The sequence below is a fragment of the Nomascus leucogenys genome, chromosome 18, assembly GCF_006542625.1.
Source record: "Nomascus leucogenys isolate Asia chromosome 18, Asia_NLE_v1, whole genome shotgun sequence".
NCBI lineage: Eukaryota > Metazoa > Chordata > Mammalia > Primates > Hylobatidae > Nomascus > Nomascus leucogenys.
The window spans coordinates 52,043,449-52,620,164 of NC_044398.1; the positions used below are offsets into that span (position 1 = coordinate 52,043,449).

The 576,716-nt window shown below is 43.3% G+C and overlaps 1 protein-coding gene, 1 long non-coding RNA gene, 1 other non-coding gene and 2 pseudogenes across 4 annotated transcripts; 2 read left to right on the forward strand and 3 right to left on the reverse strand.

The window, feature by feature from the left end:
* The first annotated feature begins 183,520 nt into the window (after nt 1–183,520).
* SVIL (supervillin) lies at nt 183,521–459,588 on the forward strand. The gene is made up of 40 exons (XM_030797621.1): nt 183,521–183,772; nt 230,819–230,917; nt 259,380–259,480; nt 348,230–348,287; nt 354,152–354,243; nt 362,348–362,405; nt 362,522–362,673; nt 366,491–367,157; nt 380,609–380,689; nt 383,208–384,143; nt 384,499–384,669; nt 385,384–385,418; nt 386,003–386,064; nt 386,820–386,959; nt 389,619–389,714; nt 391,950–392,193; nt 392,643–393,219; nt 394,036–394,261; nt 403,754–403,880; nt 417,648–417,795; nt 421,760–421,849; nt 421,935–422,021; nt 423,651–423,828; nt 426,256–426,428; nt 428,509–428,664; nt 429,966–430,102; nt 430,705–430,852; nt 430,981–431,126; nt 432,375–432,550; nt 435,472–435,616; nt 436,349–436,625; nt 443,160–443,311; nt 445,897–446,002; nt 446,659–446,866; nt 449,267–449,400; nt 451,199–451,354; nt 453,314–453,457; nt 454,540–454,664; nt 458,351–458,506; nt 458,607–459,588. The coding sequence occupies exons 6-40, from the start codon at nt 362,398–362,400 to the stop codon at nt 458,691–458,693; spliced, it is 6,651 nt and encodes a 2,216-aa protein (XP_030653481.1). The 5' UTR covers nt 183,521–183,772; nt 230,819–230,917; nt 259,380–259,480; nt 348,230–348,287; nt 354,152–354,243; nt 362,348–362,397; the 3' UTR covers nt 458,694–459,588.
* Nucleotides 208,175–208,283, reverse strand: LOC115831313. Its single transcript, XR_004026836.1, has one exon. It is a non-coding gene; the product is annotated as a U6 spliceosomal RNA (small nuclear RNA).
* On the reverse strand, nt 342,217–342,292 carry LOC115831350 (annotated as a pseudogene).
* Nucleotides 459,589–461,497: 1,909 nt separating the features above from the next.
* Nucleotides 461,498–462,003, forward strand: LOC105739146. Its single transcript, XR_001115021.2, has 2 exons — nt 461,498–461,616; nt 461,699–462,003. It is a non-coding gene; the product is annotated as an uncharacterized LOC105739146 (long non-coding RNA).
* A 28,071-nt stretch (nt 462,004–490,074) lies between these two features.
* LOC101177275 lies at nt 490,075–504,053 on the reverse strand (annotated as a pseudogene). Its single transcript, XR_001115020.2, has 4 exons — nt 503,904–504,053; nt 498,195–498,250; nt 495,314–495,436; nt 490,075–493,122 (listed from the first exon to the last, which is right to left on the reverse strand). The product of XR_001115020.2 is annotated as an uncharacterized LOC101177275 (transcript).
* Nucleotides 504,054–576,716: the final 72,663 nt, after the last annotated feature.

Here is a 576,716-nt window from a genome sequence, read left to right on the forward strand (position 1 = left end):
GGACACAGTAGGGCAGCGCTGGCTGTGACCCGTGAGAAGTTCTCTCCAGGAACCCTCAGCCAGGGCTATGCTCCAATGAATGATGGTGTGGAGCTAGAACTCAAATATGGCTCTGGGTCAATGATGGGCCCTGAACAGGGGTGATGTATTAACCTTTGTACTACCAGCTCTCAAATGCAGCCACATTCTTTAATATTTAGCTCTCCAAAGGCACAGTGTCTTCCTGAAACTAATGTCCATTTGCACATATCCTTTACCCCCAGGTCATTCCCAATCTCACCCACCATCTTCTCAAAACAGGTGAAAAGTAATTTCGGTAACTTCCCTAAGTAGATAGAAGAGGAATTAAGCCCAGGGAGGCAAGTCCAATTAAAGATCTGATTCATGTTACAATTCTGTCCTGTGGGTAAGAAATCGATTCTCTGCTCTCTGGTTGCCTCTCAGTTGCACATCAGTGAGGTTAGTGCTTTGCACAGCCATGGGCTCTGGGCGTTAAGGGTTGAGACCAAAAGAAATGCACAGATCAGAAAAGGCGACTCAGCTCCTAGGGGGTGAAGAATGAAGGAGATAAAACAGCTTAAAGTCCTGGAGTGGCACCCTCCATCTGGAGAAGAAGACAAAAAGGAGAGGAGGTGTGTGGAGTGAGAGGCAGAGAGAGAAAGAGGAGAGGTGCTGGGAAAATGAAGGGGGCAGGAGAGGCAGGGAGGAGGGAGAGGAGGAGGGAGAGGAGGAGGAAGAGGAGGAGGAGAAAGAGAAGAGGAGGAGAGAGAAAGGGGAGGAGGAGGAGAAAGAGAAGAGGAGAGAGAAAGAGGTGGAGAAAGAGAAGAGGAAAGAGAAGGGGAGGAAAAGAAAGAGGAAGAGGCCGGGCGTGGTGGCTCATGCCTGTAATCCCAGCACTTTGGGAGGCTGAGGTGAGTGGATCACCAGAGGTCAGGAGTTTGAGACCAGTCTGGCCAACATGGTGAAACCCTGTCTCTACTAAAAATACAAAAATTAGCCAGGAGTGGTGGTGAGCGCCTGTAATCCCAGCTACTCAGGAGGCTGAGGCAGGAGAGTCACTTGAACTTGGGAGGCAGAGGTTGCAGTGAGCCAAGATCACGCCACTGCACTCCAGCCTGGGCAGCAGAGTGAGATTCCATCTCAAAAAATAAGAAGGAGGAAGAGAGAATAGGAAGAGAGAGGAGGTGAAGAGGAGGAGAAAAGGGAAGAAGGAGGAGAAAAGAAAGAAGGTAAACAGGAGGAGGGGAGAAAGGAGGAAGAAAAAAGAGGAGGGAAGAAGAAGAAAAAAAGAAGGTAACAGAGGAGGGAGAAGGGGAGAAAAAAGAGGAGGAAGAGAAAAAAGAGGAGGGAAGGGGGAAGAAGAGGCAAAGAGGAGGAGGAGAGTGTAAGGAAGCAGGGGAGAGAGGAGGTAAGAAGGAGGAAGAGGAGGAGAGAGAAGAAAGGAGTAGAGAGAAGGTGAAGATGAGAGGAGAGAGAAGGGGAGGAAGAAAGAAGAGCAGGCTGGGGGAAAGAAGGAGGAAGAAGAGGAGGAGAGAGGAGGGAGGAGGAAAAGAAGAAAGGAGTGAGAGAGAGCAGGTGAAGAGGTGGAGGAGAGGGGAGGAAGAGGAAGAGAGGATAAGAAGAGGATGAAGCAGAAGAGAGGGGAGGAAGAAGGAGGTGGGGAGGAGGAGGAGGAATAGGAGGCGGGAGGAGATGAGGAAGAAAAGGACAAGGAGAAGTGAAAGGAGGGGAGGGAAGGGAAGGAGAGATTGATCTGTGCTCCAGAAACCACTTGTTCTCAGCATTCCAAGAAGAGGGCCTTTCCCAGCCAGCAGGAGGAGTTCAACTTTTACAAGGCGGGAGGAGAATGTGGGCAGCACTAGCACCTGGAGGCTATTTGTTCAGGTGGCTGCTGCCTCTCCGCAGCCAATGCCCGGGTCACACATGATTATCAGCTGGCTGAGGGATTTGCTCTGTGAAAGGTGGCAGCTGGTCCTGATTGGGCTTTGCTTGAGTCTTGGAGGGCAAGAAAGCTAGATGTTAACTTGAATGAAAGTCTTTCTGGCTCACCAGTTAAGACAGAAAATGTTGTGCTCTTTTTCTGAGGAACTGCCAATATGCTTGTGAGGGGGGCGCGGAGGAAACTGATCAAAGCAAATCACCGTCTTTTTTTTTTTTTTTTTTCTGAGACGGAGTCCCACTCTGTTACCCATGCTGGAGTGAAGTGGCATGATCTCAGCTCACTGCAACCTCTGCCTCCTGGGTTCAAGCAATTCAGCCTCCCAAGTAGCTGGGACTACAGGCACGTGCCACCACACCCAGCTAATTTTTGTATTTTTAGTAGAGACGGGGTTTCACCATGTTGGCCAGGATGGTCTTGATCTCCTGACCTCATGATCTGCCCGCCTCGACCTCCCAAAGTGCTGGGATTACAGGCATGAGCTACAGTGCCCGGACGCCTCATTTCTTTACGGAAGGCATCAGCCGAAGGGATGGCCCTGCTGTCTGGGTGAAAAGCAAACCTGCTTACTCCAATCTGGGCACTAAGCTTTGACCCCCTTGGGGTGTGACAAGGTCAGATATTTAGCCATGACACAGTCCACCTGATTTGCTGAAATGTGGTGATGTGCATCAAAAAGCACTAAGACTGGCCAGGTGCAGTGGCTCACATGTGTAATCCCAGCACTTTGGAAGGCCGAGGTAGGTGAATCACCTGAGGTAGGAGTTCGAGACCAGCCTGGCCAACATGGCAAAACCCTGTCTCTACTAAAAATACAAAAATTAGCTGGGGGTGGTGGTGTGTGCCTATAATCCCAGCTACTCAGGAGGCTGAGGTGTGAGAATTGCTTGAGTCCAGGGTCTTCAACAGTGATTCTGACACGACGGTGTCTTGTAATATATTCTTAGAAGTTTAAAATTTTCTGGGCAATGAAAGAAAGGCCCTGCTTAAAAAATATTCCAAATATGGCTGTAAATCTGTGATATGAAGACTGATATCACAAAAGTATGAAGAAAATAAGATTGCCTTATCTAAAGCTTTGCTGCTTCCTTTCCAAGCCATTGTACTAAGACCACAAATGAAACCAACTCCCAGTTACTTTAGCTGTCAACGTGTAAACTTGGCCAATCTGTCAAGTAAATAACACGTAGTTACTGTGTGCCTTTGGCTGAGTGTTACTGGGCAAAATACCACAGAAATATGATATTTGCTCCTGTGACAAAGGACTTTCCTTGCTAAAATCAAGATAGTCCAGGGCAAAGAGATGGTCAGTCACCCTAAGTATGACACGCAAATGGCCCAGCACAGGCATCCCTCTCCTGTCCACCTGATTAGCTATGAAGACTTGAGTTTAAGTTTTTCTATCCTCAACACCTGGATCTCAGGGATATTTGTTTTTCCTCTGAGAATCTCCATGGAACTTGATCTAGCTGGATGCCAGGCACACAAGGACAGTACCATGGTGTTTGGTTAAGGGATATGTGGATATTTGCCATTTTTCCTGGCAACTTTGTATCTAAGCCCCTTCCTGTGGGAAGCAAATCCCTCATCTTGAGTCTTGGTGGGAGGCAGATGATTCTATATTTCTATTTTCATTCATGCACCATACTTTGGGCAGTAACAACCTAGAAAAGAGCATGTCCCCAGGGGCTGATGAAGAGAGTAGGCATGCGCCCTTGGCTTCACCCTTGAGAGGATCTCCACAACCCTTGAAGATAGAGCTGGCTGTGCAGAGAAACAGGGGCCCAGGCAACCAGTCTTGTTGGCAGTAGGGGTGGGTGAGCAAGAGTTCAGGGGCAGAGGAGGAATGAAGCCAGCCAACCGGGTTGGCAGAGCAACATGTAGGCTCCAGACCACAGCAAGAGAGATGGTGGCCTCCTCCCTGGGCTCGTCCATGATGAGGTGCTTTTTGCGTGTGTGGTAATGAAGTCTCTGAACTTGGTTCTTTGGTTCCCAATTCTGTGAGCTACTCAACATACTTTCAGCAAATTCCATTTCTGCTTATGAGCTTTTTTTTTTTTTTTTTTTGAGACGGAGTCTCACTTTGTCGCCCAGGCTGGAGCACAGTGGCGCCGTCTCGGCTCACTGCAAGCTCCGCCTCCCAGGTTCACGCCATTCTCCTGCCTCAGCCTCCGGAGTAGCTGGGACTACAGGCGCCCGCCACCAAGCCCGGCTAATTTTTTGTATTTTTTAGTAGAGACGTGGTTTCACCGTGTGACCTGACCTTGTGATCCGCCCACCTCGGCCTCCCAAAGTGCTGGGATTACAGGTGTGAGCCACCGTGCCCGGCCGCTTATGAGCTTATTTTAAGACCATTGATGTGGCCGGGGGTAGTGGCTCGTGCCTGTAATCCCAGCACTTTGGGAGGGGTGGTGGAAGGATCACTTGAGGCCAGGAGTTCAAGACCAGCCTGGGCAACACAATGAAACCTCGTCTCTACAAAAAATTTAAAAATAGCCAGGCATGGTGGCATGTGCCTGTAGTCCCAGCTACTTGGGAGGCTGAGGTGGAAGGATCCGTTGAGCCCAGCAGTTCAAAGCTGCAGTGAGCTCTGATCTTGCCACTGCACTCCAACCTAGGGAACAGACGGAGACCCTGTCTCAAAAATTTTTTAAAACCTACTTACAAGGGGAGATAGGTGTCTATTTGTGAAGATAAGGACCTTCCCTTCTAGACGAAGTGGGCTACAGGTACCCAAAAGGCAGGAGAACCCATGGGATTTAGGGATACTAAATAGGGCCTGAGAGTCTAATGGAAAAGGTGATATATTCTGATTTCCCACTACATTTTCGAAGTGTGGACCAATCAAACATTCCACTGCACTGGAAGATATTCAGGCAAGTCCCAGGGACCTGTGGAGCAACGTACACACTGTACATTTTAGCACAGGAAAAGAAAAAGTCATAATTTTTTTTTTGCTTTGGAAATTGCTTGATCTGGCACAATGAAACTCAGCCAATCCATCAAAAAGCTATTTATTGAATACCTACCATATGTAGACTTGGCTAAAACTTTGCCCAGTCTGCTTGGCAGAGAATATCCAAGCCTAGACTCACATCGTCCTACAACTGGAATCAGTTAGAGTGATTTGTAGTCTGCTTTAGAAAATTTTGAAAAACTAAATGTCTTGGAAAACCTTCCATTCACCCTGTAGTTCTTTTTCCTTCTTGTTGGGTGATGTGAGAAAGAGAAGGAAGAAAATAGTGTCCTCCAATGGGTTTATTGGTGGTGACCAGAGCTTCATTGTTAGAAACAAAACCAAAACCACAGAAAGAGGAAGACAAAATGATTCTCTCTTGTCCAGGAATCTGCTACCATCAGCTTTTCCAGTGGGAACCTGATCCTCATTTCTTAGAAGTATCTTACTTGTAAAGCCCACAATAGGAGAAATTCCCTCAGGGGAGCAGTGAATAAAGTGGTTCTCAAGCTTCTCTTGTTCAGGCCTGGAGCACACTTGGAAAAGCTCATGGGAACAAAATCAGCTAGTGCATGGAACAGATACCATGGCGGAAACTTAAAGGAGGTCAGTAGGACAACATCTGTTCCACAGTGGAATCAAAGGACAGCTGGAGATCTGACAACAAAATGGGACTGCTTCACTCCTTCCTGGATATAAACATGTCAGCTCAACTCCACAGACACATTCTGAGTACATTCTTTATACCCAGTTGAATGCTTCCATAAGCAGTGCAAGAGGTACGTTCTTGTGTCTTTTTTACAATGGGGATTGGCTGTTCACAGAGTTCACATCTCAGTGCTACTGAGATACTAGTTACTCATGGAGTGGTAAAATTTGATCTATCAGAATGATTCTTTCTTGGGCGAACCCATGGGTAAGACAGAACTCATACATAATTTGAAAAGTTTTGCCAACCCTTGTATTTGCCGATAGTTGAAAAGCACCCCATGCTTTTTAGTCATCTTTGGAACATATTCAATTTGGGGCTGCTTTGGTTTCCTGCATAGAAATTCTACTGTCATGTTTGAAGAACTAGCAGCCATGTCATAGCCTTGAGGATGGAAGCCACGCGCTCAGGATGGCGGAGGAGGAAGGTAGAAGGGGATGGTGTTTCCAGTGACTTCATAGTGCTGTCCCCATCTAGAGTTCCTTTACAGAAGAGAATAAACCCTGTATGTTTAAGCTTCTGTAACCAGGTGATATGGTTTGGCTGTGTCCCCACCCAAATCTCATCCTGAATTGTAGCTCCCATAATTCCTGTGTGTTGCGGGAGGGACCCGGTGGGATATAATTGACTCATGGAGGCAGTTTCCGCCATACTGTTCTCGTGGTAGTGAATAAGTCTCACAAGATCTGATGGTTTTATAACGAGAAACCACTTTTGCTTGGTTCTCATTCTCTCTTGCCTGTTGCCATGTAAGCCATGCCTTTTGCCTTCCACCATGATTGTGAGGCCTCCCCAGCCACGCGGAACTGAGAGTCCATTAAACCCCTTTTTCTTTATAAATTACCCAGTCTCAGCTATGTCTTTATAGGCAGCATAAACACAGACTAATACACCAGGTTTTTAGCTAAGTGTAATTCCTGATAAAGGTGGTTCCTGACAGTGTCATTCAAAGGAGATGAAAGAAAGATACTTAAATATCTAACAATAAAAGATGGACCAAATAAATTATTGTACCATATTGTTGGCTACCAGTTGGTTCTTTACTCCACACTCATTCATTCATTTATATGTTACTTATTAAGTTCTTACTATGTACCAGGCACAGTGTCAGACTTTGGGGATATAGTAACAAACAAGCAGATATGGTTCGTACCCTCAAGGAATTGTACAAGAAAGTGCACGGCACCGAAATCTATTCCACTGTAGGCTGTGATCATGTTAGATCGTGCTTCCAAGGCCAGTCCTTTGGGTAGGCAATGTTGAGTGGCTATCCTGGAGCCTGAAGTGTGTGCATGTTTCATACCATTCATTTTTTTCAAACCTCATTAAAATTCAGTTTTGGGCCTGGACGCGTGAATCACGCCCATAATCCCAGCACTTTGGGAGGCCGAGGTGGGCGGATCACCTGAGGTTGGGAGTTCAAGACCAGCCTGACCAACATGGTGAAACCCGGTCTCTACTAAAAGTAACAAAAATTAGCCGGGCATGGTGGAGCATGCCTGTAATCCCAGCTATTCAGGAGGCCGAGGCAGGAGAATCACTTGAACCCAGGAGGCAGATGTTGCAGTGAGCCAAGATTGTGCCACTGCACTCCAGCCTGGGCAACAGAGCGAGACTCTGTCTCAAAAAAAACCCAAAAAATTAGTTTTGGAATTTGTCTCTGAGTCTATCCCATGGCATCTGTGAAAGAGGCTGTCCATTCAGTGTCATCTTTCAGCTATGATCATCTGGGGTACGTCCCACACTGGCTGAGCTGCACAGAGACCAGATCCTTCTAGAAACAGTGCCTCTATTGTGGTTTAAAAACATAGAAAAGAGGCTAAAAGGAAATACGTGAACAATGTTAATAATGAGTATGGACTGCAGAGTTCAGATGATCTTTTTTTTCCATTTATTTATATTTTGTAAAATTTTATAAACATGCATTTCTTTGAAAAAAACTTTTCACTGTGGTATGATATATTAGGCTGTTCTCACATTGCTGTAAAGGAATACCTGAGACTGGGTAATTTATACAGAAAAGAGGTTTAATTGGCTCACAGTTCCACAGGCTGTACAAGAAGCATGATAGCTTCTGGGGAGTCCTCAGGAAACTTTCGATCATGGCGGGAGATGAAGGAAAGCAGCCATGTCTTAAGTGGGTGGAGCAGGAGGAAGGGGCTGGGGGGAGGTGTCACACACTTTTAAACAACCAGATCCCATGAAAACTCTCTCAGTTCTCATGAAGAGCACCAAGGGGGGATCTCTGCCCCCATGACCCAATCACCTCCCACCAGGCCCCACCTCCAACACTGGGGATTACAATTCCACATGAGATTTGGGTGGGGTGCAAATCCAAACCATATTTGTATGATATACACATCTGTATAATATAAGATGTGTATCACAAGCATATACAGACATGTATCATAAGCATATAGAACAATGAATTTTCACAAATTATGCACTTATGTATCCAGCATCTAGATCAAGAGGGAGAACGTTAACAGCTCCCAGAGACCTTGTACCTCCTTCACTATTCACACCGAGAGTAATTACTCTCCTGACTTCTAACAAGCGTGTATTAATTGTACTAATTTTTGTAGTGCCATGGATAGAATCTTACTATTTTGTGTCTAGTCTTTTTTGTTCAACATTTGCTTGTGAGATTCATCCATGCTGTTGAACATAGTTCCATGTCATTCATTTCCATCATTGCATAGTACATTGGGTGATTAAACCACAACTAATTTATCCATTCTACTCTTTGTGGACTTTTAAAAAGATTCCCCCTTTAAGATATTACAAATAGAGTTTCTATGAACATCCTTGTGCGTGTCTTTTAGTGAACATTCTTATGCATTCCTGTTGGGTGTATGCCTAGGAACGGAATAGCCAAGCCATAGGACAAACATGTTTAGTTTTATTTAGTAGGACTGAGAGTTTTCCAAAGTAGTTATGAGATGTATTATTGTTAAAATTTAAAAAAAGTGTTTACAAAGCATCCTGGCACAATGCTGTATTACCAGAACATTTTCCACATATATTTAAATCCTTTCATGATAGAATTCTTTGAGGTCTTTTTTCTTGATAGAAGTCTTTCAAGTCTCTTTCTTTTTTCTCAACCAATCATTACATGCAGCTCACTTTCCTGGACACTATAGAGGGTAAAAAGATGCTCCAAATAGAGCCCCAGGCTTCAAGGAGCTAAGAATCTAGTGAGGGACGGTGAAACTATGGGAAATGCTAATGCATGCCCAGCATGACAGGTGACCTCCCCACCCTACCCTGAGGAGCACAGAAAATGATACAGAGGACAGAAGCTGGAGAAATTACTAGCACACGGCAGGAAAAGTCAAGAAAAGCTTCTTCTAGATGATGATGTTTGGGGTAGGTATAGAGAGATGGGCAGATTTTAACTAGAAATGTGGAGGCTTCAGAAAAACTTTTTTTTTTTTTTTTGAGACAGAGTTTCGCTCTTGTTGCCCAGGCTGGAGTGCAGTGGTGCGATCTCAGCTCACTGCAACCTCTGCCTCTTGAGTTCAAGCGATTCTCTTGCCTCAGCCTCCCGAGTAGCTGGGACTACGGGTGCCTGCCACCATGCCTGGCTAATTTTTTTTTATTTTTGGTACAGATGAGGTTTCACCACGTCGGCCAGGCTGGTCTTGAACTCCTGACCTCAAGTGATCTGCCCACCTCGGCCTCCCAAAGTGCTGGGATTACAGGTTTGAGCCACCACGCCCAGCCAGGAAAAACATTTTAGGAAGAGGGCATCGTGCAAGCAGAGGCATGGAGGTGGAGTCTCAGGGAACGGTGACCAGCCCAAGTGAGGTGAGGTGCAGAGTGTGGAAGGGGACAGCCCAGGACAGCAGGCAGGAAAGGCAGATGGAGATCAAGATTCTTCAGTGCTGGGTTGAAGTGTTTGACCTTGAGCCTCAGGATAACTGGCAGTCTTTGAAGCCTTTGGGTAGGGGTGTTTTGGTCAGGATGAGCCATATTATGCTACAGTAACAAACAATCACAAAATCCCAGTGGATGAGAACCTCAAGATTGACTTGTTGCATCTGTTACATTCACAAGTCAGCTATAAAGGTGATTCACAGTATCCTCACTCCAGAACTCAGGCTGATGGAGTTGACACCATCTGGGGCATACCGGTCACTGTGGAAGAAGGGAAAGAGAGCTCTGAATGGTCTCATCCCAGCTATTCAGTGTGTGGGTCCAGAAGTGACAGACACATGATATTTCCAACAATACGGCAGTCCAAAAGTGCACCCTGACCACGTTCCTGAGAGCTAGGGTGCTGGGTGCTCTTTGTGAACTGTACAAATGCCTTCCACAGGGTAAGCAACGGCCAGAGCTGAACTCTAGGACAATTACTTTAGCACAGTGCATAGGGTGGAATGAATTGGAAGGAAAATGGGGACTCAGCAGCCATCTAGAAGGCAGCTGAAATCATCTGGGTGAAAAATGATTCCCTGATACACTGGCAATGGGAACAAAGAGGAGGGAACAGATGCACAAAATGTTACAGAAAAGGAATTTATAGAATGCATAGACCTCTTGGATGCAGGTGGCAAGATAAAGAGAAGATTCGAAGATGGCTCCAGATCTCCAACCAGGAAGACGCCGACGACAGCAGTGCCAGGAGTTGGAACAGGAAATGGAAGGTAAGGAATATTTCTATGGGATGAAGATGAATTACCCAGGGAGAAAGAAAGGTAGTTTTCCTTTTTTTGTTGTTGTGTGAATGCAAAACAAAACAAAACCGATTCACTTGGCAAGCACCTGTGAGCATCTGTTCTGAGCTCAGTGTGGCATATTTTATAACCCCACGCTGTTGAGAATTCAGCAGTCTACACACAGACACCCCTCTACAAGTGATGGTTTTTATTTTCTTTTCGGGTTATTGAAACTTTGCTCATCTTAACTTCTTTTTTTCTTTTCTTTTCTTTTTTTTTTTGAGACAGAGCCTCACTCTGTTGCCCAGGCTGGAGTGCAGTGGCACAATCTTGGCTCACTGCAACCTCCGCCTCCCAGGTTCAAGCTATTCTCCTACCTCAGCATCCTGAGTAGCTGAGATTACAGGTGCATGCCATCACACCCGGCTAATTTTTGTATTTTTAGTAGAGACGGGGTTTCTTCATGTTGGCCAGGCTAGTCTCAAACTCCTGACCTCAGGCGATCCACCCGCTTCAGCCTCCCAAAGTGCTGGGATTACAGGCGTGAGCCACCACACCTGGCCTCATTTTAACTATTTTGGATAGAAAATTTCCAAATTGCCTTATAGACTAACTTGTTGCAGCTCTGTTTAAAACGACTGCCTTATTCATCTGTATGATTTCCATATCTGTACAATCCCCATATCTTTCATAAAGCTTTGAATATGGAAGGGGTTCAGATTGAATGAAGGAATTTAGCCTTTTCATACCAATGCAGGGCCACTGTTACGCACAGTGACCATGACCCTATGCTGTAAGCCATCACCACGCATGCACAGTCTATTCTGTAGATACGTGTCTGCTCTGTTGTCACTTCTTCCTTTTGTTGGTCTTGCGGCAAGCATTTATGACTCCTAGAGACTCTTCCTATGATAATCTTCACATCCTTACCTTAGTAAGCCAAAGGCAAACAAGCAAAGTGATTAAAAATCTCATTCTGATGGCGAGTCAGCAGACTCGGAGTGAGTAAATAAGAACCTATCTTTTGAGAAAAGCTGAGCTCTAGCACCCGACAAGCAGCACCTGCTCCCACTCGCTTCACCAGCAGGTAACACAGACTGGCCCGCCCACTGCGCCAGGCCGCGTGCCAAGCGCTTCCTGTATGTTTCATCCAGTCCCCTGCTAGAGTGGGCCCTGCCCATTTTGCACAGGAGGAAACAGGGCCTCAGCGAGGTCCCATACTTCACAAGTGCCGGGATCAAGATTCAAACCTCAGTTGTCTCCTAAGCACATACTTTCCAATAGGGTTTCACAGAGGGTTTTTGCTTTGCCTCTGCCTCTTTTCTCTGTCCTTCTCCTCTTCTTCCTCCTCCTCCTCCTTTTTCTTTTTCCCTTCTTTCTCTCTGTCTCTCTCCTCACTTTCAGTTTCACTCATTTTGGCATTTAAAGTTTCATTCCAGAGAGATAATGCTGCCCGGAGTCCAACCTTTCAATAAGGTATTTTATTTATGTATTTATTTTGAGATGGAGTCTCACTGTATTGCCCAGGGCTGGAGTACAGCGGCACAATCTCAGCTCCCTGCAATTCCTGCTTCCCGGGTTCAGGCGATTCTTCTGCCTCAGAGTAGCAGGGATTACAGGTGCACGCCACCATACCCAGCTAATTTTTGTATTTTTAGTAGAGACAGGGTTTCACCATGCTGGCCAGGCTGGTCTCAAACTCCTGACCTCAGGTGATCCACCTGCCTCAGCCTCCCAAAGTGCTGGGATTACAGGTGGAGCCACCACGCCCAGCCATTTCTGTATGTTTTTATAGTTGCCCTCAAGGAGTTAAAAAGTTTGCAGAGGACCTGGGGCGTGAGATACAATGTGAGAACTCTAGAAGGTAATTGATAATTCAGCGATCAGTTGGATGTAATAGCATGTTGATAAATCTCTAATTCCCATCACAATCTGATTTCATCCTCATTGCTCATCACTTTATATCCAGTCTCTCTCAGTTTCCAGGCTGGTTCTTTTTCTCCCCTGGAATGCCTTTCCCTTACCTTCTGGTCTATCAGAAATTATATTTAGTCTATAAGACACAATTCAAGTGGTACAGCTATTATGAAATACAGTATAGAGGCTTGTCAAAAAATTCACCATAGAACTACCAAGTGATCCAGTAATCCCACTTCTGCATGTATCCAAAGGACGTGAAATCACTATCACAAAGCGATGCCTGCACTGCCATGTTCATTGCAGCACAATTTGCAATAGCCAAAATATAGAATCAACCTAAGGGTTCATCAGTGGACCCTTAGTGTAAAGTTTTATACATATGTATATATCATATATAGCATATGTAACTTATATATGATATATATAAATGTCATATATACACATATATATATAATGGAATATTATTCAGCAATAAAAAAGGAGGCTGGGCGCAGTGGCTCACACCTGTAATCCCAGCACTTTGAGAGGCTGAAGCAAGCAGACTGCTTGAGCCCAGGAGTTTGAGACCAGTCTGAGCAACATGGCAAAATCCCATCTTTACAAAAATACAAAAATTAGCCTGGCATGCAGGTACGCCTATGGTCCCAGCTCCTCTGGAGGCTGAGGCAGGAGAGTCACCTGAGCCTGGGGTGGTTGAGGCTGCAGTGAGCCGTGATCACACCACTGCACTCAGCCTGGGCAACAGAGCCAGACCCTGTCCCCTCCCCACTCCAAAAAAGAAACGAAAAGAAAAGAAAGGAAAAGAAAGGGAAAGAAAGGAAGGAAGGAAGGAAGGAAGGAAGGAAGGAAAGAAGGAAGGAAGGGAAGGAAGGAAGGAAGGAAGGAAGGAAGGAAGGAAGGAAGGAAGGGCCGGGCACGGTGGCTCACGCCTGTAATCCCAGCACTTTGGGAGGCCGAGGAAGGTGGATCACGAGGTCAGGAGATCGAGACCACAGTGAAACCCCGTCTCTATTAAAAATACAAAAAAAAATTAGCCGGGCGCAGTGGCGGGCACCTGTAGTCCCAGCTACTCAGGAGGCTGAGGTAGGAGAATGGCGTGAACCCAGGAGGTGGAGCTTGCAGTGAGCCGAGATGGTGCCACTGCACTCTAGCCTGGGCGACAGAGCAAGACTCCGTCTCACAAAAAAAAAAAAAAAAAAAGAAAGAGAGAGAGAAAGAGGGAAATCCTAGGTGAACATGGAAGGCATTATGTCAAGTGAATTAAGAAAGACAATTGCTATATGTAACAAACCTGCACATTGTGCACATGTACCCTAAAACCTAAAGTATAATAATAAAAATAAATAAATAAATAAATAAATAAATAAATAAATAAATAAATAAAAGAAAGACAATTGCTGCGTGGTGTCACTTATATGTGGAATCTTAAAAAAAGAAAAAGAAAAAAAAATTGAAATCATAGAAACAGAGAGTAGAATGGTGGTTTCCAGGAGATGGAGGTTGGGGAATGTGGAAAAGTGCAAACTTTCAATTATAAGATGACTAAGTTCTCGGGATCCAGTTATGGTGCTGACAGTTAATGATATTGCAGCATATACTTGGAATTTGATATGGGAATAGATCTTAAGTGTTCTCACCAAGAAAGAAAAAAGGTAACCATGTGGGGTGATGGATGTGTCAATTAACTCGATTGTGGTAATCATTTCATAATGCATGCATGTATCAAATCATCATGTTGTATGCCTTAAATATATACAATTTTATTTGTCAATTATACCTTAATAAATCTAAGGGGGAAAAAAACGCAATTCAGGTGACACCTTCTCCGAGGTGGCTTCCTGAGCTCTGGTGACAATCAGCAGCTTCGTCTTCTGTGTTCTGTCTCTACTGGATTGGATCTCTCCACGTGGCTCTCTTCTCTGTTCATCTTCTTTGGAGTTGGTGATGGTAGGTTTCTCTCCTGCTAGACTATGCCTGAAAGGTGAGAGCAATGTCCCCAAACCTTCGGTGAGTCTAGAAGGTGCTCGTGCTTCTGTTGTTGTCTGTGAGCTGAAATTTTCATAGAGAAAGAGACTGTGTATTTTAGTAGATCATGCATAACATCCAACACACTCAATGCAGCCTTGGAAGGGTGGGGGTTGACTCTTGCTCTCCAATGTCGCTACCAGTGGGAAATGGCTTCTTCCACCATAAGCCCTGAGATGTGCTAAACCACCTAGAATTTCTTTGTCCTGTTTATGCTACCATTGGAACTCAGAAACCAACACTCCAAGATGAAACCCTCAGAAACAAAATTTGTCTCTGACCTTCTCTTGCCCTCCCATCTGTCAGTCCTATTCTCCTCCCTTGGGAGCCAAAGAAACTAGAATCCCTCTTCCCCAAGGCAAGTCAGAGAAACCAGACCCCCTTTTCCCCAAAGCCAGCCATAAAACCAAAGACCCTCATTGCAGGCAGGGTCGTTCCCCAGAAGGAAGGGATGCATGCTCAGAGAGGCCAAGAAGAACCTAGACAGATAGGCCTTGCTGGGTTTTCCCCACTCTGTCTACTAGCTTTAGATCTCTGGGTCTTCATTCTGAAGGCTCTTGCACACACGTTAATAAATTTGTATGCCTTTTTGCTAATGAGTCCACCTCTTGTGAGTGATTTTCAGTGAACCTTCAGAGGGCAAAGGAGAAGGTTTCCCTTGGCTTCTACACTACAACACGCAAAAAAAAAAATGCTGTGACATTTTGATTTTTCTTAATAGGTTCAAGACATCTTGCCATTTAAATCAATGATCCTTCAAAAATCATTTTATTATGACTTTATGAAGCTTGCTTTAATCTAATACAATAGCCGATGTAAGTGACTTTTTAGCTTATATTCTTAAGAATATGACCCACTTCAACAATTACAAGAAAGGGCCGGTGCGGTGACTCACACCTGTAATCCCAGCACTTTGGGAGGTCGAGGCGGTTGGATTACCTGATGTCAGGAGTTCAAGACCAGCCTGATCAACATGGTGAAATCCCTTCTCTACTAAAATACAAAAATTATCTGGGTGTGGTGGCAGACACCTGTAGTCCCAATTACTGGGGGAGCTGAGGCAGGAGAATCACTTGAACAAGGGAGGTGAGGCTGCGGTGAGCCGAGGTCCACCGCTGCACTCCAGCCTGAGTGACACAGCGAGATTCTGTCTCAAAAAAAAGAAAAAAAAAGTTACCAGAAAGGTCATCAAAATAAATTGTTGGCTCTACGTAAAGGTCTGTGGGACATTGCCCAAAAAAACCTCCTTAGTAATGGTGTTGATATTTTCATGGCTTCCCAATTCATATAGAAAAGGTCAACAAGCAGCTCTTTCATAATTTACACTGAACTAATCCTCACTTATTCCCTCTCACAAATGACTATGTCCTATGGACTGAAAATATGCATCAAAGGCTTGGTGTCTGCTATTTACTTAGTTAATTTAACAAATATTTATTAAATGCTTACTATATGCAAAAGACAATTCCAGGCATTTGGGATGTAGTAGTATATAAAACAGGCAAAAATCCTGCTCCACGGAGCTCTTTGTAATACATTATCTAATCACTGTGCTAGGCATGTTCACAATCCTGTGAGAGGATTTTCTGGTGTTTTTTATCGGTGAGAAACTAAAGCTCAGGCAGAATAGGTGGCTAGATCAAGATAAAATGGCTCACCAACAAACACGTGCGAATTCACATCAGTTCTCCTGCTTGCAAGTTTTGTTCTACTGGAGTGCATTTTCAAAACTGGTGTTTTGAAATACTTTTCCAAGAGGCAGATGTTTTCTTAAAATTACATTTCATATTTCAATCTGGGAAAGACTTTTTGCCACAGGTTGGGTTCTAGAACTAGATGCTAAGATGCATTTTTGCATGAAGAGGTTCTTAGGGCATGCTCTTAAGATCAACACCTGGGGAAGGGAAGGGAAGGGAAGGGAAGAGAAGGGAAGGGAAGGGAAGGGAAGGGAAGTAAGCGGGATTAGACAGAGGGAAAATTGAGTGGCAATGCAGTCTTAGGGCAAGCCTTAACTGACACTGCAGGGAGTTCTGATGATCAGATGACCCTTCAAGGATGTCCTGAGTTGGGTCAAGATGACCATGCCTTTATGTCTCCAAGCCAATCGGTTACTGGATGTGATCCATCCCAGGAAGTGGGCATGACCTTGGGCAAGGTAGCTCTTTTCAGCTGAGCAAATCTCCAAAGGAGAGGTAAGGAGAGGTTTCCATGGGTACTGCCAGCAGCTGGGGCAACAGATCCTTCATTCCTAAAGGGGTGTCTGGGACGTACATCCTAGCATCCACCAGACTGTGGTATTTGTAAGCACTAGATCAAATGAAATGAAACAGGCTTCTTTACTCCTATCCATTTAAAGCTTTTAACGAGCAGGTTTGTACTGTGAAGCTTCAAGAGGAAAATTTGCTTTGCAGATTTTTCCCAAATTTATTTAAGCTCAGAATATTTTTGAGGGTCTGTATTTATTAACATTATCTGAAAAAATATACTTAGGATGCATGTGTACCAGAAATTATAGTGCAACTGGACAAGTGCAAAAATATGGAGATGCAAAATGCAGTCAGATACAAAAATGAATTCAAAATGGTTCATAGACCTAAAACTATACAGCCCTTAGAAGAAAGTATGGGTATAAGTCTTTGTATTGTGGATGAGGCAATGGGTCCTTAGACAAAGCACCAAGAGGATAAGTGACAAAAGAAAAATAGCTAAATTGGTCTGCATCAAAATTAAAGACTTTTGTGCTTCAAGGAACACAGTAAAGTAAAAAAAAAAAAAAAAAAAACCTTACAGAAAAGAAAAAACATATCTGAAAACCATATATCTGATAAGAGACTTGTATCCAGAATGATATATGAAGAACTCTCACAACCCAACAATAAAAGGAAAAATAACCCAACTTAAAGACAAGCAGAGAGTTAAAATAGACGTTTCTCAAAAAAGACTTACAAATGGACAATAAGCACATGAAGGGGTGCTTGACATCATTAGCCATCAGGAAAATGCAAATCAAAACCACAGTGAGAGACCACTTTATGCCACTTCAAATGGCATAATCAAAAAGACAGATAATGAGAAGTGATGGTGAGGATGTGAAAAAATGGGAACGTTCATATATTCCTGGTGGGAATGTGAAATGGTGCACCCAACTTTGGAAGAGAGTCTGGCAGTTCCTGAAAAGGTGAAACACAGTTATCACATGATCCAGCAATTCCACTCCCAGGTATGGACCCAGAAGAACTGAAAACATGCCCACACAAAAACTTGTACACAAATGTTTGTTGCAGCATTATTGAAAATAGTCAAAAACTGCAAACAATGCTAATGTCCATCAATTGATGAACAGATAAGCAAAATGAGGAATAAGTGGGCATAAAAAGAAATGATGAAATAATACACACTTGTTGTAGTTAATATTAGGTGTCAACTTGATTGGATTGAGAGATTCGTAGACAGCTGGTAAAGTATTGTTTCTGGGTGTTTCTATGAGGGGGTTGCCAGAGGAGATTAACATTTCAGTCAGTGGACTGGGAGAGGAAGACCTACTCTCACCGTGGGTGGGCACCATCCAATCAGCTGCCAGTGCGGCTAGAACAAAGCATGTAGGAGAAGGTGGGATGAGCTTGCCTGCTGAGTCTTCTCACTTTCATCTTTATCCTTTGCTGGAGTCTTCCTTCTGCCCTTGGACATTAGACTCCAGGTTCTTTGGCCCTTGGACTCTCGGACTTACACCAGTGGTTTGCCAGAGGCTCTCAGGCCACAGACCGAAGGCTGCACTGTCGGTTTCCCTACTTTGAGCCTTTTGAACTTGGACTGAGCCACTACTGGCTTCCTACCTCCTCAGCTTGCGGATGGCATATTGGGGACTTTGCCTTGTGATCACGTGAGCCAGTTCCCCTTAATAATCTCCCTTTCATATATATATCCTATTGGTTCTTTCCCTCTAGAGAACCCTGACTAACATACAATGCTACGTGGATGAGCCTGGAAAGCACTGTGCTAAATGGAAGAAGCCGGACACAAAGGTCACATGTATAATTCCATTTCTACGAAATGTCCAGAATAGGCAAATCCATAGAGAAATGCAGATTGCCAGGGGAGTGAGGACTGACTGCTAACAGGTATGGATATGCTTTTGGGGATAATAAAATTTAAAAAAAATAAATAATGGTAATGGTTGCACAGTTCTGTGAAAGTATTAAAACCACTAAATTGTACTTAAAGGATGAAGCACGCAGTTTGTGAATGACACCTCAATATAGTAGTGGAGGCATCAATGCGAGGACCATTAACTTTGGAATAGGGAAGCTTTTCAGACTTCTTTTGCTCACAAGTAAAAAGAAAAACCTCAAGTTATTTTGAGAAAATGTAAAAAGGAGGGGACGAAGAAATTTATTGGCTAACATAACCAGGAAATCGAGAGATAGCATTGGCTTCAAAGTCTTACCAAGGGGACATAATGGCACCAAGCAACCACAGACTCTTTTCTCTCAATGTATAACAAGTCTAGCAGAAAGACAGCTGATATCCTTCAGCCTCCTTAGAGCCATCAAAGGGAAGGATTTGATTGGTGCTGCTTGGAACACAAACTTATTCCTGAACCAATCACTGGGTGGGTACAACAGGGCTGGGGTATTTTCACTGGCTGTCCAATTAATAGTTTGTTAATTGTTCATGTGCCTATCCCTGTGGGATAAGTATTTTGGGGAAGCTTTAGTGATTTATAGTTCCCCAAGGATGCTAGAATGCAAGCTGAATCTAAAGGGAGGAGTGAGTTTGCAGATGAAAAGAAAATAGAAAAAATGTAAAGGAAGAAGATGCCAGGTAGAAGAATTAGGATGGCACCCTTTCTTTATCTGTCATTTTTAATGTCACTTTCTGCTACCATCAGGACTCCTTCCTAGGGGATTAAGAGCAAAGAACTGACAATGCTTTAACAGTGTCACAGTAATTTTTTTTTTGACAGGATCTCACTCTGTCTCTCAAGCTGGAGGGCAGTGGTGCTATCATGGCTCACTGCAGCCTCAATCTCCCCAGCTCAAGTGATCTCCCCTCACCTCAGCCTTTGGAGTAACTGGGATTAAAGCATGTGCCATCACACCAAGCTAATTTTTATAGAAGTACTTTTATGTTCTATAGTGAAGATTTAGCAACTCTATTTTAATGGGCTGTTGCTATTTGTATGAAAAAACATAATAGACCTCAAAATACAATAGATTACAATAGACTTTTAGGACTTACACCTTACTCAGAATTTCCTCCCTTCTGGATGTTTTGGTTTTGTTAACCTAGTCCAAACCCATCCCACAATCTTTTTTTCTACCTTGATTCTCATAGTCCCACCTTTTGGCCACCAAAGAGATAGACACGTTTCCCTACAAATCTGTTCTTTCCCATCTCAGTGCATGGAATTAAAATTCTCCTAGTCACCCAAGCCAGAAGCATGAGAGCACCTGTGATTCCTCCCTCCCTCTCCCATCTCAACAGCCAATCTATCATCAGCTCTTAGAAATGGTGCATTTTAATTGTCTTGAATGCAGCTCTCTCATCTCTGTTCCCCATGCCAATGGAGTAATTTAGCTCTTCATGAATTCTTTCATGCTTGGATTATTGTAATAGCCTCTTCTGGTCTCCAACTGACATCCTCTCAGTCCATCCTTAATCCAGTGACCTCAGTAAACTTTTAAATATGCAAATCTGATTTTGGCTTCACTCAGGCTTAAAATTCTGCCCTCTACATGGAACCCAGTATCAGTCCCCTCAGATGCACATTCCCCAGTTGTCTGGACTAAGGAAGTCACCCTGACCTTTAGTATGCAAATAAAAATGTCTCAAGCTGCCATCTCCCAGTGATGGAAAGCCAGTGTCCATCACCAGCTGACCCCACATTCTTCTCTCCAGAGCTTCCCAGAAGGCTGATATCTCTCCTGGTCCCCAAGTGTTCTGGTTTCCTGCTTCAACTGAGTCTCTATCTCATTTGTGTCTCTGTAGATATCTCTCTTATCCCCTCTGTAGCTATCTCTCTTATCCCCATGGCCCTAGAGATTGGTGGGGAGATTGGTGGGGAGAGAACAGTGCCTAAGAATTTGACCCAGATACAGAAAAGATAATTAATTTCAAGGTTTATATCTGTGCTGTTACTAAAATTTAGAGTCTCAAGTCAGAGACAGTTTACATAGAGAGCCTCTTCTTGCATTTTGGGGCACCCAAAGTCAGACCTAAAGTAATTTGGGGAAGGGGTAGAGAGAAAACCCTCTATGTATCTATAAAAGATACACAAAATGTTATTATTGAAAGCCCTCTTCTAGTAAAAAGAACAAGAGTTCCAATAAAATCATGGGAAAATGGAGACCAGGGATAAACACAACTCAGGAACAATTCCCTTGGTGGGAATGGTGGGGACTTTTAAGTGCAGACACGTTCCAAGTACAGCCTGAAGTCATTGCTGAGTATAAAACACACCCCCACTCTTTGACTACTAGGTATCTCTGGCACAAGGCATTAGTGTGTAGTAGAATTTTCCTGAAGGTCTGGGACAATGGAGGAAGATTGCATTACTCTTAAAGCAATGACTTCAGTGATTCTTGTTCCTTCCCACAGTGTGGTGAATAACTCCTAATGCACCATTTCAGTCTTACTTCTCCACAGTGTTTTAAGGTCAGTTCAAATCCTCAAAGGGCGAAGTGCAGAAGCTAACGTTTTAACAGCTTTGAGTTTTCAAGTTCCTGTTACTGAAGTTGGCAGTGTGTGTTGATGTCCAAATTGCTGTGATAGACATACAAACACAGAATGATTTCTTGGATTTTATTTATTTATTTTTTTTAGACAAAGTTTGCTCTGCTAGAGTGCAGTGGTGCTATCTCACTGCAACCTCTGCCTCCTTGGCTCATGTGATCCTTCCACCTCAGCTTCTCCAGGAGCTGGGACTACAGGCACATGCAGCCACACTCAGCTAATTGTTTTTGTATTTTTTGTAGAGATGGGGTTTCACTATGTTGCCTAGACGAGTCTCAAACTCCTGGGCTCCAGAGATCCACCCACCTTGGCCTTCCAAGTGCTGAGATTACAGGCATGAGCTGTTAAAGTGCTGGGATTACAGGCATGAGCCACCATGCCCAACCTAGGATGATTTATATCATTCACTTTTATTTAAAAAACTAGGCATTTGAGCTGACAACATTTCACACAACATGGAAATTTTCCTATTATATGTGTTTGAAAATGAAAAGTGAGAGCACTTTATACAATGTGGTTTTGACATACTTCAATGGAAGGCTCCATGTCCATTCTAAAAGCCTGGAAACATTTCTATTTTCCAGGCTTTTGTCATCCATGATCCTCCTGGATGGTTCCTTCGCTATTCCGGGAGCAGCTTGAGGACAAGTAGAACGTCCTGGTCAGCTCTGGACTCTGTAGATAGTAAATTCCCTTCCCTGTCAGTGCCTCTCAACCTACGCGTCTAGATTTTCCAGAAATCTCCACCAACTTCTGAGCTTCAAACTCCAAATATCTTGTTCTTTATTTCCCTTATATACCTCCTCTTCTTTCTTTGGTTCATCTTCTTCATCCTAGAAACATAACTCAGACCTGTATTCAACCTCACCTTACATAACTTATTTTTTCTTTGGTCCAGATGCCTTTGGTCTAATTGTATATTATGTTAAATTGGAAGTTTTGACTGAGGTGCCCAGTTACAATCGAGATTAAGTTCTGAGTGAAATAGACAACGTGGGAAGACTTGCAAAAATCATGAACCAAACTGACTACAGGACTCTCAAGTCCCTTCCTCACACCAAAGCCATAAAATAAGTCAGAAGTGGATTTGGTGAGGAAGGATTTGTGAGACCAGTTTCTCTGGAGAGAGCTGTTTTAGGAGGACCTCCCCACCAGGCAGGAAAATGGGAGATGTACTTGCATCAACTTGAGTCAAGAGAAGGTGGCCTCAGGTGACCCCTTGGAGGCTTTAAAAGGTGTCCCTGGATGTAGGAGGGTGGCAGACATAGCCGATTAAACTAGTGTTTGACTCTCTATTGAGAAATCTAAATGGGAGCGACAGTCTGGCCAGCTACAGTTGGACAGATCGAAACAGAGGAAGAGGCCCTGGGACCTGCCTGCTTGTCTAGAGTTTGTTGGGGCAGATGAAACGACACACTTGCCAGGGCTCTAAGCCAGTGAAGTCACCTTAGAACATGTGAATCAAGCTGCCAGAGGGGTGCGCTGGCCTCGCTTTAGAGGCTATGGAAGGAGTAAATGACCAGTTAAGCCAGAGGACGACCCACCCCCAGGTGAGAGATCTCTGGAACTTGGGGAGGTGGGGAAACAGGGCCTCCAAATAACTCACAAAAGTGTGCCACAAGATAAAGAGCTTTGAACAACTGCCCAAATTCAGAAATCCCAAAGCTGTATGATGACCATTGTCGGTAAAGTAATAACTTTCTTGCTTCTCTGACCTGTCCTCCACACTCCCACCCCTGACCCCACACCAACCCCAGAATGACAAAAACCAGAGTTAGCAAGCTGGGGAAGAAAGACAGAAGAAACCATTTCCCAAGAGGCAGGAAACAAGCAGGCCCTAGTTTTCAGGGGAGAAAGGAATTACGACTTGGAATGAAGTTGAAATTTTTTGCTATTACGTGAGTTTGGACTTCTAGAATGGAGACCATATTTTATAACTTATAGTGAATATAGGAATTTTATTATTTAAGGATAATCTTTAAAAAGTCATGAGATAGCTCAAGTTTTAATCAAGCAATTGAACATATTTTAAAATTCTATGGTGGTTATATGCCATAATCCTATTTGTTTTATATCTAGTTACATAATATGCCCATTACATAATCCTTCTCATAGAACCTCCCCCTAGAATAGGGGTTGGCAAAGTTTTTTGGTAAGAGGCCAAATCAAAAATACGTTAGACTTTGGGGACCATAGACTGTCTTTTGCTACTACTCAACTCTGCCATTTTAGTGCAAACACAGCCACAGACAGTACGTCAGTGAATGGGTGTGGCTGTGTTCTAATAAAACTTTATTTACAAAAACAGGTAGAGGGCCAGATGAGCCACAGCTTGCTGACATCTTCTCTAGACTCTAGGCTTCTGGAAGGCAGGAGCTCTGTACTGTATCTGAAACACTCTACACATTGTAAAATAATGACTAGACAAAATAGAATAGCTTCGCCCTCACCCATAGTGCAAATTCAGTTCATTTCAAAAAATGCTTTTCGTTGTCTTGTCATAAACTCCCAAGAGAAAAGAACTGGTATCCTTAGGGAGAATAACCTGAACAAAAAGGCATTTGATTGAAGTTAGAGGAGCTTATTTCTACATGAGTGAGCTGCGGAGAACAGTAGCACCTCAGAGCATCTAAGCTTATATAGGTTGCAAAGAAGGTATATTCCAGTACATTAAATTCTATGTATATGCATTTGCAACTAGATCATTAAAATGCAAGTTTTGATTGGATATGCCTTCTCTTCTTTATCATTTTATGATTGATTTCATATGATGTCCTGGACATAGGGGATATAGTTAAATGTTTCTTAAATAAAGGAAGGGCAATTTTATTCAGTAAACAGCTAAGGGGATACTCAAAAATGCATATTTAATGGAAGACACATCTTTACTCACAAGGTTCTGTTAATTAGATGATATACGATAGGGGGCCAAGGGATACAGAAGTTGTGATCAAACTAGGAGAAAGAAACCCCTGATGCTCAAAAAGCAGTTTTATCTTTGATAGTTTGTTGTGAATTTATTTTCATCCAGGTGTGACAGCATGACGTTTTGTCAATGTTGTATACATTTTATTGCAATTTTGTTGAATGACCATCTTAACAGCACAGATATTACCGGTATTGAGCTACTAAGGCCTCAGGGCTATGCAGAAATGCTGGGTTTGCACTTGAATTGGACAGATCCGGTGAAAACTAATCAAATACCTACTATGTGCCAAGCATTGTGTCAGATGCTCTCGCATGCATTATCTTGGAAGAGAGTATATGATAGTGAATTGGAGCACAGTCCTGAAGCCACACTGCCCAGATCTGGCCATTGGTTCCATCACTCGCTAACTGTGAGACCTTGAGCAAGAAACTTAACCTCTCTATGCCTCAGTCTCTGTATCTGTAAGATGATGAAGAGTAATAGTTCCTACATTAGAGGATTGCTGTGAGGATTAAATGCTAGAATATATTTTAAGCCCTCAACACAGTGCCTAGCACATACTAAGCTCTCAAAAAATATTAGCTATTATTATAATCTTATCAAATGTATCCTTACAGCACTGTGGTGAGTTTGGCCTGATTACCTTCTCCTACCAAAGAGGAAACTCATGTCGTAACTTCCCCCAGGTCACTCAGGGCCAGAACTCAAGTGAGCCAAGCTCCTGACTGTAAATCCAACGTTCTGTTCATCTCACCATGAGGCCTTCTCAAGGAGGACTGCTGGATCGAGGTGCCTTCCTTCATGCACTTACTCGTAGCTTTAGCTCCAAATTTGCTTTAGACAAAAAAAAAAAAATCTAATCCTCAGACTGCACCATTTCCATTTCCAAAAGCTAAAATTATGTTTATGATGAGAACCTCTGAGTAGAGTTTCCATAAAAATATTACATTCTTCTTCATCATAAAAAAGGTGTTTTTTAAAAATAGTATTACTTTGTTAGGAAGTATAATAATAGCTGTCTTTTTGTGTAGTGTCCCTGGCTATTATTCAAAGCCAAGCCCACGATCCCTTCATTGTTTTTGTTTTTTTTTCTTTAAATCAGGAAAGACCTAAAATTTGGCTCTGAAAGTTTCCTTAACTTGGAAGAAGAAATTATCCCCTGGAAGTCCAGTTGGTATGACCAGAGGAAAAACAAAGCTCTAACAAGAAATGAGCAGAGTTGAAACCACGGGGTTTTCAGAATTAAATTGTTGAATTTATGTCACATCCTTTCTTGGCCGTCCTCTAGATACATCTGCCAAAAGTAACAAATATTGTTGCTGCAAGCAGAAATCTTCTTAGGTAGTGACACTGATCATCCCTCCCCCTGCGGAGCCTCGGGGAAGCATCTGGAGGGAGCTTAGGGGCAGGCATGTACTGAGTCATTCCCCGGGGGAGCAGGATTTCTTTAAAGCCATTTCAGACAGAAGAATGGTCACTCTCTGACTGCTGGACAGCTTTCTCTGGCAATTTCCAGAAAATCTGCTTCCAGAAACAATTTTTTCTTTGTTTCATCTCCACCACCAAGCATTTATAGGACACCTACTCACCTCTGGGGAGGCATCCAAGATGCGTGGGGAAAAATAATACATAAGATACCTATAGGCTTGAGCACTTATAATCTAAGATGCGGACATGCAGAAAAGGTGCACAGGGCCCTGCGTGGTGGCTTAAGCCTGTAATCCCAGCACTTTGGGAGGCCGAGGCAGGGAATCAGGAGTTTGAGACCAGCCTGGCCAATATGGTGAAACCCTGTCTCTACTAAAAGTACAAAAATTAGCTGGGTGTGGTGGCATGACCTATAATCCCAGCTACTCAGGAGACTGAGGTAAGAGAATCACTTGAACCCAGGAGGCAGAGGTTGCAGTGAGCCAAGATTGCATCACTGCACTCCAGCCTGGGCAACACAGTGAGACTCTGTCTCAAAAATAAATAAATGAATAAAAAATAAATAAATAAAAATAAAAAAAGAAAAGGTACATAGATAGGAATAAGCATTATGTCAATACATGGCCAGATGTTAAGTGACAATATTTATATCATCGATGCCTGAACCATTTACACTCTTCCAGCCTCAGTCTCCTCTTTATTACTGAGCAGAAATAAATAAAATAGAAACTAAAAAAAATACAAAAGATAGACAAAACTAAGAATTGTTTTAAAATCTAAATAAAATGGACAAACCCTTAGCTAGACTAACAAGAAAAACAGATGACTCAAATAAATAAAATCAAAACCAAAAGAGGAGACATTACAGCTGACAGCACAAAATACGATACCATGAACAACTATATGCTAACAAATTGAACAACCTAGAAAAAGTAAATAAATTCCTAGACACATACCACCTACCAAGACTGAATCAGGAAGAAATCAAAAATCTAAGCAGACCAAAAATGAGTTAAGGAGATTGAATCAGCAATAAGAAGTCTCCCATCAAGGAAAAGTCCAAGACCAGATGAATTCACTGCTGAATTCTATCAAACACTTAAGGAAGAACAAATACCAATTCTTCTAAAACTCTTCTAAAAATGTGAAGGGGAGGAAATACTTTCAAACTCATTTTATGAGGCTGGCATTACCCTGATGCCAAAGCAAGACAATGACACTACAAGATAAGAAAATTACAAGCCAATATTCCTAATGAACATAGGCACAAAAGTCCTCAACAAAACACTAGCAAATTTTATTGAAAAATACATTAAAAGGATCATTCACTATGATCAAGTTGGATTTATTCTAACTCAAGGATGATTCAACACATGTAAATCAATAAATGTGATACACCACATTAACAGAATGAAAGACAAAAACTATATGATCATCTCAATAAATGCAGAAAAAGCACTTGACAAAATTCAACATTCTTTCATGATAAAAACTTCAACAAATTAGGAATAGAAGAAATGATTCCCCAACACAACAACATCCATGTGTGACAAGTCCATAGCTAACATTACACTCAACAGTCAGCAAAAAGTTGAAGATCCTTCCTCTAAGATCAGGAATAAGATAAGAATCCCCACTCTCACCATTTCTATTCAATATTATACAGGAAGTCCTGTCCAAAGCAATTAGAGCAGAAAAAGAAATAAAAGACACTCAGATAGGAAAGGAAGAAGTGAAATTTTCTCTGCTTCCTGAAAACATGATCTTACATATAGAAAACCCCAAAGATTTTACCCAAAATTGTTCTGAATTTATAAATAAATTCAGTACAATTATAGCATACAAAATTAACACAAAAATTATAGTATATCTATACACTAGCACCAAACTATCTGAAAAAGAAATTAAGGAAACAATACCTTTTACAAAAACATTTTAAAAGTAGGATAAATTTAATCTCTTTATAACCAAGGAAGATGGGGATTCCACTGAGCTCTAAGTTTGTATGAGAGGAGGCTGAGTGAATCTTGAAATTGCTGCAAGCCGCATAAATTCATGTTTTCTCTGTCCAGGCAGGTAAAGGAAATCTACTGATCATGGAAGAGGCAAGGCTGTCCAAATTGTCAAAATGATGTGGGAAGAAGATGACCTCTAGACTTGAAATAAGAGACAGAGAAAAATTTTTTTCAAAATATCACAGTAAATGGCCAGGTGCAGTAGCCCACACCTGTAATCCCAGCACTTTGGGAGGCTGAGGCAGAAGGATTGCTTGACCCCAGGACTTTGAGACCAGCCTAAGGAACACAGCAAGACCCCATATCTACCAAAAGACTTTAAAAATTAGCCAGGTGTGGTGGCATACGCCTGTAGTCTCAGCTACTCAGGAGGCTGAGGTAGGAGGATTGCTTGAGTCCAGGGGGTTGATGTTGCAGTGAGCTGTGATAGCACCACTGAATTCCAGGCTGGGCGACAGAGCAAGGCCCTGTCTCAAGAACAAAATAAATTTACAATAAACATATGTCAAAGCTTTGCTTAACTCATTAATGAGGGAACCAATAAGAAAGTAAAAGCTAGTTCAAGTAATATTTAAGGAACTCAGTATAGAACTGAAGGAAGAAGTTTGGAATCGGATTACTTAGATTAGATTCAAAAGTGGTTTTTCCTATAAGGCAATCAAATTATGACATTTAGACTTATTTTTCCTATTGTATAAAAATAATTTACACCTTTATCAAGCAAAAATCTGCAAGTTAACACTTTAGAATTTAGGCCCAAATCAATAATAAATAGTGAATCAAACATAGGGAAACCCCACAGGAAATGGATCTTGTGAGTGATGTCTTAGTCTGTTTGGGCAGCTGTAACAGAATGCCATAGACTAGATGGCTTTGAGATACCATAGATCTCAAAGTTCAGGAGGCTGGAAAGTCCAAAATCATGCTGCTGGCAGATTCAGCGTCTGGTGAGGACCCACTTTCTGGTTTCATGGAAAGCCATCTTCCTCACATGGCGGAAGAGGAAACGAAGGTCCCCAGGGCTTCTTATGAGCAGTCATCCCATCCATGAGGGCTTTGCCCTCATGACCTAATCATCTCCCAGTGGCCCCATCTCCAAATACCATCCCACTGGGGATTAGGATTTCAACATATGAATCTTGGAGGGTTGCAATGGAAGCACATGTGGCCTTTCTTTGCTCATTCCCAAGTTTTGGCTAGAGCTGGTAATCACAAATAATCTATAAGGGTGATTTTTGATCACCCTTACCAAAAAACCCCAAAACCTTCCGTCCTTATATTTTTGGTTTGATTAATTTACATAAGTGCAATAAGAGATGTCAATTAAATTTATTGAGTATGGTCAGCAAATATAGAGTATTGAGCAATTACTACAGACAAAAATTAGCATATGTCTAGCAATGGCATACAGAAGCTAGAATTGCATTGTGAATAGCCTCTAGTATTCCAGTAATTTTCTTTTGTTCTTTTTCTTCTTATGGGCTATTCTATTCCAAGCTAGGAAATCAAACCTAAGAAATTGATCTCTGCCAGTTTCACATGCAGTGCCTCCATGTTTGGGTGAAATCCTCACTCTAGATCCATCAAATCTCTTGATTTAAGTTTCTGGCTGCCATGCAGTGACTTTCTTCACAGGTGACGACCTTGCAGGCTGTAGTACGGGTACCAGCGAGTGTCCTAGAAAGGTATTGTGTGGGATCTCCTGACTGGAGGCTAGCTGGTTACGGTGTCAGGAAGAGCCTAAAGATTAGATTGTAAGAAAGAAAATAGAGGCCAGGCGTGGTGGCTCATGCCTGTAATCCCAGCACTTTGGGAGGCTAAGGTGGGTGGATCATTTAAGATCAGGAATTCGAGACCAGCCTGGCCAACATGGTGAAACCCCATCTCTACTGAAAATACAAAAATTAGTCAGGCATGGTGGTGCACGCCAGTAGTCCCAGCTACGCTACTCGGGAGGCTGAGGCAGGAGAATCGCTTGAACCAAGAGGCGGAGGTTGCAGTGAGCTGAGATCATGCCACTGCGCTCCAAGCCTGGGCGACAGAGCAAGACTCTGTCTCCAAAAAAAAAAAGAAGAAGAAGAAGAAGAAAAGAAAATAGAAGCCATTTTCAAAGACCTACAGGTTTGGAAGACCTGGGTCTGAAACACCTAGCAGTTTGGTTCTTGAAAGATCCCTGAATCATGTGCAGTTTTACTTGGGCGAGTGGGTCAGGACTCTGTTATGAGGCAGGTGAAGGGAAAAAATCCATTCACAATATTTTCTTTAGCAACAAACCAGATATGGCAATCAGGGGACTGTAAAGTTTACCAAATGGGGGATGTCAGTCAAAAGACAACATGGCATAGATTATCAGTATTCTGGCCAGGCCTCAGAGATGTGGCATAGCAGTATGTGAAAAAGGGATCTTGAGTTTTTGTGGAAGGGCAAGTAGACTATGGTGAATACATGGATAAAAATAATGTGAGGTGGCAAGCAATGATTATCACAGCTGATAATATTATACTTCTAAGAGACCAGGCAAAAGAGAAGGCGTGGAATGGATGATTCTTCTTTGGCCATCATTTGGTACAGCCTCATTTCCAAATCATATATAATCTTTATAGTTCCCAAGGACAAGAATTAAAATACTCTTATACATTAAAAAAAAAGGTTTGTGTGCATTAGACCCCACATGAGAAGCACAATCCTTATTCCTTAATGGTGAATTTGGCATACTTGATTAAATGACATTTATTTTTAAAGATGATAGTCCAAGTATGACTTTAGTTGTATAATTATTTTGTCTGATTATATTCTGTTTAAAAAAAAAGAGGTCAGATTCTTATTGAACCTATGTAAACCAAACAAGCTCAATATAGGGGTAACTAATTGAAAACTCTGTCATATCCAGATATTTTAGCAGGTCAGGTCAGCAAACCTTGTAAGCACAAATAGTAGAATCCCCTAGAGACACATACATCCCTCTCACAATCTTATAAACAGCAGAAAGTGAACATGTTTGATAGCAAAACCCAAAGGAATGGCTTCTCTATAACGTATAATAATAAGCAAAGATATGTCTACACATACACATACATTTAGGACTGGCTACATAGTTTGCAGGACTCAGTGCAAAATAAAAATGCTAGCCCCTTGCTTAAAAGTTACATATATATATGATTAAATAAAATGTATTTTTAAAAATGACATTCCATGTATAACCTTGGCTAAATAATTATTTTGTCTCATTATATCCTAGTAAAAAAGAAGTCCTTCTAAAATATAGTTGGATGAATATTTCAGCAGTCTACTTTTTTTATCTAAAAATTGTTGAGGTATCTGAAAATTGTCCATTAATTACCATGATTTAATATTAATTTTAAGTGAACTCAAATTTTGGGAAATTATATTTAAGCTGATACACTACAAAGAATTATTGTTGATATAAAATTTATCAGAACTATATAGAATACAAAATAGTTGAAGACATATTTTACATTTTATTAATTTTAAACATTACATAGAAGTAATGTTATTTTGTCTGATTAGTAAATGAGTAAAAAATATATATAGCTTGGAAAGTTTAGATTATAATTAGTCTCTTTAAGAGAAAACAAATTCTAGTCTTCAAATAAGGTAAAATGTATGTTTGTATTATAATGTACTCCACTGTTATAAAATCTGGGAAAAGACATGTAGCTGTTTTTTTTAGACCGGTTTGATTTGTTAAACAAATCTTGCTTACATGACTTGGATTCTTGTTTGTTTGTTTTTTGAGACAGAGTCTTGCTCTGTTGCCCAGGCTGGAATGCAGTGGTGTAATCATGGCTCACTGCAATCTCCGCCTCCCAGGCTCAAGCAACCCTTCCACATCAGCCTCCTGAGTAGCTGGAATTATAGGCATGCACCACCACACCTGGCTAATTTTTGTATTTTTAGTAGAGACAGGGTTTCACCATGTTGGCCAAGCTGGTCTCGAACTCGAGGCCTTAAGCCATCTGCCCAGTGTGGCCTCCCGAAGTGCTGGGATTACAGGTGTGAGCCACTGCCCAGCCTGAAATTGGATTCTTAATTAAAGACTTCTGAACTTGCAGTTTCTGTAAGATGGCCTTTTCATTTCTTTTTTATGCTTTGATTTAACTTTTCTTTTTTTATGTATATAAATTTATGGAGTGCAAGTACGATTTTGTTACATGTGCTGTGGTCAATTCAGGGCTTTTCGGAAGTCAATCACCTGAATAACGTACATTGTAGCCATTAAGTAATTTTTCATCGTCCTTCCCCCCAACCCCTTCACCCTTCCCGATTTCCATTGTTCTTTTCCTTAGAAGACAAGCAAAGTATTAAAATTTCCATTTATTTATTTTCTAGAATTTCAGGGAATGTTAGGTATAGCTAAGCACTTAAAATTCTCTATAAACCCAGCAGAATAAATTCTGTAAGATAATTTGTCATCTAAATTATTCATATCCTCCAGAATACATTTCACACGGACACAATGAAAGAGGTTGGTCTCGTTTCCAGACTCACAGACCCACTGAGATCTTTTAATTGCTATTCTGCAGTCTGAGCTGAAGGTCCTAAGTAAGCACAGAAATAATAAAACTCAGTCTTTGAGATTTCAAAGAGCTGTTCTCCTCTCTAGCAGGCATGAAATGCTTTCTTAATCTATGTGACTCCAAATAAATAAACAAAAAAGACTAACAATCAGATTCTCGCCTCATCCACCAAGTAGTTAAACCATAAAGCCAGACTCCCAGTCCCTGCTATCAGTGAGGGGCATTCACTCAGCAAGCTGTGCACAAACTAGATTCACAGCTAGTTTACATACGGGGCTCCCCTAACTGTGCAGTAGAGACCAGACCAGTGGCCAGATACCTATTCTTCCTGGACACAGCATGGCCCCGCACCACGAGTTTCTGATACACAGGAGGAATCTCAACTCTCAGTCAAGCCGGCTTTCCATCCAAGATGAGAAACAGACCCTTCAATCCCTGGAACCAGCTGCAGAAAGAGACTGTGAGTTATATGGACTGATGGACTTGGCCAAGGACCAGAAACAAGAGCAAAAACACAGCATCAGAATTCGAAACAGACCAACCCACAAAAAACCCAGAGAAACCAAGAGACAGCAAAGGTAGTATTCTGTTAGTGCTTGGGACTCATTTTGGAACCAGGAAAGGTTGTACCTGGATATCTGTAGCACGTGGGGCTGTTCTTGGGCAACACAATTTAATCAGCTCCGACAGGTGAGCCTGTTTGGATCTTTCTGTGAGACGACAAGTTTCCGAAGTGTTAAAAACATGAATGCAGAAAAACAGAGAATAAGCATCTGCCAAAGATTTATTTAACCCATTAATGAGGGAACAGCAGACGGAAAAGCTCAGTCAGGAGCACTGAAAGTGCAAGTATTTGCAGCCTTTGAGGAAAGAATATAGAATGAGACAGCTACCAGGTTACATGTGAAAAGTTGGTTTATGTCCTGCCATAATCATACCTTTTGAAGTTATCTTTTTCTCCCAAACAGAAGTATTGTGCATCTCTCTCTCCAGCACAAATTTCCAAGTAACTTCTGACTCTAGGTCTTTTTCTTGTTATTTTCATTATTTTTTTTAATTGACACATAATAATTGTACGTATTTACAGGGCACAATGTGATATTTTGAAATGTATTGCATTCAGGACTACCTGAAGCTGGGCAATTTGTAAAGAAAAGAGGTTTATTTGGCTTATGCTTCTTCTGGCTGTATAAGAACCATGGGGTCAGCATCTGCTTCTGGGGAGGCCTCAGGAAGCTTCCATTCGTGGTGGAAGGTGAAGGGGAGCAGGCATCACACAGCAACCCAGAAAGGAAGCGAGAGCAAGAAGGAGGTGCAAAGCTCTTCTCAACAACCAGTTCTTGCGGGACTGCATGAGAACTCACTCACTCCCACGAGAATGGCACCGAACCATTCATAAGGGATCTGCCCCCACGACCCAAACACCTCCACCAGGCCCCATCTCCAACATAGGGATCAAATTTCGCCATGATATTTGGAGGGGACAGACATCCAAACCGCATCACATGTATACAACGTGTAATGATCAAATCAGGATCCTTAGCACATCCAGAACCTCAAAACATGTATCATATTTTTGTGCTGGGAACATTCAGATCAGCTCTTCTAGCTATTTGAAAATATGCAATATGTTGTTAACCCCACTATGTAGTGCTGTAGAACACTAGAACTTATTACTCCAGGTCCTGATCAGTAGTAAATGGTGGGTCAAGCAAAGGCACAGGTAATGGAAGAATCCTTGGATGAGCGTTTTAGATCAAACTCCAGCATGACATTGAAGGGACATACATTTCTCCTTTTGCCTTGTTTTTGCGTTTTTGGATAGCTACTCTTAGCAACATAGGCAGATGGTACAATTGGGGAAACGGGGGATTTGAGCAGGTGAGTCCCTTATGGGAAGCAAGATGGCCGAGAAGGTACAGAAAGAATACTGGTGTCCTCATGTGAGTTCACATGGAAAAGGGGATCTGCACGGCCAAGAGCAATGCGGATTCCTTGAAGAGGAGTTGGGCTGTCAGGACTGGTGGAAAAGGTCGTAGCTGATTGGCACAGGGTTCCTCAATCAGGTCATTCTGAACTGCCTGTGGAGTTTTCCTACCCCCATCTCCTTCCTCTCTGGTCTGAGCCGTTGGTGCAGCTCCCCGCTCTTGGTGGAGACCCTGTGAGCCTTTCCACCTTCGAGGAGTGCTGTCCCCAGGCTCTTTTCCCTGTGCATCTCTGCTTCCTGATTCTGTCCACACCCCTACCCTCACCGCAGTACCTGGCCTCACCAACACAAGGTGACCATTCTGCAGTTCAAATTCACCAGCTCTGCAATGGAGAGGCGACTCCCTCTCCTCCCTGACCCCATACCAGCTCACCCCCTGGCCTCTGCTATGCTATCTGCCTGCCTGTCTAACACTTTCTGTCTCAACACAGGCCACAGCTCCCCATAAGGCTGTCTTTCTAACAATGCAAGGTCTGTTTCTTCCTCTTCCAAGCAAGGCCAGCTGCATTCCTCCACCGGCTGAGGCCTCTGGGCTGTGGGTACCTCCCCTTTCAATAACTCCCCACATGGTGTGACCTTGTCCCATCTCTTCTCAGCTGCATCCCACTGCCCTGAAGTAATTTGCTTCCAGCTTCCTTGGGTTCTAAATCTTCCTTGGCTCTAAGCCTTGAGGCTGCCCCTCCACTCTGCTTTAAGACCACATCCCACTTTCTCAGAGCATTCAGACACATCTCAGGTGGCCTGTGGATTAGACCCCTTTTTCCCTGGGGTTATCTAGGACTTTGGACCAGAGTGAGACTATCTTTGCAGCTGTAGCCTCCCCAGGTTTACTTCAAGGCCCCCCATGGCCCAAAGCCGGGGTGAGATTAAATGTAGAACACCCCCCTCCATGGGCCCCACATCCACCTGCATCTCAGGGCCCTCTGTCTCGATCCCTGGAATCAGCTCCTCCTTGGAGGTTCTCCAAATCCCAGAACAGCCCCGCATGAGCCTCAAAACAGCCTTAAAATAAATCCAGGGTTTTTTCAATTTGCCTTTCCGATTTTTGGAATAGCCTGAGATATAATTAGCGGAGGTATTTGTGCCTATCCTTCAAAGCCTTTAGAAGAACCTATGTGAGCCAGAGCTCTGTTACCTGCTTTAACTCGCTTAGCAGGAACCTAAGAGGCAAATGTGAGAAGGAGATGCCCTCTGGTTCCCTTCTGCCCTCCCAGTCATCCCCAGCTCTGCGGGCTCCTAGGGGCACTCTCAAGGACTGAGCTCTCACCAGCCTCATTAGCTCTAGCTCTGGGCAACATGGAAAGCCCAAGTGCCTAGTCAAGGGCCTGTGAGTCTTTCCTCTGACCTTTCCCTAAAGAATCCAGAGGCGCTGACCCTCTTCTTCGACATAGAACCATGGAGCTGCTGCCTCCTCCTAAAGATAGAGCCACTGCCTCCTCCTAAAGACAGAGCCAAAGACATAGAGCCAGGTACCCAGGGTTTGAGTCTGGGGCCCGTTATCTACTGGTTGTAGGAATTTGAGCAATTCACTCTCTTAGCTTTTTATCTCATCTACAGTTGTTAATACTACTATTCACTAGCAAAGACATGGAATCAACCTAAATGCCCATCAGTGATAGACTGGATAAAGAAAATGTGGTACATACACATCATGGAATACTGTGCACCCATAAAAAAGAACAAGATCATGTCCTTTGCAGGGACATGGGTGGAGCTGGAGGCCATTATCCTTAGCAAACTAATACAGGAACAGAAAACCAAATACCGCATGTTCTCACTTATAAGTGGGAGCTAAATGATGAGAACACATGGACACATAGAGGAGAACAACACACACTGGGGTTTACTGGAGGGTGGAGGGCAGGAGGAGGGAGAGAATCAGGAAAAATAGCTAATGGGTACTAGGCTTAATACCTGGGTGAGGAAATAATCTATACAACAAACCCCCATGGCACAAGTTTACCCATGCAACAAACCTGCACATGTACCCCTGAACTTAAAATAAAAGTCAAAAAAGACCCGTCATCTCACAGAGCTTTTCCGAGGACCAAAGGAGATCTAAATAATTTTCCCAACAATGAAACATCAAATAAATGAATAAATGTTGCTGTTACCATCTATAGTAATAATATAGCAAAAAGTAATAGTAAAATTTCAGATGTGTGATTAATACACCTAACCGTAATAACACCTGTCATCATACACCTATCATAATAATAGATCTTTCTTAATGGCGTTTCCCAGTCTCCCTATAGACTATCTTTTCTTAATCTCATAGAGTAGGACACCATTTCCCCCATTTCTCTTGCCCAGGCAACACATACATTACTACCCAAGGATTTTTTTTTTTACCCGGTGTTTTTCACCTTCTTCCAAAATTTCCTCCCAAGACTCACACCTTGAATTGCAGGGCAGTGTTGTGTACAATGGAGGCACATTTCACCCTCTGTCCATCCGTTCTGTCCAGCAAGGGGCAGACTAGCTAATCCTGCAGCTTTGATAGCTCCTTCCTAAGCCAGCTGGGCATTAATTCAGTTCCATAAACACCAGTGGCACATCCGGGGACACAGGCATTCTATGAGCAGTGGTTTCTGTGACATTTGCTAAGTGCTTGACAAAATTAAAATGATTTTGTTTCCCTTTTTCTTTTTTTTTTTTTTTTTTGACAGGGTCTCGTTCTGCCACCCAGGCTGGAGTGCTGTGGTGCCATCTCGGCTCATTGCAACCTCTGCCTCCTGGGTTCAAGCAATTGTTGTGCCTCAGCCTCCCTAATAGCTGGGATTACAGGTGCCCACCACCACGCCTGGCTCATTTTTTTTGTATTTTTAGTAAAGACAGGGTTTCACCATGTTGGCCAGGCTGGTCTCCAATTCCTGACCTCAAATGATCTGCCTGCCTCTGCCTCCCAAAGTGCTGGGATTACAGGAGTGAGCCACCATGCCCAGCCAGTTCCCTTTTTCAAGTGTAAGACTTTTCAGACTTTATTCCTCTAACATGCATTATACATTTCCAAGTGGCGGATGTAGCATGCTGTTTCCCAAATTTAGCTGGCCATGGAACCCTTATTCCCCACATGACACCTCCTTGGGTTAGTGCCCTGTAGAGCGCCTTGTCTTCACCTAGCATGTGGAATCCGCACACAAAAACCCTTTCTCAAGGCATCCCAGCCCTGGGACAAGAGAAGAGCCCTTCCTGAAGCTTCTGTTATGGACAGCTCCTTCACTCCCTTCTTGGCCTTCTCCACATCAATCTGAAGCACTTTTCTGATCTTCTACTGGACAGCATTTCATCCCATAGAGGTTTCCTTCCACATACTGACTCCCTAGAGCCACTCGACGTGGTGGTGCTGTTAGCTCATAGAACCAAGGCCTTTGTCTTTCTCCCTCTCAGCATGGAACATACCTGGTCTACACGAAAGAGTGAGGGACTCAGCATGGGAGAGGCCTTCTTGGCCAATTTCAGCAAAACAGCCAGGGACGATGTGGCTAGAGCAGATGAATGGCCATGATTAAACCTGGCTGGGTGTGGTGGCTCACGCCTGTCATCTCAGCATTTGGGAGGCTGAGGCTGGAGAATTGCTTGAGGGCAGGAGTGTGAAACCAGCTGGGCAGTGTAGCAAGACCTTGTCTCTACTTTCAAAAAAAAAAGAAGAAATATTAAGTCTACAAGTCTCTTCAGTACAAACTTCTCTAGAGAGAAAGAGTCCAGGCCTCCAGGCCAGAGGCCCCCAAGTAACTCCCAAGACCAATCCAGAGGGACCCCTCTTTGTTGACAAAAAAGGAGTGACTTATTATTCCTACTCCAGGCAAGGCAGGAATATACTCATGTCCTAGGTACAGGAAGGGAATTCCCCCTTGCCTTTGAGCCCACTTTAGGAATTTCAGATTCACTTGGTGATTTGTTTTTTGCCTTCAGTTTCATTCTTCACTTCAGCATTCATTTCAGCATGGTCTGGCTGTGGGCCAGGAGCTTCACCAGAACCTGAGGAAGGCAAGGCTGCAAGGAAAACATCCCTGGGGGAGCATGGTCGCGTGCTTGGAGGACCATGCTTGGAGGACTGTTGGAGAACATGGGACACATGCCTTCTTTGTTTTGTTCCCTGTAGCACACGTTCTAGGAGGACTGTTAGCTGGTGGGGGAACCAAAGCCCACTCAGGCCACCAAGGGCCGTTGTCCCTGCCTGAAGTATGCTAGGACCCACATGCCCAAAGGGCAAGCTTGCTGTGAACAGCCTGACTACCCTCTGCTGATAACCTATGGTGGGGACAGAGACAATTCACTACCATGAAGTTAAAAGAGCTTAAGTTTCAAGGCCTCTGCCCTGCACAGCCTCCTTCCTGTGCAGGGCCCTGTCCCTGATTTCGCACTTGTAATTTAGTATTCTTTTCCGGATTCTCAAGTGGAATAAGGTTTGGCCCCAGAAATCCTGGATCCAGCCTTGGTGGATAAGAGGCACATGCCTCTCCAATGACATCACCATCCGTGGAAATTTACAGGACCAGAAGTGGGTTCTGAACTCAATGGAGTGCAAGAAAAGCACCTAAAGCCAGCTCTCAGGCTTGGTGCATTTGCAGAGAAAATGGCTTCCTGGGCAGATGCTGGAGTTTCTGGATCTGAATTGCTGAGATGGCCTCAGAGCAACTCCTGTAGACACCTGACAATGCCCAGAGCCCAGGGGCCTTGAACCAAGCTGGGGGACGAGCCATTCTTTTTCTACTATGGTTCATTTTCAGGAAAACTCTAGGGAACAGCACGAGGCTTCTAGCCTTCTCAGTTTGTTACTAGATTGGCTATCTCCCCACCACGCTTGATTAATTTTTGTCTTTAAATCAGAGCAACTCCTCATGGAGCTACTACATCAAGGCAAGTAGTAGATCGAGATGGAAGTCATAACCAATGTTCCCAACAAGACTTCCCAGCCCAGCAGCTGCTCTGTCTCATGGCCGACTCATGCCCTTCGGTTCCAACATTCCCATCAGTTTCAGGACCCCTTCTGTGTCCTGAAACTTCAAAGCAAAATGCTTCCTTTTCTCAGGACTGTCAGAAGTCACTGGATTCGCTTTAAAGTCCCCTAGAATCCCATTCCCCCACTTATTGCTTCTGAGATGAAACAGAGTGTTCCATTCTTTTGCTGTAAAGCATGTTGGATAAGAAAATCCGACTGAAGGCTTCACGGCTGTAATTTATTTGTGCTTTTTTTCTATCCCCTTGAGAAAAAAAAAAAAAAAAAAGCACAGGCATTGCCCAACAGTGGACACAGCCTCGTAAGAGTGCGATGTGTGTGCAGAGTAACTGTGCCCAGGAGACAGGCTGCTCACAGATAAGCCAAGCCAACACCCATAAAATAAAAGGGAGCCCTAATAAAAGGGCAGGCTTTGAAAGAGAAATCCTGAGGCCAAGCCCACTTGGTGGGAAACAGATGTGCCTATGACCTAAGATGAGATTTGTGAGCCTGACTTTCTCCCCCGCAGTTGCTGGCCACGTTCAAGGTAAGCCCCTTGTGGAGCCAGACAGCCGTGGGCTCCCTGCAACGGAGGGCTGTTCAGTCCAGCTTTCAGTCATCACTGGGTTGATCAGAAATTCCCTGCACTTGAGACACTAATACAAATGTTCTTCATTAAAAAAAATACTAAACAAGGAACATAGAAGTGACCTCAGAGCCAGAACTTTGAGGGAACATTAAGATAAAGTATCTTACAAATGGGTCCTCCTCTGCTTTGGAGGAAAAGGAATTGATAGTGTTCTCGTTACCGTTCAAGTTCTCTCCTTACAGAAAAGTCCGAGGTTCATTTTATGACTTCTTCCCACACCCATCTGTCTCCTGTCCACTCCTTATCTAAGCAATGGGCCACATTCATCCCTCAGCCGTTCTCAGGCCACTAAGAGATGTAGGCTTCTTACTAAGTCGGTCCTGAAGGGTCTGGGACCTCCCTGCACACTGGTGAATGCGTGCCACTGCTGGCAGCTGTGACTGTATTTGAAAAGCGTAATTCTGGTTCACGTTCTCTTGATTTTGTTTCCTTTTTTGTTCCTTTTTTTTAGAGATAAGGTCTCATTCGGTCACCTAAGCTGAAGTGCAGTGGCACAATCACAGCTCACTGCAGCCTCGAACTCCTGGGCTCCATTGATCCTCTTGCCTCAGCCTCCCAAGTAGCTGAGACTACAGGCATGAGTCACAATGCCCAGTTAATTTTTTCATTTTTTGTAGAGATGGGGTCTCACTATGTTGTCCAGGCTGACCTTGAACTTCTGAGCTCAAGCAACCCTCCCATGTCAGCGAAAGTGCTGGGATTACAGGCAAGAGACACCGCACTGGGCCCAAATTATCTTTTGATAAGAATGTTGACATTCGCCTTGCTTTCTCCTGATATTGCATCGCTGAGATGAAGTCTGGGTCTCCATCTTGTCTCTATCCACGAGACAACAACATGTATGCTGAGTCTGCTGAAGTGGGGCTTGGTACATAGTCTGGGGTTGGCCTAAGCCCCCTTCCCTTTTTGCCTACTTTTTACCTTTGACCTTTTGTTTTCTTTGGACTAACATATTGTGGGTGCATGCTGTGAGGCAAGCACTGTGCTAAGTATTTCACATGCATTAGCTCATTGGATGCTTCCACTGCCTTCCATGAGAGAAGCAGCCTTCTGAGGTCAGAGAGGGCCGAAGATGTGCAGTCTGGCTTCTCACCCAGGTCTTTCCAAAGTCTAGGGCAAAGCTCTCAGTACTTCCTACTCCTTGCTCAGCAATCGCCCTGCTTACAGCAGAAGAGAATAGAGTGTCTAGAAAGCATCACACAAGTCTCTTCTCTGGAGAGAATCTCACCATGTGAGTCCTGGAAGAGATTGCCAAGCCCCCAGAAGAGCACCACCCTCATTACACAACTGGAAAGAGGGAACGCCAAATTGTCTCACTCAAGGTCAGCCAACTCATTAATTGAAGACAGAAAGATAATGTGGAAGTCAAACAATATTACAATTTCGTGACGGCTTCAGACAAAGATTTTACGAGGAAGATGTTGGAAACCGTGAGTGAAGTTTGGGACTGGGCATTATATATGAATTGAGTTTTTCCCTGCATTCGACAGGGTGGAACACTTGACCGGTGACTATGAGTAAGCGAGAAATACCAAGAATAAAATAATTTACACATTTGGGATGCAAGAGGCTTTATAAAGGGACCACAGAACATCATCCATTCCAGACCTTTGGGATGAAGTGGAGCCAGCCACTGTGTGGGAGGCTTTGGAGTGGGGGTGTAGACATAGATGTCACCTTTCAGGTCCAGGCTGAGGACATAAAGAGACTCGTACTTTGTGTCTTAAAATATAATCAACAGGCCTAGTAGGAGGAAGCAGGGCTCTTGGAAGGAATGGCTACTTCCAAATCTAGGTGATTCCTGCCGTGACGGTGAATCAGGAGGGAAGGCTGCTATTTGTTAGCCTGGTGGCTTTTCCTATCTTGTCTTCTGTCCCACCTTGTGAACAGCTGAGGTGACAGTAGTCCCATCTTAACTCAAGGTTTGGATGCTGATTCACAGGACCTGACCTTTGACTTCTGGGTAACCCCATAGCATGGGTGACTGTGGCCAGAAACCAAAGGTATGTGTTGAGACCAGAATCAGCCTGGATCCTTTCTGTGGCATCATCAGATGGGGGCACTCAGATCCCGTCTTCTGTAATCCTGGCACCTCACAGCAAGGTTGCTTAAAGCCAAAGGAAGTTCTCTAGACACCCACAGGAGAAATCCATCAAGTCTAGAAGCCAGTTAGGTCACGGTCCTAATTCTCAGTATGGTGTCTTGATTTGAATCAGGACTCCTCTCCTCCGTAGCTGATCCCTGGATGGATCATTCCTTAAGGTCAAGCTCAAGTTCTTCCCATCCTGGCTCCTGGACCCTTTGCTGATAAGCCAGCCACATACATCTGCCAGTCTTCAACTCCTACAACAAACACTGTCTCCCTGAATTGCACTGGCCTCTAGCCTGAGCTAGCTGAAAACGTTACTTACTTATTTATTTATTTTCATTATTATTATTATTATTTTATTATTATTTTTATTTTTATTTTTGCCGATCCCATTCCTCTGCTTAAACTTGGAGCTCCCTGAGGACTGGGACTTGATGCACGTAATTCCCGGTGTGTCTTACATTAATACCTAGGAATGCTGTGAAAGGTCCCTGAGGATGATTTGTCAATGATAACGAAGCCATCTGTGCCGTGGTTCCTGCGTCTTGCAAGAGGAAGCTCATGAAACGGGTTGTAAAGTGTCTGTCTCTCCCTAGAACATTAGCACCTGCAAGGCAAAGAAGGCTTTTTATAGATGATACGGCATCTGTGAGAAGAGCCACGCCTTGGTGGCAGTGCTGTTTGGGGCTGGCGAGTGGGGCCCGGGCTAAGGGAGGAACAGGAAGCGCTTTGACTCTACCGCAGGTCCCGAAATTCCTCTTGTCCTTCTTGCCTGTGGTTAGGAGAAGTCATTTACAGCCATGTCAGGCCACCTCCTTCTGGCTTCCGACTGGAACACGCAGGCCGACTGTCCCCAGGCGAAACCGAGATCGCTGCTGGGGCTGTCAGGGCAAAGCTTTTGTTCCTTTAATAAACCATGTGGTGGATCTCAATCCCGCTGACATTTGTCGGGAAAACATTTCATAAAAAGTCCCAGTCGAGAAGGAATGCCGGCTGGACTCAAGCCACTTCTGAAAACATAAGCATCTACACAAAGCCCTTGTGTTGTTCCTGTCCTGTGACCTCATGGGTCGGTCACAGGCTGGTCCGGGGAGACCAGGCGCTGAGGGAATGGACTGGGCAGGTCACCAGTGGCCTCTGGCCTTGAAGGATGGCCTAAGTGGGTGCTCCAGTTCGGGAGTAAAAACATCTGAGATGTTCCCAGTACAGCTACATTAACATTATTTGGGTTTGTGGATGTGCAGTGAGCTCAGCGCTACGTTAGGTGACACAACTAAAAAAAATACTGATTAGTGCCAGGATAAGTATTTACGTGGCAGGGTTCCTTGGAGCATTCCTATGGAAAGAGACAGATGTAACCAAACATGGTCAAAAAAGGCTTGCGGAGTGTGTGAAGTCCACTAGGATAGTAAACTAAGTACAGGTGTGTGTGTGGTGGGGGAGAGGATGCATCCTAGGACCTGGGGATGGCATGAAATGTACAGGAGAAAATAGAGGCACTGTGTTGGGAGGACTGAGTCCTGTAAGAAGGTTTCACCAGCTGGGAACAGATGTGAGACCGGTAGCAGGTGGGACTAGGAAGGCAGATTGTCTTCATAATGGGGCCTTGAATGCTAAGCCAAAGAGTGTGGTTCATAATCCCACAACCAAAAATGAACCACTAGAGGTTTTGGCAAGTGGGATGGAATGACAAGATTGGGGTTTTGGAGAGCTGACCCCCATGGAGGGGCCAGAGTTTCACAGCAGAGGGTTAGGGGCCTGCTGCCGTGGTTCAGGCAGGACATCGGGAGAGCAGAGACACGCTGCCAGCCATGAGGAGGCTTAGCAAGGGAGAGAGACAGTAGAGGGGATCCATCTCGTAGTGGCCCTTCCTGCCTGGTGAATGTGTTTGCTCCTCATTCCAGGCAACTACACACCCCATCGCCAAATGAATTATCAGAAGAATGGTTCTAACAAAGCGTCACTTTAGTCTTGTTACTTTTCCATCAGGATCTGCCCCCACCCCCGGCTTCCCCGCTGCTGGCCGTAGAAAGCTCATACGCCTCAGCTTGCCTTCAAGGCCCACACGACAATGCTCATGCTTTGATAAAGCAGCAGAATTCTTGCTTCAAAGGAGATCTCACAGGGAAACCCGAGATGCGGAGCAGATCGCAGGAGAGTCGCTATGCTCGCCTCTAAACACAGCCCGGCGATCCTCCTGCTCCAATCAGCCCACCCTGCACGCTTTGGTCTCCAATCCTTCACCCACCCTACCTCAGCCCCACCCGAGTAGTCTTAGAGACCCGTTAAAGAAAACCCCATGGCCTTAAGGAGCACAGTTTGAACCATTTCCCTCCAGGGTCAGTTTCAGTCAGCCTTCTCTCCTGCTATTTTTCATCCCCATCAGAGCTCTCAACCCTCCACCCCAAACACACCTTGAACCTTGGCCTTCTGTTGTTATTGCTTGTCCTGAAGCCCTGACAAGATGTCGTGATAGCATCTCAAGGGCTTCCAGATGTCACTGGTCACCAGGCCAGCCCATGCCTCTCCCCTGCCACCATGTGCAGCAGCAGCAACCATGATTTCCTGAACACTTAATATATCCATTTTATAGAGATCATCTCATTTAATCCTCAAATCAACACACCCAGATAAGTATTATTATTTTCTCACTTTACAGAGCAAGAACTTAAGTGTCAAGAGTTTAAGTAACATACTCCAGGTCACGCAGGTAGGAAGGTGCTGAACCAAGATCCAAACCCAGGCAGTCCGATTCAAGAAGCTCCACTCTCAGTCAGTTCCCTTTACAGCCTCCCCAAACATATACGTGTAGATTGGCTGTTGGATTCATGAACTTTATGCCTGAGGGAATGTGGGTAACGAAAGAGAACGTTCACCCATTTATGCAGCATACACGTGTTGCATTCTTAGTATGCGACAAGCCCTGGGCCAGGCCCTGCAGAGATGGTGGTTGAGAGAGGTGGACACTACCCCTGTTCCTTTGGACCTTGAAGTTCAGGAAAAGAGGTCAAAGATGACTCTGAGTTTGCCAGTGTGAGTAATTCAGAGATGAAATGATAGCGCCATGGGGACAGAAGTCAGGAAAGGGAGTCAACGTGGAGGCAGGAAATTGATCTTGACAGGTGGTCTGCGGAGCTTCAGGTGCCAGGCTGAAGCAAATTTAACAAGTGGAATTGTTCAGAAGGTGATGGAAATACTGGCTGGGAACTGAGAGAGAGAGAGACAGTGTGGGAGATGTGGACTGGGGAATTGCATAAATAATGTTGACAGCTGAAGATAGGAGAATAAGCCAAGATTAACATGGAGAATATTAAGTCTAGAGACAAGAGCCAAGCCTTGGAGAACACCCCAGAGAGAATGGACCCCCCTCGAGAGAAGACATGGCCACAGGGAGTGCAGGAAGCCCAGGCACTCGGGGGTCTGAAGGAGAGAAGGTGCTAACAGGGTCAGGGGTCTTGGGGAGAGCAACGAAAAAGAATACTGGAGGTTTCTTCGGTTGGCCTAAAGGAAGTTCTTGTGATTTCCAAGAGCACAGTTTCAGTAGAGGGGTGAGGGTAAATGACAGATTATAGGAGATTTAGGGAGAAAACGGGTGATGAGGAAAAGCCTTCACTAAATACACCTCACATGGAAAAGCTGGCATGACTAGGGAGCGAGAATGCGCGGTTAACGGAAAAAAATGCTGAACAAAACCAGTTTTACGGATTATGTGACCTGGACCAAATATAAATATGTTCAAATGCGACAGTCCCTGGACTTAAAATAGAGTGGTAAAGCCAAACCAGCTGAAAGAAGACCTCCAGAGCTGACCTCCCTGAATCCCAGAAGATCCACCCCAAGTGAATGGTGGTCTCGTCTCTCTGTTTCCTGTGTGGGATCACGACTTCATTTGGTTCAGCAGATTCTTTCTTATTTTTATAATTAAAATTTTTTGAAATAAAAGAAACTACCCAGTTAATCCCCCAAATGTATTTTTTTCCTTGGGGAAACATTTACATTCTTAGGACCCTAAATGCTAAGCCAATAAAAGCAGCAGCAGAAACCATTTTTCATTATTATCCACAAAAAAGCAGAAGGAAATGAAAGCCTCAAAGAATTTCAATGTTTCGGGGGGGAGAAAAATGACTTTTTTGCCTTTGGATTTTTATCTTTTCTGCCACCATAATTTAGATAGACAAAGAACAGGCCTGGCAGTGAGGCCAGTCTCCATAAGGCCAAATAGCTGATTTCCCAGAGGACTTGAAGAAAAGATTATCAAGAGAATCTTTGTAAAAGCACAGCGAGCTCAGATCTGAGATCATGGGAGATCATAGGAGTGAGCTGTTTCTTGTTGAAAGCAATTGTTAAATTCAGCACCAGAGCACATTAATTTGTGAATCATAGAGATACCATTCTTCCTAGAAAACTCATCACCTACTGACCTCGGGTGCAATTCAAGCCCAAATACTAAAGCAAAGGGCAAATCAGAAGGAGTGAAATAAGAAAATCCTCAGGTCACAGCTACCCTGAGGAGAGGCTAAGGCAACTGGGTCACGCTGGCTTGAGAAAGAGGAAATGGAGAAAAGATAGGAATCACAGGAGTTAATTGCCAGTTCTTTGTGTTAGGAACAAGACAAGAAGGAATGGTTTAAACTCCCACATGAGGACTTCAGTTTGAGAATAAGAAAGAACTGTTGACCAACTGGTTTGTAAAACATGAAGTGTGTTCCTAAGGATCGTTGAGATCATTTAGTTCAAATCCTACATCCTCCTACCTGAGCTTCAGCAAGTTACTTAACTTTTCTGTGCCTCTGGGTTGGCTCATGTCTATAATCCCAGCATTTTGGGAGGCAGAGGCAGGAAGATCACTTGAGCCTAGGAGTTCAAGTCTAGCCAGGGCAACATAGTGAGATCCCATCTCTACCAAAAATATAAAAAATTAGCAAGCATAGTAGTGCATGCCTGTGGTCCCAGCTACTCAGGAAGCTGAGGTGGGAGGATTACTTGAGCCCGGGAAGTTGAAGATGCAATGAGCTTTGATCATGCTACTGCACTCCAGCCTGGGTGACAGAGCAAGACCCTTTCTTAAAAAAAAAAAAAAAAAAAAAAAAAGAGATTTAGTAGTATCTCTCTGTTGTAAGAATTTTGAGTTTGTTCATATAAAGTGCTTAGCAGAGAAGCAGACATGACAAATGCTCAATGAATGTGAGCTCTCATCATCTGCATTGTGGTCACTGGTGGCATCATTACACCCAGAAGCACTCACCTCAACCCACACAGACAAGTGTGAAAGAAATGTCACATATTTATTCTAAAACTGCATTCATTGTCTGTTTTGAGCCCCCCATTTGGAGGCATATTTATCCCAAGCAATTCAGAGTCACTTCCTTTCCTTGAGTGGGGGAGAGTTGGCTTCTGTAAGCCAAGGTGGTGGAGATGAGGAGACTGGGGAGGTCTGGTCCTGGGGACATTGTCAGTCCATGTCAGCATCCTCTAAGAGCTGAATGCAGCCTCAGGCCTCAGTCTGCACAGATAGCTACCACTCCCCAGGGCTCCTCAGCCAAGCTCTCTCTCCCCTGCTTTCAGAGCCAGCTTGGGTTATGGCCATAGGACCCCTGGGAGGCTGGATAAACCCTGATGCGACTCAGGGCCTGAGCAGCCATTTCTGTCCAGGGATCTTGTCACTGCCCAGAGCTGGGCCCAGGAGTGGGAGACTCAGGATTCCTCTGTTGATTAATTTCTCCAGAACGTTTATCCCCCTACCGGAGGCTTTGGCACAGAGAGAGCAACACATGGGACCTCCCTTGGTTGAATCCGCAAAATCTACGTATACTCCTGATTTCTTTTCTGACTGTCTATCCACTGTGGATTACAAGGACAGATGGGGGACTAAATGTTTGGTTAGTTCACAACATTATCCCACTGCAGCCCGAAGAAGTTACTCTTCCACTTCAGCCCCCGATGGAAGGCTCCTATTGGGCATGGTGGTCTTGCTGCTTCTCTCAAATAACTTCCTTCTGCCCACACAGAAAAGCTGCAAGAGCTCCTCAAAAGACCCCGTGGCTGTCATCTGTATCCTTCTGCAAGGGCCCACGCAAAGGTTTGTGAAGCCAGCCATTTACCTTTGAGAGAGGGAATTTTGAGAGGCTTCCACAGGCAAACAAGCAAAGCATTACACCCCCATCAAGTCTTACGACTAGGGTAACTTAGGGCCCAAAACATAGCTTAGTTTCATTCTATTAATATGTGTAAATAGCTTACAGAAAATACGGGTAGGAAAATAAGACGAAGCAGGAGGAGTTTACTCCACATGCCAGGGATCCATACTTGCTACAGGACAACTCCAAAGGGGACCCACCTTTCTAATAGCCCAGGCAAAGGAAGTCACATCTCTCCCCAGCAGGGAGAGAAATTCCCACCATGGGTCTCAGGAGGGGGACACTGTGTAAGATAGTGAATGAAATTTCAACCATATCCTTCCAGGAACTGATATAGTGAACTTCCCACATATAACACCCTGGGGGGAGTTGGACAGCGGGGGGAGGGGGTTAAAAAACCACCCTGGGTACAGACTGAGAGCATCTTGACAAAGGGAATTCCAGTAAAAATCATTCCGCAAGGGTCGGTATTGTCAATCCTGGCACATATCTCGCTGCTACTTAAATACATAATAAATAATCTGAATACACCTAAAAGAAAGTTTAGTAGATAGAGAAGAGAATAGACTACACATTATTCGAGCAGTTCTTCCCAGATTGTTCCTTTCCAGTATCCAGTGACAGTAAGTTCAGGTCAGGGTGACCAACTGTCCTGTTGGACTGAGGACTTTCCCAGAATGTGGAATTTTCAGAGTTAAAGCCAGGATAGTCCCAGGAACACCAGGATGGTTGTTCACCCTAATTCAAGATGACAATGCATGGTACTGGATCATAGCTCTTCTGTGTTGCTGGGTTTCTGTTGGTTTTGTTTGTTTGTTTGTTTGTTTTTAAGAGACTGGTGTAACTCTGTAGCCCAGGCTGGAGTGCAGTGGTACGATCACAGCTCACTGCAGCCTCCAACTCCTGGGCTCAAGCGTTCCTCCCACCTCAGCCTCCTGAGTAGCTGGGACCACAGGCATGCACCACCACACCCAGTAGAGAAGGAGTCTTGCTATATTGCCCAGGCTGGTCTTGAACTCCTGGCTTCAATTGATCCTCCTGCCTCCTCCTGAAGTGCTGGGATTACAGGGGTAAATCATCATGGCCAGCCCTGTGTTACTGACTTTAAAAGTCGGACAAACCGAGGTAGGGAGGAACCCAAGAGGAAGTAGAGAGCTGCCAGATCTGTGCAGGGAAGGGGACTGAGAGAGTACATGGCAAGGCCTGGATTCTCCTCCTGAAGTCTTCTCTCCTATAATGCACAGGTCAAGACCCACAATATGCCTGACCTGGTGCTTTGTCTGTTCCAGGTGCTCAGTCAATGTGAGGGTTCAAGCTGAATGGAAGTGACTTAGGGGAAAGTGTTCCTCAGCCTGTCCCAGCTCCTTTTGCTTCATCTTCCCTTGAATCTTCAGCCTCTGTTCAGGGCTGAGCTGTGTGTCCTGGAGGCTGGGCCCCTAGAGATGGAGAAACACAGTCCTCTTCTACAGGGACTGATGCTTTTCACCTGGCTGCCCAGATACTGAACTAAGTAACCTGCCCCCCCGGATCCTGCTCTGGGAAATGTTCTCACTGGGGCTCCCCTTTCCTGAGAAGAGACTGTGACCGGCATCTGGGGCTCTTTTCTTCTTAACATTATCACCTATTTCTCATCTCAGCCACCTCAAGGACCCGGGGTGCCAGACTTATGGCACTGGGATTTTAGACCAAAATAAAATCATCTTTGACCATGGAGGTCTTGTGATGTCATTGATCAAACAAATAGGTAAATTAGGAAATGTAGTCTTGTCAACTTTATTTTAGAGGCTTTAGAACTGATATACAAATTAAAGCAAAAATAAACAAACAAATCCACTCCCAGAACTCAGCTCTTAGACCAAAATTAAATCAAAATAATTTAGGCCTCTGAAAATTACCTCCCACTTCCTACCTCTGGCTCTCCTCCTTCACTTTCTGGGAAAGAGAAGCAAGCAATCAAAGAAATAGATTCTCTAACTCCTGATTTATTTATCCCAAATCTGTAGGTGGATCACTTATCTTTTCTGGGGCTGAGTTACTTTATCAATAAATACAAATAATAATAACAACAGCAACCATATGAATCATGTTAGTTATGTGCCAGGTACCATTCTGTTCACTTTGTTTATATTAATTTACTTATTATCCACAGTAATATTGTGAGGTACATGCTATCGTGATCTTCATTTTACAGATGAAAAAATCAGGGTGCAGCGAATTGAAATAACTTGCTCCAGGTCACATAGCTGGCCAGTGAGAGAGCCGAGATTCAATCCAATCTGGCTTCAGAATGCATGAACTTTAACCATTAACTTAATGTTGGATGGATGGATGGATGGATGGATGGATGGATGGATGAATGGTGGATGGATGGATGAATAGATGGATGGATAGTGACTGGATAGTGGATGGTGGATGATGGATGGTAGATGGATGGTGAAAAAATGGATGAATTTATGGATGCATGGGTGAATGCATGGTGAATGGATGCATGAATGAATGTATGGATGCATGGATGAATGGTAAGTGAAGATGGATGGATGGATGGATGGGAGGATGGTAGATGGGTGGATAGGTAGTGGATGGATGGATGAATGAATGAATGGATGAATGAGTGGTAGATGGATTGATGAATGGATGGATGGGTGGTGGATGGATGAATGATAATAGATAAATGGATGGATGGTAGATGGGTGGATGGATGGTGGTAGATGGATGGATAAATAAATGGATGAATGGTAGGTGGATAGATGGTTATGGATGGATGTGTGGTGAATGGATGATTGGATAGTAGATGAATGGATGGATGGTAGATGGGTGGATAGATGAATGGATGGATGATGAATGAATGAATAGATGGAAGGATGGGTGGTAGACGGATGGGTGGTGAATGGGTGATAGATGAATGGGTGGATGGTAAATGGGAGGATAGATGTGAATGGATGAATGATAGACAGATGGATGAATGGGTGATGGATGGTGGATGGTAGATGGATGGACGATGGATGGATTGGTGGTGGATGGTAATTGGGTAGATAGATGGTTGGATGGGTGGTGGGTGGATGTGGATGGTAGATGAATGGATTGACGGTAGATGGGTGGTGGATGGATGAATGATGGACAGATGGATGAATGAGTGGATGGTAGATGGATGGACAGATGGAAGGATGGGTGATGGATGGTAATTGGGTAGATAAATGGTGTTGGATGGGTGGTGGATGGGTGTAGATGGTAGATGAATGGATGGATGGGAGATGGGTGGATGGATAGTGGATTGATGATGAATAGAGGTATGAATGGGTGGTGGGTGGATGATGGATGGATGGATGGATGGTGGATGGTAGATGGTTAGATAGATGGTGGTTGGATGGGTGGTGGATAGATGAATGGGTGGTGGATGATCAGATGAAGACACTGGGCCCAGCTATTACTCGGATACCTCTCTGAGGTAGATACAGCACTAACATTTAAAATGCATGCTATTGGCATAAATTGTGGTTGCTATTCTTCCAAATTAAACAGAGGGGTATCCACTGGGAGCAAAACAGACAAAAAAATGAGTCCTCCAGGACCCATTTAAATATCTGTGGAATGGAAGCAATGAAGTTATGTTTCTCCAAAATGAATTAATCTGTGAAGAGTTCCTTGAGAATCTTGGATTAAAATTGCTCTTTTAGAGCCAAGACTAACACATATCTTACATAAAAGTGAAAAGAATCTTTTCAGCTCCCCCCTCCCCAAATAGATTACTGTATCCAGTCAACAAAATCTTATCTTAAACCTCCAAAGAATTACATGAGCTTTCCTTAAATTTTACTCTTTAATTAAGAGACCAGTTTGAGGTTAGCCAGATCTGGGGCTTTGACGTAGCAGTCGCCAAACCTCAGCGACAGGCCTGGTTTCCATCTCTGTGATATTAATCTTTTGACGGCCAAACATTTTCCTTAATAAAAGTATTTCATGTGCCTTACTCTTAGCAGATGCCTAACGACTGCTTAGAGAAGGAAAGAAGGAAAACCCAATGAATCTAAAGAATCGAGATAGACTGAGTTCCCTGCACCAGATGGCTCACATACGAAAAGAACCATTGTCTTCTAAAAACTGACCCTTGGTAAGATTTTGAAAGACTTGGGTTTTTCTTGTGATTTTGCTCAGGAGATGACTGTCTTATTTTCTTTTTAGTTGTTCAATTGGTAGGTCTAATTAATGCCATTCACTTTTTCCATGAGATCTGGAATTTAAATGTGCCTATGTGAATTTCATCCTTATGCCTCCATTTGAGTTAGTTCATATAGTTGGGAATTCTGCAAAGTGAAAATCCCTGGACAGGAGATTGATATATTACTTGGGCCCTGCTATTCTGAGCCATGAAACTCTATGCAAGATACTGAACTCTTCTTGGTCTCAGTTTCTCAGCCTCATCTCCCTTACCTGTAAAACGGAGATAATTCTATCCACCATACCATCTAGGCATTGTAAAGAATGCATCTTGACCAAAGTTAGTCACAAGTGTAGCAGTCAATATAGTTGGGGAAACAATAAGAAAAGGTATCCTGTTAAGTAGAAGAAATCATGATAAAGTAACATTTGCATTATTATATGAACATGGCTTTGAATGTCCAAGGTTAGTTTATAACCAAACTTCCCGTACTTAACAAATCTCTCTGATATTACCAGTGAGGCAAACAACAAGATAACTTACCCTCAAATAAATAATAAGACCAAAGCGGGGATAGAGAGTTTGATAGAGAGTTTGTCTAAGGGGTGGACTCAGAGACCTTTGAGGTCCTTTTGAATGGGGACACTGAGATTCCAAGTTTTTTTGTTTTGTTTTGTTTTGTTTTTTGAGACAGAGTCTTGCTGTCTCCCAGGCTGGAGTTCAGTGGTGCAATCTCAGCTCACTGCAAGTTCCACCTCCCGGGTTCTCGCCATTCTCCTGCCTCAGCCTCTTGGGTAGCTGGGACTACAGGCACCCGCCACCACGCCTGGCTAATTTTTTGTATTTTTAGTAGAGACGGGGTTTCACCATGTTAGCCAGGATGGTCTTGATCTCCTGACCTCGTGATATGCCCGCCTCGGCCTCCCAAAGTGCTAGGATTACAGGCATGAGCCACTGCACATGGCCTGAGATTCCAAGTTTATTAGTGAGTTTCCTCAGATCTGGGAATTCCTCATAATTTTTCGGGGCCCTACCTCTCCCTTTGGTCTTTGGCATTTTTAGCATTATTTATATTATAAATTTAGCATTATTTTTGTTATAAATAATGCTAAAAGTATAAGTTTCCAGTAATATAAATGCTAGGGTTGCATTAGTGGTCTTTTCTCAATTTCAGTTCTTTACAAAATATAGGGAAAAAAATAATTTATGACAATGAGTGAACTAAGATTTGTGGTGGTTGTTTTCATGAGAGTTGGGAGTATTAAAGAATCCATAAGCTTTGCAGCAGGAATGGTGGCTCACACCTGTAATCTCAGCACACTGGGAGGCCAAGGTGGGAGGATCATTTGAGGCCAGGAGTTTGAGGTCAGTTTGGGCAACATAGTGAGATCCTATCTCTACAAAAAAAAAAAGAAAAGAAAAGAAAAGGAAAAAAAATTTACATAGCTTCCAAAAAACAAGCTACTTTTGGGGAACATGAATGGAGCTGGAGGCCATTATCCTTAAGAAGCTAAATGCAGAAACAGAAAACCAAATCGCACATGTTCTCATTTATAAGTGGGAGCTGAATGATGAGAACTCATGAACACAAAGAAGGGAACAGCAGAAACTGGGGCCTACTTGAGGGTAGAGGATGGGAGGAAGGAGAGGAGCAGAAAAAAATAACTACTGGGTACTACACTTTAGTACCTGTACCTGGGAAATGAAATAATCTGTACAGCAAATCCCAGTGACACGAGTTTACCTATATAACAAACTTCACATGTCCCCTGAACCTAAAATAAAAGCTGAAAATAAAATAAATTAATTAATAAAATAAAACAAAATAAAATGAAAAGGGAGCTTGCTGCTTTGAAAAAACACCATGATAACCTTGAAGTCTATGTTCAAATTTAGAAGTCTTAACTGTCTGGAATTCCACAGCGGAGTATGGTGGTGTGGGGAGAGCAGGCCCTGGCTCCAGGCCTCTGTACCATAGTTCACCCTCTGTTCTTTCATTCCTTCCATGCTGCAGGGAGACTAATACTCACTTATGTGGACATCCCAGCACACACATCCAAACTCCACTCACCAGCACATGCAGGGGTGTGATCCAGAAAGAGGAAAGCTATGGCCCCTTAGCTCTGGGGACATCTTGTCCCAGGGGGAGGCACAAAATTGGATAAAGAGGCTTGGTGCAGTGGCTCACACCTATAATCCCAGCACTCTGGGAGGCTGAGGCAGGTGGATCGTTTGAGGTCAGGAGTTTGAGACCAGCCTGGCCAACATGGTGAAACCCCGTCTCTACTAAAAATACAAAAATTAGCTGGGCGTGGTGGTGGCTGCCTGTAATCCCAGCTACTCAGGAGGCTGAGGCAGGAGAATCACTTGAACCCGAGAAGTGGAGGTTGCAGTGAGCTGAGATCATGACAGTGCACTCCAGCCTGGGTGATAGAGCAAGACTCCATATCAAAAAAAAAATCAAAAAAAACACCTCGATAAAGAGTCAGAGTTTATTTCCCTAGAGTGAGGGGCTGTAACAAGAGTTTAGCAAACTGCAAAGTCTAATGGAACAGTCCCTTACTTCAGACAATAGTTGCAAGTTTGGGGGTCTTCAGGATCACCCCCAGATTCCATAAATCAGCCAGGCATGGTGGTGTGCACCTGTAGTTTCAGCTACTCGGGAGGCTAAGGTGGGAGGATCACTTGAGCCTGGGAGGTCGAGGCTTCAGTGAGCCGTGATTGCACCACTGCACTCCAGCCTGGGCAACACAGCAAAACTCTGTCTCAAATAAAAAAAAATGAAATTCCCCCCAGAGATGGCTGTGTACATTGCCTAGGTCAAGCATGCTACTTAGAGCAATTATATTTGCTTCCCGGATACTTCTTCAGACACTGCAGCCTGGCCTTAAAAAGCCTGTTCTGAGTGTCACAAGCACTATGTAGGGACTCAAATACCAGCCAGATGATCCCTGACCCCAGAAACCTCTTCCATTCCAAAGACGCTTTGTCCACATCCTAATGGCCATAGGAGAGGCCCCAGCCCCTCTTTCAAAGCTTCTTGTTACTTCAGTGTGTGTTTATTAATAATGGCTCCTCTGAGCAAGCCTCCAGTGTGTCCAGCTCATTCATTCACAGTTCTCCTTGCTCCAGCTAGGATAGTAAAGCATTTGGAATCATGACATGTGAGGGAAGCTGAAGGAGCAAGACAAGAAAGTCTTAGTGGAAACAAGGTTTCCGATTTTAGAGTTGAATGCTCCTATGAAAGAAGTACCAGATTTATTGTTCATGACTTATTATTCCTGATCGGATTAGTATTCATGACATCCAAGAACTGATCTGGGACCCACGAGTGGATATAGAGGTAGATTCTTGGCTTGGTATGAGGAAGAACAGTCTGTTTAGCACCAGAATGGGCTGCCTCATGAGAGAGAGAGTTCCCCAGCATTCAAAGTGTGTGCAGGCAGAAGTAGTCTGTTTAACAAATTAACGTTTCTTAATAGGGCATCTTGCTTCCAATAGAGAGCTTGTCTAAGGGATGGACTCAGAGACATCCGAGGCCTTTTCAAATGGGGGCACTAGGATTCCAAGTTTATTAACGAGTTTTCTCAGCTCTGGGAATTCCCCATCATTTTTCAGGCCCTATCTCTCCCTTTGGTCTTTGCAGAAAGCCTGTAGAAAAACACTTCACATTCCCCAGATATCATTCTCCCCACCCAGTTGAAAAGGTGAAAGTGACATACTTCAACCTGAGAGACTGCATTCTTATCTACACTGCTCAGGGCAGAAGTGTGTGAAGCCAGTGAAGTCTGAAGTTCACATTTCCCTCTTTTCTCAGAAGCCCCTGCTTTTACAGAAACTTCTTTCTTCTCTTAGAACAAAGGAGTTTATTGAGCTCATGACATCTTCATCAATACACGAGAATATATAAAGATTAAATAGGGCCTGGGACATAATAAGTGCTCAATAAATCTTTGTTGAAAGAATCAATAAATACATTTTAAAAGCAAGAGAAGAAAGAGGACAATGCTGGACCCAAAAGGCAACTATCTTAGCTGTTCCAGGCCCATCAGTGTGATAGGATGAATATACTAATGGTGCTTTGCTCTTGGGTTAGTCTGTGGATTGGATAATATAATGAATGTAACATGCTTAGCAGAGTGTCTGGCACATATTCAAGGCTTGCCAAATGCTGAGGCTGGGTGTGGTGGCTCACGCCTGTAATCCCAGCACTTTGGGAGGCCGAGGCAGGCACATAGCTTGAGCCTAGGCAGGCACATAGCTTGAGCTCAGGAGTTCAAGACCAGCATGGGCAACCTGGCGAAACTCTGTCTTTACAAAAAAATTTTTAAAAATTAGCCAGGTGTGGTGGCAGATGCCTGTGGTCCCAGCTACTCAGGAGGCTAAGGTGGGAGGATCACCTGAGCCCAGGAGGAAGAGGTTGCAGTGAGCTATGATCACATCACTACATTCCAGCCGGGGTGACAGAGCAAGATACTGTCTTAGAAAAAATAAAATAAAAGTAAATTCATGCAAGTTCTCTTCTCTGTTGTTATAATTATTATTGTTACTGTTGCTTTAAACAATGTGATCTGAAACAGGGTGGACAAGGGAAAGAGCTGTTCGGGATTAGAATAGGGCTTCTTCCTGGCTATCCCCCCTGCCTTTTATTTTTTTGAAATGGAGTTTTTCTCTTGTTGCCCAGGCTGGAGTACAATGGGGTAATCTCGGCTCACTGCAACCTCCACCTCCCAGGTTCAAGTGATTCTCCTGCCTCAGCCTCCCAGGTAGCTGGGATTACAGGTGGCCGCCACCATGCCCAGCTAATATTTGTATTTTTGCTAGACACGAGTTTTCACCATGTTGGGCAGGCTGGCCTTGAACTCTTGACCTCAGGTAATCCGCCTGCCTCGGCCTCCCAAAGTGCTGGTTACCCCTTTTATCACATCACACCACGTCTTATCACATCATCTGGGATTGGCAAACTATTTCATGCAGATTTTAAGGAGAAAACACCAGACCCTCACTTGGCAGAGGGGTGCATTTTCTTGCTTCAGAGGGTTGGATTGCCGAGAGAACCAGGGACTTGTGCTCATTGCCTTGGTAATTACAGAACCCTCTGTAAGACGGTAGATGTCAGAATTACAGATGGAAATGAGCCCTGGGCTTCAGAGGAAATTAAGGGTAGTCTGAGAAGATTTTATATAGGGAACGTCTGTTGGAAAATGTCATAAAAGAATGAGTCTATGATTTAAGTTTTCAAAAGTACTTACCAACAGGTGGGAGAATTTGTGAAAACCAAAACATACATGTTTTTTAAAATCTTGTCGATTCAGGCTGTTGTGCTGCCAGTCACTCCTGGGCGCGGGGGCAGACCAGGCCCACTGCTACCTCTCATCTTCCTTCTAGCCTGAGCTTCTGTTGATGTCATCCCTGTTGGACCCTGGATGAGAAAGCAAATGGGAACAACACGAGGAAGACGAGACATCTTCCTCAGTGAGAAATCTGCAAGTGTGCCATTTTAGAGTTCGTGGTAACATCTTTTCTTTGTTCTTTGTTTTAATTAATTAATTTTTTTTTTTTTTTTTTTTTTGAGATGGAGTCTCACTCTTGTCGCCCAGACTGGAGTGCAATGGCACGATCTTGGCTCATTGCAACCTCCACCTCCCGGGTTCAAGCGATTCTCCTTCCTCAGCCTCCCAAGTAGCTGGAATTATAGGCACGTGCCACCATGCCTGGCTACATAGTCACCTTTTATTAAGTGTAGGCAGTCATAACATTATTGTTCCAGAAGACAGAAGTTGTCTTTTTTTTACCTGAATTTCCCAAAGATTGCTTCTCGAAATAACTGCTTTAATAGTCCCCAATTGGTGTGAATGGAATAGTTAATTAAAATTCTATGATGAAGTGCATTAGAATTTGCAATAAGCCTCTTGCCTTTTATTCACTCCAGATGACTGCCCTCTGACATCATTGTTTTTTTTCTTCTAGATGTTGGGTGTAATGCCAGCCATTGTTACAATAGGACATTGCATTTTATACCTGAGATCACTGACTGGTTGTCATCAGATAGAATCACGTAGTCCTCTGTTGTACAAACAGAACATTCTGATGACTATTCATTAAGTGAAATATAATGGAACACTTAAAGTGACCCCAAGATTAAACTCTTATTTGGGGTTTGTCTAATGACTAATGGTCACTACCACCAGTTTGGAGACATTACAACAAAACTCTGCTGCTGACAAAAATATTAACCATAAATGATGAGAAATTTTCAGTTGGGACCAAAAGAACATCTGGAGGCCATTAAATAATTTTCCCTTTATGTCCTGATTGCCAGACTCAGAACCAACCACCCAGAAACTGTGGCCCTCATGCTAACTCAATGTTTATATTTCATTAAAAAAGATTTCAAGGGTTTACGTCCTGCACTTCATGGCCCAACTTCCATGCATACAGCTTTTCATCTCACTGGGCATGTCCTGGAGCAGACAAGCATTCCTCACCTCTTGGTTTCAGAAGAAGGAGCTTCTTGGGGAGTAATTCCAGGTTCTTTTTTTGCATCTAGAATCTAATCAAGAATCTGTAGGTCCTGCTATCCTAGGATAAATGAGGAGAAGAAAACAAGGATGCAAGACCCAACAATAAAAATATTAGAATTTTAAAAATACTGTACTGGGGTTTGCTTTTAAATACCTAGTAAAGCTACAGTAAGTCATGAAATTGATGAATGGAAAGTTATATAATTTTAGCTGTGTATTAGTTGCTTTTTGCTGCTATAACAAATCACCACAAACTTTGTGACTTAAGACAGAGGTAGCCAGGCACGGTGGCTCATGCCTGTAATCCCAGCACTTTAGGAGGCTGAGGCAGGTGGATCACCTGAGGTCAGGCATTCAAGACCAGCCTGGCCAACATGGTGAAACCCCATCTCTACTATAAATACAAAAATTAGCTGGGCATGGTGGCACGCACCTGTAATTCCAGCTACTCAGGAGGCTAAGGCAGGAGATTCAGTGAGCCGAGATCACACCACTGCACTCCAGCCTGGGCAATAGAGCAAAACTCCATCTCAAAAAAGAAAAAAAAAAAAAACAAGACGGGTATATTACCTTACAGTTCTTGAAGTTAGAAGTCCAACACAGGTTGCACAGGACTAAAATCAGGGCATCAGCTGGGCTGCATTCCTTTCTGGAGGTTCTAGGGGGACATCTGTTTCTTTGTCTTTTAGCTTCTTGCAGCTGCTCCATTCCTTTGTTTATGGCCTATTCTCCATTTTCAAAGCCAGCAAAGTTGCATCTTTCTAACTTTTCTTCTGCAGGAATATCGCCTTCCAACTATGGCAAGAAAAGGTTGTCTGATTTTAAAGATTTGTGTGATTCATTTAGGCCCACTAAAATAATCCAAGATAATCTTCCCATCTCAAGATTCTAAATTCAGTCATGTCTGCAAAGTTCCTTACAAAAGCAACATATTCACAAATTGCAGGGATTAGGACGTGGACATCTTTGGGGGATCCATATTCTGCCTATTGCGAGCTATTTCCAGACTCCAAGTAGTAAAGAGAGTTGAAACTCAAAAGCTCATCAATCACCCTTTTTCATTGTCATTCCTTTTAGCATTGAGTTTTACCTTAGGAAATAGGACAGATGTTTTCAATACCTAAAACCTTAAACATAGAACAATTTCACAAATGTCATGAAACCAGAATGAACCTCTTGGCTGAAAGTTTTTCGATTTTCAAAGAACTAATTTTAATTTTACTAGTAAGTTTGAAATGGATCCAGCTTGACTGTCATACTTTTATATGAGACACTAAATCACGGTTCTTTGGAAATGGCAACATTGAAAGCATAAACTCTCATTTTCCCAGAATGTGTGGAAGGGCGGATGTGGTTGATATAATGTGTTTCTTAACACATCTTTTCACCCTGAACTCACTCCCACGATGTGTTTATATGCATTGCAGGGCATACAGCAGCCTTGGTCGGTGCACGTGTTCACAAGTAGTTTCGCCTATTTCTCAAGCATATATTCCTACGGGTGCCTGGCAAATGCCTTAGCTGAGGACAAGGTGTCCAAGGAATAAGTACTTGCTGCTGTTTTCCAACACACACCACCATTCCGGCTGATTCTCAGCAAAGGGCATTTCTTCTACTCCGGGATCTGTGAATGTGCTCATGGTTTTTAACAACCTGCAGCCTGGCTCAAGTCATAGCCTGGATCCCAATTTGAAATTAGCTATATTTTATTAGTAAGTGTCCAGAAATGGCTTGGCGGGTCATTTTCTGTCTTGTAAAATGTGGTTCTTATTGGCAGTAACATGCTTTTTGGGCACTGACTCATGTTCTCTCTTCAAGCAAATGATTCCTTCAGGAGGCACACGCTATATCTAGGTTTGCTGTGTGCAACACATCAGATCCTGGCCATAGGATGACTTAGCAAAGGTACAGGCAGTTTATTGCACACCTATGAACACTTCAGATCCTATGCTAAGAGTTTTAAGGGCATTATCTCATTTAACTTCACAAAACCCTGTAAGATAGAATCTATTAATCATCCCATTTTCAGACGATGAAAGCAAGATTTAAAGTGACTTGCACAACCTCATGAAACTGACATGCTTGGGCTGGACTATATTGAGACTAGGTGAGGTGAGTGAGCACTCGGTTTGGTGCAAAATGTAACGGAAAGCCAAAAGGCTCAGTAAGCAAGGTAGAGGATATTTCAGTGCAATTTTTTAAAAATGCAAAATTCGTGAAAACATTCCATAGCAAAATATTAAAATGTGAAAAAAAGACAGACCCTGACCTTATACTTGTAGGACCCATCCTTAATCACCTGACTCTAATCCTGGCCCTGCTGAATCCTGCCCCTTCTCTGGCTGGAATGTGAACCCAAGGCTGGCTGAGACTGAAGCCCATGTTTGTACCCACTACTCTATAGGATGCATCTGCCTCCTCTGCCAGTGGGGCAGCTGGGAGGTACTTAAATTGCTTTTCAGCAATGATGACAGGCTGGGTGCAGTGGTTCGTGCCTGTAATCCCAGCACTTTGGGAGGCTGAGGTGGGAGGATTATTTCAGGCCAGAAGTTTGAGACCAGCCTGGGCAACATAGCAAGACCCAGTTTCTAAAAAAATAAAAAAAAAAGTAATTAGCCAGGTATGGTGACATGCACCAGTAGTCCCAGCTACTCAGGAGGCTGAGGTGGGAGGATACTTGGAGCTCAAGAGCTAGAGGCTCCAGTGAGCTCCACTGCACTCCAGCAGTGATTGCTCCACTGCACTCCAGCCTGGGCAACATAGCAAGATCCTGTTTCTAAAAGAAAACAAACAAACAAAAAAACAAAACAAAACCAAAAAAATAAGGATGAAAACAGAGCTGATCCTCTCTGCTACCCATCCCTGTGAAAGTTACATTGCAGCAGGACTAAGAGTGGCATCAGTGATGGTGAGAAGTCATGTGAAGTAGCCTCTGATCCTTATATCAGCCAAGGAAACTCTTGGTAGAGTGAGTCCTAGTTTAAGGAGAGGGACTTTTCCCTGAGCAAATCAGTAGTAATCAGTCTGTGAGTAGATTTGCTTTAGTGCAAGTGCCGTGACTCAGTTCAGATGGACCCAGGGCCGCCTAGCAACTAATCTATTCCCGAGTGATTTTGTGACCTCTTCCTCCCTGCCCAGCCGGCCCCCTGCAGGTGGCACTGTGGACTCAAGGCCTCTGTTCCTCCTAAAATAGAAATTCCTTTGCACAAGTCAATTGGAAAGCCAGCGTCCTCTTTAACTTCTTGTCTCCTGCAATTTGAGCAGCTGTCAAGCCGCTGCCAAACAATGCCCACAGCTCTTTTGAGTGCATCCCTCACTGCAGCCCCGCCTGTCCAGCTTCCACGGCTGTGGAGGGGACGCATGAACCACACTTCTGTCAAAGAGGGTACTGCATAAAATTGTCATTCCTCCTGACTTTTTCTCCTTTCCCAGCCAGATCTGAACTTCATATTACATTACTTCTGGTAGCATCTTCTTGTATATCTCAGTTTAAACTTTTGGCCATAACTTCAGTACCCAAGCTTTAAAAAACATGTTGCTTTCTTTAAATGTCATCATGAAATTGAGCAGGATGCTTTGCTCAGAGGAAGCCGTCCTTTTCCTGGGATCCACAGTGATATCTCTCTACCCTCTGAGCTCTCCCTGGGCTCAGGGTACTTGCTCTACTTCATGTTCAACTCCAAGTCACTTTCTCTGTTGGACACTTTAGTTGTTCCAGTTCATAAATGGATTGTGCAATTTTTTTTTAATTTTTTAAGAATTCCTGCTCTTTCTTCCTCTACTTTTTAAAAATTTTCTGTAGGGACTAGGCCTTGCTATATTGCCCAGGCTGGTCTTGAACTCCTGGCCTCAAGCGATCCTCCCACCTTAGCCTCCCAAAGTGCTGGGGTTACAGGTGTGAGCCACTGAGCCTGGCCTTCCTCTTTCTTCTTAAGACACAAACATAATTTTCTCTATGTTTTCTTCTGCTAAGAGTATTAACAAATGTATTCTTCCTTCATTGACAACAAATACATGTCTGTCACAGGCCAGGCTCAATATCATCTCATGGATTTTCGTTACTCTCTGAGAGTTCGGCTGAGGCTCTTCCCAAAAATTCCTCTGAACTTAGCTATTTGCTCTAGTCAAGGGGGATCTGGGTAGTTGAAAAAAAGAATGACTTAATTTGTCCTGGAGACAGCTGAGTTTAATAACAACAATCAAAAAGGAGAATATTCTTCTCTGAAGACAGCTGAACAATTGTTCCAGCAAATACCATTATATTTTATTAAAAAATAAGACATGAAAGGTAGGTAAGGAATGGAGGTACTCATATTTCCAGACTGCATTTTCAATTAGCGTTTTCTTTTTTTCTTTTTTCTTTTTTTTTGAGACAGAGTCTTGCTCTGTCACCCAGGCTGGAGTGCAGTGGCACAATCTCAGTTCACTGCAACCTCTGCCTTCCAGGTTCAAGCAATTCTCCTGTTTCAGCCTCCCAAGTAGCTGGGACTATAGGTGCATGCCACCACGTCCAGTTAAGTTTTATATTTTTAGTAGAGATGGAGTTTCACCATATTAGTCAGGCTGGTCTTGAACTCCTGCCTTGGCCTCCCACAGTGCTGGGATTATAGGCATGAACCACGGTGCCTGGCCTCAATTAGCATTTTCTGAAGACTACTTTATTGTTGTTTCTAATCAATCAATAATAATACTCAAACAGAATATTTGAAAAACTCAGAAGAGCATTTTAAAAAACCAGTTACAAAACCAACCATCCAAGGTAACAACTGACAACATATGTTTTTTGGTGTTTTTTTTTTTTTGAGACGGAGTCTTGCTCTGTCGCCGAGGCAGTGGTGCGATCTCGGCTCACTGTAAGCTCCGCCTCCCACGTTTAAGCAATTCTCCTGCCTCAGCCTCCTGAGTAGCTGAAACTACAGGCACGTGCCACCACACCCGGCTAATTTTTGTATTTTTAGTAGAGACTGGGTTTCACCATGTTGGCCAGGATGGTCTCAATCTCTTGACCTCGTGATCCACCTGCCTTGGCCTCCTGAAGTGCTGGGATTATAGGCATGAGCCACCGCACCCAGCCGACAACATATGTTTTAAAGTAAACTCTTTCAGTATTTTTCCCTACACATCTGAAAAATGTATGTATTTTTAATCTGAAATTAGCTCTTACTATTCCTACTACAGTATTTTCTGTGCTGGTTAACATGAACCTAAATGTAAGTTAATGATTACATTCTCTCATATGAATACACTTTCTCAAATATTTGCCAAGTTGCCTCCAAATTTTGCTGTCGTAAGCAATGCTTTCACAAACTTCCATATACACATCTTTGAGCACAGTTTTTAATTCCTCTGGAATAAAGTCCTAAGAATCAAAATGCTGGCCAAATAAATATGCAGTTTATAAAGTTTTTAATAATATAGTAACGAGTTGTCCTAAAAAGAAAATTATGCTAATCAACACTTTCACACTATGGTGTAAAATCATCAGAGAAATGAGCCTTCCACCAAAGGAACCTCAGTTAAGAATGAGAAAATTTGGCCAGGCACAGTGGTTCATGACTATAATCCTAGCACTTTGAGAGACCAAGGTGGGCAGACTACTTGAGCTCAGGAGTTTGAGACCAGCCTGGGCAACATGGTGAAACCCAGTCTCTACAAAAAATACAAAAAATTAGCCGAGTGTGGTGGCATGCACCTGTAGTCCCAGCTACTCAGGAGGCTGAGGCAGGAGAATCGCTTGAACCTGGGAGGTGGAGGTTGCAGTGAGCTGAGATTGTGCCACTGCACTCCAGCCTGGGTGACAGATTGAGACTCAGTCTCAAAAAAAAAAAAATTATCCAGGCATGGGGCACACGCCTGTGGTCCCAGCTACTTGGGAGGCTGAGGTGGGAGGATCACTTGAGCCCAGCAAAAGGTGGAGGCTTCAGTGAGCCATGATCACACCACTGCACTCCAGCCTGGGCAATAGAGTGAGACCTTGCCTCAAAAAAAAAAAAAAAAAAAATCCAGGCGCAGTGGCTCATGTTTGCAATCCCAGTACTTTAGGAGGCCAAGGCAGGAGGATCACCTGAAGTCAGGAGTTTGAGAACAGCCTTGCCAACATGGTGAAACCCCATCTCTACTAAAAATACAGAAACATTAGCCAGGTGTGGTGGTGCACACCTGTAGTCTCAGCTACTCAGAAGGCTGAGACATGAGAATCACTTGAATCCAAGCGACAGAGGTTTCAGTGAGCTGAGATCATGCCACTGCACTCCAGCCTGAGTGACAGAGCAAGACTGTGTCTCAATTAAAAAAAAAAAAAAGAGAGAGAGAGGGAAATTTTTTTCTGAGAGTATCGGAAGAAATTCATCAGTGAAAAGGATTATTGAGAAAGGCCATCTAATCTTTATCTTTATCTAGCCTCAGTGATTTTACACCAGGATCCTCTGGTGAGCTTTTAAAACCCCCCACCCCTGGAGATTCTGATTTTATTAGTCTTGGGTGTGGCCTGAGCATGGTACTATCTTAGAGCTTCCCAGGTAGTTTTAATGTCAGCCAAGGTTGAAAGCCACCAAGCAAAAGCATGTTTTAAGTGGAAGAAATTTCCGGAAGTTTGGTGAGGTTCAGGTGTGTGTCTGCTCAGGGGATGACGTGAACAAGTTCTTGTTTTTTCCCTTAATTCTTTGACTTTGTGAAAAATGTTTCTGAGAAAACTGTGACAATTTATAAACCTCTGAAAATACATCATAAAAATGTCCAAGATAGGTTCTTTTCGTGGTGTTCAGGTGACCAAAAAATGATAGTCTTAGAGGCATCAGTAAGTTTGCAGTCAGAGAGAAGAAAGTCACACTGCAGTGATGGCTTCGAAGCTGTAACTTGGCCAAAGGTGGAGAAAGTCCCTTTCTGGACACAGACTATCTTTGAAGACAGGGCAGTGTGGAAGAAGGAGAAAGAGCGTGGCTTTGGGGTCACCCAGACCTATGGTTGAATTCAAGTTCTGTTATTTATTAATGTGTGGCCTAGAGCAAATTCTTAACTTTTCTGGGTCTCAGTATTTTATTTTTTTTAATCTATAAAATAGCAACTATATAGCAACTTTCTCATAGGGTGGTCACGAAGGTTATAGTGGGATAATGTATGTATGATTCCTAAACACTGGTCAAGAAAACTGCATTTTTTAACACTGATACCAGCAGTTCTTCGTACATGGCCTTTGCAGCATACTTACTTCTTGATTTGCTTTCACTATAAGGGACTCACCTGTCCTAACTATACTCCAAGTTAGGGCAGGTGGATTCTAAGACCAGCCCTGCACTCCCCAGAGGCCTGACTTTGGGCAAGTCACAGCTTTGCAGAGCCACAATTTAAGCCTTGTTTAAATGCTTGGAAGCCTCTCCTAACTTCAAAAATCTCTAAAGGAGATCTTTTTCCTTGCTTGGAATTTTTGATATTCAAATTAAATACATCACGAGAACATCTCATGTCATGATTTTTAAGAGCCGTAATGTATAGTGCCTATTATGTGCATGTGCATGTGATAGCATTTAAAGTTCCCAACAACTATGGGTAGTACAGGGTAGTCGATATTCCTATCCTCAGTAATGCTTGAGGGAACAGATTCAAAGGAAAATAATTTATCCAAAGGTACACAGTTGATACATTGCACAACTGAAATTTGAACTTGATTCCAAAGCTCTTGGTCTCAACATGCCTGACACTGCTGGTTGTTAAAACAGCCCCGATGATGCAAAGGTAAACCCTTCCATTTGAGGACTATTCAGGCTTTTTCATTTTCCTCTTCTTTCCTGCTTCCCAAATTCTCACGATTGTTTTGACTCAGTAACTCCCCAACCAGAGTTTTGGCAGGAATGGGAAAATCCTACACTCTTAATTTTCTAGAGTCCTTTGAGTGAACCACATCAATATAAGCTACTAAACCCAAAGTAAATGCATCCCCAACTCATCTTTTATTAACTGGATCTTATAAACACCCACGATCACCCCAACACTACCCAGAGAATGGGAAACGTGAATGAAAGGAGATGGCAATCGTAACAGATTACAGCTACAATAAGGTACTTTTGAAGATTATGAAATATAAAAGTCCATCCCAGGCCCTTGGAAGGGGCACATTCTTGAGGGATACCAAAGTGTTAACTTCATCAGTTACAGGTAAATTCACCTCTAGCCCTGCCTCGCTCAATGATATTTTTTTAAATGAGACTTGTTTACAAATAGCTACAGAGGCATTATGAGTTTTAAAGAAAAATAATGAAGGCTGTTAAATATGGTCTATTTTTTCTATTGCTATCATACATGATGGATTTCCCTTTTTAACCTTAAAATAGAGAATTATTTGATTCTAATTATTTTCATCCATCACATAATCACAGAACTTCAGAGCTAGAAAGAACAGAGTTAGAAAGATACAGAGCTCTATCCACAGATATCTGGGTTTTCAGGATGAGAAAACAGGCCTGCAAAGGCTGCATGACCCAGGCAAACTCTACAAACAGAGACAGGCTCTTGTTCATAAAACAGCAGTGACAATCACTCCAGCCTGCACCTGTTGAGAGTTTATTCTGCCCAAGACGGGTAGAAGCACAAGGCACGCTCTCTGTTCCCAGAGAATTTTGCTCTAGTTGGGAAATTTATATATAATTAATAATGAGATAGTAGCTGATAATAATAATAAATAATGATAGTATTATTAATATCATAAATAATAATCATAGTATCCGATAAAGTGAGATTATTGCCAGAGGGAAGAAGTGTGATCTCAACCCATTTAACACTTTTAATGCTCAATATGAGAAGTTTAGCAACTTCGATCAAATGTGGGGTTCTATCACCTTGCCAGTCAGCCTCTCCTGAGCCAATGGGGTTGTCAATTCTATTAAGAAGCCCCTTGGGGGCTGGGGATTCTACGGCCGAAAGAAACCACCAAAGACTCCATTTTTATCCAAATTTTATTGGTTTTGGCTAGATGCACCATAAAACTCTCTGCAATAGACAGGTACAGTGTATTCTATAAAGTACAAATGTGTGTGGGTGGGTGTGGGTGTGGTGTGTATGTTTCAATGGAAAAGAATACAATGTTTCTGGGAATATAAATACAAAATAGTTGAGTTAATCCTAAACCTAATATACTATGTTTCAAATTAACTGCTTCCTCTGAAATAATATTTGGATCAAGTTTTTGAAGAAATCTTCACAAATACAGAAACTCCAGATGGTAAGTCCAGGTCAATATTGAAGTACAAATGACTTCTTGCTTCTAGTTGTGGTCTTAAGTGAGAAGGAATCTTGTCCAAATGACTTCCAGGAGATGTGCTTCCCTCACCCCCCCATGTTTTTGTTCCTGCAGCCCCTAAAGTACAGGTAATCCCTAGGAGCCCCTAAAGTACAGTTTTTAAAACCTAGCTAATGAGTACAGCAAGTAAGTACAAGTTCCAGAACTAAAAGGGTCCAGTAATACCCACCTGCACTCATAGCCATGGCCAAGATGTGGGACAATATTTTGCAAAAGCTTATTTAAAATTAGGAAAGGACCCAAGCATGGTGGCTCATACCTGTAATCCAACACTTTGGGAGGCTAAGGCAGGAGGGTTGCTTGAGGCCAGGAGTTCAAGATCAGGATTGGCAACCAATCAAGACCACATCTCAAAAAAAAAAAAAAAATTAATCAGCTAGATGTGGTGGTGCATACCTGTAGTCCCAGCTACTCAGGAGACTGAGGTGGGAGGATTCCTTGAGCCTAGGAGCTCAAGGCTGCAGCTAAAGTCTGATCACACCACTGCACTCCAGCCTGGGCAACAGAGCAAGACCCAAATGCTAAAAAAAAAAAAAAATTAGGAAAGATCAAAGACTACAGCAGCACTATCTAATAGAACTTTTTTTTAAGGGTGGGAATTCCCTATATCTGGGCTGCTCAATGCATTAGCCACTCACCTTATTGGCTATGGAGCCCTTGAAAAGTGGCTGGTGAGACTGGGAACTGAATTTTTAATTTGAAATAGTTTTGATTCCTCATATGGCTACTGGCACCTTTCTAGAGCATTTTGCTTCTGCAGGTAAAAATACAAGTACAGAATCTGCAATGAAATGGATGTCTACACTTTTGGTGGAAACATCTAAGGAAGGAAACCATCCCCTCCTCTTACTCTTATCCCTCTTCCACCGAAAGGAAAGTTCAAACAAGAATGCTTTTGTATTAACTTCCTGTTCCTGCTGTAACAAATTACCATAGACTCAGTGACCTAAAACAATACACGTGTATTATCTGACAGTTCCGAAGCTCTGAAGTCAAGAATAGGTCAGCCGGGCTGCGTTACTTCTGGTGATTCTCAGGGTGGTTCTGTGGTCTTGACTTTTCCAGCTTCTAGGGCTTGGTTCAAGGCCCCTTCCTCCATCTAACTCCTGTCTCTCTTTTATAAAAATCCTTTCTGATTAACTGGAGCCCGACTGGATAATCCAGGTTAATATTCTACCTCAAGATACTTAATCACATCTGCAAAGCCCCTTTTGTCATGTAAGGTCACATAGTCAAAGGTTTCTGGAATTAGGACATGGATATTGTTGGGGCGTGGGGGATCATTCTGCCTACAGTACCTTTGCTATGGATTAACTTGAAGTAAGGCCATTATCTTTCAGTGGATTCACGAAAACTCAGCTTCTAGATTCTAGAAGGTAGCCCTGGCTGGTAAGGCTTCACTACAAGTGAGTTGAGGTTTTCTTACTGTTCTTTTGTCCAACCTGGTTGTTCTCCAACTTTAGCCAGCACCCAGATCACCCAGGGGGTTTGTGAACACAAATTGATGGACCCAGCCCCACAGTGTCTGATTCAGTAGGTCTGGAGTGTGGCCCAAGAAAGTGCATTTCTTGGCCAGGTGTGTTATTTTTAGAATATGTCCACAAACTTTTTGACATTCCTGCCTTCAAAAGGTGGAGTCTTCTTTTCCTCCCCTTAAGTGTGATCTAGATTAAATGACTTGTTTCTAACCATGTTCGATGTTAATAGATGGCCATGTGATTTTAAGACAAGGCTCTAAAAGGCACAGCAGTTTCCACGCCCTCTCTCTTGGATCACACCCTCTGGGAAAGGCCGACCCTCGTGTCTGGAGGACATGTGAGCAACCTAGGGAGGAAATGAGGCATCTCACCAACCCCTGGCACAAATTTGCCAGCCGCCTGTGTGTGCCACCTTGGAAATTGATTTCATAGAACCTTCAGATGAGACCACAGCTCTGGGTAACATCTTGTCTGTAATCTCATGGGACCCCAGCCCGTTAAGCTAAATTCCTGACCCACAGAAACTGTGAGAAATAATAAATGTTGACTGGTGTTTAACACCCCTGAGTTTTGGGATACATGCGATGCAGCAATAGATAACAATATGCCAGGTGCCACTGATGCCACTGTCTAAGGATTGCATTTTGAGAACCGCTGGTCTAGCCTTTATACTGTGTAAGGCAAAGGATATTTCCCTGCCACCTGCACTATATACTCCAGGAAGCCAGAGGACGGAAAAAGTTCTCATATTGAAATGTACTGCATATTTATTTTTTTTCTGCAGACATATTCAGTTACCACCAGTTGCTCTTTTGTGGAAGTGTTTTTACTGGGAAGAATAACAACAATATGTCAAATGATAGCTGGGCTCCAGAAGCCCATTTCTGTCTACTCAGTCATAAAAAATGTTCTGCATGTGGATGAAGAACCAGACAGGTTTAGCGAGAAGAGGAAATGATGAAAAGACTAGACCATCATTCTCTCTCACACTTTCTTAAATCTGAAGGTGAACGAGATGAAGAAAGAAAACAAAACCCCTGACAAAAGAGAGAAAGATAGCCCTAGGATCCAAGAGAGCAAGGGGGTGTCCAACTGTTAAATAATGAGAAACTGAAGCTTCCATCATTGTGTCAGAGAGGCCAATTCCTGAGCCAGCTGTACAGGAAGTGGGGAGTTTACATTATCTGGGATGTCAGTGAGAACTGAGGGGACACGCTTCCTGTCTGGTTCTCCACAAAGATTAGCAGACTCTCCAGCAAAGATGCCTTTCCAGGGGTTTCATTTTTTGTTTTCTTTTCCAGTTGGTAGATGTGGGCCAAGAAGGGAAAGGCGGCTCCAAAAGCGAGGGAGAAATGGCCATGAGTACAGTGTGCCACAGAGAGAAGCCCGAGCTAGAGTGTGGTGGGACCGTGAGCCAGGGAAGAGCAAGAGCTGTGCCTATAGGATAGTCTGTCTCCAATTTGAGCAGTGCCAAGAAAAACTGGCCAAGCAGATCCAGATCCACACTAGTAGACCCCATTCCAATGGATGGAGTTTCTCTGGCTTTTCCATTTGTTTTATAGAAGCTTAAAATATGACATATGATTCCATTTATAGGAAATTCTTGAAAAGGCAAAACTAATCTGGAGTGACAGAAAACAGAAAAGTGGTTGCCTGGGGCCAATAAATATGGGTGGGGGAGGTGATTGCAGAGGGACACGTGAGTGTTCTGCTTTATTTATTTATTTATTTATTTATTTATTTATTTATTTTTTGAGACAGAGTTTTTCTCTTGTTGCCCAGGCTGGAGTGCAATGGTGTGATCTCAGCTCACTGCAACCTCCACCTCCCAGGTTCAAACAATTCTCCTGCCTCAGCCTCCCAAGTAGCAGGGATTACAGGCACCAGCCACCACATCTGCCTTTTTTTTTTTTTTTTTTCAAGATGGAGTTTCACTCTTGTTGCCCAGACTGGAGTGCAATGGCTCAATCTCAGCTCACCGCAACCTCCGCCTCCTGGGTTCAAATGATTCTCCTGCCTCAGCCTCCTGAGTACCTGGGATTACAGGCATGTGCCACCACATCCAGGTAAATTTTTTTTGTATTTTTTTTTTTTAGTAGAGACAGGGTTTCTCCATGTTGGTCAGGCTGGTCTTGAACTGCTGACCTCAGGTGATCAGCCCGTGTCCACCTCCCAAGGTTCTGGGATTACAGGTGTGAGCCACTTCACCTGGCCTAATTTTTGTATTTTTAGTAGAGACAGGGTTTTGCCATGTTGGCTGGGCTGGTCTCGAACTCCTGACCTCAGGTGATCCGCCCACCTCGGCCTCCCAAAGTGCTGGGATTACAGGCATGAGCCACCGTGCCCATCCATGTTCTGCATTTCGATTGTGGTAGTGGTTACACAAGTGGAGATGTTTGCCAAGATTCATTGAACTGTACACTTATAATGGGTACATGTTATTATATATGAATTACATCTCAGTGCAGTTGATCTTCAGAAAATATACATGACACATGAGGAGCCCTTCGATGGGGTTGTCAATGACTGGTTTGCAAAAAAACCAAGAGTCATCTGGTGGAAGAAGGATCCGACTTATTCACTGCAGCCCAAGAAGTGGAACTAGAACAAATGCACATACACTATAGGAAGTGGATTTCTACTCAATGGATTTTTTTATGAATAGTCTTGCTCTGTCTGCCCTTGAATTTGTTTCGAGCCAGTGATCTGAAGGTTTTTTGTCTTTGTTTTTGTTTTTCTGCTGTCCTGGAAATTTTGCAAAGGTGTAGCCTTCAGCCTGATAGCAGCAGGAACTCTGCTTCCATGTGAGCTCCTTGGTGAATTACAATATCTCAAACAATTAAGAGAGGAAAGTGATCTTATTCCGAGTGTCTTTTACCAATGAAGAGACTAAGGTTAAAAAGTTGATAGTTTTGACTATTCCTGAAACGTAGATGGGGTATATCAGGTACCAATTAGGATGCTTTAGGTTGGAAATAATAGACATTCTAACTCAAAATTGGCCTAAAATGGGAGGCTGAGGCAGGAGGATCACTTGATGCCAGGAGTTCGAGAACAGCCTGGGCAACATAGCAAGACTCTGTCCCTGCAGATAATAAAAAAAATAGCCAGGCATGGTGGTTTGCACCTGTAGGCTGAAGCAGGAGGATCGTTTGAGCCGAGGAGTTCAAGCCTGCAGTGAGCTATGATCACATCACAGGACTCCAGCCTGGGTGACAGAGGAAGATCCTAACTCTATTTTTTTTTTTAAATGTTTGAGAAAATGAAAGAGCTTATCAAGCTCGGAGGTCCAGTGGGCTACCAGTTTGTACTGATCAGGGCTCTGGCCCCATTTTTCTGCAATTCTCTGGTCCTCTTCTCTTCCATATGTTGCCTTATCCCTTAGGTTGGTTTCCTTTCTGGTAGCAAATGGCTGCAGTTAACCTAAGTCTCATATCCTTATGCTTACCATACCACACAGAAGAAATCTTTTTTTACCCCAAGAACTAGAAAGGAGTTCTGAGTTGCAGTCTGATTGGAACAATTCAAGCCATATGTCTTCCCCTGAACTGATTGGTAGGATTATCCTGACTGGCATTAGATCAGTTAAGGCCCACTCTGGAGCACAGATGGGGTGCAACCACCAAAACAAATGTGGCTCCACCCAACAGGGGAGAGTTGGAATTTTTGCAGTGGAGGCCACCATGTCTCACTACTACCCCCTCAACCAAAGCAGCCGATGTTCCTCCTTGGTGAGAATTTCTTCCTCTACATGTGCATGAGTATTTTTACTATCTTCAAAGGTATGAAGGGAAAATAAATATTGGGCCCCCAAATCACAAAGCTAAAGGGAAAAGTCAAGCTGGGAACTGCTTAGGGCAAACGTGCCTCCCGTTCTTCAAAGTCACCCCTCTGCTCACTGAGATAAACCTATATCTGATTGCCTCCTTTGGAAAGGCTAATCAGAAACTCAGAAGAATGCAACCATTTGTCTCTTATCTACCTATGGCCTGGAAGCTCCCTCCCTCTTGGAGTCTTCCTGCCTTTGCTACCAGTTGTCCCACCTTTCCAGACAGAAAGAGTGTTCATCTTGCATATGTTGATTGATGTCTCATGTCTCCCTAGAACGTGTAAAAGCAAACTGTGCTCTGACCACCTTGGCCCCATGTCATCAGGACCTCCTGGGACTGTGTCATTGGGCACATGTCCTCAACTTTGGCCAAATAAACTTTCTAAATTAACTGAGATGTGTCCCAGATTTTTGGGGTTCATAATGGATATTTACTTAAGGTGTCTACATGAAAATTACATGGTCACACAATAAATGTCATAAGAATTTACTGTTGAAATTTTTTTAAATTACATGATCCAATAACCTGTGATCCTTTCAAAATTACTTTCCTCTGATCTGTGGCACAGAACAAGGAAGTCCCAGAGCCTCAGGGTGTTTAAGAACATCCTTTTGGTTTCTGTGAATTTTGCCCATAAGAGTAAACATCTTGCTAAAGTTGCCTGTAAGAGGTAGTAAGGTGAAAGAACAACACAAAATTAAACAAAATGAAAATTAACCCAGTGGGAAAAACTGAGGCTCAGAGGAATTAGGTTGGCTGATGATGATGTTAGTGGCAGTAGCTGGATTGAAATGCAAGTCTCTTTATTCTCTAGTTTGGTTCTCTCTTCAAAAATCACATACTGACTTCTGGGTGAAATCAAAGAAAACCTATTTTCTGCCAATGGATGGTGTGAAGGTTAATTTTATGTCAACTTGGCTGGGCCGCAGTGCCCAGGTATGTAGTCCAAACATTGTTCTAGATGCTTCTCTGAGGGGTGTTTTTGGATGAGATTTGCATTTAAATCTGTGAACTTTTAGTAACGTGCATTGTCCACACTATGGGTGGGCCTCCTCCTATCAATTAAAGTCTAGAACAAAAGGCTGACCTCCAGAGTTTGAGACCAGCCTGGGCAACAAAGCAAGACCCCATCTCTACAAAAAAAAAGAAAAAAAATTTAAAATTAGCCGAGTAGCACAAGCCTATATTCTCAGATACTTGGGAGGCAGAGGCAGGAGGGTCACTTGAGTCCAGGAGTTTAATTGCACCACTGCACTCCAACCTGGGCAACAGACGAGACCCTGTCTCAAAAAAAAAAATGCTGAACTCTCCCAAGCAAGAGGGAATTCCCCATCAGACTGCCTGCCTTCAGACTTCGTTTGCGACACTGGCCCTTCCTAGTGTTTCACCAGACTGCCCTTGGACTCAAACTGTAATTTTTTTCCTGAACCCCCAGCCTGATGGCCTCCCCCATCAGATGTTGGACTCACCAAGCCTCCACAATTATATGAGCCCATTCTCTAAAATAAGTATCTTTTATACACACACACATTCTATTGTTTCTCTTTCTCTGGAAAACTCAGACTTATACAGATGGTCATATATGCAAATGTCCACGTTAGAGGTGAAGCTACAATATTTGTCCTGAGAACCGGGTTGTTTTGGTCATAACAAACTACACCAAAACTCAGTGACTTAAAATAACAATTCTGTTACTATTTCTTGTAATTCTTCCATTGTGGCTGGGCTTAGTGGAATGGTTGTTCTGCTGATCTTACCAGAGGTCACTTGTATCGGTGCATTCAGCTGAACAGTCTGCTAGGGCCTGGGCTCCGTTGGGGTGCTGGGATGGTTGGTTTTTTTATCCATTTTGTCTCAGGGCCTCTCCCTTCCTTCTGACCTCCCTGAGTGCCCCTCTAAGGGTCTCTCCATGTGATCCCTTCATCAGGGTAGGTGAACTTCTTACATAGAAGCTCAGAGTATCAAAGTGCAAAAGCAGAAGTTGCAAGGCTTTCTTAAGGTTAAAGCCCAGAATTGGTATAGTGTAACTTCCATCACAGTTTATTGGTTAAAACAAATTACAGAACCAGCCCAGATTCAGTATGCATCCAACAACATGCATACTGCAAGGCATGGTTTATCGAGGGCCATGGCCTTATTTAACAACACTACAGCCTGAGTGTACCCTTATGCAATGGCATCCTTCAGTTCTATCACCATAGAAGATAAATTGAGGTCCACTGAGTTTAAAATGATGCCATATGGTAGCCAATGGAAAACCAGTGTGGTGAGATGGATTTCCTCACTGGACCACAGACTCAGTCTCACAAAATCCTAGTGGCATTGCAAATGGTGTTTTCTCATTAGCTCTCATCAGCACCTAGCATCTGTATATTTATCATTTTACTCTCCCTGCTCAGATTGGTCTGTTGACTCTTATTTCATGATTGACAATAACCAGATTCTCACCAATAATGGGGCATAGAGGATTAAAGCAATTAACCTGATAGTTCATTCCAACAGGGTATTTCCTATAGTATGTATTAATGTCTTCATTTTAGCACTCAAATAATCAAGTGCAAGTTGTAACTCTGGATAACTTATCCTAAGACAGCCTTGATGCTCCATTGGCTTTAGTAACCAGGCTCCCTTGCCTGGTGTTGTCTGTGGAACCCCGTGTACTTTGCAATTTCCAAAAAGGTGAAGCACTTTTGAGCCACTGTGAATGTCATCAGTAGTCCCTAAGAAGAGCATCTGGTTGCTGCTGAAGGCAAGAACAGGGCAGGACAGCCAGGCGGGGAAGCACATAGCGTGGAGCATCCCAGGCCAGGCTGTGGGATGTTTCGGGCACTAGACCCTCTGGGTAGCTGGCTTGGCAAGGCAAGAAACATGGCAACCAGAACCTTCTCCAAGACTCCAAGCCAAAACCTGCCCCAGACTTGGCTACTTGGTTGTACCTGTAAGAGCCCAGGAGTACATTTGATGTGGTTTGGATTTGTGTCCCCACCCAAACCTCATGTTGAGATATAATCCCCAGTGTTGGTGGTGGGGCCTGGTGGGAGGTGACTGGATCATGGGGGCAAATTTTCCCCTTTGGTGCTATTCTCATAACAGAGTTCTTACAAGATCCAGTTGTTTAGAACGTGTGTGAGACCTGCCCCCTCACTCCCTTCCTCCTGCTCCAGCCATATGATGTGCGTGTGCTTCCCCTTCACATTCCACCATGATTGTAAGTTTCCTGGGGCCTCCCTAGAAGCAGAAGCCATCGTGCTTCCCGTAAAGCCTGTGGAACCATTTGCCAATTAAACCTCTTTTTTTATTACCCAGTCTCAAGTATTTCTTTATTGCAGTGTGAGAACTGACTAATACAACATCTCTCTCTTTTTTTTTTTTTTTTAATTTGAGACAGGATCTTGCTGTCCACTCCAGGCTGGAGTGCAGTGGTGCAATCTCAGCTTACTATGACCTCCACCTCCTGGGCTCAAGCAATCCTCCCACCTCAGCCTCCTGAGTAGCTGAGACTACAGACATGTCCTGCCATATCCAGCTTTTTTTTTTTTTTTTTTTTTTTCATTTTTTTGTAGGGACAGGATCTTGCTTTGTTTCCCAAACTTGTCTAGAACACCTGGGCTGAAGCATCCTCCCTCCTCAGCCTCCCAAAGCACTTGGATTACAGGCTTGAGCCACTGTGCTTGGCCAGGAATAAATTTCTAACCCATCCCATGACTCCCAGCAGAAGGAAAGTCTAAATTTAGCCATAGTTTCAGAAATAATGCCCTTACATGACATGAAATAAACAGGTCTTCAAGAGAGAGGTGCCAGCTCCTTGTTCACGGATGCATTTGTCCACCTAGGAATAGACACACGCTGCACATTTCCTGCATGCTGGGCTCTATAAAGAGGAAAGGAGAGGCCCCTGCTTGGAGAAGCTTTCCATTCAACAGATGTGGTTGCTACCTATGCCACCAGTGCCAAACATAACTTCAGGATCACAGAAGAGGCCGAGTGTGCTAAAAGGTCACACTGGAATGAACCATACAAGGTAATATTAAGAGAAGTAGTGAGAGTCGGTGCTAGGGTCTGAATGTCTGTGTCTCCCCTGAAATTCAGACATTGAAACCTAATCCCCAAGGTGATGGTATTAGGAAGTGGGGAATTTGGGAGGTGATTAGGTCATGAGGGGTCTTGTGAATGGGATGAGCATCCTTATAAAAGAGACCCCAGAGAGCTGCCTGGCCCCTTCCGCCAGGTGAGAACATAGCAAGAAGCTACCATCTGTGCACCAGGAAATGGGCCCTCACAAGACATCAAATCTGCCAGCCACCTCAATGGTGGGCTTTCCAGCCTCAAGAACTGTGAGAAATAAATTTCTGTTGTTTATAAGCCACCTGGTTTATGGTATTTTGTTATAGCAACCTAAACAAAGACAATTGGAAAGATCAGATGTATTTGGCAAAGATTTGCACAGACTAGAGTCCCGCTGTGTGGCTGGAGCAAGGGCAGCTCGCATTGTGTCTCACGTTGATCCATTCCTTACCTTGTGGCCTTGCCCCATCCTCACAGCACCCCTCGATGGTGAGAATGATTATCTCCGTTCTATGGATGAGGATATGGATAACCAGAGAGGTTAAGTGACCAGCCTCAGGTCACACAGCCAATTCATGTCAGGGTTGCTGCAGAGAGCCTGAAACAGGAGGATCCTGGGAGGGAAGGAAGAGCATGCATCCTCTCACCCAAAACAGACGTCCGGCTGAGTCCCAAAAGCAAAAGTATTCTGAGTGGGTGCCACCCCTGATGGGGAAGGCAGCCCCCCCTGGCCACCAGCCTGGGGAGGCCACACAGTTGCTGCTGTCCCATGGGCAGCTGGCCCCTTCCTCCCACAGACAGCAGCACCTGCTCACCAGATCACCAGGCAGAGGCAAGACGAATGTTTGCAGCACCACGTCCTGCTGAAGCTCTGCACAAACGCAGCACCCATGGCAACCAAACAGAGGGCAAACACAGGAGCAGGAATGCCGCTGTGAGAACAAGGCCCAAGAGTGACAGCCACGAGCCACCCACTTTATGGGCACTTACTAAGTGCCAGGTGCCACATCAACGATTAAATACCTTATTTAATCATCAACGCAGCCTGATGAGGAATGTGCCACTGCTGCCCCCTTTAACAATGAGGAAACAGACATGAGCAGAGTTGATGGAAGCTGTGTAAGGAGAGAACCAAAGGCTCTGTCTGAGCCCAAGTGTCTGATGCCACAACCCAGCCGCAATCTCCATGCTACCATTTCCCCTGACAGACACCCAAGTAACACAGCCCCTCTGGACAGCTGGGCCCCCAAGTTAGGGACAAGTAAATGACAACACAGAATATAATCTCCTCCAAGACAGGAATTTTGTGTTTTGCTTATTGATGGGAAGCAAGCTTCTACAACAGCGCCAGGCAGGCGGATGACTTAATAAGTATTTGTTGGCCAAGGGCGGTGGCTCACACTTGAAATCCTAGCACTTTGGGAGGCTGAGGCAGGTGGGTTGCTTGAGCCCAGGGGTTTGAGACCAGCCTGCGCAGCATGGTGAAACCCCGTCTCTACAAAAAATACACACAAAAAAATTAGCCAAGCATGATAGCGGTTGCCTGCAGTTCCAGCTGCTTGGGAGTCTGAGGTGGGAGATCTCCTGAGCCCGGGAGTTAATGGATGTGGTGAGCCATGATCACGTCACTGCACTCCAGCCTAGGTGACAGAGTGAGACCCTGTCTTAAAAAAAAAAGTTGTATTTGATGAGGAAAATCAAGAACCAGAAAGCCACCCTGAAATGTAAATGCTGAATTGGTCAAGTGACTGGATCTCACACATTAGCCTCGCAGTTTGAAATTCAGATTTTTCCTTACTAAGGCCTAATAGCAAAGTCCCTTAAAAATGTCATTTTAAATATAGTATAATTGGTCAAGGAACCACATCTTTAGCTCTGTTCTTGTTCCACATGGGAGAAGGTTAGGGGAGGAAAGTGACACATTTATTGTCCTAGAAAGCTGCTGGCCCAAGAAGGACTTTGACCCCAGCACCTTCCTCAGCCAGCCACGCAGGCTCACCCTGGGTCATCTCATTTAATCTTCAATAATGCAACCCCTGCTTTCATGACATGGAATTTTGGGTTCTCATATGATGGTGGGATTTTCCATGTCGTCATGTGTTGCAGATGTTTCGTTTCCATGTAAACAATCACCCACGCATTGCATCTACTCATGACAAAGCCAGTGGCCCTCAGAGGCTTTCCGTGGTTTCTGCCTACAGCCCCAGGGGTCAGCCCTGACCTCCCCTGCTCAGGTATGTCCTGGTGACAACAAGTGTAGAATCTGCTGGAAATAACAAATACCATCGAGCAGCAGAGAGGGTTTCTGCCACACTGGCGTTTTATTAGACCTGCAGGATCTGTCAAGTGCGTCTGTTTTGCTCTCTAGATAAATGTGGAGCCAAAGGGTGTTTTTCTGACCATGAATTCTTGGCATTTGTTCAGGCTTCTAAATAAGCAAAGTGAACACTGCCAGTCTCCTCTGGCACTGCTTGGGACCGTTTAATGAATAATAGGATCACGGATGGGACCTGATGCAGGGGTTTCCAAACTTTGCAGGCAGTGGAACCCTTCTTTCCCTTACCCTGAAGTCCATCATTGTATTATAGTATCACATTATATGTATTATATCATCTTATAGAGCTGGCCGTTCTGTGGATAAAGCCAGGTGGCATCTGGAGACTGTCCGTCTGAGCCCTCCTTAGCCTTCCTCTAGCCCTGGGCCACGTCTTCTCTGTAATATCCGGGGCCTCAGTGAGCACATTTCCAGAAAACTGGTCTAATCCAACCCCTTCATTACAATGGTGGTAAACAAAGGGCCCCAGAGGCCAAGAACCTCAGCTAGGATCACACAGTGAATTCATGACCAAGCTGGGGCCAGCACCACGTCCCCGACTCAGGAGACAGTGCCCTCTGTGTAGTCCATCACCAGTCCAAACCTGCTTTGTTTCTAACCTGCGGTGCTGGGAAACACACCTGCCTGGGACAAGTGCCTGGAAAGAATGCAGCTCACCCTGGCCAGAAGGCTCCCGGCAGGTCTTGCGCAAGTGGTTACATGCAAATGATCGCACCTGGCTTACTTGTGAAATGTGTAGATTGTCAGAAAGACAGCTTCCGTGTAAAATCTGAACTCCAGGGTTGACTGCCCCGCCTCCAAACCCATCCTGGTTTAGATGTAAGAACCTCTCACAGGCGACAAAGCTCTCCCTGGTTGGCCTGACTTCCCACCTCTCAGTGAACATTTTTTCTTCGAAATGTGTTCTTTAATGCTCTCCTTCCTTTCCTCCACAAAAAACAAACTCAAAACCTGTTTCAGCCGTTTATTTACTGGAGGCAGATCAGAGACGCACCTCGCAAAAATGACACCATGAAAGTCGAGTTAGAACCAGGAAGGGCTTATTCAGTACCAGGGCCTGTGTTCACCAGGGCAGCCCCTCATGGAGGGCCTGGCATCCTCATCATCTCGAAGCTCCCTCCCAGCTTCAGCATGCTAACAGCCTAAAAGAAATTGGAAACAGACCAGTTGCCCTCTGTCCAGGTGGAGGAGTCCCTCTCTGGCCAGGAAACAGGTGCCACCCATGAGCCCCCAGCCCTGCTGCAGGGGCAAATGAGCTCTTGGAAGAATAAGTGCTGTGACCAATACAAAAACACGACAGAAATGCCTCCAATCCCCACCGAGTTTGTGGTTTATCCTCTGCCTCCTACACTAAAATGTCAACTCTTTGAGAAGGCATTGTGTCCCACAGAGCACACCTATTTCGGTAGTCTTTTATTTTCTTCACCTTCTCAGTTACCTTTCTCCTTAGCTTTAACTACTTTAGGAAAGCTAAACAGATACAGCTGGGCCCTAGCATTTGTTCTGATCCCCCTCTCCTGTCCACCTTGTCTCAGCTGATAGCCTGGTGCCAAGGCCTGAAATGGGAAGCTCCTTCTCCCTCCCTACACCCTTCTTCTCCCTCCCTCCCACACCCCTCCCCTTCTCTCCCTGCACTGCTTCTCTTCCCTTTTGCAATCTTCTCCTCCCTCCTGCATGCCTCTCCCTCCCTCCCTCACCCCTACACCCTCCCCATTCCTCCAGCACCATTACGTCTCCCCCTTCCTCCTTGCACCCTTCTTCTCCCTCCAGCAACCCTCTCCTCCTCCCTCCTGCACTCCTCCCCATCTCTGTATCTCCCTCCTCCCTCCCCCTTCCCCCTTCACCCCTCTCCCTCTCTTCCTTCCTGCACCCCTCACCCATGCTTGGAGGAAAGTCACATGGGGTCTTTGGCTGGAACACTCAGTGGCACTCAGAAATCCTAAACACTGTGGGCTCTGCAGTGCCTGCCAGAGAGAACAGGGAGTCCTCTCAGAGGCCAGACTCAAAGCAGGCAAGATGGAAGAAGCCTTATTAGGTCATCCAGCTAGAGCAAGGGGTGAGCCTCTTTCTTCTGCTCCCCAGCCCACAAGAAACGCCTGATCTGGCCATCCCTGTCCCTTTGAGAATGTGCCCTCCTTCCAGTGACCCACAGTCCTTCTCTGGCTGCATCATGTCCTTCTCCAGATCTGGAAAGGAAACCCAGGGAATGACTTCTGCCCCAGAGCCTGAATCCCCTTTGTTCCCATCCTCCTGACCTCCCTTGCATTATCTCCAGCACTTAGCACTGTTTACCTTCCATGTGGCTGCTTTATTTGTTAGGTTTGTGGTTTATCCCCTGCCTCCTATTCTAAAAAGTAAACCCCTTGAGGAAGGCATTGTGTCCATTTGGGTCAGGCGTATATCTTAAGTGCAGTTGCCATAAATATTTATTGAATGAACTTCTTAGGCACTAAGATAACCTTCAGTGCATATTCTCTCACCCCCTACCCTGTGCTGCTGCTTCTCAGCTCTTCCTGCACATAGAGCCATTTATATCACACGCCGTGTGGAAGGACGGTATCCTTGTCATTTCCTAACTCATTCTACCTGGAGGGCAACAGCTCCCTACATCTTCTTGGAGCAGGTGAACTGATCTGAGCAAACCCTGCACTCAATTTCCCCATGCCATGAGCAGTGAATTTCCAAAGGCTACAAACAAACAACTGTCAGAACTCAAGGGGCTAAGAAAGCATCAGCAAGCCAGCAATGAACAATACAGCCCAGAAACCCTGACAGCCCCCATGCCGCTTGACCCTGGCCTTGCCTTGACCTCTACACCCAGCTTCCTTGACCCATCACTTCCCATCTGCTGTAATTGCTCCCAAGGAAGAATTTTACAACCTCTGCCACGCTCATGCATGAACACTCAGTTAGACTTGGCATGCTCCCTCTGCGAGAGCAGTTGTACTTTCCACAGTCAAGCTCAAGGTCAAGAATGGACCCCTGCCAGTAAAATGTGAACATCTATAGGTGGGCTGGATATGGCTCATCGGACAGTTTAGATTTTTGGTCCTCGAGTCCACAAACCTCCAGTGTTGAACCCACTCTTTCAAAATATTAATTTGTGATTTCTTATTATGAAAATAATATATCCTTATTGAAAGTGTTGTTACAATTTTTTTTTAAATTTAGAGTCTCTGCCATAACTATTCATCGATAACCCTGTGTATTAGTTTGTTTTCATGCTGCTGATAAAGACATACTTGAGACTGGGCAATTTGCAAAAGAAAGAGGCTTAATGACTCACAGTTCCACGTGGCTGGGGAGGCCTCACAATCATGGCGGAAGGTGAAAGGAAAGGCACATCTCACATGGTAGAAGACAAGAGAAGAGAACTTGTATGGGGAAACTCCCCATTATAAAACGATCAGATCTCATGAGACTTATTCACTGTCATGAGAATAGCACGAGAAAGACCCGCCCCCGTGATTCAATTATCTCTCACTGGGTCCCTCCCACGACATGTGGGAATTATGGGAGCTACAATTCAAAATGAGATTGGGATGGGGACACAGCCAAACCATATCACCCTGTAACATTTTATAATTTTTTTTTCTCCCTGTGGCACAATCATTACCATTTTTCTTGTTTTTCCTTCAGGGAAAAAGAAATTTTTTAGCCTGTCGTTTTTAATGGTGGTGGCTCACAGCTAACTCTGATTCCTAGGAAGTGTGGAAGAGCTTATAATGGTAGAATAGCCTGAAGGCTAGCATGAACCCCTAAGGACAGGGCCTTGATGTAGCTTCCTTAATGACACAGAACAGGCCCTAAATCAATGCTGTGGAGTAAACACAGCTTTGGGCAAGTCCACAGCAAAGTGCAGCAGCATGGGTCACTCTGTATGATTTCAAGGGTTATGAAAGTTATCTTCCTTGGGTTAGAATTCCTCCTCTACCCATTTGCTAATACCTACAATTCCACTGTGAGAACCATATTTTGGAAAGACCAACTCTATTTACAAGTGATAAGACTGAAATCCCAGAAAGGTTAAGTGACTTGATAAGCTTTGACATATGTTTAAATATCCAGGGAAGGGAAGTACTTGAAGCTGTCATTCATTAGTCAACACACAGTAGTCACAATGATGGTGAATGGGTCTTTCTTAAACACTAAAGGGCAATGGGAAGAGAAGGAAACTGGAGGGCTCAGCACTGGAAGATTAGGGTGGGAGTGGGAATTCAACCAAAGAAGTAAATGTGGATGAGTGGAAAGGCAAGTGACACCAACAACTGACTTTATCCTCTTCCCTTCTGGGTTAGTTGTATTTAAAAAGGACACACCTGAAGATTCTACCTCCAATTTGGCCCTAGTTAACTAGTTGACCTCAATATGTAAGATAAAGGGATTGGACCAGAGCAGTGATTCTTTGATCTTAATGTACAACAGCATTACCTGGGTAGCTTAGAAAATACAGATGCATGGACCCTACTCCCAGAAATTCATATTCAAATGGTCTGGTTTACAGCTCAGGTATTGGTTTTTGTTTGTTTTTTGTAATGCTCCCCAGCAGATTCTGACATGCAACAAGGTCATTTCTGAAGTTGCTTTTTAATTCTAAATTCAGATGACATAGAATTTGAGAATCAACAAGCCTTGTGTTTGGTTAATTTGCACTGCCAGGGGGGCCACCCAGTCCACCTACACACATCTCTAGCCTTCACAGATGCACACATGTACACACACACGTATCTGCACACAGTGGGGCTGTGCTCATAGACAGCTGGAAGTCAAATTTGTAATGCCACATCACAAGACAACTTCCAGTGGCAATACCTGCATGCTATCCTTATTCTCTCTTCATCTAAGGTTTGAACAAACAAAGTGGAGACAAGGGAGTCCCTCATGGGTAAACTCTTGATTGACCTTTTGAGAAGATAGAGTACATTTCCCTACTAGTACCCACCAAGAGTTCATTGATTTAGTAAAACACTCTATGTGTCATCTATGAGGTTGTCTCTTTCTCAGACTACTAGAAATTTGTAAAACATTGAAAGGACATTTTTAAATGTAAAAAACAAAACAAAAAAAGAGTTGGAGGGGGTGATAACAGTAAATGCAATCATAATTTATCATATTGCCAAACACCATAAACCTCATTTTGATGCAGTAATGTCAGCTAATGAAGACAGCAGGCTCTGTCTTCATCTGAGTTTGGAAACAGCATTATCAGCACGAGCATAATCTACTGATTTTTCTGTTAACCTCTGAGGATTTTCTGTGCATATGTCTACCAGAACCCTAACAGAGCACATGCATTTACACAGTTAGGGATAAATGAGTGGCATTCTCAGAGAAGTCAGCCTTGTAAGTATTTGGGAAATACTTTATCCATCCCTGCAGGCCCTAAAACACCCAAGAGCTTTCTTAAGTTTATGCAAATTTATATATTCTCATGTTGCCTCTGAAAGTGTCCATTTCACAATAATTAGCTTCTTAGCCTGAAGGCACAGGCATCTATTGTTATTTTCCCATCTCTTAAGTAAAACTCTATTGGCAAACTACCATTTATGACCTCAAACTCCATCTGATTCTCATCAAATGTACTCTTTGCAGTGAAAAGAAAAGCCAAGTTGAACTTTTACAAGGTCAGCACAGATATATCTTTGCAGGTGCCACATTTTGTATATGGAAAATAATAGAGGCACAATTTTTAGAAAATAGCTGGTTTTTATAGCTGCTGTGAGTTTTATAGAGGAATGAGTAAAAGAAGGCAGCCCCTGGGCCATCTCAACGTCTCATCAGCCACAAATAGGAGACCATGAGCAGTGCAGATGTTTGAAACATACAAAAAAATTCCAATCCAGGAAAAAGGAAGAAGGACGTGGGCTTTCTGCACACCTGACCATATGGAAAGTGAGTTAATTTTATTCCAATTGCATTACCGTCAAATGAAGAGTGTGTTTTTGCCAACGTGAAAAGCCAGAATCTCAGTCCGGGTGCAACAAAGCTATTGATTTATTACAAACCTTTAAGGCTAAAGGGAAAAAGTAATCTAGTTCTGGGACCAGAGCCATCCCTTCGTTACTGCAGCGGCAGCTGACAGCTGCCTTTGTGGTCTAGTTTGATGAGCACTGCAGCCTGCCACCATGCTTGAAGCTTCCACCATTAGGAATCCTCCATTGTCTTCAGATATTGTACCTCCCTGGATTCCAAAAACCTTCTCTGCAATATCCCTGGTGGACACTTCCAGGGATGGGAAGCTAACTGCTATATAAGGCATGAATTTTGGAAACTTCTTCCTTGTATTGAGTTGAGCTCTTCCTGTAATCTTCATTCATACATCCTAATCTTGCCACTCCAGAGTTCCATAGAAGAAATCTACTACCCTCTCCCTGTGACAGCCCTTCAAATATTACAGGGCAGCCCGCAGGTCCCCTCTAAGCCTCCTCTTTCCAGACTCAAAACTTTGAGCTTTTTCAGTCCTAAATGATGCCATTTCCAAAGTCATTATCATTTGGACCACCTCTCTCTGGACCTGATGGTTAAAATACAAAGCCAAAATGCTAGTCTTCCAGAAGGTGTCTGACTATAGCAGGACTGCTAGTACTTTCATTGATTTATTGGCTTTATTTCTCTCAATGCATTCTAAGGTCCTGTTTATAGTTTGGAGTAATTATATTGTGGGTTCACACAGAGCTTAAAGTTAACTAAAAACCCCTCAAATTTCTTCACACGAATTCCTATTAAGCCAGGTCTCCCTGCTTGCATGTATAACCTAAACTTGTATGTACATAACATATATATAGTTTATGCAAATTTATATATTCTCATGTTGCCTCTGAAAGTGTCCATTTCACAATAATTAACATCTTATTTTAAAATCCATTTTAAATTAGCCATCTGAATTTAGAATTTTATATATATATGTATATATATATACACACATACACTAATGACAATTAAATTCCTTTGTTGTTGTGTTACATTCTGCCAAGATCCATTTCCTTTTTCCTTTTTTGAGATGGGGATCTCACTCTATCACCCAGGCTGGAGTGCAGTGGTATATGCCATCACAGCTCACTGCAGCCTCCAATTCCTAGGCTCAAGAGATTCTCTCACCTCAGCCTCCCAAGTAGCTGGGACTACAATTGCATGCCAACACACCTGGCTAAATTTTTAAAATTTTTTGTAGAAATGGGGTCTTGCTATGTTGCCCAGGTTAGTCTCAAACTCTTGGGCTCAAGTGATCTGCCCACCTCAGCCTTCCAAATTGCTGGAGTTCCAGGTATGAGCCACTGAACTCAGCCTATGATCTTCTTGTATCTTGATTCTTCTCCCTGGGTATCAGTGATCCTTCCCAGCTTCATGTCATCTGTGCAGTGATAAGGATAGTTTCAATTTCTTGATCCAAGTTGACAATAAAATAAGGAATTTAAACAACCAACGGAGGAGCCCTCTGGGTGGACACCTTTGAGCATGGTGCTCTACAACCAGATGTGACTCTCCTGCCAATTCTGTCTCCTACTTTACGTTTCTCCGTCTTACTCTGAAAAGATGCAATAAGGGAGCTTTGCAGATTCCCAGCCAAAGTCAGATGGGCTGCAAACATTTGACTTTCCCTCCTTAGCCTCTTGCTCTCTTTGGCTCTAATTTTCTCATAGCTTTGTTGCTTTTCTAACTGGGTAAGTGAACAGATACCTCTACTTCATGGAGCTTTCTGGGGCAAGAGAGCCAATTTCCCACACTGTTGCATCACACCATCACCCAGAGAAGACCTTTCCTGGTGTTTCTTCTTGTAATGTTGCTAAAAAGCCCATTTTGGGCCAGGCCTGGTGGCTCACACCTGTAATCCCAGCACTCGGGGAGGCCAAGGCAAGAGGATCGCTTGAGTCCAGGAGTTCGAGACCAACCTAGACAACATAGCAAGACCCCATCTGCACAAAAATTAAAATTTAAAAAATTAGCTGGGCATGGTGACATGCACTTGTAATCCCAGCTTGTAGTCCCAGTTACTCAGGAGGCTGAGGTAGGAGGATCGCTTGAGCCTGGGAAGTTGAGGCTGCAGTGAGCCATGATCATGCGACTGCACTCTAGCCTGGGTGACAGAGCCAGACACTGTCTTTCCCCTTCCCCCTAAAAAAGCCCATTTGGGCTGGTGCTTTTCACAAGCCTTAGCTCATTCTGACCTTCCCAATATTTTTCCTGATAAGCACTGCCATTTTTTGCATCTCTTCTTGGACCGGGGTTCTCCTTCCATTTCTTCCATCTATTTAAATGTAGAGTCCTTGGAGAGTTCAATATGCAGCCACATCATTTCTTCTGCTGTCTTGCTCCCTTTGTGTTTATGTCACTCATTGAGAGTATTTCTGATCAATATCATTCCAGAGCTAGGCAGGAGGGGCCCAACCCTGGGCCCTGGGGAAGTGAAGGATTAGCCCTCCTGAAAGAGAAGTTTGGCCTTTGCTCTCGGCCGCTGAGTGGTGATCTCCAGGCCCCTGGAATGTCCTGCCCAATAAGAGGGTCTTTGTTTGCCTGGGGACTTTAGCCACTGGATAGTCTAATGATATGATTTATGATGGGGTTTTGGAGACACATCATATCAGTTCCAACCTCCAGAATTATTAGCCTGAGCCTCTTAAAAGGGGCTGCAGACTGAAGGTCACCCACATGAGCAGTATGTGATAGACCCCAAGCAAAAACTGTGGACAGCCAAGGCTCAGGTAAGCATCCCTGGTTGGCTGTACCCTGTGTACATTGTCATGGCCAGGAGGAGGCAATGCCATCTGATATGATGTGGAGCTACCCAATTACAATTCATGTCAAATTGTAATTCCCAGTGTTGGAGTTGAGGCATGGTGGGAGGTGATTGGATCATAGGGGTGGTTTCTCATAGTTTAACGCCATGCTCCTTGGTGTTATTGTGGCAATAGTGAGTGAGTTCCTGTGAGCTCTGGTTGTTTAAAAGTGTGTTGCACCTCTCCTCTCTCTCTTCCTCCTGCTCTGGCCATATGAAGTGCTGGCTCCTTCTTTGCCTTCTGCCATGGCTGTAAGTTTCCTGAGGCCTTCTCAGAAGCCAAGCAGATGCCACCATCATGCTTCCTGTACAGCCTGCAGAACTGTGAGCGAATTAAACCTCTTGCCCTTATAAATTACCCAGTCTCAGGTATTTCTTTATAGCAATGTGAGAATGGACCAATACACTGATCATAAATGCATGGGAAGAGAACCAAAGGATCTTCTTCCTTTGGATCCAAACTGGACTTCGTCCTGTGTGTCTCTTCCCTTGATTGATTTCTTGTGTAACTTTCAACTGTTAAAACAAACACACACACACACTCTCATGCTATGTACAGTGCTTTCTTGGGTTCTCTGAACCATTCTAGCAGATTATTGAACTTGAGGGTGGTCCTGGGAACCCCTAAACTTGCGACTATTGTCTGAAGTAAGGGACTGTTCCATCAGACTTTGCAGTTTGCTAAACTGTACTACAGCCCCTAACTCTAGGGAAATAAATGCTGACTCTTATCCAGTTTTGTGCCTCCCTCCGGGACAAGGCATCCCCAGAGCTAAGGGGACATAGCTTTCCTCTTTCGGGATCACACCCCTGCATGTGCTGGTGAGTGGAGTTTGGATACGTGTGCTGGGATGTCCACGTGGGTGAGAATGAGTCTCCCCGCAGCATGGAAGGAATGAGAGAACAGAGGGTGAGCTATGGAACAAAGGCCTGGAGCGAGGGCCAGCTCTCCCACACCACCATATTCCACTGCGGAATTCCAGACAGTTGAGAATTCTAAATTTGAACTTGAACTTCAAGGTCATCATGACAGTATTTTTTTCAAAGCAGCAAGCTACAGCATATTTTATTTAATAGGTTGTTAGCTTGATTTACAGCCTTTAAGTACCTAAACATGTGGTATGTAGGTCTCTATTTGCACTCTTGCCTCAGCCCCCAAAGTGTCAGGAGCCAGCCTGTTGCTGATTGTAAATATTCTGTTTTTAAAGGCTTCTGCTCGATGATAGTGTCTTTTAAGACAGGCTGCTAAAGGTTAACAAAGCATCACATCTACATTTTCACAGATGATCTTGAAATGTATGTAACAGGATGTTAAAATGGGATTTTACTTGTCTCATTTTCTGCTGAGGTTTCAAAAGGCTAAGAATAAAACAGTAAACTAAGTACTCCCACATTCCAAAATGAAGTGCTAGGCCACTGCTCTAGGTTATCTATTGCTGCATAACAGGATGCACCAAAACTTCACAGTATAAAATAGATCTTTTATTTTCTCAAAATTCTTTGGCTCAGAAATTTGTACAGGGCACAGAGGGAATGGCTCACCTCCGTGACTAAAGTCTGGGACCTTACCTGGAATACCTCATAGCAGGGAACCAGCAAAGGTGGCTTAACTGGGTCATATGGCTGGGGACCTGATGCTTTTGTTGGTTTGGTTCCTCAGCTCTCCTTTGTGTGCCCTTTCCATGTGGCTAGCTTGGGCTTCCTCATAGTATGGTGGTCTGATTCATCAGCCTTCTTACATGCCTGCCGCATTCTCTCCTGAGAGAGACCCGGCGATGAGGAAGAGCAGGAATCACCTCTACTTCTTGATGAATGGAGCCAGTAGAGCAGGAAATCACATAAAGGGAGAGAAGGAAATGATGGTGGCCACCTTTGGAGATAATATACAACTAGCCACACAGACTTGCAAAGGAGGGAAGTGATGATGTTTTCCCACCCTTAGCTCTATGCCTATCAAAGCTTTAAAAGGTTTAAAGTTGGACATGAGAAAGAGGGCTTCTTTGGAAAAAGTTGTTGGAGCACTGAGGCACTTTTCTTCCTGTGCTTCTCCTTCACCTCAAGCCTAGTAGGAGGGGCTTCAGGGAGACATCACGCTTTGATCCATCTTTCCAGTTTTGACTTTACTGTTTCTCATAATGCAGCTTTTGGCATTTTCCCTCCAGCTACATACACCATGGTTGAGGAGAATTAGCCTTTTGTACACCCATGTTTGTAGCAGCGTTGATGTTATCCACAACATCCTAAAGGTGGAAGCAATCCAAGTGTCTGTCAATGGGTGAATGGATAAATCAGTTATGATAGGAATCTCTCCAGCCCATGTGAAGAGTGTGAACCTTGAAAGGCCGGCTCTCTCAAGGTTCACACTCTGGCTAATGAGGCCTAAATTCAATTTGGAGCCAAGCGGCAACTTGCTGACTAGAAGTCACACATGTTTTTGAGTTCCCGGAAAACCCACATCTGCTTAACTTTGGGACTTTCATAGCTTCCTCTTCCTGTCTATGTTGCCAGAACCAACCAATAGACTATGACCTGTGTCAACAAATCAGAACTCAGCAAGCATCAACCAATCAGATTAAGCAAGTTTGAATCCTTTATTTGCATAAGTGGACCTGAGTGGGAACAGGGCAGGAACTTTCTCTATAAAAGCCCAGCCCCTCCTTTGTTGTCTGGAAAGCACCTTCATTTTACACTGAAAGCTGCATTCCCCTGGTTTGAAAACTGTTTACAGGAATAAAGTCTCTTTCCTCCAAATACCTTTTCAGAGAACTATTGTTCTTAAGGGTTATCCACCAAATCAGAGGATCCCAGAGCTGTGTGCTCGGAGCCTTCAATACTAACAAGGTTGGGAGCTGGGGCACTCCCCTACACACTCCAGGTCTTATTTATGTAACATGAATTTCCTGCTGGACCTCAGTTCTCTACTTGTGTTTTTATTTCTTGTTGCACAATTAGGCTTCTGGGAAATATCAGTGTGAAAATTTGGGTTTTTCCTGAGGGTTCTGAGTCAGACAGCAGTAGGAAGTGGGGAAGAGGGACAAAGGAGAGAAAGGACCCGTCCTCCCCCATTTCACTTTTGGCCCAGGCCCAGCACCGTCTGGATCCCTTCCCACTGGGGCTCCCCCAGGCACTGGAGAGCACAGAATGGCATCCTTCGTTAGGTTACGATACTTATCAAGTCCAACAAGGTATGGGTGACCCAGCATCGCAATCTCGAGAACACTGCATTCTGCCTTGGCTGGCTGCAAGGAAACACAAGGCAGTCTTTGTTTTTGTTTGTTTGTTTTGTTTTTTGTTTTGTTTTTTTGAGATGGAGTCTTACTCTGTCACCCAGGCTGGAATGCAGTGGTGGTGATCTCTGCTGACTGCAACCTTTGTCTCCTGGGTTCAAGCAATTCTCCTGCCTCAGCCTCCCAAGTAGCTGGGATTACAGATGTGCGCCACCACACCCAGCTAATTTTTCTACTTTTAGTAGAGACGGGTTTTCACCATTTTTGCCAGGCTGGTCTTGAACTCCTGACCTCAGCTGATCCATCCACCTCAGCCTCCCAAAGTGCTAGGATTATAGGTATGAGCCACTGTGCCCAGCCTCATGAAGAGCAGTCATCTGAGAGCTGTATTTGAAACCCAGATGATAGATCCATTTGTGATGAACGCTTAGAATGACTGAATCTGGGCTTCTCCAAGACTCTGCTCCTGCCTTCACCCATAAATCTCGCAGAAAGCCATTCACTAGCCTGTCATGGTTTTAAATGTGGCCCACAGTTCCTTGTTACTGACCCCACCTTGGGAGGTGAGGTCTATACCTCTCCCTTGAATCTGGGACAGCTAGGGATTGCTCCCTCCAATAACATACAGCAGAAAGTAAGTCAAGGTAATGGTAGGGATAGGGTCTATAAGGCAGGCAGTGGGCATCGCCTCCCCCAAGGACTGCCCCTCTGGGTTTTTTAGTTGTCAGTTTGAGCTTGGCCCTCTGGCTGTCCCTGTTCCTGCCCAGTGCATAACCACGTGCATGAACAAGCCATCTGGAAGTGTGTCCTCCTTCCTCCACTGTCTCAGCCCCCAGCCCTTTGAGTTGTCCAAGAACCATAGAGCAGGGACAAGCCACCCTTGCTTTGGCCCTTCCGAATTCCCCAGCCCCGATCAGCCGGTATCTTAAGATAGTTGTTTCACCTAGGACCTTCTGGGGTGCTTTCTCACACAGCATTAGCAACTAGAACAATGTCTCTGCATCTCCCCTTCAACTAGAATTAATAGAGCGCTTTGTTGGTTAAATAAATGTTTAAAATCGAGAACAAGGACTTACCCCTAGTGAAGATCCAGGTATAAGTATTCTCCTGAGAGAGAGCTGAAGATGCCAGGCCTCTCAAAGGCCAGGCTAAGCACCGGCACAGTATCACTTCCTCCATGTCCAGTTGGTCAAAGCAAATCACAGGGCTGGCCCAAGTTCAAAGAGGAAGAGCAGGAATCGCCTCTACTTCTTGATGAATGGAGCCAATAGAGAAGGAAATCACATATAGGGAGAGAAGGAAATGATGGTGGCCACCTTTGGAGATAATATACCACCTTTGGAGACAGGCCAGGTACAAAGGCAGCATCTCTTGTTTTGTTTTGGGGTTTGTTTGCATGAGAACACGTGTTTCTCCAGTCCTTACATAGCTTCCACAAAGGCAGCCTGGCCCTGGAAAATTTCCTGAGCCTGGTTTGGATGGGGGTAATGGCAGCAGATTCCCCTCCCCGCCCCTTTTTTTTGTTGCTTCCTGGAGCTGACGGGAGATGAAAGAGTCAGCAAAGAGTCGAGTCCGACAGGCTTCCTGCTACTAGGACACGGATCACAGCCCATCATTTTTTTCAAAGGCATGGGGCGGGAGAGGGGGAAGGAAAGCAACAATATGAGGAAATTTACATGGCAGCCTTGGGATTCACCTCGGATTTCCTTTACAGGAAGGAGGTGACAATATTATTACTGATCCATTGATTTTTCCAATGGGAGACAGTTGAAGACACACGGGCAGGAGCTGATGGTGCCCGTCAGCATTCATTCTGCAGTTGGAATTGATTCTTTATACAACATACATCTTTAAGGAGTCTCCAGAGAGTGTGTGAAGCAGCGTAAACTCAATCCGTATTGCTCACCAGATTGGGGATTTCATATTTGCCAATTTGTGTGATCAACTCCATAGGACAGGTTGTGTCCTGTTTGTTTTAGGGTTGAGTGAAGTGACTTGTTCAAGACCACTCAGCTATGGCATGGCAGCCCCAGGGTTTAGGCTTCAAGTTCTTTGATGGCAAGTAATAGACAGAGAGTCTAGCTAAGTTAACCACAAAGTCACAGGGGAATTTATTGGAAGAGTTTGAGGGGACTCCTAGGATTTTAGAACCAGGCTTACAGAGGACAGGGACCGGGTGCTTTCTCGGGGTTTTAGGATTTGGGGGCAGTCTTATCCAAGAACCACCACTCAAATGAATGAACTCTGATAGCTTTATGTCTTTTCATCACTCTGTTTCTTGTCTTCCTCCGCACAAGGAGGGATCGTGATTCAAATCCCGGAGAGGCTCCTGGGTTAGGAAGAGCTCACTTGGTCTTGCTTATGTCAAGTGAATATCCCTTAACCAGAGGAAGACATGGAGCCTTGAGTAACCATCTCCCCCAAACTCATCTCATAAGAGAGGAGTAATTCTATCCTCCCTCCCCCAAATTGGACTGCAACTACCAAAGAAGGAGGAGTGGATGCTGAATGACCACAAGAACAAAACCTGCCCACTCCGTCAGCACTACCCAATGCCCAGTCCAGAGTCTTCTCACTGCCTTAGCTCCACAGGGGACTTTGTACTCCTACAGAGCTCTGTACCTAAGATGATATTACCCTGCCCCTCCATGAAAGGTATTCCAAGAGGGAAGAATGCCTAAGGGAACAAACAGAGGGGCTTCTCCTCTGGGTTACATGTGGACTCAGCTGGAATAAACTTTCGAACCCCGGGCAGATTAGAAGTGTATCTTATTTATTACCTTCTAGGCTGCTCTGTATAATGCCTGAGCCACAGGCTTGATAACAAATGCAGTAAAAGTGGGCAAAATGCTGATTTAATGTAACAATATGGGATGGTGATGTCATCTATGTAGTAAACAAGAGTAGCTATTGAGTTATAAATAATCAGTCTATAGCAATCTTGAATATCTCTGATACCAGATGTGTAGTAAATACAATCACTTTATAGAAATTCCTTTCCTTTGAAAAGATGAGGAAACGATTTATAATATAAAGTTACATGTGTGCCATGTGCCGCTCACATGGGCTTTATTTTGTGCTTTTGGTTGGATTTGTTTAACTCTTCTTTGATCACCCCAGTAGAATAGGCCTGGTTAAGTGTTCTCTGGTTTTGTGTCCCTAAACCATGGTATAGAACATTGGGGTCGTTTTGCTACATCTAGTCAGTCCCAAAGCTGGCCTGTTGCTTTAGTAATCTAAGTTGCATATCCACTGAATAAAGCATCACCCCAAAACCTAGCTTTGTGAATCTAGATTGCATACTCACTGAATGAAGTATATGAAGCATATTGTCCGAAAAGTTCATTGTTCTTTTTTTTTTTTTTTGAGACAGTCTTGCCTTATCACCCTGGCTGGAGAGCAGTGGTGCCATCTCGGCTCACTGCAATTTCCACCTCCCAGGTTCAAACGATTCTCCTGCCTCAGCCTCCCAAGTAGCTGAGATTACAGGCATGCACCACAGCCCCCAGCTAATTTTTGTATTTTTAGTAGAGACAGGGTTTCACCATGTTGGCCAGGCTGGTCTCGAACACCTGACCTCAGGTGATCTGCCCGCCTTGGCCTCCCAAAGTGCTGGGATTACAGGCATGAGCCACTGCGCCTGGCCTCATTGTCTTTTCTTAGACCTGTGATTTTTGAAGAGCTCAAGAATTTTCTCTCACCTGGGCTTTAAGTCTTTTAGAGGAAGCCTTCATCGAATTTTGAAGGCAGAATTTCTAACAGATTTTGATTCATGACACCCTCTAAAAGGCTAAATCCTGGACAATCCCTCTAGCTCTGTGATCCTTTTTTGTTTCCTTGCTTTTCCACTCAACGTAACCACCATCCTGAAGTCTGTGTTCAGGATTCTCTTACTTTCCTTTTTATGTATTGTCATTTCATCAGTATGCCTTCTAGGAATTTTTTTTTTTTTTGAGACAGGGTCTCACTCTGCTGCCCAGGCTGGAGTGCAGTGGAGCGATCTATCATGGCTCACTGCAGCCTCCACCTCCTGAGTGCAAGCCATCTTCCCACCTCAGCCTCCCGACTAGCTGGGACTACAGGTGTGTGCCACCACACCTGGCAACTTCTAAATTTTTTGTAGAGATGGGGTCTCCCTATGTCACCTGCTGGTCTTGAACTCCTGGACTCAAGTGATCTGCCTGCCTCGGCCTCCTAAAGTGTTGGGATTACAGGCATAAACCACCTCGCCCAGCCTGAAAAATATTTTTATATATATATTTTTTTAACCCTATAAAATTAAACTGGTTAACAGCTACGTGGGTGTATTCATCATATTATTTTGGCTCCTTTTGAGTATCTTAAATATTTGAAACATTTTTATGATTTGCATATTTCTAAAAAAATTGTTTCTAAAAATTCTTCTAAATATTTCTATGGTATAAGAAAGAGAAACAGTGGTTTTGAAAGTTGATGTCCAGGAATATCTGTGGACATATGTTTTTCAAGATAGCATCACATGGTGAAAATTTGGCTCCTTATAAAACTGGGATTTCCACTGAGATCATTTAGAAAATCTTTATAAAGTATAATGGCCAGTGTGGGAAGAGATTCCACTATTAATGTATCAGGTTTATCATCCACCAAATAAATGGCATGACATCAGAGAGAGAAGCCACGCCAATTTTCCGAGGCCTATGCCTCGCTTTTCTGACTTGTCTTTCCCCATCTCCTCTCTCATCCGTCAGCATTTTATCCCCAGCCCCGCTCAGTCTTCTCAGGAAGTCAGGCACTTCCAGGGATTAGAAAAGCACATCCCAGACATGCATCCCTCTGTGGCGCCAGGAACTCAGCATTCTTTTTCTCCTAGGAGAATTAGCACTTCTGAAAACAGACCTAATTCCATTAGGGAGGTTAGTGCTCGTAGCCATGATTTTCACAAAGCTGGATAAAGATTTGGGAAAGCATGTCTCATTACCCGGCTTGAGGCACTTGGGAAGTTGGGAGGACAGTTAGGTAGGTTTAAAAAAAAAGTCATTGCGAAGGGCCGGGCGCAGTAGCTCACACCTGTAATCCTAGTACTGTGGGAGGCGGAGGCGGGCGGATCACTTGAGGTCAGGAGTTCGAGACCAGCCTGCCCAACATGGTGAAACTCTGTCTCTACCAAAAAATACAAAAAAAAAGTTAGCTGGGAGTGGTGGCGTGCACCTGTAATCCCAGCTACTCGGGAGGCTGAGGCATGGGAATCACTTGAACCCTGGAGGTGGAGGTTGCAGCGAGCCGAAATTGGGCCATTGCACTCCAGCCTGGGTGACAGAGTAAGATCTTGTCTCAAAAAAAATGGAGAAGCCCCTCTTTCTCTTGCACATCTCCAGGGAGAATCTTTGATGCCAATAAAGAGAGAATACTTGCCAGCACCCAACACCATGGCAGGCACAGAATTAGGAGCTTTTCGGATGTTCCCATATGAAATCAACAAACTTTTGCAGTGGACTTCGCTATTTCCATTTTACAACTATAGAGGCTGGGACTCAGAAAGGATAGCTTCCTTACCCAGTCTCACAGCTTGCAGGTGGCAGCATTAAAATACCCTGTCTCCCAAGCCCATGTCCCTGCCAGCATGCTGGGACATACTGCATTTCCTTTGTCCAGAGGTTGTGTGAAAAACACCTTGCTTCTGCTTCCAAAATAAAGACAGAGATGCTTATTGCTTCTGGCCAGAATAGCCTTCTTAACAGTGAGGGGCAGAGTAATCTTTGCTTTGCCCTTTAGAGAACCATCGAGTTCAGTTTTTGCCAATTATCAAGGTTCTGCCAGCAGGTGAGTGAATGACAGGTAGCAAGTTGAAATACTTAGCGGCTCAAGCCAGTAGCTTCTGGGCCCATTAATCCATCTTGGTCTGGACATGGAATGATGTGTCCACACTTTGTAGGACCCTTTCTTCAAGAAAGCAGCTAGAGGCCAGGTGCAGTGGCTCACACCTGTAATCCCAGCACTTTGGGAGGCTGAGGCGGGTGGATCACTTGAGGTGAGGAGTTCGAGACCAGCCTGGCTAACATGGTGAAACCCTGTCTCTACTAAAAAATACAAAAATCACCCAGACATGGTGGCGTGTGCCTATAGTCTCAGGTACTTGGGAGGCTGAGGCATAAGAACTGCTAGAACCAGGGAGGCAGAGGTTGCAGTGAATTGAGATCATGCCACTGCACTCCAGCCTGGGCTACAGAGCAAAAGAAAAGAGACAGAGCAAAAGAAAGAAAGATGGAGGGGGGAGACAGAGAGAAAGAGAGAGAGAGAGAGAGAGAGAGAGAGACAGAAAGCTAGAACTTGCCTATGATTCATTTAGAATACACCTCTGAACCTCCGGAAATGTTTCCCTCGTTGCAATAGTATTTTACCTCTTCATCAAATCCAACTTCATTCAACAACCTTGGATACAATTAAAATTGGATGACACCAAAGGAGTTCAGGAAATGCCACCCCAAAACGTGATGCTTTGGTATGCTGAGTACTTTGAACTGAGGGCTTCTGGGGAACAGCAGATGCCGGCAGATGTTTCCCTGAGCTCCCCTGCCAAGAGACAGATCCTCCAAAAGGAACTCGAAGGTCATGAATCCCCTCCGGGAATCTTACCAACCAGAGAAGAAGAACTCAGATCATAAGAAAGGAGAATGAAGGTTGTGTTACCACCACCCTTAAGAAGCCCCAAGCCCCTATTCCTTTCAGTCGCTCAGGATGCTAAATAAAAGCTTCAATCAGGCCAGGCGCGGTGGCTCACGCTTGTAATCCCAGCACTTTGGGAGGCCGAGGCGGGCGGATCACAAGTTCAGAAGATCGAGACCACAGTGAAACCCCGTCTCTACTAAAAATAGAAAAAAATTAGCCGGGCGTGGTGGCGGGCGCCTGTAGTCCCAGCTACTTGGAGAGGCTGAGGCAGGAGAATGGCGTGAACCCGGGAGGCGGAGTTTGCAGTGAGCCGAGATTGCGCCACTGCACTCTAGCCTGGGCGACAGAGCGAGACTCCGTCTCAAAAAAAAAAAAAAGCTTCAATCATATGACCCTTTTTGGAAGCTCCTAATTTGTGGGACTCCATGCATAATTAACTATGGTTTTTCCCTGTTCATCTGTATTATGTCAATCGAACTCATAGCCCAGCCAGGGAACCTAGACGGGTAGAGAAAGGCATTTTCTGCTGTCCTACAATACTTACCTCGGTTATTTCAGACAGACTGGCAGAAGTCTGTTGGATAAATTTAAGGTGCTGGAGAGGGTGTATCCTTGGAAGCTTTATCTTGACAGCACTGTTTGTCCCAGTCACAGAGTCAAGTTTCTGCAGCTCAAGACAGACACACTGCAGCCCAGCTCGGCCCTGCTTCAGACTAGATGGGATGAGGACTGCAGAAGTAGGGGGTGGAGAGGCAAGGAGAGCAGAGCTACACCCTGAGCTCTTCAAGTGACAGAGCTGTCGCGCCCCTATGACTCAGTGTGGCCCTGCCTCCCTGTGGGCATTGGGGGCACCACCCCAAGGAGACACTGCCCTGGGCCCTGCCCGGGAAGGTTGGCCCAGCTCAAAACCCTGGCCGAGGACAGTGTGCATTCGCACTCCACTGGAAAGCGGCAAGGAGCTTACAAGCATGACTTGGGCTTGGAATCGAGGCCTTGTTTTCCACTCCTCCCTGCCAGGGCCCCTCAATCATGATCCTGGACACCCCTGCAGAGCCCGTCCCAGCCCGTCTGTGAAGAGCTGGCAGGCAGCGGCTGATTTCATGGGGCTCTAGGAGTGTGGCCAGCAGAGAGGAGGGAGAGACGGCAGGCTTCTTTGTCCCTGGAAGCCAAACTGGGCTCTAAGCTACTTCCCAAATGGAAAACACGCCCAACCAGGTGGCTTCTCAGGGCCACCCAGCCTTGCTCAGGTGCAGGGTATGAAGGGTTAACAGCCTAAAGAGGGGGCCTTCTTGCATTAATCCTGACCATCCCAGTAGAGGCTGAAACCAGGCAAAGCAAAAGGAGAAAACGGAGGATCAGATGAAAACTCAGATATTTTATCCTTGATTTAAAAAAAAAAAAAAAAAAAGACAGCAAAAACTCTCCAAAAAATCTCTCCTTGCCGGCAAAATTTTGCTGTTGCTCAGAACATCCTCTGCTGGTCCATTCTCAAGCAAAACCTCGAAATCCTGTAATTAGGTACCAAAGAGGTAGAAAAAAGCATTAAACCCAGAATTTAAAAAAAAAAAAATAGCAAGGCCGGGCACAGTGGCTCACTCCTGTAATCCCAGCACTTTGGGAGGCCAAGGCGGGCAGATCACTTGAGGTCAGGAGTTCGAGACCAGCCTGGCCAACATGGTGAAACCCCATCTCTACTAAAAATACAAAAATTAGCCAAGTGTGGTGGCGTGTGCCTGTAATCCCAGCTACTTGGGAGACTGAGGCAGGAGAATCGCTTGAATCTGGGAAGTGGAGGTTGCAGCAAGCCGAGATCACACAACTGCACTCCAGCCTGGGCAACAAAGTGAGACTCCACTAAAAAAAAAAAAAATGGCAGCCAAGTCCTTCCCTCTGAAGCAGTGCTTCTCACACTTTCCCATGCATAAGAATTCCTGGGGGTCAGAGACAAGTACTGATCTGATTCAGCAGCTGGGGCTGAGGGTGACATGGGTACAGTCATAACAAGATCCTGCCTTTCTAAGGAGCTCTTGCATGAAACAATTGCTGCTGGTCCTCAGACCACACTTGGATAGAAGGGTCTAACATATGATGGTTTTGAATGCAGAACATTTTAGCAAACACAAATGTTTCGAAAGATGTATGGATATTTACTCATTAGTTCATTCATCCATTCATCCAATATTTACTGACTATGTGCAACATGCCTTCTGCACTAAGCACCAAGGAAATAGATGACCCAAATATAGACCTCAAGATGCCCAGAGTTCTGCTGTGAACCCTTCCAGTAATTTACCTTGAGCACTCAGGTGTCTTAAGCTCTCCTAATTAATAGGTAAAGCGGGCACAGAACAAGTGCTGTTAATCAAACAAATGGAGCAGTCCAAAGCAGGTGTGTTAGCAAGCATCGTTGAAGCAACTTCTCAGTCAGTTGACTGCTATTTGATACTTACTCCACTCTTGATGTTATGCTGGGAATTCTGCAGGATGAAGAATACCTATGGGGCAGGCACAATGGCTCACGTCTGTAATCCCAGCACTTTGGGAGGCCAAGGTGGGAGGATCATTTGAGGCCAGGAGTTTGAGACCAGCCTGGGCAATGGAGCAAGACTCCATCTCTATAAAAAATAAAAAATTAGCTAAGCATGGTGGTATATGCATGTAGTCCTAGCTACTTGGGAGGCTGAGGCAGGAGGTCTCTTAATTTTAATTAAATGAAATTTTATTTTACATTTTTATTTATTTTATGACTATAAAAATAAAGTATATTCAGTGCAAAATAACTTAAATAATGGCACATAGAAAATAAAAGTAAAAGCCCCCCAAAATCCCATATACCAAAGAACAGTAAGTTTTGTGTATATTATTCTATAATTTTTATATACATATGTGTGTATATGTGTATATTATAGATGCTAAATACATAATGAGTGAACTTACTTTATTCTCTAAACAAGATACAGTAGACTTTTTCAAAGTCAATTCTTTTGCTTCTTATATTTTAGTCCATTTGTGCTTCTTTAACAAAATGCCTGAACTTGGTAATTTGTAAATAATAAAAATGTATTTATCACAGTTCTGGAGGCTGGGAAGTTCAAGGTCAATGGCCAATAGGTTTGGTGTCTGGCGAGGGCTGCTCTCCACTTCCAAGATGGCACCTTGAATGCTGTGTGTTCTCACCTGGTGGAAGGGACAGAAAGACAAAGGGGCCTATCTGGTTCTCTCCAGCCATTTATAAGTGACCAATCCCATCCCGAGGACAGAGTCCTCATGGTCTAACCACCTCCTAAAGGCTGTACCTCTTAATACTATCACACTGGCCATTATGTTCCAATATATGAATTTCAGGCACACATTCAGACACACAGCAGTCTCAATATGTTTAACATTTTGCATTGAGTTTCATTTTGTAGTTCATATAATTTATCACCAGTGCCTTATTGGTGGACATTTGGACAGTTTCCTTTTTTCTATAATAAAGAATGTGATGACAAAACCTTTGAATGTATATCTTTGCATGTTTCATTTCCATTAAATATATTTTAAAGAGGAATTATTGGGTAAATGGAGATGACCTCAAATATTGCCAAATTGCTCATTACAAAAGCTATAGCAGTTTTAGCCAGGCATGGCGGTGGGCACCTGTAGTCCCAGCTATTCAGGAGGCTGAGGCAGGAGAATCGCTTGAACCCGGGAGGCAGAGGTTTCAGTGAGCAAAGATCAGATCGTGCCATTGCACTCCAGCCTGGGCAACAGAGCAAGACCCAGTCAGAAAAAAAAAAAAAGGTGTACCAATTTAAACTCTGACAAAATGTATAACAGCAGCAACTCTCAGTACGTTTTTAATCTTCAGGAATCAAATAGGATTTTATTATTTTTGTAATTTGCATTTCTTACATCCTAGTGATGCTGAGAATCATAGTTTTAGCCATTTGTATTTCCTTCTTTAGCGCCTTCCCTGTTTGTAGCTTCTTGCTTATTTTTCTGTTAGGTTCTTCTTTTTCTTATTGATTTATAGGAGCTTTTAATAATCCCTGCATATTCAGTCTTTTAAAGTTGCCATGTATGTTGTAAATATTCTTTCCAAGTTGGAAGAAGCATTATAACTTAGTTAAAAACATGAACTTTAAAGTTCAAATCTTGTACCTATAGTAAAGTACTATACAGAGGATTAAATCAAAATAGTGCTTATAAATTTCTTACTGCAGGGCTTGAACTTAGTAAGTGCTTTAAAAAGTCATTTATAAAATAAGTGTTTGCTTGCAATTTCCTTACAGTATCTTTGGCATGTGTGTGCATATACACACACATTACAGTATCTTTGGTGTGTGTGCATATACATATATATATATTTAGTTTAGCTGAATAGCTCTCTTAATACTTCCTCCCACTGTGACTTAGTTAAGAAAGGTTTTGTTTGCCCAAAAATTATAATTATACTCCGGTATGTTTACATCGGACTTTTCCCTTTTTTGTTTTGTTTTGTTTGTTTTTGTTTTTAAGAGTCTGTGCCCTTTGCTCTAATTATTTCCCTACATATTCCATGCAGTCCCTTGCCTTCTGGGCCTCCTTTCTAGTTGGGTCAGCTCTGTGTCTGCAGCTGCAGGTGGTTGGGGACACAGGCCACCCTGCAGTGGCTGCAGATCTGCAGAGAGCCTGCACCAGGCCGCACAATCCCACATTTCACTTCCCACTCTATAGATCACTACGTCATCCTTTCTCTTCTTTCCCACCTCACGCTTCCCACTCTCAACTAATAACCTGGCTCTACAAGAGGCAAGTGGTGGAGAGCCACTCCCGTCCCACCATTCACCAGCCTCCTGGCCGGTGACCCTCTCCCCCTCCTTCCTGGCAACTCGGCACCTGGGATCTGCCTCCCTACTGAGCCATCGATTTCTCCCTCACTACTGGATCATTTCCGCATATAAGAAGCTGTATCTTTTTAAAGATTGCCTGTCCCAACCAGGGACAGCTAACCCAGACCCACCTCCTCCTTTTCTCTCTTACCCTTTTGATCCCAACATCTGAAAATGGCTGCCTCTGTTTTCTTCTCTCTCCCCAGCCCTCTCTGCTCAGCCATCCCCTCCGTTTTCAGCACCCTGCGCCTCAGCATCTCTGTCTTCCCAAAGGTTCTGCGCATCCTCATCTTACTCCAACTCTCACCAACATCCCACGGAGCCCATCTCTACTGCTTACCACATTTTCTCCACTGATTTCCAGGTTGTTACTTTCCAGGTTATCCTCCTATTTCACCAACAGCTCTTTCTGGGTCTCTGTAGCATTTTCTGCCTCCTCCTACTTACTAAATAGCGAAGTGTCCCAAGCTTCATTGTCAGCCCCCCATGCTTCCTCATCCACACTCACACAAAGAGCACCTCGGCCGGGCGCGGTGGCTCGCGCCTTTAATTCCAGCACTTTGGGAGGCCGAGGCTGGAGGATCATGAGGTCAGGAGATCAAGACCATCCTGGCCAACATGGTGAAACCCTGTCTCTACTAAAAATACAAAAATTAGCCTGGCATGGTGGCTTGGGCCTGTAGTCCCAGCTACTCAGGAGGCTGAGGCAGGAGAATCACTTGAACTCAGGAGGCAGCGGCTGCAGTGAGCCAAGATTAGACCACTACACTCTAACCTGGGTGACAGAGCAAGACTCTGTCTCAAAAACAAACAAACAAACAAACAAAAAACAAAGAATACCTCATCTGGTCACCTATGTTAAGCACCACATGCTGTTAGGATTCCTAAATTTATATCTCTAGCCCTATTTCTCCCTGACATCCAGACCCATATACTCAGCTATCTAATTAACATCCTCACATGGATGCCGAGTAGGCGTCTCAGACTTAACATAGCCCAGACCAGGAGCACCATGTTTTGTTGTCCAACCTGTGCACTGCCTAAAGGCAGCCATCCATGGAAGGAACAGGGGCTGAGATCCAGCCCATATTAGGTTTGCAAAGCCATGAGCTCTGGTGTAGGGCTTTATCCACACTGTGGAAAAGGTACCTTTTGATATAGGGAGTGCCTTCTCTAATTTTCAGGAAGGTGCCATAGAGGCTTGCTGTAGTCCTGGCCAAAATACATCTTTTGATTTTCTTTTTTCCCTACTCTGTATCTGCTACGGTCAGAATATGGCACCATTCCATTGTGAGGAGGAAAAGAGACAGAAAAGGAGAAGAAAGGGGAAAGAAAGCAGAGGGGCAGGGGGACATGGGGGAAGAGGAGAAGGAAGAAGGGAAGGGAAGGGGAGGGAGGGGTGGAAGAAGGGACAGGAAGGAAATTTAGCTTCTTTATTTTCATTACATCCAATGTGATTCTCAAGGGTAGACTGGGTCTGACCCCTTCTCCCCCCATCTTCTGCTACACTAATGGTTTAAGCCACCCTCACCTCTCCCCTGCAAAGTCTCCCTCTCTGCAATTCTTCTTCCACTACACAGACAGATGCTTGCCATTTTTTTTTTTTTTTTTTTCTGAGATGGTGTCTTGCTCTGTCGCCCAGGCTGGAATGCAGTGGCATGATCTTGGCTCACTGCAACCTCCACTTCTTGAGTTCAAGTGATTCTCCTTCCTCAGTCTCCCAGGTAGCTGGGTTTACAGGCATGTGCCACCACACCTAGCTAATTTTTCACAATGTTGGCCAGGCTGGACTCAAACTCCTGACCTCAGGTGATCCACCCACCTCAGCCTCCCAAAGTGCTGGGATTACAAGTGTTAGCCACGGCACCTGGCCTTTTTCTTTCTTTCTTTTTGAAACAGGGGTCTGCTGTGTCACCCAGGCTGGAGTGCAGTGGTGTAATCATAGCTCACTGCAGCCTCAACCTTCTGGGCTCAAGCAATCTTCCCATCTCAGCCTCTCTAACAGCTGGAATTATAGGTGCTTGCCACCGTGCCCTGCTAATTTTTAAATATTTTTTGTAGAGACAGGGTCTCTTGGTTGCACAGGCTGTTGGCCTCAAGCAGTCCTCTCACCTTGGCCTCCCAAAGTGCTGGGATGACAGGCGTGAACTGCCATGTCTGTCTCACATGCTTTCTCAGACGCAGATAATAGCTTACCATTCATCTGCTTGAAACCCCCCAATGTCTTCCATTTAAACCAAACCAAACCCAAGCCCTTTCCTACAAATTATAACTTATCCAACTGAATCTTCTACCACTGTGCCCTAGGCCAGCTGAGCTCCAGCCACACCAGCCTCCTTCCTGTCTCAAATGTGACAAGCCATCACTGTCTCAGGACCTTTGCACTTGCCACACTCTCCCACATCTTCACAGCCACCTTCTTTTCAATATTCAAGTCTGAAGTTAAAAATAAACGCTTTGGCCGGGCACGATGGCTCACGCCTGTAATCCCAGCACTTTGGGAGGCCGAGGCGGGTGGATTGTCTGAGGTCAGGAGTTCGAGACCAGTCTGGCCAACATGGTGAAACCCCGTATCTACTAAAAATACAAAAAAATTTAGCTGGGCGTGGTGGCATGTGCCTATAATCCCAGCTGCTCGGTAGGTTGAGGCAGAGGAATTGCTTGAACTAGGGAAGTGGAGGTTGCAGTGAGCCGAGATCGCACTGCTGCACTCCAGCCTGGGTGACAGAGCAAGACTCCGTCAAAAAAAAAAAAAATCCTTATTGACCAAACTGGCTAAAACAGTGACTCCCTCTCCACCATCACTTTCTGCCTCATTTCTCCATTTTATCTTCCCTACTGCACTACCCAGCTCTGAAATTACTGTATCTACCTCTTTGCCTCCTTATGAGCAGTCTGTCCCAACATCTCACCACATCAGCGGAAGTCCAGGATCTCTTTGCCCTGTTCCCATCCCGTCCTCCAATGTTGTGAACAGGGTCTGGAGCTAGGTGAGTTGATTGAGTCAGTGGCCTGGGAGGCAGAAATGGTGCCGGCTGGAATGATCCCAGGTACACAAAGGGAAGGAGGAAAGAGAAGGGGAAGGGAAGGAGACAGGAAAATGAAGACATGGAGCAGGTTGCAAGGAGAAGCAGCCTGAGGTGGAGCAGGACCGGAAGACAGAAAACACAAGCAGAGGAAATGAGCTTGCACCTTGGCACCAGACGGTGAGATCCACTGAGCCCACATCTGATGCCCTTCTGCCAAGGCCCTGCCACCCACGTTTACAGAGCTAGGGGCTCTCAGCTCTACTGCTATGGGGTACAGTCTTAAAGCCCTGGAAGGCACGTGGTTGGAGGCACCTGTGATCACTAATTCTTTTATTTATTTATTTATTTATTTATTTATTTATTTATTTATTTATTTTTGAGATGGAGCCTCACTCTGTCGCCTAGGCTAGAGTGCAGTGGCACGATCTCGGCTCACTGCAACCCCCATCTCCTGGGTTCAAGCAATTCTTGTGCCTCAGCCGCCCAAGTAGCTGAGATTACGTGCGCATGCCACCACACTCGGCTACTTTTTATATTTTTAGTAGAGACGGGGTTTCACTATATTGGCCAGGCTGCTCTCGAATTCCTGACCTCAGGTGATCCGCCCACCTCGGCCTCCCAAAGTGCTGGGATTACAGGCGTGAGTCACTGCACCCAGCCCTATGACCACTAATCCTTAATGCTGCCTCCAGTCCAGGTGAGGGGCTGCTAACAAGCTCAATGAAGTCAGCAGAAAGCAAGCTGTGAAGGGCTGAGTTTCTGCTGGGCCTCATGATCTCACCCTGCCTGATACTCTAGGGGTGTTGGAAGGAAGCCTCAGTTTCTCCTTCCTTTCATGTTTCCCTGGGCCCCTGAGACCTACCAAGAGCTTGGATAATAGACGTCAATGGCAATTTGAGCATTTGCGATGCAAGACGATTGTGAAGGCTGCCACAGCTAGAGCTTGCCTCTTGCAGGAGGACAAAAGTAGGGCAAAAAGTCTAACTGTGAAGTCTCCTGACAGCTGTTTTTCTCAATATTTTCATACCTTCTTCTTATCAGTTCAGGAGTGGAGGCTTTTTGCCGGCTGAATGTGCGTCTTCTGCTTTCAAAACAAAAACCCTTTCCCAGTAATCTTCAAAAGTATTATATTCCTGACTGGACAAAGGAGGGGATGGGGCCTCTCCCTAAAGAGACCCCCAAGGCCTGGCGTGGTGGCTCATGCCTGTAATCCCAGCACTTTGGGAAGCCAAGGCAGGTGGATCACCTGAGGTCAGGAGTTTGAGATCAGCCTGACCAATATGATGAAACTCCGTCTCTACTAAAAAAAATTTTTTAAATAAAAAAATAAAAAAATTAGCTGTGCGTGGTGTCATGTGCCTATAATTGCAGCTACTCAGGAGGCTGAGACAGGAGAACTGCTTGAACCCAGGAGGCACAGGTTGCAGTGAGCTGAGATCGCACCATTGCACTCCAGTCTGGGCAACAAGAGAAAAACTCCGTCTCAAAAAACAAAACAAGATACCCCCGAGGTAAGGTCTGTGCCACCCTGGCTATCTCTGCTATCTCTGCAGTGACTTCAGCTCTGACATTTGACCAGTAATAACTTATTCCACCCTGCCAGTGCTCACATTTGGGAATTTATTTTGATGAAGGGGGACCCAGAAGAGAAGGAGAAAAGAGACAGATACAGGTCACCGAAACAAAACTGCTCTCGTGATGCTGGAAATTCATCCTACCCACACCCAGGCAACTTTTCTAGGTGCTGTTTTCTCCTTGGGTTTCCACACACCCTTCCCCATCTCTGTGGCATTATGATCACACACACACTGCTTGCAAGTCAGCACGCCCTGAGTGTGCTTATCTTCAAAGCCATCTCAGACTTGTTTTTGCACCCTCAGAAGATAGATGGTTGTGGCAGGTGTAAAATGACATCAGCAGCACAGTCATTCAGGGAGGCTCTCAGCCAACTTTCTGTCTGTTTAAAATATCGGGGCTTGGCCTGAACACAGGATTTCGGAGCAAAGCATGTTGTAAAGCCCACCTGGGTAAACTCACAGAGATTCTCACTGTTTGTCTCTTCTGCACGTCAACCAGGGGTTTTATTTCCCCACATTTCTTCTCCTGGGAATATCAGAACTCTGGGTTCCTTTGAATTGTCTGTGAAATCCTGCAGCAATAAGTTAGCTGAACCTTGAAAAGAAGTAGACAAAACTCTAACCTTGTATGGTCTTAAGCAAGAGGAATGACTTGCAGAACACTGAGCAGTGACAGCCCATATAAAAATTATTTTGTTGGCAGAGACTTAAACAAACTGTGCAGTCAACCACATGGTTTACAAAGGAAAGATCTGCTAATTGAACAGCATTGCTCAGCACATGGACGACAGCCCAGAGCTTAAATTTAGCTAGATGCTCAATCCTCAGTCTACACTAGTACCCAGCTGCATAGTGGAGGATTCTTTCCATCCCAGTGGGAAGATGAGGAGAGGAAGAGGTGAAAGTTGCGTGAAAGGTAATCCGCTGTGCTGAATGAGGGTCTGAACGGTGAAATCAAACCTTCATCTTCCGTTACCCATCTAGAAAGTTCATGTCACATCTCAGAAGAGCTCTGCTTCCCTGGATTCCTAGTATTCATTGATTCAAAAACTCCATTGGCAATTGGTTTATTGACACTTATAGTTTGTACGGATTTCTCCCTGCTCACATTCAGGGGAACTTGGCGTAAACATTTCCTGGTTCATTCATTGAACCAGTTCATCTGTCTTTCCAAAGGGCAGGAGATTGAAGTCACAGACATCAGGGGACCTGTCTGTGGTGTCTGTCCCCACATTGATGGTGTGGGTGTTCTCAGCTGATCTTAGCCAGGGGTTCCCCTCCTCTCTGCTGAGAATCCTTCTAGAAGCTGTGTTCTCCTCTAAGAGGGTGACATTCCCAGAGAAAGGGGGACAGTCTGTCAGGGCTGACACCCACATTTTGATCCTTGCCCGTGAGTCTCACTGCTCCTTGGCCTCCATGCCCTGTGAGCTTGCACTCCCGCATCTCTCTGACTAGCTCATGCCTTGGTTTACGTCTCATTGCATCTGTCAGTTCTCAGACTCACAGCTGTGTTAGGGAAATACTAAGAATAAAATAATTTACACATTTGGAATGCAAGAGGCTTTATAAGGGGACCACAGAACCTCATCCATTCCAGACCTTTGGGATGAAGTGGAGACAGCCACCATGTAAGAGGATTTGGAGTGGAGTTGTAGACATAGGTGTCACCTTTCAGGTCCAGGCTGATGCACATAAAGAGACACGTACTTCGTATTTTAAAATATAATCAACAGGCCTAGTAAGGCTGTTGGGAGGAATGGCTGCTTTCAAGTCTAGGAAAAAAAATACAAGAGGAGCTGAGACATCTTGTTGGGCCATGAAACAAGGAAGCCGTTGGAGACTGATGGGTCATGTGAAACCGACACAGACACCAACATGAAAGGACCCCCATGGGTCAAAGAAGGAACACTGTAAGCATGAAAAGGATTGTGAATGCAATTGACTGAAACACAATGAGGACATAAAAACCATGAGTTCATCATTGTATTAGTCTGTTCTCACATTGCTATCAGGAAATACCCGAGACTGGGTAATTCATAAAGGAAAGAGGTTTAATTGACTCACAGTTTAGCATGGCTGGGGAGGCCTCAGGAAACTTACAATCATAGTGGAAGGAGAAGGGGAAGCAAGGTGCCTTCTTCACAAGGTGACAGGAAGAAGAAGTGCTGAGAAAAGCAGGGGAAGTCCCTTATAAAACCATCAGATCTCGTGAGAACTCACTCACTATCACGAGAAGAGCATGGGAGAAACCACCCCTATGATCCAATTACCTTCACCTGGTCTCTCCCTTGACACTTGGGGATTACAATTATAATTCAAGGGTTATAACTCAAGATGAGATTTGGGTGGAGGCATAAAGCCTAACCATATCAACCATCATCATCATCATCATTTGAGAGATAGTCTTTATCCCCCACCAAAAGAAAGCAAAAAAAAAAAAAAGCAAATAAACAAGAAACCTCTCTGGACACTACTGCAATTAACTAGGGCCCGAATCCCTACTCTGAAAATGAGCAGTTAAGAGGAAAGAATTAAGCACCTTCCTGGCCTTTCCTGGATGAACTGTATTTGAGAGTATCCAAATAGCCCTCACTGATGCGGACACATTCACTGTATGGGAGGCATCTAACCTAATCAATGTGAAAGGGTAATGAATTTCTAAAAGCAACCTTTTACAACCTCTAATAAAATAATTGGTTCGAGCCACATCATCAACAATAGACAGGTGAGGAATTTTACAACAGAAGACTCAGGCTGTCACTACCCGTCTCTGAAGCTTGTTTGAGCTTCGAGCTTTGTGGGCGACAGGACTTCGTGCACGTGTTCATGGAACGGCATAGGAAGGATTCTGCACCACCCGTGAAATCTCTTTGATAAAACAGTTGAATCTAAACTAAATCAAGCATCTAGAGCTAACTTCTGTGGACAGGAAAGACAGAGGGAAAGGAGAACCTAAATGTCACGGCAAAGAAGAAAATAGACCAGTTAAGAATGTGGGACATTCTCTAGAGCAAATGACCCAGTTTCTGCTATCAATCAAAGGCGTAGGGGAGATATGGGGCTTCTCTAGTTTGAATGAGAATTAAGAGACACAACAACCAAAAGCAATTTGTAGACCTTATTTGGATCCTACTTAGAACAAACCAACTTCAAAAAAATTTTTTAACAAAATTGAGCAAATTTTATAACAGACTGGGTATCAAAGGACAACAAGCCCCACACGTATAGTTTTTAGAGCATCACACAGCTAGTAAGTGGCACAGCTGGGATTCATACTCAGGAAGTCTGGCTTCAGAGCCTGAGCTCTGACCTCCGCTACATCGTCTCTCCTCCTGGCTGAAAAATGGAAAGAAAAATAGTACCAGAGAGGGCTGCTGTGAGAATTAAATTATTATTATTAGTCCTCCGGAGTAGGGTAATCATTTTCTGACCAGTAAGCTGTGTAGAGAGTACATTTTGCAAAGTAAGTTCCAGACATGATCCTCAAGCTGAAACAAGCATTTCCATTTATTTCAATACATTCGAAGTGAAGATCTACATACACAGAATGCCCTAATAATGCATTTCAGTGGAAAGAAGCTCTCTTAACGTGGTTACATTTAATGAAACACAAGAAGGGTCACTCTGACCTCATTTCCATAGCTGACTCCTAAATGGGACCTACAGGCTCTCACCAAAGCTTACCTGATAGCATTTGGAATAGGTTTATGCACTCGAATGTGTGTGTACCTTGTTCCAAGTGCCCTTCATCCTTCTTTAGTGGTGTCAGTATTAGCCAACACAACTTGGCTGGCTGATTGTTATCTAAGGCGTGTTGGTCTGCCATGTTCCATCTCAACTCAGTAGGCTGCATGTGGGAGAGAAGAAATCTAGGGGAACCAATTCACTGCAATAAGCAATGTTCTCCTACACAATGCCAGGAGCATGGAGCTATCAGAAGAGCTGCAATAAGTTCCAGCCATCTTGTTTTATGGGAATCGATACTGCCCAAATAAACATTCTACTCACTCACACAAAAAGATGACAACAGAAATTATTATGTGTGATAACAGCATTGTGGCTATGTAAGAAAATATCCATGCTTTTTAGAGATGGATAAAGAAGAATGCAGCAGTGAAATATCAAGTCTTCATAGAAAGGGATTTCACTGTACTATCATCTCTGCTTTTCAGTATGTTTGACATATTCATTCTGTTAAAAAATTTAAAGCTGCTCCTGTTGGCTAACACCTGTAACCTAGCACTTTGGGAGGCTGAGGTAGGAGGATTGCTTGAGCACAGAAATTCGAGAACAGCCTTGGCAACATGGAAGACCTTATCCCTACTAAAAATAATTTAAAAATTAACCAGGATTGGTGGTGGCCACCTGTAGTTCTAGCTACTTGGGAGGGTGAGACAGGAGGATTGCTTGAGCTCAGGAAGTTGAGGCTGCAGTGAGCTATGATCACTTCGCTGCATTTCAGTTTGGGTGAGAGAGCAAGACCCAAGTCTAAAGACTAGAGAGCAAGTCTAAAAAAAAAATGAAAAAATAAAAATTGAGGGGATTTAAGATGAATCTTAAAAGGTAAAAATTAGCGAGCCCTGGTTATTAGAGTGCCTAGCTTTTCATTTGCTTTAAATGTTGCATTAGAAAATGTTGATCAACTCCTCAGCATTTCTTCTATGAATTCTAATGGTGAGGACCTCATTGCAGTCAAAATTACAGCAAAAAATTAGAATTCAAGAATATCACCAAACATACTGCTTATTGAACAGTATTACTGTATAGTCATCAGTAACTTAAAAAAAAAATCTTCCAAAACCACCCAGATTACAGGCAGGACAGAAAATAGGGATGGCCCTGAGAGATCATTAGTAGAGGGTGTGTCCTTCATCTAAGGGGGAGACTCACTTCTCACTTATGTGCTGAGACGCGAAAATTGCCTGAGGAAATTCCAGAGAGGTTGATCTGTGTTTCTGGGTGTGTGCTTCTCATTGTTACTGTCCAATGTCTGATTCCCATACTTCCAGGCAAAGGGTGAATCTCATATCCCCACTTCCCTGAAGTTTGACATGACCATATGACTTGTTCTGGCTGGTGTGCTATGAACAGAAGCAATGTGTTTTACCACCTCCTTTTTCCTCTCTGCAACTGTGGCTGGAGAAGATAACCAGTGTCCACCCAGCAATGTGTGCTTGACATGGTTTATGAAGGAGAAATCTCTCTCTCTCTCTCATTCTCTCTCTCTGTCTCTATCTCTTCTCCTTTCTCTCTCTCTCTCCATCTCTTTTCTATCTCTTCTCCTTTCTCTTTCTCTCTTCTCTCTCTCTCTATCTCTTTATCTCTCCACCCTTCTATCTCTTCTCTTTTCTCTCTCTTCTCCTCTCTCTCTCTTTCTTCCTCTCTCTCTTTCTTTCTCTTTCTCTCTATAACTCTTCTCCTTTCTCTCTCTCTCTCTCTCTTTCTCTCTCTCTCTCTATGTCTCTGTCTCACATAAGCCTCTGAGATTTGGAGGGTTTTGTAAGTGAAGCATAGCCTACCTAATAGTTTCTACTGTAGGGTGCAAATGAAGTGAGCACTGTGTGTGTGTGTGTATGTGTGTGTGTGCGTGCACATGCTTTCTTTATCATACCTTATATTTTACTCTGCATTCTGTGTATTACTATATTGTACTAATTAATGAGGGCTTGCTGTGACTTTACCTACATTATCTGCTTCCAGTCTCACCATAAGTCATGTGTAAAGTTCTAGTATTACCATCTCCATTTCATATTTGAGACAAACAGAGGCTAGGAGAGGTTAAGTAACTTGCCCAAGATCACACAGCTGGTGTGAGGCAGAGCTAGGACCAGAACCCAGGTAGTTGGATTCTGGTGAACACAGTTAACTATTAAGCTAGGCTATCTTTGTACTGCAGGAGTGTCCCACCTCTGACATTTCAGGAGTTCTATTCCCACTTAAATTGGTTTACTAAACGTTGCTTAAAAATAACCTTTGTTTCAGAGCGCTGTTCAACAAAACAGGAATTTCAAGGCTGAGTCTGTGAGGTTTACAAATTAGTGTGTTGATTCAGAGTATGGGTCATTGTTTCTCTGTAGCATTAATAACAATATTGATGTTTTAGAGTTTTTTCCCCAGAACCAAAAACCCTCCACAAATTGCTCTGTTTATTAGAGCAAAATTTGCCTTCTGAATCACTTCTAATTGGCTAAACAATTACATAGAACCATCTGAGAGCTTCCCAGAATGTTTCTGTTTGAGGCTGAACCCATGAGCAGCTCTCTTCCAATGAAGTTGGCTCCGTGGGGAAGGGACTGGCCTTGTCTCAACCCCCAGACTCAGCTGATCCTTCCTTCTTGCTCCCATTCTTGCAGCCACAGCTCCTGAGTGCAGTGCGGGTCAGGCCCTCTTCAAGGGATTCACGTGAGTTCATCCTGGCAGGAGCCCTCTGAGGTCGGTACTATCAATCCTAATTTATCAGATGGGGAAACTGAGGCATGGAACAATTAAGGAACTTTCCCACAGCTGCAGAGCTCCTGGGCAGCAAGGCCAGGGGTTGACTTAGTGGTCTGGCCTGGGATCCAGGGCTCCCCGCCTGCCTCACCCCTCTCCCCTGCCCCTGTTTCCAGGGACCTGCTGGAGGCCTCCTGGGATAAGGTGATATTGCATCTCCCTTCCATGGCCCCTGATCGTCTTCCCTCTTGTGTTTTGCATGGACCTTCCTCCCCTGAGGCTGAATATGGGATTCCTGTGAGATTTTCTCAGCATGAGGGCCTCAGAGAAGATATGGACCATGAAAAGTGTGGACAGTAAACTGATGTCCCTGCAGAATGCACCCAGCAAGCTTCTTCCCTTTCTGGACTGTTCAGAGAGTCCCAAAATGTTTCTTTTGGCATTATGCTTAATTTGGGTCAAAATTGAAAGACACTAGGGTAAAAGTGGCTTTCTCTGATTATCATGGTTAGGCAATGCCTAAGGCATTGACAGTAGGGTGATTTTTTATCCTGCCCCTCAAATCCTGGCATACTGTAGAACTCTGATGAAATTTAATATCAAGGGAAGCCTTGAAGCAGAAAACTAGGTTATTAAAGGGCAGCCTTGGGGTGGTGTGGCAGACACTGTGACATGCCTTTATATCCTCCTTCATGGACAGACTTATTGCCCCCACCACTGGGCATGCTGGTGGCTGGGCGTCAGCTGTCAGCTGCCCCAACTCAGGACTCATCTTAGCTACAGAGCAGCTTTACCCCTAAACCACAGGAGGATACAGGCCTGACCAGCTTGGTCCAACTCTGGAGGACTTTCTAGCTCCAGGGCTCCCCACGGGGCTACCCAAGGCCATCATCAGATTTCATCACAGTTTGACATCTCCCTTGCACTCTCCTGCCTCCTCTCTCCTGGCCATGGGAGTTGATCTCAAGCACACGCCTCAGACACATGCTACACACTAAACTCTGCTTCAGAGGCCACCACTCCGAGGTCATGAGGCATTGGGACAGCCCCAATGGTGACAGGCAGTGTATTAGTCCGTTTTCACGCTGCTGATAAAGACATACCTGAGAGTGGGTAATTTATAAAGAAAAAGAGGTTTAATGGACTTGTAGCTCCACATGGCTGGGGAGGCCTCACGATCATGGCAGAAAGTGAAAGGCACGTCTTACATGGTGGCAGACAAGGGAGAAAATGAGACCCAAGCAAAAGGGGAAACCCCTTATAAAAACATCAGATCTCAAGAGACTTACTCATTACCACAGGAACAGTATGGGGGAAACCGCCCCCATATTCAATTATCTCCCACTGGGTCCCTCCCACAACACATGAGAATTATGGGAGTTACAATTCAAGGTGAGATTTGGGTGTGGACGCAGCCAAACCTTATCAGGCAGGATGTGTGAAGTAGGTAGCAACCAGTGCTACCACAGGTGGGTGTGTGGGTTATTCTCTCTGCAGGGATGCTCTGCTGAGAGGGAGGATGGGGACCTAAATCCAGCCTGTTCTCCACTAACCACATGCTGAGCCCTGTGTGGGGGCTGCATCTGCCAGGAGAAAGCATGCCTTTTGCAATTGCACCACAATACTGTACAAACTCTCACTGTCCTGGCAGCAGCCCTCCTGTCTTTGCTGTGGAGAAATAGTGAGAAGCTTAAGAGAAGCGAATTTTCTCAGATTCCCTGTGGCCTTTCTGTTTCCAGCCCCTGCAGCACAGGGAAGTGCAGCTGTAGCCTAGTTGTTTTTGCTTCACTGGATACCCTGGGCCCCAGGGCAAAGAGCCAACATATTATGCCCTCTGAGTCACAGAATCAAAACAGGATTCTCTGTTTCCAGAACTTACTCATGGTGGCAATGAGGACATTTAAGGAAGACAAACATTAAGCGTCACATTGTATATCCTCAAAAGCTGTCTGCTTCTTGCATTTTTCTTTGACTCCAGAGTATTTCCTCACTTTTCTGTACCCAACTGTACCCTCTGGCACCAACCAGAGACTTTGAAACCCTCAGTTTCAGCCATCATCAGTGAGGACAGAGGAGGTCTGAAACCCAGACCATTTCCTGAGCTGCAATCACAAAGTTCTTTATATAATTACATATGTGGCACTGACTTCAGTTTCTGTCATTGAGAGCTTCTTCCATGAGACACAAACCACTGGTCACAGGTAAGCAAAAAGAAATGCATTTCCTTTGCCAACAACAGCTGCCTATGCCCACCTAATAATCACTTCTAGTTGAAGATTACCTTCTGGTAACTCTCCAGACAGACCCCAGGAAGCAGTTGGTTGGAGAGGAACCCTTCAAGTTGAACCTGGGTTTCAGCGCGTCCAGAAGACTCATGTAAATACACAAGCTCTGAGGCATCTCCCAGACCCTGAACAAAAATCTCCTCAATCACTCAGTTTGCTTTCCACTCATTTCCTGCCCCTTCCCTTCCTTTACTTCCTCTTTTTCTACTTCTTTCATCTTCTTTCCCCATTCTGACAGAGGAAGACTGATCAAAGCTTTGTTTGTTATTTATTTATACACAGTCGTGTTCTAGAAAGGCTTCTTGAAAGAGTGCATAAAACTCAACTAGATTGCATAAGGGTAAAGTGGGTCAAAAGGAAAAGGACAAACACGGGCTATAAAAAATGCATGGCCCAGGAATAAGACAAAGAATGACCAATACAAGCCAAGCCAAGCTCTTGTGCTCCATGTTTCTGTGAGCCAGAGGCATGTTACAGCTGTGGATGTGTACTTCTGTGATTGGTTTCCCTTCCTCTGCCAACCACATCATCGTCCAATGCCATGGCTGTAAATACTGTTTGCACTGATGACTCTTATAGCCAAGACTGTACCCATTATCTAGAAATCTAATGAGAGATGTTATTAAGGGCTGCAAGGCACCCTATGGAAAGGCTACACTCACCACATTCCCTTGCAACCATATAATTAAGTTCTGAACAATGACATGTCAGACAGGATGTAAAGAAGGCTCCTCACTCACACTTGTAAGCCCTGCACTTTGGGAGGCCAAGGCAGGCAAATCGCTTGAGCTCAGGAGTTCGAGACCAGCCTGGGCAACATAGCCAAACCTCATCTCTACAAAAAATACAAGAATTAGCCAGGTGTGGTGGTGTGCACCTGTAGTCTTGGCTACTTAGGGGGCTGAGGCAGCAGGATCACTTGAGCCCACGAGGTCAAGGCTGCAGTGAGGTGTGTTCACAACACTGCACTCCAGCCTGGGCAACAGAGCAAAACCTTGTCTTCAAAAAAAAAAGAAAAAAAAAGAAATCTCCTCAAAGGGACCTGCAGCTGCAGCTTTGATCCTTTTCACAGTCTTCCTACTACCCGGGATGTGGGAATTAATGGTAAAAGCTCCATAGTCCCTACTGGACCATGGGTGACCTTAAGGGTGGCAGAAACATGCTGAGGATGATAAAGCTAAAAGACAAGTGCCTGCTTCCTTGCCAATACTGGACCCCCCATATCAGCCCCTACTTGCCTAGCTCCAGATTTTTATTAAATGGAAAAGAAGAAAAATCTGGGCTTATGTAAATCACTGATATTTAGGATTGTTTGTTATGTGTAGCCATCTGTATTAATCTGTTTTCACCCTGCTGATAAAGACATACCCGAGACTGGGAAGAAAAAGAAGTTTAATTGGACTTACAGTTCCACATGGCTGGGGAGGCCTCAGAATCATGATGGGAGGCAAAAGGCACTTCTTACATGGCAGTGGTAAGAGAAAATGAGGACACAAAAGCAGAAAGCCCTGATAAACCCATCAGATCTCATGAGACTTATGCACTATTCTGAGAATAGCATGGGAAAGACTGGCCCCCACGATTTAATTGCCTCCCCCGGGCCCCTACCAAAACACATGAGAATTTAGACACACTACAATTCAAGTTGAGATTTGGGTAGGGACACAGCCAAACCATGTCACCATCTAATTCTAAATCATTCTTTCTCAAATTTTCATCTGTAGCAATAACCTTTTCAGCTACATATTTGAAGTTTCTACTTGAGTGTTGAATTGGAGTCTTAAACTGAACAGGATCCAGACAGAACACTTGATCTTTTTCTCCCCTTTCTTCCCCAAACTTGGTCCTTCCAGAGTCTTCCCCCTGTGAACTAAATGGTACCCCCATATGCCCAGTTGCTCAGGACAAACACCAAGGAGTCATTCTTGATTCTGTTTTACTTCATTCCCACACATCAGCAAGTCCTATGGGCTCCACCTCCAAAACATACCCCACATCCATCACTTCTCACCATTTCCCAGGTTCTCACCATTGTAGCCACTGTCATCTTTCACCTGGAGTATCTCAGCAGCCTTCCAGCTGCTCTGATTACACTCATCTCACTGAAGTCCTCCCTCCACAGTGGCCAGAGTGACCTTCTAGAAAATGTAAATCAGATCATATCACTCGTCTGCTTAAATCCTCCAATGCCTCCCACTGAAGTGAGGATAAAATCCAAACTACTATGGCTCACAAAACTCCAAGTGAGCCAGTCCCTACTACTCTTTACCCTACTTTTTCATGAGCTAGACTCCTAGCCCTTCTTGCCTTCCTTACTTGATATAGTTTGGATGTTTGTCCCCTCCAAATCTCATGTTGAAATGTAATCCCTGGCCACATGTGGTGGCTCATGCCTGTAATCCTAGCACTTTGGGAGGCAGGAGTGGAAGGATCCCTTGAGCCCAGGATCCTAGTTTGAGACCAGCCTGGACAACATGGCAAAACCCCATATCTACAAAAAAAAAAAAAAAGTATCCAGGTGTGGTGATGCATGCCTATAGTCCCAGTAACTCAAGAGGCTAAGTTGGGAGGATTGCTTGAGCCCAGGAGTTCCAGGCTACAGTGAGCTTTGATTGCACCATTGCACTCCAGCATGGGTGACAGATTAAGACCTATCTCAAAAAAAGAAAAAAAAATGTAATCCCCCGCTTGGAGGTGGGGCCTAGTGGGAGGTTTTGGGGGAAGATGCTTCATGAATGTCTTGGTGTTGGTGCTGTCCTCATGATAGTGAGTGAGTTCTCATGAGATCTGGTTATCTAAAATGGTGTGGCACCTTCTGCTCTCTCTTGCTCCTGCTCTTGCCATGTGATGTTCCTGCTCCAGTTTCACCTTCTGCCATGATTGTAAGCTTCCTGAGGGCCTCCCCAGAAGCTAAGCAGTTGCTGGTGCCATGCTAGCACAGCCTGCAAAACCACAAGCCAGTGAAACCTCCTTTCTTCACGAATTACCCAGCCTCAGGTATTTCTTTTTAGCAATGCAAAATGACCTAACAAAGAAAATTGGTACCAAGAAGTGGGGCATTGCTAGAAAAATACCTGGAAATGTCGAAGCAACTTTGGAACTGGGTAATGATCAGAGGCTAGAAGAGTTTGGAGGGCTCAGGAAAAGATAGGAAGATGAGGGAAAGTTTGGAACCTCTTAGAGACTAGTTAAAATGGTTGTGACCAAAATACTGATAGAAATATGGCCAGCAAAGGCCAGGCTGACAAGGCCTCAGATGGAAATGGGAAACTGGAATAAAGGTCCCCCACATATGGACATTTACGCTATTTCTATTATTTTGTAATTAAAAAAAAATTACAATACATCCTTTTACATGTATTTGGTGCATACTTGCGAGCATATCAGTTGGGCAAATTCCTTGGAGTTGAATTGCTGCACCAAGGCTGCGTGCATTTTACATGTTGATAGATATGATGGAATTACCCTTTGGTCCATTTCCCATGGGGTCACCCCATAGTACAGTTGAGATGGATCATCTAGTGACACAAGCAAAGACTTCCCACGCAGGGAGCTGTTCACCTCCTATCAGGCCAGGACCTTCCAGAGAGTCCTTAAAATCACACTTTACACTCCTGGTAAGCGAGGCTTCTAATTTCTGCCTTATCTCACCTGGAGCAGGTATCTTCTTGCCTTTTCTGCCCATTTGTATATAATTCATTTCTAATTCTTTTCAACACTTCCATTGTAACAAGAGACTTAAACCTATGCTATTCGGGTCTAGCACGAACATTCTTTACCTACCTTGCATCTATTTTCAAATTTCATCCTTCCCAACCAACTTTATGCTGTATTTATTTGGCCAGTTTTCTATGATTTATAAGGCTTAGAGAGCTGTCATCTTTTTTCATCAATGGATGATTTAAAAAACAAACAAACAAACAAAACCATGATTTAAATTAGTGTTCCAAAAAGTCCATGTAAGAGTTTTTTTGTTTTTTGAAAAAAAGTCTTGCTCTATCACCCAGGCTGGACTGCAGTGGCATGATCTCCACTCACTGCAACCTCTGCCTCCCGGCTTCAAGTGCTTCTCTCCTGCCTCAGCCTCCCGAGTAGCTGGGATTACAGGCACGTTCCACCATGCCCAGTTAATGTTTTTCTTTTTTTTTTTTTTTTTTTTTTTTCAGTAGAAACGGAGCTTCACTGTGTTGGCCAGGCTGGTCTTGAGCTCCCAACCTCAGGTGATCCAACAGTCTCAGCCTCCTAAAGTGCTGGGATTACAGGTGTGAGCCACCATATCCAGCCAAGAGTTAGTTATTTATTTATTTTTAGCTCTTGTGCGCTCCCATTCCTGGCTTCACTTCTGTGCCTCTTCCTCTCCATTTCCTGCCATTCAACAACGCACATGCTTATAAAGTAGATTTATTATCTAGGATATTTTTTGACAAAGAATCTCCATAGTGTAGGAGTTTTCCTAAACCAATGATTTCCTTCAAAGTCACAGTAAACAAGCAGAGCTATTCTGCGAGGCCATGGCACTGTGAGCAGGCCCACTGGACTGGGCCCTGGGAAACCTGGATGGGATCCCCCACTCTGCCTGCATCTGGCATCTCCTCTGCAAGACCCCTGAGAGGTCTCAGTTTCCTCATCTGAAACGGTCAGACCAGACCATCAACCCCTGTCAGGACAAAAAGTCCATGATTCTTAAACACTTTTCCAGATGGACTCTATCTGCCAGTAATATTCTTGACTATTCTTTAGGAAAAAAAAAAAAAGTCCCTTTCCAGAAACATACAGAAACAATTACGAAAATATTTAAAACACACATTGGATTTGCTCATCTCTTCTCCTCCAGGACTGTATCTTTTGAAGTAATTGAGAAATAAATAAATGGGCCACAGAGTCATTTCCACCTAAAAGCAACAGCAACAACAAACTCCCACCCAAATTTTGAGACCATCTCTGGGGAGTGAGGGGTTTCTTTTATTTTTTGTTTTTTTTTTTGAGACGGAGTCTCGCTCTGACGCCCAGGCTGGAGTGCAGTGGCGCAATCTCGGCTCACTGCAAGCTCCGCCTCCTGGGTTCACGCCATTCTCCTGCCTCAGCCTCTCCGAGTAGCTGGGACTACAGGCGCCCGCCACCACGCCCGGCTAATTTTTTGTATTTTTTTTAGTAGAGACGGGGTTTCATCGTGGTCTTGATCTCCTGACCTCGTGATTCGCCCGCCTCGGCCTCCCAAAGTGCTGGGATTACAAGCGTGAGCCACCGCGCCCGGCCGAGTGAGGGGTTTCTAAGGAGTAATAGATTAAGTTTGGGCCCTATAAGAAAATCTTACTCTGAAGTCTCCTTTTAAATGACATTAAGTGGAAAATAAGAATTACTTTAAATAAATTTTTAAGCCCTTAAAAAAAGAAAATAAGGAACCTATTATTGTTTAAACATTTCCTCTGTGGTTTTGCCTAACTTTTCAAGATTTTTATCTGTAGATTGTGAAAAGTTTTTTTTCATGGCCAGAAATCTCAACACCTTGCATTCTGTAGAACTATTTGAAAGTAACTGGACAAACAGACAATAAAGAAAGTATGTTTATCTTTGTAGACTGTTGGAAGCATTTTCTTTCTTGACATTTTTTTCTTTTTTTTTTTTTTTTGGAGATGAGGTCTTGCTATGTTGCCCAGCCTGGTCTCGAAATACCACACCCGGCTATCTTTCTTGAAATTTAGCAGAAAAAATAGTCAATGGCATGAATGCATCAAAGTGGTTTTGGCTTAATGTAAACAGTACAACCTCAAGAGGAGAATAAAATTTGGAGACAGATTTCTCATTGCATAAAACATCAATTAATACTACATTCATAAAGTCTCTTCTCCTAATCTAAAGGACAGTATTCCAGCCTGGCACGGTGGCTCCCACCGGTAATCCCAGCACTTTGAGAGGCTGAGGCAGGTGGATCACGAGGTCAGGCGTTCAAGACCACCCTGGCCAAGATGGTGAAACCCTATCTCTACTAAAAATACAAGAATTAGCTGGGCGTGATGGCAGGCGCCTGTAATCCCAGCTACTCAGGAGGCTGAGGCAGAGAATTGCTTGAACCCAAGAGGCGGAGGTTGCAGTGAGCCGAGATCGTGCCACTGCACTCCAGCCTGGGTGAAAAAGCAAGACCCTGTCTCAAAAAAACAAAAGACAATATTCCTTGTGCAACATTTTAGTTGCTCTTTGTTCCTGAAACAATGTCTTCATTTTTCACTATCCACCATTTCAAGCTCATTGGTTACCTCTGTAGATATTATCCCCCAAATTGGGTGTTTCTCCTGATAACTGGATCAAAGTTTCCTTTTTACTTATTTTATGTCAAAGCCTTTCCAGAAAGTACTTGTTTATTTACTCAACCACCTAACAAATATTTACTTAGCATCAGCAGTGCTCCCAGCTCTAGGACTTGTACTGTAGAGGATTTATGTTTGCCTTCCAAGGATTTATGATCTAAAATTTGCCTTGGGAAGGCATGTAAATCCAAGACTACATAGCAATATAATTCAATTTGGCAAATAATTATTGAAAGCCCACTATGCTCAAGACACTGGGAAGACAAAAATATGTAAGATTCAGTGCAGCTCCTAGTCCAGTGGGGAAACAGATAGGACACAGGCAGGCAGTTCTAGTGCTATGAGGTCAGACCTGTAACAGAGAGGTGGTTGAATGGAGAGAATGTGGGGAAACATGGGAAGAGGTGCTTCCTTCTGCCTGGAAGAATCCGAAAAGTCTACCTAGAAGGGTGTCTGGCTCCATTCCTGCTGCTATAGCAAAATACCACCAACTGGATAATTTATAAATAATGGAAATTTATTTCTCACAGTTCTGAAAGCTGAGAAGTCCAAGATGAAGACACTGACAGATTTGGTGTCTGGTAAGGGCTCATTCTGTGTTTCCAAGATGGTGCTTTATTGCTGTGTCCCCCAGAGGGGACAAATGCTATGTCTTCACACACCGAAATGGAAAAAATGCAAAATGACAAAAAGGGGTTAAACTCTCTTCCTCAAGCCCCAGTATAAGGGCACTAATCCTTCCCATGAGGGCAGAGCTCTCGTGGTTTAATCACCTCCAAGGGCCCCACCGCTTATACCATGACCTTGGGAGTTAATTTCCAACATGCAAATTTGGAGGGACACATGCATTCAAACCATAGCAAAGACCTGTGCAGGACCCAAAGACTGAGCAGGAATTTGCCAGATGCACATGGAGGTGGGTTGGTTGGTTACTAGGCAAGAAAAACAGGGCAGGGAGGGAGCATGATCCACTCAGAGGGTGCTCCTTACCAAAGGGTTGGCTTTTATCTTTTAATCGAGGTGACGTGGAGCCACTGAAGAGTTGAAGCAGAGATGCAATACAAGACAACAAAAAGAGATGTCACAAAGTAGTATAAAAAAGGAATGGTGTTGACTGCAACTGCTTGATGGAGAGCAAATTACAGCCCCACAGCTGAAAAGCTGCCTGACCTAACTCAAGTTACCCAAGCTTTTTATGTCTTGATGTCTTCATCTGCAAAACTGAAGACAAAAGTTTCAGAGGGGATAAATGACTTAATACCTGTAAAGTGCTTAGAAAGGGGCTCATCACATAGTAAGTGTTCATCAAGTGTTATCTATGGTTATCAGTAGTAATACCATCATCATCACCATCATTATTATCACCATCATTTTAATAGTTACATCACTTCAGCATGGCATTGCTAAGCAAGTGGGATAGGGGTTGGATCTCACACCACAGAACAAGAGCCTGTCTCTTCCATCTGGGCTTTCAATGCAAAAGTCAAAGCCAAGGCTGCTATTGAGCCTTGACCTCCTGCAGCATCAGTTGGGTTTCATGATGTTTGGAAGAACCTCAATGTCTCCCATTTCAAAGCAGTGGGACGTGGTCCTTGAGCAGGATTCTGGGAGGAACAGCACCTACCTTTTGCTGGGCTGGGTCTTCACCATGACCAGAGTCATGGAATGTGGATTCAAGAAGAATCCTAGATCGTTGGGTACAATCCCCTCATTTTACTGGTGGAGAAACTGAGTTACGGAGTCCTCAAATGATTTTTCTGTGGCCACACCACCAGTTTATCTCAAAACTCAACTCTCAGTGGTCCCCATGCCCAAGTTAGTTTCCTTCGTGACATTCCATGCTGACCAGATCACAGAGATTTCTTAGTCTCTGTTATCAAGTTTATTACTTCCTTCTGGGAGATCTTCCACCTGGCCTAACAAATGAATATTATTTGTGTGATTGAGAATTAGCAAAAGACTTTATTGCCAGACCAAAGTCTTCCTAAGACACCTATCTCTTTTAAGGAAAAGAAAGACAGATGTATTCTTTGCCCAGTGTCTTTGGATCTGAAAAATCTCTCTCAAATCTTTCCAGTAACTCCTACGGAGAGACATTCCCTGCCTGCTGCATTAATCTCTTTGCTTTTCTCTCTTTCTATCCACAACTACTTGCCCCCTCTTTTGCTTCCTGAGTTCTCCAAGAGAGTTGTCCCTTGAGAATTCATCAAACTGCATCACCAAAGCACCTCTCTCCACTCGGAGAATGCAGGGAAGGAAAGGGATGGATTTGCAGCCTTAAACAACTCCTGGTTTTCATACATATCAACAATGACTCTGGCTTTTTCTTTCTCCTCCAGAAAGACTTTTGACTATAACACTGCAATATATTACCAGCAGGCCCAGCCTCAGTTTTACTGTCAAGCAAGACGGGTTCTGTTTGTACTGGAGTGCATTCCATACTCAATTTAGTTTGCGACAAACCAGAAAGAGAATGCACCTCGAACATAATAAAATGCCACTCGAAGGAGAAAAGAGATTTCGTTCCAGGCCCCTGGCCAGAATAAACTCATTCTTCTGCTACCACCACCTCCAGATGAATGCCTCGCTCATTAACTATTTGTTATCTTCAGCTTTAAAATGGCAAAAATAGGCACATTTGGAAAGCGTGCTATAACTTCAGACAGCATTGGTGGTAACTTTTGAGTTCCCATGTTCGGTTGGGAGAAATTCAGGCCAGGATCATTACCAAGAGCAGAGCCTTTTTTTTTTTGTAAGATGTAAGAGAAGTGACTGAATAGTAGATAAACATTGTTATCACTAAACATATAAATAGATGTTTGTCATCTTGGTGTCGGGCATTCTGTGGCATAGAGAACTTGAATAGCTGCACAGCATTATGTGGCTAATTCTGTCTGAGAGTGTGGACAGCCTTATTAGGAAAAGATAGTGCATTGTTGTGGAAGGATAATTTCAGAGGAGTGCAGACCTCTCTCTCTCTGTCTCCCTCTCTCTCTCTCTCCTCTCTCTCTGCCAGAAGAACTGTGGTCAGTTAAAAGGATATTGTTCAGTGAACTGTTTCTAACAATCCAGTGTGGGAGTAGGCTATCACCTATTTTATGGTTTCTTTTATTTATTTTTTTTTTTGAGACGGAGTCTCACTCTGTCGCCCAGGCTGGCGTGCAGTGGCACGATCTCGGCCCACTGCAACCTCTGCCTCCCAGGTCCAAGAGATTCTACTGCCTCAGCCTCCCAAGTAGCTGGGACTACAGGCCTGTGCCACCATGCCTGGGTAATTTTTGTATTTTTAGTAGAGACGGGGTTTCACCATATTGGCCAGGCTGGTCTCGAACTCCTGACCTCATGATCCACCCGCCTCAGCCTCCCAAAGTGCTGGGATTACAGACGTGAGCCACCACGCCTGGCCTATTTTATGGTTTCTAAACCAGGCCCTGGTTTGAAATAACTAACCAGGTTTCCCGACTCCCAGCTCTAAAGGAAGACCATGACTGTGAGAGTCACAGGCAGAGATCCAGGAAACCCTCACTCACCTTTCTTGAGGGAAGATTCCCTTGGCTCTCATAGGTGCTCTTTGAAATTGCTCTCATATCCACAATTGCTGGAATTCCCTGGGAGCATAATATCTTACCCTCTTACTTACTGTGTAATGCACAGTGGAACCATCATTAACCATCACGGAGCTCATCATCGCTATGACTAAGAATGATCTTTACAGAAAATGTACTAAATAATAATGCATCTTATTTAAGAAAATGCATTTTGTAACCAGAAACTTATTCCCTAGATTTACTTTGATTATTTGGTTAGGCATTTTTCCATATGAAGATATTTTGATGCCTAGCATTTCTAAAATTCCTAGGGGCTTCTTTACCCGCTATCTTACAATAAAAGGTACAACATTGATACTTTTCTTGTTTTACCAATATCATTAGTTTCTAGGAAGACTCAATGTCTGCCTTTAGAGGTTCTAACATTGGGTTTGATCATTTCCAGAAAATCTTAAATAAATTGGTAGAACTGGGTGAGCACAGTGGCTCATGCTTGTAATCCCAATATTTTGGGAGGCTGAGGTGGAGGATCACTTGAAGCCAGGGGTTTGACATCAGCCTGGACAACATAGCAAGACTTTGTCTCTATAAAAATAAAAAATAATTGGCCTGGCACAGTGGTGTGCACCTGTAGTCCCAGCTACTCAAGAGACTGAAGCAGGAGGATCACTTGAGCTCAGTAAGTTGAAGCTGCAGTGAGCTGTGATTGCACCACTGCACTCCAGCCTGGGCAACAGAGTGAGACCCTGTCTCAAAAAAAAGGAAGAAATTTGCGCATTTTTTTACTTACATGTTTCTCCTATCCCCAGCCCACTTTGAGTATTCTACTCCATAATGTAACCAATGTATACAATATATCTTTATCTATAAGTCAACATGTGTATGTATAAAATATCCCAGAGGACCTAGAAAGACACCAACACCTGCTACAAGATATAATGGCCATACAGACACAATTTCAACCATAATTTCAAATATCATGCTTTCTTTTTGAATCATGTTCCAGCTTTTCCCCTCCAAAAATGTAATTTTAAACATGTAAGAAGGGTGAAGGACATGTGAGATTCTCCTTTATTAGGGAGCTATGGAGGTAGTTAAATAGAAAACTGAACAAGTAGGGACCATTGTGGGACAAGCAGTCATGAAGAAAAGGAGTATGAACCGACCAGTGAAACCTGATCAGACTAGGAACAGCGCGGCCTGCGGGGCAGGAAGAGTTCATAGAAACAGAGCCCAATCCAGAAGGAGACACCACATAGTCAGAGCTGGTCAAGCTGAAGTTGCAAAGAGAATAGCCACGGGCATCCTCTGGGTCCAGGTGGAACTCGGCTAGATTTCTGGCTGAGGCTTCTGCTGACTTTTGTTTTTTCTTCCCTGATTTTTTGTCCCCAAACACACATACACATGCACATGTTAAAGGTATATCTTCAAAAATAAAATATCCTGTGCTTAGGGGAAGAAGAGAAAAGTTTATTTATTTATTTATTTATTTATTCATTGAGACAGGGTCTCGCTCTGTGGCCCAGGCTGGAGTGCAGTGGTGCAATCATGGCTCACTGCAGCCTCAACCTCCCTGGCCCAATGGATCTTCCCACCTCAGCCTCCTGAGTAGCTGGGACTACAGGCACACACCATCACACATGGTTACATTTTTGTATTTTTTATAGAGACAAGGTCTCACCATGTTGCCCAGGCTGGTCTGGAACTCCTGAGCTCAGGTGATCCACCTGCCTTGGCCTCCCAAAATGCTGAGATTACAGGCGTGAACCATTTCACCCTGCCAGAAAATGTCATTTTTTATTTCTTTTCTTCTTTTTTTTTTGTTTTTTGTTTTTTATTCAGGATCTTGCTCTGTTGCCCAGGCTGGAGTGCAATGGCACCATCTCGGCTCACTGCAACCTCTGCCTCTCAAGTTCAAGCGATTCTCTTGCCTCAGCCTCCTGAGTAGCTGGGATTACAGGCATCCACCACCATGCCCAGATAATTTTTTGTATTTTTAGTACAGACAAGTTTTCACCATGTTGGCCTCAAACTCCTGACCTCAGATCACCTCAGGTGATCTGCCTGCCTCGGCCTCCCAAAAGGCTGGGATTACAGGCGTGAGCCACCATGCCCAGCCTTTTATTTCTTGTTGACTAAGCAGTGAGGCCAACCAAACTAGAGTCAAGGGAAACACAAATCACAGGGCCATTGAAGCGTTGTGGATGATTATCTCACATGGAAGGGACTGTCTGTCTAGCTCCTTACAGCCAAAGGGGGAATCTGAAGTTTTGTAACCTTGAGTGCAGTTATTATTAAAGGAGATCAAAGTCAGATACGAGGGGAGGGACAACATGGGAAGTGCCTGCCGGTACAGATAAGCACCTCTTTATAGGATTTTGAGAAGAACCCTGAGGTACCTTGGCTTGGACTCTATTGGTAGCTCAAGATAATATCATCAGACTAGCCTAACTCCTCTGGAGGAAGTAAGAGTTTGTTTAGTTCAGGTCAATAGACACATTGTAAGTGGAGCGCCTGTTAAGTGCCAGGCATTGTACTAAGCCAGTGGTTCTTAAACCTGAATGTGCACTAGAATCACCTGGAAGGCTAGACCCTACCTCGAGAATCCCTAGTTTAGGAGGTATGGGTAAAGAACTTTCAGTAAGTTCCCACATGATACTAAAGCTGTGGTCTGGGGAACACACTTCGACAACCACAGCTAGAAACATGGTAGCTGCTCTGTGGTCTTAAAGGAAGAGACCTTTAAGCAGTCACTGCACTGCAGTGTGACACACACAGCAAGCAAGGTTAAATTCTGGCACCATCGTGGCAAGAGGAAGAGGACTCAACTTTGCTTGAGTAAATCAAGGGTAGTTTTATAAAGAAGAACATGATTGAGTTGACTAGTGAAGAAGTAAGAGTGTGTCAGCCATTCTGAGAAGAAGAGCCTGGAGGATGAGTGAAATGGATGGGCTTGGAACCTCAGAAGAGTTCAGTTCAGTTCAGTACAGCTGGAGTGAGAAATGTACCTGGGAGAGTGACCAGGGAAGGAGGGTGGAGACCAGGTCATGGAAGGCCTTGTCTGTCATACCAATGGGTTAGACTCTGTCCTATGGGCTCTGGAAAGTCACTGCAAAGTTTTACTAGTGGTGGAGGTATCACTTATTTTGTGGTTTCTGAGCCAGGCCCTGGTTTGAAATATCTAAACAGGTTTCCCGACTCTCAGCCCTAAAGGAAGGCCATGCCTGTGAGAGTCCCAGGAGACCCTCACTCACCTCCTATAGAGGGAAGATTCCCTTGGCTCTCTGAAATTGCTTCCATATCCACAATTGCTGGAATTCCCTGGGAGCATAATTTGTCACCCTGTTACTTAGTATGTCATATAGAATGGAAGCATCCTTCATCATCATGGAGCTTATCATCACTATGACTAAGAATGATCTTTACAGAAAATGTATTAAATAATAATCCATCTTATTTAGCAAAATACATTTTGAAACCAGAACATTAAATTCTGAGCAATGACTTGGTTCAACATGCCTAAATGTCTAGGGTACTTTTGTGGAGAAAGAGACTAGAAATCTGTTTTGGAAAATTATGATTTAAACAAGCAGAGATACATCTATCTTCTTCCCTACTGTTTCCCAAGTGTTCATCCCAAGGTCTGGCACATAATAAATATGTGTCAAATGAATGAATGAGTGAGTGAAGCAATGAATGAATGGGCTGCAGTCGTTTTTCAAAGGCAAAGCACAGTGGGAAAAACCACTGGATTGTAAATTAGGAGACCTGGATCCAATCAATAACTAGCTATGTGATGGAGAGGAAGTCTCTCTGTCTCTCCAAATCTCTGCTTCCTGAGCTTTAACCTGTGGGCTTGGATTAGGATTAGGATAATAGATTTCAACCATGAGTGTATATTAGAGTCACTTGAGGAGATTTTAAAATGTCACTGCTGAAGAACAAGTTCAACAGCCTCGTGGAAGCAGTAAGGCAAATTTAGAAGATGGAATATTCTATAAACAAATGACCTGATTTCTTCCACAAATGAATGGGAAAAATACAAGGAGGGACTGGCACAGATTAAAAGAGCTTTAGAGGGCTCTCATCCAAATAAAATGTGTGGATCTTGTTTGAATCATGGTTCTAACTCAATCAGTCAAACAATCCAATTGTAAAAAGGCATTTTTGAGCCAGTCAGGGACATCTGAACATGCAGTTGGGTTATCAGATATTATTAAGACATTATTCTCCAGCCTGGGCAACAGAGCGAGACTCAGTCTCAAAAAATAAAAAAAAGAAATTATTGTTCATTTCTTTAGGTGTGATAACAGCATTATATGCGTGCATATACATGCATGCACACACAGGCGTAGTCCTTATCTGTTCAGAGACGCATACTGAAGTATTAGAGTCAAAATTATAATCATGTCTGAGATTTGCTTTAAAATCCTAAAACTCTAACAACCACCACCAAAAAAGCTGGAGGGAGTAATCAACATAATGGATTGGAGAAATGTTGATAATGATTGAGGCTGAATGATGGGTGGCTACGCAGAGATTCATCACGTGTTTCTCTTTACCTCTGTGTATTTTTGAAATTTGATTTTTAAAATTACTTTAAAGATACTGACACTTGGGTTCACAGCAGACTAAATAAATTAATATTCTGATTGAGGAAGAGAGAATAAAGACCTTGGTGTCAGTATTCTTTAACCTTTTTCCCCCCACTTCTGGTGATTCTAATATTGCAGCTAGGATTGAGAACAACTAGATTATTACAGAATACCTTTGATTCTACCAGAATAATTCATCAATGATAAATCTGGCATCCATATATTTTATCTTGGGCACTTAAAAAGACTGCCTGAAGAAAGGGACAGATTCCTGGATCTCAGATCTCAGTACCCCATGAGGTTTATTTCCCCCTTGATCTATCTATTTATTTATCTATCTATCTATCTATGTAAATCTATCTATTTACACTCATATTAGCTAGATATATGTTCATATATATTATATTTTCCAAAACTGATATATTGTCCAATATGCTTATATCCATCCAATATAAATAGATATATATTTGATGGATATATATATATATATATATCTGTTTGGAAAATATAACATATATGGATTTATATATCCACCCAATATAAATATAAATATATATATACATATGTTTATATTGGATGGATAAATATATCTGTTCTGGAAAATGTAACATATATGGATACCTATATATCCATCCAATATAAATGTAAATAGATAGGATATATTAGATGGATACATATATCTGTTTTGGCAAATATAATATAAACATATATATATGTTTATATATTAATATATAATATATATATGTTTAGAGAAAGGATCTTGCTTTGTTGCCCAGGCTGGAGTGCAGTGGATATTCACAGGCATGATCATATGACACTACAGTTTCGAACTCCTGGGCTCCAGTGATCCTCCTGCTCAGCCTCCCAGTACCTGGGACTATAGGAGCATGGCATATTTTCAAAAATTAAACTTGTTATTTTGAGATAATTTTAGATTCACATGTGATTGTAAAAAATGATAGAGAGATTCCCTATACTCTCTAGCCAGATTCCCCTGATAAAAACATCTTGCAAAACTATAGTAGAATATCATGTGATATAGTATAATGTCATAGCTGGCATATTGACATTGATACCATCGAGATACAGAGCATTTTTACCACCACATGAAAATTTCATGTTGTACTTTGATAGCCATGCTCACTTCTCTTCCACTGCCACCCCCTCATTAGCCTCTGGTAACCACTAATTTGTTCTTCATCTCTATAATTTTGTCCTTTTCAGGAACATTATATAAATGGAGTCATAAAGCATGAAACCTTTCAAGATTGGCTTTTTCACTCAACATAATTCCCTGGAAATTCATCCAGGTGTTTGCAAGTGTCAAGAGTTCAGTACTTTTTGTTGTTGAATAATATTCCATAGTATGGATGTACCACAGTTTCTTTCACCATTTGCCTGTGGAAAAACAGAGCAATATCCAAAGTGAGTATAACGTTTCAAAATTTGTGGGACACAATTAAAGCACTCCTGAGAGGGAAATGTTTAGATCTAAATTTTACCTTTAAAAGAGGAAATGTCTCAAGTCACTAATCTAAGCTCTTATGTTAAGAGCTTCTTGTTGAGGAAGGAGTATTGAAGACTCCAACTATATTTATGGATTTATCTACCTTCATTTCACTTCTATCCATTATATCACATATTTTGCAGTACTGTTGTGTGTATACATGAAGGATTGCTATGTCTTCTTTGTGGATTGACCCTTTTATTATAATTTTCTTCAGTGTGAAGTCTTTTTAATATGAAGTTAATATAGTCACTCATGCTTTCTCTTGAATAATATTTGCATGATATATCTTTTTATATCTTTTAAAGTCTGCCTATATCTTTATGATTGAAGTAAGTTTCTTATCAACAACATACAGTTAGTTCATGCTTTTTGATTCACTCTGCCAATTTCTGTATTTTAATTACTGTATTTAGACCATGGGCATTTAATATAATTATTGGCTTATTAAAATTAAGTCTACCAGTTTATTTTTTGGTTTTTGTTTGTTCTCTGTTTTTCCTTTATCTATTTTCTTTTTTCTTTCTTCTTATGGGTTCCTTCAACACTTTTTAGAATTCCATTTTGATTTTGATTTATGTAAGGTGTTTTGGGTATATCTCTTTTGATAGTTTTAAGTGGTTGCTCTAGGTATTATGTTCTATACATATTTATATCTATATAAAATAAATTGCCAGTCTACTAGTGTCATCATTTTACCTGTTTGAATGAAATGTAGAATCCTAACTTCCCTTGACGCCCCTTTTACCTTCTCTTTTTGCAATTGTCTGGTTTTATTTTGTTTTGTTTTTCTCTAGAGACAGAGTTTTGCTCTGTCACTCAGGCTGGAATGCAGTGGCACAATCATAACTCACTGTAGCCTCGAACTCCTGGGTTCAAGTAATCTCTCGCCTCAGCCTCCTAAGGAGCTAGGACTATAAGTGTGTGCATCACCACCCCTAGCTTTTTTTTTTTTTTTTCTCTAGAGACAGGAGCCTTCCTATGTTGCCTAGGCTGGTCTTTAACTCTTGGCCTCAAGCGATTTTCCTGCCTTGGCTTCCCAAAGCAATGGGATTATAGGCATGAGCCACTGCACCTGGCACGTATAATTGTCTTAAATATTTCCTCTACCTACCAAATCAGCCAACTATAATTTTTGCTTCAACCATCAAAAATAATTTAGAAAACTCAAGAGGAGAAGGAAAACCTATATAATTACTCATATATTTGCTTACCGTGTTCTTTCTTCCTTCCCCCGCTCTAAGATTCTTTCTTGTATTATTGCCTTTCTGTTTAGAGCATTTCCTTCAGCCATTCTTTTCGCGTACCTCTGCTTGTAACAAATTCTCTTGACTTTCCTTCATCTGATTTGTCTTGATTTCCCTTTTATTTATAAAAATATAAAATATAAAAATATAAAATATTTTTGCTGGATTTAGGATCCTGAGTTGACCAGTATTTTCTTTCAACATTTGAAAAATGTGCTATTTTCTTCTGGCTTTGACGGTTTCTTATGAGAAATCTATCACTCAGTTGTCTTCCGCTATAGGTAAACTGTTGTTTTTTTCTCATTGCTTTCAAGAGTTTTCCATTGTCTTCAATTTTCAGAAGTTTAATTATGATGTGACTTGTTCATTTCTTTGAATTTTCCCTATTTGGAGTCATTCAGCATCTTACATCTGACGCTTTATGTCTCTTGCCAAATTCAGGACATTTTCAGTCATTATTTCTTCAAGTATATTTTCAGCTCTTCCCTCCTGATATGAAACAGATGCTAGATCTTTTGCTGTAGACCCACAGGCCTCTATGACTCTGTTCATATTTTTCAGTGGATTTTTTCTCTTTTGCTCAGATTGTATAGTTTCTATTGCTCTGTCTACAAATTCACCAGTTCTTTTTCTCCTCCATTCTGCCATTGAACTCATCCATTGAATTTTTTTTTTTAATTTTGGTTATTTTATTTTTTCATGCAACATTTTTCATTTGGTTTTTCTTTATATCTTCTATTTCTTTGCCAAGATTTTGTATTTCTTTGCTAGACTTTCTATTGGTTCACTTGCTTCGGGTGTGTTTGTAATTGCCCATTGAAACACTTTTATGATGGCTGCTTTACAGTCTTTGTAGATCATCCTAACATTTCTCTCTTCTTGGTGTTGCATCTATAGATTGTTGATTGTCTTTTTTTTTTTTTTTTTCATTCAGCTTGCTGTCTTCCTGGTTCTTGATATGACAAGTGATTTTCTGTTGAAACTTGGATTTTCAGGAGTATCATGTGATGAGTCTCTGAATCTTACTTAACCCTCTGCATTAGACGACTTCTCTGACGTCTTGTGGCAGAGAAAGGGGAGGATGCCACCTCATTATTGACAGGTAGGAGAAGTCCACACTTCCCATTCAGCTCCCATTGACACCCAAGGTGGGGGAAGTCCTCATTATTACCTGGTAGGTGGGAGAGTCCGGGATCCTCACTGGCCCTCCACTGATTCCTCCCTGGCTAGAGGGTGTAGGAGCCCCTCATTACTCCTCTCCATGTAACCTCTACTGATACCACAGGGTGGTGGCTTTGTGACCTCTGGGCAGAAGTGACAGTCCTGATTTTCCATTAGGCCTCCTCTGATGTCTCCTCAGTGGGGTGTGGAAGGGGCACCTCATTGCTGCCAGGTGGGGGGTGGGGTGGAAATTCAGGCCTCCCATTTGATCTTTGCTAGCATGGGCATGGGTGGCAGTAGGAACATAGTCTTTCCTGAAGTGTTTGACTGGAGCAAAAAGTAGTTATTGTCTAAAGGGCTTCTGCCTCTTTCTTGGTCCTTTGGCTAGTGAGAGTAAACTTCTGTTGGTTTATTTATTAATATTTATTTATTTTTATTCTTTTAAATAGAGACAAGAGTCTTGCTATGTTACCCAGGCTAGTCTTGAACTCCTGGCCTCAAGCAATCCTCCCACCGCAGCCTCCTTAAGTGCTGGGATTACAGCCATAAGCCATTGCACCCATCTATTTATTTTAATTTTCTTATTTTTGTCTGTGCCCTTTGGCATTTTCAGGTTGCCAGGTTCTTTAGCTCCAAGTCTGGGACATATGAGATCAACAGAAAACCCAGACAGCTCATCACTGTGTTATTCCTTGGGTCCTGAAATCCCTAACCTGTCCACTTTCTACCACCTTTAAGGTTTTTCTTATGTTTGTTTTATATGTAGTGTCCAGGATTTTTAACTGGACTTCGAAGAACAGGGAAAAGTATGGCTACTTTAACTTCTCAGAGCACATAATATTTTTTATATATTTGATACACACCAAAGAATATATGTAAGTATATATGTGTATTATAAAGTAATAGCACTAGCATTAAGCCTTTTAAAATGGCAAATATATAATAGACTTTTTCCTAACAAAAAAATGAAAACTACACTACTCAATCCCACACTAAACCACTTGAGCTATCAATCTAAGTTTGGCCTTCTAGGACTCTGAAATAAACATCCTTTGCCTCAAGAACCTGCCAATGAATGAGTCTTGATCCCATGACTGGGTTAGCATATCACTGTTGGTGGTTGTTGTTATTTAAAAGCCACTTTTCCTGTATTCTGAAGTTTCCTGCCTCCGGGCTACTTGTCAACATCAGGAATGACACAGCCTTGCAGCTGGCAAGACTGTGAAGCCGGTGACTCAGGATAACGAAAATAAACACTCTCATTGCTGAGGAGTCCCACAGTCTCTGGCTACTCTGCCCTATTTTCTGCCCCCATCCTGTGCCTTCTTTCCTTTTGTCCTTCTCCTGGATGCTTTCTGCATCTCTTTTGCTGCGTGATGTAGTGGCCATCCCCATTTTTTGCGATTTTAATGAACATCAGCTGTCTGGGAGAAGACTCCCAACATCTGTCTTTTTTTTTTTTTTTTTGAGACTGGGTCCAGGCTAGAGTGCAGTGCTGTGCCCTACAACCTCTGCCTCCTGGGTTCAAGTGATTTTCCTGCCTCAGCCTCCTGAGTAGCTGGGATTACAGGCACCCACCACGACACCCAGCTAATTTTTGTATTTTTAATAGAGACGGGGTTTCACCATGTTGACCAGGCTGCTCTTAAACTCCTGACATCCAGTGATCCACCCACTTCGGCCTCCCAAAGTGCTGGGATTGCAGCCATGAGCCACCATGCCCGTACCCCAACATCTGTCTTGTTCAAAAAAGAGCCAGCATGTAGACAGGGATGGACCACACCAGGCAGGGCTGGGGATGCTGGCCAGGAGATGGGATCTGATCATCAACTGAAACGTTACCTGGGAGGTCTTCAGATTGGCTACTTCATCTCCTTTCTCTCCAGGGGACGTTTGCTAGCACATGGATCTTACTTCACCTTTTCTAGACAGTTTCCCTTCCCCCTGGCAGCCTTCGCCAGGCTTCTAGGAAGTGAGGGGACATAGGAAATGGACTTCACACTATTATTGAACACATGAGAGTCCCTGAGGTCACGGATTCATTTCCTCCCTGATTAGCCTTGTCACCATGGTTGTTTCTCTCCCCAAGTTTCAAGTTGCCCTAGCCTGAAGGATGAGATGGCTTCAGAGAGGCTGGGCAGCCCGGGTTGTATGTTCTGTCTACAACATGCTGTTTGGGTTGGTTCTGGGAAAAGATCTAAGCAAGTCTCACAAAGAACAAAGGATTGCAGCTCAGTTACCTGCTGAGAAGCACCCCAACTGGATCTTGCCTCTAAGGCTCATTGACTTTGCTCTCCATTTCTTCTGCTTCTCCAGCATCAGAGTGACGGTGGAAAGTACCTTGGGCTTTGCGGTCAGAAGAGCCCAGCTCCAGGGCAGCAGGGCAGTGTGCTTCCTGAAGCCATGTGACCTTGAGCAAATCGCTTTTGCCTTTGACCTTCTGTTTTCTTCTGGGTTAACGGAAATAGGGTAATGATACCTTTTCCACAATCGACTATTTATTAAATGATATGAGGAAATGAATTATGACATTGCTGGAGACGATAATAGCATTGTGGAAACCATATGTTATCTAGGGCTTGCTTTAGAATATCCTAGCAAAAAATAAAAAGGAGGAAGAGACAGGATAAATGAAACAGGCTTGGCAAAATGTTGATAACTATTGAAGGAGGATGCTAGGTTTGGGGGGTCTAGTCTAGTATGCTATTTTTGCATCTGTTTGAAATTTTCCATAATAAAGATATTTTTAAATTAATCATTTTATATCCCAATAGGATCAATAAAATAATTGATAGAAATACCCTTTATAAATATGAATACCCTACAGAAAAACAGTGTCTTGCTGTAGGAAAGATTGTCACACACTGGTTCTCTAACTAAATAACTGCAAGGATGCACCTCTCTCATTGACCGAATTTGTCTGTAATCACTGTAATGCATCCGACCGGTGAATACATGGAGAAGCCCATCCTCTCTGCCCTAATCCCCAGCTCTCCAAATACAGGGAAGATCCAGAGCCTCTTGTGGGGCAGAAGGTGGAGTTGCATGATCGCCCCAGATGGTTTGAATTGCCTCTCCCTCTTTTTCAGGGCGATGCTTCTTTGCCACAGGTTCATGACTGCCTGCCACTTCCTCTCGGTTCTCTTGCCTCCTCTGTCTGGAGGACATGCCTCAGTTTCCTCCACTCCTGGATTCTCCTTGCTTTTGTCCTCAGACCATCAGATTCAAGAGAGGCAGTGCAGGTGGATGGCGAAGGGACCCGGATACAAAGAGCTGAGTCAGGCCCCGGGCCAGGGCTAACCACGTGCAGGGCAGAGTCCCTGGGGCTGCAGTTGGTCAGCATTACTGTTTTCTTTTTCTTTTTCTTTCTTTTTTTTTTGAGACGGACTTTCCCTCTGTCGCCCAGGCTGGAGTGCTGTGGCACGATCTCTGCTCACTGCAAGCTCCGCCTCCCAGGTTCACGCCATTCTCCTGCCTCAGCCTCCCGAGTAGCTGGGACTACAGGCGCCCACCACCACGCCCGGCTAATTTTTTGTATTTTTAGTAGAGATGGGGTTTCACTGTGTTAGCCAGGAAGGTCTCGATCTCCTGACCTCATGATCTGCCCGCCTCTCAGCCTCCCAAAGTGCTGGGATTACAGGTGTGAGCCACAGCGCCCGGCCTTCATTTTTGTTTTTAAAGACAGTGTCTCACTCTGTCACCCAGGCTGGAGCATAGTGCTGCGATCACAGTGAGACAGGAAAATAGGGTCTGAAGGCAGGGAACATAAGGCCGATTCACACTTCAGCTATAACAGGAAATATCCTCTCCATAGGGCGTACGAGGTAAATGACTTTGTAACTTTACTTCATCGTCTCCGGTTTACATAGGACATACCCGAAGTAAGCAATGGAGTCTTCTAGGGGGTAGTTAAACTCCCAAAAAATCTGTAAAGGGGCCTCTGAGCCCCTATGCTCAGGCCCGCTCCCACACTGGAGTGTGCTTTCATTTTCAATGAAACCCTTCATTCCTTCCTTGCTTTGTTCATGCGTTTTGTCCAATTCTTTGTTCAAGACGCCAAGAACCTGGACACCCTCCACTGTTTAATAATAGTTCACTGCAGCCTCAAACTCCTGGGCTCAAGTGACATTCCTGCCTCAGCCTCCCAAGTAGCCGGTACTACAAGCGCCTGCCGCCATGCCCAGCTCATTTTTTAGTTTTTGTACAGAGTCTCGCTATGTTGCCCAGGCTGGTTTCAAACTCCTGGGCTTGAGCCATCCTCCTTCCTAGGCCTCCCAAAGTGCTGGGATGACCGATGTGAGCCACTGTACCTGGCTAGCCCACCATTACTGTTTTTGATCTCTGGGAGAAGTGGATGTTAGGTACTGGTTCTGCAAATATGACAAACACCGATTGCTGTCCCAAGGAACTCACTTGTGTCTGGTAGTAGAGAAATGCAGATAAACAAAGAGTTGTGAAATGAATTAAGTTCCAGGGATAGACACATGTAGAGAAAATGAATAGAATCTCAGCCAGTGCAGTGGCCCACACCTGTAATCCCAGCACTTTGGGAAACTGAGGCAGGCATATCACTTGAGATCAACGTGGTGAAACTCCATCTCTACTAAAAGTACAAAAATTAGCCAGGTTTGGTGGCTCATAGCTGTGATCCCAGCTACTCAGGAGGCTGAGGCAGGAGAATCTCTTGAACTCAGTGGAGGTTGCAGGCAGAGATTGCTCCACTGCACTGCAGCCTGGGTGACGGAGTGAGACCCTGTAAGAAAGAAAGAGAGGAAGAGAGAAATTGAGAAGGAGAAAAAGAGAGAGAGGGAGGGAGGAAGAGAGAGAGGGAGGAAGAGCGGGAGGGAGGAAGGGAAGGTAATGGAAGGGAAGGGAAGGGAGAAAGAAAAGAGAGAGGAAAGAGAGAGGAGGAAAGAGGGAAAGGAAAGAAAAAGAAAAGAAAGAAAGAAAGAAGAAAGAAAGAAAGAAAGAAAGAAAGAAAAGAAAGAAAGAAAAGAAAAAAAGAAAGAAAGAAAAAAAAAGAAAAGAAAAGAAGGAAAGAAATTAGGACCTCAGAGGAGATGCCCCACCCTGCCTCTGGGTATTTAAATTGTGGATAGAGTGAAGGCCGTGTCTCAGTCACAGAGTGACCTGAACTCCTGAACTCAGCATTAAAAGATGAGTAGGTGGCATGAAAAAGGAATTGCAAGTCTGTGCCACAGCACAGAGAGGTGAGGGAGTGGAAGGATAGACACATGCCCTTCTTTCTCCTCTGTTTGTGAAATCCTTCTCTTGGAAGAATTCTAAGATAGAATCGTGAATCCCTACGTCAGAGAACAAGAGGACTAACTCACTTGCTTCCTCCAGATGAAACACTTAATAAGAGCTTATTAGCAAGTGACAAATGATTGTGGAACCACAAAGGGACCTGGGTAGATTTGCAGAAAGAGGAAAGAATACTTTTTTCCTATGCTGATCAGGAAAGAACCAAACAGCCCTGGGACCATACCCTGGCTGTCATCCAGGAGAAAGGATATTTTTCCAACATTGAGAAGTTCTTTTTGTTACTGTCTTCCATTAACAGGAAACTCTGTTTGTTTTCTAGGTCAAATTTAGTGCCTGCTCCTCATGTTTCCTGTGTTGAGTTTGGGTGATTAAGGCTAATGTTTCTCCTCGTTCTAATGATCTATTTTTCATTGTGGAGTCTATATTGTCCATATTAGTTTATTTTGCATTTTGCATAAGCTTTTTTTTTTTTTGAGACGAGTTTTGCTCTTGTCTCCCAGGCTGGAGTGCAATGGCGCAATCTTGGCTTAGTGCAACCTCTGCCTCCCAAGTTCAAGCGATTCTCCTCCCTCAGCCTCACAAACAGTTGGGATTACAGGTGACTGCCACCACACCTGGTTAATTTTTTTTGTATTTTTAGTACAGATGAGGTTTCACCATGTTGGCCATGCTGGTCTCGAACTCCTGACCTCAGGTGATCCAACCGCCTCGGCCTCCCAAAGGGCTGGGATGACAGGCGTGAGCGACTGCACCCGGCCTGCATAAGCTTTTTAAGAGACAAATAGAACAGCGTCATTACAAATATTAACACTTAATACCAAAAGATGGCACCTCTCTAAAGAATCGTAAGCATTTTAAACGTGCTTTTTGTCATGCAGCAGAATGCAACGTGATCACAGCTAATGACTTCACTTTCACTCCTCTTCCCAAGAGGTCTGTCTGTGGACCTCTTTCTTTCTATGTTCAACGGGGGTGGCCTCATCCACCCTCCTGCCTTCATGTTCACTAATGTCTCCCAATGATGTGTCCTTGGCTTTTACCTCTCTCCTGAGCAGCAGACCTTTCTGTCCAACCAATACTGGGCATCTCCATTGGAATGTTCTGTGGGATCCCCAAACTTAGGTTTTCCACCTCCAACTTGCTCCATTTCTTACATTTTCCAGCACCAGGGGCTCAGCCCCATATAAGAGACCAGAGCTATACTGAGCTGTGCCTGTGGCTTTCTACTCTCTCTACCCCTACCCAATTCTTCACCAATGCTGTCCAGTATTTCAGAGGGAAGCAGCTTTCCCTCAGGCCCTTCTATCACTTGCACTTTCAGACACACCCCTTACTTCTTGAGTCAAGCACTGCCACTGTTTCCAAAGCAATTCCTTTAACATTTCATAAAATTCTTTTGCTTTAAATAAACCCATTGGCTTTCCACTGCCTCAGAATCCAACCAAATTCTTTTTTTTTTTTTTTTTTTTTTTTTTTTGAGACGGAGTCTTTCTCTGCCACCAGGCTGGAGTGCAGTGGCGCCATCTCGGCTCACTGCAACCTCTGCCTCCCGGCTTCAAGCAATTCTCCTGCCTCAGCCTTCCGAGTAGGAGTAGCTAGGACTACAGGCATGCGCCACCATGCCCAGCTAATTTTTGTATTTTTAGTAGAGGCGGGGTTTCAACATGTTGGCTGGGATTGTCTCAATCTCTTGACCTCGTCATCCGCCACCTCGGCCTCCTAAAGTGCTGGGATTACAGGCGTGAGCCACCGCACCCAGCCCCAACCGAATTCTTCACCAATACACAAGGCCTCTCACACTCAGGCCTGAATGCATTATTCCAGATTCACATTCTTCCTTCCCACCCCAGGCAGCAAATGCCGCCATCTGCCATCGTCCCAAGAGCTTTCCTCTTTGTGACTCTTGGCCTTTGCACACCTTTGTTGGTTCCTCTCCTTGGAACGCCCTCATCTTTCCTCTCAGTTTTGTCCCTTCTAAGAAAAGTTATATGAGACAATCCCCAGAACTCCTGCCTATTTCATTCTTTCATTTATTCCTAAATTCAAAAAATATTTACTGAGCATCTACTATACATATGCCAGGCATCATTCTAGGCAGCAGAATGCAGCAGTGAGCAGGACAGAAAGTCCCTGCCCTCATGGAGCTTACATTCTAGCAGGAGGAGAGACAGAAAACAAGCAAAAGGAAAAAGAATTCATGTTTGATTATGATTGTGATGAATTCTATGCAGGAAGTTAAAGCAGAGGAGACCTACACAGAGTGAAGGAGGGCAGGAGTGTTCCTCACTTCTCCCCTTTCCATAAAGTGCAGACAGGTTGTATTTTCCTGTCTCTATCAGTTTTCTGGGGCTGCCATCACAGAGTACTACAAACTGGGTGGCTTACAACAAAAGAGATTTATTCTCTCACGGTTCTAGAGGCCAGAGTACAAAATCAAAGTGTCAGTGGACCCTGCTCCTTCTGAAGGCTCTAGAGTAGGTTATTTCCTTGCTGCTTTCAGCTTCTGATGGCCCTGGGTGTCCCTTGATGTGTGTCGGCATAACTACAATCTCTGCTTCCATCTTCACAGCTCCTTCTTCCCTCTGCGTCCCTCTGTGTCTTCTCCTTGTCTTGTAAGGATCCCACTCATTGGATTTAGGGATGACTCTAAAATACAGGATGATTGTATCTCAGAATCCTTAACTAATTACATCTGCAATTACCTTATGTCCTACTAAGATCACATCCTGAGGCTCCAGGTGAATGTGAATTTGGCAGAACACTAACCAGTCCACAAGAGTAAACAGTAAATGGAGAGTGGCTTGCTCTTACCTATGTAAAGCACATCCTTTTTTTTTTTTTTTTTAAACAGAGTCTCACTCTGTTGTCCAAGATGGAGTGCGTGGCATGACCTTGGCTCACTGCAACCTCCACCTCCAGGGTTCAAGCGATTCTCCCATCCCAGCCTCCTGAGTAGCTGGGATTATAGGTGCCTGCCACCACACCCAGCTAACTTTTGTATTTTTACTAGAGATGGGGTTTCACCCTGTTGGCCAGGCTGATCTCAAACTCCTGACCTCAAGGGATCCGCCTACCTTGGCCTCCCAAAGTACTGAGATTACAGGCATGAGCCACCGCACCTGGCCTGTAAAGCAGATCTTAACTTTAAAACTAAATAAAGCATAGAGATTGTGAAGTGAAACTCATTTCTGCCTCTATGTTGATCTTTTTATTTCTAGAGGTCAAAGGGAGAAGAGAGAATCAGCTCAACAGCAAGAATGGCTGGTGGGCATCATCATTGCACGGCCCCAGAAAGGCTCTGAGTTCTCTGGTTTCTTTCAGTATCACCAGAAAGAGCACATCTGTCCCGACATCAGCACTTTCCAGAGCAGTTGGAGCAGAGGGTTTATGGTGACTTGAAGCTCATTTTTTAAAACATCTCTTCGATTTTTCTTGGCTCACACCTGTAACCCCAACACTTTGGGAGGTGAGGTAAGAGGATCACTTAAGCCCAGGAGTTTGAAACCAGCCTGGGAAACACATTGAGACCTCGTCTCTACATAAATTTTTTAAAAAATTAGCCAAATGTGGTGGTGCATGCCTGAAGTTCCAGCTACTCAGGAGGCCAAAGGAGGAGGATCGCTTGAGTACAGGAGTTCAAAGCTACAGTGAGCCATGATTGTGCCACTGCACTCCAGCCTGGTAACAGAGCAAGAGTGAGAAGGAAGGAAGGAAGGAAGGAACAAAGGAAGGAAGGAAGGAACAAAGGAAGGAAGGAACAAAGGAAGGAAGGAAGGAAGGAAGGAAGGAGAGAGAGAGAAAGAAAGAAGAAAGAAAGAAAGAAGAAAGAAAGAAAGAAAGAAAGAAAGAAAGAAAGAAGGAAAGAAAGGAAGAAAAATTTTATTTCAAACAAGAGTAAAATATCTTACACAATAATAGTTAGCTGATTGAGCACACTGACTGATCACAGTGCCAAGAGTTTTTATACACATTATCTTATTTAATCCCCACAACACACTTATGAGGGAGGTACTATTAATATTTCTATTTTATAGATGTAAAAATATACTGAGACTCAGACAAGAGGTCGTGTGATCACCCTTACCAATGAATATGCAAGTATCCAGGGACCATCATGGCTGCTAATTTACAAACTGCTGACACGTGGGTAATAATTCTTTAGAGGAATTGCATATATGGCAAGGCATTTGTTTATTTCATCTTCTTAAAATTAAGTTTAAAATTTCTACAACACCTATTTTCAACATAAGGAGGCTCATGAAAATGTTTATAAGACTTTTACTTGTTTCTGAGCACTTAATTACTTCATTGATGACTTTTACACATTTTTCCAGTAGTTGTTGGCTTAAAGGTTTAAAAGTTTTTAAAAAACATTAACATGACTAAATGAAGTGTAAGACTTTGAAGAACCATAGAGGAAATGTTTATGAAATAATAGCAAAGCAATAAATAGAGACCCAAACCAACAGAGAACACTGAAGAATGAAAAGAAAAACCAGAAATGAAGGAAGAAGAACAGAACGAGGTGACACTTGTCACAGAGAAGTTCCAGCCAGTAAGGAAGAAGCAGGCAGGAAAAGCTCATACTCAGGTAATATGGATTCTACATGTGAGACCGCAGCGTGATACATTAAGGTTAGGAGATCAAGACCATCCTGGCTAACATGGTGAAATCCTGTCTCTACTAAAACTACAAAAAATTAGCCGGGCATGGTGGCGGGTGCCTGTAGTCCTAGTTACTTGGGAGGCTGAGGCAGGAGAATGGCATGAACCCGGGAGGTGGAGCTTGAAGTGAGCCGAGATCGTGCCACTGCACTCCAGCCTGGGCGACACAACAAGACTCTGTCTCAAAAAAAAAACAAAAAAAACAAAAAAAAACAGAAGTCAAATCTGGCCAGGTGGAGTGACTCCTGCCTATGATCCCAGCACTTTAGGAGAATGGGGCAGGAGTATTTCTTGAGGCTAGGAGTTCTAGACCAGCCTGGGCAACACAGTGAGATCCCATATCTACAGAAAAATTGGAAAATCAGGTGGGCATGGCGCTGTGCACCTGTAGTCCTAGCCACCTGAGAGCCACCTGGGAGGATTGCTTGCACCCAGGAGTTTGAGGCTGCAGTGAGCCGTGATTGTGCTACTGCACTCCAGCCTGGGCTACAGAGCAAGAGCCTATCTCTGAATAAATATATAAGTAAGTAAATAAATAAATACATGTTTTAAAAAAAAACAGGAGTCAACTCCGTTGCAGACACTCATTAGAGTGTCATGATGGAAAGGTTTAGCCCAATCCCAGTGTGACAACTCCCACGAGAGCTGTGTAAGCAACAAAACTGCAGCATTCTGTGGGAGAGTCCACTGAGCACTGGCTTCTGCACCAAAGACAGCACTTTTGGTCCCTGTAGTATTTCAGTGTTTCATTTGAGAAAAACATAACTGCTTACTGTGCTTGCAATTAAAACAGGAACATAAGGCCGGGCGCGGTGGCTGACGCTTGTAATCCCAGCACTTTGGGAGGCCGAGGCAGGTGGATCATGAGGTCAGGAGATCGAGACCACGGTGAAACCCCGTCTCTACTAAAAAATACAAAAAATTAGCCGGGCGTGGTGGTGGGCACCTGTAGTCCCAGCTACTTGGAGAGGCTGAGGCAGGAGAATGGCGTGAACCTGGGAGACGGAGCTTGTAGTGAGCCGAGATTGCGCCACTGCACTCCAGCCTGACTCCGTCTCAAAAAAAAAAAAAAAAAAAAAAAAACGAACATAAATAAGAGCACTGATACCTTTTTTTTGAGACAGGGTCTTGTTCTCTTGCCCAGGCTGGAGTGCAGTAGTGCAGTCATGGCTCACTGGAGCCTCTAACTCCTGGGCTCAAGCGATCCTCCCACCTTAGCCTCCTAAGTAGCTGGAACTACAGACATGCACCATCACACCCAGCTATTTTGAATTTTTTTTTTATAGAGATGAGGTCTCACTATGTTGCCCAGGGACTGGTCTGAAACTCCTAGCCTCAAGTGTTCCTGCCACCTCAGCCTCCCAAAGCTCTGGTATTACAGGCATAAGCCATGGTGCCCAGCTGGCATTAATGCTTTATTAATACCTGCTCCACCTTCCTATGCTAATGTAGAGTGGCTAAGAGTTTCCATTTGCCTTTGACCAGGATGCCTTGAACATTTGGGGTGACGTCTGCTGACACTGAAGCTGGGAATCCTCTGTTGCTGTGTCTATTTTTGATGTTCTGTTAAGTCTGTTTCCCTTCCTAGTTAAATGCAGTCAGCTTGATTAAATAATCTCCCACCTCCACGATTCAGATAACTGGCAAGATTTTCTTAACTCCTGAAAGTATTTAAGTTTTTTTTAGGAGTGTTTCTGTGGCAGAATTAAAAAAAAGAAAAGAAAAGAAAGAAAAAGAAAATGCACAAATTTCCCCAGAGTGAAGCTTCCTGATTTTAGCTACCTGCGCTAATCTACTTATTTTTTTCTTTTTTCTTTTTTTGAGACAAAATCTTGCTCTGTTTTTTACCCAGGCTGGAGTGCAATAATGCAATCTTGGCTCACTGCAACCTCTGCCTCCCGGGTTCAAGCGATTCTCCTGCCTCAGCCTCCTGAGTAGCTGGGATTATAGGTGCCCACCACCATGCTCGGTTAATTTTTATATTTTTAGTAGAGACGGGATTTCACCGTGTTGGCCAGACTGATCTTGAACTCCTGACCTCAAGTGATCTGGCCACCTCGGGCTCCCAAAGTGCTGAGATTACAAGGGTGAGCCACCGTGCCTGGCCAGTAATCTATTTTTTAAGTTTCATTTTGCAAAGAAGAAAGCATTCTACATGATAGGTCATATTAGAATGCATCCAAAGCTATATAAAATAAAGCATCCACTTACTACAAGAAGAAAGGAATACTGAGTCAGCAATATCAAACGTTTTTTAAAATTTCACACTATCATAATATCATAATATTTGAAGGATTCTGCTGAGTCACTTCATTCTGAGAGGAGACAGGGTAGCAGAAGACATACATGTAGTCTACATTCTCTGTTCTGCCCATACCTCCCTTCTAGTGCACAGGCTTAAGTTTCAGTTGGAAGCATCTGCTTCACTTTGCCTGAGGGCTTCTCTGACAGCTGGAGCCCTCGCTATCCATCTACAAAGCAGCTGGAAGTTCTGGAGACTTAACACTCCCTGGTACCAGCTCTCACCCAACCACTGTTAGGAATGTGGGTATAAATACCCCAGCTCCCTTGCCCCTTGGGTGCAATTAATCTGAGGAGTGTGTCTTATGTTGCTCCCAGAGCCCCAGCAGTGTTATGTCCAGGTATCCATAGTGATAATTTGCCCAATAACATACCCTTTCCTGCCTTCTCTCATTCCTTATTCTCCACTGGTCTCTTATTCGCCTTGTAAATAAACTACTTGCACTCAAATCCTTGTATTATGGTCAGCTTCTGGAGAGATCCAAAACTAAGACAATGTAAATGTCACTGATGATTCATATTTAAGCTTGAATCCAAAAAAGCTTAATTCCTTTAGATCTGTAAACCTAAGTAATTTTCAGTATCCTCAACCTTTGGCAAAATTCTCAACTTAAAACAGTCACTTGTGGCTCTTACTAAAATTTAACTGTGTCTGTGATGGAAGTGTAAAGATTTCCATGTTGTCTTGCTGACCGATTCCTTCACTAAGCATCTCTGGGTGCTGGAAATTATAATCATGCTACCTGATGTTTTAACTGGCACTGCACAAACCAATAGGACAAAATCTTGCAGTTCAGAAAGTGGTTTAGTAATAACCAGGAAATGAGAGTTAATGATTGTTTGGGACACAAACTTCTTGAGATTTACTCACTTCTCTCTCTCTCTTTCTCCCAAGCACCTCTACGTACTTTTAGACTTAGACAAAATACCACAACACAGGCCCTGGAATCTGACTTCTTGAGTAGCCACCAACACATGGGAAAAGTGGGAAAGTAAGCTCCCTGGAGGGTGAAACCGTCCAATAGGAGGGAGGGGATAGAAGTGAGCCAGCCCTCCTCTGCCTTTCTTCCATGGACCCCTTGGAGATGTGGCTTCTCTGCAGAACACTTCCCCTGGAGTCCCCTGTGCCCTGCGAAATGGCTCCCGAGCCACCTCTGTATCCTGGGAGTGTTGTGAAGCCAGCTTCGCCATGCATCACATCTCTTTGTACTGTACGTTTCCTGTCTCACTTCCCTTTCATCCCCCCTTGAAACATTTCCGTTTGCACCTCTAAAAAAGTATGAACACTTTATTAACCGTGCCTCAGGCTCTGCTTTCTACAGCAAGGGTCTCCAACCTCCCGGTACCAGTAGCGGTCCATGGCCTGTTAGGAACCAGGCTGCACAGCAGGAGGCAAGTGAGCATTGCCTCCTGAGCTCTGCCACCTGTCATATCAGTGGCAGCATTAGTTAGATTCTCACAGGAACACGGACCCTACTGTGAACTGCACATGCGAGGGATCTAGGTTGAGTGCTCCTTATGAGAATCTAATGCCTGAAGATCTGAGGTGGAACAGTTTCATCCCAAAACTGGTCCCCCACCCCAGTCCATGATGCCAAAAAGGTTGGGGACTGCCCTTTTAGAGGTTTCAGACAGGCTCTGAGGATGACCCAATCCTTTTGTATGGCTGTTTCATGTCTGTTTTAGGCATGTATTGTCTCCAGAATTAACTTGCAGCAGGCCCACTTTTTCTTCTGGAATATTTCCTTTGGAACACATGTTTACTTGGTTTGATGTATGGTTGGAAGGTCCTTTAGACACTTTAAGAAGGTTAGTAGTAATTCCGATTTTTTTTTTTTTTTTTGAGACGGAGCCTTACTCTGTCACCCAGCCTGGAGTGCAGTGGCACCATCTCGGCTCACTGCAACCTCCACGTCCCAGGTTCAAGCAACTCTCCTGCCTTAGCCTCCCAAGTAGCTGGGACTACAGGCACGTGCCACCACATCCAGCTAATTTTTGTATTTTTAGAAGAGATGGGGTTTCATCACGTTGGCCAGGATGGTCTCGATTTCTTGACCATGTGATCCGCCCGCCTTAGCCTCCCAAAGTGCTGGGATTACAGGCAAGAGCCACTGCACCTGGCCTCGATTCTGATTTTTAAATGTGACTTCCCTTGCTCAAGTGTTGCCTAGGAGGTTCGGATTGGGACTGATTTCTTAACGGACTCTATTGACAATGGTTTGGATTTTTGCTGAGTCAGCAGGAATCCAGTAGCAGCTTCCGTTTCAGATGTAAAGTGAGAAAGGGGATGATCAAATGTATTGCGGCAACCTCATGTGGTGAAGTTTAAATAAAGTGAGTTACCAAACAGCAATTTCAAAAACATAAAATGACTTACGCCTCCCTCCACACCCGGGGTGTTATTGGCATCATGAAATGGACAGCATAATTTTTTTCTAACGCAGAGTAAATCTTTACACTTTATTATTAAATCTCATCAACCTAAGATTTAGAAACGTTCGTATCATTACCTTGATAATAGCTAATCTTCTCCTCCTGCATCCTTTAGATGCTGTTTTCCTCTGCTCTGCCCTGCTGATGCAGTTCTCACTGGAAAGCTAACACTTGCACCTCCCTGCCCTGTGTGATCATTCTGCAGCCCCAAGCCCTCTCTGTCCCATGGCCCAGCAGTTTTTACCTTCCAATCATGCCCTTACTACTTGCTTGGAATTAAAGTGTACCATATTTCATAAAATGATAAGAATAGCAGATAATAGGTTTTTTTCCTTTCTTTCTTTAATAAAAATTAAGTTAGTCCAGGCAAGGTGCCTCAGACCTATAATCCCAACACTTTGGGAGGACGAAGTGAGAGGATTGCTTGAAGCCAGGAGTTTAAAACCAGCCTGGGCAACCACAGTGAGACCCCCTGTCTATAAAAATGTTTCTTAAAAAATTAGCCAGGCATGGTGGCATGTGTTTGTAGTCCTAGCTACTTGGGAGGCTGAGGCTGAAGGATCACTTCAGCCCAGGAGTTTCAGGCTGCAGTGAGCTATGATTATGCCACTGCACTGCAGCCTGGGTGAGAGAGCAAGACTGTGTCTCAAAATTAAAAGTTACCAACCCTACTCTGTCTTCTTCTTCTTTTTTTTTTCTTTTTTTTTTTTTTTTTTTTGAGATGGGGCCTCACTTTGTTGTGCAGGCTGGAGTGTAGTGGTGTGATCCTGGCTCACTGCAACCTCTGCCTCCCAGGTTCAAGTGCTTTTCCTGCCTCAGCTTCCTGAGTAGCTGGGATTACAGGCACACGCCACCATGCCCAGCTATTTTTTTTGTATTTTTAGTAGAGATGGGGTTTTGCCATGTTGTCCAGGCTGGTCTCAAACTCCTGATCTCAAGTGATCTGTCCACCTCAGCCTCCCAAAGTGCTGGGATTACAGGCGTGAGCCACTGTGCCCAGTTTGTCTTCCTTTTTTAAATGAACATTTTATGAGACATTAAAGTCTGACAATCGCACTTCTCACTTTCTTCTTCAAACGATGTCTCAGGCATGGGTTTCCACTGCTGTGAACATGCTGGGCTGCCTGTACCCACTGAAGGTTGTTAACTTTGTGACAAGCAGGCTTCCTACAGCTGGTTCAAAATTTATCTTTTGGTGAGAGGCACAGTGTGAATCCCTGTCACTCAGAATGGTTTTCTGCCTCTCATCAAGGAAGGTGTACGTGAGTTTGAAAACTGAATTATTCTGCTAAAAGATCTTCTCACCCAAAAGGTTGTAGAAATATTGCTGCTGTGAATCTACTCATCTGACAAAGGGCTAATATCCACAATCTATAAAGAACTCAAACAAATTTACAAGAAAAAAACAAACAACCCCACCAAAAAGTGGGTGAAGGATATGAACAGACACTTCTCAAAAGAAGACATTTATGCAGCCAAAAGACGCATGAACAAGTGCTCATCATCACTGGCCATCAGAGAAATGCAAATCAAAACCACAATGAGATACCATCTCACACCAGTTAGAATGGCCATCATTAAAAAGTCAGGAAACAACAGATGCTGGAGAGGATGTGGAGGAATAGGAACACTTTTACTCTGTTGGTGGGACTGTAAACTAGTTCAAACATTGTGGAAGACAGTGTGGTGATTCCTCAAGGATCTAGAACTAGAAATACCATTTGACCCAGCCATCCCATTACTGGGTATATACCCAAAGGTATATACATCATGCTGCTATGAAGACACATGCACACGTATGTTTATTGTGGCACTACTCACAATAGCAAAGACTTGGAATCAACCCAACTGTCCAACAATGATAGACTGGATTAAGAAAATGTGGCACATATACACCATGGAATACTATGCAGCCATAAAAAATGGTGAGTTCATGTCTTTTGTAGGGACATGGATGAAGCTGGAAACCATCATTCTCAGCAAACTATCCCGAGGACAAAAAACCAAACACTGAATGTTCTCACTCATAAGTGGGAATTGAACAATGAGAACACTTGGACACAGGAAGGGGAACATCACACACCAGGGCCTGTTGTGGGGTGGGGGGAGGGGGGGATAGCATTAGGAGATATACCTAATGTAAATGACAAGTTAATGGGTGCAGCACACCAACATGGCACATGTATACATATGTAACAAACCTGCACATTGTGCATATGTACCCTAGAACTTAAAGTATAATAAAAATTTTTTTAAAAAAGAAATATTGCTGCTGTGCCTAAAAGACATGCTATTAGAGAATTCTCCCTTACAATTAAATTATACTATTAGATACAACAGCAATATGGTATTCAATCTACCTCTTAAAAATTTGAGATGAACTTGAACTTTGAATGATGGCCATAACATGAGCAAAACATATGACAACTGAGCAATTACAAAAAGGTTTTACATTGTAAGTAAACAAAATTTGACATTTAATTCTTGCAAAATCGTATTTTCTACATGGCAGTGGAGAAAGAAGAATAGACACTAGTCTTGTATTTTGTACCGTCAACCTAAATAACAGACAGAGAGAGGCTCTCTAAAAGAAAATTATATTTATTTGGGAATGGGCATTGCAACAGGGATATACATGCTACAATAAACTTTGTGTGTATTCAGGGAAGTGAAAGAAGACAAAGTTGTTTTCTGTTTTTTTTTTTTTTATTTTTTGTTTTGTTTTCTGTTTTGTTTGAGACAGAGTCTCACTCTATCATCCAGGCTGGAGTGCAGTGGCACGATCTCGGCTCACTGCAACCTCCGCCTCCTGATTTCAAGTGATTCTCCTGACTCAGCCTCCTGAGTAGCTGGGATTACAGGTGCACACCACCATGCCCGGCTAATTTTTTGCATATTTAGTAAAGATGGGGTTTCACCATGCTGGCCAGGCTGGTCTCAAACTCCTGACCTCATGATCTGCCTGCCTCGGCCTCCCAAAGTGCTGGGATTACAGGCGAACACAAAGTTTTTTAAAGAAAAAGTAAGAATGATTACACAATTGTTTTGAGGTAATTATCCTTGGCCACCAGGGTTTATAGCAAGGGTGGCGCCAGTCTGAGGCTGGACAGGCAGTTGCTGGGCAGATGTCCTTGCAGAAGTATTTTTTTGTGTGAGGTTGGCCTTTGTGTGAAGTTGTGGTTCTTGCTATCTTTTCTGAGAGTTCTTATTATCAGCCATTCATGCATGAGTACCCTCCCTTTATGATCGTCCCAGGCTCTATCTGTCAGGGTTTTTAGCACACATCACTCCATTTTGATTCTGACAACTTTCACAGCAGCCGGCAAGGATGGAAGGATGAAAGAGTGCTATCAAGGGAAGCAATCCTGGCCAGACTCTTGGACTTCTACAGGATGGTGGACTTCAGACCACTTGGGCTTGGAGATGCTGGGGACTCAGGAAGGTGTCCTCTTGGTCCAGCCTCAGGGGATAGGTCACCCACAGCAGGACAGTCCTCAAATCAAGGAGGACAGGATATCAAGAGACTTCCAAAAGGCACCAAAGACTCACACGAGTTCCCAGGTTCATCAACTCTCCTTTCTCCTTACTTCTTACTTTGCAAATTTTCAAACTTAAAAGTTGAAAAACGTACTACAATTAATACTCATAAACCCTCTACCTAGATTCAACTTAGAGCCATCACCTACTCCTATAATAAATCTCCATCTAGATTCAACGATTGCTAACAGGTTCACCACATTTACTTTCTCTCTCAGGCTTGTTCTCCCTTTCTCTGTCTCTCTCACACATTATTGGAAAATTAGTTGCATGCATCATAATATTGGACTTCTAGTTACTTCAGCAAACATCCCCTAAGAAAAAGAACATTCTCTTGATAACTACAATGGCATTATCATGCCCAGAAGAATTAACAATAATTATATTATGCTACCTAAGAATCACTCCATACTTCAATATTCCAATAATCCCCAAATGTCTTTTATGGCTGTGTCTCTTTTCCATTTTTGAACAAGGATCTGATGGAAGTTAGCACCTTGCTTCTGGGTTTTGTGTCTTCTTAGTCTCTTTTTATTTAAGACAGCCTCCCATTTTTGCCTATAAATGTTGACTTTTTGAAGAATCTAGGCCGGTTTTCTTGCAGAATGCTTCATCTCCAGGAAGTATCTATTGATATATCTTGGTGTAATTTAACTTCTCTGTTCCCTGTGTTTCCTGTAAACTGTAAATGAGGTCTGAGGCATAGGCTCTGCTTACCCTTCAAGGATATTGAATCTGCTCTCTCTGTAGAACAGTCTCCCACAGTTGCATTCCCAAATTACACAACTCTTTTGAATTTATGATTTGTTATCTAAACAGCACACATTTAGTTCTCTCTTTGTCATTCCCTGTCTCTGTGAGTGGATTAACTGCATACACTGTGTTGCAAGTCAGGAACACTTTAGGAATCACTGGAAAACATCATTGATCTTTGCCTCCTCTCACACATTCCACTAACACAAATTAACATGTGGGACTTGGAAGCAAAGGGGAAGATGAGATCCTAGAGAAGTGCTTCTCTGGTTCTTTGTCTTTTTTGATCTGATCCTGCCCAGTGAGCAGAGAACTTTCCCCACGCTTAGGTCCCACATCTGACACCATCAAGTCCAAGCTCCTTCATGGGCATGGTTGTCCTGAGTCCACAGCCACTTTTGGTGGGCAACGTAGAAGCAACTGCAGCTGCACGTACTGTGTATAGCTCTATGACACTGCTAAACCAAGCCTGGGCACCTTGCTTCAAGCCCTGATGCTGAAAGAGTGAGTCTTCCCATGAAAAACCAATAAGGCAGTAAGTCAGATTAACTAGGTCAAGCACGGTGACAAAAAGAGCTGATTTCAGATGAATCCTGGAGTTAGTAATTCACTGTCACTCAGATGTGGAAGTGAAATACGGATTTTCCACACTAGTATAGCTGGTATGTCACATGCCAGTTGCAGTAACACCAGCCCAGTATTGATTGAATACGTGCTATAGGCCAAGCACTGGTCTAGTACATTATGGTCCCACATGAAGCCTCATCGCCTGTGAGTTAGGTATGATGATCATTTCTAAAACTGAGGAGCAGAGAGGTTATGTAGCTTTCTCTAGGCCACACAGCAACTAATGGAATCGGCTGAGATTCAAACCCCAGAATATCAGATTATAAGCCTGAGGATTAACCAGTATGTTACATGGTGCCTTTTCCATGTGGCCCAAGGAAAAATATCTGGGAAGGAAGAGGCTGCCACTGAGCTTCTCTGGGTCCAGCCCCTTGCAGGTGCAAGACTCCCAACCTGCCTGTTGTCTAGTGGCCTGATGTGATGCTCTCTGAGATCCCCAATGGCCACCTTTAAACTCCAGGTAGAGCTGGAGGTATGGGGTTGAGAAGTCATTTGCCTGGGAATTTCCGCCATGTGAAAGGAAGCAAATGAGGCCTCTAAAGATGACTAAGGCATGTGGTGAGCAGCTGGAAATCTGTGCATGGATTGACAGATCCACTGCTCTTCCCTCTTCATCCTGTGCCCTAGATCTGCTGCTAATTCTATACCTGCTGTGATACCCAATAGGATCATTTAAGGGGCAGATGCGCTGAGATAAAGAGAATGAGCCGACTCTTAATCCATGCCTTAATTATAAATCTCTAAATAGCTGTTAACCCTGCCAACCCCAAAAAAGTGAAAACAAAATGCTGCTTTAGGAGGTTGCTCCTCACATGAGCCTGGCTTTGCTCAGGTTGCAATGCCAGGTTAGCATAGGGATGGCAGAGTGTCCCTGCTGTCACCACATCTATGTAATCAGTGTTCTGTGGACAGAGCCAGCAAGAGCAGTGAGAGTCTGAGCTGTGTCTGGATGCCAACATCAATGCTTTTTCATGAGCACGCTCGTTTATAAATAAGCCATCTTCTGGACTACCCTGTTGGATTTTCTCCAGAGCCACCTGGTTCGTGAAACTACCTTGATGGTGGAAATGGTGAGATCGAGGGACACTTCAATCCACAAAATGTTGCTGAATTCCAGTCCTCTTTTTGTAGTTGCAGGTATCTTTACACAATGTGATTTGCATTATTTTTGCAAAAAGACTGAGATGGGAACGCTTATGGAAGAAATGCATATTGAAACAAAAAAGGGCCGGGCGCAGTGGCTCATGCCTATAATCCCAGCACTTTGGGAAGCTAAGGCGAGCAGATCACTTGAGGTCAGGAGTTTGAGAGCAGCCTGACCAACATGGTGAAACCTCGTCTCTACTAAAAATACAAAAATTAGCTGGGCATGGTGGCGCGTGCCTGTAATCCCAGCTACCTGGGAGGCTGAGGCATGACAGTTGCTTGAATCCAGGAGGCGGAGGTTGCAGTGAGCCAAGATCATGCCACTACAATCCAGCCTGGGCAACAAGAGCAAAATTCTGTCTCGAAAAAAAAAAAAAGACAGAAAGAAACAAAAAAGACTTTTCTAAACATAACAATTGTCGAAGACTTAAAAATTTAATAAAACCTCAGGTACATGAGGATGTAGAGAAATCGTCCCTTTGCACAGATTGCTGATAAAATATAAAAACCTCTATGAGGCTGAGCCTGGTGATTGGCACCTGTAATCTCAGCTCTTTGGGAGGCAAAGGTGGGTGGATTGCTTGAATCCAAGAGTTCAAGGTCAGCCTGGGCGACACGGTGAAACCCCATCTGTACAAACAATACAAAAATTAGCCAGGCATGGTGGCATGTGCCTGTAGTCCCAACTACTTGGGAGGCTGACTTGAGAGGATCACTTGATCCTGGGGAGGTTAAGGCTGCAGTGAACCATGATCATGCCACTGCACTCCGGCATGGGGACAGAGTGAGACCCTGCCTCAGAAAACCTCTACGAAAAGCATTAGGAAATATCTATTATTTGCATAAGTGTGCAAAAATATATGCATCAAGAATTTTTACTGCAACACTGGCAATTTTTAAAAATCTGGATATAACTTGAATATCTATCTATAGAGACTTATACATAAAGTACATCTATAAAGACAATACTGAGATTGCGCCACTGCACTCCAGCCTGGGCGACAGAGCGAGACTCCGTCTCAAAAAAAAAAAAAAAAAAAAGACGATACTATGCAGCTATTAAAAAGAATCAAGCTGGCTGGGTGCCATGGCTCACAGCTATAATCCCAGCACTTTGGGAGGCCTGGAGGGGGGTGGATCACTTAGGTCAGGAGTTTGAGACCAGCATGGCCAACATGGTGAAGCCCCGTCCCTACTAAAAATACAAAAATTAGAAGGGGGTGGTGGTGGACGCCTGTATTCCAAGCTACTCGGGAGGCTGAGGCAGGAGAATCACTTGAACTCAGGAGGCAGAGGTTGCAGTGAGCCAAGATCATGCCACTGCACTCCAGCCTGGATGACAGAGCGAGACTCCATCTCAAAAACTAATAATAAAAAAAAGAATAAAGCTAATCTATACATGTTGAAATAAAATATGCCAAGATATGTTACTAAATACTAAATGATTATTTAAAGGAACATATAATAGTGAATACATATATAAGGTTATGTTGAAGTATGTATTTTCAACATTTGTGTACATGGAAAACTCTAGAAGGATATGCAGCAAACTATTAACAGTGGTTATTTAGGTCACGGGAGGTATAAGAGAAAAAACTTTTATTTTTTATCTTTTGCATCCTTCTATTTGAAGTGTTTACACGGGCATGTACTTCATTTATAATTTTTTAAAACTGACTTCAATTTTTTAGAAAGAGGAACAGTGACAATTCCTGGGTCATACTCAGAATTTCCACACATCTCTTTTCTAGAGAACAAACCACAAATGGTTCCCAAGGCTGAAGACAAACAGTTGCACAGAAGAGGAAGGAACTTAAGCCATGCTATCCACTAGGGCTTGTTTTCCTACTGTCCTCAAAAGTCCTTCTAGTCTTTTTCATTTGTTGCAGAAAGTTTTATCATGCATTTATAATTGCCGGTTTCCACGGAATTTCTCACGTGTCAAGGGAATCTAATTGGGAGTTCCATTCCGCCGTGGCCCTGGCTCAGCTCCAAGCACCATCAATAATGGGTGGTGGAGGTTGGGGCTGCTGGGCCTCCCTGGACCTCCCCTTTGAAAGGGTTGAAGAACTCTGACACTCAGAAAAGAAGCCCCACTAGTCCCCAAATTGTGCTTCCTGGAGGCCTGTTCACATTGGTTCAAAGGAAAAGCAAATTTACAGCTGAATGTGTCTGAGAGACAGCAGAGCATGGTGCAGTGGCCCGAAACATCTCCTGGTTTCCTCTCTGTGAGCTGGTGATTGCCTGATTATGTGGCCTGGATGTGCACGGCTCAGTGCATGGCTCAGAGCAGAACATACCATGGTGTGCGAGTGATGTGTTCTCAACCTCTCTGCAAAAAAACTCTAGGCCGGGCACGGTAGCTCACACCTGTAATCCCAGCACTTTGGGAGGCCAAGGCGGGCGGATCACCTGAGGTCAGGAGTTCAAGACCAGCCTGGCCAACGTGGGGAAACCCCATCTCTACTAAAAATACAAAAATTAGCTGGGCATGGTGGCGGGCGCCTGTAATCCCAGCTACTCGGGAGGCTTAGGCAAGAGAATTGCTTGAACCCAGGAGGCAGAGGTTGCAGTGACCCAAGATCACACCACCGCACTCCAGCCTGGGCAACAAGAGCGAAACTATGTCTTGAAAACAAACAAACAAACAAACAAACAAAAGTCTAGCAGGAGAAATCACTTTTGCATTAAATTTTGCACTTCAAATATATTCTCTAGTGACCATTGAAACAATTACATATCTTTTTTTTTTTTTTTTTTTTTTTTTTGAGACGGCATCTTGCTCTATTGCCCAGGCTGGGCGCGATCTCGACTCACTGCAACATCCACCTCCCAGGTTCAAGCAATTCTTCTGCCTGCTTCAGTTTCCCAAGTAGCTGAGACTACAGGTGCATGCCATCATGCCCAGCTAATTTTTGTATTATTAGTAGAGACAGGGTTTCACCATATTGGCCAGGCTGGTCTTGAACGCCTGATCTCACGATCCACCTGCCTCAGCCTACCAAAGTGCTGGAATTACAGGCATGAGCCACCGCACCAGGCCTGAAACTATTACATTTCTAAGAGAGGGTTTAATGTTTGCCTTTTCATAGGATTTAACATAATAGTTGTAAGTACTAGACAGCGTAACCACATCAGACCAATCTGGTTCAATTTTTATGTAACAAAGTTGTTTTTCAGTTGCCATGGCTCCCAGGTGAAAGGTCACATAACCTGAGCATGCCCAGATGAACGAATTGTGCAACCACAGGAGGAACCTAAGTGCTCAGACAGAGGAGCGGAGACTGAATTAAGAAGCGAACACCAAATGGTGGGATCCACAATCCAATCAGATAGAGCTCTAATGTCACCGCCTGCCAGGATCCCGTCAGATTGTGCCTCCTGGCATCAACACATTGCAAAATCCAATCAGATTGCACCTCCTCACCCTATGTTTATAAAACCTGACCCAGCCACCAGCTGGAGAGACAGATTTGGGAGTTTCCTCCTGTCTCCTTGCCAGTCAACTTTCTTTTCTCAAAAGCCAGTGCTGTGGTATTGGTCTCTATGCACATTGGGCAGAGAACCCATTGATTGTCCAGCAATAATAGCATTTATGTATGTATGTATATATATATATATATATATATATATATATATATATATATATGTATTTATTGTTTTTGAGACAGAGTCTTGCCCTGTAACCCAGGCAAGAGTGCAGTGGCAGGATCTTGGTTCACTGCAACCTCTGCCTCCTGGGTTCAAGTGATTCTCATGCCTCAGCCTCCCTAGTAACTGGGATTACAGGTGCACGCCACCATGCACTGCTGATTTTTTGTATTTTTATTTGAGATGGGGTTTCACCATGTTGTGCCGGCTGGTCTCGAACTCACGGATTCAAATGATCCACCCATCTCGGCCTCTCAAAGTGCTGCGATTACAGGTATGAGGCACTATGCCTGGCCAATAATAGTATTTATATAAGTGATAAGTCACCTAGTTGACTTTCCAACTCAGGAAAAGGACCAGTTGGAGAAAACAAGGTAATGAGACCAGAGATCTTCAGCCAGGGAAGGGGGACCCTCTGTCAGTAGGAAATCTCCTTAACCAGGTCCAACACCCTTCCTGCCTACTTCTTCCTGTCCAGCCCTCACCTACCCACCCATGGACGGTAGATGTGGGAGAATCAGAATTGAGGTGGGGTTGGGGAGGTGAGTTTTAAAAGCTCTAGGCCAGGTGTGGCAGTTCAAGCCTATAATCCCAGCACTTTGGGAGGCCAAGGAAGGCGGATCACTTGAGGTCAGGAGTTCGAGACTAGCCTGGCCAACATGGTGAAACCCTATCTCTACCAAAAATACAAAAATTAGCCCAGCATTGTGGCAGGCACCTGTGATCCCAGCTATTCAGGAGGCTGAGGCAGGAGAATCGCTTGAACCCGGGAGGCAGAGGTTGCAGTGAGCTGAGATCATGCCACTGTACTCCAGCCTGGGTGACAGAGCAAGACTAGGTCTCAAAAAATATTAGCCCGGCGTGGTGGTGGGCACCTGTAATCCTGGCCACTTGAGAGGCTGAGGCAGAAGAATCACTTGAATCTGGGAGGCAGAGGTTGCAGTGAGCTGAGATCGCACCACTGCATTCCAGCCTGGGCCACAAGAGGGAAACTCCATCTCAATAAATAAATAAATAAACAAATAAATAAATAAAAGCTCCTGAGGGACTCATCCTGGTATTCCTTCCCCTCCTCAGAGCCTGCAGTGAAAGCAACTGACAAAACCACTCTCTGTGGGGCTTGGCACTCTGCTTCCCTTTCTTCATCATAAATATCTCAAAGACTATTCTTTTCCCCGAACATAGACAGACCAGACAATGTCTCTAAATTCATAGAGCTGGAAGAGAAACCAGGTGACCCTTTCCCCTTCTTTTTGCAAAGCTGTATATGCATTTATGATATTCCAATTTTACTTTGCATGAAACTACCCAGGTATTACTATGAAAAATGTAAATCCCTGAGAATTTTTCTCAGAGCTGCTGACTCCATCGACACTGTGAAGGGTTCAGAAGTCCATATTTAAAATAAGCAGTTCAGGGTATTCAGGAGCACACTCAGGAAAACGCTGACCTCAGCACAAAGGAGGTGCTTAAACAACAACAAATTCATGAATCAACTGATAAACTAATATGGATGCTCATGTTGTTAATATTCTTTAATTTGTACACTTATTTTACATATACTTTTTAAATAAATGATACAGTTCACAATTTTTAAAAGCTTTGCAAAAGTTTTTTTTTTTTTTTTGACTCAGAGTTATGCTCTGTCACCAGGCTGGAGTGCAGTGGCCTTATCTCAGCTCACGGCAACCTCTGCCTCCAGGTTTAAGCAATTCTCCTGCCTCAGCTCCTGAGTAGCTGGGACTACAGTCACCTACCACCACACCTGGCTAATTTTTTTTTTTTTTTTTTTGTATTTTAGTAGAGACATGGTTTCACCATGTTGCCCAGGGTGGTCTCAAACTCCTAAGCTTCGGCAGTCCGCCTGCCTTGGCCTCCAAAGTGCTAGGATTAGCACTTTCCTGTGTGACCCACCGCGCCCGGCCATTTGTAAAAGTTCTTAAGAGTGGTAGATCACAGTGGATAACCTTATAAAACCATCTAACATCAGAATTTCTGGCACTCCCTAGCATGTTACCCTGAGCAAACATTAAGCTCTCTGCATTTCCATTTATTTGTGTGTAAAATGGGGATGATTATTGCATCTAGTTGTGATGTATATTAAATCAGGTTATGCACGCAGAGTGGGTTAGTGTTCGCCCCAAATTCATGTCCTTCCAGAAACTCGAACTATTACCTTATTTGGAAATAAGGTCTTGATAGACATACTTATTTAAGATGTGATCCTATCAGATTAGGGTTGGCCCTAAACTGAATGACTGGTGTCCTCATAAGAAGAGGGGAGGACACACACGGAAATGTCCACATACACAAAGAAGAAGGTCATGTGATGAAGGAGGCAGCAGACTGGAGTGAAGCAGCCACAAGCTAAAGAATACCAAGCAGGGTGGCCACCACCAGAAGCCGGAAGAGACGAGAAAGGATTCTTCTCTAGAGCCCTCAGAAGGGCCATGGCTCTGCCGACACCTGGATTTAATTTGGTTTTCACTGATTTTTATTTATTGATTAATTGATTGATACAGGGTCTTGCTCTATCACCCAGGCTGGAGTGCAGTGACATGATCACAGCTCACGGTAGCTTTGAACTTGGGCTCAGGTAATCCTCCCATCTCAGCCTCCTGAGTAGCTGGGACTACAGGTGCATACCATCATGCCTGGCTCATTTTTTATTTTTAATTTTTATTTATTTATTTATTTATTTTGAGATGGAGTCTCGCTCTGTCGCCAGGCTGGAGTGCAGTGGCACGATCTCGGCTCACTGCAACCTCCGCCTCCCGGGTTCAAGCGATTCCCCTGCCTCAGCCTCCCCAGTAGCTGGGATTACATGCGTGTGCCACCACGCCGAGCTAATTTTTGTATTTTTAGTAGAGATGGGTTTTCACCATGTTTGCCAGGATGATCTCGATCTCTTGATCTTGTGATCCGCCTGCCTCAGCCTCCCAAAGTGCTGGGATTACAGGCGTGAAAAAGGTTCTCTCTCTGTTGACCAGGCTGGTCTTGAACTCCCAGCCTCAAGCAATCGTCCCACATTGGCCTCCCAAAGTGCTGGGATTACAGGTGTGAGCCACTGTGCCTGGCCTGACACCTTGACTTTATATTCTAGCGTCCAGAACTACAAAAGAACAAATTTCTGTTGTTTAAAGTCACCTAATTTGTGACACTTTCTTACAGCACTCACAGGGAACTATTATAGCAGGTAAATATTTAACCTGGTCCTAAAAGCAAAAAAAAAAATGTTTAACCTGGTCCTTGGCACAGAGAAAACACTCACTAATAATTAGCAATTTTGTTAGGTAAATGCAAACTTCTGCCCCAGTTATTCTAACTTGACTCTTTCTCCCTTGCAGTTATAGTTCTACCCAAAATTCAAACTAGTGCCTCCTACATCCCATTTTACCTTGCAGTACAGTTATGTGAGTGTTTAGCTCTTCTTCTGGCCTGCAAGTTCCAGGCGATGGAAACACGAAGCCTTATTCAGTTTCTGTGTTTATGACAGCCCCAAGCACTGCAGTAAGAAATATTTGAGTGCTTACTACGGATTGAGAGTAGCGCTAGGCATGGGAGTTATAAAAGATGAGTATGATGCTGTCTCTGCCCTTCAGAAGCTGGAAGGTTTGGGGGGAGGGTGATGGACAAATGAGTCACTGTGGGACTCCGGTAAATACTGTAACAGCCAGGTTGAGAGCCGGGGGAGCAGAGCTGACTCACCCTCAGGTGGGTGCACAGGTGAGACTTCACCCAGGAGGCCACTTTTCAGCTGAGGCTTCAAGTGTTACAAGCAGAGTCCCCTTGGTGGAGAAACAAGAGATCACCAGAGTTCCAGGCATGTGCAAAGACCAGAGTGTGATGGCCCAGTGGGCACCACTGAGGAATTTCAACTCTGTTCTGCAGAAATAAGAAGAAACCACAAGTGTAATCACATTTAAATAGATTCTTTTGGGGCAAGGCCAACTGTCATTCCTTGAAGGAAGCGCTCGCTGAAAAGCCTCAACACACCAGGCATTGTCTGGTTGGCTGCTGGTTCGTTTGGGGTCATCCCCTCTTTCCTGAGTGCTTGGGTCACTCTGAAATCAAAGGGTAGCTCCTGAAACTTCTCATGAGATGTGCCACGGTGACATTAGGGCAGGAATTGGAGGTGGAAGTGAAGAACTGAGTGGGCAGGAAGGTTCTGGAAGAGCCCAGCAGAAATAGGACATGATTTGGGGGCCTAGACAGAAAATGTAGTGAGGAGAAGAGAAAAAGAGGGCAAATGAAGGTAAAAGTTCACTTCTGTCTCTGGGAACTTGGAAAAGACCTGGCCCTCTGGTGAGAAGTGGGCTAGGCAAGAATGAGCTGCTCAAATCCCTAGGAGTTCTGGAAAGGTGGGGAAATAAGAGATGACAGCCTGAGAAATCAAACCAGGGCTGAGAAGAGGGGGGAAAGTCTCTCAACTAAGAGCTGAAACAGAGCTCCTAGTTTGTCTCATGACTTAGCACTAACAATGAGGTCTCAAGATGGGTGAGAGAGGGGACACCGGCCAGGTCTCCCACCAAGTCCGCAGGGCATCGGCAGAGGAAAGCCTGTTTTGCAGACTGAGATTTCCCATAAATTGTTACTCTTTATATGTATTTTACTCACAGTTTGACTAATCAACTTTATCAAAGTAAAATTTTAATGCAATAAAATACCACCATTTAAAATGTATGCTTGTAATCCCAGCACTTTGGGAGACTGAGGTAGGGGGATCGCTTGCAGCCAGGAGTTCGAGACCAACTTGGGCAACATAGCGAGACCCCCGTCTCTACAAACAAAAAAAAAAATTGTTTTAAATTATCCCTGCATGGTGGTGCACCCCTGTAGTCTTAGCTACTCAGGAGGCTGAGACAGGAGGCTCCCTTGAGCCAAACAGTTCAAGGTTGCAGTAAGCCACGCGTGACAAAGTGAGACTCTGTCTCAAAAAAAAAAAAGTATATTTGATGAGTTCTGACAAATGTATACACCGCTACAGTCAAGATGCAGAACAGTTCCTTCACCCCAGAAAATTCCCTAGTGTTGCTTCCCAGCCAGTTCCCCTCCCACTCCCAGCTCCAGGCAACCCCTGATCTGCTTTCTGTCCATGTAGATTAGATTTGTCTTTTCGGGAATTTCATGTAAATGAAATCATACATTACGTAGTCTTTCGTCGGCTTGGCTTCTTTCACTCAGCATAATGTTTTCGAGATCCACTCATGTCACTGTGTACATCAGTAGTTTGTTCTGTTTTTCAAGGCTAACATTTCATTGTATGAATATAGCTCAGTTTGTTTATTCACCTGCTGATGAAATTAGGGTTGTTTCCACTTTTTGGCTATTATGAATTAAGCTTCTATGAACACTTGTCTACGTGTCTCTCTGTGGACATGTTTTCATTTCTCTTTGGTAAATATCAGGAGTAGAATTGCTGGATGTATTTCTTAAAGTGTATCATTAACTTTTCCATAGTATTTCACAATGTGAGTTTCCCACCACCAACATCCACGAGGTCCATTACTCTACATTCTTGCCAACACTGGATTTGAACTTGATATGTCCTTTTAATTTTAAACATTTTAATGGGATGTATCGATGAAAAGAGTCAAACTCTGTAAAATATTTAAAGAGATTTATTCTGAGCCAAATATGAGTGACCATGGCCCCTGACCCAGCCCTCAGCAGGTCCTGAGAACATGTGCTCAAGGTGGCCAGGGTACAGCTTGGTTTTATATATTTTAGGGAGGCATGAGACATCGATCAAATAATTCAGAAATAACGTTGGTTTGGTTCAGAAAGGCGGGACAACTCAAAGCAGGGGGCGGCTTCCAGGCCATAGGTAAATTTAAACCTTTTCTGATTGACAATTGGTTGAGTTTGTCTGAAGACCTGGGATCAATAGAAAGGAAATGTTCAGGGTAAGATAAAAGAGACCAAGGTTCCTCTGAAGTCTCATAGTGGCTGCCCTTAAAGACAATAGATGACAAGTGCTTCCTATTCAGATCTTTAAAAGGTGCTCGACATTTAGTTAATATCTTCAGGATTGGGAGGGCCTGGAAGAAAAAGATCTAGCTATGTTAATAGAGATTCTTTACAGATGCAGATTTTCCCCTACAAAGGACGGCTTTGCAAGGGCCATTTCAAGACATGGCAAAAAAACATGGTTTGGGATTAAATATTTTGATTTTTTTCCCTGTCTTATAACGTTATGCCAGAGTCAGATTGGAAAATAAGTCACTATGTACAGGGTCAAATAAAACCCATCTGATGAGAATTATGGCTTGTGGGGGCTGACTCTCCAGACCCCTTAGATAGGAATTTGGGCAAGATAAAAACATCAGAGCTTAGTCCTCAGATATAATGTGTACTGGTTTCTCTTGTACTTTTAATTTGCGTTTTCCTGAAGATAATATTGAGCGTCTTCTCATGTGCTAATTCGTCATTCACATAGCATCTTGCATGGAGTATCTGTTCAAATCTTTTGCTTTTTTTTTTTTTTTTTGAGACGTCTTGCTGTCACCCAGCCTAGAGTGCAGTGGTGCAATCTTGGCTCACTGCAATCTCTGCCTCCCAGGTTCAAGCGATTCACCTGCCTCAGCCTCCTGAGTAGCTGGGATTACAGGCACCCGCCACCACGCCCAGCTAATTTTTGTATCTTTAGTAGAAATGGGGTTTCACCATCTTGGCCAGGCTGGTCTTGAACTCCTGAGCTCGTGATCCACCCGCCTCGGCCTCCCAAAGTGCTGGGATTACAGGCATGAGCCACTGCACCAGGCCTCTTTTGCTAATTTTTATTGGATTGTTTGCTATTATTAAATTCCACAAGTTCTTAAATATTCTAGATACAAGTACTTTTGTCATACCTATTACAAATACATCCATATGACCAGCACCATGAAAAGACTATCATTTCCCCAATTACCTTGGCATCTTTATAAAAACTCAATTATCTTCATATGTGTGGGTCTATTTCTGGGCTCTCTAATCTGTTTCTTTGATCTGTATATCTAGTTATACATCAATACCAGATATCTTAATCCCTATAGCTTTATACTAAGTCTTATAATTAGGTAGTATAAATCCTCCAACTTTGCTCTTTCTTTTCAAAATTGTTTCTCTCAGCAACATCTTGTAGTTTTCATTGTTTGAGTGTTGCATAAATCTTTATCTTGTTTAATTTGGCCCAGACTACTTCATGGATTTTAATGCTACTGTAAATGGTGCTGTTTATTGTAATTTCAATTACAACTGCTTCTTGGGAGTTCATTAAATGTTTTAATATGACTTTGTCTCATTTTTTAGTCATCAGCAAAAGTGCTGGGCAAAAGGCATATGCTATCCAGAAGTTCTCTTGAAACTACGTAGAAAAATTCAAGAAAAGTAGGCGTCAATGGAAATGCTACCTAAGAAATGGCTTCCTCTAAGAGGGAGCCCTCAAAGAGATCTTGGCTAAAATCAGAGAAGACCCTACCTGGTAATTTAGTTGAGTTAAGAGACCCAAAGTCAGTTAGTGTAGCTCTTTGGAAGAGGAATTAAGGGTCTTGGAATAGTGGTTCCCAAAGCTGGGGAGTGAGGAAAGAAAGAAAGAAGAAAGAGAAAAAAGAAAGAAAGAAGTCTGACCCTGACCCCTAAGCTTCTCAGAACCCGCTGTGTGATTTCTTGACTCTCCAGAGATTCTGATACTCAATCCTCAGGCATTTATCCTCCCTCCTTAATCTGCTCTGATGACCACTGTGATCCAGAGCCAACTTTTTGATGGGAGAACAGTGTATTTCTCAGCGTGTGAGGGTGGAAAACAGTTCTGAATGACATGAGCTCATTTGAAAGATGAGTACTTAGTATCGAGCCCTGAAGAAAAGTCAGTCTAAACCTGTAATTCCTGCCCCAAAGCCATCGTTCTACAATTTGCAACTGGTTCTGGTGGGAATACTTCATTTCCTCATTTAAATGGAAATGCTCCAGAGGTGGTGCTCTAAGTAAGTCATTATGAAATAGTTACCTCATGAAACAACAAGTAATTTTTGAAAGAGCCATCACCTTAGACACAGCTTACAGTGCCCTTGTGAATATGATTTGGGGACTTTTGATAGGAGGGGAAGTAAAGAAGAGGGAGATGAAGGTAAACTCTGGAGTATTCATGCAACCCTGATAAGGCTGAGAATATTCCCAATAGGGAACAAAGCACAGAAAGACCAGTTGGAGAACTGAAAACACACTGCCTCCTTCCCACGCATGGTGGCATTGACGCCGACCTTGTATGACCCAGAGCTTACATAGGTGGCTAAGAGCTCCCACCTGTTAGCTGGATCTGTGAGGCTGGACCTGCCTACCAACTAATGAGATAAAGGAATATTCAAGCAGACTCTCTGAAGATTCCTCCACATTAGCCTAATGAGAAAGAAAAGAAACTTTTTTATTTGAGGAAGGGGAGCCCCCTTTAATAATCAGGACCTGAGAGGCGTTAAAACAAGATAGCTGGCTACAGCATGGTGGCTCATGCCTGTAATCCCAGCACTTGGCCCAGGTGGAAAGACTGCTTGAGGCCAGGAGTTTGAGACCAACATGAGCAACATAGCAAGATCCTGTCTCTACAAAAAGTGTTTTTTGTTTCTTTGTTTTTTGTGTTTTTTGTTTTGTTTTGTTTTGTTTTTCTGAGATAGCAATAACATCTTACTCCCCACTTTGAGCTAAGTTCAAAACCACCTGCTGTATGGACTCTAGACTAAGTTTTGCCACCAAGTAGCCATAAATTACCCTAACAATGCCATATGTTGGACACCATATCTCTTACCTGATAGTTAAACAATGTGTAGCCTATCACTTGTCAATATTATTTCTTAAACCAATGAGAATTCCTCACAACTTTTGTAATCATCTTATCCCCTGATTTGTCCTTTTTTTAAAAAAAAAAATTAAGCCTCTTTATTTTTAGAAAAGTGTTTAATGTTTTCTAGGTGAGTAGATTATCCTTATCAGTTATCCTGTTATTGCTAATTTTTAATACCATAAAGTTGGAAATATCAATATGTTCTCTATTATTATACCTCAGCAGATGTTTGAAATTTTCATAGATGCCCTTTAGGACATTGAGGAAGTTGTTTCTATTTCTAGATTTCTGGAAGATTTATCATGAATGAGTGTTCAATTTTGTCAAATGCTTTTGCATGTCAATTGAAATAATCATCGTTTTGTCCTTATTCTATTAATATGTATTACATTGATTGATTTTTGATTGTTAAAAGACATTTGCATTTACAAGATTTTAAAAAATTAAGCCTCTCTTTTGTTTTCTGGAGCACTTCCCAGTATTTTCAGGGCTGCAGTCCTCAATCTTGGCCCAAATAAACTCTCTGTATTAATTGTGCTTTAGTTTCCTTCTTCAGATGGACACTAACAAACTTCTACCCGTCCTTCTAAGCTCATCTCAAACAGCACTTCCTCTGTGAAATCCATTCTCAGCTACCTACATTCATAGCTACTCCTCCTCTCTGCTTACACAGAACTTTATTTGTAACTCAAGTTTTGTATTTTCCAGGATAAATCATAATTATTTAGTTTACGTGTCTTTCTTTCCCCCTCGCTCCGGAGGCAATTTGTTACAATAATCAATTTTCATTTCTACTTTGAGCTTTGCCTCTGAGCTTCATTCTCCTAAAATCCACCTGCCTTTTCTGCCACTGCTATTATTTGAATCCATCAAAGGGAACTCGAACTCAAAGTATCCAAGGCTGAACTTGAAACACCTCTCCCTTTTCCGGTGTTGGTTCTCTCTCAGTGAATAGCTTCTGTTTCTCTAGTCGGGTAAGCCAGAAATGTATAGTCATCCTCGGCACCCATGCCCCACCATTCTCCATGCCCACGTCACTCAATAATTGTACTTCCTAAATACAGAATGTCTAGAATCTCTCCATGCCCATCCATTCTCCCTTTCATCACCCTACACCACGCTTGCAACTTCCTCTCTCCTGTGCTGTTGCAATATCCTCTCACTGATCTCCCCACATGTATTCCAGACTACCTCCAATGCATTCCCCCACTGCAGCCAGCATTATCTCTGGAAAACGCAGATCTGATCTGTTGCTGCCCCATCTATAACCCTTCAATGTCTTCCTTTACTCTTGGGATAAGGACCCAAGGCTCCAGCATCCCTTACAAATCCCCGCATGGTCACCAGCTGCCCACCTGACCTGCCTCTTTTCTTCTCTGTACTCTGTAATTGTCCCTTTTCTTTTTCTTCCTTCTTTCTTTAACTTATTTTGAAATAGCTTTAGACATACAAAACAATTGCAAAAATAGCGCAAAGATTTCTCATATACCCTTTGTCCAGCTTCCCTAAATGTGAACATCTTACATAACCATAGTACTATGACCAAAACCAGGAAATTAATAGGAATATGCAATACTGTTAACTAATCTACAGACTTATTTGAATTGCTCCAGTTGGCTCAGGATCCAGTCTATGACTTCTCATTGCATGTGGGTGTCATGTCTCTTTAAAGTCTTCTCCAACCTGAAGCAGTTCCTGTCTCCTTGACCATCGCTGTTTATCCAGTTGGTCTGATTTGGGTTGGTCTGATGTTTTCTCACATTTAAGTTCAGGCTACACAATCTAGGGCAAGAATATCACCAAAGTAATGTTGTGTTCTCTCATGCATCATATCAGGAAGCACAGGATATTAATGTGTCTCATTACTGGTGATGTTAAATTAACTTTGAGCCCTTGGTTAGGATGGTGTCTGTAAATTTCTCCACTGTAACAGTTACTCTTTTGTGTGTGTGTTGGGGTTGGAGGGTGAGACAGATATTTTGAATCTACGTAATTATTCTGTTTCTCATTATACTTTTGCCTACTAATTTTAGCATCAACTGATGATTTTCTCATGAAATAAGTATTACTGGTGCTTGCCAAATGGTGATTTTCTATTTTTATCATTTCTTCTACATTTATTTACTAGAATTCTACTGTAATGAATAGCTGTCCTTCTCCATTAATTCATTTATTCAAGTGTCTAATATCACTGTGGACTCATGGATATTTATTTTAGTCTATGATTTATAATCTATTCCTATCATTATATATTTTGTTCCTCAGTCCTTCCCAAATTTTGGACTTGTCCCTTTCTACTGTCCTAAAAGCAATTTGCCACATGGCCTTTGAACATGCTGTTCTTGTAGCCTGAAGTAACTAACTTTCCCCATCGCCCTCATTCTACCCCCAACTTCTTTGTGCAGTGAATCCCTTCACAGTTTTGAGATTTCAGCTCCAGTGCCGAATTTTCAGGGAATCCTTCCCTGAGCCTCCTAGAGGTGGTTAGGGACTCTATTATATGCTTTCACAGCATTATTTACTTTTTCTTCATACCACTTAAGATATTTTGAAATTAAACACTTCACTTTTAAGGGTAGGGATTACATCTGTTTTAGATTAGCACATTAATAAGAATCCAATAAATTTTTCAAATTGAATTAATGAATAGATAAACAACACTTAAAAGTGGATGGGCTGAGATCTTTGCAGAATCATGTCACACTGACAATTCATTTTTTCTCCAAGAGAAGGTTTTCCCCCACGCATCTCTTAAATTCAGATAATATATGGTTGACAGGCAGTTGAACATGATGAAGACTCATTTTTAAAAATTCACTGATGTCTCATTCAATGACCTGGACTGGTCTAATGATTATTTCCTGGATGGTCTCAATTCCATGCAGGTTGTTTTAATTTGCCTTTGTTTCTTGCAAGGGGAAAAAAAATTGCACCCATATCTCATGAATGACTTCTTATAACTCCACAGTGTTTTATACAAAATGATTTAAACATCTGATACTGAACTATGTGGGAAAATGTGTAACTCCTCGCAAAGAGCTCTGCAAACACCCTTGTTCTCTAATCTCTGATTGTCTGCAATGTTTTCTTCTTTCAGAACCTGGCAGGTGAAATATTTAGAAGTTAGATGTTAAAGCTTATCCTAAACTCCTAGGATCAATTCCATGCTCTGTTAGAATAGGATTCTCACTGAGCAGATTTCATTTTCAATTTGGAAACTTTGAGTGCCAAGATTTTTTGATATTTGAAGACAGGAAGGAGGGACCACAAGGACAGCAAACCTTCATTGAGGCAGTTTGAAAATCATGCCCCCTGGGTAGCATTCTGATTTATGCTCTCTAACTGGTCACTAGGATTCTCAGGTGGATGTGAAGATTCCAAAGAAAACTTCTCCTTCTGGGTGAGAGTGGCCCAGCATGTCTGCAACCCAGGACAAAGGCCATGCCTGATCTTCAGGTTTTCAATCATCTGAGTGTGCCAGAGTTAAGAAAGAAGTATAAGAAATAGATGACTTGGAAAAAGATAGTTTTCTCTGGGAAAAGTCCTGACATAAGCACAATTTCTCAACCTCCTCTCTCTCAACTGTATTTGGAACGTGACCTCTCCGTAAACAACCACATGTGTTACAAATTATGAAGGGTCTGAGATTTTACCCTTCTTGCAAGCTAACAAGGTAGCCTGCCACAGTTTCATGTAGCTGGCAGGAGACACAAAACTCCTGGGTTAGAGTCAAAGAACAGTTTATTACTCACAGCAATGGAAGTAGTAAAAGTATCGGAACTTTTGCACCACAAGCATCAATTCCTACAGGGCAATGACAGCCGCACACACAGTGGATTGCATTACAGGAGAGCTACCCTGGCTTAATAAGGGACCCAAATATTTTATAATGGGCACTGAGCATGCCTGCTTTGCTCTGGAGAGAGACGTTGTCTTTATTACACTGGACAGTTAGTATGCCTGCCTTTGCCTCAGAGACAGGTACTATGTACACCTTCTAAAGTGGTGGGCATACCTGCTCTTAGCTGTGGAAGACAAACTATCTCTATCCTCCAAGGCTATCTGCTATATAAACATCTTAGAAAAGATAGTTTGGCACAAAAGACAGTTGGTGTGGTGATCACAAGATGTGCAGAAACATATGAGAACCATGGGGAATCTCATTCTCAAAGCATGCTTTTCCCTTTCTCCTTTTACCGAAGTCACACTGCATGTGTACACTTGAATGTTCCTGTATGATTTCTGATACCCCCTACATACACACCCACACAGACACACACCCCAAAACTCACTTGGTTGCTGCTCCAAAATCCTTAGGACATTTATCTCTTGTGTCATTGGGCAATCTGCACTTAGATATATCCTTAGGCAAACTAATTGGTACAAATTACCAGGAATAAAGCCATTCTGTGGCTGTGGGTAGATGAGAGGAGCCTCTACCGCTTTTGGTTTCTCATATCTATAGGGAATCGTGATAATGTGTGACCACGTGCCTGGAGCACAGCAAACACTCAACAGATGTTAGCTATTGTGTCAGTCAAAAGATACTAGGCTTTCACTACAGCAACAGATTATCAAAACATCAAAGTGTATTGTTTCTTTACCATGCTACTCGCTCATTATTCTTCATTGTCTCCCCTCCAGAGCCCAGGATGACAGGGAGAATTGCTGGCCCCGTGATAGGGGAAAGAAACTCTCTGAAGAAACTAGCACAGGTTATTAAATGCTCTGGCTCAGAAGTCACATACATCGCTTCTGTTCACAGCCCATTGGCCAGATCCAGTGATAGGGCTCCACAAGGGAGCCAAGAAGTACAATGCCACCACGTGCCAGAGAGGCAGAAAATGTGGGGAACAGCATAAAGACAGCCATAGCTCTTGTGATTATCATTAAAAATTATAATAGAGGCTTGCACCTGTAATCCCAGCATTTTGGGAGGCCGAGGCAAGAGGATTGCTTGAGCTCAGGAGTTTAGGACCAGCTGGGGCAAAATGGTGAAACTCCATCTCTACAAAAACCACAAACATTTGCTGGGCATGGTTGCATGTGCCTGTAGTTCCAGATACTCGGGAGGCTAAGGTGGGAGGCTGGCTTGAGCCCCACAGGTCGAGCCTGCAGTGAGTCGTGATCATGTCATTGCACTCCAGCCTGGGTGATGAAGTGAGACTCTCTCTCTCAAAAAAAAAAATACATATATATATATATATATAATAGTATATATATAAAATAGTATATATATGTAAAATAGTATATATATAAAATAGTATATAATATACTATTATATATAAAATAGTATATAATATACTATTATATATAAAATAGTATATATATAATAGTATATATATATAATAGTGTATAATATACTATTATATATATAAAAAAAATAGTGATATGTCCTGTGGACATATCAAGAGGACATCACAACTGCCTCCTTTGCCGACTTTCTATCTTCTTTTCTTTCTTTTTTCTTTGGTAACAGAACCCCAATTTTGCTCATGTGTTCCCTTTCCCCACTCCCTTGCCTCGTCCCCCTGACCAATTCCCCACCACCACCACCCTCATGGGCCTCAGTAGAACACAATCAATGTCCTCAACTCCAGGGTGGGGCTGACTGGTCAAGAGGTACTGCCCCCTGCCTTTCTAGTGATTCATTTAGGGAGCAACACATGTAACTAAAGCTAATGGCACACACACACACACACACACACACACACACACGAGCTCTAAGTTCCTGAGGGCTTAGGGGAAAGTTATTTTTCTGTCTCCTTTAAGCAAAACTTCCAGGCTGGGCGCGGTGGCTCACACCTGTAATCCCAGCACTTTGGGAGGCAGAGGCAGGTGGATCACCTGAGGTCAGGAGTTCAAGACCAGCCTGGCCAACATGGTGAAACCCCCATCTCTACTAAAAATAAAAAATAAAAAAAAATTAGCTGGGCATGGTGGCAGGAGCCTGTAATCCTAGCTACTTGGGAGGTCAAGGCAGGAGAATTGCTTGAACCTGGGAGGCGGAGGTTGCAGTGAGCTGAGATTGCACCACTGCACTCCAGCCTGGGCCACAGAGTGAGACTCTGTCTCAAAAAAAAAAAAAAAAAAAAAAAAGAAGTGACTTTTTCTTTCTTCTTGTGGACATTCTCAAGCACAGACAGGAGGCCGAGGACCAGTAGCCACCAGCCTGGGGGTGAAGCTCACAAAAACAACCCATAGGGAAACAGACCAAGCATCACCGGACTAAGACTATCCTAAAAGGCTCTGGACTTCCCATTAGCTGAAAGGAACCTAACTAATCCTACTGTGTTGCTGTTAACTTTGGGAAGAAGAGCAGACTGCAGTGGAGGAGGGGCTGAGTTGGGGACGACAAGGGAGTGGCAAGAACACAGCAGTAGCAATGATCAGAAAGTGCACATGGTGTCTAAGATTCACTGCCAAACCTGCCCACCACCCTGGAAAACTGAGCCTGCAGCCCTGGCAACACAGGCATTTTGCTGGCCAGCTCAGCAGCTGTAGTCTTAATCTCTTAGGAAAGAGCTATTAGACTGTCTGGAGGAAAGCACTATTCTTAAGACCTATGATTACCCCCAGATTTTGATCTTCGGCACAGATTTCCTGCTGATTCTCTTTGAGCCCTCTTGAAGGATGTGCCTGTAGGGTTTAAGTGCAACTTTTAGGTCAAGGTCATAAGATATTCCTGTAACTTGTCTGCAAATCTCCTGGTTGTATCAACTGAGCTATTGCAGATAGACTTCCTCCAAGCATGACGTGCCAGCCCTGTTGATTTTTATAGGATTCCCTTGGATGGATTCTGATGAGCTTTATGTCATGGCTAAGCAAGTCCTTTGGCTTTAATTTTCTGGAGTTAGTTTTCTTTAAGCCTTTTCTTATGTCATCCACTCCAAAGCATATCAGGTTAGAGTCAGAAGGCACGTCTTGGATCAGTATCTGCAGCTGGAAAAAACTCAGCCAGCCTCTGACTGTTTGCTGGCCTTTTATTTCCTGTGTTATTCTAGTTTCTACTGAAAGGGAGAATGACTTACCTTTTTATCCTACTACATTAAATAAAATCCTGGTTTATAGTTAGGCAAGTTTTTATATGGAAGATAAAAGGGCTGTTTTTAATAAACAGGGGTGAACTGATAAGAAAAGTCTTCTCTCTGCGGTAGCTGAGGGACACAAGAGAAGCAGGAGCATCCTCAGCTCCATGAAGGATTATTAGCCTTGGTGTGATCAACAAGCAGCGGTTTGCTGTCTCACCCAGGAACAGAGGAGGAAACAGGCTTCAATTGCTGCATGTGGCTTTAACTTACATGAGTCTTTAAAGAATGTCAGGAAACTTTCAAAACAGCATGGATTGTTGTCTGGTAGAAATATGTTCACCACTGTTTGTAGTGAGTGCCAAGGAAGGGGAGTGTACTATTCGACGGGTCACTAGAAGGGGATAAAGCTGGCTCTCATCTGTCCTGTGAAAACAGGGATAAACTTACTGGACCGATGCTGCAGCAGGTAGGGGTGGTACTTTCAAGGTCACTCAGGTTGCTGAGTGCTGGCATAAAAATGAATGTCTGCTATGTGAAGCAAATAATGAGTAGAACAAGACACTTGACATGCTAGGAGAACTTCTTCCTGGAGTTTTTTCTTTTTCTTTTCTTTCTTTCTTTTTTTTTTTTTTTTTTTTTTTTTTTTTTTTGAGGCAGAGTCTCACTCTGTCACCCAGGCTGGAATGCAGTGGTGCAATCTCGGCTCACTGCAACCTCTGCCTTGCGGGTTCAAGCGATTCTCCTGCCTCAGCCTCCGGAGTAGCTTGGACTACAGGTGCACACCACCACGCCTGGCTAATTTTTGTATTTTTAGTAGAGATGGGGTTTCACCTTATTGGCCAGGCTGACCTTGAGCTCCTGTGCGCGGGTGACCCGCCTGCCTGGGCCTCCCAAAGTGCTGGGATTACAGGTGTGAGCCACTGCACCCGGCCAGGAGTTTTCTTTCTACCTTTCCAACTTTCTTCACCAGCTCACTTCTACTCAGCTGTCACAACTGAGCTCTTTGCAGGTGTCCCCAGACATGTCTCTGCTTGAACTCTTGGCACAAGATCCTGAAGGTCACCTTTGAGGAGCACTCCTGAGGCATTCTGCTGATGGTGTGTGGCAGAATATTAGCTAAGAAACTCTGGGGATTTTGGACACTGCTTAGAAAGGAAATCCAGGGGCTGGGCACAGTGGGTCATGCCTGTAATCCCAGCACTTTGGGAGGCTGAGGCGGGCGGTTCACCTGAGGTCAGGAGTTCTAGACCAGACTGACCAACATGGTGAAACCCCATCTCTACTGAAAATACAAATATTAGCTGGGCATGGTGATGGGCATCTGTAATCCCAGCTACTCAGGAGGCTGAGGCAGGAGAATTGCTTGAACCCGGGAGGTGGAGGTTGCAGTGAGCTGAGATCACACCATTGCAATCCAGCCTGGGTGACAAAGTGAGACTCCATCTCAAAAAAAAAAAAAAAAAAAGAAAGAAAAAAAAGAAAGGAAACCAAGAGCAAAAGGTGAATAATTTCTTCTCAGTCAGAGCACTGGAGGTTGGCTGTTGAGGAACTGACAGTCTATTGGGAAAGGCAATATATAAATATAATGTGGACTTCCTCAGACTTCATCTGGTGGTGACTACAAATGCTGTCTATTTCCTTTGTTATCTCAAATCCAAAGATGCTGGTCTATAACTTTCTATTTAGCATCTTGCATAGGCCTAAAGGTCTCAGTAAGAATTTGCTGCAACAAACAAATGAAATGCATGTGACAATGCATGAAAGTTTTGTCCCAGCATCCACACACTGCTGACAACACTGAAAAAGCCTCATGTGACTTTCATTCAAATAGGTGACTCCATGAAGGAACAGTGGCTGGAATTTTAATTTACAATAACTAAGAAAAGTCAGTATTTATTAACCACTTGCTATGTTTAAGGTATTATCGGAAGTTCTTCACAGTTGTCCTTAGAACGGGGTACTATTATAATCACCAGTTTGTAGCTGATCAATAGATATTATAGATTAAATAACTGGCCCTAAGTGACACAGCTTTGAACCCAAGCTGGCTGGCTCTGCAACCCTTGGAGGATGAAGAAACGATAAACTATGGTGCTCAACTAGAAAAGAAATGACAGCCAACAGGAGGCTGGAAGGAGGGAGTGGCAGGTGAGGCAGAGAGTAGGCAAAAGCCAAGTGGGCTGGGCATGATGGCTCAAGCCTGTAATCCCAGCACTTTGAGAGGCCAATGTGGAAGAATTGCTTGAGGCCAGGAATTCAAGACCAGCCTGTGAAATACAGTGAGACTCTGTCACTACAAAAATTAAAGAAATTAGCTGAGCACGGTGGTGTATGCCTGCAGTCCCAGCTACTTGAGAGGCTGAGGTGGGAAGGTTGTTTAAGCCCAGGAGTTCGAGGCTGCAGTGAGCTATGATTGCATCACTGCACTCCAGCCTGGGTGACAGAGCAAGACCCTAACTCTAAAAGAAAAGCAAAGTACTGGTGCAGGGAGATGTCACATCCTAATGAATGCTACATATTGTTGGGTTAAGCTGATAAATCCCTTTTTATGGACTTTTGGTCATCTCTTACCATGAGGGCCTAAAAGAGCCTTCTGTGACTTGTGGTATGCTTTTTACAACCCCTTTGGCCAAAGATGGCATCGTTCCCTAATGTAGCTGACTGATCTACATTCAGTCATTTCCCTCAGAGGACAAAGGTTTGCCATTAATTTTAATAGCCAAAAGATAGTTGATAGTGCCCAATGAGGCAGCAGCATAAAGAAATAACTACATGACCTTTAGCTATGACAGCTGCTTTGAAAAGGAGGAGCAACTCCTGCTAAATTAGTTCTGCCCCACCTATATTATTAATTTTAATTAAAACCTTTGTTTATGTATTCCTCTTACTACCCAAACTCTTGTGAATTTTTAAGATATTAAAGAAGGGTTTATTAATTATACAATTAGAAATCAGGCCGGGTACAGTGACTCACGCCTGTAATCCCAGCACTTTGGGAAGCCAAAGTAGGTGGATCACCTGAGGTCAGGAGTTGAAGACCAGCCTGGCCAACATGGTGATACCCCATCTCTACTAAAAATACAAAAATTAGCTGAGCATGGTGGCAGGCACCTGTAATTCCAGCTACTTGGGAGGCTGAGGCAGGAGAATCACTTGAACCTGGGAGGCGGAGGTTGCAGCGAGCCAAGATCATGCCATTGCACTCCAGCCTGGGCAGCAAGAGCAAAACTCTGTCTCAAAAAAAAAAAAGAACAAAAAAAGAAATATAGCTGTTTTAGTCCATTTTGTGTTAGTTTAATAGAATACCTTAGACTGGCTAATTTATAAAGAAAAGAGGTTTACTTGGCCCATGATTTTGATGGCTGTAAAGTCCAAGATTATGCAGCTGCATCTGGTGAGGGTTTTGGGCTGCTTCCACATCTGGCAGAAAGTAGAAGAGGAGTGGATGTGTGCAAAAAGATGACATGGTGAGAGAAGAAGCAAGAGAGAGAAACCAAGGAAGCTGGACTCTTTTTTAACAACCTGCTGTCTTGGGAATGAATGCATTCCAGTGAGAGTGAGAACTCAAACTCATGGGAGTGTATTATTCATGAGGGATCTGCCCCCATCATCCAGACATCTCCCACTAGGCTCTACCTCTCAACACTGCCACATTGGAGATCAAATTTCAGCAGGAGTTTTGGTGTGGTCAAACTATATTTAAAGTATAGTAATAGTTAAAAAGTCTTCTCTGTATTTAGAAAAAAAAAATTCAACTGACACCCATCTAGTTTAGTTTCAATGGCTGAAACATGGCTGGTATTAGAAATAATATCAAAGAATAAGAATATTTCAGCCTCCAGAAATTTTTCAAAACCACTTTTTTTTTTTTTTGCCAATGCATCCTGTTTATTTCCCGCCCCGAAAACTAAAGAAGTTGAATAATCTGGAACCCATTTTAAAGTTTTGTTAAAATTCATGCTTGTCACAGTCTGATTTCTTTCAGATTTTGTCCATCTTCCAAATTCAAAATATAATTCCATAATAATATTCATGGCTAAGTGTATTTCTATTTAGAAGTAGGAGAATAGAGAAGCTGTCTTCCAGAATTTTTTTTTTGTTATAATTTTGGCTGTCTCTGGCCCACCCTATTTGTCTCCCTTTAAAAAAAAAAAAATCTTCAAAAAATCCACATTCCCCTGGCCCAAGTTTCAATTTTTCTAATCTGCCCAGACCAGAATAACTAAAGCAACAACAACAAATGAGGAGCAATAATATGTATTCTTTATTTACATGGCAGCCTTCTTTTACAGATTCTAAACTTCAGACTAGGGAGTGAGAACCTTCCCTTCTAAATATTTGTGGGCTGGATCTAGGTTCCTTGGTTAAAGGCTTTTAATATGGATGGAAATACTTGGCATAACTATCAAGGTTATAGTTTTCTAAGGACTGCTTGTTATTTTTCTTTGTTATATAACCCTATCTCATCTCTGCCCCTCTCAATAGGCCTTCCAGACTAGCGGACTATCAGAGATTAGAAAGCTCTGCCCCTTAACAGAACACATTGTTTTGAGTGCTGCAGGCCGCTCTGGGCTTCTTAGATCTCGGACTCTAACACAGAGAAAGCAGTACTTTCATTTCAGCTTCATAACAGACTTTTAATCTTGGAAGATTCGTGCCGAAAACTGGATTAGGAAATCCCACGTCCTTGTACCTCTTGCTCTCGTTTGGGAACCTTGGAGAACAATGGCTGGATCTAGCAGCAAACCAGTCTCTCTTCCCTTCTCTGTGTCACTAGTATCATTTCTGCCTACTCCCCAATAGACTCCAGCCAAGGGGACTTCCCACACCCAACTTGTACATTTTTACCCACCTCCAGGCCATACAAGCCTTTACAGAGCACCTACTGTTTGCAGAGGGAACACTGTGTTTCACTCTCCACGCTTTGCTTAACTGTACCCCTCTCTAAGAGCTCCATAAATCTGGGCTCTGTGGTGAGCACAGCTCCAGCACTGCCTCAGGCAGTTGTCACTTCAGCTTTTTAACTGTGACCCACAGGGAGGAATACATTTGACAACACAACAACCCTGCACACACATAAATACATACAACTCATAAATACAGTAAACTGAAACAAAAGATTTCATGAAAGCAATACTTCCTTTTTTTTGGAGACAGGGTCTCGCTATGTTGCCCAGGCTGGTCTCTAACTCCTGGTCTCCCGCCTTGGCCTCAGTAGCTAAGGCTACAGGTGTGAGCCACCATACCTGGGTTCAATGCTCTTTCTTACTATGTAGGATGTACTTTAGTGTTTTTACTTCTACTTCTGCTTTATCAAAAAGTAATAATAATAAAGCTGGTCTTTATCCACAAAATTGATTCCAGGACCCACAGTTTGAAAAGCTCTGTGTAAGGAACCCAGAATATTTAGAAGGCATAGAAGCTAATTAGGGATTCTAAAAGGTGAAATTATATTTTCACTAGGAGGTGACTTAAGGGAGAATGTTCACAAGTATTATCAAGGAAGTGAAGATTGCCCAGAATAAGGTATTTGCAACAAAAGCTATGTTTGAACAAATCCTCTGACTTTCTAAGAATTCATTCATTCATTAAAGCAAACACACACACACATATAATTTTTTTGGAGCATCAAGTTTAATCTAGACTTCAAACTTGCAAAAATGGATAAGGCCTTTGTCCTCCAGCAGCTCACAGGTTAATGAAGGACACAGAAAAGTGACCCGGTGATTACAGTCCAACGTTTGATGGGCTATGACTGCAACTTAATTGGGTGCTGTGGGAGCAGAAAGGGGGTCCTCAGTTCAGAAAGAAACAGGCAGGCTTCCTGAAGTTGGTGACTCCTGGAGGAGGCTGGAAAGGAGGTGACACCTTCTCTCTAGACCAAGCAAGTGTGTTCAGAGAGCATGGAATCTCTTGAATATGCAGGGCATTGGGCACAAGTGGTCCCTATGGTTGGAGTGAAGGGTGCAGATGAGGCCATAGCCAGAGATGGGCCAAGGAGCTTGCATATTTCTCCTGGAACATCCAGGGAATCCATTGAGAGAGTTTAAGAAGGCCTGCAGGGTCATCGTCATCAGGTTTCTGTTTTTGAAAGATCACTGAAGATACGGTGTGGGGGATGCTGGCTGAGAAGCCAGGCTGGAGCAGGGGTCAGGAGGCTGGCGTCAAAAGCCAGAGGGGAAATAGTAGAAGGGCCTGAACTGAGGCAATAGTGGTGGGAGTGCGGAAGAAGAAAGAGGCCTCCGGAAGGCATCAGGGACGCCGTAGCAAACGGATTGAAGCTGGTGAGTTGTAAAGGGTGTGGCAGAGGGTCTTGTCTCAGATGATGCCCGAGTTTCTAGCAGGCATGACTACGATGGAGCTGGTGCCATCCACTCAGATGGGTAATACAGGGAAAACAAAGTTTGGGGAACAGTTCAATTGTGGCAGCACATTACTGTGCTTGGGGTGTCTATGGTGCTCCAGCAGCCACTGGATCTGGAGCTTGGGGAGGGGCCTGGCTTGGTGTTAAGAAGTCAAGGGTTCAGCTGGGCACAGTGGCTCATGCCTGTAATCCCAGCACTTTGGGAGGCCAAGGCGGGCGGATCACTTGAGGCCAGGAGTTCGAGACCAGCCTGGCCAACATGGTGAAATCCTGTCTCGAAAAAAAAAAAAAGAATAAAACAAGGGTTGGATGAAGCCACAAAGAAAAGTTACAAAGTAGGATCAGTAAGTGCACTTAATTTGGGGCAATGACCAATTTGTGGAAGATGACTTTTTTCAGATGTCTCTAGGTAGTGTGGGGTCAGCATGAAAGTCCTCATCCTCACATCCTTCCTGTCTACCCCAGCTGTAAATGTGTCAGAGCTCCCATAGACGGCAGGAGGAATGAGGCGTCTTAGACGTATTTATTCACCACAGTCTCTAATTATGAAGCCCATGGGGGATGACAATGACATGGGGAGTAGGCAGAGGACAGAGCTTGGGGCAAGGGTGACTCTGGATTGAATCGCTAACAAAGGCTAAGAGGCTGGTTCTGAAATGTTTGCTGGTAAAGGGTCTCAAATTCCTGAGAGATCCCCTATATTCTTTTCCACACTGGAGTGTCGCTGCTGCTACTGTGACCACAAATCGAGTTGAGAGGGCTGTTTCCTTACTGTATTTTCAATCCTTCCAGCTTCCCTTCATAGCACTTGACAATGTGTGAGTCCACAGTTCAGCTTGTCGTGGAGGGGATGAGATGGAGTAGGGGATAGGGGAGGCTGAAGTCCAACTTTTTTTTTCTTTTCTTTTCTTTTTCTTTTTTTTTTTTTTTGAGACGGAGTCTTGCTCTGTCGTCCAGGCTGGAGTGCAGTGGCACGATCTTGGCTCACTGCAAGCTCCACCTTCCAGGTTCACGCCATTCTCCTGCCTCAGCCTCCCGAGTAGCTGGGACTACAGGCGCCCGCCACCACGCCTGGCTAATTTATTGTATTTTTAGTAGAGACGGGATTTCACCATGTTAGCCAGGATGATCTCGATCTCTGACCTCGTGATCCATCTGCCTCAGCCTCCCGAAGTGCTGGGATTACAGGCGTGAGCCACCGCGCCCGGCCCTGAAGTCCAATTTTTATTCTAGCATCTTAGGAGCAATGGAGCTCACAGTTATGGACTGAATTGTGCACCCTCCCCGCCCCCCCAATCCCAATTCATATGTTGAAGTCCTAACCCTCAGTACTTAAAAATGTGATGTAGGTGACACACATCTTGGTGACAGAGCAAGACTCTGTCTCAAAAAAAAGGCATGTAATTGGAGACAGGGTCCTTGAAGGGGTGATTAAGTTAAAATGAAGTCATACAGTGTCTTTAGGAGAAAAGATTAAGACACAGACACAGAGGGAAGGCCTTGTGAAGACACCACAAAAAGCCATTTACACGCCTAGGAGACTGGCCTCAGAAGAAGCCAACCCTGACCACATCTTGATCTCCAGAACAGTCTTCCAGACTCCAGGACTGTGAGAAAATCAATTTCTGTTGCTTAGGCCACCCAATCTGTGGTCTTTTAGAGCAAACAAAAACACTCGCTTTTCTTTTTTGTCTGATGGTGCATATTCAGGAGGAAACATAAAGTAGTCTAACACTCAGAGCACAACTACCTACTGAAACAGACAAGTAACATACTTAACAGGTTGAAATTTATCTACTTATCTACTGTTCTGCCGTTTACCAAGTACTTTTACAAGCCCTAACTCTCAATCTTCGCGGCTGCCTCAGCATCACCTGGGAATCTGTTCGAAGTGCAAATTCTCGGGCCCCACAGAAGTCTTACAGAATCAGACACTGGAGGGGGCACGAAGAGGGGCAGTCATGGTGTTTTCACAAACGTTGGAGGATTCTGGTGTAGCTAAAGTGTGAGAACCAACGAGGCAGGGTTCGGTCCAGGTGGAGGGGATTGGGGGGTGCTGTGACTTTTTCACAGGAGCGCGTGGCCAGCAAGGACGGTCTCCTTTGCAACTGGCCCACAGCGTTGGCACAGGTCGCCAGATTTTATTTATCCCTGGAAGGTCTGGAGACTCAGAGGGGCCTCTCAGGGCTCCAAGGTAAGCAGCTGCCTCCGGGCAGCAGAGCCGGTGACAGCCAGGGAGCCCTGAGCCGCCGGGCGCGTGCGCGTGGGCGCGTCCCTGGGCCGGGCGCGAGCCGAGGGGGTGGGTGGCGCCCGCCCCGCCGGCCTGGCGCGCGGTCCGAGCCACTCAGAGCGCCTGGCGGCCGACACCCGGGGGCCCTACAATTAATACCGGGCGCCTGCCCGCTGGCCGGGACTCTCGCGCCGGCTCTCGGGGACGGAGGCGCCCGGTCCGCCCTGACGAGCTCGCCACTGGCTCTGCTCCGGCGGCGACGGCGACAGTGGCCCGGGCCGACTCTCGCGGGGCCCACACCTCCTCGAGAGCCAGCTTGGGCAGGGGACGGTGCCGCACCACCGAGGTCCCGCGCTAGTGTGCGCCCGGGGCCCTGGCCCGGCAGGTGGGCGAGGAGGGCGGGCGCGGTCGGGGCTCGGCAGGAGCGCGCGGAGGTGAGTCGCCGGGGAAGGTGGGGACGCGAGTGTGGACGCGTGAGTGTGGGTGCACCCCCAGGAAGGTCTCGGAGATGTCCTCTCTCCTCTCTTCCTGGTCCCCTCCAGAGTTTCGCTCAGGTCCTCAGGGGACAGCCTGAGAGGCCAACCTGCTGCAGAGCGAGTTGGACAGCCACACCCCCGGCCGGGAGAGCGACAGGGCGGCCCTGGCCTCCAGCCCCACTGCGATCCTAAAGCCCCGCATCCCCGGGCAGCAGCGGGGGCAAGCCCAAGCATCTTCCCAGCCCTGGGACCCGGGGGGCGTGACTGCCACCACCCTGAGAGCTACTGAGACACAGGACACAAACTTAGTTTCCGAACAAAGTAAAATCTGCCTTTCTGGTATTTTAAGACAGGACGTGCTTATGCCGATTCATCGCGGTTTCCTTGGGCCACCTCGGAGGACGCGGCTGGACCCGCTGGCCGTGGAGGGGGTCGGCTCCGGGCGCGAGTTCGTGTCTTGGGGCGTGGGGACAGCTCTGGTGCTTCCCCCGGGAGTCGACCCAGCATGGTCCCCGCGCACTGGCCCCTGTTTTGGGAAGGGATGCCCGCGTTGAGAGAGGCAGGGGTGCTTGTGCTTGGCCCCCCTCCGTGTCCCCACCCTCTCCGCCCGATCCTCTCCCCGTCCGAGGGTGCTCCCACCTGGTGGCCCAGCAGAGGGCGCCAGCTCCCGGCCGCCGTGCGGGTCGCAAGGGGAGGGGACACGCAAGCCTCCAGGTAAGGAGCGAAGTGAATCATCCCGAGCGGGGACCCGCTCCCCGCGCGGTGGGAACGAGGCGGGGCGTGGCCGCGGCGCTGCTAAGAAGTCGGGGCCGCCGAGCCGCTGTCGGCGGGAAGCGGCGATCCTGCCACCGGGAGGTGTGGAAGAGCTGGGTAGGTGAGAAAAGTCCCTCCGCGCGGTGGCCGAGGGGCGCGCGGAGCCGGGGCCGGCAGACGCCAGGACGCGCCGCTGCGCTCTACTCCGGGGCGTGAGGCGCGGGTCAGTCTCGCTCTGGCTGCGGGCGGCCCTGTCGGGGACCGAAGCGGGAACGGGGGGGCCTCCCGGGGCTGGAGGCCGGCGGGCGCCCGGGCCGCTGCGACGGGGCGCTGCGCTCGGCCCGCGGGGTCCCCGAGCCGTAACAAAGGCGCGGCGCGGCGCGGCCGCGGCTCCCACCCACTTCCGTCCCCGGAGCGCGCCTCGGGGAGGAGCGGGCCGGGGCAGGGTTTCTCTCCGCGGAGTTTCGGGAAGTTAGCGCGGCTGCCCGTTACGCTGAGAGCAAGGCGGGGAGGCGGGTGGCCCGGGTAGTGGCGCGCCAGTGATCAAAACTGCGACATCGCCCGGTTCCTTTCCCGACACCAGGCGCAAGTGGCCGGAGCTGCGGTGGCTCCCGCGCCCCAGCCCGGGGTCCCAGACCGGCGCCTCAGCAGGGCCCGCGCGGGTTTGAACCCGACGCGTGGTGCGCCAGGCCACCCTGCCTGCCCACGTTTCTGCGCGCGTGCGGGCTCCCCGAAGGGAGTGGTTTAGTCCCCGGGTGACAGCCAGCAGTCCCTGGCACCCCGAGTGGAGCTCCAGAAGGCGGTAATTGCATTACAGTGAGTGAGCGGCGGGGAGGCTCCAGTCCAGGCCGCAATCTGGGTCAGGTGCGGGGTTAAGAGCTTCAGGCGTTGGCATGAGAGATCTTGTGAAGTCTGACAGTTTATTGCGATAAGAAGTTCCTCATAAGGGGAGAGGCCAGCTGGGGAAATTAAAGGAGCTCCTGTCCGCCATCCCCAGCCCCATCCCGAGGTTGTGATAACTTGTGCCTGTGCAAACCCTAGCACAGGCACACGTTTTGTCATAGAAGTGTCAGAGGCAGCATCTCTACTGCGCCAGATGTTTCTCAGCATCTGAACAGGAGAGGAGGAGGTGGTATTGAAGAGAAACCCCGGACGTTCTGCTTGCTGTGAACCCCAGCCCCTCGCAGTCAATCGATGGAATTCACGTTTTCTTGTCTTGTCTTATCGGCCTCCACCCCCTTCTTCTGTTGGAAGGAAAGGGCAGGCACTGGTTTTTATGAAGGGCTAATGGACGAGGGACTCTCCCCTACACAATGTGGAGGGCTCTTCATTTTCTCTTTAAATCTTACAACCTCTTCCCAGGAGGTTATTTCTGTTTCACAGATGAGGAAACTGAGACTTAAAGAGGTTAACAGATCTAAGAGTCCGCCCTGTTCCAAAGAGGTCTGATTATTCGTCCAGGTTTTTTTTTATTTTTGGCAAAGTCAGTTACTGAAGAGCGCTTTATGGACTGCTGGGTGTGTGCTGTACCCCGGGGTTCAGGTTTGATTATGTTAGGCTTTAGGGCTTGATGGACTTTCCACCTATCTCTGGCTTGTGTTAATGCCAGTGCCATAACTAAACCAACTCATATTTAAAACTTAACGTATATGAAGAGAACTAAGGTTTCCTCCCCAAACCTTTAGAAGAATTATGACAGTTCCAAAGAGAGGTGGAAATAGCCGTCCTTTGCTTTTTGCAGTGTTTCATCGGGCAGGTGGGCCTGGAGTCAGGAATTCTACAGAGCACGGAGCTCTGTTTGCCTTTTCTTTTGCAAGGAGCTGCAGTTCCCACCTTGTTTAAGCTGTGTGTGACTTTGCCACTGTGCTGAATGTGCGTTTAAAATTAAGTGAAGTATGCTTTGGAAATAATGGCCCAGGTTACTGACTGATAAGTTTAAAACTTCAGAATTTCTTTGAGGGATCCAAGGATATAGTTGTATCCACAACTTTTATGCAACATTTGAGTTGTATAAAATAGGTTTACAAAATAGGACTTTGGCATTGTCCTGAATGTACTTAAAATGCATTGCCTTCAAGAAAGATGTCTGCAACTCTGGCGTGACAGTCAGGGACTTGGAACATCCTAGATAGAGGCAGCCAGGCACGCTGATGAGGGCAAGCCTGGGAAGTCAGAATAGCTGGGTTCGGTTGCTGCCTTCACCATTTAGAGGTCTGTAGGGTTGGACAGTTTGCCCAGCCCCTGAGCTTCACTTTCTTCTTTTAAAACATAAATCAAAGGCCAGGTGCCATGCCTCACACCTGTAGTACCAGGGCTGTGGGAGGCCGAGGTGGGAGGATGGCTTGGGGCCAGGAGTTTGAGACCAGCCTGGGCAACATAGTGAGACCCTGTTTCTACAAAATATTTAAAAATTACCTGTAGTCTTAGCTACTTGGGATGCTGAGGTGGGAGGATTGCTTGAGCCCAAGAGTTCGAGCCTGCAGTGAGCTATGATTGCGTCACTGCACTCCAGCCTGGGCAACAGAGCTAGACAGCTGTCTGTAAAAAAACTAAACAAAACAAGCTAGGAATAATAACAGTGCCTCCTGGTTTCAAACCATGAGGACTAAATTAGATAATTCATGAGATACTCGGCACAGTGCCTAGCACATAGTTGCTATTCAACAAATGTTAACTAATAATGATGATGTTTAAGAACAGAATCCTTCCCTTCCTCCCCTCATCCAGAGAGGTAAAGTAGTTCATAGTTGCCCTGAACTAACTGTTCTTAGTGAATATGGCAATATGGTACAGTTAGCAATTCCTCCTTCTCTCAGCAAGTTGGGGCTAGGGAAAGGTTGGTAGTGATGGAAAACTTGGTCCAGTCGCCCAAGGAGTTTACAAGGAGCTCCAGAACTGTAGAGCTTTTGTCCTGGTTTTGCCACTGTGTAATTTTGGGGCTGGCCTTTCAGCCATTTCCCTTTCTTTTAAATTTAAAGCCCAGTATTCTAATGGCCAAGATGGTAGGAATTAAAAAAAAAACAAAAACCCAAACCAAATGAACTGGTGAAAAGGAAATATGTATTCTCTTTTCTCATTCACTAGCCATCAATGGCACTAAAGAAATGTATCTGCTTCTGTGAAAATTGTGCTGGCCTAATCCTGGGAAGAGGGACCATTTCCTTGGAAAATATAATATTTTCTGATAGTCTGTTTAAAGTTGAACCACCAAGTTGACAGAAGAGGAAGGAGAGTTTGAGACATAACATTTCAAAAATATTTCCTTAAACATGGTCAACTATGTATGATCTGAAAATTGCTAAACTAACTTTTAGATGACAGCATGAAGTATAGGTCAGTTAAACTGAACAATTATTGAGCAACCAGTATCGTTATCTCATATGTTAAAAAACTTGAAAGTTTTTCAAATGAGCAAATATTCTCTATATTGTATATACATGCAAGAAATATAAAATTGTATATTGTATCTATATGTATATTGTATATCTACTGCATATAATTTCTTATAATACATCTGATCATTTTTTGCTATTTTATACCACTTGTTTTGCTCTTTTAAACAACTGATATAAAGAAACATTATAATGTCATTATACACCACCTGATGTGTAGTTACCATGAACATTATCTTCAAGAAAATGCATGGACGGGAGGACAGGGAGGGATTGTCATTATGTAGGTTTGACATCTGGATATGATATGCAGCTTCTCCCACACTGGAAAATGAGCTGCGTGCATAACCAATTGGAGGCGTGTAAAGAGTTAGGAGCAAGATCCCTGCTTTTGTGCATTTCACTCCATTTGTAGCCACTTGTTGCGCTCCATCTGGGAAGAAAGAAGCCGCTGCAGGGCATGCGCCAGACCTGCGCTGGGCTGTCGCTTCCATTGTACGGAAGATGAACAGGCGGCGTTATTCTGGATCACATAGCAGCTTGTTCAAAAGCATCTTGCATTCCCCAGCTGTTCCACAACTTCTTCGCATATGGGAGAGAACTTGCCAGCTGCTGGGGCAACTGTACTTACATTTGCTGCCTTTGTTCAGTAAACAAGGAAGGTAAAAAGACAGGCGCCTTTGTTAAACTGCAGTCATTGTAAAGAGACTTATTTGTTTCTGTTATGTCAATGTTATTCCAGATATAGTCTGTCAGGGGAGGAGGTTTAAAAGGAAATGTCAGAATTAACATTTTTTTTATCCAAATAAATGTTATTTTAAGGTAACTGGCATGTATAGTTTTTCCATATGTAAAACCTTAGGCTGCTTTTATATTTCATTGCCTAACAAAGGAATGGATCTAATACCTAAAAATAAGTGTTTATTTAAAAATTGACATATGAATCAGATTTAATTCTGTATATTTTTCTATTGCATGAAATACATAAAAGTTACAATGTGTCTCCAGACAGTGCTTTTGTGTTTTCAGAACATTCTGTTGTTTTTGCATTTGTTGGAGCTGGAGGGTACCTTGCCCACACCCTTTGTTTAATCAATGAGAAAACTTCAGTTTATAAGAAGTTGTTGCTTATCCAAGGTGGTTTGGCTAGTGGATTTAATTCAGCAAAGCTTCTGTTGAGTGTTTATAGTGTGACAGGCCTGGGAAACCTATAGAGATGAATAAGGTTTGGGCCCAGCCCTGGATGGACTCGCAGTTCAGAAACAACAGACATAAACAAATACTTCAAGTATGAGGGCTAGAGCAGAGGCAGCACCTTTTTGTTTTCAGAACACTGTTGTAATCATGTCAGCTCAAATAAAGCCAGAGTAGCAAGTTGATGTGCCAGTAAGAATCGAGGAGCAGAATCTTGGGTACAGGAAGATAGAAGAGGCATTATATGGTTTATCAAATTTTACGTACATGTCCTTAAAAAAGAAGATTTTGTACTGTGTCTCTACTTAGGCCTGCTTGTCTCCCAGTTCCTGGCCAGCACCCCAAAACATCTTGCCTTCCTAATTATTGTGAATTGTGAATAAATGGCCCTCTAGTAGCTGCAGCATCAATCACAATCCTTTTTGAGATATTCAGTCAGTTTCAATCCCGTTTGTTCTATAAGAGGTTGTAAAATAAGCCATAATTGCTTGGGCATGTATAAAACCCTCTGACTCCAAATCTCCTCTAAATCTTAGGGGTTCCTTGTACTGGAAACTGCTGTTGCTTCAGATCCCCTGATGATTCACGGTTGCTGAGTTGGGCCCACAATTCTAAGCCCTTAATCCACTTCTGGGCTCCATTTATACATTCGTGTATCTCTTACTTCATCCCTTTTGTGCAGTAATAACAGATTTTTACAGTCTTTCAGTTTTCACTTGGTTTTACTGACGTTTTCACTTGAGACACTCAAGAACTCCATTGGGTTCTTAGGGCTGATGACCCAGGGTTTCCATCTTGTAGAAAAGGAAACTGAGGCTCTGCGGCTGAGAACCTTGCCTGGGCTAGGATTAGAACTAAAATCTCCTGATTGAAAATTCAACACTCCCCTCTGACTGGAAGGGTCAACTTATACAAAGCTGGAGGTTGAGTCTCATCTTCTTCTACAGCTTCATTGTGCATGCCCTGACTTAAGTGATCCTCACTGGTTTTTCCACCCAGGGCTTTCACTGGGAGAAATCTCCCTTCCTTAGTACATTTCTCTGCACATTACGGTTCTCTTAGCATCTTATTCTTCTTTTACTTTTTTCTTTTTTAGAGACAGGATCTTGCTCTGTTGCCCAGGCTGGAGTACGGTGGTGTGATCATAGCTCACTGCGGCCTTGAACTCCTGGGTTCAAGGAATCCTCCCTCCTCAGCCTCCCAAGTAGCTGGGACTACAGGTGTGCACCACCATGCCCAGCTAATTTAAAAAAATTGTAGAGAAATGTTGCCCAGGCTGGTCTCGAGCTCCCTGGGCTCAAGCGATCCTTCTGCCTCAGTCTCTCAAAATGCTGGGATTATAGGCGAGAGAAACAGTGCCCAGCCATCAAGTTACGTTTCTAAGTCTTGTCTCTCGAGAGCAATTGCAACTTTTTTTTTTTTTTTTTTTTTTCTTGAGACAGAGTCTCACTCTGCCACCCAGGCTGGAGTGCAATGGCGTGATCTCGGCTCACTGCAAACTCCGCCTCCTGGGTTCAAGGGATTCTCCCGCCTTAGCCTCCCAAGTAGTTGGGACTACAGGCACATGCCACCACACCCAGCTAATTTTTGTGTTTTTAGTAGAGATGGGGTTTCACTATGTTGGCCAGGCTGATCTTGAACTCCTGACCTCGTGATCTGCCCACCTCAGCCTCCCAAAATGCTGAGATTACATGTGTGAGCCACCGTGCCTGGCCAGTTGCCAACTTTTAAACACATGCATCCCTCTGTCCTGCTATACACACCACATACATACACACACACACACACACACACACATACACACACCCCTCCATATACACAGAGGCCCAGCATGGCTACTGCACCCACTATCCTTTTTCACCCAGCACAGCTCCTTTCAGAAGACGACTTCACCTTTATACCATCAAACTTTTTCCTCCTGCTTAATGCCTTGGGATGCTACAGAATTCTTGATGGATGTCAGATATAGGTGGACGGTCAAAGTTAGCCTGTTTCCTCTTTTTCCACAGGGGTACTGTTGGAAAATGATCCAGCTCCCCTTGGTAGTGGTGACTATGTTGTCCCCCAAACATCATGGTCTTTGGGGTTAGAAATAAGAGCCGTTTCCCTGTAGGAGGAAGAAGGTGATGAGGTTAGTTGGGGAGGGGGACCTCCTTTGCTCAGAACTTCTCTAGTATTCCTTATGCAGCCATAGTACCACTCCCCACAAACATCCTAACACCACCCCCACCCCCAGACTTTGGCAGCTTTCTCCTCCTTCTAGGACCCTTTGTTTGTTTCCCTCTTTGACATTCTGCCCCTCCTGCTCCTGGTCTGTTGCTGTCGCCCAGCCACCTCCCGGCAGGCCTGGGTTTCAAGTGTCTTAGGGACACATTTGCCTTGGATGCCCTCATCTCCATCTGTCATTGGTGTTTAATTGCTTTTCCTCTACTCTCCAGCCTGCTCTTTGACTTGGGGTAAGTTTCCCCCTTGCAATCCTTTCTGATTACTTCTTTCAGCTTTCCTCTGGCCAATTCAGCTGCCCGTTCAGCTTCTCCATGCTGCTAGCTCACCCTTTGTGTCTGCAGTTTCCCAGGGTTTCCAATACATGGCTTTGTTTCTATCCAAGGCTGTTCTACTCTCTCTCCCTTCCTTCCTTTCCTTCCTCCCCCTTTTTGACAGTGCTTCTTGATGCTTGTATTCTTTTCCCTTTCATTTTTTTCTTCTTAACAATTTGCAAACCCTTCTGCCTTTGTTCTGAGTCAATCTCATTTGGCTGTCACCTTTGTTTAGTATAATAATGATATTGAATACCCTATCAAAGTTTTTATGTACAGGAAATTTTTGCTTTTAAAAAGGGTTCTTTGGAACTGCAACTTGGAAATACCAGTTTTGAAACTGGTCAGGTCAGGGCATTTTAAAAGGTCTGAACTTTGGGGAAAATTGTTTGAAATTTATTTTGGATTTCCTTGCCCGTGGCAGTACCTTGAAAGTAACTGAAACATAAGCTTGTTTTGGATAACCTTTCCCTTGCAAATGGAAATTGTACATACACAGAGCAGAATTCACATTGGCTTTTTTTTTTTTCCTTTTTCAAATCATATTTCTGGAAAATCTGGGAAGGGAGTTTGTGCTTTGTGGCCAGTCCAGGGTGGGTGTAAGTCATGAACGATTGGTCATATTAAGACTGTGCTAGACCCTTTTGATCAAAAGTCTCGCTAGGGATGCTTTCTACTTATGATCCTCTGTCCGTGAGAATACACCAGAGAGTAGGTATTAGGAAATCCTTGACAGAGTGACTTGATTAAGGAATCTTTACTTTTCCCCCAAAGCTGTGAACATAAGGGTCAGTAATAGAGTAGGATGGTAGTGGGAGGTTCTCGCCCTGCCTTGAGGTAGAGCTGCAGGCTACTGTTAGTCCTGGGCAGCCAGGGGGTCTAGCAGTGTTTGCAGTGCACCCAGAGCCCTCCCACCTGGCACTTGATCACTGCAAAAATATAAAAATATTGCTCTTTTTGTTACTTTCTCTTTTTTTTTTGTATTCACGACTTAATTCACATTTCTCCTTTCTCTAAGTTCTGCAATAAGTGAAAAAATGTTTACCCATGCCAAAATAGTTTGGTACTTTAATTTCCCAATTAAAAGGGAGCACAATTTTCTTGCCCCAGTAGATCTGGGACTCTGTTAACGGCAATGTTACTTATCCCAGGTAGCTTGGCTATTGCATGTAATTCAGCAAAGCTTCTGTTGCGTGTTTACAGTTTGACCGGCCTGAGGAACCTGTAAAGATGAATAATGGTTGGACCCATGGCACCCAGAGAGTTTGAGTCCAGCCCAGGCAACATTTCTCTATAGTTTTTTTTTTTTTAAATTATCTGGTGTGGAGGTCTACACCTGTAGTCCCAGCTACTTGGGAGGCTGAGGAGGCAGAATTCCTTGAGCCCAGGAGTTCAAGGCCACAGTGAGCTGTGATCACACCACTATACTCCAGCTAATGTTAGTACAGACTGGAGCACACAGACCAAGGAATCTTTGTTTCAGCAGTCTTCTTTAATTGGTGTTACTGGACATAGAATCTTGATGTAACCATCAACTTCAGTTAACCTAGTCAAGTTATCCACCTATATTATTATGTTATTATTAGCATCTGAAGAAAGGTCCTTGAAATTAGAATTGTATAGAAACAAGAAGTAAAAGTAATCAAACAGACTGTTGATTCTGTCATTCCTTTGTTCAGCAAACATTTGATAACCACGTGGTGTGTGTGCGTATGCTTGTACACATGGATGTGTGTACCCATTTGATGCTTGTTATTGAGAATATAGAGTGAATCCTGCCTTCATGGAGCTTAGAGTGGGGGATACATTTGTAAATAAATAAGCATAGTTGTTGTGATGCAAGCACATTCTAGATGTCATGGAGACATGAGAGGATGCCATGACGGTGGTGCTGCCACTGGTAGCATCATCTGTTGACTGTCCGCTGCTTGCCAGGCCCTGTGCTGAGGGCTTTGAGGCCTTGACATGCTGTTCGTATTTTAATTAGCCCTTTTTTTTTTTTTGAGATGGAGTCTCTCTTTATCTCCCAGGCTGGAGTGCAGTGGCGTGATCTTGGCTCACCACAACCTCCACCTCCCGAGCTCAAGCCATTCTCCTGCCTCAGCCTCCCGAGTAGCTGGGATTACAGGCGCCCGCCACCGCACCTGGCTAATTTTTGTATTTTTAGTAGAGACGGGGTTTCATCATGTTGGCCAGGCTGGTCTTGAACTCCTGACCTCAAGTGATCCGCCCACCTCGGCCTCCCAAAGTGCTGGGATTACAGGCATGAGCCACCACGCCTGGCCACAGTTAGCACAGTTTTTTAAGTGGAAGCCTTGATAGGTTAAGTGCCTCAAATGAGGTATGACAATAAGTAGCAGAGTCTGGGTTTAGATTCAGATCCAAGGTCATAAACCTTTTGCCATAAATGACAGGATGTATCGGTAGCTTCCTAGGTTTACTTTTCCTCCTCTGACCATCCCTATCTCTGCATATAAAGAAGGAATAAGGAAGCCTGGAGAGCCTTTTGATATAAAAGATATATGTGGGGGCCAGGTGCAGTGGTGCAAGCCTGTAATCCCAGCATGTTGGGAGGCTGAGGCAGGAGGATCACTTGAGCTCAGGAGTTTGAGACCAGCCTGGCAACTTAGTAAGACCCCATCTCTACAAAAAATTTAAAAATTAGCCGTGCATGGTGGCACACACCTGTAGTCCTAGATACTTGGGTGGCTGAAGTGGGAGGATCACATGAGCTCATGATGTCGAGGCTGTAGTGAGCTATGATTGCACCACTGCACCCCAGCCTGGGCCACAGAGCAAGACCTTGTTTCTAAAATACTTTTTTTATTTTTTAAAAAGGGATGTAGGTGGGGAGTTAGCCCTAGCCCCACTCTCTCCTATAAAGGATGTACCATGGGGATCTAGTCTAGACGGTTCCTCAGTGTCTGTAATTACACATTTTCTCTGAGTATTCTTTATATTCAATGTTTTGCCAACTCTGTTTCTAAAGAGGCTTTCTTTTCCCTCTGCTGAGCGTTGCGGAAACTGGCCATCAGCCTGACTGAGCCCCACAGCCCTCTGCCTCCTTTCTCAGTGCTGTGCATCGCAACCAGCAGCCTCTGGTTTCTGCCTTGATCCCCTCAATGGTGCTTGGTGAGGCAAGCGGCTCTATTTCAGGCCTGCAGAAGGGGAGAGTCACTTGCTCTTTAGGCTCTGTTCTTTAAATGAACTCCTCATGGAGGGGAAGCCTGCCTGCTAAGACACATCTGTGTGCATGAATACAGGCTCTCAGAAATCTCATCCTCACTTTCAGCAGCCTGCTGGTTACACTGCTCTTATCTCCCCCTTCCTGCCTTTTAAGGATTGCAAGGCTCTGTGTTTCTGATAAGACCCAGTTATGATCCTGAAGAATACTGGCTGGACAGGTTGGAGGAAACCTATCACTCTTGAAGGGAAGGAGAGGCTCAAAGGGGCCATGAGATCCTGCCCTTTTCCAAAAGGAACGCTTGAGGACACAAAAGCTGTCCTCTGAAGGATGAATCGCCCTGAGGCTCTAGGAGAAACTTGATAAGCATGCTCTGCCTTAGGGCTGTGCCTGTCCTGTTTCCTGCTCTTGATAGCAGGCAAGTAGAAAGACGGACCTCTGACCCTGAACTGTGTGCCATAATGAGGAAATTCCACCCTGAAAATTTAGAAATTTAGAGGTGAGCATGCACGCTTTTTTTTTTTTTTTTTTTTTTTTTTGAGACAGGGTCTCACTCTGTAGCCCAGGCTGGAGTGCAGGGACGTGATCTTGGCTCACTGCAACCTCTGCCTCCTGCAGAGAACCTTCAAGTGATTCTCATGCCTCAGGCTCCCGAGTAGCTGGGATTACAGGCATGTGCCACCACACCCAGCTAATTTTTGTATTTTTGGTAGAGACGGGGTTTCGCCATGTTGACCAGCCTGGTCTCCAACTCCTGACTTGAAGCGATCCGCCCACCTCAGCCTCCCAAAGTGCTGGGATTACAGGCACAAGCCACCTTGCCCAGCTGCTCATCAGTTTTTAAGTCCAAAAATAAGGCTAAGAACTTCCTGGAAAAATTGATAGACCATGAACTCAAGTGAAGAGACAGCTTACTTCAACCAGTGTTAGACGATGTCCATCCACTTCCTAAAAATGAATTCGATATTAGACTTTGAAATAGGATTTATATATGTTTTTTTCATTCTGACCCCAAAATTATCCAATTATTTTTTAAAAAATAGTCACCATCATATATCCTGACACTGAGTTTCCAGGAAAAAGAAAAACCATATTATATGCTTGACAAGAAAATTATATGGTTGGAAGATGTTTTGGTTGATTATTTGTATAAACCCAACATCTGTGTGTATGTGTGTGTGTATGTTTTCAGTCCTCATAAAAAAAGAATGAAAAGCTTTCATTGCATGGCTTTTTTTTTCTATACACTTGCTTCTCACAGTGTTGGAAGAAGGCACAAGTTAGTTATAGCAGGCAGTGAAAGCAGTTTATTTTTTTCCATGAACAAATTGGTTCCATCTCTTGTATTTAGGCTTCTTGAAAAAAAAAAAGAGAGAGAGAGAAAACAGAAAACTCAGAAGAAACTGCAAGCTTATTGTGGAAAACTTCTCACTTTCATTTTGGGCACAGATACTGGTTCTAGGTTCAAATAGTAGCATCCTTTATCTGTTTGCAGAACTTGGTAGTCCCAACAATGGCTTTTGTTTCATTTTTTCATATATTCTCAATGGTTTTCCCACTATCTTTGATTCTAGGGAGAGTTCATGAGTTGCAGAAACAGGGAAAGTTGCCTCCATTAATTGTAGGCTTACTTAATTAGTTACCATCACCAAGTATAGGTAAATAGGAGAATGACTAAAAGATGAGAAGAGTAGATTTCATAGTAAGAGAGAAATTTCCTCTCTCAAGATGTTCCTCCTTTTCTCCTTCCTCCTTTCCTTCCTCCTATTATATAATAATAATTATTATTATTCACTGAAGCATTGTTCATAGTCTGGTGGGACAAACAGTTGTTGCTAAGAGTAATGCCTCCTTAACAGTGAATACTGAAAGTTTCAGTTCAAGTACTAGAAAGTGACTTGTCATGAATAATCACAGTTTAAATTTAAGTGATGCTTAATTATACATTTATTTTTTATTTTTTTGAGACAGGATCTCACTCTGTAACCCAGGCTGGAGTGCAATAGCACGAGCTCAGCTCACTGCAACCTCCGCCTCCCCGGCTCAAGTAATCCTTTCACCTTAGCCTCCCTAGTAACTGGGATACATTTTTAATTTTTTGTTTTTTAACTTTTTGGCCAGTGGCTGGCTAATTTTTTAATTTTTTGAAGAGACGAGGTCTTACTATATTGCTCAGGCTGGTCTCAAATTCCTGGGCTCAGCCAATCCTTTTGCCTCAGCCTTTCAAAGTGTTGAGATTACAGGCATGAGCCACCACGCCTACATTTATAAATATTTATGGAGGACTTTTATGTACAGGGCAGTCTGCCAGGATTTTCATTTATCTAATATCATTTAATCACAAGTACCATGTGAAGCAGGTAGTACTACTCCCATTTCACAGATAAGCAACATCAGGCTTGAGAGGAAAAATGACTGGCCAGAGTCACGTATCTAGGAGTGACAGGATTGAGATTAAAATCAAGATCTTCTGATTCCAGGGTCACATTCACTTCCCAGCCAATAAGTAAATGGCAGTGATGCCACCATGGAGGTCCTATATGTGTGTAACAGTGGATTCTGGAACTCAGCTTGAATGCTCATGCAGTAGAATTTTAAGAACAAAACTGTTCAATTAGGGTTGGAGTTTTTAGTGCCCCTACATTGGATTTGGAGGCTAGAATTCAAGTATCTGCCTGCTTTTTGCTAAAAACATTTATTGTACAAATCTGTACCCAACTCCTGAAAACACCAGGTTTTTATTTTTGAATGTGTACATCTTCCAAAGGCCGGTTTGGTGCTGAATTGGAAAGAATTCTAGTTCACAAAAGCTGGAAACTGACCATTACTCTTGTTTTCTTTCTTTCGTTCTTTTTCTTTAAACAGCTTTATTGAGGTATAATATTGCCATGTTTTCTTAACCTAGCTTTTTGGAAGAAAGTTTGGGTCAATGTTAAGCCAAAATTTCTTAATTTTAGGGCTTTTTGATATGGTCTTAAATAAGTTTCTCAAACTCTCTCACTTTTTTATTACTCCCAGATAAATCTTTCAGTAGAAATTAGGGAAATTTTTGCATTTTAAAAACTCGTACTTGCTGATGCGGTTTTTTTTTTCTTTTCTTTTCTTTTTTTTTTTTTTTTGAGACAAAGTCTCACTCTGTCACCCAGGCTGGAGTGCCATCACTGCAACCTCCGCCTCCTGGGTTCAAGCGATTCTCCTGCCTCAGCCTCCCCAGTAGCTGGAATTACAGATGCGCACCACCACGCCCGGCTAATTTTTGTATTTTTAGTAGAGGCAGGGTTCTGCTATGTTGGCCAAGCTGGTCTCGAACTCTTGACCAAAGGTCATCCGCCTGCCTCGGCCTCCCAAAGTGCTGAGATTATAAGCATGAGCCACCGGCACCCGGCCTGATTTATTTTTAAGGTTAGCTTTCCTGAAAATGCCTTCTTCTCTAACTCCTGGTTAGCCTGCAAGCCAGACAAAATAGCGCTAGTTACGATGATACCAGTAAGATGTCAAAATAAAACTTTGCCACAAGTCAACACGGATATGGACTGCTTATTAGTATAGAGGAGGGATCCCCAGCAGTGTTGAAATATGTGACTTTGTAAATTTGTCTGTTTCCTTGTGCAGTTCTGTCGGTTTTTGCTTCACGTATTTGGATGCATAGCTATTATTAAGGTGAATAAATCCTTAGGATCCTTATGTCCCCTTGAGGAACTGGTGACTTTATCATTGTGAAATGACCTTCTTTAGACCAGCTGATATTCTTTGCTGTAAATTCTACTTGTTATTTATAAAGCCACTTCAGCTCTTTTTTTTTGGATTGATGTTAGCATGGTATAACTTTTTCCATCCTTTTAACCCTCTTGTGGCTTTATTTAAAGTGCTTTGTTTTTGTAGGCAGTATACAGTTGTATCTTTCTTCCCCAATATGAAAATTAGTCTTTTAATTGGTATATTTAGATTACTTACATTCAATGTAACTGTTATATAGTTAATTTTAAATCTGTCATCTTACTATATGTGTTCTATGTATCTTGTCTATTCTTTATTCCCTTTTCCCTGGTTTCTCTGCCTTCTTTTGGATTCAGGTTTTTTTTTTTTGTTTGTTTGTTTGTTTTTGTAATGATTCCATTTGTCTCCTTTGTTGGCTAAGTAGCTATATGTCTTTGTTTTGTTATTTTGTGGTTGCTTTAAGATTTACAGTATAATCTGGGCATAGTGGCTCACACTTGTAATCTTAGCACTTTGAGAGGCTGAGGCAGGTGGATTGCTTGAGGCCAGGAGTTTGAGACCAACCTGGCCAACATGGCAAAATACCCATCTCTTCTAAAAATACAAAAATTAGTGGGTTGTGGTGGCACATGCCTGTAGTCCCAGCTACTCAGGAGGCCGAGGCATGAGAGTTGCCTGAATCCAGGAGGCAGAGGTTGCAGTGAGACAAGATCATACCACTGCACTCCAGCCTGGGCACAGCAAGACTGTGTCTCAAAAAACAAACCAACAAACTATTTACAGTATACATCTTTAAGTTATCATAGTCTACCTTTAAGTAATATTATATCACTTCACATATCGTATAAGAACATTACAATAGGATACTTCCATCTTGGCCTTTGTATTGTTGTACAGTTTACTCTTACATATGTGATTAACTCCATATAAGTTATTATTGTTTGAGAAGTCACTTCTCTTTTAAAAGCTTAAATAATAAGAAGAAAACTCTTATGTATTTACCCAGGTAGCAACTATTTCCACTGTTATTTATTCCTTTGTGTATATCCATATTTCTACCTGATTTTTTTTTTCTACTTAAAATAATTTACTTTAGCATTTCTTGTTATATAGGACTTCTGGTGATGAATTCATTCCATTTTTATATGTCTGATAAATCCTTATTTTGCCTTTATTTTTATAAGTACCATGTGCTAACTAATTGTATAATTGGAGCTACAGCTTTATTTTTGGAAGCTATTTTTGCTGGGTATAGAATTATAGATTGACAATTTTTTCTTTTTAGTTTATGAAAGATTTTGCTTCACTATTTTACACTTGCCTTGTTTTTGACATAAAATCTGCTATCATTCTTACCTTCTTTTGTTTATGTGATATGTCCTTTTTTCTCTAATTGCATTTAGTATTTTTATTTTTTAAAAAGTGAAGTATCACTGTGTCATCCAGGGCAGAGTGCAGTGGTGCAGTCATAGCCCACTGTAGCCTCAAACTTTTGGGCTCAGACAGTCTTCCTGCCTCAGCCTCCTGAGTAGCTGGGACTACAGGCACATGCCACCACGCCCAGCTGCTTTTAAGATGTTTTGTTTGTTCCTGGTTTTAAGCAATTTGCAATGTGCTTTGATATATGTTTGTTTAAATTTCTTGTGCTTGGAATTAAATGAGCTCCTTGGATCTTTGGGTTTATATTTTTATTAGGTTAGGCATATTTTTTCAGCCATTATTTCTTTAAATATCATTTTCTATCCTCTGTGCCCCCCATGTGGAATCCAGTTATATGTGTTTAGGCTGCTTAAAGTTGTCTCCACAGCTCACCCATGCTTTGTTCATTTTTTTTTAACTTTCTTTTCTGTTTTTCATTTTGGATATTTCTATTGCTATGTCTTCAAGTTCAGTAGTCTTTTCTTCTGAAATGTCTACCTGCTGTTAATCCTATCCAGTGTACTGTTCATCTCACACATTGTAGATATTATTTCTAGAAATTTGGTTTGTGTTTTTATATATTCATATCTCTGCCTAAAATCTTGAATATTTGTCCTTGTCTGCTAATTCTAATATCTTTCTTAATTCTTGGTCAGTTTCAGTTGATTGACATTGCTCCTCCTTGTGGGTTGTATTTTCCTGCTTTTTTGCATGCCTGGTAATTTTTGACAGGATGCCAGACATTGCGATGTTATCTTTTGGGGGGATGGAAATATTGTTGAGCTTTGTTTTGGGATGTAGATAAATTACTTGGAGACAGTTGATTCTTTTGTCTTACTTTCAAGATTTATTAGGTAGGACTGGAGCAGTGCTAATTAGACAGGGATAATTATTCCTTAACCTGTTTATGCCAAGTGTTCCATTATTGGAACACTGAGCTTGTGGGAGTTGTTTATATCCTATTGCTTAAGATCATCACCAAGGTCTGATTTCTCATACACAAAAAATTTGCAACCTCCGGCATAAATGGGTTAAGCAACATCTTTCTGAGTACTCAGTGCTTGTGAATTATGAGTTTTTCCATTCTTTTTGTTTGTTTTGAGACAGAGTCATACTCTATCATCCAGGCTGGAGTGCAGTGGCACGATCTCAGCTCACCGCAACCTCCACCTCCTGGGTTTAAGCAATTCTCCTGCCAGCCTCCCAAGTAGCTGGGATGACAGGAACCTTCTACCATGCCTGGCTAATTTTTGTATTTTTAGTAGAGACAGGGTTTCACCATGTTGGCCAGGCTGCTCTTAAACTCTCAACCTCAGGTAATCTGCCCGCCTTGGCCTCCCAAAGTGCTGGGATTACAAGCATGAGCTACCATCGCTGGCTGAGTTTTTCCATTCTATCAGGTGGAAACAGACACTATTTTGCATCAGTACCAGACACTGTTATCTCCAATCTTTTCTAGTGTTCCCCCACCCCCTCAGGTACATGTAGTTTGCTCAAAAACATGCACTGACTACTCAAAGATAAATCTCTGGACTTCTCTGTGTAGTTCTTTCCTATTTGGTACTTGGTCCTGCAAATTCTAATGGCCTGGGTCTCCCCCAGACTCTCAGCTCTGGGAGTCTGCTGGGTGATAACCTAGGGCGGTCATATTGCCTAGAATTTGAAAATTCAGATTCTGTTCAGTAGGTTTTTGCTAGGGTCTGAGACCCTACATTTCTAAGAAACTTTTAGATGCTGTCAATGCTCTGGAAAAAGACTACTTCAAGTAGCCAGGGTCCCTAAATATTCAACAGATATGTAATGTAAACCACATATGTAATTTTACATTTCCTAGTAATCGCATTAAGAAAATTAAAAAGAAACAGACGAATTTTTTTTTTTTTTTGAGACGGAGTCTTGCTCTGTTGCCCAGGCTGGAGTGCAGTGGCATGATCTCGGCTCACTGCAACCTCCACCTCCTGGGTTCAAGCGATTCTCCTGCCTCAGCCTCCCGAGTAGCTGGAACTACAGTGATGTGCCACCACGCCTGGCTGATTTTTGTGTTTTTAGTAGAAATGGGGTTTCACCATGTTAGCCAGGATGGTCTCCATCTCCTGACCTTGTGATCCACCCCACCTCAGCCTCCCAAAGTGCTGGGATTACAGGTGTGAGCCACCGTGCCCAGCCAAGAAACAGGTGAAATTAATTTAATTATATATTTTCTTTAACTCAGTCTACCCAAAATGTTATTTCAACATGTAATCAATGTAAAAATATTGAGACATTTTTTCTTAAATTTTATAGTAAGTCTTGAAATTTGATATGTATGTTATAGCTATCAGATACTACATTTTTATCTGAAATCTTGGTCTATATTTAGCTTTTATAAAATTTATAGTTGAAAAAGTATATTTGTTAACCAAACCCCAAATATATAAGTTCTCCAGCAACTGAACTCAGCATCAAAAAATCATTCTCCACGATATTTGCATTCAACTTGACAAAACTGGTTCATCTTTTTTAGAATAATTAATTTGACTTTTTGAAACAAAAAATATCAGTTTCAAAGCTACATCTGTTCCACTTAGGCAAATTCACTAACTCTTACGCCAGCTCAGAATTGTTGACATTAAATTCAAAGGAGTATCACAAAAATGGAAAAACTAACTCTAAATTTATCAATATCAACAAAGTATTATTCCCCAACATTTTCTTATGGATTTTGAAGGCAATTTATACAATGCTTTTGATTTCAGTGAAGTCATCCACATATTGATTCAAGTTACAAAAATGTATGAAACCATTATTTTTTACTTCTCTTATGAAAAATGTGAATTTTGACATAAATTCTCCTGCCTCTCTAGCTAGGTCACAAATAAGTTTTTCCTTTCCTTGAAACTTTAAATTTAGCTCTTTCATATATAGTGTGATATCTGTGAAAAAAAAACATAAATCACACTGCCTTTTTTTTTTTTTTTTTTTTTAGACAGAGGCTCGCTCTGTCGCCCAGGCTCGAGTGCAGTGGCCTGATCTCGGCTCACTGCAAGCTCCACCTCCCAGGTTCATGCCATTCTCCTGCCTCAGCCTCCCAAGTAGCTGGGACTGCAGGGGCCCGCCACCACGCCCAGCTAATTTTTTTTTTTTTGCATTTTTAGTAGATGGGGTTTCACCATGTTAGCCAGGATGGTCTCGATCTCTGACCTTGTGATTCGCCTGCCTCGGCCTCCCAAAGTGCTGGGATTACAGGTGTGAGCCACCGCGCCTGGCCCACACTGCCTATTTTTGTCTTCATTGAGTATTCGGCAAGCATTCTTTTTTTGTAAAGAAAATCCTGCATTGTAGCTAACTGTACAGTGAATGTTTTTAAAAATTCTTCTGTGATTCAACCAGAGATCATTGGCAAAGAACACATGATCAATCATTTCTGGTTTTCTATTTCTTTCAGCAGTTCCATAAACTGGTTCAAGAATCCAAGATGTTTTATAACTGGCCAGAGTTATGAGCTGAGATGTAAAAAAATCATTAAAACAATTTTTTTGGCCATTCTGATTTTGAGTGACTAATTTCATTGATCTGTTTTTGACTGTTGAGGGGAGATGGCATCAAATTCACAACGTTTTTGCTGAAATTGTCTGTTAATATTTTCTGCTTCATTATCTTTGACTTTTTATGTAACACACAGCTTTCTCCTTTTGCTCTGCCACAGCAAATTATAATTGCCATTGATATGTCACTTTTTGCTTACCTTCCTCTCCTGTCTCTTTTTTTCTTGACTGTTCTGATTGTATTATTAATTTCTGTGTCTCCACTGGATTTTGTGTTAGTCCTAAGATTTTGGAAAGTGTCTCTGTGTTAGGACTGCTACAAAATTTTCCAAGTGATAAATTAGAAAAATTGGCCATATTTATTTTATAAACTAGAGAAACAATGTAATTATATCTTAATTAAAACAAGTATTTTGATACAATTACCAATTATGATTTACATAGTTATCACCATAAGTTGTGCTGTCTGTGTAAAATATTCATATGAACACATTACAGTGTTACATCAGTGTTTAGAAAGAAACATTTAAATGGAAACCCTTTATTGACACCAAGTAGATCAGTGATGCTTTCCTTTGTAGACTCATCTGCTACAATGCACCAAATAATATTTTAAGCAATATAGTATTTAAAGTGAAATGTAGTTCTACCAAAGCAATGCATTAATGTTTAATGGAACATATTTTACATTGCTTCAGTTTTTACATTTAAATAAAATCACGTGAAATTAATTAAAAGTTGACATTCAGTTCCTCAGTTGCATTCGCCGACTTAAGTAGCCATGTGTGCCCATTGGTTCTTGTATTGGACAGCACAGGCCAGGGGCTACTTGCATTTGAACCTAGGGACCTTGTATCAATAACTAGACGGTTGCTCACTTTTCTTGCCCAGCAACTACATCTTCCTTGCTTTGTCCCATAGCACTCAGGAATTTTAGGAGTTTAGCAAATGAAGTCTTATATAATTAAGTGGTCTCTGAAGGTCTCTTGATTACCATGACTCTCGGACAACTTCCCACTGTGCTAGGCCATTAGGACAAGTCTGGGGACAACTTCTGACTCCAGGGACAGTCTGTGGGTTGTAATAGGGGTTAGCTTGGGACAAGGCCAAGGCAGAGTTTATAGGTCAACTGCAGCTACTCTTCCTCTTCCCATGGGTTACTAACCAATGACTCAAGAGCAGTCTGGCTTGAACTTAGTTGGATGGGAATGTTGTCGGCAGAGGCAGCATTCTCATTGTTCTGGAAGGAGCAGGTTTCATTTTCACGCCAATCATGAGAGTGTTAGGGGAAAGCTGTCCCTTAGCTAAGTTGGCTAGGAAGGTTTTCAAAAATCCATCTCAATTAATCATCATAGGCTATGAAATTACACCTGAAAAATATGAAGAAAATGGAATGGGTGATTTGCGTGTTGAATACAAAATAATGATATAAAGCATTCTAGAATTTAGAAACCAACTTATGAACCAAGATGTTATTTTCAGAGTGGATATACTCACCTTGCCTGGACCCTGATTAAACTCCTCCTTTTTTTTTGTTTAAAGTTCAATTTATATTCTGACCATTTCTTTGTTTAGAGATATATTGCTTTGGTTCATATTTTTGTACTGCCTTCACAAAATATTAGGGGTATTTACTTAGATCTTAGGTTTCTCAAGTCTTTTTCTTCCTTCCTTCCTTCTGTTTTTTCTTTTCTTTTTTTTTTTTTAATTTCAGACAAGGTCTTTCTCTGTCACCCAGGCAGGAGTGCAGTGGTGTAGTATCAGCCTCCTAGGCTCAAGTGACCCTCCCACCTCAGCCTCCTGAGTAGCTGGGACCACAGCTGTGTGCCACCATGCCCAGCCAATTTTTAATTATTTTGTAGAGATGGGCTCTCACCATGTTCCCAAGGCTGGTCTTGAACTCCTGAGCTCAAGCAATCCTCCCATCTCAGCATCCCAAAGAGCTGGGATTACAGGCATGAGTCATCACGCCCGGCCAAGCCTTTTTCTTTTGTCTCTGATCATCCTAAACTTTCTTTTATCTCCCAAACTCTTGCTCTGTGCTTTGTACATTGCTGCATGTTCAGATAGAGCTTAATCTGTAGTTACTCATCACTGATGATTCATAAAATACAAAATGTGCTTCAGTAACACTGAATAGTATAGTCTAGAATCCTAAAAAAGTTGAGAAAAATATTTCGTTCTCCTTATTTTCTATTTTTTTCTATTGCTCCACCTTGTATTAGAAATTAGGAAAGACTCATGGTGAATGTGTCCAATCAGTTCACCTCACCTCATGATGTTTCTAAATAAAATAATAAAATCCGAACCCATAGTCTTCGCCTTTTTTGAGGTTTAAGTATTGTTTCATCTACGTCGTTATATAATTTCAAAGTGCCTTCCGGAAAATCCCTCGGGATGGAGATGACTCAGGATAGCTTTGCACTGGTTTGTTATGGGGCCATCTAAACGAAGGAATGGCCCTCTGAAATGGCAGCAACAACCCTAAGCTGCCTGGGCTGCAGTCCCAGTTCTGACACTGTCTAGCTGAGTAGCCTCGGCCAAGTAACTTCCCACTCTCTAAACCTCATTTTTCTGTCTATACAAGGTAGGAATTAGATGGTGACACTGCTTCCCAACCCTTCCCACCCAACACTAGTGGCCCTTGAGATATCACCAATTGGGTGCCTCTCCAGTATATCCATGGAAATTGGAAAAATGCTGTGTGCTGAATTCTATTCCATGTTTGGCTTCCAAAGGCTCATAAGCACATTAGAGACTGCAAGAAGCCTTGAAGTAAAGAAATCTGCTTAACATCATTAAACCTAGCATTTTCTAAACTCTTTGAACTGGATACTCTCCCTCTTTTGGAGGAAAAGCTTCAAGTGTATTGGAGTATCCTATAGTACATAGTTTGGGAAATGCTGGAGTAGATCAGTGGTCAGCAAATAGCAGCCTGCAGGCCAAATCCCTCTTGCCACCTGTTGTGTAAATAAAGTTTTATTGGAACACAGCTACACCCATTCATTTATGAATTGTCTGTTTGCCCCATAATAGCCAAGTTGCAGAGTAGTGACAGAGACCTGTATGGCCCATACTGCCTAAAATATATTTACCATCTGGTTATTTACAGAAAAAAAAATCTGCTGACTCCTACACACAAGATTATTTTCAAAGTGATTCATGAACGTGGCTGAAAAAATCAGATCGTGGAGGAATGTTGTAAATGAAAAGCAATAGCTTTGTTCCAGAAGCAACACATTTTTAATGGTTCCTGTTAAAATTATTTTAGTGGTTATTACTAATAGTTGTGTAACTCCTCACTCAGCCATTTCTGATGTATGTGCTTTGGTTTGCCTCTGTCTGTTTGATAGACCATGTTCACATGCACACACACACACACACACACACAGAAGCAAGCACTTCTTAGTTTTATCAGTACACGAATTCCTCTCTTGATTACCACTGCAGTTTTGTTTTTTTTCTTTTTTGAGATGGACTCTCGCTCTGTCGCTCAGGCTGGAGTGCAGTGGTGCCCTTGGCTCACTGCAACTGCCTCCCAGGTTCAAGCAATTCTCCTACCTCAGCTTCCTGAGTAGCTGGGATTACAGGCGCCTGCCACCACATCCAGCTAATTTTTTTGTATTTTTAGTAGAGACGGGGGTTTCACCATGTTGGCCAGGCTGGTCTCGAACTCCTGATCTCAAGTGATCCACCTGCCTCAGCCTCCCAAAGTGCTGGGATTACAGGCATGAGCCATCGTGCCCAGCCCTACCATTGCAGTTTTAATGTTTATAAACCTCTATATCTTGTTGCATCTATTTCCTACTTATTATCTTAGGTGCCAAATTTTGTAAGATGAGGGGACTAGTACCACTAGCCTTCCGCATTCCTCTCTTTTCCTCTTGTCCATCTTTCGGCTTTTCTCAGCTATGTCTTTATTTTTACAGTGTTGAGTCTGATAACATTTGCCTTCTCTATCTGGAAATATTTTCCTTGCATTGCCCATTGATCGAGTCTAAAGGTTGCAAGCTGTCTTAGTCCCTTTAGTGTTGCTATGAAGGAATACCTGAGGTTGGGTAATTTATAAAGAAAAGAGTTTTATTTGGCTCACGATTCTGCTGCTGGAAGATTGGGCATCTGGGGAAAGCATCAGGCTGCTTCCACACATACTGAAAGGCAGAGAGGAGCTGGCGTGTGCAGAGATCAGATGGTGAGAGAGAAGGCAAGAGAGAGAGGAAGAAGGTCCAGGCTCTTTCTAACAACCAGCTAAGGTCCCAGGCTCTTTCTAACAACCAGCTCTCCTGGGAACTAATAGAGCAAAAATTCACTCACTGCCTCCCCACCCCCCAGAGAGAGCATTAATCTATTCATGAGGAATCCACGCCCATGACCCAAACACCTCCCATTAGGCACCGCCTCCAACATAGAGGATCAGATTTCAACGAGGTTCCAAAGGGTCAAATATCCAAACCACAGCACAAGCCAGTGAGCAGTGTTAATGTAAATACTGTCCGTAGAAGAGCCAAGTAGTGCTTGCTGTGATTATACTTCCCTCTCTATAATTCTAATATCACAACTTCAGCATCACTCAAAGTAGACAGTTCTTAGTATCTTTTTCTTTAAAATTTTTTTAACATATATTTTTATTAAAACATATAAAAAATATGGAACACTTCATGAATTTGCATGTCATCCTTGCGCAGGGGCCATGCTAATCTTCCAATTTTAGTATATCGTTCCAATTTTAGTATATGTACTGTAATCCACCCGCCTTGATCTCCCAAAGTGCTGGAATTACAGGCATGTGCCACCGTGCCCAGCTGCTCTAATATCTTTTCCAATTGAGTTCATTCTGCTAATTTTTACCAGTTGCTCTAAATCATGGCATTTTTTTTTTTTTTTTTTTTTGAGACAGTCTCACTTTGTGTCACCCAGGCTGGAGTGTAATGGCATGATCTTGGCTTACTGCAACCTCCACCTCCCGAGTTCAAGTGATTTTTGTGCCTCAGCCTCCTGAGTAGTTGGGATTACAGGGTGCACCATGACACCTGGCTAATTTTTGCATTTTTAGTAGAAACGGAGTTTCACCATGTTGGCCAGGCTGGTCTGGAACCCCTGACCTCAGGTGATCTGCCCGCCTTGGCCTCCCAAAGTGCTGGGATTACAGGGGTGAGTCGTGTCACCTGTCCAATCATGGTGCATTTGAACCATGTCTCTCCTGCTTTTTGTTGGTGGCATTTGTTTTCCTTTGAGGTTTATTTATTTATTTATTTATTGAGACGTAGTCTTGCTCTGTCACCCAGGCTGGAGTGCAGTGGCACAATCTCACCACAGTACAATTTCCACCTCCCAGGTTCAAGTGGTTCTCCTTCCTCAGTCTCCCCAGTAGCTGGGACCACAGGCGTGCGTCACCACGCCCAGCTAATTTTTGTATTTTTAGTAGAGACAGGGTTTCACCATGTTGGCCAGGCTGGTCTCGAACTCCTAACCTCAGGTGATCCGCCCCCCTCGGCCTCCCAAAGTGCTGGGATTACAGGCGTGAGCTGCCACGTCTGGTCCCCTTGAGTTTTTTATTGGTTTGTTTTTTTGGTGTGTGTGCCTTGTTAAGGGAAGAATTGTGCCTCCTTGATTATTTCTCTCAAATCCTCTAGTTTCTAACCCATTTGTCTATTGCTTGAAATAAACGCATTCTTTTTGAAGACATTCTTTGCGGATTCCACTCACTGATGTCCTCATGGCTTCCTAGACTTGCAGTTGTTAATTTTCCTTAAATTCTAGGCTTTGTTCTACCATGTGTTGGATGCCACATCTCTTTGCCTGTGTTTTACATTCATTTTTTTTGAAACATATTTAATAGTCTCAAGTGACTTATTCCGATTGAGGCTCACTTTCTGAGTCTTACGTGTTTGAAAACGTCTTTACTATGATTGGTGTGGGTTTCTAGGCTTGAAATAAATTTTTCTTTAATCTTCAAAAATCTTGCTGTATTGTTGCGGATTTGAAAAGGCACATGCTGGTCTGTGTTTGTTATTAACTGATTCTTTTTTCCTTTTTGAAAGCTACTAGAGTTTCTTTCTCTTTATTCCTCAATATTCTGCAATAATTATTAATACAATTATATAGTAATTTGACAGTGAGATATCTAAATATGAGTCTTTGCTCATTTATTGAGTATGGTAGTCAGTGGGTGTATCAGTCAGGTTCTCTTCACACAAAAATCACACAAATTTGAACAGGGAGACTTTAAACAATCATTGATTTGTAGCAGAGGATTAACTACTAAAAGGGAAAGAGAGCTGTAAAGAATACAGGAATGGTTGGCTGGGCGTGGTGGCTCACGCCTATAATCCCAACACTTTGGGAGGAGGCCAAGGCGGGCAGATAGCTTGAGCCCAGGTGTTTGAGACCAGCCTGGGCAATATAGTGAAACCCTGTCTCTACAAAAAATTAAAAAGTTAGCCGGGCATGGTGGCACACACCTGTAGTCCCACGTACTTGGGAAGCTGAGGTGAGAGGATTGCTTGAGCTCAGGAGTTTGAGGCTGCAGTGAGCCATGATCACACTCCAGCCTAGGCAACAGAGTGAGACCCTGCCTCAAAAAAAAAAAAAAATTAAGAAAGAATATGAGTGACACATACATTGAGCAGCCCCTCCCTCTAGGGCTGAGGCAAGATCGAGTTCAGAAGTGGCTGCCTCTCGCGCACCCCCAAATCTGAAATTCAGATTTCAGGGCATGGCTCCATGGCCCACTGAGGCAGCACAGTTTGGGGAGGAGCTGCATGCTAGTCCATGTGGGATACTGCCTGCTCAGGTGTTTAAAAAACTGCTAGGAAACCACCCACCCACTGGGTGCCTGCAAGCCTTGCTGGGAGCCGGCTGGGTGCTGGGGGTACTCACTGGAGACCTGCTCACAGGTTTGCTCTACTGAACCTTGTGAGGATGCTGCCTGCTGGGGTGTCTGCCAGACTTACTGGGAACCACCTGCAGGGTGCTGCCGAAACTCACTGGAGTGATACCCCTGGGTATTCCACAGGCTGCTAGCTGCTGCAGGCACAAGCTGGTGAGAGCATACCCCACAGGAGAAAAGTTGCGTCCTCCTGCACGACTTCTCCAGCACCCTCAACCAGCAAAGCTTAACCTGATTTCAGGTGGCAAAGGAGAGACCTCATGACCACGTCCAGCTCCCGTAATTCAAAGGAAGGCAAAGAAGGGTATCTGCAGCTGAGAGGTAACACGTGGATAAACAGCAAACATCTTCAAGTCTAAAAACTTACTTGTCTCCTTAGCTCTGGGGAGTTTTCTTGTACAGGTTAAGCATCCCTAATTCAAACATTTGAAATGCTCTGAAATCCGAAACTTTTTGAGTGCCAACGTGACACGACACTCAAAGGTTATGCTCATTGGAGCACTTCGGGTGTCAGAGATTTGGATTAGAGATGCTCAGCTGATAAGTACAATGTAAGTATTCCAGAATCCAAAAACGTCTGAAATCTGAAACACTTCTGGTCTCAAGCATTTTGGATAAGGGATACTCAAACTGTATTATTTCTGTGATAATTTCTTCCTCTTCTCCCTGCCCCATATTTTTCTGTGGTTTTTAGAACTCTGATTAGTCAAATGTTAGGCTTCTTAGGTTCCGTCTCTGGCTTTTTAATCTTTTCTTTGATTTTTCGTGTTTTTATTCTTTTGCTTTGTGTTCTGGGAGACTTCCCTCACATTATCTTTGTACTCTTCTATTGAACTTTTTATTGTGTAATCATCTTTTAAAATTCTTTCGGTAGGTTTTTTGTTCGATTTTTTGTTGTTGGATTTGTTTTTGTTCTATTGAATGTTTTGTTTTCTTTGCTTTTTCTTGTGCTTTTCTCAGTAGAGCAAACCTGTGAACAGATCTCCAGTGAGCTCCTGTGAGCTCCAACCACACCCAGCAGGCTTCCCAGCAAGGCGTGCACACTGTATACTTTTTATAGCATTCTGCATTGTTTTTCTTTTATATTTGCATGTTTTATGGTTATATTCATCTTCCAGAAATGTCAAAATCTTTTGTTTTCTTTTTCTTTTCTTAAATTTTTTGAGACGGAGTTGCCCAGACTGGAGTGTAGTGGCACAATCTCGGCTCACTGCAACCTCTGCCTCCCAGGTTCAAGCAATTCTCCTGCCTTAGCCACCCGAGTAGCTGGGATTACAGGCGCCCACCACCACGCCTGGCTAATTTTTGTATTTTTAGTAAAGACAGGGTTTCACCATGTTGGCCCGGCTGGTCTTGAACTCCTGACTTCAGGTGATCCGCCCACCTCGGCCTCCCAAAGTGCTGGGATTGCAGGTGTGAGCTAATGCACGTGGCCAAAATCTTTTGTTTTCTGATGATTGATTCTTTTCTCTTCGCTGATGTAAATTTGTACTTTTTTTTTTTTTTGAGGTGGAATCTCACTCTGTCTCCCAGGCTGGAGTGCAGTGGCGCGATCTCGGCTCACTGCAAGCTTCGCCTCCTGGGTTCACACCATTCTCCTGCCTCAGCCTCCCGAGTAGCTGGGACTACAGGTGCCCGCCACCACGCCTGGCTAATTTTTTCTATTTTTTAGTAGAGACGGGGTTTCACCGTGTTAGCCAGGATGGTCTCCATCTCCTGACCTCGTGATCCGCCCGCCTCGGCCTCCCAAAGTGCTGGGATTACAGGCATGAGCCACCGCGCATGGCCTGTACATTTTTTTAAAAGTTATTTTTACCATCATTTTAGTGGGCCAGACTACATGAGTTTAAATCACAGCCCTGATATTTACTAGCCATGTGACTGTTCTAAGCCTTCATTTTCTCATTTATGAAATGGGGATGATAATAGTGACCTAGGTTATAAATCATAGGAGTATAAATGAAATAATACACGAAAAGTCCTTAGCACAGTGCCTGGCATATACTCACTGTTTTAAAGATAGCTTTAGCTATTATTATTTGTAAATATACCACATTATTTTAAACTGATTATAATCCATTTAATCATTATTTTAAAAGCACTTCTAGTCTGTAAAATATAATTTCTTTGGTCTTATTAATTACCACTGCTACTGCTGTCACTATTACCACTGCTACCACAGATATCTTCAAGCAAGCAGATGTAGGAATTAATAGAAATTTGGTTCAAGGGCAAATTAATGGCATACGATTTGGAGACATTTACTCAGGATACAAAATCAATATGCAAAAATCACAAGCATTCGTATAAACCAACAATAGACAAGCAGAGAGCCAAATCATGAATGAACTCCCATTCACAATTGCTACAAAGACAATAAAATACCTAGGAATACAGCTAACAAGGAATGTGAAGGACCTCTTTAAGGAGAACTAGAAACCACTGCTCAAGGAAATAAGAGAGTACACAAACAAATGGAAAAACATTCCATCCTCATGGATAAGAAGAATCAATATCATGAAAATGGCCATACTGCCCAAAGTAATTTATAGATTCAATGCTATTTCCATCAAACTAACACTGACATTCTTGACAGAATTAGACAAAAACTACTTTAATTTTTACATGGAACCAAAAAAGAGCCCATATAGGCAAGATAATCCTAAGCAAAAAGAACAAAGCTGGAGTCATCACCTACCTGACTTCAAACTATATTACAACACGACAGTAACCAAAACAGCATGGTACTGGTACCAAAGCAGACATATAGACCAATGGAACAGAACAGAGACCTCAGAAATAATACCACGCATCTACAACCATCTGATCTTCGACAAACCAAACAACAAAAAAGCAGTGGGGAAGGATTCCCTATTTGTTAAATGGTGCTGGGAAAACTGGCTAGCCATATGCAGAAAACAGAAGCTGGACCCCTTCTGTACACCTTATACAAAAATTAATTCATGATGGATTAAAGACTTAAATATAAAACCCAAAACCATAAAACCCCAGAAGAAAACCTAGGCAATACGATTCAGGACATAGGCATGGGCAAAGAACTTCATGACAAAAACACCAAAAGCAATTGCAACAGAAACCAAAATTGACAAGTGGGATCTAATTAAACTAAAGAGCTTCTGCACAGCAAAAGAAACTATCAGAGTGAACAGGCAACCTACAGAATGGGAGAAAATTTTTGCAATCTGCCCATCTGACAGAGGTCTAATATCCAAAATCTGCAAGGAACTTAAACACATTTACAAGAAAAAAACAAACAAACAACCCCATCAAAATGTGGGCAAAGGATATGAACAGACACTTCTCAAGAGAAGACATTTATGCAGCCAACAAACATACGAAAAAAAGCTCAACATTACTGAGCTGAGATGCAAATTAAAACCACAATGAAATACCATCTCACACCAGTCAGAATGGTGATTATTAAAAAGTCAAGAAACAACAGATGCTGGAGAGGATGTGGAGAAATAGGAACATTTTTACACTGTTGGTGGGAATGTAAATTACTTCAACCATTGTGGAAGACAGTATGGTGATTCCTTAAGGATCTAGAACCAGAAATACCATTTGACCCAGCAATCCCATTACTGAGTATATACCCCAAGGAATATAAATCATTCTACTATAAAGACACATGCACACATATGTTTATTGCAGCACTATTTACAATAGCAAAGACATGGAACCAACCCAAATGCCAGTCAATGATAGACAGACATGAGCCACCATGCCCAGCCAAGTCGATTTATTAGAAGTAGCTCAGTATATACCCAAAGGAATATAAATCAATCATTCTATTATAAAGAAACATGCACACATATGTTCATTGCAGCACTATTTACAATAGCAAAGTCATGGAATCAGCCTAAATGCCCATCAATGATAGACTGGACAAAGAAAATGTGGTACATATACACCATGGAATACTATGCAACCATAAAAAGGAATGAGATCATGTCCTTTGCAGGGACATGGATGAAGCCAGAAGCCATCGTCCTCAGCAAACTTATGCAGGAACAGAAAACCAAACACCACATGTTCTCACTCATAAGTGGGGGTTGAACAATGAGAACACATGGACATAGGGAGGGGAACATCACACACCGGGGCCTGTCGGGGGTTGCGGGTCAAGGGGAGGGAAAGCATTAGGACAAATAGCTAACGCATACAGGGCTTAAAACCTAGATGGGTTGATAGGCGCAGCAAACCACCATGGCACACGTTTACCTATGTAACAAACCTGCACCTTCTGCACTTGTATCCCGAACTTAAAGTAAAAAAAAAAAAAAAAAGAAAAAGAAAAGATTTGGAGACATTTAAATTTTCTTTCCTTGGAATTTTTTCTTGCAACTTTTTTAATTTTGAAAATGTGATACCTACAGAAAAGTGGGAAGAACAGTCTATATTCTCCCTCCACCTCCTTTCTGTATGGACCCTGATGGTTATATGGGGCCCTCCAGAAAATCTAGGATCACTTCCTCATCTCAAGATCCTTCAATTTATCACATCTACAGAATCTTTGCTGTGTCAGGTAATATTCACAGGTTCCAGGAATTAGAATGTGGATATCTTTTGGGAGTCCATTATTCAGCCAACCACACACACCTTTATCCTTTTGTCCATGAATAAAGTTAATATTTACATTAACTTTGGCCATACCCAAAATCTCTTTGGGAAAGTTGCAAATTGGAGGAGAAAATGACCCCTTACATTTTTCCTTTAATTTCCAATATCCAGGGATAAAGAACTTCCAATGCTACTTCAAGGTTTATATTACTATATTTTAAAAAATTGTGAGGCTCTCATTCCTAGTCTCATTACATTTCAAAGGCATTAATACCCCACTTTAAAAATCAGCACCAAATGTACATGGTTTAGAGAGATCCATTGCATACATCTCAATCTGTTACATAAGCGAGAAGCAATTTTTTAAATTGCTTCTTTAAATGTAGTAAGAGTTAAAGGAGTTCCCCGTTCCCTTCCCCAACCCCCTGAAAATCCCCAGGACTTCTGAGAGGTGTCTGCATGTCTTTGGTTTGGGAGATTAGGTAGGGCTTGAGTCACTCTGAGTTGTCCTCTAGGATGGAGGGGGCAGTGACATTGAACAGGTACCTGAATGGCCAATGAGGGGTCAAGTGTAGAAGTCAGTTTCACCAATAAATGATGATCTTGGTTGTGAATGAAGGGAACAATTTGCAGGGGGAAATGATCAAATGATCAATAAACTGAGAAATTAAATTTTAAGCGGAATTTGGTGAAGAAATTATTGAGACCTACTCTACATGAGAACCTATGTTAGATGCTTTGGAGGATTAAAAAAGAAGAGGCCAGCACTTTGGGAGGCTGAAGTGGGAGGATCACTTGAGGCCAGAGGTTCCAGACCTGCCTGGGCAACATAGTGACAGCCTATCTCTACAGAAAAAGAGAGAGAGAGAGAAAGCATGAGAAAGTATTTCTGCTAGTGAGAGAGACATGGTATAAACGTTTCAAAATTATTTGTAAGACAACATATTTTGTGGCACAGTTTGGTGCATGCTCAGTTCCTCGGTGAACACACACACACACACACACACACACACACACACACACACACGACACCGCAAGTTTAGGGAGTGGCGTGAGCTCTACAAACTTGGAAAACTTATGAGAAAGCACAGAGTTGGTTGAGGGAGGAGTGGTTGCGATTTTGAGCATGGTAGGCTGAGGCGCCCAGCCCCCCAGAACAGGAAGTACCAGTGAACTAGGATATTAATGAACAGTTCAAGAACCCACCTGAGGCTGGGCACAGTAGCTTATGCCTGTAATCCTAGCATTTTGAGAGGCTGAGGCAGGAGAACTATTTGATGCCAGGAATTTGAGATCAGCCTGGCCAACATAGGGAGAGACCCCATCTCTACAAAAAATAAAAAATTAGCAGGGGGTTGTGTCATGTGGCTGTGGTCCTAGCTACTCAGGAGGCTGGGGTCGAAGGATCACTTGATCCCAGGAGTTTGAGGCTGCAGTGAGCTGTGATCATGCCAGTGCACCCCAGCCTGAGCAACTGATCTAGACCCTGGGCTCCCCCCACCAAAAAAACAAGAGCCCACCTGACAGTGACTTTGGAGGAGAGACTTGGCCTTTACTATTAACTTTCCCGGACTGTTTGTCAGGGCCACTGAGGAATCCCATTTGGGATGAGAAACACCCCACATTGCAGGGCACGGCTACCTGCAGGCAATCCTGGGAATCCCCCTGGACACTGGTGTCTGGATCCTTCTGATGCCTGCCTGCTGGTTCCACGAGTCTGCTGGCCCCAGGCCAGGCCCTTTTGTCGGAGCCCCAGCCACAGGGGCTGCTGGCGTGCATTTGGAGAACCAGCTGACAGAAGGCCTGTGTTCTATTCCCCTCCCCTTCTCTGCTTCACTTGCCATGAATGAACAGAACATGAGTGGAAAAGAGTGATGCATTTGGGGTGGAAGATGCGATTGTCAAGAGCAGGGTTTCTGGCACCAGGTGCTGGAGAAGGAGAAAGGCCTGACATCTCTGGAGCAGTGGGGGGGGGCTGGTCTGGGGAAGGGGAAGTGCAGAAGTGCTCAGCATCTGGCGTTTGACCCCGACGGTGATCCAGGTTACCCTCAAATCCAGTGTTAAGAGGGAACGTTAAATAATGAACCCAGAGAAACTTTAAAAATAGCAGAGAAAAACTACGAAAATGGAGGAATAATCCTGAATCTGTTTCAAGGTTAGAATTTTGTTTTTGCTTTTACAAAAACTAAGCTCTCTCTTTTTTCTGTATTAAAGATAAATGCTAGATCCTTTCACATTGCACCTTCGCCTACATGGGGCCCCTTCACATTTTTGAACTGTCTTGGATGAGAGCCTAAGATCCAAGATGGGTTCTTTTTTTACAGCAAAGTGAAAGGAAATAAGACTCATTCATTTAACGAATATTTGTGAGGCAGCCTGTCAAGTTGCATTAGAATCTGGGCCAGGTAGTGAGATCAGTAAGATTCTACCCTTTTTCTCCTACAGTTTGAAGTCAAAGGAGGCAACTTCAAAATAAATGAAGGTATCAATGATGGGCTGAGTGTTGAGAGTTTGCACCAGGGACAGCTGCGTGGGGACAGGACCTATCTGGGTGAGCAGATTGTCCACAGATAACTCAAAGTCATCAAAGGTCAGAGGTTTGTGAGCTGTGCTTGTTTAGGGATTCATATTCAGTGTCTCTGTAATAAGTTTTGAACTGATGGCTGTTAGGGTTTCCAAAGGACAGAACCTTGCCTTCTTTATGAAATGGAATAATTTTATTGATAATTTCTACATCTGATAAACCTTGTGAACGTGTGATCTGAGCTAACTTCCTGATGTTGGCTGCAGCTTTGCTCAGTATCCAGGGAGTATCTGAGTGAGCTCAGAAACACAGAGCCTGTGGCTGCTTAGTGCGTCCATGCAGTTGTTAATCTCACGCAGAACCCAGTGGGGAGGTCGGTGTGGATGGTTTTTGTCTTAGATCCAGTGAGACATGTAAATGCTATAAGAAGACTCTGGTTGCACTGTTGAATGTGGATTTTTTTTTCTTTGAATAATTTTTTTCTTATTTTGATGGAACATTTATTCAAAATGTAGCACCTCCTCTGTCCTTTATGAAGTTATAGTATGGGACAGTTCATTGTGACACACTTTTAAAACTCTTTACTTTTTTTTTTTTTCTTGGAGATGGAGTCTTGCCCTATTACCCAGGCTGGAGTGCAGTGATGTGACCTCAGCTCACTGCAGTCTCCACCTCCCGGGTTCAAGTGATTCTCCTGCCTCAGCCTCCTGAGTACCTGGGATTACAGGGGCCTGCCACCACGCCTGGCTAATTTTTGTTTTTTTGGTAGAAATGGGGTTTCACCATGTTGGCCAGGCTGGTCTCGAACTGCTGACCTCAGGTGATCCACCCGCCTCGGCCTCCCAAAGTGTTGGGATTACAGGCGTGAGCCACCGCGACCAGCCTATAGCTCTTTACTTTTTAACATGCCACCATAGCTTGTCTGACGTGAGATTATTCATTTAGAAACATTTTATTTGGTCTTCCAAATACATTAGCATGTCAGCCACAAAAGATAGCCTGGGGCCGTATAACTGAACCATTTACTTATAAGATTTCAATTGTCAAGTTGGAATAATTTTCTGCAAAACATAAATAACTATTTTATGAATATGTATTTGTGATGAATGATTTCCTACACAAATGAAGAATCTGTTTTAATAGAAAATGGTAACTGGATATATTATTAGATACAATTTTTTCTTATTTCCCTGTTTTCAGTTTCAATAGGGAAAACTTTAATTTTCCCTGTTATTTCCTTATTTTATTTCCCTATTTCAATGAATGAAATCATAAGCAACTCTAAGTCTCTTGAGGAAACTTGGGCGTTATACATCTCTCTCTTCTCCCAAACTCAAACTAGCTTAAGCAAAACATGGAATTTGTTGACATGAATAATAGGAAAATCCAAGGATGAAGCTGGCTGCAGATGGAACTCAAGAGTTTTTTGGGTATTAGCCTTATTCTCTCTTGGAGTACAGGGGCCTGAGAGGTGGCCGCTGGAAGCTTTTCCAGCTTCAACCCAAAAAGTAAAAAGAGAGACCATCTTTCTTCTAGTGCTACTAAATCAAGTCTTGTAGAAGGAATCTCTTTGGCTGTGGACAGAGGAGTGCATGGTCTATTTTTGCAGTGAGGGGTGAGTGGGGTGTGGTTATAAGGAGAGAGGAAGAATTTCCAGATGAACAGATGGTTATAACGCAGGCAAAAGCCATATATGTCCACTGTAACATGCAAATATGATCCATACCTGTGCGCACACTTCAGCCCTGCATCAGCTCGAACACAGGCGGCAGGGCTGGAGCGTGGAGAGGAAGGTGGCCTGACCAGCTGGGTCTACAGCTTGTCTCCTTCCTCCTGAGAACAGTCAGGTGAGCCTTGAAGCGATGGGCTAAGGTGCACTGCTTCTCAAACTTGTTTTTGTTAATACCCAAATAACCAAGAGGACTGAAATCGTGATTGCAGGTGGGGGTAGGGGTGCCACAGGGAACTCCTGGCTCACATAAAGAATGGAAATAGTAGCCAGGCACAGTGACTCACGCCTGTAATCCCAGCACTTTGGGAGGCTGAGGCAGGCAGATGATGAGGTCAGGAGATCGAGATCATCCTGGCTAACACGGTGGTGAAACCCCGTCTCTACTAAAAATACAAAAAACTAGTCGGGTGTGGTGGCAGGCACCTGTAGTCCCAGCTACTCGGGAGGCTGAGGCAGGAGAATGGTGTGAACCCGGGAGGCGGAGCTTGCAGTGAGCTGAGATCGCGCCATTGCACTCCAGGCTGGGCGACAGTGCGAGTCTCCACCTCAAAAAAAAAAAAAAAACAACTGAAAGGGGCCGGGCGGAGACCAAACTACACCGGTCGCGGTCAAGAGATCTTTATTGGAGGTATCGAGCGGCACCACTCAAGGAGAAGGAAGAGAAGGGAGAGAGGGCTGCTGATGTGCTGGGTTTTATATCCCTTGGGCCTACGTGGGGCAGGCCCAAGGGAAGGCGGGAGATGCTTCTTGCTGATTGGCCCTCCTTTGGCGGGTTCAGACAGTGCCCGTCAAGGAGGGGAGAAGAACCCTGAACTGGCCCCATCTTAAGGTACGGCGCCATTTTAAGGTACCCCATGTTACCTAACAACAACAACAACAAAAAAAGGAATAGTAAGAATTTCTTCTCTGTGTTATAAGCTATGGGAGGGGAGTCACTGAGCAGTGTGCCCAGAATTTTTCCTGTGTGACATTTTCAGGTTCTAGTCGGTGAAAAGATTTTGTAAATGTATCTTCTTGGTGAGAGGGTGTCCTCTGAATCTGCCGGTAGGTTGGAGTGTTTGCAGGGAAATATTCACCAAAGGGCTTGCTCCGTGAAGAACGTGACTTAGGATGATCTTTATTTTACGTGCATTCCATCATATGTAAACAAAGTTAGGGTCTCAACATTCCTACCAGCATCTTCTTCAGCCAACTCCCAAGCTTCTGTCTTCGCAAAGCGTTCGCTGTAGAAGCCTACACTTTGAACCCATCCTTATTTTAGGTGAAATCATTTATTTCATCTATGTTTTTACTCTCTAGTGTGTCATCTCTTACTTTTTCACTTCTTGAAGGAAAAAACCAATTCTGTCCTGAGTTTGGAAACCTTTCCTTGGTAAGCCAGGGCCCATTTGTGTAGAGTAAGCTTTTCAAATCACTTTACAGTTCCTTCCACATTTGTTGAAAGGAAGAGTTTAGAATACAAATCACTGTTCAGTAGCCAATTATGTTACCAGCCCATCAATGCCCTGAGGACACTGCATGGCAGACGTTCTCCCGCTGGTGCCTTCAGGTGCCCCGAGGCCTGGGCCTGAACTGGCTTTCCACCCTCTTGGCTGGAGATGTGACTCCGTCTGACTTCACCGTCAGTGCCTCCTAACCCATCAGCAACACTCGGTAAAGAATTGGGCAAAACTTACTGAAAAAACAAAACCTCTTTGGTGAGTTTTTATGGCTTCAGCGTGTCCTGAGCTATCTTTAAAAATAGAGCAACTTGGGCCGGGCGTGGTGGCTCACACCTGTAATCCTAGCACTTTGGGAGGCCGAGGAGGGTGGATCATCTGAGGTCAGGAGTTGAAGACCAGCCTGGCCAACATGGCAAAACCCCGTCTCTACTAAAAAATACAAAAATTAGCCCGGTGTGGTGGAGGCGCCTGTAATCCCAGCTACTCGGGAGGCTGAGGCAGGGAGAATTGCTTGACCCTGGGGAGGCAGAGGTTGCAGTGAGCCAAGATCGTGCCACTGCATTTCAGCCTGGGTGACAGAGCGAGACTCTGTCTCAAAAAACAAAACACAAACAAACAAACAAAAAGAGCTGCTCATGGTGATGCATGCCAGTAGTTCCAGCTACTTGGGAGGCTGAGGCAAGAGGATTGCTTGAGCCCAGGAGTTGGAGGCTTCAGTGAGCTATGATCACACACTGCACTCTAGCCTGGGCAACAGAGCAAGACCCTGTCTCTAAAAAAAATAAAAAATAAAATAGAGCAACCAAACAGCAGTTCTGTTATTAAAATCTGTTCATGTATTCAACTATTAGACAAAGACAAGGACCGAGTTAGATCCAGCCTGTGGACCAGTTGTTCAGATTTGTCTCTGAGCACACTGGAATACAGTTTTATAGTGTCATTTGATGAGGGTGCTTTATGCAGCCTGGCTGGCTCCTTTTTGCTGGAAACAGGTGTAGTCACAGCCAGAGGGAGATTCACTGCAGAGTCACCAGTTGTGTAGAGTTTTTCCACTCATCTTGATTCTGAAAAGAGCTTAAAGACAACTTTAAGTAATTGTTACTTTGTTTGTATGCGTCCGCTTCCTAAGGTCTATACCTAGTGTCTAGACTTCTTTTTAGATACAAAATGTGTGATTTATTTTCCTTCAAAATTTGCTTCTTTTTTTTTTTTTTCCTGGAGTGATATGACTTATGCAGCGGGGTTTTATTTTTTATTTATTTTTTTGAGAGGGAGTCTCACTCTGTCACCCAGGCTGGAGTGCAGTGGTGCAATCTTGGCTCACTGCAGCCTCTGCCTTCTGGGTTCAAGCAGTTCTCCCACCTCAGCCCCCTGAGTAGCTGGGATTGCAGGCCCGTGCCACCACACCTGGCTAATTTTTGTGTTTTAGTAGAGATGGGGTTTCACCATGTTGGCCAGGCTGGTCTGAAACTCCTGACCTCAGGTGATCCACGCACCTTGGCCTCCCAAAGTGCTGGGATTACAGACATGAGCCACCGCGCCTGACCTATTTTTTAAATTTTTTAAAATTTCAGCAGCTTTAGGGGTACAAATGGTTTTTGGTTACATGGATGAATTGTACAGTGGTGAAGTCAGGGCTCTTAGTGTACCCCTCATTTAGTGTACCCACCACCTGAATAGTGTACATTGTACCCAATAGGTACTTTTTCATCCCTCACTCCCACTACCCCTTCTCATAGGAGACATCAAGGTGAGTCAACCTTCAAAATTACCAGTTCGTGTTTTAAATAAGCAGCTAGTACATTCGATACTTTCTGGAGTGGCTGCTGCTTTCAGCTGCTGAAGTCCTAGTGTTGGTGATGCCACATCTTCATTCCTAGTTTGTCTTCATTGCTTTGGGACCTGGGGGTCTCTCTTGACCTCTAGCAGAAATTGTTCTCCAAGACTCTGGAACCCCAGTTCACTAGAATTGCCGAATTTCTGCCCTCAGAAGTACCGTGCGTTGTGCAAGGCATGCAGAATGGAGGAGCGCTCGACCCTGCAGAGAGAGAGAACGCAGGCCCCTCCCTTCCTCTAGCTGCCTTTCCTTCGGAATTCAGTTTCCTTATAATTCTGTCCCTCGGGCTGTTTAGGTCCAACAGCTTATAGCATATGAATCTCTCACCTTGAGCTTTCCTATAAATTCCAAGTTCTTCCTTAGTTTTCCTTTTCCCCTTTGGTTATATTAAAAGAACATTAAATTGTATTTTGGGGCCAGGCCCAGTGGCTCACACACTTTGAGAGGCTGAGGTGGAAGGATTGCTTGAGGTCAGGAGTTTGGGACCAACCTGGCCAACATAGCAAAACCCTGTCTCTACTAAAAATACAAAAATTAGCTGGATATGATGGCACACACCTGTAATCCCAGCTAATGGGGAGGCTGAGGCAGGAGAATCGCTTGAACCCGGGAGGTGGAAGTTGCAGGGAGCTGAGATCATGCCACTGAACTCCAGCCTGGGTGACAGAGTAAAACTCGATCTTAGAAAAAAAAAATTGTATTTTGGGAAATGCTTGTAATGTAACCATGCTCACAATAACTGTATCAATTTATTTTTTTAAGAGACAGAGTTGTACTCTGTCATCCAGGTTGGAGTGCAGTGGTGTGATCATAGCTCACTGCAGCCTCCAACTCCTGGGCTCAAGTGATCCTCCTGCTTCAGCTTGGACTGTAGGCATGTGCTACCATGCCTGGCTAATTTGAGAAAAGATTTTTTTTCTTTTGGTAGAGACAGTGTCTTGCTCTGTTGCCCAGGCTGCTTCAAAATCCTAACCTCAAGCAATCCTCCGGCCTCGGCTTCCCAAAGCACTACCCTGCCAATATCAATTTTTGTTATTCCTCTCTTTGTTTACATCTTCTGACTTTGTTGGTTCATCACAATTCTGGGTGTGGGGGGCTGTCTATGGGATGGGAGAGGATACTGGGCTCTTTAGCCCATCATAGGATCTAGAAGATGGAATTGCAATTTTATCTATGTATGTATGTATGTATGTATGTATGTATCTATCTATCTATCTATCTATCTATCTATCTATCTATCTATCAATCTCAATAACTATGTCTTAGGCCAAAACACTCTTTTAGGCTTGCCTCTAAAATGAGGATAATGATCTAATGAAGAAAGAAGATTTGATTAATGTGGGTAAGGAACTTTTATAGGCCAAGCACGTATTATTTTTCCACTGTTTTGGTAGTAGCTATTAGTATCCTGGCTTTTGTCACATTTGAGTAAGGCGTTCCTATTTAAGAAGGTGCTTTGAAAGACGTTTTTTTGGGAGAAGGAAAGGGTTGGCACTTGCAGGTGTCTTGTGTGTGTGCAGTTGTGATGCACATAGCAGCTTGGCTCTAGAGTGCAGTGAGGTCTGGCACCCACCCGGCTCTCCAGGGGCAGCTTAGTCCTGCTGGGTGCTCAGGCGTCTCTTCTCTCCCACTTTTCCAGGTATCTCTAGGTACTTACTGCCCTTTCAACACGAAGTTTAAATTTTTTATTTGAAGAACCAGCCAGTGAGAATGTATTTGGTGATGTCTTCACAGCTGAAACCTTTTCTATGTATGTGTGCCTGTTAAGGGGTAGGAGGGAGAAATCTTCTAGATTGTTTTCTTTTTTCCTTCCTCTTCCCTCCTTGCCTTTACTCCTCTCCCCCATCCCCCATCCCCAAATAAATACACAAAACAGAGGTCCTATAGTGTCATGCTTGAGAATATGGATTCGGGCCACCCTGCTTGGTTTGAATCCTGACTTGGCTCTAACACCTGGGCAAGTTGGTTAGCTGTTCTGAGTCTCAGTTTCCTGACCTGTAAAATGGGGATGAAGACAGTTCTTACTTCACAGGATTATGATGAGGGTTAGGTGAGTTAACATATGGAAAACACTCGGAGTGCCTGCCATTAACCCATTTATGCCTGAGGTTGCAGTCTTTTTGTGTGAAAAATCAGACCTTGGCGATGACCTTGAGCGGTGGGATATAAATAACTCTCACAAGCTTAGCGTTCCAATAATGGAACACTAGGCGTATATGATTAAGGACTATGTCAGTGTCAGTGACCATGAGACAAAAACCATATGGGTCATAGCTATTTGGGAGTAATTGTTAGGAAAAAGAATTTTAGAATGGAGCATTCTGAAATACTAGTGTTTCTATATTTTTACAGTAATAGGAACAAAGTCCTGGCTGGGCACAGCAGCTCACGCCTGTAATTCCAACACCTTGGGAGGCTGAGGCAGGAGGATTCCTTGAGCCCAGGAGTTTGAAACCAATCTGGGCAACATAGGGAGACCCTGCCCTTATATTAAAAAATATATATATATATATCATATATAAATATAAATAAGCATTTATATGTATTGTTATATATGTATTTATATATACATATAAGGTTCAGAGAAAGTAGAATGTTACTGTATTCCATGTGTAGCAAGAAAAATAATCATCACAGATCTCCCCTGAACATTTGGTGTATGCCAAGCACTATACTGAGTGCTTGACACTGATGATCTCATTTCAGGCTCTTAAGAGTTTGTTCCTGTGCTTATTTTCCAGAAGAGGAAAGAGGTTTGGAGAGATTAAACTTGCCCAAGTTAGGAAGTGGCTGAATGCAGTGGGATTCCTGAGCTCACCTGCTCATACGGGGTGGAATGTTCTGCCTCGGTCTTTCTGCTGAGCAGAACCAGGGGGAGTTCATCGGCTTTGTCATGATAATCACATCATCTCTTATGGTTGTTAGTGAGTCTAGTAATGCATTTCCTTTAAAAGGCAGTTTTCATGCTGACGAACCTCTACTTGCCTCTACTTGTAAGCCAGAACGCCAAAAACAAGAAACCAAGTTCACGATTCTTTGTTTTCTATGATTTGACGAAGGTTTCTGGCATGAGAGCCTTCTTTTTGTAGCTGTAAAGCAACTGAGGTTCTTCACTGAGGTTGACAGTGTCTTAGCTGAGTGAGCTGCGGCCGGGATTCCCGTTTCTTGTGTTTCCAGTTGCTTATTGGCTGATCCAACTTCCAGATGGGTGCTAATTTCATTCCAGGAAGGGGACCAGAGCTGAGCAGCTCATCTGTTTTCCTTAGCAGGCTCCTCGGTTATTTGAAAGGGTGATTTGAGCTTATTTTTCTTCTTGTTTGTAGACAACAGTGGTGAGATAATTCGAGTGTCTACCTATAACAGAGTGTGACAGGGATTCCGTAATCTTTGCTATCCAGCATCTGTTGTCCAGGGGTAGATGGAGGGGGGGTTTGTTGTCCTTGGGAACCTGGAAGGAACTGTTAGTCATGTCTTAATCCTGAGCCATAAATTTACACTCATTTGAGAGATAAGCAAATTTGGCAGAAAGACTGAGTCAAAAATCTTTGTCTTGATCTCTGAGACAGGATTAGTGGACAAACTAAATCATAAATTATTTATTATTTTGGTCACAGAAGCTGGAGCGTCGCCAATAAAGGAATCTTTAAAAATTATTTATCATCCGACATACTTTAAATTGTTTATTGTTGGTCATTTGGGCTCCAAATACTGTTACAGATTGAAAAGTAAGAGAAAAAAATACCTTTCTACTATAGAACATTGCAATTTTATTTAATGGGAAAAATATTCTTTTACTCTTTTTACTCTTCTAGAAGAAAATGTTCCACTGAATAATTGATGCTTCTAAAATGAAGCTTTGCGTTTTATGATACTAGAATAGCTTTCATTATCTGAATGAATGAATCTTAGCCCTGAATATTAACTATTTTCATACAAAAAACATTTGAACGTAAGAAAAATCAGCCAACTTGATTGTTCTCAGGTAAAGTTCAGACCATGAATTATACAGAACCACAGATAACTGCAGATGATGGAACTAATCACAATATGCAAATCAGCAATGATTAACAACCATATGCAGGTTTTCTCATGGTTGTGTTCAAATGAAATAGGATATTAAAACTGGAAACTTAATTATGTAATTCAGGATGATAAATGCATTATTATGCTTTCACCTTTTTTAAAAGAATTGAGACAAATGTAGTCATTTGTGATTTTGTAATCTTTGTTTTTATTTTGTATAAATTAAAATATAAAATGCATTATTTTTTATGACAGACAGGTGAAATAAAAACATAGTGCCTTCTAGTATTGCATATTCCGGATTTGAAGTTCTGCTTCTAAAATGTATGCTTGGTTCTAAATGATATAAATAGCCTCCATATTACTGATTTATACTTCTAAAACTTCTTTCTGAAGATTCAACAGCAGATCCTTGTTATCCAAGGATAACGAGAACCAGAAAAAAAGGCCATTTAAGGTCAATCCACTTAAATGGGGACCAACATTTCATAACATAATGAAAAAAAGCTTTGGGACTTTATCATGAAAAAATTAACTTTATCATGAAAAATTAACTGAAAATTATGAAAATAAGTTTATTTTAGCATACATTTATCAACATTTAGGTGATCATTGTGACTATGGCTAGCTCTTAGAATGAGCAGTGCAAAAGTCAAGTGTTCATTATTTTGAAAGGAGTAAATTTTTTTGTATAAAATTAGGCGATTCTACATTTCGGTACTTTTTATATCACCATTGACATTTACATCACAGCATAAAGATGACCAGTGTTACAAAGATATTCAAGGTCTCGGTCATTTTCCTTTGGAGCCTTTTAGATTCTTAAGTACTAAAATCACTGTAGAAAGTTCTATCTTGTCACCAATGTTAAATTTTTCTCTGAAGTGATTGTTTCCTAATCAAACTGCTCAGCCTCCACTGGCCGTTGTTTTACCTGTTATTGGGGAAATTCTCTAATGCCATTTTGATTAGCCTCATGAAATTCTGTATTTGGGGGAAAGTTTTGCAGTGTTACTCTGCAGTGGACATACATCTGTGGGAGGTATGAGACAGTCACTAACAGACAGGATTAGGGATAGGGGCTGTCTTTGAACAAGGATGGATTTTTAAGAGGGACTCAAATCAAAAAATGGCTATTAGGAAATATTTTAATATTTTGAAGGTGTGCTTCCCTGAAGAAGCCCATCATTTGTAGGGATTTGGGTCATGAATACTCCGATAATAAGGGCTCCCTGACCTATGTGTATGAATGCATTGCAGTATGCAGTATGAAAAAGAGACTCGGCCTGGCGCGGTGGCTCATGCCTGTAATCCCAGCACTTTGGGAGGCCGAGATGGGCAGATCACAAGGTCAGGAGTTCGAGACCAGCCTGGCCAATATAGTGAAACCCCGTCACTACTAAAAATACAAAAAATTAGCTGGGTGTGTTGGTGTGTGCCTGTAATGTCCAGTACTCGGGTAGCTGAGGCAGGAGAATCATGTGAACCTGGGAGGCAGAGGTTGCAGAGAGCCGAGATCACACCATGGCACTCCAGCCTGGGTGATAGTGCGAGACTCCGTCTCAAAAAAAAAAGAAAACAAAGAAAAAGAGACTCATGAGTCGGTGAGATACCAGTTCTAGCCTCAGTTCTGCCAGTGGGTAGCTGTATAATCATGGATGAATCACTTCCTTTTGGCGTAAATTTACTTATCTGTGAAAAGAATAGGTTGAGCTAAGGTCCCTTCTACTCATTCTGTGATTCTAAGTTGGATATTTTGAGTTGGGGAAGAGCTATATCACTGTTTGCATATTTCCTAGAGCTTAGCAAATATCAACAACTCCTTCTTTTAGTTTATTTGCACTGTATATATATGTGCATTTTATGATTTCAGTATCTTCATCCATATGTAATTATGCTCTTGGTAAAGTTGTAATCAGCACTTTGGTACAATTTTAAATTCTGCTCTTTTCACTAGTCTTATCTCATAAATGTTTGCACATATATTGTAAACTTAACATTTTTCTCTGTTTTCACATTTACCTTTCCTAATAGCTGATAGCCCATTGAGTAAATATATTTTAGTAAGTGTATTAAAACATATACTTAAAACATATTTAAATATATTAAAACATACTGATACACATCCTGATCACCGGGCAACTGAGCATCTCCATACTTCAGAGATTTTTTAATGTTTTTTTGGGCCGTGTTACCCTAGACATTTTTGTAGATAGACAATTTTTTAAAAAGAGCTCCTCACACTTGTAGCTCGGTTCTATGTGCATTTCAGTGCACAAATGACTTTTGCCGCTGCTGTAAACAGGAAGAAACAAACTAAGGCAAAGAGCCCAGCTAAGTGAAACAGAGAGGAACAAAAGAAAATTAGAACTTGGCTTTTGCTGCTGTCAAGCTGGGCAAATAGTGATCCCAGGGAGCCTGGTGTTAAATAACAAAGAAAGCAGGGAACGAGGCAGAAATCCCAGTGGGATCTGAACGGCATCTTCAGATACTTGGCTGCCCCTGCCACACTCTAGGGAGCATCTGATCACCTGGGAGGCATGGTGACCTTTGGCTTCTGACATTGCACTGGTCAGACCAACCGTCTCCAGAGAACTAAGCCATCAATCATCCCCTGAGGGGAGACAGTCAGGCTCACCGCCTCACCGCCTCGAAGCATCCACAAACTGAATTAGCTAATGCTACATTATTAGACATTTCTGCACTTTTCATTTATATTCAGAAGCTTGGAAATTTTCAATGTGTCCTTGGGGGAAAATAGTTTGTTCAACCATTATAATTAGATTTTCTACCTCTTATCCAGATAAAGGAAGCGTAATTGATACTTTCCCCTTCTACTGGGAAGAAGGGGAAAGTGTCATTGCTGCTTCTGCATATGTGGGTGAACTATTCGCAATGCTTGTTTCTCATGGCTTACGCCAGAACTAAGGCAGTTATTGGGCAAGAAAGGGAACTATCCATTGCTGAAACTGGGAGTAACTTGTGATAACCAAAATTAGTGACTGAGGCAAAAGTCTCAGTCAATCAGTTTATTAAACCATCTTAAGGGCACATCCAGAGGAAAAACAAATGCCATAGACAGATCTGTGGCTGTTATTCCAAAGAAGTTTTCAGGAGATTTAGTATTTATACCTTTTCTTAAAGGGGGAAGGCATTGTAGAAGAAGGGGCAGGTAGGTGGTAAAGCAAATTTTACAGGGTGTTTGTTTTTTGTTTGTTTGTTTGTTTATTGAGACAGAGTCTCAACTCTGTCACTCAGGCTGGAGTGCGGTGGCGCGATCTTGGCTTAGCTGCAACCTCCCTTCCCAGATTGAAGCAGTCCTCCTGCCTCAGCACAAGTGTGCACTACCACGGTTGCCTAATTTTTGTATTTTTGGTAGAGACGGGGGTTTTGTCATGTTGGCAAGGCTGGTCTGAAACTGCTGACCTCAGGTGATCCACCCATCTCAGCCTCCCAAAGTGTTGGGATTACAGGCATGAACCACCTCACCTGGCCAAACTTTACATTTTTGGGAGATTTTATTTAGTGCCCAGTAAATCTACATTTTGCATAAGGTAAGGTGAATGTTTGAAGAGAAAAAAAGGGAATAAAGGAAGAATCAATTATGCAGAGTTTCTGGGTAGGTGGAAGAATGATTGATCTGGTCTTGTCTTTGTTCTGCACCAGGGAAGATAAGCTTGTAATTGACATTATCAGTGTGGAATCGAATAGACTTTAGTTTTAAGAGCTAGACTTAGATTGTAAACATAAAGCTACAATTGGCATGTCCTTGTTTATGGGAAGGCAGCAAAAAGTTTACTTACCTATGGAGGCAGTCCTGAGGCCTTCTACTCTGGATAATGCTAGTAACAGTTCTTCATTTGAAAGAGGGTGTTGCATGACTCAGCCTCCAGGCTTAATCTTTTATTTTGCGTAAGGAGTTTGGGGGTCTTGAGATTTTTAAAAATTTTCCCTTGCACATGGTTGTTTGCAATAAGTAATGGCAAAGCCTGGTTAAAGTGGATTCAATCAAAACAATTTTAGCCATGATTTAAATTACCAAGTAGGAAAAATCTAGAGGATTCTAGAAATTGTGTGTCAGTTTCAAATCGTACTGTGCTAGGTCATATGGAAGTGAGGAATATTGATAAAGTAAGAGGCAGTTCGGTATTTCCAGAGGTTAAATGCAAACCAATTCACTCCATTCCATTTAAGTATATATTTCTTGGCTTTGGAAATTACATCCTATGATTTTTAAAACTTTTCTCCCCCAGATTCTGGCTACGTTGGAGATTGGTTGCTTTCTAAAACTGAAGGAGAAGCCCGTGAAGAGATGGTGGATTCTCAATGAGTTTTGACTAGCAGAAGAAAAGGTAATTGTTGATGATTTCAGAATATGTTTGCAGTACCATGTGGAGTTCAGCTGCAGTAGCAGCAAAGACAAAACTGAGAGTTTTAGACATTTTCTCTTATAATAACAACTGGTGCCATTCTAATTTCATTGTGTGAGATGGATTTTTTAAAAACAAAACTTAAAATGTTCTTCTTAAATAAGCTTTTCCAGGTAGGTCCTACCTGAGGATTAAGGTGTTACCGTCAAAGCAGTTGACTCCTTTCCTTAGACCACATTCCTGGGCCTGATTCCCAGCTTGTTCTGTGTGACAGCCTCACATTTATAGGGATTATGAAAGAATTTCCAAGATAGAGGTTACAGGAAGACCACTAAAGTGTAGGAACTCATTTTAATCATAGGTTCCTTGCTTGTCCATTCTGAAAGTATCAGTTTATTTTTTCTCTCTACTTCAAGTTGCTCTGCCTAATGATTGGATTTATAGTTAAAAATAAACCATATTTAAATTCATATTGATCTACTTTGTTAGGCAAATTGGTCCTAGGGCCAATGGGTGGAAGATATAAAGAAACAGATTTGAATTCAGTATAAGGAAGATTTTTTGAACGTCTGACTGACTAATGAATGGGTTGCCTGGCCTGGAGGAAGCTCTCCGTTGATGGAGATATTTCTATTGTAAACCAAAAATAAAATTCTAAGCCAAGTGACTGAATGGAACATCCTCTCAGCCAAGGGACCCAACAAAACCTGAAAAATTAGTTCAGATCATCATGGGAAGGGAGGGGTCAGGCATGCCTCATTATACTCTCCTCCCTTTGGAGTTCAGGCAAATAACTGACCAGCATTAACTTTTCAAAAGAAGACATACACGTCGTCAACAAGCATGTAAAAAAAATGCTCAGCATCACTAATCATTAGAGAAATGCAAATCAAAACCACAGTGAGATACCATTTCACACCAGTCAGAATGGCTACTGTTAAAAAGTCAGAAAGTAACAGATGCTGGCGAGGTTGTGGAGAAAAGGGAATGCTTATACACTGTTGGTGGGAGTGTAAATTAGTTCATTGTGGAAAGCAGTGTGGCAATTCCTTGAAGAACTTAAAGCAGAATTACCATTTGACCCAGCAATCCCATTACTGGCTATAGACCCGAAAGTGTATACATTGTTCTGCCATAAGGGCACATGTACACATATGTTCATCACAACACCATTCTTAATAGCAAGACATGGAATCAACCTAAATGCCCATCAATGGTGGTAGACTAGATAAAGAAAATGTGGTGCATATACACTATGGAATACTACACAGACATGAGAAAGAATGAGATCATGTCCTTTACAGCAACATGGATAGAGCTGGAGGCCATTATCCTTAGCAAACTAACCCAGGAACAGAAAACCAAATACTGTGTGTTCTCATGCATAAGTGGAAGCTAAACAATGGGAACACATGGATACTAGGAGGGGAACAACAGACACTGGGGCCTACTTGAGAGTGGAGGCTTCAGGGAGAGAAAAGATCAGAAAAAATACTCATTGGGTACTATGCTTACTACTTGGGTGATGATCTGTACACTAAACCCCTGTGACACACAGTTTTACCTACATAATAAACCCGCACATGTATTACCTCTGAACCTGAAATAAAAGTTAAAAAAAAAATAAAGATCCTAAGACTGACAGAACAGTAAGATGCCAAATTCCAACCTGACTCTAGTGTAGCATCATATGGCCGATAGCAGGCACTGAAAACAAATCACAGTATTTTATCCCTTTGACATATTTTGAAATAGCTTTGTAAAGCTGTTTCTTTTGGGAGAAATTTACATTCCATAGAGAATCCTTTCCCTTTCCAGGTCTTTTCCTGATACTGAAGAGACTGGCTGAGAGTCTAATACCTTTTAAGGGTCTGAATAGGAAGCATTTGCCATCTATTGCCTTTGGGGGCAGCCACCTATGAGACTATGAGACTTCATCTACATAAGAACCTTTGTCTCCACAACCCCCATATTAACCCAAACACTCCTTTCTATTTATTCCAGGTCTTTAGATAATAACTTAACTCTTTCAACCAATTTCCAGACAGAAAATCTTTGACTCCACCTGTAAGCCCCCACCCCCCAAGTTGTCCCGCCTTTCTGGATCGAACCGATGTATACCTGACATGTATTGATTGATGTCTTCTGTCTCTGTAAAGCATATAAAACCAAGCTGTAACCCAACCACCTTGGACACATGTTCTCAGGACCTCTTGAGGCTGTGTCACAGGTCATGATCCATGACCTTGGCAAAATAAACTTCTAAATTGACTGAGACCTGTCTCAGATACTTTTTGGTTCATTTGAGAAAGTCTTATGTCTTTCTCAAATCTATAGAAACTCTGTGTTTGTCTGACAAGGATGTTGCTGCAGAAGAGCCTCCCTGAACTGGGGTTGGTCAAACTGAATCTTCCTAGGTCCATTTTAACCAAAAGGAATTCTACAGTTTCTCTGTTGATGGCCCAAAGGAAGCATAGCTTTTTGGGTTTTTTTTTGGTGGCGGGGGAGTTGGGGGGGGGTTGGCTTTTTGTTTTCACACATTAAAAAAATTACGCAAAGATGTTGAACTCAGTTATTGCACTTGTCATTTCTGGTGCTTCTGTCATGATTTGGGGTGACTTTCATGAAATGCTTATTCTCAAGCATATTTCCTGACCAGTGTGCCATGAGGTTAGAGAGGCTATTCAGAGTGAGGATGATTTTGTGCTTCCATGGTGAAGTGCAGTGCAGAGGGGTTCTCTGGGGCAAGTTGGGGGAGCCCAGAGTGCATGGAGAGTGAGGGCCTGGCACAGGCTGTGTTTGGATCCCAGGGAACCTGTTAGTGCAGGTGAATCAGGGTAAATGACAATGCAAATCTGCCCGAGGGAGAAGATGTGATCAAAGTATGTGCAAAGCAAGTGTGTGTGTTTTGCTAGGTTGGGAGGGAGAAGATTGCTGTAAGTTGATTATAATAAGCCTGTGTAAACCAAAAATAAAATTCTAAGCCCCTCAGCCATCTGAATGAACCCCTCCTCTTGGCCAAGGCCATTCCAAAATTAACCTGAATAACTAGTTCAGGCCCTGATGGGAAGGGCGAATCAGACATGCCTCATGATACCCTCCTCCCTTTTGGAATTCAGACCCAGCCGACCAGCATTAAGATCAACCCAGACCTTAAGACTGATAGAACAGACCCTTTAAGTCTAATAAGAAACATTTACAATCGGTTTTCTGAAGCCTGAAGCCTGTTACCTGGAGGCTTCATTTGCATACTAACACCCTGGTCTCCACAACCCCTTATCTTAACCAGACATCCCTTCTTATTGATTCTAAGTCTTCAGACAGTAATTTAACTCTTCAGCCAATTTCCAATAAGAAAATCTTTGACTCCATCTATGACCTGGAAGCCCTCACCCCCACTCTCAGCTTCCAGTTGTCCCACTTTTCTGGACCAAACCATTGTACATCTTACAAGTATTGATTGAAGTCCTATGTCTTTCTCAAATCTATAAAGCCAAGTTGTAGCCCAATCACCTTTTGCACATGTTCTCAGGATCCCCTGACCTTTGTCATGGGCCCTTGGCCACTCATATTTGGCTCAGAATAAATCTCTTCAAATGTTACAGAGTCTGACTCTTTTTATCAACACCTGACTTAGAATCTTAGCACCACCTTTGGACCCACCTGCTCTGCTACCTTTGAGCCCTTAGTTTCTGCCTCCCTTGGCCAACTCTCCCCATTAACCATTCTATGAGGGCAGGTGAATGGTCATTAAACATGAGGTGAAGCACAGTGTTTTTTGAGAACATCTGAATGTCCTATGACCATTCCTGTAGCTAACATACACTTGAACCTAGAAAAGCATATCCGAGTTGTAACACAATTTGTATACTCCTCTTTCTTCACCAAGCCTGTCTAATTGCAGGCAGAAATGTTGCTCCTTCTTCCTTCTAAATGCAACATCATTTTGTCCTTTGCATGTTTCGTTGCTTTGGTTCCTTTTATTAATTATGTGTGTAAAGGGTATCTCCTCACTGATCACTAGACAATAAGCTCCAGGAGGAAAAGGATTTCTTTCTGTTTTGGTTGCTACTTTATGCCAGGAACCTAGAGCAGTGTCTGGAACTTACTAGGTGCTTGATAAACATTTACTTAATGAGATAACAAATGCGTCTCTCTGGCTAAACTGAAAACTTCTTGGGGACAGGACAAGTCTCTTCATCTGTGACTTCATCACTGGGCTGACACAGCAGCTGCCCTCTCCCCTGGCTATGGGACTGTAGGCTGAGATACCTACACGTGGGCTACTCTCTCAAAAGGGCTGAGGAGGGGGTGTGGTATTGGAGCTGTGTTGGTGACTAGAAGTTAAGACCTGCCAACCTGCTGCTTAAGGCTTAGAAGATTCTTTCCAAGATGCATACAAATGAGATTTGGAAGAGATGCAAAGCCCAGAGCCAGCATGGGTGTCCATGCTAGGACCTTTTACTAGCTAGGATCACCAGCCCCTCCCAGGAAACGCTCTGATGGGCTGAGGGAGGGGGGACAGGAAGGGCGTGTGCTGAGTGTCACAACGGAGCCGTCCCTTCAAGACAGGTTTGAGCGGAAGTGTGTGGTAAGTCATGTGGAGGCAGAAGGTCTGTTCCTGATCAGGGTTAAGGTGCCCCTTTGGTCTCCCTTCCAAGCCTGTGTAAGAAGCCCTGCATCTGTTGAAATAAACAAATGAGACAAGGAAGCGCAGAGGCAGCGAGCCTTATTGCAATGTGCCTAGTGTGGTTTGTAGCAAGGAGGAAGTCCGGCTGGTGGGAGCATCCAGCCCAGCTCTGATGATCTGAAACTGTCTTTGAGTAACTGGTGCCCGGAGGGAATGTTTTACTTTTTGGCTGCTTTTCTGATGTAATCATTACGAAAGAGGTAGGCACACTTCCACAACTTCTATGCTAAGCTGCTTTGTCTGGAAAGGAAATTTTGGTTGCAAGGACTTAAAGTTGCCTTCTTGTGAGCTGATACTTTTGAGACAGTCAAGAGGATGTTAATTTAATGAAATCATGAACTTATGCTTCTTATCTCCTCCTCCTCATTCTTCTCTCTCTCTCAACACACACACACACACACACACACACACACACACACACACCATTCTATCTTTAGAAGTCATCATGCTTTGTGCTGTGGTGGCTGGAGACTGTCTCCAGCCACTAGGCTGTCATTCTGTGTGAAATCCTTGCTGCTGACTTCTCATCCTTCCTCGCCTGCACGTGCCCTAAATCTCACTTTCTTGCCCATCCTCTTTGGCTCATCCTCTTCTCTTCCCACACAATTCACTTCTCCCAGTGCCATCCTCCTTCCCAGTTGTACCAGTCCCAGCCCCATTCCCTACCATGCCAATTACAAATGCAACCCCTTTATGATAGCTTCCTGCCCCACCTCCACAGGGAACTCACCTCTCTTCCGCCCTGCAGTGCTCTGAGCTTCTCCCAAGGACTTTCCGTCTCCTTCCCCTGAGTCAGTTGTTTGTGAGGCAGGCCCAGCAGGTAGTGTCCATGCCTGCTTGTTGCCTTCTCCTTCCCTCTCACTTTCCTTGCTACTTTTTTTTTCTTTTTTGAGATGGAGTCTCACTCTGTCGCCCAGGCTGGAGTGCGGTGGCGTGATCTCAGCTCACTGCAGTCTCTGCTTCCCAGGTTCAAGATATTCTCCTGCCTCAGCCTCCTGAATAGCTGGGATTATAGGCACACGCCACTATGCCCAAATAATTTTTGTATTTTTAGTAGAGACAGGGTTTTACTATGTTGGCCAGGCTAATCTTGAACTCCTGACCTCAAGTGATCCACCTGCCTTGGCCTCCCAAAGTGCTGGGATTACAGGCGTGAGGCACTGCGCCCAGCCTCTCTTGCTACTTTTCATTTGCCCTAAACTCCATCACCTTTCTTAAATTCATGGTACACTTTTTACAGCATAAATATTTGGTGATAGCCCTGAGGCTAAAGTGCAACATCACAGCACGCATCGGGGCCCATTTGGTGCAGGCTTCCATCCCATGGCCCCCTGTCCATGCGTGTGTAATTCCTATCAGCTTTCTGAAAATAGCAGGCTCCAGGCATCGTGTTGCATACTACCTGGAACATCTTCCCTCTTCCTTCTCAACTGGCTACATCTGACTGATCACTAAAGATGCCATTCAAATGCCTCCTCCAAGAAGCCAGCTGGGTCAGGTGCATCTCCACTGGTGGGATGGGGAGAGTGGACAGAACGCCTATGAGAACATGTGCCAGACTGTATGTTTCCGGTGCTGATCTTGACTAAACAGACTTTTATTATTACTGAGATAGGATCTTATTCTGTCACCCAGGCTGGAATGCAGTAGCACAGTCACGGCTCACTGCAGCCTCAACCCCTTAGACTTAAGAGATCCTCCCACCTAAGCCACCCAAGTGGCTGGGATGACAGGCACATGCAACTATGCCTGGGTAATTTTTAATTTTTTATTTTTAGGAGAGATAGGATCTCACTATATTACCGAGGGTCTCAAACTCCTGGGCTCAAGCAATCCTCCTGCCTCAGCCTCCCAAAGTGCTGGGATTACAGGTGTGAGCCACTGAGCCTGACCTGGACTTTTTTTTTTTTTTAATTTTAGATTCAGGGGTACATATACAGGTTTGTGACATGGATATTCTGTGTAATGGTGAAGTTTGGGCTTCTGTAAACGAACTTCTGTCAAGGTGGAACTGGATCCCTGACCTCTAGCAGTGCCACCCAACAGAAAGGTATTTAGAAAGTGGCTGGCTTGGCGGGGCATGGTGGTGTGTGCCTGCGGTCCCAGCTACTCAGGAGGCTGAGGTGGGAGGATATCTAGAGCTTGGGCAGACGAGGCTGCAGTGAGCGGTGATCAGCGCCACTGCACTCCAGCCAGAGCAGCAGAGTGGGACCCCCATCTCAAAAAAAAAGAAAAAAAAGTGTCTGGCTTTCTAATCATTCATCTTAAGACTTTCCAATCTGTACTCAATGCTTTTGGTTTTAGGTTTTTGTTTTTCTAGTAACATATTTGATGAAGAAGTCCCATCTGATGCAGAGGAGACTTGCATGTGGAAAGGAGTTGTCACTGTTTCTTAAACTGTGGCTTCACTGGCTTCATTACCTGCACCTTCTCTTCTCATAAATATATGTTGTTTTTATTTACCATGACATTTGAGAATTTAGTAAAAGTTAGTGGAGCAAGTTAGTCCCCTTAGTTGCCTACAAGCAGCTCTAAACCCAGGTGTTTTTTTGTTTTGTTTGTTTGTGACGGAGTCTCACTCTGTTGCCCAGGCTGGATTGCAGTGGCACAATCTCTGCTCACTGCAACCTCTGCCTTTCAGGTTCAAGCGATTCTCCTGCCTCAGCCACCCAAGTAGCTGGGATTATAGGCATGTGCCACCATGCCAGGCTAATTTTTGCATTTTTAGTAGAGATGGGGTTTCACCATATTGGCCAGGCTGGTCTCTAACTCCTGACCTTGATCCACCCACCTCAGCTTCCCAAAGTACTGGGATTACAGGCATGAGCCACTGTGCCTGGCCACCCAGGTGTTTTTAATTTTATACATGGCCTGCTACAAGAAAACCAATGCTGGGAGATGTTCATGCATTCAGCTCAGGTCAACTCAGGGTACCCTCAACCTAAAATGTGAGAGGAGAGCTGCAGAAGCAATGGACAAGAAGGGAACAGGTGTTTTAATATCCCCCACACATCTTCCAGCTTTTACTCTTCTCACTAATTTCATTTTGGACAAAAGCTTGTTGATTCTTCTTACTCAGGCTAGTTTCCTGCATTATACTGAAGAGAATTCCTCCAGGTAACAGCCTCTTGGCTAAATCAACATACACCTGCCATTCACAGATGCAGGGCTCTAGCAAGATTCTAGAGCAGGGTTCCCAACCCCCGGGCCACGGATCAGTACTGGTCTGTGGCCTGTTTGGAACCTGCACAGCAGGAGGTGAGCGGCAGGTGAGCGAGTGAAACGTCATCTGTATTTGCAGTTGCTCCCTATTGTTTGCATTTTCCCCTGAGCTCCACCTCCTGTCAGATCAGCAGCATTATTAGATTCCCACAGAAGCACGAACCCTATTGAGAACTGCGCATTTAAGGGAGCTAGGTTGCATGCTCCGTATGAGAATCTAATGCCTGATGATCTGTCACTATCTCCCATCACCCTTAAATGGGACTATCTAGTTGCAGGAAAACAAGCTCAGGGCTCCCACTGATTCTACATTATGGTGAATTATATAATTATTTCTTATATATTACAATGTAATAATAATAAAGTGCACAATAAATGTAATGCACTTGAATCATCCTGAAACCATCCCCCTCAACCCCTGGTTCATGGAAAAATTGTCTTCCACAAAACCGGCCCCTGGTGTCAAAAAGGTTGGGGATTGCTGTTCTAGAGCCTTTGTCTTTCAGATAAGGTAGACCCTGGCTTCACTTCTAAAAGGAAGATAAATGACTTTCTAGTGATATTTGCCCATTTTAAACAAATGTTTCTGTACCTTAGACTGTGGGCAGGTAGGCAGGATCATTGCTGGGGTGGCTTCCTGCTTGAACATTGTAGTTTCTTTGAGTTGAAGGTAGAACATTAAGATGTGATCACCGAAGGAGGAGCATCAAGCCCAAATGAGCTCCTGACGTAGTTTACACAGCACTTGGATGGAAAGGGCCATCCCTTTCCCTCTTTCCTTATGGAATTGGGAATCTGACAGTAAGTGGCCAATGAAAATGTATCCTGGCTGGTCACAGTGGCTCGTGCCTGTAATCCTAGCACTTTGGGAGGCTGAGGATGGAGGATCGCTTGAACCCAGGGCTTGAGAGCAATCAGGGCAACATAGTGAGACCCGTTTCTATAAAAAAAATAAAAATTAGCTGAGCATAGTGCTGCACAGCTATAGTCCCAGCTACTTAGGAGGCTGAGGCGGGAGGATTACATGGGCTCCATGACATGGAGTCCAGGAGTTTGAAGCTGCAGTGAGCTATGATCGTGCCACTGCACTCCAGCCTGGGCAAGAGTGAGACCCTGTTATTCTGACTCAGGTGTTACTCTGAGCAGCACCGACAGCATTCAGGGATAGGGCATGCTTGGTTCTCTCGGCAGAATTTTTTCTTTGGTTTGGGGATATCGCCCGTACATGATAAGACAAAGGGGCAGGAGGAATGGAAACCTTCCAGCATCGTTCACATTGCATGCTTGGAAACACTACTTGGGGGTGGAAAGCGAATGCATCTTTTTGGCATCTGAGTTCCCAGCAAGGGGTGTCTGCTGAGCTGAAGGCAAAAAGGGAAGGGGGAGAATTTTATAGAATAGGACATCCGGGGCACTCACATGGAGGGAGATTCAATACTATTCAGTCCCTGGCATTATTTCTCTTTCCTTAAGTTTACACTTTTTAAATTTGAAATTGAGAAATGATCACATTTAAATAGCAATGATTAAACATGTAGTTGATCCAGTTACTTTGTCATCCTTTATTTAGAAATGCCCCTAAGTAAGTGATCTCTGGTCTAGGAGGCAGATGGGTTCTGATGACCTGGGAAGAACTCTGTTGTTACCAAGGCTAAATCTCCACAGATGTTTCCAAGACCCAAGGGTCACAGCTGTGTGCCAGTAGGAAAAGAGAGGTGGAAAATCTACTCCATACAGCCAAATGGGTGTTACATCCCAGGCAAATGCCAACCTAAATGTAGCCCTTTGTGTGGTCAAGGCTGTTGTCAAAAGCAGAAAGAGCTAGCTCTAATTTCTCCAAACCAATGTCCAGCTCAGCATTCCAACTGCCAGCTGCTCTGGCCCCTTAAGGTGATAGCTCAGGGCCCAGAGTGACCTCTCTTGCTCCATTGGAGCCAGCCAAACCCTTGTGGTTTTTTTCCTACTTACCTTTGACAAGAGGAAATCTCTGCAAACCAGTGTGTGCAGTTCCAGAAACATGTTTTACTTTATCATCATGCTCAAAGACTGCTTTGTAAGCTCTCTGCATTGGGGGTAAGCTGGCTAGCATTTACTGAGTATTTGTGTTTAGTAAATTAGTTTTTCTCTCAAAGAGTTTATATCGTGTGTGTGTGCATGCACACACGCACACTTTTTTTTCCACTTAAGAACAGAAGAATGAATGAGTGTGTATATGTTTAGGTGACACTGAGAGGTAATGTTACCAAAACACCAGGGGTTCGGTCTTGATCCTGCTGCTGTTCACCACACAGAAAGCCAATCACTGAGACAATCAGTATTGCCAGGGAAGAAGGCTTTTTCGGGTGCTGCAGGTAAAGAGATGGGAGATCAGTCTCAAATCCATCTCTCTGACTGACTAAAATTAGGGGTATATATAACAGGGAAGAAACGTAACCATGCATAGGAAACAGGAATTAGGGAGAGGTAAGGGTGAGGAATTGGTCAACAGGAAGCAGGGGGTCAGTAGGTATCATGATGGGTGAGGGGTCTGGTGTTTTATTGCCCAGATGCAGTGATCTGGTGAGTTTCAGCTCTGTGATACTATCTCAGAGGACTGATGGTTCGTTTCCTGAGAAAGGAGTTCAGATAAGACAAATGTAACTTTCTCAAGTTTCAAGACTGGGAAGGATCAATTTCTATGTTTATTCAAAAGAAACCATAAACATCAGTTCTATGGGCAATTGGGCTGATCAGTCATACAGCAATAAGATATCCATGAATACATCTTTACTATCATGAACAAGTCTTTGTGTAACACTTGGGCGAAGACTGGAGGAAATGGTATGGTTTTTCTATTGGGAGGGTGGATAAGGGGGAAAAAATCATTAGTTTTACTCTTAGAACAGATGAGGGTGAAGATGTAACATGGTTTGATGGACAGGAAATGGAAACTTGCTACAGTGGGACTGGTGGAAGAGCAGAGGTGTGCTTTGTGAGGTTCTGGGGGTCTGTGTGGGTGGGAGTAACATCCTAGCCTGGAAAGGGCTGGTTTCTTCTTCTTCTCCTTTTTTTTTTTGTTTGTTTTAGAGACAAGGTCTCACTCTGTTGCCCAGATTGCAGTGCAGTGGCGCAATTGTAGCTTACTGTAACCTTTGATTCCTGGGCTCAAATGATCCTCCAGCCTCAGTCTCCTGAGTAGCTAGGACCACAGGCATGCACCACCATGTCCAGCTAATTGGTTAACTTTTTCTTTGCAGAAATGGGGTCTTACTGTGTTGCCTAAGCTGATCTCAAACTCCTAACCTCAAGCAATCCTCCCACCTTGGCCCCGCAAAGTGCTGGGATTACAAACATGAGCCATTGTGCCCAGCTGAGGGCTGGTTTCTAGAAATGGTGGTATGCCAGGCTTCATACTGGGGTCATGCGTGTGGACTGGGCTCATTGGCCTGATGGCTCTAGCGATATGTGGGGTAGGAAGAATCATGCCCCCTCTCTCCTCTTCTTCAAAAAATGTCCACATCTCAATCCCTGGAAGCTGTGAATATGTTCAGTTATATGGCAGTTAGGAATTAAGGTTGCCAGTCAGCTGTCCTTGAGATGGGGAGATTATCCTGGACTATCCAGGTGGTCCTCGGAAGTGAAGAAGGAAGTCAGGAGAGTCAGTGTCAGAGTGATGCCATGGGACATGGTCTTCAGGGCTGTTGCTGCCTTGAAGATGCAGGAAGGGGCTGTGAGCCAAGGAATGCAGGTGGCCTCTAGAAGCTGGAAAAGGCAAGAAAATGGATTCTCCCTGAGAGCCTCCAGCAGAAATGAGGCCCTGCCAACACCTTAACTTGTAGCCCAGTGAGACCCAGGCATCTAACATCTAAAACTATAAATAAGAATTTGTGTTGTTTTAAGTCACCACATCCATAGTCATTTGTTACAGCAAGCTATAGCAAACAATCCAAATGGAGACCTGTCTCCAGTTTGGAAATGCGAGACATTCTTATTTATTTGTGGAATATAATATAATGGAAAATTTATGGAATATAAATAACTCCAAGAAGATTCTTGTCAACATTAATTCTGAGATTTTTCTAAGCTAATTTATTTTACTACAGTAAGGCCAGGAACTTTATTGCTTTGCTGTTGTCTCCTCACTGCCTCAATCAGTGCCTAATTCATTCCTTTTTGAATGAGTGAATCTTTTCTAACCAAACCCATGAGAAACCCTAAGAAACACCCACCCCCTTTCTTTTGAGACGGAATCTCATTTTGTCAACCAGGCTGGAGTGCAGTGGATCACAGCTCACTGCAGCCTCGACCTCCCAAGTTTAAGCAATCCTCCCCACTCAGCTTCCCAAGTAGCTGGGACCACAGGTGCACACCACCACATCCAGCTAATTTTTACATTTTTTTTTCTAGAGATCAGGTCTTGCTGTGTTGCCTAGGCTGGTCTCAAACTCCTGGGTTCAAGCGATCCTCCCACCTTGGCCTCCCAAAATGCCCTCATTACAGGTGTGATCCACTGTGCTTGGCTCCACCTTTTAAAAAAAAAATTTATGCTAAAGTGTATCACTATTAGTAGAAATGTTAAATTGAGGCTTTTGTTATAGACAAGGCATATCAGACTTTGCATTATCATTCAAAGATGAGAGGCTTAATTAGAGAATTTTCTACAGTTGGGTTTTAACAAGAGCCATTCTTACTTCGTTGGGGTCTAAGAACTTCTTGGTACCTACACATGATTGAAATGATTGAAATGTGAACCCTGTCCTTTGCTGCCTAGGAAGACTGCTGTAATGCTGATATGGTTTGGTTTTGTGTCCCCACCCAAATCTCATCTCGAAATTGTAATCCCCACACATCAAGGGAGGGACCTGATGGGAGGTGATTGGATCATGGAGGCGGTTTCCCCCATGCTGTTCTCGTGATAGTGAGTTCTCGCAAGATCTGATGGTTTAAAAGTGTTTGGCAGTTCCCCCCTAGCTCTCTCTCACTCTCTCCTGCTGCCAAGTAAGACGTGCCTTGCTTCCCCTTTGCCTTCCGCCATGATTTTAAGTTTCCTGGGGCCTTCCCCTCTGTGCAAAACTGTGAGTCAATTAACCCTCTTTTCTGTATAAATTATTCAGTCTCGGGTAGTTCTTTATAGCAATGTAAAAATGGACTAATACAAATACATAGCAAGTTAGGACCTTAAGTCAGTGATTAAAAAAAAAAAAGCATTCATTATTTGTGAAACTCAGCTTGGAATATCTGGTATTATTTACTAACATACAATTAATGATCATTACTAACATATAATTAATGATCAATGGCATTTTTTAGAATAAGAATATTTCTAGTGTAGATTTATTTCTTCACCCATTCTCTAAAGAAATCTTTACTAAGTCAGGTCACAGTAGCTCACGCCTGTAATCCCCACACTTTGGGAAGCCAAGGTGGGTGAATCACCTGAGGTCAGGAATTCAAGACAAGCTTGGCCGACATGGTGAAACCCCATCTCTACTGAAAATACAAAAATTAGCTGGGTGTGGTGGTGGGTGCCTGTAATCCCAGCTACTCGGGAGGCTGAGGCAGGAGAATTGCTTTAACTTGGGAGGCTGCAGTTGCAGTGAACCAAGATCACACTACTGCACTCCAGCCTGGGCAACAGAGTGAGACTCTGTCTCAGAAAAAAAAAAAAAAAAAAGTTTGCTAAGATCCTGCTGTGTGCCAGGCACTGGGGAAACAAAGATAAATAAATAAGATTTGGAATTTTTTCCAGAGGAAGCCATGTTCTAGATGCAAAGAAAGATAAGTGAGTAGCTCAAGAGAACATGGAATAGCAGTGCTAAAATAATTTAGGGTGCCAAGAGGAAGGAACTTCCCACTCTGCAGGGAAAGTGCAGCAGAGAGGAGGAGATACTTGAACCTAGTACTGAATCACAAGGAGGAGCATAGCAAATGGAAGAAATAAACATTATTAATTGCCTACTGAATACCAGGCACCATGCTGGGCACTTATGTGCGTGATTTTATTATTTAATTTTTACCCTAAGGAAAATTAGATTTAGTTAAGTAACTTTGCAAAGCCACCCAGAGTGGCATTTCTATTTTTTTCTTTTTTCTTTTTTTAGAGACAGGATCTTGCTCTGTCGCCCAGGCTGGAGCACAGCGGCGTGATCACGGCTCACTGCAGCCTCAACCTCCTACGCTTAGGTGATCCAGGATGGCATTTCTGGTTATTGTCTTAGAAGTCATTGGTTTTAACACTCTAGAGGAGAGACTGGCAAACTTTTTCTGTAAAGGGCCATATTATAAATGTTTCAGGTTTTGTGGACCATACAGTCTTTGCTCTAATTATTCAACACTGCCACTGGAAACAGCCATAGATAATACAGAAATGAATGAAAACAGCCATAGATAATACAGAAATGAATGAGCATGGCTGTGTTCGAATAAAACTTTACTGGCAAAAATTGGCAGTGATCTGGCCCACAGGTTACAGTTTGCTGACCCCTGGTCTAGAAGAGCAATTACAGGTACCATTTTGTTTGGGGATATTTCTGGAGAGGGAGCCTATAGGTTTCATTAGCTTCTTAAGTGGGTCAGCGACTGCTGGGATTTCTGGTCAGTGACAGTTTCAGAATGTATTATAGAACCTCACAGAGAAATGATAGCAGGCTGGATTAATAATAGAGATTCAGACTGACCCAATTTTCTAGCATTTTACATCATACGGATTAATATTTTACAGACCTCTGAGAATCCAGATATAATACATCTTTAGGTCATTAGAGAGGAGTCCAAAGAGAAAACCACACTAATTCACTCTTGGCAGAGGGTTTGACATTGTGTGGCCATGTGTATATTTTAACTTGGAGATTTAAAAAAATAGGAATAGAGATGATATGTCTGGAGCCATTAGAAAGAAATAGGGTGAATATCTGAATGGATGACCTAGGAGAAGCCTGGAGTATACAGCCTCGATCCTGCTGTCTTCTGGAAAGAGGCAGAAACAGCTGGTTAGTGTAGCAAGGAAGGGGACATGTGATTGGAAGTCCCAGCTTCAGTTTGGAAAAGCAGAATGCATCCTTGACATCTTAAAACAATAAGCCAGAAAAATCTGTCTTGATTAGTTGATACTGTGGGAAAAGTCACTAAGTTCAGAGATTTGAGTAAGGAATACTTTAGAGCAAAACAGCGAGTTTTCTTTTAAGAACGGATCTTTCCAAAGCATATCCTAAGAGATGTAGTGTGGTGGGAAAACACCTGGGAAAACCAATAAAGGACTTCCAAAATGTTATTGAAAGGAAACATTGGGAAGCTATTGAAGGCATCTATCCCGGGGCTACGTGACTAAAAGGAGATTTTTCTCTTGGCTGATAATGGAAGGGTGGATAAGTAAGGTTACTTTGGGGAGCTAATTTCTTTTGAGTAAAACTTTTCAAAAATGAAAAGCAGATGAAGTTTTTAAGATGGGTTCAAGTTTTGGACGGGTCCAGCTGGACTGAAACATTTTCTCTCCAACAGAGGAAATAGATGAAAAGTGAAGTAGGTGCCTGCAGTCTCTGGGGTCTCTGCGCCTGGTGTTCCAAAGTGGATTTTGATCTGATTCCTCATCAGACTCTGCTGTTGCTCTTAGGGTTGGATGGGAGGAAAGAGGGAGGAAAAGATGGAAAATAGAGGAGTTGATGGACTCCTGGAAGAAGCACATGTTAGCCAACCACAGTTACTCCAATCAAAACAATTTAAACTTTCCCTTCCATTTTGAATCCTGGGCACGATTCCTGTCTTGGATGAAACAGATGTGATTTTGGGACGTGTACAAAATCTTATAATGTGGAGGCTGAGACTTGCTGGCTTTCCTGCCACTGCACTTCACTCTAACTTGCAGGGATCAATTCGATACCGTTTTACGTTCTCTTGTTGTTTCTGGCCTCTTTCTAGATGAAATGCAGCTTCGTAAAACTCAGAGAGAGTTTCCTCAACCTATAAATCTTAGAGCAGCTGAAGAAAATAGTCTATAAAGCCGATAAATGCTTTAATATGGATTATGTCAAAGAAACGATGTTTACACAAAAGACTTTAACATGTAAACCAATTAAAGATTCTTGTAATTGGACTTCTCTTTCCCATCAGACTAAGCCTTTGTATCACAGAAATGTGACAGAAAATACCCACACTCTGCAACCTGGCTGACATGCTTTTGTTTTAGCAAGGGTTAAATAAAGGGGTTCTTCAAAGCATCACTGATCTATTTTATAAAGCTTTGAAGCTTTTATTAGCTTTGCTGGAAATCTTTGTTTCCTGGAAAGTTCTCTAATGGAATGTATTGCTTCTCACAGAAATCCATTTCTTAGGTGTATATAGTCAGTGGCCTAGTTGGTGGAGATGCTATTGCAAGATTAAATTAATATCTAAACTGGTCCTGAGTCAACTATTTCCATTCTAAAATGTTTAAAGTCTTAAGGTTTAAAACTATTGGGGTCGAATTAACCTTTTCTTTATCTTTTTTTTTTTTTTTTTTTTTTTTTTGAGATGGAGTCTCACCCTGTCTCCCAGGCTGGAGTGCAGTGGTGCAGTCATGGCTCACTGCAACCTTGACCTTTTGGGCTCAAGTGATCCTCCCTGCTCAGCCTCCCAGGTGGCTGGGACTACCGGTGCATACCACCATGCCCAGCTAATTTTTAAATTTTTTGTAGAGACAAGGTCTCCCTGAGTTGCCTAGGCTGGTCTTGAACTCTTGGGCTAAAGTGATCCTCTCATCTCAGCCTCCCAAACTGCTGAGATTATAGGTGTTGCCACCACAGCCGGCAACTTTCCTTTATCATAAATCACATCACTAACTCCCAGACAGCAATATCAATACATTTTCCAGCAATTCAGGTGGCTGCTAACCTGCTTCATCCCAACGTCTCGATCTCCATCTCCATCAACGGCACCTTCGTTCACTCAGTGGCCCAGTCTGGCCACTTCTCATTGCCTCCACTGTCACCTCCCAGCCCAAGGCCATCGTTTCTGTCAGGATGGCTCTGGGGGCCTCCTATAGAGCTCCGTGCTTCTTCTCATCCACTTCCCTGTCTACCCATTCCCCAAAGTCTGTTTTCCTCAGAGCAACTACAGTGAGTTTTTAAAACTAAATTGAGATCAGGTCACTCTCTTGTTTTTATCCAACTGGGGCTTCTAGAAACTCTCAGAATAAACTCCAAAGTTCTGGCCCAGAGCCTGTGTGGCCAGCACTCAGCCATCACTGACCAGCACTTCCTGCTGGCTACCCGGGCTCTCTTCCTTTCACTCACTGCACTCCAGCCAAACTGGCCAATTTGCAAGTTTCTTGCACATACCAGTCATACTCCCATCTCAAGAGGTGGGAGTTGGTGCTTGTTCTTTCCTCCAGCGAAACTCTCCCTGCAGATGTGCCCCAGCCTTCTTCCCCAGTTCTTCTTAAGGCTCTGCTCAAATGGTAGCTCCTCAAAGACACAGACCACTTTATCTAAAACAGAATCCCCCATCCTCTTAGTCTACTTCCCCTTCCCTGCTCTTATCAGCTGACATTCAGTCTCTTAGGGATCAATACTTGTATTTGTCCATTCATTTATTTATTTGTCAGTTACTCCCAAGAGAATGTGAGGTCCGTAGAGACAGGGACATTGGTTTATCATTGTACCTATAGTGCCTAGAACAGTACTCTGCACACATGGGCAACCAGGAGTATTGACTCTAGAAAGAACCAGAATCCTTCACGTTGTTTTTGGTCTGGGTATGTAGGCTCAATCATAGTGCAGTTATGTTTTTTCAATAGTACAGTGATTTGAAAAAATCTTTCTGCCCCACTAAAGGTTTACCATTTGACGGTCAAGATTTATCTTAGATTTGGCCAGGTGCAGTGGCTCACACCTGTAATCCCAGCACTCAGGGAAGCCAAGGTGGGTGGATGACCTGAGGTCAGGAGTTCGAGACCAGCCTGGCCAACATGGTGAAACTCCATCTCTACTAAAAATACAAAAATTAGCCGGGTGTGGTGGCACGTGCCTATAGTCCCAGCTACTTGGGAGGCTGAGACAGGAGAATTGCTTGAACCTAGAAGACAGAGGTTGCAGTGAGCTGAGATGGCACCATTGCACTCCAGCCTAGGCAACAGAGTGAGACTTCATCTCAAAGAAAAAAATAGTTATCTTAGATTTTACTTCTTGCCTGAAGATTTTAGCAGTAACCTTGGCTTACTTTCAACATAATTCAACATTTGGATCGCAGTAGCTGAGTATGTCAGTGAGTTAGTGATTTTGTAGGCCTCATCTGTGTAGACAGACAGCTACTGGATCCTTTCTGCCTTCTTTCCTGGTGATGAGCAGGTGCATACTTAGGATGAGGAGAAAGAGCCCCATATTCCTCTATTTTTTCTTTTTTTGAGACAGGGTCTCACTCTGGTGCCCAGGCTAGAGTACAGTATTCCTCTATTTTTAATACAAGAGAGTTCCCATTATTATCTAAACACTCAGAGGTTGCTTTAAGAAATGTTATATGACTAAGGGAGCTTTATTCTCTAAAAATAAGCAACTAATAGTCTTCCTGTACATATAGGTTGAGAAGAAATTGGAGCTCGGAGTTAGTAAAGGAAGTTAGATACATGGTTTATAGAACCTTGTAGAAAATGACAATAGCCCTATTCCATGAGATAATTTTATTGGCATCATTTCTCTGAGCTGCTTTTAGAAAGTCAGATTTATTGGTATATAACTCATATATAATAAAATTGCCTCTTTTTAGTGTACAGCTTTTTTTTTTTTTTTTTTTTTTTGAGAGACAGGGTCTTGCTGTGTCACCCAAGCTACAGTACAGCGGCACAGGCATGGTTCCCTGCATCTTTAAACTCCTGGGCTCAAGCAATCCTCCTGCCTCAGCCTCCTGAGTAGCTAGGACAGTAGGCGCACACTGCACCACCACTCCTGGCTTATTTTTATTTTTTGTAGAGACACGGTCTTGCTATGTTTCCCAGGCTTGTCTTGAACTCCTGATCTCAAATGATCCTTCCCTCTCAACCTCCTGAAGTGTTGAGATTACAGGCGTGAGCCACTACACCTGGCCCAGGTATGTTTTGAGAAGCCCATACCGTTGTGTAACCACCGCCATAATCAAGACGTATTTACACTTACACTTACTATCCATCATCCTGAAAAAGTTCCTTGTTGCCCCTGTGTCATCAGTCCCCACACTCAGCCCCCAAACCCTGGCAACGACTGCTGTTTTCTATCCCTACAGTTTTGCCTTTTCCAGAATGTTATGCAAATGGAGTCGCACAGGATGTCTTTTGAGTCTGGCTTCTCTCATTTAACACGATGCACTTAAGCTGATCCACATTGTTGTGTGTCAACAGCAGTTCCTTTTCGTTGCTGAGTTGTGTTCCATTGTATTGTTGTAGAGTTTGCTTATTCACTCACCAAAGGACTTTGAGATTGTTTCCATATTTTAGTGATTATGAATAAAACTCCAGTTCCATTTATGAGCAGATTTTTATGGAAACATAAGTTTTCACTTTTTCTTGAGTAAATACATAGGGTGTGGAGTTGCTGGTTCATAAGGTAAGTTTAACTTTACGAAAAAAAGAAGAAACACCTGCTAGGCTGTTTCCCAAAGTACCGGTGCCACTTTTTTGCATTCCAACCAGCAAAATGTGAGCGCTCCTAGCTCCTTCACAGCCTTCAAGCACTAACGCCCTGTATTAGTCTTTTCTCACGCTGCTAATAAAGACATACCCAAGACTGGGTAATTTATAAAGGAAAGAAGTTTACTGGACTCTGTGGGAGCTACAATTCAAGATAAGGTTTGGGTGGAGACACAGCCAAACCATATCATGCCCAGTGTGATTTTCCTCCTTGAAGAGAAACCTCGGAATGACTTTCCCATTTCTTCCCCTCAATTATGTGTTCCAATCCCTTCTACTTAGAATTTTAAATTACTTTTATTTAAAAGTTCTTCTAGCTTCACTATTGCCTGAGTTTCTTTTTTCCTTCTCTGCACATAACACAGTGTGCTGTACTCAGGAGATGCTCAGTGCACATCTATTTCTCTTGGGTGTAGTAAACTAAGTAAAACTGAGCTCAAGGGTAATACCCACCCTTAGTGAAACCTTGGCATAAGTGTACCACGCTCACGGGTCGCTTGTACGAGGTGGTGGACTTCTATCCCAAAATCTAGGGAGAGATCCCTGTCACGTCTTTCCAGGCAAAAAGGTATCCTTAGGTGTGGGATGTAAAACTATGTTGGGACTTTTGCAGTGACAAAGATCCTTTTTGCCCCAGGCAGAGGAGTCAGATGCAAATCTCTATGGTTATTTAAAGGCATATAGATTTATCTTGGAGATACTACTTAGGATGTCGTGAAATCTTGTGAAAACCTTTTTACCTCTCTGAAAGCTTTTGTATTACTTTTTTAAAGAGTGGAATATCAGAGCATAATGGTTAGGTGTAGGCCAGGTACACAGTGGCTCACGCCTGTAATCCCAGCACTTTGAAAGGCTGAGGCAGGAGGATCACTTGAGGCCAGGAGTTTGAGACCAGCCTGGGCAACATAGTGAGACTCTGTCTCTATAAAAAATAAAAAAATTAGCCAGGCATGATGGCATGCGCCTATAGGGCTAGCTACTCTTGGGAGGCTAAGGAGGGAGGATCCCTCGGTAACATGCATCCAGAAGGCATCACTTAAACCTTGAGAAAGGAGGTGAAGGTCATCCAGGATCAATCAGGACCCATCCCCTTTTTTCCCCCTTTATGGGGGTTGATAGGCAGAAAGTATGAAGAGTGAACTGGAGTCCTTAGTGTATAATTTGTCTTACCAAACATAGTTTGCATAGCAGTAGGGTTTTTTTGTTTGTTTGTTTGTTTCTTTTTGAGACAGAGTCTCGCTCTGTCGCCCAGGCTGGAGTGCAGTGGTACAATCTTGGCTCACTGCAAGCTCCGCCTCCCGGGTTCACACCATTGTCCTGCCTCAGCCTCCTGAGTAGCTGGGACTACAGGCACCCACCACCACGCTCGGCTAATTTTTGTATTTTTAGTAGAGATGGGGTTTCACCTTGTTAGCCAGGGTGGTCTCGATCTCCTGACCTTGTGATCCGCCATCCTCGGCCTCCCAAAGTGCTGGAATTACAGACATGAGCCACTGCGCCTGGCCAGCAGTGGGTTTTTAAGTTTGGTATTAGTTGTCCACCTAGACAAAAAAGAGCAAGGCCTAGCATGATAATTTATTTTAGTGAAAATGTGCACCTATGAAGTCAGTAGAGAGCAATAGAAAATATTTGCCTTCGCCAGGTGCTGAATTGCATGGATTGCAACTGTATGGGATTCAGGAGTCCAGAGAGGGATCGACATACCTCGAGACACCACGATTGCTTTGACTCTACTGCGAGCTGCTGGGGAGACCACCGTTTGCCTCTTTTTTTTTTTTTTTTTTTGGGACAAGATCTTGCTGTGTCACCTAGGCTGGAGTGCAGTGGTGGCAATCACAGCTCACTGCAGCCTCAAACTCCTGGGCTCAAGTGATCCTCCCATCTCAGCGTCCTGAGTAGCTGGCACTATAGGCTTACTTAAAAAATTTTTGTAGAGATAGGGTCTCACTATGTTGCCCCAGCTGGTCTTGAACTACTGGCCTCAAGCGATTCTCCCACCTCAGCCTTCTAAAGTGCTGGGATTACATGCATGAGCTGTTGCCTCTTTCTTAGTTCTCTTTTTATTGAGGTGGCTGCATGAATAGTGTCTCCTGGACCTTTCTGTAAAAATACACTTATGTGATTATATGATTTGCAAACTTCTTCAGGTTTGAGGACAGTTGGAAGAAATCATGTTCTTTGAGGCACACTGAAATGTTGAAATGTTGCATTCTGTTTTTCTGTTTTACAACTTAGCTCATTATATGCTTTATCATCATATATACAAATGTATGCATCCATATATTTATGTGTGCGTGTGTATGTGTGTGTATATATATATATATATATATAATTACCAAATATAAAATTGACTGTTCTCTAATGGGTAGATGGTTTTGTTGATTTGGCATTTTATTTATTTACTTTTTACAAATGTTCAAATAACAACAGTCATTATTATTATTCCTGTGGCTAATCTAACCCTGGATGGCTGGGAATTTGCTGTAATTGTTATTTATAATCAAGATCAGGCATTTGGCATGAATTAAGGAGACAGGGAGAGGTCTCTGAGGATGAATCCAGGCAGCCAGAGAAGGTCTCCTGCTACAGACAATATAACATCATATTCACACATGCATGTATCTGTCACACACCAACCTGAGTTTTTCTTCAATGTTTGCTACTTATTTATTCATTTTGTGGTTGCTATTAAGCAAGTGGTAGGAGCCATCAAAAAAACATACATTTGAAAAAAATTATGAATATACATTTTGCAAAAGTATATGAGAGATTCTTAAAGTTGAGAATTCTGCCCATTAACTCAATTTTTCCACTTCTGATTTTGGTTAATACTCATATCCCTGAAGCAGAACATCTCCCAGGGTTTTGCAGGAGTGTACTAAAAAATGTATGAGGACCTGATGTTTCCTTTTAAGAATCTGTGCTGTCATGGGATACATGGGAAGGTCACCCAATGGCAGCATAAAGACCATCAAGTGGGGAATGTGTCCTGTAGGAAGATATCCCCAAGGACAGAGGGGTGGTGGAGTTTCTGGATCTCACCAGGGAGGATTGTGGTGCTTATTTTAGCTCCCTCTCCTTGAGGTGCCCTTGGCGTCAGTTGCTATTTTGACTGTGAGCATCTTCTTGCAGTTGCCGGTGTGCTGATTGCCAGCAGCACTCACTGGGAGAACCAGCGGCTGCTCTCCCCACTGCCTCCCTGTCAGTCTTTCCGCATCTCTTTGTTGAGCATGGGACTCATGCCCATGAAACACTGAAAACATACAGTGCAGGAGAAGAGTCCGCTGATAAAAACCGAGTCTGATTTTAGAGGGGAAAGTCCATGTGAAATACAGGCATCTCTCAACCAGGGCACAGTGGCTCACACCTGTAATCTCAGCACTTTGGGGGGCCAAGGAGGGCAGATCACTTGAGGTCAGGAGTTCAAGACCAGTCTGGTCAACATGGTGAAACCCTGTCTCTACTAAAATACAAAAATTAGCTGGGCATGGTGGTGCACACCTGTAATTCCATGAACCCGGGAGGCGGAGGTTGCAGTGAGCTGAGATTGCGCCACTGCACTCCAGCCTGGGTGACAGAGGGAGACTGTGTCTCAAAAGAAAAAAAAAAAAGAAATATAAGTATCTGTTGATTGAGAGGTAAAGTACAGAAAAGTTGTGACCATCAAATCTAATATGTTCTTCATAGTGGAAACTACTGATGTTTACTTACTGAAAAATCCAGTATTTGGAACAATATTCACCATTCCATAGATATTGTCTTACTGTGTAAAAATACTGCAAGTCTAGGATCACAAAGTCTTCTATAGTTTTCTTGACAAATAAAATGGGCCATTGGTTAGTGCTCTTAAAATGGTCTATTTATTATTATTATTATTATTATTTGAGAGACAGAGTCTTATTCTGTTGCCCAGGCTGGAGTGCAGTGGCGTGATCATAGCTCACTGCAGCCTCAAATCCCTGGCCTCAAGTGATCCTCCAGCCTCAGACTCCCAAGTAACTAGGGCTACAGGTGCACACCACCACACCCAGTTAATTTTCTTTATTTTTTTTGTAGAGATGGGGTCTTGCTTTGCTGCCCAGGCCGGTCTCAAACTCCTGGCCTCAAGTGGTCCTCCCGCCTTGAGCTCCCAGAGTGCTGGGATTACAGGCATGAGCCACTGCACCTGGCCTATTATTTGTCCTTTGTCCAAGTGTTCCGTGTGTGTGTGTGTGTGTGTGTGTATGCGTGTACATACATCCCTGCTGCCCTGTCTCCTAATGCCAGCTTCCCACTTTTATTATTGCTCATTGCTTCTAACTTGGCTCACACATGTGACAGTCCAGTCACTTACTAGTGGCTTTCCCATCCATGTGTTTGCTTCTAGAATTATTGCTGTCAGAATAGCAAGCCTTGGGCACTAATGTGGTAGACAGCTCTCTGAGGGGTGATGGATGCCTGGAACTACTCCAGACACAGTGATGTCTGCAGGTCACTGTGCAGTTCCAATCAATGGGGACCCTCTCTAATGGGGAGATGGTTTTGTCGATTTGGCATTTTATTTATTTACTTTTTACAAATGTTCAAATAACAATAATGATTATTATACTTATTGTTATTATTATTCCTGTGGCTAATCCAACCCTTGATGGTTGAGAATTAGCCATATTGTTATTTATAATCAGCATCAGGTGTTTGGCATGAATTCAGGAGACAGGGAGGTCTTTGAGGATGGATGAAGGCAGTCAGAGAAGCTCTCCTGGAAACTGGGGGCATCCAGGCTGAATACTGAAAGATTTGTATGAGAACGGGGAGGAAGTGCCCAAGGCTCTGCGAAAATGTCTCGAAGAACCAGCTTTCCTTGCTAAAGGCATCTAGGGAAAAAGGTTGGAGAAAGAAGCCAGAATAAAAGTTGGGTCTCATGGCAGCCTCATCCCTGAGGTCTGCAGTGGGGGTTGTTGGCTGCTTGGTGGAGAGGGATAAGTTGCTGCTCAATGCCCCAGAACTGGAGGCACTTGCTACTCTAGTAGTTTCGTAGTATGGGAATAAAATTCACTGGGGCCGGGCGTGGTGGCTCACTCCTGTAACCTCAGTCCTTTGGGAGGCCAAAGGCGGGAGGATCACTTGAAGCCAGGAGTTTAAGACCAGCCTGAGCAACATAATGAGACTCCATCTCAAAAAAAAAGAAAGTTAGTTTATTGATTTTCAGTTCTAGAAGTTGGAAAATGAAAACAAAAACTCACCAGAAACATCCATTCAGTGTGGGCACCTCCATGGGCACCATCTGTCAAACCACAGGCTTGAAACATTAACCTAAAAGGATGCCTTTGTCCAGCATGTCTCTCTTCCAGATGCAGTTGGTCTAGATTTAGTCCCAGAGTCTAGTCAGTTTTTGCACAGGGGGTTGATAACCTGGTGAAAGTCGGTAACAGTTTGTTTTGTCCGGAAAGAAATGCTTTGGAAAGGTCAAGAGAGCCCTGGAGAGAAGAGACAAGCCCTCCTGGTCTGGCTCCAGCTTAGCTAGCATCTCCTCCTGCTGCATTAATCATGCTCATTCTCCTTTCTCCGGTGCCCTGTTTCCCTCTGGAATTCTTTTCTGCTTTTATTCCGGTTTGACTCGTTTCTTGAACTTCAACCTGTCCCTAAATGTGGACCTTTTCCTGGTTGTATTCTTGCTCTTTTCTTTTTCATAAATGATCCTGACTGCATGAAACCTGGTTGATGGTGGGGTTTTCCTGTCAATATATTCTGAAGTTTTATTCTCTAGTGACTGAGGTTTTCCCTTTGTCTTTAAGCAAACCAGATTTCTAGAACTCAAGTGTTTCAGGCACAGGCTTTTCTTTTTTTTGTGAGACGGTGTCTTGCTCTGTCACCAGGCTAGAGTGCAGTGGTGCGATCTCGGCTCCCTGCAACCTCCGACTCCCCGGTTCAAGCGATTCTCTTCCCTCAGCCTCCCGAGTAGCTGGGATTACAGGCATGTGCCACCACACCTGGCTAAATTTTGCATTTTTAGTAGAGACAGGGTTTCACCATGTTGGCCAGGATAGGCTCGATCTCTTGACCTCGTGATCCACCCACCTCAGCCTCACATAGTGCTGGGATTACAGGCGTGAGCCACTGCGCCCAGCCCAGGCACAGGCTTTTTAAACTCCTTCTTTGTCCCTGAGCTTACGATTTCACTGCAGATTTTCTTCTGTCTGGACTCACAGTTGTAGAGCCCCAAGGCCACTGCTGTGCACACTATGAGTTTGAGACCCCATGCTCCAGAGGTCAGGAGGGGAATGAGCCAGGGGAAGATGTGAGCATCTGGGCAGAGAGTAGCATTCTCTTTTAGAAGAGGAAGGGATGAGAATGTTTCTATTCTGCCCTTTCTTCTTGGCTTCTTGTGATTCTCTTGGCCCGTTCCCCCCACCAGAGTTTTGCTCTGTGGCCTAGGCTGGAGTGCAGTGGTGAGACCATGGCTCACTGCAGCCTCAACCTCCCAGGCTCAAGTGATCCTCCCACCTCAGCCTCCCTAGTAGCTGGGAGGTGTGCAACACCGTGCCTGGCTAATTTTTTATATTTTTTGTAAACACAGGGTCTTGCTATGTTGTCCAGGCTGGTCTCAAACTCCTGGGCTCAATTGATCCTCTCACTTTGGCCTCCTAAAGTGCTGGAACAATAGGTATGAGCCATCCCACCCTGCCTTTTTAATTTTTTTTTTGAATCAAGCAAGATATTGCTTTGTTGCCCCAGCTGGAGTGTAGTGGTACAATCATAGCTCACTGTAACCTGCAACTCCTGGGCCCAAACAATCTTTCTCCCTCAGCCTGTTGAGTAGCTGGGACCATAGGCAGGCCCAGCTAATTTTTTATTTTTTTGTAGAGACAATGTCTCACTGTATTGCCCAGCTTGGTCTTGAACTCCTGGCCTCAAGCCATCCTCCTGCCTTAGCCTCCCAAAGTGCTGGGATTACAGGCATGAGCCACTGCGCCCAGCCCCTGTTTTCTTTTTGAGTAGTTTTCTTTTTCTTTCTTTTGTGGCTGGTTCAATAAGAGGGTCTCCATTTCCTAAGCAGGCAAAGGATTTTTTAAACCAGTTTGGAGTCCTAAGGAGGAGTCCCAGGGGAAAAAGAGAGGCTTACATTGGTCTAGCCCAGTTCTCAAGGCACCAAAACTTTTTAGTAATAAAGAGATTTGTGGAGGAAAGGGAAAATGATTTTTTTTTTATTGTTGGCACAAAAAACAGTCTGCTTAAACCCAATAATTTGTCTGTGTTTACCGCAACCATCTTTGTGGCTTACAGGAATGAGTTCATGACTGTCTGAATTCCACCAGGCAGTGGTGACAATAATTTTATTTTATTTTTTAACCTTGTGGGAACTTCACATGGGCTGACTCCCCTTTGACCCCGCGCCCATCACAAGATGATTTTTTCCTAGAAGTTGCCTCTGGGGCTGGGCTTCTGGAGATGAACCCCATTCTCTCTATGCCGGATAAACCAGGCTTCTGACATCCTGCCTGCGGAATATTTATAAAAATGAGCGCCAAGGGATTCAGCTGTGGTTTCTTGCAATGCCTGGTGTGGTGCCAGCTGTTGCCCAGTTCAGAGCCCCCTGTGCTTGAGTGAATTCTTTTCTGACTTTTTCCGGCGGTAAGAATACAAGGAATTGCAGAGTAGACAACAGAGAGGAGATGAGAAGCTGGAACTCAATAGCCTAAGACAAAAGACTTCCCAAAGCTACGCTAGTTAACCACTAACCAGCTGATAAACGAGGGGCTTTCCTCTGTAGTCTGGGATTGCAGGGCTGGAGCCTTCTGTGTTGGGGACCTCTCCCAGGCTGAGTCATTAAGAACCACACAGATTGTCAACCCTCAAGTCTAAGGAATGACTCTGTAACCTCGTGAGTCATCTTTCATACAAATTGCACCTCGTCAGGCAAACCACAAGGGGAAATGCATGTTTGCCTTAATTCTACTCTGGTACATTCTAGCATAGGTGGGGTTTCCCCTCACTCTTTGAGGAAAATAAATGCAGAGATTGTCTCTGCCTGGAATGCTTGACATAGACCAAGTCATAGCCAAATCACTCACCCTGATGCCTTCGGTGAGTTGTTCCAGTCTCCTAACTCTCCACCCAGCATGTCTTTTTCTGTGGAATTGGGTCTTTGTTAGTTCCATCCAACTTCGTGATGAATTTCAACCAATTTCTTATTTTCTCAGATGTCCCTTTGTGACAAGGCTGCTGTTCCCAAGCCTCCATATTTGTACTTTTGTTTGCAATTTTTTTAAAGACAGGGTCTTGCTTGTTGCCCAGGCTGAAGTACAGTGATCCAAACATGGCTCACTGCAGCCTTAACCTCCTGGGCTCAAGTGATCCTCCTGCCTTGGCCTCCCGTGTAGCTGGGACCACAGGAGCACCCCTCCACACTCAGCTAATTTGTTCAATTTTTTGTATAGACAGGGTTTCACTTTGTTGCCCAGGTTGGTCTTGAACTCCTGGCCTCAAGCAGTCCTCCCACTTCAACCTCCCAAAGTGCCAGGATTACAGGTGGGAGCCACCATGCCTGGCCATCCCTATATTTGGATCTGATTTTAAATTTGAATTTAGAAAGTACTCATATTTACCAAAAATGATTCTTGCTTATAGACCAAATAATAAAATTTTAGTCCTCCCAGAAAAATAAGAGCTTTGGAGAACCATTGCATAGAAATGACTTTATTCACTGAGTTTACGATGAACGGGAAAAATGCATTCTTTTAGTGAGCGCTTTTTATAAGAGGTTTAAACCACTGCCTGTAATTTGTAGTTGCTGATGTTGATGAGTATTTGAAAGGGAAAAAGCTCTTTGGAGGCAGCAAATTAATCACAGCAGAGTATCCAGTTTCGTTCGTACGTGTGGTTGTCTTGTATTGTTTGCTATTTTCTTTCTCAGATTTTTCAGTAGAGACTTTGTCCTTTTTCAGAGATAGTTCAAGTGGATGGCCTTGAGGACTTGAAAAGCCGAGATGTGATGATTTTGAAGTCATTTCACATCTGAAGCCATGATTTAAATATCAGCGTTAAGGTAAGTATTGAGGAAAGAAATATGACACTTTTGTGGTTAATACATTATTGGCTTTGCTTGCACTGTTAGAAGAGATTAAAGCACATTGTGAAGGGTGATTTTGTTTGAATCATGTTCAACAAACCAGAGCTCGGAGAAGATTAAAGCGGCCTCTGTGATGCGGTGTGGAACCATAGACATACAGGGGAGCTGAGCCACTGTGATGGTTGGAAATGTCTTCATTTCTCCTCGGTGGTCATGTGTCCCAGTGTGCCCTTTAGGAACTTCAGGAAAGAACAGGAAAACTTAAAGCTGTGGTTTCCTTTCTGAGCTGAGCTGTGGCCATTAGGGAGCTTTCGGGGAGTGTGAATTAGATAGGACCTTTACATAGGAGCAGAGCCAGCCAAAGGAGTGGGAACAGGAGCACCCTTCTGGAAACTCTTCTATTTGACCTGCCTCTCTGGAGCAGGAGTTCTCAAAGTGTGTTCCCTGGAACACAGCTCCCTACACCACTAATACAGTGGGGACCTGGGTCAGAGGATGGGTCTATGCCTAAGTGCATTTGGAAAGCATTGGATTAAAGTTAAATGACCTTCTTCAAAACTAATGAGCTTTGTGAATCTTGATGGGTGTGTGTAGTGGGCAGTGCTCACCAGCGTCCCATGGAACTATTTTCTTGTGAGGCATCTTAAGACCAGTGTTCCATTTGTTCATTAAATATTGATTGCACACCAGCCATGGATGGTGTTAGATGCTAGGGATGCAGCAAAAACTGAGGTTGACAGTGCTCATGTATAGATAATAAATACATTAACAAGTAAGGAAAGGTAATCATTGAGAGACACAATAGCAAGTGTTTAAGAGCCTGGTATCTGCAGCTCAGTGGCTTGGATTTTAATCCTGGGTTTGACACTTATAAACTGCATGACCTTGGGAAAGACATGTAACCTCTCTTTCAGTTTCCTTATGTGTAAGATGATCATAATAGTATTCACTTTGTAGATACTATTATTGCAAGGACTAAAATTATGAATATATGCTGGCAAATACCAAACTTTGTATTCGTACAACTGTCATCAGAATATGTACATGTATTAATAGTAATTGTTACGAAAACACCAGGGGTTCAGTCTGGGTCCTGCTGCTCACTGTACAGAAAGCCAATGACTGAGACAACAAGTATTGCCAAGGAAGAGGGCTTTAATTGGGTGCTGCAGCCAAGGAGATGGGAGCTCAGTCTCAAATCCATCTCTCTGACTGACTAAAACTGGCTATATAGCAGGGAAGAAATGTAATCATGTGTGGGAAAACAGGAACTCAGAAGGGGCTTGGAAGCAATCATGTTGAATCAGGGGTCCGCATTTTATTGTCTGGATGTGATCTGGTGAGTTTCATTTCTTTGACACTTTTTTTGAGAGGCCTGAAGGTCATTTCCTGAGAAAGGATCTCAGATAAAACGAATGTAAGTTTCAAGTGTTAAGACCAGGAAGTTCAATTTCTATGTTTTTTTTTGTTTGTTTGTTTGTTTTTAAAAAGCTATATGGGACTCTGGGGTCAGTTTCATAATGGCTGAGTACTTTGAAAGTTCAGTGGCTGCATGATTGGAGAAGATAGGGTGATGGGTGGGGACTTCTGAATAGGATGATCAGGAATGTCCTGAAGTAGAGACCCGTAAGAATGAGAAATAGTAAGTTATGCAGGTGGCATAGAAAAAGCTTCCAGACTGAAAAGCAGAGGCAAAGGAGATGTCTTATGCAGAGAAAGCATTTGACAAAATCCAATACTTCTTCATGTTTAAAAAAACAAAAAACACTCACACTCAGCCGGGCATGATGGCTCACACCTGTAATCCCAGCACTTTGGGAGGCCGAGGCAGGCAGATCATGAGGTCAAGAGATCGAGACCATCCTGGCCAACATGGTGAAACCCAGTCTCTACTAAAAATACAAAAATTAGCTGGGCGTGGTGCCACATACCTGTAGTCCCAGCTACTCGGGAGGCTGAGGCAGGAGAAGCACGTGAACAGAAGTCTGAGGTTGCAGTGAGCCGAGATCATGCCACCGCACTCCAGTGACAGAGCAAAACTCCAAAAGAAACAGAAAAAAAAAAAAAAACCCACACATACACACTCAACAGACCAGGAATAGAAGGGAACTTCTTCAACCTGAAAAAGACATCTATGAAGAACCCACAGCTAACATGGCACCGAATGGCGAAGGACTGAAAGCTTTTCTCCTAAGCTCAGAGACAAGGCAAGGATATCCATTCTCACCACTTCTTTTCAGTATTTGTGAACAGTAAATTTTAGGTGTTGTGATGGTTAATATTAGGTGTCGACATGACTGGACTAAGGGATGCTTAGATGCCTCGTGAAGTATTGTTTCTGGGTGTGTCTTTGAGGTGCTTGCCAGATTGACATTTGAGTTGGTGGACTGGGAGAGGAAGACCCACCCTTGCTGTAGGTGGGCACCATCCAGTCAGCTGCCCAGCACGGCAAGAGCAAAGCAGTAGAAGAAGGTGGGATAAGCAGCTTGCTGGGTCTTCTGGCTCTCTTTCTTCTTCCTGTGCTGGATGCTTCCTTCCACTCCTCCTGCCCTCGGACATGAGATTCCAGGTTCTTTGGCATTTAGACTCTGGGACGTGCACCAGTGGCTTGCCGGGGGGTCTAGGGCTTTTGGCCACAGACTGAAGGCTGCACTGTTGGCTTCCCCAGTTTTGAGGCTTTAGGACTTGGACTGAGCCGCTACCAGCTTCTCTCTTCCCCAGCTTGCAGACAGCCTATCATGGGACTTACCTTGTAATTGTGTGAGGCAGTTCTCCCTGATAAATTCCCTTTCACATGTATATGTATCCTGTTGGTTCTGCCTCTCTGGAGAACCCTAATACATTTGTCAACCTGGCTGGATTAAAAAAATACCTAGATAGCTAACACAACATTATTTCTGAGTGTGTCTGTGAGGGTGTTTCTGGACGAGATTGGTGTATGAGTGGTAGACTAAGTGAGGAAGATCCACCCTCCATGTGGGTGATCACTGTCCAATTGACTGGGGGCCCGGATAGAACAAAAGACAGGGGAAAGGTCTTTGCTGGAGCTGGAACACTTCTACTGCCCTTGGACATCAGAGCTCCAGGTCCTCTGTCCTTTGGACTCTGGCATGTGCACCAGTGGCCCCAGGATTCTCAGATCTTGGGCTTTAGATTGATAGAGTGATACCATTGGCTACCCTGATTCTGAGGCCTTTGGACTTAGATGGAGACAGGCTGCCAGTCTTCCTGGTTGTCCAACTTGAGGACACTCAGTTGTGGGACTTCTCAGCCCCCACTATCCTGTGAGCTAATTCCTCTGGTACATTTCCCGTCTACCTCTATATATCTATCCTATTCATTCTGTCTCTCTGGAGAATCCTGACTAATACAGTACTGTGCTGGAGGTTCTAGCCAGAGCAGTTATACAAGAAAATGAAATAAGAGGCTTCCAGATTGGAAAAGAAAAGGTAAAACTATCTTTACTTGCAGATGGCATGATCTTGTTTATAGAAAATTTTTAGGAATTCACCATACTATTAAAACTAATAAGTTCAGCAAGATTGCAGGACATAAGATTAATATACAAAATCAATTTTGTTATGTATACTTGTAATGAATGATATGAAATAAAATAGAAACAATAATTCATTTTATAATAACATGAAAAAGATAAAAAATTTAGGAATAAGTTTAACAAAAGAAGTGTAAAAACATATACCTTAAAACTACAAAACATCATTGAAAGAAATTAAAGAAGACCTAAATAACTAGAAAAACATTCCATGTGCATGGATCAGAAAACAATATTGTTAAAATGACAATACTCTTCAAATTGATCTACAGATTTAATGCGATCTCTGTCAAAAATCTCCGATGAATTTTTTTTAATTGACAAGTAGATACTAAAACTAATATGGAAATTCAAGGGACCCAGAATAGCCATGACAATCCTGAAACAGAAGCACAAAATAGGAGACTCAGCTTCCTATTTTCAAAACGTATTACAAAACTACAGTAATTAAGATAGTGTGGTACTGGTATTCTATTCTATTCTATTCTATTCTATTCTATTCTATTCTATTCTATTCTATTCTATTCTATAGAATAGGATTGAGTCTAGAAATAAACTCATACATTATTTATGGTCAACTGATTTTCAATAAATCAATGGAAACAATACAAAACAATGCCAAAACAATTCAATGGGGAAAAATAATCTCTTCAACAAATTGTGCTGGGGAAACTGTATATCCATCTGCCAAAGAAGAGTTGGACTCCTACCTCATATCATAAACAAAAATTAACTCAAAATTAGTAAGAGGCTTAAATGTAAGCCTTAAAACTCTCAGAAAAAGCATAGATACAAATTTAATGACCTTGGATTGGATTTTTTTTAGATATGATACCAAAAGGACAAGTGACAAAATAAAAATAGATAAATGTATCAAAATTAGAAACCTTTGTGCAGCAAAGGACAATATCAAGAAAGTGAAAAGGGCTATGCATTAGTCCATTCTTGCATTGCTATAAAGAACTACCTGAGACTGGGTAATTCATAAAGAAAATAGGTTTAATTGGCTGATAGATCTTCAGGCCATACAGGAAGCATGGTTGCAGAGGCCTCGGGAAACTTACAATCATGGCAGAAGGTGAATGGGAAGAAGACACAGCCTGCATGGCTGAAGCAGGGGGAAGAGAGAGAAGGGGGAGGTGCTACACACTTTTAAACAACCAGATCTTGTGAGAACTCACCATCACAAGAACAGCAGGGGGGAAGTTTGCCCCCACGATCCAATCACTTCCCACCAGGCCTGTCCTCCAACACTGGGGATTATAATTCAACATGAGATTTGGGCAAGAACACAAATCCAAACCATATCAGGCTGGGCACAGGGACTCATGCCTGTAATCCTGGCACTTTGGGAGGCCAAAGCAGGAGGATTGTTTGAGTCCGGGAGTTTGAGACCAGCTTGGTCAACATAGCGAGACCCTGACTCAGAAAAAAAAAAGGAAAAAGGCGATTCACAGAATGGGAGAAAATAGTTGCAAATTATTTATGTCATAAAGGACTGTATCTAGAATACATAAAGAACTCTTAAGACTCATTAATAAAAAGATAATTTGATTAAAAATGGACAAAGGATTGGAATGGATAGTCCTCCAAAGAAGATATGCTAATAACAATTAAGCACATGAGAAGGTTTTTACTATCATTAGTCATTAGGGAAACGCAAATTATAGCCACAGTAAAAAACACTTCATACCCACAAAGACAGATAATGACAGTTGTTTGTGAGGATGTGAAGAAATTGAAATGCCCATGTTTCCAAAGCAACTGTTTTGGAAAAGAGTCCAGCAGTTCCTCAAACAATTAAACACAGATTTACCTTTTATAACCCAATATGTCCGCTCCTAGGCATATCCCCAAGAGAAATAGGAAACATACCTATACATATACCTATACCTGTAGTCCCAGCTATACAAAAATAATAATATTTCTAGCAGCATTATTCATAATACCTAAAGAATGGAAACAACCCAAATGTTTGTCAACTGAAGAAGAGACAAATAAAATGTGGTATATCCATACAGTAAAACACTATTCAGCTTTAAAAAGGATTGTAGTGCTGACATATGCTAAAACATGGATGAACTCTGAAAACATGCTAAGTCAAAGAAGGCAGACACCAAAGAACACATACTGTATAATTCCTTTTATGTGAAATTTCTAGAACAGGCAAATCCATAGACACAAAGTAGATTAATGGTCACCTACGACTGGGGGTGTATGGCTGTATGGCGGCAAATTACGAGTGACTGCTATGGGTCTGTGGTTTCTTCCGGGAATGATGGAAGTGACTAGAATTGAGTTTCTAATGGTCGTACAATTCCATGAATATATTAAAAACCATTGAATGATACATTTTACATTAGTGAATTGTATGGTATGTGAATTTTATATCAGTAAGTCTGGTGTGTGTGTGTGTGTGTGTGTGTGTGTGTTGTGTGTCTTACATATATTGGAGGGTTAACTGTCAGCACTTCGTGATAGATGAGACTTAGGGAGTGAGGACAAGGGAGGAATTAAGAATGACCTCTAAATTTTGGTCTTGGGCAACTTCTGAGAAGGAGATGAAAGACTGAGATTAGGAGGGTTTCTTTTTGCTTTGTTTTGTTTTTGTTTTATGGAGAGGGCCAGCTTTGAGAATCAAGAGTTCTATTGTGGACATATTAAGTTTGAGGTGTCTATTAAATATCCAAACAAATCTTAGGCAGACAGTTGAACGTGTGTTTAGAACTCCGAGGAGTAATCTAGACTGGAGATAACACTTAGATGATAGGTGAATCTGTAGGAAAGGATGAAAACAGAGAGAGAGAGAGAATGCATGTGGCACAGGATGAGGTAGAATAGAAGAGGGGAGCTACAAAGCAAACTGAGAAGGAATGGCTAGCCAGGGAGGAAGGAGAAGTAAGAGAGTGAGTGCAAGGTCACTGAACTCAGGCCCAGAGGTAAGTCCTACCGAGAGGTAGTCATAGGAGGACAGAAGGATCTATTGGAATTGCCAAGATGGATGTTGCCCATGACCATGATAAGAGAAGTTCAGATTGGGAACTCCAGATCCGGTGGGTTGAAGAGGGAATGTGAAGTGCTACAGTGGAGTCAGTTTTGCACCTGTTTTCAGAAGTGTTGCTGTCACCAGATTCTGGTGAAAAATTGCTCTTGGATCTTTACCTGCTCTGCTGAAATGCCCAACAAGGTGCTGGTTGGGTTTGGAGGTTGTGTCTTCCTGGGAGCCAGCCCTTCTGGGTATGAATGATGCATCTGTGTAGGGAGTTGCTAACTTGTAGGCAGGGTTGGGGCACGAGGGTGGTGTGAGGCTGGGGTTTAGAGAAGAGTGCCATTCTTTGCCTTGTTCTCTGATGGTTTTGATTTTGTTTAGTTATTTTGATTGGGGGAAAATGTAAAGAAGAGGTTTACTAATGTGCTTTTTCAAAGTCTAGGTCAAATTGATAAAAAGAAATCTCTGTTTGAAATCAGAATAAAGAGAAAAGACATTCCATGCTCTTGTTTTGGAGACAGGGTCTCCTTCTGTTGCTGCCCAGACTGGAGTGAAGTAGCACAAACTACTGGCCTCAAGTGATCCTCATGCCTCAGCTTCCCATATGGCTGGGATTACAGGCATGTGCCACCATGGCCAACTTATTATTTTTATTTTTGTAGAGACAAAGTCTTGCTATGTTGCCCAGTTGTTCTCCAACTCCTGACCTCAATGATCCTCCCAGCTTGGGCCTCCCAATGTGTTGACATTACTGGTATGAGCCTGTGCACAAACTTCATTCCAGGCTTTCTTCTGTAGTGAAAGTCTTTATGAAACACAGTCCTAACTGTACATATATAATTGCCTTGCCTTTATTAATACATCAGTTGGTTGGGGTTTGGACCCTGAGACTGTAGCAGTTCCTGGAGTGAACTGAAAGGCAAAGTGGTAACTTTCTCAAAATGCACACACACAGACGCTTTTCAGAAACCTCAAAAGTGCATTGCCCACGGCTCTTACCATTTGCATCAGTACATTCTTTCCCCACACTTCTTTACTAATTTAGATTATGTGAAAACAACTTTTTAAGACAGATGTTCCTTCAAGTAACAACCCACTCTTTCTCTTCTCTTGAGAAAATATTAGTTGGAAATGGACTGTTACTTAGGCTAGAAAGTCCATTTGAAATGTTTTGAGCAAACATCATTGTCTAAGTCCACTTCGTGCTGCCATAACAGAATACCACAGACTGGGTAGTTTAGAAACAATAAAAGTTTATTTGGCTCATGGTTCTGGTGGCTGAGAAGTCCATGATCCAGGGGCTGCATCTGGTGAGGGCCTTCATGCTGTATCATCCCCTGGCAGAAGGCATCACATGGTGAGAGCAAGCAACAGAGCGATGTACTCACTTTTATAGCAAATCCACTCTCATGATAAAGAACCCACTTCTGTGATAATGATATTAATCCATTCGCAAAGACAGAACACTCATGACTTAATCACCTCTCAAGGGTCCTACCTCTCAACAGTGTAGCATTTGGGATTAAGTTCCCAGCACATGAACTCTGGGGGACACATTCAAACCGTATCAATCGTATTTTGAGCACATGACGAGGGACTGCTCATCTTGGATGAATCCAAGCTGTGTTTGTTTTTCTTTTACCAGATGTGTGTGTGTGTACGCCCATGCACTTGCATATTTTGGTAAGTCAATTGAAGTTATATTTGAGTGCTCCTAGCTAAAATTTTTTTCTTATATGGAATACAAATGGCCTACCATAACACAATATTTTTAAAATTTAGTGTTTTCTAGCTGGCTTGGCATGAAATTAGAGAATGCCCTTATTTCTCTAACCTTAGGTAAAGTCTTCTTGTAGCAATTTTCTTATGTGTGTGGTTTAAAAAACAAAACTTTGTGGTTGTAATTGTTTGGTTGTGTTTTATTGTATATGTGAGAGGCATGCTGTGGGGGTTCAGAAGAAAGAATTGTTCAGTATTACTTTCATAAAACATTGAAAGAAGCATCTTCATTTGTTCTAGAGTGCAGATTCACAGGATTTTTAAATTTATTATTCTGAGAAGATGATATTAGTAGTGTGTCCTATGTGATTAGAAGTTAGAATATCACCCGTGAAAAAATTTCTGGCTTAAAAGAAACCCTGCTTTTATTTATTCATTTATTTATTTATTTAGACAGGGCCTCGCTCTGTCACCCAGCCTGGAGTGCAGTGGTGCGATCACTGCTCACTGTAGCCTTGACCTCTTGGGCTTAAAGGATCCTCCTACCTCAGCCACCCAAGTAGTTGGGACTATGGGTGTGAGCCACAATACCTGGCTAATTTTTAATTTTTTTTTTTTTTTGGTAGAGACGGGTGCCTTACTGTGTTGTCCAGGCTGGTCTCAAACTTCTGGGCTGAAGCAGTCCTCCCCACTTGGCCTCCTAAAGTGCTTGGAATACAGGCATGAGCCTCTATGCCCAGCCCAAGAAACAAACCCTGCTTTTAGAATCTTTTTTTTTTGTTTTCCAGCTGTCCTGTGCCCTAGGTTTATAACTTTGACTAACTTCTAGCAACTTCCAATCATGGGAGAATTAGAGTGGTTATCTGGGATGAATTGTTTGAACTTCAACCTGTTATCTTGGCTGCAGGGCTTTCTTGGCCATAGGGCCGTGCTAAAGGGCACTTTGATTTCTTGATTTTAAAAGAGCAAGAGAAAGTGATTGCCAAGAGGAGAAGTTTGGTTGGCTTTTCTCAGAACTAACTGCCTCTCCAGAGAAGCCTGCATCGGCTGCTCATCATGATGAGGGTCAGGCAAGGTCAGTTTCCACTGTCTTCTAATTGTTTTCAGAGAATTGGACGGTACAAAGCAGGTGCCACTGACAACATTTCCCATCATTTTATGGAAGAGTACTGATTCCGTCTTTTCTGCTCAGGGTGGATCTGTGCAAATAACTTTTGTTTCTCAAAAATTTCTGGTTTGTCTTGGGATGCCGCCAGGCCTCTAATGTGGTGGTGTGTGCTATGTCACAAACCTCAGCCCCGAAATCCTGAGCTTGGCTTTGTCAGATCCGATGAGTGCGCATAAGCAGGAAGCCACCCTTCGGGAGAATTCAGGGGCAAACATACAAGTGATGTTTGTGAACCTGTGCAGACAAAGGCTTTGGGTAGATGCCTGTGAGATGTGGGGATCCAGGTGACATGAAGGGAGAAGAACAGAAGAAGACAGGTAAGGGACTTGAGGGTTTTCTTAACTCCACGTGGCTGCATTGAGAAAACTAGTTAACATTTCATGGGCTGGTGGGAGTGTCATCTTATCGTTCTCTTTTTTTTTTTTTCTGGTAATGATTTTTGTTTTTTTGATATTGACAAAAGCTTAATCATTTCAATTAAAAATGCCACTAATTTGACTTTTTAAGTAAAAAATGTAGGGGTTTTTAAAACTACTTTCCTACTACCAAAAAATCAGGAAGTATCTAGCTCTCTAAATTGGGAAAGCAAGCAATGTTATAAAAACACTGAAGGAATCTCTTTCTTCGTGACCTTTTGTTAAACTCGGTTTAAGCTGTAGACCTTATTTAAAATAAAATTTACCACAGAACAGGAAACAGAAGCTGTGGAAGACTCGAAATACACCTTTGTACTTCTCTGTTCTTCACCTGCTCTCTCACTGTCTCTACACACACACACACCACACACACACACACACACACCTACCTACCTATACTTGCATGAAAAATGGGTAGTAAAAGTAGTGAAGAGCAAACAGAAGGTACAATACAATCAAATAAGAGGTTGAATATAAACTGGAACAAGTCTTAATTTTTTTTTTCACTTTCATTCGAATACGTTTACTAATTTTCTTTGCTAGCTTTAAGACTTTTAAAACATTCTTTGGCCCTGGGAGGGAGTTGTATAACCATAAAACTTGAGAATCCTGGCCCTAGAATAAATGTTCCTTTTAAAACCCCAAGGACAGAAAATTGAATACAGCTGTGCAAAAAAGAAAAAGAAGGCAAGAAAAGAAAAAAAAAGCCAAGTGATGGTTTAGGCTTGCAGGCACACTGACCAACTTTCCCAGTGCACTTGGGCTGTGGTTTCCTGGAGATGGGAGATGGGGAACTTTGGTGTACTTCTTGAAGGTTTCAGAAGAAGGCCAAGACTTCTTCAGAACTGTATGTTTCTGGGATATGGTTAAGAGCACATTCTTTTTGGCATGGTTATCTGTCATCTTGCTTGTCCTAAGCATGTCCTCTTGTTTCCCCCTGCAGAGGATTGGGGTTTCTAGGTCATTCTCTGTGATGCCGTGATTCTGCAAACCTTACAGTTCCTACCTAAAAGTAAGCTTCAGAGTTTAAGCAGTTTCCACCAGTCAGAAGATGGAGCAGATGAGCTTTTGAGACCCAGTCTTGCTCTTCTCCCTCAGTCACTGAATTTGCCTCAGTATGGCCAGTTTTCAGACATGGTCCTGAGAACACGGCATTGCTACTCTCTGCTTCTCCTCTCCCTGGATGGAGACCAGGATGTTGCTTCTCTGATGTTTGCCTCGTGGGTTCCCATGTTAGGTTTGTGACCCACAGGGAGCTGTCACTGGGGACCCTACTGCAGCCTGGCATTAATCACTTTGCTCTTTGTCAGGCCGTGTCATGATGATTCATACTTCTTCCTCTACAAGATTAGATTACTGTAATTTTCATATCCTGGACTGCCTACGAGGGATTTGAATTAATACTTGTTGGTATAGAAAGCAGGATCATGTTTCTGGGGAGAAAGGACTGAATTGCCCACTTGGCCATCATCAGAAAACATTAGGCAGGGCCTGGCTGAAAAATAATCCTGCCTTCAGGGCTTACTACATCAATTAGCTTATCATATGGGCCAGCAAGCCGTGTCTCTGTGAACACATGGTCCCTGGGCAGCAGATTTGTGAAAGTGATGCCAAGCCCAGGAGATCAGAATGCATGGAAGATTTTGCAAGGGAGTCCTATACTGAAATCAGACACTGCTTAATGAGGAAAATCTTTCCCAAAGAGGTATTTGAGAAGGAGGTATGTGGAACAGCCTGCACAAAGCCAGCAGGAATTACGATCACAGATTGCAGGGCAGGGGGCTGTCTATGAGGGATAAAGTTGCCTTTGGAAAAGAACTCATTGCCTTGTCATTTTCCCTGTAGCATATGTATTATTTGCCTTATTCGTTCAACAAATGTTTATTGAGCACTTACTATATCCCAGGCACTGAAGATGAACAGCAGTTCACAAACCAGACAAAAATCTCTGTCCTCACACAAGTCACATTTTAGGGGGCCCATGTCACTAGGGGTACAAGCGTAAGCTGAAGGGAGCTGTAGCAAGGAGTTAGGAGTACCTGGAAGAACTCCTAAATAACTGTAGTTGTTTGAAAACATATTTGCTTATTTATTTTCTCTCTTCCCTTTGATGCAATTTGCACCCTCTATCCCACTAATGAGATTACCAGCCATCTTTCAATAGATCCTTGGGAGGGAATTACTTGTACTTGCTAATGAATAATCCACTTTAGTATCCCAACAGATAATAACTTCAGGGTCTTCAAAGGGTTATCTGATCTGCTTTGGCCTGAATCTCTATTGGAGGGAAGTTGAGGCATGATCAAAGGATTTTATCTTTGCTTGCTCTCCTACTGTCTAATAATTTTTATTTCAGAATGCTTTGCTTTAAGATATTTTATCTCGCTTGGAGCGCTTTATTCCTTCCTTATTTATTTATTTTTTGAGACAGAGTTTCACTCTATCGCCCAGGCTGGATTTCAGTGGCACAATCCCGGCTCACTGCAACCTCCACCTCCCGGGTTCAAGCAATCCTCCTGCCTCAGCCTCCCGAGTAGTTTGGACTACAAGAGCCTGCCACCACACCTGGCTAATTTTTGTATTTTTAGTAGAGACACAGTTTCACCATGTTGGCCAGGCTGGTCTTGAACTCCTGACCTCAAGTGATCCTCTCGCCTCAGCCTCCCAAAGTGCTGGGCTTACAGGCATGACCCACCACACCTGGCCCCTTCCTTCTTTTTTTCCCCTTCATTGTTGAGGCTGTTCTTTGGAGAATGTGAGATGGTGCTATGCCTCAGAACTGTAGAATTTCAAGTTTTTAGAATTTGATGGCACTGTGGGAATCTTAATCCAGACCAGAGATTTTCAGTCCCCAGACTAAAACCAAGCCCTTACCTGAGGGCAGTGTAATGAGAAATCTAAGAAAATGAAGTGAATGTTGTATTAAATATAAAGTTAAATTTATTCAGTTGATTTCTACATCATTCTGTTATTTTCTTTTCTTGAATTTTTCAGGGTTTTTTTTTTGGTGTTCTCCACCTACCCCAGAAATCAGTCTTCCTGATCTCAGCCTTCTACCCCCCACCATTCTGTCCCCACAGCTGACTCCTGTCAGACCCCATCCTCCCACACCCCAGTTTTCAGATGGGACCCTCCTCCTCAGTCTTGTAGCCCTTGCTCTCAATACAGAAGTCACTGGCTAAACCTTAGGGTAGGAAGTTCCACTCATGCTGTCAGGGAGACATGGCCCAGGATCCACAGTTGGAGCCAAAGATACATTGTTAAGACACAACACATGGTGTTTCTGGTTTCTTTCCTTCTTTCCTTCTTTCTTTCCGTCTTTTCTTTCTTTCTTTCTCTCTTTCTTTCTTTCTTTGGTTCGTTCGTTCATTCTTTCTTTCGTTCTTTCTGGTGGAATCTCGCTCTGTCGCCCAGGCTGGAGTGCAGTGGCACGATCTCGGCGCACTGCAACCTCTGCCTCCTGGGTTCAAGTGGTTCCGTTTTATAGAATTATTGGGACTGTGGTTCCATTCTATTACAGGCTTATTGGCCTTCCGTGGGTTGGCCAAGTGCACAGCCATTACGTAGAGCTCTGTTTCTGGAGGAAGATGAGAATGGAACCTTCACTGGGCTAGAGAGTGCTTGGCCCAGGGGATGTGGGGTTTCTCGGTCCTTGGGGCTGGGAGAACATGCTCAGAGAAGGCTCCTTGCTCCCGTGTGTCTCTAAGGTATAGATGATGCTCCCTGAGGAGCACAGTCTCCTGGAGTTTTTCTTTCAGGAATAAGAATGATCCATTCCCTCTTGGTATTTGGAATCAGCCAAACAAACCACATGTGGTGCTGAGCTTTGTGATGTCAACAACAGCAGGGAAGGGAAGAGCCTCCCGGGTTCTCACTCCACTGGCCATATCGCCGTCAGCTCATGTCCCCATTTGAGCAGCAGCCTCCCTGGTTCTGTTGGTGCAGTGAGCTGCTGCTTGACTGCAGACAGAAATCCCATATTTTTAGATATCTAGCGGCCCAAACGGAGCATGTCACACTTTGTACATCTCTGATTACTCTCAAGACTCTGAGCCTGGTGTCCAGGAATGCGATGTTGCTCCAGCCATGTGCGAGGCTGGGTCTCTGGAGCCAGGACTCATAAACCATGGTCCAGGCTCACCCCTGGCAAGCTCACATCTCATTTTGACCACGAGGCCAGCAGTTCTGTTTGTGTTGAGCTCTGCTACACACCCATTGCTCTGAAGCCACAGCCTGGGAGAGAAGAGTTGGCTCACTCATCAGTGGTTCAAGCCAGTGACTTACAGATGACTTTGGAGCTCAAAGATTTTCAGCTAAAGCCAGTAAAGTTCTCCAAAAGCTTTGAGAAAAATCGAGACCAGACCAGACAGACAGAAAGACAGACTCAATTGATTGAATTATTAATTGATTCAGATTTCTGGCAGGGGTGGGGGGTTGTTGGTTGAAAAATATTAACTGAAAATAATATCCCCTTTTTTGTCTTAAGAAAGAAATTTATGCACAAACAAAATGACTTGCCCACGGTACAGAAGGCCACAAGCTCAGATTCATACAGGTGTATCGGTGTATCAGTAGACTACAGCATGTCTCTGTCTTCTCCCATAGAGCTCAAAATCCTAAGCTTTTTGGGAAAAGGAAATGATTCCAAGTCTGGTTCCATCGTGGCAGAAAATAGGGCAAAATACAGGTCCTGGTTGCCTAGTCTTTTCATCTCCTGGAAATGAGCTGCTTAAAAAATACCTCCAGTGATTGATCAAGTTCATTGTCCCGTGGAAAGCAGAACTTTTCAGAAGGCAGAAGCAAGGAGACAGAGAGTGTTGTTGTCTTACTTTGCTGCACTGACAGTCCTGGCCAATGCTCTGACATCATCTTGAGTCCAGAAATAGGAGTGAGAAATGGACAGTGAGGCCACTACACAGAAACATTTGAGCTGGTGATGCATGTTTTCTTTTCTGCCTGTGAGCTGAGGATCCAACTTGTGACTCTTTCTGCAGCTCTGGAGGGATATTATATATTGATTAATCCACCCTGACAAAAGGGAGAATGTTGTAGCTGCATTAAAATGAGAAGAGATCGGCCGGACGCAGTGGCTCACGCCTGTAATCCCAGCACTTTGAGAGGCTGAGGTGAGCGGATCATTTGAGGTCAGGAGTTCAAGACTGGCCTGGCCAACATGGTGAAACCCAGTCTCTACTAAAAATACAAAAACATTATTCAGGCATGGTGGCATGTGCCTGAGGTCCCAGCTATTTGGGAGGCTGAGGCAGGAAAATGGCTTGAACCCGGTAGGTGGAGGCTGCAGTGAACTGAGATCATGCCATTGCACTCCAGCCTGGACGACAGAGTGAGACTTTGTCTCAAAAAAAAAGAGAGAGAGAAGAGATCTAACTGCAGACTATTTTGATATTTTCAGTCCACATCACAAACATTTATTAAATTTACTGAGTGGCACATGTTACTAGGTCCTGGTAATATGAAAATATCATGGAGTCTCTGCTAACAGCCTAGAGATTGGGAATCAGAGACCATGGCCAGGAGAGGTTTGTAGGGGAAATATTCTCAACTAAGGCTTGAAGTATGATTAGGGGTTTTCTTTCTCTTTCTTTCTTTCTTTCTTTCTTCTTTCTTTCTTTTCTTTTCTTTCTTTTTCTCTTTCTTTCTTTCCTTTCTTTCTTTCCTTTCTTTCTTTTCTTTTCTTTCTTTTCTCTTTCTTTCTTTCTTTCTCACTCTCTCTCTCTCTCTTTCTTTCTTTTTTTGAGACAGAGTCTCACTCTGTTGTCTAGCCTGGAGTGCAGTGGCACAATCTCAGCTCACTGCAACCTCTGCCTCCCAGGTTCAAGCGCTTCTCAGCCTCGGGAGTGGCTGGGATTACAGGCTCAAGCCACCATACCTGACTAATTTTTGTATTTTTAGTAGAGACAGAGTTTCACTGTGTTGGCCAGGCTGGTGTTGAACTCCTGACCTCAGGTGAGCCATCTGCCTCAGCCTCCCGAAGTGCTGGGATTGTAGGCATGAGCCACTGCACCTGGCTAGATTAGGGGTTTTCTAAGTGAGAAGGGTGGAAAGGCATTCTGAGCAGAGAGAACAAACTAGATAGGAATAGGAAGGATGGCCAGGGTGGCGTCTCATGGTTGGGCACAGGTCACCTGCTGGTGGGAGGGAGGATAGGAGGTTCCAGCTCAAAGAAGTGGGACTTTGGAATGTATCCAACAGGCTGCCCATCCTTGAGTTTTTTGTTTTCTTTTGTTTTCTGTTTTGCACCAACACAAGTAATTGCATCCCTCCTAGGTTTATCTAAATGTGGTGTTGGTAATGAAGCAAGGCATTGCAGTCCTTGTAAGCCTCACAGCTTGTAGGAATACACCTGCAAAAGTACGTCACTGCAGGTCTTAGTCTGTATGAGATAACCTAAGGGTTAAGTGTGATTTCCAAAGTATTTATTTGTAACTGGATACCTTTTTTCTCCTACTGATAAATATCTAAATGCAAGAGAGTGACAGTGATTTTAAGGATAGTCTTACATTTGTCCTTTAACAAATTTATTTTTATTTTTTATTTTATTTATTTTATTTGTTTATTTTGAGATGGAGTTTCTTGTCACCCAGGCGGGAGTGCAGTGGCGCGATCTCGGCTCATTGAAACCTCCGCTTCCTGGGTTCAAGCGATTCTCTTGCCTCAGCCTCTGCAGTAGCTGGGATTACAGGTTCGCACCACCATGTCTGGCTGATTTTTGTGTTTTCAGTAGAGATGAGTTTCACCATGTTGGCCAGGCTGGTCACAAACTCCTGACCTCAGGTGATCTTCCCACCTCCGCCTTCCAAAGTGCTGGGATTACAGGCGTGAGCTACCATGCGCAGCCTATTGTTTTAAACTTTATTTTTTATTATATTCATTTCACTATTTTTTTAAAGAGATGGGGTCTCACTATGTTGCCCAGGCTGGTCTCAAACTCCTTGCTTCAGTCCCTTCACCTCGACCTCCCAAAGTGCTAGGATTACAGGCATGGGCCACTGCACCCAGCCCCCTTTGACAAATTTAATTTTAAAAGTTTGCCATATGGGTCAGGATCTGGGAGAATTTGCTAGATTAAAAAATAAAAACATAAAATATAAAAAAGACGAAAAGTTTGCCATATGGGCTTCCATGGGTGAGAAGCAAGCGCTATCCACCTGTCTGTTGGAGGCAGCACCTGCCAGGCCTACGCTTGAGAACTGCTGGGGGACTCTCCAGGACAGTTTTTATTGGGACTTAGCAGGCAGGATGGGGCCGTTTAAAGGCCATTCTGGAAGCGGCGGAGAGGATGGGTTTAGAGAGGTGGAAGTGAAGTTTGGAGACTCCAGGCATAAGCCTGACTCAGGCCCATGAGAACATCAATGGGGTGGAAGGAGAGAGGAAGGTTAAAGGCAGGAACCAAGGCATAGTGACTGCTGAGATCTGAATGATCACTCAAGTGAGGCAGGGCCCTGATTTCTGGTTTGGGTGGCCAAGTTGCCGATGGGGAGGTTGTGGTCAGGTAGGAAACCAGGAACAAGTTTCCTGATGGGAGATGGGAGATGACGGGTGTGGCTTGATTTCTCTTGAGTTCCATGTTCCCATGAGATGCTCCTGGTTTGCTGAACTTCAGGGAATCACCAATCTTCTGACTTCTGCTTTAGGTGTGGCAGACGGAGCTCACTCTGGGAGAAGGTAGGATGATACCAGCAGGCTCAGAGTCCTGGAAAACATATGGACATTTGAGGGAGGCAGAGGTGGACACTCAGTGAAACAACTGAGGAGTGATCAGAAAGGCATGGGAGAGCTGAGGAAAGGAGTGTTGGAGACATTTTGCAAAGAGGACATTCAGTGGAGGCAGAAGTGGTCAGAAAGTGCCAGACACCATAGAGGCCACGTCCAGATGAAGCCTCAGGAGAGTGTGTTGTTGGAAGAGAAGTTTCTGGGTTGTAGGGGAGCCAGAATCCAATGACAAAACTTGCTGGAAAGCACATGGGGCTGGGTGAGAGGAGACAATGGTTCTGGAACATTCAGGGTGATAAAAAGAAGAGAAGGTAGGTGAGAGCTTGAAGAGAGAGGTGGGGCCAAAGAAACTTTGGGGGCAAAAGATGAGTCACTGGAGCATATTCTGGGCTTGTGTTGCCTCCTCAACGAACTAAAAAAAGCCTCATCTCTTCTGTGCATGACCTGGCATTCCCCAAAGTGCCAGAAAAGTCCAGCATAAGTTAGACTGGCCTCCAAAGTGGCGATTCAGGGAGTTTGGATCTAGGTTTTATGTTATGGAAACTGAGAAGATAAAGGGCCCTGAAACCTCCATCTGCCCATTCCACTTCTGGGAAGGCTAAACTGTTATATCACATATTTATTTTCAAGAATAAAAAGTTCAGCCTGGTGTGGTGGCTCAGACCTGTAATCTCAGCTCTTTGGGAGGCTGAGGCAGGCAGATCACATGAGGTTAGGAGTTCGAGACCAGCTTGGCCAACATGGTGAAACCGTGTCTACTAAAAATACAAAAATTAGCCAGATGTGGTGGCAGGTGCCTGTGATCCCAGCTACTTGGGAGGCTGAGGTAGGAGAATCGCTTGAACTTGGGAGGTGAAGGTTGCAGTGAGCCGAGATCATGCCATTGCACTCCAGCCTAGGCAGCAAGAGTGAAACTCCATCTCAAAAAAAAAAAAAAAGGGCCAGGCGCGGTGGCTCATGCCTGTAATCTCATCACTTTGGGAGGCTGAGGTGGGCAGATCATGAAATCGAGAGATCGAGACTATCCTAGCCAACATGGTGAAACCCTGTCATACTAAAAATACAAAACTTAGCTGGGTGTGGTGGCATGCACCTGTAGTCCCAGCTACTCAGGAAGCTGAGGCAGGAGAATCACTTGAACTCGGGAGGTGGAAATTGCAGTGAACCGAGATGGCGCCACTGCACTGCAGCCTGGCAACAGAGTGAGATTCTGTCTCAAGAGAAAGGAAAACAAAAAAGAAAAAGGAAGAGTTCTAGAGAACAGATTTCAAAAACTTGTTTTCTGTTATATTTATAGCAGTATTCACATTGGAAGACCAGCGCAGTGGCACACTTTCGTTATCCCAGCTACTCAGGAGGCTGAGGCAGGAGGATCACATGAGCCCAAGAGTTCAAGACCAGCCTGAGCCAAATAGTGAGACCCTGTCTCTAAAAATGAAATATAATCGAAAATTGAGATGACCCAATCTCCTCCCTTTCCAAAAAGTTGTTTTCTTGCTATTTCTCCAGAGTAGGTCAGGTTTTAAAAATTAATCTGGGGCAGTCGATGAAATTTCTGAAAATTATGTGCAGGTTTCCTTTTTTATTTTTGGATGGGCCCTAGATATTAGAGGTGCTCTTTTTAAGTATCTACACAGCCTGCTAAATAAACACATTCAATTGAAAGCAATGCTTTCCATTTCTTATTCTATATCAAATATTTTACTTTCGGATTAACTTTCATTCTTATAGGGAAAAAGAAATATTTCCAATTTGAAATTCTTAAGATAGCATTGATAATAAGTAAATCTCTATAGATTTATGTGAAGTACAGTTACAGTAAGAGGCCCATTTACAAATGGATTATATTTGAAAGTTTCATTTGAAGTAGGTTTGTTTTTTGGGGTTGGGATGCTATTTCCTTGGAAAAAATACTTAATTAAACTTTTTTTTTTTTTTTTTGAGACAGAGTTTCACCCTTGTCACCCAGGCTGGAGTGCAATGGCACGATCTCAGCTCACTGCAACCTCCGCCTCCCAGGTTCAAGCAATTCTTCTGCCTCAGCCTCTCGAGTAGCTGGGATTACAGGCACATGCCAGCTACCACGCCTGGCTAATTTTTGTATTTTTAGTAGAGACAGAGTTTCACCACTTTGGCTAGGATGGTCTCGATCTCCTGACCTCAGGTAATCCATCCACCACAGCCTCCCAAAGTTCTGGGATTACAGGCGTGAGCCACCCCACCTCGCTTAATTAAACTTTTAATTTTGAGATAATTACAGATTCAGGTGTAGTTGTAAGAAATAATACAAAGCGATCATGAGGGCTTTTTACTCAGTTTCCCCAGTGATAACATCTTGCAAAGCTATACAATAGTATCACAACCAGGATATTGACACTGATGTGGTCAATCCAATAGAAGAGTTCCAGAACAGGGGTCTCTCATGTGGCCCTGTGAAACCACCTCATCCCCATCCCTAACCTCTAACAACTCCCATCTCTTCTCCATTTCTATAATGTTGTCATCTGGGAAATGCTATGTAAATGTACTCGTATAGTATCTAACATTTTGGGATTGGCTTTCCGTCACTCAGCATAATTTAATTCCCTGGATTCTTACCCAGGTCGTGGCATGTACCAATAATTTGTTCCTTTTTATTGTTGAGTAGTATTCCATGGTATGGATGTACCACAATGAGGATTGGGTAGAAACTCATTGCTTTTGCCTAGGGGTGTCTAACTGCTCTAGCACTGTTTGTTGAATGGCACAGAAATCAGTTTGGCATATTCATGTGGGCCTGTCTCTGGGTTCTCCAATCTGTTCCACTGATCTATGTTATGTGTCTGTCTTTTTGCCAATGCTGTGTTGTCTTGATTACTGTAGTTATCCAGTAGGCCTTAATATGGGATAGATTCATTGCTCTAACTTTTTTCTTCTTTTGAGATGGAGTCTCACTCTGTGGCCCAGGCTGGAGTGAAGTGGCATGATCTTGGCTCACTGCAACCTCTGCCTCCCAGGGTTGGGTTCAAGCGATGCTCCTGCCTTATCCTCCCTAGTAGCTGAGATTACAGGCATGCACCACCACGCCTGGCTAATTTTTCTGTATTTTTAGTAGAGACAGTGTTTCACCATGTTGGTTAGGCTGGTCTCGAACTCCTGATGTCAGGTGATCCACCCGCCTCGGCCTACCAAAGTGCTGGGATTGCAGGCATGAGCCACCACGCCCGGCCTAACTTTTTTCTTCTTTTTCAAGATGGCTTTTAGCTATTCTAGGGCCTGTACCTTTACTATAAATTTTAGAATATCTGCCAAAAATCACTGTGAGGCCAGGCACGGTGGCTCACACCTGTAATCCTAGCACTTAAGAAGGCCAAAGTGGGAGGACAGCTGGAGCCCAGGAGTTCAAGACAAGCCTGGCCAACCTAATGAGACCCCATCTCTACAAAAACTGAGAAATTAAAAAATTAGCCCAGTGTGGTGGTGCACATCTGTAGCCCCAGATATTCAGGAGGCTGAGGCAGGACGATTGCTTGAGCTGGGGAGGTGGAGGCTGCAGTGAGCCATGATTGCACAACTCTGCTCCAGCCTGGACAACAGAGCAAGACTATGTCTCAAAAAAAACAAAACAAAACAAACAAACAAACAAACAAAAAAACCTTGCAAGATTTTGATAGGAATTTTGTTAATCTGTAGATCAGTTTGGGGACAATTGACATCTTTTGTATGTTGATTTTTCTTCCAATTCATGATTATCATCATTGGAAAGAAGTGAGTGTGATGAGTCTTCTAAGCCAGGCAGATAGCAAAAAAATTAGGAAAGTAAATGGATTGCACAGGAAGAATTAACTGGGATTTAAATAAAGACAAAAAGGATATATAAAAGAAGTGACGAAGGAGACTTACCCTATTAGAGTCCAATGTATTAATCTAGGACAGTTTGGTTGCTACAGAGAAGCAGTGTGCAAAAACTTGAGAGGCACACAAAAGATTGATGTTTATTTTGTGGGAGTGAATCTTTTTTAGGAAGGAAATAGCACTATTGTGGTAACAGTGATTCATTTTCTCCTCCTATCTTCTCTTTACAGAGAAGACCCAGATAGTGAACTGTTTTATGTAAGTTTTTATTTATTTTTGCCCTACTTTTCTCTAGGGAGGGGCTTACCACAGCTTATAAAAATACGTAAAACAAGATCAAATAAACTTTAAAATGAGGAAAAAGCCAATATGGTCTGAGGGAAAAGAAGATCAGGGTCAAGACTGAGATTAGGATGCAAAAGCCATGCTATGAAATTTTGTTTGTGTGTTATCTTGAGATGGGTAAAAAAAACAAAACAAAACAAAACAAAAAACAGTTGACTGGGACAAATTTTTTTACCTCTAGCACAACACAGTCATGAAGCCAATGTTTAATTATTATACCTGTCATCTTTTCACCTGCCCTCAGGACTGTCCTCTTAGGGAGAGGCATTGTTCTGTAGGGTTAATTAGTAACAGGAATTTAGATCTTGCTTAGAGAGGCCTCCTGTGCTGGCTGAAGCAGCTGGTGGTCTGAGAACCCTGACACCCAGAGGCATACCACTGGGAGGCCCCGCGCAGCACACAGCTTTTGCTGTACTCCAGCCCAAGTCTTATGGGGTTTGTGGTTTATATTGAGGTTGGTGCAGACAATTAAGACTCTCTGTTCTTGGTACCAACAGGGACGGAGACCTACAATTGTAAGTATTTTTGTAAACAGGGTTGTGATATTTGTTTGAGTGTATTCAACATGTCAGTGGCCTTTTAATGTTTAAAAAAATGCATATGGCCATTTAAGAAGTGGTTGTGCTTCCTAGTTAATATTTTTTTCATTAGGTTAGGTTCATCTGGTTTTTCAGTGAGGTGAGCTACCTGAGAGCCATGGGAAGATAGATCTTGCCAGTTCAGAGGACTGACTTTGGCTTGAAGATAAAATATTTGTGTCATTTTCGAGAAAGTACTTCCAGCACAATGCTTTCTTCTGATGATTCATTTTCTACAACTATTGGAAGTGGGAAGAAATCCACAGAGGTTACACAATTTGTAAACTTGTAGTGACATGTGCCATTATATCATGCTGTTTCATAGATGTGTACGTCTGTTAGTTACTTTTCGGGCATTCATTGTATATATGTCTGTTACTTACTTTTGGGGTGTTCAGTGTCTGAGCTTTATCAACAGTTGTGTGCTCTTTTTTTAGCCTAAAAAAACTAAGGTAGGGAAATGTTTGCTCATCCAAGTCTGTATTGTTGTAGCTTATTCAGTAGACTGCTGTTGTATTTTTAATTTCTCTATAAAACAAGCTGAAAGACGGTGTGGACAACCTAATTGCATTTGAATTAGCTGCTGGCCAGGCCTGCTGCAACAGCTGATGGGCTCCTCTGAATTTCCAGGGCTATTTCTGGTAGATGAGCTGGTATCAAGGCTCTCTAGTTCAGGCCATAAAAGGCCCGTCCCATGTGAAGTTGCTTCACTGCTCTGACTGCGTCCTCCGCAGGCTGAAGTGTCCTCAGGTTTCATGTGGATTTGCCCAGTAATGGATGGCTTCACCGAGGCCAGGTTGGGGAAGTTCAGCCTCGAGGACACTAGGGGACGAAAAACTTCAAAAAGAAGACTCTTTTTATTAATATTTTGGCGTTCTTTTTGGAGAGGAACTTTTGGGATGTAGCCTTTACCTGTTTCCTGAATTTGACATCCAAAAAGCCTTTTGGAAAACACCATTCTAAATTTATCCTGTTCTGAATCATCATCGCTTCTGATAGATGCAGTTGCTTGCTGACATCGTGATCTTTGATTTCGTACAACACTATTTGGGTTAACTTTTGGGATTTTACTTTGTGCTTAGAATTTGAAAGTAGTATTCATTGGAAAGAGACTCCAAGAAAATACTCGAAGACATCAAAAGCTGGATTCAAGGATATAACGTGTTTTGTTTTGTTTTTTAAATTAGAAAAATAAGGAATTGCAGTGTGATTTTCTTTCCCCCTTTAACTTAGAGGAACGAGGATTATACAGAAATTTGAAGTAAGTGAAAAATCTTCCTATAAATCTAAATGCAGTAGGTTTTTTTTTTTTTTTGAAGTGCCATCTGTCTGAGCATGTTTCCTGAGGATTTGTTGACTTCAGTCATTGGAAAATTCCTGCCAGCATTTGCCAGTTACGGCAGCCATTCCTGTAGATACCCTTGGGCATATTTCTTGCGTTGAGAAGGATTGGACTTTTTTTGTTTTTAAAGGATTTACTTTATGGTAGAGAGAAGCTTATTACTAACAATTTGGTTAATATAACTTAGTCAGTACATTCTGTCTAAATGTTAGCACTTGAAGTCTTGGAATTAAAGTATATTCACAATGCAAAGTACTTTAATAATCGTAGCACAAGTATGGGGGTGGAGTTCAGAAGGGCAAGTTTTATTTCACTGCCATTATAATTCATGTAAAAATAGAAAATCACCAGTGATCCTTTTGCATAATCTTTGTTCTGAGGGTTCTTTGCCTTGGTACTCTCATTCTTCAGGGCTTGATTTATAGAACTTGTGGTGTTCCAGAATTTATGAGAAAAATCTCACTGTAGGTTCTAGAGTTTGAACTGCATTTTATTTTTAAATTCTCCAAGAAAAAATACTGCATCAGCCTTTTAAAGCCCTGGAGATTGCTATGGTCTCTTTGTAATTTAGCTCAATGATTTGCTTCTGCTGAAAAATAGCAGTGAACTCTAGAACACTGAAGGCTTATTTGACATGTTGCTTCTTTGAAAAAAAAAAAAAAAGATTATTTCTTTATACCATATCAGATGGACAAGTACGGGCAGTCATTATTTTTACCAGGTAGGAAAACAGAGTATTTATAGAGAAGAACTTCATCGGTGAATACTGCGAGGGTTCTTCACCGCAGGTAGTGTGGCAACCCTAGGGGGCATTTGAAAATTCAGGGGGGTGTTTCAGGTTTTCTCAATAACTCACTGGCATTTGGGAGGATGTGGTTAAGAATTGTAAATGCCCAATTTACATGGTGTAGGGGACAGTCCCATACAGCATTACCCTGGCCAAACTGCTGGTGGTATTCCCTGTTGAGTAAAACTGCAGGGTATAAATTGTACCCTCTGTCTCCAAAAAAGAGCAGTCCAGTGCCAGGCAGATGTGTGCTGTCTCTTCTCACCAAACCCAGTGATGTCTTTTTTTTTTTTTTTTGAGATGGAATCTCACGCTGTCACCCACACTGGAGTGCAGTGGCATGATCTCGGCTCACTGCAACCTCTGCCTCCCAGGTTCAAGTGACTCTCCTTGCCTCAACCTCCCAAGTAACTGGGATTATGGGCACCCGGCACCACACCCGGCTAATTTTTTTTGTATTTTTAGTAGAGACGGGGTTTCACTATGTTGGCCACACTGGTCTCAAACTCCTGACCTCGTGATCTGCCCGCCTTGGACTCCCAAAGTGCTGGGATTATAGGCGTGAGCCCCTGCGCCCGGCATCCAGTGATGTCTTGAGGATCCAGGGCATCAAGTGTGCACTAGTAGTGTCAGAGAATTTGTCTTACAATGGAAACTTTGGAGTCTATACTCTCTCTGTCTGTGTGTATGCGTGTGTTAAAGATTATTTGGTCACCTTGATCACTGGATGAGGCTGATGTTATACAAGCTATTGTAGTACATTAGGTGCCTTCCTGCCTACCTTTATGTTAGTACTATTAGTGCATTTAATTTTGCCACGTGCATAGTCTTCAAAGTGAAATGGTTAATGCACTCAGCTTGCAGTGAACATCAGTCAGCCATTCAACAAACACTTCTTTATCTTTGCTTCTACTTTGGAGACAGACTGTTTTGTGGTAAACAGACTTCTGGAAGACTTTGGAGTTCAATTCAGAGTGAACATCTTTGGCAACACCTGGGGTTATATAGTATTCTTTTTTTTTTTTTTTTTTGAGACGGAGTCTTGCTCTGTTGCCCAGGCTGGAGTGCAATGACACAATCTCAGCTCACTGCAACCTCCACCTCCTGGGCTGAAGTGATTCTCCTGCCTCAGCCTCCCAACCAGCTGGGATTACAGGCATGTGCCACTGCGCCCAGCTAATTTTTGTATTTTTAGTAGAGACAGGGTTTCATCATGTTGCCCAAGCTAGTCTTGAACTCCTGACCTCAGGTGATCTATCCGCGCTCGGCCTCCCAAAGTTCTGGGATTACAGGCATGAGCCACCACAGCCGGCGAGTTATTTAATATTCTACAGCTGAGGAATTGTATCCAAAGGAAAGGGCCCTTGGATTTTTATAAGGATGTCTGGTGAGCTCCAGCATGCAAGGCTCTTGGGCTACGTGGAGCGTTATGGAGAGTAAGCTGCTAGAAGCCTTGTGACTGTTAGGGTACAAAGGCAGCCTTGGAGTCATCTCCTGAATCTGCAGCTGCCTGGGATTTTAGGACACTCATTGCAATTTTATGTTAAAGCACTGATCTCAGGGTACCTCGCTGTGACCGGGAGTATCCGTAGATCTAGAACTTTCCAGCAGTTCTGGGCTTCATTGATTTGTGACTCAACTAGGAATCTTGTGGTCACCCTTGACTCCTCTCCCTTTAGGTCCCCGAGGCCTCTGCCCCACCACCTCCTCTTGAGCCTCGCCATCTTTTTTTTTTTTTTGAGACGGAGTCTCACTCTGTCAGCCAAGCTGGAGTGCAATGGCGCGATCTCGGCTCACTGCAACCTCTGCTTCCCGGGTTCAAGGGATTCTCCTTCCACAGCCTCCTGAGTAGCTGGGATTACAGGCGTCCGCCACCACGCCCGGCTAATTTTTGTATATTTAGTAAAGATGGGGTTTCACCATGTTGGTCAGGCTGGTCTCGAAATCCTGACCTCATGATCCACCCACCTCGGCCTCCCAAAGTGCTGGGATTACAAGCATGAGCCACTGCTCCCAGCCGAGCCTCTCCATCTCTTACCTGGGCTACTGCTTTGCCCTTAATGGATCACTTGGCCCCCGGTTTCTCCTCTGCCTGGTCCAGCCACAGAATGACCTTCCTAAACAAAAATCTCATCTTGCATTCGGCCAGGGCCAAACCCTCATCGTTCTTCACTGCTTACATGCAAAAGCCTGGGCTCCGTAGCCTCCCCTTCAGGGTCTTTCATGCCCCTGGAGTTCTGTTGGCAGGTCTCCCCAAAATGTCTTGCCTCCCAGGGAAGCAATATCAAAGGAGATGTGCCAGAAGCTTCCTCTGACATGCCTCTGGCCTCCTGGGCCTCGACTCCAGCCTGTACTCTAGGGCTGCAGTCACTAGGTCCTGGTGGCCCTTTCCTCAGCAGCGGGGTACCCAGTGAGGTGCTTGGGTCTCACTTCTCTTACCACCCCCAGGGTCTAGCCCAGTGGGCACTCCAGAAATGTGAGTTGTTTGAATGGATTGAATTGTAACGACTTGTGGGTTCTTCATATCGAAATTTGGCTGTGATCCATCCAGTACTTTTGCCCTCATCCTATATTACTCACAGTAGAAGCTGGTGTTCTGTGTTATAAGTTCTCCTTTTTTTTTTCCTTCATCTATAACAATGCAAGCAGAAAGGTTCGTGTTATGGTAACAAGTCCGATGGGGTTTCTGTATATGGGCTTTCTGTACACGTGCTTTTGCCAACCCAGGAAATTAAGGTGTGCCGCATGAAGTCAGTCACTTCATTATTGGAACTTTGCCTAAAATGAAGAAACTCATCTAGTGGTGCAATTTGACCTGTGTTTTACCCATACAGTCAGCTTCACCTTGGGTCACACATCCCAGGAGCAGTTTGCACTGTTGATCTCAGGGGCTCTTTAGAATTGGTTCAGAGACATCTCTGTCCCTCTTAGAGACACTCCCTATTGTAGGAGGTTTTAAAAGAGGCATTCTTTTTCCTCCTACTGTGCTTGTCCCCTTCTGAAAGTTGATCCTTTAATCCCGAACAAGTTTATAACCTATGTCTAACTGGTTTTTGTGTAAATATAGTAAAAGAAATAGTTTTCATATTTGCTTTGGGATCACTGGTCTGCCCATGTCACAGCCCTGGGCATATTCATTTCAGTCTATATTTTTTGGGCACTTTCCCTGTGCAGAGCTCCGGGTGGATCCTGTGGGATGCAGAAGGCTATAGCGTATTCCCTCTCACTGGCAACCTCTTTCCCAGAGTGTTTTGGACAGGGACATAATGGAGCTATTTTACCAGTCAGAGTAGAAGGGATGAACAATAATAACATGCTGTCCATTATTACTGTGTGCCAGGCTTAATGCCACACTCTTTACCTCTACAATATGTCATTTAATTATTCTTATTTTTTGAGACAGTCTTGCCTTGTCACCCAGGTTGGAGTGCAATGGCATGACCATGGTTCACTGCAGCCTCGAACTCCTGGGCTCAAGCATTCCTCCTTCCTCAGCCTCCCTAGTAGCTGGGACTATAGGCAATCACTACTATGCCCAGCTAATTAAAAAAAAAAATTTCTAGAGGCAGGGGTCTCACTATGTTGCTTAGGCTGGTCTTGAGCTCCTGGCCTCAAGATATCCTCCCATTAAGGCCTCTCAAGGCACTGAGATTACAGGTGTGAGCCATCACGCCCAGACTCTAATTTTTATAGTAGCCCCCAAGAAATATTAGTGCAATTGTCTTCATTCCACTGAGGAAAAAACTGAGGGTTAGAAATGCTTGCCCAAGCTTGGGCACATACCATGAGGTCAGGGGAGAGCTGGATTTGAACCCAGATCTAGTTGACTTCAGTGCCTGTATTCATAACCACTGCTTTACCCAGTGCAGCCCAAACTTTAATAGGAATCACCTGCAGTCTTGTGACTGCAGTGTCTGATTCAGTAGGTCTGCACTGGACTTAGAGAGTCAACAAACAGGATCCAGGTGATGCTAATTCCTCTGTCTGAGGACCTGCTTTGAGCCACCTTAGGTTAATTCTTTGCCACATGCCTGAGATGGAAGCAACCAACTGGGATGGGGGACTCGAAGGGGGCTTCCGAGGAGGAGAAGGAGTCTTTTGAGGCTCCTCCGTTCCTCTAGGCTTTTCATGCCACCCCTTCCCGCTCTCTACCTACACGGTTCTCTCCCGTTTGCCTTATTTTCCACTCTGCTCTTCTCCTGGCTTCTCCTCATGTTGAAAACATCCTCAGGTTTCATCCATTCTAAATAAAGCTCCCCTTGACCTCAAGCGATCACTTCTTTCTTTCCTGCCCACTCGCTCCTCAGCACTGATCAGGAGCTCTTCTGTCCTCTCCTCTTGGACACCTTTCAAGACTTCCTGGTTACTTTGATGTCCCTGCAGCCTCCCTGGCATGGAGCCCCTCTCCGTGAGAATCCCATCTCAGGTCTAGTGAGGGTGATGGGGCTCGGACCTCCATACTCAGCGTCCACAGCCTGCTGTGATCTTGAGGTCTCCTGGCAGCCTTATTTTTAAAATCATTTTCTGTTTCTTTGCTTGCTCAGCTTTCTTTCTTAAGGTCGATTTAAGATTTTTTTAAAAATCCTGGTGTTCCTCTTTATAAGGTGAATTGTTCAACATGTCCGTTTCAGGAGGAATGCATTCATTTGGCTTTTAGAGCTGATTTTCTGTTTGTAAGTAGAAATTAACTCCCAATTAGCTGTGTGAGAATTTGTATCCTCTGTATCTGCTATCGATAGAAAAGAACAATTCGGTTCTGAGTGAAGACCCAAAGGGTTTTTTATTAATAATGCACCTACGATTCGTGAACTGTATTTAGGTTCATCAGAGGCCTCTCGTTTCTTTCTGGACTTTCAATTACGTTCTGAGCATGGAAAGTTGGCAAATAACTTAGGCTTGGATGGATAGATACAGTCATTGAATAGAAAAACCATATTGATATTTTTAGGTTTTTAAGATACTTTAAATATTTCAAAATTTTAAGTAAATACTCTTTCATACATTCTGAAACATTATATCTAATTTATCTCATTTAGCCCAAAATTTAAGACATATACATGTTGCAGTTGCACACGTGTTACTCCAAAACAAACAAACTACTCCAGCCAAAACCCAAATGGGAGAGCACTTGATTTTCAGTAGCTTAAAATATATTGAATTAAGAGGTAGATTATGAAAGTGAAAATGACATCTGAATGCTTTAGTGGTTTTGGATATAAATTTTCTTAGGAATTTTTTGTTTGAGTTAAGCTGATAGTTTAGTTTACTGTGTGCTACATTGGTTACAAAATTCAGCTACATTTGTTTATTTTGCAATTAATTCGTTTGCAAATATTGCATCAGACATCTAAACCAGCTGATAACTCTATAGGTTTGAGCCAGGTTAGAAAAAAAGGCTTGGGTGTACCGTTAAGAAACAGCTAGCTCTCCAAATTGTGCTGATAGTCTTAATTTCCCCCAGATGTTCATTTTAGCCACACACACATAACCATTTGGATTTATGATTTTATACATTTTTTATTGAAAGTGCTGAATATTTTTAAATTCCGTGATTAGATAAAATTGGTCATTGTGCTTCAGAATAGGGTGACTCAGCTTCATGGGATGTACTTTACCCAACACAGGATTCTCCCATTTGAAATGGAATTTATGAATTTGGATTTGTATCAGGTCTTCACTCCAGAGGCATCAGAGAGCTTTCAGGCAGCCAACTATTCTTAAATATTTCAAAAGGAAGTTGCAGTGGGCACGTGGCGTGGAGAACACAGCAGAGCAAAGTGATGTAGGGGCCATAACAGCCAACACGCTTTGTTTCCTTCATTCATTCACCTACCTCCCCAAAAGTCCAAAGAAGTGTTTTCCCTGCTCTCGGTGGAGGAGGAAGATTTTATCTGGAAATTGAAGGTGTCAATGGCCAGAGGAAGAAGGAGGAGCATTGATTTTCATGAATAACCAGGTGTGTGACCTTGGGTAAATTCTTAACCTCTCTGAGCCTCAGTGGCCTCATTCATTCAAACAAGGGTTGGACTGGAGGATTTCTAAGACCTCTTTTACATATTGGGATTCTGTAATCCAGAGGTTTCAGAGATCGAGAATAATCTGTCTTCCTTGGAAAGGCAACACCTTATATCTGGAAGGTAGTAGTTCAAGGTGGGAGAGCAGGAACAAATTAGAAATGTGTTAAGAAAGAAGATCTTTTTAAAAAAGTCCTCTCACTGTCCTTGCTTGTTTCTGTTGAAATACACAGACTGTTTCTCCCTTCTCTGATGGCTTCATAATCATTCTTTGTCTTTGATTCTTATTATTTATTTTATTTTATTTTATTTTATTTTATTTTTTTGAGATGGAGTCTCGCTCGGTCTCCCAGGCTGGAGTGCAGTGGCGCGATCTCGGCTCACTGCAAGCTCCGCCTCCCGAGTTCACGCCATTCTCCTGCCTCAGCCTCCTGAGTAGCTGGAACTACAGGCGCCCGCCACTACACCTGGCTAACTTTTTGTATTTTTAGTAGAGACGGGGTTTCATCGTGTTAGCCAGGATGGTCTCGATCTTCTGACCTCGTGATCCACCCGCCTCGGCCTCCCAAAGTGCTGGGATTACAGGTGTGAGCCACCGCGCCCGGCCTGATTCTTTATTTTGGAAAGTTTCTGACACCTCTTCAAATTAAGCTCTCATAGTTTCTTTTGTGTTCATTTAAGTATGTCTATTTTCTTTTCTCTAACCTGATTTATTCTTATCTTCTTTTGGACTTCTGCTTTTTCTCCTGATGTGAAACCCCAAAGTGGTCACAGCAAACTCGCTCAGGGATGCCTGAGACTGTCAGAATCTTCCCGTTCACAACAAGATGGGATGTGCTTGGCTTTTGTTTCCCTTTAAGTTTATTAGCTCACTGCCAGGTATTCATTTATTCTCAACAGTTGTTTTCTGAGCACTTACTGTGTGTCAGGGACTGGTATAGGTGTTGGGGGAAGAGCGGTAGGAAACAAAATTCCTGCCCTCATAGTGTTTAAGTTCCAATGGAATGGTACTAAAGTACCCTGAGTGATTCTCTTGATGTTCAGCCCTACGTCTGTTGTTCAAGTGCTTAGATTAATAACAAAATGTAAAATACTTACCATGGTTTCACATAGTTATGTGTGTCTGATGTAGAGGCCATAACCGTGTGTGTGTGCCTTGAGAAAACTTAAGATCTACCTTCTTGGCAAATTTTAAATATATAATACATTGTTAGCAACTATAGTCGCCATGCTATACCTTAGGTTTCCAGAACTTACTTGGTAAGTACAAGTTTGCATCCTTTGACCAACATCTTTCCAATTTCTCCTACCTCCAGCCCCTGGTTACCACCTTTCCATTTTGTTTCTGTGAGTTCAGCCTTTATATCAAAACATCATGCTGCACACCTTGAGTATATACAATTTTCATTTGTGAATTATACCTCAAAGCTGAAAAAAGACCCCAAAAAACCTAGCATGGTTCCTAACCAAAGGAGACACTTGTAAGGCTTTGTATCCTCCTACAGTTTGCATTTTGTATCTTCTGAAATTCTCTCTTCCCCTAGAATTCATGCTGATAAAGCTTATACACATTTAAAAATATATGTTTGAGGCCAGGCACGGTGGCTCATGCCTGTAATCCCAGCACTTTGGGAGGCCGAGGTGGGTGGATCACGAGGTCAGGAGATCTAGACCATCTTGGCTAACATGGTGAAACCTCATCTCTACTAAAAATACAAAAAATTATCCGGGCATGGTGGCGGGCACCTGTAGTCCCAGCTACTCGGGAGGCTGGCAGGAGAATGGCGTGAACCTGGGAGGCAGAGCTTGCAGTGAGCAGAGATCGCACCACTGCACTCCAGCCTGGGCGACAGAGTGAGACTCCGTCTCGAAAAAAAGAAAAAAAAAAAAAAAAAAAATATATATATATATATATATATACTTGAGGCAAGTACAAGTCAAATACCCATCTCTCTCTATTTTTAAAATCCGTGCTTTCTCTGCCATCATAAAATTTGATCCATAAAATGTTGATTTCATTACCAAGGCAAAGGTTGATGTTGATATCAAGCAGGATGTTACAGAAATAAATCACTGGATCAACTTGACTTCTTTCTTACTTCCAGACTTTGTCTCAGAACTTTATTAAACTTAGCAAAAATTAAAAATAAAGGTAGTCTTACCTGAAGACTTTGAGATGATGTTACAAAAAGTTTAGTAACATTGGATGAACTATTGTGTGTCACTAATCGTGTCAGAGAATCTAACTTACAACTGAAACTTTGGAGTCTGTAATCTTTCTGTGTGTTTTTTTTTATTTTTAAGATGATTCACCTGGTCACTTCTATCACTGGGTGAAGCTGATTGTATATAAGCTAGAACTGCCTTCTGCCTACCTTTATGTTAGTACTATTTTTAATTTTGCACAAGTTGAAAGAGATTGCTTGGTTCACGGGGCCTTAAACATTTCAACATTTGTCCTTCACAAGATAATTATTTCATTAAAAGTAAATTACAATTTATTCAGTAGCTCTCCACATGAAAATAATAATCAGATGGTAAATGGATGCCCTAAGATATGTGGAGAACGAATTACCGTGGTATTTTAATGGAGAGAGTTTTCTAAGCTAACTTTTATGCATGTAGCATCTCCCTGGCTAACATGAGCATTGATGATAATTTCTACCATTAATGAGCTCATTTTTTTTTTTTTTAATGAGACTTTGTTTTTACTTTTAAAAAACAGTAACCTAAGGCAGGTGAAGTCAAATTGTTATTGCTGGGAAGTTGTGTTTCAAATGAGCACTGTAAATGATTTTGTTGAGCAGGCGTTTTTTTGTTTTGTTTTGTTTTGTTTTTGAGACGAAATCTCACTCTGTTGCCCAGGCTGGAGTGCAGTGGCATGATCGATCTCAGCTCACTGCAACCTCTGCCTCCCACATTCAAGTGATTCTTCTGCCTCAGCCTCCTGAGTAGCTGGGATTACAGGTGTGTGCCGCCACACCCGGCTAATTTTTGTATTTTTAGTAGAGATGGGGTTTCGCCATGTTGGCCAGGCTGGTCTTGAACTCCTGACTCAGGTAATCCACCCACCTTGGCCTCCCAAAGTGTTGGGATTACATGTGTGAGCCACCACGCCCAGCCAAGCAGATGGTTTTTAAACTGGGGTCCAAGAACAAGCTTTAGAATGTTAGAATATCTCCCCAAAACCATATGGAAAATGCTAGGGTTTTTTTTTTTTTTTTGAAAGCTCATTTAATAAAGGAGAGCATCCATTGTTTTCATTACTCTTCTTAAAGGGGCTGTGACTCCCAAAAAGTGAAGAACAAATGCATGTGAGGAAAAGTCACATTCTGATTAGTCATATGTTGCTTAACAACAGGAGTACCTGCTGAGAAATACGTCCTTGGGTGATTTCGTCATTCTGCAACCATCATAGAGTGCATTTCCACAAACCTAGATGGTACAGCCCACTACATACTACGGTCGATGGTGTAGCCATTGGAATCTTAAGGGACCACCATGGCAAATGACTGTGTTTCTTTTGTTGTTGTTGTTTTTGAGATGGAGTCTTGCTCTGTGGCCCAGGCTGGAGTGCAGTGGCACGATCTCGGCTCACTGCAACCTCCCCCTCCTGGGTTCAAGCGATTCTCCTGCCTCAGCCTCCCGAGTAGCTGGACTACAGGCGCGTGCCACCATGCCTGGCTAATTTTTTTTGTATTTTTAGTAGAGACGGGGTTTCACCGTGTTAGCCAGGATGGTCTCAATCTCCTGACCTCATGATCCACCCGCTTCGGCCTTCTAAAGTGCTGGGATTACAGGCGTGAGCCTCTGCGCCTGCTTGGCAAATGACTGTGTTTCTATAGAAATGAAGATCTTAGACGTGCCTGGATGGCTCCAGATAACACTCAGCTGAGCCCTACGGCTCCTAATGGGTCCCACCCTCACTGAAATGAGATCAGAACAACCCATGGGGCCTGACTTAGTACTGGCCAGTAGAACTGGACAATCTGTTGATGGGTGTATTCTCAAACTGGTACTGTTCTGTTGGGTAGCCCCTAGCCACTGGTAGCAAGTGCCACTGAGGAGTTAGACCTTAACCTTGACTTCATGTTAATTAGTCAGAATTGCAGTGGCCCCTTTTGTTGGACAGCACAGGACCAGAGGAAGTGAATTTGCACTTTGCATCTGCTGATAGGAATTGAAAAACTGCCATGCATTGACTATTGACCTATCCATGTAATTTGTCATACTTGGATAGCAGAGGAAAAATCTAAAATACTGTGTTTTTCAAAAGAAATGGAAGTTTATTAGGGGAAAATTTTCTGGGGATTCCTTATTTCTTTCACATATACACACACCCAGTGCAAGCATGCACACACACACACACACACTCGCACACACACTGGATACAGTTTTGTAGGTTGTGTCCCAAAAACATAAAATGTTCATTTCTGCATTTTGAATTATGGATTTGAAAATCCATGCTGTGCAGTCTCAGCATCACTAATAACGCTCTAGTTGATTGCTCCAAGCTCACTTCACAAGGCAGCTCTCACTTAGGGAGCGGTTTGCATGGAGGTGCTTTGAATTCCGGGACAGAGTGGTTTGGGGAACTAGGGGGATTGCAGTCTCTGTTGACACCGTGTCCTTTGGCTGCTTGGTTGTTCTTTCCTAAGTTTGTGTTTTGGTTTAAGGTCGTGGTGTTGATCTGGGAGAAATTAGCTTAAATAGCATTTTGTTTGTTTTTGCTTTCAACGTGTTTAAACGTATGGATGGAAACTAAAGTTGTCCTCTGGGAACCAGGGCTGTGATGTGCATGATTAGACCTTTCTGTGTTGATGGCTTGTGTGAGATCTTGTGATTACCCAGCGAACTGTGCCAAAGTTTCATCATTTATTCATTCCTTCCGATGATTTTGGAGTACCTGCTGTGGCTACTAAGGATATCATGTATTTTCCTCCCAAATGTCTGCAACTCATAAACCTCTGACGGTTTAGAATGTGTGTGGAGCCGGGTGGGATGATCGTAAGAAGAGACAGTGCGCTTGTCACCTGTACAAGCCACTTAGATTCCCAGGCAGTTTTCTCACCTGAAAAAGGAGAGATTGGCCTTCAGTGTTTCCAAGGTTCTTTGCTGCTCCCAAGCCTCTGATGTTTGTGTGTGTCTATGTGTATGTGTGCTTGTGTGTGTGTTTCTGTATGTATGCATATTTGTGTCTGTGATTGTGTATGTGTGTTTGTATATGTGAGTGCATGCGCATGTATTTAGCTTTTCCTCATAAACCTTTATTATTAAAATGAGCCCACAACAGAAGAGGATGAGAACTCTTGGGCTATGTAGGAAATGCGGAGTCAGAGGGTGTATTAGGACCAAAAAGAGGCCAGACTGGCCGACGGGGCCAGACCCCCAGGGCGTGGACCTCCTCCTGCCATGGGCTCACAGTCCATGTGGTTTTGTGAGGTGGCTTGAAAACCTGGTTAACCTGGAATGTAATTTTTAAACATGATTGTACTTTGTGGAAAGAGGCTGTTATTTCTTGTTAGAGGGATCTGGCCATCTTTTCTGCTCTGTTATCTTTGTTTATGCTCTCAGAGTCATGGTTCCCTCTGCACCTTGGGCTCGGCCCGCTGTGGGGTAGCCCCTGTTTCCCAAGCATGGTGGGACCCCCGCTCTGCCTCCACATCTGTGTTCTCCTCCATCTGTTCTGGAATGCCCTCCCTGCCAACACACAGAGCTCTCCAGCCTCAGGGAACTTGCTGCTTTGGTTGGGAAAGTCCCCTTGGGATTAAGCATTCCTGCCTTCACCCTCCTGCAGCACTTTCCTAGCTCAGAGCAGGCTCACAAACATATGAGTGTCCTTGGGTGCAGAATACCACAGGCAAGTGAGATCATTCTCCATTGCATTTCTTTTCAATTACAATTTGAGTGATTTTTCAGAAGTACAATAAGATTTACCTGATTCTTATATGGAGGTAGTGATGTGTCATTAAATACACAGAATACAAAGGCAGGTATGGGTGGGGCATGCACCTGTAATCCCAGCACTTTGGGAGGCCGAGGTGGGAGAATTGCTTGAGGCCAAGAGTTCGAGACCAGCCTGGGAAATATAGTGAGACCCCCATCTCTACAAAAAAAAATTTTTTTTAAGAATAAAAAATCAAATTTAAAAAGTTTATTTAAAAAGTCAGGGATAGGCCAGGCGCAGTGGCTCACACCTGTAATCCCAGCACTTTGGGAAGCTGAGGTGGGCGGATCACAAGGTCAGGAGTTTGAGACCAGCCTGGCCAACATGGTGAAACCCCATCTCTACTAAAAATACAAAAAATAGCTGGGCGTGGTGGTGGGCACCTGTAATCCCAGCTACTCAGGAGGCTGAGGCAGGAGAATCATTTGAACCCGGGAGTTGGAGGTTGCAGTGAGCTGAGATCGCGCCATTGTACTCCAGCCTGGGCGAGACTCCATCTCAAAAAAATAAAAATAAAAATAAAAGGCAGAGATAATACCTCACTTCCCCTGCTTAACCCTAGCATCAAGAGTAGATGAATACACAAGTTGAATTGGATTAGGTGACTATGTATCAAAAACAATTCAGCTCAGCTGTTGCACTGAATGAACGTTTTTAAAATAACCACACAGTTGACTATCCGAGTTGCCACCTGCCCTTATTTGGTTTGTCAGAGAGTGGGTGAATATTTAGGGACACTATAAGGGGAGTCCTCTCCTTTCTCTCCCACCTCTTTCCTTTTACTCTCTCTCCCCCTTTCCCTTCCTCTCTTTTCCTTTCTTCTCTTTCTTTTCTTTTCCTTCCTTTTCCTTCTCTTTTCCTCTCCTCTTTCCTCTTCATCTCTTCCTATATTCTCTTTTCTCTTATTCTCTTTCTGTTTCTCCCCTTTCATCTTCAAGACATAACAACATGGCTATGGATATCTGTAAGTTTGACTGATTTTAATGTGTGCAATGATAATTTTTAAAACATGCATAGTATATACATGTCTCCATTTACACGGTTCTGGTGGCTTTCTTAATATTGCTAATACTAAAAAAAACTTTTAAAAATTATTATAATTTGAAACATGAATTCTGATTTCTAGGCTTCATGATACCTTGTGGAAAGAAGCTGTTATTTCTTCTTAGGATTGGTCATTTTTTCTTCTCTGTTATCTTTGTGTATATATGTATTATACATACATGTGTACCTATGTGTGAGTAACATCAAAAAAATCCATATTTAAAAAAATGTAGTTTGCAATAATCTTTTTAAAAATGTAGTTTGTCATAATATTTTTTAAAATGTAGTTTGTAATGAGGAGAAAATGAGTACATGACAATCGAGTTTAATTTTAGTAGAGCAAAAATTAAAATCAACCCTCAGCTTCTGCTTTGGTGTTTGTTAACTCAAATTTAAAATTAGAAATGTGGTAATTATTTGGCAGTTCTTGCTTTCTCAGGGAAACCATATTATATTGTATGTGTGTGTGCTGGCCTTTAAAAATAGATATTGCCACGAAGCTCATCATCTATATTCATGGCCGACTCCTGGAAGTGGTGGGCTTTGGAAAGCAGGGCTGTGAGTTTGACTCTTACACTTCCAGGGAGCTCTCCATTCCAGCTTTGGTTCCCTTCAGTCCATCTGTGGTCAAAGCTCTTTTGTTTTCAAAGCTAACTGCCGAAGGGTAAACACTCTTGACCCCGACCGTAAATATTTGTCATACATCTGGTTAGTTTTAGTTTTAACTGAACAAAATCATTTTGGCAGAAGAGTCATTAAAGTTTGCACAAAATCCTGACCTTCGCATCCCTGGTTTTCCTCACACAGGCATCCACAGCAAGTCACAATCCATTTGAAAACATTTCTTCTCTGGGACTGAAAATCTCCGAAAACATGTATTCTTCAGCAAACAAAGTATCTCATAGAATGTAAACATGGATGACTGGGGGAATACAATTTTTTTTGTGCCTAATGACTTCTGTCAGTCCTCTAAGAAATTCAAAGAATTTTCATGGCTTCCAGTTTAAATTCTAGCACCTCTGGCCATGGCCATGGTTTGTTCTGTGTTTGATTATCTTTCCGTTCAGGGGTTCGATTGTTACTGGTCTACTTTAGACAAAGCTACCTGGATCTTGAGTTGCCACTTTTAGCCCCAAATCCCCTTCCTACCTGTTTATGGGGCAGTGGAGCACTTGGGGGCCACACTGGCTCTCTGTGTTAAGATGTTTGCTGAAAATTAGCTGTCTACGGTGGCCTATGCCTATAGTCCCAGCTACTCAGGAGGCTGAGGGGGCGGGAATTCCCTTAGTCCAGGAGTTTGAGGCTACAGTGAGCTCTGACTGCGCCACCGCACTCCAGCCTGGGTGACAAAGCGACACCCTGTCTCAAAAAAAAAAAAAAAAAAAAATCTGCTGCAAGAGCTTATTTGTAGCCTGGAAGGGAAGGAGTAGTCCAGGGTTTGGGGCAGAGCCTATTGCCTCTGAAAAGACCCAGTAAATTCTGTGGGGACTGCTTGTACCCTTGTAACTAGATAGTCATCACACATGAGTCGAAAGAAGGCATTTGGGCTTTGAAGGTGGTCAAGAGCGTCCAGGTTGGGCCAGGCATGGTGGGTCTGTGTGAGAAGCAGAGCTTAGGAAGGCTGGGGTCTGAACATGCTTTGACTTTTGCTTTGTGCAACCAGTAATCCAGAAAAATCCTGCTTGAAGCCCCAGAGGCTGTGCTTCTTCAGCAGGGTGTCGTATTGTCAGGGAGCTGCAGACAGCCTGTTGTAGTCAGAAAAGACGATGTTTTCCTTTCCACAGCTTTATGGACATAAAATAAAACTTGAATTTGACAAACAATACAATAAATCCTCCTTTCCCAAAAATTATGAGTTGAGGTCATGGTTCCTAATCGGAACTGTGTGCAGCTGTTGGATTTTTGGCGCTTTCTAGAGCTTTCACTAAAATCAAATGCATTTAAACACCCTCCCTCCTGAAGAGGACGGGATTAGCCCGCCTCCCCAGGAGAACAGTGCTCTCCTGCCTGTGTCAGCGAGCTCCTTACAACAGTCTCTGTGCACGCCCCATCACTTTATCATGGATTAGAGGCTGCAGGATGTTATCATATGGCCCACGATAATGTAATGATGGCTGGTACTTTAGGACTTGAAAACCTCTTAACGTCTTAGCCAGACTGTGGACTGTTCTTTCAGGCATCTGTCTTTTAAATCAGATATCTCCATTTGCTGTCAAATTTGGCCTGCATTGGCCGGCTTTATTATTTCTATTGTTCCATAGAGAGCCACACTGAAATTAATTTGAGAAAAGTGTAATCTCTATTGAAAACTTGGAGTCCATCAGCAAGTAGCCTGTATATTTGGAGGGTCCGCCAAAGGCTCACAGTCACTGTCACCTCGTAAAGATTCTTCCATTGAATCTCCAAAAAGTAGTTTACATCTGCATCCTTGATGGAGATTTTCTTGTTAAGTAGGCAGAATTTCTCTTTTTTTCTTTTCTTTTCTTTTTTTTTTTTTTAGATTAGTTTTCCTCTTGTTGCCCAGGCTGGAGTGCAGTGGTACGATCTCGGCTCACCGCAACCTCTGCCTTCCAGGTTCAAGCAATTCTCCTGCCTCAGCCTCCCAAGTAGCTGGGACTACAGGCATGCATCACCCTGCCTGGCTAATTTTTTGTATTTTTAGTACAAAATACAAAACAGAGAAATACATTAGAAATACAAGTGCGATGCTCTTGTCAGGGAAGAAAAACTTTCTTTACCCTCTCTTGCGCAATGACCGGGGGCCTGCAAATGTAACTGACAAAAGTCAGGTTCACAGCAGAAAAGAATATAAATGTTATTAATAATTTATATGCATGGGAGTTCACAGAAAAGAAGTAACACTCAACAGATCAGACTTGGGAGCTTATATACCTTTCTTCATAAAGGAAAAGAGCTTTGGGCTTCAAGGGATGATCAATTGTGGGGAAGCAACTGGGAAATACATGGGAGAAGCTAGGGGAAAATGAGAGTTATTTTAGTGAGGTTTGTTTGTGCAGACTCATCTCCATCTCTGGTGTTAAGAGTTGCACTTTAGCCAGGTGCAGTGTCTCATGCCTGTAATCCCAGCACTTTGGGAGGCTGAGGTGGGTGGATCGCCTGAGGTTGGGAGTTCAAGACCAGCCTGGCCAACATGGCGAAATCCTGTCTCTGCTAAAAATATAAAAATTAGCCATGCATCGTGGCGCGGGCCTATAGTCCCAGCTACCCAGGAGGCTGAGGCAGGAGAACTACTTGAACCTGGGAGGCAGAGGTTGCAGTGAGCAGAGATCACGCCACTGCACTCCAGCATGGGTGTGACAGAGCCAGACTCCATCTCAAACAAAATAAAAAAGAGTTGCACTTCCCCTTCCTGGTACAGGAGTGGGAGACACCTGAACAAAGGGAAGTTTATGCCTGGCTTTTAGGCAGAAAAAGTGGGGGCAGAGATCCTCAGTTGCCTTCAACTCAGAATAATCCTTATGCCAGAGTGGCATATTTTGAGATGATGTATTCTAGACCCTGCTTCATGCTTTACATAAAAAATATCAGTGCAGTACAATAAATCCTAATATCAGATTACTTTGTTTTCAGTGTGACATTTTGTTTATTGGAATCTGTCTTGTATGTCAGTTTATTATATATTTTATTTGATTTTGGACTAACTTGCATGTATTATATATATCATAATTGCCTGAACCTCAGTGTTACAGAATGAGTTTACATGTTTTTGTCTTAGAAATGGAAATACGGGCTGGGTGTGATGGCTCACGCCTGTGATCCTAACACTTTGGGAGGCCGAAGTGGGCAGATTGCCTGAGTTCAGGAGTTCAAGACCAGCCCGTGCAACATGGTGAAACCCAGCCTCTACTAAAATACAAAACTTAGTTGGGCAAGGTGGCACACGCCTGTAGTCCCAGCTACTTGGGAGGCTGAGGCACGAGAATTGCTTGAACCCAGGAGGAAAATAAAAAAGAAATGCAATTTATCAAATAGTAAAGGTTTAATAAGCCACCCACCTATGTGCTGAAATAACCTTGAATTGATAAAGATTTAAACAAAAACTAAATTTGGTCATCTTTAGAAGCATATTATTTAGATATGGGGTATCATGCCATGTCATTGCAAATTGTGTAGGAAAAGCATCAACTTCTGTTTAAATTTGCTTGGCTGAAATGAATGTGAGGAAGTCAGTGTGGGAGTTTATGGCAAACTCTGAATTATTCTGAAAATAGGATATTTCAAAGAGGCAGATATCTCTAAACAAATCTAAATGGGATTTGGAAAACATTTTTGTACTTAAATTTGATATTATGCCTGATATTTAGTACTTCTAACCATTACTGCCCAGTGCTTGGTACATAGCAATAAATAGTTGTGAAATGAAGAAATTAATGAATGGAACACACATACTTGAATGAGCAGGAAGACTGAAAGTACACAGAGCTGAAAGCCTGTTTGATTTCTTCATCTGTCAAGCTCCCCAGTGAAAATTTGCTTTGTGACACTTCTGATTCATTCAAACCTTCTCCAGAAGGAAAGTAATTAAGTGTTTTTGTTTTAGATAGTTCCATTTTTATACTGCAGGTGACAAGCAAGGAATAACCAGCTTTAGCTTTTAACACAATGAGTAATTAAACACAGAAGGTACTGCCAACAAAATCGAAATCAAATCTGTCATTTGATCCAGAGCTGTGTTGCATTTGCTTTGTGAATTGGTGGGGAAAATATGCTAAATAATAATACACAATTGAATGTTAAGAAACAGCTGGGAGAATTAGGATCATTTTAAAAGGCTAAGAAACAAGGTAGCAAACATCTAGAAAATTCTTTAATTAAAGCTAAAGCAAATGAGAGAAGATCAATCCTTCGATTGTGATATGATAGTTTTTAAAAAAATAGCAATCGTTTGGTCTGTTTCTTAAATAGATGCTGTCATTTACCTTAAAAGCTTTGCTAACCGCAAGTCTGACTGCAGGCTTTCTCTGCGGCCACTGAAGCTACTAGTGTTGGTTCAAATTCCAACACTTTTTGTTATGACTTGTATTAGCATGGGGGGATAACTTAACTTCTGCCTCAATTTTCTCATCTGTAAAATGGGAATGATCGTAGTACATAGCACATAGAGTTGTTATGAGGATGAAATAGGTTTATGCCTGTAGAACACCAAAAGTGCCACTTGCAACATGGGCATGCTTATTGAATGAAGATGATTAATTCTCATTAGGACCCAAATGATTCATAGATTTCATTTTAGCCATAAGCTGCAAGGATTTTTTTTATACTTTAAGTTCTGGGATGTATGTGCAGAACATGCAGGTTTGTTACATAGGTATACATGTGCCATGGTGGTTTGCTGCACCCATCAACCCGTCGTCTACATTAGGTATTTCTCCTAATGCTATCCCTCCCCTATCCCCCCACTCCTCTGACAGGCCCCAGTGTGTGATGTTCCCCTCCCTGTGTCCATGTGTTCTCATTGTTCAACTCCCACTTTGGAGTGAGAACATGTGGTGTTTGGTTTTCTGTTCCTGTGTCGGTTTGCTGAGAATGGTGGTTTCCAGCTTCATCCATGTCCCTGCAAAGGACATGAACTCATCCTTTTTTAGGGCTGCATAGTATTCCATGGTGTATACGTGCCATATTTTCTTAATCCAGTCTATCAGTGATGGGCATTTGGGTTGGTTCCAAGTCTTTGCTATTGTGAACAGTGCTGCAATAAACATAGGTGTGCATGTGTCTTTATAGTAGAATGATTTATAATCCTTTGCATATATATCCAGTAATGGGATTGCTGGGTCAAATCGTATTTCTGGTTCTAGATCATGCTGCAATTATTTTTTTTAACTAAAATGTTATTGTAATTCTTTTTGTAACTTTGGTGTTAAAAGTAAATGATTTGAGCCTATGATTTCCATGAAATCTAGGGAAATGATTTCATATCGTTTAATTTTTTTAAAAAATGGCTTTAAAAGGTTCTGTCATGGTATAGTTAGTGATAATAGAAAGCTCCTATTCCTGGTGCCTTAGTGGCCATTCCAGAGCCAGTTTCCTGAGGAGGCTGAGCTCAGTGCCAAAGACTTAGCCAGGATTCTGCAGCTGATTCACCGAGGAAACCTTGACCACAGTGGTTTCATACATTCCGTAAGGGGAAAGGAAAACTTTCCTACTGATGAGTTGGTTGGGCTTTTGGAATTCATATGTAAGGTGATTATCTGGATTTCAGTACCCTTAGGTCAATCCTTTAAAAAATACGTAAAAGAAGAGAATATTCTTCTGGTTGCAATGTCAAATTATAGGTGAGAATCTGCATATTTATTAATCCAGGGAAAATTCTGGATTCACTGAAATAAAATATTTCAACTAGAGCCATATCACCATGGGTTTGGAACAGATCATTCATCAAGGTTATTGTTTTCCAAACTGGATGATCATTAGAACTGCTTGATAAATGGCCAGGCCCCACACCTGTAATCCCAGCACTTTGAGAGGCCTACGCAGGAGGATCACTTGAGCCCAGGAGTTCAAGACAAGCCCTGGCAACACAGTGAGACCTCTATCTTTAAAAAAAAAAATTTTTTTAAGTAGCTGGGCATGGTAATATGCACTTGTAATCCCAGCACTTTGCAAGGCTGAGGCAGAAGCATTGCTTGAGCCCAGGAGTTCAAGGTTGCAGTGAGCCTTGATTACACCACTGCACTCCAGCCTGAGCAACAGAGCAACACCCCACTCTAAATAAATAAATAAGTAAATAAATAAATAAATAAATAAAATACTTGATAAAGCTCTTGAAAAATATGGCTTTCTGGTCCCCACCCAGACCTATTTACTCAAAACCAGAGGGTAGGGATTATCAACCTCTCTGCTGCACCAGAGCATCACTCATTCGGCCCTCATCCCTCCTTCTTTTTCTTCTTTTTTTTTTTTTTTTTTTGAGATGGAGTCTCGCTCTGTCGCCAGGCGGGGTGCAATGGCACAATCTCGGCTCACTGCAACCTCTGCCTCCCGGGTTCAAGCAATTCCCCTTCTCAGCCTCCCGAGTAGCTGGTACTATAGGCACATACCACCACACCCAGCTAGTTTTTTGTATTTTTAGTAGAGACTGGGTTTCACCATGTTGGCCAGGATGGTCTCAATCTCTTGGCCTTGTGATCCACCCACCTCAGCCTCCCAAAGTGCTGGGATTACAAGCGTGAACCACGACGCCCAGCCTCATCCCTCCTTCTATAGCATCTTGGCCCAGTGCCATCCAGCCATCAGCTTGAGTGAACCCACCAGCATAGGGCTTTGTAAACATTGTCCTAATTGTCCTGTACAGATTGGACATTTGTGACTAGGAAAAGCACACTTACTAAGTAGCTACGTTTTTGAAACTTTTTGAAATCTTTTTTCCTTTGCTGTGTTTTTTCTTTTCTTAACTGCATAACGTAAATCTCTTAGAAAATCACGTTTAAAATCCAAGAGAACTCATGATGTTCTCTTCTTATGTTTTCTGGGTGCAGAGCTCCAGAGCTGTTTCTTTGAAATACAAGTTATCTGTTGAACTTGAGCATATTTGGCAGAGCACCCTGGGAGGACAGCACTGCCCCCAAACTCTGAGTCTCACAAGGAGAGAGGTCCTTTATCAGCGTGCAAGTGATTCCCCTATAATTCCACCCAACCCACCAAAAAGCCTTACTTCCAACTCCATCCCTGACATCATGGATGATGTAAAGAATGGTCAGTCATTCCACTGCCAGATGTCACTACCAATACACAAGAAGCTAGAAAGGAAATAAACAGAGAGCAGGGAACTCTAAAATATTTTCCCTGAGAATCACTGGAACAAGGGGTCTGATTACTTCTTTGTTGGCTGTTGAGGATCCATAGTCGGTTACTTCTCTGTTGGCTGTTGAGGATCCATAGTCGGTTGTAACTGTCCGTGCTCCTCCTATTCCCTGGGACCCTTGCTCGAATGACCTCACCACCTGGCTGGCACATGCTACCCTGGGGTGGAAGCACATTCTCTTATGACTTGCAATGGGAAAAAGGGCTGAGGATCGATTTTTTTTTCCTGAGATAGCTGAAGAGGTGAGTCCTGCCAACATCTGAGCTACCCCCTAGGGCAGGCAGAATATTTCTGGAGAAAAACGAGCCAACATATTGCTAACAGATTCCATGGCATTCCAAACCCCACCCTCCCACTGGGCCATTTGGTATCTCCTGGAGCGTAAAGTCCATGGAATGAGAGATTCTCCCCCTGGTTCTGGCGTGGCCCCATTTTCTAATAATACCCATCTGCAGTCTTAAGCCTTTAAGCTGTCCCAAGGGTAGGGGGTCTCAGGGAACCAGTTGGCTCCAGTCACCTTGAAGGATTCACTCTGAGTTCTGACTGGTTGAGACCAGAAGTTCTCGTAAGTAGCAGCTTTGCCTCTGAGATGCTCCTTCGCCTCATCTGCACGATTCTGCGGAGCTGGGGTCCTGCCTACCTTTTAACCACATCTGACAATAACTATCCTTACCTTTTGCTACCCCTTGAATTGAGACTTCTTTACCTTTGGCAGTGCTTTGCTCCTGATTCCTCTCCAAAATATTCTAGAATGCTAAAAAATGTCAAATGATTTTTATCTTAAACAAGGGCCAGTGTTTGAACCATCATATGTCATAGGGACATGCCTGTCGGAGCTAAAATGAGACTTATTACATGCCGTCCTGCTTGGGAACAGTTGGGGATGAGTAACCGCTTGACACATTCCAGCAGTCCCCCCACCTCGGTCCCTATTCGAGACAGCCTACAGCTGGATACCAGCATCCAGTCCTTATGTTTAAAACAGATCAAGCCTCTAAAAAGAGGGACTTTTAAGTGCTTGTAGACATTTTTTGAAAGTGTGAAGGAGCAGTGTACTGAAGATAATGAACAAGCTTCCTTCTCACTAAACAAGAGTAAACCAAGAATTGCATTCACAGGGATATAGGCAAGGCACGAGTAGACGGCAGGACTGTAGATCATGCTCCAGTGAGGATACTTGACTGAAGAAGGAGGGGGCAACATTCCTTTCAGGCACTTAGTGAGTTGGGTATAAGTGTTACTTATCGGTATCCAAAAAGGCAACTAGAAATCAAGGTGATTCACGTGGAAAGAGCAGAAGAGTGTCCATGGTAATTATGAAGTAGCTGATGGCTCTGGGCACAAAAGTGAGCTGAACACAGTTATGGGCCAGTGTGCTTTGGGTAGCAGAGAGCCTCCTTCAGCAGCTCAGAAATGCATGAGTGAGAGTGCACCTAAAGAATCACAAGTGATGACTGCACAGGAGTTACGGGAAATGAGGAGCCGGGGCTGAGGGAGTCTGGGAAGGTTTCATAGGCACAAAGGGTGGGTGGGATTTTGATTCATGAAAAGATGGAGGTTGGTGGGCAGGAGGAAAGGACACATGAGGGTAGAATGGGCAGGATGCAGTGGCTCATGCCTGTAATCCCAACACTTTGGGAGGCTGAGGCAGGAGGATCATTTGAGGCCAGGAGTTTGAGATCAGCCTGGGCAACATGGTGAAACCTCGTCTCTACTAAAAATACAAAAGTTAGCCAGGCATAGTGGAGCATGCCTGGAGAATCGCTTAAACCCAGGAAGTGGAGGTTGCAGTGAGCTGAGGACCATGCTACTGCATTCCAGCCTGGGTGACAGAGCGAGACCCTGTCTCAAAAAAAAAAAAAAAAAAAAATGCAGAATGAATGGAGCTTGTTTGGGCAGGGGAGAGCCTTGAATGACAAGTTAAGTGGTGTATGTTTATAGACAATGGCAAACCTTGGGAGTCTGGAAGGAACAGATGCTCTAGCCCTATGGAGGATGGAGAGGAGGAGGAGACACCACCAGAGGTAATTCAGAGGCTATTTTGATTGTACAAATCTCCGATTCTGCAATGATGGCAGTGAGAAGGGAAAGGAAGGGACGAGGGTGGGGTGTGAGGGAAGAATTGCCCAGGTTGAGGAACTGATTAGAGATAGAGATCTGCAAGAACTCAGAGATACAAGTGGGACAAACTACTCAGATTGGCAGGGAGCCCGCCACAGTGTGGAAATGAGAAAAGGGTGAGGGGTTTCTCTGACTTCACCATGATAAGCCTGTCCAGTCCTTACCAGTCTCTCAGGGTGAGGGAGGTCACAGTGTCACAGGATCCTTAGGGTGTCGCTTCACCAGCCGGAAACCTCTGTGGCTGGTGGCACCTCTGCTTGAGTTTTGCTCATGCCTGCTGCACTTGTTCTGTCCACTCAGCCCAGCAAGATGTGCTCAGCTCGTGCTACCAGCCTGGATCCCATGCCTGCCAAGGGCAAGCCAGGCACGGAGCAGCAAGGGGGTATGTGAGTGGGTGAACACAGGGTCTGGCCACTGCACAGCCAGGCACGCTGGCTGCTGTGGCAGTGTGGGAAGCTCCATGTGCCAGCTCCCTTCAAGGCTGCAGCTGGACCAGATGTGCCACAAGTGGCTTCCACTGTGGGCACCAGCATCTGGATGAGGGGAATGTGGTGGTGCCCGAAAGCTCAGAGACACCAGGAACTGCAGAGTCCCCAAATAGGTGTTACAGCATGTCACAGCCATGGCTCAGGGAGCGCCAAGGTCTGGGCTTCCAGAAGGGCTGCAGCTCTTCTCTACTTCTTGTTACCTACAGTGTGGTGAGTGGGGGGACATGTTTCAGCCCATTTGTGTTACAGCTCTTTCAGTCCCACCACCTTGCTCTGGCCCATGGCTCATGGGCTGGCCCAGCCCCACTGCTGCTTCCCATCATGTGGGGTGGCCACTCGGTACCAGCAGAGGGTGGGAGGGCTATAGTGTTAACAGCAGCTCTGGCTCAGGGAACCCTGAGGTCTGGGCCCCCAGAAGGGTTGCCATCCTTTACTCCCATAGCCCAGGAGCATGTCACCACCCACAGCTTGGCAAGCTGGTCAGGAACATGTTACAGCTCCTTTCACTTCTGCCGTTCAGCAGGTCCTGAGTTCTTGTCCCATGTCCAGGAAGAATGAGGTTATGCAGACAACTGGGAGAACAAGGCAGGCAGGAGCTTTATTGAGTGACAGAACAGCTGTCAGGAGACCCAAAGTCAGTAGCTCCTTTCCACAGGTAGTCCAGACAAGTATCTTAGGCTGGCTGAGTCTGGGGTTTTTATGGACTCAGAAGGGAGGAAGTGCATGCTGATTGGTCCATAGGTGGCCATAGGCAGGCCTGGAAAAAGCACCATCTGATTGGCCAAAAGGCATCAATGAAGTTCTCACTCCAGGTTGCGGACTCCACCTGGAATGGACAGCTGAGCCCCCAGGCTTCAGGCCATCCCTGGCTTAAACGTAGGGTTTCACTAGAGACCCACCCCTTCCTGCCTAAGAACCTGTCTGCCTCCCACTGCCATCAACATACCATCCATGGCACCCAGGCTGTCTGCACTGAGGGGCGCCCACATGCCCATACTCAGCTGCCCTTAATGCCCCCAGCCTCCCTCCCACACTCATCACTGCCCAAAGTCCAGAAAGGGCTGAGGCAGCAGGGTGCTGGCTCTGCCACAACTTTGCTTCACACTGGAGCGGGCACTGGGAGAGAGGAGAGGCCAGAGAGTGGGAACAGGCACTTCTGCCTGAAGGAATAGGAGGCTTCCCAGGCCCTGGAGAGTGCAGGGATGCCCAGGTCCACGGCTGGGCAGCTGCAACTGCCTGGGGGAACAGGCTCCCATCCTGCCAGCTCAGTAGGGCGCAGGGCTCCTGCTGGGATCACCTGTTCCTGGCCCCTGCCAGCTCCACAGAGTGCACAATCCCAGCCATGGCTTCCCCACTGTAGCTGGCGTCCTCACAGCAGCCACCCCAGATGGGCCACTGCTGCCATCAACAGTTGGCAGGAAGGCAGGCTGAGCCTGGTGTCTCAACCAGAGGACTTTGCAGCAGAGGTAATTGCCAGCCCCACTTCCACTGCCTTGACGTCCCTCCTGCAGCAGAGAAGCTAATCCTGCCCAGCGTGGCCATGAGTGAGGGCACCTGAAGGGGTGAGGAGGCGGGGGTAATGTTGTGTAGGCGGGAGGGGGCAGTAGAGAGTCCCATACTCAAAGTGACTGCCAAATCCAGGGCTGTGCGTAGAATGACTGCTGACAGCCTTTGATAAGCTTTGCTGTGAGTCCAAAAGAATGATCTGATAGATGCCTGTCTTGCAGTGCATCTACATTAATCTCATAGCAAATTATTTGCCTCATATTAGAGAAAGTTTCGCTTTCTTAGAAGCTTGATGGGAAAGAGCCTCCCAGCTCTTAGAGTTTGCTTTTTCGCAACTTGGTTTACATCTTCTTCTTACTCCAGGTTCCCAGCTCCTTGAGCCTTGCCCGTGAAGGGGTTGGAGTCAGGATGGGAGGCCTTGAGCTGCCTTGACCTGCTCCAGCTCTGACTCAGGGATGTGCCCTGCTTGTCACAGCATGGGTGTGCTGGGCCTTGGAGCATCTTTTCAGGCAGAGAGCAAGACGTTGGCACTGTTGAAAGCTATACCTCCAAACAGCAGCCCATTCACAGACTACAGAGGAAGAAAAGACCACACTTGCTACAGTAACAACACAATTCAGTACCAGGGAATAACTTAACATGAAACATGTCAAATCTATGTAAACAACTGGAAGATACTCCTAAAAAATACAAAAAAGAATTTGAAAAAAAAAATCATGTTCTAAATTAGTGAAGTTTGAGGTTATAAATATATCAATTCTTCCTAAGTTAATTTATTACATTTTACACATTCTCAATTTATAAAATACCAACCATTAAGAAAAAACATAAACTAGGCAAGGAGATTCCAAAGTTCACATGGACAAATAAGCAAGAGCTGCCAGTTATTGAATACATTACACAACCTCAGTAATTAAAATAATTTACTGTCAAGTGAATAAACAAGACAGCAGAACATATTAGAAAGCCAGAAGTAGTCCCAGATACATATGAGAATACATAAATTTTGAAACCTGTCATTTAAAGTCAATGAAGAAAACTAGATTGCCCAATAAACATAATGGCAACTGGGTAGCCATAAGGAAGAATGAATAAATCATGCCCCACACCAGGATAAATTTTTAATGGATCAAGTATTTAAATAGTTCAATGTGTAGGCCGGGCATAGTGGCTCATGCCTGTAATTTCAGCACTTTGGGAGGTCAAAGTGGATGGATCACCTGAGGTCAGGAGTTTGAGGCCACCCTGGCCAACATGGCTAAACCTCATCTCTACTAAAAATACAAAAATTAGCTGGGTGTGGTGGTACATGGCTGTAATCCCAGCTGCTCGGGAGGCTGAGGCAGGAGAACTGCTTGAACACAGGAGGCAGAGGTTGCCATGAGCTGAGATCCTGCCACTGCACTCCAGCCTGGGCGACAGAACAAGACTCTGACTCAAATAAACATATAAATAAATAGTTAAATGTTTTCAAAAATGAAACCACAAATGCATTATTATTTGGAAAAACCAACTGTAAAAATACGTTTTTGAGGCAACTGGAGAAAATCAAATATAGATCAAGTATTAGATGATACCAAATAATATTGTTTATTTTGTTACATATAATAGCATTATAGTTATACAAGGAAATATTCATAATTTTAAAATGCATATTGAAGTATATGGAGGTAAAATGACTTGATATTTTGGGTGTACTTTAATTTTGTTGAGAGAGTCAGAGAGAGAGAAGAGATAGAAGAAAGAAGTATAACAAAACCTTGATAGCAGTTGAATTTAGGTGGGGGTATATGCCAGTTTATTATAGCATTGTCTCTACTTTGTACAGGCTTAAATTTTTTCAAAATCAAAAATATTGGCTGCAGTAGCCAATGTTGGTTGCAGTAGCCAATGTCTGTAATCCCAGCACTTTGGGAGGCTGAGGTGGGAGGACTGCTTGAGACCAGGAGTTTAAGACAAGCCTGGGCAAAATAGCAAGACTCCATCTCTACAAAAAATTTTAAAAATAGGCCGGGGGCTGTGGCTCACGCCTGTAATCCCAGCACTTAGGGGCCAAGGCAGGTGGATCACTTGAGTTCAGGAGTTCGAGACCAGCCTGGCCAACGTGACAGAAGCCCATCTCTACCAAAAATACAAAAATAAACTGGGCGTGGTGGCAGATGCCTGTAATCCCGGCTACTCGGGAGGCTGAGGCAGGAGAATTGCTTGAACCCAGGAGGCGGAGGTTGCAGTGAGCTGAGATCGCACCACTGCACTCCAGCCTGGGCAACAGAGCAAGACTCCATCTCAAAATAAATAAAAATAAAAACTAATAAATACTAGAAGAAAACAGGAGAATTTCTTCATAGCTGTGGATTTGGCAAACCTTTCCAACTGATTTAAAATTAAGAAACCGTGAAAGAACAGACTGATAAAAATCAACTCACTCTGTCTACACAAACACACATATATTTATTTATATAAAACATATAAATAATATATATATTTGAATATATATTTTTTAAAGCCACTTTTCCACTAAGGGGAAAAAACCCACCAAAGAGAAAAAAAAACTAGGAAAACTATTTGCCGCTCACATCACAGACAAATGGCTAATATATTAATATAGACGTTTCTGGAAATCCTTTTAAAAAGTTCAAACTATCAAAATAGACAAAAGGTCTGAACAGACAGCTCACAAAAAAGGGAAAAGGAATTTAAGGAGCCTAAAATGTATGGAAAGATGCTCAACCTCATTCTTAGTAATAGGAAAGAAATGTACCATATCTGGGAAACCTCAGAGCAGCAAAACTCTAGAGCCGCTCTTGCACCCCGCTGAGGCTGTGGGGAGACGGGAACTGTGGCTGATGGGAAAGTAAAGTGGTGCGATTTGACAGTTTTTGTCAGAATTCTTTCAGATACACATAGATTCAAGGTGATATAGCTTTGTTTGAAAACAGCAAAAGAATAGAAGCCTTAAGGCCCATCCATAGAGGACTGGCTAAGTAAATCATAGAACCCGCGTACAGTAAAATACTATGCACCTGTAAGAAAATGAGGCTAATGCCTGTCTGCCTATATGGGGCGATCTCCAAAGCACATTGCTAAGTGTACTTTGCACACTTCTGCTTATATATGAAAGGGAAACTAAGTATCTATTTGTATTTGCTTGCATAAAGAAACTCCATAAGGACAAACAAGAAACATATACAGTATTCCCTCCCTTATCCTGGGGGATGCATTTGAAGACCCTCAGTGGATTCCTGAAATCGCAGATAGAACCTAATCCTATATATACTGGTTTTTTCCCATACTGTACACACATAAACCTATGATAATGTTTAATTTATAAATTAGGCCAGGTGCAGTGGCTTGCAGCTATAACCCCAGCATTTTGGGAGGCCCAGGTGGGAGGATCATTTAATCTCAGGGGTTCAAGACCAGCCTGGGCAACATAGCAAGACCCTATCTTTACAAAATTTTTTTTAAAAGATTAGCTGGGCATGATGACATGCACCTGTAGACCCAGCTACTTCAGATGCCAAGGCGGGAGGATCACTTGAGACCAGGAGATCGAGGCTGCAGTGATGTATGATTGTGCCACTGCACTCCAGCCTGGGCAACAGAGCAGGACCCTAACAATCCATCAATGAGTAAGTAAGTAAGTAAGTAAATAAATAAAGGCACAATGAAAGATCAACAATATGACCAGGCGCAATGGCTCATGCCTGTAATCCCAACGCTTTGGGAAGGCCAAGGTGGGCAGGTCACTTGAGTCCAGGAGTTTGAGACCAGCCTGGCCAACGTGGCAAAACCCTGTCTCTTACTAAAAATACCAAAAAAAAAAAAAAAAAAAAAAAAAAAAGCCAGACATGGTGGCACATGCCTGTAATCCCAGCTACTCAGGTGTCTGGGGCATGAGAATTGCTTGAACCCGGGAGGTGGAGGTTGCAGTGAGCCAAGATTGCACCACTGCACTCCAGCCTGGGTGACAGAGAAACACTCTGTCTCAAAAAAAAAAAAAAAGGAACAATAATAATAAAATACAATTCTAGTAAGATACTGTAATAAAAGTTATGTGAATGTAGTGCCTCTCTTTCTCTCAAAATATCTTATTGTACTGCACTGTGGGTAACTGCAACCTTGAAAAGGGAAGCCATGGACATGGGGCGACTACTGTAACTGTCACCTCAGAAATGGGGAAGGGGGCAGAAATATTTCACTGTGAACTTTCTGCCACTTTTTAACTTTATTCAATCACATGAGTCAAAAAATTACAAATGTAAATTGGATTTTTAGACTGTACTGTGGGCTTATTACATAGTCATCTTTGTGGATCAAGTCCTGGCCTTATGTATGACATCTATTAGCAGCCTAATTTTATATGAATTGAATGCAATTCCAGAAATAACAGTTAGGTCATTTGAAAACATATGCCTTAGGTGCCCATTAAATGCTCTTTTCAATATCTGTTTTGTTCAGAATGTAGTCTGGCCGGCCCTGGGTGAGTAGTTCCATGAAGTAAGATACTGTGACCACTTTGAGAGGGCAGGGTCCCTTTGCTCATTCCTATATCATTTCATCACCTTCATGATCCAGCCAGCTGCTCTATTAAATATGAATACCAAGTATGCTTCAAACCTACAGGTGAAGAAATTAGATGAAATGTCTGGCCATAAATTATATCATGATTCTTGGGAGAGTCCCGTAGCCTGGAGCCAGAGCTGTTTCACTGTGGTTGAGACCAAATTTCAAGCATCTGCTCACTGAATGCTTTTCCATTTTTGCTTTAAAAGCTTCATATGAGTACATACAGCATTTTATTTGCTTCACAGCATGCCCCACAGAACTCTTTCTTGGAAATACAGAGATTCCTATTTTTAGTCTTTCAGGAAACAAAATTACTAACTTCTCCCCCTGCTTCCCTTTTTCTTCTCTATAAAGAAGAAAGGGTTGGAAATCTTATTTGCATTTTCATTCTCTGTGATACGAGGATGAGGGGGGAGGGCAGGGTTTGTGGGGATCTTTCACAACGTTTCTCCCAACTGGGACTAAATACCATGCATGGCTACAGCCTTGTCCTGTTCTGCACTTGCTTTTAGTTATTTACCTCCAAAGCAAAACACATCCAGCAAGGGGAAGGAGTGCTCAAGTTTCAGTCGTCAGGATAGTAAGAAGTCCTTCATTATCATCTTCCTGGGCATGAAAAGATTTTAAAACAACTGATATACCTCTCCCTTTCTTTTTTTGAGATGGAGTTTCTCTCATTGCCCAGGCTGGAGCGCAATGGTGCGATCTCGGCTCACTGCAACCTCTGCCTCCCGGGTTCAAGCAATTCTCCTGCCTCAACCTCCCAAGTAGCTGGAATTACAGGCGCCTGCCACCACGCCTGGCTAATTTTTGTATTTTCAGTATAGACAGGGTTTCACCATGTTGACCAGGCTGGTCTCAGACTCCTGACCTCAGGTGATCCAACTACCTCGGCCCCCCAAAGTGCTGGGATTACAGGCGTGAGCCACAGCGCCCGGCCTCTCCCTTTCTTTTTTTAAAAAATTGTATTTAGTCTTTTTTCAGCCTTGACCATTTGCATCTTTAAACATTATATTGCAAAGCTACTTGAAAGCCGCAGTTTACAAATGTACATGATTGATAGGTCTATAGATTTTCATAGAAGGCCTGACTTCATAAGCATTTATACTCATGGATAAAAACATTTGCATTCTCTTTTTTTTTTTTTTTTTTTTGAGACGGAGTCTTGCTCTGTCACCCAGGCTGGAGTGCAGTGGCGTGATCTCGGCTCACTGCAAGCTCCGCCTCCCGGGTTCACACCATTCTCCTGCCTCAGCCTCTCCAAGTAGCTGGGACTACAGGCGCCCGCCACCGCGCCCAGCTAATTTTTTGTATTTTTAGTAGAGACGGGGTTTCACCGTGGTCTCGATCTCCTGACCTCATGATCCGCCCGCCTCGGCCTCCCAAAGTGCTGGGATTACAGGCGTGAGCCACCGCGCCCGGCCTCATTTGCATTCTCTTTCTTCCCCGAAATCATTCTGGCAGTGAACACTTCACCTGCCCAGGCCTTTTATGCAAGAGTGTATGTAATCCCTCTGAGCCTTTGGGGCCTGGGATCCAGGTTGTCCCACAGCAGGGAAGGGAGGGTGAGACAAGGCAGGTTAAGCAGGTACGGCATGTTGGAAGGTGTACCATGTGCCCTTAAAGGTGAACCCAGTGCACCTTCATGAACCATGGTACACCTTTAAGAACTTGGTACACCTTCATGAACACTTAAAGTACCAGGGGGCACTTCATGAACCATCATTAAGTTTCTCCTAAGTCATTGCAAAATAATCACAACTCTTTTGTCATGGACAGCATTTCTTTTGTAGGTGTTTAGAGTTGCCAATAGCTCCATAAATTGTTAAAAGCAAAATATGGAAATATAACCTAATAATCCAGGGCCCCATGTTTTGAAAGAACACTGCCAAATCTTTCACACAGATACCAAACGCTGTGTCAACATTTAGCTAAATCGAATTGATGGTGATCCCAACAAGCAATGAACTGGTACAAAGAGAAACAATTAGGAGAATAAAGGACTCAGCCATCAACAAACAGAATAATGATCAAATGGACAAAAGTGCAGATAATGAGGAAGAGAAGAAAGAGAGAGGGAGAGGAAAGAGGTAACTGGTGCTGAGCAGATGATGCCACCTGGTAGCAGAATCAGAAGCCTGCATGGTGTGGAGTGCACTATTACAAATGTGAATGTCATCAATCCTTAGAACAACCTTAAAGTCATTGTCATTAGAAGAGGGGATAATTAGCCTGAGTCACATAGCTAAAAAGCACCAGAGCTGGGCTTTGAACTCATGTCTGATGAGCCCAGGCTCTTACTCTCCAGGCTGTTCTTTGCATTTATGGTAAGCCATCAGTCACCTGTTTCTCTCTGCATCAGAGCTGAAAGCCACAGGTTCAATCCTGAAATGGGCCTATGGCAAGAACCTTATTCTATATAGTAGTTGCAAATTGTGCCTCAGGCTTAAACCTCTCCCAGAACTGGGGACAAAAGTGGCTAGATGCTATGGTGAAAGAATATGGATAGTTCAGTTTAAACACATTTCTACTTTTAAAGAAATAATGCATTAATGCATTATTCTCCCTAATAATGATTTAGAAGCATCTTGTTGATAGATACAGAGTAGCACATTTTAAGCTTTATAATTTTCAGTTTCAGCTCTGGAATTGGGTAAAATTGATGTGTACATTGGTTTTAGGTTAAAACGTGGCATGTAGCATTTTGGAAAGCAAAGTGAATAAATAAAAATCTAGGGGGAAATTTTTTTTCAATGCTTTTGCTCTAGGAACTTATTTATGCTGGTATCGTTAGCTGTTTTTCTTGGATGACCAATGTGTATAATTGTAGTGACATATTTCTGAGATAGGATGAAAACCACAACAAAATACAAACCTTTCAAGTCAGCACATAAGTTATGTATATTAATGACAGGGAGAAATGGAGCCAGGAAAAGCGGTTTTAAAACCACTCAGACACCAGGGAGTGTCCGTGTATGTGGTTTTATTAAATCTGACTTCTAGAAGCGAGTTGTTCACCACTGAGTGTGAGAAAGAACCTGCAACGTCATAATCATATGTATTGACTATAATTCAGATCAGATAAGTGGTCCCATAGCATGGGTCCCTTGAAGAGAGATGCCATTGTGGGGTTTTAGTTAGAGCAGTCTTTCGGTCCTTCTCCTGGTTCACGGGATTTGTTTGGATGTGTTCTCATCACAATTCTACCCTTTCGTTTTTGCATAGAGTCCTTTTGTGCCCCAATATTTCATGTTCTGGGACTAAGAAAATGTTAATTGCCTATTCTCTAATAATATGTGTATAAAATGCATCCTGAAGTGACAAACTACTATGTAAATGATGCTGCTGTTTATAAAAGAAAATGGTGAGTTCTTATAGTCCTGATTTTGCCACTGACAGCACCTTAGCCAACCACTTTGTGGAGGTGCAACAGGCCTGGGCTTCACGCTGAATCACCTGGGGAACTTTAAAAAAATTCCCATGCCTGGGTCCCACCCAGAGATTCTGGTGCCGTATATCTGGGTGTGGTGAGGGCGTGGGAAGGTTAAGGCTCCTTAGGAGGGTCTAACAATGCTCAGCTCCAGTTGACAATGACTAAACCAGAGGACTTCTAAAGCCACCTCCAACCTGCCCCTTTGTGATTGCTAGTCTGTGTCATACATAACTAATGGCCAAAATTCAGAGTAAAAATTTTTCAGTGATTGATGTAATGATCTCATCCAGCCAGACATGGTGGCTCATACCTGTAGCCCAAGCTATTGGGAGGTTGAAGTGGGGAAATTTGTTGAGCCCAGGAGTTTGAGGCTGCAGTGAGTCATGACTGCACCATTGTACTCCAGCCTGGACAACAGAGTGAGACCCTATCTCTTAAGAAAAAAAAAAAAAAAATCAAAAAAATCTCATCCAGCCCAAAGCACTCAATAGTAGAGTACCTCTTTTGCCACATGTAGTGGATTTTATCGGTTCTTTTGTGGGCTGCATTTACCAGATTACCCTACTCCTACCTCTAACTCTTCCATTAGAATAGCAAACCAAACAGAAGAGGGCTGTCGTTAATAATGTCCTACTTAATAGGCACTTGATGAACATCTTCCACATTTGGTATAAATTCCATTCACCCTGTGAGCCACCCATATCCTGTCTATCTGACCGTTGGGAAATTGATTTTGTTATTTTTGCTTCTCCCTGGAGGACTACACAAAGTTTTAAAACAGGCTTAGCATGGTGGCTCATGCCTGTAATCCCAGCACTTGGGGAGGCCAAGGCGGGCGGATCACCTGAGGTCAGGAGTTCGAGACCAGCCTGGCTAACATGGCGAAACCCCGTCTGTACTAAAAATACAAAAGATTAGCTGGGTGTGGTGGCGTGTACCTGTAGTCCCAGCTACTCAGGAGGCTGAGGCACAAGAACCACTTGAACCCGGGAGGCAGAGGTTGCAGTGAGCTGAGATCATGCCTCTGCGCTCCAGCCTGGGCGAGAGAGCGAGACTCCGTCTCAAAAAAAAAAAATTTTAAAACAAACAGGCAAGACTGAACAAAAAAATGGAGGGCAAATAAAAGAAAGAAAACAACATTCTCATGATGTTGAATGTGTTCTAAATTTTCCAGGCAAGAGAAAAGAACAGCTGTGATTCTACGAGTTTGCCTGAATGTCAAGGTCAGACTTAGGAGTTGAGTGTTGTCCTGGGTGTCAGGCTGAGGTTCCTCGCTCTCATCTCTTACTTGCCCAGACTAGTGATTGCAGGGATGAAATAGTCTTGCTATAGGAAACATTTTTTTTTCTTTGCCAGATCAGCATGATCAAATATTTCTAAAGCTAAACCAAATGACATATTGGCTTGCAAGGATTACCCACACCCTTGCATCAGTAAAAAAAGAAACAAACTGAACTGCCTGGAGGGAGTGGAGAGAGGCTATTTTGTGCTCTGAAAGATGCCCAAGGCAGCTGTAGATAGCATTGTTTTCATGAAACGTTGGCTGGGCTGGCCTGTGCATTAGCTCATGTTCCAAATCTGTCACCAGAAGAATGTAGTGAGAATCTTGTTTCAATCTTCTTTTCTTTCTCGCTTCACTCTTTCCTCAACCAGAGTCCAGCATCTACACAGCCACTCCGGCCAAGGTTTGAAAACAGCAGTTTTGAATAAAACCTAACAGGCTTTTCACATTATTCTAAAAAGGAATGGAGGCCCTTTGATACCCGTTTCCAGGCCTTATTTCCCCACTCACTCCAGAGACAGTTGCTGCTGAGTTTTCAAACATATGGATTATCCTTTCCCTGAGGAATCTCCACTGAAACTAGAGATGGCAGAGGGAAAACTGGGGGCAGCCGTAACTGCATGCTGGCATTTGCAGCTCAGGTTGGTCATTTCTGTCCACAGGGGCACAGGCAGCAATCCAGGGATTTTGTACAAACTTCAGGGACCAAACAGCCTTTTGGTCCTCAGTCCCACACCCACAGGTTCAAAACCCACCTGTTAACACTTCATGTTTTCCTCTCACTAGCGCTGTGGGGCTTTTTCCCTCAAATTTTTTTTTATTGTGGTAAAATACACCATAAAATGTACTATCTTAACCATTTGAAGTGTACAGTTTGGTGGTATTAAATATCAGTACATCCACATTGTCGTGCAACCATCCCCATCCATCTCCCAAATTCTTCTCATCTTGCAAAACTGAAACTCTATACGTATTAAACTTCCCGTTCCCCGAGCCCCTGACAATCACCATTCTACCTTCTAGCTCTGTGAATGTCACAAGTACGTCATTATGTGGAATCATACAGTATTTTTTTGTGACTGGCGTATTATACTTAGCATGATCTACATTGTAGCAGGTGTCAGAATTTCCTTCCTTTGAAAGGCTGCATAATATTCCACGGGGTTTAGATACACCACATTTTGTTGACCCATTCACCCATCAAGGGACCCAAGTTGCTTCCACATTTTAGCTACAGTGAATAATGCTACTAGAAACATAAGGGCACAAAGCTGGGTCTGTGACACCCTGCTTTTAATTCTTTTGTCACAAGCCCTGTTGTTTTAACCTTGCTGTGTTAGCGGTGGCAGAGATGTGAGTTACCCCGAGTTACCGGCTGTGAATCCGTAAGCGTCCACAGCAACTTCAGTCCTTGCCTCCTAAAAAGAAATAATTCAACTGAGGGGCATCAAGCAGAAAGAGACTAAGGCAAGGTTCAGAGCAGGAATGGAAGTGTATTTTAAAAGGCTTTAGGCCTGGCACGGTGGTTCACGCCTATAATCCCAGCACTTTGGGGGGCCGAGGCTGGTGGATCATTTGAGGTCAGGAGTTCGAGACCAGCCTGGCCAACATGGCAAAAACCCGTCTCTACTAAAAATACAAAAATTAGCCGGGCATGGTGGTGGGCACCTGTAATCCCAGCTACTCGTGAAGCTGAACCCAGGAGGTGGAGGTTGCAGTGAGCCAAGATCGCCACTGCTCTCCAGCCTGGGCAACAGAGCAAGACTCCCTCTCAAAAATAAAAATAAAAATATTTAGAACAGGAAGGAACCCTTGGAAGAGATCCACGTGGGCGCCTGAAGGCCCAAGAGAGAAAAAAAGGAGGCATTTACCCTTGATCCTGGGACTTCATAGGCTGCCCTCCCTCCCATGATTCTTCCCTTAGGGCGGGCTTTCCACATGCGCAGTGCCCTCTTTCCCCTTTGGAACTGAGCAGTGCAGCCCGTTTAAGGAGTTATGCACATGCCCAGAACATCATACTTCACCATTTTGTCTCTTAACTTGTATGCCCAAGAGGTTGCTTCTCCCTGGGGTCTGCATTCAGTTAACACTTTTAATGTTAACAGATGTGCAACCTCAGGAGCCCGTCTCTCCCTGGCTGCCGAATTACCGTTTTTAGAGAGGCAATGCGATAGTTGCTGGACTGTCACCAGACATTCCTGGTAGGGGGGCGGGAGAGCCCTCTCCTGCCCTGCCCATGCCTAACTACCTGTAGCAGCTGGAGATCAGTCTCCTCATTGCAGCAATGGGGACAATATACACTTAACTTCGTGCTAGCAGGATCACACGAAGCTGCCTTGATTAAAGCCCTTTATAAATTATCAAACACTTTACCATTGTCCATTTATGCGGTGTGAAGATTAAACGAGATATGGAAAGCATTCTGCATGCAGTGAAATGCTGTACAAATGGACAGCATAGTGTGACTCATTTATGCTACCATGAGATGGGTTCTGTACTTGGTCCTGGGTGGGAACTTGGTTTCCATACATAAGAAAGTAACAAAAGGGAGGTGCAGGAGGGGATGGGGGTCCTCCCTCTAGCCCAATGCCCAGTGGCCCTGAAACTCCTTGAGTTGTGGCATCATTCCCCACCCCCACATTTTCCAAACCTCTTAATTCCTCTATTGCTGGATGGCTTACTGAAATGCTCTTCCCATGATCTCTGTGGGCAAAGGGAAATAATTTTTTTTTTCTTTTACAGACAGGGCCTCACTCTGTTGCCTAAGCTGGAGTGCAGTAGCACAATCACAACTCACTGCAGCCTTGAACTCCTGGGCTTAAGTGATCTTCCTGCCACAGCCTCCTAAGTAGCTGGGACTGTAGGTGCGTGCCACCATGCCAGCTCATTTTTTTTTTAGTCTTTATAGAGACAGGGTCTCACTATCTTGCTTAGACTGGTCTCAAACTCCTGGCCTCAAGCGATCCTCCCACTTCGGCCTCCCAAAGGGCTGGGATTACAGGCAAGAGCCACTGCGCCCATCCAGGAAGGGAATTTTTAAAGGACAGATTATGGTGGTGTATAGCTACAGAGCCCACTAGGCACAGCTCTCCCTGAAGAAGGAATCCTCGTGAAGGAGAAGGGGCATGTGGTGCTTCTGTGCTCTCATATGTGACACCTGCTCACATGCATACAGGCTGGCCTCATCATGCATGACCGTAAAGACATTTTGGGTAACACTGCAGAAAAGAAAGTGTTGGGACTGGTCTCTAAGCTCATCCTGCAGAAACAGCGAGCTGTCCTAGCTGTCCTGGGAATGATGGGGCCACAGACTACATGGCCAAGAGCAGGCAGGGCAGCTACTGTTTCCCTAGGGCCACGTGTGGAATGCGTCACTTCATCAGCTCACCGCAACTGCTGGCCTGGCACCTAGGTCCTACGGAGAGGGCATGGGAGGTAAAGCGCGACCTCAGAACCACCAGATTCCAAAGACCGCGTTGCCTGCTTGGAAGATATGGGCCTGGCTCACTGGGCTGGAAGCAGAAGAGAGGCACCGATGCTAGAGACTTTCCCCTGGGCCATACGTATTTTTGTCTTGAAAGAGGAGTTGTAAGGGTTTGCCTACCCAAAAGCTATTTTGTTTCATATTTACATTTTTAGTTCTTTCTCCATCAAGAAAACGATTAGTGAAATGAATGGAATTCGCCTTCTTTGCTGCTATTGCTCACGTGTTCCTATTTCACCATCTTTTGTAAATAACAGTGTTGTTGCTGTCAGGGCGCTTGTCCCTCACTGGGCACGTGCCTTTCTGTGCTGTGGCCAGCCCACCATCGCCTGTCCTCACCCGCCATCCATACCCTAGCAGAGCCGTGCTGCTCTGAGGGTGCCGGGTGGGGCTCCATTCTCACCCTAGCAAACTCACCAGAGCGAAGCCCACCTGCTCAACCCTATCCTTGTCTCATTTCCCAGCTTCCTGAGGCTCCCTTCCATGTCCACAGAGGCGGGACTGCTAGAGCCTCACTCATGAGAATCACAGTCATTTCCCAGCTTCCTGGGGCTTCCTTCCATGCCCACAGAACAGAGGTGACACTGCTAGAGCCCCACTCATGAGAATCACAGTTTCCACAGAGAAGACCAGTCTAGCTTGGACTGTGGGTTCCTGGTTTTGCAGATGTAGAGTGGTGAAGGCCTAACTGAGGAGAGGAAACAGGAGTGTAACAGAGTCTCCATTCCAGGACCAGCATCTCTTCCCTCTCTTTCAGGGGATTTACCTTGCTGAACTTCTCAGTGTATGAAACACAGCAGGGGCTGGGGAACTATACAACCCAGAGGTGTGTGTGTTTCAGCTATTTTTTAGAGCAGTTTCAGGTTCAAAATTGAGCAGAGGCTGGGCGCAGTGGCTTACACCTGTAATCCCAACGCTTTGGAAGGCTGAGGCAGGCTGATTGCTTGAGCCCAGGAGTTCAAGACTGGCCTAGGCAATATGGCAAAACCCTGTCTCTACTAAAAATACAAAAATTATCTGGGTGTGGTGGCGCACACCTGTAGTCCCAGCTACTCGGGAGGCTGAGGTGGGAGGGTCACCTGAGCTCAAGAGGCAAAGATTGCAGTGAGCCCAGATCGCACCACTGGACTCCAGCCTGGGTGACAGAGAGAGACCCTGTTTCAAAAAAAAGAAGAAAAAATTAAGAAGGTAGGGAGATTTCCCATAAACTCCTTGCCTCCCACTTGCACAGCCTCCCCTACTATCTACATCCCCCACTAGAGTGGTACATATGCTACAATTGATGAGCCTACACTGACACATCATTATCACCCAGAGTCCATAGTTTAATTAGGGTTTACTCTTGGTGTATAGCCTGTGGGTTTGAACAAATATATAATGATAATATGTATTATTATACAGGTTGAGTATCTCTCATCTGAAATGGTTGGGACCTAGGAGTGTTTCAGATCTCAGAATTTTTTTTATTTTGGAATATTTGCATGTACATAATGAGATATCTTGGGGACAAGACCGATGTCTAAACACCAAATTCTGTTATGTTTCATGTATACCTTATACACATGGCCTTAAGTTTATTTTATATAACATTTTAAATAATTTTGTATATGAAACAAAGTTTGTGTACATTGAACAATCAGAAATCAAAAGTGTCATTGTCTCATGTCAAGGCTCAAAAACCTTGTGATTTTGGAGCTGAACCAATTTTGGATTTTCTGATTAGGGATGCTCAACCCGTAGTACACTACAGGGTATTTTCACCGCCTTAAAAAATCCACTGTGCTCCACCTGTGCATTCCTCCCTCCCCTCCCAACCCCAGAGAACCACTGATTTTCTTACTGTCTCCATAGTTTTGCCAAGTTTCTTAGAACTGGGTATAAATTAAGAATAAAAGGGCATTTCTCAGTCTCCAAGGATAAGGGCTTGGGCACAGTCCATTTAATGACATTATTTTCCTTATGAAAAATTATAGGATTGATTTATTGACTATTTCTTAACATGTGTATGGTGTTAAATATTCTTAATAAGTTTTGGCACATTGTCCAAAATATTACATTGTAAATTTGGGAAGTTCCATAGTTCTTTTACTTAGAAGGTTTGAATTAGAGGTGAATTGCCCAAGATTTGAGAAGGAGGCCAGGAGGCAGAAATTGGAAGGCATTTGATGTATTTGGGTTTTAATAACCACCCTGGTCAGGTTTTAGTGAGGACCATCTTTGGCTTCTAAGGACTTGAGTCTGATAGATAGGCAACTGGGGGGCCCATGTGTGGATTTCCCTTGGTCTGGAATCTTCCTGATGGGCAGATGGGGAGTGAGAAATGCTCTCAAGTCCCCAGCTGAAATATTTGGGGATCTTCAGTGACACCAGCCTATATCCTTTATGTGAAGGTCCAAGAGTGAGTTTCAGACACTTAACAGTTAACATCCAACTGTCCGCTACTGTCAGAGCCTGCAGGGGACCGTGGGACAGGCTATGTCTTGTGTGTACTTTTATAATAGTGTAAAATGTTAATGAAGTATTGCATTATAATATGATTTTACTATAAAATGACAGAATATATCTTTTTTTTTTCAACAAGTATTCTCTAACTCTACAAATATCAATGTGGCTGCCATCAAAAAATTTTAAACATAGCACAGATTAGGGCCACAGTCTTCAAGGTAATATTTAAACCTGGATCACCATATTTGATAGCTTTCAACGTGACCTTGAATATCCAAAGCCCTGCTTTTGTTTAAAGCTTCCCTTCAACAATTCAATAAATTAGAATTTTAGAGACTTTTTTTCCTTTAAATTTAGAAACTGAGTTGAAATTGAACCTATTTCCACCACCCTTTTACTAGCCCTAAAGAATGAGATAGAACATTAGTCATTAGGATGAACTTTAATCTAGGCCTTGATCATGAAGGAAATATTTAGATAAATGATTTGAATTTTGTTTAGACTCAGTGTAATTATAGTTACACAGATTTTGCTTGAAAATCAACTAGGCTTCTTTTACCCCAAGAGAAGATTTTTTTTTTTTTTTTTTTTTTGAACGGAGTTCCTCTGTCACCAGCTGGAGCAGTGCGCAATCCGCTCACTGCAACTCCGCTCCCGTTCACGCCATTCTCCCCCCCCTCCGATGCCTACAGCCCCCCCCCCCGCTATTTTTTTTTTAGTAGACGGGTTCACCATGTCTCTCCCCTCGTGATCCCCCCCCCCCCATGCTGGATCAGCTGCCCCCCCCCCCAAGAGATTTTACCTAATGAAGTTCACCTTGCATGTTTTAACACTGATTGTTTATGCTTACTTTACTGTTAATTTGGATCAAATATTGGGTCTGGCAAATGCTCCGCCCCTTCCTGCGTAACTGTCAGAGTCCATGCAACGAAGGACGGCTTCACATTGAAGCCTCCATTACGGAGGTCTCACTGTTAACTGGAAGAATCGTAGCTGCAAGAAACTGAACAGCACCTGGGTGACTTAGGTAGAATTTAAAACAGAAATGAGAAACCAACATGTATTCAGCTTTTGTGAAATTGTGTGCTTCTAGAAGATTCTTCTTGCCCCTTGTGAAATGTCAAAGAGGCTTTATTTTCTTATTCAGCAATAGGTAACATGTTGGAAAATAGAATATGCAAATATTACACTTAGACGCTTAAAAACAGTGACATTCTTTCAGAGAAATCTCCTTTTTTCTTTCTTTCTTTTTTTGAGAAAGAGTCTCACTCTGTTGCCCAGACTGGAGTGCAGTGGCACCATGTTGGCTCACTGCAACCTCCGCCTCTGAGGTTCAAGCAATTCTCCCACCTCAGCCTCCCAAGCAGCTGGGATTATAGGCATACACCACCATTCCTGGCTAATTGTTTGTATTCTTAGTAGAGTTGTGGTTTTGCTATGTTGGTCAGGCTAGTCTCAAACTCCTGACCTCAAGTAATCCATCTGGCTCGGCCTCCCAAAGTGCTGGGATTACAGGCATGAGCCACGGCACCCGGCCCAGAGAAAACTCTTTATGTCCCATGAGCATTAGAGCAGTACCCAGGACCATGTAAGGTACTAGCAGTGGTAAATGCCTGGCAGGCTCTTTGCTCATCTCCCTCCTGAGCCAGGAACAGGCATCAGCCCTTACCCAGAATACTTGGATCTCCCCACATGTGCTAAGGTCCCTTCGCAGCATGGAGCTTCGAGCAGCAAGGCTGATGACGTAAGCTGGCATGAGTTCTGTCTGCTGCCCTGGTATATCCTATAGCACCTAATGTGCTGGAAGGACTCATGTATTTAGGAACATGATAGTTCTTAGGCTGTCAGTTTTTTGAAAAGGTGCAGGGTGCAGAGGAGGAGAATCGGGAAGTTATTATTGCTTTGTCAGAGGTGAGATTCTAAATAAAATGTTCGCACAGCTGCAATGTTTATATACAAAATTTTTACTATGGCACATGATTGCATCAGGTTTTATAGAGAGAGCTATTATTTTTTTATAAGACTGCGTCACTTTTGTAACTGTCAATATATTAGCTTATAATACAGACAATTGAAAATAGCAAAAGCACTTTTATATAGCTGACAATAAAGCCTCTTAGTTTGGATTCCCTGGGTTTCGATGCCACAGTCCACAGTCATTTTACTGAACAGGTTCTTCTTGAGGGCACGGGGTGGAAAGTTCTGGACCTGCCTGGGAGGTCAAGGTGAGAATGACAGCCAAGGAGCTGAAGAGAGAAACCAGCAATGCAGAAGCACAGGTGTTCCCAGAGTATTTGAGATTTCACGCACATAAACACATTTCACTTCACATATATTAAAAGAGAAGGCCAATAAGTGTGTGAGACATTATTCTTTATTTGGTTATTACTAGAACATAAGTTTGTGTGGGCAGGGAGTTTGTCTCACTGTATCCACATCCCCAGAACCGGGCTTGGCCTCTCGGGTGCTCCATAAATATTTGTTGAGTGGATGAATGAAATAATTTGCTAACATTTGATTTCTTGCATGTCTTGGAGATATTAAAACTACTTTAAACAAAGATGTCCTTGCTTTACGGTTTCTATTTGGAGTGTTTCGTAAAATTGGCTTTGGGAAATGCATCGATTCTTTTCTGCCACCAGGGGGCGGTATAGTGCAGTTCAGGAATCAAGTTTTTTAAGTTTTTTCAAAGAGGGGTTACTACTTCAACGGATACTCTTAGATACGGATAACTGTGACTAAGTTAAATCAGCATTACAGGATGAGGTTTAAAGCTATATCAGCATATTTCAAGTTTAACACAAGCATGTGTCCGGGTTAAAAATAATATCCATAAATACAGCCTGATAATGTGCTTAAAAATAAAACATATAAATAGGTTGCAAATGATGATTGAATCTTTCATCATTTTATGATCACTTTCTGCCACCCAACCAGATGGCATAGGTGATCTACTAGCCAGAAGGTGTAAAGTACATGTTAAAGTGAACAAATACTCTTTTTTTCTTCAGAACGGGAAAAGATCTGAGAAAAATCTATTATTCTGTCCGTGCGGTTGACACCGTTTTAATGTCAGGGGGAAAATGCAGTGGTTCTAGTTCTGCTTCATAGACAGTGACTAAATATATACCGTCAAGGCTGAGTGTCATGGGCTGGCTCAGTACAATCAAGCATGTGAATAGCTCTTTTGTGCTGGGAACCTGTTGGGCAGCCTTACTTAACATGGGAGCCACTGGACGGGACGGGAGGTCTGGTAATATCTTTATTATTAAGGAGAGAGTCCCAGGGGCTAGAAGGGAGGAATTTTCCTTTGCAACTTTTTTTTTTTTTTTTTTTTTTGAGACGGAGTCTCGCTCTGTCGCCAAGGCTGGAGTGCAGTGGCACAATCTTGGCTCACTGCAACCTCTGCCTCCCAGGTTCAAGCAATTCTCTGCCTCAGCCTCCCGAGTAGCTGGGATTACAGGCACATGGCACCACACCCGGCTAATTTTTTGTATTTTTCGTAGAGACAGGATTTCACCATCTTGGCCAGGCTGGTCTTCACTCCTGACCTCGTGATCCACCCACCTCGGCCTCCCAAAGTGCTGGGATTACAGGCATGAGCCACCACGCCTGGCCAACAACATTATTTTTAATGAGAACAAACTTAATATTAGTTCAGTAGACATTGCCTATTATGTGGGAAATTAATGTATTCTTTTATTACTATCTTCAGTTTGCAGTTCCTGAGGTCTTGAGGTTTGGCCATATAACAACATCCAGGTAGATCCAGGTCTCTCGGCAACTCCAGACCCCCTCTTCCAGGAGTCTTGATTGACAGAACTTGCTTCAAGGGTTGGTAGCCAGCAGCTAAATTGTCTCACCTCCTTTTCTTTTCTTGCCTGGTCTCTGGGTGGAAGTTCCAATTAGGGCTCAAATAGCCCCCAAAGCCAACAGCTGAAGAGGAAAGGGGGAATACGGTGGTGCTTCAGTGCCATCTAACTTGGCCTTAACAGTAGGAAATTAGCTGCTTGTCATTAAAATAAACAAATGCCAGCCTGTTCCATGGCTGCACGCTGCAGAGGACATGCAAGGGGACTGGTGAAGTCCCCACAGTTTCTGGGGGTTACAGTGGGCCCAGGGCGGCTCTCCTCCCCTCCAGATTCTGGCCACACTGTTGGCCAGCTGTGGATCCTCTTCTCCTTTGCCTAAGTTAGAGGAGACAAAGGTGAGTGTGAGCTGAGTGCTTCAGTGTCGAGGCTGTGCGGGCGACTATGTGATAGGGTGGCACGGGCTTGGTGTTACTTAAAACTCCATTTCCCAACGCTGCTTTCCACAGAGCTGGAGGACAGGCTTTTGGTGTCTCACATTCTTGTTTTTTTCCCCTTTGCCATGAATATCTAGATAGGAATTTCTGATGACCTCCTGTGAACCGAAAAGTCACTGAGGCATCTCAATCCACTTAAAGGTTTATTTTGCTAACATTCAGGATGCTCCTGGGGAAAAAGGGGCACAAGTCCCAATGGGATCAATGTCCTGTGATTTTTCCAAACTGGATTTGGGTTTGAGGACTTCAGTATTTAAAGGACAAGGAAAAAAAGAGGGGGGTGGGGGAGGTAGGAAGTGAGGCAAGTGGTCACATTCTTGTGAGGCTCTGATGAGCATTCTGTGAATCTACATTTTACATGTGAAAACAAAGGAGGGGGAAGTCAGTTACACATTTATCTCTTGCACAGTAAATCTACATTTTACATAAGGTACCCTAAGCCTGTGAGGTCACAGCTATCTTTCTGGAGACAAAAGGAAGGCAGTTTTTGTGTGACTCGGTTCCTAAGCTTCATTTTCTGTTTGGCATAGTGAGTTTGGGGTTCCCAAGATTCTATTTTCCTTTCACGCTCTATTAGAGAATTCCCTAGGGACTATTTTGGTTTGGTAAATGCTGGATTAGTGTAAACTAAAAATCAATCTGCTATTTACGTCCCCAACATAATGGCCCTTAATAGGCAACCATTTTTCATAAGTCTTGTTTCAGACATCCCAGACTCCATTTCCCAGAGAAGCAGAGAATGAATGGGTGCTGTATGTTCACTGCTGGGTGTCCGAGAAACTGCACAGGAACTGTCTTAACATGAAGAGAGTCCACACTGGACACCGGCACAAAGGGCAGAGTGAAGGGATGAAGCGTCAGATGCGTCTCTGTTTGCCACCAGCACACGTTTCTGCTGTGCTAGATTCGAGCACGCGCAGGACTCTAAACTGGTGGTTTGGTGACTATTATCCTCCACAGTATTGCTATCTCATGCTCCCTGACCCCTTCCTAATTTTGCTGTGGTTCAGCAGCTCCAGTCCACTGTTGAAATGCTGGTAGTATTCAAAACTCCGTTGGGACATATTAAATTCTGGTGAGCCAGTGGGTGGGATGCCTTCTGAATGACAAAGGAGCCCCATGGCTAAAAGCTGAAGGAAATTTGTGCAATGATGAATGTGCTGCAATTAATCACCAGAGATCTGTTCTTTTCCTTATATGCATAGTACAGTGCAGGGGCCAGGGCGGGGGAGAGTCTCTGAGCCCAGATCTTCATAGAATTAAAAATAATGAATGTTTGTAATCAGGCATGGCTTGACCAACAACTCCGCCTCCTTAGTTGGAAATACAGCCGTCCACTTTTCGCTGGTGTGTAATTATGTTCTGGAATGCTGAGAATTGTTCCCCTGACCTGTGGCTTCTTTTTAAGCATCTGGGATATGCAGTCAATTTGCAGGTTGCTATTTTGAAGTCAGGGAGTCTCAGGGATTGAATACATGCCACATAAGTTCCTGCAAGATGGACTTTCTGGGAGTCCTCTGATGAGGTTGGGAGAAGGCAAAGAGGAGACACTTCGTGTAAAGGCTGAGCAAGCTCCAGGCCACTGCAGAAGTTCAGCTTTCTTCAGCTCTGTAAGTTGGACCCTGTGGCTGGAGTCTGGCCAACTGCAGGGACAAGTTTCTGTTATTATGTAAATGGAGTCCCAGTGCAGCCTTGGAAGAGTTTTTGGCACAGGGTAACCCTTTGTCTGCCAAAAGGTAGCCTCTCCCTTTGCTTCAAGCCCAGAGTGTGCATTTTGCAGTGGTGAACTGTAAGCCACCAGTCAACCTGCAGATTGCCTTATTAGGCAGACTGCGGAGGCTGGCGGCTGGGGACTGGCTGGCAGAGGCGGTGGCAGTGAGCTTGTGTCCTGTATGAAGCCGGAGAACCCGAGCCCTGGAGACGTGGCCTAGTACTGTTCTATTAATGATAGTGCTCCGTGATGACAGGAATATGCACTCTCCTTGGCAGGCATACTTTATGGGTTGGTTGGAGAACAGGAGGTTTGTAGGGGGAGGTGACTGCCCGAAGGACAGAATGGTACGGGGCTTTCTTCACTGCGTAGCTTGTGTGTTCAGTTCTGTATCAGGGCTTATTCTACAGAGTATGGACTTTATCAGGAAATTTTTTTTAACTTTTAAGTTCAGGAGTACATGTGCAGATTTGTTATATAGGTAAACGTGTTATAGGGGTTTGTTGTACAGATTATTTCATCACCCAGGTACTAAGCTTAGTACCCGTTGGTTATTTTTCATAATCTTCTCCCTCCTCCCACCCTCCACCCTCCGAAAGGCCCCAGTGTGTGTTGATCCCCTCTATGTGTCCATGTGTTCTCATCATTTAGCTTCCACTTACAAGTGAGAACATGTGGTATTTGGTTTTTCTGTTCCTACATTAGTTTTCCAGGGATGCTAGCCTCCTGCTTCATCCATGTCCCTGCAGAGGACATAGTTTCATTCTTTTTTATGGCTGCATAGTATTCCATATTAGGAAATGTGGAATGTTTTCCTTTTAATGCAAGATGTTTTGCAGACTCTCAGAATCTTGTTTATGTTTTATAGTAAACTTTTGAATGGTGAGGTCATGTGTGTAGTAGGGAGGAAATATAACTAGATAGTCAGGTGGTACAATGGAAACGGCCGAGTTTTAGGAGCCAAGGGACCTGTGTTCCAGTGCTGCCACAAGTGAGCTAAGTGGAATAAGTCACTTGCATTAGGGAGGTGATTTCCCCAAGGACAGAATGGTATAGCTCATGTATCTAGGGCTTAGTGGGCAATCACTAGTGATCACTAGTGAATCTGTGATCACTATACATTATATATATCCAAACATCACCGTGTACCCCATAAATATGTACATTTATTATTTGTCAATTAAAAAATAAAATAAAAACATAGAGTAGACTGAATGCACTCAATTACCTCTCCATCGTACATTTCTCTCCCCAAATTGCATTAACCAGCCTCCCGTCTCCTTTGTGTTCTCTTTAGTAAAGCTGTTTAATGAGTGTGTGTGGTTAATAGCCACAGCCAAGCATCCACGGGGACCGTCTTCCCAACGGAACCTGTAAGGCTGAATCCATCTTTTCTCTTTTGAGTTTCTTCCAAACTTGCTGCAGTAGCTGAAAGTTAGTGAAGATGGCACTTTCCTGCACTGAAATGCTCGTTCAGATGCCTCAGGTTCTATGGGTTATGGCTCATGGACCAAAGCTGCACATGAGGCAAATGAACACCTGGAGGAGCCTGCGTTCAGGATGCGGCAGTGACCACGCTCAGAGCGCTCTGGCTCACATCCCTTGTCTAAGTGGCTTCTCATTCATTGAGCTGAGGCGTCGGACAGCCTGCCGGGAAGACAGACGCGAACCACAGATCACGCTCACTCCTGACTGCTCCGGACCCCGGCTTCAGTTCTCCTCTCCCTCCAGAGACCTTGGGGCACCAGGGCTCACAAGCTGCTGCATGAGAACAGGGACGCTCTTACTGCTGGAGTCAGATTCAGAGTGTGTGTGTATGTGTGTGTGTGTGTGTATTTTTAGCACAGTTGGGAGATGACATCTGAGATGCTGCTGGCTCAGCTCTGCTGGTGTCTCTTTTGAGCATGGAGCGGTGTCCTCGTTGTCTTCTTTTCATTGCTTATATCTGCTGCTTGCTGTTCAAGGAAAGCACAAATTCACTTTCTCCTCTTGTTAAAAAAATAGTTTGGCGGGTGTGGTGGCTCATGCCTATAATCCCAGCATGTTAGGAGAATGAGGTGGAAGGATTCTTGAGGCCAGGAGTTCAAGGCCAGCCTGGGCAACATAGTGAGGCCACTGTCTCTATAAAGAATAGGCTGGGCATGGTGACACACTCCTGTAATATCTGCACTCTGCGGGGCCAAGGCAGGTAGATCACTTGAGCCTGGGAATTCAAGACCAGCCTGGGCAACATGGCAAAACTCTGTCTCTACAAAAATTAGCCAGGTGTGGTGGCACACGTCTGTGGTCCCAGCTGAGGTGGGAGGGTCACTTGAGCTCAGGAGATCAAAGTTGCAATGTGCCATGATCATGCTATTGCACTCCAGCCTGGCCAACAGAGGGAGACCCTGTCTCAAAAAAAAAAAAAAAAGAATAAAAATATTAGCTGAGCATGGTGATGTGCACCTATAGTCCCAGCTACTTGGGAGGCTGAGTTGGGAGGATTGCTCGAACCCGAAGTTGAGGATTCAGGGAGCTGTGATTGCAGCACTGCACTCTAGCCTGGGTGATGGAGCAAGACCCTGTCTATTTCTTTAATGTATTTTCTTACCACCTGAAGACCAAGCAGCATGATGTATCCCAGCTTGATGTCTGGGTGTGACAAGTGTCTGAATTTTCTTTTTCCACTTGGGCTTCAGGGATGGCTCTGATGCTTCTTCACAGGCTGTCCACGGCCTCCCTTCCCACCTCAGAATGCCCTGGCTGGGCCCACAGCACATTCCGTCTGAATGTGGGTGGGTGTCTTGCCGAACCCCTGTCGACTGCATGGGAAGGCAGCAGGTTCAAGAGGCTGAAGAAGAGACCCAGAGCCAGTGAATGAGGCACGGAGTTCTGTTGGGGGCTTGGATACAGGGGAGAGAGTCCAGTGGCAGCGGGCTGAGCAGGAGAACCACAACCGCTTTCAAAAGGCGTGCAGTTTATATAGTAATAGCATGTCCACTTGGCACCTCCCTGACAATCTCCACCTGGCAGCCTTCACATACCCCAAAACAAACAGTCCTGATCCCCTGTGCATGCAGTGGCGGAGGCGGGGCGGGAAAGCTGCTCAGATGTTCCTCATAGATAAGGAACAAATCTCCAGTTGGCCTCTCCTGGATTCCTTAGCTTGGAATGGAACCCTGAACCCGATGCAGGTGCCGCTGCCATACAGGGCCATTCTCAGGGTGTGCCTAAGTGATTGCTGTCAGGTGCATTTACCATACAGAGGGATGGGACCATTTAAGCCCACGCCCCCGTTAGGCCTCTTCCCAGTTCCAGCCCCCATGCTGTCTGCTCTTCTTCCTGGCACGGAGGTGAGGGCCCATGGCCTCCCCATTCACCTATTGCCACCATCTCCTCCACAAGTAAGCTCTCCAGTCTCCTCCTCCAGGAAGCCTTCCTTCATCACACTCACCCCATCTGATTACGCTGTTTCCCTGTTTCTTCCCGGGCTTTATATCATCAGTGGCTTGTATTCATGGTTTTCTAACTCTGTGGGCATATCCTAATCATCTGGGGTGGGGGGACTTTTCATTTTAAACAAATACCACATGTGGTCTGAGGGCCACCCAAGTTTGATATCCTTTGCTTAATCAGATGTTACACCCATGCCATGAGCGTAAACGTGTCTTGAGTCATTTCAACAGACAGTGTGGAATATGCCTTTGATTTGTTTTGTGTCATGACCTCCCCATGGCACCTGCACTGTGAGCACAGGATCTGCTTTCCCAGTGCAATAATATGACCATGAAGAAAGTCAATCATGAACCTGTGAAATCTCATGGACATGCCCTCCCCCACCCTGCATCAATCAGCAAAGGGCTGGGAACCTGTTCTGAAAGCCTGGTAGGTCTCGGGTACCAGTTAATACAATCCATGGAGGCTGGGTGCAGTGGCTCATGCCTGTAATTCCAGCACTCTAGGAGGCTGAGGTGGGAGGAGTGCTTGAGCCCAGGAGTTTCAGACCTGCCTGGGCAACATGTCGCGATCCCATCTCTACAACAAATACAAAAGTTAGCTAGGCGTGGTGGTGTGCACCTGTAGTCCCAGCTACTCAGGAGGCAGAGGTGGGAGGAACTGGCTTGAGCTCAGGAGGTCGAGGCTACAGTGAGCTGTGATTATGCCACTGCACTGCAGCTTGGGCAACAGAGCCAGACCCCATCTCAAAAAATAAAAAATAACCCATGGAAAACAAGGGTGACATTGGAGATCGCAGGTTGATGAGCTTTTCTTGCATTTTCATACTGATTATTATTGCTGAGATTGTCATTGCTGTTGCTTTATTAAGATGCCCTTCTGAGAACAAGGAGAGCCAGAAATTACTTTATTTGAAACTTTCCTTCAAATTATTGAAGTCTAGCTCTAGAACAGCTATGATCTATCAGGTATCAACAGACATTTTATATATGTACTTGTCTGCCATCTGGACTTTTAGACTCATAAGAAATTCTCCTCTGTGATGATTCAGTGTTTCCCTGCTTTCTGTTCATGTGAAAACCATCAAGTAGAGAGCATTGAATGACTGGATTTGGCAGAGCCTTCTCCGCCCTCCCTGGACGATTGTAATCGAGTCAGCCCCTTCCCCTCTGCATGAGGTCTTCTTCTCACGAGAGGAGAGGCGTGGGCCCCCGCATCTGTGAAGGTGTGGCACACTGCACCTTATGATGTCCTGGAATGCAGCCACAGACTTCATACAGTGAACACCTAGGTTTACTGTTATTATTATTATTAGAGACAGGGTCTCACTCTGTCACCCAGAATGGAGTGTAGTAGCATGATCAAAGCTCACCACAGCCTCAAATTTCTGGACTTAAGTAATCCTCCCTTCTCAGCCTTCTGAGTGGCTGGAACTACACCATCATGCCTGGCTAATTTTAAAATTTTTTTGGTAAAGATGGGGGTCTTGCTGTGTTGCCCAGGCTGGTCTCTAACTCCTGGTCTCAAGCAGTCCTCCTACCTCCACCTCCCAAAGTGCTGGGATTACAGGTATGAGCCACTGTTCCTGGGAACAGCTAGTTTTATGTTTATTCGTCACATCATTGTTTAAGAGCCCTTTGTGGGTTGGGGCTTTGAACAGGTCAGAATCGTCCTTGGCATCTCCTGGCCTCTGGGGAGTGGTGGGCGGCCATGTGCCCCTCACAAGAGCTGTTCTCCGGGTGCTCAGCATGTGCCTGCATTTTATGTCAGCTGTGATTTGCCCTCAGTGTACATTTTATTGTATATTGTGCTGAAATATACATACCATGACATTTACCATTTCAACCATGTTTAAGTGAACAGTTCGGTGGTATTTAGGTGCATTCACTCACAGAGTGTGCAGCCATCACCACCATCCCTCTCCAGAACTTTTTCATCATTCCAAACTGAAACTCTACCTATTCAACAACTCCCCAACTTTCCTTCTGCCCAGCCCCTGATAAACTCCCTTCTACTATCTGTCTCGGAATGTGACCATTCTAGAAACCTCATATAAGTAGTACAGTATTTGTCCTTTGGTGACTGGCTTATTTCCCCTAGCATGATGTCTTTGAGGTTCCTCTACATTGTAGCAAGCGTCAGAATTTCCTTCCTTTTTAAGGCTGAATAATATTCCATCATATGTATATTCAGTGTGTAATTTAAACACAGAACTGACCTATGTCTTTCTTTTCTGACAGTCAGCTGACCATTCTCTCTTCCTCTGAGGTACCTGGATTTTTCTCTCCAAGAGTCATTAGCCATAGATTTGGAATGAACCAGAAACTAAAATGACTGGAGATAATTTCATTACAAATGTTAACATTACTCTTTTGAACATTTACTTTAAAGATACTAATAAGTCTTTTAGGTGATTGCAATAAGCCTTTTCTTTAAAAAAGAATTCTGAAGTATACAAAGGCTGGCATGGTTTTCTTTCAACACATCTGATAAAGAAAAAATAGCTGTGACTTGTAACATTTCTTATTGAACGTACTTTGCCTTTTCATCTCTACCTCCATGGTCTGTTTCAAATTACCTTATGCAGTGTGCAACATTTTATTTGCACGCTTGTCCAAAATATTACCACTAACCAAAATTCACAGAGCATTTCACAGTGCATGCAGGAGGAGAATTAGACTAAAATGAGGAATCTGGAAAGTCTGCCTGACCAGTGAGATGTGATCAAGGGGAAATGAAAGGGCCTAAGTGGGCTTTCCCCAGGGGCAATTTTCTCAGGTCAGGCAGTTCTGCCTCAGATTAAGGATCTGCACACATAAAGAAAATCCACCAAAGAAAATGAGAATACCATTTATGGCTGTTGCTAGAGTACAAAATGCTCCTTTACTGGGCTATGAAAATATGTTCTTCACTTTGGAATTTCACTCCAACCACCATCATTAGTAGCTTATAGTAGATTTCATTAAAATCATTTCCGTAGCACTTCTTGATTTTGGAAATGTATTGGTAAGTCATGTCAGTATGTATTCAGACAACTGCTAGTCAAAATATCACATTCCCCTATACTGTACATTTAAATTCCAGCTCATGGTTGGCTTGATGGCTCACGCCTGTAATCCCGCACTTTGGGAGGCCAAGGTGGAAGAATCACTTCAGGCCAGGAGTTTGAGACCAGTCTGGGCACATGGCAAGATCCCATGTCTACAAATTTCAAAAAATAGCTGAGTGTGGTCCCAGCTACTCGGGAGGCTGAGGTAGAAGGATGGCTTGAGCCCAGGAGGTTGAGGCTGCAATGAGCCGTGTTTGCGCCACTGCACTCCAGCCTGGGCAACAGAGCCAGACCCTGTCTCAAATAAATACATACATACATACATACATTAATTAGTTAATTCATTCATTCCAGCTCATTTTCCTGTAGACTGGGAGTGCTTTCACTGATGTTCACTGAGCACAGCAAGGTGACATGAGGTGACATCGTACGGACCTCTGGAGGAGCATGTGGTGCACCCAAATCCCTTTTCAATGCGAAGTTCCTTGTGTGGATTAAATAATGCAGTCCTTTTTCAGAGTGCTTCTGTACGTGTTCTCTCATTTTATCCTGACCTCACCATCCTGTTTCCCTTTGATTTTATTGTGGCTGGCCAGGGAATGGCTGTTTTGCCTTTATTAAAACAATTTTTTTAGAGACAGGGTCTTAATCTGTTGCCCACACTGGAGGAGTGCAGTGGCGTGATCATAGCTCACTGCAGCCTTGGCCTCCAGGGCTCAAACGATCCTCCCACTTCAGCCTCACAAATAGCTGATTGCAAGTAGGGATTGCAGGCGTGTGCCACCATGCCCAGCTAAATTTTTTTTTTTTTAATTTTTTGTAGAGACAGAGTCTCACTTTGTTGCCCAGGCTGCTCTCGAACTCTTGGCTTCAAGTGATCCTCCTGACTTGGCCTCTCAAAGGGCTGGGATTACAGGCATAAGCCACCACCAGGCCCTGTTTTGCCTTCAGAGATGTATTTTAAGTTGTTGATCTAGGCTTGATGTATCTATCCTAGGTCAGGCACTATCCGGGTTTTCTCATCTGCGTATGAGGATAAGTCACAGAGAAGACTAAAGGAATTAAATACTCCAGGACCCTCAGCCTTGCATCTGCCCTCCAGCGATAAGCCAGGGGACGTCACAGGCGTCATCCTGTTCAGCCCTGCTGGGAAATGGCTGGCTGCAGTGGAGGTGCTGGCTACTTCCCTTTTCCTTGGCTTTGCCCTCGTTTTCTCCCCAAGGATGATGGCCCCCAAAGGAGAGTTGCCTCAAAGGACAGCGTTGCAGGGGTGCTTGCGTGTCATCAGCCAGAACAAGTGACAGGGTCTGGCTCCTCAAATAGCCTCCCTGTAGTCTGAGCTGCCGCTGTGACCTGCGCTACACAGTCTTTGAAGGTTTAATACTGTGACTGTCATCTAATGCCTTATCTTTTGACCTTGTCAATTTGGGAGGTGACACTTCTCACCTGGACTCATACTGAGACATTGTCAATAGTTGGACTGCAGGAATCATTGTCCCCGTTTTTGTTTTTTGTTTCTTTGTTTTGTTTTGTTTTTTTGAGACAGAGTCTTGCTCTGTCACCCAGGCTGGAGTGCAGTGACGCGATCTCGGCTCACTGCAACCTCCACCTCTGGGGTTCATGCCATTCTCCGGCCTCAGCCTCCCGAGTAGCTGGGACTACAGGCGCCCGCCACCACGCCTGGCTAATTTTTTTGTATTTTTAGTAGAGATGGGGTTTCACCATGTTCGCCAGGATGGTCTCAATCTCCTGACCTCATGATCTGCCCGCCTTGGCCTCCCAAAGTGCTGGGATTACAGGTGTGAGCCACTGTGCCCGGCCCATTGTCCCCATTTTTACCTTTCCCTAGCTCAGAAATCCTGTTAGATGCCCAGGAACTCAGATGAACACATTGTTCTGAAGAAAACTAGGAATACACATAGTAACGAAGTAGGTGAAATAGAGAATAATAAGATACTTCCAGTTTCCCCAGCGAATCTTTAGTATGTTCTTCCTGATTCTTCCTACATGCAAATATTTCTGTTTCACATCATGGCTTCAGATTTTAGGAAAGACAAGAAGACTTTAAGTAATAGTCTCAAGTTGAGGAAAGAGAAGTAATACTTTTCCTCTCTGCAAACTATTCAAGAAATGAGGCTGGCTAAGAATGGGAGAAATTTAAGGATAGAAGTGATTTCAGTGCTTGCCTACCATTTGATTGATTGATCCATTCAACCAGTATTGATAGTTTACTTGTTCTGAACCGGACTCTGTGCTAGAAGTGCACCCGGAAGTGTGCGTCAAGTGCTGTCTCTCCAGTTTTTATAGTCCTTTAGCTAGGAGACAATAAAGGCTTTTGAGCAGGAAAGGTGTGATTGCTAATAAAGAAGAACATTTATGAAGGGGATTTAACAGGTGAATTCAATGTTGATAGGCAGGGCAAGGTTCTTTTGTGCGCACCTGGTGTCAAGGTTAAGCAACACTGGTGCCTGTTATCAAGGATCTTGTGACCGTCTGGGTCAGCTCCTCAATTTAGAGCCAAGAAAATGCATCTGCTGGAAGAAATGAGCAGGCTGATTTTGTGCCATAGGGCCATAGGCACCATCCATTCATGCCACAATTTTCTCCTGGATTTTTATCATGTGTCAAAGCTTTGGGGATTTAAGAGGTCTTATTGCCTTCATCTTCATTTGTATTTAATTGCTTTGCAATTACAGAAGGAAATCGTGCATATGGTGGATACTTTGGAAAATAGAGAAGTTACTTTGGAAAAAACATGAACAGTTATCTCCGAGTTGTGAGAGAATTAATGTCTTGGTTTATTTCCTGTCATTCTGATTAGGTGTGTGTGCATCTCTAATATAATATTTAAAATTTTTCAAATCAGTAATGGAGTTTCAACCCTGGTTTGCTTGTGTAGTTTATTTACCCAATCTTCTATATGCACCCCAGGGAGACTAATTCCCATTTTATACATTTATAAATGTATACACAAATACACATTTATAAATGTATACACAAATGGGTCCATTAATTTTAACAATATTAATTATTCCAATTCACAGACCCATTTATTTGAGTCATCTATAATTTATTTCATCAATGTTTTATCGTTTTCAGTATACAGATCTTTCATCTAATTGGTTAAATTTACAACTATTTTATTTTTTGATACAGTTATGAATGGGATTGATTTCTTAATTTCTTTTTCAGATAGTTTGTTGTTGGTGTAAAGAAATGTTATTGGCATTCCTTAAGGAACCAAAAGTAGAACTACCATTTAATCCAGCAATCCCACTACTGGGTATCTACCCAAAGGAAAAGAAGTCATTATATAAAAAAGACACACGCACCCACATATTTACAGCAGCACAATTCACAATTGCAAACATATGGAACCAACCTAAGTGCCCATAGACCAACAAGTGGATAAAGAAAATGTGGTATATATACACTGTGGAATACTACTCAGCCATAAAAAAGAATGAAATAATGTCTGTTGCAAGAACCTGGATGGAGCTGGAGACCATTATTCTAAGTGAAGTAACTCAGGAATGGAAAACCAAATATCATATGTTTTCATTTATAAGTGGGAGCTAAGCTATGAGGACACAAAGGCATAAGAGTTGTATAATGGACTTTCGGGACTCTAAGGGGAAGGTTGGGAGACGAGTGAGGGATACAAGACTACATATTAGGTACAGTGTACACTCCTCAGTTAAGGGTGCCCAAAATCTCAGAAATCACCACTAAAGAACTTATCTGTTTAATCCAAACCACCTGTACCCAGAAAACTATTGAAATAAAAAAATCATTTGCAGTCAGGCACGTTGGCTCACACCTGTAATCCCAGCACTTCGGGAGACCGAGGCAGGTGGATCATGAGGTCAGGAGATCGAGACCATCCTGGTCAACATGGCGAAACCCCGTCTCTACTAAAAATACAAAAATTAACTGGGCGTGGTGGAGCGTGCCTATAATCCCAGCTACTCAGGAGGCTGAGGCAGGGGAATCACCCAGGAGGCAGAGGTTGCAGTGAGCCTAGATTGCGCCACTGCATTCTAGTCTGGTGACAGAGCAAGACTCCGTCTAAAAAAAAAAAATAAAATCATTTGCATTGCTAAAAAGAAGAAAAGAAATGCTACTAGCAGGGAGCGGTGGCTCATGCCTGTAATCCTAGCATTTTGTGAAGCCAAGGCAGGAGGATCACTTGAGGCCAGGAGTGGGAGATCAGCCTAGGAAACATAGCAAGACCCAATCTCTACCAAAAAATTCAAAAATTAACCAGGCGTGTTGGCACATGCCTGTAGTTCTGGAGACTCAGCAGGATGAGGTGGGAGAATTGCTTGAGCCCAGGAGTTCAAGGCTACAGTGAGCTATGGTCACACCCCTGCACTTCAGCCTGGGTGGCAGAAAAATATATACTACTCATAAGTGTATTGAATTTAATAAATGATGGGATATGTATATATCAGAATTAGAACATGTCGCCATAATGCCATAGTCTTTATGTTGTGAGTCATCATCAATAAACCACAAACATTGTAAAAACATAGCAACCTGACATATAAATTAGAAGTTAATAGGTTAACTTCTATATTTAGACCAAATGAATATCACCTCTTAGAGATGATACCAATAATCACAAACCTTGCCAACATTATTATATCAGTGCAATTTTAGTAAAAAATAAAGTTTCCCTCTTGTAGATCCCATCAGGTATGCTAGTCACTCATTAAGAAGAAGAATGCACAAAGGTAATCATGTTGCCTGAAGGAATGGCCCTGATTGTCATTCATATGAGAGTCCATAAAGGTCTTATTTACCGTTGGCATCATTCACAGCACACACTTTCATCATAACGAAAATGAAGCCAAATGTACTCAGGAGAGGAAAGTCAGGTACCAGATTGCTCATCAATTTATCCAATTTCAAGTTTCATGGGAAAACACATATTATTGTAACTCACATTTATACCCCAATTGCAAGGGTACTTCAGTCATAGATTCATCAGTGATCAAAACATATCCTAGCACTGTTAGAATACTATACTCATATTACAGAAAATTTTGTGTGTGTATTTAGACCACAATGACTACAGTGCATTGAGCAAAATTCCAATGTGTCATATTTCTCAACCCTCAAAAAAATCAATCCTAGGTAAAAAGTATTTTCTCATGAGGATTGCATCACATGTGTCAGTCAGTTATTGAGAAAACCCTGTCATGATATTCATGTTGTCTGAATGAATAATTCTAATTATTATAGAGCTCAGTCTTCACTAGTTCAATTATCTATTTGGAATTTTTCAGCCGGCAAAGGCAGCGTCTCACCTCCACTCAATAGAATAGCACCAGTAGGGCTTACTAAATCATCCAGTGAGAGAAAGAGAGCAAGGGTCTTAGTGCCAAATATCCAAGAAAATTAGGACTTACAGGAAACTTAAACACTTAAAGAATCAGAACTTATAGTTTACTTAGAAGCACACAGATAGAAGTGTGCAAAACAAGTTTCACAGAAATATTTCATTGCCAGAATCCCAAAATAAAATTTCCATAGAAGGAAACTAAGAAATCCAAACTTCTTGTCTCACAATTGTTACCTAGACTGGGCCTCAGCATAATCCAACTAAGCTTAATTTTTGCATCATCATTTCTCATCAAGATAATAATTCATCATTGGCCCAGCCCATGGCACTCATATGCATATGCACACTTAGATCAAATATGCTTAACAGAGATGGTTTCCTTAAACACTGGTGGTAAAGTGGACTGGATGCCACATCTTCAGTGCCAGACAATTGGGTGGTACCAGTATACAAATGGTAAACACCCTTGAGTTCATTCATAGTAATGTCCTTGTGTGCATTTTTAGAAATAGAATTAATGAGTCATTGCTTCCTACACACTTCAAAGTAGCCACGTCCACATCTTATTCCTCTCCAATAAGGTGGGAGAATTAGGAAGAAAAGGAAAAATAATAATCAATTGCTTCTTTTTATACACAACACCCACACCCCACCAGGGACACTGACTCCTCTCTGAGCCTTATGGCCTTAGCTATGCCCTAGTTTCTCATATCTGGGGGCGGCCCTGGTTTCGAGCAACATCCGTGGGATCAAAATTAGACCTAGAAATCATACAAGGTTTATGAAAGACAACTGCGGCTGGCCTGACGGCTCCTTCTGGGGTCAGGCTGGCCCCTTTATGAGCAACATCCCTGTGGGCCAGGGCTGGGAGGCCTGTGACCTCAATCCAGGACAAGTTTACAACAATGACCCCGGTTCTCTTGTGCTCAGGCTGATCAGGAATGTGGGAATTGTCCTGGGGAGAGCCAGAGCATGTGGATTTTCAGCCTGGCACTTCCACGCCACAAGCTTTGTGACCTTGAGTATTCTATAGGGGTCATCTAACATGTCACTACATGAAGACCAGGTGATCAGAAAGGCCCCTTCGGCTCCAGTCTTCCCAGGGTCCACCCGGGCCTGACCAATTGTTCCAGTGATACCACTGTGGGGTGTCAGCATCGCAATGGCTCACTCATAGCTCCTTCAGGTCTCCTCCAGCCACCACCCGTGTACCATGACATGCTATGACAGTGACCTCCCTCAGCCTCTCCCAGGCACATGGTTTTACCCCTTCTCCTAAAGCAGTTTTGCATGCCCATCTAAAGGCAACTTAAATATTTGCTTTTACTTCTCTTTAAAGATTACAACCTTAAAAATATCCAGTAAAATATTGTACTTCCATAAAGCATTGTTCCTGAGTAAGATTAGTGCTTCTCAGTGGACACAGCAGCAGGGAACTTTGTGCATTCATGCTGAGCTAGTGGCTGTGTGATGCTATTGAAGAGGGAATACACCACCATCAGCGCTCAGTTAAAATGTCTTCTCCCTAAATTTTAAGAAAGTCACAGGCTGGGCGCCGTGGCTCACACCTGTAATCCCAGCACTTTGGGAGGCCGAGGTGGGTGGATCACCTGAGGTCAGGAGTTCGCGACCAGCCTGGCCGACATGGCGAAACCCCGTCTCTACTAAAAATACAAAAATTAGCCGGGCATGGTGACATGCACCTGTAATCCCAGCTACTTGGGAGACTGAGGCAGGAGAATCGCTTGAACCCGGGAGGCAGAGGTTGCAGTGACCCAAGAGATGTGCCGTTGCACTCAAGCCTGGGTGACAGAGCGGGGAAAAAAAAAAAAAGTCACAATCACAACTTAGACTTTCTCTGCAAATAAATATGTTAACCTACAGAATGACGTGAGGAAATATTTGGGTATTTTGTAGCTCCCCTGTGTGAATGAGCTAGCCTAAAACAGTAATGATAATAATAGTAGTAATAATTTTTGAATGTCAAGTGGAAAAATTAAAAATAATAATTCATTATAATTATTGGAGAGTAAATGAAAATTTTTCAAAGATACTTTCTATGAACATAAAATAGAGATTTTTCTTCACAGTCTTATTTGATTTCATATGGATAGGATGCTTAAATAATAGATTAAATTTTATATCCATAATTTCATAAAAAATGTTGGGCTTTTTTCCTTTCAACAATTATGTCATATTTAAATCAGTTTGCTTTGTACCATAATCCATGGGTGAGGCAAAGAATTCTGGTAAGACTCTGTTACCAACTTAAAGATAATACCCAACAATTTAAAAAATTCTGTACTGGAATTTTATTTTCAAAATTTCAAATATGGGAAGGGGGCAAGGGCTGAAAAACAAACGATTGGATACTATGCTCAGTACCAGGGTGATGGGACCCATGTACCCCAAACCTCAGCGTCACTCAATGTACCCATGTAACAAACCTGCACACGTACCCCTTAATCTAAAATAAATGTTGAAAAAAAAGAAGAAAAGGAAAAGCAAGCAACAGGAAAATTTGAAAAAAAAATTAGAATAGACTTATTCCTTAATAATAATTCAAATTTAACATTTAGATTCTTTTAGGATAACTGTAATTGAGTATTCTATAGGAAGAGTAATTTTCAGGCACAAAAAGGGTGATGAGCAGTGATACTGTGTTCCATAAACTGTTACATTCTTTATAAAGGATTATTTATCAACATGTATATTATTTCATCCTATCTCTCTATTCTTTTTTTCTTTTTTTCTATTTCTTTTTTTTTTTTTTTTTTGAGATAGGATCTCACTCTGTTGCCTATGCTGGAGTGCAGTGGTGCAACCATGGCTCACTGTAGCCTTGGCCCCTCCGGGCTCAAGCGATCCTCCCGCCTCAGCCTCCCAAGTAGCTGGGACTACAGGCGTGCACCACCACACCCAGCTCATTTTTTATTTTTTGTAGAGACAGGGCCTCACCATGTTGCCCAGGCCAGTCTTCCACTCCTGGCCTCAAGTGATCCTCCTGCCTTGGCCTCCCAAAGTTTTGGGATTATAGGCGTCAGCCACCATGCCTGAATCATCTCTTTATTTCCAGAATCAGTTGCTTCTACTATTTCCTCTCCTTCCTCTTCTCCTCCCAATACTACCTTTTTTCTTTTTGTTGCTAATTCTCTATGACCTTACCATCAAGTTTCTAATTTAGTTATCCACAGTACTGACGTTGTTCCTAGCTGAGTTTTTTTTAACTATCCTATTTGCCATAGTTTTTCCTGATTTTATGACTATAATGAGTTTAGAGAAAAATGGCAAAAATGCCACCACTGACCCCTCTAGTACCCAGGGTTGATGTACCTTGTGTTTATGTGTCTTTATTAATTCAGCATAGAATTCTTCATTTTCACCTTAAGTGTGTTTGTATTTTACAAATTAGTCTAAGTCCACCTGGTTTGAACACAGGATACTAACTCCCCGCACCCATTTTAGAAGGAGATCTCTAGCTTTTAGAAGAGATTGTCTCATGATTTCCTATGGTCATTCAGCAAACATTTCCTGCAGACCTACTGTGCGCCAGGTACAGTGTCCAGAACTAAAGATACAAAGACAAACTCAGAGTCCCTGCTCCTAGGTGGGGGTGTGGTGAATCAGTCTTGATCCCACCTCCCCAAGATCCCATCGCTCCATCACCAAACAGTTGTCTATCCAGGAGCAAGCTACTCGTCTAGCCCTATTTCCTTAGCTTGCAAATGAGACCGTTTCTCTTGGTTCTCTTGAATGTCCCATTTTTCTGTACAATCAGTCTGTAATTATTGCGAATTTTTCTTGGAATTGCATGAGCATTACTTGAGCTCACCAACTACATATTGCGGTTAAAATTAAACAGGGGGCAGTCTAACAGGCAAAGCTTAACTTAATAGCTTCTACCTCAAATTAAAATTTTGAATCTCTAGCAATATCTGCCCTTTCTTTTCCCACAGTTTCACTCATATGTTGTTCATAAATCTGAAGTATGGGTTTTTGGCTCTCTGTTAGGTAAAATACTTCATTTAACTTAGCCAAATCCAGACTTGGAGCAGCCTGGAAATACTCAAGCGTCCCTTCTTCCCAATACATGAGGGTCTCTGTAGGTTTTTCTTTGTGTGTGTGTGTGTGTGTGTGTGTGTGTGTGTGTGTGTCTGTAGGGAGAGGAAGTTGTATTTGACTCCTCCAATGATGTTTAGGTTGCAGCACTGTCTCCTTAGCCGGAGCAAATGCTGGGATGCGCCATGGCTTTGCCCTGGTCATCTACATCACCCACGTCCCATCACTGGGCTCCAGTCTGTTGCAGCACCTCCAGGCTTAATTTCTGTTCATAATCTGATTATGGGGTCTGAGCTGTTCCAGCCAGTGGCCTCTTCCTTCTCCTGTACCATAGGCACAAAGACACAAGTGCCTGGTCGCTCTAGTCCTGCACTGTGAAAAATCTCAACCCAGTTTTGCTTAGACCAGACGAAGGTGGTTGCTGGCTGAGAATTAGCAGTAAAGCAGGCTGTGTGACTGAGCCGTCTGTGTGCAGCCATGTTCAGAAGCCCAGGGTTTTCCAGCTATTTGGGAGCTTTCAAATTCTCTGAGAAACAAGGTAAGGCAAGAGAAATATGAAATGCACTTATGTATGGATTTTATAACATAATGAATGCCTGGGGTCCTCTATTTTGCCCTATGTATTCTCCTGTGTTCAGTTACTTATACACATTTCTCCAAAGACACTTTAAATATCTAATTGAGTTTATAAAGGAGCTTATCTTGTGATTGCTGATAATGTGAATTTTTTTTCCCTTAATAAGTTAAAGTTACTACTAAACCACTGAAACCTTTATGTAAGAAAAATTGCAAATGCAATTGGAATGCCCACACTTTGGGTCAAATTCTAGATGTGCTGCACTTTAGCTAAAATATTTTTCTAAATCAAATGCTATACATACTAAATTATTTCCAGTAGGCAGTGGTGAGTAGCTTCTTTTTATTAACTCTTCATGTGAGACAGTTTGGAACAAGACACTGTCTTTTCAGTGACTTTCTTCCAGCACAGAGGAAAATACATGCTTTCAATTTAACTGCTGAAGTGGTGTGGCATGTTCAGTTCACTGACTGAACAAAAATGAAACGCTAAGGTTATTTTGAGAATCATATTTGAAACTCAGCCATTATACATCAAAACTGTTTTCCAGCTCAAATGCACTATTGGGAAGTGACTTGAACAATTCAGACCTCAGATTCAGGAATTTTCTCCTACAGTACTTGAAAGCTTTTTGAATTGATTTCTCTTTGGTTAATTACATAACAAGATACTTGTATAGTTAAGAGAAAAGCTTAGATGTTTTACTGGCATTATGTCTTTCATTTTATTGTATTTCTTTAGTTGGCCACAGTTCCAAATTCCAGGACTGAGGATGTATTTTGATGGATAATGAAATGTCAACATCTGATATATTTTGTACTTATTTTTCCTCGGGCTTCTGCCCCTAAATATTAAAGAGCAAAAGGCACTACCTTAGGGGAAGAAGTTTCTGTAAATGGCCTATTTGTGGTTTTCTTAGTGGACAAATGCTGTAAGCCAAAGGCTGTAAAACAGATTACGTGCCATTAGACTGGTTATAAATTTTGTCTGTGCCTGGTTTTGGTTAACCTGTTCATTTGGGATGTGTTTTTCCTGTATAGAATTGTTACCAGCTGTCTTTACATAATACATATCTTGTCTTCAAAATACAAATAAATAGTTATTTTTATTGGTTGTTATTGTTTAGATTTTAATGAGAGCAAAAGACACAGCTGAGTTGTCCTTTGCTCTTCAGACCCCACCCGCATTCTTTAAAGGCATCTCAAACATTTCTAGTTACCTGGACCAAAATTGCTTATTTTCTCCTCTATTCCTGAGTATATAGCTGCCTTATTTAGTATTTAATTGCTTTGAGTTATTCTTGTTGCCATGACAAATTTAAATGGTAACATTGAACTATGTTAGAAGTATTATTGTTATTATTGTTGTTATTATTTTCATTTACCCATGGAGTATGTTGGCTACTTTCCGGAAGAGAAAAGCAAAACTTGCCTATGTAAATTTCCATGTGGAATTTGATTCTTAGAAGATGTCGTTTTTGTATTTCTATTTTTCGTCTGGTTAATGATTTTCTTTTTCTTAAATTATATGTTCAAAAGGAGTTTGGAGAGTTTTTTCTCACTGGATTTTTAACAATTTGCATAACTATTTCAATGTTACATTATTTCTTTTCCCTTAGATTTCAACAAGAAGAACTTAAGCTTCCTTGGATTCCCACGTCAAAGGAAAGTTTCAAGGTAAAGTGGCCATGTCTCAACAACTGTGAAATTTTGAAGATTTGTTGTAGCTTTTAAAATTATTCTCTTGAATGTCTAACCCATGAGTTTAAATGTTTGGCAATTGTTTTCTCTCTAGAATTTGATTTATGAGGAATCTTTGTATTTAATTCTGCTTATGGAAACTATTTGGAGAACAGAATCTTGGTGTCTCTTGTCATTGCAAACTTTTAAAGGACTATTATCTTTTCTTTCTCACACCTGCCTCTAAGCAGGCACTGTCCTTTTGCAATCTGTCCATCAAAGAAGGGAGCTAGATTCTTTTTAGAAATGGTTTAAACTTGTTTCTGTTCCCTCTCCCTTCTTCCTTCCTTCCTCTCCTCCCTCCCTCCCTCCCTTTTTCCATAGACACACACACACACACACACATCCATCCATCCATCCATCCATCCATCCATCCATCCATGTGAGTTATTCTTCCCTGGTCTTCCCAACTCTCTGTCTTAACTTTTCTGTACTTCCAGTGCCCTTGGCCACAGAATATTATGGGTGCTAATTTTATTTACCTAATGTGCTAAAACTCCATGACACATCATCATGGAGTAAGAGAAGTGGAAATGAATGCCTGTGCCATACACAGTAGCTGTATCTCAGGTGCTTTTTAGTAGATTGTTGTCTATATTAATAGAGTTTGATATTTTCAGATGGAGGCACAAAGTTGTCCCCTACACAGTCAGGCAAAGATCTCAATCTGTGCTTCATTATAGTAGAAGGACCCAGCCCCAATTTCCACACAGTTGCTCTTGTGCCTAAGGTATTATGACACTGTTCCTTGACCAAAAAGGATTTGCATTTCAGCAACATTAGGATAGACAGGGGTCTAACTTCTGTCCTCCTCAGGCATTTGAAAATGGCAGTTGATCTTGTGAACACATTGGATGGGGCAAAGCTTTGGCGTATTTCATCCACATCTTTTAAATGTTTATGCTTTGTTTAATTTTTACACACAATATCATCAAACAGCATATCTAAGTATAAAGTTAATTAGAGCAATGATGATCCAGGGTCATCAATGAGATTGTCTTAACTGACTCACAAAATGTCACTTTTTTAATGGGATACATCCATATTTCTCATCTTGGCCATGTTTTAATAGGATCTGAGGCTTGGTTTCTTTCTTTCTTTCTTTCTTTCTTTCTTTCTTTCTTTCTTTCTTTCTTTCTTTCTTTCTTTTTTGAGATGGAGTCTCGCTCTGTCACCCAGGCTGGAGTGCAGTGACACGATCTCGGCTCACTGCAAGCTCCACCTCCTGGGTTCACGCCGTTCTCCTGCCTCAGCCTCCTGAGTGGCTGAGACTACAGGCGCCCGCCACCAGGCCCGGCTAATTTTTTTGTATTTTTAGTAGAGACAGGGTTTCACCGTGTTAGCCAGTATGGTCTCGATCTCCTGACCTCGTGATCCACCCGCCTTGGCCTCCCAAAGTGCTGGGATTACAGGCGTGAGCCACTGCACCTGGCCTCGGCTTGGTTTCTAATATGTCCCTAGCAGGTTGGTTTAACTGTCATGGAGCTAATAAGTGACTAAGGGAAAAAGAGACAGGAAGGCATTCCTTATTTAAGGATAGGAAAAGCGTGCAATATGAAAGTCACACACGTCAGTGGACAGAGACTCAAAGAGACACAGCTATTCTCAAATCATAGGTATTACATCATGCATACCTATTAAAAGGACAACCTATGCCATGGTGCTAAGTGTAAAATGGGCTGGAGGTACAAGAGCCTGCTTCTTTAAAAGAAATCTGGTCAGCCAGACCACCAGCTAAAAGAGACGAAAATATGAGCTAATGGGGCTTCGTCTCCCGTATCTTGTAATTTAAACTTCAGTAGCGGAATGAACAGATTGTGGAGGAGACTTACACCGCATGGGTGCTGGACAGTCTTTGTAATAGTAGCATATTCCACGTTGTGAAAAATAGAGGTGATAACAGCGGAGTATCCTGCTCTCCCTTTAATAAAATTCCCCCGTGTTGCTATGGGTAGGCATTTAAGTAGGTTAATGGGACACGTTTAAAAGAAAAATTGTCACGGAAGCAGGGGGCATTCTCTTCTTAGAAGCAGAGGAAGGGGGGTGGCGGCACAAACAATCAGTCCTAAAGAACGAGCACTGTTTCAGGGGAGACAAAGAGAGTTGGAAAAAAATCCAAAAGGTGTTTCTCACTGTTAGAAAGTTAAAATCAAAATGCAGAAAATGAAGTGGTTAGCACTAACTTTAGTATCTATGGAGAGATGCTTCCCTACTGAAACATAGGCTCTTACTTTTGGTTGAGTGCTAGTGAGACACCAAGGCCTTTAGACGTTGCCCCTGCAGACACCCCTTTGTCCCTGGGGAGGTTGGATTGGGGGGTGACTGAGGAGGAAGGGCAGGATCCAGCATCCGAGAGCTCCATGCTTTTGGGGTCACTGGTTGTGTGCGTTAGTAATGGGCCCTACCAGTCTCCCTGCTGGGGGGCCTCTGAGTCAGAAGAAGTGGAGAGGAGAGGAGAGTCTGGACCCTCACAGGTGCTTGTGTTTCATCAGCGTCAGATGAGCCGAAAAAGGTGCTCACTGATGAACCGTTCTGAATTTTACAAGCACGTCTTACCTGTGTTTTCATTGATGATCAGTGCCCTCGGGTAGAGAAAGTTCAGGGAAGAAACATGATTTTTTTTAAAGAAAGAAACTCGATTTCACATGTTGATTTGAGGGGTCTTGCATTAATCACAGCTTGTGGCACTGCCTTGAGCCAGAGCCACACTTTCCAGCCCAGTCTGCCTGCTCCCGCTCCTCCTGTCTGCTCATCTGATTTCTCAGAAGCCCCCAGTCATTTAGCAGGATCAGGGGAGAGAGGCAGCAGAGACAGGACCAGAGGGTGATGACAGCCGTGTGGGCTCAGTAGTAAATGTTTACCTGGAAGCTGCAGATTCTAAAATCGATACTTTATAAACATGTGCAATTACACCAGTTTTTCACACATGTATGCAAGGTGAGCAAAGGTACTAAAGAATGATGTGTTCCAAATTATGCCCTGTCCAAAGATGAAAGAAGGAAAGAAAGGAAGGAAGGAAAGGAGGGAGGGTGATAAGGAAGGGAGGGAGGAGGGGCTTATGACTGATGTTATTGACCGTGTGCTCTTATAGTTATTCTCAATGTTTGTAATGATTTTAGCCCTGGCCATCACATCAACTTTGCATAAAAGGTACACAAAAAATACTTCAGGGTGAATTGTAGTATTCATTTGAAGCGTTTTGTAGTAATTATTCATTCATTCGACATATTTTAATTTTTTAAATATTTTTTAATTCAATCATGTAATTTTTTTAACAGACAGGGTCTCACTCTGTCTCCCAGGCTGGAGTACAGTGAAATGATCATAGCTCACTGCAACCTCAAACTCCGAGGCTCAATGGATCCTGCCACCTCAGCCTCCTGAGTAGCTGGGACTACAGGCTTGTGCCACTGTGCCTGGCTAATTTTCTTATTTATTTATTTTTTTTAGAGATGGGATCTTGCTATGTTGCCCACACTGGTCTCAAACTCCTGGGTTCAAACAATCCTCCTGCCTCAGCCCCCACAAAGTGCTGGGGTTAACGAGGTGTGTAATATACTTTTGTTGCTGGTCGAATAGGCAGTGGGTCCGGGTGCTCTGCCCTGAGGACATGACCAGGCAACTGAGGCCCAGACGAGGAGTGAGACGAAGCCACACGATGGCAGGAGGCTGGAGAGGAGAGAGCTCAGGGGGAGGAAACAGCATGTTGAGTGAACCACGTTAAGAAGCATCAGAGACTTTCCTCTTAGAGCTTTGGTTTTCTTTGGTTTCTGACCTGCCATCAAAAGGCTGCACTTCACATGGGTGCTGGCACTATTTGTAGCATGTTTCGAGAAAGTAAGTGCCTGTGAAGCCAGGGAGTGTCCGGTGATGACTCGTAAAGCTCACTCTGTAAATTCAGTGGAGTATTTAACTCAGGGACACTTTCTTGCTTTTCATTAGTGGCTCCATTGAGCTTTCTGAGAAACAGAAAGAAAGAGGAAAACAAAGACACACAGATGTTTATTTTTGAAAATAAGATACAGCATTTGTACCCCAAGGCAAGTGGCCTGAAAAGCTGAATATTTCAGGGATTGCATTATTTCACTTTAATGTAGAATTTTTTTTCCTGAAAAGATTTTAGTTTCCCAAAGAAAGCATAGAGCTTTGTCAAGATGTTTAAATTAGCAATTAAATAATCAATTAAAATAACATGCCATTCCTTAAGTCGGGTACATTTCTGCCATTATTTAAATTTTTTAGGTTTCTACATTGAAAGGAGTAGTTACTACCTTACAATTCAGTGTCTAGAAGTCGGTGCTAATTCTAAGTTTCTGACTAGGCAGGTGTTCTAGGCTCTTCCAGCCAATCTGGAGTGTGGCTTATGAAGCCTAATTATTCTCAAGACTTTTCATTAAATAATGTGAACACACTTACCTATGGAATATAAGCTTTGCTACATTGTATATGGAAAGATGAAGATTCCAGATGGGCTTGGTTCTAGGAGGGCGGGATGGTGGCTGTGCTTTGGACTGTGTGGAAGTTCTTTCCGTGTAGTTTATACAGGCGGTAGAGGTTATTCAACTCTCCCACTTATACAGTATCCACAGTGGCTTCCTCGGTCTCTTCCTTGGCCTCTATGGAAATGCACCCGTACAGGGGAAAGGTCAGCTTCACATTGAGTCTTTTTAAAGTCCATCTTTTCCCCCTCTGGAGGTCACACTGACCTTGAGGAACAGCAGTTCCCTGTTTCCACAGGTTTGTTTTCTTCCTTCGAGGCAGCAGCACCCTCTGCCCTGCCCGCTCCTGGCACATCAAAGACCATGGAGTTGGGTACACAGCAGTCTTGGGGTGACTGTGGCTAGTATGAAACTAGGAGATGGATTTGAATCTCATCGCCTCTTCTTGTCAAATATGAGTCTTTGGGCAAATCATGTAACAATTTCCGGATCTGTAAACTGAGGATGGTACTAGTTCCGGTGTTGTGCTGCAGCTAGACGTGTGTGCCTCTCTCCCGACTTTGAGTTCAGTGAGTCCTATGGGAGCCTGAGATCTGCCATGGTGGGAGTGTTGACACCACCAGTCGATATTACAAAGCAGGTGCTTTTTGCAGGGCCAGGTGGAGGGCCTGGATGGGCGGGGCAAGAGGGCAGGGCCATTTGTACCTTTATAACCACACCACGGAGTAGTTCATACCTCGTAAGGTCTTGGGGAGATAATTAAGGAGATACCTGGGGTGTGCTTAACATGGGGGAAAGTCCACAGTAAGGGCTCACTTCCTTTATTATTCTCCTCTTTCATTTCCTCTTTCATTCCAACACGAGTCTTCATGAGGCTTTCCAAACTTTTGACCATGCTTTGATACCTTGGTTGTTTGAAGGCATCTGTTACTTTAATATAATTTTAACACTGGAGGACAGAGTGTAGATCATCTATACAAGTTACTGATTTTCTGAAGAAGAAATTGTAGCACAGAGAGGTTGAGTAATTAATGCAAGCTTGCACAGCTATTCTTAGGTCAAGAAGAGGTGGTCAGTCTGAGTTAAAGTTCACGACTCCCATTTCAGCAATGTTTTCACACATCACATCACGCCACCCGCCAATCCTGCTGTAATTACTTAGTTGCACAAAAAATCACAATATTTACAGAAATACAAATAAATGAAAAAAGTTACCAATTTGATCCCCAATATAAAACATTTTACCTGCGATCTATGTATACATATTTAATGATGTGTAACAATATCATAATTTTTATGTTCTGCATTTTTTCACTTATATATCTTTATTTAAATGGACTGTACTAATGGAGTAATTTTTAGCTTTCAGAAGGAGTTCTCACTCAAAGATAAAGAACAGCTCACTAACCTTAAAAGAGGAATCGATGCTCAGCTTTTAGTTGCACTTCCTAAAGGTAAGGCTGTTCCTAAATGACCAACCATGTCTGGGTAGATGCGTATTGTGTCGTCGGAATTTTCTCGAGCAGAACTCTCTCCCTAACCTCCAGCTTACAGTCTTCTTTGCGGCCCTTCCTGTCTCCTCCCGGAGTTAGCTTCAATTCCCTTCCCTCTCTCTCCCTGCATCCATGCATTTTTAATCCTTACCTTTCTACTCCTTCTTGCCCTTTAATTTTAGGCATCCTCAGGTTTTCGCCAGAGGCTGGGTGTGCGGGTGAGACAGAGAACATAAAATCGACCTGCCCTCATCTCTTTCTCCGTTTAACCTTCTCCAAGGGCAGTGAGTTCTGACCATACCCCCATTTCTTCTCTGTCCACCCACTCCTGCTGCCTCTGGAGGCTGCCCCAGGCCTTAGGGCTTTTTTTTTTTATTTTATTTTTTTATTTTATTTTTTTTTTGAGACAGCATCTCGCTCTGTCGCCCAGGCTGGAGTGCAATGGCGCAATGTCAGCTCACTGCAAGCCCCGCCTCCCAGGTTCAAGTGATTCTCCTTCCTCAGCCTCCCGAGTAGCTGGGACTACAGGCGCCCACCACCGCACCCAGCTAATTTTTTGTGTTTTTAGTAGAGACAGGGTTTCGCTATGTTGGCCAGGCTGGTTTCCACTCCTGACCTTAGGTGATCCGCCCACCTCCGCCTACCGAAGTGCTGTGATTACAGGCGTGAGCCACCGCGCCTGGCCAGGGCTTTTACATTTAACATCTTGTAGCTTCCTGCTGGGCGGCGAACAGCCCATGCAGACTTTATCATGACCATCTTTCTTCTTCCCCAAGCGGGCACTCACACGTGTTTGGTGAATTACTATTTCCACTGGTCAAGGCGCACATGGGGTAAAATGTCTGCACCAACTATAAACCAGTTCCCCCTAGTGTTACCTGTGAAATGACGTAAACATTGCTTGGTCTTTGTAACTGTAACACTAGCACAAGGAATGATCATTAGTCCCAGCTCACAAAATGTCTTCATCCTGACTGAGCTGTGGAAACCTTCCAGTGGAAGAAACAGATTTGATGGAAGGGCAGATTTTTTCTACTCTGAAAGAAAAAGCAAAAATCATGCCCCAAAGAAATTAGAACAAAAAACATACTCTTTTAATCGAAAGTAAATCCAGTAAAAAAGTCCCACTGACGAATTGGAATATATCCTGAGGAATTGAATGGATGATAGGCCGAGACATAGTCTGATGAGGGTGGATGTCTGAAAGACTCAGGGGATTTGGCCTGATGAAGAAAACCCAGACAGAGACATGTGGCAATTTTCAGGAACTGACAACACTGTCAGCCGGAATACAGGTTTATTCTATGTTGCTCCAGAGGCCAAAAGTAAGAATAACGTGTAGAATTACAAGAAGGCAGATGAGATTTCATATCAAAAAGAAAATTAATCGTTCATGGTACTTGGAAATGAGGTGGTCCACACTGTGCTCGCATCGGCTCTCCCCCAGAGTTTTCAAGGGCAAGTCAGTGGCCTCGTGTCCAGTTAGGACGGGTGCAGATGGGGCATGGAACGGCTGTCAAATGGAATGGCTCTGCCAATGTTTAGGACTCTCTGTGAAAGACAAAAAAAAAAAAAAAAAACAACAATTTCCTCTGAGCCAAACTAAAGTGCTTAATACCTATGCAGATGATCAAAACAAAGTGTAAGAATGAACAAATCCATATTAGCATTAGCTGAGAAAAGTTGATTAAGCAAAATTCTACATAGCAGAGGTTGTTTCCACCAGGCAGAAGGGTCCCTCTTTCCCTTTCTCTGTCCCAGTTCCTTTATTTGATGCATAATACCACAGGCAATATTATGAGCAGAAAAATCAAAAACAGGATGAAATGCTGGGTTCATTAAGGTTCAACAAATGGTAACTTCATCTGTAATAAACTTTTAGAACACCTAAGCTTATTAGCCAGTTGTAGACAAATTAAAAAATTTGTCGTAAATGATTATAAAAAATAATTTTTACAAATCAAAGATGACGATTTTATGTATTCACCAGATTGATGTTTCTAAATTAACATGGTCCCTTAAATCCTTAAAACATGCTTTAAAAGTGCCAGTGCCCAGGCCGGGCATGGTGGCTCACATCTGTAATCCCAGCACTTTGGGAGGCCAAGGTGGGTGCATTACGAGTTCAGGAGATCAAGACCATCCTGGCTAACAGGGTGAAACCCTGTCTCTACTAAAAATACAAAAAATTAGCTGGGCAAGTCCCAGCTATTCGGGAGGCTGAGGCAGGAGAATTGCTTGAACCCTGGAGGCGGAGGTTGCCGTGAGCCAAGATCACGCCACTGCACTCCAGCCTGGGCAACAGAGCGAGACTCCATCTAAAAAAAAAAAGTGCCAGTGCCCCATGTCCCCTGAATTTCACCTAAATTCTCTACAGTCTTATTTCACATATCTTTGCTTTTGATGAAAAAAATAGGCAGATTTGGAAAGACCAGCAATTTCGTTGTTTCTCTGATTTAACACATGTATTAATGATTTTATGTGTCAGCTCTTAGCAATATTATGTTAAAAAAAGATTTGGTTATAATTTTATTTTAATGACATCAAGTTTTATGTGTGAGAAGTTTATAGAAGTCTCTTTCTGTTCATTTCCTGTGAAACTGGGCATTAAAGTGGTTGTTACTTTTTCTCTACGGGACTTCCTCTAAGTGTATATCACAAACAAGTAATCAAGGGATTAAAAATCTTTACCTATGTAATGTTTATAATATTAAAAAAGATTTTTTATTTAGGAATTATGAAGTAGACCAAATATATTACTCCACTTTCTTTAGCAGCTTTATTAAGATACAACACACATACCATGCAATCCTATCATTTAAAGTATGCGATTAGGTCGGTTCTGGCATTTCAGAGTTCTGCCTCCATCAGCACAGCCAGTTTTAGAACATTTTCATGACTCCAAAAAGAAACGCTACACCCTTTAGCCGTCACCCCTCTCCCTTATTCCTCTAGTTTGTAATTGCTTGGTTTATGAGCTGCTTGTCTTTATATTAGTGGCTGCCATCCAAGAGTAAAAGTTACAGGGCTTTACTCCTGTGGGAAGTAAGATCGGAATATTCCAAATCTGGCCTGGACTCTTGAGCTGTCGCGTGAAGGAGGAGAAATTGTTCTTGGCAGTATCCCTGCCACTTATATTTCTTTGGAAGATTCTACTGTACTCAAGTTTGGAGGACTGAACTCAACAATGTCTTAACCAGAAACCTTCTGCTTCTTAGAGCTAATGGAAGAAGCTATGTTTCCCAAGAAAAGCACCCTGCAGACCAAATTGTCTAGAATATTGGTGTTATATAGTCTTATTGCAAAGTGTATTAGGTGGTTGTAAATAACTTTATGAAGTATTATAGCTCTGCTATCAAATTTCCTTAAATCGCCTTACTTGAAAACTAACCTTCAGCTCCCATCAGAAATAACTAAAGAAATAGACTCACAGACTCCATATTGCCACAGTAGTACCACTCCGAATTACTCAAAGAAGAGTAACAGACCAAGAAACAGGTAAAATAAGGGACACGTGGATATGTTTAGAAGTCCTAATGTATTTGAAAGCAAAGTAGAAAATGTCTCATTACAATGGAAATTAGACCATCGATGCTTATTTATATCCGGATTACATAATAACTACTATTACTAAACATGAACCATATATGAATTATAATTATGACACAGCATATAATCAATTGAATTATAGCTGGTGAACCTAATTTTAAAAAGCATTCTTATTCTTTTTTGTTAAGAAATACACACTGAAGAATTTAGAGATAAAGGGGCCTCATGCTGCAATTGACTCAAATGGTTCAGAAAAAATACTATGTAAATATGTATGTGTATGTATGTACATAGACACATATGCACATACAAATATACTTAAGAGAAAGAAAAAAATAAAAATAAACTCAATGTAGTAAAATGTTAACATATTATGAAGGAAATCTCTTATATTTTCTGTATGTCTGATATTACAAAAAATTTTTTTGAAGTTTTAAAAGAACAGAAACCTTCAAGATTTTCAATCAGAAGGTAACTTTGGTAGAACTGTAGGTAGGCTTTATAAATAAAACAACAGAGTTACAACATAGATTTCCACAGCAATGGTGACTTTCATGCATGATGTTTTTAGTATTGGCTTTATGCTGATAATAGTACAAAAACATGTTTTATATGATTAATAATAATATAAAACATGGTTTATATAATAATATAATATATAATATAAACCATATTTTATATATATATATATATTTTGAGGCAGAATCACGCTCTGTCACTCAGGCTGGAGTGCAGTGGCACAATCTTGGCTCACTGCAACCTCCATCTCTTGGGTTCAAGCAATTCTCCTGCCTCAGCCTCCCGAGTAGCTGGGATTACAGACACATGCTATCAGGCCTGGCTAATTTTTTGTATTTTTAGTAGAGACGGGGTTTCATCATGTTAGCCAGACTAGTCTCAAACTCTTGACCTCAACTGATCCACACACCTCAGCTTCCTAAAGTTCTGGGATTACAGGTATGAGCCACCATGCCTGGCTATTATTGTTAATAATAATATAAAACAGATATGTAATATACACATTAATTACACATTAATTATATTACATGTTAGTATAGATGGGGAAAAAAGGCAAAATTCAAAATGTCTCTGTTGCTTCTTTTTGTCTTGTATATCATTTCTTATAATCCCGTTTCTGTAGGAATGAGGTATATCTTGGTAATTAAAAATATATTTGCTAGAAACAATAGACTGAGAGGTCATCATTTGTTTGCTGGAGAGACTTTTTTATTTTCCTTTTAAAATTCACTATAGATTTCCACTAAGAGTTAATAAGATCACCAATACATTCAAAGGACAATTTAATTTATGAGCTCATTTAATTCCTCAGTGAAATGATCAGAGAGGACCCTAAGGTGTCCCTTCAAGTACCCACTATGTTGATGGATTCTAGCTTCCAGGAGCAATAGGCTTGGCATAGCTTTGCGGTGAATCTGGTCTTGACTGAAAAGAGTGCAGTGCTGGGCTAGTGGCGTCTGTACTGTGTAACCTGGGGCCTGGGTGTCTAAGGCACAGGCTGTGTATTTGAAATTCTAGTATCGGGGGATTGGTGATTCTCAATGGTTCTCAATCTAGGGCAGTCCCTAAGGGGCTTTAGAAATAGATGAGGATATTTTTGTGTCGCAGCAACTGGGGGTTATTTAGCATCACTAGGAGAACCTGGGACATTCAACATCCTGCGGTACAGAGCTCATAGCAAAGCCACTTCCCATTCAGAAGCCATTAGCTTCTGATCACCCCCATAGTGATCTGGGAGCTCTCCAGAGCCAGCCTCCTGAGTCCATGACCCTGATGAGGTCCATCTGTGTGTCTGCTAGATCCTATCCTGAGAATTTCTCAGAAATTATGCCCAGAATTGGATGGCTATCAGAGGGCAGTGTTCACTGGAAGGGCAGTAGGAAAGTCTACCTTTCCTGTGGACGGGAGTCTTGCACAGTCTCCCGACTAGATCTTTCCTTCTGGAATACAGGAAATAGAGAATGGCAGGAAGCAACATGTTGCTTTGCTTTTCCATGCACTGTTGTAATCTTTTTTTAAAATGCCTTTAGTTGCATTTCTACAGAAAATTTTTAAAATTAATTAAAATGTGGATGAAATGAAAGTGATTTTCAAGAGTCTCTAATTAGAACCAAGAAAAGTCTACCTTAACTTTTTCCAGTGGAAGTTACATGATATTCCATATATTAACCGTTTTGATACTTACCTAGTGGAAATAATGTGGGGTGAGAAAAGGGACATGTTAGGCCAGGTGCGGTGGCTCATGCCTGCAATCCCAGCACTTTGGGAGGCCGAGGCGGGCAGATCCCTTGAGCCTAGGAGTTCAAGACCAACCTGGATAACATAGCAAAACCCTGTCTCCACAAAAAACAACCAAAAGCTAGCCAGGCGTGGTGGCACGTGCCTGTAATCTCACCTACTCACGAGGCTGAGTCGAGAGGATCACTTGAGTCTGGGAGGTTGAGGCTGCAGTGAGTCGAGATCGTGCCTCTATAATCCAGCCTGGGTGACAGAATGAGACCCTGTCACAAAAAGAAAGGGATGGGGGAGAAAAGAAAAGAAAGGGAAAGGGAAATGAGGGGAGGGGAGGGGATGTGATTATGCTACTCAGGACCCTATTAATAGTTTCTATTTCTCAGTTAGGGTTTGAGGCATGGGTTCAAGTCGTACCTTTTAGGTGCCCTTGGAATTTGGTTTCGATAGCTTCTTGAGTGGCCTTTTGAAAAATAGGGCTCCACTCTCCTCTTTGGGGTTTAAATAACTAAAACCCTTTGGTTTTTGTCATCCTTGAAAATATTTTCAAAATATATCCTACCAGCCATTAAAGTTTTATCACCATAATCTCACTAGGGCTAATTTGTTGACAGGGAAGCTGTTGTTATTGACCAAGCCTCCTCTCCCAAGGCCGCATGGCAGGGTGCACCATTTTCATTATACCCCTGTCTTCTAAATAGCAACATAATTAGAACGAGGACTTCTCTGCCTCCAGCTACTCTGATTCCTGGGGAGGCCAACTGGGAGACCCTTTTGAAGTCAGAGGGAGAGAGGTTTTGTTTTTTTGAAGCCAGCTACCTTAACAAAAGCCAATTCAACTGAAGTTTTAAGGTGGCTATCACTTAAAAATAAATGAAGAAAAACAAGGCTTCTATCCCTGAACACAAAGGGCAATATAAAACTTTGTGTGTGTATGTGTGCATGTGTGTGTGTGCGTGTGTGTGTGTAGTTTTGACTCATTACTAAAAATTACCACTTAGAGAAAAGAAAACGGAAATTGAAGCAGTCGAAAATCAAATTCCTTTGAGTTTCTCCTGTGACTCAGCCTTTCAAAAACTTTTCATTGGCCCTGGCCCCAGGCTGTCCAGCCACCCCTCTCTCTTTCTCCCACCCCATTCTGAGTCCTTCATAGGAGTCACTCAGATGCACCCTTATGAATTTAAGCATTGAGGAGGAGGCAAAAAGAGAGACCTTTATTCTCCATGAACTTTGGCCATTTCTCCAAAGAAACAGTTGTCTGGCATCTCAGTAATATCCTTGTAGTCAGTATCATGTGAGAACCTCCCAACCTCAGCACAGCGTTTGTTCTGTTTCTCCAGTGCTGCCAGAAACATTGGGGTAATTACCTTACCCATCATCCACCTAAATTATAGCAAGGAAACCATTGTTAACATTTCCTTCCAGCAAAAGCCTGTGCAGGGAGGCGGAGGACCTGTGTTCATCTAAACTGTAGCTAATTGAAGCGGCCACTTTAGGCACTGTTGGCAACACAATCAGATAGTTACAGCCATTGACAGATTCTGTGACAGGGTGGAGGAGAAGCGGCTGTGAGTTCATGCTTGTAGCTTGCCGATGGCCCTGTGGGGTTCACACTCCTAGTCTATACTTCTGTAAATGATTTCCATAATAGAAGCTTAGAATACTTTGTTAAATCAAACAAAAGTTAGAAACGGTTACTGAGATTTCTGCCTAAAATACTTTCCTGGAGAGAGCTTGCTCGTCAGGTCTCCCTGGATTCCCCTAGATGAAATAATATCTCCCTTACCCTGTAGGATTTTACTTCTTAGCCAACCTATATATGTAACATTTACATGAGTCACATATATAGGTGTTGCAATGTATATACAACAAAACATTCTACTTAAATTATTTTAATGTATGTAATTTTAAATATATTACATATGTATTTCATATTAAACAGTATGTTGAGTGAGCATGACTTAGCTTTGCCTTGATAACTCTGTCATTTTTATGGGCATCAAATATTCAGCTTGACCTTAGAAGAGGATGATGCATCCTAGGGGTTGTGTGTGTGTGTGTCTGCACACTCTTATTCATTTGTCATCTGCTTCCCCCACTAGGAAACAGTTTCCAAGAAAGCAGGAACTTGGTCAGTTTTGCATGTCACTGTTACATAGGAACCAAGAACTGAAATTTGCAGTTCAATAAACATGTTGCGTGAGGGAGTAAAATGAGCGCATGACTACTAAATACTATATTTTGTTCTTTTTTGGTTTTCTTCTAGTTGCAGAATTAAGACAAATCTTTGAACCAAAGAAAAAAGAATTCTTAGAAATGAAAAGGTAAGGTCTTTATAGTGGGAGTTAGGAAGTAGAAGAGAGCTTGGCAAAGCAGTATTCCATTTTCCTTTAGACTCGATCGCTGTTGCTCACTCTGCCTCTTGTGGTATATTTCACAGAAAAGAAAGAATTGCCAGGCGCCTGGAAGGGATTGAAAATGACACTCAGCCCATCCTCTTGCAGAGCTGCACAGGGTTGGTGACTCACCGCCTGCTGGAGGAAGACACCCCTCGATACATGCGAGCCAGCGACCCTGCCAGCCCCCACATCGGTGAGCATGGAGCTGGGTGGCCCATTTTCCAGCAGGCTGCCTGGCTGGTTACAAGTTGCCCTTTCCACCTAGTGGTATCAGAACGTGAGATATTCCACAGAAGTGAATTGTGTGGATATAATTTTTTTAACACAAGGTTTCACTCTGTCACACAGGCTGGAATGCAGGAGTATGATCATAGCTTGCTGCAGCCGTGACTCCTGGGCTCGAGCTCAAGGGTTCTCCTGCCCCAGCCTCCTGGGTTGCTGGGACTACAGGCTTACACCACCACACCTGGCTAATTTTTTTTTAAACATTTTTGTAGAGACAGAGTCTCACTATGTTGCCCCGGCTGGTCTCAAACTTCTGGCTTTTAGTGATCCTCCCACCTTGGCCTTCCTAAGTGCTGAAAATACAAGCGTGAGCCCATGGACTTGGCCTGATTTTTTGTTATATGTATTTGTTTTTTGTTTATTTTTATTTTTATTTTTTTTAGAAACACAGTCTCACTCTGTCACCTAGGCTGGAGTGCAGTAGCCTGATCAAAGCTCACTGAAGCCTCAACCTCCCAGGCTTAAGTGATCCTTCTACCTCAGCCTCCCGAGTACCTGGGACTACCAGCGTGTGCCACCATGCCCAGCTATTAAATAGATTTGCTAAAAACAGCAACAACGTGTATGTCATCTCTGCCCCACCTCACGGATCTGGCCTTCCATGTCACAGCAGTATGAAATGATTCCCCTCGCACATTGTTGGGTAACTGAGGCCAGTCATTTTCTTCCCCAGACTGGAGCCCTCAAAGGCAGTAACTGTGTCTTTCTTCACCCTCAGGGCCCAGCACAGGATCTGTTCTCTAAGATAGGGGCCTGTCAAGGTTCTCCCCCAGCACAGGGAGCGGCTGCTCTCAGCAGGGGGCATTAGAGGCAAAGCTGCACCTTGAATGAGTACAGTTCTTACTCTGGAGATGCAAGAAAACTTTCTATTTAAGTTATCTTAATGTAGATAATTTTAAATACATTGCATATTTATTTCATATTAAACAGTATGTTGAGGGCACATGACTCAGCTTTTCCCTAATCACTCAGTCATTGTTGTCATCAAATATTCAAGTTGACCTTAGGAGAGGAGGATGCACACAGGGCTGCTCTTCCCACCACAGTCCCTGGCTCTGAGGCACTGTGCTGCTGCTTTTTATTTTTTTATTTTTTATTTAATTGTATTTTATTTTTGGAGATGGAGTTTCGCTCTTGTTGCCCAGGCTGGAGTGCAATGGCAAGATCTTGGCTCACTGCAGCCTCCGCCTCCCAGGTTTAAGGGATTCTCCTGCCTCAGCCTCCAGAGTAGCTGGGATTATAGGTACCCGCTACCATACCGGGCTAATTTTTTTGTATTTTCAGTAGAGATGAGGTTTCACCATGTTGGCGAGGCTGGTCTCAAACTCCTGACCTCAGGTGATCCGCCTGCCTTGGCCACCCAAAGTGCTGTGATTACAGGCGTGAGCCACTGTGCCCGGCCATGCTGCTGCTTTTTATAGCCAGTGTTTTCTAGTTTCTAGCTCAGAGACAGCTGTTTATCTCATTTTATGATGTTATCAGTTTGCTTGTCTCTACAGTTTCCAATTTCCTGTGGCCAGAAAGCTAGAAAACTAAGATATTTTAAAATCACGTGCAATTATTAAAAAAAAAAAAAAAAAAAAAAGGCTGGTCTTGGTGGCTCACACCAGTAATTCCAGCACTTTGGGAGGCTGAGGCAGGAGAATAGCTGGAGCTCAGGAGTACAGAGACCTGGACAACACAGCCAGACTCCATCTCTTAAAAAGTAATTACGTGCTTGAAATACCAATACACAGATCAGAGTCCCAAAATTTATAGCCAGAAATAAACCGTAGTGTACATGAAATGGTAATCTGTGTAGTATATGATAGTTTAAGCTTCGCATAGTAGTGAGAAAAGGAAGAATTATTTAATAAAATCATAATGAGGCCGGGCGCGGTGGCTCACGCTTGTAATCCCAGCACTTTGGGAGGCCGAGGCGGGCGGATCACGAGGTCAGGAGATCGAGACCACGATGAAACTCCGTCTCTACTAAAAAAATACAAAAAATTAGCCGGGCGTGGTGGCGGGCGCCTGTAGTCCCAGCTACTCGGAGAGGCTGAGGCAGGAGAATGGCGTGAACCTGGGAGGCGGAGCTTGCAGTGAGCCGAGATTGTGCCACTGCACTCCAGCCTGGGCGACAGAGCGAGACTCCGTCTCAAAAAAAAAAAAAAAAAAATCATAATGAAAAAAATGGGTTTGCCAGAGGGTGGGAAGAGGCATATCCCCCTTCTCAATTCATACCAAACTCCAAAATTAGTTCCAGTTACTCACCTGTTTAATTTAAAGTAAATAATAGAAAAGATATATGAATATTTAATTCAGGTGGAATGAAAAAGGCCATATGGGAAGGGTTAAGGTAATAATGGAATGCCTGTTAGATAAACTGTTAGGACCCTTAAATGATGTCTTCAAAATAGGTTTCCAAATACAAGATTTTTTTTTTTTTTGAGACAGAGTCTCACTTTGTTGCCCAGGCTGGAGGGCAGTGGCATGATCTTGGCTCACTGCAACCTCTGCCTCCCGGGTTCAAGCGATTCTCCTGCCTCAGCCTCCTGAGTAGCTGGGATTACAAGCATGCACCACCATGCCCGGCTAATTTTTGCATTTTTAGTAGAGACGGGGTTTCACCATGTTGGTCAGGCTGGTCTCGAACTCCTGACCACGTGATCTGCCTGCTTCGTGATCCTCCTGCCTCAGCCTCCCAAAGTGCTAGGATTACAGTTGTGAGCCAGCTGGGAAAACATTTTTATAGAATGCAGAAAATATTTTTATAGAATATTAGTAACATTAAATATTTTATAAAGAAAAAATTATATGAAAACTAGAAGGAATATATAAAAATGTTATTCATTTGTAGGGTGATGATTGGTAGGTTTTTTTTTTTTTTGAGACAAGGTCTTGCTCTCTTGTTGAGGTTAGAGTTCAGTGGCACGATCGATCATAGCTTACTGCAGCCTTGAACTCCTGGGCTGAAGCTATCTGCCCACCTCAGCCTCCTGAGTAGCTGGCACCATGGACATGTGCCATCATGCCCAGCTAATTTTTAAAATAATTTTTGTAGAGGCAGGGTCTCACTATGTTACCCAGGCTGGTCTCGAACTCCTGGCCTCCAGCCACCCTCCCACCTCAGTTTCCCAAAGCACTGGGACTACAGATGTGAGCCACTATGCCAGACAAATATTAGATATTTCCTACATCAGGCATGTGTGTTATAATTGGGAAAAAAAAACACTTATGTAAAAAAGAAAAGCCTGGTGAATAATGATATGGGCCATATTGTTATGGTTACTCTCAGATCCCCGGAAACCAGCATCCATCACTTGTGCAATGACAGCAGCTCACTTGTCTGCTGTCTTTCCCAGAGGACTCAACTCATCTTGTGGCCTCCCACGTGAAATACTGAACACCACAAAAAAGGGTAAATCAGTAAGGGGAGATAAGCACTAAACAAAGACGGAGGCGCTTTGGGGAGTAAAGGGACTGAGCTTAAGTTAAAGCCACGCCCTACGGGGCTTGCAGAACGTGCACCATTCACAGCCTTTGTAGATTTCACTGCAGATATCAGACTTCTTCAGCAGCCCAGGTAAATAATCACTTTAGGCGAACACACCTTGGTGAGAAACTGGTCCTTCACAGCATGGGCACCCAGATGTGTGCTGTGTGCAGTAGAGAGTGTCATTCTGTGTGTAAATACATGTTTTTACTTGAAATCTGCACCTCACATCCATGTGACCTTCTTGTAGGCCGATCAAATGAAGAGGAGGAAACTTCTGATTCTTCTCTAGAAAAGCAAACTCGATCCAAATACTGCACAGAAACCTCCGGCATCCACGGTGACTCACCCTATGGTTCGGATAGCATGGACACCCGTAGTCTGGAGTCCAAAGCCGAAAGAATCGCAAGGTACAAAGCAGAAAGAAGGCGACAGCTGGCAGAGAAGTATGGGCTGACTCTGGATCCCGAGGCCGACTCCGAGTATTTATCCCGCTATACCAAGTCCAGGAAGGAGCCTGATGCTGTCGAGAAACGGGGAGGAAAAAGTGACAAACAGGAAGAGTCAAGCAGAGATGCGAGTTCTCTGTACCCTGGGACCGAGACGATGGGGCTCAGGACCTGTGCCGGTGAATCCAAGGACTCTGCCCTCCATGGGGGTGACAGCGCTTCTGACCCAGAGGTGCTGCTGAACATAGAAAACCAAAGACGAGGTCAAGAGCTGAGTGCCACCCGGCAGGCCCATGACCTGTCCCCAGCAGCCGAGAGTTCCTCGACCTTCTCTTTCTCTGGGCGAGACTCCTCCTTCACTGAAGTGCCACAGTCCCCCAAGCACGTGCACAGCTCCTCCCTGCAGCAGGCGGCCTCCCGGAGCCCCTCCTTTGGTGACCCACAGCTACCCCCTGAGGCCCGACCCAGGTAAGCATCCAGCCCACGCTAACCACCCTGAACGCAGGAGAATACCTTATTTTTGCCTCTCTGTGTGATAGGGTTTGGGTATTCTTAGCATCTTGTGGAGGACAAGGCTAATTGGAGAAATATCATAGTATATGATTCTTTTTTCTTTTTTTTTTTTTTTTTTTCTGAAGACAGGGTCCCACTCTGTTGCCCAGGCTGGAGGGCAGTGGCACTATCATAGCTCACTGCAGCCTGGAACTCCTAGGCTCAAGCAATCCTCCTGCCTCAGCCTCATAAGTAGCTGGAACTACAGGCACATGCCACCACGCCCGGCTAATTTTTACACTTTTTTTTTTTGGAGAGACAGGGTCTCGCTATGTTGCCCAGGCTGATCACAAATTCATGGCCACAAGAGATTCTCTTGTTCGACCTCCCAGTGCACTGGGATTACAGGCATGAGCCACTGTACCTGGCCTAAGATTCTTACATTTCGGCCATATCAAAACAGGTTCTACCAAAGCAGGAAGCCTCTTGTTCTTTTTCTTTGTGTGTTTCTTATGTTCTTTTTAAAAACAAACTGAACAGGTGTCATGGGGACACTTTCATGGACTCCTCACTTCAGGACCCTCTTACTGGGTTTCTCACCCCCCTTTCGTAGTTTATCTTTTCCCTGCTTTTCTGTAATCATATCAGAGACTGATGATTGTTGGTGATTGCTTTTGTCGCTGTGATTAGAATCACAGAGCAGAAGACGCACCACTAACCAGTGGAAGCATCTCAGCACAGGGCACAGAAGTATGATGGCAATATACACAAAATAGAACTAGAGTGCCTAGTTTTGTAAGTATATCACACACTAGGATACAGGTATGTGTGAGAACCCCACATTATGAAGATCAGCCATTAGAAAAACCACTGTATAAAAGGATCCAGTCAAGATAAGAGCAGCTGCCATTTGGAGAAATTGAAAAAGGTATAAAATCAGAAAGTCAGATGCCAGAAGAGAATATATGTTTACTTCCAAATTTAAATATTAAAAGTGTGATGACTATATTAAAAGTGCAATTTACTTAACTGTCCTGCCTAAAGGTTTGGGGTAATTGTCTAGGTGGATCTTACGTGTATTTTTCAGTTCAAACAAGCAATGGTTTCCCAGGTGAATTGAAAAGGGATGAGAACCTAAGGTCCGGGAGATTCATTCTGAAAGAAAAGATTCATATGTGGGAAACACCGCTATTTGTTTCCCACTGGGACAGAGGGGTGCACACCTGGTCATCTCTAAGTGGCAGTAACACATGTGAAGCAGACCCTTGTGGTACTGAAATGTATTAACCCAAAGACCTGTCACCACATACTCGAGCATCCAGACTGAAATATTTAGAGAGATCAGCTTCCAACAGAATTAAAAGGTAGATCCCAAGGATCCATTTTGAGCACCTTTGTTCAGCCTTTAGCTTTAACTACTGGAAATGTAGGGACTGTGAGTTACTGTCTCATATTTTGAAATGAAGGTCTTTTGTTTGGGGAATTTGCATTTCATTGTAGAAACCATGTTCTTGGTTTAGTTACTTTCTACCAAAGGAAGTCCTTCATGTGTTTTGCAAGTAGGACGAAGAACCTAACAGGCTCCAATTTAAAAAGAATATTAGAGATATATAATTACGCTCGTTTAAAAGAAATGGAGAATCTAATTTCAGATTACCACATGATGACAGCTGTTGAAGTCATTATTACGGTATCTGAGTTAGTCACCTAGATCACATATAATAGATTCTCAAATAGATTTTAAATCAGTTTTAATAGTAATTAAGACTTTGTTGAGCATCCCAGGTAAAGACAGGATACTTCATATTTCGTATGAGTTAAAATCTTAATATTAAAAAATGTATATAACTTGTCTTAAGACCTAGAAGAAAGCATTGTTGACATATTTAGGCCTGTAACAAAATAAAGCCACTTCTTTATAGGTTATTTGGAAGATGCATATTGCCTAGAAGTTTTCATAAGCCAAGCCTTAGCTTCACAGCACTTTACTTTCATGAAAAAGATTTAGAAGAATTAAGAAATTGTAAGGACTTCTAGAAGACGCGCATGCCTTATTTTCTAAGCCATGTAAGGTATACAATTCTATGATTCATAGGCAAAGAAACCCAAATTAGTTTATATATTTATTAGGAAAATACCTGGGACATATTTACATAAAGAGGGATGGAAAATGTGTGACAAATTTGACATTTAAAAAAATTAAGATTTACATTGTAATGACAGCAGTGATTCAGCTTGTAAAAATTGATTTACAGTGGATTAAAATTCTGCTTAGTCTTTATCCAGAACCAGGAAATTCAATTTTCAGAAAGTCATTTTCTGATTCCTATTTAGGTGGAAGTATGTTGTAACCCAAAACAGTAACCTCTAAGAAGGTTACTTAGAAACCTCCTTGGTGACCTAAGTAACTGTATATGAAAATAATAATGTCATCTGATATGGAAACATGTAACCGAAAACTTTAAAATTAACAAGTGAAGACAAATAGTATCCATGAATAATGTTTAATGCTGTGGTTTTTTTGTGGATTTTTTTCTGTCACTAAAATGGAGTATTTTTCTCACTGCTGCACTCTCTTATCATCTAGCTCTGCCAAACTTTTTGGCTGTTAAATCTCTGAATCAACTCATTCCCATTTAATCATTTTGTTCTGTGTTTGCTAGCAAGAGGCTGTCGTATTATTTAAATATGAATACAATGACACTCATGAATATACCATCAAAAGACCACCAATAGTGTCCTAAATATTCAAATGGGAGCACCATCTCCAATGCTCAGTTTTTGAATGTGCTCACGTACATTAACATCTGTACACACCTGTGTATATACACAGAATAATCATTAATTCTTATACTTCACTATACTGTACTCATTAAGCATTATAGACAAAATAACAGTCTTCAGGACAATATTTACCTGGATAATACATTTATTTTACAATTCTTTAGTATTCAGTTTATATGATAAAGAAGATTTTTTAAAAATTAGTTAATTAATTAGTTGATATTACAGGATCTTTAACTCAGAAATCCTGTTGTATGCCCAGGAATTCAGATGGACACATTGCTCCAAAGAAAACTAAGAAAACATAGTAACGAAATAGGTGAAGTAGAAAATAATAAGGTATTTCCAGCCCCACCTCCCCGACTCTTGCAAACCTGTAAACTTGGAATTTCAGAAATGGTATTATTTGCTGGAGAGGTAGTGTTACTGGTTATGAACCATTCTTTATTAATTCCACCACTGTGAATTTTAGAACAAAATTAAAAGGGATTTAGGTCCTATGGATTATTCAGATTTTTAAATATCTGAGCTTGAGCTTCTGCTACTACTAGAGATTCCACATCCAAAGCTCTTGTTGAATTTGTTACTTTAGGCATCTCATGTGTCTATATAAAGAAAATGTGCTGTATTTTTTACTTTTATGAGTGGAGAAACTCACTGTCTTCAGTCCTGCTGTTGCCTTTGCTGAGCATCCAGCTGTCACTCTCTGTTCTCAGGGAACTATGTGACTGGCAAAGAGAATGAAATGGAAGGTAGACCTCATTTTCTTTCTTTCTTTCTTTTTTCCTTTTTTTTTTTTTTTTGAGACAGAGTCTCACTCTGATGCCAAGCTGGAGTACAGTGGTGCAATCTCGGCTCACTGCAACCTCCACCTCCAGGGTTCAAGCGATTCTCCTGCCTCAGCCTCCCAAGTAGCTGGGACTACAGGCATGCGCCACCACGCCCAGCTAATTTTTGTATTTTTAGTAGAGACGGAGTTTCACCATGTTGGCCAGGATGGTCTTGATCCCTTGACCTCATGATCCTCCCGCCTCGGCGTCCCAAAATGCTGGGATTACAGGCATGAGCCACTGCGCCCGGCCAGTAGACCTCATTTTCTAGTGGTGATCCACTCTAGAAAACCCTCGTTTGTTAGTTTCATTTGTCATTACTGTACTGCAGCCCCTCACCACTCCTTTCTCTTTAGCAAATTGTATCCTTAGTAGTGAGAACATGATATGGAGGTTTCATGCAGAGCTGAGGCTGACATTGGTCCCCTGGGAGAGTTGCCATTGGTGGATGATGGTCTGGGCAGGGCTCCCCATGGATGCCAGAGAGCTGCGGATCAGCTCAGGAAATAGACCAGGGCACCCTCTGGAATGCAGCTTCTGCAACACCTTGACACGGTGCAGACTCAGCCACTAAGAAAGGAAGGGGCTTGTGCTAGGCACTTGGAGTTTATTTCTGATTGCATTTGCTCATCTCCCAATGAGAGCTTTTAGTCTCCAGAGCCTCAAGCTCTCTTGGCTCAGTGGTCTGTTTCTATGCACTGAGAGAGGAGTCTGCAGGAGAGCATCATGCTTGACCTTCCACACTCCCGTGTCCGCTAGCAGGCAGGTTTTCTGACACAGGCTGTGGGATTCAGGATAGCGCATCATGGAGAAACATACATCTCGGGAGCCACTCTCTAAAGAACAGACATCTGGGTCCTCCTCACAGCTTGTTCTATTACTGGAATGGAATTGCCTTCAACTTTCAGTCCCTGTATCCCCAAACACCTGTGCTCCCTGCCATACTCTAGAATCCCAACTGTTAAAATAGATGGGTAAGTCATTCCCTCTTTTTTTTTCATTTCATCCTGTTCTTATTGTCAAGTGACAATTCTTATTTTTATTTATTTTTTTTTAGAAAAGGTCTCACTCTGTTGCCCAGGCTGGAGTGCAGTGGCACAATCTCACTGTAGCCTTGACTTCCTGGGCTCAAGCGTTCCTCCTACCTCAGCCTCCTGAGTAGTTGGGACTTAACAGGTACATGCCACCATGCCCGGCTAATTTTTGTGTTTTTTGGAAGAGATGGGGTTTCACAATGTTGCCCAGGCTGGTCTGGAACTCCTGGTGTTAAGCGATCCACCCGCCTTGGCCTCCCAAAGTGCTGGGACTACACGCGTGAGCCACCGGGCCTGGCAGACTATTCCTATTCATTGGACTAAATGTAAATATATCTCCCCAAACCCTAGCTACTATGTACACTAGCTAAAAACTCAAAGGCGTGTGAGATTTTAAATGCAAAATTGTGTGCTTGAGCCTGTGTCCTTACAGATTTTGTACCTGTGCATATCTGCAGAACGGTCATTAGCAGTTTTTCCAAGCAAGCGACTTTTAGCAAATTAACTGTTAATTTTAATGAGATTCAGAAGTTAATAGCCATTCTTAACGTTTTATAATTAGAAGCTGTTATATAATTAGAGCTGGACACCCACATGGAGAAACTAATTTGACTGTGCTGGATTTGACTTCACTTTGGTAACAGGAAGCACTTTTTAGTCGGTAGACCCTTGGGAGTTGTAGGGAGTTAAAGATGATCATTATATACTATTATATACTTAGAGATACAACCCAAGGGCAACCCCTGGCCTTTATGAAAACCTGGAGTGAGTTATTATTTCCTGGTAATACAATTCTCTGCCAGCCAGTTGCTGCATCAAAACAGTTCTGACACACACACCTAAAGTCACCACTTCCTCGTTCTGGTCCCCAGTAACCCTATAAGCCTCTCCGCTGTAGGTGACCTCTGCCCTGTGAAGGGTTGGCTTACCCAAGATTCCACAAAATAAACTGTCTGTTTGTTTGTGAGAACAAGGCTTTTTAAGTACCATATGTATACCATATGTATACCATATAAATGCATGTATTTAGATCAGATTTCTGGAGGAGGGATTGTAAGTTTGATGACTAAAAGAGAGGGAAGTAGAGAGAGATAGAGGAGGAAGATAGGTAACAAGGAGGGGGAGAGAGAGCGAGAGAACAGGATCATGTAGGCAAGAGGGCACGTGTACCTGGAACAATGGTTAGAAACTAACAAGGTGAAATTTAATAAAGTCCTGAATTTAGATGGAAAAAAAATCAGTGCACAAGTTCAAGATTGAGGAAACCTGATTTAACAGCAGTTCGTGGGAAACAGACCTAAGGGTTTTAGTTGACAGCAAGTTCTTTATATGACTGCCAAAGTGATTAGTCCAGTCTTGGGGGACATTAGTGAAAGTGAGTCACCAATAGCACAGGTAGGCAATGGTCCCCCTGCGTCCTGCAGTGGTCAGATTACATCTGGATATCTCTTTCTAATAGGGCCACTGACAAATGTGTCCAGAGAAGAGTCCACCTTCCCATTGGCCCTGCTTTCTTGACCTTTCCAGGTGTTATTTTTTGTTTTTTGGTAACTTCTCTCTCTCTTAACCCATGTATGCCTGAGGTTGCAATTTTTTGAATTTTTGTAATCAGACCTTGGTGATGTCCTTGAGCAGTAGAATATAAATAGCTCCCACATGCTTAGCATTCCAGTAATGGAACACTAGGCATAAATGGGCTAATAGAAACTGGGACCATTTTTGGAGTCACTTCCACTTTCTGTGGTGTTTAGACTCTCGCACCACTCTGCTCGCATGATCGTATCGTGAGTTTCCCAGAGACAGTGCTGGAGCTTGGCTCAGCTTGGCAAACGGAGCCCTGATGTTATTAGTTTGGCTTCTGGGTTGATGATGATTGTACTGGAAGGGAAAAGAGGAGAAACAGGTCATGAGCCAAATGAGGAGTCCCACAGATGCCACTTCACAGGCACCCTATGTCGTAGGAAGGATATTCAAATGTCCAGCACCTAATGGGTACAAAAATTAGTTAGAAAGAATGAATAAGTCCTGCTTTGTGATAGCACAACAGGGCGACTATAGTGTAATAATTGTGCATTTTAAAATAACTAAAAGTATAATTCAATTGTTTGTGACACAAAGAATAAATACTTGAGGGGATGGACACCCCATTCTCCATGATGTGATTATTACCCATTGCATGCCTGTATCAAAACATCTTGCCTTCTTTAATACCAGTGCACTTGAAAATCATGTGGAAGTTACTTTCTAATCATTTCTAAACATCTCAGGTACCCCATAAATACATACACTTACTATGTACCCACAGAAATTAAAAATTTTTAAAAAAAGACAACAAATGCTAAGCACCCTGGATCATGGCTGTCATACCCAGAAGAGGATTTTAGCAATTTCGTAAGGATTTTTTCCAGACATGGCACTGTGAATTTGGTATTAAGCTCTTCTGTAAGTCTGGTAAGGATGATTGCAGTGATAGCATTATTTTAGTAGAAGCCTTAAGAGATGAGTAGATACCTTGCACTAGTCATTTTCATATCTCCTTCACAGCAACTGGGATATCCAACAATTTCAAGTGACCTAGAAAATCATTTTTGAATGAATGTTCTGCTGTTTTCTGTGTTTGCTTAAAGTGTCACCAAACTATAGCAGTGCTGTTTGAAATAGCCAATCTGCAAACTGTTAATCAGCACATAACCTGTGAGACACTTGCTCCTGAATGTAAATTATGTATGGTTTCCTTCACTGAGAAAATCATGCTGTGAAGAAAATGTCAGCTGAACTACACAGCAGGCTTAGCGATGTTGTTAATTTCCCTTCTGGTGAGAGCCTTTTGTCTAAGCATGGAGAAGGGACACCAATCAGCAGAACACACTGTGAGCAGCACTTCTTTATATGACGAAGCTCTTTCTGCTTTGTCTGGGATTGGGGTTCTTGTATGTGGTCTTGAGTCAAGCTGCTCATAAATATTATTAAACAGTAAATGGGAATGGTGATAAATGAGCAGAAAATCATCAGCCACTTGTGGAGCGTTGTGAACTGAGTCCACAGTCCTGAATGGCTGATTCTAGTCTAGTCTCATGATGAAAGCTGTCAAGTCCCCGATTACCTTATTCTAGGAGTGGTGGTTCCAATCAGGAGATGAGGGGATGCCAATCCAGCCTCGCACCTTCCTCAGATTCCAGCATTTTCTGACAATTGTGCTTTCTGCACATACCTCCTCCCTCCCTCCTTTCTGGGCTGCGGTTACAGCATTTGGGCCTTCACTGAGATTAGCTCAAAGGGAGACTGGAAGAAATTGGTTATCTCACGTGTTTATCCTGCTTCTGCCCCCAGAAAATGCTACATTTTCAGTACTCAAGAAGTCCTTACTCTATAATCCAACGATGACATATTTTTTAAATGAGGTATAATTTACATCAAATACACAGATTTTAAGGATGCAGCTTGGTGAGTTTGGGTAAATGTATAACCATTATCCCAGTCAGGATAGGAAACATTTCTGTCATCTCTTGTGCCTCTGTCCACCAGAATTGATTCTTGACTCCATGTGCAAAGACTGCTGTAGCCTCACAGTATCCTGTGTTCAACTCATTATGTTGTATAAAGCAAATCTCCCACTGTTAATTTCTTAACCAAACCTTATTTATCAAAAATAATTAAGCGTAACATTTAGGAAGACTTCATGAAATAATGTCACACAAGATTAAAAGAAATGAAGAGAAAATAAAAGAGAAAACCACCATAATTCAGATGTGATATCTCTTTTTGTTCATGTTTTTTAAAAAATCTCACCTGCTATTTTACTATCTCTCTAAAACAATGCTCTGTGGGCCCCTGAAGTAAATTTTGTACTTTGATGGAATTATATATTTTAAAATCTGAGTTGGCATCGCTTTGCCAACCCCTCAGTATTATGATCAGGCTGTGCTGCTCCAAGGTGGAAAGCTCAGTCCACAACCCTCCACTGCCTGACTCCTTTGATTTGATATTGTTCATTGGAGAAACAAAGGAAGAAGGTAATTGGGTTCGCAGAATTCATAGGTAATCGGGTAACTCTGCTGACGGTGGAACCAGCACTAGAGAGAGATCCACATCCGGTCAGGGTTGTGGCTGTGACCCGGAAGTTCTTGGTGTCTTCCTTGCTTAACCTTAGAGTCCGTGAACACTGGCATCCCAACCTCATTCTTACCCATTCAAGCCAAGGAAGCAGCCATTTTGCAGAATGTGGAAGCTTGTCGCTCTGGAAGGCTGGAAGGTGCAGGCTGGGGGGTCCTGCTGCAGTGGGTCCAAGCCCCATCCTTTTGTTACCAGTTGTGTGATCGTGGGCAGTTAATGTCCTTTTTCCCTTGCACCTCACCATCTCCATCTATAAAATGGAGACGAGAAGACCTCATAGAGTTGCTGTGGAGATGAGAAGACCTCATAGAGTTGCTGTGGAGATTATCATTCATCAGTTAATCATTCCACGAGCATCTGAGACCTGCTGTTCCCCACACATAGTTCCGAGTGCCGAGGAGATGAATGTGAACGAAGTCTCTCTCCAGAGGCTGTCACATCCTAGCGAAGAGAGAGGGCAGTAGTGGAAGGGGCAGGTGGTAAGGATGATGTCAGTGAGATCACAGATCGGGGAGGACCTTAGAACCACCGCAAGGGCTTTGGGGTTTGCGCTACTTGATATGTGGAACCATAGGAGGGTTTGAACAAGAGGAATGACTCATCTGCCTTACATTTCAAAGCATTACGCTGGCTGCTAAGCGGAAGATAGACTTTGGTGGGGCCAGGATGAAAACAGGTAGAATAATGAGGAGGTCTTCTTGGTAACGCACGTGAGAGACGGTGGTGGCTTGAACTAGAATGACAGCAGCCCAGGTGGTAGAAAGAGGTTGTATTTTGAAGGTACCCAGGAGAACTTGCTGATGAGGTAGGGGTGGGGTTTGAAAGAAACAGAGGGATCAAAGGTGAGTCTCAATTTTTTGGCCAAGGCAACTCACAGCAGGGATTTGGCATAGGGAAGACTCCAGTACAAGTTAGGACAGAGGGAAGTTGAGAGTTCATTTTCTGGGCATGTAAATTTAAGACGTCTATTAGATATCCAAGTTGAAATGTCAAGAGAACCCTGGGACTCTGTATCATGGGGGTGGGGAAGAAAACTCAGCTAAGAAGTCTGATGGAGGAGATGGGAGACGGAAGAGGGGAGTGTCGAAAGTATAGATGCTGCTGCACAACTCAGAAGTGGCTGCATTCTGCGAGATCATTGCTACACAGTGGCCAGGACAGCCTGTGCACTGTTGGTGTCTGATTTAGGCCTCTCCTCATCCCTCTCTCATTTTCATTTCAGATGGCAGATAACCTCACCCAAATACGTGTCATAGCCAGCCTCAGGGATCCTGAAACCCTTACTTGGAGAAATGCTTTTCTAGATCACTCTGCTTTACATGTACTAAAGACAAACTCAGGCCCTCCTGGTGAGGCTGGACTCACCCTGCTGAAAATCACAGGACTTCTGAATTGGGTTTCCATAAGTATTATGTCTTCAAAGCATAAAAAGAGAAATTCATAAACTTTCATTACTGTGTAGACTATGAAGAAGGAAGAAGATAAGAAAAGCATTTAAAAGGCTTATTATGTCCTAGGCATGATGTCTTCACATACTTTATTTATTTATTTATTTATTAGAGGCCGAGTCTCACTCTGTCTCCCAGGCTGGAGTGCAGTGGTGCAATCATAGCTCATTGCAGCCTCAAATTCCTGGGCTCAAAGGATCCTCCTGCCTCAGCCTCATGAGTAGCTAGGTCTACAGACACATACCACCATGCTTCACTAACTTTTTAATTTTTTAAATAGAGACAGAGTCTTGCTATGTTGCTTAGGCTGGCTCGAACTCCTGGCCTCAAGGGATCCTCCTGCCTCAGCCTCCAAAAGGGCTGAGAGTACAGGAGGCATGAGCCACCACACCTGGCCTGTTTGTTTCTTACTACATACATTTGTATTTATTTTACAGATGTTCCTCAACTTATGATAGGGTTGCGTCCCAATAAATCCATCATAACTTGAAAATATTGCAAGTCAGAAAAACAAAGGAAACATTAAGTCAAAAATGCACTTAATACACCCAGCCGACCTTAGATATGCTCAGAACACTCACATTAGCTTGGATTGGACAAAACCATCTGGCCATGCAAGCACACTGTGGAGATGGGTCGTTCCCCTCATGGTTGTGTGGCTGATGGCGATCTGGGAGCAGCAGCTCACTGCCTCTGCCCAGCATCGCAGGGGAGCATTGCACCACACACCACCAGCCCAGGAAAAGAACAGAATTCACAATTCTAAGCACAGGCTCTCCTGAATGCCTATCACTTCCGCAACATCTTAAAGTCAATAAATCTTAACATTGAACCATTGTAAGTCAGAGACTGTCTATATACTCAGACTTTGAGTATTCACCACCCTGGCAGAAGTCGTTTGGTTTTTGGCTGGTTTCATATCTCAGGTGTAATAAGCAAATGGAGCCCAGTAGGTCCCCTGGGTCTGTGTGGGATTTCCATTTTATAAATGCTGACCCAACATTCTTACACAAGCCCCTGATGGAGTTTGATGGTGATGCTGACCAAGTTTTATTCTTATTGGTGAAGGTCATGTTCAAAAAGTTGTATTGCACTTCTTTTACAAAGCCCTCTATTATACAGAAAGCATTCAGCCTAAACATAACCCTGTGAAGGCGGCAGATTTGTTATAGGAACTTGATGTCATTTCCAATAGCAGGTGTCTGCTGGCCCCTCTTCCCCTCTGCACACTGGACTGAGTTGCGCTGCCTTCGTTCCTGGCTGCAGGCGATGTGCCAAACTTCTATCAAATAAAAGTTGATAAATTGGACCCTTTATATTTGGAAATGAAATGATTTTACATACATCTTAACTTTTTATTTGCTGTGGGCAAAATTGATGTGATGCAGAGGATTGGGAGGTGGGGTGGTAGTTTTAGGAGTAGCAAGGCCGGAGGATCTTACTGGAGAAACAGATCAGTCCAAGCCTAGACCGAGATAGAGGTCAGTGGTTACATGTACAATAGCGGTTGTACAATAGCAAGACGCACAATAGCGGTGCCGGGTACCTGCCTATCCCCTCCAAGCAAAACTCAAACCAAAATGATTTTAGAAAATTAAGTTGATTATAACTTTTATTTTCTTTTAGAAATTGCTTTTTGAGCTGCAATGTGTTTCCAGCCTGGTGTTGAAAAATTCTTGCAGATAGGATCATAAAGTTTTGAGCTGGTAAACATTGTAACTAGCCTGTGGAATTTCCTTTTTTTCTTTCTACATTGTAAGAGGAGACAGGGCCGTAATCTGAGTGTTCCTCCTGTGACTTGCTTTGCGTTGTTAAAACAAGGTTGTCCTTACCCATGATGTTTCTCTAAAATACCTTCAGCCTGGCGTAATTACTCGTTCACATTCTGCTTGGCATCATACTCAATCGTGTGTTGAGGAATGAATGTGTGGATTATATATTACCTAGCCTACCTGTGGTTTAAGGTTTTTAATGGCTATGTTGATTTATGGTTCATTTTCGTCGTTCCTTAGCTCATTACTTGCACATACTAGGAGCTCAATAAATATCAGCAGAATGAACTTGAATTAGTACTTGTAACTCTTGTGTTGGTCGCATTATTCAGTGAGAATTATAAAAGGAAAATGTGTAATAGCAACTAAAAATGTGATCCCATTGATTTTTTTATTTTTATTTATTTTAATTATCTTATTTGAAATGTGTTGTTTTACATGGATGCTATTTTTATATTAGGCTATTTACCAATGTGCCGCTGCAAAACTTATGGAAATTAAATTACCTTTTACTTTTAGTCAGCTGCTTACAAGAGAATTGCCTGGTATTTGTGGGCAGAGTGTGACTATAACAGACTCCATTCTTTTTTTTTTTTTTTTTTTTTGAGACAGAGTCCTGCTGTTGTCGCCCAGGCTGGAGTGCAATGGCACGATCTCAGCTCAGTGCAGCCTCCACCTCCCGGGTTCCAGCAATTCTCCTGCCTCAGCCTCCCGAGTAGCTGGGATTACTGGTGCCCACTACCACATCCAGCTAATTTTTTGTATTTTTAATAGAGATGGGGTTTCACCATGTTGGCCAGGCTGGTCTTGGACTCCTAACCTCAGGTGATCCACCCACCCCGGCCTCCCAAAGTGCTGGGATTACAGGCGTGAGCCACTGCACCCAGGCAACAGACTCCTTTCTAATAATTTAAAATTACTTGGGAAAACACATGATTTGATGGCCTTAGATACATTTATTTTTACCTCTTGATTTTTGTAGTGAGACACATGTCCTGGAATCTCCATGAAGTGAATATAAACTCTATAGCAAAATGTGCTTATACATTTTCAAAAGCCAGAATTATTCTTTTTTTCCTATAAAATATTCCTATTTGTTTATTTTTTTAAGTTTTCATTTAGGTTCAGGGGTACATGTGCAGATTTGTTATATAGGTAAATTGTCACAAGGCTTTGGTGTATGAAATATTTTGTCACCCAGGTAATAAGCCAGCAGCCAACAGGTTGTGTTTCGATCCCCGCTCTCCTTCCTCTCTCCTCCCTCAGGTGGGCCCTCATGTCTGCTGCTCCCTCTTTGTGACCATGTGTACTCCATGTTTAACTCCACTTATAAGTGAGGATTATTCTTAATAAAAATCAGCCTTTAGGTTTTAAGTTATGGTAAAGTCTGTGTATATGTTGACATTTTAATAGAGATTATCTGGTTTTGTTTTTTGTACACAATAGTACAGGGAAACCCAAACATGAGTGGTTTCTCCAGAAAGATTCCGAAGGGGACACACCTTCACTTATCAACTGGCCATCCAGGTACCCGCACGCCGGCCCTCTGGGGCTTGTGTGCATGAGTGTTGCTTCTTCCTGCCTGACCACACATCAGCTAACACCCACTCTCCTCTTGCCTTCTTTAATACCAGTGCACTTGAAAATCATGTGGAAGTTACTTTCTAATCATTTGCTTTTCTCCTCCACATGCCCTAATCCATGCTAATAGTATCTCTCCTTCCCCCTGTTTTTCAATCTTTGTCAATCTTTCTTGATTGACCTTTTACTTGACCTTTTGCTTTTCCCTTCTCACCAACTCACATAGGACTGGCCAGTCGGGGGCAGTAGTGAGCACCCAGCCAGGCCCTGGGTTCCTCTCTGGAGCTGGACTCACTAGCCCACCTCCCGTCTGCTCAGCTCCCCACTGCTCCCAGCCCTTCCAGCCTCCTTGCTTTCATATCTCATCTCCAAACCAGTAGTTAATTTTCAACAGTTAAATTTAGGGCATGTGGTTTTTAAAGCAAACAAAACCCCCTATCATTTGATTTTTAAGACTGGGGGCAGGGAGAGGCGGAAGGAGTCAGAATGAGTAAGTCATGGAAGGACAAAGCTCCCCACACAGAGTTTCTGACAGTCACTTTGTTCTTGGCGGAGGACAACATTCAGATTGTCTCTGATCAGAAGCACGCATTCCACAGGAGAACTGGAACCGCGCTTCAGTCTCCTTTTGATTAACAAACGTTTTAAGTATGAAAACCTCCAACACGGGCTCATCTCTGGGAAAAATAACAACTCAGAATGTTTCCTTTTCCTGAGTTGTTCACAGTCACCACCTCTATGTGCGTCTGTGTGGATTGTCCTTTAATGATGCATATATAGATACCCTGCCTCTTATGTTAAAAAAATATATAGGAGTTTTTATCAAATTTAGCAGGGTGCACTTGTCATTAAATAAACTATTCTTTTCCATACAGTGCACATTATAAATAATTACTTTTGCCAATTAAGCTTAAGGGTCTACATTCCTCTCCCTGCAAGAAATCCCTTTTCCCACTCCAAAAGCCCTCTTTACTTTTTAAAGCTGAGCCCTAATCAGTTTTCCATTCTCAAGTAGTTGGAATTGTGTCTCCTTTCTCACTCCATGGTACTTCAAAAAGTAAAAATAAGAACTGGATAACACTATTAAATGTTTACTCTTTGCTAAGCACTAAGCCATGTGCTTTGCAAATGTCACATTACATTATGTCACTATTATTTCCATTTAAAAGGTGAAGAAACTGAGGCTTACTAAGGGCAGGTGAGTTGCCCAACACTACACAGCTCGACCTGACTGAGCCAGGATCCGAGCAGAGGTCTCTTCCGACCCCACAGCCAGAGCTCTTGGTTTCTTTGTTTTGCAGTAATGGAAAAAGGTCTGTAGCTTTTGAAAAGGATGTCAGTTTTGCTCTCAGATACTTGAATAAGTTTAGAAACAACTGGAGCAATCTCTCTTTATTTTTTATTTTATTTTTCTTTTCTAGGGACAGAGCCTCTCTCTGTTGCCTATGCTAGAGTGTAGCTGTACAATCATAGCTCACTGCAGCCTCAAACTCCTGGATTCAAGTGGTCCTCCTGCGTCAGCCTCCTAAGTAGCTGGGACTATAGGCACACGCCACTGCACCTAGCTATTGTTTTTTACTTTTGTAGAGACAAGATCTCACTATGTTGCCCAAACTGGTCTCAAACTCCTGGCCTCAAATGATCCTCCTGCCCAGGCCTCCCAAAAGGTTGTGATTACAGGCATGAGCCCCAGGGCCCGGCCTCTCTTTTGGAATTCATTTTTAACTAAGAGCATAACAGCAGGACAGGGGGATGGTGGTGGGAAATGTTCACTTCATTAGTTCTGTCAGCAACTATCTTTTCTCTAACATTCTTTTGATGCTAGAATTATTCATAACGATGCCCAAACTGGCCACATGCCTTCTGAATGGATGAATATACTCTGCATTGCATGAAAAAGCTTGTGAATGTCTAGTTGAGTGCTTTAAAAGAGAGGCGATTGTTGTATCTTGAACTAAATAAAAAGCATAAATAATCGTGAGTGCTCTTACATTTTCAGGCGACAATGAAATTACAACGTTTGGTCAATAGGTGTCTGTATGCCAGGAACCTTCCCCCACAGTCCGTGTTCTGGGCCTGTGCATGAGGAAAGCTTACTGATTCAAGGGACCAGCCCCACTGTGCCCTCATGCATGCTGGTGGTGGATATTAATGCATTTTTCTGTGGCTTCTGGGTATTTATTTAGTCAGAAGAGACCCATTCTCCCCCAGGATAGCATCTGACCCCTGCCAGCTTTTACAGGGGTAGAGTTAGTTTTGCACCTCCTGGGCATACATATGCAAATTGGAAACTCAACTCAGAATCATCTGACAAGTAGTTGACATTAGACACCAAAATGCTTTTTCACAAGTTATTCTCTCTCGGGTCAGTTTCCATTCACTGGTAATCTGTGATCTACGCATGCTTTCCTCCTGTGAGGCCCTTACTGCACTTTGCAACTTTAATCCTTTTTCTTTCTTAAAGAGTTAAAGTTAGAGAAAAATTGGTGAAAGAGGAAAGTGCTCGAAACAGCCCTGAACTCGCCTCAGAGTCCGTAACTCAGAGGAGACACCAGCCAGCGCCAGTCCATTACGTGTCATTTCAGTCCGAGCACTCGGCCTTTGATAGGGTCCCCAGCAAGGCAGCAGGCTCTACACGGCAGCCAATTCGTGGCTATGTCCAACCTGCAGATACCAGTCACACCGCCAAGCTGGTGACGCCAGAAACCCCAGAAAATGTATCTGAGTGTAGCTGGGTAGCATCAGCCACCCAGAATGTCCCCAAACCTCCCACCTTGACGGTTCTAGAAGGTGATGGAAGGGATAGCCCAGTTCTCCATATCTGCGAGTCAAAAGCAGAAGAAGAAGAAGAAAAAGAAGAAGGAGAAGGAGAAGAAAAAGAAGAAGATGTGCTCTTCACTGAAGCTCTCGAGCAAAGCAAGAAAACCCTCCTGGCTTTGGAGGGTGATGGGCTTGTGAGAAGCCCAGAAGATCCCTCTAGAAATGAGGACTTTGGTAAGCCTGCTGTGAGCACAGTCACCTTAGAGCATCAGAAGGAACTGGAAAACATGGCGCACCCCCCTCAAGCTCAGCACCAGCCCACTGAGAGGGCAGGCAGGAGCGAGATGGTTCTCTACATTCAAAGTGAGCCTGTGTCCCAAGACGCCAAACCAACTGGTCACAACAAGGAAGCCTCGAAAAAGCGCAAGGTCCGCACCCGCTCTCTGTCAGATTTCACAGGCCCCCCTCAGCTCCAGGCCCTGAAGTATAAGGACCCAGCTTCCAGGAGAGAGCTGGAGCTGCCCAGCTCCAAGACTGAAGGGCCCTATGGGGAGATCAGCATGCTGGACACAAAGGTCTCTGTCGCCCAGCTCCGAAGTGCGTTCCTGGCATCTGCCAATGCCTGCAGGAGACCTGAACTGTAGGTGATGCTTCACACGCCCTCCAGCTGTGTCACTTGCACGTCCCTGGCACAATGATTCACTCCTCGACCTGTGTTGTGTTCTGCATTGAATCATATTAGCTTAGCTCACAAGTGTGTGCAGGGCGACTGCGGAAAATGGCTCAAAAACTACCACTCTGCTTCTGCCTACTAATAGGGAAACTAGCGGATTGGGTCTCTGGAATGTCTCCTTCCTTACGTGCATGGTAGAAGCATGAAGAGGGGTTTGGTGGTGTCTGTGCCTTGACTCACAGAGATGCATAATCCTTTGCCATCTTCTCTTTCTCTGTCTTCGTTTGCCTTCCTTATACTCTCTGCCCTTTGATTCTCAAAGCAAATCACGGGTGGAGAGGTCGGCCGAAGGACCTGGCTTGCCCACCAGTGTGGAACGGGAGAGAGGGTCCCGGAAACCAAGACGCTATTTTTCTCCTGGTGAAAGTAGAAAAACTTCCGAGAGATTTAGAACCCAACCTATAACTTCAGCAGAACGAAAGGAATCGGATAGGTAGGCATGCGTATGTGCAGTTTCCTGGTCCAGGAACGTGGCAATGACACAGGAGTTTTACCACACTAGCGGTCTTGATGCTATTTATATAGGATGTTGGCGATTCCATAATTCTTCCATCTAATCTATAAGCATTATTTATTTGGCTTATTTAAAAGTCTTTTTAAAGAATGTTAGCCTTTACAGTGGTATTATGATACATACACAATTTTACATTGCATTCAGATGATAAGAAGTAAGAAATATTGTTTTTCTTCATTTAATGTTTTTAATACTTTTTACCTTCTTGTTAAATTAGATCCCAGATTGCATATTCACCAGATTTTACAGGGAAAATAACTGAGGAATTTTATGTTCATTTTCTAAATGTTCATCTACTTGTTGTATTTGAGTTTTATACTGAAGTGTCATATACTATTGCATAGAAATGGTAAGATTTGTCTAGAAAATTGTCATCAATGGTGTTTAACAAGTTGTTTTTGTGCCTGGTCTCTCTCCACGGGGTGCGTACTTGGCTGGGATTGTGTGCACACTCGCTCCACAGTGTCACTTCACACCTGTATGTGTGTTTTCACAACTAGAATTGCTACCAGGAGGTTATTTCTTAAAAGAATTTAATTGCATTTTTATTTTTACTTTCAATATGATGTTTTATTTCGATCTTTTGCTCCTACCTGCTAATTTATTATTATTATTTGCTAATGTCTTTCCTAGGTGCACTTCACATTCAGAAACGCCAACTGTCGATGGCAAGTACCTGTTTCCCTTTTTTTCTTCTTTATTATCTCATCTAGACTGGATTTAATAATAAGGTTTTTGGCTTTTTGAGACAGTAAGATGATGGAGCATATCAATGTTTCCCTTTCTTGCAGGTTTTCATTCTGTGAATATAATAAAATCTAGTTGAAATTTTCAGACGAGCTTTCCCTTCTTTTTGAGAGCAGTTAGAGAATCATACAGTGACCGATGTAAAAGCAACTAATTCAAACCAAATGAGCAGGTTCTTCTTGTTGTTGCTGCTGCTACTATTTAAAAATAAAAGAAATTCCCCCCATAAAATATATTCATGAAATCTCGATCGCACAAACGTTAGAGTAAAAATCCCTGGACAGAGTTTGCTTTGGTTTGGCTGGGTTGAATTGCAAGGGAAATTAGTACCTTTTCACTGAGCAGAAAGAATGGGCTCCCTGCAAGGGGAAACTGCCACCAATTATGATTTTAGTGCACCTATTGTTGTACTCAAAGATTTCCAGGTCAGCCCTGAAAGACTTTTTGGAGACCAAACTTAACCTTTTCTAATGATGTCCAGTTTTTAATTTGCGGCTTTTTGCAGATGAAGAAAAGGTGGATGAACGAGCCAAGCTAAGCGTCGCCGCCAAGAGGTTGCTTTTCAGGGTAAGCGGTGCTGACGTGCTTGAATAGAGATCCCTACTGGGTGCAGTAATCCCAGCTACTTGAGAGGCCAAGGCAGGAGGATCACTTGAGGCCAGGAGTTTGAGGCCAGCCTGGGCAACATAGTGAGACCCTCCATCTCAAAAAAATAAAAATTGTAAGCCTTAGGAAGGGAGAATCTTGTGGACCTAGCCTACTTCATGCACCTCTGGGCATGCTAAGGCCCTCCTGTCTCTGGCCCACCTGTTGTTCTCTTCCTAATCTTTGGCTGGTTGTGGCCACCTCATGGACACAGCATGAGTGTACACTTCTGACAACGATACGAGGTGCTCATTAGTGACCCGTCCTGTAGGAGAACAAAGTAAAGAATTTTTACTGCCCCCATTTCCTTTCCTTGAATTTTTTTTGTTATTTTTAAATTTTTTTTAGAGATAGCGTCTCACTCTGTCACTCAGGGTTGAGTGCAGCAGTGTGATCATAGCTCACTGCAGCCTCAACCTCCCAGGCTCAAGTGATGTTCCCACCTCAGCCTCCCAAGTAGTTGGGACTACAGGCCTGTGCCAGCATGCCTGGCTAATTTATGCATTTTTTGTAGAGATGGGGGGGGTCTCACTTTGTTGCCCAGGCTGGTCTTGAACTCTTGGCCTCCAGCAATCTTCCCTCCTTAGCCTCCCAAAGTGCTGGGATTACAGGCGTGAGCCACCATGCCCAGCTCTTTCCTTGAATTTATAAGGGTTCCACAATATTTCTAATCTTAGGAGATGGAAAAATCTTTTGATGAACAAAATGTTCCAAAGCGACGCTCAAGAAACTCAGCTGTGGAGCAGAGGCTACGCCGTCTGCAGGACAGGTCCCTCACCCAGCCCATCACCACTGAGGAGGTGGTCATCGCAGCCACGTAAGTGCCCACAGGACTTCTCAGCTTTGACTATAATGTCTTTTTTTAAAAAAAATACATTTAAAGAGTGTTCAATGAAAATGAGGCATTGGGGAGGTGGTTTAGCTAGAAGCCACAGAGAAGTTAGTACTAAGGGATTTTGTTTACTGTGGTCTCTCTAAACTTTGTAATGGGATGTGTATCTTCTAGAAAAACTTGAAAGGAGTTTTTGTTCTATTTTGTTTCTGTCTCTGCATATTGATATTTTAAAAATCTCTTTGACAACGGAAAATGGAAACATGAAACTTGGTGGATTGCTGTGATGAAACCCCAGCTTCCACGGTCACCCGCTCCCGGCCCCCTCCTGGCCGGTGATGCTCAGCCCGTGTCCCATTCATTTCCCCTTTCCTCCTGCGCTATTTTCAAGCAAACACTAGAGGTCTTACCATTTCATCCATAAATATCCCAGTATGCCCCTCTAAAAGATAAGGGTTTGTTTTATTCTTAATTGCCAGAAATCTCTTCTCTTTTTTCTTTTTTTTTTTTTTTTTTTTTTGAGACAAGAGTCTTGCTCTGTCACCCAGAATGGAGTGCAGTGGCATGATCTCGGCTCACTGCAACCTCCACCTCCTGGGTTCAAGCGATTCTCCTGCCTCCATCTCCCGAGTAGTTGGGATTACAGGCGTGCGCCACCACACTCAGCTAATTTTTGTATTTTTAGTAGAGATGGGGTTTCACCATGTTGGCCAGGCTGGTCTCAAACTCCTGACCTCAGGTGATCCACCTGCCTCAGCCTGCCAAAGTGCTGGGATTAATTGCCAGAAATTTCTAAAAATTAAATTGCAGTTTGATAACTTTCCAAACAACAGGAAGTTCATTTTGAATAATATGTTTCAATATATTCAGAATTAATTTCCCAGAGTAGTTCATTCAGACAGAGATCATTGCTTCAATCAAGTGAAAAATTTTATTATTTTTGCGGGGGGCGTTGTTTGTTTTTTTGAGGCAGTGTCTCACTCTGTTACTCAGGCTGGAATGCAATGCGCCATCTTGGCTCACTGCAGCCTCAACCTCCTGGGCTCAATTGACCCTCCAACCTCAGCTTCCCAAGTAGTTGGGACTACAGGCCCCACCACCACACCTGGCTAATTTTTGTATTTTTTGTGGAGATGGGGTTGTGCCATGTTGCCCAGCCTGATCTTAAACTCCTGGGCTCAAGCGATCCACCCACCTCAGCCTCCCAAATTGCTGGAGCTACAGGCATGAGCCACTGTACCCAGCCTAGTTTTGTTGTTGTTGATGTTGTTCATTGGTTTTGTGCTTGCCTTGGACACACAGACACCCTTTCTGGGAAAAAAAAAAAAAGTTCATCCCATTAGGTTATTGACATCCCAAAAGGCCTTTATGTCAGTGTCCCGTTCTGTGGACCTACTGTTAGATCAGCTGCCTGCAGTTCCTCCCCCAGTTGTTCCTCAGTTTCTTGGTGCATTTGTAGCTAAGTATATCCTTGCACTCATTAGGAACTCTTTGCAAATCAGTTTGTTTTTTTTTAAAAGAAGTATTTGAATGGCTGGTGTAAAATAACAGGCAGACACCCATGGGAGCAAAACAGTAAATATAAGAAAAATTAATCCGATTTTAAGGCTCAATAAATCTACCTTGATGTGCCTATAGATTGTATAAGAACACTGATACTTTTAAAAAGTAGATTGAGGCTGGGCGCAGTGGTTCACACCTGTAATCCCAGCACTTTGGGAGGCAGAGGTGGGTGGATCACCTGAGGTCAGGAGTTCAAGACTAGCCTGGCCAACATGGTGAAACCCCGTCCCTACTAAAAAATACAAAAATATTGGCTGAGCATGGTGGCACACGCCTGTAATCCCAGCTACTTGGGAGGCTGAGGCAGGAGAACTGCTTGAACCCAGGAGGTGGAGGCTGCAGTGAGCCGAGATCGTGCCACTGCATTCCAGCCTGGGCGACAGAGTGAGACTATCAAAAAAAAAAGAGAAAGGCTGGGCGCAGTGGCTTACGCCTATAATCCCAGCACTTTGGGAGGCTGAGGCGGGTGGATCACAAGGTCAAGAGATCAAGACCATCCTGGCCAACATGGTGAAACCTCATCTCTAATAAAAATACAAAAATTAACTGGGCGTGGTGGCACGCGCCTGTAATCCCAGCTACTCGGGAGGCTGAGGCAGGAGAATCGCTTGACCCCAGGAGGCGGAGGTTGCAGTGAGCCAAGATCATGCCACTGCACTCCAGCCTGGTGACAGAGCCAGACTCCATCTCCAAATAAAAAAAAAGAAAGAAAAAAATTAGATTGAAAACAATATTCTAAAACACAGACATAATCTACTGATTTTTGGATAGCTAATATTTGCTTTTTTGAATTATTATTTTTTTTACACCAAGACATGTATTCTCAAGACAGAGTAAATCCTCCCAGCTCTGAACACCTATTCTTACCCCATTTGCTTTGGGTAGCCACTATCTCTTATTTCCTGATTTTGTATTTGCTTTTCAAGTTCTTTCGTGATTTTTTTCTCCCCAAAAATAATTAGCAAAATATTCTGTTAAAATTTTTGATTTAACGTTTCTGAATTTAAAACTATGCTGTCCTTAATGCTTCTTTTCTTCTCTCTCCTTATGAATGTTTCCTCTTTGGCAATTGCTTTTAAAGTGAACCTATCCCCGCTTCGTGTTCTGGGGGCACCCACCCTGTAATGGCGAGACTTCCTAGCCCCACTGTAGCTAGAAGCGCTGTGCAGCCTGCCAGGTACTGGACAGATACAGATGCATGCGGCACCTGGTGCAAAGGTGCCAAACAGCAGATGCATCCTAAAGTCTTGAATGTCTGTCGTTTGTTTGACAAACAAGTCAGTGCCGTGAGTTGTTCCAGAATGTGTGGCATTTTGTTTTGTCATAGCACAAGGTGCTGATAACCACATGCTGGCATGCGTGAGAAAACATTTCGTCTCTCTGCATATGTTATGTGTTAGAACTAGGATCACACTAACTCACGTATCCAGTTGCTTTGTTTGCTTTTCATAATATGGTCATCCCTCAAAAATTTTGTTCTTCATCTAAATAGTTATAGCACTTAATAAAGATTAATAGAAAAATGGGACATTGGCTGGGCACGGTGGCTCACGCCTGTAATCCCAGCACTTTGAGAGGCCAAGGCGGGTAGATCACGAGGTCAGGAGATTGAGACCATCCTGGCCAATATGGTGAAACCCCGTCTCTACTAAAAATACAAAAATTAGCTGGGCATGGTGGCATGTGCCAGTAATCCTAGCTATTTGGGAGGCTGAGGCAGGAGAATCGCTTGAACCTGGGAGGCGGAGGTTGCAGTGAGCTGAGATCGCGCCACTGCACTCCAGCCTGGTGACAGAGCAAGACTCTGTCTCAAAAAAAAAAAAAAAAAAGAAAGAAAGAGAAAAAAAGAAAAATGGGACATTAACCTCAATGTTGAAATGCTGATATGACCCAGTCTTTTTCAAATACCTATAGACACAAATACAGGCTGAAAACATTCCTGCCTCTTTCTAATTTATACAGAGACAATGCCATTATATTTTGTGACTGGGAAAATAACAATTTATAGTGTCTAAACGTAGATGTTTTACTATCGTGTTTTACATTGTGGTGCTTTAAAATTATGTCCTTACATCAGGTCATATCCCTTCATTTTACTGTTATATGAGCCAAACCACAAAAGCTAAAAATAATGGCAGTGCTGGGATAAAGCTGGTACACCCACAGCAGGGCCCTCCCGGAGAAGTGGGTTTCCCTGCCCTCCTGGTTACTGCATGAGTTCCACGGAGGACTCTGAGGCTCAGGTGGCTTTTTTGTCACTGGCCTCATTATACACCTGGAATATGGAGGCTGGCTACTCTTTGGCCTGGGACAGCCTGTGCATTGGGTATTCACTGGAGTCAAGGCAGAATATCTCCTTTACTACATCTGAGAACTGGATCGGTCAGGGGCAGAAGACATAGTGCATTAAAAACCTCTAGAGATTCATACTGACCGTGAAGACTTCAGGCTTTCCTTCTCTTCTAGCTGGAAGTTGGAGGGAGCTATTTATTTATTTACCGATTTATGTATTCATTCATTTATTTTTGAGACAGAGTCTTGCTCTGTCACCTAGGCTTGATCACTGCCGACTGCAGCCTCAACCTCACAGCCTCAAGCGATCCTCCCACCTCAGCCTCCTGAGTAGCTGGGATCACAGGTGCACACCACCAAGCCTGACTAATTTTTATACTTTTTGTAGAGATGGGGTTTCATGATGTTGCCCAGGCTAGTCTCCAACTCCTAAATTCAAGTGATCCTCTTGCCTTGGCCTTCCATAGATATGAGCCACCGGACCTGGCCAGTTGGAGGAATTTATAATCACCTGAAATTTTCTTTACTCCTCTGGTTACTGGAAATTGCAGATTTGAGTACCTTTTAGAAAACTGGTAGGAACCTATGAGAGTAAATGCTAAGCTGAAGCAGTGACTCTTTAAAAATTAAGCCATTTGTCTTTAGCAAGTGAAAATCAAGACCTTCTGTTATTATGTTGTTGACAGATGACTATATCATTTCCTAATTATTTAAAATGAAAGACCACCTTCTGAATCATATCTTTAGATGAGGTCTGAATACACCATAGGTAATACTTTGTGACTCCCTTTCATTCTACTTATGACGATACTAACAATGCCATCTCTGTCCAAGATAAGGTATAGCCAAGCTGACTTCAATGTCTTAAACAGGAAATTCGTTTTGTAGAAATAATTCGGAGCTCAAAGTCTGCTCTTTGTAGAAGTGATGATGCTAAGTGTCCTGTGCCAACACTGCTTGTTGAGTAGCTGAACAGCTGCTTGCCTCTGTCCTAGATGTGCTTAGGGAAAAAGAAGCCCTTTGCAAAATGATGTGACACTTGGCAGAAAGTTAACATAGAAACTTAGCGGTGGGCTTTTGTTTGTTGGTATATGTGTTGCTGACATTTAATTTTTTTCAGATTACAGGCCTCTGCTCACCAAAAGGCTTTAGCCAAGGACCAGACAAATGAGGGCAAAGAGCTTGCTGAGCAAGGAGAACCTGATTCCTCCACTCTAAGCTTGGCCGAAAAGTTGGCCTTGTTTAACAAATTGTCCCAGCCAGTCTCGAAAGCGATTTCTACCCGGAACAGAATAGACACGAGACAGAGGAGAATGAACGCCCGCTATCAAACTCAGCCAGTCACGCTGGGAGAGGTGGAGCAGGTGGGTGTGCTATAGTCTGATAGCAGTTTGTGTGTGTGTGTGTGTTCTTAAATTATCTCACTGCAGTATTCCTCTGAGGCCAATGATGTAATTAAGGTGCTCTACCAGGAAACTGCTACCTGTAGGTGATTTGGTAATAGCTTTCTTCCTAAAAATGATAATTCTACCAAGTATGTTGCTCTTTTTTTGTTTTCATACCTTGCTTGCTGAAATATCTAGAAAGAGGCCATTTTGGAGAGAAAAAAATAGTATGCACAACTGCGTTTCACCCAGAGGATTTTGTTTAATGAGACATATTATATAACTATGTCCAGGAATGGTTTTCCACTAAGAGAAACAGTGAAACTGCATCAAATCGAGTATTTCAGCTTCTGTCAATTCATAAACCAGGATTTATATAGATGATATTTTTCAAGCAGCTTTTTTACTTTTTAACTGTGTCCTTCCAGGTGCAGAGTGGAAAGCTCATTCCTTTCTCACCTGCCGTGAACACATCGGTGTCTACCGTAGCATCCACGGTTGCACCAATGTATGCCGGGGATCTTCGCACGAAGCCACCTCTTGACCACAATGCAAGTGCCACTGACTATAAGTTTTCTTCCTCAGTAGAAAATTCAGACTCTCCAGTTAGAAGTATTCTGAAATCGCAAGCTTGGCAGCCCTTGGTAGAGAGTAGTGGGAACAAGGGAATGTTGAGAGAACATGGAGAGACAGAAAGCAAGAGAGCTTTGACAAGTCGAGACAGTGGGATGGAGAAGTATGGGTCCTTTGAGGAAGCAGAAGCGTCCTACCCCATCCTGAACAGAGCCAGGGAAGGAGACAGCCATAAGGAATCTAAATATGCCGTTCCCAGAAAAGGAAGCCTGGAACGGGCGAATCCTCCCATCACCCACCTTGGGGATGAACCGAAGGAATTTTCCATGGCTAAAACAAATGCACAAGGAAACTTGGACTTGAGGGACAGGCTGCCCTTTGAAGAGAAGGTGGAGGTGGAGAATGTTATGAAAAGGAAGTTTTCACTAAGAGGTAAATGACTAGTGCCCCTAAAGCTTTAGAAAGCCACTGGGTTTTAGTTTGTGTTTGATTTGTCCTGTGTGTCTGTGATGGCTTTTAACAAAGTTCTATAGGCAGTTTACAGCTAGTATTGGTTAAAAGTTCAGCGGGAATCCCATTCTTCCCTGGATCTGACTAGAGGATACATCAAGTTTTCAGCAATAAAACTACTGGAAGCGCTTTCACGCATCTTCATAAGGTTTCTGTTGACTTTGGTCACTCACACAATGGCCTTCTGAGCTGCTTAGTTCTGCTGGCCCCTTTTAGAAATTGATGACCCCAAAGGTCCAGGCTGGGAAAACACAAGGAATTAAGGAAAGACTTGACCCCAGTCTTTGAATCGCTAGAGTGTTTCTTCCTGCACGCCTGTTTTGCAGGCTAGCAAGCCACACTGCGTGGGCCCTTCATCCTCTTTCTACGTTTGTATGGAACAGTACAGTGTAAGTTATAATAGGGGTTTGCGTTTGTGAGTATAGCACATTTGAATGTTAAAGTATTATTTTGGAGAATAGAACCATTCTGGAGTAAACAGTTAAAGCTGACTTCCTGTGTCTCGCACACAGGAGAGAAACCAATTGCCACGAAGCATTTTGCTGTGTGGGTAACCCTCCGGGAAGTTTGGGTTTCTCACAGAGTGTAGCGTGCTGCAGATTTGCATAAATCCCAGTGGATTGGGTCACCCGCCGTGTGCCCACGGATTGAACCCGAGAGCTGCACTGTTGAGGGCGAATCGCTGGAAGAATGTTCGCCTGAGGAGTTCAGTGCTGATGTTGCTCTTTTCCTTCCCAGCGGCAGAGTTCGGGGAGCCCACTTCCGAGCAGACGGGGACAGCTGCTGGGAAAACTGTTGCTCAAACCGCAGCCCCCGTGTCCTGGAAGCCCCAGGATTCTTCAGAACAGCCACAGGAGAAGCTCTGCAAGAATCCATGCGCGATGTTTGCCGCTGGAGAGATCAAAACGCCGGCAGGGGAGGGCCTTCTTGACTCACCCAGCAAAACCATGTCTATTAAAGAAAGGTAATGAGATTCGGTGAGCGAAAAGCAACTCTCTCGGGGAGGGGCTCACAGCTTGCTTTTAGAAAATGATCTGGGTGATGGGCAAAGAGATGAAATCACACATTCAGCTTCTAATGGGGCTGTGCTGTTGTCCTGGAGTAATTCTAGGAAGCTGAGGTGTTTGAGAGTGAACTGCCTTTGCTTGTGAGCCTGGTTTGGTAATGAGCCTGGTTTGGACAGGGCTGGTTCCAGACTCAGATGAGAAAACAAACAGAAACAGACTTCTGCTTTATTTATTTGCTTCCACTGTCTCAATGTCTTTTACAATATTAAATTCTTGGACTATCTAGTGACAGGAGCTGAGCTCTTGGCTCTTCCCCTTTTGGATACACAGGGTTCATACTGAATGCACAAACCACTTGTGACTTTGTGTAAAATATGTGTAGAGGGAGTGAAGATAAATTTATATACAGGGCATACATCTTTGGGCTTGGAATCCAAGTTTTGTTTCTTTTACAGATTGTAAAATGGATGACTTTTCTGAACTGCATTTAGAAATTTTATGTCAGGTAATAGCTTGAAAGATTGCATTTCAGCATCAAATAATACAGTAGCCTAATTTCTTTCAAAAGAATGACGTAGGGTGCAGAGGAATATATTTAAATGAGACAGATACAGAGAACTGGAAGTAAATTACCTTGGGGATGTGTTTTCCTTGTTAACCCTTAACCGTAGATGAATTAAGCAGCAAAAGATGCAATAGGGGGAATAAATTCAGGGTTTGATAGCAGAGTAGGGTGACTAAATAAAAACGTATTGTACTCAGGTGATGGACATTCTAAATAGAGACTTGATCACTATGCATTTTATATGTGTAACAAAATTTCTCATGCACCACATAAATTTGTACAAAAAAAGGAGAAAGTCTTCAGTAGGAAAAAAACCTGATGGAATAGTGATAGGAAAACTGGGTGAAGAAAAGTCTTGTCAACTCCATATTAGGAGAACCATTTCTATCGCCTGTTCCCACAGTTCTGCCAACCTCCACCCTTCCTCAGCACCTCCCACCAACAGAAGTCCGCATGCTTTGTTAGGCACTGACCACTCTTATTTTTCTAGATACATTTCAAACTGCCTAAGACTATACTAAACCACAATGAAAAGTCTTCTTTCTTTCTTTTCCTTCTTTCTTGTTTTTTTTTTTTTAAAGACCAAGTCTTGCTCTGTCACCCAGGCTGGAGTGCAATGGGGCGATCTTGGCTTACTGCAACCTCTGCCTCCTAGGTTCAAGTGATTTTTCTGCCTCAGTCTCCCAAGTGGCTGGGACTACAGGCGCACACCACCACACCCAGCTAATTTCTTGTATTTTTAGTAGAGTCAGGGCTTCACTGTGTTAGCTAGGATGATCTTGATCTCCTGACCTCCTGATCCGCCTGCCTCAGCCTCCCAAAGTGCTGGGATTACAGGCGTGAGCCACCGTGCCTGGCCCCTTCTGTCTTTTTTTTTTTTTAGAGGAATGGTCTTCCTCTGTTGCCCAGACTAGAGTGCAATGGTGCTGTCACAGCTTCACTGCAGCCTCAAACTCCTGGGCACAAGTGATCCTCCTGCCTCAGCCTCCCCAGTAGCTGGGACTGCAGACATGTACCACCATGCCTGGCTAATTTTTTCAAAAAGATTTTTTGTAGAGTTGGGAGGTCTCACCATGTCGCACAGGCTGGTCTCGAACTCACCTCAAACAGTCCTCCCACCTCAGCCTTCCAAAGTGCGGAGATTACAGACATGCACCACCACACCTGGCCCTTCTTTCTAGTTTTAAGCCAAACTTCTTGAACATTATTTATAAAATAATAGATGCCATCTTTTTCAACTGACAAATTAATAAGATTGTTAAATCTGACTTACTTTCTCCTTTACTTACTTAAAATTCATGATAAGTTAGACCTGGCAGGCTGAGGGGCATAGGGAAGGGGCAGAGGGGTCAGTGCAGTGAGGAAAAGGAGGTCTTCAATCTGGGAAGCAGCTGGGCCTATTGAGGCTTGAAGTTCTCCTCCACGAAAACAGGGCTCAAAGAGAGTTTCATCCCAGAAACCCAAATATTGATAACTGGTTAGGTGAGGAAGAAGAGAAATCATTTAAGGAAATTAACAATAAATATCACTTATACACAAGTTCTGATGTTTTACACATGAGAAAATATCCCTGGGGTATTCCCCAGTGGGAAATACTAATATCATGCCCCCTTCTTTCAAAGGCTTTTAAAGGAGCCTTCCCATCTTTGGGAATATTCTGTCCATTGAGACTTAGGACTTTTGATGAAGACGTCCTGTGTCTATCCACTAAGCAATAATTCCTGATTTACTTGTCTGTTTTTTGGTAAATTTTAGATGATCTGTATTTTTCTGAAAGCTTTAACCCTACTGTAAAATTCTCATTTTTAAAAGTGAGGTACTGGAAAGATGCAGCTTCTTAGCTTGGGCTTTGTGGACATCTAAGTTCAAGGATGGCTGTAAAGTTTCTGTGAATATCCTGGAAGTGCATTCAGAATTGAATGCATGAGCACGCACACCTGCTGGCTGGCAGAAGCCATAACTTAATCATGGTCTCCAAGAGATCCCTGAGCCCAGTCTGTTCAGAATCATGATAGAAAGGAATGCTTGATTGATATTCAGCCATTCAGTTTGTTAAAATACGTTTAAGAAAGGACAAGGGACACTTTATTTAGCAGCTATATTTGTAATAAATTACACTAATGCAAAATATATTGTCAGTGATCTTTTCCCCCTTATCTTTACAGTACTTTTATTTGACCTTTGCTGAAAATAACTAAATTACATATATTTACAATTCAACCGTGATAGCTTTTCTGTGAGACTTCAATCCCTCCATTTTGTGAAAATGAAATAATGAAGCTTAAACTATTTAAAATAAGAACGTTATTTCTATATTTATTTGGGCTTTACTCTTCTTTCTTGAGAAAGAAATACATAAAATCATAGGACTTCCAAACTTTATTCTAACAGCCTCTGACTGCCTCATTTTACCAAAGGAGGGATTCAGCTCCAGTAGCCTCCAGGGCCACGTAGTAAATAGAACTGACCCAGGTGCCATGTCTCCAACTCTCCCCTGGTCCATGGCAAGACCACAGTGTGCTCAAATTAGTGTTAGAGCAGCCAACCCCGTGTGCTCTAACCAGGAGAATATGGTAAGAGGACAGAAATTCCAACTAGACAGCAGCGTTAGAAAGACACACCCTCTTTCTTCATGAATTTTCTCAGTTCACATGCTCTTAACAGGGCTTATTTCAAATTACACATCCACGTTCACATTTCAGAGTCTCAGAAATAGAGCCTGGAATTTGCAGATTTCCTTCATCGTTTTTTATAAATGCCTATCCCCACTAAGGAGGGCAGGTCTATCTTCTTCAGCCTTGTTGCGTCAATCTCTCCCCTGTCCGGGGCCTGACTATATTAAGTTCTCAATGCTCGGTGCTACCCAGCATCACAGACTGCCTTCCACGTTTTGTGCATGATCTCTCATTTAATTTTTGTTTGTTTGTTTGTTTTTTGAAACGGAGTCTCGCTCTGTCACCCAGGCTGGAGTGCAGAGGCACGATCGCAGCTCACTACAACCTCCGCCTCCCAGGTTCAAGCAGTTCTCCTGCCTCACCCTCCTGAGTAGCTGGGATCACAGGAGCCCACCACCATAAACAGCTAATTTTTGCATTCTTAGTAGAGGCAGGGCTTCGCCATGTTGGCCATGCTGGTGTCGAATGCCTGACCTCAGGTGATCTGCCTGCCTCAGCCTCCCAAAGTGTTGGGATTACAGGTGTGAGCCACAGCGCCCAGCTTTCATTTAATATTGAAGACAGCCTTCAGAAGAAAGCAATATTATCCCCATTTGTAGATAAAAAGCGTAGAAACTAAGAAATTATAGGAAAACCTCCATACACTTCTTTTTTAGAATATGTTTGATGCTCAAGGAAATATATTGAAAAGTTATTTTTATATTTATTTATTTATTTATTTATTTTCTGAGACAGAGTCTCACTCTGTCACCCAGGCTGGAGTGCAGTGACACGATCTTGGCTCACTGCAGCCTCCCCCTTCTGGGTTCAAGCGATTCTCCTGCCTCAGCCTCCCAAGTAGCTGGAATTACAAGCACCTACTACCATGCCTGGCTAATTTTTGTGTTTTTAGTAGAGACAAGGTTTCACCATATTGGCCAGGCTGACCATGCTGGTGTCGAATGCCTGACCTCCAGTGATCCACCCGTCTCAGCCTCCCAACGTGCTGGGATTGCAGGCGTGAGTCACCACACCCAGCCTTAAAAAAGTTTTTTTTCATCTTTTCTGACATTGTGAATGTCAAATTTGAACCATAACCAGCAAAAAACTTAGGATGCAATCGACTTTTCCCACTGGATTAGTAAAATCGCTATTTTCTAACTGTCCAAATGATGTGTGTTTAAATTGTCCCTGTATGGAACTTCTTTGAGAAACATTGTGAATTAAATAATTCCTATGTTATTTAGGGATAAAACCTTTGCTATTGCTTAAAGAGTGTGTTAGGTCTTTAGAAATCTTATTTCCACAATGTCAGAAACAGTGGCATTTGAGCTTTCTTATTCGGGGAAAAAGACTATTGAAAAGAAAAAAAGAGCTATCCTTTCACTTTGGGAAGTTGGTGGCGTGTGAGGACTTGGTGGAACTCCCTGAACTGTTGCAGAATCCACTCACGCCTCTGTGGAGTTCTGCCCTAGAGGGGCCGGCTGGAGGCTCCTGTGTTTCCTGCCTGCCGGCCCCCGCCCCAACCATCCACCCTTCCATATCCCACCCAGCCAGAGGCTGTCTCGCTGTCTCCACAAACTCCAGGTTCTTACCCTCTAGCTGGGAGATTTCAGCCACTAGAGGGCCCAGATTTATGTAGGAATAAGAATAGAGTGGCAGTTCCCCTTTGCTCTCTCCTTTTCTTTTTCTCTTTTTCATTTATTTTTCTAGACAGGGTCTTGCTCTGTTGTCCAGGCTGGAGTGCAGTGGTGTGATCATAGCTCACTGCAGCCTCCACCTCCTGGGACTCAAATGGTCCTCCCACTTCAGCCTCCCAAGTAGCTGGGACTACAGGCACACACCACCATGCTCAGCTGACTTTTTATTTTTTATTTTTATTTTTTTGTAGAGATGGGGTCTTGCTCTGTGGCCCAGGCTTGTCTCCTACCTCCTGGCCTCAAGTGATCCTCCCACCTCAGCCTTCCAAAGTGCTGGGATTACAGGTGTGAGCCACCATGCCTGGCCCTCCTTTTCCAATGTTTGATTTGTCTCTCATTTAAAAGACACTTTAGTTCATTCACTTCTCCAACTTGTGAACCAGCCAAGACCAAGATCTAATATAAGTACTTATGTGTGCTGTTCAGCCCTATCTGAGATCTGTGGGCTGCCTGTAATTCTCTAAAATGAAGGGAAAATTCTAAACAAGAAAGAGAGAAAACACATCTTATTTAATATTAGGGGCATATTGTTGTCGTGTCTCCTGTTTGACCCAGCCCTGATGGCTCTGAGCCTGAAGTCCTTGTTCTTACCAAGCAGGGCTCTCAGGCCAGCATTCCCTGCTGGAATAGTGTGGGTTATGGAAGAGGAGGCTTCGTTTCCCCGGGTGTCCTGGCAGGCACCTGTCATGGTGGCCCTGGGCCAGGCGTTGGGTGAGCTGGCCAGTGTCGTGCCTCTCCCTGGGTTCACACAGCCCAGGCCAAGCCGCTGCCCAGGCTCCCGGCATCACAGTCCTGCAAACAGCACTTCGGCTTGGCAGTTGTTAGAAGCGCTGACAGTTGTTTGAATTGCACCAGCAGGAATTTATGTCCTGCATAGACCCAGACGTCGGCTCCTCGACCCTCTCAGAGCCTGGCGGTCTGCGGTGAGCCGGAGGGCTGTGAGCTCACAGGAGGAAGGAACACATTTGGGAAGATCTCCCTCCCTCCTCAGCGTGGTGGACACCAACGAGGAAATCTAAAGGGACAGGAAGAACACACTCAAGTTTTAGTGCATGTTATTTTCGAGTTATTCATCATGTGCTCCGTAGGCTGGAGGCGAGGGCTGGCTCCAAGTGCCAGGTGGGCTCCATGGAAGCACAGTTTCTTCCAGATTATTCTGGTTACTCTGTAGCCTTTGGAAGTCCCTAATGGTAACCCTGCCAGCACATGTAGAAGCAAAATTTCAGGGTTTTGGAATGGAGGAATTCTTTGGAGGCCATCCCATGGTGGGAAAAACCTTATAAGAAAGCCAGAATCCTATGCCATTCCTAAAACGGTGTGGCAAAAATGTGTCTGGTCAGCTAATGTTCTACCGCAGTGAAACAAGCTACGCACAGGCAGGCAAGGGCTGCAGTCATGTCTCTCTGCCCACTAACATCCAGTGTGACCTCAGTCAATGGAATTCTTGACCCGGATATACCCATGTTTCTTGTCCGTCAGAATGGGAATAACAATTCCCAGTGTCTTAGGGGTCGCCGTGCAGATCAGCAGAGTATAAGATGGATGAGGCGGTGATCTCAGATGCCACAGCTTGTGTTTTTCTGAGTCAGTTTTAGATGCCACAAAGCAACCACCAGGGAAACCGTCTGACGACATAGGTGCTGGTGTCCTTGCCCCAGACTTTTGAGAGCTTCTTTTTGAGAAGATCTTCAAAGACTGGAGCTCATGACTTTTAATGAACTCAACTCAGGAAGATGAATTTGATTTTTTAAAAATTCATCATTTGGATCCAATCTGATTAACAAGGTGGATGTTCAGGAGGAGTAGCTGCTGGCCTGGGTCGAAGGTGAAGTGAGAGAAGCTGGTTCTGAGGCCAGTTTGCAGGGAGAATATCAGTGAGATGAGTGCCTGGCTCCACAAGATGATGAACTGGAAGGACTTCTCATTTGGGTATTAAAGTGCTGGCATGCTTACTTTTTGAAAGTCTCATTTATTGATGCTTTGAAAGCTCAAATACAGCATGCAAATATGAATTTCTTTTAATGATTTCATTTTGTGAGATTATTTTATTAGAATAAAACTGACTCATTCAAAATAATTGGAGAAAAGATGAATCATAGTCATTATATAGTATGAAATGTTGCAGATTAAAACTCTTGAAGGAATTTAGACTTCGTGTCCAAGCCCATGAACTAGCTCTTGTCGCATGCAGGGTGTTGTTAAACATTCGAGAATTACAGGAGTTAGGACTAAATGAGACCTTGACCCAAAGGGATCTGCATGAGATTGATAAGGCAGCCTTATCCCAGTTCTAGAGAATGAGCACTTGAGATCTTATCTGCTGTCACTTAGCAGAAAGAGGAAAACAGAAAGGAAGTGCGGAGAAGGAAGAGATTGAGGAAGGGGACAGGTCCAGAGTTCGAAGCTCCTGCCTCCTTTGGGGGATTCCTTTCTTCATGGCTTACTTCCCATTATTTGACTGAGTGAATAGATAAGTACAAGGTGTAATTGTGTACACACATGTAGATGTCACTGGATTCTTAAATACAACAAAATTTGTTTTCTTATTAACTTAACAAAACATTCATCATAGGATATATCTCATCCCATCTCCAAAACAAATATTTAATGGGAATCGGGAAGCTTGGAAGAAGGACCCTTAGAGATCATCTGACCAGTTCCTGATGTGACAGATATAGGAGGGAGAACCGAGATACTCAAAGGGAGTGGCCAAATTGGGACCAAAGCTGATGGGCTGCTTAAAAATACACTGTTGTCTAGGCTCGGTGTCTCATGCCTGTAATCTCAGCACTTTGGGAGGCTGAGGCAGGGGGATCGCTTGAGGCCAGGGGTTCAAAACTGGCCTGGGCAACGTAGCAAGAGCCTGTCTCTACCAAATAAAAATTTTAAAAATTAGCCTAGTGTAGTGGTGCACAACTGTAGTCCTAGCTACTCTGGAGGCTGACATGGAAGAATTGCTTGAGCCCGGGAGTTCAAAACCAGCCTGGGCAACATAGCAAGACCTTGTCTCTACAAAATAAAAATTTTAAAAATTAACCAGGCACAGTGATGCACACCTGTCTTCCTAGCTACTCTGGAGGCCGAGGCAGGATTGTCACTTGAGCCCAAGAATTCGAGGCTGCAGTGAACCGTGATTGTGCCGCTGCACTCCAGACCTGGTGACAAAGGGAAGACCTTGTCTCTAAAACAAATTTATAACAATAAAAAATATTTATGGATTTAATATTTATGGATAAAAATATTTATACCATTTATGGATTATGCATTAGTGATATCAATAAGACCTAGCCCATCAGGTCCAGCACAGAGGGAAAAGGATCTAGTAATTTGGCTTTTCCCCACTCTTTAAATTGTTTGAGCATCGGCTCAAATGAGTTTAATGATCACCACCTGTTTTTTTTTTTTTTTTACCTTTTATCTTTCCCATGTTTGTTTGTCCAACGTAAATACCTAAGATTTCTTCATTCATGCAATACAGTTAGCTGAAACAGCCTCACGTTTGTGAAAAATAACCTTTCAGGATTCCAGTATTCAAGCAGCTTCCTATCAAGTCACATCATCATTGAGCTAAAGTAGGTTAGTTAGCAATATCAGTTAATTAGATTCTTTTTTTCGGATATATCCTTCCCCTGAGGAAAATTGAAGTGATAATTTTAAAAAATGGGTTGGTAGAAAATAGTTTCTGTCTAAAGAAGATGGATAAGAATGATCAAATTCATTTTTGGGAAAAGAACAGGGCTTAGAACACCTGAGGAGAAACAGTCATAAACATCAAATTTTACCTCTAATTGAAAGGGATGATATTAAGAGACTGTAAGTGCTTCATGGCTTTATGTTTTTGTTTGTTTGTTTTTTGAGACAGAGTCTCACTATGTCACCCAGGCTGGGGTACAGTGGCATTATCTCGGCTTACTGCAACCTCCGCCTCCTGGGTTCAAGCGATTCATGTGCCTCAGCCTCCCGCTGGCTAATTTTTGTATTTTTAGTAGAGACGGGGTTTCACCGTATTGGCCAGGCTGGTCTCGAACTCCTGACCTCGTGATCCACCCGCCTCAGCTTCCCAAAGTGCTAGGATTACAGGCGGAAGCCACTGTGCCTGGCCAGCTTTATGTTTTTAAGCCCATGCCTGCATCATTTTCTGTAACACAGCTTTAGTCCTTTAATGTTATTTCACAAGTGACCAGAAGGCGTCGCTAGAAGACATTTTTCTCTGGAGACAGTTCTCTTGCTTTCAGCCCAAGGCCAAGGAACAGACATTCCTTGGCTGGAATGATGGTGCATCTTTTATCTAGCAAGTCAGATTTCAGCTCTGTGTTTCAATCAACTGTAAAATCTTCGGGGCCATCTTAGAAAAGGGACTTTATTATTTTTCCAGACATGCTGTCTTCCGAATAAATGAAATTCAAAATGTTAAAATGAGGTGGCTGTGGTCATGTCTTGGCCAAAGCCTTCTCATATACCTAGATTATGGTTCCATTACAAGGAAGAGTTGGTGCTGAACTCTCTGTGGCTGGCATGTTTTCCTCCTAGACTGGCATTGTTGAAGAAAAGCGGGGAGGAAGATTGGAGAAACAGACTCAGCAGGAGGCAGGAGGGCGGCAAGGCGCCGGCCAGCAGCCTGCACACCCAGGAAGCAGGGCGGTCCCTCATCAAGAAGGTAATGTTCCCCGTGTTAGGAAAAGCCTTCAGACTAACATCACTCTTGGAAGTGCATCAAAGAGACAAGCATGTGCCACCTAATTCCTACTCCGTGAAGCATTTGTGCGTTTTTGCCCTTAGGGTACACACTGAGAGCCTGTCACAGAGCAGCTAAAATTGGGCAGAAGGCTGTGCCTGGAAATGTTTTAAAACTGGGATCAGCAACACACACACACTGTGTCAGCAAGCAAGTGCCTGAATTTTAAAGTGTGGACTTTTTCTTCAGTTTAAAAACTTTCTTCAATGAAGTCTGGCTTTAGTGTGTTATTAAAGCCTTTATAATGAAAAAAATTGAATTCACCACTAATATCTTTAAGTTGCATGTAAAATACAGACTTGTGTTTCCTACGCAGAGACTTTAAACCTAAGTATAAAAATAAGGACATAATTGTGGTTTATGAGTATTTAGTTCATCATTTAAGCGTGTTTCGTGAGTAGCTATGCCTTTTATTGAGAATGTACAGTAACGTATAAGTTGAAACAAAATTAGGTAATGCATGGTGATCAATACTAGCAAGCATTTCATATGGGAAAGTATTGATGAATTGTTAAATCACAGATGTGGTGATGACCAGCTTTTGACCAGGTAGTGCACACTTTCGAAACTGATGGTGACTTACTTGCTGGCTGGCCCTACAATTGCAAATGCACCTTCTGGCTAGAGGCGAAATGATGCACCGGTGACACACTCCCTGGTACTTTATAGGATCAGGAGCCTTCAAGTAGAAAAGAAAAAGAATGCTTTCAACCAGGTGATCCCCAGGACCCTTCTAGCTCTAAAATAAGTTAAGCATCTGTGGAAGGGAGAGATGATGAGTGTGACTTTCAATCGTTAAGAAACTTACATAAAAATGAGATGTGCACATGGAAGTGTGAGTCAGGAGTTCTGACACTATTTCCTCTGATACTTCTGTGTCTTCTTAGGTTACACTGGAATGGCGATCTGAATTCTCTTCTTTGAGACATACGTGGTGTTAAAGATAATTTAACTAAAGACATTTAACCCTCGGCCATTTGTAAAATTCTCAAATATAACTAGATATTGAGAAAGTATACGCATGTGCATATTTTTCACACACTGTGTGAAATTCAGATTTCAAAAATGAGATCCTGAAGTGAAAGAAAATCCATCTGTCAAATAATGTAACCCCGCTACCCGCAAACTTTATTTAAAAGAATCTTGAAATCTTTGCTTCAAAAACGACTTTAACACATTCCTCATTAGCAAACCTGCCATGTCCTGGCACCAAGCAGTGCCTGGCCCCTTGTCCGTCATTTTGGAAGGTGCAGAGACTCCCTGGCCTATCAGGAACTGGGAGTCCCAGAGAGCCGGTGGAAATTTAAATGAAGTCAAAAAGCACGAAGCAGGAGAGGTTCCTGGTGAATAGTGAAATAGGCGCGCTACCCCCTTAGAAGAACGGAGGATCACCTTAGGTGTGGAAGCCAGAAGGCTTTGAGTGGAGGATGAGATCGGAACCGCGTGAACGCGGGCTAAGGTTTTTAGAAGGCAAGAGAGGCCAGTTGACTGCAATTGCCCCTGGGGTCGAAAACCCAGTGACCTGAAGCCCCGGGGCCTCCAAGCAGGCTGGGGCTGGAATGGGAAATGCTGCCTCTGGGCGCGTAGAGGCTGCTGTTTCTGCAGACACTGAACTCTCCCACTCTTCTCAGTGGCCTGCTTCCCTTTGGCTGGAGACAATAAGCTCTTTGAAGTTAAAATAAGCGGATCTATTTTAGGCCTTTGTAGCCCACACTGGGCAATCTCAGGTTCTGTTGAGGTCAGGTGTTTCTCAGAGGACCTCTGACAACCCCTCAGTTCATTCCTTCCCAAGGGCTGGCACTGTTTTCAGTCACCTGCTGGCTGTGCTCAGATGTGGTGGGTGAGGTGCCTTAAACCTGGTCTGTCTTAAGGGAGTCCCCAAATAGCTGAGGAGGCTTGACATGCCCACCGCTTGCTGGGTGTCTGAATGCTGCCTTGGAGAAGGACAGACAGTCATGACACATGGGGCCTGAACAGGGGCACTTGCTGCACGGAATAGCTCTAGCCTTGCTGATGGAGAGGTACCCTGGAGAGCAGGTGCCGGAACCTTCCATCTTTAGCACCAAGGGCAGAAAGGAGCTGGCGTTATGGTCAGCTCATCACGCCCTTCATGGTTCCTGCGTTCCTTTTGTGTGCTGAGAGCCTGCTGCCGTGAGTGTGCAGTCTGTGGAAATGTAGAAGAGACAGGAAAGAGAGGGGACTCTAGAAGTTCCTTCCACTGCCCCTATGAAAATACATGCATCATGGAAGTCAGCACCATCCTATAAAAATAGAATGTGTGCCACGTAGGTCATTTTGAAATTTTCTCAGAGTCACATTAAAAAATACATTAAAGGATATCTTGGAAAATCTGTAACTGTTTTGTTTCTGTCAATGGATTGGTCTCAAAAGGAAACATATTTGAGGGGCCCCAGCCAGCATCTCATTTAGGTCTTTTATTATGTTAAGATTTACTTTGGAGCCAAGCGCAATGGCCACGCCTGTAATTCCAACACTGGGAGGCCAAGGCAAGAGTATCACTTGAGCCCAGGAGTTTGAGACCAGCCTGGGCAATGTGGTAAAACCCCATGTTTACAGAAATTAACTAGAGCACGCCTGTGGTCCCAGCTACTTGGGAGGCTGATGCAGGAGGATCGCTTGAGCCCAGGAAGTTGAGGCTGCAATGAGCAGTATTTGTGCCACTGCACTCCAGCCCAGGTGACAAAGCAAGACCCTGTCTCAAACAAAAACAAAACAAATTTTGGGCCCGTGAATAGATACTAAGCTGGAGTTTTCATTTCTTTTCTTTTCTTTTTCTTTTTTTTTTTTTTTTTTTTGAGCAAAGTTTCACTCTCGTTGCCCAGGGTGGAGTGCAATGGTGCGATCTCGACTCACTGCAACCTCCGCCTCCCACGTTCAAGCGATTCTCCTGCCTCAGCCTCCCGAGTAGCTGGGATTACAGGCATGCACCACCACACCCGGCTAATTTTTGTATTTTTAGTAGAGACGGGGTTTCTCCATGTTGGTCAGGCTGGTCTCAAACTCCCAACCTCAGGTGATCCACCTGCCTTGGCCTCCCAAAGTGCTGGAATTACAGGCGTGAGCCACCGTGCCCAGCCTGGAGTTTTCATTTCTATACTAAAAGATCAAGCACATCTCAGGGAATAGGAAAGTTACCAGCAGTTCCTTCTTTCCCCATTTTACCCCCCCCACCCCCCAACAAAATGAGGATTGATGATCAAGAGCTTAAGAGCACTAACTGTTTACCTAGCTAGTTCTGTCATTAAACTGTTGGGTATTCTCTCTCTCTCTCTCTTTCTCAGTCTCTCTCGCTTTCTCCCCCTCCCTCTCCCTTTCTCTCTCCCCCTCTTTCTCTTTCTTTCTCTTCCTTGCTGCCCTTCTTATCTTTCTCCTGTTCTTGGTATAGTCTAGGCCAGGCTAACCTGACTTAAACATGTGTGAGTCTTGTAGCATGTGTACTTGGTCTAAAGATGGTGAAGGTGTCTGTTTTGTGGATTTGGTCTGGTCTGCACGGTGTGGTTTATGTGCACTTGAACATGGCTTGTGTACACTTTCCTCCAGAGTAACTCATTCCACCAGAGAGAAATCAAACGAAGCAAAGTCTCAAAGAAGTGGTTTGGCAGGAGTCTCTGTTACAACTAACTTTCAGTTATGTATTTATTTTCACCAAATAGTTATTTTCAATTCCAACCCTATTTCGGTTTACTTGACATTAAGGCACACACGGTGGCTCCCACGTCTTTTGTGAAGATAGTCATCCAGTGAATCAGACATTTTCCAAGAAGTGAAAACCCTTTATAGACTTGGCCATTAAAACCCCCTGCCTGTTTCTGAGTTCCAGAGGGAACTGGTTACCCTCCTGTGCTTCAGCAGCTGTGAGGTCAGTGTATCCAGCTCAGATCCATGACAGCCCCAGAACAAGTGCCTGAAATTTCAAGAAAGGTGAATCTGGCACATTTATATTCTCAGTGTCTGCTGCCATTGAGATTCCAGATCATAGTTCAGGAGAATGAAGTCACTTTAAAGTATGAGGATGGGAGGGAGAGAAAGGCTGATGGAATGCCCTCTAAACTCCATATGATCATACTGCAGTCAGGGAATGAGTTGGCCTGAGGTTCACATCACCCTATTGTGTGAGCACGTGCATGCTGCTGTTTGAACCCAGGCACGAAATACTTGAAGGTGATTGCGATGCCCTGACAAGGCTCTTCTCTTCCAATACTCTGTCATGTTCCCTGTTTGTTTTAACCTGTAGGAAGAAGGAGGAGTTGCGGATGATAGTGCCATTTCTAATCTGCTTTGGGTAAGCCTGACTCTAACACAGGTGTCCTCTCGATGGTGGCCAGAATTACACTTTGTGTGGGTGATTCTGATCCTGGGTGGTTCCTTCGTGCGCCCGCCCTGGTGCTTTTCTTATCTCCAGAGGAGACACAGCCTTTGTCTGGAGTGGAGACCTGAGCACGTGCCCTTAAACTATTTTTTTTAATCATGTAATGAAAATACTTTAAAGAAGATGACATTTTCTGTTAAATGTTAAAACTGTCAATGAAAGTCATGGTTCCTCTCTCGGTAACTGACAATCTTCCATAAATTAACTCATTTAATTACTGCACAAAGCTGACTCAGGTATATTTACCGTGCTTATGTGGATTTACTTTAGCATTAGCATTCAAGGGAGGACTCTTTTGAAAAGAGAACTGAAATTGCAATGAGTAAATTAACATCCTGTTAGAAAGATCATTGTTTTGTCTCTCCCTCCCCCACGTCCCTGCCCTGCCCCGCTCTGATAAATCTTCTCTTTTCACCTTAAACCCTCTTGCTTTGCTCTGTAGGAACCCGTATATGCTTCTACTTATTCTCCTGCTATTCCTGCTGCCCATAAATACCTGTCTTTTGTGTCGATTAATCAGGTGAGGAAAAGCTGCTCATCTTAAGCCTCACTGCAATTTCTGAGCAATAGGAAAAGAACTTCTGTTTAATTTGGGGAAATAACTTATTTGGTGCATTTCACTTTGAAAGAGAGGTGTGTGTGTGTGTGTGTGTGTGTAGCAGTACAATTGTGTGTGTCCATGAGAGTGTGTGTGTATCTATGAGTGTGTTTCTAAGTGTGTATCTGTGAGAGTGTGTCTGAGTGTGTGTGTCTATAAGAGTCTGTGTGTGTGTCTTTAAGTGTGTGCATATGTGTGTGTTTAATTGGTTCTTCATATATTTAGGGTCAGTCACACACACAGTGATCTTTGGCTCAGATTTTCAGGTGGACTTGATGGTATTAATTCACCTCATAGTCAGGAAACTGGTTTAAGAGGAGAGCGTCCCCTCTCACCCTCCACGCTTGGGTCCTGAGTCAGGAGCCCAGGAGACGCGGCTGTGTTCTTTGCTCCAGCTCAGTGAGGATGTTGTCCTGCTCAGTTCATAGAGGAGGAGGATATGGTGGAGGTGGTTTGGGGTGTGGAGGGACAGGGAGGAAGACTCAGCGAGGGGAGGCCCCTCCAGTGGCCCTATTAAAGAATCAGGAGGAGCTGGTTCCAATGGCCCTATTAAAGCAAGAGACCACGGACCCCCTGCCCCTTCCCTCCATCCTCACTGTAGCCTCTCTGAACCCCACCCCAGAGGGCAGACCCCGGCCTGGGCTGAGCCACTGTGTGGGTGAATAACATGAAAAATAGGAATGGCTGGTTTTTTTTTTATTTCCCCGTGGAATGTCCTTGGTGTCAAAACAGCTCTGCAAAGTGGCACCATCCACTTTTCTATGAATGCCAGGCTCCCATCTCCTCCCTGCCAGGCTTTGCCCCATCATTTCCCTCCTAGGGCCTCTGTCCCTTCCCTGTAGGCCCTCTGTCCCCTCCCTCATTGGGCCTCTGTCCCTTCCCTCTAGGACCTCTGTCCCCTCCCTCTAGGGCCTCTGTCCCTCCCTCTTAGGCCCTCTGTCCCCTCCCTCTTAGGCCCTCTGTCCCCTCCCTGGTAGGGCCTCTGTCCCCTCCCTCTTAGGCCCTCTGTCTCCTCCCTCGTAGGGCCTCTGTCCCCTCCCTCTAGGGTCTCTGTTCCCTTCCTAGTAGGGCCTCTATCCCCTCCCTCGTAGGCCCTCTGTCCCTCCCTCTTAGGCCCTCTGTCCCCTCCCTGGTAGGGCCTCTGTCCCCTCCCTCTTAGCCCTCTGTCTACTCCCTCATAGGGCCTCTGTCCCCTCCCTCTAGGGCCTCTGTCCCCTCCCTCTAGAGCCTCTGTCCCCTCCCTCTAGGGCCTCTGTCCCCTCCCTCTAGAGCCTCTGTCCCCTCCCTCTAGGGCCTCTGTCCCCTCCCTCTAGGCCTCTGTCCCCTCCCTCTAGGCCTCTGTCCCCTCCCTCTAGGCCTGCCCTCTAGGCCTTGCCTCCACAGCAAGACTGGGGCTTTCTTAGCTCTTGGGTGGCCTCTGATGGTGCCGCGATGGGCCTGCTCCAGCAGCACCAGCAGTTGTTGAATGAGCGGCTCAGGGTTTCACATGCGAAGCTGACAGAGAAGGTGTCTGGGGTCCTCCCGTCATCATCTCGCCTCTTCACAAATGGAAACTCCCCACTTCTTCTCCCTGGGGCAGCATTTCCCGCACTCTCCTGGTTCCTTTCCCCAAAGCTGGAAATGCTGGTTGTAAGAGCCCAGGCCCCACGTACCCAGCCACTGTCCACCCCAAGAAAGGGGCTGAAATGTGGAGCAAACTTCCTGTCCCATCACGAACGGGGGAAGTGAGCTTGTGTTTCTTTGAAATAAGTCAATATTAAACTTTAAAGGAAAAGATTTATTATTGAAGTCTTTAAGTGTATACAGTCAGCCCTTCCTCTCTTCCGGTTCCGCATCCAAGGATTCAACCAACTAGGGAAACTTGGGAATAAAACCAATAAAAAAGAACAAAACGACAATTAAAAAATTAAAAACCAATACAGCAGAACAACTATTTACATAACATTACCTTGTATTAGGTATTATAAGTCATCACGAAATGATTTAAAGTGCACGGGGGGGATGTGCACAGGCTGTGTGCAAATCCTACACCATTTTATATCAGGGACTTGAGCATCTGTGGATTTTGGTATCTGTAGGAGGTCCTTGAACCAGTCCCCCATAGACACTGAGGGACAACTAGATATATTTTTCAGAAGAATTTATTTTTTGGGGGCAGTTGTAGGTTCACAGCAGAAAGTACGGAGTTCCTACATCATCCCTGCCCTCCCACACAGCCTCCCCAATTACCAACATCCCCCTCCAGAGTGGCACATTTGCTACCATTGATGAACTTACATTGACACATCATTATCCCCAGAGTTAATAGATTATGTTAAAATTTACTCTTGGTGTGGTCCATTCTCTCAGTTTTGACAAATACTTAATGACATATGTCCACCATTACACTGTCATACGGAATCGTTTCCCTGCCCTGAAGATCCCCTGTGCTCTGCCTGTTCATCACTCTCACCGCCCAGTCCTTGGCAACCGGTCATTTTTTACTGTCGCATAGTTTTGCCTTTTCCAGAATGTCATTGAATTGGAATCACACAGTATGTAGCCTTTTCAGATTGGCTTCTTTCATTTAGTAATTTGCATTTAAGATTCTTCTGTGTCTTTTTAAAATTTTATTTTTAAATTATAATAATAATTATTATTTTTGAGATGGAGTTTCACTCTGTTACCCAGGCTGGAGTGCAGTGGTGCAATCTTGGCTCACTGCAACCTCCACCTCCCAGGTTCAAGCAATTCTCCTGCCTCAGCCCCCCGAGTAGCTAGGATTGCAGGTGCCTGCCGCCACACCCCAGGTAATTTTTTTGTATTTTTAGTAGAGACGGGGTTTCGCCATGTTGACCAGGCTGGTCTCAAACTCCTAACCTCAGGTGATCCGCCCACCTCAGCCTCTCACAGTGTTGGGATTACAGGTGTGAGCCTCCACTGTGTCTTTTTATGGCTTGAAAGCTTTTATCTTTGTGTTGTCAAATAATATTTCATTATCTGAACATGCCACAGTTTATTTATCTATTCATCTACTGGAGGACAGCTTGGTTGCTTCCAAGTCTTGGCAATTACGAATAAAGTGCTAGAAGCATCCATGTGCAGGCTTTTATTTGGACGTAAGTTTTCAACTCATTTGAGTATCAAGGAGCATGATTGCTGCATCATATGGTAAGAGTATGTTTAGTTCTGTGAGAAACCTCCAAACTGTCTTCCAAAGTGACTGTACCATTTTGCATTTCCATCAGCAATGAATGAGAGTTTCTGTTGCTCCATATCCTTGTCAGCATTTGGTATTGTCAGTGTTTGCATTTTTGCCATCCTAATTGATGTGTAATAATGTCACCTTGTTTTAATTTGCAAGTCTCTAATGATGAGATTTGCAGATATGATGTTGTGTGCATATTTCCGTGTGCTTATTTTCTGTCTTTTATCTTCTTTGGTGAGGTATCTATTCAGATGTTTTTCCCATCTGTTAATCTGGTTGTTCATTTTCATATTGTTGAGTTTTAACAGTTCTTTGTATATTTGGGGTAGTAGTCCTTTATCAGATACATCTTTTGCAAATATTTTCTCCCATTCTGTAGTTTGTCTTCTCATTCTTTGAACAGTGTCTTTTACAGAAGTCTTTAATTTCAGTGAAGTTCAGCTTATCAGTTATTTCTTCTGTGGATATTGCCTTTGGTGTTATATCTAAAAACTATTCACCTAATCCAAGATAATCTAAATTTTCCCCTATGTAATCTTCTAGGAGTTTTGTAGTTTTAATTTTTATAGTTAGGCCTTTGTGATCCATTTTGAGTTAATTTTGGGGAATGGTGGAAAATTTGTATCTAGATTTTTTTTTACATGTGAGTGTCCAGTTATTCCAGCATCATTTGTTGAAAAATACTATCTTTTCTTCATTCTAATGTTTTTGCTCCTTTCTTAAAGATCCGTTGACTAAATTTATATGAATCTATTCTTGAGCTCTCTATTCCATTAATCTATTTGACTGTTCTTTCATCAATACCACACAATCTTGATTACCTTGGCTTTATAGTAAATCTTGAAGTTGACTGGTGTTGGTCCTCCAACTTTTTTCTTCCCCTTCAGTGTTGTGTTGGCTATTCTGGGTCTTTTGCCTCTCCATGTAAACTTCAAGATCAGTTTGTCAATGTCTACAAAATCTCTTGCTGGGACTTTGGAACTGCATCGAATTTATAGATCAAGTTGGGAAAACCTGCCATCTTAACAAAATTGAGTCTTCTTATCCATGAACATGGAATATATCTCCATATATTGTTAAGTTTAAAGGAAATTAACATTTGCCAAAGGCATTTCTGTTTCATCACTTCAAAATTAAAATTTCAAAAAATTATACATTTTTACCTCTGAACAATTTTTCCCAGCTAAATATAAATAGTTTATATACTGAGTATGTAGCACTAGCTCATCTGTGTTTTCAGAGGTCAAGTCACTCCTTTTCTTTCTTCCAGCAGTACTGGTATCTTAATATTTAATAATACAAAGGTTCAGAGAAGAAAAAAAGCACACAGGCGCTGTCTAAATGGACTGTTTGTCTCTGTGTCAGGCTTCAACCTGAATTCTCTTCTTTCTCACATGCCTCAGGGCTGTACCAGAAGAAGATTTTACTTTATTCCCTTCCTTTCATCTTAGGAGCTGGTAGATGGTGACAGGACTGGAAACCACTTACTTCAAGGTCTGAGCCTTGACCTGTGATCTTTTCTTCATCTTTTATTCGGGGTACTTGAGGCCGTATGCAGTGACGAGGGACTGAAATTTCTCTTAAGGAAGTGGCAAAGCTAAATTTCTTTCATAGTGTGTAGAATTCGAAATGATCTTAGCATTTTTGAAAACTGAAAAGTACAACTTTGTTCCTTTCACCTTATTTCTATTACTTAATATGTGCTCTTATAATTTCTTCCTTTACAGTTTAACTACATGTGAATAAGATAAAAAAAATTTTAAAGCCAGGTCGCAATATTTTATTTCGATAAAGCTCTCTGGTTGTGGAAGAGTTTGACCCTTCTATCCGACCTAATCCTTATAGTACATCTTAGTTCTATGCTCTGTTGTTGGATCACATCCCTGCGTGAGAAACATTAAGTGAGATTTGCTATGATTTTTCAGTCAGTGTATACTGAGAGAAAGAAACCCATCAGCAACATCAGGCAACCTAAAAGCATTCGTGCTGATTCGTCCTTTGCACGGTTTCAAGCTGTGACCTACCAAGTATCTGACCATCCCTAAGAAAAGAACCTCCTTTCTACCTGTTTCACTACCTTCTACACACACACACACACGCGTGCATACACATACACAAATACTCATTTTCTCCTCCACCCTGTCTCTCTCTGCCTTTCCCCACCACATTCATGGGATCTATCTTTGAAAGAATGAAGGATAGATGGGGTAGGTTTCTGTTTAGATTCTTCCTCAACTCTCTCTTACTATTCCAGCCAATCCCAAACATGTGTCAGCTAAACCTGGAAAAATGACACAATACTTACTATTATATGTATTACATCCTTCTCTAAACAAGGAAAGAAAAATTTAGAAGAAAAAAAAAGACAATAATGAAGTTTTAAGCTTAAAAAAATCAAATGAACAAATATATATATATATATATCTTCTCACATTTTGAGTTCTAAATTGTGATAAATATTTATTAGATTATTTAGGGAATAAACAAACTGTATATGCTTTACACCCTTCTAGAGCCACGTAAAGTCAAATTGCAGCAATTAGGGGGTCGTAAGCCAACCTTACTAAGTAGCAAAGTTAAGTCAAAATTTCTAGAAAAACAAAAACATTTGTGTTTAATATTATTATTCAGAAGGGAGTAAAAATTATTTCTTCTTGCCCTAGGTCTGGCAAACGAATGGGAGCTTTAAATTCTAAAATGGTTGTATCATCCCAAAGTTTGTATCCATCGTGTGCGTAAGGGGCTCTGGGGGAATCCCAGTGCTTTGAAAAACAAAATTGTTGACTCAAGGCCACCATCTTTCTGAGTCACCATCCACACCCACTACCCCACCCTGGACTGTCGAGATGCCTGAGAGAATTCACCACAGAGTTAACTAAGTGAATAGTGAGTCACCATAGTGATGGCTGGACCTTTGGAGACGCCAGCTTTCTTGGCACTTGATATGTTTCTTGGAAATATTTGAAGCCAAGTGCCATCTTGGTTTGATTAAAATTCACTCCTGAAACTTCATTTTCAAAGAAAACGTACTCTCTTTGTTGAATTTTGATGAGGTCTTTTGGGCAAGTGAACCTCATCGTTTATTTAAAAAGGACACATGATTCAGAGAGTTACTTGGAATTAGGGGCTTCTCACTGATCATGAGGGGAAATGTTAAGGTTTTTAGGAAAAAATTTTCATAACTTTTAATTTTGATAAAATTTTAAACTTACAGAAAAATTTCCATTATAGGCAGAGCACTTTCATAACCTTTACCAGACCACTCATTGTTGACATTGGCCCCCTCCTTCACTCTCCCTCCCTTCCTCTCTCCACTCCTCACCTTACTTTCTTGCCTTCTCTTCCCCCACCTCATTTTTCCCACCCCAACTATGTGCCAGTAGTTTGGAAACATTGTGCTCCTCTACCTTTCAATATTTGAGTGTGTATTTCCTAAAGCCACAGATATTTCCTCCCATAACCACAATATGGTGATCAAGATGAGGAAGTTAATGTTGATACAATATTTATCTGATCCACATCCATCTTAAAATTGTGTCAGTTTCCTCCAATAATGCCCTTTGTAGCCCCCACCCCATCTAGGATTCAAGCCAGGATCATGCATCGCGTTTGGTTGTCATATCTCTTTAGGAAAAGGTTTTTAACCTAATTTAAATTGGCAGGGACCTCAAAATCACTTCTGGCTATGAGGGCTTTATAGAACAATCCTGTGAAAGAAAGAGTCATCACTTAGATGATGGAGATGTCCACGTTCATAGCTTAAACCAAATCTTCCCAGTGCAGACTTGGTTTTATGCTGCCGGAAAGGAAGAGAAGGTGCCTTTCCTCTGTCAACTCCCATCATTCCAGGGGGTTAAGAAAATGAACTGTCCCCATCTCCACTCTCTTCCTGTACCTCCTGAAGCAGGAAGTTCTCTCTCGTGGGTCAGTTAAGGGAAGTGGTTTGCCATAGTGAGGAGAAACGGCATCCGGGAAGAGAATCTCTATGATAGGCTTCACTCGGGGCTCTCCGAGTCCTCCCCTGTGTCAGTGTGAGGCCTTAGGATCACACCGATCCACAGTGACTTCTTAGCCCAGGAAAACGCCTTAGGAAGGCAGAAAAGCTGGGGGACCTGCTAGAAGAAGTTGAGTAGTGCTCAGAAGTAGTTTGAAAGCGGATGCGCTAGCAGCAATCTGGGGAACCTGCTAGAAGAAGGTGTGGAGTGCTCAGATGTAGTTTGAAAGCAGATGCACTAGCAGCAATGACCTTCCTCGGGTCCAAAAGACAGGGGAAAGTGAGAGGCCAAAGTCAGGAGGCCATCACCAGCCCCCAGAGCCACTTCCAGAGGAGACCTGCAGGTGACAGCCAGGGACGTGCCTTCTGCTCTGGAGGGGGCACCTTTCCACTCTTCCTTCCTTGGCATTAGCTCCACAGCTCCTGTGCTTCTCCCCCGCTCCCCACCCAGCCCTGTGCCTCGCCATAGACAGGGGTCTTGTGGTGCAGGGAGGGACGGCTTGAAGACAGAGGAAAAGCAAACTCTGCCGGCCAGGGTTTGAGGACCTCCTGCCCTGGTGTCGCCCGCGACCTCCACGTACAGTCTTCTCCCCAATACACATCACTCAGTGGTGTGAGCCCTGTCCTCTGCCTCCATCTCTGCTCCTCTCCCTCCCTCCTCAGCCCCATCTCCCCATCCCAGGCCTGTCCTTAGCCCCTCCTCCTTTCCTGATGCCCTTTGAGTCTCCTGTAGCTTCTTCCCCTTCCCCTCCTGCCACATCCCCAACCGCAAGCCTAATGAGCGTCACCAAAGGCTTGGAAATGGAAGAAGCAGATCTCTCCAGAAACTTTCCAATTAGAAACTGCTGAGGGCATTTTAAGTAGAAATGTTATCGTGCGTGTAGGTTATGTCTTAGCATAGTTCATCCTCAACATCAGATGTGTCGTGGCTTAAAGCCACTTCCGTGGGCTCTCCTGGTTGCCTACCTGCCCGCAGAACATCATGGCTGCAGGAAAAAGCAAGCAGAGTCCCAGAAAACCTTCTCCTGCCCCTTATTCCTAACCAGCCTTCCCTGTCTCTAACTGGGCAAGTTCCTTGTGTGCTCACATGGATAAAGTTTTCTAGGTCAATCGTCTTCTTTGTGAGTATGTAGGGATAAAAATCTCCCAGTTAACTGAGTTTAACTAGCTGGGTTAAGACAGAGAAACTTTAAAACCCTGTAGAGTCCAGGGCATGAAAACAATCTATTTTTAATTGTTTGTGTTTACAAAGGATTGTTTTGGTGCTCCAGTGTCCCAAACCAGCAAGTCACAGGACAAAGGTGTTCATCTAAAGTTTCAGTATCGCCAGTGGTGATCTCCCACCCAACCTGGACGTAAGGAAGCCGAGCCCATTTCAGATAGAACATTTTTGAACATCTTTGGACAATATACTTACTCCTCTGTCTACCTGCTTTTTTCACTCACGAAATGCTGCAGGCTGAGATCCACACCACTGTCATTTCTCTCTCCTGTTTTCTCTTCTGTACATTTATGAACAGCGGGTCACAGAAAGTCGAGAGAGCCAAATGACGATTGAGGAGAGGAAGCAGCTCATCACTGTGAGAGAGGAGGCCTGGAAGACGAGAGGCATAGGAGCAGCCAACGACTCAACCCAGTTCACTGTGGCTGGCAGGATGGTGAAGAAAGGTCAGCGTGTGTATGCACGTGTGTGTGTGTGTGCATGTGTGTGGTGTGTGCACAATGCACACACATGAGCACACTTACCTGTGGAGGGCATGGTGGTACGTGATAACTCAATTTAAAACAAGAAACCATGATCTTTTTAAGTTTTTTCTGAGAGACAGGGTTTTGCTCTTTTGCCTAGGGTGGGGTGCAGTGGCTCAATCATGGCTCACTGCAGCCTCGAACTCATGGTTTGGGGCAATCTTCCCACCACAGCCTCTCTAGTAGCTGGGACTATAGGTGTGCAACACCATGCCTGGCTTTTTAAAAATTTTTATATAGATATGGGGTGTTGCTGTGTTGCCCAGGCTGGTCTCGAACTCTTGGGCTTCAGTGATCCTCCCACCTCAGCCTCCTAAGTAGCTGGGACTACAGGCATGAGACACCATGCCCAGCCTTCTTTTAAAATTTTTTAAACTTACTGACATTCTATAAATGTTTTTTGTGTAGGTTCTGTGAGATATTTCTACTGAATATCTTTTCTTCATAAATAGTATCTTCTTTAAACTTTATATGATTCTTGGAAATATTTGAAGGTCATAAAACAGTGAGGCATAATTCCATTTGTCACTATTTCAAAACTTACCCATTTGGAATTGAGTGCAAGTGTAGGTTTTGAAAGCAGTTCAAATCTGCTAACAAATTTTGGTCCTTTCCCATAATTACATTTATTTATTTATTTAAACAGAGTTTCACTCTTGTTGCCCAGGCTGGAGTGCAATGGTATGATCTCAGCTCACTGCATCCTCCACCTCCTGGGTTCAAGCAATTCTCTTGCCTCAGCCCCCTGAGTAGCTGGGATTACAGGCAGCCACCACCACGCCTGGCTAATTTTTCATCTTTTTAGTAGAGACAGAGTTTCACCATGTGGGCCAGGCTGGTCTCAAACTCCTCACCTCAGGTGATCCACCCGCTTTGACCTCCCAAAGTGCTGGGATTACAGGCGTGAACCACTGTGCCCAGCCCCCATAATTACTTTTTTTCTTTTTTCTTTTTTTTTTTTTGGTGGAGGGGACAGAATCTCGCTCTGTCTCCCAGGCTGGAGTGCAGTGGCACAATCTCAGGTCACTGCAACCTCTGCCTCCCAGGTTCAAGCAATTTTCCTGCCTCAGACTCCCAAGTAGCTTGAGATCACAGGCGCGCGCCATCACGCCCGGCTAATTTATGTATTTTTAGTAGAGACGGGGTTTCACCATGTTTGCCAGGCTGGTCTCGAACTCCTGACCTCAGGTGATTCACCCGCCTTGGACTCCCAAAGTGCTGGGATTACAGGCATGAGCCACCCCGCCGGCCCATAATTACTTTTACATTGTTTCCATTTCCTGCTGACCTGGCAACCATATACCCTAAGTCAGTCTTTCACAATAAAGAAGTTTATCCCCTCTTCCTTTTAGGTTAATTCCTAGGTCCTTCTCCATCAAACCTGATTTCTCTGACTGACCAAAGCCAAATCCAGATATGCTTTAATAGGTGTCTAAAAGATGTCCTCAGTTCCTAGGCAGTGGGATGTCCCTGCTGCAATCTTCTGCTGCTGAGCTCTTGGAACTGATTTGATGCCTGTATTCAAAAATTTATGAAACTGACTTACATATCACATGGTTAGTAAAGGTACTGGAGAGCTTTGAGGCTTCATAAGAGTGTTTGGGGCTTTATTTCATATCCTGCAGGAAATGATTAAAATTTGGGTTCCCTTTGTCACCTATATGCACATACCATCATTTTCTAAGCTATTATTTAAAAGCAGATTTCCCAACTTAGTGGTATACATTTTCACATTCACTTGTTCTTAACATCTTGTCATCAAATATAGAGGCTTAGCTTTTCTTTTTCTCAGAACCTTTAATCCACACTTTTATGAAGAGTACCTAACTCATTATAGGTACATAATGAATGTCTGTAGAAGGAAGGGAAGGAGCGAGGCATGGGAAATCCCTGAATTGTGATTAACTCAAATCTTAGTGGGGAATCCTTTCTAAGAAATCTGTTCTTACCTCATCTTGGAATTGTGAAAAGATAAGATAATTTACTCTCACAGAATAAGGTACCATTTGCCAGTTTTCTGCATCAGATCACAGAACTGGATACTCATGTTTAAACTCCTTTAACGTGAGCCCCAACCCTTCTTTAACAGAAGCACATCCTTAAGTACAGAGTGACTAAGTAGAACTGCAACTGAGAACTTGAACCAGACCTCAGGTTTTCCAGCTTCTAGCCCAGGCTTTTACCTTGATGACTTTCTGCTTTGGTTTCTTTTCTTCTATCTTAAAAACCCTAATTTATTTGTAAGTGGGTGCTTACTACCAAATGCCACTGCCCTTGTCCACATTGACATCTGTGAAAATGCTCCCAAAGAGAGTAGGTGACTGGTTGTTGTACCTATAATTCATTGACAAGAGCTGTGGGGGCAATCTTTGTTTTGTTTTAACATTTTGTAATTTGCATCTCCCTGCCATGAGCCATTCATTCCCTAAGGATCCTTAGCTAGGTGGGGAGCAGTTTTGCATAGTGCCACTGCCTGAACCGCCAGCAGGGGGAGCCATGGCAGTGGGGTTTGCCTGGCACCGGCCAGGACAGCGATGGATTTCTCCGGTTGCTTTGGAAACCAGCCTTCAGAGTCAGTCCTGTTTATTAGCTGCGGAGTTAACGGCCTCTGTGCTAATGAACTCCTCTGATGTCTCTTCTCTTAAGCATCCTTCTAGTGAGTGAAGATTTCCCTCCCCACCCTCTGATACCAGATTTTATTTATCTTTATCATCTTTCAAGAAAGTTTACTTTCTCATGGCTATAAACCATTTGCAGTTCTGGCAATTGAAACAAATTTTAAAACTTTTATTGACATCATCAATCAAATATATGTACATAATGAGAAGTACTTGTAGAGTATTACTAAAACTTGAGTTTTAAACCATTTAATGGTTTTTTTAATTAAAATTTTTATGCTATAATACTTCTCCCGTTCACAGGAGGAAGGAGCAGAATCATTCATTCACTTGGTTTTCCTCGTGATAGTGATTTGCATATTCTCTGGATGTTGTTCGTCCAGGGATGCATTGTCATCTGAGTGGCAATGTCATCTAAGGATTTCACATTTATTACAAATGAGTACAGAGAACATTCACATCTCATTTTGTTTTTTTGTAAATGCACTAATCAGTTTTCTTTCCTACGCCTTCCACTTAGGTTAGGGAAGCAATACTCATCCTTCTCTTTACTAAGTTTTCTTCTTCCAGCTGGATACTTTCTCCATGCTGGAATTCCTCCCTTTCCCTTTCATATGTCTCTCACCACTTGCCCTTTTAAAGATTCCCACCTTGCGTCTCAGTAAATATACGAGGGAAAGCATTTCCTGTTTCTGCCCACACGGGAGATGGACAGGACCTTCCAACACGCACAGTCGGTCCAGACCTGCCCTGGTCTGTGGTTTCTTCTGAAAGGTTGGCCCTCCTTGGGTTACTGTCTGTGTCATGTCCCCAAGGCCACTGTCCCTCCCTCCCCTCAGCCTGGAGGAGAGCTCCAGTGCTGGGGGCCAGTTGCTGGCGAGTGTGACACAGCTAATGCTGCAGATGGCACCAATGCACTCTCAGCTGCCCCCACCATCTCCAAAGGGCCTCAGAACTCACAGCTGCTTTCGCCCAAGTTAACGTGTCATGGACATGTTTTCCCACTTCTTCACCATTCATTTTGGAATATCGGCTTGTCAGCTACTGCAGTCCTTGGAAATAATAAAATCCAGTCTACGTTTGCAGTTGGTTGTCCCACAGTCGCGGTACCTGTGAAATGTGTGTGTGTGTGTGTGTGTGTGCCTGCATATGTGTAAATTCTTATGTGTTGTGCCATCTACCCTGGGACTCCTGGAGATCCGTCAGGGTCCCGGAGATTTCCCGAAGTGACTCTGAGATGCTCAGTAGCTTGTCTGTGTGTTCCACAGGTTTGGCGTCACCCACTGCCATAACCCCAGTGGCCTCACCCATTTGCAGTAAAACAAGAGGCACCACACCCGTTTCCAAACCCCTGGAAGGTAAGTCGCCAAGGCCCGGCCACACCAAGTGTAATCAGAAGAGGCCTTAGTGATGCAGTCTCACTGACAGTTTCTGCTTGCCTAGATATCGAAGCCAGACCAGATATGCAGTTAGAATCGGACCTGAAGTTGGACAGGCTGGAAACCTTTCTAAGAAGGCTGAATAACAAAGGTACCTACTGGAAGCCAGAAGGCTTTGCTCTCAGAATCTCTAAATCCTAATTCTGATTGCTTTTCTTCCTCAGCTAAATTGTTTTCTTTCTATTATGGCTTTCCTAATTCATACCGTAATCATTATCTTTGTTGTTACCTTCAAAAAAATGAAGTTTTGGTCAAGACTGATTAGATTAACAAGCCCTGATTCACTTGATCACGTACTAAATTGGGGACTTCCAATAATACATTTTTTTCTTGAATCTAAACCCTTGGGATGTAATCCAATTGGAATTGTGAACTGAGTGATTTTGCTTATAACTCTGAAAGATTATTATATGTCGGCAAAATCAACGTGATCTTGGGCTTGGTGAACTTTAAATTGTATGTTATCAATTTCCAATAAGGTAAAAGCTAATATTATTTCATATAATCACAAACGATTTCTAAAAGAAAATTATGGCAAATGAATATTGAAATAAATGTTTCAATATAAAAGTCAATGAGGTATACCAAATAAAAGAGCAATATGCAAAAACAGCCCTTTATCTTTTGATTAAAATGTCCAATCCTGGAAACATCAAATACTAGGCGCTGGGAGTCCCTGCTATTGACAGTGACCACTAAAAGGTTGAAAATAATACAACCACCACTGAACAGAAATATAAAAGTGTAATATAATCACTGAACTCGCTAGGCAAGGAATGCCAATTAGCAAAGCATTTATTACACACATGGAGAAGTGATCTAGCAAGCAATGGCCACTGCCAAATCCAGTGGGTCAGCAAGCAATGGCCACTGCCAAATCCAGCTGCCCACCTGCTTTTGTTTTCTCTTGTTTGTTTGTTTTTAGAGACAGGGTCTTGCTCTGTCACCCAGGCTGGAATGCAGTGGTGCCATCATAGCTCACTGCAGCCTTGAACTCCTGGACTCAAGCAATCCTCCCACCTCAGGCTCCCAAGTAGGTGGGACTATGGGCATGCACCACCAAGCCTGGCTAATCTTTTTTCTGTTTTTGTAGAGATGGGGTCCCACCATGTTGCTCAGGCTGAACTCCTGTGCTCAAGCGATCCCCCAGCCTCAGCCTCCCCAGCCTCAGCCTCCCAAAGTGCTGGGATTATAAGCGTGAGCCGCCATGCCCAGCCCTGTTTTTGTAAATAAAGTTTTATTGAAACATATCCATGCCCATTTGTGAACTATTGTCAATAGCTTTTGCATTAAGACAGCAGAACTGGTTGTTGCAACACAGGCCCCATGCCACCCCTCCCCATGCAAAGCCTAAAATGTTTACTGGCTGGCCCTTTTCGGAAGAAGTTTGCCAACCCTTCATGTAGAACGAGGCTGAGGCTGGTTCACCTACCCTCAACAGAAGCAAGGGCAGGTTCAGAAGCATTCAGTGGGCTCGTGTGTGCAGTACGGTCAGCTTCCCTCTCTCCCATTTTACTGCAGAAGATTTGTTCAGGTGGGAAGTCCTTACGTCAGAGATTAAGTAAGGGCCTGGGAAGCAACTGCAGGACCCTGTATATCACAACCGTGTTTCTTCCACTTCCGGAACTTAGGAGGAAGTAGAATTTTTAAACTATTGTGAAGCATAATTGGAATCCTTGTTTTTATAAAACTCTTACATCTTTTGCTTGTTTGTTGACAGCTGGCGGGATGCACGAAACGGTGCTCACTGTCACTGGCAAATCCGTGAAGGAGGTGATGAAGCCAGATGATGATGAAACCTTTGCCAAATTTTACCGCAGCATGGATTATAATATGCCGAGAAGTCCTGTGGAGCTGGACGAGGACTTCGATGTCATTTTCGATCCTTATGCACCCAAGTGAGTTATTTGGGTCTCCGTCTTTCCTCCACTGAGAAGGGCTTCCTTCGCCTGCACAGGGCACATCCATGAGGCTCTTCCCCCAGTGTGGCCTCCTTCTCCTTCTAACTCCGTCACAGGGGTGTTAAGTATTCTAGAGCCAGGGCACGGTGTTGCAGGAGCCAGGGGCACGGAGCCTCGCAGCAGATAAAACATGCAGAGCAGATGTGCATGCAGGCAGACTGCGTGGGCCACAGATGCTTGTCCTGTGCCATAAAGAGGGCGTCACTGGATTTTTCACATAACTTGAATATTGTTTTGCAGTTTTTAGGTTTATACCACTTAGAGAGTTCAACGCCTGTCTTTCATTTGACATATTGAATTCTTGCTCATAATTTTGCAAAATATTTGGATGAGATGGGCTCATATTAGTACAGCTAACTAGAAAATCAGTAAGGCATGTTACTTAGCTTCCAATCATTTATAAAATCAATAGATCTGCAGGTTTTCTCATTGATGTCTAAGGGTTTCTCTTCCCACGGGATCATGACTAAACCAACTAGGAAAAGTGATTATGGTATTAGGAGTCCGTCAGTTCCAAGTGCCAAGAAAAAGATCCCAACTCGAACTCATTTCAGCAAAAAGAAAAGTGCGTAGAGGTTTACCGGCTCAGTCGCTGAACAGTGCGGAGGGGTTTACTGGCTCTCTCTCTGAACAGTGCGGAGGGGTTTACTGGCTCTCTCTCTGAACAGTGCGGAGGGGTTTTAAACCGACTCTCTCTCTGAACAGTGCGGAGGGTTTTTAAACCGACTCACTCTCTGAACGGTGCGTAGGGGTTTACCGGCTCAGTCGCTGAACAGTGCGGAGGGGTTTACTGGCTCTCTCTGAACAGTGCGGAGGGGTTTACTGGCTCTCTCTCTGAACGGTGCGGAGGGGTTTACCGGCTCAGTCGCTGCACAGTGCGGCGGGGTTTACTGGGTCACTCGCTGAACAGTGCAGATGTGGTCTCAGGTTCTAGAGGCCCCTCAGAACACAGTCTGTCTTGGCTGTTTTCCTTTGGGCTGGCCTCACTCTCCGTCAGGCAGTGGCCTGGCGGCAGATGGACACCTCAGCTCTGGAGTCACAAGGCTGCCTCCCTGGCCAGCCCAGCACTGGTAGCTTCTCTTCCCAGTAGTCCCAGCAGAAGTTCCAGGTTTGATTTTCTTGGCTTCAACTTGAGCCCCGTGTCCATCCCCAAACCAGTCACTGTGGCCAATGGGATAGAAGATGCTGACTGGCTAAAGGCGGGTCTCTGGGTCTCCTTTAGAGCCACGGTGGGGGCGCAATGAGGTGGTTTCCCCAAAGGAAAATCCAGATGCTATTACCAGAAGCAGAGGGAGACACGCTAGACAGGCTCCACCCACGGCAGTCCACCACATCCATCTGGTCTTAACTGCGAAATTGTCAGAGTGACGTATCATCATTTTCTACAAGCTGCTCCGGATAAATTCGTTGCATATTCCAGTTTGCTCAATTTGTTTCAGTTTGCATGTTTTAATTTCCTACTTTAAAAAATGAGCCCTTTGCCATTTTCTACTTCAAAATAGTATTTTGGGTATTTGCATACATAGCGGTTTAACCATTTCTCAATCTTCCGCCGACACAATGTCACTGTTTAAATAGTTGTATATCATAATTTAAACATTGACACACACATATGACACCATGGTACGTAAAGACGCCTTTTGGGCACAGAGGCCCGCGCAGCTGGAGGTGGAGGGTGGCAGCAGGAGTCTGTTGAGAGATCGCTTCGCTCAGTCTGCTCACCTCGCCTAGTCTGGTTTTCCACCCCAAAGAGTTGTGAGAATGTGGGGTGGTCACAGATGGTTGCGGGCCTATTTTATTTCAATATATTCTTCCAAAAAGTGGTTATTTTTCAGAGGGGGGCAGTGAGTTGAGTGGAAGCTAGTCATGGAGGGTCAGTAAGGGGACCGAAAGCTATTGCATAGGGAGAAAGTTTAGTCTGAGCGAAGAGGATTACGTCAAGGAGCCGTGGTCTGCAAATTCCCGAAGGGCTTGCCGGAGACGGACAAGTAGACATGGGTGTATGATTCCAAAGCGAGAATAAGGACGTGTGCATGGGCGCGGTAAGGAGAGGGAAGAGCTCCCTAAACCCTAGAGCTGTCTAGCAGAGCCATGAGCTGCCCAGAAGTACTCCACACCCTCCCAGGCGGAGACCAAGGGGCATGAGTGGGGCGTCCGGGCGTGGCTGAGATTTGAACTCAGTGGGCTTGCATCCCTCTTCCATCTCCAAGAATCTACGACTCCGTGTCAGGGGAGTGGCGGTGGGAGGAGGAGTTGCAAGATGTGTAACAAAATCAGGAAATACACTGTGGAGTCCGAGACCCCCAGGTCATCTAGGTGTGGTGGTGGCACAGACTGGGACCGCGACTCTGCTTCCATCCGCAGATTGACGTCTTCTGTGGCCGAGCACAAGCGGGCAGTTAGGCCCAAGCGCCGGGTTCAGGCCTCCAAAAACCCCCTGAAAATGCTGGCGGCAAGAGAAGATCTCCTTCAGGAATACACTGAGCAGAGATTAAACGTTGCTTTCATGGAGTCAAAGCGGATGAAAGTAGAAAAGAGTGAGTATTTGAACCCCCACCCTGCTTCTGTGTTTGGGAATGGCTTCTTCCGATGCTTTACTCATTGCTTGGTTTTCTGCCTTGTGAAGGCCATTAATGGTGCTCAGAAGACCCTCATGAAGTAAAAAGGAGTAAGTTTGCACATACATGTGCACGCTTACCTAGACTTTAAAGATTTTTCATGGAAATTCTCACAGTGTGTATCACCTGTTTAGTTAGTTAATTCGGATTATCCTGGGGTTTTTTTTTTTTTTTTTTTAAGACTGGGGTCTCATCATATTGCCCAGGCTCATCTCAAACTCTCTGGCCTCAAACAGTCCTCCCACCTTGATCTCCCAAAGTGCTGGGATTACAGGCACAAGCCACCATGCCTGGTTACAAATTACCCTGTTTTGTTGAGTTTTTTTCTGGAAGTTAGAAGAGATGGATATTTCTTAGTATGGTAATTCAGCCATTTTCAGCTCTGTAGATCCTGAACACACATTCTTCATTTAATCTTATTAGTCGTTTGATCTCTTATAGTAAAAGAGTCGTTTGGTCTCATAGTAAAACACTTCAAATCACTGGAGTATCTAATCCTAGATTTTTACATTATTAATTAACACAAATGCCAGTGCTTTTCAGATCGTTCTTGGTAGGACCCTGAGCTTCTCGGAGTTGGGATGTGGGCTGGTGGGAGCAGGGGAAGCTGGCGCGGGTGATGAATGAAGGCAAGGAGATGGGCTCCAGACTCTCAGTCTCACTGTAGGCTGAGCCACACTGCTCTCATCTGCCCAGTCATGTGGGGTTCCATCATTCTGAAACAGTGATTTTCTTGGTTTGAGGTGATAGCATGCATAATCTTGATTTTTGGAATAATCTTGCTATAACTTTCATTTTCCCATAACACTCATAGACCTATTTCCTAATGTTTTTCTTAGAAATATAGTATTTAGATGAAGTGGTTGAGTCTTTTCGTTATAACTGGTTTACTAAGAAAGTATATTTCAGACTGGGCATGGTGGCTCATGCTTGTAATCCCAGCACTTCAGGAGGTAGAGGCAGGAGGATCACTTGAGCCCAGGAGTCTGAGACCAGCCTGGGAAACATAGCAAGACTTCATCTCTACAAAAAATAAAAAAATTTAGCCAGGTGTGGTGGCACTCACCTGGGGTCCCAGCTACTCAGGAGGCTGAGGTGGGAGGCTCACTTAACCCTGGGAGGTCAAGGCTGCAGTGAGCCATGATTGCACCACTGCACTCCAGGCTGGGCGACAGAGCCACACCCTTTCTCAACAACAACAACAAAAAAGTGTATTTAAAAACCACAACACCATAACGAATTGACAAGTGGTGTTATATGTCTTCAAACCTAATCCCAGTGAAATAAATTTCTGAATTTCTCTCCAGCATATACATTCTTAAAACAATAAGTTGGAGAAATAAATGTTGGCACAGATTTTACATACGTTTCCTCTGCCTCCACTTTTGGGGGCTCAGGGGTTGGATTAGTGATGACTGACCAATCCATAGATGTTTGCTGTTTTGCAGTGAAAACCCATCTTATAACTACAGTCTTCACTCTAAGAGCAGAAGACCTCAAGGTATCATCTGGCTGATCACTTTGCCTTCAGATAAAGATTAGAACCTAATCATCCCTTACAGAGTGTCTACTTTTTTGTTTTCTTTATGTATAAAGGCTTTTAGTGAAAGCTGTCTAATAGTCATCTGGCATCCATACATTTGGGCATCTAAAAGTTGTTAGGATTTAGAACAGCTTTCAGTGGAATTGCAACAAGTGAATCCAGCTCCTGGTTTTCTGCTGAAGTAGCTGGTCCACATCATCACTCAGTTCTTGTCCCTCTGCACAGCGCGGTGTGACACTTGTCAACAAGCAGTTTATATTTTCAATGCTGTACCTAATTCTTAATACGGTGGTTAAGCATTGAATTGCACATTTAATCAAACTTGAGTATGTTTCCCCTCTCGGGATTAACTTGAAAAGACAAAGGTGTTGAGTCAGTTATGAATAATTTCTGACTGTAAATATTGTGATTGTAACGGAACCTCCTGTGTTGTGTTTCCTTATTCAACCCGCCCAGTGTCTTCCAACTCCAACTTCTCAGAAGTCACCCTGGCGGGTTTGGCTAGTAAAGAAAACTTCAGCAACGTCAGCCTGCGGAGCGTCAACCTGACGGAACAGAACTCTAACAACAGCGCTGTGCCCTACAAGAGGCTGATGCTGTTGCAGATTAAAGGTGTTTCAGAGCAGCCTGGCACGGTCACTCAGGACCCGTGGTTTCTGTCTGGTCCCATATGGAGTCCTGACTCTGTAATTCATCGCCTGTGCCAGGAAAGGAACACACGCTTTTTGAGAACCTACTGTGTGTTCCTTGCTATGCAACCTCCTGTCTCTTAAGCTTCCCCAAATCCCATGACATAGGAAGTATTCTGCCCACCACGGCTTCCAGAGGCAGGAATGTGTCTGGGGTCCCAGCAGCTACTGGGTGGCAGAGCTGGATTCGAACCCAGGTCCCCCCACTCCAGAATCCCAGCTTTTACTCCTGGTGCCCCGTGCCCCACGAAGCAGCCACACATCCATGCAGTTACCAGAGGTGCCCTACGTCATCAGAGGGGCTCGCTGCTCCCTGCCCAGTTCTCCCCAAGTCAGTACAGAACCAGGGAGGAAGACACAGCTTGGAGAAGGAATCAAGGGAAGGTCGACGCAGTTGAAGCCCACCTGCATTCCACTCCAGTGCCCTTCCTGTCTGTAGCAAGGGAGATTCCAAAGATGAACCAAGGGGGCTCTGGGCCATGAGGAAAAAGACTCAGCTGCCTCCTGGTGGCCACTGTATAGATGAATCCTTGAGATGAGAATGGAGGAAATATCCTCTCCCTCCAGGAGGGTTTCCTGCATGTTTCTGTGTAACCACTATCCTATTGTGTGTATTTAAAAAGACTAGTGACAAGCTCAAATAACCGATCTCTGTCCTGAGTCCTAACTCGGAGTCTACATGATCAGTTTAATTGTGGAAAGCTCAAAATCAATAAATATTTAGGAGAAGGTGTTGAAAGCCACAGAAGGCAGTGGCTCTGTCCTTCCTGTCGAGAGGCCCCTAGGGTTCATAGTGGAAACTCCCCAGGGGAAGATCCGACCCTTCCTGAAGGCGTGGCTTCCCTTGCCTGGGCCACAGATGTAATTGGGTGCACGAGGTGGCCAGGGGAGAGAAAGGCCCTGGGAGAAGAGTGAAGGAGAGAAAAGGAGCCTGTGTGCTCATCTCCCTGGAAGGGGGAGCCTTCATTAACCCACGCACATGACACTGATAATGGTCCTGAGAAGCGGGTGACACTTGGGAAAGCATCAACCACAGAAGCAGCCGCTAGTGCCATCATCATGCCCTTTCTAAATCCCCTTGCTGCCACTCTGGGCCATGGGAACTCTTATTAGCCAGACAAGACTCTAGAAATGAAAGCATCCACAGCAGGGATGCTTCCGATGTGGGGTGCGTCCTATCCCCGTTCTGTCTGGAAAGACGGTGACTGTCTGCCTTGTGTTCAGGAAGAAGACACGTGCAGACCAGGCTGGTGGAACCTCGAGCTTCGGCGCTCAACAGTGGGGACTGCTTCCTCCTGCTCTCCCCCCACTGCTGCTTCCTGTGGGTAGGAGAGTTTGCAAACGTCATAGAAAAGGCGAAGGTTGGTACCTGAAAAATAAAAATGCTTTAGCTAACATCTCCTTTACACACCGGTGGAGTGTTCTTCCTGGCGTCAGTCACAAAGCTTCTCAAACGCCAGGTGTTGCATTCAAGTGAGAAGGGATAGGCAGGATTTCTTTTCCTGAATGTCTCTCAAGCCTTCATTACATGTTTAAATAGGATGCTTTAGAACTATGACCTACACCCCAGTGTTTAGGTCCTGGGTTCCTTCCTACTCCTGTGTAAAAAAGGAAGTGGCCCCACTTTAAAGTCCTTTATCCCAGGTAGCTGTGAAGTTCTGCCATAGACCTATTGAATGAGACTGTCATGGGGTAAAGCCCAAAGAATAGTGTTTTTTAAAAGCATCACATGTGACCTATTGAAGATGAAGAACTATTGCTCTAAAGAATTGATACTCCCTGGTCTTTCAGTTACGTTTTCTTGAGGTCATTGAAAATACCCAGTAACCAGCATCCACCCACACCCGTGGTCACAAGGCTTTCCTTGCAGGCACACACTGTTTCTCCCTCTAGTTTTGACATTTGCCACTGGGTCTAGTCAAGGGCTTTTCTACCCGGGTAATTGTGTTCCTTTCTTTTTTAGGCCTCAGAACTTGCAACTTTAATTCAGACAAAGAGGGAACTTGGTTGTAGAGCTACTTATATCCAAACCATTGAAGAAGGAATTAATACACACACTCATGCAGCCAAAGACTTCTGGAAGCTTCTGGGTGGCCAAACCAGTTACCAGTGTAAGACTTCATTGTACTTCAGAGATTGACAAGACTTGAATCTCCTTTCTTCTCCCTTAGGTCATTCTTCTAAACTAGCTATTTTGCAATGTAAAATGTGATGCTCTCCTGTTATTCTTATCCCCAAGCTGCTGGAGACCCAAAAGAAGATGAACTCTATGAAGCAGCCATAATAGAAACTAACTGCATTTACCGTCTCATGGATGACAAACTTGTTCCTGATGACGACTACTGGGGGAAAATTCCAAAGTGCTCCCTTCTGCAACCCAAAGAGGTACAGTCCGTGGGCTCTGCCCTTCAGTGAGAAAGCACATTGAAAGCACTCAGCACAGGCTGCCCAATAAATTAGAGAGTAAGTGCCCAATAAAGGTTAGCCAGTGTCAGTACCCACTGTAGAACATTTACAGCTTTTTAAAGGATATTTGTGATTTCAAACCATTACTGGTATCTTAAATGCTAATATGGAATCCAGAATATAATTTAGAGGTGGCATGGATCATTGAAGGCTTTTATATCTTAGGCAAAATACAAATACTTCTTAGCCCCATCTTTTGCATTTTGCATAAACATTATAATAAAATATTTTTAAATCCTTAAATTTGAGGAACACTAGATGCATGTATATATAACTTATGGATTTCCCAATTAATGTGCTGTTTTTGTCCTGTCTCAGCAGTAAATATTTATTAATTACATACATTTCCAGTACCATTAAGCATGCTAAGTGTTGAGAAAGTGAAAGACACACAGGCCCTTAAGTTTAATTGGGCAGAAGAGTATTAGAAGGAATGTAATCTGGAGCAAGGTTGACTGTGTGACATGTATGGGCATTTACATGAGGGAAAAGTCACAGAAAAATAAATCTTCAGGAATAATTTTACATAGAAAGTGAAACTGAGCCTAGTTTAGAGTTAAGCAAAATTTGAATTGCTGGAAGTGAAGGGAGAAATCATTCTAAGAGAAAGAACAAAATGAACCATGAAAATAAGAAATAGCATTACATTCATGTATTCATTCAGCAAACACTTAGTAATCAACCCCTCCTGTGTGTATTGCTATGATCTGATCACTGCCCTTAAGGATCTTGGAATTGTGTACAGGAGAGAAGACACCATTGGACCACGAGTGCCTGGCATATATGAATTGGCCTCTGTGTATATATTAAGTGAATGAATGAGCACATGAGAGGGGGAGGAACAGGGGGAGAGGGAGGAAGTCGACAGGAAGATGTGCTTAAAGAATTCTTGTGAATCGCAAGTTGTAAGCAGGTTGAGAGTTCAGAGGAGGGAACATTATCTTGGCCACTTAGGACACTGGGAGGAGGAATCATGCCCGCAGGGCAGAGGCTGGCTTGGTGGGGCAGTGCCAGCTGAGATCTGGCCTTTTTGTGTCTGTGCTGGTCGCCCCATTAGGATTTCTGTCTTCCTCCGTTTGACTCACTGTCAACAGAGACCCTGTTGCACCTGATTCAACTGTTGCACGTTCTTGAAGTTAACAAATTCTTTTGTGCCATTTCTCCCAGGTACTGGTGTTTGATTTTGGTAGTGAAGTTTATGTATGGCATGGGAAAGAAGTCACGTTAGCACAACGAAAAATAGCATTTCAGCTGGCAAAGCACTTATGGAATGGAACCTTTGACTATGAGAACTGTGACATCAATCCCCTGGATCCTGGAGAATGCAATCCGCTTATCCCCAGGTACTCCTGCCGCCACCTGGGAACGGCTCCCTGAGCGAGCTGATTCCCTTTGATCCCTCTGTTCTCACCACAGTCCTCTACTCTCACTCTTTATAGGGTTCAGTTTTCATAAACGATTATATGCAGTGGACTGTGAATATTCACAAAAGGAACAGTTCTTTAACTTTTATATAACTATTGTGGAAATATGGATGTCGTAGTCTTCTGGAAGAGGTTTGTTATAGTTGATTTATTGAAGAGAGCAAGAAATGCTGCAAGATCCCCCCTGCGGCATTCCAGGTGCTGCTGTGGCAGATGAACAGCAATTGTTTAAACAAATTACAGGCGGATCTGAAAGGCTTCCCCAGGTCTGGAATTCAGCCATTGATGTGAAGGTGCAAAAGCAACATGCCTCCTTCTAATTTCATACCTTCCCAGAATCACCCTCGAATTCCAGGATTTATTTGGCAGAAGATGATGTTTATGTCTTTATACCTTTTGGGAAGGGAAGAGGGGGAGGAGATGGTGTTAAAATAATGATTGCAATTGTAATATTCCCTGCATGCACTAGATTCTTTAAAGTCATTTTTGCAATTCAATAGAATATGTGCAAAGTCGGAAATTATGATTTTGGAAGAATGAATTCCTACATGCAAAGGATTGTTGTTGTTTTTTCAACTATCAGACCAAAAAAAGAAAAAACTAGTGATTTTTAACTATGGGTGCCGTTATAATAGATTAGAAACCAGTGAACCACCAAACAGCATAGAATATTGGGCATCACCCAATACATTTTAATGTTTTCCATTGAATTGGTCTATGAATTTCAACTTTCCTGCCTAGTTTCCTGCTTTAAAATCCAATTACTGATTTTCTTATTAATTAATCATTATAGAAACCATTAAAAATTATGGCAGTGTGATAAGTTTTAAAGTCTTTTTTAAGCAAATGCACTAATGTTTAACCTCAGTATGGTAACAACCATTATTTTAAGGACTGGAACTACAGCTCAGAAGATTTTATTTGGTATAGCAAAGGAAAAAAGAACAAGCTAAAGCATAAAATCTATGTGATGGCCAACTGTATTTAATAGTGGCATAATCACAGATCTGAAAGTAGATGACTGAGCTCCTAACCCACTGGTTTTCAACATCTCTGAGACAGAATCACCTGAGGGGCCTTTAAAAAAAGGCATTTGCTCAGCCCAGCCCCAGAGATGTGTTTTCGATTCATGTGAGTTATAGCTTATGTGTCAATATGTCTTAAAAGCTCCCAGGGATTTTAAGATGCAGCCAGGATTACATACCCAGCCCTTCTTAGCAAATGAGGCTGAAACCACTGAGCCCAGTTCCAGCTGTAAGTCAGGGAAGGGGGTAGAGAAACCCCTGGCTCCTGGCCCAGGTTTGTCCACCTCACCCTGCAATCTGCCACATCGCTTGCTCACAACGCTTCAAAACATAAATGTCAGATTCTAAAGCAGAAACCAAGAGCCCTTTCAATCATCATCTTAGCAAGCCTGCAGAGTAGGACTGACATAAGAGACAGTCATTCAGATATTTTCTGATAAAGACCACAGCCTTTCAAGACCGCCATGCATTTTCCATAGGTGCTTATGTTTGATTCCTAAAGTCCCACAAGAGCATGAGGTAGAAGTGTCTGTGCTCTGTGATTTATCTGGCAGCTTTCTTTGAATCAGGCAGCCTTTTTGATGTGCCTCAGCTGTGACATCAGCAGCTGTGGTCTTGACCAAGCAGGAAGCGACTGAGGCAGTAGCACAGCAGGGCAGAAGCAGCAGGGCGGGTTGCTCTAAGGGATGGCTGCATCCCGGGCCAGATCCACAACCTAAGATGGATCTGGAGGGATGAGAGATCGTGCTTATTATTCCAGGGCTACGCCCTCCGCAGCATGTGTATCTTCTCAGCTCTACCTTTATCTAAAATACCTGTGTTCTTGGGGTCAGCATAAATTCTGAAATCCCAAGGCCACACAAGACCTCTGGGTGGAGCTGTGCCGTTTTCTTTCCTATCTCTCTGTGCTCTCCTTGCCTGCTGCCCTGGACAGTGGCCTAGAAATAAGTGCACAAAAAGGCACATCAAGATCTATGAAAGAGTGTTCATTTTAGTGACGGGAGAATCTCTGTACTCTGGAGAGCTTTGTTGTAACATGAAATAAAATAGTAGAGAATTGAGGAGGGAGCTACCTCTTCCCTACGTGTGTTAATTAATTGGAGGGGCAACTTGGTAAGCCTCTGCAGGTGACTGGGCGGCTAAAGTAGACAAGTAAAGTTTTCCCTCAGCTCCTGCCTTTGCCAAAATCCCCACCCAGCGTGCCACCCCAGGGTATCCCAAAGACAAGAATTTGCTAGAATGTGGCCCACACCTGTAGTCCCAGCACTTTGGGAGACTGAGAAGGAAGGATCACTTAAGGCCAGGAGTTCAAGACCAGCCTGGGCAACATAGCGAGACCCCTGTCTCATATTGAAAAAAATACAAAAGTTAGCTAGGCATGGTGGCACACACCTGCAGTTCCAGCTATTTGCAAAGCTGAGGCAGGAGGATCACTCCAGCCCAGGAGTTCGAGGCTGCAGGGAGCTACAGATTGTGCAACTGCACTTCAGCCTGGGCAACAGAGCAAGACCTTATCTCAAAAAAAGAAAAAAAAACTTGCTAGAATGTAAGAAAAGTCTAGTCCTGACGTAGTTCATGTCACATTCAGGCACATCAAAAACTCTATGGACACAAAGCTTTGCAAGACTTCAGACTAAAATAACAAAATGTCATTATTTGGTAAAATGCAGGAAAATAAACCATTTGTTTTATATGTACTTAAGTTCTTCAAGGTTTTTTCCAGTAGCCGCATGTGTTTCAGATTCCTTTGTTTAAGCTTGGCTTAATCTTGGTTCTTTTCTTGTCTGTTCTCCCAACCCCCCTCCCACCCTGCAGAAAAGGACAGGGACGGCCCGACTGGGCGATATTTGGGAGACTTACTGAACACAATGAGACAATTTTGTTCAAAGAGAAGTTTCTGGATTGGACGGAACTGAAGAGACCGAATGAGAAGAACCCCGGGGAACTTGCCCAGCACAAGGTATTCCGGCGACCGAGTCTCAAACTTTGGGGCTTGGTTTGGGTCCCAACAAAAGTGGCCTTGATGTAAAATGATCAAATCAGGATAGTTCGCATGGCCGTCACCTCAGATGTATCATTTCTTTGTGGTAAGAACATTCAAATCTTCTCTTCTAGCTATTTTGAAATCTGCAATACAGTATTGGAAAACAGTCACCCCACTGCGCAGGAGAAAACCAGAGCTCCTTCCTCCTCTCTGTTGTCATTTTGTACCCGTTGGCCAACATCTCCCTGTCCTCCCTGTCCCGTCTCCTTCCCACACCCCCTTCCCCATGAAACAGATGCATGTATCAACACATCAAATCATACCCATAATAATGTCAACTAAAATACTTTAATTAAAAAAAAAAACCGTGGACACACAGACACACACACACACACAGCCACACATACACCCTTAAAGCTAGGAAGCCTTCCCAGGATTCACTAGTAGAACAGCAGACAGACCTCCAATTCTAACTCTGGGAAGTGAAGAGTCTCAGGCGTCCATGTGCTGTTGTGGCGATGGGTGTTCAGACCTCCCAGAGTCTTTCTGGAAATGCAGCCTTTCCCTTGCTGCAGTTAAACATCCTGAGACAGAGTGTGGAAGCTGTATTTTTATGCTGTCCCATGAACAGCTGAAGCAGCATTGAGTGTGACAAGGAATAGCTGCGGAAACAGGCAACTGAACCGATGTCTTCATGTGCCCCTGTAGGAAGACCCCAGGGCTGATGTCAAGCCATACGATGTGACACGGATGGTGTCCATGCCCCAGACGACAGCAGGCACCATCCTGGATGGGGTGAACGTCGGCCGTGGCTATGGCCTGGTGGAAGGACATGACAGGAGGCAGTTTGAGATCACCAGCGTCTCTGTGGATGTCTGGCACATCCTAGAATTCGACTATAGCAGGCTCCCCAAACAGAGCATCGGGCAGTTCCACGAGGGGGATGCCTATGTGGTCAAGTGGAAGTTCATGGTGAGCACAGCAGGTTAGTGAGCACTTATGGTTTTTTCCAGCTGAAAGAGGCTGCCTGGCAGCCCTGCGCGAGCCAGCTTCTCCGATGAACCCTGTCGTGCTCTCTGCTGCGTGCGTGCAGTGGGGCACTGCTGTCATGCGCCTTTGAGAGCCGCCTAGTAAACCACAGAGATGAAAAGAAGTAAGGCCGAATTCCTAACAACCTAGCATTGCCGAGGCCACTGGTGTTCACCTGTAGAAATTGAACTTGCACGTCAAGGCATCTCAGCTCCCTCTCTCCCTCCCCTGCCCCTATCCCCAGAGCTTTTCTGGGAAAGAGATGATTGGCCTCTAAGTGATATTTCCCATGTGGCTGTGTGCTGCTTCAATTAAAGTCGTTAAGTACAGCATATCTTCATGATTTAAAGCTGGAACCAAATGGTGCTGTAACATTATAGTAAATACATGCACAGAAAATTTATTTGAAAAATGAAAGAGGCTGTTTCTCCCGAGACTGAGAGTATGGGTGGTGCTTTGTGGGTCTGGTTTAGTAAATGCAGACTCTAAACTCTCCTCGGTTCCTGATGGTGACAGACCCCATTGCAAAACACTCACCTAGACGCTTGGCGCTGGGGAAAGGGGGAGTCCGGTGAACTCTGGAGAAATCATCCCTTTCCTTGCCAAGGAGGAGCCTTTCCCACAGCACTCCTCACCCCTTCCCATTTAGGAGAATATGCAGGTCACAGGTCTGTGATTTCAACTCAGAAGAGAGTATTTTTGCCTCTTTACAGCCCCCTTGCTGTGCAGGTGCACCTGCCCCCGGGGCCACAGGAAGCACAGGCAGCTGTTTGCTGATCAGAAAACTGCAGGCTCAGAACCAGGATTTCTTTCCTGATTTATACAAGATGCATCTATTCATCAGCTGACAACATTTCCTGAGCACCTACTCTATGAAAGACACTTTGTAGGGACCAAGTAAATATTTCAGACCCTGTCTCCAAGACGCATGTGGTATCAATGACATAAAGCAGGTGCAGGAACAGCCAGCAGGTGGGCCTCGCTGAGTACACAGCCAATGGGGTTGTGTGCTGTGCAGAGCCAGGCTGTGGCCCAGAGGTCCCCTCGCCCCCTGGGGCACGATGCTGGGGGCTTTACCCTGCCTCTAGCTGAGTGCCTGCTGGGCTCCCTGAGACTTTTCTGTTGTGGTGCTAATTTTTCAGATAAGGAACAAGATAGTAACATCAAGGAAACTGCCTGAAGCCACACAGCTAGCAGGGAGTGGAGCTGGACACTCAAGTCCAGGCCTGCCTCTTTTCAAACCCAACTGTGCTATTAACCTGTTTTGCGGGCAGGGAGTCAGAGTGGGGCTCCAGCACAGGATGTGGAGAGCCGTGAGTTTGGCTACAAGGAGGGGCTGAAGATCCCAGTCACCAGACCGTGGAGCAGGTCAGGGTTGAACCAGCGGCAAGGCGACTTGAGGTTGAGCCGCTGAACACACCAAACTTCAGGGGCTTCTTAAACAGCAGGAAGGGGATCTTCCAGGGCCCAGGCAGCTCCAGCCTCTCCTTCCAGGGAGTCGTGGGGTGTCAGACAAGGACCCCCAATGGGAGGGACATTTCTTTCTCTCTTTTTGTTCTTTTTTTTTTTTTTTTGAGACAGGGTTTCACTCTGTCTTCCAAGCTGCAGTGCAATGGCAGAATCTCGGCTCACTGCAGCCTCGACCTCCCAGGCTCAAGCCATCCTCGTGCCTCAGCCTCCCAAGTAGCTGGGACTACAGGCATGTGCGACCATATCAAGCTAACTTTTTTTATTTTTTGTAGAGATGGGGTCTCACTGTGTTGCCCAGGCTGGTCTCAAACTCCTGGGCTCAAACCATCCTCCCACTTCAGCCTCCCAAAGGGAGCAGCATTTCTCATCTACTTAATTTCTTATGAGCAAGCAATTGGAACTGCTTCTTTCCTTTTTCATAAGGAGCTGTGTCCCTTGAGGGAAGGTCACAGGCACTGGGACCCTACAGCCTGGGATTCAGAATCTCAGGCCCTAACTTACCAGCTGTGTGGTCTGGGTAAAGTTACCCTGTCTGAGCCTTGGTTTTCTCACCTGGAAAATAGGGATTATAGTACTCAGCTCACAGGACTTTATAATCAGGTATATATGACGTTTAACAGGTGCCTGGCCTGTGTTCACATTGTAGGTGCAGGAAATACTCATCACTGACATTGTCGGCAGGAACAGCGTAATTACTGTTTTTAACTTGAAGATTAGATAACGTGGATCTCCCCAAAATAATAATAATAACAATTAATAACAAAGAGTCACTGTCGTGGATTTACGCTCTTGCTTTTGTGCAGAGGTGGCATGTACGGTGTTAATCTCTGATGTTGATTACCAAAGACAACAATAATAGGGAATTGAGTGTGTTTCGGGGCGGGTGGATCTCTTAACCTTTGGAGTAGTGGAACTGGGAACTTTAAAGAACAAACTAAAGGCACTTGTAGTGCCCGTTCCTAAAATGCAAAATGGGAAATCGTGTTTTATAAAACCAGATATAGTTTAATTTAGCCATTTTCTTACTTTAGCTGTTAGTTATGAGAAAAAAAAAAGTAATTGTGAGTGAATGAATGAGTAAAACTGTTAAAGTGAATTAATTAAAAATAAGGCAAAGAGTTCAGACTTTCATGGACTATTGACTTGGAGGCCCCTAAGAAATAAGATTTGACCCGGATGATTCCTTTCTGTATGTCTTCCCAGTAAACACAATGGCCATCTCACAGCCACCTCCAACATCTTTTTCAGCAGACTTACAACTTGGAAAAAGCCCAGCTTTAGAGAATTAAGTTAAAGCAGGGATCATTCAGATTCCAGACCATCCCTCCAGCAGGGGGGAGGCACAGCCCGATGGCGCTTGCAGTCACTCCGTAGCCAATGCGGAAGCTCTGGCCCCTTGGTGACACTAGTCCGACTCCTCTATCACTTGTGCGCACAAGGGCCACACCTGCAAACAGGACTGAGTCAGAGCTCAGGGTGCACTTCTGGGAGAGGGTCAGCAAAAAGCAGCAGCTGCACAGGTGGTACAGCCTCCGCTTGGCCGATGCTGGCCTGCCTGCTAGGGTCAATGTCCTGGCCCAGTGCCTGCAGGGTAGGGTTGCTCGCGCCCCAGCAGGGTCAGGGGACAGCTGCTCAAGGTGCCCAGGGATGCCGAGCCAGGCTCCTCCAGGGCCTGATAGATGTCTAGTTCCTATAAATAGGTGGCTCTGGTGCAAGAATACTTGACCATGAACAGTTTTTATATTTGTATTTTCTGTTATTCCTAAATAGAACTACTAGTACCAAACATTCTTGAAAGTGCCTTGGTGGCGTAACATGTCCACACTTTAAATTAGGTAACTAATCAAGGTTGTAAAGAGAATAGCTGGCTGGGCGTGGTGGCTCATGCCTGTAATCCCAGCACTTCGGGAGGCCGAGGCGGGCAAATCACGAGGTCAGGAGTTTGAGACTATCCTGGCCAACATGGTGAAACCCCCGTCTCTACTAAAAATACAAAAAGTTACCTGGTCATAGTGGCGGGCATCTATAATCCCAGCTACTCGGGAGGCTGAGGCAGGATAATCGCTTGAACCCGGGAGGCGGAGGTTGCAGTGAGCTGAGATCATGCCACTGCACTCCAGCCCGGGTGACAGGGTGAGACCCTGTCTCAAAAAAATAATAGCCCAGCAGTTCTTACCACTAAAAATTTAATCTTTACATTGCCAAAATTAAAAATGAATACACATATGAAAAATTAAGTTGCATATAGGATTAAATTTGGGTATGTGCAGGAAAACTGTAAGGAAAACTAGTGAAATGTTTGCTTCATAAAATATCTTTAAAGGAATAAAATTCTAGACTCACATTTGTAACCCCAGAGTTTTGGGAAGCTGAGGTGGGAAAATCACTTAAGGCCACGTGTTTAAGACTAACCTGGGCAACATAGTGAGAGACCCTGTTTATACAGAAAAATAAAAAATGAGCCCAGCATGGTGGCATGCACCTGTAATCCCAGCACTTTGGGAGGCTGAGGCAGGAGGATAACTGGAGCCCAGGAATTCAGGGGTGCAGTGAGCTATGGTCATACCACTGCACTCCAACCTGGGCAACAGAGCAAGACCCTGTCTCTAAAATAAAAGTAAGTTAAAAAAGAGATACGATTCTATTTTGGGTATATACACTGAAGTCTGTTTGCAATGTTCGGATGTAATGTTGGTTATTTAAGCATGAATATGTATTTACACAATGTATTTGAGTGCTAACAGATTTCAAGATCTTTATAAACTGTTATGATCTATTTGAAACATATCTTTCCTCAGTAATCTATTTAGTGCAACAAATGTTCACTATTTGAAGAATAGGATTGCTATTCAAGGGCAAAGTTTTGTTGCTAAGTTAGCAGAAATTTCAATTAAGTGGCTTCCAAATTAATTGTGGGATTTATAATCTAGGCATTGATGGTTCCTATTTTATTTTGCCCTCTCAAAAACACCCAAACTTAACCAGTTCAGATCCACAGTGGATGGTACAAAAGACTGTGCTTAGTCAAAATACTTTAAGAAATTATTAGAATCATTTATGAAACCTATGTTACAGATACTTTACCAAACAAAGGGCTAAAAATCAAATAAATATGACCCCCTACCTTTTAAGAACTTAAATGAGTTTTATTCTTCCCTTCAAACCTCAATACGGTTGCAATGTTGGAGATGGGATTGGAGCTGGGAAAAATCGCAGTGATATAAAACAGAGACTCCAGTTATTCTCGTTCCTTTCAAACCTATGTGGGTGTTCCCACCAACTGCTGCATTCTCCTGTGTTGACCCTCACTCCCTGGGACACCCAGGCCTTTGGGTCAAGAGCTTGGTCTACTGGCCTCACTCAGCTTAGAAGCTTCTGCTTCCAGATTAGCGTCATTCAGGTCTGCACTCCCCACCTCCTCAGAAAGCGCTTCCCTCAGCTGGTGTCCCATGAGCCCTGACCCTGCCTGGCGTCACCTTCTTGTCTCTTGTCCTCATAGCACTTATCACTATCCGAAATTGTCTTGCTCGTCTCTTTGTTTATTAGAACAAAAGCTCCAAGCATCAAGTTCATCATTGTCTTGTTCATCATTGTAGCCCAGAATCCTGAAGTCCCCGCTCAGTGAATATTTGTTGAATGCATGAATGAATGAAGGGAATCTAGAGTGAGACATATTCTTACACATAGAGATTTGGATGTCTGTAGTAACATCTAAAATGCCCATTTGGCCTATAATTCCAGCACTTTTGGAGGCTGAGGTGGGAGGATCACTTGAGGCCAGGAGTTAGAGACCAGCCTAGGTAACATAGTGAGACCTATCTCTACAAAATTTTAAAAATAAAAATTAGCCAGGCATGGTGACGCATGCCTGTAGTCCCAGCTATTTGGGAGGCTGAGGCGGGAGGATCATTTGAGCCCAGGAGGCTGAGGCTGCAGTGAGCCATGATTGCGCCATTGCACTCCAGCCTGGGTGACAGAGGGAGACCCTGTAACCTCCCTGTGACTGCTCTCCACACCAAGCATTCTCATCTGCCTCCTGTGCTGCTCATGTTTACCGAGTGCCTGTGGGGTGCCAGCCATGGGGACCATCAGCACTTAATCCCGGCAGCAGCCCTGGTGACAGACATGAAATCCAGATTAGTTTATGCTCAAATGATATGTCAGCAACCTATCTCCTCATTCCTGACAGAACTTGAAAACTTCAAAGCTGTATTTTTTACTAGAATAGTTTTAACAGTCTGCATTTTTTCCTTTGTGCTTAAAGCTGGCCCTGCTATTGTTTTTAACATCTTTTCTCTACCAGCTAATCTTTTGCCAAAGAGTGGTGTAATATGGAAAACGTGTTTGTGTCTGTGTGAGCCCTTAGTCCTGCTCTGGCGGTCACCAAATACTTTATTTATTTATTTATTTATTTATTTATTTATTTGTAAGAGAGTCTCACTCTGCCACCCAGGCTGGAGTGCAGTTACACAATCATGGCTAACTGTGGTCTCAAACTCCTGGGCTCAAGTGATCCTCCTGCCTCAGTCTCCCAAGTAGCTGGGACTACAGGTGTGCAACACCACGCCTTTAAATTATTTTAGAGGTGGGGTCTTGCTATGTTGCCCAGGCTGGTCTTGAAATCCTGACCTCAAGCAGTCCTCCCAGAGTGTTGGGATTACAGGCATGAGCCACTCACCTGGCCTCACCAAATATTTTGAAGAAATTACTCTGTTGCACACTTGGAGTGATCTGCCACCCCCTCCAGATGACAGATCTTTTTCTCAGGGCACCAAAAAGGCCCCTCAGATCCCTTTTCTCCCTGTTGGAAGCTCTGGGTCAGGAGCTGGAAGGAAGGTGGTTTTTCTCTTCTCCTGGGCGTGACCAACCTTCCCTCCAGGTGCCAGTGGTTTCTCCCCAGCCCTAGGCCCGAGGCTCTTTGCTACTGGTGCTTGCAGGCCCCCGGGAAGTGAACCAGACATTTGCTTCTCCTCAGGTGTCTCAGCTGCTGACCTGTCCCTCTGCTATTCTGTGTTTGCAGTGGGAAGTCGCCAGAAGGGAGAGCACTCGGTGAGGGCGGCCGGCAAAGAGAAGTGCGTCTACTTCTTCTGGCAAGGCCGGCACTCCACCGTGAGTGAGAAGGGCACGTCGGCATTGATGACAGTGGAGCTGGATGAGGAAAGGGGGGCCCAGGTGAGTCCTGTGGAGCTCTGCACCCCAGGGACTGAGAGGAGCGTCCTCTCCTGGGAGCCGATGGCACTTGGCCTGGTCCCTCCCAACATGATTCTGATAATGGAAGACCACGTCACCCAAAGCACTTCAGTCCTGGTCTGGCTTCTGCAGATTTCAGGCTGTGCCTCCCATTTCTTTCCTCTTCCCACTTTTTGTAAGATGATGCTAGAGAAAATGTTGTATCTGCAAATAGGAAATCCACATGACAAGTGCAGATGGCCAATGGGTGGCTTTGAAAGGTTTGTTAGGTTTCCAACTAACCAATCAAGGCACTGTAGGTAAAACAAAGAGATGCCATCATCCACTTCTCACAATGGGAGTGATTTTTTAAAGGATGGGTCCAGGGCCAGCTGGCAAGCCCTCAGTAGGATGAGGATGCTGTGTTTTGGGTGAGAAGTGTAACTTGAACAGCCATCCTGAAATTTTGTCACGAGAACCTTAAAACTTTGATCAGTTGTTCCATGTATACGAATCTACCTGAAAGATATACCAGGTGAATGTAAGGATTGGGAACACCCATCACCTGTATTCATGGCAGCCTGAGTGGTTTTCTGGAACAGGTCAGATTGGGTCACTCCCTTGCTGTCTGCCACACACACTGCAGTCCAAGCAGCTTCCCAGGGCCCCAGCACCTTCTTGGTGGGCCCTGGACACCTCTCCAAGCTCCTCCTGCTCCTCCCCTCCACCCAGGCCACTCCAGCCTCTCCCTGTTCCACGACCACCTCCTTCCACTCACCTCCTGCCCCGTGCCCCATTCCACTGTCTGGAAACTTCCCGTGCCTACTCCATACTGCCTCTACGTCCGTACCCCTGTGTACTGCCTCTTATGAGGCAGGTTTCTGTTCAGATGTCACCCGCACCCCCACCCCACCCCTATTCTATCCTAGCCTTCTCATTCTCTCATCATTCTCAGTCCCTGCACTTTATCCCTTTATTTTCACAGCACTTCCCACCACCTAAAGCTACATGATCCCCCAGGAGCGTGACAGAGACCCTGCGACCCTGGCCTTACAACCCCAGGGCCTGCATCGTACCTAGGAGGGACTGCTGCCCAGATCCGAGGCCACCTAAAGCTACTGGCCTCACAACCCCATGGCCTTATAACCCCAGGGCCTGCATCATGCTTGGCAGGGACTGCTGCCCAGATGAGGCTTGCAAACCTTTCTCTTTAACATTCAGATGATCTCTGCCTGAGTCTCCTCTGCTCTGTAGAGTACCAGCAATTAAGAGTTAACTTGCTGAGTAGCAGCAATTAAGAGTTAACTCTGGGATTCTTTGAAAACAGGACAATGCCATGTGCAAATCTCTTTATTCTCCTGGATGAATGATTAACGATAGCAGAAGGGAAGACAGCAGAAACATTCTTGCCAGAAACAGATCCACATTCACCCAGCCTCCCACAGTCCCAAGAACCAATCACATTTCCTAAAAAATATTTTCTACCATGGACTATATTTTAGAAATGGTATTGGCAAGAGTTGCCTTTTAATTTATTCCTAATAGTCATTTCAACTACCCCTTTATTTTTTTGTAAAGGCCATGAATGAACATGCTTTTATCATGCCTTCAAAATCATCCTCAGAGTTTTGAGTCTTAATCTCTCTCATTTGAGCATTTTACCTGTTACCAATCCAGTGGATGGAAAATCATTTTATTTTTATTTGTATCATTTTTTTGAGACAGGGTCTCACTCTGTCACCCAGGCTGGAGTGCAGTGGCACCATCACCACTCACTGCAGCCTTGACCTCCCAGGCTCAGTCAGTCCTCCTTCCTCAGCCTCCTGGGTAGCTGGGACTTCAGGCATGCACCACTACAGGCATGAGCCACGGTCCAGCTCTGGAAAATCATTTTAGATATGAAATACTGCCACAAAATGGCAATTGGTTATGCAAAATGGGCACTGAGATTGATAACTCACAGTGAGAAATCCTTTCTCTCAGTGCTCCGTGACTACGAGCTCCAGGAAACATTTCCTCTGTAAGGAAAGGTGTCCTAGAGGGAGGTGACTCAACCCTCACATTATTCGTGGTGCAGATAACACCTGAAGGAAGAGCCTTCTCTAACAGAGGCTGAGTGGACTGCTGGGATGGCCGCAAACCATATATTTTCCCTAGAATTATTACCAAGTCAGTGATGAGTCATTCTCATTGCTGAGAGCTATCTTGTTAAGAGTGTGTTTATGTCAGTCTTGTGACATCAATAACCACAGAATACCATTAAAATATCAGGAGTTATGTTTTAAAAGAATATTCCTTGACAGAACAACATTAAGTAAAGAAAATGAGGCTGTACATCAATATAAAGCACGGCTCCTATTTTGTTTAGGAAAAGAAGACCCTCCCTGAGTAACACCCTGAGAGGAGGCTGCACACGGCAGCGTTCACAGAGCTTCTCTTTAGGTGGTTAGCAATGGCTAATAGTGTTAGCAATGGCTTTTGTTTGTACGTCTTGATATTTTTCAGATTTTCCGGGAGAGGCATGTATTGTTTTTAGGACTTTGAAAACCCCACGCCCCTTACCTATTTACCTCTGTTTAAATTGGAAGGTCCAGGTCCTCCAGGGAAAGGAGCCCCCCTGTTTCCTGCAGTGTTTCCAGGGGGGGATGGTGGTGCACTCCGGGAGGCGGGAAGAGGAAGAAGAAAATGTGCAAAGTAAGTCACTTTTACTGCTGGAATTCGACTTTGCCTTTCCCTCTCTTGGAAAGAATTTTTATAAGCTCGGGGCTGAAAGTGAGTCTGTCTTCATCTAACTGTGGCTCTACCTCTGAAAGCCTCCTGATGTTTGCCTGATAACTCAGCTCTGTGGGTGCTCGTGACCAGCCTCTCCCTGGAGAATTTACTCGGGATTCACCTTTGCACGCAGGAGGCTGGAAGGTGGTCTCCCCTCCTCTGTCTGCTCTTTTTAGGAGGAAAGAAAAATCAGTGGCTCTTCTATTATAAATTATGAAATTTTTTGTTGACCAGCACCCCAGCCCACCAAAAAAAATCTTAGCTCTAAGAGCCTTTTAAAATATGCCTGTTATAGAACTTATTGTATAAATTTTGGGAGAATGGTTTTTCTGCATTGTGGACTTCAGATCACCTGCTTCTAACTACATAAGAACCAACTTTTTAGGCTGGCAGGAAGGCCTGATGCCTCAGTGCTCGGCAGGGCTCCCTGCGCAGTGCCTCAGCCCCTCCAGTCCCCTAAGTCCCTGGCCCTGGATGGAGGTGGCTGCCGTGGATGGCACAGCGGACAGTAGGAAGGGCCGCGTTTGCTGCCACTCGCTCACGTCCTAACTCCTCCGCGCCGCCGGTGCCCCCTGCAGGTGAGTGGCGGCTGTACTGCGTGCGCGGAGAGGTGCCCGTGGAAGGGAATTTGCTGGAAGTGGCCTGTCACTGTAGCAGCCTGAGGTCCAGGACTTCCATGGTGGTGCTCAACGTCAACAAGGCCCTCATCTACCTGTGGCACGGATGCAAAGCCCAGGCCCACACGAAGGAGGTCGGAAGGACCGCCGCGAACAAGATCAAGGAACAGTGAGTGTTGTGTCTGCGACAAGTGCCCCACACACGGGGCTTCCCAGAGGGACGGGGCAGGCTCAGGGGTACCAAGACTCCCAGCAGATCCCAGGGTGCTGAAAGTGACTGCAGCAAGGGATGGCTGGGAACGTGGTGAGGGGCCTCTGACGTTCCGAGCAGAGAGGACACACATCTCAGTCCAGACCTCCGACTTGGGGGCCTCTCTCACAGTCTGAGGATTTATCTGGCTGGGTGAGAGGCTGGTGAGGAGCCAGGGAGTGACTCTTGCAAGCACTCTGGGTTCTTTCTTCATAGTTGCCGTTCAGCTTTTGGATGAGAAGCCTGGAGGCCTTTGATATTTAAAGGGAACACTTTCAAATACCTGTTAGGGATTTGGAGTTTTCATTTGTCAGAACAGCGGAGTGTTAAAAAGCTAAAGAAGACTGTGGGAAACCGCCATCTGTGTCAGATGATAAGATGTCCCCCATTCTGGAGAGCAGCCCCCGATGGGGAGGGATCGGACTCTCTGGGCACTTGCCGGGTACGGCACTTCCGGGTTGGGTTTTCTTCCCCTCCCAGGCAGGCACCTGCTGTTGGCCACTTGCAAAGGCTCAGCACACTGTGAGATAGCACTGAGTGGGGACCTTGCGGAAGAGGGGAACTGGAAGGGCCGTGAAGGCCACAGCCCAGGGAGGACGCTGTGGTGGCCGGCCCCCCGCTGGGGTGGTCTGCCGCTGTGGCTCTGCACTTCCTAGCAGCCCAGGCAAAATAAGCGTTGCAAGCTGCCAGAGAAGCCCAGTGTCGCCCAGGCATTTAGGAGGCAACTGAGACCTGTGAGGACCTCAGTGAGGAAAAGTGAAGAGCTTCCTAGGGGCACATATCCCCAGAGTTTGATTTGGTGAACCCCATTCTCTGGGTTCTGGAACAGGGCAGTGGCCAGGGCCCCTGTGTCCGCTCTGAAAACACACTACCCAGAGAGGACAGAGAGGAGAACGGGGCAGGTGACCTCTCCACAGGGAGGCAGATGTGAAACAAGATGTTTCATCTCAAAACACCACCTGTGGGCTAGGGCACAGGGAGGGGTGAGAAATCACATCCCCTGAGGTGGCCCACGGCATTTGAGGCCCATCAGAGGGTTTACTTGGACCACTGAGAAAAAGAAAAACAATGAAGAGCTCATTCACATATTCACTCAACAAACATTGATTGAGTACCTGATTGGCGCCAAGCAATCTGGACTTACAGGACTTATCCTATAAATCTCGGAAAAATGGTTTTTCTGCATTATGAACTTTGGGCAACCTGCTTCTAACTCCAAAGGACTGGAGTTAGGAACTGGGGACTTGGTGGTGAATAAGCCCAAGTCTCTGTCCTCATGAAGTTCATGTTCTAGCAGGAGAGAAAGACAAGAAATAGTCAATATGTATTGTTCTATATAAAAATGTCTGTAATTTTCATGACACATTAGATGTGATTAAACATCCCTCCCTAGGGGCAAGTCAACTTCCCCTCCTCCACCACACACACTTATAAACTGCAGAGCATTTTTCCATTCATGAGTAAGAATTGCTTTTCCTTAGAAAGTAGAAGAGACGGTGAACTGATCTCCAGATTTAGTTTTGAATAATTTATATCTGCACCCCATATATATATATGTACCTACTATTAGTATATACCCACAAATTTTAAATTTAAAAAAGCAGACAATAACAAGTATTGGCAAGGATGTGAAAATTGGAACTCTTACACATTACTTGGAAAACAGTCTAGCAATTTCTCAAAAGATTTAACAATACAGTTACCATATGACTAGCAACTCTACTCCTAGATATCTACCCAAGAGAAATGAAAACACTTGTACATGAAGGTTCATAGCCATGTTAGTCATAGTGGCCAAAAGATGGAAATAACCCAAATCTCTACCAACACATTAATGGATAAAAAAAATGTGGCATAGCCATACAGTGGAATATTATTCTGTCATAAAAAAGAACTCAGTACTGATACATGCTACAACATGGATGAACCTTAAAAACATTACACTAAGTTAAAAAACTCAGTCACAAAGGAACGTATATTATATAATTCCATCTGTATGAAATGTCCAAAACAGGCAAGTCCATAAATACAGAAGTAGATTAGTGGGTTCTGAGGACTAAGGATGGGGGAAATGCAGAGTGACTGCTAACGAATACAGGGCTTCTTTTTCCGGGAGATGAAAATGTTCTGAAATTAGTGATGACAGTTGCACAACTCTGTGAATATACTAAAATCTGTACACATAAAAAGAGTGAATTTTATGACATGTGAATGATATCTCAATAAAGCTATTATAAAGCTGTTAGCATAATAATAATAATTTTGGGTCACCAGCACTCTCCAGACTTATAAAGAACTCTTGGAGTTTCTCCCTTGCAGATGCCCCCTGGAAGCAGGACTGCATAGTAGCAGCAAAGTCACAATTCACGAGTGTGATGAAGGCTCTGAGCCACTCGGATTCTGGGACGCCTTGGGAAGGAGAGACAGGAAAGCCTACGATTGCATGCTTCAAGGTAATGCGGCATCCACAGCCTGCGATCTGGTTTTTTTGTTTGTTTTTGGAGTCTTGCTCTGTTATCCAGGCTGGAGTATAGTGGTGCGATCACAGCTTACTGCAGCTTCAACCTCCTGGGCTCAAGTGATCAGCCTGCCTCAGTCTCCCAAAGTGCTGGGATTGCAGGCTTGAGCCACTGTGCCCCATTCGTGTTTTATCTTAATTCTTCAGTCTGTCTTAAATCTAGTGTGATGAGTATTATGTCCAGCTGATTGAACAGTTTTTTTCTCCCCAGGAGTGAGTTTAACTTGGACACCAAGACTTCAAATTCTCACTGGCAAATCAGCTCCCAAGGCTTCCCAGGGACCAAGCCACCTTCCAGGGTTTTAGGGACTCAGGGCACCATTTTATTTCTTTCCTCATAGGTGCCACCTGAGAAATAGCAGTCCTCTGGGTGTTGGAGTGGGATCTGGGGAAGGAAGCCAGCCTCCTATCCCCTTTCCAGAGCCCTTCAGTCATTAACCTATTTGAAAATACAAAGGCCGTGTCTGTATAGAATAGGCACTCCCGTTCACCAGAGTGAGGTTAGGTGTGTACATGTGTACTTTCCCAGCTGTTCTCAAAATACAGATGAACATTAGAAGGAAAGAGAACTTTTGTTAAGCAGTTCCAATAAGCCAGACACCAGCCAGCACCTTACATATAGTAACTCCGTTAGTACAACCCAATACTCTGCCATTTTTACAGATGAGGCAACTGAGGCATACAGAAGTTAATCAACTTGCCCAAGGCTGGGCAGCAATGGAGTATCCTCATAACTGCTCCATAATACTCTGCCCCTCAATGTTTATAAACTTTTATATAGCTTTTTAAACATAATGCATAGAAAACGTTTGAAATTATGGAGAAGTTAAAAAAAGAAATGAAGTCACTTATAACCACATTTCTCAGAAGTAACAGAATTCACATTCTCTATGCTATGTATAATATCTATTTGAAAAAATAATATGTGGATCTACTGTTTTGTAACCTGCTTTTTTCCTTTATTATGAATAATTTCCCAAGTTATTAAAATCTAGATTTCTAATGGCTGTGAGATATTCTGTTATTCTGTGAATATATGCCACTCTCTACCTGACAGTCTCTGACAGCTGGAGAGTTGAGTTGTTTCTTGTTTCTGATTTTTCTCCCTTATATAATAATGCAGTTTGAATACTTTTTAAAATAATCCTATACATTCATTCCTAATTTAGAGGAATTCCTAGATGTGGAACCGCCGTGCTTGTTATAAAAGTCTGATAGCATGTATCAGCTCAGGCCAAGTTTCATTCTCACTTGCAATACACAAAAGCGTTCATTTCTCAGCATATACACATACATATATCTGTGTATATATATGCATATATATCTCTATATATTTTTTAGCCATTTTAATTTCTACCTTGGTGAGTGTTCTATTTGTGTCTTTTGCACATTTGATTGAGGTATTTATTTTTTCCTTATGTATGTCCCTTCATGTATTAAGGATATTAACTAGTTGCTGTATTACAAATATTTCCCATTTGTTACTTGGTTTTTCTTTTCTTTTTAATTTTGCATTGTTGTTTTTCATTTTATATAATTAATGCATTATTTTCCCTTTTGATTGGTTCTTTTACTATTGCAATTGAAAAGGCCTTCTCCACCTTGAAGCTCAGATAAATCCTACCTATGTTTCCACAGTGCTTTGATTTATTTCATATTTTAAATTCATTCTTCATCTGGAATTTACTTTGATGCACATGATATCTTCAGCTTTGTTCTCTTTTCTTTCAAAGATCCTGGAAGTTTTAACTTCGCACCCCGCCTGTTCATCCTCAGCAGCTCCTCTGGGGATTTCGCAGCCACGGAGTTCGTGTACCCTGCCCGAGCCCCCTCTGTGGTCAGTTCCATGCCTTTCCTGCAGGAAGATTTGTACAGCGCGCCCCAGCCAGGTAAGGCCTGCAGGGGGCAGCTATGCTGAGCAGTAGAAGGCACATCTTCCAGAAAGCCTTTTGATTTTACGTTTTTATTTATTAAGCAGCTTCTGTTTGCCAAGTACACTCCCAGAACACCCAGAACATGTGCTTACACTCATTTCATCCTCACCCCTACACCAAAAGGAAGGAGCGTGAAATCAGCCACACTTTATAGCATAAGGAACGAGACTCAGTCACTTAACCCACCCAAAGACGTCAGCTAAGAACAGGTTGAGCACCACAGTGGCAGGCCTGGCGTCTCCGCTCTTCTCCCAGCCTTCCTTTCAGTCTTGTTGCTGCATGGTCACTGGTCGACTGCCATTGCTTCAGCCATCATGTTTGCATTCAAGATAGAAAGAGAAAGAAGAGGGGAGGAAAAAAGGCCACTTAGTAGCCACATCCATCTCTTTAATCAGATAAAGCACATGTTTTCCCAGAAGCCCCCAGCAGACTTCTGCTTACATCCCATTGGCCAGAGCCTGTCACATGGCCAGCCCCAGCTGCAAGGGAGACTGGGGAAGCAAATGGCAGAAGAGAAGGATGTTGGGGTATTGGCTAAGTTAGCCAGGGAACAGGGTCTGCCATACCAAGGCTCCAGAGCAGAGCCAAGACTCCAGCCCAGGTCTTCTGATCCCAAGGTGAAGGCTCTGTGCCCTCATTCTGGTTGGGAAAGTCACAAGAGACTGGGCTTGACAACCCCTCCCGCCCACCCTCCAATGAAGTCAAGGTCAGCTGCCTCTCGGTTTGTGTTTGTTGCTTCTCACATTACAAGAGCCTGGAGCTGCAGCCAGGGACGTCACCTTGCACTGGGAGCCCAGGGCAGCACTGAAAGTTTGACCAGTGCACATGTCATGCTTGGAAAACCTTAGCCACCAGAAAGAGAGGCTGTGCCCACACCCTTCATCCTGGGACTCAGGGCAGGTTATCAACCTCCACTGGGCTTTTAAAGTGTGGTTTTCACAGAATCCTGAAACACATGCCAGGAAAGGACACACAGTGAGCCGAATAGCAAGAGTGAGAGGCGTTTTGCCACCTGGAGTAAGAGTCAGGCTGACAATTTGAGGAGGAGAAAAAGTTAGGAGGAAAAGGCAATAGAACAGTTTTGATTTTTATTTCATTTTATTTTATTTTTTAGAGACAAGGTCTCATTCTGTCATCCAGGCTGGAGTGCAGTGGTGCAATCATGGCTTACTGCAGCCTCGAACTCCTGGGCTCAAGCGATCCTCCCTCCTTAGCTTCCTGAGTAGCTGAGACTGCATGCATGCACCACCACGCCTGGCTAATTTTTTTTTTCTGTTTGTAGAGATAGGGTCTCATCATGTTGCCCAGGCTGGTCTTCAACCTCCGGGCTCAAGCAATCCTTCCTCCTCAGCCTCCCAAAGCACTGGAATTATAGGCATGAGCCTCCACTCCCTGTGGCAGTTTTGCTTTTTAAGGCCCATTTCTCTGTAAGAGAGCCATGAGGTCACCTCACTGCTAAGCAGTCGTGCGCAGGGCAGGAACGCCACTGACCTGTCTGCAGTGAGATGTGCGCTCCAGTGTTGATTGTGCTCTTTGGAGATATGTGGTGCTAACAGTCCCTTGAGTGGCACATGCATTATCCCTTCCACTCTTAGCACAGCCCTGCCAGTATCCAGAAGGGCCAGGGGGTTGAGCTGGGGCAAAGGGAGGAGGACCTGGAGGAAGAGGAATGAAAGAGGCTAACTCCTTGATGCCACCTCTCTGCCTACAGGCTTCTCCCAGTTGAACTATCAAAGGGCTGGGGTGTCCTAGGTTTCTCTGTTTGCCCCTTTGCCCCTGGTTTGATGGCCAAGGGGGTTTCCCCCTGTGACACAGCAGCGGGGAGGAACAACATCCACTAGGTTTGGGGAGGAGTGAGCTAGAAGTGTCTGTGAAGGAGCTCCTGATGGTCTGGCTCTGTCCCTGCCCTCACAGCACTTTTCCTTGTTGACAATCACCACGAGGTGTACCTCTGGCAAGGCTGGTGGCCCATTGAGAACAAGATCACTGGTTCTGCCCGCATCCGCTGGGCCTCCGACCGGAAGAGTGCGATGGAGACTGTGCTCCAGTACTGCAAAGGTGAGGCTCCCTCTCACGCGCCTGCAGCACGGAACAGATGGGGAAGCCCCTCAGGCACGCCCAGCCAGGAGACCCCCTTCTCTTTCTGTGCATGTCAGCCAGCATCCACAAAGCCTGGCAGGTGGTAATGAAACCAGTTTTTTCCCCTTTAACTTTTTGAGATATATTAATTTTTAGATTAGTGCATTCTCAGCTGCCAGCATGAAGAAGAACTAGTTTTTCCTCTGATATTATGAGGCTAACTTGTTGCCCTCAAGAATAAAGGCTGTATTGTGGAATGCCCCAAGCAGATTAAAACCCCGCTATACTCGGGGTTGATCACACTGAGAGACAAGTTGGCCTCTCCCATGTACATTATCTGCAAGCACTACCATACTGTTGGAGAATGGAGGTCTCCCCCAAACAGTGAACGGCCATTGCCAACCTTTTTATTATTCATTATTATTTTTAGTATTATATCCAAAGAGAAATACCCATAGTAAGTTCATAGTTCTTTACTATACACATGAAATTTCTAGTCTTTTATATAAAATGAAAATGCCAGTAATTAATATCTTATTTAATTTTTATGGTTTCATTGACACAACTAGTTTAATGTCACTGAATATGTGCAGTTGATTCTCTTCCTGAAAAACTCTTTAGCAATAAATAACATATGAAACCTTCCACTCAATGTTATAGTGAATGTGGATGTATAAGATGCTGTCGTTCGCCATCATCATTATGGGAGTTAATCCTGTGCTAGGAAATGAGAGGGATGACTCTACAGGTGAATTCAGGAGGAAGAAAATGCTCCACCCAGAAGCTGCAGGCAGAGCCTCTCTCTCCCTTCCGGGAATACAGCGCATTTTGTTAGGTTCAAGAAGTATAGACTCAGGTTGATTATAGGTCACTATTGTAGTCACAGGCATGAAACTAACATCTTATATAAACATTATCCATGTGTCGTTATGAACTACTCGTAACTTGCATTTTAAGCATGAAGTCATGAGTTCTGGCAAAGAAGAAAAGATTTCAAGGGAAATCAGTGAAAGACAGGGTGTCCCTTGGGTCTACTGACGTTGCATTCTGTGTAACTACAGGAAAAAATCTCAAGAAGCCAGCCCCCAAGTCTTACCTTATCCACGCCGGTCTGGAGCCCCTGACATTCACCAATATGTTTCCCAGCTGGGAGCACAGAGAGGACATCGCTGAGATCACAGAGATGGTGAGCACGCTTTCCTGCCCTATGAAGGTGGCTCCTGTGCCTTTTGGATTGTGGGTTGACTTTACTTTGGGGAGAGCATCCAATTGCACTTTCAGAGTGGGAAAATATTTTTCGTTTTGCAACATCTTAACAAATCTACATAGAATTTGCTTAGGAAGAAGAGAAGTCTAATGGAAAATCAATTAACTATTTTAGTAATTTTCTACACATGATACCCAAATTTTAAAAATTTAAAAGCAAAGGTGAGTTTAATCATGCTGAGGACTATATATGTACATAAAATCTGCGAACTCTTCATTCCGTTTGCTAAGAACCTGTTGTTTGGCATTGCTTGTCTCTCAGTGTCCATGTGATGCACAACCAAACCCTCATGTTTCAGACATTAACCTTGTGTAGAGGAGACACAAACGAAATCTGATGATTTAGTATGTTCAGAAAACTGAATGAATGGAGGTGCTGCGACTCACTTATGATAAGTGATCGCTCAACATCTCATTAATATTGTCTTTTATGAGACCACCTGGTATTTCCACATGAGACATTTATCATAACTTCTATCTACCAAAATATATTATAATCTAGAATGTTTTATTTTCCAACCACACAGGAAAGAATTTTACTATAGCTATGTTGAATTTCTTATATATGAGCTATTAACATTGCTAGCAATAGCAAATCCAAGGATTTGTTTTGATTTGGTGAGAGATAGGTTTTTTACCGTTTTGATTTTTTTTACCATGTAGAAGAGCTGCTTTGCTTGGGGAAATGACCCAAGTGTGTTTTATAGGAAATTCGAGTAATTTTAAACAAACAGAATCTACTTCTGCTTAGCAATGGAGAGGGCCTGTTGGGTAGTACAGACATCACTGCTCACCCTAACCAGTCTCCCTGGAGCCAAATGGACTTGATGTACACAGGGAAGGGGCTGACTTCAGCTTGGTCTCTGCCGCAGCCGGAACGAGATGGTTCTGTTCACTGTAACTATGGTTTCGTGAAACCAGAAGGCTCTAGCGATTACAAGCTCTGTGGCTGCTGCATGCAGTCTAAGTTCAGGTGTTACCAAATTGCCAGGGGTTCAGTCTAGGGCTTATTGCTCACTACACAGAAGAAAGCCAATCACTGAGACAAGCATAGCCAAGGAAGAAAGTTTATTTGGGTGCTGCAGCCAAGGGGAACAGGACATACGTCTCAAATCTGTGTCTCTGGCCTACTAAAATTAGGGGTTTTTATAGCAGGGAAGAAATGTAACCATGTGTGGGAAGCAGGAATTAGGGAGGGGTGAGGAAGAGGAGCTGGTCAACAGGAAGCGGGGGGTTGGTTAGGCATCATGATGGGTAAGGGGTCTGGTAAGCTTCAGGTTTTGTTTTTGTTTTTTGAGACAGGGTCTTGCTCTGTTGCCCAGGCTGGAGTGCAGTGGTGTAATCACAGCTCACTGCAGCCTCCAGCTCCTGGGCTCAGACAATCCTCCCACATCAGCCTCCCAGGTAGCTGGGACTACAAGCACACACCATAATGCCTGGCTAATTTGTTTTGTATTTTCAATGAGGTTTTGCCATGTCTCTCAGTCTGGTCTTGAACTCCTGAGCTCAAGCCATCTGCCCACCTCAGCTTCTTGAAGTGCTGGGATTACAAGCATGAGCCACTGCTGGCTTTTTGATACTATCAGAGATGCCTGATGGTTGATTTCCTGAGAAAGGAACTCAGATAAGACAAATGTAACTTTCTCGAATTTCAAGACTAGGAGAGTTAATTTCGATGTTTATTCCAAAGAAATCATAAACATCAGTCCTGTGGCACAGTTGAGCCACTTTCAGAAGGATATAACTCGCCATCCTCCCTGTGTATTCACTATAGATCTTGGGGGTTAGCAGCGGGGCCATTTACTGTTGTGCAGGCCTGTGGAATTATAGCCAGAGAAGAGTCAGGCTTCCCATACCAGCAAGTTATACAAATAATTAACATTCATCAAGTGCCCACTCTGCACTAGGCACATCTCCAAGCACTTTACACTGATTTTCTCATTTATCACAACAGTTCATCAAGATATCTTATTATTATTCCCATTTTACTGGTGTGGGAGCAGAGGCACAAAAACACGAAGTCACTTGGCCAAAGTGACTTTCTGTGAGTGGAGGAGTCAGTACTCAGATGCAGGCAAGATCATCCAAAACTCACCTCTTCTTTTTTTGGAGAAAGGATCTTGCTTTGTCATCCAGGCTGCAGTGTGGTGACTCAATCATGGCTCACACAAACCTTGAACCCCTGGGCCCAAACGACCCTACCACCTCAGCCCCCCAAGTAGGTAGGACTACAGGTGCACACCTCCATGCCTAGCCTATTTTTGTATTCTCTATAGAGACAGGATCTCATCATATTGCCCAAGCTGGTCTCCAACTCCTGGATTCAAGGACTCTTCCCACCTCAGCCTCCTACAGTGTTGAGATTACAGGCACAAGCCACTGCACCCAGCCCAAAACCTGACTCTTGACCACCAGTCTGCCCCATGTATTTCTGATATGAGCAACAGCTCTTTGTCATGCATTCCCACCATCCACCCACCCAAAGGAGAGCAGCCAATCTGGGGTCCCAAGTTTAATGGAGGAAGAGAATTTACCCAGAATAGTTTGTTCATATTAAATTCACACAGTGGTTTTAAAAACAAAAAAATCGATTCTGCTCCAGAATATTCTAGATGCATTTTCTGACCTTCTTTTTCTATTGCAGATTAAGAAATGGAGCCAGGGGAGGGAAGGGAGGTGTGATTTCTTTTCAGGTTATTTTTTAATATTTTTAAACAAATTCCATTATTTGGAGGCTTCTGGTGTTTAGACTTCAAATCTACTAATCTTAGTCTGTAATTCACTCATGGGAAAGTCCTTAAACATTTTTCCAGAGACAGTTCTGAGACAGGGTTTGTTTGAAACTCTGTGACAAGGTGAGAAAACATCTAAAAGTCAGAGAAACGAGACTCCGTCTCTACAAAAGATTTTTTTAAATTATTAGGTGGGCGTGGTGGCACGTGCCAATAGTCCCAGCTACTCAGGAGGCTTGAGGTGGGAGGACTGCTTGAGTCCAGGAGTTTAAGGCTGCAGTGAGCTATGATCGAGCCACTGCCCTCCAGCCTGGGTTACAGTGAGACACTGTCTCTAAAAAATAACAAAATTTGAGGTCAAGTGTGGTGGTTCACACCTATAATCCCAGCAGGAGGATTGCTTGAGGCCAGAGTTTGAGACCAGCCTAAGCACTATAGCAAGACCGAGTCTCTACCAAAAAAAAAAAAAAAAGGAAAAGGAAAAATAAATTAGCCAGGCCTGGTGATGCACACTCATAGTCCCAGCTATTCAGGAGGCTGAGGCAGGAGGATCACTTGAGCCCAGGAGCTGGAGGCTGCAGTGAGCTATGATTGCACCTCTGCATTCCAGCCTGAGTAGCAGAGTGAGACCTTGTCTCAAAAAATACCATTTTTTACTTTAAAATTTAAAAATTTTAAAAATTAAGAGTCCAGACAAACTGCAGGGCTTTGAGCGATCTCTTTTCTTTCAGAGCCATTTCCTCCTCAGTGATACAGAACTATGCATCCTCAGGCTGTGTGCAGGTGGCACAGGGCTGTGTGTCTGCAAGCACTTAATAAAACAAGTTCAAATGTAGGACACAAGCTTTCCTCTCTGCCCCCTCCTCTTCTCTAGGACACAGAAGTTTCCAATCAGATCACCCTTGTGGAAGATGTCTTAGCCAAGCTCTGTAAAACCATTTACCCTCTGGCCGACCTCCTGGCCAGGCCACTCCCGGAGGGGGTCGATCCTCTGAAGCTTGAGATCTATCTCACCGACGAAGACTTCGAGGTAAGCGGTTCTTCCAGTGGGGTGGGGATGGGAGTAAAACAACACACGCACGCCTGGCTCCTTTCACTGAGCCGCGGGGCACTTCTCCCAATGTTTCCAGTTTGCACTAGACATGACGAGGGACGAATACAACGCCCTGCCCACCTGGAAGCAGGTGAACCTGAAGAAAGCAAAAGGCCTGTTCTGAGTGGGGAGACGTCAGAGGAGCCTCATGGTCACGTCCAATACCACCGCACCAGGGAAATGGATATATCTTTTTGGACTGGTGTTTTTCACAAAGTATTTTTCAATCAGAGTTTTCAGAACCTGACATTGTTAAAGATACTGCTTGTCCCGGAGTTGTGTATTTTGTAAATGTTCAAGGGAACTGTTTGGAAACTTCTTTCCACCATTCAGCAGGTTATCAGAATTAATAAAAGTATCTGTTATGTGCACTTAAGCCGCAGCTGCTATAGATAGCACTGCCTTCTTGTTCCAGCTAGGCAATGCCTTTTTTTTTTTTTTGAAGCAGTTCTCTTTATAAAGTGTTATTTTGATAGTTTGTGGATTCTAAAATATATATATATTTATATAAACACCATATAAGTCAAATATGTATTTAACAAAGCAATATGTATTCATTCACTTTCAAGATTTGTTTTGGTGTCAAAATAACATGAAAAGGTAGATGGAGTTGCTTCTGTTGAATTAGCTCTGCCACCAATAGGTATCTTCATACACGTTTGGAAACGTTTCCTGCAGCATTAGGTATGACTTGTTCTGAGTACTGCTTCCGGTGCTAAAATGAACAAAGAATTTGTACTTAATGGCATGGACTCTGGAGAATCTATGCGAATCAACCTTTCTACCTTATTATCTCCCCAAAAATGTATAGTGCCTTGTTTTTATGTACAGTTTATATACAGAAAAGTTTGCTCTGCATTTTTGATGATGGTTTGGAACATTATCTACAATTTTACTCTCAAATAGTCAAAATAAAAACATCTCAATTTCTAATACCGGTTGTAAACAGTACACATGTCATTTAATGATATAGGACTCCCAAATAAAAGCATCAGAATAAACACAACAATTAACTGATTGGTTCACATTGAATTCCAAGCATGTTCCTTTCTGGAATTTTTTCTTTTTTTTTTTGGTAAATATTAACATGGCATCAATATTTTGTCATTAAGTGTAAATGACTATACATTTGAATTTAGTTTAGGGCAAGATTTTATACAAGGTCATAAGATGAAATACAGACTTATTTGCCCCATAGAATTAGTACTCAGTACTATATTGAAGACATACTTTTGCAAATCATTATTCAGCAGAAGTTCTTTATCCCACAGCTATATCTACAATTTCAATTTTAGGATCTCAATGCCTTTTAAAAAATTGTATGGGCCAGGTGAGGTGGCCCATGCCTGTAATCCCGGCACTTTGGGGGGCTGAGGCGGGCAGATCATCTGAGACCAGGAGTTCAACAGCAGCCTGGCCAACATGTTGAAACCCAGTCTCTACTAAAAATAGAAAAATTAGTCGGGCATGGTGGCACATGCCTGTAATCCCAGCTACTCAAGAGGCTGAAGCAGAAGAATCATTTGAAACCGGGAGGCGGAGGTTGCAGTGAGCCAAGATCGCGCCATTGCACTACAGCCTGGGTGACAAGAGTGGGACTCCATTTCAAAAAAAAAAAAAAAAAAAATTGTATGGATAAGACATCTAGAAAACTTAAAAAACGAGTTAGAAAACTCCTCACAAGCTCCTATGTTCTTAAATCCATGGTTTTGTGAACATATTCTGCAGACCTACTCTGAATTGTCATAGCCCTTCCCCACTCCCTGTTAGTCTAATTTAACACATCCAATCACAGCACATTTGCCTGAAACTTCAGGACTTACGGGCCCCATCCAGGGACGGCACCAGGGTAGAAACCTATAACCTGCTCCTGGTCTCACCATTTTATGATTTTTATGATATTGGGTCATCACTGAACTTTTCTACCTCGATTTCCTTTAAAAGGAGACACTCCTAGCTATCCTGCCTGCATCACAAGATTCCGAGCAAGGAACTGGTGGAAGCTCTTTGAAAATCGCCAAGTGCTAGATACCTGCCAGTATTAAGATTATTCTGATGGTAGTTAAAATGGGAAAGCAGGGGGGTTAAGTTAGGAGTGTTGTCACGCACCTAGAAATGATGGATTTAAACCAAAGCAAGGAGAGAAAAAAGAAGAGAGAGAGGCTCAAAGTCCATGTTCCATAGATAACACACAAAGACGTGAGGAGAAAGGTTCCTAGAGTCACTAGGGCAACCTCAGGGTCAGAAAGAGGCAGGATTGCAACCTCTGCAGTAGGTTCCAGATATCACCTGGATCCTTAGATACCCAGGAAGGAGCTTGAATTGCTACAGGAACTACCAGTGGAGAGCTGCTGTAATAAATAAGACAGGTGTCCTCATTAATATTCATTAACACCAGGTTTTCCCAAAGTCCTTTAAAATTGTGTCCATCTACTTGTATTAAACATTGGCAGCCAGGTGCGGTGGCTCATGCCTGTAATCCCAGTGCTTTGAGAGGCCAAGGAGGGAGGATCCCTTGAGGCCAAGAGGTCAAGATCAGCTTAGGCAACATAGTGACATCCTGCCTCTACAAAAAATTTAAAAATCAGCTGGTAATAGTGGGGACATAGCTTTAGTTTCAGCTACTCTGAAAGGTGAGATGGGAGGATCACTTGGACCCAGGAAGCAGAGGCTGCAGAGAGCTATTATCTTGCCATTGCACCCAGCAACAGAGCAATACCCTGTCTCTAAAAAAAAAAAAAAAAGTACAGTGCTGTGTTTTCAGAAATATCAAGGTAATTCAAATGCAAAAACATCAAGGTAATTCAAATGCAAATAACTGAAAATTAACTATATTGGTAGGGCATTTGGCCCAAAGAAGCCTTCCTCTTTTTGAAAAGTAAATACATTGCATTGCATGCATTTGCTGGTCTCCCCAGAGAAGGGATGTTGGGCTGCTCCAGACCTCTGACAATGGATGCACCCCGAGGATTAGATCAGAAAGACGGACCTGCCAGGGGAAAAGCATCAGAGGCTTCTGTTCCTACCATCAGTACCGTGGATGTGCTGTGAGTGTGGAGCCCGTATGGAAATGCCCCACTGGTTTCACAGTGTCTAAAGCTGATCCTTGGGGACTAATAGAGAAGAAAGATTAACAGACCAGCATCCCTTGTTTCTAATACTGAACTGGCCTTCACTGAGCTTTTGTCGCGCAGCTGAGATTGGAAAGGAAGCCGCAGGAGCAGAAGCGAATGCAAGCTAGCAGAAAGGAAGGCAGCGTGGAGGACGCCGCAGCCCCAGCGCCCTCCCAGCCTCAGCAGAGCTGTGGGGATTGTTCTTCACATCTGACGCCATGGGGTTCTGGAAGTCTCTTAACAGATATATTGGAACTGACTTGTATTACGTGGAAATTGACATAAATTGTCTGTCATTAAATCTCACTGAATTAAGCCCAACTTTACCATCTGAACACCGTTTTAGCATTCATCCTGAAATGGCTGGAACATGATTTGTTAGCTCTATAAGAGTAAAGAAATATTAGCTGGGCGCAGTGGCTCATGCCTGTAATTCCAGCACTCTGGGAGGCCAAAGTGGGAGGACAGATTGAGCCCAGGAGTTCGAGATCAGCCTGAGCAACATGATGAGACCCTGTTTCTACAAAAAATTAAACCATTAGCCAGGTGTGGTGGCATGTCCCTGTAGTCCCAGGTACTCAGGAGGCTGAGCTGGGAGGCCTGCTGGAGCTCAGGAGGCTGAGGCTGCAGTGAGCTGTGATTGCACCACTGCACTCCAGCCTGGATGACAGAGTGAGACCCTGTCTCAAAAAAAAAGAAATATTGAGCAACGACTGACCAAGAGCCCGTATGGAAGCAAAGAAAAATAAAACAAGCCTAATGTTTAGTAGTGGTTTCTGCAGATGGAAGACAGCAAACGGGGGAAGAGTGCATTTGGGATTGCAGGACTTGGTTAGTGTCAGAGCCTGTCCTAAAAGATGACGATGCAGCAGGACCCTGCCTCTCCTTATGACTTCCTTTCTTCCTCCACGCTCACCCTCCATGCTTCCTTCCTGAAGGAGGCCATTCCATTATTAAAATCAGGAACTGCGAAGATCCAGCAGGGAGCATCGTTTGCCAGTGAGGACATTTGAAGTCCCAGTGGGGAAGATTTGTTTTTTTGGTTGGATGGGGTCTTTCCACAGATTCACACACAGTTATCACGACAGCCACAGCATCTGCTGAAGTCTATTTCTAGTATCATGTTGCACATTCCAGACCCCTCATTATTTGCAGTGGTCAACATTCATTCATGAATACCTGTATTTACTACTTGTTCATTCAATTATTTATTGAGTGGGTGCTTAGCTTAAGGGTCAACAGAACACAAATACACCTTATATCTAGGCTCTGATGCCCCAAGGGATCTGCATTCCTGGGGAGGCAAAAATAATGATAATACACCAAGAAGTACAAATAATGATGCAGGGTCAGACGTGGCGGCTCACACTGTAATCCCAGCACTTTGGGAGGCCGACGCAAGAGGATGGCTTGAGCTCAGGAGTTTGAGACCAGCCTGGGCAACACAGTGAGACCCCATCTCTATAAAAATATTTAAAAATTAGCCAGTCATAGTGGGCACACCTGTAGTCCCAGCTACTTGGGAGACTGAGGTGGGAGGATCACTTGAGCCCAGGAATTCAAGACTGCAGCGAATTATTATTGCATCACTGCACTCCAGCCTGGGCGACACAGTGAGACCTTGTCTCTAAAAATAATAATAATAACAGCAATGCAACAAGAATCTGTTCTGCGTGGAAATGTGCCCCACTTTTTCCCCCTCACCCACTCCCACAAAAAAGATTGGAGTCCTAACCCCTAGTACCGCAGAATGTGACCTTATTTGGAGATCCTCGGTAATTAAGTTAAATGAGGTTTTCAGGGTAGGCCTAATCCGATCTGACTAGCGTCTTTATATGAAGGGGAAATTTGGAAGTGGAGACAGGTGTGCACAGAGGGAAGACCGTGTGCAGATGAACGGGGAGAAGACGGCCCTCTGCAAGCCCAGAAGAGAGGCCTCAGAAGAAACCAACCCTGCCCACACCTTGATCTCAGACTTCCGCCCCCTAGAGCTGTGAGACAATAAAGGTTCTGTTGTTTAAGCAGCCCAGTTTGTGGTACTTTGTCACAACAGCCCAAGGAAACTAATCGTGTCCAGAGGAGGGACTTCTGGCTGGAGGTGGGAGGGAGGGGAAGGGATCAGGGTGGCTTCCAGGAGGAGGTGTCCTCTGAATCAGCCTTGAAGGATTGGCAGGATTTCTCACTGCAACTGGACATCAGTTCTTCAGCCATCAGCTCCAAAGAGAAGATCTGGAAGGAGGAGAGGGATAGGAGAGGTGCACCCAGTCTCCCACGTGTGGCACAGGCAGGGTAAGGGCATAGCACGTAGGGCCTCGAGGCTGAGGTGAGGGTGCACAGAAGGAAAGTGGACTTGGACATGGACGGGCCAGGGGACCCCGGCTAAGGGGCTCTTCAGCTGTGGGGATGACCCAGCAACAGCACTTGCGACTGACTCCTCTGGTCCGCAGGATCCCCAGGCCTAGTGCGCCCCTTTCTCATGGGACCCGGGGTGTTTCCAGGGCTGGGGCTGCTGTCATAGTATCCTGTGCCCTGCGCTAGCACTTCTATCTTGGACCTTGATGTTGAAACCATTAGAGGTGCTGACTCTGTTACATTCTCCTCTCGTCCGATCTTCATGCAAAGATATTTCTGAAATCTCCAGCAAACAATATGGTACGTGGAAAATGGCGGACTTGGGTTTCCTACACAGTAGTGCCGTTTCTTGGTAGATATCAGTGACCATGAGGCAGCTCTACCAAATGCTGCTCTGATCTTATAAGCTCCTCAGGAAAATGAAATTGTTCTGTTGCATTGAAAATATGGAAAGTTTTGGAATCTTATCTTGCTATTTTAAAGTATTAATTTTTTTAGATTTTGACTTTTAAAAAAATATTTGAATGGCCCTGGGAGATAGATTGGTCATGTCATAAACAAAAGACCAAGGCATACGAAAGTTACGGGACTCGGCTAAGATAACAGAGCTGGGTGTGGCGAGGCTCTTTAAGGACAGCACCCAGATGTGGCTGTCCGCATTCCCCTGTACCTGATTATTGTTGAATAATGGAGGTAAACTGAGGCCCGAGGTCACCTCTTGCTTTAGGGAGGGCCTTAGGTAAGGGCGGGAGAGGAATCGCAGGTCCCGCCCGAACAGGCTGCTTTCTCTGCATGATTTCATCACATCCTCGCAGGCAGCCCCGAGAGGAGGGTCTCCAACATTCAGTTCTTCCTCATCCTCCCATCGCTGGTAAGAGACCCATTCCAGTGGAATCTGAGGAACGAGACCGGCCTGGGAATGAGACCTTTCCTCATGAACACTAATTTTATCCAGGGTGATAGGGTTAGGGGGAGATGTTTGCTGTGAATATCCGAATGTCTCTCTAACAGATTTCTATCACGTTTGCTATAACCTGCCAGCTGCCTCCCTCCAGCTGGAGAAGCCAGGAAAGGAAATGCAGGGACTGGCCAGGGAAGGAAATACGGAAGCGACAAAGGAAAAACCTTTGCATCTGGGGCGAGGCAGCCGCGCTGAGGGAAGGTTGTGGCCAGCAGGTGGCGCTGTTGCTCACCGCAGAAGCCAAGGCTCCAACTCCGGCGCCGCCTCCAGACTCGCAGTCAGGATCCGCAGAGGAAGCCTCTGCTCCTAGGCACGGGACTGGGCCAAGGCCTTCTCCTAAAGACCCCGGGCGCCAACTCCAGCTCCATCCGGCTCATTTGTTTCCAGTTCAAGGAACCTGAACTCTACAATGGGCTGACCTGGGAATGTTCCCATTGCCCTGATGCAAGCAGTGACAAATTCTGCAGTGACATGAACGTGCCCAAGGTGGGAGTCTGCAGACCACAGTTCCTCTTAGCCAGGCTTCCCTCCGGCTGCATGCACTCGCTTTTTAATTTTTATTTTATTTTGTGGCTTCTTTAAAGCTCTTCCCTTTGCCAGCTCTGCCATCTATAGAATGAAGGTGATACCTTTCTTTGGCTCAATTAGTTAATGTCAGGAAAGCTCTCTGCAGATGAAAAGCACGAAATTCTATTGATCAAATATTTAATTAGCCACACTTGGGGATGATTCATAATCATCTATTCAACTTCCTGAATTACCAAGCAGAGAAAATGGCATGATGAGAAATATCATTTTAAATACCGGTTTTCAGAGATTTTTTACCTGCGAAGGCTATGAGAGAATTTCCGAATTAGCATACCAGTTCCTCCCCGATTTTCCAAGAGCCTGAAGAAACCAGCTCCCTTCCCACTCAGCCTGTGGCTGTGGCCACGACTGTCCTCCTCCACCCACACCTGGCCTGGAGAGTAACTCAGCCACAGGGCCTCAATGGCAGTATCCAGAGGGTTGGACCACAGTGCCAGGACCTCGCCCCCCAGCCTGGGGCTGCCTCTCAGCCCTGGCAGGCCACAGCACCTCTTCTGCCTAGGGCAGTTACTTCATGTTCTGTCACATGCCTGCCCTTTTCTGCCCTGGTAGGGACTCAGTGAGGAGAAACTAGGTCATGTAGGAGACATGGACACTTTCAAAAGCAAGACACCCAAGCAGCTCAGAGTGTAAGGGGATTTCCAGGCATTTCCAGTTGCTTTGAAGCACAGTCAGCAACATGGCCTGGTTTGTCTTCAGCTCTGGGTTCCAACCCAACCAAGACTGCAGGTTCTGGTTGTGCATGTGGCCTCTGAAAGCAAAATAGACTTTTTCTTATTCATGCATTCTGCAAATATTAGTGTAAATGCTATGTTAGATATGCAGGCTAAACTGGTACAGACGATTATCTTTGACTTTCTGGCAAAACATAATTTTCAAAAAGTGAAAAAAACAAAGCCATCCTACAGATAGATGGGAAGCACGTGTCATTTGGGGTCCTCGGGAAGCAGGCGTCAAGACAGAGCTAGACGTGCAAGACATTTATTGGGAGCAACATTTTTTGGGGATAAGAACAGTGGCAGCAGGAGGCAGGGAGGGTTTTGGGAGGGTGCTGCAAGGCTGACCCCTAGGAAAGGAGAGGGGAAGGAGGGAGAATGGGGAGGAAAGAGCCTCTGAGTGAGGGGCAGCTCTGAGAAGGTCTGACCAGCCGCCAGGGAGCCCCAGGGCAGAATTTGACCCTTAGAGGAAATAGGCAGAAATGGCCAGGTCCTAGGCCCCCCTTCTGGGCTCTGCCACTGGCTGGGCCTGGCCTTGGCATGAAAGGTATACTGCAGTGGTCCCCATCTTTTTTGGCACCAGGGACTGGTTTCGTGGAACACAATTTTTCCACGAACAGGGGCGGGTTAGGGGGATGGTTTGGGGATGAAATTGTTCCATCTCAGATCATTAGGCATTAGATTATCATAAGGAGTGTGCAACCTAGATCTCTGGAACGTGCAGTTCACAATAGCATTTGCGCTCCTATGAGAATCTAATGCCACGGCTGATCTGACAGGAGGCGGGGCTCAGGCAGTAATCCTGGTTCACCTGCTGCTCACCTCCTGCTGTATGGACCGGTTCCTAACAAGCCACAGGATAGTCACATGGGACCAGCTGGGACTGGGGCACATGAACATCTTCAAGTCAACAGGAAACCCAGGGCCCCTGTGTAACTCTGAAAAGATGAAAGGGTGCCTTCCACTCCTGATTAAGTCAGGTTAATCTGAAATAGAGGATCTGGGCATTTCTTGGTGGCTGGATAATCTTCTTTCCCTCTGGGCACCATCCTGGGGAAATTGATTATTAAGTAATCTATCTCTTCTCAATATCTAAAACACTTAAAGGAGAGTTAAGCCGATTTGCCTCCCAAAAGGGAAAACCAGGCCAGAGAGTTCTTTTCACCATATTATACGGGTTTCTAAAAATAGCATTAAAATTTCACTTCACTTAAAATTTCAAACAACATAGGATTAAAACGTAGACATCTCCCAATTCTACATTATCCATTTCAGTCCTCAAGATCAAAGAGTATTTGCAGTTTGGGGTGAAACCTTCTATATATTTGCTATGTATGTACCACACACACACGCGGGTGCAATGATTTCCTCCATTCTGTGATGCCATCAAATGCAAAATCCAAGAGTGAATTGGTGCCACTCCTCCAGGCTACTGTCCCCTCCCATTGCGTCCTCGCCCATTGTGCCCCAAGTGTAGGCACAGCCCAATCCCTTTCTCCACAGCAAGATTGATCAAGTAAGTGATGGTTTGCATAGCGATACTGACATTTTGAGAAATAACTGGCAGGAATTACATCACATAACAAGCCAGAAAATGAAACTAGATATTACACATTATTGCTCTGGAACTGGACAGCCTAGGTTCATATCCCAGCTTTTCTACTCACTAATGGTCTGACTTTGAGAAAATTACTGAGGTGTCTCAATTTTCTCATTTGTGAAATGAAGATAATAATGGTACCTGCCTTATAGGATTGTTCACAGAATTCTATTACATACATGAGAAGAGCCCATAGCCATGCTGGGCAAGATTGAGAGCTCAGCAAATGTTAAATTTGTTTAACTCTTCAAAAAAATCATACATTATACTATAAGGCAGGGGTTAGCAAGCTTTTTTGGTAAAGGATCACATAGTAAATACTTTAGGCTTTGGGAGCCATATGGTCTCTGCCAAACTCTTCAACTCTGCACAGGGGAAAACAGCCCTAGACAATATATAAGCGCATGAGTCTGGCATCTTCCAATAAAGCTTTATTTATGGATACTGACATTTGAATTTTATATAATGTCACAAGTCATGAAATATTGTTCTTTTAAAAAATTTATTTCTCAATCATTTTAATGTAAAAAATCATTCTTCACTCCTGAGCCATGCAAAATTAGGCGGTGGGCTGGATTTGGCCTACAGGCTGTAGTTCACCAACAAATCTCCTCACCACCATCACCCCACTTAGCCACTTCTGCACCCTCTCTTTACCAGGTCTCCATCTCCCTGTTTTTACTCATCTTTCCTCTATAGGAGAAAGCAAACCTCCGTAACCACATTTCTACTCGAGAAGAGTCCCTTCCCATTAGGACACAGGGCGCATGGTCCCTCTGTCTCAGGCTCTGCACTCCAGGTTGAGCTCTGCCCTCAACCTTTGCAAACTAGAGGGAACGGGGAAAATGATCACCTGTTGTGGTGTTGTAGGTGGAAGCCTGCCCTCTGCTGGGGACATATATTTTGTCTGCATAGCGGTCAACTGCTTGAGTCCACCAACTTCTTTAACTTGTCCCTTGGCAATTGACATGGTTTGGATGTGTGTTCCCACCCAAATCTCATGTTGAATTGTAATCCCCAGTATCAGAGGTGGGGCCTGATGGGAGATGATCGGATTGTGGGGGTGGATTTCTCATGAGCAGTTTAGCATTGTCCTCTTGGTGCTATCCTTGCAATAGTGAGTGACTTCTTGCAAGATCTGGCTATTTGAAAGCATGGCACCTCTTTCTCTCTCTCTCTCTCTCTCTCTCTCTCTCTCTCTCTCTCTCCCCTCTCTCCTCTTTCTCTCTGTCTCTCTCTCTCTCTCTCTCCCTCCTGTTCCCACCATGTGAGATACCTGCTCCCCCTTTACCTTCTACCACAATTGTAAGCCTCCTGAGGCCTCCCCGGAAGCAGATGCCTGTGTTATGCTTCCTGTATAGCCTGCAGAACTACAAACCAATTAAACCTCTTTTCTTAATAAATTATACAGTCTCAGATATTTCTTTATAGCAATGCATAAACAGCCTAATACAGTAATGAGTGTTTCTATTATATTGTTTCCAGGTTCCAGGTTTGCACTATTACAAAGAATGCTGCATTTTCTCATAAAATCCTCAAACAACTCTATGAAAGGGGAACAATTTAATCCCATTTTACAGATGAAGGAATGGAGGCACAGAAAAATGAAGTAATTTGGCTAATCTCACACATGCTTGATGGTTAAGGGGTCTGTGACTGTTAATACTGAGTGTCGACTTGACTGGATACAAAGTATTGATCCTGGGTGTGTCTGTGAGGGTGTTCCCAAAGGAGATTAACATTTGAGTCAGTGGGCTGGGAAAGGCAGACCCACCCTTAATCTGGGTGGGTACCATCTAATCAGCTGCCAGTGTGGCTAGAATATAAGCAGGCAGAAAAATGTGAAAAGACAGACTGGCCTAGCCTCTCAGCCTACATCTTTCTCCCATGCTGGATGCTTCCTGCCTTCAAACACAGGACTCTGAATTCTTCAGTTTTGGAACTTGGACTGGCTCTCCTTGCTCTTCAGCCTGCAGATGGCCTATTGCAGGACCTTGTGATCATGTGAGTTAAAACTTACTAAACTCCCCTTTATATATGTGTATATATATATATATATATACACATATATATATATATACGTATATATATATATGTGTGTATATATATATATATATATACGTATATATATATATTCCATTAGTTCTGTCTCTAGAGAACCCTAATACAGGGTCCCTGGAGAATCTCTGACCTGCCCCACAAGTGTTTACATTAGATACTTTTATGCAGATGAGGGAACTTGCCCAGGGCCTTGTCTGAGCATGCCAACATGAGCACTTGGGAAAAGGTGGGGGGGAGCCACAGGCAGTGGGAGGAGCCTGGACTCTTCAGTTCCTGTGCGGTGGCCTGGGATTCAATCTGTGAGGTGGGGGACCTCTTAGCAGGACTCCATTTTGCTTTGCTGAGTTTTTTTTTTTCTTTTTTTCTCTTTTCACCCAATAAAATCCTGTTCTACTCACCCTTCAGTGTGTGTGCGTGCCTAAATTTTCCTGGTTGTGTGACAAGAATCCAGTTTTAGCTGAACTAAGGAGCAATATTCTGCAACACTATGACTCTACTTCCAGGATACAACTGACTGACCACCAGGAGTGGTCACCGGAGCCAAGATATTGTTACTGTCGTGTTCATTTCCTTGTATTACTTAATTGGTCTATAGGCAGGCACATGGCCCATGCTAAGCCAATCAGTGTCCTTTTCCTAGAATTTTAGAACTGGAATCAAGAAACTCTTATCATTCAAACTCAAGTCTACTAGCAGACTTTTGGAGAAAAATTCCTCTGTTTTCAAAGAAAAGGAAGCCAGGGCAGGCAGAAAAATGGATAAACCATGAGACTCTTGAGGGAACTCAAGGCTTGGTTCCAGGTGTTCCCAAGGCCCAGCTATACCCCTGACCTTCCAGAAGCTAAGTTGTTTTGTAAGACTCCACAATATATATTTAATCAATTACTTTTGAAAGTTCTTTTATTTAAAAAAGATTTCCTTTCACTTTTATCTGATAGAGTTCTAATTACCTTAAGTAAATTAATAATCTGGTGGTACTGTAAATATTATAAGATAGCAATGAGGATGAGGACATTTCTCTGATGGCCACTGAAAGTTTAATAGGTTTGTAAACCAAAAATAAACTCCTAAGCACCCTCCAGCTGACAAAATGGATCCCTTCTTGGCCAAGAAGACCCCAGAGAAATCTGAAAGATTGAATTCCTGCCATGACAGGAAGAGAGTTTGGACATACCTGATTATGTCTCCTCCATTTTGGAGTTTAGGCAGAACCAACAAGCATCAACATTAAAATAGAGATCACAAGACTAAAAAAATAGACTCTTTGTGGCAATAAGATATCAAATTCCAACCTGACTCTGGCATAGCATTGCATGATAAATGGCAGACCCTGAGAGAAATCAAAGTATTTTACCCCAAAATATATTTATTTGACATATTTTGAAATTGCTCGCAAAGCTGTCTTTTGTGGGGGAAATTTGCATCTGTAGAGAATCTCCATGAATGCAGCCAGGCCTTCCCTTTCCAAGCGTTTCCTGGATCTAGGAGAGATTAACTAAGAGTCTGATAGATTTTAAGATCTGAACAAAAGACATTTACCATGCATTCTCTCTGAAGGCTGCTACCTATGAGACTTCACCTTCAAAACAAGATCTTTGGTCTCCATAAGCCACCTTATCTTAACTCAAGCATTTTTTTCTGCTGACTTCAAATCTTTGGACAAAGCTTAACTTTTTCCACCAATTGCCAACCAGAAAATCTTTGAATCCACCTAGGACCTGTAATCCCACCCCACCTCATCCCCACCTCACTGCCCACTTCAAGATATCCCACCTCTTTAGGCTGAACGAATATAGACTTTCCATGTATTAATTTAGTATTTTACCTGCAATTCCCATCTCCCTAAAATGTATAAAACCAAACTGTAACCCAACTGCCTGGGCACTCTTTCTCAGAAGCTCTCAAGTCTGTTCCCTGGGCCACGGCCACTCATATTGGCATAGAATAAACCTCTTTAAAATATTTTACAGTCTGGGGTTTGTTTGTTTGTTTTTTACATCAACGGGTTATAGACTCAAGACAGGTATTTCTACTGAATAGTCAAAAGAAAGTACATTTAGCAAACCAAGAAGCATACTCTATTACCCATGGCATAAAAATAGACCAAAATAAAGCCCCCAGTGTTGTGGAACTTTCTTTGTTAAAAATAAAGAGGGGGAAAAAGTAGAGAAGTAAAGAAGGAATAACAGATCCCAATCAACAGTAATAAACCATTTAAACTCTTTTATGTAACCTCCTCCGTTTTAGGTAAAAAAAAAAATCTATTTTGCTCTGATGTTAAAAAATGTCAACAGTAATTCACAAATTTTTTAAAGTCCTGAAAATATGGCAAAGATTATTTTCATACTAAACACAACCGTCAAAAATGGAGATCTTGCAGCTTAGCTGCAACAATATAACCAGACTGAATACTTCAGAATATTCTTACTGGGTAATCAGTTTGTGTTTATGATAAATTGCCACCAGCTCTCAGAAGTGGCCTGTGAAGTCTAAGATATAGCCTGTGCTTTTTAGATACCAAAATATACAAAGCTGTTGCATGACAATTAAAGAAAGCAAAATCAAATTGCTGTTATTTATTTCTGTATGGCTTTTAATTCAAACTTGCTACTCAGCTCAAGATCCAACTCATATTTATTTTAGCTTTAAAGTCTACTTCATTTCACACCAATAGTTCACTTTATTATGAATATTTTCTTTACTGTGTGAAAGGAAAATATCTTGGGCCCCCAAATCACTAAGCTAAAGGCAAAAGTCAAGCTGGGAACTGCTTAGGGCAAACCTGCCTCCCATTCTATCCAAAGTCACCCCTCTGCTCACTGAGATAAATGCACATCTGATTGCCTCCCTTGGAGAGGCTCATCAGAAACTCAAAAGAATGCAACCATTTGTCTCTTACTTACCTATGACCTGGAAGCCCCCTCCCACTTCGATTTGTCCCACCCTTCCAGACCAAATCAATGTTCATCTTACCTAAGTTGATTGATGCCTCATGTCTCCCTAAAATGTGTAAAATCAAACTGTGCTCTGAGCACCTTGGGCACATGTCATTAGGACCTCGTGAGACTGTGTCACAGGCGTGCATTCTCAACCCTGGCAAAGTATACTTTTTAAATTAACTGAGACCTGTCTCAGATTTTTGGGATTCACAACTGTGATTTACTACAATATCCATATGTGTGTGTGTATATACACACATACATATATAAAATCATATATGTACATACATATAATTCAGGTAATGATTATATAACATTTTTGACAGGTACTGAAAATGGTAATTAAAGTTTTCCAGCTGCTACATGGTATGTCACCAAAAGAGCCACTGGCCCCACAGAATAAGGCAACACCTATGCAAGTAACTTAGCAGCCTTTCTGGACTGAGATTCTTTCAGTTTCATTAAAGCATATAAGCCCTGGCTTATTCCAACTCTTACTGTACATACAAATTCCATACAATGAAAATGTTAAGAAAAAATAGGGCTTATGTCATGCAGCTCTCCTTTTTACAGTACCAGCAGAATAGGCACCAAAGAATCTGCTCTGCTCTCCCCTGACCAAACCCTTAAGTCAAGGATGGGCAGTGGGGTCTCATGAAAGCCATGAGCTTTATACACCCATGTTAACAGCAGCATTACTCACAACAGCTAAAACGTGGAGGCAACCCAAGGGTCCGTCAATGTTTGAGGGATATGCAAAATGTGGTACAATAGAATGTCATTCAGCCTTATAAAGGAAGGAAATTCTGACATAGGCTAAAACATGGGTGAACCTTGAGGATGTCATGCTAGATGAAATAAGCCAATCGCAAAAGGACAAATACTGTATGATTCCACTTATCTGAGATATTTATTTTGAGTAGTCAAAATCATAGAGATAGACAGGAGAATGATGGTTAGATGGGGGCTGGGGGCAGGGAGGAATGGTGAGTGGTTTAAGAGATACAAGGTTTCTGTTTTGCAAGATGAGTGGTCTGGAGATGGATGGTGGTGATGGTTGTACAACATTATGCCACTGGACAGTACACTTAGAAATGGTTGAGATTGTAAATTTTATGTTATGTGTATTTCACCACCATTTTTTAAATTGGGAAAAACAAATATCCACCAATAACAGAATGATTAGATGAGCTATGCTATATCCTTATTTGTGTGACATTTTGTAACTTTATGCAGCAGTTAAATATGCCATCTCTGAGATACATTGTTAGTGAAAAAGCAAGCTACAGAAATATATATATATATATATATATATATATATATATATATATATATATCAGTCATGGTTCAACTAAAGAAACAAAACCATTAGGAAATACATATTAAGAGACTTATTGCAAGGAATATGTGTATGCAATTTTCAGGCTGGCTAGGCAGCCTGAGAACCAGAGGGCAGGCCATCAGGGAGAGAAGTCTGGAACTATCAGGCACGAACCGATGCTGCTATCCACAGGCAGAATTGCTTTTTCTTCAGGGAAGACTCAGCTCTGCTCTTAAGAACTTTCAAATGATTGATTCAGGCCCATCCAGATTATCTAGGATCATCTCCCTTACTCAAAGTCAACAGAATATAGATTTTAATCACATCTACAAAAATGCTTTTACAGCAACACACCTAAGTTAGTGTTGATTGAACAATGGAAACTGTACCCTAGCCAAGTTGATGTGTAAAACTGACAATCATAATCATATATATTAATATATATAAACATATTGTGATCCAGATGCACTGTGGGTGCACGTGTGTGTGTGTGTGTGTGTGTGTGTGTGGCTATACTGACAAACAGAGTTTGGGAAGGATTCACACTAAATAGCTAACAATGGTTACTATTGAGGAACAGTGTGAAAATAGGAAAGTTCAGGAAAAGAGTGAAAATTGAAAGGAGGAGTGGTCTAGGGCAAAGAGAATATTCATGTTTTGCTCTTTATAGTTCCAATTTTTAAGCCTTTTATCCACCAGATCATGTAATAAATTACATGTCTGTGTGTGTGTGTATTTTTTTTTCAGAGACAGGGTCTCACCCAAGCTGGAGTGCAGTGGCATAATAATAGCTCACCACAGCCCCAAACTCCCAGGCTCAGCCTCCTGAGTAGCTAGGACTACAAATCCACACCACCATGCAGGTCACATGGGACCCATTTTTTAGCACTCCAATCTAATGGACTTGTTGGATATGAGTTCTAAATTTCTCTTCAAAGAATCAATGTCAGTATGTTCAATTCTTTGCCTTCTACTTTTAAACTTAACTTCCTTGTAAAGCAACCTTTTTTGATTACCTGCTCCACCCTGACTCATTCCGATTACCTGCTCCATGCTGACTCATTCCGATTACCTGCTCTGTCATAACCATTTTTCCTGCCAAACCACTCACCACCCCATCATTCTCTTTAAATTAGCCAATCAAAATTAGTTTAGCCTGTGCAGTCTAACCCTAGCCAATAGGGGAACAACACAGCAGCAGGGGCCACGTGCGTCAGGGATAAGAACCCCTTCCCCTCCCTTGTCCAAGTGTGCTGCTCACCATTGCTCCATCTGTAAAGGTGCACCCTTCTATAGAAGTAACTTGCCTTGCTGATAATTAAAAAGAAAATTTTATATTCGAGTGCTATTTCTTTTGCGGCACCGAAACTTTATTTATAACAATTTGGGGGCTCGCCCATGATTAAGTTCCCGTCCAGGGGTGGTCTCTGGTTCTCTCTCCTGAGGAGGCGCACCCTGCCCGCTTGTGATGGCCTCAGGGGTGAGAAATCAGGACCCACCCAGTGCCAGGAATAACCTGAGCTCTCAGCAACGTGGAAAGAAACTGGCCAGCAACCTAGCTTAAAGGATCCTCACATACTGCAGCGACGACTCTGTGCACAGGTCAAGGAAGGAGAAGCTGCAGGAGCTGGTGAAGTATTTCCTTGGTGGTCGCGACTAAGGAAAAAACCACGGAGTGGTAAAGCATTCCTTGATTAGGACATACCAAGGAAAGAGAAACCACAGGGGCGGTAAAGTATTCCTTAGTCTGGACTAGGGAAAGAAAGCAGCGGGGGCTGGTGAAGTACTCCTTAGTCAGGATGTCTTGGAGGTTAAAAAGAAGTGAGAAATCCCCACGGGGCATGGGGGTTGAACCTCAAAAAGAGGTGAGAAATCCCCACGGAGGGGGTTGAACCTCACATAAACCTCTGGCAGCAAGAAAAATATTCAGAATCCCCGTTTTCCTTTCTTCTCGAGGGAAGAAAGAGTAGCTCCTCTCCCGCCTGTCCTTACCCTAGGGGAAGGGGAAGGAGAGTGGAGAACAGCAGCATAAGTGGCTGGCAGAGGCAGGGAAAGACCAGCAGAGAGGAAACAGAAAGAGACAGTGAGAGAGACAGAGGGAGAGAGAGAGGGGAGAGAGAGAGAGAAGAGAGAGACAAGGGAGAGAGAGGAAAGAGAGAAAGAGGCAGAGAGAGAGAGGAAGAGACAGAAAGACAAAGAGGAATCAAAGAGAGAGAGAGAGACAGAGAGGCAGAGAGAGGAAGAGACAGAGAGACAAAGAGGGAGTCAAAGAGAGAGAGACAGAAAGTCAAAGAAAGAAAGAGAGAGATAGAAGTAATAAAGAGAAGACAGTGTATCCTATTCCTTTAAAAGCCAGGGTAAATTTAAAACCTATAATTGATAATTGAAGGTCTTCTCCATGACCCTATAATACTCCAATGCCACCTTGTTGTCAGTGTGAACAAGGGCATAGCCTGAAAGCACTGAGGCCACTGACAACCCGTAGCCCTCCTAATCAAAAATCCTTAACCCAAAAAAAAAAAAAAAAGAAATCCTTAACCCAGTAACCAGTGAATGGCCCAAATGCATTCAATCTGTAGCGGCAACTGCTTTGCTAACAGAAAAAGTAGAAAAATAGCTTTTAGAGGAAACCTCATTGTGAGCACACCTCATCAGGTCAGAACTATCCTAAGTCAAAAAAAAAAAAAAAAAAAAAAGCAAAAAGGTAGCTTAAGACTCAAGACTCAAGACTCAGGAACCTTAAAGTATAAGGCTATTCTGTTAGAAAAAGACAATGTAACATTAACCACTGAAAATTCCCTTAACCCAGCAGGTTTCCTAACAGGGAAATCTAAATCTTAATTACCATACAAAGGTCCAACCAAACCTAGGAGGAACTCCCTTCAGGACAGGACGATAGATGGTTCCTCCCAGGTGACTGAGGGAAAAAGACACAATGGGTATTCAGTAAGTGATAAGGAAACTCTTGTAGAAGCCAAGTCAGGAAAACTGCCTAATAATTGGTCTGCTCAAACTTATGAGCTGTTTGCACTCAGCCAAGCCTTAAAGTGCTTACAGAATCAGGGAAGAGCCATCTATACCAATTCTAAGTTAATATGGACTGAACAAAGTCTTATTAATAGCAAAAAATAATTGAAATCCCAAACTTACAAGGTATTCAACAAAAGTAAATTTGCTAAAAGTTAACAGTGTAATATGTATTATCCTAACTTCTAATCTTGTGGCCTTAGACAGTCTAGTCCACAGACATGAAGGAAGTTCGCTTTGGAAAAGAATGGTTATCATCTTTGAGAAAAAAAAAGGGGGGGGGGAAGAATTTATGTAAAAAGGAATGTTATATGGTAAATTCTTATCCTAAAATAAATTAACTGGTTGTTTAAAGAAAGGGATGTTCGCAACAAGTCAGAAAGCTGAGGCATGCCAAGGAATTGTCTGTAAAAGTCACGAAAAAAAGTTATAAAAGGGAACTTATGCAAGAAATGTTGTATAATTTAAAAGTAATTAGGCATCCTGAATGTAAAACTATTGAAAAAAGTTTATGTGCAAGGTATATAATCTTGGACTTCCCAGCCACCAGACCCATGAACCAATAAATCTGTGTTCACTGTAAATTGCTCAGTCTGTGGTATTGTTATAATAGCACAAAATGGACTAAGACAGGAGTGAACTAGAATTCAATTCTAACACAAACCACCCAGACTTAGCATCAAACTCTACAGGTTTTAAAATACAGTTACAAGTAGGGTCCCCAGCCCCTCACATTTCCGACAAACTGGCTACAAATTCAGGGTTCTCACTATCTCCTCAGGTTTGATAACGTACTAGAATGACTCAAAGAACTCAAGAAAATGCTATACTTATTATTACAGTTTTATTTTAAAGGATACACATAGGGCAAAGTCTGGGAGAGTCCAGGACAAGAGCTTCTCCCCATACAGTCAAGCTATGATACCCTCTCAGCACATTGATGTATTCTCCGGCCAGGAAGCTCCCCCAAGTCTCCATGAACAGAGTTTTTACTGGAGTTTTATTACTTAGGCATGATTGATTAAATCATTGGTCACGTAACTGAACTCAATCTCCAAACTTTCCCTCCCTAGAGGGCAAGTGGCTGAAAGTTCTAACCCTCTAATCCTATTCCTGGTCTTTTTGGAGGGCAGTTCCCATCCTAAAGCTATCTAATGGCCCAAAGTGAGTCATCTAATTAGTATAACAAAACCATTCCCTCACACAGAAAACTCCAAGCATTTTGAAGCTATTTTTAGGGAGCCATAGACAACTACTTTTCTTTTTTCTTTTTTTTTTAAGAGACAAGGTCTTGCTCTGTTTTCCAGGGTGGAATGCAAGTAGTGCAATCATAGCTCACTGCAGCCTTGAATTTGTAGGCTCAACTTAATACATTAGTTAAAAATTAGAAATGGAAAGGTCACAGTGAAACATCAGAGCATCCAGAACACAGAGAAAAATCGTAAAGCCTTCATTTAATAAAGGACAGATTACTGGTACTGGAAGTCCTAGGTAGAGCAATCAGACAAGAGAAATAAATAAAGGACATCCAAATTGGAAAGGAGGAAGTCAAATTATCTTTGTAGATGATATAATGTTATATTTGGAAAAACCTAAAAACTCCACCAAAAAACTATTAGAACTGAAAAACAAATTCAGTAAAGTTTCAGGATACAACATCAACATACAAAAAGCAGTAGCATGTCTATATGCCAACAACAAACAATCTGAAAAAGAAATAAAATAAAAAGTAATCCCATTTATAATAGCTATGAATAAAATAAAATGCCTAGGAATTAACCAAAAAAGTGAAAGATCTCTACAATGAAAACTATAAAACATTAATGAAAAAAATTGAAGGGGACACAAAAAAATGGAAAGATAGTCCATGTTCATTGATTGGAAGAAACAATATTGTTAAACTGTCCATAATACCCAAAGCAATCTACAGAGTCAACGCAATCCATATCAAAATAACTAATTACATTCTTCACAGAAATAGAGAAAACAATCCTAAAATTTATATGGAACCACAGAAGACCAGAATAGCCAAAGCTATCCCGGGTGTGGCGGGGGGTGGGGGGGGCGGTGGGATATAAACAACAACAACAACAACAAAAACTGGAGGGATCACATTACCTGACTTCGAATTCAATCACAGAGAGCTATAGTAGCCAAAACAGCATAGTACTTGCATAAAAACAGATGCAGACGAATAGAACAGAATAAAGAACCCAGAAACAAATCCATACATCTACATTGAACTATTTTTCACAAAGGTGCCAAGAACATACACTGGGGAAAGGACAGTTTCTTCAATAAATACTGCTTGGAAAACTGGATATCCATATGCAGAAAAATGAAACTAAACCCCCATCTCTTGCCAGATTCAAAAATCAAATCAAAATAGATTAAAGACATAAATCTAAGACCTCAAACTATGAAACCACTAAAAGAAAACTTTGGGGAAACTCTCTAGGGCATTGGACTGAGCAAAGATTTCTTGAGTAATACCCCCCAATCACAAGCAACCAAAGCAAAAATGGACAGATGGGACCACATCAAGTTAAAAAGCTTCTGCATGGCAGTGGAAACAAAGAGAAGAGGCAACCCAAAAAATGGGAGCAAATATTTGCAAACTATCCATCTTACAAGGGACTAATAACAAGAACATATATGAGGAGCTCAATCAACTTAATCAGAAAAATCTGATCATCTGATTAGAAAATCAGCAAAATATCTCAAGAGACATTCCTCAAAAGAAGACATACAAATGGCAAACAGGTTTATAAAAAGGTTCTCAATATCATCAATCATCAGAGAAATGTAAATCAAAACTACACTGATATATCATCTCACCTTAGTTAAAATGGCATACATCCAAAACACAGACAATAGCAAATGCTGGAAAGGCTGTGGAGAAAAGGGAATCCTTGTACACTGTTGGTGGGAATGTAAATTAGTACTATGCAGAACAGCTGGAAGTTCCTCAAAACACTAAAAATAGAGTTACCATATGATTCAGAAATCCCACTGCTGGGTATATACACAAAAGAAAGGAAATTGATATATTGAAGAGATACATGCATTTGCATGTTTATTGAAGCACTACTCACAAGAGCCAAGATTTGGAATTAACCTAAGTCTCCATCAAAAGATGAATGGATAAAGAAAATGCAGTGAATATACAAAATGGAGTACTATTTGGCCATAAAAAAGAATGAGATCCTGTCATTTGCAACAACATGGATGGAACTGGAAGACATTATGTTAAGCGAAATAAGCCAGGCACAGAAAGAGAAACTTCACATGTTCTCACATATTTGTGAGAGCTAGAAGTTAAAACAATTGAACTCATGGAGGGTAGAATTTTGATTACCAGAGGCTAGGAAGGGTAGTAGGGGTGGGGGGTGGGAATGGGGATGGTTAATGGGTACAAAAATATAGTTATGTAGAATAAATAAGATCTAGTATTTGACAGCAAAACAGGGTGCCTACAGTCAATTTATTATACATTTTAAAATAAAAGAGCATAATTGGATTGTTTGTAACACAAAGAAAGGAAAAATGCTTGAGGTGATGGATAACCCATTTACCCTCATATAATTATTATACATTATATGCCTCTATGAAAATATCTCATGTACTCCATAAATATATACACCTACTATGTATCCACAAAAGTTCAAAATTTAAAAATTTAAATGACAGATTAACTGTAAAGAAATGGCTATCATGTGGGTAGCAGAGCACTCACAAAAATAAGCAAAAATGAATCCTAAAAGATCTTGGGGAAATTATCTTCAATGTACCCAAAGTAAAGAACTCTGAACCTAAACTTCTACACATAATAAACTACCACTGAAGAAAAAAGATAATTAAACACATATCCAGACATTTAAAAAAAAACAAGAGTTTCTGCCTCACTGACATTTGCAAAGAAGCTACTGAAGAATGGGCACCAGCAACAAAACTGATTCAAGGAGGGAAGGAAATGCAATGGTGAGCAAATCAATTCAAAAACATATTGCTGAACTAAATTAAGTATTAATACTGAAAAAAATAAACACAGTAACTTTCATGTAGTGTTTCAAAATCAAAGTGGAATTAAAATTCTATATAACAGTAACATGGAAGTTGGGTGTTCCAGCAAAAAATAAAAATATTATAAATATTTTTGTTCATTTTAGAATAGAATTTACCAAGTAGATTTAGAATTTGTTAGAGAAATATGAAGCTGACATATATGTTAAAAATTTAAGAGTAACTTTTTAAGCAAATCACAAAAATAAAGAAAACCACCCTAATCCAGCAAAAGGGGCAAATAATAATAACAGAAAAAGTAGGTGGGGATAAAGTCATGGTAGACAACACAAAATAGGATAATAGAAATAAATCCAAAAATAAATCATAGGCTGGGCGCAGTGGCCCATGCCTGTAATCCCAGCACTTTGGGAGGCCGAGGCAGGGGGATCGCTTGAGCCCGAGTTCAAGACCAGCCTGGGCAAGATAGTGAGATCCTGTCTCTACAAAAACAAAAAATAAATAAAAATAAATTTTACATCTGTAGTTCCAGCTACAGGGGAAGCTGAGGTGAGAAGATTGTTTGAGCCTGAGAGGTCAAGGCTGCAGTAAGCTATGATAGTACCACTGCACTCCAGCCTGAACAACAGCAAAACCCTGTCTCAAAAAGTTCAAATGGGTATAAAACACCGATTAGGAGACAAACTTTAAAATTAGGTGTTTTTAAAATTTTTTTAAATCCTGCTATAAGAGACATACCTAAAACAAACCAATACTAAATGTTTAAAAATAAAGGCATAGAAAAAACACCAGAAGTAATAAATGGTGCTGATATAGTGATATTTTTAAGTACTAAATATTTAATCAGGTAAAGAGAGATATTTGATACTGAGAAAAGGACAAATTTCCAAGAAGATCATAAGCAAAATATCCTAGAATATAATGGAAACAAACAGAATTACAAAGATAAATTAACAAATTCACAATTATGGTAAAAGATTTTACACCTCTCTCACTCAGAAATTGATTAGGAAAAGCAGATAAAAGATGTAGAAATGTGTAGCACATTCATGGAGAAAGGATCTTGTACAGAAAGGAGTAAATACTATTTTCAAGTACATATAGATTTACATATATTAGACCAGAAAAGATATCTCAACAAATTCCAAAGAACTGACATTAAATAAACCATTTTCTGACAATAATATAGTAAAATCATAAGTAAATATAAAATATAATCAAGAAAATTCAGTAGTTTTAGAAATCATTCTACTTTAAAATAAGCCATGTCGCTTCTAGGTCATGTTACAGCTGTACCCGTAGCAGAGTCTAGAGCTCTGAAACAAACAGGAAAGGGTTGCACAGTAACTCAAAGATAGCAGAGGAGCTCATAGAACATTTGGCCTGATTTTATTTCCTAAAAGCTGAATTCCTTCTATAGAATGATACAGAAAAACTGAAAGGAGGGTAATGAATGGTAGTCTTTTTCAATCGACCTACTAAACCCACACAAGCATTAGCAATCTGGATATCTGAATTACTGAAATAAAATAATCAGAATAGATCATCTAGAATCAGGAGAGTAGATTAAACCAGATCCTGAAACACATACATGTTTTACTATAGAACTTAGTACTTTGTAGTGACTGATTTGTTGAGTAATTGTAGACATTTAATTGCTGTGCTTTAAGGAGGTAAAAAAATATCTGCTGATGTGTAATAAAGAAATACCCTCAGGCCGGGCACAGTGGCTGGGGTCTGTAATAGCAGCACTTTGGAAGGTCAGGGTGGCAGGATGGCTTGAGTCCAGGAGTTTGAGACCTGCCTGAACCACATGGCATGACCACATCTCTAAAACTTTTTTTTTTTTTTTAAAGCTAGCCAGGTGTAGTGGCATGCACCTTTAGTCCCAGCTACTTGGAAGGCTGAGGCAGGAGGATCACTTGAGCTCAGGAGTTGGAGGCTGCAATGAGCCATGATCATGCCACTGCACTCCAGCTTGTGTGACAGAGTACAACCCTGTGAAAGAAGGAAGGAAGAAAGGAGAGAGAGGGAAAGAGAGAAAGAGACATAAGAAAGAGAAAGAAGGAAAGAAGGGAGAGAGGGAGGGAGGAAAGAAGGAAGGAAGGAAAGAAAGAAAAGAAAGAAAGAGAAAGAAAGAAAGAAAGAAAGAAAGAAAGAAAAGAAAGAAAGAAAGAAAGAAAGAAAAGAAAGAAAGAAAGAAAGAAAGAAAGAAAGAAAGAAAGAAAGAAAGAAAATATCATAGATATGGGCAGTGAGAGGGCCTGGGTTTAGACTTGCTCTGTTGTATAACCCCCCAACTCTTGACATTTCAGGAAGGGAGGAAAGAAAGAAAAAGAGAAAGAAAGAAAGAAAGAAAGAAAGAAAGAAAGAAAGAAAGAAAGAAAGAAAGAAAGAAAGAAAGAAAGAAAGAAAGAGAAAGAGAGGAAGGAAGGAAGGAAGGAAGGAAGGAAGGAAGGAAGAAGGGAGGGAGGGAGGAGAAAGAGAAAGAGAGAGAGAGAAAGAGAGAGAGAAAGAGAGGAAGGAAGGAAGGAAGAAGGTAGGGAGGGAGGAGAGAGAGAGAGAAAGAGAGAGAGAAAGAAAGAGAGAAAGGAAGGAAGGAAGGAAGGAAGGAAGGAAGGAAGGAAGGAAGGAAGGAAGGAAGGAAAGAAATATCATAGATATGGGCAGCGAGAGGGCCTGGGTTTAGACTTGCTCTGTTGTATAACCCCCCAACTCTGACATTTCATCTAAAATGCTTAGGAGAGCAGTTGAGCTATTCTCTCCTTAATGTGGATGTGGTCCAAGGAATGGAATTTCAAAATTGGTTACTCCATCTATCGACTTTAAATGTGATCCAGCTGCTACTAGGTTTATGGCTCTTGAATGATAAACTCGAGAGGCAGCTGTAACTAGGACTTGGAACATGCAAAGATGAAAGACAAAAGGATTCGTCAGTCCAATTTACCATATATATATATATATATATATATATATATATATATATATTTTTTTTTTTTTTTTTTTTTTGGGGGGGGGACGCAGTCTCGCTCTGTCACCTAGGCTGGAGTGCACTGGCGCGATCTCTGCTCACTGCAAGCTCCGCCTCCCGGGTTCACGCCATTCTCCTGCCTCAGCCTCCCGAGTAGCTGGGACCACAGGCGTCCGCCACCACGCCCGGCTAATTTTTTTTGTATTTTTAGTAGAGACGGGGTTTCACCATGTTAGGATGGTTTGGATCTCTTGACCTCGTGATCCGCCCACCTCGGCCTCCCAAAGTGCTGGGATTACAGGCGTGAGCCACCGCGCCCGGCCACTACCATATTTCTTTAAAAATAGAAAACTGATGCCATCTTGTGGTTATTTTAATAAAGGGAACGCTAACAAAATCTCTTCTTCCCTTCTCCTTTAAAATATTGTTAAATATATTTTCCTTGGACTTTAGATGCCCTTTCCTTACAATCTGGAGATTTCATTAAAATGCTGCATCTACCCACATGGAAACACAATTACTATTAAAGTATTAACGCTAAGTGATTGCTAACCATGGAAAAGCACCAAGCAATGTTCGCAGTTCTAGAAAATGCATGACCTGGCTTCCAAGAACTGAGTTCAGTGCATGCTAAATGGTAGGAGTTTCATTAAAATGTCACCACCAAGGACCAGAACTGGTGCATGGTGAGTTCATGGGCAGAGTGCGAGTCACACTCCAAATGACATTCCCCCATCCTGGGAACTGCAGAATAGACCAAAGAAATTGAACAAAAAAGAGACAAGCTTACAAAAATTCTGGAGACTCGAGGCAATACCATTCATATCTCACAAGTTTTGGAGAGTTTCTTCCAGATAGAATTCAGAGGAAATCAGATTTTAAAAATGACACTGTGGACTACTCATAATTAATTGCTGTATAAATGGTGCAGGCAAGTCCTCTAAACATGACTAGATAGATGCATGTTTTATTCGTAGATTCCCAATATCATTAAAATAATGTATATATCAGCCCTCAAAAGTATGCTGTCTTAGCCAAAATTACCAACATGAGTATGGTAATTTACAAATATGAATACAAAATACATTAAGATGAAAAAGGATGCTGTTAATATATTCTTCTGAAATGAGAAAGAAAATAACAAAATATATCCATGTGACACCTGTAGACGTATGCATGGCTTGCATGTGGGAGTTGTGGATGAGGATAGAGAGTGACTTGGGTATAAGATTGTTAAAAGAGTTTGACTAAATCAAACAGCTCAGAACCACTCCCATGGAACACAGAAACTGAACAGACCTTTCATGATCCCAAAATATCACTGAACCACTCCCTACCCTGAGTCTCTCAGAGTATCACAAACTTTCCTTTTTGTATGTTCATGACATTGAGGGATGCCTAAATAGCTGGTATTGTTTCTGGGTGTGTCTGTGAGGGGGTTGCCAGAGGAGACTGACATTTGAGTGGGTGGACTGGGAAAGGAAAACCCACCGTCAATATGGGTGGGCACCAGCCAATCGGCTGCCAGCGCGGCTAGAACAAACCAGGTGGAAGAAGGTGGGATAAGCAGTTTGCTGAGTCTTCTGGCTCTCCTTCTTCTTCCCAGGCCAGATGCTTGCTGCCGCTCCTCCTGCCCTTGGACATCAGACTCCAGGTTCTTCGACGTTTGGACTCTGGGACTTGCCCCAGTGGCTTGCAGGGGGCTCTTGGGCTACATGGTCAGCTATCCCTTGATCCAGTAACCTCGACTTACACTCTACTTGCCTCAGAGCTGTTATCACTTCAGCTAAATTAGTTGAACATCTTCAGTTCTTGTACTGGGATGACCTTCAAATCTGAAGATAGCACATGCAGTACAATCTACATTGAGATAACTAAAAGCACTGCAACTTCAACCTGTTGGTTAGCTATGAAATATGATTCCTTTCTCCTCATATTTCTTAATACTTTTTATTTTAAAAAAGTAGAGACAGGGTCTCATGTATTGCCCAGGCTGGTCTCGAACTCCTGGCCTCAAGCAATCCAGGCTATGCTCCCTTCTCGCTCCAAACCACCTGGCACTCACCGGTAGGATGGTTTCTGCCAACCTTGTGGCCAATCTGGCAGCTACTATGAAGTCTGGGAGATTGCTTCTCAGACACCTGGTTCCAGTTTCAGCCTTTCCCCACCAAGGACCAGAACTGGTGCATGTTGAGTTCATGGGTTCTGCCCTTGCTCCCAAGGGCAGTGAAGGGGTGGCCTGCCCCTCCACACCTGTGGGTATTTCTAGTCAGGTGGGACGAGAGACTGAGAAAAGAAATAAGACACAGAGACAAAGTACAGAGAAACAACAGTGGGCCCAGGGGACCAGCACTCAGCACACCAAGGACCTATACCAGCACCGGCCTCTGAGTTCCTCAGTTTTTATTCATTATTATTTTCATTATTTCAGTAAAAAGGAATGTAGTAGGAGAGCAGGGTGATAATAAGGAGAAGGTCAGCAAAAAACATGTGAGCAAAAGAATCTATGTCATAATTAAGTTCAAGGGAAAGTACTATGACTGGACGTGCACGTAAGCCAGATTTATGTTTCTCTCCACCCAAACATCTCAGTGGAGTAAAGAATAACAAAGCAGCATTGCTGCAAACATGTCTCACCTCCCACCATAGGGCGGTTTTTCTCCTATCTCAGAACTGAACAAATGTACAATCGGGTTTTATACCAAGACATTCAGTTCCCAGGGGCAGGCAGGAGACAGTGGCCTTCCTCTATCTCAACCGCAAGAGGCTTTCCTCTTTTACTAATCCACCTCAGCACAGACCCTTTACGGGTGTCGGGCTGGGGGACAGTCAGGTCTTTGTCATCCCACGAGGCCATATTTCAGACCATCACACGGGGAGAAACCTTGGACAATACCCTGCTTTCAAGGGCAGAGGTCCCTGCGGCTTTCCACAGTGCATTGTGCCCCTGGTTTATTGAGACTAGAGAATGGCGATGACTTTTACCAAGTATACTGCTTGTAAACATTTTGTTAACAAGGCATGTCCTGCACAGCCCTAGATCCCTTAAACCTTGATTTCATACAACACATGTTTTTGTGAGCTCCAGGTTGGGTCAAAGTGGCTGGGGCAAAGCTACAAATTAACAACATCTCAGCAAAGCAATTGTTTAAAGTACAGGTCTTTTTCAAAATGGAGTCTCTTATGTCTTCCCTTTCTATATAAACACAGTAACAGTCTGATCTCTCTTTTTGTTCCCTACAGGCAGAGTGCGAGTCACACTCCAAATTCAAGGACATTGCATGCCATCTCTTGACCACAGGCTCATCCAGGCTCTAAGACCTTTATGTACCTTTATTCCTAAAGCCTCTTGGTCAACACAGGCACTGGGAATAAGTTAACAAACAAAAACACACCTTAGTGCTGCAGTCCCAAAGACACAGTCTGGCCAGGGTGTATGTGGGGAATGTGCTAATTCTTTATGAGAATGGAAGGTAAGGAAGACACTTGAACAAACAGTTACACCTAATCCAGGGCCACACCAGTGCCTCCTGGTCTAGTTCTCCTACTTTCAATGACAATGTAATGCATAAATTGATCAAACCAATTTTATATTATTAATTTCACTTTGTTTCCGGAATAGGCAAGATTGATAGAGTAGGTAGTCATGTATCTCTTAATGATGGAGACATATTCTGAGCATTGTGTCATTAGGCGATTTCGTTGTGTGCAAACATCACAGAGTGTACTTACACAAACCAACGTGGTAGAGCCTGCAACACGCCTATGCTGTATGGTACAGCCTATTGCTCCTAGGCTATAGATCTGTACAGCAGGTTACTATACTCAATACCATAGGCAATAGTAATATAATGTATTTGTGTATCTAAACACAGTGACAAAGGTACAGTAAAAACACAGTATTATCTTATGAAACCATCATCATATGTGATCTGTAGTTGACCAAAACATTATGTGGTGCATGATAATTCTTAATTGGGCATATGAGTCCACTGAGGCATCAAGTGATTCAGTGACTCCTAAATGTTGACTGGTGAGTTGTGGAACCAGGATTAGAACTTTCACTCTGGTCTATGTCTACTATGTTGCAAATTCTGTTTTTCTGGGTTATGTAAGTTTTTGACTTTTATATTATAGTGAAATAGGACTAACTTTGTATCAGGAGTTTAGGGATCCATGAAAATTGTATGCTTAATTTGATGTGCATGTAAGATCCTCCTTATGAGATGACTTACAATTTTCATGAAGTTTCTAAAAGGGTCTGTGTAACCAAAAAGGTTAAGAACGCTGGCGTGCTGTGTGTGTCAAAATGAGACTGAGGTCAAGTCTAGAGTGACCTTTTTACGGACTGTAAATAGGGGATTGTAAACCCAGAGAATATGGATGTTTGGGTGGGAATAATCATTTCATTCTTCAGAGTCAGACAGCATTGGAGCGGCCACCTTCCTGAGAAGGTGGTATACGTGCTTATAGCTCTACAAGTGCATTTGGACAAGCTTAGAACCTTAGATCGAGGATTCTTGAAGATCATTAAACCTGAGGGTCCACAAATCTGGCTACACATTAGAATCATCTGGGGAGCTTTGAAAGACACCATGTCTGGGACCAACCCCCAGGGATTTCTATTTTAATTGTCCTAAGACTCTGGCTTCTGTATTTATTTTTAAAGCTCCTCAGATAGTTCTCACGGACCAGAGTTAGGATTACCAATCTTCTAAACGAGTAGTTATCAACCTTGGCTGAACAATGAAATCACTCGGGGAGCTGTAAGAAGTCCTCTTGCCTGAATCTCACCCTCAGATCTTCTGATTTAATTTGTCAGGGGTGTGCTGGGCATCAGGAATTTTTTAAATGACCCCAGGTGATCTTCACAGGCACTCCAATTTGAGAACCATTGTTGGGATCTAATCCGACACTTCCTGCTGCAAAGAAAACCAAGTCAAAGAGAAGTGGCCTAAGGTCATAGGGCTAAGACAGAACCAGGATTAAACCTAGGACCCAGCTCTAGGCTTGGACTCTATGGTTCACCTAGTCAAGGTCCATGGAGTTAACTTAGGCAGTTCAGGGTGGATCTGAGAAAGGGAGCTCGTCAGGGACAGGCCTTGCTTCTCTCTTTGATTAGAGAGAAACATATAAACATACATATAAGTTTTTGAATGAATGTTGTCCTGCTTAAGGGATGAAATCCCAGTGTTCTGGCCCAGATGCACGGTTCCCTGTGACCCCTCAGATTGGTAGCTAACTCTATAGGAGACGACCTCTAAGATGAGCCCCAACAATCCCTGTGTCTGTATTCACACCCTTGTGTGATCCCTGCAATAGAGTACGGCTAGACCCAGAGATTTACTTCTAGTGAACAGAATATGGCAGAAGGGATGTGATGCTACTTCTGAGATTATATTATAAAGAGATAGTAGCTTTTGTCTTGCAAACCTCTCTTGCTTACTTCTTTATTGCTCACTTTGATAGAAGCCAGTTGCCATGTAGTGAGCTGTTCTATGGACCCCCATATGGCAAAGAACTGAGGAAAATTCATGGACCAACAGTCAGTAGGGAACTGAGACCCTTAATCCAATAGCCTGGGAGGAACTGAATTGTGCCAGCAACCATGTGAGTGAGCTTAGAAGTGGATCCTCTCTCAATTGAACCTTCAGATGAAACAGCAGCTCTAGCCAATAACTGTATTACAGCCTAGTAAGACTTTGAGGCAGTTACCCAATAAGCCATGTCTGGACTCCTGACCCACAGAAACTGTGAGATAGTGTTTGTTGTTTCAAACAACAATTTAAGTTTTGAAGTAATTTGTATGCAGAAATAGATAACTATTACAAAGTCCATGCATAAAAGTTCTTGTCATGTTATAGTTGTTGAAACCAAGATATCAAAAGACTAAATGTATTTTCCATAGTCAACTGGGGAAGCAGTGACAAAACAAGAAATGGAGTTTAGATGCCAGTGGATTCCCAGACTTATTCTCTCCTATATTAAGGGTAATGACATTTTGCATGAAATAATGCTAGTAGAACCCACAAGGTTGTTAGCCATGTTACCTTCCTTACCTTCCCTTGACTTTCTTTTTAAATCTCTTTATACAGTAACCGTTGAGCACTGAGCCTTTTCCCCAGAAATATTATTCTTTTAACAATGCAACTTTGTCTTTTCTAAAACAAAGAGATCCCAGGCATTCAGTGTGCATTCTAAAAAGTGAGATGCTGAGGCATGGGAGGAAAGTGACTTTCAAATAAGCACATAATGATCAAGTAATCATCTCTCTACCTTTCACGCTGAGAACAGTCACAAATATTTCATTCCTGAGACTCTTGTTCCCAAATTGACAATGCTTCAATAAGCACCTTTTTGTACTTTCTTCTTAATCAAGTAGAAAGAAAAACCATCATAAACACAAGAGGGGTATTTTCCCTTCTAGTCAAAGTGTGTAGCCAGGAGCCCCAGCATTCTTTCCACAGAGAGATAGTATGGTTCTAAACTATCACTTAGGCGACTGAGCACAGTATTTGGATAGAAGGATGCTTTGTATCAACCATGCCAATTTAAAAAAATCATTGAAGAAATCTAACATGCACTTTAGTAAGAGTGAAGAACTAGTAATGTTAGGATATATTCTAATACCTAACATTAGGATAAAATCTAACCTAATATTGGTAATATCAGGTCAGAGTACTCCCACTTAATAGGAATTGGATATGAGCAGAAGTTCTTTGACAGAAAACTGAGGATCAGAAGTGTAAATATTTGTCTAAGGCCATAAACTGAGTTTCCACTGGAATCAGGACTTAATTCCACAATGCACTTTACCCTCTTAATTCTGGCTACTATTCTTATCTCAGAGAGAAGACTCATTGACCTTGAAAAACTCTTCCTGAGGAGGTCAATGTGAGAAAGAGGAGGCATGCCACTTGAACAAATTGTCTGCCATATAGCCACACACAGTAAACAAATCTCATAAAAGCTTTTGAAACAAAAGCAAGACTATGAAGAGATAAAACTTAGCTTTACTAAGTTAAATCAGAAGAAAAAAAGACAGATCTAGAAGATACTATTTCCAAAACACATATTCTATAAGCTGAAATGGAAATGCAAGTGGCCAGCTTTCTTTTATTCTTTCACTGGCCAAGGGGGAGCAACGTGTCGTGCAGGGCCACTTCACCACCAAGGACTCTGACTGCTTCTCCACCTCCAGGACAAGCACTGAGGCCAATTCCACCTCCAGTCTGCTGGTCTCCCACATTCACACAGGGCCATTTCACCACTGCTTCCCTGCCTCCAAGAGGAGCACTGAGGCCAATTTCACCTCGATTCTGAATGTCTCCCACTTTGGTGCAGGGCCATTTCACCGCAGAGGACTCCGACCACTTCTCCACCTCCAGGACGAGCACCGAGGCTGATATCACCTCCATTCTGGTGGCCTCACACAGCAACTCGCTGCTGAACCCAGACATCTTTGCTGAAGTCAGTTGACTGGACAGTACAGTGCAGGATCTGCATGTGGCGCAGGGAGACACAAGCCAGATCCAGTACCAGCAGGTGTGCACGAGGTACAAGATGCTCTGCGTGGTGTCCCCAACCCGCTCCTGTACGCCTGGCAGGTGGACAAAACGCTCGACCTGAGCAGCATCTCCTTCCCCATCTATAACCATGGTGGACACCCCCTCTACTTGACCAGCTTCTTCAGAGGACACATCTTTGGGGACAGCCTAGGAATGGGCCAGTTACTCCTGAGGGCCAAAGCCATGCAGCTGCTGTACTGTCTGAAGACCGAGCACCCTGAGGACGATGTGCAGAGCAAGCAGTGGCTCACCCACTTCCTTGACCAATTTACCAACATTAAGAACAGCCTGGCCTTGAAGAAAATTGAGGTGCCTGGCGGTTTGGGTTTACAAGGAGGCCAGGAGAAGGTGGGAGGGATGAGGAAGACTTGCGCCCAGAACTCTAACAAAAGTACTGCCTGACTACTTGATGGGGTCCTTGCCTCAAAGCCGGGTTTGTTCTGCCGTATTTGGTACTCAATCCAATTTTCTTAACACTGACAGATGCTAGAAATCGTGAATCCTGGGTAACATTCTAGTCGATAACACAAATCCTATGTCCACCAGATGGGCCAGTTCAGTACAGACACTGATCTTCACATTTAATTTTGGGGTTTGGTTTCTAATAAAATTAAAGTACTTTGAAATTCTACTTTTAGTTAAAGTCTTCACTGGTTTTGGGGAGCCTCCTAAAACTTGTTTGGAGCTCACTGGGATTAAAGAAGAAAAACAAACTTTTAAGTAAAAGTTAATGATGTTAAGGTAACTAGCTCAGCATTTTTCAAGTTAGATACATATGAAGCACCTGGCTTAGTGTGAGGTACATTATCAGCTGTTCAGTTATTGTTGGGTCAGCAACTGTATTAACATTTATAAATAGATAGAGGACCAGTGGTGTTGGCAGCGTCAGGGCATGGCCCAGGCAGGAGCAGCAGCCACAGCGTTCATCTGCCTATGGAGGAAGAGGCAGCCTTGGCAGGTCAACTGTGTTGCTCCAAGTGACATAATGTCATGATTTTGATGGCTGAAGTGTTTTGCCTTGTGTACATACTAGAGTTTCTTGATGTCTTCATTTGTGGATGGACAGGTTCATCTGTGTTGCTCCAAACAACATAATTTCATTATTCTGGTAGCCAAAAAGCATTTCCCTTCAGTGTATATACCAGAGTTTCCTGATCCCTTCATCTGTGGATGGACAGGTTTCTCTACGTGGTTGCGGATGACAGGGTTTCCCAAAGCTTTATGGCTGAAGAGTATACCATCATGTATCTAATACGGCAGTTTCTTTACCACTTCATCTGTGGATGGACAGGTTCATGTGATTCCTGCATTGTCTGGAAGAAGCAAATACAGAACAGAGCTGGAAGAAAAATGCCTAAATCAAATCATTGCAGATTCTTACTAAAGATGAGCTCGTAATTCCAAATAATAAAACATATGATCAATGAGAGAGAACAGAAAATGTGAGCAACCAGATTTGATCAATCTGAACAAGAATATAAATAAGTGTAATTAAACAAATTAAGGACATAAAAGTATAAAGTAGAAATCAAGAAGTAGATTTGCAATAGAACCAAATAGAACTTCTAGAAGTAAAAATTACACACACAGAGAATCTAAGGTCCGTTGGTCATACTGAGCAGCAGACTGAATACAGCTGGAAAGAATTAATACGCTAAAAAATAAAACCAAGGAAATTAACCAGGAGGCAGCGCAGAGAGAGAAAGCTCTTGTCTAAAAATGTCTTTATTTTGTCCTGTTGAATTACTAATTTAGATTGCTGGAAAGAGACTTGTAAGTTTACTGTTGTCTTCCCTTGGCACAGTTGATATATTATAGACTTTCTTTTATTGTAAAAAAAAAAAAATAAAGACTTTTAAATAAGCCTGGTGAAAGAGACACCTGCTGGAAAGAGCCTTCAAAGACTAGGCCTACCTCAAATGATATTTATGCAACCGAAATAGTAGAAGACACCAACCTAATAACAATTTACAAAAAGTTATAATCTTTTTTCTTTTTCTTTTCTTCTTTTTTTTTTTTTTTTTTGAGACAGTCTTGCTCTGTCGCCCAGGCTAGAGTGCAGTGGTGTGATCTCAGCTCACTGCAACCTCCACCTGCCAGGTTCTAGTGATTCTCACACCTCAGCCTCCTGAGTAGCTGGGATTACAGGTGTGTACCACCACACCTGGTTTTTTGTATTTTTAGCAGAGACAGGGTTTCACCATGTTGGCCAGGCTGGTTTCGAACTCCTGACCTCAGGTGATCTGCCCGCCTCGACCTCCCTAAGTGCTAGGATTATAGGAGTGAGCCACTGCACCCAGCCAAAAGTTATAATTTCTACAGCTATTAATGAGAACAAGATATCACAGTTTTAGGCTGGGCATGGTGGCTCATGCCTGTAATTCCAGCATTTTGGCAGGCTGAGGCAGGTAAAGTGCTTGAGCCTAGGAGTTTGAGACCAGCTTGGGCAAACTGGTGAAACCCCATCTCTACTAAAAATACAAAAATTAGCCAGATGTGGGGGTGCACACCTGTAGGTGTCTTGCTGTGTTTTCCAGGCTGGCCTCAAACTCCTTGGATCAACTGATCCTTCTGCCCCAGCCTCCCGAGTAGCTAGAAGTACATCCATGTGAATCCAGAAGGAAACTACTAGAGTTAATAAATTCAGCACAGCTTCAGGATACAAGATCAACACACAAAAATTAGTTGTTTTTCTGTACATGTACAATTAACAATCTAAAAAGGAAATTAAGAAGGCAATTCCATTTAAATAGCACTAAACAAATAAAATGCTTAGGAATAAATTTAACCAAGGAAGTAAAAGACCTGCATGCTGAATACTACCAAACATTGGTAAAAGAAACTTAAAAAGACCTAGGTAAATGGAAAGATCTTTAGTTCCTGGGTTGGCAGACTCAATATTGCTAAAATGCCAGTCCTATTTAAAACAATCTACAGATTCAATGCAATCCCCATCAAAAATCTGACAACCATTTTTCCCCCCAGAAATAGAGAAGCCAATCCTTAAATACAAATGGAATTGCAAGGAGTCTCAGATGACCAAAATAATCTTGAAAAAGAACAGAGTTGGAGGACTCAGTATTATTCAGCCATAAAAAGGAATGCAGTTCTGATACATGCTACAAGGGTGAACCTTGAAAACATTATGCCTAGTGAAATGAGCCAGTCACAAAAAGACAAATATATGGTTCCACTTATATGAAATCTTTAGAATAGGAAAGTTCACAGAGACGAAGTAGATTAAAAGTTAACTGGCAACGGGGGGCTGGTGGTGATGGGGAGTTACTGCAGAATGATAACACAGTTCCTGTTTGGGGTGATGAAAAATACTTGGGAACAGATAGTTTTGATGGTTGCATGACAGTGTGGATGTAATTAATGCCACCAAATTATACATTTAAGAGTTGTTACAACAGCATATTTTATGTCATATATATTATATTTTACCACAATAAAATATTTTTCACAAAGTAAGAGATTTAAAAACTAATCAAAGCTTTTTACCTGCAGCATGATGTGACTGCAAGCAGTATGATGAGAACATATGCCAGGTGAAAACAAAGCAACTGCTGTCACAGACATTGTCTCAAATTCCAGTTGTCTGGAAAGCGATGTAAAGTGGACCACCTGCCACAAAAATATACTCAGGTAAATAACTTTTAATTCCAGTATTTGTGTGTGAGTTACAAAAACTATTGCAACACTTTATGTTAGTGATGAAACAATATGTTAAAATTCAGTAAAAGATTAAAATACACGGAATATGATTTTAGAAGAGAGAAAATAATATAGATTTGCTTCTTCCCACAAATCTATGAGTTCCTCCTAAAGTTTCTTTCAGATTCAAAGTTTAAATAAAACTCCTGAATATACAAAATCCGAATTCACAAAAAAAGAAAAGCAAAAGGAGCTCTTGGCTGGGCGCAGTGGCTCACACCTGTAATCCCAGCACTTTGGGAGGTCGTCGTGGGCCAGATCACTTGAAGCCAGGAGTTCGAGACCAGCCTGGCCAGCATGGTGAAACCCCACCTCTACTGAAAATACGAAAATTAGCCCGGCGTGGTGGCACACGTTTGCAGTCCCCCTTAAGGTCTGGAGGCTGAGGTGGGAGAATTGCTTGAACCTGGGAGGTGGAGGCTGCAGTGAGCCTAGATGATGCCACTGCACTCCAAGCTGAGTGACAGGGTGAGACCCTGTCTCAAATTTAAAAATAAAACAAAGAGCTCTTCCTTACAGAATTCCAAATAAGATATGTAGACAGAGTGATGGCATTTGAAAAAAATTGTCATTTGACAGCCACCACAATTAGAATGGCAAGATCATATATTGTCCTTCTCGCTTTTCACAGGCAAGAAGTATCAATGGATGCTAAAATAAGAGGGCAAAGAATACGATGAAAAGGAGGATATCTAATATAGTTTCGATGTATCTCTCCAAAAGAAATATATTCATTACAAGAGGAAAAATAATAACTTCACAGAGGAAAAAGTTGGCATGTATCACCCAATAGTAACCAAAGTTCCACCACCAGTAAATGGGACAAACAGACATCATGTGCCTCCTGACACTGTGCTCTGAGAAACACTTCTGTGGAATTCCTGCCAAAAGTGCATAACCTGAATCCAACCATAAGGACACTGAATATATGTAAATTAAGGGGCATTCTACAAAATAATTGTTTACTCTTCAAAAATGTCAAGGCCCTGGAAAGACAAAGACTGAAGAACTGTTCAGATTAAAAGAGACTGAAGAGTGGCCAGGCGCAGTGGCTCACGCCTGTAATCCCAGCACTTTAGGAGGCCAAGGCAGGTGAATCACCTGAGATCAGGAGTTCGAGACCAGCCTGGCCAACATGGTGATACCCCATCTCTACTAAAAATACAAAAATTAGCTGGGCGCAGTGGCACGCACCTGTAATCCCAGCTACTTGGGAGGCTGAGGCAGGAGAATCGCCTGAACCCAGGAGGCAGAGGTTGCAGTGAGCTGAGATCGCACCATTGCACTCCAGCCTGGGCGACAGGGAGAGACTCCATCTCAAAAAAAAAAAAAAAAAAAAAAAAAAAAAAAGAGACTGAAGAGAAATAACTAAATTCAATGCATGATCCTGAACCCAAAACAATTATTTGTCTTTTGCTATATAGGACATTAATGGGATAACTGATAAAATCTGTGTATAGACAATAGAGGTGTATCCATGTTGATTTAAGAAATATACAAAGTATGTAGACATTTTAAAGACATCATGTCTGCAATCCACTCTCAAATAATTCATTTTAAAAAATCAGAAAAAAATGCATTTTTTTAAAAGAATACTGTGTGTGTATATATAGACAGAATGATAAAGCAAATGTGACAAATATTAACATTTGGATGGAGTAATTTAGTAGGATACACAAGAATTATTTTTGCTATTTTTACAAATACATGAGTCTGAAAAAATAGACATACAATAAATGTAAACAAATAAAGGCAGTTAAGATAAACTATTTGCTTTCCCTAATAATACTGCTAGGATCATCTTTACTATACTCTCATCAGATCATCAAATTTAAAATTTTATGATTTAAATTTTAAAGCTCAGGAAAAAAAAAGTATTCTCTCTCCCCCAAACCTCCCAATTTACAGATGAAGTTAGCAAGTCAAGATTACACCTAATTCAAGGCAAAGCCAAAACTATTATCTAGCTCTGACTCAGCTCAGCTACCTTTCAACTATTCCAAGTGGTCTTTTCATTCCTTTATGTTGTTGTCTATGGTCTAAACACATGACACCAAAATACTTACCTCTATCTTCTCATATATTTTCATAAGTTAGTGTGACTAACCACTTTCAGGCCATCTAAATTTTATCTTTAAAAGGCATTTAAGTATCATTGCTCCAAACAGTCCTTAATAACTAATATGAATACATATGTAAAGATCAGAATACATGTCAAACACTGTAGCAAATGCTGAACATACAAAATTAATGTACTCTACTGTTAGGTCCATGATGACAGAGACCAAGGTTATGTTATTCAATATTATAACCCCACCTCTTAGTAACAGTGCCTGGTATACAGTAAGTACTCAAATAACTGTTGTATATTGCAAAATAAAAGACAATCCATAATAGAGGAAAGAAATGAGTGTATAGATAACCATAATATCAGCAGTTTTAATAAAGTCCCATGATATAACAGATAAGGAAATTATTTTCTCTTGGTAAGATCTAGAAGGGCTTCAGAGATTTAATGATACCAAAGTTAAATCTTGAAGGACAAATAAAATGTCAACAGACATGGAGGTGGTGGGGTGGTAAGAGGAAGGTAGAAGGATTTAGATAAAAAAGCCCAAAGGCAAGAAAATGTTAGACATTTCTATTGAATTTTTAAACACAGGCTCACCTATTGTTGCCGCAAGTTCTGGATCAAACGTATCATCTGTGAACCTCAAGAGCAGGCTGAAAGAGATATTAAAAAGACAGGTTGGGAATTAGAATTTTTCTTTCTAATCATATGATAAGTGTGTTCATGATTATTATATCCAGTCACAAATTATTAGATGCAGATAAAAATAACTGATGGAGGCCTGCTCCTAGAATTACTGCCTCAGAGCGGTACACACAGAAGAATTAAATTACTAGAAAGGCAATTTAAAAACTGCCAAGAGCAAAGTAGTTTACTATTAAATATATTCCCCATGCTCTTCTACACAATCCCCCAAGTACAAAAGGTGGGGGTTTTTGTTGCTGTTTTTAACTGTTCTGGTATGTCCTGAGAAAATGATATTAGCAGCATGTCATGCTTTAACTGACATGGATGAAAAGAGAAAAAATAAAGTTTCTTGGAATGCAACAAAGTAAAGTAACTTAAAAAAATCAGATGTGTAATCCACTTTAAATTCAAGCACAAACAGAAAGATATCAAAGCCTAGCATTCTGTAACAGGCAGTATGGCTACCACCGAAGTGGGAAGAAAAGACACAGTAAAAAGAGAGGTAAAAAAAAAAAAAAGATCACAGGACAGAGTAGGTATACTCAGGCAAACACCAGGTAGGGTTTATAAAACCAAGTAGGCAACTGGAAGCTATTGAAGGCTTTTAAAGAAAGTTATGACAAGAACTGTTCTTTGTTTTGAAAAGTTAATGCCAACAAAAAATGGAAGAAAAATCAACAGAAGACAACTGCCACGGTTATGGCTGGAGAGAACAAAGGACTAAACCTAGGAAATGGTAAGAAACTAGAAAGGAAGGATACAGGCAAAAGACACCAGATTAGAAGGGTACTCAAAGATTTTCCATCTTCCAGAATTATTTTACTAACTACGAAGCAGAAGTGTCAGTTATTAGAAGCTCTTCAAAAATAAAAGCTAATGTTAAAGCCCTAAATTTTAAAATCACTCAACTTCACTCGTTAACTTCTAAAGTATAAGTCCGTTCTGTTGACCTGTTTGTATTAATAAAATCAAAGAAACAGTCATCAGATGTCTAAATTATAGAAAAATCTTATGAATATTCCTAATATTCTAATTTCTAATTAGATTCTAATATTCATAAGGTTGTGATTACTGCTGCTAGAGGTATGTTTTGTCCACAGAGCATTCTGCAAAACATAATGACCTCCTGGTAGTTTCCAAACCCAGTGTCATTAATTATATTTGAAGGATTAACTCTACCTTGGTTTTGTTTTCTTGTGTTTACCATAAAACGAGCACCACAGAATCAAAGTAAAACAGGAGTCAAATTCTAGATTTCTCTATTTCACATCTTAACTATATTTACTTACTTCAAACATAAGTTAGGTGACAGCACTAATAAGACTCTAAAATAAAACCTATAAAAATTTTCTTCTCTCCCAACATAGTTACCCATAATTTAAGAATAGAAAAGATACATATCTACACGTGGTCACCACAGAAAATATTATTACAAAAACATAAGTTAATATAACCTTGTAGAGTAGTGGTAATAATAACAATAATAAAAGTAATAATAATGACATTGAGTATTATTTATTGAACATATGGCAATGTGCAGACAAAAAGCCAGAGGTTTTTCTCTCATGATTGCTAATCCTTACAACAGCCATTGTCATTAATGGTACTTTGTCAGGAGAAGCAGGGAATTGGTGGCATGGTGTGAAGCAACAAATTTTAATACAGGCTCTGGGTATACATCAGAAACAAAATGTATTCTAAATTCCATGTGTGCATTTTTCTAGGCAGAGAGTCCATTTCTCTATTTATTAGACTTTGAAAGGGGCAGAGAGTCCATTTCTCTATTACATTTTGAAAGGAATTGGCAATCTCAAAATGATTAAGAAGGACCCTTTTTTTTTTTTTTTTAAAGAGACAGGGTCTCACTTTGTCACCCAGGCTGGAATGCAGTGGCACAATCCCAGCTCACTAATCCTCCCACCTTAGTCCCCCAAGTAACTGGCATGACAGGTGTGCATCACCATGGCCAGCTAATTTTTTTATTTTTCAGTTTTTTAGAGGCATGGTCTTGTTATGTTGCTCAAGCTGGTCTCGAACTCCTGGCTTCAAGTGATCCTCCTGCCTCAGCCTCCTGAGTACCTAGGATTACAGGATGAGCCACCGCACCTGGTAGAAGCACCATTCTTATAATATTGTATACTTACACCTTCATATTTCAAAGTTAAAGGAGCAAAATGCTTTCCATGCAGAGGTAGAGATGGAAGGAGTAACTACCACCATGGCACTTAGATAAGACCAAATTTACAACAAACAGAGTGTGATTATAACTAATCTGCATTTCTTTATCTACGAATGAAATTCACTAAAATGAATGGCAAGGCTAGGGGCATAGGAGGGACAGCAATTTACAAAACAGGTCTCTCTAATCCCTTCCAGTTCTTGATACACTCTGCTACCTCTACCTCACCGGGCCTAGCTACAGAATCGGAGTTTCTAGATTTAACACTAGATAGGGTTTGAGAGGTTTCTATTCCAACCCCCTCACTTTCGAAATGAAGGCCTAGAGCATTCAAGGATCACACACAAGACCACACAAGTGGCAGCCCCAGTTTCATAATCCTGATCTGCTGATTACTATCATATACCCTTTAGGCTCCAACACCATGAAATACACTAGAAAGTAATCCACTAATTCGGCTTAAAGATATCCTTTGTTGTGCAATAATTCCCCAACAACATGAGTGCTATTTCACTTCCACTAGCTCCAGCTCTATAAAGAAACAGAACAAAGTTGGTAAAAACGACCCTTTAAGGTCACATCCATGACAAATGTTTCTGTACTAACTCACTTTAAAAAGTATAGGCTTCTATTTTAGTGGAGTCATTTATTCTCATCTTATCCAGAAAGGTAAGTGTTTAAGGTTCTTTTTCACAGCATATCACATAGGCCAATAATGTATATCTAGCCAGACAAATAAGACACCTTTCTCACTAAATGCAGTCCTTTCACGAAAGAGGTAAAGTGTCAAAATTTTGCAGTGAGCAGTTGATAATCCACTACTTCACATTGAGGAAAAAGTTTAAAAAAGATTAGGCCTAAATACATTTCTTTCTAGGGAGTGAACTAGAGAGACTGATAAATCCCACTTAACAGACCTTATTCTAAAAAGGGACTCTCAGCTGGGTGCCATGGCTCATGCCTGTAATCCCAGCACCCTGAGGGGCCAAGGCTGGAGGATGGCATGAGCCCATGAGTTCCAGACTAGCCTGGGCAACATAGGGAAATCCCATCTACAAAAAAAAATTTTTAAAGTAGAGCAGGGTATGGTGGCTTATGCCTATGATACCAGCATTTTGCGAAGATCCATTGAGGGCGGGAAGATCCATTGAGCTCAGGAGTTCGAGACCAGCCTAGACCCTGTCTCTATAAAAGACCCCGTCTCTATAAAAAACCCTAGCTAGGCATGGTGATTCGTCCCTGTAGTCCCAGCTACTCAGGAGGCTGAGGTGGAGGATTGATTGAGCCCAGGAAGTCAAGGCTGCAGTGAACCGGGATCACACCACTGCACTCCAGCAGGTGACAGAACAAGACCCTGTTTAAAAAAAAAAGCAGTGATGGTGGGGGCAGGGGGGTGGGGAATGAATCTCATTTATATACTCCAGTTAACCTTCCAGAAAATTTTAACCACCCTAACTTGTCGCCCATGCAATACAGTTACATGAAGTGCTAACCAATTTCAACCCAATTTCATGTATTGGGTTGAACTACATGAAATGACAACCAACCATTCGTGACTTCAAATATGCCAATTTCATGTGCCTGAACTTAAATGAGAACCACATGTCAAGGAAAAAAAAAGAGAAATGAAAAAGAAAGATCACAAGATTATGAAATTCCTATTAAGGCAATTTTTATTACATTAACTTTTTAACCCTCAAATATGTATGTGCAATAACAGATGATCATGTAAATAATTTTATTAATCCCTTTTACACACACACACAAATCATACTGGTTTGCTTACCCACAGTGTTTCATTATTCTATTCCTTGGTATGTGCAAATCCCTCTGACTACAGTAGACATAGAGTACATTAAGTGAGGAATACTGGAAAAATGTATTATCAAACTTTAAAAATACAAAAAAATTCAGAATATATTACATAGTAAGCTTTAAAATCCTGAAGTAGCTAAAAAAATAGGACTTTGTAATCTTATTTATTTATTTATTATACTTTAAGTTCTGGGATACATGTGCAGAATGTGCAGGTTTGTAATTTTAAAAGTTACATGAGGAAAGCTTTCATTCTACTTTGTATAAGGATACTTCAATTTATAAAATTTTACATGAATAACAAGTTATTTGAAAGATATGTGTCAGCCAAGCACGGTGGCTCACGCCTGTAATCCCAGCACTTTGTGAGGCCGAGGCAGGTGGATCACTTGAGGTCAGGAGTTCGAGACCAGCCTGGCCAACATAGTGAAACCCTGTCTCTACTAAAATACAAAAATTAGCCAGGCGTGGTGACACACACCTGTAATCCCAGCTACTCAGGAGGCTGAGGCAGGAGAATCGCTTGAACCCAGGAGGCGGAGACTGTGTTGAGCTGAGATCTCGCCACTGCACTCCAGCCTGGGCAACAGAGCGAGACTCCATCACACACACACACACCACACACACACACACACACACACACAAAGATATGTGTATCAGAAGGTGTAGCTAAAATATGAAACTGATTACAGCCCCTGGAGTGTAAATGTGGTTTAAAGATCAGGACGGCCTTGAACATAACCTACTCATAATCAGATGGCAAAAATGACTTCACCTGGAGAACTCTGTTCCAAGACCTGGATGAAATCAGCCCTCTAGCAACAACCACCTAGATCCATGCCTTACCTTATACTCAACTCCATTGTCAATAATATTTTCCCCAAGAAAAAAATAAAAAATGAGAAGACACAACACTAATCTTTTGTCTCCACAGGATGTGGCAAAATGAGAAATAACAATTACACTTTATTTTCAAAGGTGGTCTGACTGCTTCAGCCGTGGACCACTTACACTAAAGAGAAAATTTCCAGCAGTCACAAGATCCAGCAGTTCATTCACAGCTGACTAATAAAAAAGTAAAAAGCGACAATAAGCTGTGCCCAAACAGGCCAGGAAAGGGTCCTAAGGCGTCACGAAACTTCCCGACGACATTATGTCTTTAGAGAAGGCCCCACAGAAACCCTCAAGTGGGAAAGTTACGTCTTCTGGATCTCGGGGTGACAGGCAGCCTGAACCCCGAGGGGCTCGAGGCGAGGCGCCCCCGGCCGGATTCGGGCCCAAACCAGCCCGCCACGCCCTGAGCTTCGCGCAGCAAACCAGCCGGCCGGCCGAGCGGCGGCCCTCGGAATGGTGTTTTCTCGGCGCCACAGGAAGGAGAGCGACACAGAGAACTTGGGCCTGGCAGAGGCCGGGAACCAGGCAGGCGCGGGTGGGGAGAGGGGCGCAGAAGCCGCGGGAGAGCGCGGCCCAGAGGCCGAGGAGGGCGCGAGCGGAGCCGGCCTGAGCCGGGCTGCCATCGTGGACACTTGCAGGGATTGACAGTTCCCACCGCGGCCCAAGAGACAGCGGCCACAGAGGCAGAAAGAGCTCAGCCACCCTCATCACGGCCCGCACGCCCGCCTCACCTGGACTTGCCCACCCCACTCTCACCGATGATGAGGCTCTTCAGGGTGCAATACGTCCTCGTCCATCCTGACCCCGCTGCACTCCGAGCCCAGCTGGCCGGCCGGGTGCGCCTCTCAGCTATTCAGCAGCGGGAGCTGCCGCGCATGTGCGCGCTCCAAGGCCGCGCACTCCCAGAATTCCCCCGCGTTTTTCCGGAGGGCGCTTTCCTTCTGTGTCTTTGCTGACATCGTGGGCTCTGAATCCGCTCCGACCTCAGCCCAGCTCTCTTTCTGTCTTGTCAGTGGGAGAGGACTGAGTCAGGAGAATATCAAGCTGTTTTATTTCAGCAATGCTCATAACAGCTGTACTGCGGTGGGAAAAGCGCTGTGCTTTAAGCCTCTTACCTTAAATTTAGGTTGAACTCTACCATATAACTGCCTTGTCATACTGCTCAGCCTTCTGAGCATTTCTCCATCTCAGAGAGAGACACGAAGGCTTCTTAGAACAACTGCTTCTTATTGTTATGAAGGTTAAATGAGTTACTTTGGGAAGACAGATTAATCACAGTGCTCTATAAAAGGTGTGATCAAGTATTAACTTGCTGGCTTCCCCTCTGTTAGAGTGGGGAGCACCCTTTACACGATAATTCATCTTGAAAGGGAGGTGTAGACTTCAGGTAGGTCAGGTGCATATAAACTTCTGGTGGTGCAACTTCAAACCAACTCTTCCTCCTGGTAAGAACTGCTGCACTCCAACTGCAGGAAGTGTATTTCTACACCTTGCCTCTTGCATTAAGTTGTAAGTCTTAGTGAAGGGACCAAACCTCATTCATAAAACTTAGCACAGTGCCTGGTACATGGCAGGCACTCAATAAACATCTGTAATCTTGTCTTATCTCCTTATACCTGCAGTTAATGTCATATACAATAGATATTTGATTAAAGAATACACACACATAAAGCTTAGCTGGGTGCTGTGGCTCATGCCTGTAATCCCAGCACTTTTGGAGGCCTAAGCAGGTGGATCATTTGAGCTCAGAAGTTGGAGACCAGCCTGGCTAACATGTGAAACCCTGTCTCTATTAAAAATACAAAAATTAGCTGGGTGTGGTGGCACGCACCTGTAATCCTAGCTACTCAGGAGGTAGAGGCAGGGGAATCGCTGGAATCTTAAGAGGTGGAGGTTGCAGTGAGCAGAGATTGCGCCACTACACTCCAGCCTGGGTGACAGAGTGAGAGATACCATGTCTCAAAAATGAAAAATAAAACAGAATAAGTTAAGAAATTATTTGTTAAATACCTGGAAAAGCTCTTTCACCAGATATCCAAATGGCTTCTTTGCCTACTTCAGATCTTTGCTCAAATGTTGCCTTCTTAAGGAGGCCTTCCCTGTACACCCTACTGAAATATGCAGATTCCTCCAGCATCTCCGAGGAATCCAGAAGCTTGGCATGCTGGCAAAAGGTAAGAATTTCTTACCAGACTTCTGGCCTCTCTCTTTCTCTGTGCAAATCAGTTGAATGAATAGTAAAAATCACTGTTTATCTCCTCTGTAAAGTTTTAATTAATGAGATGAAGGATTTGTGAGGCTAATCTTAAATTGTAGTGAATCTAGTGTGCTTTGTGTGTCTTTCTGTGTTCTATAATGGATAGGGGTGACTTAGGATGGAACACAGGCTTAGGATACCTGTAAGCCTGCTTTTTAAGGTGGCCCAGCAAGCTGGTCAGTTACAAACTTTGCTGCAGGTCTCTAAAAAAAAACTGGATGAGGTTTCCCTCTTGTCTTGTATGCCCTTGGGAGCTTGATCTTGTAACCATGCTGCCATGCTTTTTCTTTTCACAATGCAGCCCAGGTTCAGGGTATAATTCCTGGCTTGGAAAATGAGTCCTTTTATCTTCTGTCTGTCTATGTATTTAAATGTATTATGTGTGTTATGTTTACATATGAAAGAGCTTTAATTAGTCGATATTTTCACACGTAGAATTATGTTCACAAGGTTAATTTTCACAAACCTTCCATTACTTGTTTAAACTTTTAGCTTTATTTTATTTAATTTTAAACAATCCTTTAACACTCTAAACTAGGCAAAAATTTACATTCCCATGCCTTCTTATAATCTATTTCCAAAAACACATTTCCTTCTCTTCACACACCTTGCATGTAAGCCTATTTTTTAAGTAGTCTCAATTACATGTTATAATGGTAATTTTTAGCAACTTTCACTTTTGGTGCATAAATTTTCTTTTATAAATCTTTTCACAGCATACACAGACCATCTACAACATGTTTGGACTTTCTGACTTGTTGTAAGCATCCCTCTTTTTAAACAACCAGTTATTTTACTTTAGGACAAGAATTTACCATAAAAGATCCTTTCTTATATAAAATGTTTTCTTTATAACCTCCTTTGAATAGTTAGGGGGCATGGCTAATTCCATATATCCCCAGGCCTTATTTAGAATTTAATGTCTCTAAAAGAAATTGCACAATTTTTTTTTTTTTTGAGATGGAATCTCGCTCTGTCGCCCAGGCTGGAGTGCAGTGGTGCGATCTCGGCTCACTGCAAGCTCTGCCTCTCAGGTAAATTGAACAATTTTCAAAAGTCATAGAAGCAGTTTATGACCTTAAAGCATTTAGCAAACTTAGTATCTGACCTGCATAGTTTAGACCAAATGTTTGTATTTTTAAAGATATTTTTATTTTACCAATAATCTTTAAAACTGTCTTTATTTCCAAAAGATTACTTAAGTCACATGAACTAAAAGGCATTACACTTTTTACTTTCTAATAAAATATTTGATTTAAGCACTTACTATTTTTAAACCAATTATAATATGTCTAAGTATATGTTGTCAGTGATAATTATGGTTATTATGTTAAGGCACCTCTTGGGTTCAAGTGATTCTCCTATCTCAGCCTCCCGAGTAGCTAGGACTATAGGTGTGCGTCGTCATATTGTACACCGCAGAAATAGCCAAATTTCCTTGTATAAAAGTGCTAACATAAGTAGAACAAAAAAATTAATTAAATACCAAGAAAATACTTTGCCAAATTTTCATGTTAAACCAGGCAATACTGAAATTGTTTACATATACAATTTGAACTCCATGGTCCAAGTCCAATTATCTGTAATAACCCATTAGTTGTTGGTGCTATGCACCTAAATTGGAGAAACAACTGGTATTTAAGAGGACGTAAAGTCCAATGTTAAGCATAGACTCATGGAAAACCAGGACAGCCACCTTGCCCTTCCTAAGCCCTTAAAGATTTTGTTATTAAAGGTTCTGCATTCAATGACTCATCATGGAACACATAAAACAATCCAAATTGAATATATTGATATGGTGACTTATAAATTGTGAAAATAGTTTAAAACCAGTGTTTGGTTCCATATTCCTGGGAAGACAATCAATCCTTCACGTACATTTGGCTACCTGATGGGTCATTTAAACATTTATAAAGAGATTTCATTCGATTGTTAGTTTGAATGCATGTCTTATGTTATAACAGTTAATTATAATCCCACAGTATATTTTCACCAGGTAAAGAAAGCTTTTTATGGTTCGCTGGGGACAATCAACCCCTTCACAATCTAGAACCTGAAGATTGGATCTTCCGAGAACATCAGAGAAAGACTGTCCTTGCCATTCATACTGCAACAAAACTTTGGAAACTTGAACCTTGGGTTCATAAACTCACAACTGAGAAAGGTCCCTCCACACCCTTGGAACTGTACACCCATTGGAACCCTCAAGGTAAAACTAACCAGGAAAGTTTCCCCAGAAAAGAAGATGACATCCTTGATGTAAACAGCTTTTCCCAAGATCACAGATCAAGACTTCTACTATCATGAGATTCTTTTTTAATTTTTATGTTTTGAGACAGAGTTTCGCTCTTGTTGCCCAGGCTGGAGTGCAATGGCACCATCTGGGCTCACTGCAACCTCCACCTCCTGGGTCCAAGCAATTCTCCTGCCTCAGCCTCCTGGGTAGCTGGGATTACAGGCATGTACCACCACGCCTGGCTAATTTTGTATTTTTAGTAGAGACAGGGTTTTGCCATGTTGGTCAGGCTGGTCTCAAACTCCCGACCTCAGGTGATCCGCCCACCTCAGCCTCCCAAAGTGCTGGGATTACAGGCATCAGCCACTGCACCCAGCCTATCATGAGACTCTTATATCTTTGAATATTTTTTCCTTGTTTATGCCTCTATGAACGATAGAAATAAAAAGGGGGTCTATTATGTGCACTTATAGGGTATACTTACACTTTTACTTGTGAAGGATTTTTTTAGCCAGTTTTCTACATAAATAACCTTATATGGTGACAGATAAAAGATAAAGGCCCAATGTAGGTGAGAAACTTTAATGGTACATTCATTGCATCATAATTAGTCAAAAGTCCTCTTAACTCTCATCATGGGTTAAAGAGAACATTGCCAGAAGACCTTCACTCTTACAGAAGGATGTCATTTGTTAGGTTCTTTTTCCATGGTTTAGAATAAAAGAGGCAATAATTAGAAATGTATCCCTTATGATAGGTTATATAGTAGATTCTAAGTAAAGGCTATGTTTACACAACAGACTTTAAATTTTATTGTGAAAGTTATGCTAAATAATAGAATTGGCTAAACAGAAAGGTACTTGTGCAGCTGCTGGCACTTTTGGCCTATGGAGAAATACATCAAATATAGATTATAAAAATTCAGTTGTAGGGGATTAATAAAAAGACCACTTAAGCAAGTAGACTCTTCATCTAGCTTATTCTTTAATCTATTTAATTTTATGTGGTTTGGTTTATGGGGACCCTGGGTAAGGAGCATACTCCAAACTCTTGGTATTATGCCCCTAGTAGTCATAATAGTAGTTCCCCTGGTGTGCTATGTTCTCTCAAAGGTTTTAAATATTTGCACGCAGCCATCTCTAGAAAGTCAAATGGTATCTCTTCAACTGGAATGATAAGAGATGAAAGAAATGTGCAGCCATGAGGATATTGTAACCTACGAATGATGTGCTGAGACCAGAAACCCAAAATGATGGTAACAGAGAGTGGTGCTGAGGCCCTAAGTTTTGGTCATACTCTCACCTAAGTGAGAACCTGACCAAAAAGCAGGAAGTTTTTAAAACAAAATTATGAGAGGCCATTGTTTTGGACTAAGCTCATGCACTAGGCCCCAACAGGCCAAACCAAACTAAAAAGAAGTAACTTGTGCTAAATGTGACATAATGAAACTAAGACTTTAAGGAAACATATAGATCCTAGAACAGACCAGGTTTTGTTTTTCTCCTGTAAACAGGATGTTCCAGCATAAAGAGGTACCCTCTACTCAGTCTTCATTCCCTCCTTGCAAAACTCACTGTTCTGCTGTTTCCCAGTGGGTTTCAACACCAAATAAGTACATTTACAATGGTGATGGTGACATCAGTAACTACAGTTTTGGTCTATCTCTCAAAATTGAGAAAATGACCAAAAGGGAGGAATTGTTAAAGTGAATTAAATATGTCCTTAGAAGGACTCCATACTTCCATATTTGAGTCCTTGTGGATGAACTGCAACCTAGCTTAATAGGTAGACAGGATTGAAAACATAACTTAGGCCGGGCGCGGTGGCTCACGCTTGTAATCCCAGCACTTTGGGAGGCTGAGGCGGGCGGATCACGAGGTCAGGAGATCGAGACCACGGTGAAACCCCGTCTCTACTAAAAATACAAAAAAATTAGCCGGGCGTGGTGGCGGGCGCCTGTAGTCCCAGCTACTCGGAGAGGCTGAGGCAGGAGAATGGCGTGAACCCGGGAGGCGGAGGTTGCAGTGAGCCGAGATTGCGCCACCGCACTCCAGCCTGGGCAACAGAGCGAGACTCCGTCTCAAAAAAAAAAAAAAAAAAAAGAAAACATAACTTAGGAATATGTGCCTATAATAGCAGCTGAGCCTTGGCCTATCCCAGTGGCCATACTTCAACAATTCATACACTGCTGAAGTTTCAAACTGTGTTCAAATAAGGCAAATGCCAAGCCGTAACCAATCCAGCTGTTCTGTACCTCACTTCCGATTTCTGTACGTTGTTTCCCTTTTTTTTTGTCTATAAATCTTCTTCCACCACGTGACTATGCTGGAGTCTCTGTGAATCTGCTGTGATTCTGGGGGCTGCCCATTTCACGAGTCATTCACTGCTCAATTAAACTCCTTTAAATTTAATTTGGCTGAAGTTTTTATTTTACCAGGTGGGAGGATCACTTGAACTCAGGAGTTTGAGACCAGCCTGGGCTACATAGCAAAACCCTGGCTTTGCCAAAAAAATACAAAAATTAGCCAGGTGTGGTGGTGCAGGCCTATCATCCAAGCTACTCAGGAGACTGAGGTGGGAGGTTGGCTTGAGCCCAGGAGATCAAGGCTGCAGTGAGCCATGATTGCACCACAACATTCCAGCCTGGGCAAAAAAGGAGACCCTGTCTCAAAAAAAGAGAGAATATTTAATTTTATTTAATAAAATACTCTTAAATAGTTTATTCTTTGTGATGCTACTATAAATGGGAGTTGCTGTTTAAGAGACTTTTGTTTTTAGAACACTGTTAGATTTGCAGCAAAATTGAGCAGAAGGTACATAGATTTTCCATATGCTCTTATCCCCATTCACTCCCAGCTTCCTTCATTGTCAACATCCTGGACCAGAGTGGCACATTTGTTACAATGGATCAATCCATGTTGACACAGCATTTTCACCCAAAGCCCACAGCATACATTAGGGTTTATTGTTGGTGCTGTATATTCTATTGACAAATATATAGTGATATGTTTCCATCATTATAATTTCACACAGAATATTTTCATTCACCTAAAAAATCTTCCGTGCTCCACTGATTCTTGCCTCCTCCCACCCTCAACCCTTGGCAACCACGGATTTTTTTACTATCTCCATAGTTTTGTCTTTTCCACAGTGGCATATATTTGAAATCATACAGCATGGAGGCTTTTCATAATTGGTGTCTTTGTCTTAGTAATACGCATTTCAAGTTCCTTTGTATTTTTTCATAGCTCTATTTTTAGTGCTGAACAATATTCCAGTGTATGGATATACCACAGCTTATCTGCTCACCTCCTGACAGCATCTTGGTTTCTTCCAAGTTTTGACAATTATAAATAAAACTGCCACAAACATCTGCATACAGGTATTTTTGTGGACATAAGTTTTCAATATATTTAAGTAAATAGCAAGAGTGTAATTCTGGTTCATATGATAATAGTGTGTTTAGTTTTCTAAGAAGCTGCCAAGCTGTCTTCTGAAGTGGCTGTACTGTTTTGCATTCCTTCCAGCAATGAATGAGAGTTCTTGTTGCTCCACAGCCTCTCCAGCACTTGATGCTGTCAGTGTTTTGGATTTTCATAATTCTAATAGGTGTGTAGTGGTATCTCATTGTCTTTTTAATTTGTAATCCTCTAATGACATATGATGTTGAGCATTTTTTCATATGCTTACTTGCTATCTGTACATCTTCTCTGGTAAGGTGTCTGTTCAGATATTTTCACCCACTTTAAAATCAAGTCAAGAATTATTTGTGTAAGAACTCTTTGTGTGTATGTATGTGTATATATGTATATATACACTATATATATATATATATTTTTTTTTTGAGACAAGGTCTTGCTTTGTCACTAAGGCTTGGGTGCAGTGGCATGAACATAGTTCATGCAGCCTCGACCTCCCAGGCTCAAGTGATCCTCCCAACTCAGCCTCTCAAGTAGCTGGGACCACAGGTGCACACCAACATGCTGGGCTAATTTTTTGTATTTTTTGTAACAACAGGGTTTCACCATATTGCACAGGATGGTTTCGAACTTCTGAACTCAAGCAATCCACCCTCCTTGGCATCCCAAAGTGTTGGGATTACAGAGGTGAGCCACCTCACCCAGCATGTATACTTTGGATAACAGTTCTTTACCAGATGTGTGTTTTGCAAATATATTCTCCCAGTTTGTGGCTTGTATTTTTATTCTATTGACATTGTCTTTAACAGAACAGACATTTTTAATTTTAAAGAAGTCCAGCTTATAAATTACTTTCTTCATTAATTATGCCTTGATGTAGTATCCAAAAAGTCATCACCTACCCAAGATCAACTAGGTTTTCTCTTATGTTAATTTCTAGGAGTTTTATAGTTTTGCATTGTACACTTAGGTCTATGATTCATTTGTAGTTAATATTTATAAAGGGTATGAGATCTGTGTCTAGATCTATCTTTCTGCATGTGGATATCCAGTTCTTCCAGTACCATTTGTTGAAAATACTATCTTTTCTTCATTATATTGCCTTTACTCTGTTGCCAAAGATGAGTTGACTATATTTATGTGGGTTTGTTTGGGGATCCTTATTTTGTTTTGATTGGTCTACTTGTCCATTCTTTCACCAATGTGATGCAATTTTGATTGCTGTAGCTTTACAGTAAATCTCAAAGTCAGGTAATGACAGTCCTCTAACTTTGTTTTTTTCCTTTAATATTGTATTGGCTATTCTGGGTCTTTTGCCTCTCCATATAAAGTTTAGAATCAGTTTGTCTATAATCACAATATAACTTGCTGAGATTCTTATTGGGATTCCATTGAGTCTATAGATCAATTTGGGAAGAAATGACGTCTTGACAATATTGAGTCTTCTTATCCATGAACATGCGTTATCTCTTTATTTAGTTCTTCTCTGACATCTTTCATCAGAGTTTTGTAGTTTCCCTCATACAGGACTTATACACATTTTTATTAGGTTTATACCTAAGTATCTCATTTTTGTATGCTAAATAGTATCATGTTTTTAATTTTAAATTCCAGTTGTTTATTGCTATTGTATAGAAAAGCAATTGACTTTTGTATATTAACCTTGTAACCTGCACCCTTACTATAGTTCCTTGTTAGTTCCAGGAGGTTTTAAAAAATTATTTTTATTTTGGATTTTCTGCATAGATAATCATGTTATTTGCAAATAGTCTCGTTTCTTTCTGCCCAATCTGTATACATTTTGTTTCATTTTCTTGTCTTATTGCATTAGCTAGGACTTCCAATAAGATGTTTAAAAGGAGCAATGAGGGGGACATCCTTGCCTTTTTCCTGATGGAGTTGTCTTTTAAATTTAATTTTTGAATTGTTCACTGCAAATATATGGAAACACAATTGGTTTTTGTATATTGATCTGATATCCTGACCATTCCATTTTTTACATATAGTCTTCATATTTCTTCTTCTTCTTTTTTTTTTTTTTTTTTGAGACACAGCGTCACTCTATCACCCAGGCTGGAGTGCAGTGGTGCAATCTCAGCTCACTGCAACCTTGACATCCTGGGCTCAAATGATCATCACACTTCAGCTTCTCAAGTAGCTGGGACTACAGACATGCACTGCTATGCCCAGCTAATTTTTAAAATTTTTTTGTAGAGACAGGGTTTTGCCATGTTGCTCAGGCTGGTCTCGAACCCCTGGGCTCAAGTGATCTGTCCACCTCGGCCTCCCAAAGTGTTATGATTACAGGCAAGAACCACTATGCCCAGCTCCCCCTTTATTGTTATAGCATAATTTTTGTTTCATATTAATGTACTGATGTCTTCATAAAGTCATCTAAAACTTAATAAATAAATGCTGCTCACTGGTAAGCCAAGTAGTAATGTCCTCTGATGATATCTGGTTAAACTACTTGACATGGTCAGTGTCCATCTATTTTGACTTAGGAAGATGACAATTTCATATAGTTCAGCCTAACCTTTGGTATAAGTTTTGTTTTTCTTAACGTTAATAACTGATTCTTTTTTTTTTGGCATGTGTCTCTTTGATGCTGAAACTTTTTAAACTTTTTAAAGACCTTTTCTATGTTCCTGGGGGCCAGTTCTAATATCACAGTTAGAAGCCTGGAAAAAGTTCCCAGGCAGACTGTGGAGGAAGGCCCAGAGAACTGAGCCTGCCAGTTGGATCTGCTTTGCCCAGCCTGATTCTCGGCAGGATCTGGAGGAGACTTGTATACCAAGATACTGAGGAGTGAGTTTTTGGGAGCTCCAGTACTGTTGAGAAGCTCAGAGTGGGGGGCTGTTCCCTGGATGCCAGAGCTGATGGGAGGAGATGCTGTTATAGAACTGGGGCCTCTAGCAGCAAGATGAGTAAAAGGATCCTTGAAGAGGAGAGGTCACCTGCAGTGCTGAACCATGAGATGCAAGTGACCTTAATGGGCAGAAAGGTTGAAAAGGTATCCAGGGAGTCTTGAACAGCAAAGATCTATGGAGACAGCAGAAGAAAATGATATTCATAGGAGCAAGAGAGATGGTTAGCCAATGAGAGTATGGAATAAATTTATTATAATGTGTGTTATATTGATCTTAAAGAAGGTAAAGCATGGATGAGCAGAAGGATGAGGTCAGTTACCCCAAATGGAAAGTCATGATCCCCTGCTTTCTTTCTAGACCTAAGCCAGTTCTTACACCCAGAACCCATCAATTGAAGGAAAGGCTGGGTCCCTGTAGGGAAATACCTGCCATCCCATGGCAGATGTAGAAAGAGGTAATTTCCCCAGACTTTCCCCAAAGATGTCTATAGCCATGTACTGAGATCACCATGCAATGGGGAAAGAAGAATGCCCAGATTTCTCTAATGCTATTAGAATACCAAGATTGACACTCCAAGTGATAAATGCCTTCCTGTTCGATTAGGGATATATGGGAACTATGTGATCAACAAAGTTCTGGCTCAGGTCCATGGACCTACTTGTGGGTCACTTTGCCAGTTCCTGAATGTATAATTGGAATGGACATAATTACCATTCAGTGGAACTGTCATGTGGTCTCTTGATCTGTAAAGTAAGAACATAATGTTATAGTAGGAATGGTCCAGTGGATGGCGCTGAAACCACCCTCTCACCCAGGACAAGACATTAAATCAAAACCAATATCACACTATATTGATGACATCACATTAATCAAACTGATGAGAAAGAAGTAGCAAGAATAAGGCATTCTGGCGAGGTGAGGTGGCTCACCCCTGTAGTCCCAGCTACTTGGGAGGCTGAGGTGGGAGAGTCGCTTGAGCCCAGGAGTTCAAGGCTGCAATGAGCTATGATTGTGCCGCTGCACTACAGCCTGGGTGACACAGCAAGAACTTGTCACTAAAAAATAAAATAAAAATTTAAAAAGCACACCTGTAATCCCAGCACTTTGGGAGGCCGAGGTGGGCAGATGACAAGGTCAGGAGATCGAGACCATCCTGGCTAACACGGTGAAACCCCCATCTCTACTAAAAATACAAAAAATTAGCCGGGCCTGGTGGCGGGTGCCTGTAGTCCCAGCTACTTGGGAGGCTGAGGCAGGAGAATGGCATGAACCTGGGAGGTGGAGCTTGCAGTGAGCCAAGATCACACCACTGCACTCCACCCTGGGCAACAGAGTAAGATTCTGTCTCAAAAAAAAAAAAAAAAAAAGAATTAGGCTCTCTGATGCACCGTTCCCCAGCTGTACTTGGGTGGTCTGTTCCCAAAGAAGAAGGGAAGCTGGGATTAGGAGATGACCAGCAATCGTTGCTGCACCGCGTCAGTTCTGACTTACGTTGGTAACCCCTTTTAACCTGGACATAATTCTAGCACTTAGCTATTGAATTCAATTCTGCAGACAGTTACTGAGAGGCTACTGCATGCTCAGCCCAGTGCTAGGCGCTATGGCTGTCTGCAAGGCTGTTTGAAACACTCAGAGCTCAGAAGGACGGGTGTCTGCGCTTCCGAGCACTGGGATGCAGCATCTTTTCTCAAGAAGAGGGGCTTGGGCAGTGGAGAAATAAGTATGTCAGCAAAAGAATAAGGCTGTGCTTTAATTTTTTTTCTTTTTAGATTTTTGATTCCTTGCTTCTTAATGCCTTCACCTTGCATATTGACTTGGACACCCACCTGGTATCCACTTAATCACTGACTTTATTGCCTTTGTCCCTCCCTTGTCCCCCCCTCATCCCTCTTGTTGCAATTGTAGGGTCGATGACCTTTTTGGCTGGGACAGACTCAGGAATAAGTGATTAGGGATGATTTTTTTTTTAAATAAAGACAGGGTCTTGCTCTGCCACCCAGGCTGGAGTGCAGCGGCATGATCATAGCTCACTAAAGCTTCAAACTCCTGGGCTCAAGGCATTCTCTTGCCTCAGCCTCCTGAGTAGCTGGGATTGTATAAGTGAGCCACCATGCCAGGCCTGTCATTTTTTTCAACTTCCATTTCCCAATTTTTCAGCACCTATTAAAATGATCACGCAAAAGTGTTAGAGGTTAAGATGTCACCACACTATGAGGGCACATGAGCCTTTGGCGGCCTCCAGGACACAGATGACAAACGTGAACAAAAATGCATCAGTAGAGGAGGGGAACAGACAGTGCCCTGAGTCCCCAAATGGGGCCTTAGGTTTGCTGATGTGTGTCTGTCTGTATACATGCATAGATATGTGTGTATCTGTGTGTGTATTCATATATACATAACTCCTTTTATAACAAGTATCCTTTGATTAAAAGTAATAAATCTCCCTTGGCTGAAGTGACAGGTATCTGGGATTATTATTTTGCTTTTGGCAACCCATAAAAGAAAAACCAAATCCACAAGATCTGCGGGGGAGGAACGGGTTAAATACTAAGTGCTGGGTCTAATCCTTCAGCAGCCAGGCAGGATTAGGGGCTGAGGCTTGTACTGCTGACGAGAGACAGAAGAAGGCTGCATGGTAAATGTCACGTGCTCTAATGAGTTGAAAGCAGCGTGAAGGAGCCTTTTTTATCCTCTGGATCTAAGAGGTTGCTTTATCTTCTTAAGTATCAACTTGTTAATATTTGAAGAGAAAACCAGAAAAGTTTTACTGATTCTTGCTTTCTCCTGTGCTTTCTTTTGAGGAGGTCGCTTGTTTAGAAGTGCTTGGCCTGGGTGGGCATCCTTAAGAGCTGGAGGGGCCCAGGCTGCAGAGGCTGTCATGGGAGTTCTGTGGCTGGAAGTGGGTTGTTGGAGCAACTCGAACCCGAAGTTAAGTTCATTCATTATCCCAGGAAAGGGCCATCAGTTAGAAACAGAACATGTGAAATTTTCAAGACCAGCCTGCTTTCAAGGTGTCAGCTGATCATGCAGACAATGGTCTTATTAGGAAAAGCAAAGACCTCTGTGAGGAACAATAAGCAAGGGCAGGAGTGCGGGTCTTGGGCACCAGGGCCAGCCTGCCCACCAGCTCATACCTCTGCAGGCTCGAGAAAGTGACCCAGTGCCTCTGTGCCTAAGTCTCAATCTCTAAAATGAGAATCATAATAATATATGCCCATAAGGTTTTTGTGAGGATAAGATGAGGTAACAAGGCCATGTGTGGTGGCTCATGCCCATAATCCCAGCTCTTTGGGAGATTGAGATGGAAGGATCACTTGAGGTCAGGAGTTTGAGATCAGCCTGGGCAACAGAGCAAGACCCCAAATCTAAAAAAAGAAAAGAAAATTAGTAGGGCATGGTGGCATGCACCTGTAGTCCCAGCTACTGGGGAGGCTGAGAGGGTAAGATTGCATGAGCCTGTGAGTTTGAGGTTATAGAGAGCTATGGTCCTACCACTGCACTCCAGCCTGGGTGAAAGAGTGAGACCTTGTCTCCAGAAAAAAAGAAAAAAATAGATAAGGTAACAAGTATATGCACCTAGAACAGTGCCTTGTCAATGGTATTAACTATTATCATAACTTGCCTCATGGGACTTTATGTTGGAAAGAGATAAGATAATCAAATCCTAACCAGAATGATTTCAGAATTGCAAGGATTTGTTTGGCATATTTTCCTGCAAATAAAAATTTGAAAAGAGTGGATAATAAACAATAATATATGTTATGTGAGCACATAGATACCTATGTACAATATTTTATAAATAAATCCATGTGAGAGATGGCTTTTGTAGGAGAAAGGGAATGAACTTGGATGGAGAACAATAAACGGAACTTCAGTTTAATCTGCAGCGTTATTTTACTTTACTTTGTTTTTAAATGAAAAAGAAAGATTGAAAAGAACTATCCTAGTAATTTAAGAGTAGTCAGTTATGGGTAGTAATCACAGATGTGTTTGTTATAAGATTCTTTCAACTTTTTTGGCGTTTTCTAAATTTCTCAAAGTTACAAATGTAAAGTGTTTAAAAGAAACAAAATCAACCATGACATTAATTCCAGAAAGCAAGGGATTGATCTGTGAGAAAGACAACAATGAAGACAAGCAGGAAAAGTACTGTCATGGGGTCCTCTGGGTGTCGTGTTTCCCGCTGGAAACCTCTGTGGGTGGTGGCACCTTTGCCTCAGTTTTGCTGGAGTCCACCGGGTTTGTTCTGTCCACTCGGCCTGGCAGGCTGCACTCAGCTTGTGCTATTGGTCTCGATCCCATGCCTACCAAGGTTGAGCCAGGCGCAGAGTGGCTAGGAGTGTGTGAGTGAGCAAGTATGGGGTCTGGCGACTGCACACATCCAGGCACGCCGGCTGCTGCTGTGGGGCGGGCAGCTCCAGGTGCCAGCTCCATGCAAGAGCCTGCGGCTGGATCAGACACACTGCAAACAGCTTCCACTGTGAGCATCTGTGTCTGGACAAGGGGAATGTGGTGGCACCTGGAAGCTTGGAGATGCCAGAAACTACAGAGCACCAAAGAGGGTGTCACAGCCCTGGCTCAGGAAGCCCCTAGGTCTGGGCTCCCTAAAGGGCCACAGTTCTTCTCTCTTTCTTGTCACCCACAACGTGGGGAGCACTGGGGTGTGTTTCAGCCCTGTTTGTGTTACAGCTCTTTCAGTCTTGCCATTCAGCAGGTCTTGACTTCTTATCCTGCATCCAGAAAGAGTGAGATATGCAGACAATGGGAGGGTGAGCAAGGCAGAGAGGAGCTTCACTGAGTGACAGAACAGTTCTCCAATGACCCAAAGTTGATAGCTCCTTTCCTCAGGCAGGTCTTCCTGATGAGTGTCCAGCTCTCAGTGGAGAGGAGACCCGGAGTGGGTAGCTCCTTTCCTCAGGCAGGTCATCCCGATGAGTGTCCAGTTCCTTTCCCTAGACAGGTCATCCTGGCAAGTTGAGGAGACCCGAAGTAGGTAGCTCCTTCCCGCAGTGGGTAATCCTTACGTCTCTGTGAGTCTGGCTGAGTCTGGGGTTTTTATGGGCTCAGAAGGGAGAAAAGGGTTGGTCCATGGGCGGCCATGGGTGGGCCCAGAAAAAGCACCATAAATTCTCACTCTGGAGCATGGACTTCACCTAGAACTGGCAGCCTAGCCCCCAGGCTTCAGGCCGTGCCTGACTTAAAGGTGGTGCTTCACCAGGGACCTGCCCCTTTCCACTTAGGAACCTGTTTGCCTCCTGCCATCATCAACATGCCATCTAGGGTGCCCAGGCTGTTCGTGCAGAGAGGTGCCTGCAGGCCTGTGCAGAGATACCCTCAGTACCCCCCCTGCCCAAAGTCCAGAGGGGGCTGAGGCATCAGGGGGCCGGCATGTCAGCACCACCTTGAGTGCTTGCACACCCGGTTGGGTGGCAACAGTGTCCAGGCTTGGCTGCAAATTTTCTCTGCACTACAAACTTGCTCCTCTGGGAGCAGGGAGAGGCCAGGGAGCAGAAGCAGGCACTTCAGAGCATGTGGGGGGAGCAGGGACTTCCCAGCCTCCTGAGAAGGCAGGGATGCCCTGGTCCAGAGCTGTGTGGCTGGGCAGCTGCAGCTGTGCCTGGGAGCATGGGGCTCCCACCACACTGACTTGGTAGTGGGTGGGGATCTTGCCTGTTCCCAGCCCCTGCTGGCTCTGCAGAGCTGCAGCCCCAGCTGGGCCTCCCCCACTGCAGCAGGCATCTTTGCAGCAGCTGCTCCAGATGGGCCACCACTGCAATCAGTACCCTATGAGGATGATTTTTCTACCAACTCCTTCATGCACATTGTACCCAAAACAAAGAAACAGCAGAGAGGAGCATCCCTGGGCTCCTGAGAGGAGAGATGGAGGGGCGTTCCTCTGCTACAGATCGTGTTTGTCTCCCTGGCTTTTCCAGATAGAAATACATCTCCAAAGCTTTTTACTCCTTCACAATTGGCTTCATCAGCATTTCAGAAAAGATTCTTCCTGTTCAGGAGTTTTACCTTTCTCATATTTGTTCTTTATTTTCAGGAAATTTATCAAAAGGAATAGAGTGATTCAGATTAAGTGTACCAATGAAATGGGATCAAAAAGCAATATTAACATGTTTTTCAGGTTTGGTATCATGGCTCATGCCTGTAATCTCAGCACTTTGGGAGGCCGAGGTGAGTAGATTACTTGTGCTCATGAGTTCCAGACCAGCCTGGGCAACATGGTAAAACCCCACCTCTACAAAAAAATACAAAAATTAGCTGGGTGTGGTGGAGCATGCCTGTAGTCCCAGCTACTCAGGAGGCTGAGGTGGCTTGAGCCTGGGAGGCAGAGGTTGTAGTGAGCTGAGATCATGCCACTGCACCCCAGCCTGGGCGATAGGGCCAGATCTTGTCTCAAAAAAAAAAAAAAACCAAACCAAAACAAAAAAAAATTTCCTACCTCCTTGGGAATATTTTTCTTTGTGATGTAGGAGTTACCTGGCATTTTACAGGAATGGTGCAAGTGAGCTCAAGTGACGCATCAGTGCGGTGGGACACTGGCCATGGTGCCAGCAGCGTGGGGTCAAGTCCTGGCTCTGTTGTGTGGCCTTGGAAAAGTCACGTACCCTCTGGGTTGAGTGTGCTCATATGTAAATCTGGAGATGGCATACACAGGAGATAGCGGCTTTGTGTCACAAAATTGCTGTGAGAAATAGCATAAAGCAAGATGATATTTGGGAAAGTACTTTGGAAATAACAGAGTTACCCACATGCCAAGTGGTTTTATTCCATGCTGCCCTGTTTCAGCTTGCTTGGGCAGCAAGATTCAATCACCTGGAGCGCCAGGGTGAAGAGGCCTCTGTTTAATTTGTTTTTCTGCTGTTTTCACTGGTTTAATTAAAAGTCCTTACTGATGCAACCCTTCTTGTACATTTTTCTAAGCTCCACCTGGCCTTTTGCTCAGCTTATCACTGTACCATGCTGAACAATTTTTCTTTTGTGTAAAGATGGTGTCTGTTATGTTTTTTATGAATAAATTTACTATTTTTTCTTTATAATTAAAAGTAGGATGGATGCAGTGGCTCATGCCTGTAATCCCATTATTTTGGGAGGCCAAGGCAGGACGATTTGCTTGAGACCAGGAAATCAAGGCTGCAGTGAGCTATGTTCGCCACTACATTTCAGCCTGGGTGACAGAGAGAGACCCGTCTCAATAAAAAATTAGAAAGTAACTTCTGGAGAGATACTTTGAGACTATGTGAATATCCTGTTCCTGTCAAACCTTCACCCGCTAGGTTCAGCATTTAACCTCAATACATTTCTAATTCCTTCATTCTTTCCATATTTCTTGGCCAGAACTCTGCTATAATGAAGAGTTTCCCTCTCCCTAATCAATTGATCATTTGCTTATCATTTGTTTGTTGATATCAATATGAACTCATGGATTCTTTTTCTATTCAAAGGGTTACAATCCATCACTATCTTTCTGTTTGACTGCTACATTATCCCCACGTTGGCCAGTAGGGGGCACCAGCTAGCTTCTACATCCTCCTGCCATGGCCCTTCAGTCTGTTTTCCTGACTTTCCGGCACAAGTCATTTGCCCTTCTGGGCTTAATCTAATGATCCATGTCATCTGTCCTATGAGCTTGGAATTCTACATAGAAGTCAACAGACAGGAGAGGAATTTTGCTCAAAGATAAAAAAAAGACACAGTTTCTGAGTAAAATGATAGCCCAAGTCATCTCCTTTCTAGACCTCCCATGAATTGATGAAGAAATATGAAAAACAGAAAAGACTCCATAACAGTGCAGGAAATTAGAGAAGAGCTCCCCCTTCATATTAGAAATTCAATTTCCCTTCTCAAGAAACAACAGTGTCCTTGGGAGGTAGGCGGAAGAAATTTTATTAGAACTCTTTAACCTGCAGGAACAAGGGTTGAGATTCAAGCAGGACGTGTATTCATTTGACAAATATTCCTTGAGTGCTTACTATATGTTAGGCAAGTCCTGTATAGTGAAGGAAAGAGACAAACATCTATTCCCTATAGGACTTGCATTCTGTAGGAAAGAGAGACAAATGAAAGGGCGTCCAGCGTAGTCCTCATTGAACCGGGAGGAGTTGAGGGGGAGCCTGGAGCTGCCTGGGGATGAGTGTTCCAGCAAGAGCAAGGAGCGGGCATCCCATGTGGTCAGAGCAGAGGGCAAAAGTACTAGAGGGTGAAGGCAGAGGGATGGCCAGGGGTGAACAGGTAGGATCCATGGTGTCAGAAAGAAGGGCAACCTGCCACTTATAATCCATATTGCAATTAAGGTGTGAGATTAGCACTTGGGCCTTCAGGATGTGTATAGTGACTGCACCACATTTAACTGACTTTTCTTGGTATCCAGATATAACCCAAGTAGGACCAATTCCAACTCCAAAGCACATACAGGCATAAAGGTGGGATTGCATACCCCGGGCAAAACACAGCCACATTTGGAAGGCCAATGGTGGTAGCAACTGAGGTAGACATTTCTTCCTGTGCTCAACCCATGTAAAGAAAGGAGGGTATCTGTGAAATCAAATAATTGTGGCTTTTCACTATCCACAATAGCAAAGACATAGAACCAACCTCAATGTCCACCAATGGATGATTGGATAAAGTAAGTGTGGTATATATACACCCTGGAACACTACTCAGCCATAAAGGAAAATGAAATCATGTCTTTTGCAGCAACGTGGATGGAACTGGAGGCCACCATTTTAAGTAAAAGAACTCAGAAACAGAGAAACAAATACCACATGTTCTCACTCATAAGTGGGAGCTAAGTAACGTGCACAAGGCTGGGCGCAGTGGCTCGCACCTGTAATCCTAGCATTTTGGGAGGACAAGGCAGGTGGATCACTTGAGCCCAGGAGTTCAAGACCAGCCTGGGCAACGTGGTAAAACCGTCTCTACAAAAAGTAGCCAGGCATGGTGGTGCGCACCTGTGATCCCAGCTATTTAGGAGGCTGAGGTGGGAGGATTGAATGAGCCTGGGAGGTCAAGGTTTCAGGGAACTGTGATCGCACCACTGTGCTCCAGCCTGGACAACAGAGCAAGACCCCATCTCAAAAAAAATGTATACACATGGACATAGAGAGTGAAATGATAGACATTGGAGACCCAGGAGGAAGAGGAGGGGGTGGGTGATGAGACATTACTTAATAGGTACAGTGTACATTATTTGGGTGACAGATACACTAAAAGCCCTGATTTTACTACTATGCAATACATCCCTGTAATAAGTTACATTTGTACCCCATACATTTATACAAATAAAACTTTTTTAAAGAAGAAAATGATTGTAGCCCTTTTTCCAGGGCCTCATGGCATTTCATGCCACTTGGGCAAGACAGCGTGTATTCTCCTCAGGCAACCTGGCACTTTAGACTGCTGGCGAGTGACTGACTTTTGGAAGGTCCTCATCATCTGTCTTAGGTTACCCTGATTGTTAAAAAGAGAGTATAATTTGTATGGATCAGAAAGACCCTTTGTTCCCAACAATTAATTAAGTACACTAGCTTTGTAAAGACATCTTCAACCTTTATCAGGCTACAGAGAGTCCACCTTTCTCCCACCACCTCCAACCTTGGCACTGCTCCCACAGCCCATCTGGGGGCCGCTGCCCCCTCCTCTCTGTGCCATCTGCTTCCACGCTGCTAATCGCTTTCTTTTATTTTTTTAAATTTATTTTTCTTGTTTAATTTTTGTCCTTCTAATCCTTGAAACTTTTGCATTGTTTTTCCTTAGTTATTTATTTAATTATATATTTCTTATTATGTTGCTAATCTCAAAGGATGCTTTTCTCTGAGTAGCAGAGACAATTGATTCGGCAAATGTATGGTTTCCCACTGACACCTAAGGAAAAATGAAACAGGGCCTGGGAGACAGTTTACACCATATTCATCCGGGCTGTTCTCACCGATGGACTTTCCACGAAAGCTCTGCAAGTTTTCCTTTCAGTTTCACTGTCCATTGGCCGGTACTGGTTGCTTGACTAAGCCCTGTTAGCATGGGTTACTGCTCACCCTGACGGGTCTCTGTGAAACACAAAACAATACAAGCATTCAAGTCACCTGCCTCAAACTTCAGCTAAAGGAAGCAAGAGCTGCCTTGTGGGGCTGGGTGCTCTCTTCATTCCCAGAACCAGACGGTGTCCTCAAGTTTTCCCCGGTCCTCCCTTCTCCTGAGTAAGGAGCATTATATTTATGGTCAGGAAAACACCAATATGAATTTTATACTGAAGATTTCCAAGATTTCATTTTAAGGTAAAAAGGGGAGACACATAACCCTTGTGATCCCAGGAGAACAGTTGCATGAGTCCATACAGATTCCCTGATAATGCTGTCTCAGAATCAGGGCACAACAGCGGGAGCTTAGGGATCATCCGCTGTACCAGCCCATCTTACAGGTGAGCAAACCAAGGCCAGAAACACCAAGTGACTTTCTCTTGAGTCCCAGAACAGCATTTTTTCTAGGCTGTTATATAAACCAGACTGGTGGTTCTAGATTACAGTCACAGTGGAAGAGGCAGTCAGCCCCTAGAATTCCTATGCAACTCTTAAGTCTCCCAAGGAAGTTATAAGTAGATGCATCACAAAGAAAACCCTGTAGGGCAATAATCAGCTGTCAGCAAATATAGATGCCTTGAAGGTGAAACCCAGGGGCTGTGGGAATAAATAAGAATATTTTAATTTCAGACTTTCTTGAAGCCAAAACTTTGTGAGACTTGCAAAAAATGTGTGACATGGAGTACATGCCCTCTGCTTTCAACAGCTAGGGTCCCTTCAACCTTGTACTAGACCCTAGAGAGGTTTGGGACCCTTCTGCTGGCTAGCATGACATGGCATTTCTAGGCAGGTGTCTCAACCTGCTGCTGGACAGTTCTTTCTCACAGGGTGCTGGTAATTCTGTGTCTTATAGAATGTGTAGCAGCATCCCTGACCTCTGCCCATTAGATGCTGGCAGCATCCCCATTCAGTGACATTCAAAAATGTCTTCAAAACATCTGCACTAGTGTAGCTATTGATGGTGGCCAACCGTCATCTATAGCTGTTTAAACATACACACACACACAGACACACACACACACACACATTTTTTTTCTTTTTTGAGACAGAGTCTCACTCTGTCACCCAGGCTGGAGTGTAGTGGCGTGATCTCGGCCCACTGCAACCTCAGCTTCCTGGGTTTAAGTGATTCTCATGCCTCAGCCTCCCGAGAAGCTGGAATTACAGGCATGCACCACCACACTTGGCAAATTTTTGTATTTTTATTTATTCATTTATTTCTTTATTTTTGAGATGGAGTCTTGCTCTGTCACCCAGGCTGGAGTGCAGTGGCATGATCCCAGCTCGCTGCAACTTCCGCCTCCCAGGTTCAAGTGATTCTCCTTCCTCAGCCTCTGGAGTAGCTGACATTACAGGTGCCCACCACCACACCCAGCTAATTTTTGTATTTTTAGTAGAGACGGGGTTTCACCCATGTTGGCCAGGCTGGTCTTGAACTCATAACCTCAGGTGATCCATCTGCCTCAGCCTCCCAAAGTGCTGGGATTACAGGTGTGAGCCACTGCACCCTGCCTAATTTTTGTATTTTTAGTAGAGACAGAGTTTCGTCATGTTGACCAGGCTGGTCTTGAACTCCTGAGCTCAAGTGATCTGCCCACCTCGGCCTCCCAAAGTGCTGTGATTATAGGCATGAGCCACTATGCCCAGCCTGTTTACACATTCTTTATTCAAGCCTTGCAGCACCTCTAATTGGTGCATATTCTGGTATTTATTTTACGAATGGAAAAAGTGTGTCTCTGAGAGTTAGGTAGTGCTTAAGTGTGCACAGCCTGTACATGGAGAAGTCTGAATTCTAATCCAGATCTGTTTTAATCTACAGTCAGACGTCAACAAAAATGTCCTAATGGCGAAGGGAAAAAAGCAGTGGTTCCTGGTTAAATCTCCTCTAGAAACTCGATGAAAAGGAAGGGGCAGGTGGTTTCGTTGGTCTTGTTTTGTTTTGCTTGGCATGGCTTAAGAGCTGCTCCTTCTGGAGGTAGGAATGAGATGAGGTGATTTCTTGGGGTCCATTCTAACCCGATGAGTTTATGTTTTTACAAAAGATGCTAACTTAAAAAATAATTTGCAAATGTAGACACTTAGTACTGTCTACATTGTCTTTTTTTTTTTTTTCCAAGCTGCATATTTCTGATGTTTTCGGTGCACAAGTTGCCAGCAGGAATTCATCCCTCTGAACGTCTGCCATTTGGGTTTTGGCTTCTGCGTTTGTCAGATGTCCCCGGTGCCATCGGGTGCTGGGTTGCATCAGTGGTGACTGACCTGAGATGTGAGGTCTGCCTTCTTTTTGTCTGGGTATCAGTCCCAAGAGCCAGTTGGCCTCAGTGCTCTGTCACCAAGTTCTGCACTTGAGGTCTCTCTCTCTGGTACAGTGGCCTCGGGCGGCCCAAGCTCTGTGTTACTGGGCTGCGGGCCGGCACTTGGGAAGAAGTCCTCTGCAGTTCAGCATCCCACGACGCATCTAGCATATCTGCCGCCTCATTTAAGGACTCAGAACACACAGGTCCCTCCACTGCAGTCAGCACAGCTCACCCACACCTACCGCATACCTGTCACTCCTGCAGCACCAACACTGCCCAGAGGAGCCTCCCAGGGAGAAAATGGAACCACCAACAGGTGGTTCTTCTATGAAAGCATAGACAGGTTCTTCTATGAAAGCATAGATCCAGAGAATATCCCTGATTTTATTTCAAATATTAGTTCCAAAGGGCTAGAACTACAGGACAGAGAACAATCAAAGATTGTGTTAAAATCTACTGGAAAATATGATTCAAGATGCAAAAACTGAATTTGCATATGTCACTTTTCAAGAGTATATTTAAGGCTGGGCACAGTGGCTCACATCTGTAATCCCAGCACTTTAGGAGGCCGAGGCGGGTGGATCACCTGAGGTCAGGAGTTTGAGACCAGCGTGGCCAACATGGCAAAACCCCGTCTCTATTAAAACACAAAAATTAGCCAGGCCCGGTGGCAGGCGCCTGTAATTCCAGCTACTCAGGAGACTGAGGTAGGAGAATCACTTGAACCTGGTAAGCGGAGGTTGCAGTGAGCCAAGATAACGCTATTGCACTCCAGCCTGGGCAACATGGTGAGACTCCCTCTCAAAAAAAAAAAAAAAAAAAAAAAAAAAAAGACTTTATTCAGGGACTCTTTAGAACTTAGAGGGACTTTAAAAAACTACCTAGTACAATAACACTTATTGCATAAATATTGACATTGTGACTGAACTATCAAAAACGTACCCAAGTAAGCTGTAAATTTGGTTTTAGAATTCTAAATTAAGTAGCTTTGAGTGACATTTCTCCTAAAGCATTGGTTATGTATTATATGCAGAAGTCCTTGGTTAGTTTTCTTGGTTTACTCTTGGGATTTTTTTTTTTAAATCGTATTTGTTTCTGTACCTTTGTTCTAACCTTTACTGGTTTCTGTGTCTCTGTTCAATTTGTTTTATCTGCTTTTTTTTCTGACTGCCATCTAGAGGCCGACCGGAGTAATTACAGACACTAGGTTTCCTAGGCGAGCGGGTAGGAAAGGGGGTTGGAGACCAAGTCATCAATTCATCTTTCCTGCTCTGCTGCCTAAGAAATGCTTTGCATGCCTGACTCTTCACAAATACTTTCATTCGGAGGTTGCAAAGTGTAACCGGCGCGTCTAAACTCTCCTTTGGCTTCTTTAGAAGAGCATAGCTTGCCACTTTAGATACCCCATCTGTCTGAAGCCTCTGCCCAAAGATCTTATTTAACTCATAAAATAAAATAAATCCGTTCATTTCACTTCATGCTCCTAGGGAAGCAGCCTCGCCTTGGGAGCCCACGCTGTAGTATTTCAGGTGACTTTAGCCCCTGGAGGAGGTAGGTGTCACTTTGTGGAATCTTAGACACTTAACAGGTGGAAGGAGCTTTGGAGACTGTCTAGCAAGTGATCCTCAGCCTAGAAAACGGGTTTTCTCTGGCTCCAGAATTGCAATCAATTAATGGCCTATCTTCCCCAAGTCACAGGAAGAAAGTTAATAAGAAGGATTTTCTCAATTCTGAGTTTTCCCTCATGTATTTTTTTCTTTTTCTTTTCTTTTAATACTATTTTATTGAGACAAGGTCTTGCTCTGTCACCCAGGCTGGAGTGCAGTGGTGCTGTCACGGCTTACTGCAGCCTTGACCTCCCAGGCTCAAGCAATCCTTCCACATCAGCCTCCTGAGAAGCTGGAACCACAGGTACATGCCACCAAGCCCGGCTATTTTTGTTTTATTTATTTATTTATTTATTTTGTAGAAAAGAGGTCTCACTGTGTTGCCCAGGCTGGTCTTGGACTCCTGGGCTCAAGCGATCCTCCCACTTCAGCCTCCTGAGTAGCTGGGCCACAGGCATGTGCCACCATGCCCAGCTAATTTTTTTTTTTTTTTTTTTTTTTTTTTTAGACAGGATGTCTCACTATGTTGCCCAGGCTGACCTCGAACTCCTGGGCTCAAGTGATCCTCCTGCCTCTGTCTCTCCAAGTGCTGGGATTACAGGTGTGACCCTCTGTGCCATATACTTTCTTCCATATATTTTTCTTAAGTCATTGTACCTACTATGCCTCTCTAACCAAATAGACTCTTAAGTGAGACCCTGGGACAGATGAACTGTAGTCAACAGCTGACCCTCTTCCCTTCCCATGGCTCAGGTCCCTTGTTTAGTATTAGACTATAAATATAAGGCTTCTATTTCTCCCTTTTTTTGCTGGAAAAATTCTTTTTATTTCTTATTATAAAATTAAATTTGTTTAGAATTTAGAAATTATTGTATATTTATTTAGAAATCCACAGTGTGCTGAATAGGCCACACTGTTATGCATAGAGTGACATGTGGGGGTTCTATCATCCAGACAGCGTGAGAGTCTGGCAACTGATCCCCTATTCCACGGAGGAAGCAGATAAGGCCGAGAAGAGTGAGGCGAATATGGGCACACAGCTGGGTCTGGAGTCCTAATTAGAGAAAAGGAGTCAGACTGGTGGGAGGAGGGGAAAGCAAAAAGAGGAAGCAGGTAAGCTGTAAGTCTACCTTTCTTCATGGTCCAGACACACAGCCCTCCTGTGCAAATACCTCACAATCTTCCTGTGCCCAGGTATCACCAGACACCAGCAAGTTGGCTCACTGAAACCTTGGCATTGTCAGTACCGCACACAGCCCTCTCCAGCACACAGCACAAGCACCATCCTATAAAATCCCCAGCAAGCCTCTGTCTGCTGGCTGTCAGCTGCTCTTCTGCTGGCTGCCCGTTGCCTTCTTATGACATATTTTCCTGCTTTTTTAAACAAATAAATCTGCCTTTCTTTATCTACAACTGTCTTGGTAAATTCTTTTACCCCCATGCCACCGGCCCAGATAGTTCTGGCTCACCCACAACACTGGTCACTAGAAGAGCTGGGACCAGGGCCCTACTCCCATCACTTGGTTTAATCCGAATCTCTATCCTTGGGCTTGGAATGCCCAGCTATCCATCTCTGTAAAACGACATCAGGCAAAAAGAATTCAAAAGCTGCCCATCCCAATAAGCCCATACCTCTACTCATTTGTAATAAAGCCAATCTTGCCTTTATTTCAACTTGGACAGAGTTTGGATCCAGGTTTGTGGCTGTGTTTGCTTGCAGTAACCAAGGATTTAAAATCTCAGTGATGCAATCTTTCCTGTTGCACCTCTCATTTCTAAATATGCCTGTATATGGCAAAGCAATTAAGTCATTTTGTTTCAGCTTCTGATTTTACTCTCCTGACTCCAACATTTTTGCAACGTTTATTCAATGGAATGAAAAATAAACCTCACCTGAATCACCTTTTAAATGAAAGAGTCGCTAACCCTTTGTGGTGCTTTATCTGCGCAGTGGGAGTGAGGGTAACGTGTAGCAGTGGGAACTGGAGCGCCTTTTCCCTCCCTCCTTCCCAGGAGTCTGCGCTCTCAGCTGGAGGCCACTGTACCATGGCAACTTCCATTTCAATGACATTATTTCTAATAAATGACTGCCCGAGGGTTTATGGGGTGTTTCTGGCCCCAGCTCAGTGTAACCAGCAGGAGTTGGGGGCGGGTCGATTTCCTGTCCCCTCACCCAGTGGTTTCTGCTTCACCATGAAAGATCACAAGAGTATTTGATGTTGGTTCTTGGAACAGAAATCAGTTAATTAAAGTCGGTGAGTGTTTGAGCAAATTGAATGCAAGCCGCACATTGTTGGCAGGGCACGGGTACAAGAAAGGCAGGCAGAAGTCGGCCCCCAGAGAGCACAGATACAGGAAGCCCCTCTCTTCCCAGCCAGTCCCCCAGTTCATCAGTAATGAGAGCAAAGGCAACAGAAGAGACAGAAACATAGCAACAAGCCACCCTTTCCTTCCGGCCAAACCTCCCTGACTCTCCTGGCGGCTCATCTCTCAACCTGAAAGGCTCATCGCGGAGCCCAGATGACTGGTTTGATTTTTGCTCGTTCTCTTTCTGCACCAAAAGGTAGAGAGAGATTGAGAAAGGGAGAGAGAGAGAGAACAGAAAAGAGAGCAGGGGGTCTGAATAATATTTAAAGTAGGTAATTATCAATACTCATCAAGAAACTTTATCATTGTTCCAAGAATGAAGTTAATGATGTTTGAGTTGGAGGAACGTGCTCACCAAATTTTGTCTTTTTCAGACCCGCTTCTTTTGGAGGCCTGGCCTCCCTAATGGACTGACCTCTGTGTGCTATCAAGCCCAGGATGCATCTGGAAGGACCGGCCCCTGGCTACTTGTTAGATCGTAGGAGGGAAATGGAGTTTGCTCTCTGCTCATCCGTGTCACTCAATCCGAAGACGTTTTATTAAGTGCCCCTGGGACTTAAAGTAGCCATTCTTCTAGATGCAGAGCAATCAAGATATCCTTTCATCAAGGAAATGAATGAGGTTAGCACTCACCTTCCATTCCTGGGGCACAGAACAAGCATGCCAAGGCCTTCTTGAGCTCATTTATGACATTCATGAATAAGAAAATTGTGTCTTTCTGTGTTGAGTGCTATAGTGTCTTGGGAGCATCATAGTCAAAACATTCCTTATTAGAAAGGGCCTATTAAACACAGCCGGGGCCGTCATAAAAAGTAATGTGAATACGTTTCCTGCAATTTGCAAGGTGCATTTCAACATGTGTATAGACTGTTTATTTAATTTTCTGCATGCCTGAATATCTTCACTTGCATACAAATTCTCTATTGTAATTGGCCAGGGAGGCTGATTATAAATGATTTATAAGTCCAAGTGTTAACCACGTGTTTGGCACAGAGCTATGCCAGGACCACATTACCCAGTGCTCAAGAATGGAAATACCGACAGGCTGGATCTGAAGACTCAACTGTGGCATATATGGATGGCGGATCTCGAGGGCCAGCCCCTAGCTTCACATGCAGGGAAGACATGCCATTTACACAGTTAACCACACAGCAACTATTTTGAGTGGGTTGCTTTGCATTTTACCACATGCATGCATTTAGTGATGTGAGATATTGTAACGTTGGCTTTCATTTCAAAGACAGTTATTTAAACATACTTAACCTGTATAATTCTTCCCTTTGCTGTTTAGATAACTGAAAGATTGAAATTTGAAAAAGGAATTTTCTTAGAGCTAGGAGAGATCTTACACATGATTCACCATTTTGCTCCGTATGTTTTTCCAGGTGAGGTGTCTGAGGATGAGAGAGGGCAGGAAACCACCCAAGGGCACACAGCTTGTTTGGGACAAGGAGAAAAGTGGTGGGATGGGGTGTCAGCCCTTCTCATGTGTTCTAATCACCAACCTGTCCTTCGCTATTGGCTCCTTCCCTCCATCTGTAAATGCCATCAAATCCCTTTCTCCCAATGCAAATAAGTAAATAAGTAAACAGCCAAACACCAACCAAGCCCCCAAACAAACTCCCCCCTACTTTCAGTGCTCCTCTAGTAACTATCCTGACTCTCCTCTTCTCATCCACATTTTTTAAAAAGCAGCCGATATTGGGCTGTCTTCACATGCACTCTGTTCCCAGGCCACTTTCACTTCCTGCTCCAAATCCAGCGGGCTTTCTTCTGTCTTCTAGGGGACCCTTCTCCTTTGTCCCTTCATAGCCCCCGGTTTCTTTAACACCACCCTGCCCTGCTTCTGCCCACGGCTCTCGGAACCCTCCTTCTGTCCTCCGCGAGCCTGTCTCCTCGCTGGCATGCCCTCCAAGTTCTGCAGGATTCTGTACCTGCTCATAGCTCCTCCCACTTTATGCTCTGTCCTGGGCCATGCTTTTCACGCTCACGATCAACTACAAACGAGGTGTGATGTCTCCCTGATTCTGAATGTCACTTCTGAGCTTCAAATCTAAATAGTCAACAGCTTGTTGGACATCTCCACCCGGAAGTACTGTAGGAACTTCAAACTCAACGCATCCACAGTGGAATTCAGGGCCAGGCACTGCGTTTTCTTCATCTTTGTGTATCCAGCACCTAGCAGACAGCAGGCACTCAGGAATTGTTGGCTGAGTAAGCATCTTACTTGGAAGGCAGAGGGGCGGAAATGTTTGAGAATTACAGGAGTGGGTAAAAGTCCCAAAGTGATGCAAGGAATGTAGGTTGGAGTGTTCATCGAAACTGCATTTCCTAGAAGTCATTGTATAAAAAGGACACCACACGCATATGTTTACTGCAGCACAATTCACAATTGCAGAGATGTGGAACCTACCTAAGTGCCCATCAACCAATGAGTGGGTAAGGAAAACATGGTATATATACACCATGGAATACTACTCAGCCATTAAAAGGGAGGAAATAATGTCTTTTGTGGCAACTTGGATGGAGCTGGAGGCCATTATTCTTCAGGAGTGGGAAAACCAAAACCACATGTTCTCACTTGTAAGTGGGAGCTAAGCTACAAGTATGCAAAGGCATAAAGTGTGATATCATGGACTTTAGCGATGCAGAAGGGGGAAGGGGGCTAGGGATAAAAAACTACACATTAGGTACAATGTACACTATTCGGGTGCATTAGAATCTTGGAGTTCACCACTATATAATTCATGTTACATAAAACACTACTTGCACCCCAAAAGCTATTGAAATAAAAAAAAATTTTTAAAGAAAGAAACGGTTTCCTGATACACTCAAATAAGAGAATAAAATGCCAGGTCTTTGAAAATGAATGCTTCATGATTGGGCATTGTTTTCTAGCACCACCTAGTGGATATCCTGAGTCAGCCAGCATGCCTTCTTTTTTTATTATTATTTTTTTATTTTTTGAGAAAGACTGTAACTCTGTTTCCCAGGCTGGAGTACAGCTGTGTGATCTTGGCTCACTGCAACCTCCGCCTCCCAGGCTCAAGCAATTCTCCTGCCTCAGCCTCTTAAGTAGCTGAGGCTACAGGCGCACACCACCACACCCGGCTATAGTTTTATATTTTTAGTAGAGACGGGGTTTCACCATGTTAACCAGGCTAGTCTCGAACTCCTGACCTCAGGTGATTCGCCTGCCACGGCCTCCCAAAGTGCTGGGATTACAGGGGTAAACCACCAAGCCCGGCCTTTTTTTTTTTTTTTTTTTTTTTGAGACAGGATATCCCTGTGTTGCCCAGACTGGAGTACAGTGATGCCCTCTTGGCTCAACGCAACCTCTGCCTCCTGGGCTCAAGTGATCCTCCCACCTCAGCCTTCCCAGTAACTGGGACCACAGTCGCGAGCCGCCATGCTGAGCTAATTTTTTTTGTATTTTTTGTAGAGACTTGGTTTCGCCATGTTGCCCAGGCTGGTCTCAAACTCCTGGACTCAAGCCGTCCACCTGCCTTAGTATCCCAAAGTGTTCAGATTACAGGTGTGAGTCACTGTGCTTGGCCACCTTCATCTTTTAATTAAAAATGATATCTCAATTAACGATTTGCACTGTAATAGCACCTACCAAACCTACTAATTTTACATACATTACTTCATCTCATCTCCAAAACAAGGCACTCATTATTCTCCCCATTTTACAGGTTAGAAAACAAAATTTTAGAAGGTTGAGGAACTTACCTCTTTCTCATAATTGTTTCCAACACTAAGCCTTCACCATCCTGCCATAGAACTTTGCACTTTTATTCTACCGTTTAATTTCATTGTTGCTATTTTACCTTATCTTTTAAAGAACACGAGTAGTTAGTTTATAGGGCTCCTAGACTATGTATGAGATATTAGAGTTGCAAAAATTCATTACAGAAATAGCATTAGGCCAGGCACGGTGTCTCATGCCTGTAATCCCAGCACTTTGGGAGGCTGAGGAAGGAGGATTGCTTGAGCTCAGGAGTTCAAGACCAGCCTGGGCAACATAGAGAGACCCCCATCTCTACTATATATGTATATATATATACACACACACATATATATATACCCAATGTGTATATATAGTGTATATATATATGCAATGTATATATAGTATATATACAATATATATACATGAAAGCTATTTTTTAGACAAAATATTTTTTCTAATAATATTTTAGAAAAATTTTTTCTTTTCTAAAGGAAAATTCTAAAATTTTCTTTTTCTAAGAGAAAAATGTATATAAACATAGAAACAGTATTAACGATAACAACAAAAACAAAGCACGTGCTGCCTCCAGGCATTGTTACAGCTCCCTAGGTATCATCTCCTTTAATCCTTGCTTCCTATATATCATCTCACTTAATTCCTGTGACCACTCCATGAATAAGATATTCTTATTATCCCTATTTTGTTTTCCCAAGGACACCAGCTAGTAGTGGATCCTAAATACAACCAGGCAGTCTGACTCCAGAGTCAAGATCTTAACTCCTATCAGAGCAAACAGCATCGGGAAGACACTGGAAGGGTCAAATATACCTTGACACTTGTTCACTCATTTGATTTCCATGATAACAGAGCTTTAAATATTTGGTCTACATCTAATGCACCCTTTTCAGTGCCAGGTATGGTGGCTTTCCAAAAGCAGAATTTCAGAGGCCACTTATTGAATGAATGATCTGTATTAAGAGAACATTGGGTGATGATGGCTTAATGTGTCCGTCACTGCATATAGCTTATTTCCTTTTTATTAAGAACTTTCTGGAGGCCAGGCACTGTGGCTCACGCCTGTAATCCCAGCACTTTGGAAGACCAAAGTGAGTGAGTTGCTTGAGCTCAGGTGTTCAACACTAGCGAAACCCTGCCAGTACAAAAAATAAAAAATTAGCCAGGCGTGGGAGTGTGACCTGTAGACCCAGCTACTAGCAGGGCTGAGGTGGGAGGATCACCTGAGCCCATGGAGGCTGAGGCTGCAGTGAACTGTGATCACACCACTGCACTTTAGCCTGGGCTAAAGTGAGACTTTGTCACACACACACACGCACACACACACACACACACACACACAAAAGGCTGGACGCGGTGGCTCACGCTTGTAATCCCAGCACTTTGGGAGGCCGAGGTGGGCGGATCACGAGGTCAGGAGATCGAGACCACGGTGAAACCCCGTCTCTACTAAAAATACAAAAAATTAGCTGGTGGCGGGCGCCTGTAGTCCCAGCTACTCGGAGAGGCTGAGGCAGGAGAATGGCGTGAACCCGGGAGGCGGAGCTTGCAGTGAGCCGAGATTGTGCCACTGCACTCCAGCCTGGGCGACAGAGCGAGACTCCGTCTCAAAAAAAAAAAAAAAAAGAAAAAGAAAAGAAAAAGAAAAGAAGTGTCTGGAAACAAAATTTCTTCATTCAAAGGTGGTGATGTGTTAGAGAAAAGCACCCTTCAGTGCCTGGGATGGACCTGGGGGTGGGGAGGTCTGCCCCCAGGGGATAACTTGGGATGTCCTCACATCTGCCCACAGTGGCCCATTTATTTATTTTTATGTTGAATATGGGCACAGTGCCGCACCCCTGTTGGGCTTCTGTTTCAGTCACTGAACTTAGTTTTGGGTGGCCTTTGGGCTTGGTTCTTGTGTTGAATTATTAACCCTGATTTGACACCCCTGCCATTCATACTGTAAGGTTTGGGTTTTGTGCAAAGAGTTTGCCCACCTCCCGAGACCACGTGACTACAAGCCAGGAATGCTTCCCTGGTCACTTCTGGATAATTATTTTCTGCTGTCCTTGGATTTGCTCTTATATTTAGCTATAAAGCAAGACAGTTTCCATCAGAAAGTCTACTTTTCCACAACTCCATATAAAAGGAAAACCTCAAAAAGAAAAAAATGGTATTTCCGGTGAAAGTTTTCCTTTATGACAGGGTCAATTGTGAAATAACTTATATGAAGGGGACTCCCATAATTGGTTGGTCAACCTGTGAAACAAAACTTTGGGTGCAAATTTTAAATTTTTAGGCTCAAAAATTATTTTTAAAGCATATACTTGAATGCTTTCACTCATACATTGGCTAACCTATGAATTTCCCTCCCACCTTACCACCCACAACTCAAAGAGGTTTATACTTTATATATATACATATATTCTGTATTTTTTTTTCCTAGGAGTTATCCCCAGTTTCCCTCACCACAGATGCAATTTCCAGAGCCAATATTTAGGTATAATTTGAATGTGTCTCATTCGATTCATTTACATTTTCTAAATGAAGTCCACGTACCTTCTTCTGTCACTCTCCCATGCTTACAGCTGCAGGCTTCCATGGCCTCCCACGGCAGTGGCACAGCCGAATGGACGGGGCGTGTCTCTGGAACGTGTGTCCTTGCATAGCATTTATATTGGAAAGAGCTCCTGGGAAGATCCAAAAATGTTTTTATCTCTTACTTCCCTTACAGGTAAAGATGACTTTTTTGTAATTATCTTAAAAAAATGTATGAATGGCTGGGCGCGGTGGCTTATGCCTGTAATCCCAGCACTTTGGGAGGCCAAGGCAAGCAGACTACTTCAGGTCAGGAGTTTGAGACCAGCCTGGCCAGCATGGCAAAAACCCATCTCTACTAAAAATACCAAAATTAGCCTGGTGTGATGGGGTACACCTGTAATCCCAGCTACTTGGGAGTCTGAGACAGGAGAATTGCTTGAACCCGGGAGGCGGAGTTTGTAGTGAGCCAAGATGGTGCCACTGCACTCCAGCCTGGGTGACAGAGTGAGACTTTGTCACACACATAAAAAATGTATGAATGATAAAAACAGAAATATTTAGAGAGATGGGAGTTTAAAGCTCAATGTCATTTTGGTTTTTGATAGTAAGTATATATATATATTTACTATATATTTGTTATATGTACTATAATACTACACTATAATATACTATTGTATTTATTATATACAGTAAATTTACGTATATTTGCTGTATATTTACTATATATAGTAAATACATATATATGAAATACATAAAATTTATTATATAGTAAATATATTATACATATATATATACACACACAGACACATATGTGTATATATATGTATTTTAGAGACAGGGCCTTCCTCTGTCACCCAGGCTGGAGTGCAGTGGCGTAATCACGGCTCACTGCAGCCTTGACCTCCTGGGCTCAAGCCATCCTCCCACCTCAACCTACCTAGAACCCGGGACTACAGGTGTGCCCCACCACACCCAGCTAATTTTTTGATTTTTTATAGAGTGGGGTCTTGTTATATTGTACAGGCTGGTCTTCAACTCCTGGGCTCAAGGGATCCTCCCACCTTTGCCTCCCAAAGTGCTGGGATTACAGGTGTGAGCCCCCTTGCCCAGTCCCTAAATATTCATTATGGTAAGAATTAGTTAAGAGAAGAACATTGTTATGGACTAAATTGTATCCCTTCAAAAATCCGTAGGTTGAAGCCCCACCCCAATGTGGCTATTTGGGAATGAGGACTTTGGGAGATAATTACGGTTGGATAAGGTCGTGAAGGTGGAACCCTCATGATGGGATAATGGCTTGATAAGAAGAGGAAGAGGGAGAGATCGCTGTCCCTTTCCGCCATGTAAGCACACAGCAGGAAAGCGACTGTCTACAAGCCAGGAAGAGGGCCCTTATCAGGAACCAAATGGGCCACCACTGTGATCTAGGACTTTGCAGCCTCCAGAACTATGGAAATAAATGCCTGTGGCTCAACCCACTCAGTCTATGGTGTTTTGTTATGGCAGCCCAAGCAGACTACTGATGAAGACAAATATGAATAAGATTAAATATGATTAAAAAGAGGGTTGTTAATTACTTTTTTCTGTGATTTTAAACACGTGAGATAAAAATAACATTTTGGCTTTTTGAAAAATAATGAGATTTTTTCCCCCATTGTCTTCTAATGATGAGGCAAAATGTCTTGCATTTCTACTAAGTCTTAGTTTGATTCGATAGAAACCCTCCATCATACCCATGCTAATGGCAAACTGCAGTCTATCAATAAGGCCGGGCATGTCATAAGACAGGAAATAAGTAAGCAACAGAAGGTGAGAAAAACTGCCTTTGCTCCCCACTGAATCTCTAGCACCCAGATAAAGCAGAGTAACACGGTGGAAACTCAGAAACTATTTGGTGAATGAGTGGATAGAATTAAAGAATGAAAGCCCAGTGCGGATGATGGAAAGAACATGGGCTTGGGAGCCAGAAACACTTGGGTCAAAGTCTGGCTCTTCCACGGAATTACAGTTACCTGACCCTGGGCAATGTAAGCAATTTTGTTTAGCCTCAATTTCCTCCACAGAAGGGAGATCATAATGCCAACATTGTAAGGTTGTTGGGAAGATCCAAGACAGTAGACATAAAATGTGCTGCGAGAGCCCAGATACATGTAATACCCTCAATACTATTACATCTCCTGTTTCAAGAGAAGGAGAGCTGAAATTGGCAGAAAAACTTTCATGGAAGGGGTAGGGCTTGAGCAGGACTTTAAAGAAATAAAGAGAAATAGCCAGATGATAAGATGTCTATTATACACCATTATACACCATTAGAGAGATAAGTCACAAAATAATATGTCCATAGTATGATACCAGTAATAGTTTTTTTAAAAAACCCTACCACTATGGGCATGCACATAAACATACCTACATTTCTGATTGCACTGGCAAACCATCAGTGATAATTTAACTGTGGCTAATGGCAAGGCGTTAAGATAAGAGATTAAGGTTAAGACGACATCTTCAGTTTTATTTCCTATATCATATTGTGTAAATCTTTTCAAATAAGCATGTCTTATTTTTGTAAAATAATGCAAAAGAACAACTTACAAGAGGAAGGAGTGGGGTTCAGCTACATGGGAATGAAGAGGGGGCTCCAGCGAGAGGCATAAATTAAAGATCTACTGCAAAATTTGTTATCTTACATCAGCAAGAATGTCCCAGTACACATAAAATCAGAAATGTTTCCCTGATTCTCAATCCTGTCTTTTTTCTCCCAAAATCAGTTAAAGGGAATTTCCCGAACTTCCTTTTCTCTGGACTTGTAGTTTAAATTGGTATAAATCTTATACCCCAAGATATCTCCTTGAATTGTGAGCATCACCTCAAATACTTTATCTACAAAACAAAAGAGGGCAAAGTTGTTTGGATATGTGGTTCCCGGTATTTCTTCTACCTCCTCACCCTGGCCAATGAATCATTGGGGAAGGAAGGAAGGAACAGTGTCTTCTTCCCTGGGCAACGCAGGCAGGGCACAGAAAGCATGACATCCTTGGTCCTGTCAAGAGACTTTCTGCAATTTCCCAAACACTAACAAGTCATCTTTCAGAAACTCAGAGAGTGCCCTCTGTACTTTACCCGCTTTTATCTACAAATCTCAACAACATTAGCTCATTCACCTTTAAAGCTCACAGGAGACCTGGGTAGCGCCACATAGCAATTACCCCCGGGGCCGGGGAGTGAGTTGGCATGAAAAAAGGATGGAACCCAGACCTCCTAATGGTGGGTGAAAACCTCTTCTGTTCCTCCTCCCTGCCTTCCACCCGTGTGCTGAATAGGGGGTAATGCCACATTCCGCTGCATGAAGCTAAGGCTTTTACATCCCTTTAATATGTTGGTTTTCCTTTGGGTTTCCAATCTGCCTATTCCGTGAAAATACTCCCCTGGTAACGATCTGTCATCATCAGTAATCATAACTTGTAACATCGTGTGGAAGTGAGCTGGACATCAGTCAGAGCTGTCTCCTGGCAGCTTTGGGAGTGGCAGAGCCCTGATGTGTTAGTTTTAAACCAAGAATATGCTGTAATGTTAATGTAATGCTATTTCTGGAATATATACATCTCCAGGGACCCAGGTGGTGTACAGAGGGTAGACGAGCTTATTTTATTGGAATGTCAATCTATTTCATTTTTTATCACACTTGGCATTTCTCTGAGCTAATTTCCTCCACAAAGTGGGGAACTGCTGTGACTTATGTGGACAAGGGGCTCCTAAACCTTGGCTTGCCCAGCCCACAGAACCTCTCCGGAGCCTGCCGTGCTTGCCCGGGCTTAGCGCCTTAGGTTTGGCATCAAAGCTGCAAACATATGGATGACGTGGAAAGCAAATGTTTTTGCTTCTGCAGAAGAGGTGTAAATCTTTGGTCTGATCTGGTTTCACTGGGAAATGTTCTCTTGGATACGTTTTCTTTCTGGTAGCTCCCTCTTCGTAACTGAGCCAGTGCATTTCATACACAGTAGTTGCATATCTACTTGCCGCAATCGAAAACAATTTCCGAAAAATAAATGGATGCATGTCAGGGGTTCCTGGGAGAGTGAGAGAATCCAGACTTGGCAGGCTATGAAAGAGAGAGATGCCCACACTCCCTGTCTCCTCACCATGCCCCCAACGCCCAGATCGCTCCCACTCCCATGCACGATCTCAAGCCTCATCAGCATCTGTAAGGCATGCCCTCATTTCCTTCATCAAAGGTGGGGAAACTGAGGCTTGTAAAGCAAAATACCAAAGCCACAGGGCTGAAAGGAGGCTGCATCATTCTGGCTCCTGCCGCGAGCTCATATGTCCTACAGATCCAATGCGGGCAACCCTCGTTGCTCCAGCTACTCATGAGAGGAAAAGCTATCCTGTTCCTAAAACACATGATTAAGAATGAAGACCCTTAGCGTCTAGTACTTGCTAACCACCAACATACTCAGTGATGTGGGCTCCATAACAATCATGACATTTTTATTACAGCTAATAGTAATTGAGGGCTTACTATGTCCCAGGCACTATTAAGTACTTTGCAGGGATTACCATATTCATTTACACAGCAGCCGCATGAAGTAGGTATTAGTACTAGCCTCATTTTACAGATCAGAAAACTGGAGTGTAGATTTGTTAAAGCACTTTCGCAAGGTCAAGGGTAGCACACAGCAGCCAGGCACAACTTCTCCCTCTTTTCACTCACCTCTTGGTGGAAGAGTTTTGCTAGATAATTTCTTACAATGTCCTCCGACTTTTTTTGAATATTCTGACTTGTTATCCTTGGCTTCTTTATATTGATCTGTTTTTTTTTTTTTTACTCCCTCTAATTGATCATATGTCTTTTCATATTGTTTGTGTTGAGGGAAACATGATTATAAGATCACTGAGGCCAGGGTGTGTCACTAACCTGGCACACTATCTGAAGCAGAATACAGATAATATTAACCGTGAATTAGAAATGGAAAGTGGTAGGTAGATACGAACATCAAGGGACATAAAAATGGCTAAGAGTTTTAAGCTTATCTCTAGCATTTCTTTCTTTTAATGAAAGCTGCTAATAACTATTCACAATTGACAGGATTGAGTTTTTTTTTTTTTCCTTGCTTGCCATCTGGGGAAAGGATATACATAAAAAGTGAAATGGCAAAAGAAGATAGACCAGGAGAGGAAAAGAATATGAAATAAGAACAAGGAACCGGGGGCGGTTGTTCATGCCTGTAATCCTAGCACTTTGGAAGGCTGAGGCAGGCGGATCACCTGAGGTCAGGAGTTTGACATCAGCCTGGCCAACCTGGTGAAATCCTATCTCCACTAAAAATACAAAAATTAGCTGGGTGGTGTGGCACATGCCTGTAATCCCAGCTACTTGGGAGGCTGAGGCAGGTGAATCGCCTGAACCCAGGAGGTGGAGGTTGCAGTGAGCCGAGATCGCGCCACTGTCCTCCAGCCTGGGCGACAGAGCGAGACTCTGTCTCAAAAACAAAACAAAACAAAAAACAAACAAAAAGAACAAGGATATGACATTTGCAGAAAAGGTTCTGCTGCTTACAGTTATATATATTTTTAGAAATTTCTTTCTTTTGGGGAGAGGGACATGTGTATGGAGAAAGGTTTAAAAGAGATATTAAATGAAAGGGCTCCAAATTGAATCAAGAAGGTACAGAGAGTTAAGCCAAGAGGATCATGGGGACAGGATCCTGATGTATGCAGTGTTCTGAGATTTGCACCTTTCCTGAGGGTACGGCTGGGCTCTGCAGTCGCTGGGGTAGCCGTCAGCTTCAATGTGCACTGCTCCTTCCTATGAAGCCATATCTGGTGATAACATCAGTGTGCCAGACTTCTCTACTTATGTCATTATTTGTTTGATGAGTTTCCATTTTTCTCTACTCTTGTCTGTAAACGCTTGACCTGTTGGAAGAAAAAAAAGATGCAAGCTTTATTTTCTGTGTATATGCAAACCTGCCTTCATAAGCAGTTTTCAACCACAGTCAATGAAGCATCTGAATCAAGCTGATTTTCAGTGACATGCACCAATTTGTTCCTGCGCTTTACTTTTTGTCTTATATGTACATCTCTAAGACTTTGTGAAATTTTTTGAAGTCCAGGGTTATACTGTATCAAGAACTTTTAAAATTAAGAATACATTATTTCATTGATTTGCACAATCCCCTTTGGTGATGATATCCTTGGAATATTTCACCAAATTTCTAATTTCAAAGTGATTGTAACAGGAGCTGGAGGAGAGAAGCAGAGCATAGGGAAACCATTCATGGAATGTAATTTCTATTCCACTCATGTTAGGGAAACCAAAGTCTAGGAGAGCCATGGTAACACCATTTTAAGTTCAGCTCTGTCTTGAGACCAACAGGGCACATTCATTGTTACCCACTACCCATAGTCTTAAGATGCTTACAGTTGAAAGGAAACAAACATACATACAAGGACACACTCCTGCAACAGTAGAAAGTCCAGATGTCCCAATACTAATAACAATATGTTTTCAAGATTAATTACTTGATGCTTTAGAGTACACACACACTAAAATGTCAAGGTTTTCTCTAAATCAACAGAATAATACACTTTGTCTTGCTGTCTACCTACCTACCTATAGATACAGCTTAGCTTAGCTTCTACATAGACAAAACCCCTAGATAAGAACAAAAAGATGAGGTGCGCCTCCGCTTACCTTCTGAGGATGCCCTACTTTGCATCACAGTAGCTTTCAATAAATGATCTCTTTTCACTGCTCTCTGTGACTCTCCTCGAATTCCTTCCTACACGAGATCCAAGAACGCTTTCTAGGGGCAGACCCAAGAAAGACCTCTTTTTTCAAGGAAATGGTCATGTGTCACTTAAAGGGGGGGAATTCATTGTTAGGTGATTTTGTCATTTGCAAACACCTTGCAATGTACCTACAAAAACCTAGAGGTGGCCGGGCGTGGTGGCTCACGCCTGTAATCCCAGCATTTTGGGAGGCCGAGGTGGGTGGATCACAAGGTCAGAAGATCCAGACCATCCTGGCTAACATGGTGAAACCCCCGTCTTTACTAAAAATTCAAAAAATTAGCCGGGCGTGGTGGTGGGCACCTGAAGTCCCAGCTACTCGGGAGGCTGAAGCAGGAGAATGGCGTGAACCTGGGAGGCGGAGCTTGCAGTGAGCCGAGATCGCACCACTGCACTCCAGCCTGGGCGACAGAAAGAGACTCCGTCTCAAAAAAAACAAAACAAAGCAAAACAAAACAAAGCTAAACTAAACCCTAGAGGCACAGCTGCCTACACTTTCAGGCTCTATGGTGTAGCCTATTGCTTTTAGGCTATAAACCCGCATGGGATGTACTGTACTGAATACTGCGGGCAACTGGAACACAATGGTAAGTATCTGTCTATCTAACCATCTCACTTTTTCACTTCGTGAAAAAAAGTTATAAAAAATTTTATGCAAAAAATGTTGCATAATTTAAAAGTAATAAGGCCTTCTGAGTACTATTGAAGAAACAGTTTATGTGCAAGGTGTATAAAAAAGTAAAATACACCTTTAATAAAAAGATTATAAGGAGGCATAAGAATGTGGATTTTTACCTACATTAAAAGGTTAAAAAAATTATTGTTTTAAAAGTTTAAGTGAGTTTTAAAACGTTAATTGTAAAGAAAATTCTGTGTGTAAACATATTAGCTAAAGTTAAAAAGTTATCATCCAGTTTCTCTGTGAACTGGACATGAAAGTAAAAATGCAACAGGTTTTTTTTCTTAAAGCATCAACCTGCTCTTTAACAAAAATTATAAAAGGTTAAAAAGAGTCTATAAAATCTTACCTTATGGTCAAATATAAAAAATTGGATAAATATGTCTACAAGGTTTTATTAAAATTAAGTTTAATATTAATAACACACTAATATAAAGGTAAAATTTAGCTTATCTGGTATAAAAATCATACAAGAAACATTATTAAATATAAAATGGTGTTTAGCTTTCTTTGGTCTAAAAACTAATAAAAATTGGTACAAAAGAAAACATTCATTTTACTAGAGGAACATAAAAGTTAAAGACTTAAAACAAACTTTGGCAATTAAGACAACATACCAAGATGCAAATGCCTAGTTGAAATGGATCAAATATTCCATCTGCACATTAAACAAAAGCAATTGTTATGCTTGTGCACATGGCAGGCCAGAGGCCCTGATTGTCCCCCTTCCACTAAGGTGGTTCTCCAGTCCACCAGGCATGGGCTGCATGGTAGCTCTTATCCAGGATTCTACAGCCTGGACTAATAAGTCATGCTAAGCTCTCTCTGCTATATCCCGGAAGTCCCTGTGGGTCAGCCCCTGAGGGCCATCCAGCTTCCGTCTTCCAACACTAAGTTCACTTCGTGTCTCTCATGGCAGGGAGGAGACTTAGATTCCTTGGAGACCTGAAGGGATGCAGTGAGCTTAAGAATTTTCAAGAGCTTATCAATCAGTCAGCCCTCGTTCATCCCTGAGTGGATGTGTGGTGGTATTGTGGTGGACCTTTACTGGGCACTCTGCTGAATAACTAGAGTGGCACTTGTGCTTTAGTCCATTTGGCTATCCCTTTCACCCTCGCATTTCATCAACCAGAGGAAGGAAATAATAATAATAATAATAATAATAATAATAATAATAATAAGACATCGTAAAGTGAGAGAAGCCCCTTATAGGTCTGTCAACTCTCACATCTATTTAGATGCAACTGAGCCCCACAAGGAATACCAGATCAATTTAAAGCTTGAAATCAAATAGTTACAAGATTTAAGTCAATATTTTGGTAGATGACAGTCAATAAAAATGTGGATTAGATAAACTACATCTATTACAACCAACAGCAATAAGCTTTTCATGAGTTAAAAAAAAAAAAAAAACTTATGTCGGCCCCAGCCCTGAGACTACCTGACCTGACAAAACTCTTTACACTCTATGTGTCAGGAAGAAAAAAAATGGCAGTTAGAGTTAACCTAGACTGTAAGGCCCTGGCCAAGGCCAGTGGCTTATCTCTCAAAACAACTAGACGGGGTTTCCAAAGGCTGGCCCCATGTCCAAGGGCCCTGGCAGCAATGGCCCTGTTAGCACAAGAAGCAAATAAGCTAACTGTTAGGCAAAACCTAAACATAAAGTCTCCTCATGCTGTGGTGATTTTAATAAATACCATAGGACATCATTAGCTAATAAATGCTAGACTAACTAGATACCAAAGCTTGCTCTGTGAAAATCCCCGCATAACCATTAAAGTTTGCAACACCCAAACCCCGCCACCTTACTCCTGGTATCAGAGAGCCCAGTTAAACATAACTGTGTAAAAGTATTGGCCTCAGTTTATTCTAGTGGGCCCAACCACCGAGACCATCCTTAAACATCAGTAGACTGGGAGCTGTACGTGGATAGGAGCAGCTTCGCCAACCCCTGCAAAGTGACTCTGAAGAAGACGACAAGCCCTGCTCCAGTCACACTCGGAAGCTGACTGGTCCACGCATGGCCGAAGCATGAGGAAACTCATTGCGGGACTCATTTTCCTTAAAATTTGGACTTGTACAGTGAGGACTTCAACTGACCTTCCTCAGACTGAGAACTGTTTCCAGTATATACATCAAGTCACTGAGGTAGGACAAAAGATTGCTACAGTCCTATTATTTTATGGTTATTATAAGTGTACCAGGACTCTAAAAGAAACTTGTTTGTATAATGCTATTCTACCAAGGTATGTAGCCCAGGAAATAACCAACCTGATGCATGTTATGACCCATTTTAAACCTCCCATAATCACAGTTTTTAAAATAAAATTAAGGAGTGGTCCTTTTCTAGGTGACACAATAAGATAATAGCTAGAACATAAAAAAGAGGGGTCCCCAAAAATATAACCTTAAAATTTGATGCTTGTGCTGCTACTGATAGTAAGCAGCATGGGATAGGATGTAGTTCTCTAGATTGGAAAAAAAAAAGTTACACAGTAAAAAAATAAGTATATCTGTCAAAAATCATATTTATGTGAGATGTGTCAATACTGGTCTTGTGTCATTTGCACTACTTAAAGGAAAATAAAAAAGATCCTGTTTGACTCCAAAAAGGAAAAGTCAGCCCCTCCTGCACGAATGGGAGCTGCAACCTTTTAGAATTGATAATCACAAACTCCTCAGACCCAAAGTAAAATGAAAGAAAAATATGTATCATTAGACATTGATGGAAAGGGACTAGATCCTAGTGTAAGCATCCTAATAAAAGGAGAGGTTCAAAGATGCTCTCCAGAACCATATTTCAGACTTTCTATGATGAACTAAATGTGCCAGTACCTGAAATTCCAGGAAAAACTAAAAATTTGTTTTTGCAATTAGCCGAACATATAGCCCAATCTCTACAAGTCACCTCATGTTATGTTTGTGGAGAAACCATTAGCAGGAAATCAATGGCCATAGGATGCCCAAGAATTAGTTCCTACAGACCCAGTTCCTGATAAATTCCCAGCCCAAAAGAATCACCCTGATCATCTCTAGGTTCTAAAAGTCTCAATTATTAGACAGTATTGCATAGCTAGAGAAGGAAAAGGATTCACTCACCCTGTAGGGCGGCTTAGTTGTCTTGGGCAAAAGCTGTATAATGGTACCACAAAAACAGTTACATGATGGAGCGCCAATTACACAGAAATAAATCCATTCAGTAAATTTCCAAATTTGCAGACTGTTTGGGCCCATCCAGAATTCCACCCGGACTGGATGGCCCCCACCGGGTTATACTGGATATGTGGACATAAAGCTTATGCTAAGCTGCTAAGCTGCCTGATCAGTGGACAGGTAGCTGTGTAATTGGCACCATTAAGCCATCTTTCTTCTTACTGCCCATAAAAACAGGTGAACTTCTGGGACTCCCAATCTATGCTTCCCAGAAAAAAAAAAAAAAAAAAAAAACGAAGCATAGCCATAGGTAATTAAAAAGATAATAAATGGCCCCTTGAAAAAAATCATACAATATTATGGACCCACCACTTGGACACAAGATGGCTCATGGAGATATCGGACCCCCATCTACATGCTCAACTAAATCATACAGCTACAAGCTGTTTTAGAAATTGTTACTAATAAAACTGGTCAAGCCTTGACTGTTCTTGCCCGGCAAGAGACTCAGATGAGAAATGCTATCTATCAAAATAGACTCGCTCAAGGAGGAGTTTGTGAGAAATTTAACCTTACTAATTACTGTCTACACATAGATAATCAAAGGCAAGTAGTTAAACACATAGTTAAAAATATGACACAACTGGCACATGTATCCGTGCAAGTGCAGCATGGATTCAACCCTGAAGCCATGTTTAGAAGGTGGTTCCCAGCACTAGAAAAATTTAAAACTCTTATAATAGGAATTATAATAATAATGAAAACCTGCTTACTGCCCCCTTGTTTGCTACCTGTATTTCTTCAAATGATAAAAAGCTTAATTGCTACCTTAGTTCACCAAAATGCTTCAGCGCAAGTGTACTATATGAATCACTATTAATCTATTGCACAAAAAGACATAAGGAACAAAAATAAGAGTGAGAACTCCCACTAATAAAAAGTGAGAGTCTCAAAAGGGGGGAATGAAGGAAGAGAAAGACCCTCTCATATTATTTTATATTGTTTTATACTCAGTACCTGTTTTAAGAAAAAACAACAAGGAAGTAAAACCATAGACAGGCAGCCCGACGCCAGGCCCAAAACCAGGCCCTGGCCCACCTGGCCTAAACCCAGTAGTTAAAAATCAACTTATGATTTAGAAGCCGATGTTATTCATAGATTCCTTACATGGTATAGAAGAACACTGTGAAACTCCCTGCCCTGTTGTGTTTCTCTCTGACCACCGCTGCATGCAGCCCCTGTCACTTACTGCCTGCTTGCTCAAATCAATCACGACCCTTTCATGTGAAATCCTTACTGTTGTGAGCCCTTAAAAGGGACAGAAATTGTGCACTCAGAGAGCTCGGATTTTAAGGCAGTAGCTTGCCGATGCTCCCAGCTAAATAAAGCCCTTCCTTCTACTACTTGGTGTCTGAGAGGTTTTGTCTGCGGCTCGTCCTGCTACAGTGCCACTGCACTCCAGCATGGTGACAGAGCGAGACTCCGTCTCAAAAAAAAAAAGAAAGTAATTGCGCTATGATGTTATAATGGCTACAACATCACTAGGTGATTTTTCAGCTTCATGATAATCTTACGGGACTACTTGGTCACATAAATGGTTCTTCATTGACTTAAACATCCTTATGTGGTTCATGACTGTAAGTATAATAATTTACTTCAGTTGATTTGCAGGGCAATGAAAAAAGACTAAAAACTTTTAAATGGAAATTAAGTGATAGGATGATTGATTGACAGTCATGAAATTGACCTGACAAGACTCACTCGTGGTGGAGTCTTTATACACCATTTACCTTATTAAAAATGGTGAATTTTCATCATCCTAAGGTGACCACATCAGCTTAATCATTTCTTTCCCATGAAGTCCCAACTCCCATATTTGCCATCTGCTTGACCTGGGACATAGAATTAAATGCCAGTAATGGCTGGGCATGGTGGCTCATGCTTGTAATCGCAGAGCTTTGGGAAGAAGAGGTAGGAGGATTGCTTGAGGCCAGAAGTTTGAGACTAGCTTAGGCAGCATAGTGAGACCCGGACTCTACAAAAATAAAAAATAAAAATGAAATTAGGCTGGGTGCGGTGGCTCATGCCTGTAATACCAGCACTTTGGGAGGCCAAGGCTGGCAGATCACCTGAGGTCAGGAGTTCAAGACCAGCCTAGTATTGAAACCCTGTCTCTACTGAAAATACAAAAATTAGCCAGGCGTGGTGGTAGGCACCTGTAATCCCAGCTACTGGGGAGGCTGAGGCAGGAGAATCTCTTGAACTCAGGAGGCGGAGGTTGCAGTGAGCCGACTTCGTGCCACTGCACTCCAGCCTGGGTGACAGAGTGAGACCTTGTCTAAAAAAAAAAAAAAAATTGGCCAGTTGTGGTGGCCCAGGCCTGTAGTCCTGGCTACTGGGGAGGCTGACGCAGGAGGATGGCTTAAGCCCAGGAGTTGCAGGCTACAGTGAGCTATGATTGTGCCACTGAATTCTAACGTGGACCACAGAGTGAGACCCTCCCTGTCTCTGAAAAAATAATAGATAAGTAAATAAATAAATGCCAGTAATTCCAAAGAGTTGTCAGTGCAATTAAAACAGCCTTTGTGAGGCTCCATGGAACTAATGGCTCCAAAGATGCTGTTGTAATTGGTATGCCTAGGGCATAGCACAGCAGCTTGTTAATTTATAAAAATGTCATAGCTACCTTGTAACTATCCAAATCACAGTAGACTTTGAGCGCCTGGAATGCAGCTTCCTTAAATAGCCTTGGCTGGTTTTTGCAGGTGGCTCGGGATGCTATGTTGGATGTGCTCTGGAATGAGTCAATCACCCTTCTTTGGCCTCCTGCTGGCAGGCACCATGCTGCCCCTGAAGCCGCTGGCAGTCGGGAGATCAGAGGACCACCCCACACAGCCAACACCTGCTCGCGTCCACCGCCGCCACCCATGCTGGTCCTGGTGGTGGTGGAGAGGTTAATCTTTCCTTTGCATAAAAAGAGACAGTTATTTTCTAATTCCATATAAAACTGATAGATGACTGCTCATTTTTTAACATTTTATTGACAATTTGGTGATGACATAAGAGAAATACAATGGAGAGTGAAAGTGAGAATTGCTTCTACATTCTCTGCTCTCAAGATCTAGGCTGTCTTCATCTTCACCCCCTGCCCCCCAAACTTCCTGGCTCCCAATCTTCTTCCGTAAGGCAGTGGCCATCCTGTGCCCACCTCCCAGAGAGCTCTGAGCCTGTGTCACTGATGCCTTGACCGTTAACTTAAAAATCACACCATTTATAAATTTGAAAAGGAGACTCTATTTCTTATAAAGGGTTACAGCCTGCAAGGGGGCCTTCCAGATAGGTTGGGGAGCTGGTCTCCAACGGAGGCAGAAACTGTTACCGAGAGCTTTGATGGAGGAACTGGTAAGACAGGAATTTAAGCTGAACAGGTTGGACAAGTATACATATTTAACAGGTTACACCAGGAGCTATGAATACTCATGAAGGTGGTCTTGACCCACGTGTACCGAACATGCATGTCACATATGCCCCATATTCACTTTGGGGTGGAGACTTCACATTTAAATGCACTAGAATTAGGCCCTATACGTCAAAACAGGAAGCAGGGACATGAAGGCCTTCCATGCACAGCCTCTGTAAACTGGTCAGAACCAGTGTGTGGTCTGTGGGCTCTTATCAGGAGAAAGCTACTGAAATCAGTCTCTTGTTCAATCAAAGCTGTAATAACGGCTGGTAGAACAGGGGGTCAGCTAGTCAGCAGCTGGCTGTGGAGGAGCTGCAAATTGTTTCAATATTGCTTATGTCCAGGCCAGTGCTTGTTTATCTGCTAGAGGAAAAGAAAAACCCTTATGGCAGTTAGAACAGAGCTTCTTCTTTAAGAGTAGGGGGTAACTTAACCCCTGCCTGCCCTGGCCTTAGCTCCTGTTTGTAATTTGGTATCTTATTGCCACAAAGAGCTCCTTCCGTCAGTCTTTTATCATCTCTGCTTTAACATGGATGCTGGCCAGTTGTGTCTAAACTGCAAGGGAGGAGTATAACCAGGTGTGTCTGACTTAATTCCCATCCTGGCTAGGAACTCAGTTTTTAAGGTTTCTCTGGGGTTCCCTTGGCCAAGAGAGAGTACATTCAATTGGTTGGGAGGCTTAGGATTTCATTCTTAGTTTATAGAACCGTTTTCTTCCTTCCCTTTCCTTCCCTTCCCTTCCTGCTCTCTTTCTCTTTCTGTCTTTCTTTCTTTCTCCCTTTCTCTCTCTCTCTTTCTCTCCTTTGTTTCTTTCTTTCCTTTTGACAGATTCTCACTCTGTCACCCAGGCTGGAGTGCAATGGTGCAACTTCGGCTCACTGCAACCTCTGCCTCCCAGGTTCAAGCGATTCTCCTGCCTCAGCCTCCCAAGTTGCTGGGATTACAGGCACCTGCCACCACACCCAGCTAATTTTTTGTATTTTTAGTAGAGACAGGATTCCACCATGTTGGCCCTGGTGATCTTGAACTGCTGACCTCAGGTGATCTACCCACCTTGGTCCCCCAAAGTGCTGGGATTACAGGTGTGAGCCACCACCGCCGACCTATAGAACCCTTTTCGTAGGACTTTTCCATTCCCCCAGCTGCTGGGAGAGTGGCTATTAACACTCTCTGCAAGTTCTCTAGGACTTGCCCTAGGGCAGTGGCTCTCAAACTTCATTTTGTATCATTTCCGGAGGCTTTGTTAAATCATAGGTTACTCTTTGACCCACCCTCAGAGTTCCTGATTCAGAAGGTCTGGAATGGCACACAAGAATGTACATTTCTAACAAGTTCCTGAGAGACTCAGACCAGTGCAGTGACCACAGACTGGCCTCAGCTCAACTGAGCTACTCTCCCAAGGTTCTGCCCTTCCCTGGGGCAGCCCACATCCAAAGACTGCTTCAGGCAGGGGTATAAGGCCTGGTCCCTGCTCCACAATTGGGAGCGACACAAAAGGGCATTCCAGCTCCAGGGCATGGCATGAGATCCGCGGAGTCTACCTTGTGATGACTGCAAGTTTGTCTACTTCTCCCTCTGCTGGGTCCTGCTTCCTGTACACACTTATGGGTGTTGATCTGAGAGTCCATCTCAATAAAATGCCTGTCTATACATCTTCATTTCAGAGTCAGCTTGGGGGTGGGGCAGGAGGCTGACAGCACACAGGCCCCTTGGGAACCAGAACCAGGGAGAAGAACAATGTTCAAAGCCCACTTCCCAAACCACAACTTCCTGTGTCAGGATTGGTGGCTCTGTGAGGTGGCCGCTGGTGGGATTGTCTTCTCTCAGGCCTTCACAAGGCAATTTCTCAAGAACATAGAATTCTACCTTAATTCCATCCTAGGATGCCAAGTCTTAAATCACAGAGACATGAGGACATCAGCAAGCCAAACCAATGTACTTTCACAGGCATTTTTCCAAGAGAAGGGATGGGGGTGATGCTTGTAGCTTCAGGCCATGCCTGCATTCAGCTCCTTTGCTCCTGGGAACAATTCGCTGAACCCCACAAGAATAAGCAACACTGACTTCACATAAAACCAATATAACTTCTCCTTCACTCCCAGTGTTACAGAACCCAACTGGGGTCCTCTGGCTTGGAACGGTAAAGTCAAACATCCACACTGAGGCTTGCAGCAGGAGAAAGGAGGGCATTAAGGTGCAGGGCGCCAAGCAAGGAGAATTGGGCAGCTCATGCTTAAGACTCGACCTTCCCGATGGACAGGTAAGGCATTCATGAAGGCCTAGCACTTTGGGAAGCCGAGATTGGGGGATCACCTGAGGTCAGGAGTTTGAGACCAGTCCAACCAAAATAGTGAAACCCCATCTCTACTGAATTGGCTGGGCGTGGTGGCACATGCCTGTAATCCCAGCTACTCTTGGAGGCTGAGGCAGGAGAATCACTTGAACCTGGGGGGCGGAGGTTGCAGTGAGCCGAGATCATGACACTGCACTCCGGCCTGGGTGACAAAGTGAAACTCTGTCTCCAAAAAAAAAAAAAAAAAAATAGGAAAGCAGAAGTTATAGGCAAAAGCATAAATCAACACATGGAGGCTACACACTGGTTGAGCCTGAAAAGGCGGGATATCTTGAAGCAGCAGCTCACAGATCATAGGTAGACTCAAAAATTTTCTAATTTGCAATTGGTTAGAAAGAGGAGCTTTGTTTAAAGACTTGGGGTCAGCAGAAAGGAATGTTAGCTCTGGCCCATAGATGTGACTTCCTCCTGGCCCCTCTGGAAGAAACTTAGGACAAAGAACTTCAATCAGAGCTTAGTTCTCAGTTTCCCATCATCTGAGATCTGCATGCCAGCAGAACCACTTGGTGGAGGATCTGAGTTTCTGAAAAACAACACAGGGACATATGTTAACATGTTATCATTAGCTGCTATAGGGAGGTGGGGGGCAAGGGGAGGGAGAGCATCAGGACAAATAGCTAATGCATGCGGGGCTTAATACCTAGGTGATGGGTTGATAGGTGCAGAAGCCATCATGGCACACCTATGTAACAAGGCTGCCCGGAACTTAAAGTAAATAAATTTAAAAAAAAGAAATTACCAGGCATACCAAGAGAAATAGAAAGAGCCAATATAAACATGCACGAGAATGTTTATAGCAGCACTATTCACAATAGAAAATGGAAACAACTCAAAAGTCTCTCAACAGTAGAATGGATAAATATTGGTGTGCATATACATTGGAATCAATGCAGCAATGAAATAAATGGGCTACTGTTTACATGCAACAAGGGTGCATAAATTCACCAATATAATGTTGAATGAAACCAGACACAAAAGATTATATAATATATACATATATATAAAGTTCAGAAGAAGAAAAAAAGCAATCAATGGTGATGGATATCGGGATAGTGGTTAGCTTTGAGGAGTAACAGGAGAGGGAGTGAGAGGGTGCCCATAGGCAGCTTCTGGAGAACTGGTGATATTCTATTTCATTATCTGGGTAGTGATTACACAAATGTGCATATTTTGTAAAATTTCATTAATCCATACATTTATGATTTGTATACTTTTCATTTTGCATGTTCAGTTAAAAACTTTGCTTAAAAATCTGAAAAAAAAAACTAGTCTTCCTTCTTTCTGTAACAAGACAGCATTTATTTTTTTTTTCTGAGCATCTCATTGGCCTCTGGAATGGTTTATATTATTTATCAGCAAAATAATGAGCCATGCACATTAGCTATTAGAGTGCTAAAAATGTGGAATGTATTATCTAAAATGCAATTTTCTAGACTAAGAGTCACATCAAGGTTTATAGACTGCATCTTAGTCCATGTGAGAGGTTATAACAAAATACCTTACAATGAGTTTTATAAGCAACAGAATTTATTGCTTACAGTTCTGGAGGCTGGGATTTCAAGATCAAAGCATCAGCAGATCTGGCGTCTGGCGAGGCCTCATTCCTCCTAGATTCACCTTCAATGTGTCCTCACACAAAGGACAGGCAAAGGAGCTAACAAGCTCCCTCAGGCTTCTTTTATAAGGGTGCTAATCTCATTTATGAAGTCTCTGCCCTCATGACTTAATCACCTCCCCGAAGCCTCATCTCTTAATACCACACTGCAGACTAAGTTTCAGTATATGAATTTGGGGGAACACATTCAGACCATAGAGACTGAAATGGTGAGCCTACTGTCATTCTTGTTTTTCTACCCTTCAGTGTGAAAAGCACTTTTTTTCCAGCAGCTATTTCTATTATTCAAGGTCACTCTCACACAGTCATGAAATAGCTGAACTTCGTTTCAAAGTCATCGGATCCATCATCTAGGTTTTGGTGTGAATGGCTCTTTTCTTTCCCTGGTAGAATCAAAGAGCTGGGAAGGTTGAGAGAGTGAGGAAGGGTGAGAGGAGAGAGAGACAGAGACAGAGAGAGGAACAATAGTGGCACACGATTTGGATTGCGATATGGGTGTTTTCAACTAATGTACACTCGCTGGCTGCTGTTGTTTTATATTTTGTCCCACTGGGGAAAATTATCTTGAGGTGGAATTGTGTGGTTTGGCACAACTTATTTGTTACAAGTCTGAAAGTCAATGTACCCAATGTGTTTAGTTTCCTATTGGAACACCCCAAAACGTTGAAATGGGAATACCAAATAGCCTGTTGGATTAAGAAAAGATTCAGAGACGTAATTAGATTTTGGCCTCTTGGATTCGTCTTTGGACTATATTGGACTTGGAATATTAAAATATTTTACTACTTTTAAGATTTACAATGTAATAGTTTCTCCAGGGCCTTGGTAGGATTCCTGCCACTTCAAGTATAGCCATATCTCAAAGGAAGAGTGTATATTTCCTTTGTCTGCATAAACTTTCAGCAGAACGGGCTGCAATCTAACGGAAAAATCTCTAACGTGGGAGTTGGAAGCTGGGACTCTTAGCTCTGTCTCCAACAAACCTACTGACCTAGGACAAGTGACTTCCCACCTCTGAACCTGAATGCCTTCATCTGTAAAATGAGGGGATTGAAGCTTCGATCTCTAAGGTCCCATTCACTTTGAAGACTTTTTGGTGAAAGACCTGGCAAAATATTTTGTTAATTTTCAAAGGTGAAAAAATGCTTTCTGAAATGTCCACATTCAGACACACAGACCCTAGATGTCATTATAAATGCTGTTAGCAGGCCAGGGTGCATCACCAAAGAAGAGTACGCCTGACCAGGTGTGTTGGCTCTGCCTGTAATCCCAGCATTTTGGGGGGCTGAGGTCAGGAGTTCAAGACCAGTCTGGCCAACATGGTGAAACCCTGTCTCTACCAAAAATACAAAAATTAGCAGGCATGGTGGCGTGCACCTGTAACCCCAACTACTCAGGAAGCTGAGGCAAGAGAATCGCTTGAACCCCCAGGTGGAGGTTGCGGTGAGCCGAGATCATGCCATGGCACTCCAGCCTGGGTGACAGAGTGAGACTTTGTCTCAAAACAAAGAAACAAACAAAAAAATCAAAACCAAAAACAACAAGAGTACATCTGATTTGTAAACGATCATGAAATTTCAACACTTGGTATTGGTTACTTTGCTAGGACTGCTGCACCAAGTACTGCGAACTAGGCAGCTCAAGCCACAGATAATTATTTTCTCCCAGTTCTGGAGGCTAGAAGTCTGAGACCACAGTGTTGGTACTGCTGCTTCCCTCTGAAGGCTATGAGAGAGGATCTGCTCCGTGCCTCCTGACTGTCTTCTAGTGTTTTGCAGGGAATGAAGTCTCATTGCTTGAAGAAGCATGATCTCAGTGGTACTCTGTGTGTGTGTGTGTGTGTGTGTGTTTTCAAATTTCCCCTTTTTATATGAAAACCAATTATATTAGATTAGGGGTCCATCATACACAAGTATGACCTCATTTTAAGGAATACATCTGCAACAAACCTATTTCCAAATAACATCACGTTCTGAGGCACTAGGGGTGAGGACTTTACATGTAAATTTGGGAGGAACATAATTCAACCCATAACACTAGGAAATGAAACAAACTCTGGAAAGCTGAAGTTCCGAATAGGATAAAAGTTTAAGGTTTTGAACCAAATTTGGTGCACAATTTTGCAATGGGCTTCCAAGATTGGCTCAGGCCAACCTTGAGGTTGTGTCGTTCAACCCTCAATCATCCCTCGATTCATACTTGCAAACAGGAGTCAGGGGTTATAGTCTCCATTTCCCATTTCTGCAGTCAGTCATTCCTCCTGAGAGGACAAAAGACACTCAGGTGATCAGTTTCTCAGCTCACTCCCCACCCAACCACCATCCAACCAGCAGCCTCTGCCTCAACCTTGAATGCATCGTCTCCGATTTTAAAACTGAGGATGTCTCTGTAAATACGTTTAACCATAACAAAATAAAAAAAAATGATGTTGATGTGCCTAGCACTCAAGAAGGACACAAAACAACCCCCTGTTCTTAATGAGCTTATAATCTAGTCGGAGAGCCTAGAGCTTCACCTGTTTAGAAAAAATTTAACAATGTAAAGCAGGGCAATAGGCCCTTAACATAAAACCTTAGCAGATTCTCTCATTTAAGACGAAGGTCGAGAGTGGTGGCTCATGTCTGTAATCCCAGCCCTTTGGAAGGCTGAGGCAGGCAGATTGCTTGAGGCTAGGGGTTGGAGACCAGCCTGGGCCACATGGTGAAACCCCGTCTCTACAAAAAAAAAAAAAAAAACATACAAAAATTAGCCAAGCATGGTGGCTTGTGCCTGTAGTCCCAGCTACTTGGGAGGCTGCGGCTGGAGGATTGCTTGAGCCAGGGAGGCAGAGGTTGCAGTGAGCTGAGAGGAGCCACTGAGCCACTGCACTCCAGCCTGAGCAACAGAGTGAGATCTTGTCCCAGAAAAAAAAAAAAGAAAAAAGAATAAAACCTTAGCATGTGCTCTCTTCCATGAACTTTCTGTTTCCAGGTACCATTTCTTAGCTTTTCTCAGTTCTGAGCCAGTTCCAGAGCATCTGGGCCAGTTCCAGAGCAGCAGTGGCAGTTGGCTTTCTTTTGGGCATCATATTTTTCCTATTGTACTTTACTAGTGCATTAGTAGTGAAAACCACATGCCACTCTTCCATGCGTGCACACACACCCAAACTCTGTAGAACTGCCGGGTGGCCCATTTCTCCGATTCTTACATTATTCTACAAAATATATTCATGTCAGGCTTAAAGTGCACTTTATGTCTTGAATTACATGTCGACTTGGCTAAGTTGATATATGTGCTTTTACTGTGTGTGGTGTTCACAAGAACAGAAGCAGGAGGAAGAGTGGTATATAGGTTTTGTGTTACTTTTTGTTGAAATGTAATACACATACGGAAATGTGCACACATCGTGGTCTCAATGAATTTTCACAAACTGAACACGTCCATAAAACCAGAACCCAGAGCAAGAAATACAATGTTACCAGTTCCCTTCTGTGTTATCTCCCAGGCACTAATCCTAAGTGGGGTAATCATTATCATTTGTGTACTTTATAGAAATGGAATCATGCAGTGTATACCAGACTTTTTATGTCTGGTTTCTTTGGCTCCATAGTATGGCTGTCAGATTCATCCATATTTTTGTGAGTACGTGGTTCTTTCTCATTGTTGTACAGTATAGGTTGAACATCCCAAATCTGAAAATCTGAAGTCCAAAATGCTGCAAAATCTGGAACTTGTTGAGCACCCACATGATGCTGAAAGGAAATGCTCATTGGAGCATTTATATTGAGATTGAGATTTCAGATTTTTGGATTTGGCATGTTCCACCAGTGAATTTAATGCAACTATTCTAAAACCTGAAAAATTAAAAATCTGAAACATTTCTGGTCCCAAGCACTTGGATAAGGGATACTGTATTCCATTGCGTGAATATCACATAATGTATTCATTCATGTTACCACTGCCGTGCACCTGGGTAGTTTTCAGTTTTTAGCTCCAATGAACAGCGCTCCTAAAAAAATTCAGGTAAGTGTTTATGGTGAACACATTTCTGTTGGGCATGAAAACCCAGAGTGGAATTGCTGAGTCAAAGGGTATGCATATGTTAGCTTTACTAATAATTGCCAAACCATTTACCTAAGGGTTTGTACCAATTAGCACTCTAATGAATAGTGTGGGAGTGTTCAAGTTGTTACACATTCTTGCCAATATTTGGCAATTTTAATTTAAATTTTAGCCATTTTGGTAGTGTGTAATTGCATCTCTATGATTTCAATGTGCATTTCCTTGATTACAAAGGAAGTTGAGCATTTTTTATATGTTTACTAGCCATTTGAATATTACTCTCATTTATGAAGTGGCATTTCAAGCATTTTGTCCATTTTCTACTGGGCTGACTTTTTTTCTTAACTTCAATCAACAATGATTTTCTTTTATCTTATTCAGCAGTTCCTTTTTTTGTCTTCCAACTTTTATTTTAAGTTCAGGGGTACATGTGCAGGATGTGCAGGTTTGTTACATAGGTAAATGTGTGCCATGGTGGATTACTGCACAGATCATCCCATCATCCAGGTATTAAGCCCTGCATCAATTGGTTATTCTTCCTGATGCTCTCCCTTCCCGCCCCTACAGGTGCCCAGTGTGTGTTGTTCCCCACCACAGGTCCATGTGTTCTCATCAATCAGCTCCTACTTATAAGTGAGAACATGCAGTGTTTGGTTTTCTGTTCCTGCATTAGTTTGCTGAGAATAATAGCTTCCGACTCCATCCATGCCCTGCAACATGATCTCATTCTTTTTTATGGCTGCATAGTATTCCATGATGTATATGTACCACATTTTCTTTATCCAGTCTATCATTGATGGGCATTTAGTTTGATTCCATGACTTTGCTACTGTAAATAGTGCTATATGTGTGCATGTATCTTTATACTAGAATGATTGATTTATATTCCTTTGGGTATATACTGAGCTGATTTTAGTAAATTGACTTGGCTAGGCATGGTGGCTCATGCCTGTAATTCCAGAACTTTGGGAGGCCAGGGCAGGGAGAATTGCTTGAGGCCAGGAGTTTGAGAACAGCCTGGGCAACATAGTGAGACCTCGTTTTTATAAAAGCAATTAAAAATTAACTTGTTCATATATTTTGTGTATTTTTTTTCTGAGACAGAGTCTCATTCTGTTGCCCAGGCTGGAATGCAGTGGCATGATCTCAGCTCACTGCAAGCTCCACCTCCTGGGTTCAAGCGATTCTCCTGCCTCAGCCTCCTGAATAGACGGGATTACAGGCACCCACCACCACACCCAATTAATTTTTATATTTTTAGTAGAGATGGGGTTTCACCATGTTGGCCAGGCTGGTCTTAAATTCCTGCCTGGCTCTACTAGCACTACTGCCTGGCTCTACTGCAGTGTAGACTTTGTCTTAAAGCAGATCATCCTATGGCAAAGCGGTGATTCTTCCGAATGGCTGTCGGTGGAGCCTGAGACCTTGTGAAATCAATAATGTGGCCAAGGTCCAAGCCGAGGAAAGTGAAGGCTGCTGGCAAAGATGTCTTGGTGCAAACAGATGGGGTCTGAGCATCCACCCTTCTCTTCCTTGGTTTCCATCCTGAAACTTCCTGTGGTGAGCTCCCCAGCTTTCATATTATGGAATTAGATTCCTCAGATATAAACAAGTCCTTGTCTGGAAAGAAGTCACTTAGTGGGCCTGAGAATGGAGCACAGGTAGACCCCTCAGCACAGAGCCACTCTACAGACCAGGAATGACCTCGCAGGGCACCGCACGACTGACACTCGGCTTCCTAGTAAGAACAGGGCCCTGCATATTCCTCTACATCTTATACCATTTATGCTGAAGGGGTTATATTTTTTTTCTGGGGTCAATTAAATCACTTTCTCTTCCCACTGTGGTAAACCCCAAAGAGCCTCCTGATAATTAATTTTTGTTTTATTGCTAGATTGCTCTGCTCTGCTAGGATGTAAATTCTATGACAGCAGGGACTTTGTCACAGTCAGTAACCATTACAGCTAGTGAAGAATGAATGAACGAACAAATGAATGAATGAATGAAAACTAGGCTAGCCTGGTGAGTAGATAAGAAAGAAGCATTGCTATGAGGAAGAGCCATGGAACAAAGAAGGAATTGAAGGATGATATTGATGCTCTCACGGAAAATTTTCTGCTAGAGAACCCTAGGAGTTCATCTCACCTGAGAAGAGCCTAGAATAAGATGATCAATGTCAGCAAAAGTTGTATGGAAATGGGATCCAGATGGTTTACTCTTTAAACTGTCACAGCGATAGCATCACATACTTTAGGGGATGTTGGTAGGATAGCAATCTGGGTAGAGTGATTGGAAAAGTGGGATATGATTTATTTTTCTTTGTTTTAGCCTGTCTGTGAAGATTACCCCGACAATTGTCTCAGAAACCTCTGAAAAATCTCTTATAGCCGGGCGCGGTGGCTCACGCTTGTAATCCTAGCACTTTGGGAGGCCAAGGCGGGCGGTTCACGAGGTCAGGAGATCAAGACCACAGTGAAATCCCATCTCTACTAAAAATACAAAAAAACTAGCCGGGCGTGGTGGCGGGCGCCTGTAGTCCCAGCTACTCAGAGAGGCTGAGGCAGGAGAATGGCGTGAACCTGGGAGGCGGAGCTTGCAGTGAGCCGAGATTGTGCCACTGCACTCCAGCCTGGGCGACAGAGCGAGACTCCGTCTCAAAAAAAAAAAAAAAACAAAAAAAACTTCTTAATAGCATTTCTGACTGAACACAGAGAACTCATTTGGTCAATCTAAGAACCAGAGAGTTATATTAGGAACCAAGCTTGATATCAATAAGATTGTTGGGATTCAGGAGAGGCTCATATTTTGAGCTATTCTGACAAAAATACACCAACAATTCCCCTTAGCATTTTAGCTACTAGAACAAAAGTTAATTATCAGAAAGAATCTCTTTTGCATTGTGGTCCAGCTTCTCATTTAGAAACAAAACATCTACGAGATTAAATTTCCTTGGAAACATTTTTTAAAGGAAAGCAAAATGGCTTTTCTCAGGCCAGATTTTGAAGTTAGATAGATACACACACACACACACACACACACGCATATATATATATAAAATATGTGCATATATAATATGTAAACTATGTATAATATATGTAAGGACATATATAAACACATATGGGGCTGTGTGTGTGTGTGTGTGTGTGTGTGTGTGTTTGAGAGAATTTTCCTGGCCCACAGTAGCAATTCCAGGGAGGGGGCTTTGTTGTAGCCTCAACTGTCCTATCAAACCTTCTCTTCTTTTTTTTTGAGACAGAGTCTCACTTTGTTGCCTAGGCTAGAATGCAGTGGTGCCATCTCGGCTCACTGCAATCTCCACCTCCAGGGTTCAAGCGATTCTCCTGCCTCAACCTCCCGAGTAGCTGGGATTAAAGGCATGTGCCACCACATGTGGCTAAGTTTTGCATTTTTAGTAGGCACGGGGTTTCACCATGTTGGCCAGGGCTGGTCTTGAACTCCTGACCTCAAGTGATCTGCCCACCTTGGCCTCTCAAAGTGCTGGGATTACAGGTGTGAACCACCCCACCAGGACTCAAATTCCTTTTTAAGTGTGTGACAGGTGGCTGCAAGCTCCCATCTCTAAGAAAGCGGATCTTTCCCCATCCTAAGCTAAGATGGTAGTTTGCACTTGAAAAGACTGTTGAGTAGACCAGACTGAAGGAACATTCTAGACTACCTCCTTTGTCTGCTAGGCCTTTTCCCCAGAAATTCTGCCTCCGCATTTATCCTAACTTGAATCATTGTCTGCGGACATGCAGCACCTTCCTTTAAGAATCTTCTAAGTTAAATCCACTGCATCTTCTCCCTGTTAGTACCTGCACATTCAGGAGCACCTCCCATGTTGTGTGTTTGTCCCAGGCATGAGTAGGGCACTGGGAATACGGGTTATGGAAGACATGGCCCTGCCCTTTGGAAAATGTGCTCTGTGGAGGGATGGTCATGTAAACATGCAGTGTCACTGCAGTCAGTGCTAGGACAGAGGCAGACACACAGAGATCCTGGAGGAGGGGTCCTCATCCTCACTTTATTTATCTTTTACAAACAAAGTTTGGTTTCCTTTGTTGCATCTTTCCCAGTTTTCTCACATCTGCCAGTTTCATTTTTTCCTGTTTTATTTCACCCATAGGAAGGGAGGGGGTGAAGTTTACCAAGAGGCTGCGATGATGTGCTCATTTCCTTCTGTAATAGAGAAAGCAGGCTTTAGAGCTTCCCTACCTCATGGGGCCGTCTATGGAGCAGATGATTTGTAGGAGGGTGCTTTCAGAAGCACATACAGACCCATTACGTTCAAAATCAACCCCACGGTTTCCGCTGTGAAATGTCATCCAGGAAAATCCATCGCCTTCTAGCAGGAGCCCTGGGGAAATCACACTGAGGAGGTGGCCATCCTCCTTCTGGGAACGTGGGTGTCCCAGCTGGTGGAGGCCAAAGGCCCTGGGAAGATGCTCTCCAAGATTCATTTCCTTTTAAATCTGATTTTGTTTGGGAGCAAGTTCTTTTCTGGGTTTAGGGGACTCTCTGCAGTGGCCCAGGATGAAGACTCTGGTGCCTGTGTACACAGCTACCTTCTGTGTTGCCCATTATGGATTCCCACTGGACCCTTCTCTTAGCTCCTTGGCCCACTGTGCAGTTCTTGTCACCACATTCCTCATTTGTGGGGCTCTACTCTCATGTCCTCACCCCAGCATTGCCCCTAAGACATAAGCTGGTGCTATGTGACACCAGGGAGTAACAAGGGCTTCATAGTCAGCCCACCCAGGAGGAATGGAGTACCTAAATGGGGACCTAGCAGTTGATTCTGTGAATTGAAATATCCACCCCAACTGAGTTCTGCCTGAAAGTGATTATGAAATGTAATGACCACTGTACTACTTGTCTAAGTTTTAGAGCTAATCTTCGGGAGTCAGTTATTTGATCAGATGTTCAGCATTTTAAATATTCATATAGTTTTAACACAAACTGGTGTCAAGGCTGTTTTCACTTTCTGGACACTTCATTTTATCCAAAGTAGGGTATCCTCCTACTGGGACTGGTTGCTGTGCAGCGGGGACAATAGGATTCTTCACGCAGTGGCCGTTTGGGGTTTAGCATTTACTTTTCTCAGGAGTTCAAATCCTGACTCCTGCATCCTGGGATCTTCTGAAAATTGAAGTTAATCCACAGCTTGACACAATAGAAGGTAATTAAATTCTTTTATAGTCGCACTCAGAAAGCACAGTGCTATTTGTATTATTAATTCACAGGAATTTTTTTTTAACCTGACAGATTAAAGCTTATTTTGCAGTATTTAAAGCAAATCTCTTTCCCAAACCATGCTTGTTGGGCATGTAAGTCTCGTTATAATCGCATTAAGCTTATCTTTACATTCTTCAGGTGGGGAGGAACATGGAAATGCTGGAGGTCCGTCAGCATTTCTGGAATTTGAAAATGTCTTCCTGCCTGCTAAAACAAACAAACAAACAAACAAAAACAGAACAAATTAAGTAATATATTCCTACTTGGGCACAGGTTTGGGCACCCTAGACTTGGTGGAGTGGTTGACACCCCAGTACTGCTAAGCTATCCAAGTTGCTTAGGGCAGAATGAACTTCTGATTTCTCTTGGTGACTTCTGCCCAGAGTTTCCAACATTTTTGAGCACATGGAACCCCTTTTGAAAGTAAAAATAAAAATGTGCACACATTCCATATGATCAAGCTGGACTCCTAATAGCTTTCAATGGGAAAATTGTGTATAAACATGGACTCTTGGGCCTTTTGTAATAATTCTGTAACTCACCAGGGTTTTTGGTTTTTTGGTTCGAAAATCTGGCGTGGGAGATCAGGCAACCAAGTGCCTACTAGTTTAACTAATTCCGTGTTGGTCACCAGGAGGGATTTCAAAGGAAGTCAGAGTCCGACTTCTTGGCTTGAGGAATGCACCCCTCTGAGGAGAGCAGGAGATTAGACTTCGGTAGGGCTTCTTTGCACGGCTGAAGTTTTCTTCCCTTCTTTGAAAGCCCCTGGGTCCTCCATGCAGCCTGTGGGTGGCATTGTTGGTGGGAAGCGAATGATACACATGCAAATGATTCATGTCCGGCGTGGGTGGCCCCTGAAGGCCTTTTGCCGAAGACTTACAATTGTTTTAAAGCTTCATAAATGAGCCGGCACAGGGCTCTCGGGAGGCCAATCAGGAGATTACCCTTTCAGACCACTGCAAGCCAAGTCCTCATTACCTAGGGTGAAGTGGAGGTTAGGTCGCTCTGGCTCACTTCTCAGCAGTAGAGGAAATGATTGGTTTTTCAAATGTAGACCTCCCTGTGGCCTTTTGGAAGGCTCTTCCCAGTCAACGGAGCCAGTAACAAAGGGAAGTCGTGTCCGCATCCAGCACAGGGAGGGATCGTGGAGGTGAAGGGGAAATGCCAAGTGCCCTTCTGCTTTTTCTCGTCATCTGATTACTCACATCTGCATCCTTTGGACACGCTCTCTTCTTCCTTTAGTGGTATTCATAAAAGAACACTAGGCTTCCTTGCGGTCAGGCCCACCTACGTGGGGCCCGGAGGCAACCTTGCTCTAGAGATACACGGGACAGTGAACAAGTGGGGGATGTGTTTGGAAACCTTCTTCATGGTCCTGCCAATTCTCAGGGTGCAGGAAGAAGAGAGTAATTCTACTGCTAAGACCTGTGTCAGATGTGGGGCCTGGACCCTGTGAAAGGAGCCTGGCGCTGGGGTCCCAGGGCGTGGCTGTCCAAGCCAAACAAAGACTCCAGGGTTGGACGGATCAGGCCCTGATGGGCTTTACTTCCCGAGGTCTAGCCTCTAACCCGCAGGGCGGTGTTTGCAGCCCCCAGCGTGTCTCATTATGTAAAACCAGCCATTCCCATCACACCCCAGCTTCCTGTTTTGAAGCGGCCACATAAGGGACCCTCTGTAGTCCATTTGTTTTACTAAGCAATATAATTCTGCTGTGTGGCTCCCAAAGTGGAAAGATAAAATTCAAACAGTTAGGAACTGTCAGTTTTTTTCAAACCACAGGAAGTGGGACTGAAACACACACACACACACGCACACACACACACACACACATCTCTTTCAAGTCGAGTTTAAGCATAATTTTAAGTAAATGATAAGAAAGATTTTATGAGTAAGTGTGGACCAGGAAAGGTGGGAACATCCCTTGCTCTGCAAGGTAAGAAAGGGACTTCCCAGGAAATGTAGTTAGCTAACTTTGAGCTTAAGAACAAATTTCTCAGAGATGTCGACTTCTGCAAGACAGCTCAGAGTCTGTTATTGCTAAGTGGGAAACTGAACATTTGGGAAAAAGAAAAAAATTAGCCTTGGCACCACACCTTGACTTTTTCTACCCAGGCTGTAGAAAAAGTCTTGGTGAATAAGTCAAAGATTACAAAGTAGAATGGAATTGGGGAAAATAAAAGCCTTGGAAATGCAAAGATGGTAGTGTGGCCCAAGACCGTCAACAGGTTTATAGTCACAACATCTCTATCAAGGTAGTCACAAAGTCATCCTATCTCAATTATTCCCATGTTTGCTCTTAATCTCAGTGGGATTAAAATTGGTTTGAAAGGAGACTCCAGAGAATATTCAGTGACATCTGCAGTTGGTGTTAGGAGCAGAGCTACATAAATAAGCACAGAAGAGTTAGATCACTACCCTGACTTTGTATCAAGCTGTAATTCTCAGACACATGCTCCATGTTTCTGAAGATGCAAGTTATCATAAGAGAACTTACAGGAAGTTGTCATAAAAGATGCCAAGCATCTTTGTAACCACCCAATGGGTTCATCTTGCCCACTGCTCAGATAGAGTCAATTTATCAAGACAGGGGAATTGCAATAGAGAAAGAGTTTAATGCATGTAGAGTTGGCTAAATGGGAGAGCACAGTTTTATTATTACTCAGTTCAGCCTCCCTGAAAATCCTGAGGCTGGGATTTTTCAAGGATACTTTGGTGGGCAGGGGGCTTGGGAATGGGTGCTGCTGGTTGGTTGGAGATGTAATCATAGGGGTGTGGAAAACGGTTTTTGTGCACTGAGTCTTCCTCTGAGTGGGGGCCACAGAGGAGTCACTGTTCTGGGCAGAGCCATCTGATTGTCAGAAACACAAAAGCCTGAAAAGATATCTCAAAAGGCTAATCTTAGGTTCTACAGTAGTGGTGTTATTTATAGGAGTAATTGGAGAAGTTCCAAATCTTGCAACCTCTGGAATAAAGGCTGATGACCATTTAGCTACACCTACAGTCTTAGCAGAATTCAGGCCCCTCTCATCCTCCCAATCTTGTGGCCTTTTATAAGTTTTACAAAGGCGGTTTTGTTTTGGGAAGGGCTATTCTCATTTAAACTATAAACTACATGTCTCCCAAAGTTAGCTTGGCTCATGCCTACTAATGACTGGGGGCAGTTTGGAAGTTAAAGGCAAGATGGAGTTAGTTAGGTCAGAGCTCTTTCACTGTCATAGTTTTCTCACTATTACCATTTTTGCAAAGGTGATTTCATCTTTCAGTGAGTGGTCTCTGGGACATAGAGGAGCTGTGTCAAGGGGTGCTGAAGATGGCCCCTAGTGCTATGGTGTTCCAGGTTTCACCAATGTGCTGCCTCTATCAGTGGATTTGCAAAGAAAAAACTTAGCTATTGTGGCACATGTGGACTAAAATGGGAGCTAATGAAGGAATACCCTTTACCTGGACAACTTATGTTCTCCCTGCTCCCTTTCTTCTCCAGGTTTTGGTTATAAAAATTTAGAGTCTGAAATTACAGAGACATCAGATCCAGTCTGTCTCCTCTTTCCTATTCCCCCAAATCAAACAAAAATTTGTAGTTTTTTTCCTCCCTCACCTCCCTTGGAGATTGTCTTAGTCTGTTTTGGATCACTGTAACAGAATACAAGACTGAGTAATTCATAAAAAAATAAATGTATTTCCTACAGTTCTGGAGACTAGGAAGTCCAAGGATGAGGGGCCTACATCTGGTGAGGAACTTCTTGCTGTGTCATCTAATATTGGAAGGCAGAAGGCAAGAAGGCACAGGAGACAGAGAAAGAGAGAGAGAGGAAGAAAGAGGGCTGAACTCATCCTTTTATCAAGAGCCCATTTCTGAGATAACTAACCCATTCCTGTAATAATGGTATTAATCCATTGGTGAGGGCAGAACTCTCAGGACCTAATCACCTCTTAAAGGTCCCACTTCTCAACACTACTGCATTGGGGATTAAGTTTTCAACACAAAAACTTTCAGGAACACATTCAAACTATAGCAGAGATTAATCCTCTTTCCAGGGGGTCAACAGTTCTAGCACTTTCACAAGCATAATGACTCATATTTCATCAATAATTCATCAGTCTCAGTGATCTTCCAAGATCACAGTGATAGTCTCATGTATCTCTCCCAGAGTGGAAAAGCAGCAAGCCATCCAATTGTTTCTTATTTTTCTTTGGGACTCTGTAAACCCAAAGAAAAGTTGTGTAGGTCTGTCAGCAACATGAGGCCAAATAGCCCATCTCTCAAAACAGCCAAGCTGGTACACTGAGAAGCCTGTAAGGTCATCTGCTGCCTCTGTAGCTACCCTTCGCCATGGTGGGCAGCAAGATACACTAGCAATTGACTGCATTGGAGTCACAAAGGTCAGGTTTGGATCCCAGCCTTGATACTTACTAGCTGGATGGCTTGGAACAAGTCATTTGACATTAATAAACTCTCTGAGTTTCAATTTGCTAATCTGTAACAGGGCAATATATACCTCACTGGATTTACCAAGGTTGAAATGAGATCACTTATATGGAATGTTTTGTGAAGTGCTGCATAGATGTAAGCTGATAGCAATACTCATAAGTCCAGCATTGAAGACCCTTAATGCCTGGAACTAATAGTGTGTATGTCACCATCTTCATCAACATTTACAGGATAAGCACATTCTACTGGTCTCTGTATTGGAACATTTCCAGGATACACACACTACAGTGGTCTCAGTATTAGAACATTTCCAGAATATGCACACTACACTGGTTTCTGTATTAGGATGTAAGAAAAAAATGATTTAATATGACCAACACCAAGTCATTATTACCCTTTCCATCCTTCCATTCTCAAACCTCCCCTACTTCCCAATCTTGATTAATGCATCCTCATCCAACTGTCAGCTAATTAGTTAGCTGATAACTAATTAGCTGTTAGTTAGCTACATTTGGACTCCTTTCCATCACTTATCTTATTCAATTAGTTCCAAAGTGATTCAAGCAATTTTTCCAAAAAACAGATTCTTGTACAAAACCTCTTTTGTACAAATGGAATTTGTACAAATTGGCTTCCTCTTTTGGACAAATGGAAGCTTAAACCATTTTTCACTGAATTTTGGTCATTCGCATTCTAATTCTAATATAACCTGACTTCTTCATCTCCCAAACTTCATTCATCTCCTCTTTGCTAGTAACATGTGATATACTACCTTCCAAAATAGACGGCTCTTTCCAGCCTCCTGGAACATTTTTCTTGCTATTGTATCTCCCTAGGAGTCTGTACGTCAGCTGCCTTCTGGGCCTGCTATCATATCATCATTTAGCCTTCAAAACCATGGATTGAATATTATATAATCTGAGAAGCATCTCTCTCCCTTAGATGTGATTGCTCCCTCCTCTGTGCTCCTGGAACATTTATTTAGTGCTATAGCAGAACTGGAAGTTGGATGATTAAAGTTAATGGTATCTATATCAGTTCCTCCTAGGCTGGAAGCCCTTGAGGGTAAAAGGCTCAGATCCTCTTACCACCAAGTCTAGTAGTTGAATTTCACTCAAGTTCTCACACTCCAAAGCTTACAGGCTGCTTGGGGAGCCTGGCATTAGTCATCAAAAGATACAGGACGATATGAGATAAACTCCCCTGACCCCCAAAATGAGTGTTGTCCTGCCTGGACCTTGGTGTCCCAAAGCACTGATGCAAAACCAGGGCTACCTAGATATCGGTGCGCAAAAAACACTGTTGAGCATCTGAGTGGTATTTTTTATCCTTGGAGTGCCAACTATCAAGGTCATCTGCTAAAAGTGCTATCATCATATGCAGCTCTTGACTTATTCATGAAATTTTATTGTGTGTCTACCATATGCTGGGCACTACACCAGGCACTGGGGAGTGAAACCAACACAGGCCCTACCTTCAAAGAGCTTACAGTTTAATGAGGTTCCAGAGCTGGGATCTGGAGTCACACTGACTAAATAATCTCACAAACAAATAAGTGTATAATTACCAACTATGATAAGTGCCTTGAAGGAAACTCCAGGGGGCGATGAGGGCATAGGATGAGGAACTCTGAGGGAAGAGGGGGACTCTCAGGACTCCATTTTGAGAGCCAGACCTAGAGGGCTGTTTCTAGAAGAAAAGAGCCCTGAATCCTTAGCCATTGAAGTTCTCAGTGAATGAGGTTGGGCTTTACAAGAGGAGGCTTTTCTTCACAGTGGGCTAACAGATGCGTAGGGTGATAAGTAGATTTTCATGAGCATAAACCTTAAATGACAGTATTTATATTGAATCATGTTTTTCAATAACAATATTTTAAATGCAATGTACTGTGTTCGTAACCTGCCTTCCAACCACTAACACACACAAAACTGGCAAACCAAAGGGAATAATCCTCTTCAAGAACAGGAAGCATCTTTCCGAGTATTCTGTATAGAGAGACTAGTTTTGAATGAAAACTTTCCTTTCTTCTTTTTCCTACTCGAACATAATTTCATGTTCTCAAACCATGCCTTTCCTTATTGTTTGTTTGATTTTAATTAATTAATTAATTAATTTTTTATTTTTAGAGACAGGGGTTTGCTATGTTGCCCAGGCTGGTCTCAAACTCCTGGCCTCCAGTGATCCTCCTGCCTCTGCCTCCCAAAACTCTAGGGTTACAGGTATGAGCCATCATACCCTGGCCATGCCACTCCTTAAAAACTGTACAGATGATATTTAATAGTTTTCTAGAACTGAAGTAATGCCTTTTTTCTTCCCTTCTTCTCAAATACTTACCAAATACAGGTGACTAACTTTAAAGCCAGAAATTATTTTCAAAACTCAGGTGATATTCAAGTCATTACTTTCCATAGACTTGTTTGAAAGTAAAAATGGTGCCATTAGTCTTAAAGTTTAATTAGCAGTGAACATGAACCAAAGTTAAATTATGAGTGATAAAGTAAAAGCATGATTTCATGGCCTGAACAATTGCAATGAACATAAAACTACTATACTAGTGAATATATTCCACTTATCTTAATTATTATGTTATTGTTATATTTGTTCTTACAGTGGTAAGAACAGGGCAAAATGTTGACCCAATGTAGGTAGACATTAATTTTTATTTTCTTCTAAAGTTTAAGGTATTGAACTATCAAAGAAATGTAATTTGTTTTAATTTTTTTCTGGTATTCTCCTAAGTCTATCTTAAATTTCTTATTTTTTTAACTTGTGGGAAATTATTTCTTTTTGATATACACAGTAAGGATTTGATATCTTAATTAGAAATATAAAAAATTGATAAGAAAAATCTCAGAGGACAATAATTTTCTTTTCTTTTGTTTTTGAGACAGAGTCTTGCTCTGTTGCCCAGGCTGGAGTGCTGTGGCATGATCTTGGCTCACTGCAACCTCTGCCTCCTGAGTTCCAGTGATTCTTGTGCCTCAGCCTCCCAAGTAGCTGGGACTACAGGCGTGCACCACCATGCCTAGCTAATTTTTCTATTTTTTAAAATTATACTTTAAGTTCTGGGGTACATGTGCACAACATGCAGGCTCGTTACATAAGTATACATGTGCCATGCTGGCCCACTGCACCCATCAACCTGTCATTTACGTTAGGTATTTCTCCCAGTGCTACCCCTACCTCCGCCCCTCACCCCACGCCAGGCCCTGATGTTCCCCACCTTGTGTCCGAGTATTTTCATTGTTCAGTTCGCACCTATGAGTGAGAACATGCAGTGTTTGGTTTTCTGTCCTTGTGATAGTTTGCTCAGAATGATGGTTTCCAGCTTCATCCATGTCCCTGCAAAGGACATGAACTCATCCTTTTTTATGGCTGCATAGTATTCCATGGTGTATATGTGCCAAATTTTCTTAATCCAGTCTACAATTGATGGACATTTGGGTTGGTTCCAAGTCTTTGCTATTGTAAATAGTGCCCCAATAAACATATGTGTGCATGTGTCTTTATAGTAGCATGATTTATAATCCTTTGGGTATATACCCAGTAATGGGATTGCTGGGTCGAATGATATTTCTAGCTCTAGATCCTTGAGGAATCACCACGCTGTCTTCCACAATGTTTGAACTAGTTTACACTCACACCAACAGTGTGATAGCGTTCCTATTTCTCCACATCCTCTCCTGCATCTGTTGTTTCCTGACTTTTTAATGATTGTCATTCTAACCTGTATGAGATGGTATCTCATTGTGGTTTTGATTTGCATTTCTCTGATGACCAGTGATGATGAGCATTTTTTCATGTGTCTGTTGGCTGCATAAATGTCTTCTTTTGAGAAATGTCTGTTCATATCCTTTGCCCACTTTTTCATGTGGTTGTTTGTCTTTTTCTCGTAAATTTATTTAAGTTCTTTGTAGATTATGGATATTAGCCCTTTGTCAGATGGGTAGATTGCAAAAATTTTCTCCCATTCTGTAGGCTGCCTATTCACTCTGATGGTAGTTTCTTTTGCCATGCAGAAGCTCTTTAGTTTAATTAGATCTCATTTGTCAATTTTGGCTTTTGTTGCCATTGCTTTTGGTGTTTTAGTCATGAAGTCCTTGCCCAGGCCTGTGTCCTGAATGGTATTTCCTAGGTTTTCTTCTAGGGTTTTTATGGTTTTAGGTCTGACATTTAAGTCTTTAATCCATCTTGAATTAATTTTTGTATAAGGTGTAAGGAAGAGATCCAGTTTCAGCTTTCTACATATGACTAGCCAGTTTTCCCAGCACCATTTATTAAAGAGGAAATCCTATCCCTGTTGTTTGTTTCTGTCAGATTTGTCAAAGATAAGATGGTTGTAGATGTGTGGTGTTATTTCTGAGGCCTTGTTCTGTTCCATTGGTCTATATCTCTGTTTTGGTACCAGTACCATGCTGTTTTGCTTACTGTAGCCTTGTAGTATAGTTTGAAGTCAGGTAGCATGATACCTCTAGCTTTGCTTAGGATTGCCTTGGCAATGCAGGCTCTTTCTTGGTTCCATATGAACTTTAAGGTAGTTTTTTCCAATTCTGTGAAGAAAGTCATTGGGAGCTTGATGGGGATGGCATTGAATCTATAAATTACCTTGGCCATTATGGCCATTTTCACGATACTGATTCTTCCTATCCATGAGCATGGAATGTTCTTCCATTTGTTTATGTCCTCTTTTATTTCATTGAGCAGTGGTTTGTAGTTCTCCTTGAAGAGGTCCTTCACTTCCCTTGTAAGTTGGATTCCTAGGTATTTTATTCTCTTTGTAGCAATTGTTAATGCGAGCTTACCCATGATTTGGCTCTCTGTTTGCCTGTTATTGGTGTATAGGAATGCTTCTGATTTTTGCATATTGATTTTGTATCCTGAGACTTTGCTGAAGTTGCTTATCAGCTTAAGGAGATTTGGGGCTGAGACAATGGGGTTTTCTAAATATACAATCATGTCATCTGCAAACAGGGACAATTTGACTTCCTCTTTTCCTGATTGAATACCCTTTATTTCTTTCTCTTGCCTGATTGCCCTGGCCAGAACTTCCAACACTATGTTGAATAGGAGTGGTGAGAGAGGGCATCCCTGTCTTGTGCCAGTTTTCAAAGGGAATGCTTCCAGTTTTTGCCCACTCAGTATGATATTGGCTGTGGATTTGTCATAAATAACTCTTATTATTTTGAGATACGTTCCATCAATACCTAGTTTATTGAGAGTTTTTAGCATGAAGGGCTGTTGAATTTTGTCAAAGGCCTTTTCTTCATCTATTGAGATAATCTTGTGGTTTTTGTCAATGGTTCTGTTTATGTGATGGATTACATTTACTGATTTGTGTATGTTGAACCAGCCTTGCAACCCAGGGATGAAGCTGACTTGATCGTGGTGGATAAGCTTTTTGATGTGCTGCTGGATTCGGTTTGCCAGTATTTTATCGAGGATTTTCGCATCGATGTTTGTGACCTACAGATGGGGTTTTGGTGTGGATGTCCTTTTTGTTGATGTTGGTGCTATTCCTTTCTGTTTGTTAGTTTTCCTTCTAACAGTCAGGTCCGTCAGCTGCAGGTCTGTTGGAGTTTGCTGAGTTCCACTCCAGTCCCTGTTTGCCTGGGTATCACCAGCGGAGGCTGTAGAACAGCAAATATTGCTGCCTGATTCTTCCTCTGGAAACTTCATCCCAGAGGGGCACCCGCCTGTATGAGATATCAGTCGGCCCCTACTAGGAGGTGTCTCCCAGTTAGGCTACACAGGGGTCAGGGACCCACTTGAGGAAGCAGTCTGTCTGTTCTCAGAGCTCAAACACCATGCTGGGAGAACCACTGCTCTCTTCAGAGCTGTCAGACACAGATGTTTAAGTCTGCAGAAGTTTCTGCTGCCTTTTGTTCAGCTATGCCCTTCCCCAAGAGGTGGAATCTACAGAGGCAACAGTCCTTACTGAGCTGTGCTGGGTTCCGCCCAGTTTGAGCTTCCCCGGCCACTTTGTTTACCTGCTCAAGTCTCAGCAATGGCGGATACCCCTCCCCCTGCCAGGCTGCTGCCTCTAAGGTCGATCTCAGACTGCTGTGCTAGCAGTGAGCAAGGCTCCATGGGCTTGGGACCTGCCGAGCCAGGCGCGGGATGTAATCTCCTAGTGTGCTGCTTGCTAAGACCATTGGAAAAGTGCAGTATTTGGGCGTGAGTGTCCCAATTTTCCAGGTACAGTCTGTCATGGCTTCCCTTGGCTAGGAAAGGGAAATCCCCCAACCCCTTGAACTTCCCAGGTGAGGCGACGCCCTACCCTGTTTCAGCTCACCCTCTGTGGGCTGCACCCACTGTCCAACCAGTCCAATGAGATGAACCAGGTACCTCAATTGGAAATGCAGAAATTACCCATCTTCTGCGTCGATCACACTGAGAGCTGCAGACTGGAGCTGTTCCTGTTCGGCCATCTTAATTTTTGTATTTTTAATAGAGGTGGGGTTTTGACATGTTGGTGTCAAACTCCTGCCCTCAAGCGATTCACCCACTTCAGCCTCCCAAAGTACTGGGATTACATGTGTGAGCCACTGTGCCCAGCCTATATATATATATATATATGTGTGTGTGTATATATATATATATATATATATATATATACCATGCAACTTCCATTTCTGCTATAACACTAAATAAATGTTCCAGGAGAACAGAGGAAAAAGCAATCACATCTAAGGGAGAGAGATGCTTCTCAGATGATATAATATTTGATCCATGGTTTTGAAGGCTAAATATATATATATATTTTACATATGTATATTAAATATATAATATATATAAAATATAGATAGATATATATAATATATATAAAATATATATAGATATATTTTATATATGTATATAAAATATATATAATATATATAAAATATATATAGATATATATTTTTTTCCTAAGCAGAGAGCTGGCTTTGCTTTTCTAGTATTTCTGTAAAGACCCAAGGGTCATCTTAATTTAGAGGATGTGATATATATGAAATAGTTTCACAAAATTACATAGCTGTAAAACCATAGAGATGAATTAGTCAGAGTCCTTAATATTGTAGAGGTTTGGGTCCTGAGAGACTGTGCCTTGTCCAGAGCCATATGACTAGTTAGTGGTAAGACCCAGATTAGGTCTTGGGCCTCTCAACTCTTAGTCCAGTGCTTATTATTCTTCTTGGAAAATATGATACCTTGGTAATTTTAACCTGCCATATAAATAAGGAAAATGTTCTGACAACAGTAAAACTTTAATTTTGGCATTGGAGGCCCTTAAATTACTGTGTTTCTGGTGTCTGTACACGAAAGGAAGTAAGAACTATACTTGAATGTTTTTCTTCATCATCCTTAACCTTCACCTATTAATACTTGCCCAGTTACTAACAAATATCTGCTCTGTGCTGGCCCCTGTGCCAAGCATTGCAGGGACAACTCTGATAAGCATCATCTTGCTTTCAAGGAGTTTATAACCTGGTTGAAAGTTTGACTCTTTTTAAAATAGCTTTTCCAAGCTGTGCACAGTGGCTCTTGCCTGTAATCCCAGCACTTTGGGAGGCTGAGGCAAGTGCATTGTTTGAGCCCAGGAGTTTGAGACCAGTCTGGGCAACATGGTGAAACCCCATCTCTAAAAAAAAAAAAATACAAAAATTAGCCAGATGTGGTTGTACGTGCCTGTGGTTCCAGCTACTTGGGAGGCTAAGGTGGGAGGATGGTTTGAGCCCAGGAGGCAGGGGTTGCAGTGAGCCATGATCACGTCACTGCACTCCAGCCTGGGCAATAGAGCAAGAAACTGTCTCAAAAAAAAAAAAAAAAAAAAAAAGAAAAGAAAAAAAAGAAAAAGAAAGAAAGAAAGAAAATAATCTGCTAATATCACAATCTGCTTTGCTCCTCCAAAGCAGATTGTGATAAGTGTCATCACAGAGGTAGAAACTAAATTATCTGAGAAGTTCAAAGAGAGGCAGGATCATATTTATAATGATGAGGCTGGGGATGGAATCAAAAGTGACTTTACAAAGAAGACTGTCTTTGACATGACCTTGAAGGATGGGTCGGATTTCAGTAGTTGGAGATGAGGGAGGGGGTTTGCTAGGTGGGCAGGGCATGACCTAGGCAATGCTGCCTGTCATTACAGACTTCCACAGTTTAGGTCTGTCTCAAACTCTTTTCATGCTTTAGACACTCAATAAACATGTGTTGATTGATTGGGGCTCTGTACTGGGGTCACTGTAGGTCACTTTTGCCTGGGGCAGGCAGGGCCCACCATGCTGTGAAGCTGTAGACTAGGCAATGAGGTATGAATGTTACATCCACGAAGACCTTCACTGCCACACTTGGCCTCCACAATGTACTAAAATATTTGATCCAGAGATATTTGTCTTTTCTCCTTT

What these genes read in the sequence shown, in the direction of transcription:
- SVIL (XM_030797621.1), top strand. An exon ending in AGAAACGCCAACTGTCGATG is followed by an intron (nt 385,419 to 386,002) that starts GCAAGTACCTGT and finishes GGCTTTTTGCAG; the next exon opens with ATGAAGAAAAGGTGGATGAA. An exon ending in TGCAATCCGCTTATCCCCAG is followed by an intron (nt 432,551 to 435,471) that starts GTACTCCTGCCG and finishes CCCACCCTGCAG; the next exon opens with AAAAGGACAGGGACGGCCCG.